Raw genomic sequence first — 576,716 nt, forward strand, 5'->3', positions numbered from 1 at the left:
TTTTGCTGCAATGTAACATGAGGGTCCACACTATTAGGTCTGGTTAGTACAATCACATTTCATGCTGGGATTTGTAAAGCAAAGAACACAAATAAACGGCTTTCCTATATCGCAACAATTAATGATTATACTAATGAAAAAATCAGTTTCACACAAAGATGTTACTAAGCCCCACTGGCCTAATGGATAAGGCACTGGCCTCCTAAGCTAGGGATTGTGGTTTCAAGTCTCATCAGGGCTTTATTTCATCCATATAGTTACTGGAGATGTTCCCTTTATTCTTGCTTGATACTGCACAAATGGCTCCACCAGAAACTTTTATCTGCTTAACAATATGGTACTGTTCAGCTTGCAAAATTATGGCCCTGTATCTAAAAGCAGACATTTATCCTGATGACATTGTGGATTAGTTTCCGGATAAGTTTGCTATCACCTGGGACAGTGGCTTCAAGTCTCATCTAGGATGCATGTTCCTTTGATGCTCATTCTCATTCTAGAAGTTATGCTTTTTTTCAATGCAGGTGACTGTCTTAATGGTATTGCATGAAATCCATATATACCAAAACATACCTATTAAGTTTTAATTGCAATTTAATATCAGAGTGGCTACAAAATAACAATGTCTATGGCAATTGCTGATGGGTTTCTTGAAGTCCTTTCATCCATGTCATCAAAATGGTAATTTTCTGCTTTTTATATTTCTTTGGACACTGACTTTACTGACAATTTAGGTGCTACAGACCAAAAAAACAATGTTTACCTTTAAATATAGAGCACAAGTGAGATTTAACTTATTTTTATTTAAAGATACTGCACTTTTTGGTATTATAGTGTATATTTTCCCTATGCAACATTGAAGTTACATATATTTATAGCAAATATTATTTAAGATAAATAAACAGAAATTATTTATAAACAGGAATTATTTTACAATTTTGATAATATTGAACTGTACAGCAATGGCATGAATTCATTGCAATATACACCTAAGGATACATAAAACTGGGCAATAACACAAATGCACAATATAATTGATTAACTTATGATTAGAATATTACTTTTATTAGGTACTTTAGTATTGGGTGCAGTAGTTTAGTGGATTTAAAAAGTAACTAATTTAAAATTAATAAACCAAGTTAATATACTTAGTCAACTCGATGCTAAAATCACTCAACTAAAAATAATACACTTTGACCATGTGCTCCTGTGGCGCAATCGGTTGGCTCGCGGTACTTATAAGACAGTATCTGTTGAGCAATGCCGAGGTTGTGAGTTCAAGCCTCACCTGGAGCAAATGTAATTTTTTTTCTAATGTCATCAGTTAATGATTATCATCTGCTACCTGAACATCCTGATATGAAGGCAGAAAAAAATCACAAACATGACTGTTTTTAAGGTACCAGTACACACATCTGCTTTGGTTCATATGCACTGTAAACATTACTTTAGTTAGTCAACAAAATGGAATGCAAAAGACTACCTCTTTATTGGTAAAAGAGTTGCATCAATCTGTTTTGCTGCAATGTAACATGAGGGTCCACACTATTAGGTCTGGTTAGTACAATCACATTTCATGCTGGGATTTGTAAAGCAAAGAACACAAATAAACGGCTTTCCTATATCGCAACAATTAATGATTATACTAATGAAAAAATCAGTTTCACACAAAGATGTTACTAAGCCCCACTGGCCTAATGGATAAGGCACTGGCCTCCTAAGCTAGGGATTGTGGTTTCAAGTCTCATCTGGGCTTTATTTTATCCATATAGTTACTGGAGATGTTCCCTTTATTCTTGCTTGATACTGCACAAATGGCTCCACCAGAAACTTTTATCTGCTTAACAATATGGTACTGTTCAGCTTGCAAAATTATGGCCCTGTATCTAAAAGCAGACATTTATCCTGATGACATTGTGGATTAGTTTCCGGATAAGTTTGCTATCACCTGGGACAGTGGCTTCAAGTCTCATCTAGGATGCATGTTCCTTTGATGCTCATTCTCATTCTAGAAGTTATGCTTTTTTTCAATGCAGGTGACTGTCTTAATGGTATTGCATGAAATCCATATATACCAAAACATACCTATTAAGTTTTAATTGCAATTTAATATCAGAGTGGCTACAAAATAACAATGTCTATGGCAATTGCTGATGGGTTTCTTGAAGTCCTTTCATCCATGTCATCAAAAGGGTAATTTTCTGCTTTTTATATTTCTTTGGACACTGACTTTACTGACAATTTAGGTGCTACAGACCAAAAAAACAATGTTTACCTTTAAATATAGAGCACAAGTGAGATTTAACTTATTTTTATTTAAAGATACTGCACTTTTTGGTATTATAGTGTATATTTTCCCTATGCAACATTGAAGTTACATATATTTATAGCAAATATTATTTAAGATAAATAAACAGAAATTATTTATAAACAGGAATTATTTTACAATTTTGATAATATTGAACTGTACAGCAATGGCATGAATTCATTGCAATATACACCTAAGGATACATAAAACTGGGCAATAACACAAATGCACAATATAATTGATTAACTTATGATTAGAATATTACTTTTATTAGGTACTTTAGTATTGGGTGCAGTAGTTTAGTGGATTTAAAAAGTAACTAATTTAAAATTATATCGCAACAATTAATGATTATACTAATGAAAAAATCAGTTTCACACAAAGATGTTACTAAGCCCCACTGGCCTAATGGATAAGGCACTGGCCTCCTAAGCTAGGGATTGTGGTTTCAAGTCTCATCTGGGCTTTATTTCATCCATATAATTACTGGAGATGTTCCCTTTATTCTTGCTTGATACTGCACAAATGGCTCCACCAGAAACTTTTATCTGCTTAACAATCCGGTACTGTTCAGCTTGCAAAATTATGGCCCTGTATCTAAAAGCAGACATTTATCCTGATGACATTGTGGATTAGTTTCCGGATAAATTTGCTATCACCTGGGACAGTGGCTTCAAGTCTCATCTAGGATGCATGTTCCTTTGATGCTCATTCTCATTCTAGAAGTTATGCTTTTTTTCAATGCAGGTGACTGTCTTAATGGTATTGCATAAAATCCATATATACCAAAACATACCTATTAAGTTTTAATTGCAATTTACTATCAGAGTGGCTACAAAATAACAATGTCTATGGCAATTGCTGATGGGTTTCTTGAAGTCCTTTCATCCAAGTCATCAAAAGGGTAATTTTCTGCTTTTTATATTTCTTTGGACACTGATTTTACTGACAATTTAGGTGCTACAGACCAAAAAAACAATGTTTACCTTTAAATATAGAGCACAAGTGAGATTTAACTTATTTTTATTTAAAGATACTGCACTTTTTGGTATTATAGTGTATATTTTCCCTATGCAACATTGAAGTTACATATATTTATAGCAAATATTATTTAAGATAAATAAACAGAAATTATTTATAAACAGGAATTATTTTACAATTTTGATAATATTGAACTGTACAGCAATGGCATGAATTCATTGCAATATACACCTAAGGATACATAAAACTGGGCAATAACACAAATGCACAATATAATTGATTAACTTATGATTAGAATATTACTTTTATTAGGTACTTTAGTATTGGGTGCAGTAGTTTAGTGGATTTAAAAAGTAACTAATTTAAAATTAATAAACCAAGTTAATATACTTAGTCAACTCGATGCTAAAATCACTCAACTAAAAATAATACACTTTGACCATGTGCTCCTGTGGCGCAATCGTTTAGCGCGCGGTACTTATAAGACAGTATCTGTTGAGCAATGCCGAGGTTGTGAGTTCAAGCCTCACCTGGAGCAAATGTAATTTTTTTTCTAATGTCATCAGTTAATGATTATCATCTGCTACCTGAACATCCTGATATGAAGGCAGAAAAAAATCACAAACATGACTGTTTTTAAGGTACCAGTACACACATCTGCTTTGGTTCATATGCACTGTAAACATTACTTTAGTTAGTCAACAAAATGGAATGCAAAAGACTACCTCTTTATTGGTAAAAGAGTTGCATCAATCTGTTTTGCTGCAATGTAACATGAGGGTCCACACTATTAGGTCTGGTTAGTACAATCACATTTCATGCTGGGATTTGTAAAGCAAAGAACACAAATAAACGGCTTTCCTATATCGCAACAATTAATGATTATACTAATGAAAAAATCAGTTTCACACAAAGATGTTACTAAGCCCCACTGGCCTAATGGATAAGGCACTGGCCTCCTAAGCTAGGGATTGTGGTTTCAAGTCTCATCTGGGCTTTATTTCATCCATATAGTTACTGGAGATGTTCCCTTTATTCTTGCTTGATACTGCACAAATGGCTCCACCAGAAACTTTTATCTGCTTAACAATCCGGTACTGTTCAGCTTGCAAAATTATGGCCCTGTATCTAAAAGCAGACATTTATCCTGATGACATTGTGGATTAGTTTCCGGATAAATTTGCTATCACCTGGGACAGTGGCTTCAAGTCTCATCTAGGATGCATGTTCCTTTGATGCTCATTCTCATTCTAGAAGTTATGCTTTTTTTCAATGCAGGTGACTGTCTTAATGGTATTGCATAAAATCCATATATACCAAAACATACCTATTAAGTTTTAATTGCAATTTACTATCAGAGTGGCTACAAAATAACAATGTCTATGGCAATTGCTGATGGGTTTCTTGAAGTCCTTTCATCCAAGTCATCAAAAGGGTAATTTTCTGCTTTTTATATTTCTTTGGACACTAATTTTACAGACAATTTAGGTGCTACAGACCAAAAAAACAATGTTTACCTTTAAATATAGAGCACAAGTGAGATTTAACTTATTTTTATTTAAAGATACTGCACTTTTTGGTATTATAGTGTATATTTTCCCTATGCAACATTGAAGTTACATATATTTATAGCAAATATTATTTAAGATAAATAAACAGAAATTATTTATAAACAGGAATTATTTTACAATTTTGATAATATTGAACTGTACAGCAATGGCATGAATTCATTGCAATATACACCTAAGGATACATAAAACTGGGCAATAACACAAATGCACAATATAATTGATTAACTTATGATTAGAATATTACTTTTATTAGGTACTTTAGTATTGGGTGCAGTAGTTTAGTAGATTTAAAAAGTAACTAATTTAAAATTAATAAACCAAGTTAATATACTTAGTCAACTCAATGCTAAAATCACTCAACTAAAAATAATACACTTTGACCATGTGCTCCTGTGGCGCAATCGGTTAGCGCGCGGTACTTATAAGACAGTATCTGTTGAGCAATGCCGAGGTTGTGAGTTCAAGCCTCACCTGGAGCAAATGTAATTTTTTTTCTAATGTCATCAGTTAATGATTATCATCTGCTACCTGAACATCCTGATATGAAGGCAGAAAAAAATCACAAACATGACTGTTTTTAAGGTACCAGTACACACATCTGCTTTGGTTCATATGCACTGTAAACATTACTTTAGTTAGTCAACAAAATGGAATGCAAAAGACTACCTCTTTATTGGTAAAAGAGTTGCATCAATCTGTTTTGCTGCAATGTAACATGAGGGTCCACACTATTAGGTCTGGTTAGTACAATCACATTTCATGCTGGGATTTGTAAAGCAAAGAACACAAATAAATGGCTTTCCTATATCGCAACAATTAATGATTATACTAATGAAAAAATCAGTTTCACACAAAGATGTTACTAAGCCCCACTGGCCTAATGGATAAGGCACTGGCCTCCTAAGCTAGGGATTGTGGTTTCAAGTCTCATCTGGGCTTTATTTCATCCATATAATTACTGGAGATGTTCCCTTTATTCTTGCTTGATACTGCACAAATGGCTCCACCAGAAACTTTTATCTGCTTAACAATCCGGTACTGTTCAGCTTGCAAAATTATGGCCCTGTATCTAAAAGCAGACATTTATCCTGATGACATTGTGGATTAGTTTCCGGATAAGTTTGCTATCACCTGGGACAGTGGCTTCCAGTCTCATCTAGGATGCATGTTCCTTTGATGCTCATTCTCATTCTAGAAGTTATGCTTTTTTTCAATGCAGGTGACTGTCTTAATGGTATTGAATGAAATCCATATATACCAAAACATACCTATTAAGTTTTAATTGCAATTTAATATCAGAGTGGCTACAAAATAACAATGTCTATGGCAATTGCTGATGGGTTTCTTGAAGTCCTTTCATCCATGTCATCAAAAGGGTAATTTTCTGCTTTTTATATTTCTTTGGACACTGACTTTACTGACAATTTAGGTGCTACAGACCAAAAAAACAATGTTTACCTTTAAATATAGAGCACAAGTGAGATTTAACTTATTTTTATTTAAAGATACTGCACTTTTTGGTATTATAGTGTATATTTTCCCTATGCAACATTGAAGTTACATATATTTATAGCAAATATTATTTAAGATAAATAAACAGAAATTATTTATAAACAGGAATTATTTTACAATTTTGATAATATTGAACTGTACAGCAATGGCATGAATTCATTGCAATATACACCTAAGGATACATAAAACTGGGCAATAACACAAATGCACAATATAATTGATTAACTTATGATTAGAATATTACTTTTATTAGGTACTTTAGTATTGGGTGCAGTAGTTTAGTGGATTTAAAAAGTAACTAATTTAAAATTAATAAACCAAGTTAATATACTTAGTCAACTCGATGCTAAAATCACTCAACTAAAAATAATACACTTTGACCATGTGCTCCTGTGGCGCAATCGTTTAGCGCGCGGTACTTATAAGACAGTATCTGTTGAGCAATGCCGAGGTTGTGAGTTCAAGCCTCACCTGGAGCAAATGTAATTTTTTTTCTAATGTCATCAGTTAATGATTATCATCTGCTACCTGAACATCCTGATATGAAGGCAGAAAAAAATCACAAACATGACTGTTTTTAAGGTACCAGTACACACATCTGCTTTGGTTCATATGCACTGTAAACATTACTTTAGTTAGTCAACAAAATGGAATGCAAAAGACTACCTCTTTATTGGTAAAAGAGTTGCATCAATCTGTTTTGCTGCAATGTAACATGAGGGTCCACACTATTAGGTCTGGTTAGTACAATCACATTTCATGCTGGGATTTGTAAAGCAAAGAACACAAATAAATGGCTTTCCTATATCGCAACAATTAATGATTATACTAATGAAAAAATCAGTTTCACACAAAGATGTTACTAAGCCCCACTGGCCTAATGGATAAGGCACTGGCCTCCTAAGCTAGGGATTGTGGTTTCAAGTCTCATCTGGGCTTTATTTCATCCATATAATTACTGGAGATGTTCCCTTTATTTTTGCTTGATACTGCACAAATGGCTCCACCAGAAACTTTTATCTGCTTAACAATCCGGTACTGTTCAGCTTGCAAAATTATGGCCCTGTATCTAAAAGCAGACATTTATCCTGATGACATTGTGGATTAGTTTCCGGATAAATTTGCTATCACCTGGGACAGTGGCTTCAAGTCTCATCTAGGATGCATGTTCCTTTGATGCTCATTCTCATTCTAGAAGTTATGCTTTTTTTCAATGCAGGTGACTGTCTTAATGGTATTGCATAAAATCCATATATACCAAAACATACCTATTAAGTTTTAATTGCAATTTACTATCAGAGTGGCTACAAAATAACAATGTCTATGGCAATTGCTGATGGGTTTCTTGAAGTCCTTTCATCCAAGTCATCAAAAGGGTAATTTTCTGCTTTTTATATTTCTTTGGACACTGATTTTACTGACAATTTAGGTGCTACAGACCAAAAAAACAATGTTTACCTTTAAATATAGAGCACAAGTGAGATTTAACTTATTTTTATTTAAAGATACTGCACTTTTTGGTATTATAGTGTATATTTTCCCTATGCAACATTGAAGTTACATATATTATAGCAAATATTATTTAAGATAAATAAACAGAAATTATTTATAAACAGGAATTATTTTACAATTTTGATAATATTGAACTGTACAGCAATGGCATGAATTCATTGCAATATACACCTAAGGATACATAAAACTGGGCAATAACACAAATGCACAATATAATTGATTAACTTATGATTAGAATATTACTTTTATTAGGTACTTTAGTATTGGGTGCAGTAGTTTAGTGGATTTAAAAAGTAACTAATTTAAAATTAATAAACCAAGTTAATATACTTAGTCAACTCGATGCTAAAATCACTCAACTAAAAATAACACACTTTGACCATGTGCTCCTGTGGCGCAATCGGTTAGCGCGCGGTACTTATAAGACAGTATCTGTTGAGCAATGCCGAGGTTGTGAGTTCAAGCCTCACCTGGAGCAAATGTAATTTTTTTTCTAATGTCATCAGTTAATGATTATCATCTGCTACCTGAACATCCTGATATGAAGGCAGAAAAAAATCACAAACATGACTGTTTTTAAGGTACCAGTACACACATCTGCTTTGGTTCATATGCACTGTAAACATTACTTTAGTTAGTCAACAAAATGGAATGCAAAAGACTACCTCTTTATTGGTAAAAGAGTTTCATCAATCTGTTTTGCTGCAATGTAACATGAGGGTCCACACTATTAGGTCTGGTTAGTACAATCACATTTCATGCTGGGATTTGTAAAGCAAAGAACACAAATAAACGGCTTTCCTATATCGCAACAATTAATGATTATACTAATGAAAAAATCAGTTTCACACAAAGATGTTAGTAAGCCCCAATGGCCTAATGGATAAGGCACTGGCCTCCTAAGCTAGGGATTGTGGTTTCAAGTCTCATCTGGGCTTTATTTCATCCATATAATTACTGGAGATGTTCCCTTTATTCTTGCTTGATACTGCACAAATGGCTCCACCAGAAACTTTTATCTGCTTAACAATATGGTACTGTTCAGCTTGCAAAATTATGGCCCTGTATCTAAAAGCAGACATTTATCCTGATGACATTGTGGATTAGTTTCCGGATAAGTTTGCTATCACCTGGGACAGTGGCTTCAAGTCTCATCTAGGATGCATGTTCCTTTGATGCTCATTCTCATTCTAGAAGTTATGCTTTTTTTCAATGCAGGTGACTGTCTTAATGGTATTGCATGAAATCCATATATACCAAAACATACCTATTAAGTTTTAATTGCAATTTAATATCAGAGTGGCTACAAAATAACAATGTCTATGGCAATTGCTGATGGGTTTCTTGAAGTCCTTTCATCCATGTCATCAAAAGGGTAATTTTCTGCTTTTTATATTTCTTTGGACACTGACTTTACTGACAATTTAGGTGCTACAGACCAAAAAAACAATGTTTACCTTTAAATATAGAGCACAAGTGAGATTTAACTTATTTTTATTTAAAGATACTGCACTTTTTGGTATTATAGTGTACATTTTCCCTATGCAACATTGAAGTTACATATATTTATAGCAAATATTATTTAAGATAAATAAACAGGAATTATTTATAAACAGGAATTATTTTACAATTTTGATAATATTGAACTGTACAGCAATGGCATGAATTCATTGCAATATACACCTAAGGATACATAAAACTGGGCAATAACACAAATGCACAATATAATTGATTAACTTATGATTAGAATATTACTTTTATTAGGTACTTTAGTATTGGGTGCAGTAGTTTAGTGGATTTAAAAAGTAACTAATTTAAAATTAATAAATCAAGTTAATATACTTAGTCAACTCGATGCTAAAATCACTCAACTAAAAATAATACACTTTGACCATGTGCTCATGTGGTGCAATCGGTCAGCGCGCAGTACTTATAAGACAGTATCTGTTGAGCAATGCCGAGGTTGTGAGTTCAAGCCTCACCTGGAGCAAATGTAATTTTTTTCTAATGTCATCAGTTAATGATTATCATCTGCTACCTGAACATCCTGATATGAAGGCAGAAAAAAATCACAAACATGACTGTTTTTAAGGTACCAGTACACACATCTGCTTTGGTTCATATGCACTGTAAACATTACTTTAGTTAGTCAACAAAATGGAATGCAAAAGACTCCCTCTTTATTGGTAAAAGAGTTGCATCAATCTGTTTTGCTGCAATGTAACATGAGGGTCCACACTATTAGGTCTGGTTAGTACAATCACATTTCATGCTGGGATTTGTAAAGCAAAGAACACAAATAAACGGCTTTCCTATATCGCAACAATTAATGATTATACTAATGAAAAAATCAGTTTCACACAAAGATGTTACTAAGCCCCACTGGCCTAATGGATAAGGCACTGGCCTCCTAAGCTAGGGATTGTGGTTTCAGGTCTCATCTGGGCTTTATTTCATCCATATAATTACTGGAGATGTTCCCTTTATTCTTGCTTGATACTGCACAAATGGCTCCACCAGAAACTTTTATCTGCTTAACAATCCGGTACTGTTCAGCTTGCAAAATTATGGCCCTGTATCTAAAAGCAGACATTTATCCTGATGACATTGTGGATTAGTTTCCGGATAAATTTGCTATCACCTGGGACAGTGGCTTCAAGTCTCATCTAGGATGCATGTTCCTTTGATGCTCATTCTCATTCTAGAAGTTATGCTTTTTTTCAATGCAGGTGACTGTCTTAATGGTATTGCATGAAATCCATATATACCAAAACATACCTATTAAGTTTTAATTGCAATTTAATATCAGAGTGGCTACAAAATAACAATGTCTATGGCAATTGCTGATGGGTTTCTTGAAGTCCTTTCATCCATGTCATCAAAAGGGTAATTTTCTGCTTTTTATATTTCTTTGGACACTGACTTTACTGACAATTTAGGTGCTACAGACCAAAAAAACAATGTTTACCTTTAAATATAGAGCACAAGTGAGATTTAACTTATTTTTATTTAAAGATACTGCACTTTTTGGTATTATAGTGTACATTTTCCCTATGCAACATTGAAGTTACATATATTTATAGCAAATATTATTTAAGATAAATAAACAGGAATTATTTATAAACAGGAATTATTTTACAATTTTGATAATATTGAACTGTACAGCAATGGCATGAATTCATTGCAATATACACCTAAGGATACATAAAACTGGGCAATAACACAAATGCACAATATAATTGATTAACTTATGATTAGAATATTACTTTTATTAGGTACTTTAGTATTGGGTGCAGTAGTTTAGTGGATTTAAAAAGTAACTAATTTAAAATTAATAAACCAAGTTAATATACTTAGTCAACTCGATGCTAAAATCACTCAACTAAAAATAATACACTTTGACCATGTGCTCATGTGGTGCAATCGGTCAGCGCGCAGTACTTATAAGACAGTATCTGTTGAGCAATGCCGAGGTTGTGAGTTCAAGCCTCACCTGGAGCAAATGTAATTTTTTTTCTAATGTCATCAGTTAATGATTATCATCTGCTACCTGAACATCCTGATATGAAGGCAGAAAAAAATCACAAACATGACTGTTTTTAAGGTACCAGTACACACATCTGCTTTGGTTCATATGCACTGTAAACATTACTTTAGTTAGTCAACAAAATGGAATGCAAAAGACTACCTCTTTATTGGTAAAAGAGTTGCATCAATCTGTTTTGCTGCAATGTAACATGAGGGTCCACACTATTAGGTCTGGTTAGTACAATCACATTTCATGCTGGGATTTGTAAAGCAAAGAACACAAATAAATGGCTTTCCTATATCGCAACAATTAATGATTATACTAATGAAAAAATCAGTTTCACACAAAGATGTTACTAAGCCCCACTGGCCTAATGGATAAGGCACTGGCCTCCTAAACTAGGGATTGTGGTTTCAAGTCTCATCTGGGCTTTATTTCATCCATATAATTACTGGAGATGTTCCCTTTATTTTTGCTTGATACTGCACAAATGGCTCCACCAGAAACTTTTATCTGCTTAACAATCCGGTACTGTTCAGCTTGCAAAATTATGGCCCTGTATCTAAAAGCAGACATTTATCCTGATGACATTGTGGATTAGTTTCCGGATAAATTTGCTATCACCTGGGACAGTGGCTTCAAGTCTCATCTAGGATGCATGTTCCTTTGATGCTCATTCTCATTCTAGAAGTTATGCTTTTTTTCAATGCAGGTGACTGTCTTAATGGTATTGCATAAAATCCATATATACCAAAACATACCTATTAAGTTTTAATTGCAATTTACTATCAGAGTGGCTACAAAATAACAATGTCTATGGCAATTGCTGATGGGTTTCTTGAAGTCCTTTCATCCAAGTCATCAAAAGGGTAATTTTCTGCTTTTTATATTTCTTTGGACACTGATTTTACTGACAATTTAGGTGCTACAGACCAAAAAAACAATGTTTACCTTTAAATATAGAGCACAAGTGAGATTTAACTTATTTTTATTTAAAGATACTGCACTTTTTGGTATTATAGTGTATATTTTCCCTATGCAACATTGAAGTTACATATATTTATAGCAAATATTATTTAAGATAAATAAACAGAAATTATTTATAAACAGGAATTATTTTACAATTTTGATAATATTGAACTGTACAGCAATGGCATGAATTCATTGCAATATACACCTAAGGATACATAAAACTGGGCAATAACACAAATGCACAATATAATTGATTAACTTATGATTAGAATATTACTTTTATTAGGTACTTTAGTATTGGGTGCAGTAGTTTAGTGGATTTAAAAAGTAACTAATTTAAAATTAATAAACCAAGTTAATATACTTAGTCAACTCGATGCTAAAATCACTCAACTAAAAATAACACACTTTGACCATGTGCTCCTGTGGCGCAATCGGTTAGCGCGCGGTACTTATAAGACAGTATCTGTTGAGCAATGCCGAGGTTGTGAGTTCAAGCCTCACCTGGAGCAAATGTAATTTTTTTTCTAATGTCATCAGTTAATGATTATCATCTGCTACCTGAACATCCTGATATGAAGGCAGAAAAAAATCACAAACATGACTGTTTTTAAGGTACCAGTACACACATCTGCTTTGGTTCATATGCACTGTAAACATTACTTTAGTTAGTCAACAAAATGGAATGCAAAAGACTACCTCTTTATTGGTAAAAGAGTTTCATCAATCTGTTTTGCTGCAATGTAACATGAGGGTCCACACTATTAGGTCTGGTTAGTACAATCACATTTCATGCTGGGATTTGTAAAGCAAAGAACACAAATAAACGGCTTTCCTATATCGCAACAATTAATGATTATACTAATGAAAAAATCAGTTTCACACAAAGATGTTACTAAGCCCCAATGGCCTAATGGATAAGGCACTGGCCTCCTAAGCTAGGGATTGTGGTTTCAAGTCTCATCTGGGCTTTATTTCATCCATATAATTACTGGAGATGTTCCCTTTATTCTTGCTTGATACTGCACAAATGGCTCCACCAGAAACTTTTATCTGCTTAACAATATGGTACTGTTCAGCTTGCAAAATTATGGCCCTGTATCTAAAAGCAGACATTTATCCTGATGACATTGTGGATTAGTTTCCGGATAAGTTTGCTATCACCTGGGACAGTGGCTTCAAGTCTCATCTAGGATGCATGTTCCTTTGATGCTCATTCTCATTCTAGAAGTTATGCTTTTTTTCAATGCAGGTGACTGTCTTAATGGTATTGCATGAAATCCATATATACCAAAACATACCTATTAAGTTTTAATTGCAATTTAATATCAGAGTGGCTACAAAATAACAATGTCTATGGCAATTGCTGATGGGTTTCTTGAAGTCCTTTCATCCATGTCATCAAAAGGGTAATTTTCTGCTTTTTATATTTCTTTGGACACTGACTTTACTGACAATTTAGGTGCTACAGACCAAAAAAACAATGTTTACCTTTAAATATAGAGCACAAGTGAGATTTAACTTATTTTTATTTAAAGATACTGCACTTTTTGGTATTATAGTGTACATTTTCCCTATGCAACATTGAAGTTACATATATTTATAGCAAATATTATTTAAGATAAATAAACAGGAATTATTTATAAACAGGAATTATTTTACAATTTTGATAATATTGAACTGTACAGCAATGGCATGAATTCATTGCAATATACACCTAAGGATACATAAAACTGGGCAATAACACAAATGCACAATATAATTGATTAACTTATGATTAGAATATTACTTTTATTAGGTACTTTAGTATTGGGTGCAGTAGTTTAGTGGATTTAAAAAGTAACTAATTTAAAATTAATAAATCAAGTTAATATACTTAGTCAACTCGATGCTAAAATCACTCAACTAAAAATAATACACTTTGACCATGTGCTCATGTGGTGCAATCGGTCAGCGCGCAGTACTTATAAGACAGTATCTGTTGAGCAATGCCGAGGTTGTGAGTTCAAGCCTCACCTGGAGCAAATGTAATTTTTTTCTAATGTCATCAGTTAATGATTATCATCTGCTACCTGAACATCCTGATATGAAGGCAGAAAAAAATCACAAACATGACTGTTTTTAAGGTACCAGTACACACATCTGCTTTGGTTCATATGCACTGTAAACATTACTTTAGTTAGTCAACAAAATGGAATGCAAAAGACTCCCTCTTTATTGGTAAAAGAGTTGCATCAATCTGTTTTGCTGCAATGTAACATGAGGGTCCACACTATTAGGTCTGGTTAGTACAATCACATTTCATGCTGGGATTTGTAAAGCAAAGAACACAAATAAACGGCTTTCCTATATCGCAACAATTAATGATTATACTAATGAAAAAATCAGTTTCACACAAAGATGTTACTAAGCCCCACTGGCCTAATGGATAAGGCACTGGCCTCCTAAGCTAGGGATTGTGGTTTCAGGTCTCATCTGGGCTTTATTTCATCCATATAATTACTGGAGATGTTCCCTTTATTCTTGCTTGATACTGCACAAATGGCTCCACCAGAAACTTTTATCTGCTTAACACTCCGGTACTGTTCAGCTTGCAAAATTATGGCCCTGTATCTAAAAGCAGACATTTATCCTGATGACATTGTGGATTAGTTTCCGGATAAATTTGCTATCACCTGGGACAGTGGCTTCAAGTCTCATCTAGGATGCATGTTCCTTTGATGCTCATTCTCATTCTAGAAGTTATGCTTTTTTTCAATGCAGGTGACTGTCTTAATGGTATTGCATGAAATCCATATATACCAAAACATACCTATTAAGTTTTAATTGCAATTTAATATCAGAGTGGCTACAAAATAATAATGTCTATGGCAATTGCTGATGGGTTTCTTGAAGTCCTTTCATCCATGTCATCAAAAGGGTAATTTTCTGCTTTTTTTATTTCTTTGGATACTGACTTTACTGACAATTTAGGTGCTACAGACCAAAAAAACAATGTTTACCTTTAAATATAGAGCACAAGTGAGATTTAACTTATTTTTATTTAAAGATACTGCACTTTTTGGTATTATAGTGTATATTTTCCCTATGCAACATTGAAGTTACATATATTTATAGCAAATATTAATTAAGATAAATAAACAGGAATTATTTATAAACAGGAATTATTTTACAATTTTGATAATATTGAACTGTACAGCAATGGCATGAATTCATTGCAATATACACCTAAGGATACATAAAACTGGGCAATAACACAAATGCACAATATAATTGATTAACTTATGATTAGAATATTACTTTTATTAGGTACTTTAGTATTGGGTGCAGTAGTTTAGTGGATTTAAAAAGTAACTAATTTAAAATTAATAAACCAAGTTAATATACTTAGTCAACTCGATGCTAAAATCACTCAACTAAAAATAATACACTTTGACCATGTGCTCATGTGGTGCAATCGGTCAGCGCACAGTACTTATAAGACAGTATCTGTTGAGCAATGCCGAGGTTGTGAGTTCAAGCCTCACCTGGAGCAAATGTAATTTTTTTTCTAATGTCATCAGTTAATGATTATCATCTGCTACCTGAACATCCTGATATGAAGTCAGAAAAAAATCACAAACATGACTGTTTTTAAGGTACCAGTACACACATCTGCTTTGGTTCATATGCACTGTAAACATTACTTTAGTTAGTCAACAAAATGGAATGCAAAAGACTACCTCTTTATTGGTAAAAGAGTTGCATCAATCTATTTTGCTGCAATGTAACATGAGGGTCCACACTATTAAGTCTGGTTAGTACAATCACATTTCATGCTGGGATTTGTAAAGCAAAGAACACAAATAAACGGCTCTCCTATATCGCAACAATTAATGATTATACTAATGAAAAAATCAGTTTCACACAAAGATGTTACTAAGCCCCACTGGCCTAATGGATAAGGCACTGGCCTCCTAAGCTAGGGATTGTGGTTTCAGGTCTCATCTGGGCTTTATTTCATCCATATAATTACTGGAGATGTTCCCTTTATTCTTGCTTGATACTGCACAAATGGCTCCACCAGAAACTTTTATCTGCTTAACACTCCGGTACTGTTCAGCTTGCAAAATTATGGCCCTGTATCTAAAAGCAGACATTTATCCTGATGACATTGTGGATTAGTTTCCGGATAAGTTTGCTATCACCTGGGACAGTGGCTTCCAGTCTCATCTAGGATGCATGTTCCTTTGATGCTCATTCTCATTCTAGAAGTTATGCTTTTTTTCAATGCAGGTGACTGTCTTAATGGTATTGCATGAAATCCATATATACCAAAACATACCTATTAAGTTTTAATTGCAATTTAATATCAGAGTGGCTACAAAATAACAATGTCTATGGCAATTGCTGATGGGTTTCTTGAAGTCCTTTCATCCATGTCATCAAAAGGGTAATATTCTGCTTTTTATATTTCTTTGGACACTGACTTTACTGACAATTTAGGTGCTACAGACCAAAAAAACAATGTTTACCTTTAAATATAGAGCACAAGTGAGATTTAACTTATTTTTATTTAAAGATACTGCACTTTTTGGTATTATAGTGTATATTTTCCCTATGCAACATTGAAGTTACATATATTTATAGCAAATATTATTTAAGATAAATAAACAGAAATTATTTATAAACAGGAATTATTTTACAATTTTGATAATATTGAACTGTACAGCAATGGCATGAATTCATTGCAATATACACCTAAGGATACATAAAACTGGGCAATAACACAAATGCACAATATAATTGATTAACTTATGATTAGAATATTACTTTTATTAGGTACTTTAGTATTGGGTGCAGTAGTTTAGTGGATTTAAAAAGTAACTAATTTAAAATTAATAAACCAAGTTAATATACTTAGTCAACTCGATGCTAAAATCACTCAACTAAAAATAATACACTTTGACCATGTGCTCCTGTGGCGCAATCGGTTAGCGCGCGGTACTTATAAGACAGTATCTGTTGAGCAATGCCGAGGTTGTGAGTTCAAGCCTCACCTGTAGCAAATGTAATTTTTTTTCTAATGTCATCAGTTAATGATTATCATCTGCTACCTGAACATCCTGATATGAAGGCAGAAAAAAATCACAAACATGACTGTTTTTAAGGTACCAGTACACACATCTGCTTTGGTTCATATGCACTGTAAACATTACTTTAGTTAGTCAACAAAATGGAATGCAAAAGACTACCTCTTTATTGGTAAAAGAGTTGCATCAATCTGTTTTGCTGCAATGTAACATGAGGGTCCACACTATTAGGTCTGGTTAGTACAATCACATTTCATGCTGGGATTTGTAAAGCAAAGAACACAAATAAACGGCTTTCCTATATCGCAACAATTAATGATTATACTAATGAAAAAATCAGTTTCACACAAAGATGTTACTAAGCCCCACTGGCCTAATGGATAACGCACTGGCCTCCTAAGCTAGGGATTGTGGTTTGAAGTCTCATCTGGGCTTTATTTCATCCATATAATTACTGGAGATGTTCCCTTTATTCTTGCTTGATACTGCACAAATGGCTCCACCAGAAACTTTTATCTGCTTAACAATCCGGTACTGTTCAGCTTGCAAAATTATGGCCCTGTATCTAAAAGCAGACATTTATCCTGATGACATTGTGGATTAGTTTCCGGATAAGTTTGCTATCACCTGGGACAGTGGCTTCAAGTCTCATCTAGGATGCATGTTCCTTTGATGCTCATTCTCATTCTAGAAGTTATGCTTTTTTTCAATGCAGGTGACTGTCTTAATGGTATTGCATGAAATCCATATATACCAAAACATACCTATTAAGTTTTAATTGCAATTTACTATCAGAGTGGCTACAAAATAACAATGTATATGGCAATTGCTGATGGGTTTCTTGAAGTCCTTTCATCCAAGTCATCAAAAAGGTAATTTTCTGCTTTTTATATTTCTTTGGACACTGACTTTACTGACAATTTAGGTGCTACAGACCAAAAAAACAATGTTTACCTTTAAATATAGAGCACAAGTGAGATTTAACTTATTTTTATTTAAAGGTACTGCACTTTTTGGTATTATAGTGTATATTTTCCCTATGCAACATTGAAGTTACATATATTTATAGCAAATATTATTTAAGATAAATAAACAGAAATTATTTATAAACAGGAATTATTTTACAATTTTGATAATATTGAACTGTACAGCAATGGCATGAATTCATTGCAATATACACCTAAGGATACATAAAACTGGGCAATAACACAAATGCACAATATAATTGATTAACTTATGATTAGAATATTACTTTTATTAGGTACTTTAGTATTGGGTGCAGTAGTTTAGTGGATTTAAAAAGTTACTAATTTAAAATTAATAAACCAAGTTAATATACTTAGTCAACTCGATGCTAAAATCACTCAACTAAAAATAATACACTTTGACCATGTGCTCATGTGGTGCAATCGGTCAGCGCACAGTACTTATAAGACAGTATCTGTTGAGCAATGCCGAGGTTGTGAGTTCAAGCCTCACCTGGAGCAAATGTAATTTTTTTTCTAATGTCATCAGTTAATGATTATCATCTGCTACCTGAACATCCTGATATGAAGTCAGAAAAAAATCACAAACATGACTGTTTTTAAGGTACCAGTACACACATCTGCTTTGGTTCATATGCACTGTAAACATTACTTTAGTTAGTCAACAAAATGGAATGCAAAAGACTACCTCTTTATTGGTAAAAGAGTTGCATCAATCTATTTTGCTGCAATGTAACATGAGGGTCCACACTATTAAGTCTGGTTAGTACAATCACATTTCATGCTGGGATTTGTAAAGCAAAGAACACAAATAAACGGCTCTCCTATATCGCAACAATTAATGATTATACTAATGAAAAAATCAGTTTCACACAAAGATGTTACTAAGCCCCACTGGCCTAATGGATAAGGCACTGGCCTCCTAAGCTAGGGATTGTGGTTTCAGGTCTCATCTGGGCTTTATTTCATCCATATAATTACTGGAGATGTTCCCTTTATTCTTGCTTGATACTGCACAAATGGCTCCACCAGAAACTTTTATCTGCTTAACACTCCGGTACTGTTCAGCTTGCAAAATTATGGCCCTGTATCTAAAAGCAGACATTTATCCTGATGACATTGTGGATTAGTTTCCGGATAAGTTTGCTATCACCTGGGACAGTGGCTTCCAGTCTCATCTAGGATGCATGTTCCTTTGATGCTCATTCTCATTCTAGAAGTTATGCTTTTTTTCAATGCAGGTGACTGTCTTAATGGTATTGCATGAAATCCATATATACCAAAACATACCTATTAAGTTTTAATTGCAATTTAATATCAGAGTGGCTACAAAATAACAATGTATATGGCAATTGCTGATGGGTTTCTTGAAGTCCTTTCATCCATGTCATCAAAAGGGTAATTTTCTGCTTTTTATATTTCTTTGGACACTGACTTTACTGACAATTTAGGTGCTACAGACCAAAAAAACAATGTTTACCTTTAAATATAGAGCACAAGTGAGATTTAACTTATTTTTATTTAAAGATACTGCACTTTTTGGTATTATAGTGTATATTTTCCCTATGCAACATTGAAGTTACATATATTTATAGCAAATATTATTTAAGATAAATAAACAGAAATTATTTATAAACAGGAATTATTTTACAATTTTGATAATATTGAACTGTACAGCAATGGCATGAATTCATTGCAATATACACCTAAGGATACATAAAACTGGGCAATAACACAAATGCACAATATAATTGATTAACTTATGATTAGAATATTACTTTTATTAGGTACTTTAGTATTGGGTGCAGTAGTTTAATGGATTTAAAAAGTAACTAATTTAAAATTAATAAACCAAGTTAATATACTTAGTCAACTCGATGCTAAAATCACTCAACTAAAAATAATACACTTTGACCATGTACTCCTGTGGCGCAATCGGTTAGCGCGCGGTACTTATAAGACAGTATCTGTTGAGCAATGCCGAGGTTGTGAGTTCAAGCCTCACCTGTAGCAAATGTAATTTTTTTTCTAATGTCATCAGTTAATGATTATCATCTGCTACCTGAACATCCTGATATGAAGGCAGAAAAAAATCACAAACATGACTGTTTTTAAGGTACCAGTACACACATCTGCTTTGGTTCATATGCACTGTAAACATTACTTTAGTTAGTCAACAAAATGGAATGCAAAAGACTACCTCTTTATTGGTAAAAGAGTTGCATCAATCTGTTTTGCTGCAATGTAACATGAGGGTCCACACTATTAGGTCTGGTTAGTACAATCACATTTCATGCTGGGATTTGTAAAGCAAAGAACACAAATAAACGGCTTTCCTATATCGCAACAATTAATGATTATACTAATGAAAAAATCAGTTTCACACAAAGATGTTACTAAGCCCCACTGGCCTAATGGATAACGCACTGGCCTCCTAAGCTAGGGATTGTGGTTTGAAGTCTCATCTGGGCTTTATTTCATCCATATAATTACTGGAGATGTTCCCTTTATTCTTGCTTGATACTGCACAAATGGCTCCACCAGAAACTTTTATCTGCTTAACAATCCGGTACTGTTCAGCTTGCAAAATTATGGCCCTGTATCTAAAAGCAGACATTTATCCTGATGACATTGTGGATTAGTTTCCGGATAAGTTTGCTATCACCTGGGACAGTGGCTTCAAGTCTCATCTAGGATGCATGTTCCTTTGATGCTCATTCTCATTCTAGAAGTTATGCTTTTTTTCAATGCAGGTGACTGTCTTAATGGTATTGCATGAAATCCATATATACCAAAACATACCTATTAAGTTTTAATTGCAATTTACTATCAGAGTGGCTACAAAATAACAATGTATATGGCAATTGCTGATGGGTTTCTTGAAGTCCTTTCATCCAAGTCATCAAAAAGGTAATTTTCTGCTTTTTATATTTCTTTGGACACTGACTTTACTGACAATTTAGGTGCTACAGACCAAAAAAACAATGTGTACCTTTAAATATAGAGCACAAGTGAGATTTAACTTATTTTTATTTAAAGGTACTGCACTTTTTGGTATTATAGTGTATATTTTCCCTATGCAACATTGAAGTTACATATATTTATAGCAAATATTATTTAAGATAAATAAACAGAAATTATTTATAAACAGGAATTATTTTACAATTTTGATAATATTGAACTGTACAGCAATGGCATGAATTCATTGCAATATACACCTAAGGATACATAAAACTGGGCAATAACACAAATGCACAATATAATTGATTAACTTATGATTAGAATATTACTTTTATTAGGTACTTTAGTATTGGGTGCAGTAGTTTAGTGGATTTAAAAAGTAACTAATTTAAAATTAATAAACCAAGTTAATATACTTAGTCAACTCGATGCTAAAATCACTCAACTAAAAATAATACACTTTGACCATGTGCTCCTGTGGCGCAATCGGTTAGCGCGCGGTACTTATAAGACAGTATCTGTTGAGCAATGCCGAGGTTGTGAGTTCAAGCCTCACCTGGAGCAAATGTAATTTTTTTTCTAATGTCATCAGTTAATGATTATCATCTGCTACCTGAACATCCTGATATGAAGGCAGAAAAAAATCACAAACATGACTGTTTTTAAGGTACCAGTACACACATCTGCTTTGGTTCATATGCACTGTAAACATTACTTTAGTTAGTCAACAAAATGGAATGCAAAAGACTACCTCTTTATTGGTAAAAGAGTTGCATCAATCTGTTTTGCTGCAATGTAACATGAGGGTCCACACTATTAGGTCTGGTTAGTACAATCACATTTCATGCTGGGATTTGTAAAGCAAAGAACACAAATAAATGGCTTTCCTATATCGCAACAATTAATGATTATACTAATGAAAAAATCAGTTTCACACAAAGATGTTACTAAGCCCCACTGGCCTAATGGATAAGGCAGTGGCCTCCTAAGCTAGGGATTGTGGTTTCAAGTCTCATCTGGGCTTTATTTCATCCATATAATTACTGGAGATGTTCCCTTTATTCTTGCTTGATACTGCACAAATGGCTCCACCAGAAACTTTTATCTGCTTAACAATCCGGTACTGTTCAGCTTGCAAAATTATGGCCCTGTATCTAAAAGCAGACATTTATCCTGATGACATTGTGGATTAGTTTCCGGATAAATTTGCTATCACCTGGGACAGTGGCTTCAAGTCTCATCTAGGATGCATGTTCCTTTGATGCTCATTCTCATTCTAGAAGTTATGCTTTTTTTCAATGCAGGTGACTGTCTTAATGGTATTGCATGAAATCCATATATACCAAAACATACCTATTAAGTTTTAATTGCAATTTACTATCAGAGTGGCTACAAAATAACAATGTCTATGGCAATTGCTGATGGGTTTCTTGAAGTCCTTTCATCCAAGTCATCAAAAGGGTAATTTTCTGCTTTTTATATTTCTTTGGACACTGACTTTACTGACAATTTAGGTGCTACAAACCAAAAAAACAATGTTTACCTTTAAATATAGAGCACAAGTGAGATTTAACTTATTTTTATTTAAAGATACTGCACTTTTTGGTATTATAGTGTATATTTTCCCTATGCAACATTGAAGTTACATATATTTATAGCAAATATTATTTAAGATAAATAAACAGGAATTATTTATAAACAGGAATTATTTTACAATTTTGATAATATTGAACTGTACAGCAATGGCATGAATTCATTGCAATATACACCTAAGGATACATAAAACTGGGCAATAACACAAATGCACAATATAATTGATTAACTTATGATTAGAATATTTCTTTTATTAGGTACTTTAGTATTGGGTGCAGTAGTTTAGTGGATTTAAAAAGTAACTAATTTAAAATTAATAAACCAAGTTAATATACTTAGTCAACTCGATGCTAAAATCACTCAACTAAAAATAATACACTTTGACCATGTGCTCATGTGGTGCAATCGGTCAGCGCGCAGTACTTATAAGACAGTATCTGTTGAGCAATGCCGAGGTTGTGAGTTCAAGCCTCACCTGGAGCAAATGTAATTTTTTTCTAATGTCATCAGTTAATGATTATCATCTGCTACCTGAACATCCTGATATGAAGGCAGAAAAAAATCACAAACATGACTGTTTTTAAGGTACCAGTACACACATCTGCTTTGGTTCATATGCACTGTAAACATTACTTTAGTTAGTCAACAAAATGGAATGCAAAAGACTACCTCTTTATTGGTAAAAGAGTTGCATCAATCTGTTTTGCTGCAATGTAACATGAGGGTCCACACTATTAGGTCTGGTTAGTACAATCACATTTCATGCTGGGATTTGTAAAGCAAAGAACACAAATAAATGGCTTTCCTATATCGCAACAATTAATGATTATACTAATGAAAAAATCAGTTTCACACAAAGATGTTACTAAGCCCCACTGGCCTAATGGATAAGGCACTGGCCTCCTAAGCTAGGGATTGTGGTTTCAAGTCTCATCTGGGCTTTATTTCATCCATATAATTACTGGAGATGTTCCCTTTATTCTTGCTTGATACTGCACAAATGGCTCCACCAGAAACTTTTATCTGCTTAACAATCCGGTACTGTTCAGCTTGCAAAATTATGGCCCTGTATCTAAAAGCAGACATTTATCCTGATGACATTGTGGATTAGTTTCCGGATAAATTTGCTATCACCTGGGACAGTGGCTTCAAGTCTCATCTAGGATGCATGTTCCTTTGATGCTCATTCTCATTCTAGAAGTTATGCTTTTTTTCAATGCAGGTGACTGTCTTAATGGTATTGCATGAAATCCATATATACCAAAACATACCTATTAAGTTTTAATTGCAATTTACTATCAGAGTGGCTACAAAATAACAATGTCTATGGCAATTGCTGATGGGTTTCTTGAAGTCCTTTCATCCAAGTCATCAAAAGGGTAATTTTCTGCTTTTTATATTTCTTTGGACACTGACTTTACTGACAATTTAGTTGCTACAAACCAAAAAAACAATGTTTACCTTTAAATATAGAGCACAAGTGAGATTTAACTTATTTTTATTTAAAGATACTGCACTTTTTGGTATTATAGTGTATATTTTCCCTATGCAACATTGAAGTTACATATATTTATAGCAAATATTATTTAAGATAAATAAACAGGAATTATTTATAAACAGGAATTATTTTACAATTTTGATAATATTGAACTGTACAGCAATGGCATGAATTCATTGCAATATACACCTAAGGATACATAAAACTGGGCAATAACACAAATGCACAATATAATTGATTAACTTATGATTAGAATATTACTTTTATTAGGTACTTTAGTATTGGGTGCAGTAGTTTAGTGGATTTAAAAAGTAACTAATTTAAAATTAATAAACCAAGTTAATATACTTAGTCAACTCGATGCTAAAATCACTCAACTAAAAATAATACACTTTGACCATGTGCTCATGTGGTGCATTCGGTCAGCGCGCAGTACTTATAAGACAGTATCTGTTGAGCAATGCCGAGGTTGTGAGTTCAAGCCTCACCTGGAGCAAATGTAATTTTTTTCTAATGTCATCAGTTAATGATTATCATCTGCTACCTGAACATCCTGATATGAAGGCAGAAAAAAATCACAAACATGACTGTTTTTAAGGTACCAGTACACACATCTGCTTTGGTTCATATGCACTGTAAACATTACTTTAGTTAGTCAACAAAATGGAATGCAAAAGACTACCTCTTTATTGGTAAAAGAGTTGCATCAATCTGTTTTGCTGCAATGTAACATGAGGGTCCACACTATTAGGTCTGGTTAGTACAATCACATTTCATGCTGGGATTTGTAAAGCAAAGAACACAAATAAACGGCTCTCCTATATCGCAACAATTAATGATTATACTAATGAAAAAATCAGTTTCACACAAAGATGTTACTAAGCCCCACTGGCCTAATGGATAAGGCACTGGCCTCCTAAGCTAGGGATTGTGGTTTCAGGTCTCATCTGGGCTTTATTTCATCCATATAATTACTGGAGATGTTCCCTTTATTCTTGCTTGATACTGCACAAATGGCTCCACCAGAAACTTTTATCTGCTTAACACTCCGGTACTGTTCAGCTTGCAAAATTATGGCCCTGTATCTAAAAGCAGACATTTATCCTGATGACATTGTGGATTAGTTTCCGGATAAATTTGCTATCACCTGGGACAGTGGCTTCAAGTCTCATCTAGGATGCATGTTCCTTTGATGCTCATTCTCATTCTAGAAGTTATGCTTTTTTTCAATGCAGGTGACTGTCTTAATGGTATTGCATGAAATCCATATATACCAAAACATACCTATTAAGTTTTAATTGCAATTTAATATCAGAGTGGCTACAAAATAATAATGTCTATGGCAATTGCTGATGGGTTTCTTGAAGTCCTTTCATCCATGTCATCAAAAGGGTAATTTTCTGCTTTTTTTATTTCTTTGGATACTGACTTTACTGACAATTTAGGTGCTACAGACCAAAAAAACAATGTTTACCTTTAAATATAGAGCACAAGTGAGATTTAACTTATTTTTATTTAAAGATACTGCACTTTTTGGTATTATAGTGTATATTTTCCCTATGCAACATTGAAGTTACATATATTTATAGCAAATATTAATTAAGATAAATAAACAGGAATTATTTATAAACAGGAATTATTTTACAATTTTGATAATATTGAACTGTACAGCAATGGCATGAATTCATTGCAATATACACCTAAGGATACATAAAACTGGGCAATAACACAAATGCACAATATAATTGATTAACTTATGATTAGAATATTACTTTTATTAGGTACTTTAGTATTGGGTGCAGTAGTTTAGTGGATTTAAAAAGTAACTAATTTAAAATTAATAAACCAAGTTAATATACTTAGTCAACTCGATGCTAAAATCACTCAACTAAAAATAATACACTTTGACCATGTGCTCCTGTGGCGCAATCGGTTAGCGCGCGGTACTTATAAGACAGTATCTGTTGAGCAATGCCGAGGTTGTGAGTTCAAGCCTCACCTGTAGCAAATGTAATTTTTTTTCTAATGTCATCAGTTAATGATTATCATCTGCTACCTGAACATCCTGATATGAAGGCAGAAAAAAATCACAAACATGACTGTTTTTAAGGTACCAGTACACACATCTGCTTTGGTTCATATGCACTGTAAACATTACTTTAGTTAGTCAACAAAATGGAATGCAAAAGACTACCTCTTTATTGGTAAAAGAGTTGCATCAATCTGTTTTGCTGCAATGTAACATGAGGGTCCACACTATTAGGTCTGGTTAGTACAATCACATTTCATGCTGGGATTTGTAAAGCAAAGAACACAAATAAACGGCTTTCCTATATCGCAACAATTAATGATTATACTAATGAAAAAATCAGTTTCACACAAAGATGTTACTAAGCCCCACTGGCCTAATGGATAACGCACTGGCCTCCTAAGCTAGGGATTGTGGTTTGAAGTCTCATCTGGGCTTTATTTCATCCATATAATTACTGGAGATGTTCCCTTTATTCTTGCTTGATACTGCACAAATGGCTCCACCAGAAACTTTTATCTGCTTAACAATCCGGTACTGTTCAGCTTGCAAAATTATGGCCCTGTATCTAAAAGCAGACATTTATCCTGATGACATTGTGGATTAGTTTCCGGATAAGTTTGCTATCACCTGGGACAGTGGCTTCAAGTCTCATCTAGGATGCATGTTCCTTTGATGCTCATTCTCATTCTAGAAGTTATGCTTTTTTTCAATGCAGGTGACTGTCTTAATGGTATTGCATGAAATCCATATATACCAAAACATACCTATTAAGTTTTAATTGCAATTTACTATCAGAGTGGCTACAAAATAACAATGTATATGGCAATTGCTGATGGGTTTCTTGAAGTCCTTTCATCCAAGTCATCAAAAAGGTAATTTTCTGCTTTTTATATTTCTTTGGACACTGACTTTACTGACAATTTAGGTGCTACAGACCAAAAAAACAATGTTTACCTTTAAATATAGAGCACAAGTGAGATTTAACTTATTTTTATTTAAAGGTACTGCACTTTTTGGTATTATAGTGTATATTTTCCCTATGCAACATTGAAGTTACATATATTTATAGCAAATATTATTTAAGATAAATAAACAGAAATTATTTATAAACAGGAATTATTTTACAATTTTGATAATATTGAACTGTACAGCAATGGCATGAATTCATTGCAATATACACCTAAGGATACATAAAACTGGGCAATAACACAAATGCACAATATAATTGATTAACTTATGATTAGAATATTACTTTTATTAGGTACTTTAGTATTGGGTGCAGTAGTTTAGTGGATTTAAAAAGTAACTAATTTAAAATTAATAAACCAAGTTAATATACTTAGTCAACTCGATGCTAAAATCACTCAACTAAAAATAATACACTTTGACCATGTGCTCCTGTGGCGCAATCGGTTAGCGCGCGGTACTTATAAGACAGTATCTGTTGAGCAATGCCGAGGTTGTGAGTTCAAGCCTCACCTGGAGCAAATGTAATTTTTTTTCTAATGTCATCAGTTAATGATTATCATCTGCTACCTGAACATCCTGATATGAAGGCAGAAAAAAATCACAAACATGACTGTTTTTAAGTTACCAGTACACACATCTGCTTTGGTTCATATGCACTGTAAACATTACTTTAGTTAGTCAACAAAATGGAATGCAAAAGACTACCTCTTTATTGGTAAAAGAGTTGCATCAATCTGTTTTGCTGCAATGTAACATGAGGGTCCACACTATTAGGTCTGGTTAGTACAATCACATTTCATGCTGGGATTTGTAAAGCAAAGAACACAAATAAACGGCTTTCCTATATCGCAACAATTAATGATTATACTAATGAAAAAATCAGTTTCACACAAAGATGTTACTAAGCCCCACTGGCCTAATGGATAAGGCACTGGCCTCCTAAGCTAGGGATTGTGGTTTCAAGTCTCATCTGGGCTTTGTTTCATCCATATAATTACTGGAGATGTTCCCTTTATTCTTGCTTGATACTGCACAAATGGCTCCACCAGAAACTTTTATCTGCTTAACAATATGGTACTGTTCAGCTTGCAAAATTATGGCCCTGTATCTAAAAGCAAACATTTATCCTGATGACATTGTGGATTAGTTTCCGGATAAGTTTGCTATCACCTGGGACAGTGGCTTCAAGTCTCATCTAGGATGCATGTTCCTTTGATGCTCATTCTCATTCTAGAACTTATGCTTTTTTTCAATGCAGGTGACTGTCTTAATGGTATTGCATGAAATTCATATATACCAAAACATACCTATTAAGTTTTAATTGCAATTTAATATCAGAGTGGCTACAAAATAACAATGTCTATGGCAATTGCTGATGGGTTTCTTGAAGTCCTTTCATCCATGTCATCAAAAGGGTAATTTTCTGCTTTTTATATTTCTTTGGACACTGACTTTACTGACAATTTAGGTGCTACAGACCAAAAAAACAATGTTTACCTTTAAATATAGAGCACAAGTGAGATTTAACTTATTTTTATTTAAAGATACTGCACTTTTTGGTATTATAGTGTATATTTTCCCTATGCAACATTGAAGTTACATATATTTATAGCAAATATTATTTAAGATAAATAAACAGGAATTATTTATAAACAGGAATTATTTTACAATTTTGATAATATTGAACTGTACAGCAATGGCATGAATTCATTGCAATATACACCTAAGGATACATAAAACTGGGCAATAACACAAATGCACAATATAATTGATTAACTTATGATCAGAATATTACTTTTATTAGGTACTTTAGTATTGGGTGCAGTAGTTTAGTGGATTTAAAAAGTAACTAATTTAAAATTAATAAACCAAGTTAATATACTTAGTCAACTCGATGCTAAAATCACTCAACTAAAAATAATACACTTTGACCATGTGCTCATGTGGTGCAATCGGTCAGCGCACAGTACTTATAAGACAGTATCTGTTGAGCAATGCCGAGGTTGTGAGTTCAAGCCTCACCTGGAGCAAATGTAATTTTTTTTCTAATGTCATCAGTTAATGATTATCATCTGCTACCTGAACATCCTGATATGAAGTCAGAAAAAAATCACAAACATGACTGTTTTTAAGGTACCAGTACACACATCTGCTTTGGTTCATATGCACTGTAAACATTACTTTAGTTAGTCAACAAAATGGAATGCAAAAGACTACCTCTTTATTGGTAAAAGAGTTGCATCAATCTATTTTGCTGCAATGTAACATGAGGGTCCACACTATTAAGTCTGGTTAGTACAATCACATTTCATGCTGGGATTTGTAAAGCAAAGAACACAAATAAACGGCTCTCCTATATCGCAACAATTAATGATTATACTAATGAAAAAATCAGTTTCACACAAAGATGTTACTAAGCCCCACTGGCCTAATGGATAAGGCACTGGCCTCCTAAGCTAGGGATTGTGGTTTCAGGTCTCATCTGGGCTTTATTTCATCCATATAATTACTGGAGATGTTCCCTTTATTCTTGCTTGATACTGCACAAATGGCTCCACCAGAAACTTTTATCTGCTTAACACTCCGGTACTGTTCAGCTTGCAAAATTATGGCCCTGTATCTAAAAGCAGACATTTATCCTGATGACATTGTGGATTAGTTTCCGGATAAGTTTGCTATCACCTGGGACAGTGGCTTCCAGTCTCTTCTAGGATGCATGTTCCTTTGATGCTCATTCTCATTCTAGAAGTTATGCTTTTTTTCAATGCAGGTGACTGTCTTAATGGTATTGCATGAAATCCATATATACCAAAACATACCTATTAAGTTTTAATTGCAATTTAATATCAGAGTGGCTACAAAATAACAATGTCTATGGCAATTGCTGATGGGTTTCTTGAAGTCCTTTCATCCATGTCATCAAAAGGGTAATTTTCTGCTTTTTATATTTCTTTGGACACTGACTTTACTGACAATTTAGGTGCTACAGACCAAAAAAACAATGTTTACCTTTAAATATAGAGCACAAGTGAGATTTAACTTATTTTTATTTAAAGATACTGCACTTTTTGGTATTATAGTGTATATTTTCCCTATGCAACATTGAAGTTACATATATTTATAGCAAATATTATTTAAGATAAATAAACAGAAATTATTTATAAACAGGAATTATTTTACAATTTTGATAATATTGAACTGTACAGCAATGGCATGAATTCATTGCAATATACACCTAAGGATACATAAAACTGGGCAATAACACAAATGCACAATATAATTGATTAACTTATGATTAGAATATTACTTTTATTAGGTACTTTAGTATTGGGTGCAGTAGTTTAGTGGATTTAAAAAGTAACTAATTTAAAATTAATAAACCAAGTTAATATACTTAGTCAACTCGATGCTAAAATCACTCAACTAAAAATAATACACTTTGACCATGTGCTCCTGTGGCGCAATCGGTTAGCGCGCGGTACTTATAAGACAGTATCTGTTGAGCAATGCCGAGGTTGTGAGTTCAAGCCTCACCTGTAGCAAATGTAATTTTTTTTCTAATGTCATCAGTTAATGATTATCATCTGCTACCTGAACATCCTGATATGAAGGCAGAAAAAAATCACAAACATGACTGTTTTTAAGGTACCAGTACACACATCTGCTTTGGTTCATATGCACTGTAAACATTACTTTAGTTAGTCAACAAAATGGAATGCAAAAGACTACCTCTTTATTGGTAAAAGAGTTGCATCAATCTGTTTTGCTGCAATGTAACATGAGGGTCCACACTATTAGGTCTGGTTAGTACAATCACATTTCATGCTGGGATTTGTAAAGCAAAGAACACAAATAAACGGCTTTCCTATATCGCAACAATTAATGATTATACTAATGAAAAAATCAGTTTCACACAAAGATGTTACTAAGCCCCACTGGCCTAATGGATAACGCACTGGCCTCCTAAGCTAGGGATTGTGGTTTGAAGTCTCATCTGGGCTTTATTTCATCCATATAATTACTGGAGATGTTCCCTTTATTCTTGCTTGATACTGCACAAATGGCTCCACCAGAAACTTTTATCTGCTTAACAATCCGGTACTGTTCAGCTTGCAAAATTATGGCCCTGTATCTAAAAGCAGACATTTATCCTGATGACATTGTGGATTAGTTTCCGGATAAGTTTGCTATCACCTGGGACAGTGGCTTCAAGTCTCATCTAGGATGCATGTTCCTTTGATGCTCATTCTCATTCTAGAAGTTATGCTTTTTTTCAATGCAGGTGACTGTCTTAATGGTATTGCATGAAATCCATATATACCAAAACATACCTATTAAGTTTTAATTGCAATTTAATATCAGAGTGGCTACAAAATAACAATGTCTATGGCAATTGCTGATGGGTTTCTTGAAGTCCTTTCATCCATGTCATCAAAAGGGTAATTTTCTGCTTTTTATATTTCTTTGGACACTGACTTTACTGACAATTTAGGTGCTACAGACCAAAAAAACAATGTTTACCTTTAAATATAGAGCACAAGTGAGATTTAACTTATTTTTATTTAAAGATACTGCACTTTTTGGTATTATAGTGTATATTTTCCCTATGCAACATTGAAGTTACATATATTTATAGCAAATATTATTTAAGATAAATAAACAGGAATTATTTATAAACAGGAATTATTTTACAATTTTGATAATATTGAACTGTACAGCAATGGCATGAATTCATTGCAATATACACCTAAGGATACATAAAACTGGGCAATAACACAAATGCACAATATAATTGATTAACTTATGATCAGAATATTACTTTTATTAGGTACTTTAGTATTGGGTGCAGTAGTTTAGTGGATTTAAAAAGTAACTAATTTAAAATTAATAAACCAAGTTAATATACTTAGTCAACTCGATGCTAAAATCACTCAACTAAAAATAATACACTTTGACCATGTGCTCATGTGGTGCAATCGGTCAGCGCACAGTACTTATAAGACAGTATCTGTTGAGCAATGCCGAGGTTGTGAGTTCAAGCCTCACCTGGAGCAAATGTAATTTTTTTTCTAATGTCATCAGTTAATGATTATCATCTGCTACCTGAACATCCTGATATGAAGTCAGAAAAAAATCACAAACATGACTGTTTTTAAGGTACCAGTACACACATCTGCTTTGGTTCATATGCACTGTAAACATTACTTTAGTTAGTCAACAAAATGGAATGCAAAAGACTACCTCTTTATTGGTAAAAGAGTTGCATCAATCTATTTTGCTGCAATGTAACATGAGGGTCCACACTATTAAGTCTGGTTAGTACAATCACATTTCATGCTGGGATTTGTAAAGCAAAGAACACAAATAAACGGCTCTCCTATATCGCAACAATTAATGATTATACTAATGAAAAAATCAGTTTCACACAAAGATGTTACTAAGCCCCACTGGCCTAATGGATAAGGCACTGGCCTCCTAAGCTAGGGATTGTGGTTTCAGGTCTCATCTGGGCTTTATTTCATCCATATAATTACTGGAGATGTTCCCTTTATTCTTGCTTGATACTGCACAAATGGCTCCACCAGAAACTTTTATCTGCTTAACACTCCGGTACTGTTCAGCTTGCAAAATTATGGCCCTGTATCTAAAAGCAGACATTTATCCTGATGACATTGTGGATTAGTTTCCGGATAAGTTTGCTATCACCTGGGACAGTGGCTTCCAGTCTCATCTAGGATGCATGTTCCTTTGATGCTCATTCTCATTCTAGAAGTTATGCTTTTTTTCAATGCAGGTGACTGTCTTAATGGTATTGCATGAAATCCATATATACCAAAACATACCTATTAAGTTTTAATTGCAATTTAATATCAGAGTGGCTACAAAATAACAATGTCTATGGCAATTGCTGATGGGTTTCTTGAAGTCCTTTCATCCATGTCATCAAAAGGGTAATTTTCTGCTTTTTATATTTCTTTGGACACTGACTTTACTGACAATTTAGGTGCTACAGACCAAAAAAACAATGTTTACCTTTAAATATAGAGCACAAGTGAGATTTAACTTATTTTTATTTAAAGATACTGCACTTTTTGGTATTATAGTGTATATTTTCCCTATGCAACATTGAAGTTACATATATTTATAGCAAATATTATTTAAGATAAATAAACAGAAATTATTTATAAACAGGAATTATTTTACAATTTTGATAATATTGAACTGTACAGCAATGGCATGAATTCATTGCAATATACACCTAAGGATACATAAAACTGGGCAATAACACAAATGCACAATATAATTGATTAACTTATGATTAGAATATTACTTTTATTAGGTACTTTAGTATTGGGTGCAGTAGTTTAGTGGATTTAAAAAGTAACTAATTTAAAATTAATAAACCAAGTTAATATACTTAGTCAACTCGATGCTAAAATCACTCAAGTAAAAATAATACACTTTGACCATGTGCTCCTGTGGCGCAATCGGTTAGCGCGCGGTACTTATAAGACAGTATCTGTTGAGCAATGCCGAGGTTGTGAGTTCAAGCCTCACCTGTAGCAAATGTAATTTTTTTTCTAATGTCATCAGTTAATGATTATCATCTGCTACCTGAACATCCTGATATGAAGGCAGAAAAAAATCACAAACATGACTGTTTTTAAGGTACCAGTACACACATCTGCTTTGGTTCATATGCACTGTAAACATTACTTTAGTTAGTCAACAAAATGGAATGCAAAAGACTACCTCTTTATTGGTAAAAGAGTTGCATCAATCTGTTTTGCTGCAATGTAACATGAGGGTCCACACTATTAGGTCTGGTTAGTACAATCACATTTCATGCTGGGATTTGTAAAGCAAAGAACACAAATAAATGGCTTTCCTATATCGCAACAATTAATGATTATACTAATGAAAAAATCAGTTTCACACAAAGATGTTACTAAGCCCCACTGGCCTAATGGATAACGCACTGGCCTCCTAAGCTAGGGATTGTGGTTTGAAGTCTCATCTGGGCTTTATTTCATCCATATAATTACTGGAGATGTTCCCTTTATTCTTGCTTGATACTGCACAAATGGCTCCACCAGAAACTTTTATCTGCTTAACAATCCGGTACTGTTCAGCTTGCAAAATTATGGCCCTGTATCTAAAAGCAGACATTTATCCTGATGACATTGTGGATTAGTTTCCGGATAAGTTTGCTATCACCTGGGACAGTGGCTTCAAGTCTCATCTAGGATGCATGTTCCTTTGATGCTCATTCTCATTCTAGAAGTTATGCTTTTTTTCAATGCAGGTGACTGTCTTAATGGTATTGCATGAAATCCATATATACCAAAACATACCTATTAAGTTTTAATTGCAATTTACTATCAGAGTGGCTACAAAATAACAATGTATATGGCAATTGCTGATGGGTTTCTTGAAGTCCTTTCATCCAAGTCATCAAAAAGGTAATTTTCTGCTTTTTATATTTCTTTGGACACTGACTTTACTGACAATTTAGGTGCTACAGACCAAAAAAACAATGTTTACCTTTAAATATAGAGCACAAGTGAGATTTAACTTATTTTTATTTAAAGGTACTGCACTTTTTGGTATTATAGTGTATATTTTCCCTATGCAACATTGAAGTTACATATATTTATAGCAAATATTATTTAAGATAAATAAACAGAAATTATTTATAAACAGGAATTATTTTACAATTTTGATAATATTGAACTGTACAGCAATGGCATGAATTCATTGCAATATACACCTAAGGATACATAAAACTGGGCAATAACACAAATGCACAATATAATTGATTAACTTATGATTAGAATATTACTTTTATTAGGTACTTTAGTATTGGGTGCAGTAGTTTAGTGGATTTAAAAAGTAACTAATTTAAAATTAATAAACCAAGTTAATATACTTAGTCAACTCGATGCTAAAATCACTCAACTAAAAATAATACACTTTGACCATGTGCTCATGTGGTGCAATCGGTCAGCGCGCAGTACTTATAAGACAGTATCTGTTGAGCAATGCCGAGGTTGTGAGTTCAAGCCTCACCTGGAGCAAATGTAATTTTTTTCTAATGTCATCAGTCAAATGTAATTTTTTTCTAATGTCATCAGTTATCATCTGCTACCTGAACATCCTGATATGAAGGCAGAAAAAAATCACAAACATGACTGTTTTTAAGGTACCAGTACACACATCTGCTTTGGTTCATATGCACTGTAAACATTACTTTAGTTAGTCAACAAAATGGAATGCAAAAGACTACCTCTTTATTGGTAAAAGAGTTGCATCAATCTGTTTTGCTGCAATGTAACATGAGGGTCCACACTATTAGGTCTGGTTAGTACAATCACATTTCATGCTGGGATTTGTAAAGCAAAGAACACAAATAAATGGCTTTCCTATATCGCAACAATTAATGATTATACTAATGAAAAAATCAGTTTCACACAAAGATGTTACTAAGCCCCACTGGCCTAATGGATAAGGCACTGGCCTCCTAAGCTAGGGATTGTGGTTTCAGGTCTCATCTGGGCTTTATTTCATCCATATAATTACTGGAGATGTTCCCTTTATTCTTGCTTGATACTGCACAAATGGCTCCACCAGAAACTTTTATCTGCTTAACACTCCGGTACTGTTCAGCTTGCAAAATTATGGCCCTGTATCTAAAAGCAGACATTTATCCTGATGACATTGTGGATTAGTTTCCGGATAAGTTTGCTATCACCTGGGACAGTGGCTTCCAGTCTCATCTAGGATGCATGTTCCTTTGATGCTCATTCTCATTCTAGAAGTTATGCTTTTTTTCAATGCAGGTGACTGTCTTAATGGTATTGCATGAAATCCATATATACCAAAACATACCTATTAAGTTTTAATTGCAATTTAATATCAGAGTGGCTACAAAATAACAATGTCTATGGCAATTGCTGATGGGTTTCTTGAAGTCCTTTCATCCATGTCATCAAAAGGGTAATTTTCTGCTTTTTATATTTCTTTGGACACTGACTTTACTGACAATTTAGGTGCTACAGACCAAAAAAACAATGTTTACCTTTAAATATAGAGCACAAGTGAGATTTAACTTATTTTTATTTAAAGATACTGCACTTTTTGGTATTATAGTGTATATTTTCCCTATGCAACATTGAAGTTACATATATTTATAGCAAATATTATTTAAGATAAATAAACAGAAATTATTTATAAACAGGAATTATTTTACAATTTTGATAATATTGAACTGTACAGCAATGGCATGAATTCATTGCAATATACACCTAAGGATACATAAAACTGGGCAATAACACAAATGCACAATATAATTGATTAACTTATGATTAGAATATTACTTTTATTAGGTACTTTAGTATTGGGTGCAGTAGTTTAGTGGATTTAAAAAGTAACTAATTTAAAATTAATAAACCAAGTTAATATACTTAGTCAACTCGATGCTAAAATCACTCAACTAAAAATAATACACTTTGACCATGTGCTCCTGTGGCGCAATCGGTTAGCGCGCGGTACTTATAAGACAGTATCTGTTGAGCAATGCCGAGGTTGTGAGTTCAAGCCTCACCTGGAGCAAATGTAATTTTTTTCTAATGTCATCAGTTAATGATTATCATCTGCTACCTGAACATCCTGATATGAAGGCAGAAAAAAATCACAAACATGACTGTTTTTAAGGTACCAGTACACACATCTGCTTTGGTTCATATGCACTGTAAACATTACTTTAGTTAGTCAACAAAATGGAATGCAAAAGACTACCTCTTTATTGGTAAAAGAGTTGCATCAATCTGTTTTGCTGCAATGTAACATGAGGGTCCACACTATTAGGTCTGGTTAGTACAATCACATTTCATGCTGGGATTTGTAAAGCAAAGAACACAAATAAATGGCTTTCCTATATCGCAACAATTAATGATTATACTAATGAAAAAATCAGTTTCACACAAAGATGTTACTAAGCCCCACTGGCCTAATGGATAAGGCACTGGCCTCCTAAGCTAGGGATTGTGGTTTCAGGTCTCATCTGGGCTTTATTTCATCCATATAATTACTGGAGATGTTCCCTTTATTCTTGCTTGATACTGCACAAATGGCTCCACCAGAAACTTTTATCTGCTTAACACTCCGGTACTGTTCAGCTTGCAAAATTATGGCCCTGTATCTAAAAGCAGACATTTATCCTGATGACATTGTGGATTAGTTTCCGGATAAGTTTGCTATCACCTGGGACAGTGGCTTCAAGTCTCATCTAGGATGCATGTTCCTTTGATGCTCATTCTCATTCTAGAAGTTATGCTTTTTTTCAATGCAGGTGACTGTCTTAATGGTATTGCATGAAATCCATATATACCAAAACATACCTATTAAGTTTTAATTGCAATTTACTATCAGAGTGGCTACAAAATAACAATGTATATGGCAATTGCTGATGGGTTTCTTGAAGTCCTTTCATCCAAGTCATCAAAAAGGTAATTTTCTGCTTTTTATATTTCTTTGGACACTGACTTTACTGACAATTTAGGTGCTACAGACCAAAAAAACAATGTTTACCTTTAAATATAGAGCACAAGTGAGATTTAACTTATTTTTATTTAAAGGTACTGCACTTTTTGGTATTATAGTGTATATTTTCCCTATGCAACATTGAAGTTACATATATTTATAGCAAATATTATTTAAGATAAATAAACAGAAATTATTTATAAACAGGAATTATTTTACAATTTTGATAATATTGAACTGTACAGCAATGGCATGAATTCATTGCAATATACACCTAAGGATACATAAAACTGGGCAATAACACAAATGCACAATATAATTGATTAACTTATGATTAGAATATTACTTTTATTAGGTACTTTAGTATTGGGTGCAGTAGTTTAGTGGATTTAAAAAGTAACTAATTTAAAATTAATAAACCAAGTTAATATACTTAGTCAACTCGATGCTAAAATCACTCAACTAAAAATAATACACTTTGACCATGTGCTCCTGTGGCGCAATCGGTTAGCGCGCGGTACTTATAAGACAGTATCTGTTGAGCAATGCCGAGGTTGTGAGTTCAAGCCTCACCTGGAGCAAATGTAATTTTTTTTCTAATGTCATCAGTTAATGATTATCATCTGCTACCTGAACATCCTGATATGAAGGCAGAAAAAAATCACAAACATGACTGTTTTTAAGGTACCAGTACATACATCTGCTTTGGTTCATATGCACTGTAAACATTACTTTAGTTAGTCAACAAAATGGAATGCAAAAGACTACCTCTTTATTGGTAAAAGAGTTGCATCAATCTGTTTTGCTGCAATGTAACATGAGGGTCCACACTATTAGGTCTGGTTAGTACAATCACATTTCATGCTGGGATTTGTAAAGCAAAGAACACAAATAAACGGCTCTCCTATATCGCAACAATTAATGATTATACTAATGAAAATATCAGTTTCACACAAAGATGTTACTAAGCCCCACTGGCCTAATGGATAAGGCACTGGCCTCCTAAGCTAGGGATTGTGGTTTCAGGTCTTATCTGGGCTTTATTTCATCCATATAATTACTGGAGATGTTCCCTTTATTCTTGCTTGATACTGCACAAATGGCTCCACCAGAAACTTTTATCTGCTTAACACTCCGGTACTGTTCAGCTTGCAAAATTATGGCCCTGTATCTAAAAGCAGACATTTATCCTGATGACATTGTGGATTAGTTTCCGGATAAGTTTGCTATCACCTGGGACAGTGGCTTCAAGTCTCATCTAGGATGCATGTTCCTTTGATGCTCATTCTCATTCTAGAAGTTATGCTTTTTTTCAATGCAGGTGACTGTCTTAATGGTATTGCATAAAATCCATATATACCAAAACATACCTATTAAGTTTTAATTGCAATTTAATATCAGAGTGGCTACAAAATAACAATGTCTATGGCAATTGCTGATGGGTTTCTTGAAGTCCTTTCATCCATGTCATCAAAAGGGTAATTTTCTGCTTTTTATATTTCTTTGGACACTGACTTTACTGACAATTTAGGTGCTACAGACCAAAAAAACAATGTTTACCTTTAAATATAGAGCACAAGTGAGATTTAACTTATTTTTATTTAAAGATACTGCACTTTTTGGTATTATAGTGTATATTTTCCCTATGCAACATTGAAGTTACATATATTTATAGCAAATATTATTTAAGATAAATAAACAGGAATTATTTATAAACAGGAATTATTTTACAATTTTGATAATATTGAACTGTACAGCAATGGCATGAATTCATTGCAATATACACCTAAGGATACATAAAACTGGGCAATAACACAAATGCACAATATAATTGATTAACTTATGATCAGAATATTACTTTTATTAGGTACTTTAGTATTGGGTGCAGTAGTTTAGTGGATTTAAAAAGTAACTAATTTAAAATTAATAAACCAAGTTAATATACTTAGTCAACTCGATGCTAAAATCACTCAACTAAAAATAATACACTTTGACCATGTGCTCCTGTGGCGCAATCGGTTAGCGTGCTGTGCTTATAAGACAGTATTTGTTGAGCAATGCCGAGGTTGTGAGTTCAAGCCTCACCTGGAGCAAATGTAATTTTTTTTCTAATGTCATCAGTTAATGATTATCATCTGCTACCTGAACATCCTGATATGAAGGCAGAAAAAAATCACAAACATGACTGTTTTTAAGGTACCAGTACATACATCTGCTTTGGTTCATATGCACTGTAAACATTACTTTAGTTAGTCAACAAAATGGAATGCAAAAGACTACCTCTTTATTGGTAAAAGAGTTGCATCAATCTGTTTTGCTGCAATGTAACATGAGGGTCCACACTATTAGGTCTGGTTAGTACAATCACATTTCATGCTGGGATTTGTAAAGCAAAGAACACAAATAAACGGCTCTCCTATATCGCAACAATTAATGATTATACTAATGAAAAAATCAGTTTCACACAAAGATGTTACTAAGCCCCACTGGCCTAATGGATAAGGCACTGGCCTCCTAAGCTAGGGATTGTGGTTTCAGGTCTCATCTGGGCTTTATTTCATCCATATAATTACTGGAGATGTTCCCTTTATTCTTGCTTGATACTGCACAAATGGCTCCACCAGAAACTTTTATCTGCTTAACACTCCGGTACTGTTCAGCTTGCAAAATTATGGCCCTGTATCTAAAAGCAGACATTTATCCTGATGACATTGTGGATTAGTTTCCGGATAAGTTTGCTATCACCTGGGACAGTGGCTTCAAGTCTCATCTAGGATGCATGTTCCTTTGATGCTCATTCTCATTCTAGAAGTTATGCTTTTTTTCAATGCAGGTGACTGTCTTAATGGTATTGCATAAAATCCATATATACCAAAACATACCTATTAAGTTTTAATTGCAATTTAATATCAGAGTGGCTACAAAATAACAATGTCTATGGCAATTGCTGATGGGTTTCTTGAAGTCCTTTCATCCATGTCATCAAAAGGGTAATTTTCTGCTTTTTTTATTTCTTTGGACACTGACTTTACTGACAATTTAGGTGCTACAGACCAAAAAAACAATGTTTACCTTTAAATATAGAGCACAAGTGAGATTTAACTTATTTTTATTTAAAGATACTGCACTTTTTGGTATTATAGTGTATATTTTCCCTATGCAACATTGAAGTTACATATATTTATAGCAAATATTATTTAAGATAAATAAACAGAAATTATTTATAAACAGGAATTATTTTACAATTTTGATAATATTGAACTGTACAGCAATGGCATGAATTCATTGCAATATACACCTAAGGATACATAAAACTGGGCAATAACACAAATGCACAATATAATTGATTAACTTATGATTAGAATATTACTTTTATTAGGTACTTTAGTATTGGGTGCAGTAGTTTAGTGGATTTAAAAAGTAACTAATTTAAAATTAATAAACCAAGTTAATATACTTAGTCAACTCGATGCTAAAATCACTCAACTAAAAATAATACACTTTGACCATGTGCTCCTGTGGCGCAAGCGGTTAGCGCGCGGTACTTATAAGACAGTATCTGTTGAGCAATGCCGAGGTTGTGAGTTCAAGCCTCACCTGGAGCAAATGTAATTTTTTTTCTAATGTCATCAGTTAATGATTATCATCTGCTACCTGAACATCCTGATATGAAGGCAGAAAAAAATCACAAACATGACTGTTTTTAAGGTACCAGTACACACATCTGCTTTGGTTCATATGCACTGTAAACATTACTTTAGTTAGTCAACAAAATGGAATGCAAAAGACTACCTCTTTATTGGTAAAAGAGTTGCATCAATCTGTTTTGCTGCAATGTAACATGAGGGTCCACACTATTAGGTCTGGTTAGTACAATCACATTTCATGCTGGGATTTGTAAAGCAAAGAACACAAATAAACGGCTTTCCTATATCGCAACAATTAATGATTATACTAATGAAAAAATCAGTTTCACACAAAGATGTTACTAAGCCCCACTGGCCTAATGGATAAGGCACTGGCCTCCTAAGCTAGGGATTGTGGTTTCAAGTCTCATCTGGGCTTTATTTCATCCATATAATTACTGGAGATGTTCCCTTTATTCTTGCTTGATACTGCACAAATGGCTCCACCAGAAACTTTTATCTGCTTAACAATATGGTACTGTTCAGCTTGCAAAATTATGGCCCTGTATCTAAAAGCAAACATTTATCCTGATGACATTGTGGATTAGTTTCCGGATAAGTTTGCTATCACCTGGGACAGTGGCTTCAAGTCTCATCTAGGATGCATGTTCCTTTGATGCTCATTCTCATTCTAGAAGTTATGCTTTTTTTCAATGCAGGTGACTGTCTTAATGGTATTGCATGAAATCCATATATACCAAAACATACCTATTAAGTTTTAATTGCAATTTAATATCAGAGTGGCTACAAAATAACAATGTCTATGGCAATTGCTGATGGGTTTCTTGAAGTCCTTTCATCCATGTCATCAAAAGGGTAATTTTCTGCTTTTTATATTTCTTTGGACACTGACTTTACTGACAATTTAGGTGCTACAGACCAAAAAAACAATGTTTACCTTTAAATATAGAGCACAAGTGAGATTTAACTTATTTTTATTTAAAGATACTGCACTTTTTGGTATTATAGTGTATATTTTCCCTATGCAACATTGAAGTTACATATATTTATAGCAAATATTATTTAAGATAAATAAACAGGAATTATTTATAAACAGGAATTATTTTACAATTTTGATAATATTGAACTGTACAGCAATGGCATGAATTCATTGCAATATACACCTAAGGATACATAAAACTGGGCAATAACACAAATGCACAATATAATTGATTAACTTATGATCAGAATATTACTTTTATTAGGTACTTTAGTATTGGGTGCAGTAGTTTAGTGGATTTAAAAAGTAACTAATTTAAAATTAATAAACCAAGTTAATATACTTAGTCAACTCGATGCTAAAATCACTCAACTAAAAATAATACACTTTGACCATGTGCTCCTGTGGCGCAATCGGTTAGCGTGCGGTACTTATAAGACAGTATCTGTTGAGCAATGCGGAGGTTGTGAGTTCAAGCCTCACCTGGAGCAAATGTAATTTTTTTTCTAATGTCATCAGTTAATGATTATCATCTGCTACCTGAACATCCTGATATGAAGGCAGAAAAAAATCACAAACATGACTGTTTTTAAGGTACCAGTACATACATCTGCTTTGGTTCATATGCACTGTAAACATTACTTTAGTTAGTCAACAAAATGGAATGCAAAAGACTACCTCTTTATTGGTAAAAGAGTTGCATCAATCTGTTTTGCTGCAATGTAACATGAGGGTCCACACTATTAGGTCTGGTTAGTACAATCACATTTCATGCTGGGATTTGTAAAGCAAAGAACACAAATAAACGGCTCTCCTATATCGCAACAATTAATGATTATACTAATGAAAATATCAGTTTCACACAAAGATGTTACTAAGCCCCACTGGCCTAATGGATAAGGCACTGGCCTCCTAAGCTAGGGATTGTGGTTTCAGGTCTCATCTGGGCTTTATTTCATCCATATAATTACTGGAGATGTTCCCTTTATTCTTGCTTGATACTGCACAAATGGCTCCACCAGAAACTTTTATCTGCTTAACACTCCGGTACTGTTCAGCTTGCAAAATTATGGCCCTGTATCTAAAAGCAGACATTTATCCTGATGACATTGTGGATTAGTTTCCGGATAAGTTTGCTATCACCTGGGACAGTGGCTTCAAGTCTCATCTAGGATGCATGTTCCTTTGATGCTCATTCTCATTCTAGAAGTTATGCTTTTTTTCAATGCAGGTGACTGTCTTAATGGTATTGCATAAAATCCATATATACCAAAACATACCTATTAAGTTTTAATTGCAATTTAATATCAGAGTGGCTACAAAATAACAATGTCTATGGCAATTGCTGATGGGTTTCTTGAAGTCCTTTCATCCATGTCATCAAAAGGGTAATTTTCTGCTTTTTATATTTCTTTGGACACTGACTTTACTGACAATTTAGGTGCTACAGACCAAAAAAACAATGTTTACCTTTAAATATAGAGCACAAGTGAGATTTAACTTATTTTTATTTAAAGATACTGCACTTTTTGGTATTATAGTGTATATTTTCCCTATGCAACATTGAAGTTACATATATTTATAGCAAATATTAATTAAGATAAATAAACAGGAATTATTTATAAACAGGAATTATTTTACAATTTTGATAATATTGAACTGTACAGCAATGGCATGAATTCATTGCAATATACACCTAAGGATACATAAAACTGGGCAATAACACAAATGCACAATATAATTGATTAACTTATGATTAGAATATTACTTTTATTAGGTACTTTAGTATTGGGTGCAGTAGTTTAGTGGATTTAAAAAGTAACTAATTTAAAATTAATAAACCAAGTTAATTTACTTAGTCAACTCGATGCTAAAATCACTCAACTAAAAATAATACACTTTGACCATGTGCTTATGTGGTGCAATCTGTCAGCACGCAGTACTTATAAGACAGTATCTGTTGAGCAATGCCGAGGTTGTGAGTTCAAGCCTCACCTGGAGCAAATGTAATTTTTTTTCTAATGTCATCAGTTAATGATTATCATCTGCTACCTGAACATCCTGATATGAAGGCAGAAAAAAATCACAAACATGACTGTTTTTAAGGTACCAGTACACACATCTGCTTTGGTTCATATGCACTGTAAACATTACTTTAGTTAGTCAACAAAATGGAATGCAAAAGACTACCTCTTTATTGGTAAAAGAGTTGCATCAATCTGTTTTGCTGCAATGTAACATGAGGGTCCACACTATTAGGTCTGGTTAGTACAATCACATTTCATGGTGGGATTTGTAAAGCAAAGAACACAAATAAATGGCTTTCCTATATCGCAACAATTAATGATTATACTAATGAAAAAATCAGTTTCACACAAAGATGTTACTAAGCCCCACTGGCCTAATGGATAAGGCACTGGCCTCCTAAGCTAGGGATTGTGGTTTCAAGTCTCATCTGGGCTTTATTTCATCCATATAATTACTGGAGATGTTCCCTTTATTCTTGCTTGATACTGCACAAATGGCTCCACCAGAAACTTTTATCTGCTTAACAATATGGTACTGTTCAGCTTGCAAAATTATGGCCCTGTATCTAAAAGCAAACATTTATCCTGATGACATTGTGGATTAGTTTCCGGATAAGTTTGCTATCACCTGGGACAGTGGCTTCAAGTCTCATCTAGGATGCATGTTCCTTTGATGCTCATTCTCATTCTAGAAGTTATGCTTTTTTTCAATGCAGGTGACTGTCTTAATGGTATTGCATGAAATCCATATATACCAAAACATACCTATTAAGTTTTAATTGCAATTTAATATCAGAGTGGCTACAAAATAACAATGTCTATGGCAATTGCTGATGGGTTTCTTGAAGTCCTTTCATCCATGTCATCAAAAGGGTAATTTTCTGCTTTTTATATTTCTTTGGACACTGACTTTACTGACAATTTAGGTGCTACAGACCAAAAAAACAATGTTTACCTTTAAATATAGAGCACAAGTGAGATTTAACTTATTTTTATTTAAAGATACTGCACTTTTTGGTATTATAGTGTATATTTTCCCTATGCAACATTGAAGTTACATATATTTATAGCAAATATTATTTAAGATAAATAAACAGGAATTATTTATAAACAGGAATTATTTTACAATTTTGATAATATTGAACTGTACAGCAATGGCATGAATTCATTGCAATATACACCTAAGGATACATAAAACTGGGCAATAACACAAATGCACAATATAATTGATTAACTTATGATCAGAATATTACTTTTATTAGGTACTTTAGTATTGGGTGCAGTAGTTTAGTGGATTTAAAAAGTAACTAATTTAAAATTAATAAACCAAGTTAATATACTTAGTCAACTCGATGCTAAAATCACTCAACTAAAAATAATACACTTTGACCATGTGCTCCTGTGGCGCAATCGGTTAGCGTGCGGTACTTATAAGACAGTATCTGTTGAGCAATGCCGAGGTTGTGAGTTCAAGCCTCACCTGGAGCAAATGTAATTTTTTTTCTAATGTCATCAGTTAATGATTATCATCTGCTACCTGAACATCCTGATATGAAGGCAGAAAAAAATCACAAACATGACTGTTTTTAAGGTACCAGTACATACATCTGCTTTGGTTCATATGCACTGTAAACATTACTTTAGTTAGTCAACAAAATGGAATGCAAAAGACTACCTCTTTATTGGTAAAAGAGTTGCATCAATCTGTTTTGCTGCAATGTAACATGAGGGTCCACACTATTAGGTCTGGTTAGTACAATCACATTTCATGCTGGGATTTGTAAAGCAAAGAACACAAATAAACGGCTCTCCTATATCGCAACAATTAATGATTATACTAATGAAAATATCAGTTTCACACAAAGATGTTACTAAGCCCCACTGGCCTAATGGATAAGGCACTGGCCTCCTAAGCTAGGGATTGTGGTTTCAGGTCTCATCTGGGCTTTATTTCATCCATATAATTACTGGAGATGTTCCCTTTATTCTTGCTTGATACTGCACAAATGGCTCCACCAGAAACTTTTATCTGCTTAACACTCCGGTACTGTTCAGCTTGCAAAATTATGGCCCTGTATCTAAAAGCAGACATTTATCCTGATGACATTGTGGATTAGTTTCCGGATAAGTTTGCTATCACCTGGGACAGTGGCTTCAAGTCTCATCTAGGATGCATGTTCCTTTGATGCTCATTCTCATTCTAGAAGTTATGCTTTTTTTCAATGCAGGTGACTGTCTTAATGGTATTGCATAAAATCCATATATACCAAAACATACCTATTAAGTTTTAATTGCAATTTAATATCAGAGTGGCTACAAAATAACAATGTCTATGGCAATTGCTGATGGGTTTCTTGAAGTCCTTTCATCCATGTCATCAAAAGGGTAATTTTCTGCTTTTTATATTTCTTTGGACACTGACTTTACTGACAATTTAGGTGCTACAGACCAAAAAAACAATGTTTACCTTTAAATATAGAGCACAAGTGAGATTTAACTTATTTTTATTTAAAGATACTGCACTTTTTGGTATTATAGTGTATATTTTCCCTATGCAACATTGAAGTTACATATATTTATAGCAAATATTAATTAAGATAAATAAACAGGAATTATTTATAAACAGGAATTATTTTACAATTTTGATAATATTGAACTGTACAGCAATGGCATGAATTCATTGCAATATACACCTAAGGATACATAAAACTGGGCAATAACACAAATGCACAATATAATTGATTAACTTATGATTAGAATATTACTTTTATTAGGTACTTTAGTATTGGGTGCAGTAGTTTAGTGGATTTAAAAAGTAACTAATTTAAAATTAATAAACCAAGTTAATATACTTAGTCAACTCGATGCTAAAATCACTCAACTAAAAATAATACACTTTGACCATGTGCTCATGTGGTGCAATCGGTCAGCGCACAGTACTTATAAGACAGTATCTGTTGAGCAATGCCGAGGTTGTGAGTTCAAGCCTCACCTGGAGCAAATGTAATTTTTTTTCTAATGTCATCAGTTAATGATTATCATCTGCTACCTGAACATCCTGATATGAAGGCAGAAAAAAATCACAAACATGACTGTTTTTAAGGTACCAGTACACACATCTGCTTTGGTTCATATGCACTGTAAACATTACTTTAGTTAGTCAACAAAATGGAATGCAAAAGACTACCTCTTTATTGGTAAAAGAGTTGCATCAATCTATTTTGCTGCAATGTAACATGAGGGTCCACACTATTAAGTCTGGTTAGTACAATCACATTTCATGCTGGGATTTGTAAAGCAAAGAACACAAATAAACGGCTTTCCTATATCGCAACAATTAATGATTATACTAATGAAAAAATCAGTTTCACACAAAGATGTTACTAAGCCCCACTGGCCTAATGGATAAGGCACTGGCCTCCTAAGCTAGGGATTGTGGTTTCAAGTCTCATCTGGGTTTTAATTCATCCATATAATTACTGGAGATGTTCCCTTTATTCTTGCTTGATACTGCACAAATGGCTCCACCAGAAACTTTTATCTGCTTAACAATCCGGTACTGTTCAGCTTGCAAAATTATGGCCCTGTATCTAAAAGCAGACATTTATCCTGATGACATTGTGGATTAGTTTCCGGATAAGTTTGCTATCACCTGGGACAGTGGCTTCAAGTCTCATCTAGGATGCATGTTCCTTTGATGCTCATTCTCATTCTAGAAGTTATGCTTTTTTTCAATGCAGGTGACTGTCTTAATGGTATTGAATAAATCCATATATACCAAAACATACCTATTAAGTTTTAATTGCAATTTAATATCAGAGTGGCTACAAAATAACAATGTCTATGGCAATTGCTGATGGGTTTCTTGAAGTCCTTTCATCCATGTCATCAAAAGGGTAATTTTCTGCTTTTTATATTTCTTTGGACACTGACTTTACTGACAATTTAGGTGCTACAGACCAAAAAAACAATGTTTACCTTTAAATATAGAGCACAAGTGAGATTTAACTTATTTTTATTTAAAGATACTGCACTTTTTGGTATTATAGTGTATATTTTCCCTATGCAACATTGAAGTTACATATATTTATAGCAAATATTAATTAAGATAAATAAACAGGAATTATTTATAAACAGGAATTATTTTACAATTTTGATAATATTGAACTGTACAGCAATGGCATGAATTCATTGCAATATACACCTAAGGATACATAAAACTGGGCAATAACACAAATGCACAATATAATTGATTAACTTATGATCAGAATATTACTTTTATTAGGTACTTTAGTATTGGGTGCAGTAGTTTAGTGGATTTAAAAAGTAACTAATTTAAAATTAATAAACCAAGTTAATATACTTAGTCAACTCGATGCTAAAATCACTCAACTAAAAATAATACCCTTTGACCAGGTGCTCCTGTGGCGCAATTGGTTAGCGTGCGGTACTTATAAGACAGTATCTGTTGAGCAATGCCGAGGTTGTGAGTTCAAGCCTCACCTGGAGCAAATGTAATTTTTTTTCTAATGTCATCAGTTAATGATTATCATCTGCTACCTGAACATCCTGATATGAAGGCAGAAAAAAATCACAAACATGACTGTTTTTAAGGTACCAGTACATACATCTGCTTTGGTTCATATGCACTGTAAACATTACTTTAGTTAGTCAACAAAATGGAATGCAAAAGACTACCTCTTTATTAGTAAAAGAGTTGCATCAATCTGTTTTGCTGCAATGTAACATGAGGGTCCACACTATTAGGTCTGGTTAGTACAATCACATTTCATGCTGGGATTTGTAAAGCAAAGAACACAAATAAACGGCTCTCCTATATCGCAACAATTAATGATTATACTAATGAAAATATCAGTTTCACACAAAGATGTTACTAAGCCCCACTGGCCTAATGGATAAGGCACTGGCCTCCTAAGCTAGGGATTGTGGTTTCAGGTCTCATCTGGGCTTTATTTCATCCATATAATTACTGGAGATGTTCCCTTTATTCTTGCTTGATACTGCACAAATGGCTCCACCAGAAACTTTTATCTGCTTAACACTCCGGTACTGTTCAGCTTGCAAAATTATGGCCCTGTATCTAAAAGCAGACATTTATCCTGATGACATTGTGGATTAGTTTCCGGATAAGTTTGCTATCACCTGGGACAGTGGCTTCAAGTCTCATCTAGGATGCATGTTCCTTTGATGCTCATTCTCATTCTAGAAGTTATGCTTTTTTTCAATGCAGGTGACTGTCTTAATGGTATTGCATAAAATCCATATATACCAAAACATACCTATTAAGTTTTAATTGCAATTTAATATCAGAGTGGCTACAAAATAACAATGTCTATGGCAATTGCTGATGGGTTTCTTGAAGTCCTTTCATCCATGTCATCAAAAGGGTAATTTTCTGCTTTTTATATTTCTTTGGACACTGACTTTACTGACAATTTAGGTGCTACAGACCAAAAAAACAATGTTTACCTTTAAATATAGAGCACAAGTGAGATTTAACTTATTTTTATTTATAGATACTGCACTTTTTGGTATTATAGTGTATATTTTCCCTATGCAACATTGAAGTTACATATATTTATAGCAAATATTAATTAAGATAAATAAACAGGAATTATTTATAAACAGGAATTATTTTACAATTTTGATAATATTGAACTGTACAGCAATGGCATGAATTCATTGCAATATACACCTAAGGATACATAAAACTGGGCAATAACACAAATGCACAATATAATTGATTAACTTATGATTAGAATATTACTTTTATTAGGTACTTTAGTATTGGGTGCAGTAGTTTAGTGGATTTAAAAAGTAACTAATTTAAAATTAATAAACCAAGTTAATATACTTAGTCAACTCGATGCTAAAATCACTCAACTAAAAATAATACACTTTGACCATGTGCTCATGTGGTGCAATCGGTCAGCGCACAGTACTTATAAGACAGTATCTGTTGAGCAATGCCGAGGTTGTGAGTTCAAGCCTCACCTGGAGCAAATGTAATTTTTTTTCTAATGTCATCAGTTAATGATTATCATCTGCTACCTGAACATCCTGATATGAAGGCAGAAAAAAATCACAAACATGACTGTTTTTAAGGTACCAGTACACACATCTGCTTTGGTTCATATGCACTGTAAACATTACTTTAGTTAGTCAACAAAATGGAATGCAAAAGACTACCTCTTTATTGGTAAAAGAGTTGCATCAATCTATTTTGCTGCAATGTAACATGAGGGTCCACACTATTAAGTCTGGTTAGTACAATCACATTTCATGCTGGGATTTGTAAAGCAAAGAACACAAATAAACGGCTTTCCTATATCGCAACAATTAATGATTATACTAATGAAAAAATCAGTTTCACACAAAGATGTTACTAAGCCCCACTGGCCTAATGGATAAGGCACTGGCCTCCTAAGCTAGGGATTGTGGTTTCAAGTCTCATCTGGGTTTTAATTCATCCATATAATTACTGGAGATGTTCCCTTTATTCTTGCTTGATACTGCACAAATGGCTCCACCAGAAACTTTTATCTGCTTAACAATCCGGTACTGTTCAGCTTGCAAAATTATGGCCCTGTATCTAAAAGCAGACATTTATCCTGATGACATTGTGGATTAGTTTCCGGATAAGTTTGCTATCACCTGGGACAGTGGCTTCAAGTCTCATCTAGGATGCATGTTCCTTTGATGCTCATTCTCATTCTAGAAGTTATGCTTTTTTTCAATGCAGGTGACTGTCTTAATGGTATTGAATAAATCCATATATACCAAAACATACCTATTAAGTTTTAATTGCAATTTAATATCAGAGTGGCTACAAAATAACAATGTCTATGGCAATTGCTGATGGGTTTCTTGAAGTCCTTTCATCCATGTCATCAAAAGGGTAATTTTCTGCTTTTTATATTTCTTTGGACACTGACTTTACTGACAATTTAGGTGCTACAGACCAAAAAAACAATGTTTACCTTTAAATATAGAGCACAAGTGAGATTTAACTTATTTTTATTTAAAGATACTGCACTTTTTGGTATTATAGTGTATATTTTCCCTATGCAACATTGAAGTTACATATATTTATAGCAAATATTAATTAAGATAAATAAACAGGAATTATTTATAAACAGGAATTATTTTACAATTTTGATAATATTGAACTGTACAGCAATGGCATGAATTCATTGCAATATACACCTAAGGATACATAAAACTGGGCAATAACACAAATGCACAATATAATTGATTAACTTATGATTAGAATATTACTTTTATTAGGTACTTTAGTATTGGGTGCAGTAGTTTAGTGGATTTAAAAAGTAACTAATTTAAAATTAATAAACCAAGTTAATATACTTAGTCAACTCGATGCTAAAATCACTCAACTAAAAATAATACACTTTGACCATGTGCTCATGTGGTGCAATCGGTCAGCGCACAGTACTTATAAAACAGTATCTGTTGAGCAATGCCGAGGTTGTGAGTTCAAGCCTCACCTGGAGCAAATGTAATTTTTTTTCTAATGTCATCAGTTAATGATTATCATCTGCTACCTGAACATCCTGATATGAAGGCAGAAAAAAATCACAAACATGACTGTTTTTAAGGTACCAGTACACACATCTGCTTTGGTTCATATGCACTGTAAACATTACTTTAGTTAGTCAACAAAATGGAATGCAAAAGACTACCTCTTTATTGGTAAAAGAGTTGCATCAATCTATTTTGCTGCAATGTAACATGAGGGTCCACACTATTAAGTCTGGTTAGTACAATCACATTTCATGCTGGGATTTGTAAAGCAAAGAACACAAATAAACGGCTTTCCTATATCGCAACAATTAATGATTATACTAATGAAAAAATCAGTTTCACACAAAGATGTTACTAAGCCCCACTGGCCTAATGGATAAGGCACTGGCCTCCTAAGCTAGGGATTGTGGTTTCAAGTCTCATCTGGGTTTTAATTCATCCATATAATTACTGGAGATGTTCCCTTTATTCTTGCTTGATACTGCACAAATGGCTCCACCAGAAACTTTTATCTGCTTAACAATCCGGTACTGTTCAGCTTGCAAAATTATGGCCCTGTATCTAAAAGCAGACATTTATCCTGATGACATTGTGGATTAGTTTCCGGATAAGTTTGCTATCACCTGGGACAGTGGCTTCAAGTCTCATCTAGGATGCATGTTCCTTTGATGCTCATTCTCATTCTAGAAGTTATGCTTTTTTTCAATGCAGGTGACTGTCTTAATGGTATTGCATGAAATCCATATATACCAAAACATACCGATTAAGTTTTAATTGCAATTTAATATCAGAGTGGCTACAAAATAACAATGTCTATGGCAATTGCTGATGGGTTTCTTGAAGTCCTTTCATCCATGTCATCAAAAGGGTAATTTTCTGCTTTTTATATTTCTTTGGACACTGACTTTACTGACAATTTAGGTGCTACAGACCAAAAAAACAATGTTTACCTTTAAATATAGAGCACAAGTGAGATTTAACTTATTTTTATTTAAAGATACTGCACTTTTTGGTATTATAGTGTATATTTTCCCTATGCAACATTGAAGTTACATATATTTATAGCAAATATTATTTAAGATAAATAAACAGGAATTATTTATAAACAGGAATTATTTTACAATTTTGATAATATTGAACTGTACAGCAATGGCATGAATTCATTGCAATATACACCTAAGGATACATAAAACTGGGCAATAACACAAATGCACAATATAATTGATTAACTTATGATCAGAATATTACTTTTATTAGGTACTTTAGTATTGGGTGCAGTAGTTTAGTGGATTTAAAAAGTAACTAATTTAAAATTAATAAACCAAGTTAATATACTTAGTCAACTCGATGCTAAAATCACTCAACTAAAAATAATACCCTTTGACCAGGTGCTCCTGTGGCGCAATTGGTTAGCGTGCGGTACTTATAAGACAGTATCTGTTGAGCAATGCCGAGGTTGTGAGTTCAAGCCTCACCTGGAGCAAATGTAATTTTTTTTCTAATGTCATCAGTTAATGATTATCATCTGCTACCTGAACATCCTGATATGAAGGCAGAAAAAAATCACAAACATGACTGTTTTTAAGGTACATACATCTGCTTTGGTTCATATGCACTGTAAACATTACTTTAGTTAGTCAACAAAATGGAATGCAAAAGACTACCTCTTTATTGGTAAAAGAGTTGCATCAATCTGTTTTGCTGCAATGTAACATGAGGGTCCACACTATTAGGTCTGGTTAGTACAATCACATTTCATGCTGGGATTTGTAAAGCAAAGAACACAAATAAACGGCTCTCCTATATCGCAACAATTAATGATTATACTAATGAAAATATCAGTTTCACACAAAGATGTTACTAAGCCCCACTGGCCTAATGGATAAGGCACTGGCCTCCTAAGCTAGGGATTGTGGTTTCAGGTCTCATCTGGGCTTTATTTCATCCATATAATTACTGGAGATGTTCCCTTTATTCTTGCTTGATACTGCACAAATGGCTCCACCAGAAACTTTTATCTGCTTAACACTCCGGTACTGTTCAGCTTGCAAAATTATGGCCCTGTATCTAAAAGCAGACATTTATCCTGATGACATTGTGGATTAGTTTCCGGATAAGTTTGCTATCACCTGGGACAGTGGCTTCAAGTCTCATCTAGGATGCATGTTCCTTTGATGCTCATTCTCATTCTAGAAGTTATGCTTTTTTTCAATGCAGGTGACTGTCTTAATGGTATTGCATAAAATCCATATATACCAAAACATACCTATTAAGTTTTAATTGCAATTTAATATCAGAGTGGCTACAAAATAACAATGTCTATGGCAATTGCTGATGGGTTTCTTGAAGTCCTTTCATCCATGTCATCAAAAGGGTAATTTTCTGCTTTTTATATTTCTTTGGACACTGACTTTACTGACAATTTAGGTGCTACAGACCAAAAAAACAATGTTTACCTTTAAATATAGAGCACAAGTGAGATTTAACTTATTTTTATTTAAAGATACTGCACTTTTTGGTATTATAGTGTATATTTTCCCTATGCAACATTGAAGTTACATATATTTATAGCAAATATTAATTAAGATAAATAAACAGGAATTATTTATAAACAGGAATTATTTTACAATTTTGATAATATTGAACTGTACAGCAATGGCATGAATTCATTGCAATATACACCTAAGGATACATAAAACTGGGCAATAACACAAATGCACAATATAATTGATTAACTTATGATTAGAATATTACTTTTATTAGGTACTTTAGTATTGGGTGCAGTAGTTTAGTGGATTTAAAAAGTAACTAATTTAAAATGAATAAACCAAGTTAATATACTTAGTCAACTCGATGCTAAAATCACTCAACTAAAAATAATACACTTTGACCATGTGCTCATGTGGTGCAATCGGTCAGCGCACAGTACTTATAAGACAGTATCTGTTGAGCAATGCCGAGGTTGTGAGTTCAAGCCTCACCTGGAGCAAATGTAATTTTTTTTCTAATGTCATCAGTTAATGATTATCATCTGCTACCTGAACATCCTGATATGAAGGCAGAAAAAAATCACAAACATGACTGTTTTTAAGGTACCAGTACACACATCTGCTTTGGTTCATATGCACTGTAAACATTACTTTAGTTAGTCAACAAAATGGAATGCAAAAGACTACCTCTTTATTGGTAAAAGAGTTGCATCAATCTATTTTGCTGCAATGTAACATGAGGGTCCACACTATTAAGTCTGGTTAGTACAATCACATTTCATGCTGGGATTTGTAAAGCAAAGAACACAAATAAACGGCTTTCCTATATCGCAACAATTAATGATTATACTAATGAAAAAATCAGTTTCACACAAAGATGTTACTAAGCCCCACTGGCCTAATGGATAAGGCACTGGCCTCCTAAGCTAGGGATTGTGGTTTCAAGTCTCATCTGGGTTTTAATTCATCCATATAATTACTGGAGATGTTCCCTTTATTCTTGCTTGATACTGCACAAATGGCTCCACCAGAAACTTTTATCTGCTTAACAATCCGGTACTGTTCAGCTTGCAAAATTATGGCCCTGTATCTAAAAGCAGACATTTATCCTGATGACATTGTGGATTAGTTTCCGGATAAGTTTGCTATCACCTGGGACAGTGGCTTCAAGTCTCATCTAGGATGCATGTTCCTTTGATGCTCATTCTCATTCTAGGTTATGCTTTTTTTCAATGCAGGTGACTGTCTTAATGGTATTGCATGAAATCCATATATACCAAAACATACCTATTAAGTTTTAATTGCAATTTAATATCAGAGTGGCTACAAAATAACAATGTCTATGGCAATTGCTGATGGGTTTCTTGAAGTCCTTTCATCCATGTCATCAAAAGGGTAATTTTCTGCTTTTTATATTTCTTTGGACACTGACTTTACTGACAATTTAGGTGCTACAGACCAAAAAAACAATGTTTACCTTTAAATATAGAGCACAAGTGAGATTTAACTTATTTTTATTTAAAGATACTGCACTTTTTAGTATTATAGTGTATATTTTCCCTATGCAACATTGAAGTTACATATATTTATAGCAAATATTAATTAAGATAAATAAACAGGAATTATTTATAAACAGGAATTATTTTACAATTTTGATAATATTGAACTGTACAGCAATGGCATGAATTCATTGCAATATACACCTAAGGATACATAAAACTGGGCAATAACACAAATGCACAATATAATTGATTAACTTATGATTAGAATATTACTTTTATTAGGTACTTTAGTATTGGGTGCAGTAGTTTAGTGGATTTAAAAAGTAACTAATTTAAAATTAATAAACCAAGTTAATATACTTAGTCAACTCGATGCTAAAATCACTCAACTAAAAATAATACACTTTGACCATGTGCTCATGTGGTGCAATCGGTCAGCGCACAGTACTTATAAGACAGTATCTGTTGAGCAATGCCGAGGTTGTGAGTTCAAGCCTCACCTGGAGCAAATGTAATTTTTTTTCTAATGTCATCAGTTAATGATTATCATCTGCTACCTGAACATCCTGATATGAAGGCAGAAAAAAATCACAAACATGACTGTTTTTAAGGTACCAGTACACACATCTGCTTTGGTTCATATGCACTGTAAACATTACTTTAGTTAGTCAACAAAATGGAATGCAAAAGACTACCTCTTTATTGGTAAAAGAGTTGCATCAATCTATTTTGCTGCAATGTAACATGAGGGTCCACACTATTAAGTCTGGTTAGTACAATCACATTTCATGCTGGGATTTGTAAAGCAAAGAACACAAATAAACGGCTTTCCTATATCGCAACAATTAATGATTATACTAATGAAAAAATCAGTTTCACACAAAGATGGTACTAAGCCCCACTGGCCTAATGGATAAGGCACTGGCCTCCTAAGCTAGGGATTGTGGTTTCAAGTCTCATCTGGGTTTTAATTCATCCATATAATTACTGGAGATGTTCCCTTTATTCTTGCTTGATACTGCACAAATGGCTCCACCAGAAACTTTTATCAGCTTAACAATCCGGTACTGTTCAGCTTGCAAAATTATGGCCCTGTATCTAAAAGCAGACATTTATCCTGATGACATTGTGGATTAGTTTCTGGATAAGTTTGCTATCACCTGGGACAGTGGCTTCAAGTCTCATCTAGGATGCATGTTCCTTTGATGCTCATTCTCATTCTAGAAGTTATGCTTTTTTTCAATGCAGGTGACTGTCTTAATGGTATTGCATGAAATCCATATATACCAAAACATACCTATTAAGTTTTAATTGCAATTTAATATCAGAGTGACTACAAAATAACAATGTCTATGGCAATTGCTGATGGGTTTCTTGAAGTCCTTTCATCCATGTCATCAAAAGGGTAATTTTCTGCTTTTTATATTTCTTTGGACACTGACTTTACTGACAATTTAGGTGCTACAGACCAAAAAAACAATGTTTACCTTTAAATATAGAGCACAAGTGAGATTTAACTTATTTTTATTTAAAGATACTGCACTTTTTGGTATTATAGTGTATATTTTCCCTATGCAACATTGAAGTTACATATACTTTTAGCAAATATTATTTAAGATAAATAAACAGAAATTATTTATAAACAGGAATTATTTTACAATTTTGATAATATTGAACTGTACAGCAATGGCATGAATTCATTGCAATATACACCTAAGGATACATAAAACTGGGCAATAACACAAATGCACAATATAATTGATTAACTTATGATTAGAATATTACTTTTATTAGGTACTTTAGTATTGGGTGCAGTAGTTTAGTGGATTTAAAAAGTAACTAATTTAAAATTAATAAACCAAGTTAATATACTTAGTCAACTCGATGCTAAAATCACTCAACTAAAAATAATACACTTTGACCATGTGCTCCTGTGGTGCAATCGGTTAGCCCGCGGTACTTATAAGACAGTATCTGTTGAGCAATGCCGAGGTTGTGAGTTCAAGCCTCACCTGGAGCAAATGTAATTTTTTTTCTAATGTCATCAGTTAATGATTATCATCTGCTACCTGAACATCCTGATATGAAGGCAGAAAAAAATCACAAACATGACTGTTTTTAAGGTACCAGTACACACATCTACTTTGGTTCATATGCACTGTAAATATTACTTTAGTTAGTCAACAAAATGGAATGCAAAAGACTAACTCTTTATTGGTAAAAGAGTTGCATCAATCTGTTTTGCTGCAATGTAACATGAGGGTCCACACTATTAGGTCTGGTTAGTACAATCACATTTCATGCTGGGATTTGTAAAGCAAAGAACACAAATAAACGGCTTTCCTATATCGCAACAATTAATGATTATACTAATGAAAAAATCAGTTTCACACAAAGATGTTACTAAGCCCCACTGGCCTAATGGATAAGGCACTGGCCTCCTAAGCTAGGGATTGTGGTTTCAAGTCTCATCTGGGCTTTATGCATCCATATAATTACTGGAGATGTTCCCTTTATTCTTGCTTGATACTGCACAAATGGCTCCACCAGAAACTTTTATCTGCTTAACAATCCGGTACTGTTCAGCTTGCAAAATTATGGCCCTGTATCTAAAAGCAGACATTTATCCTGATTACATTGTAGATTAGTTTCCGGATAAGTTTGCTATCACCTGGGACAGTGGCTTCAAGTCTCATCTAGGATGCATGTTCCTTTGATGCTCATTCTCATTCTAGAAGTTATGCTTTTTTTCAATGCAGGTGACTGTCTTAATGGTATTGCATGAAATCCATATATACCAAAACATACCTATTAAGTTTTAATTGCAATTTACTATCAGAGTGGCTACAAAATAACAATGTCTATGGCAATTGCTGATGGGTTTCTTGAAGTCCTTTCATCCAAGTCATCAAAAGGGTAATTTTCTGCTTTTTATATTTCTTTGGACACTGACTTTACTGACAATTTAGGTGCTACAGACCAAAAAAACAATGTTTACCTTTAAATATAGAGCACAAGTGAGATTTAACTTATTTTTATTTAAAGATACTGCACTTTTTGGTATTATAGTGTATATTTTCCCTATGCAACATTGAAGTTACATATATTTATAGCAAATATTATTTAAGATAAATAAACAGGAATTATTTATAAACAGGAATTATTTTACAATTTTGATAATATTGAACTGTACAGCAATGGCATGAATTCATTGCAATATACACCTAAGGATACATAAAACTGGGCAATAACACAAATGCACAATATAATTGATTAACTTATGATTAGAAAATTACTTTTATTAGGTACTTTAGTATTGGGTGCAGTAGTTTAGTGGATTTAAAAAGTAACTAATTTAAAATTAATAAACCAAGTTAATATACTTAGTCAACTCGATGCTAAAATCACTCAACTAAAAATAATACACTTTGACCATGTGCTCCTGTGGCGCAATCGGTTAGCACGCGGTACTTATAAGACAGTATCTGTTGAGCAATGCCGAGGTTGTGAGTTCAAGCCTCACCTGTAGCAAATGTAATTTTTTTTCTAATGTCATCAGTTAATGATTATCATCTGCTACCTGACCATCCTGATATGAAGGCAGAAAAAAATCACAAACATGACTGTTTTTAAGGTACCAGAACACACATCTGCTTTGGTTCATATGCACTGTAAACATTACTTTAGTTAGTCAACAAAATGGAATGCAAAAGACTACCTCTTTATTGGTAAAAGAGTTGCATCAATCTGTTTTGCTGCAATGTAACATGAGGGTCCACACTATTAGGTCTGGTTAGTACAATCACATTTCATGCTGGGATTTGTAAAGCAAAGAACACAAATAAACGGCTTTCCTATATCGCAACAATTAATGATTATACTAATGAAAAAATCAGTTTCACACAAAGATGTTACTAAGCCCCACTGGCCTAATGGATAAGGCACTGGCCTCCTAAGCTAGGGATTGTGGTTTCAAGTCTCATCTGGGCTTTATTTCATCCATATAATTACTGGAGATGTTCCCTTTATTCTTGCTTGATACTGCACAAATGGCTCCACCAGAAACTTTCATCTGCTTAACAATCCGGTACTGTTCAGCTTGCAAAATTATGGCCCTGTATCTAAAAGCAGACATTTATCCTGATGACATTGTGGATTAGTTTCCGGATAAATTTGCTATCACCTGGGACAGTGGCTTCAAGTCTCATCTAGGATGCATGTTCCTTTGATGCTCATTCTCATTCTAGAAGTTATGCTTTTTTTCAATGCAGGTGACTGTCTTAATGGTATTGCATGAAATCCATATATACCAAAACATACCTATTAAGTTTTAATTGCAATTTAATATCAGAGTGGCTACAAAATAACAATGTCTATGGCAATTGCTGATGGGTTTCTTGAAGTCCTTTCATCCATGTCATCAAAAGGGTAATTTTCTGCTTTTTATATTTCTTTGGACACTGACTTTACTGACAATTTAGGTGCTACAGACCAAAAAAACAATGTTTACCTTTAAATATAGTGCACAAGTGAGATTTAACTTATTTTTATTTAAAGATACTGCACTTTTTGGTATTATAGTGTATATTTTCCCTATGCAACATTGAAGTTACATATATTTATAGCAAATATTATTTAAGATAAATAAACAGGAATTATTTATAAACAGGAATTATTTTACAATTTTGATAATATTGAACTGTACAGCAATGGCATGAATTCATTGCAATATACACCTAAGGATACATAAAACTGGGCAATAACACAAATGCACAATATAATTGATTAACTTATGATTAGAATATTACTTTTATTAGGTACTTTAGTATTGGGTGCAGTAGTTTAGTGGATTTAAAAAGTAACTAATTTAAAATTAATAAACCAAGTTAATATACTTAGTCAACTCGATGCTAAAATCACTCAACTAAAAATAATACACTTTGACCATGTGCTTATGTGGTGCAATCGGTCAGCGCGCAGTACTTATAAGACAGTATCTGTTGAGCAATGCCGAGGTTGTGAGTTCAAGCCTCACCTGGAGCAAATGTAATTTTTTTTCTAATGTCATCAGTTAATGATTATCATCTGCTACCTGAACATCCTGATATGAAGGCAGAAAAAAATCACAAACATGACTGTTTTTAAGGTACCAGTACACACATCTGCTTTGGTTCATATGCACTGTAAACATTACTTTAGTTAGTCAACAAAATGGAATGCAAAAGACTACCTCTTTATTGGTAAAAGAGTTGCATCAATCTGTTTTGCTGCAATGTAACATGAGGGTCCACACTATTAGGTCTGGTTAGTACAATCACATTTCATGCTGGGATTTGTAAAGCAAAGAACACAAATAAACAGCTTTCCTATATCGCAACAATTAATGATTATACTAATGAAAAAATCAGTTTCACACAAAGATGTTACTAAGCCCCACTGGCCTAATGGATAAGGCACTGGCCTCCTAAGCTAGGGATTGTGGTTTCAAGTCTCATCTGGGCTTTATTTCATCCATATAATTACTGGAGATGTTCCCTTTATTCTTGCTTGATACTGCACAAATGGCTCCACCAGAAACTTTTATCTGCTTAACAATCCGGTACTGTTCAGCTTGCAAAATTATGGCCCTGTATCTAAAAGCAGACATTTATCCTGATGACATTGTGGATTAGTTTCCGGATAAGTTTGCTATCACCTGGGACAGTGGCTTCAAGTCTCATCTAGGATGCATGTTCCTTTGATGCTCATTCTCATTCTAGAAGTTATGCTTTTTTTCAATGCAGGTGACTGTCTTAATGGTATTGCATGAAATCCATATATACCAAAACATACCTATTAAGTTTTAATTGCAATTTAATATCAGAGTGGCTACAAAATAACAATGTCTATGGCAATTGCTGATGGGTTTCTTGAAGTCCTTTCATCCATGTCATCAAAAGGGTAATTTTCTGCTTTTTATATTTCTTTGCACACTGACTTTACTGACAATTTAGGTGCTACAGACCAAAAAAACAATGTTTACCTTTAAATATAGTGCACAAGTGAGATTTAACTTATTTTTATTTAAAGATACTGCACTTTTTGGTATTATAGTGTATATTTTCCCTATGCAACATTGAAGTTACATATATTTATAGCAAATATTATTTAAGATAAATAAACAGGAATTATTTATAAACAGGAATTATTTTACAATTTTGATAATATTGAACTGTACAGCAATGGCATGAATTCATTGCAATATACACCTAAGGATACATAAAACTGGGCAATAACACAAATGCACAATATAATTGATTAACTTATGATTAGAATATTACTTTTATTAGGTACTTTAGTATTGGGTGCAGTAGTTTAGTGGATTTAAAAAGTAACTAATTTAAAATTAATAAACCAAGTTAATATACTTAGTCAACTCGATGCTAAAATCACTCAACTAAAAATAATACACTTTGACCATGTGCTCATGTGGTGCAATCGGTCAGTGCGCAGTACTTATAAGACAGTATCTGTTGAGCAATGCTGAGGTTGTGAGTTCAAGCCTCACCTGGAGCAAATGTAATTTTTTTTCTAATGTCATCAGTTAATGATTATCATCTGCTACCTGAACATCCTGATATGAAGGCAGAAAAAAATCACAAACATGACTGTTTTTAAGGTACCAGTACACACATCTGCTTTGGTTCATATGCACTGTAAACATTACTTTAGTTAGTCAACAAAATGGAATGCAAAAGACTACCTCTTTATTGGTAAAAGAGTTACATCAATCTGTTTTGCTGCAATGTAACATGAGGGTCCACACTATTAGGTCTGGTTAGTACAATCACATTTCATGCTGGGATTTGTAAAGCAAAGAACACAAATAAATGGCTTTCCTATATCGCAACAATTAATGATTATACTAATGAAAAAATCAGTTTCACACAAAGATGTTACTAAGCCCCACTGGCCTAATGGATAAGGCACTGGCCTCCTAAGCTAGGGATTGTGGTTTCAAGTCTCGTCTGGGCTTTATTTCATCCATATAATTACTGGAGATGTTCCCTTTATTCTTGCTTGATACTGCACAAATGGCTCCACCAGAAACTTTTATCTGCTTAACAATCCGGTACTGTTCAGCTTGCAAAATTATGGCCCTGTATCTAAAAGCAGACATTTATCCTGATTACATTGTGGATTAGTTTCCGGATAAATTTGCTATCACCTGGGACAGTGGCTTCAAGTCTCATGTAGGATGCATGTTCCTTTGATGCTCATTCTCATTCTAGAAGTTATGCTTTTTTTCAATGCAGGTGACTGTCTTAATGGTATTGCATGAAATCCATATATACCAAAACATACCTATTAAGTTTTAATTGCAATTTACTATCAGAGTGGCTACAAAATAACAATGTATATGGCAATTGCTGATGGGTTTCTTGAAGTCCTTTCATCCAAGTCATCAAAAGGGTAATTTTCTGCTTTTTATATTTCTTTGGACACTGACTTTACTGACAATTTAGGTGCTACAGACCAAAAAAACAATGTTTACCTTTAAATATAGAGCACAAGTGAGATTTAACTTATTTTTATTTAAAGATACTGCACTTTTTGGTATTATAGTGTATATTTTCCCTATGCAACATTGAAGTTACATATATTTATAGCAAATATTATTTAAGATAAATAAACAGAAATTATTTATAAACAGGAATTATTTTACAATTTTGATAATATTGAACTGTACAGCAATGGCATGAATTCATTGCAATATACACCTAAGGATACATAAAACTGGGCAATAACACAAATGCACAATATAATTGATTAACTTATGATTAGAATATTACTTTTATTAGGTACTTTAGTATTGGGTGCAGTAGTTTAGTGGATTTAAAAAGTAACTAATTTAAAATTAATAAACCAAGTTAATATACTTAGTCAACTCGATGCTAAAATCACTCAACTAAAAATAATACACTTTGACCATGTGCTCCTGTGGCGCAATCGGTTAGCGCGCGGTACTTATAAGGCAGTATCTGTTGAGCAATGCCGAGGTTGTGAGTTCAAGCTTCACCTGGAGCAAATGTAATTTTTTTTCTAATGATTATCATCTGCTACCTGAACATCCTGATATGAAGGCAGAAAAAAATCACAAACATGACTGTTTTTAAGGTACCAGTACACACATCTGCTTTGGTTCATATGCACTGTAAACATTACTTTAGTTAGTCAACAAAATGGAATGCAAAAGACTACCTCTTTATTGGTAAAAGAGTTGCATCAATCTGTTTTGCTGCAATGTAACATGAGGGTCCACACTATTAGGTCTGGTTAGTACAATCACATTTCATGCTGGGATTTGTAAAGCAAAGAACACAAATAAACGGCTTTCCTATATCGCAACAATTAATGATTATACTAATGAAAAAATCAGTTTCACACAAAGATGTTACTAAGCCCCACTGGCCTAATGGATAAGGCACTGGTCTCCTAAGCTAGGGATTGTGGTTTCAAGTCTCATCTGGGCTTTATTTCATCCATATAATTACTGGAGATGTTCCCTTTATTCTTGCTTGATACTGCACAAATGACTCCACCAGAAACTTTTATCTGCTTAACAATCCGGTACTGTTCAGCTTGCAAAATTATGGCCCTGTATCTAAAAGCAGACATTTATCCTGATGACATTGTGGATTAGTTTCCGGATAAGTTTGCTATCACCTGGGACAGTGGCTTCCAGTCTCATCTAGGATGCATGTTCCTTTGATGCTCATTCTCATTCTAGAAGTTATGCTTTTTTTCAATGCAGGTGACTGTCTTAATGGTATTGCATGAAATCCATATATACCAAAACATACCTATTAAGTTTTAATTGCAATTTAATATCAGAGTGGCTACAAAATAACAATGTCTATGGCAATTGCTGATGGGTTTCTTGAAGTCCTTTCATCCATGTCATCAAAAGGGTAATTTTCTGCTTTTTATATTTCTTTGGACACTGACTTTACTGACAATTTAGGTGCTACAGACCAAAAAAACAATGTTTACCTTTAAATATAGAGCACAAGTGAGATTTAACTTATTTTTATTTAAAGATACTGCACTTTTTGGTATTATAGTGTATATTATCCCTATGCAACATTGAAGTTACATATATTTATAGCAAATATTATTTAAGATAAATAAACAGAAATTATTTATAAACAGGAATTATTTTACAATTTTGATAATATTGAACTGTACAGCAATGGCATGAATTCATTGCAATATACACCTAAGGATACATAAAACTGGGCAATAACACAAATGCACAATATAATTGATTAACTTATGATTAGAATATTACTTTTATTAGGTACTTTAGTATTGGGTGCAGTAGTTTAGTGGATTTAAAAAGTAACTAATTTAAAATTAATAAACCAAGTTAATATACTTAGTCAACTCGATGCTAAAATCACTCAACTAAAAATAATACACTTTGACCATGTGCTCCTGTGGCGCAATCGGTTAGCGCGCGGTACTTATAAGACAGTATCTGTTGAGCAATGCCGAGGTTGTGAGTTCAAGCCTCACCTGTAGCAAATGTAATTTTTTTTCTAAGGTCATCAGATTATCATCTGCTACCTGAACATCCTGATATGAAGGCAGAAAAAAATCACAAACATGACTGTTTTTAAGGTACCAGTACACACATCTGCTTTGGTTCATATGCACTGTAAACATTACTTTAGTTAGTCAACAAAATGGAATGCAAAAGACTACCTCTTTATTGGTAAAAGAGTTGCATCAATCTGTTTTGCTGCAATGTAACATGAGGGTCCACACTATTAGGTCTGGTTAGTACAATCACATTTCATGCTGGGATTTGTAAAGCAAAGAACACAAATAAACGGCATTCCTATATCGCAACAATTAATGATTATACTAATGAAAAAATCAGTTTCACACAAAGATGTTACTAAGCCCCACTGGCCTAATGGATAAGGCACTGGTCTCCTAAGCTAGGGATTGTGGTTTCAAGTCTCATCTGGGCTTTATTTCATCCATATAATTACTGGAGATGTTCCCTTTATTCTTGCTTGATACTGCACAAATGGCTCCACCAGAAACTTTTATCTGCTTAACAATCCGGTACTGTTCAGCTTGCAAAATTATGGCCCTGTATCTAAAAGCAGACATTTATCCTGATGACATTGTGGATTAGTTTCCGGATAAGTTTGCTATCACCTGGGACTGTGGCTTCCAGTCTCATCTAGGATGCATGTTCCTTTGATGCTCATTCTCATTCTAGAAGTTATGCTTTTTTTCAATGCAGGTGACTGTCTTAATGGTATTGCATGAAATCCATATATACCAAAACATACCTATTAAGTTTTAATTGCAATTTAATATCAGAGTGGCTACAAAATAACAATGTCTATGGCAATTGCTGATGGGTTTCTTGAAGTCCTTTCATCCATGTCATCAAAAGGGTAATTTTCTGCTTTTTATATTTCTTTGGACACTGACTTTACTGACAATTTAGGTGCTACAGACCAAAAAAACAATGTTTACCTTTAAATATAGAGCACAAGTGAGATTTAACTTATTTTTATTTAAAGATACTGCACTTTTTGGTATTATAGTGTATATTATCCCTATGCAACATTGAAGTTACATATATTTATAGCAAATATTATTTAAGATAAATAAACAGAAATTATTTATAAACAGGAATTATTTTACAATTTTGATAATATTGAACTGTACAGCAATGGCATGAATTCATTGCAATATACACCTAAGGATACATAAAACTGGGCAATAACACAAATGCACAATATAATTGATTAACTTATGATTAGAATATTACTTTTATTAGGTACTTTAGTATTGGGTGCAGTAGTTTAGTGGATTTAAAAAGTAACTAATTTAAAATTAATAAACCAAGTTAATATACTTAGTCAACTCGATGCTAAAATCACTCAACTAAAAATAATACACTTTGACCATGTGCTCCTGTGGCGCAATCGGTTAGCGCGCGGTACTTATAAGGCAGTATCTGTTGAGCAATGCCGAGGTTGTGAGTTCAAGCCTCACCTGGAGCAAATGTAATTTTTTTTCTAATGATTGTCATCTGCTTCCTGAACATCCTGATATGAAGGCAGAAAAAAATCACAAACATGACTGTTTTTAAGGTACCAGTACACACATCTGCTTTGGTTCATATGCACTGTAAACATTACTTTAGTTAGTCAACAAAATGGAATGCAAAAGACTACCTCTTTATTGGTAAAAGAGTTGCATCAATCTGTTTTGCTGCAATGTAACATGAGGGTCCACACTATTAGGTCTGGTTAGTACAATCACATTTCATGCTGGGATTTGTAAAGCAAAGAACACAAATAAACGGCTTTCCTATATCGCAACAATTAATGATTATACTAATGAAAAAATCAGTTTCACACAAAGATGTTACTAAGCCCCACTGGCCTAATGGATAAGGCACTGGTCTCCTAAGCTAGGGATTGTGGTTTCAAGTCTCATCTGGGCTTTATTTCATCCATATAATTACTGGAGATGTTCCCTTTATTCTTGCTTGATACTGCACAAATGACTCCACCAGAAACTTTTATCTGCTTAACAATCCGGTACTGTTCAGCTTGCAAAATTATGGCCCTGTATCTAAAAGCAGACATTTATCCTGATGACATTGTGGATTAGTTTCCGGATAAGTTTGCTATCACCTGGGACAGTGGCTTCCAGTCTCATCTAGGATGCATGTTCCTTTGATGCTCATTCTCATTCTAGAAGTTATGCTTTTTTTCAATGCAGGTGACTGTCTTAATGGTATTGCATGAAATCCATATATACCAAAACATACCTATTAAGTTTTAATTGCAATTTAATATCAGAGTGGCTACAAAATAACAATGTCTATGGCAATTGCTGATGGGTTTCTTGAAGTCCTTTCATCCATGTCATCAAAAGGGTAATTTTCTGCTTTTTATATTTCTTTGGACACTGACTTTACTGACAATTTAGGTGCTACAGACCAAAAAAACAATGTTTACCTTTAAATATAGAGCACAAGTGAGATTTAACTTATTTTTATTTAAAGATACTGCACTTTTTGGTATTATAGTGTATATTATCCCTATGCAACATTGAAGTTACATATATTTATAGCAAATATTATTTAAGATAAATAAACAGAAATTATTTATAAACAGGAATTATTTTACAATTTTGATAATATTGAACTGTACAGCAATGGCATGAATTCATTGCAATATACACCTAAGGATACATAAAACTGGGCAATAACACAAATGCACAATATAATTGATTAACTTATGATTAGAATATTACTTTTATTAGGTACTTTAGTATTGGGTGCAGTAGTTTAGTGGATTTAAAAAGTAACTAATTTAAAATTAATAAACCAAGTTAATATACTTAGTCAACTCGATGCTAAAATCACTCAACTAAAAATAATACACTTTGACCATGTGCTCCTGTGGCGCAATCGGTTAGCGCGCGGTACTTATAAGACAGTATCTGTTGAGCAATGCCGAGGTTGTGAGTTCAAGCCTCACCTGTAGCAAATGTAATTTTTTTTCTAAGGTCATCAGATTATCATCTGCTACCTGAACATCCTGATATGAAGGCAGAAAAAAATCACAAACATGACTGTTTTTAAGGTACCAGTACACACATCTGCTTTGGTTCATATGCACTGTAAACATTACTTTAGTTAGTCAACAAAATGGAATGCAAAAGACTACCTCTTTATTGGTAAAAGAGTTGCATCAATCTGTTTTGCTGCAATGTAACATGAGGGTCCACACTATTAGGTCTGGTTAGTACAATCACATTTCATGCTGGGATTTGTAAAGCAAAGAACACAAATAAACGGCTTTCCTATATCGCAACAATTAATGATTATACTAATGAAAAAATCAGTTTCACACAAAGATGTTACTAAGCCCCACTGGCCTAATGGATAAGGCACTGGTCTCCTAAGCTAGGGATTGTGGTTTCAAGTCTCATCTGGGCTTTATTTCATCCATATAATTACTGGAGATGTTCCCTTTATTCTTGCTTGATACTGCACAAATGGCTCCACCAGAAACTTTTATCTGCTTAACAATCCGGTACTGTTCAGCTTGCAAAATTATGGCCCTGTATCTAAAAGCAGACATTTATCCTGATGACATTGTGGATTAGTTTCCGGATAAGTTTGCTATCACCTGGGACTGTGGCTTCCAGTCTCATCTAGGATGCATGTTCCTTTGATGCTCATTCTCATTCTAGAAGTTATGCTTTTTTTCAATGCAGGTGACTGTCTTAATGGTATTGCATGAAATCCATATATACCAAAACATACCTATTAAGTTTTAATTGCAATTTAATATCAGAGTGGCTACAAAATAACAATGTCTATGGCAATTGCTGATGGGTTTCTTGAAGTCCTTTCATCCATGTCATCAAAAGGGTAATTTTCTGCTTTTTATATTTCTTTGGACACTGACTTTACTGACAATTTAGGTGCTACAGACCAAAAAAACAATGTTTACCTTTAAATATAGAGCACAAGTGAGATTTAACTTATTTTTATTTAAAGATACTGCACTTTTTGGTATTATAGTGTATATTATCCCTATGCAACATTGAAGTTACATATATTTATAGCAAATATTATTTAAGATAAATAAACAGAAATTATTTATAAACAGGAATTATTTTACAATTTTGATAATATTGAACTGTACAGCAATGGCATGAATTCATTGCAATATACACCTAAGGATACATAAAACTGGGCAATAACACAAATGCACAATATAATTGATTAACTTATGATTAGAATATTACTTTTATTAGGTACTTTAGTATTGGGTGCAGTAGTTTAGTGGATTTAAAAAGTAACTAATTTAAAATTAATAAACCAAGTTAATATACTTAGTCAACTCGATGCTAAAATCACTCAACTAAAAATAATACACTTTGACCATGTGCTCCTGTGGCGCAATCGGTTAGCGCGCGGTACTTATAAGACAGTATCTGTTGAGCAATGCCGAGGTTGTGAGTTCAAGCCTCACCTGTAGCAAATGTAATTTTTTTTCTAAGGTCATCAGATTATCATCTGCTACCTGAACATCCTGATATGAAGGCAGAAAAAAATCACAAACATGACTGTTTTTAAGGTACCAGTACACACATCTGCTTTGGTTCATATGCACTGTAAACATTACTTTAGTTAGTCAACAAAATGGAATGCAAAAGACTACCTCTTTATTGGTAAAAGAGTTGCATCAATCTGTTTTGCTGCAATGTAACATGAGGGTCCACACTATTAGGTCTGGTTAGTACAATCACATTTCATGCTGGGATTTGTAAAGCAAAGAACACAAATAAACGGCTTTCCTATATCGCAACAATTAATGATTATACTAATGAAAAAATCAGTTTCACACAAAGATGTTACTAAGCCCCACTGGCCTAATGGATAAGGCACTGGCCTCCTAAGCTAGGGATTGTGGTTTCAAGTCTCATCTGGGCTTTATTTCATCCATATAATTACTGGAGATGTTCCCTTTATTCTTGCTTGATACTGCACAAATGTCTCCACCAGAAACTTTTATCTGCTTAACAATCCGGTACTGTTCAGCTTGCAAAATTATGGCCCTGTATCTAAAAGCAGACATTTATCCTGATTACATTGTGGATTAGTTTCCGGATAAATTTGCTATCACCTGGGACAGTGGCTTCAAGTCTCATCTAGGATGCATGTTCCTTTGATGCTCATTCTCATTCTAGAAGTTATGCTTTTTTTCAATGCAGGTGACTGTCTTAATGGTATTGCATGAAATCCATATATACCAAAACATACCTATTAAGTTTTAATTGCAATTTACTATCAGAGTGGCTACAAAATAACAATGTCTATGGCAATTGCTGATGGGTTTCTTGAAGTCCTTTCATCCAAGTCATCAAAAGGGTAATTTTCTGCTTTTTATATTTCTTTGGACACTGACTTTACTGACAATTTAGGTGCTACAGACCAAAAAAACAATGTTTACCTTTAAATATAGAGCACAAGTGAGATTTAACTTATTTTTATTTAAAGATACTGCACTTTTTGGTATTATAGTGTATATTTTCCCTATGCAACATTGAAGTTACATATATTTATAGCAAATATTATTTAAGATAAATAAACAGAAATTATTGATAAACAGGAATTATTTTACAATTTTGATAATATTGAACTGTACAGCAATGGCATGAATTCATTGCAATATACACCTAAGGATACATAAAACTGGGCAATAACACAAATGCACAATATAATTGATTAACTTATGATTAGAATATTACTTTTATTAGGTACTTTAGTATTGGGTGCAGTAGTTTAGTGGATTTAAAAAGTAACTAATTTAAAATTAATAAACCAAGTTAATATACTTAGTCAACTCGATGCTAAAATCACTCAACTAAAAATAATACACTTTGACCATGTGCTCCTGTGGCGCAATCGGTTAGCGCGCGGTACTTATAAGGCAGTATCTGTTGAGCAATGCCGAGGTTGTGAGTTCAAGCCTCACCTGGAGCAAATGTAATTTTTTTTCTAATGATTATCATCTGCTACCTGAACATCCTGATATGAAGGCAGAAAAAAATCACAAACATGACTGTTTTTAAGGTACCAGTACACACATCTGCTTTGGTTCATATGCACTGTAAACATTACTTTAGTTAGTCAACAAAATGGAATGCAAAAGACTACCTCTTTATTGGTAAAAGAGTTGCATCAATCTGTTTTGCTGCAATGTAACATGAGGGTCCACACTATTAGGTCTGGTTAGTACAATCACATTTCATGCTGGGATTTGTAAAGCAAATGACACAAATAAACGGCTTTCCTATATCGCAACAATTAATGATTATACTAATGAAAAAATCAGTTTCACACAAAGATGTTACTAAGCCCCACTGGCCTAATGGATAAGGCACTGGTCTCCTAAGCTAGGGATTGTGGTTTCAAGTCTCATCTGGGCTTTATTTCATCCATATAATTACTGGAGATGTTCCCTTTATTCTTGCTTGATACTGCACAAATGGCTCCACCAGAAACTTTTATCTGCTTAACAATCCGGTACTGTTCAGCTTGCAAAATTATGGCCCTGTATCTAAAAGCAGACATTTATCCTGATGACATTGTGGATTAGTTTCCGGATAAATTTGCTATCACCTGGGACAGTGGCTTCAAGTCTCATCTAGGATGCATGTTCCTTTGATGCTCATTCTCATTCTAGAAGTTATGCTTTTTTTCAATGCAGGTGACTGTCTTAATGGTATTGCATGAAATCCATATATACCAAAACATACCTATTAAGTTTTAATTGCAATTTAATATCAGAGTGGCTACAAAATAACAATGTCTATGGCAATTGCTGATGGGTTTCTTGAAGTCCTTTCATCCATGTCATCAAAAGGGTAATTTTCTGCTTTTTATATTTCTTTGGACACTGACTTTACTGACAATTTAGGTGCTACAGACCAAAAAAACAATGTTTACCTTTAAATATAGTGCACAAGTGAGATTTAACTTATTTTTATTTAAAGATACTGCACTTTTTGGTATTATAGTGTATATTTTCCCTATGCAACATTGAAGTTACATATATTTATAGCAAATATTATTTAAGATAAATAAACAGAAATTATTTATAAACAGGAATTATTTTACAATTTTTATAATATTGAACTGTACAGCAATGGCATGAATTCATTGCAATATACACCTAAGGATACATAAAACTGGGCAATAACACAAATGCACAATATAATTGATTAACTTATGATTAGAATATTACTTTTATTAGGTACTTTAGTATTGGGTGCAGTAGTTTAGTGGATTTAAAAAGTAACTAATTTAAAATTAATAAACCAAGTTAATATACTTAGTCAACTCGATGCTAAAATCACTCAACTAAAAATAATACACTTTGACCGTGTGCTCATGTGGTGCAATCGGTCAGCGCGCAGTACTTATAAGACAGTATCTGTTGAGCAATGCCGAGGTTGTGAGTTCAAGCCTCACCTGGAGCAAATGTAATTTTTTTTCTAATGTCATCAGTTAATGATTATCATCTGCTACCTGAACATCCTGATATGAAGGCAGAAAAAAATCACAAACATGACTGTTTTTAAGGTACCAGTACACACATCTGCTTTGGTTCATATGCACTGTAAACATTACTTTAGTTAGTCAACAAAATGGAATGCAAAAGACTACCTCTTTATTGGTAAAAGAGTTGCATCAATCTGTTTTGCTGCAATGTAACATGAGGGTCCACACTATTAGGTCTGGTTAGTACAATCACATTTCATGCTGGGATTTGTAAAGCAAAGAACACAAATAAACGGCTTTCCTATATCGCAACAATTAATGATTATACTAATGAAAAAATCAGTTTCACACAAAGATGTTACTAAGGCACTGGCCTCCTAAGCTCCTAAGGCACTGGCCTCCTAAGCTAGGGATTGTGGTTTCAAGTCTCATCTGGGCTTTATTTCATCCATATAATTACTGGAGATGTTCCCTTTATTCTTGCTTGATACTGCACAAATGGCTCCACCAGAAACTTTTATCTGCTTAACAATCCGGTACTGTTCAGCTTGCAAAATTATGGCCCTGTATCTAAAAGCAGACATTTATCCTGATGACATTGTGGATTAGTTTCCGGATAAGTTTGCTATCACCTGGGACAGTGGCTTCCAGTCTCATCTAGGATGCATGTTCCTTTGATGCTCATTCTCATTCTAGAAGTTATGCTTTTTTTCAATGCAGGTGACTGTCTTAATGGTATTGCATGAAATCCATATATACCAAAACATACCTATTAAGTTTTAATTGCAATTTAATATCAGAGTGGCTACAAAATAACAATGTCTATGACAATTTCTGATGGGTTTCTTGAAGTCCTTTCATCCATGTCATCAAAAGGGTAATTTTCTGCTTTTTATATTTCTTTGGACACTGACTTTACTGACAATTTAGGTGCTACAGACCAAAAAAACAATGTTTACCTTTAAATATAGAGCACAAGTGAGATTTAACTTATTTTTATTTAAAGATACTGCACTTTTTGGTATTATAGTGTATATTTTCCCTATGCAACATTGAAGTTACATATATTTATAGCAAATATTATTTAAGATAAATAAACAGGAATTATTTATAAACAGGAATTATTTTACAATTTTGATAATATTGAACTGTACAGCAATGGCATGAATTCATTGCAATATACACCTAAGGATACATAAAACTGGGCAATAACACAAATGCACAATATAATTGATTAACTTATGATTAGAATATTACTTTTATTAGGTACTTTAGTATTGGGTGCAGTAGTTTAGTGGATTTAAAAAGTAACTAATTTAAAATTAATAAACCAAGTTAATATACTTAGTCAACTCGATGCTAAAATCACTCAACTAAAAATAATACACTTTGACCATGTGCTCATGTGGTGCAATCGGTCAGCACGCAGTACTTATAAGACAGTATCTGTTGAGCAATGCCGAGGTTGTGAGTTCAAGCCTCACCTGGAGCAAATGTAATTTTTTTTCTAATGTCATCAGTTAATGATTATCATCTGCTACCTGAACATCCTGATATGAAGGCAGAAAAAAAATCACAAACATGACTGTTTTTAAGGTACCAGTACACACATCTGCTTTGGTTCATATGCACTGTAAACATTACTTTAGTTAGTCAACAAAATGGAATGCAAAAGACTACCTCTTTATTGGTAAAAGAGTTGCATCAATCTGTTTTGCTGCAATGTAACATGAGGGTCCACACTATTAGGTCTGGTTAGTACAATCACATTTCATGCTGGGATTTGTAAAGCAAAGAACACAAATAAACGGCTTTCCTATATCGCAACAATTAATGATTATACTAATGAAAAAATCAGTTTCACACAAAGATGTTACTAAGGCACTGGCCTCCTAAGCTCCTAAGGCACTGGCCTCCTAAGCTAGGTATTGTGGTTTCAAGTCTCATCTGGGCTTTATTTCATCCATATAATTACTGGAGATGTTCCCTTTATTCTTGCTTGATACTGCACAAATGGCTCCACCAGAAACTTTTATCTGCTTAACAATCCGGTACTGTTCAGCTTGCATAATTATGGCCCTGTATCTAAAAGCAGACTTTTATCCTGATGACATTGTGGATTAGTTTCCGGATAAGTTTGCTATCACCTGGGACAGTGGCTTCCAGTCTCATCTAGGATGCATGTTCCTTTGATGCTCATTCTCATTCTAGAAGTTATGCTTTTTTTCAATGCAGGTGACTGTCTTAATGGTATTGCATGAAATCCATATATACCAAAACATACCTATTAAGTTTTAATTGCAATTTAATATCAGAGTGGCTACAAAATAACAATGTCTATGGCAATTGCTGATGGGTTTCTTGAAGTCCTTTCATCCATGTCATCAAAAGGGTAATTTTCGGCTTTTTATATTTCTTTGGACACTGACTTTACTGACAATTTAGGTGCTACAGACCAAAAAAACAATGTTTACCTTTAAATATAGAGCACAAGTGAGATTTAACTTATTTTTATTTAAAGATACTGCACTTTTTGGTATTATAGTGTATATTTTCCCTATGCAACATTGAAGTTACATATATTTATAGCAAATATTATTTAAGATAAATAAACAGGAATTATTTATAAACAGGAATTATTTTACAATTTTGATAATATTGAACTGTACAGCAATGGCATGAATTCATTGCAATATACACCTAAGGATACATAAAACTGGGCAATAACACAAATGCACAATATAATTGATTAACTTATGATTAGAATATTACTTTTATTAGGTACTTTAGTATTGGGTGCAGTAGTTTAGTGGATTTAAAAAGTAACTAATTTAAAATTAATAAACCAAGTTAATATACTTAGTCAACTCGATGCTAAAATCACTCAACTAAAAATAATACACTTTGACCATGTGCTCATGTGGTGCAATCGGTCAGCGCGCAGTACTTATAAGACAGTATCTGTTGAGCAATGCCGAGGTTGTGAGTTCAAGCCTCACCTGGAGCAAATGTAATTTTTTTTCTAATGTCATCAGTTAATGATTATCATCTGCTACCTGAACATCCTGATATGAAGGCAGAAAAAAATCACAAACATGACTGTTTTTAAGGTACCAGTACACACATCTGCTTTGGTTCATATGCACTGTAAACATTACTTTAGTTAGTCAACAAAATGGAATGCAAAAGACTACCTCTTTATTGGTAAAAGAGTTGCATCAATCTGTTTTGCTGCAATGTAACATGAGGGTCCACACTATTAGGTCTGGTTAGTACAATCACATTTCATGCTGGGATTTGTAAAGCAAAGAACACAAATAAACGGCTTTCCTATATCGCAACAATTAATGATTATACTAATGAAAAAATCAGTTTCACACAAAGATGTTACTAAGCCCCACTGGCCTAATGGATAAGGCACTGGCCTCCTAAGCTAGGGATTGTGGTTTCAAGTCTCATCTGGGCTTTATTTCATCCATATAATTACTGGAGATGTTCCCTTTATTCTTGCTTGATACTGCACAAATGGCTCCACCAGAAACTTTTATCTGCTTAACAATCCGGTACTGTTCAGCTTGCAAAATTATGGCCCTGTATCTAAAAGCAGACATTTATCCTGATGACATTGTGGATTAGTTTCCGGATAAGTTTGCTATCACCTGGGACAGTGGCTTCCAGTCTCATCTAGGATGCATGTTCCTTTGATGCTCATTCTCATTCTAGAAGTTATGCTTTTTTTCAATGCAGGTGACTGTCTTAATGGTATTGCATGAAATCCATATATACCAAAACATACCTATTAAGTTTTAATTGCAATTTAATATCAGAGTGGCTACAAAATAACAATGTCTATGGCAATTGCTGATGGGTTTCTTGAAGTCCTTTCATCCATGTCATCAAAAGGGTAATTTTCTGCTTTTTATATTTCTTTGGACACTGACTTTACTGACAATTTAGGTGCTACAGACCAAAAAAACAATGTTTACCTTTAAATATAGAGCACAAGTGAGATTTAACTTATTTTTATTTAAAGATACTGCACTTTTTGGTATTATAGTGTATATTTTCCCTATGCAACATTGAAGTTACATATATTTATAGCAAATATTATTTAAGATAAATAAACAGGAATTATTTATAAACAGGAATTATTTTACAATTTTGATAATATTGAACTGTACAGCAATGGCATGAATTCATTGCAATATACACCTAAGGATACATAAAACTGGGCAATAACACAAATGCACAATATAATTGATTAACTTATGATTAGAATATTACTTTTATTAGGTACTTTAGTATTGGGTGCAGTAGTTTAGTGGATTTAAAAAGTAACTAATTTAAAATTAATAAACCAAGTTAATATACTTAGTCAACTCGATGCTAAAATCACTCAACTAAAAATAATACACTTTGACCATGTGCTCAGGTGGTGCAATCGGTCAGCACGCAGTACTTATAAGACAGTATCTGTTAAGCAATGCCGAGGTTGTGAGTTCAAGCCTCACCTGGAGCAAATGTAATTTTTTTTCTAATGTCATCAGTTAATGATTATCATCTGCTACCTGAACATCCTGATATGAAGGCAGAAAAAAATCACAAACATGACTGTTTTTAAGGTACCAGTACACACATCTGCTTTGGTTCATATGCACTGTAAACATTACTTTAGTTAGTCAACAAAATGGAATGCAAAAGACTACCTCTTTATTGGTAAAAGAGTTGCATCAATCTGTTTTGCTGCACTGTAACATGAGGGTCCACACTATTAGGTCTGGTTAGTACAATCACATTTCATGCTGGGATTTGTAAAGCAAAGAACACAAATAAACGGCTTTCCTATATCGCAACAATTAATGATTATACTAATGAAAAAATCAGTTTCACACAAAGATGTTACTAAGGCACTGGCCTCCTAAGCTCCTAAGGCACTGGCCTCCTAAGCTAGGGATTGTGGTTTCAAGTCTCATCTGGGCTTTATTTCATCCATATAATTACTGGAGATGTTCCCTTTATTCTTGCTTGATACTGCACAAATGGCTCCACCAGAAACTTTTATCTGCTTAACAATCCGGTACTGTTCAGCTTGCAAAATTATGGCCCTGTATCTAAAAGCAGACATTTATCCTGATGACATTGTGGATTAGTTTCCGGATAAGTTTGCTATCACCTGGGACAGTGGCTTCCAGTCTCATCTAGGATGCATGTTCCTTTGATGCTCATTCTCATTCTAGAAGTTATGCTTTTTTTCAATGCAGGTGACTGTCTTAATGGTATTGCATGAAATCCATATATACCAAAACATACCTATTAAGTTTTAATTGCAATTTAATATCAGAGTGGCTACAAAATAACAATGTCTATGGCAATTGCTGATGGGTTTCTTGAAGTCCTTTCATCCATGTCATCAAAAGGGTAATTTTCTGCTTTTTATATTTCTTTGGACACTGACTTTACTGACAATTTAGGTGCTACAGACCAAAAAAACAATGTTTACCTTTAAATATAGAGCACAAGTGAGATTTAACTTATTTTTATTTAAAGATACTGCACTTTTTGGTATTATAGTGTATATTTTCCCTATGCAACATTGAAGTTACATATATTTATAGCAAATATTATTTAAGATAAATAAACAGGAATTATTTATAAACAGGAATTATTTTACAATTTTGATAATATTGAACTGTACAGCAATGGCATGAATTCATTGCAATATACACCTAAGGACATAAAACTGGGCAATAACACAAATGCACAATATAATTGATTAACTTATGATTAGAATATTACTTTTATTAGGTACTTTAGTATTGGGTGCAGTAGTTTAGTGGATTTAAAAAGTAACTAATTTAAAATTAATAAACCAAGTTAATATACTTAGTCAACTCGATGCTAAAATCACTCAACTAAAAATAATACACTTTGACCATGTGCTCATGTGGTGCAATCGGTCAGCGCGCAGTACTTATAAGACAGTATCTGTTGAGCAATGCCGAGGTTGTGAGTTCAAGCCTCACCTGGAGCAAATGTAATTTTTTTTCTAATGTCATCAGTTAATGATTATCATCTGCTACCTGAACATCCTGATATGAAGGCAGAAAAAAATCACAAACATGACTGTTTTTAAGGTACCAGTACACACATCTGCTTTGGTTCATATGCACTGTAAACATTACTTTAGTTAGTCAACAAAATGGAATGCAAAAGACTACCTCTTTATTGGTAAAAGAGTTGCATCAATCTGTTTTGCTGCAATGTAACATGAGGGTCCACACTATTAGGTCTGGTTAGTACAATCACATTTCATGCTGGGATTTGTAAAGCAAAGAACACAAATAAACGGCTTTCCTATATCGCAACAATTAATGATTATACTAATGAAAAAATCAGTTTCACACAAAGATGTTACTAAGCCCCACTGGCCTAATGGATAAGGCACTGGCCTCCTAAGCTAGGGATTGTGGTTTCAAGTCTCATCTGGGCTTTATTTCATCCATATAATTACTGGAGATGTTCCCTTTATTCTTGCTTGATACTGCACAAATGGCTCCACCAGAAACTTTTATCTGCTTAACAATCCGGTACTGTTCAGCTTGCAAAATTATGGCCCTGTATCTAAAAGCAGACATTTATCCTGATGACATTGTGGATTAGTTTCCGGATAAGTTTGCTATCACCTGGGACAGTGGCTTCAAGTCTCATCTAGGATGCATGTTCCTTTGATGCTCATTCTCATTCTAGAAGTTATGCTTTTTTTCAATGCAGGTGACTGTCTTAATGGTATTGCATGAAATCCATATATACCAAAACATACCTATTAAGTTTTAATTGCAATTTAATATCAGAGTGGCTACAAAATAACAATGTCTATGGCAATTGCTGATGGGTTTCTTGAAGTCCTTTCATCCATGTCATCAAAAGGGTAATTTTCTGCTTTTTATATTTCTTTGGACACTGACTTTACTGACAATTTAGGTGCTACAGACCAAAAAAACAATGTTTACCTTTAAATATAGAGCACAAGTGAGATTTAACTTATTTTTATTTAAAGATACTGCACTTTTTGGTATTATAGTGTATATTTTCCCTATGCAACATTGAAGTTACATATATTTATAGCAAATATTATTTAAGATAAATAAACAGAAATTATTTATAAACAGGAATTATTTTACAATTTTGATAATATTGAACTGTACAGCAATGGCATGAATTCATTGCAATATACACCTAAGGATACATAAAACTGGGCAATAACACAAATGCACAATATAATTGATTAACTTATGATTAGAATATTACTTTTATTAGGTACTTTAGTATTGGGTGCAGTAGTTTAGTGGATTTAAAAAGTAACTAATTTAAAATTAATAAACCAAGTTAATATACTTAGTCAACTCGATGCTAAAATCACTCAACTAAAAATAATACACTTTGACCATGTGCTCCTGTGGCGCAATCGGTTAGCGCGCGGTACTTATAAGACAGTATCTGTTGAGCAATGCCGAGGTTGTGAGTTCAAGCCTCACCTGGAGCAAATGTAATTTTTTTTCTAATGTCATCAGTTAATGATTATCATCTGCTACCTGAACATCCTGATATGAAGGCAGAAAAAAATCACAAACATTACTGTTTTTAAGGTACCAGTACACACATCTGCTTTGGTTCATATGCACTGTAAACATTACTTTAGTTAGTCAACAAAATGGAATGCAAAAGACTACCTCTTTATTGGTAAAAGAGTTGCATCAATCTGTTTTGCTGCAATGTAACATGAGGGTCCACTCTATTAGGTCTGGTTAGTACAATGACATTTCATGCTGGGATTTGTAAAGCAAAGAACACAAATAAACGGCTTTCCTATATCGCAACAATTAATGATTATACTAATGAAAAAATCAGTTTCACACAAAGATGTTACTAAGCCCCACTGGCCTAATGGATAAGGCACTGGCCTCCTAAGCTAGGGATTGTGGTTTCAAGTCTCATCTGGGCTTTATTTCATCCATATAATTACTGTAGATGTTCCCTTTATTCTTGCTTGATACTGCACAAATGGCTCCACCAGAAACTTTTATCTGCTTAACAATCCGGTACTGTTCAGCTTGCAAAATTATGGCCCTGTATCTAAAAGCAGACATTTATCCTGATGACATTGTGGATTAGTTTCCGGATAAGATTGCTATCACCTGGGACAGTGGCTTCAAGTCTATTCTAGGATGTATGTTCCTTTGATGCTCATTCTCATTCTAGAAGTTATGCTTTTTTTCAATGCAGGTGACTGTCTTAATGGTATTGCATGAAATCCATATATACCAAAACATACCTATTAAGTTTTAATTGCAATTTAATATCAGAGTGGCTACAAAATAACAATGTCTATGGCAATTGCTGATGGGTTTCTTGAAGTCCTTTCATCCATGTCATCAAAAGGGTAATTTTCTGCTTTTTATATTTCTTTGGACACTGACTTTACTGACAATTTAGGTGCTACAGACCAAAAAAACAATGTTTACCTTTAAATATAGAGCACAAGTGAGATTTAACTTATTTTTATTTAAAGATACTGCACTTTTTGGTATTATAGTGTATATTTTCCCTATGCAACATTGAAGTTACATATATTTATAGCAAATATTATTTAAGATAAATAAACAGAAATTATTTATAAACAGGAATTATTTTACAATTTTGATAATATTGAACTGTACAGCAATGGCATGAATTCATTGCAATATACACCTAAGGATACATAAAACTGGGCAATAACACAAATGCACAATATAATTGATTAACTTATGATTAGAATATTACTTTTATTAGGTACTTTAGTATTGGGTGCAGTAGTTTAGTGGATTTAAAAAGTAACTAATTTAAAATTAATAAACCAAGTTAATATACTTAGTCAACTCGATGCTAAAATCACTCAACTAAAAATAATACACTTTGACCATGTGTTCCTGTGGCGCAATCGGTCAGCGCGCGGTACTTATAAGACAGTATCTGTTGAGCAATGCTGAGGTTGTGAGTTCAAGCCTCACCTGGAGCAAATGTAATTTTTTTTCTAATGTCATCATTTAATGATTATCATCTGCTACCTGAACATCCTGATATGAAGGCAGAAAAAAATCACAAACATGACTGTTTTTAAGGTACCAGTACACACATCTGCTTTGGTTCATATGCACTGTAAACATTACTTTAGTTAGTCAACAAAATGGAATGCAAAAGACTACCTCTTTATTGGTAAAAGAGTTGCATCAATCTGTTTTGCTGCAATGTAACATGAGGGTCCACTCTATTAGGTCTGGTTAGTACAATCACATTTCATGCTGGGATTTGTAAAGCAAAGAACACAAATAAATGGCTTTCCTATATCGCAACAATTAATGATTATACTAATGAAAAAATCAGTTTCACACAAAGATGTTACTAAGCCCCACTGGCCTAATGGATAAGGCACTGTCCTCTTAAGCTAGGGATTGTGGTTTCAAGTCTCATCTGGGATTTAGTTCATCCATATAATTACTGGAGATGTTCCCTTTATTCTTGCTTGATACTGCACAAATGGCTCCACCAGAAACTTTTATCTGCTTAACAATCCGGTACTGTTCAGCTTGCAAAATTATGGCCCTGTATCTAAAAGCAGACATTTATCCTGATGACATTGTGGATTAGTTTCCGGATAAGTTTGCTATCACCTGGGACAGTGGCTTCAAGTCTCATCTAGGATGCATGTTCCTTTGATGCTCATTCTCATTCTAGAAGTTATGCTTTTTTTCAATGCAGGTGACTGTCTTAATGGTATTGCATGAAATCCATATATACCAAAACATACCTATTAAGTTTTAATTGCAATTTAATATCAGAGTGGCTACAAAATAACAATGTCTATATCAATTGCTGATGGGTTTCTTGAAGTCCTTTCATCCATGTCATCAAAAGGGTAATTTTCTGCTTTTTATATTTCTTTGGACACTGACTTTACTGACAATTTAGGTGCTACAGACCAAAAAAACAATGTTTACCTTTAAATATAGAGCACAAGTGAGATTTAACTTATTTTTATTTAAAGATACTGCACTTTTTGGTATTATAGTGTATATTTTCCCTATGCAACATTGAAGTTACATATATTTATAGCAAATATTATTTAAGATAAATAAACAGGAATTATTTATAAACAGGAATTATTTTACAATTTTGATAATATTGAACTGTACAGCAATGGCATGAATTCATTGCAATATACACCTAAGGATACATAAAACTGGGCAATAACACAAATGCACAATATAATTGATTAACTTATGATTAGAATATTACTTTTATTAGGTACTTTAGTATTGGGTGCAGTAGTTTAGTGGATTTAAAAAGTAACTAATTTAAAATTAATAAACCAAGTTAATATACTTAGTCAACTCGATGCTAAAATCACTCAACTAAAAATAATACACTTTGACCATGTGCTCCTGTGGCGCAATCGGTTAGCGCCCGGTACTTATAGGCAGTATCTGTTGAGCAATGCCGAGGTTGTGAGTTCAAGCCTCACCTGGAGCAAATGTAATTTTTTTTCTAATGATTATCATCTGCTACCTGAACATCCTGATATGAAGGCAGAAAAAAATCACAAACATGACTGTTTTTAAGGTACCAGTACACACATCTGCTTTGGTTCATATGCACTGTAAACATTACTTTAGTTAGTCAACAAAATGGAATGCAAAAGACTACCTCTTTATTGGTAAAAGAGTTGCATCAATCTGTTTTGCTGCAATGTAACATGAGGGTCCACACTATTAGGTCTGGTTAGTACAATCACATTTCATGCTGGGATTTGTAAAGCAAAGAACACAAATAAACGGCTTTCCTATATCGCAACAATTAATGATTATACTAATGAAAAAATCAGTTTCACACAAAGATGTTACTAAGCCCCACTGGCCTAATGGATAAGGCACTGGTCTCCTAAGCTAGGGATTGTGGTTTCAAGTCTCATCTGGGCTTTATTTCATCCATATAATTACTGGAGATGTTCCCTTTATTCTTGCTTGATACTGCACAAATGGCTCCACCATAAACTTTTATCTGCTTAACAATCCGGTACTGTTCAGCTTGCAAAATTATGGCCCTGTATCTAAAAGCAGACATTTATCCTGATGACATTGTGGATTAGTTTCCGGATAAGTTTGCTATCACCTGGGACAGTGGCTTCAAGTCTCATCTAGGATGCATGTTCCTTTGATGCTCATTCTCATTCTAGAAGTTATGCTTTTTTTCAATGCAGGTGACTGTCTTAATGGTATTGCATGAAATCCATATATACCAAAACATACCTATTAAGTTTTAATTGCAATTTAATATCAGAGTGGCTACAAAATAACAATGTCTATATCAATTGCTGATGGGTTTCTTGAAGTCCTTTCATCCATGTCATCAAAAGGGTAATTTTCTGCTTTTTATATTTCTTTGGACACTGACTTTACTGACAATTTAGGTGCTACAGACCAAAAAAACAATGTTTACCTTTAAATATAGAGCACAAGTGAGATTTAACTTATTTTTATTTAAAGATACTGCACTTTTTGGTATTATAGTGTATATTTTCCCTATGCAACATTGAAGTTACATATATTTATAGCAAATATTATTTAAGATAAATAAACAGAAATTATTTATAAACAGGAATTATTTTACAATTTTGATAATATTGAACTGTACAGCAATGGCATGAATTCATTGCAATATACACCTAAGGATACATAAAACTGGGCAATAACACAAATGCACAATATAATTGATTAACTTATGATTAGAATATTACTTTTATTAGGTACTTTAGTATTGGGTGCAGTAGTTTAGTGGATTTAAAAAGTAACTAATTTAAAATTAATAAACCAAGTTAATATACTTAGTCAACTCGATGCTAAAATCACTCAACTAAAAATAATACACTTTGACCATGTGCTCCTGTGGCGCAATCGGTTAGCGCGCGGTACTTATAGGCAGTATCTGTTGAGCAATGCCGAGGTTGTGAGTTCAAGCCTCACCTGGAGCAAATGTAATTTTTTTTCTAATGATTATCATCTGCTACCTGAACATCCTGATATGAAGGCAGAAAAAAATCACAAACATTACTGTTTTTAAGGTACCAGTACACACATCTGCTTTGGTTCATATGCACTGTAAACATTACTTTAGTTAGTCAACAAAATGGAATGCAAAAGACTACCTCTTTATTGGTAAAAGAGTTGCATCAATCTGTTTTGCTGCAATGTAACATGAGGGTCCACTCTATTAGGTCTGGTTAGTACAATCACATTTCATGCTGGGATTTGTAAAGCAAAGAACACAAATAAACGGCTTTCCTATATCGCAACAATTAATGATTATACTAATGAAAAAATCAGTTTCACACAAAGATGTTACTAAGCCCCACTGGCCTAATGGATAAGGCACTGGCCTCCTAAGCTAGGGATTGTGGTTTCAAGTCTCATCTGGGCTTTATTTCATCCATATAATTACTGGAGATGTTCCCTTTATTCTTGCTTGATACTGCACAAATGGCTCCACCAGAAACTTTTATCTGCTTAACAATCCGGTACTGTTCAGCTTGCAAAATTATGGCCCTGTATCTAAAAGCAGACATTTATCCTGATGACATTGTGGATTAGTTTCCGGATAAGATTGCTATCACCTGGGACAGTGGCTTCAAGTCTATTCTAGGATGTATGTTCCTTTGATGCTCATTCTCATTCTAGAAGTTATGCTTTTTTTCAATGCAGGTGACTGTCTTAATGGTATTGCATGAAATCCATATATACCAAAACATACCTATTAAGTTTTAATTGCAATTTAATATCAGAGTGGCTACAAAATAACAATGTCTATATCAATTGCTGATGGGTTTCTTGAAGTCCTTTCATCCATGTCATCAAAAGGGTAATTTTCTGCTTTTTATATTTCTTTGGACACTGACTTTACTGACAATTTAGGTGCTACAGACCAAAAAAACAATGTTTACCTTTAAATATAGAGCACAAGTGAGATTTAACTTATTTTTATTTAAAGATACTGCACTTTTTGGTATTATAGTGTATATTTTCCCTATGCAACATTGAAGTTACATATATTTATAGCAAATATTATTTAAGATAAATAAACAGAAATTATTTATAAACAGGAATTATTTTACAATTTTGATAATATTGAACTGTACAGCAATGGCATGAATTCATTGCAATATACACCTAAGGATACATAAAACTGGGCAATAACACAAATGCACAATATAATTGATTAACTTATGATTAGAATATTACTTTTATTAGGTACTTTAGTATTGGGTGCAGTAGTTTAGTGGATTTAAAAAGTAACTAATTTAAAATTAATAAACCAAGTTAATATACTTAGTCAACTCGATGCTAAAATCACTCAACTAAAAATAATACACTTTGACCATGTGTTCCTGTGGCGCAATCGGTCAGCACGCGGTACTTATAAGACAGTATCTGTTGAGCAATGCTGAGGTTGTGAGTTCAAGCCTCACCTGGAGCAAATGTAATTTTTTTTCTAATGTCATCATTTAATGATTATCATCTGCTACCTGAACATCCTGATATGAAGGCAGAAAAAAATCACAAACATGACTGTTTTTAAGGTACCAGTACACACATCTGCTTTGGTTCATATGCACTGTAAACATTACTTTAGTTAGTCAACAAAATGGAATGCAAAAGACTACCTCTTTATTGGTAAAAGAGTTGCATCAATCTGTTTTGCTGCAATGTAACATGAGGGTCCACTCTATTAGGTCTGGTTAGTACAATCACATTTCATGCTGGGATTTGTAAAGCAAAGAACACAAATAAATGGCTTTCCTATATCGCAACAATTAATGATTATACTAATGAAAAAATCAGTTTCACACAAAGATGTTACTAAGCCCCACTGGCCTAATGGATAAGGCACTGTCCTCTTAAGCTAGGGATTGTGGTTTCAAGTCTCATCTGGGATTTAGTTCATCCATATAATTACTGGAGATGTTCCCTTTATTCTTGCTTGATACTGCACAAATGGCTCCACCATAAACTTTTATCTGCTTAACAATCCGGTACTGTTCAGCTTGCAAAATTATGGCCCTGTATCTAAAAGCAGACATTTATCCTGATGACATTGTGGATTAGTTTCCGGATAAGTTTGCTATCACCTGGGACAGTGGCTTCAAGTCTCATCTAGGATGCATGTTCCTTTGATGCTCATTCTCATTCTAGAAGTTATGCTTTTTTTCAATGCAGGTGACTGTCTTAATGGTATTGCATGAAATCCATATATACCAAAACATACCTATTAAGTTTTAATTGCAATTTAATATCAGAGTGGCTACAAAATAACAATGTCTATATCAATTGCTGATGGGTTTCTTGAAGTCCTTTCATCCATGTCATCAAAAGGGTAATTTTCTGCTTTTTATATTTCTTTGGACACTGACTTTACTGACAATTTAGGTGCTACAGACCAAAAAAACAATGTTTACCTTTAAATATAGAGCACAAGTGAGATTTAACTTATTTTTATTTAAAGATACTGCACTTTTTGGTATTATAGTGTATATTTTCCCTATGCAACATTGAAGTTACATATATTTATAGCAAATATTATTTAAGATAAATAAACAGAAATTATTTATAAACAGGAATTATTTTACAATTTTGATAATATTGAACTGTACAGCAATGGCATGAATTCATTGCAATATACACCTAAGGATACATAAAACTGGGCAATAACACAAATGCACAATATAATTGATTAACTTATGATTAGAATATTACTTTTATTAGGTACTTTAGTATTGGGTGCAGTAGTTTAGTGGAATTAAAAAGTAACTAATTTAAAATTAATAAACCAAGTTAATATACTTAGTCAACTCGATGCTAAAATCACTCAACTAAAAATAATACACTTTGACCATGTGCTCCTGTGGCGCAATTGGTTAACGCGCGGTACTTATAGGCAGTATCTGTTGAGCAATGCCGAGGTTGTGAGTTCAAGCCTCACCTGGAGCAAATGTAATTTTTTTTCTAATGATTATCATCTGCTAGCTGAACATCCTGATATGAAGGCAGAAAAAAATCACAAACATGACTGTTTTTAAGGTACCAGTACACACATCTGCTTTGGTTCATATGCACTGTAAACATTACTTTAGTTAGTCAACAAAATGGAATGCAAAAGACTACCTCTTTATTGGTAAAAGAGTTGCATCAATCTGTTTTGCTGCAATGTAACATGAGGGTCCACACTATTAGGTCTGGTTAGTACAATCACATTTCATGCTGGGATTTGTAAAGCAAAGAACACAAATAAACGGCTTTCCTATATCGCAACAATTAATGATTATACTAATGAAAAAATCAGTTTCACACAAAGATGTTACTAAGCCCCACTGGCCTAATGGATAAGGCACTGGTCTCCTAAGCTAGGGATTGTGGTTTCAAGTCTCATCTGGGCTTTATTTCATCCATATAATTACTGGAGATGTTCCCTTTATTCTTGCTTGATACTGCACAAATGGCTCCACCAGAAACTTTTATCTGCTTAACAATCCGGTACTGTTCAGCTTGCAAAATTATGGCCCTGTATCTAAAAGCAGACATTTATCCTGATGACATTGTGGATTAGTTTCCGGATAAGTTTGCTATCACCTGGGACAGTGGCTTCAAGTCTCATCTAGGATGCATGTTCCTTTGATGCTCATTCTCATTCTAGAAGTTATGCTTTTTTTCAATGCAGGTGACTGTCTTAATGGTATTGCATGAAATCCATATATACCAAAACATACCTATTAAGTTTTAATTGCAATTTAATATCAGAGTGGCTACAAAATAACAATGTCTATGGCAATTGCTGATGGGTTTCTTGAAGTCCTTTCATCCATGTCATCAAAAGGGTAATTTTCTGCTTTTTATATTTCTTTGGACACTGACTTTACTGACAATTTAGGTGCTACAGACCAAAAAAACAATGTTTACCTTTAAATATAGAGCACAAGTGAGATTTAACTTATTTTTATTTAAAGATACTGCACTTTTTGGTATTATAGTGTATATTTTCCCTATGCAACATTGAAGTTACATATATTTATAGCAAATATTATTTAAGATAAATAAACAGAAATTATTTATAAACAGGAATTATTTTACAATTTTGATAATATTGAACTGTACAGCAATGGCATGAATTCATTGCAATATACACCTAAGGATACATAAAACTGGGCAATAACACAAATGCACAATATAATTGATTAACTTATGATTAGAATATTACTTTTATTAGGTACTTTAGTATTGGGTGCAGTAGTTTAGTGGATTTAAAAAGTAACTAATTTAAAATTAATAAACCAAGTTAATATACTTAGTCAACTCGATGCTAAAATCACTCAACTAAAAATAATACACTTTGACCATGTGCTCCTGTGGCGCAATCGGTTAGCGCGCGGTACTTATAAGACAGTATCTGTTGAGCAATGCCGAGGTTGTGAGTTCAAGCCTCTCCTTGAGCAAATGTAATTTTTTTTCTAATGTCATCAGTTAATGATTATCATCTGCTACCTGAACATCCTGATATGAAGGCAGAAAAAAATCACAAACATTACTGTTTTTAAGGTACCAGTACACACATCTGCTTTGGTTCATATGCACTGTAAACATTACTTTAGTTAGTCAACAAAATGGAATGCAAAAGACTACCTCTTTATTGGTAAAAGAGTTGCATCAATCTGTTTTGCTGCAATGTAACATGAGGGTCAACACTATTAGGTCTGGTTAGTACAATCACATTTCATGCTGGGATTTGTAAAGCAAAGAACACAAATAAATGGCTTTCCTATATCGCAACAATTAATGATTATACTAATGAAAAAATCAGTTTCACACAAAGATGTTACTAAGCCCCACTGGCCTAATGGATAAGGCACTGGCCTCCTAAGCTAGGGATTGTGGTTTCAAGTCTCATCTGGGCTTTATTTCATCCATATAATTACTGGAGATGTTCCCTTTATTCTTGCTTGATACTGCACAAATGGCTCCACCAGAAACTTTTATCTGCGTAACAATCCGGTACTGTTCAGCTTGCAAAATTATGGCCCTGTATCTAAAAGCAGACATTTATCCTGATGACATTGTGGATAAGTTTGCTATCACCTGGGACAGTGGCTTCAAGTCTCATCTAGGATGCATGTTCCTTTGATGCTCATTCTCATTCTAGAAGTTATGCTTTTTTTCAATGCAGGTGACTGTCTTAATGGTATTGCATGAAATCCATATATACCAAAACATACCTATTAAGTTTTAATTGCAATTTAATATCAGAGTGGCTACAAAATAACAATGTCTATGGCAATTGCTGATGGGTTTCTTGAAGTCCTTTCATCCTTGTCATCAAAAGGGTAATTTTCTGCTTTTTATATTTCTTTGGACACTGACTTTACTGACAATTTAGGTGCTACAGACCAAAAAAACAATGTTTACCTTTAAATATAGAGCACAAGTGAGATTTAACTTATTTTTATTTAAAGATACTGCACTTTTTGTATTATAGTGTATATTTTCCCTATGCAACATTGAAGTTACATATATTTATAGCAAATATTATTTAAGATAAATAAACAGAAATTATTTATAAACAGGAATTATTTTACAATTTTGATAATATTGAACTGTACAGCAATGGCATGAATTCATTGCAATATACACCTAAGGATACATAAAACTGGGCAATAACACAAATGCACAATATAATTGATTAACTTATGATTAGAATATTACTTTTATTAGGTACTTTAGTATTGGGTGCAGTAGTTTAGTGGATTTAAAAAGTAACTAATTTAAAATTAATAAACCAAGTTAATATACTTAGTCAACTCGATGCTAAAATCACTCAACTAAAAATAATACACTTTGACCATGTGCTCATGTGGTGCAATCGGTCAGCGCGCAGTACTTATAAGACAGTATCTGTTGAGCAATGCCGAGGTTGTGAGTTCAAGCCTCACCTGGAGCAAATGTAATTTTTTTTCTAATGTCATCAGTTAATGATTATCATCTGCTACCTGAACATCCTGATATGAAGGCAGAAAAAAATCACAAACATGACTGTTTTTAAGGTACCAGTACACACATCTGCTTTGGTTCATATGCACTGTAAACATTACTTTAGTTAGTCAACAAAATGGAATGCAAAAGACTACCTCTTTATTGGTAAAAGAGTTGCATCAATCTGTTTTGCTGCAATGTAACATGAGGGTCCACACTATTAGGTCTGGTTAGTACAATCACATTTCATGCTGGGATTTGTAAAGCAAAGAACACAAATAAACGGCTTTCCTATATCGCAACAATTAATGATTATACTAATGAAAAAATCAGTTTCACACAAAGATGTTACTAAGCCCCACTGGCCTAATGGATAAGGCACTGGCCTCCTAAGCTAGGGATTGTGGTTTCAAGTCTCATCTGGGCTTTATTTCATCCATATAATTACTGGAGATGTTCCCTTTATTCTTGCTTGATACTGCACAAATGGCTCCACCAGAAACTTTTATCTGCTTAACAATCCGGTACTGTTCAGCTTGCAAAATTATGGCCCTGTATCTAAAAGCAGACATTTATCCTGATGACATTGTGGATTAGTTTCCGGATAAGTTTGCTATCACCTGGGACAGTGGCTTCAAGTCTCATCTAGGATGCATGTTCCTTTGATGCTCATTCTCATTCTAGAAGTTATGCTTTTTTTCAATGCAGGTGACTGTCTTAATGGTATTGCATGAAATCCATATATACCAAAACATACCTATTAAGTTTTAATTGCAATTTAATATCAGAGTGGCTACAAAATAACAATGTCTATGGCAATTGCTGATGGGTTTCTTGAAGTCCTTTCATCCATGTCATCAAAAGGGTAATTTTCTGCTTTTTATATTTCTTTGGACACTGACTTTACTGACAATTTAGGTGCTACAGACCAAAAAAACAATGTTTACCTTTAAATATAGAGCACAAGTGAGATTTAACTTATTTTTATTTAAAGATACTGCACTTTTTGGTATTATAGTGTATATTTTCCCTATGCAACATTGAAGTTACATATATTTATAGCAAATATTATTTAAGATAAATAAACAGAAATTATTTATAAACAGGAATTATTTTACAATTTTGATAATATTGAACTGTACAGCAATGGCATGAATTCATTGCAATATACACCTAAGGATACATAAAACTGGGCAATAACACAAATGCACAATATAATTGATTAACTTATGATTAGAATATTACTTTTATTAGGTACTTTAGTATTGGGTGCAGTAGTTTAGTGGATTTAAAAAGTAACTAATTTAAAATTAATAAACCAAGTTAATATACTTAGTCAACTCGATGCTAAAATCACTCAACTAAAAATAATACACTTTGACCATGTGCTCCTGTGGCGCAATCGGTTAGCGCGCGGTACTTATAAGACAGTATCTGTTGAGCAATGCCGAGGTTGTGAGTTCAAGCCTCACCTGGAGCAAATGTAATTTTTTTTCTAATGTCATCAGTTAATGATTATCATCTGCTACCTGAACATCCTGATATGAAGGCAGAAAAAAATCACAAACATTACTGTTTTTAAGGTACCAGTACACACATCTGCTTTGGTTCATATGCACTGTAAACATTACTTTAGTTAGTCAACAAAATGGAATGCAAAAGACTACCTCTTTATTGGTAAAAGAGTTGCATCAATCTGTTTTGCTGCAATGTAACATGAGGGTCCACTCTATTAGGTCTGGTTAGTACAATGACATTTCATGCTGGGATTTGTAAAGCAAAGAACACAAATAAACGGCTTTCCTATATCGCAACAATTAATGATTATACTAATGAAAAAATCAGTTTCACACAAAGATGTTACTAAGCCCCACTGGCCTAATGGATAAGGCACTGGCCTCCTAAGCTAGGGATTGTGGTTTCAAGTCTCATCTGGGCTTTATTTCATCCATATAATTACTGGAGATGTTCCCTTTATTCTTGCTTGATACTGCACAAATGGCTCCACCAGAAACTTTTATCTGCTTAACAATCCGGTACTGTTCAGCTTGCAAAATTATGGCCCTGTATCTAAAAGCAGACATTTATCCTGATGACATTGTGGATAAGTTTGCTATCACCTGGGACAGTGGCTTCAAGTCTCATCTAGGATGCATGTTCCTTTGATGCTCATTCTCATTCTAGAAGTTATGCTTTTTTTCAATGCAGGTGACTGTCTTAATGGTATTGCATGAAATCCATATATACCAAAACATACCTATTAAGTTTTAATTGCAATTTAATATCAGAGTGGCTACAAAATAACAATGTCTATGGCAATTGCTGATGGGTTTCTTGAAGTCCTTTCATCCATGTCATCAAAAGGGTAATTTTCTGCTTTTTATATTTCTTTGGACACTGACTTTACTGACAATTTAGGTGCTACAGACCAAAAAAACAATGTTTACCTTTAAATATAGAGCACAAGTGAGATTTAACTTATTTTTATTTAAAGATACTGCACTTTTTGGTATTATAGTGTATATTTTCCCTATGCAACATTGAAGTTACATATATTTATAGCAAATATTATTTAAGATAAATAAACAGAAATTATTTATAAACAGGAATTATTTTACAATTTTGATAATATTGAACTGTACAGCAATGGCATGAATTCATTGCAATATACACCTAAGGATACATAAAACTGGGCAATAACACAAATGCACAATATAATTGATTAACTTATGATTAGAATATTACTTTTATTAGGTACTTTAGTATTGGGTGCAGTAGTTTAGTGGATTTAAAAAGTAACTAATTTAAAATTAATAAACCAAGTTAATATACTTAGTCAACTCGATGCTAAAATCACTCAACTAAAAATAATACACTTTGACCATGTGCTCCTGTGGCGCAATCGGTTAGCGCGCGGTACTTATAAGACAGTATCTGTTGAGCAATGCCGAGGTTGTGAGTTCAAGCCTCACCTGGAGCAAATGTAATTTTTTTTCTAATGTCATCAGTTAATGATTATCATCTGCTACCTGAACATCCTGATATGAAGGCAGAAAAAAATCACAAACATTACTGTTTTTAAGGTACCAGTACACACATCTGCTTTGGTTCATATGCACTGTAAACATTACTTTAGTTAGTCAACAAAATGGAATGCAAAAGACTACCTCTTTATTGGTAAAAGAGTTGCATCAATCTGTTTTGCTGCAATGTAACATGAGGGTCCACTCTATTAGGTCTGGTTAGTACAATGACATTTCATGCTGGGATTTGTAAAGCAAAGAACACAAATAAACGGCTTTCCTATATCGCAACAATTAATGATTATACTAATGAAAAAATCAGTTTCACACAAAGATGTTACTAAGCCCCACTGGCCTAATGGATAAGGCACTGGCCTCCTAAGCTAGGGATTGTGGTTTCAAGTCTCATCTGGGCTTTATTTCATCCATATAATTACTGGAGATGTTCCCTTTATTCTTGCTTGATACTGCACAAATGGCTCCACCAGAAACTTTTATCTGCTTAACAATCCGGTACTGTTCAGCTTGCAAAATTATGGCCCTGTATCTAAAAGCAGACATTTATCCTGATGACATTGTGGATTAGTTTCCGGATAAGATTGCTATCACCTGGGACAGTGGCTTCAAGTCTATTCTAGGATGTATGTTCCTTTGATGCTCATTCTCATTCTAGAAGTTATGCTTTTTTTCAATGCAGGTGACTGTCTTAATGGTATTGCATGAAATCCATATATACCAAAACATACCTATTAAGTTTTAATTGCAATTTAATATCAGAGTGGCTACAAAATAACAATGTCTATGGCAATTGCTGATGGGTTTCTTGAAGTCCTTTCATCCATGTCATCAAAAGGGTAATTTTCTGCTTTTTATATTTCTTTGGACACTGACTTTACTGACAATTTAGGTGCTACAGACCAAAAAAACAATGTTTACCTTTAAATATAGAGCACAAGTGAGATTTAACTTATTTTTATTTAAAGATACTGCACTTTTTGGTATTATAGTGTATATTTTCCCTATGCAACATTGAAGTTACATATATTTATAGCAAATATTATTTAAGATAAATAAACAGAAATTATTTATAAACAGGAATTATTTTACAATTTTGATAATATTGAACTGTACAGCAATGGCATGAATTCATTGCAATATACACCTAAGGATACATAAAACTGGGCAATAACACAAATGCACAATATAATTGATTAACTTATGATTAGAATATTACTTTTATTAGGTACTTTAGTATTGGGTGCAGTAGTTTAGTGGATTTAAAAAGTAACTAATTTAAAATTAATAAACCAAGTTAATATACTTAGTCAACTCGATGCTAAAATCACTCAACTAAAAATAATACACTTTGACCATGTGTTCCTGTGGCGCAATCGGTCAGCGCGCGGTACTTATAAGACAGTATCTGTTGAGCAATGCTGAGGTTGTGAGTTCAAGCCTCACCTGGAGCAAATGTAATTTTTTTTCTAATGTCATCATTTAATGATTATCATCTGCTACCTGAACATCCTGATATGAAGGCAGAAAAAAATCACAAACATGACTGTTTTTAAGGTACCAGTACACACATCTTCTTTGGTTCATATGCACTGTAAACATTACTTTAGTTAGTCAACAAAATGGAATGCAAAAGACTACCTCTTTATTGGTAAAAGAGTTGCATCAATCTGTTTTGCTGCAATGTAACATGAGGGTCCACTCTATTAGGTCTGGTTAGTACAATCACATTTCATGCTGGGATTTGTAAAGCAAAGAACACAAATAAATGGCTTTCCTATATCGCAACAATTAATGATTATACTAATGAAAAAATCAGTTTCACACAAAGATGTTACTAAGCCCCACTGGCCTAATGGATAAGGCACTGTCCTCTTAAGCTAGGGATTGTGGTTTCAAGTCTCATCTGGGATTTAGTTCATCCATATAATTACTGGAGATGTTCCCTTTATTCTTGCTTGATACTGCACAAATGGCTCCACCAGAAACTTTTATCTGCTTAACAATCCGGTACTGTTCAGCTTGCAAAATTATGGCCCTGTATCTAAAAGCAGACATTTATCCTGATGACATTGTGGATTAGTTTCCGGATAAGTTTGCTATCACCTGGGACAGTGGCTTCAAGTCTCATCTAGGATGCATGTTCCTTTGATGCTCATTCTCATTCTAGAAGTTATGCTTTTTTTCAATGCAGGTGACTGTCTTAATGGTATTGCATGAAATCCATATATACCAAAACATACCTATTAAGTTTTAATTGCAATTTAATATCAGAGTGGCTACAAAATAACAATGTCTATATCAATTGCTGATGGGTTTCTTGAAGTCCTTTCATCCATGTCATCAAAAGGGTAATTTTCTGCTTTTTATATTTCTTTGGACACTGACTTTACTGACAATTTAGGTGCTACAGACCAAAAAAACAATGTTTACCTTTAAATATAGAGCACAAGTGAGATTTAACTTATTTTTATTTAAAGATACTGCACTTTTTGGTATTATAGTGTATATTTTCCCTATGCAACATTGAAGTTACATATATTTATAGCAAATATTATTTAAGATAAATAAACAGAAATTATTTATAAACAGGAATTATTTTACAATTTTGATAATATTGAACTGTACAGCAATGGCATGAATTCATTGCAATATACACCTAAGGATACATAAAACTGGGCAATAACACAAATGCACAATATAATTGATTAACTTATGATTAGAATATTACTTTTATTAGGTACTTTAGTATTGGGTGCAGTAGTTTAGTGGATTTAAAAAGTAACTAATTTAAAATTAATAAACCAAGTTAATATACTTAGTCAACTCGATGCTAAAATCACTCAACTAAAAATAATACACTTTGACCATGTGCTCCTGTGGCGCAATCGGTTAGCGCGCGGTACTTATAGGCAGTATCTGTTGAGCAATGCCGAGGTTGTGAGTTCAAGCCTCACCTGGAGCAAATGTAATTTTTTTTCTAATGATTATCATCTGCTACCTGAACATCCTGATATGAAGGCAGAAAAAAATCACAAACATGACTGTTTTTAAGGTACCAGTACACACATCTGCTTTGGTTCATATGCACTGTAAACATTACTTTAGTTAGTCAACAAAATGGAATGCAAAAGACTACCTCTTTATTGGTAAAAGAGTTGCATCAATCTGTTTTGCTGCAATGTAACATGAGGGTCCACACTATTAGGTCTGGTTAGTACAATCACATTTCATGCTGGGATTTGTAAAGCAAAGAACACAAATAAACGGCTTTCCTATATCGCAACAATTAATGATTATACTAATGAAAAAATCAGTTTCACACAAAGATGTTACTAAGCCCCACTGGCCTAATGGATAAGGCACTGGTCTCCTAAGCTAGGGATTGTGGTTTCAAGTCTCATCTGGGCTTTATTTCATCCATATAATTACTGGAGATGTTCCCTTTATTCTTGCTTGATACTGCACAAATGGCTCCACCATAAACTTTTATCTGCTTAACAATCCGGTACTGTTCAGCTTGCAAAATTATGGCCCTGTATCTAAAAGCAGACATTTATCCTGATGACATTGTGGATTAGTTTCCGGATAAGTTTGCTATCACCTGGGACAGTGGCTTCAAGTCTCATCTAGGATGCATGTTCCTTTGATGCTCATTCTCATTCTAGAAGTTATGCTTTTTTTCAATGCAGGTGACTGTCTTAATGGTATTGCATGAAATCCATATATACCAAAACATACCTATTAAGTTTTAATTGCAATTTAATATCAGAGTGGCTACAAAATAACAATGTCTATATCAATTGCTGATGGGTTTCTTGAAGTCCTTTCATCCATGTCATCAAAAGGGTAATTTTCTGCTTTTTATATTTCTTTGGACACTGACTTTACTGACAATTTAGGTGCTACAGACCAAAAAAACAATGTTTACCTTTAAATATAGAGCACAAGTGAGATTTAACTTATTTTTATTTAAAGATACTGCACTTTTTGGTATTATAGTGTATATTTTCCCTATGCAACATTGAAGTTACATATATTTATAGCAAATATTATTTAAGATAAATAAACAGAAATTATTTATAAACAGGAATTATTTTACAATTTTGATAATATTGAACTGTACAGCAATGGCATGAATTCATTGCAATATACACCTAAGGATACATAAAACTGGGCAATAACACAAATGCACAATATAATTGATTAACTTATGATTAGAATATTACTTTTATTAGGTACTTTAGTATTGGGTGCAGTAGTTTAGTGGATTTAAAAAGTAACTAATTTAAAATTAATAAACCAAGTTAATATACTTAGTCAACTCGATGCTAAAATCACTCAACTAAAAATAATACACTTTGACCATGTGCTCCTGTGGCGCAATCGGTTAGCGCGCGGTACTTATAGGCAGTATCTGTTGAGCAATGCCGAGGTTGTGAGTTCAAGCCTCACCTGGAGCAAATGTAATTTTTTTTCTAATGATTATCATCTGCTACCTGAACATCCTGATATGAAGGCAGAAAAAAATCACAAACATTACTGTTTTTAAGGTACCAGTACACACATCTGCTTTGGTTCATATGCACTGTAAACATTACTTTAGTTAGTCAACAAAATGGAATGCAAAAGACTACCTCTTTATTGGTAAAAGAGTTGCATCAATCTGTTTTGCTGCAATGTAACATGAGGGTCCACTCTATTAGGTCTGGTTAGTACAATCACATTTCATGCTGGGATTTGTAAAGCAAAGAACACAAATAAACGGCTTTCCTATATCGCAACAATTAATGATTATACTAATGAAAAAATCAGTTTCACACAAAGATGTTACTAAGCCCCACTGGCCTAATGGATAAGGCACTGGCCTCCTAAGCTAGGGATTGTGGTTTCAAGTCTCATCTGGGCTTTATTTCATCCATATAATTACTGGAGATGTTCCCTTTATTCTTGCTTGATACTGCACAAATGGCTCCACCAGAAACTTTTATCTGCTTAACAATCCGGTACTGTTCAGCTTGCAAAATTATGGCCCTGTATCTAAAAGCAGACATTTATCCTGATGACATTGTGGATTAGTTTCCGGATAAGATTGCTATCACCTGGGACAGTGGCTTCAAGTCTATTCTAGGATGTATGTTCCTTTGATGCTCATTCTCATTCTAGAAGTTATGCTTTTTTTCAATGCAGGTGACTGTCTTAATGGTATTGCATGAAATCCATATATACCAAAACATACCTATTAAGTTTTAATTGCAATTTAATATCAGAGTGGCTACAAAATAACAATGTCTATGGCAATTGCTGATGGGTTTCTTGAAGTCCTTTCATCCATGTCATCAAAAGGGTAATTTTCTGCTTTTTATATTTCTTTGGACACTGACTTTACTGACAATTTAGGTGCTACAGACCAAAAAAACAATGTTTACCTTTAAATATAGAGCACAAGTGAGATTTAACTTATTTTTATTTAAAGATACTGCACTTTTTGGTATTATAGTGTATATTTTCCCTATGCAACATTGAAGTTACATATATTTATAGCAAATATTATTTAAGATAAATAAACAGAAATTATTTATAAACAGGAATTATTTTACAATTTTGATAATATTGAACTGTACAGCAATGGCATGAATTCATTGCAATATACACCTAAGGATACATAAAACTGGGCAATAACACAAATGCACAATATAATTGATTAACTTATGATTAGAATATTACTTTTATTAGGTACTTTAGTATTGGGTGCAGTAGTTTAGTGGATTTAAAAAGTAACTAATTTAAAATTAATAAACCAAGTTAATATACTTAGTCAACTCGATGCTAAAATCACTCAACTAAAAATAATACACTTTGACCATGTGTTCCTGTGGCGCAATCGGTCAGCGCGCGGTACTTATAAGACAGTATCTGTTGAGCAATGCTGAGGTTGTGAGTTCAAGCCTCACCTGGAGCAAATGTAATTTTTTTTCTAATGTCATCATTTAATGATTATCATCTGCTACCTGAACATCCTGATATGAAGGCAGAAAAAAATCACAAACATGACTGTTTTTAAGGTACCAGTACACACATCTGCTTTGGTTCATATGCACTGTAAACATTACTTTAGTTAGTCAACAAAATGGAATGCAAAAGACTACCTCTTTATTGGTAAAAGAGTTGCATCAATCTGTTTTGCTGCAATGTAACATGAGGGTCCACTCTATTAGGTCTGGTTAGTACAATCACATTTCATGCTGGGATTTGTAAAGCAAAGAACACAAATAAATGGCTTTCCTATATCGCAACAATTAATGATTATACTAATGAAAAAATCAGTTTCACACAAAGATGTTACTAAGCCCCACTGGCCTAATGGATAAGGCACTGTCCTCTTAAGCTAGGGATTGTGGTTTCAAGTCTCATCTGGGATTTAGTTCATCCATATAATTACTGGAGATGTTCCCTTTATTCTTGCTTGATACTGCACAAATGGCTCCACCATAAACTTTTATCTGCTTAACAATCCGGTACTGTTCAGCTTGCAAAATTATGGCCCTGTATCTAAAAGCAGACATTTATCCTGATGACATTGTGGATTAGTTTCCGGATAAGTTTGCTATCACCTGGGACAGTGGCTTCAAGTCTCATCTAGGATGCATGTTCCTTTGATGCTCATTCTCATTCTAGAAGTTATGCTTTTTTTCAATGCAGGTGACTGTCTTAATGGTATTGCATGAAATCCATATATACCAAAACATACCTATTAAGTTTTAATTGCAATTTAATATCAGAGTGGCTACAAAATAACAATGTCTATATCAATTGCTGATGGGTTTCTTGAAGTCCTTTCATCCATGTCATCAAAAGGGTAATTTTCTGCTTTTTATATTTCTTTGGACACTGACTTTACTGACAATTTAGGTGCTACAGACCAAAAAAACAATGTTTACCTTTAAATATAGAGCACAAGTGAGATTTAACTTATTTTTATTTAAAGATACTGCACTTTTTGGTATTATAGTGTATATTTTCCCTATGCAACATTGAATTTACATATATTTATAGCAAATATTATTTAAGATAAATAAACAGAAATTATTTATAAACAGGAATTATTTTACAATTTTGATAATATTGAACTGTACAGCAATGGCATGAATTCATTGCAATATACACCTAAGGATACATAAAACTGGGCAATAACACAAATGCACAATATAATTGATTAACTTATGATTAGAATATTACTTTTATTAGGTACTTTAGTATTGGGTGCAGTAGTTTAGTGGAATTAAAAAGTAACTAATTTAAAATTAATAAACCAAGTTAATATACTTAGTCAACTCGATGCTAAAATCACTCAACTAAAAATAATACACTTTGACCATGTGCTCCTGTGGCGCAATTGGTTAACGCGCGGTACTTATAGGCAGTATCTGTTGAGCAATGCCGAGGTTGTGAGTTCAAGCCTCACCTGGAGCAAATGTAATTTTTTTTCTAATGATTATCATCTGCTAGCTGAACATCCTGATATGAAGGCAGAAAAAAATCACAAACATGACTGTTTTTAAGGTACCAGTACACACATCTGCTTTGGTTCATATGCACTGTAAACATTACTTTAGTTAGTCAACAAAATGGAATGCAAAAGACTACCTCTTTATTGGTAAAAGAGTTGCATCAATCTGTTTTGCTGCAATGTAACATGAGGGTCCACACTATTAGGTCTGGTTAGTACAATCACATTTCATGCTGGGATTTGTAAAGCAAAGAACACAAATAAACGGCTTTCCTATATCGCAACAATTAATGATTATACTAATGAAAAAATCAGTTTCACACAAAGATGTTACTAAGCCCCACTGGCCTAATGGATAAGGTACTTGTCTCCTAAGCTAGGGATTGTGGTTTCAAGTCTCATCTGGGCTTTATTTCATCCATATAATTACTGGAGATGTTCCCTTTATTCTTGCTTGATACTGCACAAATGGCTCCACCATAAACTTTTATCTGCTTAACAATCCGGTACTGTTCAGCTTGCAAAATTATGGCCCTGTATCTAAAAGCAGACATTTATCCTGATGACATTGTGGATTAGTTTCCGGATAAGTTTGCTATCACCTGGGACAGTGGCTTCAAGTCTCATCTAGGATGCATGTTCCTTTGATGCTCATTCTCATTCTAGAAGTTATGCTTTTTTTCAATGCAGGTGACTGTCTTAATGGTATTGCATGAAATCCATATATACCAAAACATACCTATTAAGTTTTAATTGCAATTTAATATCAGAGTGGCTACAAAATAACAATGTCTATGGCAATTGCTGATGGGTTTCTTGAAGTCCTTTCATCCATGTCATCAAAAGGGTAATTTTCTGCTTTTTATATTTCTTTGGACACTGACTTTACTGACAATTTAGGTGCTACAGACCAAAAAAACAATGTTTACCTTTAAATATAGAGCACAAGTGAGATTTAACTTATTTTTATTTAAAGATACTGCACTTTTTGGTATTATAGTGTATATTTTCCCTATGCAACATTGAAGTTACATATATTTATAGCAAATATTATTTAAGATAAATAAACAGAAATTATTTATAAACAGGAATTATTTTACAATTTTGATAATATTGAACTGTACAGCAATGGCATGAATTCATTGCAATATACACCTAAGGATACATAAAACTGGGCAATAACACAAATGCACAATATAATTGATTAACTTATGATTAGAATATTACTTTTATTAGGTACTTTAGTATTGGGTGCAGTAGTTTAGTGGATTTAAAAAGTAACTAATTTAAAATTAATAAACCAAGTTAATATACTTAGTCAACTCGATGCTAAAATCACTCAACTAAAAATAATACACTTTGACCATGTGCTTATGTGGTGCAATCGGTCAGCGCGCAGTACTTATAAGACAGTATCTGTTGAGCAATGCCGAGGTTGTGAGTTCAAGCCTCACCTGGAGCAAATGTAATTTTTTTTCTAATGTCATCAGTTAATGATTATCATCTGCTACCTGAACATCCTGATATGAAGGCAGAAAAAAATCACAAACATGACTGTTTTTAAGGTACCAGTACACACATCTGCTTTGGTTCATATGCACTGTAAACATTACTTTAGTTAGTCAACAAAATGGAATGCAAAAGACTACCTCTTTATTGGTAAAAGAGTTGCATCAATCTGTTTTGCTGCAATGTAACATGAGGGTCCACACTATTAGGTCTGGTTAGTACAATCACATTTCATGCTGGGATTTGTAAAGCAAAGAACACAAATAAACAGCTTTCCTATATCGCAACAATTAATGATTATACTAATGAAAAAATCAGTTTCACACAAAGATGTTACTAAGCCCCACTGGCCTAATGGATAAGGCACTGGCCTCCTAAGCTAGGGATTGTGGTTTCAAGTCTCATCTGGGCTTTATTTCATCCATATAATTACTGGAGATGTTCCCTTTATTCTTGCTTGATACTGCACAAATGGCTCCACCAGAAACTTTTATCTGCTTAACAATCCGGTACTGTTCAGCTTGCAAAATTATGGCCCTGTATCTAAAAGCAGACATTTATCCTGATGACATTGTGGATTAGTTTCCGGATAAGTTTGCTATCACCTGGGACAGTGGCTTCAAGTCTCATCTAGGATGCATGTTCCTTTGATGCTCATTCTCATTCTAGAAGTTATGCTTTTTTTCAATGCAGGTGACTGTCTTAATGGTATTGCATGAAATCCATATATACCAAAACATACCTATTAAGTTTTAATTGCAATTTAATATCAGAGTGGCTACAAAATAACAATGTCTATGGCAATTGCTGATGGGTTTCTTGAAGTCCTTTCATCCATGTCATCAAAAGGGTAATTTTCTGCTTTTTATATTTCTTTGCACACTGACTTTACTGACAATTTAGGTGCTACAGACCAAAAAAACAATGTTTACCTTTAAATATAGTGCACAAGTGAGATTTAACTTATTTTTATTTAAAGATACTGCACTTTTTGGTATTATAGTGTATATTTTCCCTATGCAACATTGAAGTTACATATATTTATAGCAAATATTATTTAAGATAAATAAACAGGAATTATTTATAAACAGGAATTATTTTACAATTTTGATAATATTGAACTGTACAGCAATGGCATGAATTCATTGCAATATACACCTAAGGATACATAAAACTGGGCAATAACACAAATGCACAATATAATTGATTAACTTATGATTAGAATATTACTTTTATTAGGTACTTTAGTATTGGGTGCAGTAGTTTAGTGGATTTAAAAAGTAACTAATTTAAAATTAATAAACCAAGTTAATATACTTAGTCAACTCGATGCTAAAATCACTCAACTAAAAATAATACACTTTGACCATGTGCTCATGTGGTGCAATCGGTCAGTGCGCAGTACTTATAAGACAGTATCTGTTGAGCAATGCTGAGGTTGTGAGTTCAAGCCTCACCTGGAGCAAATGTAATTTTTTTTCTAATGTCATCAGTTAATGATTATCATCTGCTACCTGAACATCCTGATATGAAGGCAGAAAAAAATCACAAACATGACTGTTTTTAAGGTACCAGTACACACATCTGCTTTGGTTCATATGCACTGTAAACATTACTTTAGTTAGTCAACAAAATGGAATGCAAAAGACTACCTCTTTATTGGTAAAAGAGTTACATCAATCTGTTTTGCTGCAATGTAACATGAGGGTCCACACTATTAGGTCTGGTTAGTACAATCACATTTCATGCTGGGATTTGTAAAGCAAAGAACACAAATAAATGGCTTTCCTATATCGCAACAATTAATGATTATACTAATGAAAAAATCAGTTTCACACAAAGATGTTACTAAGCCCCACTGGCCTAATGGATAAGGCACTGGCCTCCTAAGCTAGGGATTGTGGTTTCAAGTCTCGTCTGGGCTTTATTTCATCCATATAATTACTGGAGATGTTCCCTTTATTCTTGCTTGATACTGCACAAATGGCTCCACCAGAAACTTTTATCTGCTTAACAATCCGGTACTGTTCAGCTTGCAAAATTATGGCCCTGTATCTAAAAGCAGACATTTATCCTGATTACATTGTGGATTAGTTTCCGGATAAATTTGCTATCACCTGGGACAGTGGCTTCAAGTCTCATGTAGGATGCATGTTCCTTTGATGCTCATTCTCATTCTAGAAGTTATGCTTTTTTTCAATGCAGGTGACTGTCTTAATGGTATTGCATGAAATCCATATATACCAAAACATACCTATTAAGTTTTAATTGCAATTTACTATCAGAGTGGCTACAAAATAACAATGTATATGGCAATTGCTGATGGGTTTCTTGAAGTCCTTTCATCCAAGTCATCAAAAGGGTAATTTTCTGCTTTTTATATTTCTTTGGACACTGACTTTACTGACAATTTAGGTGCTACAGACCAAAAAAACAATGTTTACCTTTAAATATAGAGCACAAGTGAGATTTAACTTATTTTTATTTAAAGATACTGCACTTTTTGGTATTATAGTGTATATTTTCCCTATGCAACATTGAAGTTACATATATTTATAGCAAATATTATTTAAGATAAATAAACAGAAATTATTTATAAACAGGAATTATTTTACAATTTTGATAATATTGAACTGTACAGCAATGGCATGAATTCATTGCAATATACACCTAAGGATACATAAAACTGGGCAATAACACAAATGCACAATATAATTGATTAACTTATGATTAGAATATTACTTTTATTAGGTACTTTAGTATTGGGTGCAGTAGTTTAGTGGATTTAAAAAGTAACTAATTTAAAATTAATAAACCAAGTTAATATACTTAGTCAACTCGATGCTAAAATCACTCAACTAAAAATAATACACTTTGACCATGTGCTCCTGTGGCGCAATCGGTTAGCGCGCGGTACTTATAAGGCAGTATCTGTTGAGCAATGCCGAGGTTGTGAGTTCAAGCTTCACCTGGAGCAAATGTAATTTTTTTTCTAATGATTATCATCTGCTACCTGAACATCCTGATATGAAGGCAGAAAAAAATCACAAACATGACTGTTTTTAAGGTACCAGTACACACATCTGCTTTGGTTCATATGCACTGTAAACATTACTTTAGTTAGTCAACAAAATGGAATGCAAAAGACTACCTCTTTATTGGTAAAAGAGTTGCATCAATCTGTTTTGCTGCAATGTAACATGAGGGTCCACACTATTAGGTCTGGTTAGTACAATCACATTTCATGCTGGGATTTGTAAAGCAAAGAACACAAATAAACGGCTTTCCTATATCGCAACAATTAATGATTATACTAATGAAAAAATCAGTTTCACACAAAGATGTTACTAAGCCCCACTGGCCTAATGGATAAGGCACTGGTCTCCTAAGCTAGGGATTGTGGTTTCAAGTCTCATCTGGGCTTTATTTCATCCATATAATTACTGGAGATGTTCCCTTTATTCTTGCTTGATACTGCACAAATGACTCCACCAGAAACTTTTATCTGCTTAACAATCCGGTACTGTTCAGCTTGCAAAATTATGGCCCTGTATCTAAAAGCAGACATTTATCCTGATGACATTGTGGATTAGTTTCCGGATAAGTTTGCTATCACCTGGGACAGTGGCTTCCAGTCTCATCTAGGATGCATGTTCCTTTGATGCTCATTCTCATTCTAGAAGTTATGCTTTTTTTCAATGCAGGTGACTGTCTTAATGGTATTGCATGAAATCCATATATACCAAAACATACCTATTAAGTTTTAATTGCAATTTAATATCAGAGTGGCTACAAAATAACAATGTCTATGGCAATTGCTGATGGGTTTCTTGAAGTCCTTTCATCCATGTCATCAAAAGGGTAATTTTCTGCTTTTTATATTTCTTTGGACACTGACTTTACTGACAATTTAGGTGCTACAGACCAAAAAAACAATGTTTACCTTTAAATATAGAGCACAAGTGAGATTTAACTTATTTTTATTTAAAGATACTGCACTTTTTGGTATTATAGTGTATATTATCCCTATGCAACATTGAAGTTACATATATTTATAGCAAATATTATTTAAGATAAATAAACAGAAATTATTTATAAACAGGAATTATTTTACAATTTTGATAATATTGAACTGTACAGCAATGGCATGAATTCATTGCAATATACACCTAAGGATACATAAAACTGGGCAATAACACAAATGCACAATATAATTGATTAACTTATGATTAGAATATTACTTTTATTAGGTACTTTAGTATTGGGTGCAGTAGTTTAGTGGATTTAAAAAGTAACTAATTTAAAATTAATAAACCAAGTTAATATACTTAGTCAACTCGATGCTAAAATCACTCAACTAAAAATAATACACTTTGACCATGTGCTCCTGTGGCGCAATCGGTTAGCGCGCGGTACTTATAAGACAGTATCTGTTGAGCAATGCCGAGGTTGTGAGTTCAAGCCTCACCTGTAGCAAATGTAATTTTTTTTCTAAGGTCATCAGATTATCATCTGCTACCTGAACATCCTGATATGAAGGCAGAAAAAAATCACAAACATGACTGTTTTTAAGGTACCAGTACACACATCTGCTTTGGTTCATATGCACTGTAAACATTACTTTAGTTAGTCAACAAAATGGAATGCAAAAGACTACCTCTTTATTGGTAAAAGAGTTGCATCAATCTGTTTTGCTGCAATGTAACATGAGGGTCCACACTATTAGGTCTGGTTAGTACAATCACATTTCATGCTGGGATTTGTAAAGCAAAGAACACAAATAAACGGCATTCCTATATCGCAACAATTAATGATTATACTAATGAAAAAATCAGTTTCACACAAAGATGTTACTAAGCCCCACTGGCCTAATGGATAAGGCACTGGTCTCCTAAGCTAGGGATTGTGGTTTCAAGTCTCATCTGGGCTTTATTTCATCCATATAATTACTGGAGATGTTCCCTTTATTCTTGCTTGATACTGCACAAATGGCTCCACCAGAAACTTTTATCTGCTTAACAATCCGGTACTGTTCAGCTTGCAAAATTATGGCCCTGTATCTAAAAGCAGACATTTATCCTGATGACATTGTGGATTAGTTTCCGGATAAGTTTGCTATCACCTGGGACTGTGGCTTCCAGTCTCATCTAGGATGCATGTTCCTTTGATGCTCATTCTCATTCTAGAAGTTATGCTTTTTTTCAATGCAGGTGACTGTCTTAATGGTATTGCATGAAATCCATATATACCAAAACATACCTATTAAGTTTTAATTGCAATTTAATATCAGAGTGGCTACAAAATAACAATGTCTATGGCAATTGCTGATGGGTTTCTTGAAGTCCTTTCATCCATGTCATCAAAAGGGTAATTTTCTGCTTTTTATATTTCTTTGGACACTGACTTTACTGACAATTTAGGTGCTACAGACCAAAAAAACAATGTTTACCTTTAAATATAGAGCACAAGTGAGATTTAACTTATTTTTATTTAAAGATACTGCACTTTTTGGTATTATAGTGTATATTATCCCTATGCAACATTGAAGTTACATATATTTATAGCAAATATTATTTAAGATAAATAAACAGAAATTATTTATAAACAGGAATTATTTTACAATTTTGATAATATTGAACTGTACAGCAATGGCATGAATTCATTGCAATATACACCTAAGGATACATAAAACTGGGCAATAACACAAATGCACAATATAATTGATTAACTTATGATTAGAATATTACTTTTATTAGGTACTTTAGTATTGGGTGCAGTAGTTTAGTGGATTTAAAAAGTAACTAATTTAAAATTAATAAACCAAGTTAATATACTTAGTCAACTCGATGCTAAAATCACTCAACTAAAAATAATACACTTTGACCATGTGCTCCTGTGGCGCAATCGGTTAGCGCGCGGTACTTATAAGGCAGTATCTGTTGAGCAATGCCGAGGTTGTGAGTTCAAGCCTCACCTGGAGCAAATGTAATTTTTTTTCTAATGATTGTCATCTGCTTCCTGAACATCCTGATATGAAGGCAGAAAAAAATCACAAACATGACTGTTTTTAAGGTACCAGTACACACATCTGCTTTGGTTCATATGCACTGTAAACATTACTTTAGTTAGTCAACAAAATGGAATGCAAAAGACTACCTCTTTATTGGTAAAAGAGTTGCATCAATCTGTTTTGCTGCAATGTAACATGAGGGTCCACACTATTAGGTCTGGTTAGTACAATCACATTTCATGCTGGGATTTGTAAAGCAAAGAACACAAATAAACGGCTTTCCTATATCGCAACAATTAATGATTATACTAATGAAAAAATCAGTTTCACACAAAGATGTTACTAAGCCCCACTGGCCTAATGGATAAGGCACTGGTCTCCTAAGCTAGGGATTGTGGTTTCAAGTCTCATCTGGGCTTTATTTCATCCATATAATTACTGGAGATGTTCCCTTTATTCTTGCTTGATACTGCACAAATGACTCCACCAGAAACTTTTATCTGCTTAACAATCCGGTACTGTTCAGCTTGCAAAATTATGGCCCTGTATCTAAAAGCAGACATTTATCCTGATGACATTGTGGATTAGTTTCCGGATAAGTTTGCTATCACCTGGGACAGTGGCTTCCAGTCTCATCTAGGATGCATGTTCCTTTGATGCTCATTCTCATTCTAGAAGTTATGCTTTTTTTCAATGCAGGTGACTGTCTTAATGGTATTGCATGAAATCCATATATACCAAAACATACCTATTAAGTTTTAATTGCAATTTAATATCAGAGTGGCTACAAAATAACAATGTCTATGGCAATTGCTGATGGGTTTCTTGAAGTCCTTTCATCCATGTCATCAAAAGGGTAATTTTCTGCTTTTTATATTTCTTTGGACACTGACTTTACTGACAATTTAGGTGCTACAGACCAAAAAAACAATGTTTACCTTTAAATATAGAGCACAAGTGAGATTTAACTTATTTTTATTTAAAGATACTGCACTTTTTGGTATTATAGTGTATATTATCCCTATGCAACATTGAAGTTACATATATTTATAGCAAATATTATTTAAGATAAATAAACAGAAATTATTTATAAACAGGAATTATTTTACAATTTTGATAATATTGAACTGTACAGCAATGGCATGAATTCATTGCAATATACACCTAAGGATACATAAAACTGGGCAATAACACAAATGCACAATATAATTGATTAACTTATGATTAGAATATTACTTTTATTAGGTACTTTAGTATTGGGTGCAGTAGTTTAGTGGATTTAAAAAGTAACTAATTTAAAATTAATAAACCAAGTTAATATACTTAGTCAACTCGATGCTAAAATCACTCAACTAAAAATAATACACTTTGACCATGTGCTCCTGTGGCGCAATCGGTTAGCGCGCGGTACTTATAAGACAGTATCTGTTGAGCAATGCCGAGGTTGTGAGTTCAAGCCTCACCTGTAGCAAATGTAATTTTTTTTCTAAGGTCATCAGATTATCATCTGCTACCTGAACATCCTGATATGAAGGCAGAAAAAAATCACAAACATGACTGTTTTTAAGGTACCAGTACACACATCTGCTTTGGTTCATATGCACTGTAAACATTACTTTAGTTAGTCAACAAAATGGAATGCAAAAGACTACCTCTTTATTGGTAAAAGAGTTGCATCAATCTGTTTTGCTGCAATGTAACATGAGGGTCCACACTATTAGGTCTGGTTAGTACAATCACATTTCATGCTGGGATTTGTAAAGCAAAGAACACAAATAAACGGCTTTCCTATATCGCAACAATTAATGATTATACTAATGAAAAAATCAGTTTCACACAAAGATGTTACTAAGCCCCACTGGCCTAATGGATAAGGCACTGGTCTCCTAAGCTAGGGATTGTGGTTTCAAGTCTCATCTGGGCTTTATTTCATCCATATAATTACTGGAGATGTTCCCTTTATTCTTGCTTGATACTGCACAAATGGCTCCACCAGAAACTTTTATCTGCTTAACAATCCGGTACTGTTCAGCTTGCAAAATTATGGCCCTGTATCTAAAAGCAGACATTTATCCTGATGACATTGTGGATTAGTTTCCGGATAAGTTTGCTATCACCTGGGACTGTGGCTTCCAGTCTCATCTAGGATGCATGTTCCTTTGATGCTCATTCTCATTCTAGAAGTTATGCTTTTTTTCAATGCAGGTGACTGTCTTAATGGTATTGCATGAAATCCATATATACCAAAACATACCTATTAAGTTTTAATTGCAATTTAATATCAGAGTGGCTACAAAATAACAATGTCTATGGCAATTGCTGATGGGTTTCTTGAAGTCCTTTCATCCATGTCATCAAAAGGGTAATTTTCTGCTTTTTATATTTCTTTGGACACTGACTTTACTGACAATTTAGGTGCTACAGACCAAAAAAACAATGTTTACCTTTAAATATAGAGCACAAGTGAGATTTAACTTATTTTTATTTAAAGATACTGCACTTTTTGGTATTATAGTGTATATTATCCCTATGCAACATTGAAGTTACATATATTTATAGCAAATATTATTTAAGATAAATAAACAGAAATTATTTATAAACAGGAATTATTTTACAATTTTGATAATATTGAACTGTACAGCAATGGCATGAATTCATTGCAATATACACCTAAGGATACATAAAACTGGGCAATAACACAAATGCACAATATAATTGATTAACTTATGATTAGAATATTACTTTTATTAGGTACTTTAGTATTGGGTGCAGTAGTTTAGTGGATTTAAAAAGTAACTAATTTAAAATTAATAAACCAAGTTAATATACTTAGTCAACTCGATGCTAAAATCACTCAACTAAAAATAATACACTTTGACCATGTGCTCCTGTGGCGCAATCGGTTAGCGCGCGGTACTTATAAGACAGTATCTGTTGAGCAATGCCGAGGTTGTGAGTTCAAGCCTCACCTGTAGCAAATGTAATTTTTTTTCTAAGGTCATCAGATTATCATCTGCTACCTGAACATCCTGATATGAAGGCAGAAAAAAATCACAAACATGACTGTTTTTAAGGTACCAGTACACACATCTGCTTTGGTTCATATGCACTGTAAACATTACTTTAGTTAGTCAACAAAATGGAATGCAAAAGACTACCTCTTTATTGGTAAAAGAGTTGCATCAATCTGTTTTGCTGCAATGTAACATGAGGGTCCACACTATTAGGTCTGGTTAGTACAATCACATTTCATGCTGGGATTTGTAAAGCAAAGAACACAAATAAACGGCTTTCCTATATCGCAACAATTAATGATTATACTAATGAAAAAATCAGTTTCACACAAAGATGTTACTAAGCCCCACTGGCCTAATGGATAAGGCACTGGCCTCCTAAGCTAGGGATTGTGGTTTCAAGTCTCATCTGGGCTTTATTTCATCCATATAATTACTGGAGATGTTCCCTTTATTCTTGCTTGATACTGCACAAATGTCTCCACCAGAAACTTTTATCTGCTTAACAATCCGGTACTGTTCAGCTTGCAAAATTATGGCCCTGTATCTAAAAGCAGACATTTATCCTGATTACATTGTGGATTAGTTTCCGGATAAATTTGCTATCACCTGGGACAGTGGCTTCAAGTCTCATCTAGGATGCATGTTCCTTTGATGCTCATTCTCATTCTAGAAGTTATGCTTTTTTTCAATGCAGGTGACTGTCTTAATGGTATTGCATGAAATCCATATATACCAAAACATACCTATTAAGTTTTAATTGCAATTTACTATCAGAGTGGCTACAAAATAACAATGTCTATGGCAATTGCTGATGGGTTTCTTGAAGTCCTTTCATCCAAGTCATCAAAAGGGTAATTTTCTGCTTTTTATATTTCTTTGGACACTGACTTTACTGACAATTTAGGTGCTACAGACCAAAAAAACAATGTTTACCTTTAAATATAGAGCACAAGTGAGATTTAACTTATTTTTATTTAAAGATACTGCACTTTTTGGTATTATAGTGTATATTTTCCCTATGCAACATTGAAGTTACATATATTTATAGCAAATATTATTTAAGATAAATAAACAGAAATTATTGATAAACAGGAATTATTTTACAATTTTGATAATATTGAACTGTACAGCAATGGCATGAATTCATTGCAATATACACCTAAGGATACATAAAACTGGGCAATAACACAAATGCACAATATAATTGATTAACTTATGATTAGAATATTACTTTTATTAGGTACTTTAGTATTGGGTGCAGTAGTTTAGTGGATTTAAAAAGTAACTAATTTAAAATTAATAAACCAAGTTAATATACTTAGTCAACTCGATGCTAAAATCACTCAACTAAAAATAATACACTTTGACCATGTGCTCCTGTGGCGCAATCGGTTAGCGCGCGGTACTTATAAGGCAGTATCTGTTGAGCAATGCCGAGGTTGTGAGTTCAAGCCTCACCTGGAGCAAATGTAATTTTTTTTCTAATGATTATCATCTGCTACCTGAACATCCTGATATGAAGGCAGAAAAAAATCACAAACATGACTGTTTTTAAGGTACCAGTACACACATCTGCTTTGGTTCATATGCACTGTAAACATTACTTTAGTTAGTCAACAAAATGGAATGCAAAAGACTACCTCTTTATTGGTAAAAGAGTTGCATCAATCTGTTTTGCTGCAATGTAACATGAGGGTCCACACTATTAGGTCTGGTTAGTACAATCACATTTCATGCTGGGATTTGTAAAGCAAATGACACAAATAAACGGCTTTCCTATATCGCAACAATTAATGATTATACTAATGAAAAAATCAGTTTCACACAAAGATGTTACTAAGCCCCACTGGCCTAATGGATAAGGCACTGGTCTCCTAAGCTAGGGATTGTGGTTTCAAGTCTCATCTGGGCTTTATTTCATCCATATAATTACTGGAGATGTTCCCTTTATTCTTGCTTGATACTGCACAAATGGCTCCACCAGAAACTTTTATCTGCTTAACAATCCGGTACTGTTCAGCTTGCAAAATTATGGCCCTGTATCTAAAAGCAGACATTTATCCTGATGACATTGTGGATTAGTTTCCGGATAAATTTGCTATCACCTGGGACAGTGGCTTCAAGTCTCATCTAGGATGCATGTTCCTTTGATGCTCATTCTCATTCTAGAAGTTATGCTTTTTTTCAATGCAGGTGACTGTCTTAATGGTATTGCATGAAATCCATATATACCAAAACATACCTATTAAGTTTTAATTGCAATTTAATATCAGAGTGGCTACAAAATAACAATGTCTATGGCAATTGCTGATGGGTTTCTTGAAGTCCTTTCATCCATGTCATCAAAAGGGTAATTTTCTGCTTTTTATATTTCTTTGGACACTGACTTTACTGACAATTTAGGTGCTACAGACCAAAAAAACAATGTTTACCTTTAAATATAGTGCACAAGTGAGATTTAACTTATTTTTATTTAAAGATACTGCACTTTTTGGTATTATAGTGTATATTTTCCCTATGCAACATTGAAGTTACATATATTTATAGCAAATATTATTTAAGATAAATAAACAGAAATTATTTATAAACAGGAATTATTTTACAATTTTGATAATATTGAACTGTACAGCAATGGCATGAATTCATTGCAATATACACCTAAGGATACATAAAACTGGGCAATAACACAAATGCACAATATAATTGATTAACTTATGATTAGAATATTACTTTTATTAGTTACTTTAGTATTGGGTGCAGTAGTTTAGTGGATTTAAAAAGTAACTAATTTAAAATTAATAAACCAAGTTAATATACTTAGTCAACTCGATGCTAAAATCACTCAACTAAAAATAATACACTTTGACCGTGTGCTCATGTGGTGCAATCGGTCAGCGCGCAGTACTTATAAGACAGTATCTGTTGAGCAATGCCGAGGTTGTGAGTTCAAGCCTCACCTGGAGCAAATGTAATTTTTTTTCTAATGTCATCAGTTAATGATTATCATCTGCTACCTGAACATCCTGATATGAAGGCAGAAAAAAATCACAAACATGACTGTTTTTAAGGTACCAGTACACACATCTGCTTTGGTTCATATGCACTGTAAACATTACTTTAGTTAGTCAACAAAATGGAATGCAAAAGACTACCTCTTTATTGGTAAAAGAGTTGCATCAATCTGTTTTGCTGCAATGTAACATGAGGGTCCACACTATTAGGTCTGGTTAGTACAATCACATTTCATGCTGGGATTTGTAAAGCAAAGAACACAAATAAACGGCTTTCCTATATCGCAACAATTAATGATTATACTAATGAAAAAATCAGTTTCACACAAAGATGTTACTAAGGCACTGGCCTCCTAAGCTCCTAAGGCACTGGCCTCCTAAGCTAGGGATTGTGGTTTCAAGTCTCATCTGGGCTTTATTTCATCCATATAATTACTGGAGATGTTCCCTTTATTCTTGCTTGATACTGCACAAATGGCTCCACCAGAAACTTTTATCTGCTTAACAATCCGGTACTGTTCAGCTTGCAAAATTATGGCCCTGTATCTAAAAGCAGACATTTATCCTGATGACATTGTGGATTAGTTTCCGGATAAGTTTGCTATCACCTGGGACAGTGGCTTCCAGTCTCATCTAGGATGCATGTTCCTTTGATGCTCATTCTCATTCTAGAAGTTATGCTTTTTTTCAATGCAGGTGACTGTCTTAATGGTATTGCATGAAATCCATATATACCAAAACATACCTATTAAGTTTTAATTGCAATTTAATATCAGAGTGGCTACAAAATAACAATGTCTATGACAATTTCTGATGGGTTTCTTGAAGTCCTTTCATCCATGTCATCAAAAGGGTAATTTTCTGCTTTTTATATTTCTTTGGACACTGACTTTACTGACAATTTAGGTGCTACAGACCAAAAAAACAATGTTTACCTTTAAATATAGAGCACAAGTGAGATTTAACTTATTTTTATTTAAAGATACTGCACTTTTTGGTATTATAGTGTATATTTTCCCTATGCAACATTGAAGTTACATATATTTATAGCAAATATTATTTAAGATAAATAAACAGGAATTATTTATAAACAGGAATTATTTTACAATTTTGATAATATTGAACTGTACAGCAATGGCATGAATTCATTGCAATATACACCTAAGGATACATAAAACTGGGCAATAACACAAATGCACAATATAATTGATTAACTTATGATTAGAATATTACTTTTATTAGGTACTTTAGTATTGGGTGCAGTAGTTTAGTGGATTTAAAAAGTAACTAATTTAAAATTAATAAACCAAGTTAATATACTTAGTCAACTCGATGCTAAAATCACTCAACTAAAAATAATACACTTTGACCATGTGCTCATGTGGTGCAATCGGTCAGCACGCAGTACTTATAAGACAGTATCTGTTGAGCAATGCCGAGGTTGTGAGTTCAAGCCTCACCTGGAGCAAATGTAATTTTTTTTCTAATGTCATCAGTTAATGATTATCATCTGCTACCTGAACATCCTGATATGAAGGCAGAAAAAAAATCACAAACATGACTGTTTTTAAGGTACCAGTACACACATCTGCTTTGGTTCATATGCACTGTAAACATTACTTTAGTTAGTCAACAAAATGGAATGCAAAAGACTACCTCTTTATTGGTAAAAGAGTTGCATCAATCTGTTTTGCTGCAATGTAACATGAGGGTCCACACTATTAGGTCTGGTTAGTACAATCACATTTCATGCTGGGATTTGTAAAGCAAAGAACACAAATAAACGGCTTTCCTATATCGCAACAATTAATGATTATACTAATGAAAAAATCAGTTTCACACAAAGATGTTACTAAGGCACTGGCCTCCTAAGCTCCTAAGGCACTGGCCTCCTAAGCTAGGTATTGTGGTTTCAAGTCTCATCTGGGCTTTATTTCATCCATATAATTACTGGAGATGTTCCCTTTATTCTTGCTTGATACTGCACAAATGGCTCCACCAGAAACTTTTATCTGCTTAACAATCCGGTACTGTTCAGCTTGCATAATTATGGCCCTGTATCTAAAAGCAGACTTTTATCCTGATGACATTGTGGATTAGTTTCCGGATAAGTTTGCTATCACCTGGGACAGTGGCTTCCAGTCTCATCTAGGATGCATGTTCCTTTGATGCTCATTCTCATTCTAGAAGTTATGCTTTTTTTCAATGCAGGTGACTGTCTTAATGGTATTGCATGAAATCCATATATACCAAAACATACCTATTAAGTTTTAATTGCAATTTAATATCAGAGTGGCTACAAAATAACAATGTCTATGGCAATTGCTGATGGGTTTCTTGAAGTCCTTTCATCCATGTCATCAAAAGGGTAATTTTCGGCTTTTTATATTTCTTTGGACACTGACTTTACTGACAATTTAGGTGCTACAGACCAAAAAAACAATGTTTACCTTTAAATATAGAGCACAAGTGAGATTTAACTTATTTTTATTTAAAGATACTGCACTTTTTGGTATTATAGTGTATATTTTCCCTATGCAACATTGAAGTTACATATATTTATAGCAAATATTATTTAAGATAAATAAACAGGAATTATTTATAAACAGGAATTATTTTACAATTTTGATAATATTGAACTGTACAGCAATGGCATGAATTCATTGCAATATACACCTAAGGATACATAAAACTGGGCAATAACACAAATGCACAATATAATTGATTAACTTATGATTAGAATATTACTTTTATTAGGTACTTTAGTATTGGGTGCAGTAGTTTAGTGGATTTAAAAAGTAACTAATTTAAAATTAATAAACCAAGTTAATATACTTAGTCAACTCGATGCTAAAATCACTCAACTAAAAATAATACACTTTGACCATGTGCTCATGTGGTGCAATCGGTCAGCGCGCAGTACTTATAAGACAGTATCTGTTGAGCAATGCCGAGGTTGTGAGTTCAAGCCTCACCTGGAGCAAATGTAATTTTTTTTCTAATGTCATCAGTTAATGATTATCATCTGCTACCTGAACATCCTGATATGAAGGCAGAAAAAAATCACAAACATGACTGTTTTTAAGGTACCAGTACACACATCTGCTTTGGTTCATATGCACTGTAAACATTACTTTAGTTAGTCAACAAAATGGAATGCAAAAGACTACCTCTTTATTGGTAAAAGAGTTGCATCAATCTGTTTTGCTGCAATGTAACATGAGGGTCCACACTATTAGGTCTGGTTAGTACAATCACATTTCATGCTGGGATTTGTAAAGCAAAGAACACAAATAAACGGCTTTCCTATATCGCAACAATTAATGATTATACTAATGAAAAAATCAGTTTCACACAAAGATGTTACTAAGCCCCACTGGCCTAATGGATAAGGCACTGGCCTCCTAAGCTAGGGATTGTGGTTTCAAGTCTCATCTGGGCTTTATTTCATCCATATAATTACTGGAGATGTTCCCTTTATTCTTGCTTGATACTGCACAAATGGCTCCACCAGAAACTTTTATCTGCTTAACAATCCGGTACTGTTCAGCTTGCAAAATTATGGCCCTGTATCTAAAAGCAGACATTTATCCTGATGACATTGTGGATTAGTTTCCGGATAAGTTTGCTATCACCTGGGACAGTGGCTTCCAGTCTCATCTAGGATGCATGTTCCTTTGATGCTCATTCTCATTCTAGAAGTTATGCTTTTTTTCAATGCAGGTGACTGTCTTAATGGTATTGCATGAAATCCATATATACCAAAACATACCTATTAAGTTTTAATTGCAATTTAATATCAGAGTGGCTACAAAATAACAATGTCTATGGCAATTGCTGATGGGTTTCTTGAAGTCCTTTCATCCATGTCATCAAAAGGGTAATTTTCTGCTTTTTATATTTCTTTGGACACTGACTTTACTGACAATTTAGGTGCTACAGACCAAAAAAACAATGTTTACCTTTAAATATAGAGCACAAGTGAGATTTAACTTATTTTTATTTAAAGATACTGCACTTTTTGGTATTATAGTGTATATTTTCCCTATGCAACATTGAAGTTACATATATTTATAGCAAATATTATTTAAGATAAATAAACAGGAATTATTTATAAACAGGAATTATTTTACAATTTTGATAATATTGAACTGTACAGCAATGGCATGAATTCATTGCAATATACACCTAAGGATACATAAAACTGGGCAATAACACAAATGCACAATATAATTGATTAACTTATGATTAGAATATTACTTTTATTAGGTACTTTAGTATTGGGTGCAGTAGTTTAGTGGATTTAAAAAGTAACTAATTTAAAATTAATAAACCAAGTTAATATACTTAGTCAACTCGATGCTAAAATCACTCAACTAAAAATAATACACTTTGACCATGTGCTCAGGTGGTGCAATCGGTCAGCACGCAGTACTTATAAGACAGTATCTGTTAAGCAATGCCGAGGTTGTGAGTTCAAGCCTCACCTGGAGCAAATGTAATTTTTTTTCTAATGTCATCAGTTAATGATTATCATCTGCTACCTGAACATCCTGATATGAAGGCAGAAAAAAATCACAAACATGACTGTTTTTAAGGTACCAGTACACACATCTGCTTTGGTTCATATGCACTGTAAACATTACTTTAGTTAGTCAACAAAATGGAATGCAAAAGACTACCTCTTTATTGGTAAAAGAGTTGCATCAATCTGTTTTGCTGCACTGTAACATGAGGGTCCACACTATTAGGTCTGGTTAGTACAATCACATTTCATGCTGGGATTTGTAAAGCAAAGAACACAAATAAACGGCTTTCCTATATCGCAACAATTAATGATTATACTAATGAAAAAATCAGTTTCACACAAAGATGTTACTAAGGCACTGGCCTCCTAAGCTCCTAAGGCACTGGCCTCCTAAGCTAGGGATTGTGGTTTCAAGTCTCATCTGGGCTTTATTTCATCCATATAATTACTGGAGATGTTCCCTTTATTCTTGCTTGATACTGCACAAATGGCTCCACCAGAAACTTTTATCTGCTTAACAATCCGGTACTGTTCAGCTTGCAAAATTATGGCCCTGTATCTAAAAGCAGACATTTATCCTGATGACATTGTGGATTAGTTTCCGGATAAGTTTGCTATCACCTGGGACAGTGGCTTCCAGTCTCATCTAGGATGCATGTTCCTTTGATGCTCATTCTCATTCTAGAAGTTATGCTTTTTTTCAATGCAGGTGACTGTCTTAATGGTATTGCATGAAATCCATATATACCAAAACATACCTATTAAGTTTTAATTGCAATTTAATATCAGAGTGGCTACAAAATAACAATGTCTATGGCAATTGCTGATGGGTTTCTTGAAGTCCTTTCATCCATGTCATCAAAAGGGTAATTTTCTGCTTTTTATATTTCTTTGGACACTGACTTTACTGACAATTTAGGTGCTACAGACCAAAAAAACAATGTTTACCTTTAAATATAGAGCACAAGTGAGATTTAACTTATTTTTATTTAAAGATACTGCACTTTTTGGTATTATAGTGTATATTTTCCCTATGCAACATTGAAGTTACATATATTTATAGCAAATATTATTTAAGATAAATAAACAGGAATTATTTATAAACAGGAATTATTTTACAATTTTGATAATATTGAACTGTACAGCAATGGCATGAATTCATTGCAATATACACCTAAGGACATAAAACTGGGCAATAACACAAATGCACAATATAATTGATTAACTTATGATTAGAATATTACTTTTATTAGGTACTTTAGTATTGGGTGCAGTAGTTTAGTGGATTTAAAAAGTAACTAATTTAAAATTAATAAACCAAGTTAATATACTTAGTCAACTCGATGCTAAAATCACTCAACTAAAAATAATACACTTTGACCATGTGCTCATGTGGTGCAATCGGTCAGCGCGCAGTACTTATAAGACAGTATCTGTTGAGCAATGCCGAGGTTGTGAGTTCAAGCCTCACCTGGAGCAAATGTAATTTTTTTTCTAATGTCATCAGTTAATGATTATCATCTGCTACCTGAACATCCTGATATGAAGGCAGAAAAAAATCACAAACATGACTGTTTTTAAGGTACCAGTACACACATCTGCTTTGGTTCATATGCACTGTAAACATTACTTTAGTTAGTCAACAAAATGGAATGCAAAAGACTACCTCTTTATTGGTAAAAGAGTTGCATCAATCTGTTTTGCTGCAATGTAACATGAGGGTCCACACTATTAGGTCTGGTTAGTACAATCACATTTCATGCTGGGATTTGTAAAGCAAAGAACACAAATAAACGGCTTTCCTATATCGCAACAATTAATGATTATACTAATGAAAAAATCAGTTTCACACAAAGATGTTACTAAGCCCCACTGGCCTAATGGATAAGGCACTGGCCTCCTAAGCTAGGGATTGTGGTTTCAAGTCTCATCTGGGCTTTATTTCATCCATATAATTACTGGAGATGTTCCCTTTATTCTTGCTTGATACTGCACAAATGGCTCCACCAGAAACTTTTATCTGCTTAACAATCCGGTACTGTTCAGCTTGCAAAATTATGGCCCTGTATCTAAAAGCAGACATTTATCCTGATGACATTGTGGATTAGTTTCCGGATAAGTTTGCTATCACCTGGGACAGTGGCTTCAAGTCTCATCTAGGATGCATGTTCCTTTGATGCTCATTCTCATTCTAGAAGTTATGCTTTTTTTCAATGCAGGTGACTGTCTTAATGGTATTGCATGAAATCCATATATACCAAAACATACCTATTAAGTTTTAATTGCAATTTAATATCAGAGTGGCTACAAAATAACAATGTCTATGGCAATTGCTGATGGGTTTCTTGAAGTCCTTTCATCCATGTCATCAAAAGGGTAATTTTCTGCTTTTTATATTTCTTTGGACACTGACTTTACTGACAATTTAGGTGCTACAGACCAAAAAAACAATGTTTACCTTTAAATATAGAGCACAAGTGAGATTTAACTTATTTTTATTTAAAGATACTGCACTTTTTGGTATTATAGTGTATATTTTCCCTATGCAACATTGAAGTTACATATATTTATAGCAAATATTATTTAAGATAAATAAACAGAAATTATTTATAAACAGGAATTATTTTACAATTTTGATAATATTGAACTGTACAGCAATGGCATGAATTCATTGCAATATACACCTAAGGATACATAAAACTGGGCAATAACACAAATGCACAATATAATTGATTAACTTATGAATAGAATATTACTTTTATTAGGTACTTTAGTATTGGGTGCAGTAGTTTAGTGGATTTAAAAAGTAACTAATTTAAAATTAATAAACCAAGTTAATATACTTAGTCAACTCGATGCTAAAATCACTCAACTAAAAATAATACACTTTGACCATGTGCTCCTGTGGCGCAATCGGTTAGCGCGCGGTACTTATAAGACAGTATCTGTTGAGCAATGCCGAGGTTGTGAGTTCAAGCCTCACCTGGAGCAAATGTAATTTTTTTTCTAATGTCATCAGTTAATGATTATCATCTGCTACCTGAACATCCTGATATGAAGGCAGAAAAAAATCACAAACATTACTGTTTTTAAGGTACCAGTACACACATCTGCTTTGGTTCATATGCACTGTAAACATTACTTTAGTTAGTCAACAAAATGGAATGCAAAAGACTACCTCTTTATTGGTAAAAGAGTTGCATCAATCTGTTTTGCTGCAATGTAACATGAGGGTCCACTCTATTAGGTCTGGTTAGTACAATGACATTTCATGCTGGGATTTGTAAAGCAAAGAACACAAATAAACGGCTTTCCTATATCGCAACAATTAATGATTATACTAATGAAAAAATCAGTTTCACACAAAGATGTTACTAAGCCCCACTGGCCTAATGGATAAGGCACTGGCCTCCTAAGCTAGGGATTGTGGTTTCAAGTCTCATCTGGGCTTTATTTCATCCATATAATTACTGTAGATGTTCCCTTTATTCTTGCTTGATACTGCACAAATGGCTCCACCAGAAACTTTTATCTGCTTAACAATCCGGTACTGTTCAGCTTGCAAAATTATGGCCCTGTATCTAAAAGCAGACATTTATCCTGATGACATTGTGGATTAGTTTCCGGATAAGATTGCTATCACCTGGGACAGTGGCTTCAAGTCTATTCTAGGATGTATGTTCCTTTGATGCTCATTCTCATTCTAGAAGTTATGCTTTTTTTCAATGCAGGTGACTGTCTTAATGGTATTGCATGAAATCCATATATACCAAAACATACCTATTAAGTTTTAATTGCAATTTAATATCAGAGTGGCTACAAAATAACAATGTCTATGGCAATTGCTGATGGGTTTCTTGAAGTCCTTTCATCCATGTCATCAAAAGGGTAATTTTCTGCTTTTTATATTTCTTTGGACACTGACTTTACTGACAATTTAGGTGCTACAGACCAAAAAAACAATGTTTACCTTTAAATATAGAGCACAAGTGAGATTTAACTTATTTTTATTTAAAGATACTGCACTTTTTGGTATTATAGTGTATATTTTCCCTATGCAACATTGAAGTTACATATATTTATAGCAAATATTATTTAAGATAAATAAACAGAAATTATTTATAAACAGGAATTATTTTACAATTTTGATAATATTGAACTGTACAGCAATGGCATGAATTCATTGCAATATACACCTAAGGATACATAAAACTGGGCAATAACACAAATGCACAATATAATTGATTAACTTATGATTAGAATATTACTTTTATTAGGTACTTTAGTATTGGGTGCAGTAGTTTAGTGGATTTAAAAAGTAACTAATTTAAAATTAATAAACCAAGTTAATATACTTAGTCAACTCGATGCTAAAATCACTCAACTAAAAATAATACACTTTGACCATGTGTTCCTGTGGCGCAATCGGTCAGCGCGCGGTACTTATAAGACAGTATCTGTTGAGCAATGCTGAGGTTGTGAGTTCAAGCCTCACCTGGAGCAAATGTAATTTTTTTTCTAATGTCATCATTTAATGATTATCATCTGCTACCTGAACATCCTGATATGAAGGCAGAAAAAAATCACAAACATGACTGTTTTTAAGGTACCAGTACACACATCTGCTTTGGTTCATATGCACTGTAAACATTACTTTAGTTAGTCAACAAAATGGAATGCAAAAGACTACCTCTTTATTGGTAAAAGAGTTGCATCAATCTGTTTTGCTGCAATGTAACATGAGGGTCCACTCTATTAGGTCTGGTTAGTACAATCACATTTCATGCTGGGATTTGTAAAGCAAAGAACACAAATAAATGGCTTTCCTATATCGCAACAATTAATGATTATACTAATGAAAAAATCAGTTTCACACAAAGATGTTACTAAGCCCCACTGGCCTAATGGATAAGGCACTGTCCTCTTAAGCTAGGGATTGTGGTTTCAAGTCTCATCTGGGATTTAGTTCATCCATATAATTACTGGAGATGTTCCCTTTATTCTTGCTTGATACTGCACAAATGGCTCCACCAGAAACTTTTATCTGCTTAACAATCCGGTACTGTTCAGCTTGCAAAATTATGGCCCTGTATCTAAAAGCAGACATTTATCCTGATGACATTGTGGATTAGTTTCCGGATAAGTTTGCTATCACCTGGGACAGTGGCTTCAAGTCTCATCTAGGATGCATGTTCCTTTGATGCTCATTCTCATTCTAGAAGTTATGCTTTTTTTCAATGCAGGTGACTGTCTTAATGGTATTGCATGAAATCCATATATACCAAAACATACCTATTAAGTTTTAATTGCAATTTAATATCAGAGTGGCTACAAAATAACAATGTCTATATCAATTGCTGATGGGTTTCTTGAAGTCCTTTCATCCATGTCATCAAAAGGGTAATTTTCTGCTTTTTATATTTCTTTGGACACTGACTTTACTGACAATTTAGGTGCTACAGACCAAAAAAACAATGTTTACCTTTAAATATAGAGCACAAGTGAGATTTAACTTATTTTTATTTAAAGATACTGCACTTTTTGGTATTATAGTGTATATTTTCCCTATGCAACATTGAAGTTACATATATTTATAGCAAATATTATTTAAGATAAATAAACAGGAATTATTTATAAACAGGAATTATTTTACAATTTTGATAATATTGAACTGTACAGCAATGGCATGAATTCATTGCAATATACACCTAAGGATACATAAAACTGGGCAATAACACAAATGCACAATATAATTGATTAACTTATGATTAGAATATTACTTTTATTAGGTACTTTAGTATTGGGTGCAGTAGTTTAGTGGATTTAAAAAGTAACTAATTTAAAATTAATAAACCAAGTTAATATACTTAGTCAACTCGATGCTAAAATCACTCAACTAAAAATAATACACTTTGACCATGTGCTCCTGTGGCGCAATCGGTTAGCGCCCGGTACTTATAGGCAGTATCTGTTGAGCAATGCCGAGGTTGTGAGTTCAAGCCTCACCTGGAGCAAATGTAATTTTTTTTCTAATGATTATCATCTGCTACCTGAACATCCTGATATGAAGGCAGAAAAAAATCACAAACATGACTGTTTTTAAGGTACCAGTACACACATCTGCTTTGGTTCATATGCACTGTAAACATTACTTTAGTTAGTCAACAAAATGGAATGCAAAAGACTACCTCTTTATTGGTAAAAGAGTTGCATCAATCTGTTTTGCTGCAATGTAACATGAGGGTCCACACTATTAGGTCTGGTTAGTACAATCACATTTCATGCTGGGATTTGTAAAGCAAAGAACACAAATAAACGGCTTTCCTATATCGCAACAATTAATGATTATACTAATGAAAAAATCAGTTTCACACAAAGATGTTACTAAGCCCCACTGGCCTAATGGATAAGGCACTGGTCTCCTAAGCTAGGGATTGTGGTTTCAAGTCTCATCTGGGCTTTATTTCATCCATATAATTACTGGAGATGTTCCCTTTATTCTTGCTTGATACTGCACAAATGGCTCCACCATAAACTTTTATCTGCTTAACAATCCGGTACTGTTCAGCTTGCAAAATTATGGCCCTGTATCTAAAAGCAGACATTTATCCTGATGACATTGTGGATTAGTTTCCGGATAAGTTTGCTATCACCTGGGACAGTGGCTTCAAGTCTCATCTAGGATGCATGTTCCTTTGATGCTCATTCTCATTCTAGAAGTTATGCTTTTTTTCAATGCAGGTGACTGTCTTAATGGTATTGCATGAAATCCATATATACCAAAACATACCTATTAAGTTTTAATTGCAATTTAATATCAGAGTGGCTACAAAATAACAATGTCTATATCAATTGCTGATGGGTTTCTTGAAGTCCTTTCATCCATGTCATCAAAAGGGTAATTTTCTGCTTTTTATATTTCTTTGGACACTGACTTTACTGACAATTTAGGTGCTACAGACCAAAAAAACAATGTTTACCTTTAAATATAGAGCACAAGTGAGATTTAACTTATTTTTATTTAAAGATACTGCACTTTTTGGTATTATAGTGTATATTTTCCCTATGCAACATTGAAGTTACATATATTTATAGCAAATATTATTTAAGATAAATAAACAGAAATTATTTATAAACAGGAATTATTTTACAATTTTGATAATATTGAACTGTACAGCAATGGCATGAATTCATTGCAATATACACCTAAGGATACATAAAACTGGGCAATAACACAAATGCACAATATAATTGATTAACTTATGATTAGAATATTACTTTTATTAGGTACTTTAGTATTGGGTGCAGTAGTTTAGTGGATTTAAAAAGTAACTAATTTAAAATTAATAAACCAAGTTAATATACTTAGTCAACTCGATGCTAAAATCACTCAACTAAAAATAATACACTTTGACCATGTGCTCCTGTGGCGCAATCGGTTAGCGCGCGGTACTTATAGGCAGTATCTGTTGAGCAATGCCGAGGTTGTGAGTTCAAGCCTCACCTGGAGCAAATGTAATTTTTTTTCTAATGATTATCATCTGCTACCTGAACATCCTGATATGAAGGCAGAAAAAAATCACAAACATTACTGTTTTTAAGGTACCAGTACACACATCTGCTTTGGTTCATATGCACTGTAAACATTACTTTAGTTAGTCAACAAAATGGAATGCAAAAGACTACCTCTTTATTGGTAAAAGAGTTGCATCAATCTGTTTTGCTGCAATGTAACATGAGGGTCCACTCTATTAGGTCTGGTTAGTACAATCACATTTCATGCTGGGATTTGTAAAGCAAAGAACACAAATAAACGGCTTTCCTATATCGCAACAATTAATGATTATACTAATGAAAAAATCAGTTTCACACAAAGATGTTACTAAGCCCCACTGGCCTAATGGATAAGGCACTGGCCTCCTAAGCTAGGGATTGTGGTTTCAAGTCTCATCTGGGCTTTATTTCATCCATATAATTACTGGAGATGTTCCCTTTATTCTTGCTTGATACTGCACAAATGGCTCCACCAGAAACTTTTATCTGCTTAACAATCCGGTACTGTTCAGCTTGCAAAATTATGGCCCTGTATCTAAAAGCAGACATTTATCCTGATGACATTGTGGATTAGTTTCCGGATAAGATTGCTATCACCTGGGACAGTGGCTTCAAGTCTATTCTAGGATGTATGTTCCTTTGATGCTCATTCTCATTCTAGAAGTTATGCTTTTTTTCAATGCAGGTGACTGTCTTAATGGTATTGCATGAAATCCATATATACCAAAACATACCTATTAAGTTTTAATTGCAATTTAATATCAGAGTGGCTACAAAATAACAATGTCTATATCAATTGCTGATGGGTTTCTTGAAGTCCTTTCATCCATGTCATCAAAAGGGTAATTTTCTGCTTTTTATATTTCTTTGGACACTGACTTTACTGACAATTTAGGTGCTACAGACCAAAAAAACAATGTTTACCTTTAAATATAGAGCACAAGTGAGATTTAACTTATTTTTATTTAAAGATACTGCACTTTTTGGTATTATAGTGTATATTTTCCCTATGCAACATTGAAGTTACATATATTTATAGCAAATATTATTTAAGATAAATAAACAGAAATTATTTATAAACAGGAATTATTTTACAATTTTGATAATATTGAACTGTACAGCAATGGCATGAATTCATTGCAATATACACCTAAGGATACATAAAACTGGGCAATAACACAAATGCACAATATAATTGATTAACTTATGATTAGAATATTACTTTTATTAGGTACTTTAGTATTGGGTGCAGTAGTTTAGTGGATTTAAAAAGTAACTAATTTAAAATTAATAAACCAAGTTAATATACTTAGTCAACTCGATGCTAAAATCACTCAACTAAAAATAATACACTTTGACCATGTGTTCCTGTGGCGCAATCGGTCAGCGCGCGGTACTTATAAGACAGTATCTGTTGAGCAATGCTGAGGTTGTGAGTTCAAGCCTCACCTGGAGCAAATGTAATTTTTTTTCTAATGTCATCATTTAATGATTATCATCTGCTACCTGAACATCCTGATATGAAGGCAGAAAAAAATCACAAACATGACTGTTTTTAAGGTACCAGTACACACATCTGCTTTGGTTCATATGCACTGTAAACATTACTTTAGTTAGTCAACAAAATGGAATGCAAAAGACTACCTCTTTATTGGTAAAAGAGTTGCATCAATCTGTTTTGCTGCAATGTAACATGAGGGTCCACTCTATTAGGTCTGGTTAGTACAATCACATTTCATGCTGGGATTTGTAAAGCAAAGAACACAAATAAATGGCTTTCCTATATCGCAACAATTAATGATTATACTAATGAAAAAATCAGTTTCACACAAAGATGTTACTAAGCCCCACTGGCCTAATGGATATGGCACTGTCCTCTTAAGCTAGGGATTGTGGTTTCAAGTCTCATCTGGGATTTAGTTCATCCATATAATTACTGGAGATGTTCCCTTTATTCTTGCTTGATACTGCACAAATGGCTCCACCATAAACTTTTATCTGCTTAACAATCCGGTACTGTTCAGCTTGCAAAATTATGGCCCTGTATCTAAAAGCAGACATTTATCCTGATGACATTGTGGATTAGTTTCCGGATAAGTTTGCTATCACCTGGGACAGTGGCTTCAAGTCTCATCTAGGATGCATGTTCCTTTGATGCTCATTCTCATTCTAGAAGTTATGCTTTTTTTCAATGCAGGTGACTGTCTTAATGGTATTGCATGAAATCCATATATACCAAAACATACCTATTAAGTTTTAATTGCAATTTAATATCAGAGTGGCTACAAAATAACAATGTCTATATCAATTGCTGATGGGTTTCTTGAAGTCCTTTCATCCATGTCATCAAAAGGGTAATTTTCTGCTTTTTATATTTCTTTGGACACTGACTTTACTGACAATTTAGGTGCTACAGACCAAAAAAACAATGTTTACCTTTAAATATAGAGCACAAGTGAGATTTAACTTATTTTTATTTAAAGATACTGCACTTTTTGGTATTATAGTGTATATTTTCCCTATGCAACATTGAAGTTACATATATTTATAGCAAATATTATTTAAGATAAATAAACAGAAATTATTTATAAACAGGAATTATTTTACAATTTTGATAATATTGAACTGTACAGCAATGGCATGAATTCATTGCAATATACACCTAAGGATACATAAAACTGGGCAATAACACAAATGCACAATATAATTGATTAACTTATGATTAGAATATTACTTTTATTAGGTACTTTAGTATTGGGTGCAGTAGTTTAGTGGAATTAAAAAGTAACTAATTTAAAATTAATAAACCAAGTTAATATACTTAGTCAACTCGATGCTAAAATCACTCAACTAAAAATAATACACTTTGACCATGTGCTCCTGTGGCGCAATTGGTTAACGCGCGGTACTTATAGGCAGTATCTGTTGAGCAATGCCGAGGTTGTGAGTTCAAGCCTCACCTGGAGCAAATGTAATTTTTTTTCTAATGATTATCATCTGCTAGCTGAACATCCTGATATGAAGGCAGAAAAAAATCACAAACATGACTGTTTTTAAGGTACCAGTACACACATCTGCTTTGGTTCATATGCACTGTAAACATTACTTTAGTTAGTCAACAAAATGGAATGCAAAAGACTACCTCTTTATTGGTAAAAGAGTTGCATCAATCTGTTTTGCTGCAATGTAACATGAGGGTCCACACTATTAGGTCTGGTTAGTACAATCACATTTCATGCTGGGATTTGTAAAGCAAAGAACACAAATAAACGGCTTTCCTATATCGCAACAATTAATGATTATACTAATGAAAAAATCAGTTTCACACAAAGATGTTACTAAGCCCCACTGGCCTAATGGATAAGGCACTGGTCTCCTAAGCTAGGGATTGTGGTTTCAAGTCTCATCTGGGCTTTATTTCATCCATATAATTACTGGAGATGTTCCCTTTATTCTTGCTTGATACTGCACAAATGGCTCCACCAGAAACTTTTATCTGCTTAACAATCCGGTACTGTTCAGCTTGCAAAATTATGGCCCTGTATCTAAAAGCAGACATTTATCCTGATGACATTGTGGATTAGTTTCCGGATAAGTTTGCTATCACCTGGGACAGTGGCTTCAAGTCTCATCTAGGATGCATGTTCCTTTGATGCTCATTCTCATTCTAGAAGTTATGCTTTTTTTCAATGCAGGTGACTGTCTTAATGGTATTGCATGAAATCCATATATACCAAAACATACCTATTAAGTTTTAATTGCAATTTAATATCAGAGTGGCTACAAAATAACAATGTCTATGGCAATTGCTGATGGGTTTCTTGAAGTCCTTTCATCCATGTCATCAAAAGGGTAATTTTCTGCTTTTTATATTTCTTTGGACACTGACTTTACTGACAATTTAGGTGCTACAGACCAAAAAAACAATGTTTACCTTTAAATATAGAGCACAAGTGAGATTTAACTTATTTTTATTTAAAGATACTGCACTTTTTGGTATTATAGTGTATATTTTCCCTATGCAACATTGAAGTTACATATATTTATAGCAAATATTATTTAAGATAAATAAACAGAAATTATTTATAAACAGGAATTATTTTACAATTTTGATAATATTGAACTGTACAGCAATGGCATGAATTCATTGCAATATACACCTAAGGATACATAAAACTGGGCAATAACACAAATGCACAATATAATTGATTAACTTATGATTAGAATATTACTTTTATTAGGTACTTTAGTATTGGGTGCAGTAGTTTAGTGGATTTAAAAAGTAACTAATTTAAAATTAATAAACCAAGTTAATATACTTAGTCAACTCGATGCTAAAATCACTCAACTAAAAATAATACACTTTGACCATGTGCTCCTGTGGCGCAATCGGTTAGCGCGCGGTACTTATAAGACAGTATCTGTTGAGCAATGCCGAGGTTGTGAGTTCAAGCCTCTCCTTGAGCAAATGTAATTTTTTTTCTAATGTCATCAGTTAATGATTATCATCTGCTACCTGAACATCCTGATATGAAGGCAGAAAAAAATCACAAACATTACTGTTTTTAAGGTACCAGTACACACATCTGCTTTGGTTCATATGCACTGTAAACATTACTTTAGTTAGTCAACAAAATGGAATGCAAAAGACTACCTCTTTATTGGTAAAAGAGTTGCATCAATCTGTTTTGCTGCAATGTAACATGAGGGTCAACACTATTAGGTCTGGTTAGTACAATCACATTTCATGCTGGGATTTGTAAAGCAAAGAACACAAATAAATGGCTTTCCTATATCGCAACAATTAATGATTATACTAATGAAAAAATCAGTTTCACACAAAGATGTTACTAAGCCCCACTGGCCTAATGGATAAGGCACTGGCCTCCTAAGCTAGGGATTGTGGTTTCAAGTCTCATCTGGGCTTTATTTCATCCATATAATTACTGGAGATGTTCCCTTTATTCTTGCTTGATACTGCACAAATGGCTCCACCAGAAACTTTTATCTGCGTAACAATCCGGTACTGTTCAGCTTGCAAAATTATGGCCCTGTATCTAAAAGCAGACATTTATCCTGATGACATTGTGGATAAGTTTGCTATCACCTGGGACAGTGGCTTCAAGTCTCATCTAGGATGCATGTTCCTTTGATGCTCATTCTCATTCTAGAAGTTATGCTTTTTTTCAATGCAGGTGACTGTCTTAATGGTATTGCATGAAATCCATATATACCAAAACATACCTATTAAGTTTTAATTGCAATTTAATATCAGAGTGGCTACAAAATAACAATGTCTATGGCAATTGCTGATGGGTTTCTTGAAGTCCTTTCATCCTTGTCATCAAAAGGGTAATTTTCTGCTTTTTATATTTCTTTGGACACTGACTTTACTGACAATTTAGGTGCTACAGACCAAAAAAACAATGTTTACCTTTAAATATAGAGCACAAGTGAGATTTAACTTATTTTTATTTAAAGATACTGCACTTTTTGTATTATAGTGTATATTTTCCCTATGCAACATTGAAGTTACATATATTTATAGCAAATATTATTTAAGATAAATAAACAGAAATTATTTATAAACAGGAATTATTTTACAATTTTGATAATATTGAACTGTACAGCAATGGCATGAATTCATTGCAATATACACCTAAGGATACATAAAACTGGGCAATAACACAAATGCACAATATAATTGATTAACTTATGATTAGAATATTACTTTTATTAGGTACTTTAGTATTGGGTGCAGTAGTTTAGTGGAATTAAAAAGTAACTAATTTAAAATTAATAAACCAAGTTAATATACTTAGTCAACTCGATGCTAAAATCACTCAACTAAAAATAATACACTTTGACCATGTGCTCCTGTGGCGCAATTGGTTAACGCGCGGTACTTATAGGCAGTATCTGTTGAGCAATGCCGAGGTTGTGAGTTCAAGCCTCACCTGGAGCAAATGTAATTTTTTTTCTAATGATTATCATCTGCTAGCTGAACATCCTGATATGAAGGCAGAAAAAAATCACAAACATGACTGTTTTTAAGGTACCAGTACACACATCTGCTTTGGTTCATATGCACTGTAAACATTACTTTAGTTAGTCAACAAAATGGAATGCAAAAGACTACCTCTTTATTGGTAAAAGAGTTGCATCAATCTGTTTTGCTGCAATGTAACATGAGGGTCCACACTATTAGGTCTGGTTAGTACAATCACATTTCATGCTGGGATTTGTAAAGCAAAGAACACAAATAAACGGCTTTCCTATATCGCAACAATTAATGATTATACTAATGAAAAAATCAGTTTCACACAAAGATGTTACTAAGCCCCACTGGCCTAATGGATAAGGCACTGGTCTCCTAAGCTAGGGATTGTGGTTTCAAGTCTCATCTGGGCTTTATTTCATCCATATAATTACTGGAGATGTTCCCTTTATTCTTGCTTGATACTGCACAAATGGCTCCACCAGAAACTTTTATCTGCTTAACAATCCGGTACTGTTCAGCTTGCAAAATTATGGCCCTGTATCTAAAAGCAGACATTTATCCTGATGACATTGTGGATTAGTTTCCGGATAAGTTTGCTATCACCTGGGACAGTGGCTTCAAGTCTCATCTAGGATGCATGTTCCTTTGATGCTCATTCTCATTCTAGAAGTTATGCTTTTTTTCAATGCAGGTGACTGTCTTAATGGTATTGCATGAAATCCATATATACCAAAACATACCTATTAAGTTTTAATTGCAATTTAATATCAGAGTGGCTACAAAATAACAATGTCTATGGCAATTGCTGATGGGTTTCTTGAAGTCCTTTCATCCATGTCATCAAAAGGGTAATTTTCTGCTTTTTATATTTCTTTGGACACTGACTTTACTGACAATTTAGGTGCTACAGACCAAAAAAACAATGTTTACCTTTAAATATAGAGCACAAGTGAGATTTAACTTATTTTTATTTAAAGATACTGCACTTTTTGGTATTATAGTGTATATTTTCCCTATGCAACATTGAAGTTACATATATTTATAGCAAATATTATTTAAGATAAATAAACAGAAATTATTTATAAACAGGAATTATTTTACAATTTTGATAATATTGAACTGTACAGCAATGGCATGAATTCATTGCAATATACACCTAAGGATACATAAAACTGGGCAATAACACAAATGCACAATATAATTGATTAACTTATGATTAGAATATTACTTTTATTAGGTACTTTAGTATTGGGTGCAGTAGTTTAGTGGATTTAAAAAGTAACTAATTTAAAATTAATAAACCAAGTTAATATACTTAGTCAACTCGATGCTAAAATCACTCAACTAAAAATAATACACTTTGACCATGTGCTCCTGTGGCGCAATCGGTTAGCGCGCGGTACTTATAAGACAGTATCTGTTGAGCAATGCCGAGGTTGTGAGTTCAAGCCTCTCCTTGAGCAAATGTAATTTTTTTTCTAATGTCATCAGTTAATGATTATCATCTGCTACCTGAACATCCTGATATGAAGGCAGAAAAAAATCACAAACATTACTGTTTTTAAGGTACCAGTACACACATCTGCTTTGGTTCATATGCACTGTAAACATTACTTTAGTTAGTCAACAAAATGGAATGCAAAAGACTACCTCTTTATTGGTAAAAGAGTTGCATCAATCTGTTTTGCTGCAATGTAACATGAGGGTCAACACTATTAGGTCTGGTTAGTACAATCACATTTCATGCTGGGATTTGTAAAGCAAAGAACACAAATAAATGGCTTTCCTATATCGCAACAATTAATGATTATACTAATGAAAAAATCAGTTTCACACAAAGATGTTACTAAGCCCCACTGGCCTAATGGATAAGGCACTGGCCTCCTAAGCTAGGGATTGTGGTTTCAAGTCTCATCTGGGCTTTATTTCATCCATATAATTACTGGAGATGTTCCCTTTATTCTTGCTTGATACTGCACAAATGGCTCCACCAGAAACTTTTATCTGCGTAACAATCCGGTACTGTTCAGCTTGCAAAATTATGGCCCTGTATCTAAAAGCAGACATTTATCCTGATGACATTGTGGATAAGTTTGCTATCACCTGGGACAGTGGCTTCAAGTCTCATCTAGGATGCATGTTCCTTTGATGCTCATTCTCATTCTAGAAGTTATGCTTTTTTTCAATGCAGGTGACTGTCTTAATGGTATTGCATGAAATCCATATATACCAAAACATACCTATTAAGTTTTAATTGCAATTTAATATCAGAGTGGCTACAAAATAACAATGTCTATGGCAATTGCTGATGGGTTTCTTGAAGTCCTTTCATCCTTGTCATCAAAAGGGTAATTTTCTGCTTTTTATATTTCTTTGGACACTGACTTTACTGACAATTTAGGTGCTACAGACCAAAAAAACAATGTTTACCTTTAAATATAGAGCACAAGTGAGATTTAACTTATTTTTATTTAAAGATACTGCACTTTTTGTATTATAGTGTATATTTTCCCTATGCAACATTGAAGTTACATATATTTATAGCAAATATTATTTAAGATAAATAAACAGAAATTATTTATAAACAGGAATTATTTTACAATTTTGATAATATTGAACTGTACAGCAATGGCATGAATTCATTGCAATATACACCTAAGGATACATAAAACTGGGCAATAACACAAATGCACAATATAATTGATTAACTTATGATTAGAATATTACTTTTATTAGGTACTTTAGTATTGGGTGCAGTAGTTTAGTGGATTTAAAAAGTAACTAATTTAAAATTAATAAACCAAGTTAATATACTTAGTCAACTCGATGCTAAAATCACTCAACTAAAAATAATACACTTTGACCATGTGCTCATGTGGTGCAATCGGTCAGCGCGCAGTACTTATAAGACAGTATCTGTTGAGCAATGCCGAGGTTGTGAGTTCAAGCCTCACCTGGAGCAAATGTAATTTTTTTTCTAATGTCATCAGTTAATGATTATCATCTGCTACCTGAACATCCTGATATGAAGGCAGAAAAAAATCACAAACATGACTGTTTTTAAGGTACCAGTACACACATCTGCTTTGGTTCATATGCACTGTAAACATTACTTTAGTTAGTCAACAAAATGGAATGCAAAAGACTACCTCTTTATTGGTAAAAGAGTTGCATCAATCTGTTTTGCTGCAATGTAACATGAGGGTCCACACTATTAGGTCTGGTTAGTACAATCACATTTCATGCTGGGATTTGTAAAGCAAAGAACACAAATAAACGGCTTTCCTATATCGCAACAATTAATGATTATACTAATGAAAAAATCAGTTTCACACAAAGATGTTACTAAGCCCCACTGGCCTAATGGATAAGGCACTGGCCTCCTAAGCTAGGGATTGTGGTTTCAAGTCTCATCTGGGCTTTATTTCATCCATATAATTACTGGAGATGTTCCCTTTATTCTTGCTTGATACTGCACAAATGGCTCCACCAGAAACTTTTATCTGCTTAACAATCCGGTACTGTTCAGCTTGCAAAATTATGGCCCTGTATCTAAAAGCAGACATTTATCCTGATGACATTGTGGATTAGTTTCCGGATAAGTTTGCTATCACCTGGGACAGTGGCTTCAAGTCTCATCTAGGATGCATGTTCCTTTGATGCTCATTCTCATTCTAGAAGTTATGCTTTTTTTCAATGCAGGTGACTGTCTTAATGGTATTGCATGAAATCCATATATACCAAAACATACCTATTAAGTTTTAATTGCAATTTAATATCAGAGTGGCTACAAAATAACAATGTCTATGGCAATTGCTGATGGGTTTCTTGAAGTCCTTTCATCCATGTCATCAAAAGGGTAATTTTCTGCTTTTTATATTTCTTTGGACACTGACTTTACTGACAATTTAGGTGCTACAGACCAAAAAAACAATGTTTACCTTTAAATATAGAGCACAAGTGAGATTTAACTTATTTTTATTTAAAGATACTGCACTTTTTGGTATTATAGTGTATATTTTCCCTATGCAACATTGAAGTTACATATATTTATAGCAAATATTATTTAAGATAAATAAACAGAAATTATTTATAAACAGGAATTATTTTACAATTTTGATAATATTGAACTGTACAGCAATGGCATGAATTCATTGCAATATACACCTAAGGATACATAAAACTGGGCAATAACACAAATGCACAATATAATTGATTAACTTATGATTAGAATATTACTTTTATTAGGTACTTTAGTATTGGGTGCAGTAGTTTAGTGGATTTAAAAAGTAACTAATTTAAAATTAATAAACCAAGTTAATATACTTAGTCAACTCGATGCTAAAATCACTCAACTAAAAATAATACACTTTGACCATGTGCTCCTGTGGCGCAATCGGTTAGCGCGCGGTACTTATAAGACAGTATCTGTTGAGCAATGCCGAGGTTGTGAGTTCAAGCCTCACCTGGAGCAAATGTAATTTTTTTTCTAATGTCATCAGTTAATGATTATCATCTGCTACCTGAACATCCTGATATGAAGGCAGAAAAAAATCACAAACATTACTGTTTTTAAGGTACCAGTACACACATCTGCTTTGGTTCATATGCACTGTAAACATTACTTTAGTTAGTCAACAAAATGGAATGCAAAAGACTACCTCTTTATTGGTAAAAGAGTTGCATCAATCTGTTTTGCTGCAATGTAACATGAGGGTCCACTCTATTAGGTCTGGTTAGTACAATGACATTTCATGCTGGGATTTGTAAAGCAAAGAACACAAATAAACGGCTTTCCTATATCGCAACAATTAATGATTATACTAATGAAAAAATCAGTTTCACACAAAGATGTTACTAAGCCCCACTGGCCTAATGGATAAGGCACTGGCCTCCTAAGCTAGGGATTGTGGTTTCAAGTCTCATCTGGGCTTTATTTCATCCATATAATTACTGGAGATGTTCCCTTTATTCTTGCTTGATACTGCACAAATGGCTCCACCAGAAACTTTTATCTGCTTAACAATCCGGTACTGTTCAGCTTGCAAAATTATGGCCCTGTATCTAAAAGCAGACATTTATCCTGATGACATTGTGGATAAGTTTGCTATCACCTGGGACAGTGGCTTCAAGTCTCATCTAGGATGCATGTTCCTTTGATGCTCATTCTCATTCTAGAAGTTATGCTTTTTTTCAATGCAGGTGACTGTCTTAATGGTATTGCATGAAATCCATATATACCAAAACATACCTATTAAGTTTTAATTGCAATTTAATATCAGAGTGGCTACAAAATAACAATGTCTATGGCAATTGCTGATGGGTTTCTTGAAGTCCTTTCATCCATGTCATCAAAAGGGTAATTTTCTGCTTTTTATATTTCTTTGGACACTGACTTTACTGACAATTTAGGTGCTACAGACCAAAAAAACAATGTTTACCTTTAAATATAGAGCACAAGTGAGATTTAACTTATTTTTATTTAAAGATACTGCACTTTTTGGTATTATAGTGTATATTTTCCCTATGCAACATTGAAGTTACATATATTTATAGCAAATATTATTTAAGATAAATAAACAGAAATTATTTATAAACAGGAATTATTTTACAATTTTGATAATATTGAACTGTACAGCAATGGCATGAATTCATTGCAATATACACCTAAGGATACATAAAACTGGGCAATAACACAAATGCACAATATAATTGATTAACTTATGATTAGAATATTACTTTTATTAGGTACTTTAGTATTGGGTGCAGTAGTTTAGTGGATTTAAAAAGTAACTAATTTAAAATTAATAAACCAAGTTAATATACTTAGTCAACTCGATGCTAAAATCACTCAACTAAAAATAATACACTTTGACCATGTGCTCCTGTGGCGCAATCGGTTAGCGCGCGGTACTTATAAGACAGTATCTGTTGAGCAATGCCGAGGTTGTGAGTTCAAGCCTCACCTGGAGCAAATGTAATTTTTTTTCTAATGTCATCAGTTAATGATTATCATCTGCTACCTGAACATCCTGATATGAAGGCAGAAAAAAATCACAAACATTACTGTTTTTAAGGTACCAGTACACACATCTGCTTTGGTTCATATGCACTGTAAACATTACTTTAGTTAGTCAACAAAATGGAATGCAAAAGACTACCTCTTTATTGGTAAAAGAGTTGCATCAATCTGTTTTGCTGCAATGTAACATGAGGGTCCACTCTATTAGGTCTGGTTAGTACAATGACATTTCATGCTGGGATTTGTAAAGCAAAGAACACAAATAAACGGCTTTCCTATATCGCAACAATTAATGATTATACTAATGAAAAAATCAGTTTCACACAAAGATGTTACTAAGCCCCACTGGCCTAATGGATAAGGCACTGGCCTCCTAAGCTAGGGATTGTGGTTTCAAGTCTCATCTGGGCTTTATTTCATCCATATAATTACTGGAGATGTTCCCTTTATTCTTGCTTGATACTGCACAAATGGCTCCACCAGAAACTTTTATCTGCTTAACAATCCGGTACTGTTCAGCTTGCAAAATTATGGCCCTGTATCTAAAAGCAGACATTTATCCTGATGACATTGTGGATTAGTTTCCGGATAAGATTGCTATCACCTGGGACAGTGGCTTCAAGTCTATTCTAGGATGTATGTTCCTTTGATGCTCATTCTCATTCTAGAAGTTATGCTTTTTTTCAATGCAGGTGACTGTCTTAATGGTATTGCATGAAATCCATATATACCAAAACATACCTATTAAGTTTTAATTGCAATTTAATATCAGAGTGGCTACAAAATAACAATGTCTATGGCAATTGCTGATGGGTTTCTTGAAGTCCTTTCATCCATGTCATCAAAAGGGTAATTTTCTGCTTTTTATATTTCTTTGGACACTGACTTTACTGACAATTTAGGTGCTACAGACCAAAAAAACAATGTTTACCTTTAAATATAGAGCACAAGTGAGATTTAACTTATTTTTATTTAAAGATACTGCACTTTTTGGTATTATAGTGTATATTTTCCCTATGCAACATTGAAGTTACATATATTTATAGCAAATATTATTTAAGATAAATAAACAGAAATTATTTATAAACAGGAATTATTTTACAATTTTGATAATATTGAACTGTACAGCAATGGCATGAATTCATTGCAATATACACCTAAGGATACATAAAACTGGGCAATAACACAAATGCACAATATAATTGATTAACTTATGATTAGAATATTACTTTTATTAGGTACTTTAGTATTGGGTGCAGTAGTTTAGTGGATTTAAAAAGTAACTAATTTAAAATTAATAAACCAAGTTAATATACTTAGTCAACTCGATGCTAAAATCACTCAACTAAAAATAATACACTTTGACCATGTGCTCCTGTGGCGCAATCGGTTAGCGCGCGGTACTTATAGGCAGTATCTGTTGAGCAATGCCGAGGTTGTGAGTTCAAGCCTCACCTGGAGCAAATGTAATTTTTTTTCTAATGATTATCATCTGCTACCTGAACATCCTGATATGAAGGCAGAAAAAAATCACAAACATGACTGTTTTTAAGGTACCAGTACACACATCTGCTTTGGTTCATATGCACTGTAAACATTACTTTAGTTAGTCAACAAAATGGAATGCAAAAGACTACCTCTTTATTGGTAAAAGAGTTGCATCAATCTGTTTTGCTGCAATGTAACATGAGGGTCCACACTATTAGGTCTGGTTAGTACAATCACATTTCATGCTGGGATTTGTAAAGCAAAGAACACAAATAAACGGCTTTCCTATATCGCAACAATTAATGATTATACTAATGAAAAAATCAGTTTCACACAAAGATGTTACTAAGCCCCACTGGCCTAATGGATAAGGCACTGGTCTCCTAAGCTAGGGATTGTGGTTTCAAGTCTCATCTGGGCTTTATTTCATCCATATAATTACTGGAGATGTTCCCTTTATTCTTGCTTGATACTGCACAAATGGCTCCACCATAAACTTTTATCTGCTTAACAATCCGGTACTGTTCAGCTTGCAAAATTATGGCCCTGTATCTAAAAGCAGACATTTATCCTGATGACATTGTGGATTAGTTTCCGGATAAGTTTGCTATCACCTGGGACAGTGGCTTCAAGTCTCATCTAGGATGCATGTTCCTTTGATGCTCATTCTCATTCTAGAAGTTATGCTTTTTTTCAATGCAGGTGACTGTCTTAATGGTATTGCATGAAATCCATATATACCAAAACATACCTATTAAGTTTTAATTGCAATTTAATATCAGAGTGGCTACAAAATAACAATGTCTATATCAATTGCTGATGGGTTTCTTGAAGTCCTTTCATCCATGTCATCAAAAGGGTAATTTTCTGCTTTTTATATTTCTTTGGACACTGACTTTACTGACAATTTAGGTGCTACAGACCAAAAAAACAATGTTTACCTTTAAATATAGAGCACAAGTGAGATTTAACTTATTTTTATTTAAAGATACTGCACTTTTTGGTATTATAGTGTATATTTTCCCTATGCAACATTGAAGTTACATATATTTATAGCAAATATTATTTAAGATAAATAAACAGAAATTATTTATAAACAGGAATTATTTTACAATTTTGATAATATTGAACTGTACAGCAATGGCATGAATTCATTGCAATATACACCTAAGGATACATAAAACTGGGCAATAACACAAATGCACAATATAATTGATTAACTTATGATTAGAATATTACTTTTATTAGGTACTTTAGTATTGGGTGCAGTAGTTTAGTGGATTTAAAAAGTAACTAATTTAAAATTAATAAACCAAGTTAATATACTTAGTCAACTCGATGCTAAAATCACTCAACTAAAAATAATACACTTTGACCATGTGCTCCTGTGGCGCAATCGGTTAGCGCGCGGTACTTATAGGCAGTATCTGTTGAGCAATGCCGAGGTTGTGAGTTCAAGCCTCACCTGGAGCAAATGTAATTTTTTTTCTAATGATTATCATCTGCTACCTGAACATCCTGATATGAAGGCAGAAAAAAATCACAAACATTACTGTTTTTAAGGTACCAGTACACACATCTGCTTTGGTTCATATGCACTGTAAACATTACTTTAGTTAGTCAACAAAATGGAATGCAAAAGACTACCTCTTTATTGGTAAAAGAGTTGCATCAATCTGTTTTGCTGCAATGTAACATGAGGGTCCACTCTATTAGGTCTGGTTAGTACAATCACATTTCATGCTGGGATTTGTAAAGCAAAGAACACAAATAAACGGCTTTCCTATATCGCAACAATTAATGATTATACTAATGAAAAAATCAGTTTCACACAAAGATGTTACTAAGCCCCACTGGCCTAATGGATAAGGCACTGGCCTCCTAAGCTAGGGATTGTGGTTTCAAGTCTCATCTGGGCTTTATTTCATCCATATAATTACTGGAGATGTTCCCTTTATTCTTGCTTGATACTGCACAAATGGCTCCACCAGAAACTTTTATCTGCTTAACAATCCGGTACTGTTCAGCTTGCAAAATTATGGCCCTGTATCTAAAAGCAGACATTTATCCTGATGACATTGTGGATTAGTTTCCGGATAAGATTGCTATCACCTGGGACAGTGGCTTCAAGTCTATTCTAGGATGTATGTTCCTTTGATGCTCATTCTCATTCTAGAAGTTATGCTTTTTTTCAATGCAGGTGACTGTCTTAATGGTATTGCATGAAATCCATATATACCAAAACATACCTATTAAGTTTTAATTGCAATTTAATATCAGAGTGGCTACAAAATAACAATGTCTATGGCAATTGCTGATGGGTTTCTTGAAGTCCTTTCATCCATGTCATCAAAAGGGTAATTTTCTGCTTTTTATATTTCTTTGGACACTGACTTTACTGACAATTTAGGTGCTACAGACCAAAAAAACAATGTTTACCTTTAAATATAGAGCACAAGTGAGATTTAACTTATTTTTATTTAAAGATACTGCACTTTTTGGTATTATAGTGTATATTTTCCCTATGCAACATTGAAGTTACATATATTTATAGCAAATATTATTTAAGATAAATAAACAGAAATTATTTATAAACAGGAATTATTTTACAATTTTGATAATATTGAACTGTACAGCAATGGCATGAATTCATTGCAATATACACCTAAGGATACATAAAACTGGGCAATAACACAAATGCACAATATAATTGATTAACTTATGATTAGAATATTACTTTTATTAGGTACTTTAGTATTGGGTGCAGTAGTTTAGTGGATTTAAAAAGTAACTAATTTAAAATTAATAAACCAAGTTAATATACTTAGTCAACTCGATGCTAAAATCACTCAACTAAAAATAATACACTTTGACCATGTGTTCCTGTGGCGCAATCGGTCAGCGCGCGGTACTTATAAGACAGTATCTGTTGAGCAATGCTGAGGTTGTGAGTTCAAGCCTCACCTGGAGCAAATGTAATTTTTTTTCTAATGTCATCATTTAATGATTATCATCTGCTACCTGAACATCCTGATATGAAGGCAGAAAAAAATCACAAACATGACTGTTTTTAAGGTACCAGTACACACATCTGCTTTGGTTCATATGCACTGTAAACATTACTTTAGTTAGTCAACAAAATGGAATGCAAAAGACTACCTCTTTATTGGTAAAAGAGTTGCATCAATCTGTTTTGCTGCAATGTAACATGAGGGTCCACTCTATTAGGTCTGGTTAGTACAATCACATTTCATGCTGGGATTTGTAAAGCAAAGAACACAAATAAATGGCTTTCCTATATCGCAACAATTAATGATTATACTAATGAAAAAATCAGTTTCACACAAAGATGTTACTAAGCCCCACTGGCCTAATGGATAAGGCACTGTCCTCTTAAGCTAGGGATTGTGGTTTCAAGTCTCATCTGGGATTTAGTTCATCCATATAATTACTGGAGATGTTCCCTTTATTCTTGCTTGATACTGCACAAATGGCTCCACCATAAACTTTTATCTGCTTAACAATCCGGTACTGTTCAGCTTGCAAAATTATGGCCCTGTATCTAAAAGCAGACATTTATCCTGATGACATTGTGGATTAGTTTCCGGATAAGTTTGCTATCACCTGGGACAGTGGCTTCAAGTCTCATCTAGGATGCATGTTCCTTTGATGCTCATTCTCATTCTAGAAGTTATGCTTTTTTTCAATGCAGGTGACTGTCTTAATGGTATTGCATGAAATCCATATATACCAAAACATACCTATTAAGTTTTAATTGCAATTTAATATCAGAGTGGCTACAAAATAACAATGTCTATATCAATTGCTGATGGGTTTCTTGAAGTCCTTTCATCCATGTCATCAAAAGGGTAATTTTCTGCTTTTTATATTTCTTTGGACACTGACTTTACTGACAATTTAGGTGCTACAGACCAAAAAAACAATGTTTACCTTTAAATATAGAGCACAAGTGAGATTTAACTTATTTTTATTTAAAGATACTGCACTTTTTGGTATTATAGTGTATATTTTCCCTATGCAACATTGAATTTACATATATTTATAGCAAATATTATTTAAGATAAATAAACAGAAATTATTTATAAACAGGAATTATTTTACAATTTTGATAATATTGAACTGTACAGCAATGGCATGAATTCATTGCAATATACACCTAAGGATACATAAAACTGGGCAATAACACAAATGCACAATATAATTGATTAACTTATGATTAGAATATTACTTTTATTAGGTACTTTAGTATTGGGTGCAGTAGTTTAGTGGAATTAAAAAGTAACTAATTTAAAATTAATAAACCAAGTTAATATACTTAGTCAACTCGATGCTAAAATCACTCAACTAAAAATAATACACTTTGACCATGTGCTCCTGTGGCGCAATTGGTTAACGCGCGGTACTTATAGGCAGTATCTGTTGAGCAATGCCGAGGTTGTGAGTTCAAGCCTCACCTGGAGCAAATGTAATTTTTTTTCTAATGATTATCATCTGCTAGCTGAACATCCTGATATGAAGGCAGAAAAAAATCACAAACATGACTGTTTTTAAGGTACCAGTACACACATCTGCTTTGGTTCATATGCACTGTAAACATTACTTTAGTTAGTCAACAAAATGGAATGCAAAAGACTACCTCTTTATTGGTAAAAGAGTTGCATCAATCTGTTTTGCTGCAATGTAACATGAGGGTCCACACTATTAGGTCTGGTTAGTACAATCACATTTCATGCTGGGATTTGTAAAGCAAAGAACACAAATAAACGGCTTTCCTATATCGCAACAATTAATGATTATACTAATGAAAAAATCAGTTTCACACAAAGATGTTACTAAGCCCCACTGGCCTAATGGATAAGGTACTTGTCTCCTAAGCTAGGGATTGTGGTTTCAAGTCTCATCTGGGCTTTATTTCATCCATATAATTACTGGAGATGTTCCCTTTATTCTTGCTTGATACTGCACAAATGGCTCCACCATAAACTTTTATCTGCTTAACAATCCGGTACTGTTCAGCTTGCAAAATTATGGCCCTGTATCTAAAAGCAGACATTTATCCTGATGACATTGTGGATTAGTTTCCGGATAAGTTTGCTATCACCTGGGACAGTGGCTTCAAGTCTCATCTAGGATGCATGTTCCTTTGATGCTCATTCTCATTCTAGAAGTTATGCTTTTTTTCAATGCAGGTGACTGTCTTAATGGTATTGCATGAAATCCATATATACCAAAACATACCTATTAAGTTTTAATTGCAATTTAATATCAGAGTGGCTACAAAATAACAATGTCTATGGCAATTGCTGATGGGTTTCTTGAAGTCCTTTCATCCATGTCATCAAAAGGGTAATTTTCTGCTTTTTATATTTCTTTGGACACTGACTTTACTGACAATTTAGGTGCTACAGACCAAAAAAACAATGTTTACCTTTAAATATAGAGCACAAGTGAGATTTAACTTATTTTTATTTAAAGATACTGCACTTTTTGGTATTATAGTGTATATTTTCCCTATGCAACATTGAAGTTACATATATTTATAGCAAATATTATTTAAGATAAATAAACAGAAATTATTTATAAACAGGAATTATTTTACAATTTTGATAATATTGAACTGTACAGCAATGGCATGAATTCATTGCAATATACACCTAAGGATACATAAAACTGGGCAATAACACAAATGCACAATATAATTGATTAACTTATGATTAGAATATTACTTTTATTAGGTACTTTAGTATTGGGTGCAGTAGTTTAGTGGATTTAAAAAGTAACTAATTTAAAATTAATAAACCAAGTTAATATACTTAGTCAACTCGATGCTAAAATCACTCAACTAAAAATAATACACTTTGACCATGTGCTCCTGTGGCGCAATTGGTTAGCGCGCGGTACTTATAAGACAGTATCTGTTGAGCAATGCCGAGGTTGTGAGTTCAAGCCTCACCTGGAGCAAATGTAATTTTTTTTCTAATGTCATCAGTTAATGATTATCATCTGCTACCTGAACATCCTGATATGAAGGCAGAAAAAAATCACAAACATGACTGTTTTTAAGGTACCAGTACACACATCTGCTTTGGTTCATATGCACTGTAAACATTACTTTAGTTAGTCAACAAAATGGAATGCAAAAGACTACCTCTTTATTGGTAAAAGAGTTGCATCAATCTGTTTTGCTGCAATGTAACATGAGGGTCCACACTATTAGGTCTGGTTAGTACAATCACATTTCATGCTGGGATTTGTAAAGCAAAGAACACAAATAAACGGCTTTCCTATATCGCAACAATTAATGATTATACTAATGAAAAAATCAGTTTCACACAAAGATGTTACTAAGCCCCACTGGCCTAATGGATAAGGCACTGTCCTCTTAAGCTAGGGATTGTGGTTTCAAGTCTCATCTGGGATTTAGTTCATCCATATAATTACTGGAGATGTTCCCTTTATTCTTGCTTGATACTGCACAAATGGCTCCACCAGAAACTTTTATCTGCTTAACAATCCGGTACTGTTCAGCTTGCAAAATTATGGCCCTGTATCTAAAAGCAGACATTTATCCTGATGACATTGTGGATTAGTTTCCGGATAAGTTTGCTATCACCTGGGACAGTGGCTTCAAGTCTCATCTAGGATGCATGTTCCTTTGATGCTCATTCTCATTCTAGAAGTTATGCTTTTTTTCAATGCAGGTGACTGTCTTAATGGTATTGCATGAAATCCATATATACCAAAACATACCTATTAAGTTTTAATTGCAATTTAATATCAGAGTGGCTACAAAATAACAATGTCTATGGCAATTGCTGATGGGTTTCTTGAAGTCCTTTCATCCATGTCATCAAAAGGGTAATTTTCTGCTTTTTATATTTCTTTGGACACTGACTTTACTGACAATTTAGGTGCTACAGACCAAAAAAACAATGTTTACCTTTAAATATAGAGCACAAGTGAGATTTAACTTATTTTTATTTAAAGATACTGCACTTTTTGGTATTATAGTGTATATTTTCCCTATGCAACATTGAAGTTACATATATTTATAGCAAATATTATTTAAGATAAATAAACAGAAATTATTTATAAACAGGAATTATTTTACAATTTTGATAATATTGAACTGTACAGCAATGGCATGAATTCATTGCAATATACACCTAAGGATACATAAAACTGGGCAATAACACAAATGCACAATATAATTGATTAACTTATGATTAGAATATTACTTTTATTAGGTACTTTAGTATTGGGTGCAGTAGTTTAGTGGATTTAAAAAGTAACTAATTTAAAATTAATAAACCAAGTTAATATACTTAGTCAACTCGATGCTAAAATCACTCAACTAAAAATAATGCACTTTGACCATGAGCTCCTGTGGCGCAATCGGTTAGCGCGCGGTACTTATAAGACAGTATCTGTTGAGCAATGCCGAGGTTGTGAGTTCAAGCCTCACCTGGAGCAAATGTAATTTTTTTTCTAATGTCATCAGTTAATGATTATCATCTGCTACCTGAACATCCTGATATGAAGGCAGAAAAAAATCACAAACATGACTGTTTTTAAGGTACCAGTACACACATCTGCTTTGGTTCATATGCACTGTAAACATTACTTTAGTTAGTCAACAAAATGGAATGCAAAAGACTACCTCTTTATTGGTAAAAGAGTTGCATCAATCTGTTTTGCTGCAATGTAACATGAGGGTCCACACTATTAGGTCTGGTTAGTACAATCACATTTCATGCTGGGATTTGTAAAGCAAAGAACACAAATAAACGGCTTTCCTATATCGCAACAATTAATGATTATACTAATGAAAAAATCAGTTTCACACAAAGATGTTACTAAGCCCCACTGGCCTAATGGATAAGGCACTGTCCTCTTAAGCTAGGGATTGTGGTTTCAAGTCTCATCTGGGATTTAGTTCATCCATATAATTACTGGAGATGTTCCCTTTATTCTTGCTTGATACTGCACAAATGGCTCCACCAGAAACTTTTATCTGCTTAACAATCCGGTACTGTTCAGCTTGCAAAATTATGGCCCTGTATCTAAAAGCAGACATTTATCCTGATGACATTGTGGATTAGTTTCCGGATAAGTTTGCTATCACCTGGGACAGTGGCTTCAAGTCTCATCTAGGATGCATGTTCCTTTGATGCTCATTCTCATTCTAGAAGTTATGCTTTTTTTCAATGCAGGTGACTGTCTTAATGGTATTGCATGAAATCCATATATACCAAAACATACCTATTAAGTTTTAATTGCAATTTAATATCAGAGTGGCTACAAAATAACAATGTCTATGGCAATTGCTGATGGGTTTCTTGAAGTCCTTTCATCCATGTCATCAAAAGGGTAATTTTCTGCTTTTTATATTTCTTTGGACACTGACTTTACTGACAATTTAGGTGCTACAGACCAAAAAAACAATGTTTACCTTTAAATATAGAGCACAAGTGAGATTTAACTTATTTTTATTTAAAGATACTGCACTTTTTGGTATTATAGTGTATATTTTCCCTATGCAACATTGAAGTTACATATATTTATAGCAAATATTATTTAAGATAAATAAACAGAAATTATTTATAAACAGGAATTATTTTACAATTTTGATAATATTGAACTGTACAGCAATGGCATGAATTCATTGCAATATACACCTAAGGATACATAAAACTGGGCAATAACACAAATGCACAATATAATTGATTAACTTATGATTAGAATATTACTTTTATTAGGTACTTTAGTATTGGGTGCAGTAGTTTAGTGGATTTAAAAAGTAACTAATTTAAAATTAATAAACCAAGTTAATATACTTAGTCAACTCGATGCTAAAATCACTCAACTAAAAATAATACACTTTGACCATGTGCTCCTGTGGCGCAATCGGTTAGCGCGCGGTACTTATAGGCAGTATCTGTTGAGCAATGCCGAGGTTGTGAGTTCAAGCCTCACCTGGAGCAAATGTAATTTTTTTTCTAATGATTATCATCTGCTACCTGAACATCCTGATATGAAGGCAGAAAAAAATCACAAACATGACTGTTTTTAAGGTACCAGTACACACATCTGCTTTGGTTCATATGCACTGTAAACATTACTTTAGTTAGTCAACAAAATGGAATGCAAAAGACTACCTCTTTATTGGTAAAAGAGTTGCATCAATCTGTTTTGCTGCAATGTAACATGAGGGTCCACACTATTAGGTCTGGTTAGTACAATCACATTTCATGCTGGGATTTGTAAAGCAAAGAACACAAATAAACGGCTTTCCTATATCGCAACAATTAATGATTATACTAATGAAAAAATCAGTTTCACACAAAGATGTTACTAAGCCCCACTGGCCTAATGGATAAGGCACTGGTCTCCTAAGCTAGGGATTGTGGTTTCAAGTCTCATCTGGGCTTTATTTCATCCATATAATTACTGGAGATGTTCCCTTTATTCTTGCTTGATACTGCACAAATGGCTCCACCAGAAACTTTTATCTGCTTAACAATCCGGTACTGTTCAGCTTGCAAAATTATGGCCCTGTATCTAAAAGCAGACATTTATCCTGATGACATTGTGGATTAGTTTCCGGATAAGTTTGCTATCACCTGGGACAGTGGCTTCAAGTCTCATCTAGGATGCATGTTCCTTTGATGCTCATTCTCATTCTAGAAGTTATGCTTTTTTTCAATGCAGGTGACTGTCTTAATGGTATTGCATGAAATCCATATATACCAAAACATACCTATTAAGTTTTAATTGCAATTTAATATCAGAGTGGCTACAAAATAACAATGTCTATGGCAATTGCTGATGGGTTTCTTGAAGTCCTTTCATCCTTGTCATCAAAAGGGTAATTTTCTGCTTTTTATATTTCTTTGGACACTGACTTTACTGACAATTTAGGTGCTACAGACCAAAAAAACAATGTTTACCTTTAAATATAGAGCACAAGTGAGATTTAACTTATTTTTATTTAAAGATACTGCACTTTTTGTATTATAGTGTATATTTTCCCTATGCAACATTGAAGTTACATATATTTATAGCAAATATTATTTAAGATAAATAAACAGAAATTATTTATAAACAGGAATTATTTTACAATTTTGATAATATTGAACTGTACAGCAATGGCATGAATTCATTGCAATATACACCTAAGGATACATAAAACTGGGCAATAACACAAATGCACAATATAATTGATTAACTTATGATTAGAATATTACTTTTATTAGGTACTTTAGTATTGGGTGCAGTAGTTTAGTGGATTTAAAAAGTAACTAATTTAAAATTAATAAACCAAGTTAATATACTTAGTCAACTCGATGCTAAAATCACTCAACTAAAAATAATGCACTTTGACCATGAGCTCCTGTGGCGCAATCGGTTAGCGCGCGGTACTTATAAGACAGTATCTGTTGAGCAATGCCGAGGTTGTGAGTTCAAGCCTCACCTGGAGCAAATGTAATTTTTTTTCTAATGTCATCAGTTAATGATTATCATCTGCTACCTGAACATCCTGATATGAAGGCAGAAAAAAATCACAAACATGACTGTTTTTAAGGTACCAGTACACACATCTGCTTTGGTTCATATGCACTGTAAACATTACTTTAGTTAGTCAACAAAATGGAATGCAAAAGACTACCTCTTTATTGGTAAAAGAGTTGCATCAATCTGTTTTGCTGCAATGTAACATGAGGGTCCACACTATTAGGTCTGGTTAGTACAATCACATTTCATGCTGGGATTTGTAAAGCAAAGAACACAAATAAACGGCTTTCCTATATCGCAACAATTAATGATTATACTAATGAAAAAATCAGTTTCACACAAAGATGTTACTAAGCCCCACTGGCCTAATGGATAAGGCACTGGCCTCCTAAGCTAGGGATTGTGGTTTCAAGTCTCATCTGGGCTTTATTTCATCCATATAATTACTGGAGATGTTCCCTTTATTCTTGCTTGATACTGCACAAATGGCTCCACCAGAAACTTTTATCTGCTTAACAATCCGGTACTGTTCAGCTTGCAAAATTATGGCCCTGTATCTAAAAGCAGACATTTATCCTGATGACATTGTGGATTAGTTTCCGGATAAGTTTGCTATCACCTGGGACAGTGGCTTCAAGTCTCATCTAGGATGCATGTTCCTTTGATGCTCATTCTCATTCTAGAAGTTATGCTTTTTTTCAATGCAGGTGACTGTCTTAATGGTATTGCATGAAATCCATATATACCAAAACATACCTATTAAGTTTTAATTGCAATTTAATATCAGAGTGGCTACAAAATAACAATGTCTATTGCAATTGCTGATGGGTTTCTTGAAGTCCTTTCATCCATGTCATCAAAAGGGTAATTTTCTGCTTTTTATATTTCTTTGGACACTGACTTTACTGACAATTTAGGTGCTACAGACCAAAAAAACAATGTTTACCTTTAAATATAGAGCACAAGTGAGATTTAACTTATTTTTATTTAAAGATACTGCACTTTTTGGTATTATAGTGTATATTTTCCCTATGCAACATTGAAGTTACATATATTTATAGCAAATATTATTTAAGATAAATAAACAGAAATTATTTATAAACAGGAATTATTTTACAATTTTGATAATATTGAACAGTACAGCAATGGCATGAATTCATTGCAATATACACCTAAGGATACATAAAACTGGGCAATAACACAAATGCACAATATAATTGATAAACTTATGATTAGAATATTACTTTTATTAGGTACTTTAGTATTGGGTGCAGTAGTTTAGTGGATTTAAAAAGTAACTAATTTAAAATTAAAAAAACCAAGTTAATATACTTAGTCAACTCGATGCTAAAATCACTCAACTAAAAATAATACTCTTTGACCATGTGCTCCTGTGGCGCAATCGGTTAGCGCGCTGTACTTATAAGACAGTATCTGTTGAGCAATGCCGAGGTTGTGAGTTCAAGCCTCACCTGGAGCAAATGTAATTTTTTTTCTAATGTCATCAGTTAATGATTATCATCTGCTAGCTGAACATCCTGATATGAAGGCAGAAAAAAATCACAAACATGACTGTTTTTAAGGTACCAGTACACACATCTGCTTTGGTTCATATGCACTGTAAACATTACTTTAGTTAGTCAACAAAATGGAATGCAAAAGACTACCTCTTTATTGGTAAAAGAGTTGCATCAATCTGTTTTGCTGCAATGTAACATGAGGGTCCACACTATTAGGTCTGGTTAGTACAATCACATTTCATGCTGGGATTTGTAAAGCAAAGAACACAAATAAACGGCTTTCCTATATCGCAACAATTAATGATTATACTAATGAAAAAATCAGTTTCACACAAAGATGTTACTAAGCCCCACTGGCCTAATGGATAAGGCACTGGCCTCCTAAGCTAGGGATTGTGGTTTCAAGTCTCATCTGGGCTTTATTTCATCCATATAATTACTGGAGATGTTCCCTTTATTCTTGCTTGATACTGCACAAATGGCTCCACCAGAAACTTTTATCTGCTTAACAATCCGGTACTGTTCAGCTTGCAAAATTATGGCCCTGTATCTAAAAGCAAACATTTATCCTGATGACATTGTGGATTAGTTTCCGGATAAGATTGCTATCACCTGGGACAGTGGCTTCAAGTCTCATCTAGGATGCATGTTCCTTTGATGCTCATTCTCATTCTAGAAGTTATGCTTTTTTTCAATGCAGGTGACTGTCTTAATGGTATTGCATGAAATCCATATATACCAAAACATACCTATTAAGTTTTAATTGCAATTTAATATCAGAGTGGCTACAAAATAACAATGTCTATGGCAATTGCTGATGGGTTTCTTGAAGTCCTTTCATCCATGTCATCAAAAGGGTAATTTTCTGCTTTTTATATTTCTTTGGACACTGACTTTACTGACAATTTAGGTGCTACAGACCAAAAAAACAATGTTTACCTTTAAATATAGAGCACAAGTGAGATTTAACTTATTTTTATTTAAAGATACTGCACTTTTTGGTATTATAGTGTATATTTTCCCTATGCAACATTGAAGTTACATATATTTATAGCAAATATTATTTAAGATAAATAAACAGAAATTATTTATAAACAGGAATTATTTTACAATTTTGATAATATTGAACTGTACAGCAATGGCATGAATTCATTGCAATATACACCTAAGGATACATAAAACTGGGCAATAACACAAATGCACAATATAATTGATTAACTTATGATTAGAATATTACTTTTATTAGGTACTTTTGTACTGGGTGCAGTAGTTTAGTGGATTTAAAAAGTAACTAATTTAAAATTAATAAACCAAGTTAATATACTTAGTCAACTCGATGCTAAAATCACTCAACTAAAAATAATACACTTTGACCATGTTCTCCTGTGGCGCAATCGGTTAGCAAGTGGTACTTATAAGACAGTATCTGTTGAGCAATGCCGAGGTTGTGACTTCAAGCCTCACCTGGAAATGTAATTTTTTTTCTAATGTCATCAGTTAATGATTATCATCTGCTACCTGAACATCCTGATATGAAGGCAGAAAAAAATCACAAACATGACTGTTTTTAAGGTACCAGTACACACATCTGCTTTGGTTCATATGCACTGTAAACATTACTTTAGTTAGTCAACAAAATGGAATGCAAAAGACTACCTCTTTATTGGTAAAAGAGTTGCATCAATCTGTTTTGCTGCAATGTAACATGAGGGTCCACTCTATTAGGTCTGGTTAGTACAATCACATTTCATGCTGGGATTTGTAAAGCAAAGAACACAAATAAATGGCTTTCCTATATCGCAACAATTAATGATTATACTAATGAAAAAATCAGTTTCACACAAAGATGTTACTAAGCCCCACTGGCCTAATGGATAAGGCACTGTCCTCTTAAGCTAGGGTTTGTGGTTTCAAGTCTCATCTGGGATTTAGTTCATCCATATAATTACTGGAGATGTTCCCTTTATTCTTGCTTGATACTGCACAAATGGCTCCACCAGAAACTTTTATCTGCTTAACAATCCGGTACTGTTCAGCTTGCAAAATTATGGCCCTGTATCTAAAAGCAGACATTTATCCTGATGACATTGTGGATTAGTTTCCGGATAAGTTTGCTATCACCTGGGACAGTGGCTTCAAGTCTCATCTAGGATGCATGTTCCTTTGATGCTCATTCTCATTCTAGAAGTTATGCTTTTTTTCAATGCAGGTGACTGTCTTAATGGTATTGCATGAAATCCATATATACCAAAACATACCTATTAAGTTTTAATTGCAATTTAATATCAGAGTGGCTACAAAATAACAATGTCTATGGCAATTGCTGATGGGTTTCTTGAAGTCCTTTCATCCATGTCATCAAAAGGGTAATTTTCTGCTTTTTATATTTCTTTGGACACTGACTTTACTGACAATTTAGGTGCTACAGACCAAAAAAACAATGTTTACCTTTAAATATAGAGCACAAGTGAGATTTAACTTATTTTTATTTAAAGATACTGCACTTTTTGGTATTATAGTGTATATTTTCCCTATGCAACATTGAAGTTACATATATTTATAGCAAATATTATTTAAGATAAATAAACAGAAATTATTTATAAACAGGAATTATTTTACAATTTTGATAATATTGAACTGTACAGCAATGGCATGAATTCATTGCAATATACACCTAAGGATACATAAAACTGGGCAATAACACAAATGCACAATATAATTGATTAACTTATGATTAGAATATTACTTTTATTAGGTACTTTAGTATTGGGTGCAGTAGTTTAGTGGATTTAAAAAGTAACTAATTTAAAATTAATAAACCAAGTTAATATACTTAGTCAACTCGATGCTAAAATCACTCAACTAAAAATAATACACTTTGACCATGTGCTCCTGTGGCGCAATCGGTTAGCGCGCGGTACTTATAGGCAGTATCTGTAGAGCAATGCCGAGGTTGTGAGTTCAAGCCTCACCTGGAGCAAATGTAATTTTTTTTCTAATGATTATCATCTGCTACCTGAACATCCTGATATGAAGGCAGAAAAAAATCACAAACATGACTGTTTTTAAGGTACCAGTACACACATCTGCTTTGGTTCATATGCACTGTAAACATTACTTTAGTTAGTCAACAAAATGGAATGCAAAAGACTACCTCTTTATTGGTAAAAGAGTTGCATCAATCTGTTTTGCTGCAATGTAACATGAGGGTCCACACTATTAGGTCTGGTTAGTACAATCACATTTCATGCTGGGATTTGTAAAGCAAAGAACACAAATAAACGGCTTTCCTATATCGCAACAATTAATGATTATACTAATGAAAAAATCAGTTTCACACAAAGATGTTACTAAGCCCCACTGGCCTAATGGATAAGGCACTGGTCTCCTAAGCTAGGGATTGTGGTTTCAAGTCTCATCTGGGCTTTATTTCATCCATATAATTACTGGAGATGTTCCCTTTATTCTTGCTTGATACTGCACAAATGGCTCCACCAGAAACTTTTATCTGCTTAACAATCCGGTACTGTTCAGCTTGCAAAATTATGGCCCTGTATCTAAAAGCAGACATTTATCCTGATGACATTGTGGATTAGTTTCCGGATAAGATTGCTATCACCTGGGACAGTGGCTTCAAGTCTCATCTAGGATGCATGTTCCTTTGATGCTCATTCTCATTCTAGAAGTTATGCTTTTTTTCAATGCAGGTGACTGTCTTAATGGTATTGCATGAAATCCATATATACCAAAACATACCTATTAAGTTTTAATTGCAATTTAATATCAGAGTGGCTACAAAATAACAATGTCTATGGCAATTGCTGATGGGTTTCTTGAAGTCCTTTCATCCATGTCATCAAAAGGGTAATTTTCTGCTTTTTATATTTCTTTGGACACTGACTTTACTGACAATTTAGGTGCTACAGACCAAAAAAACAATGTTTACCTTTAAATATAGAGCACAAGTGAGATTTAACTTATTTTTATTTAAAGATACTGCACTTTTTGGTATTATAGTGTATATTTTCCCTATGCAACATTGAAGTTACATATATTTATAGCAAATATTATTTAAGATAAATAAACAGAAATTATTTATAAACAGGAATTATTTTACAATTTTGATAATATTGAACTGTACAGCAATGGCATGAATTCATTGCAATATACACCTAAGGATACATAAAACTGGGCAATAACACAAATGCACAATATAATTGATTAACTTATGATTAGAATATTACTTTTATTAGGTACTTTTGTATTGGGTGCAGTAGTTTAGTGGATTTAAAAAGTAACTAATTTAAAATTAATAAACCAAGTTAATATACTTAATCAACTCGATGCTAAAAGCACTCAACTAAAAATAATACACTTTGACCATGTGCTCATGTGGCGCAATCGGTTAGCACGCGGTACTTATAAGACAGTATCTGTTGAGCAATGCCGAGGTTGTGAGTTCAAGCCTCACCTGGAGCAAATGTAATTTTTTTTCTAATGTCATCAGTTAATGATTATCATCTGCTACCTGAACATCCTGATATGAAGGCAGAAAAAAATCACAAACATGACTGTTTTTAAGGTACCAGTACACACATCTGCTTTGGTTCATATGCACTGTAAACATTACTTTAGTTAGTCAACAAAATGGAATGCAAAATACTACCTCTTTATTGGTAAAAGAGTTGCATCAATCTGTTTTGCTGCAATGTAACATGAGGGTCCACACTATTAGGTCTGGTTAGTACAATCACATTTCATGCTGGGATTTGTAAAGCAAAGAACACAAATAAACGGCTTTCCTATATCGCAACAATTAATGATTATACTAATGAAAAAATCAGTTTCACACAAAGATGTTACTAAGCCCCACTGGCCTAATGGATAAGGCACTGGCCTCCTAAGCTAGGGATTGTGGTTTCAAGTCTCATCTGGGCTTTATTTCATCCATATAATTACTGGAGATGTTCCCTTTATTCTTGCTTGATACTGCACAAATGGCTCCACCAGAAACTTTTATCTGCTTAACAATCCGGTACTGTTCAGCTTGCAAAATTATGGCCCTGTATCTAAAAGCAGACATTTATCCTGATGACATTGTGGATTAGTTTCCGGATAAGTTTGCTATCACCTGGGACAGTGGCTTCAAGTCTCATCTAGGATGCATGTTCCTTTGATGCTCATTCTCATTCTAGAAGTTATGCTTTTTTTCAATGCAGGTGACTGTCTTAATGGTATTGCATGAAATCCATATATACCAAAACATACCTATTAAGTTTTAATTGCAATTTAATATCAGAGTGGCTACAAAATAACAATGTCTATGGCAATTGCTGATGGGTTTCTTGAAGTCCTTTCATCCATGTCATCAAAAGGGTAATTTTCTGCTTTTTATATTTCTTTGGACACTGACTTTACTGACAATTTAGGTGCTACAGACCAAAAAAACAATGTTTACCTTTAAATATAGAGCACAAGTGAGATTTAACTTATTTTTATTTAAAGATACTGCACTTTTTGGTATTATAGTGTATATTTTCCCTATGCAACATTGAAGTTACATATATTTATAGCAAATATTATTTAAGATAAATAAACAGAAATTATTTATAAACAGGAATTATTTTACAATTTTGATAATATTGAACTGTACAGCAATGGCATGAATTCATTGCAATATACACCTAAGGATACATAAAACTGGGCAATAACACAAATGCACAATATAATTGATTAACTTATGATTAGAATATTACTTTTATTAGGTACTTTAGTATTGGGTGCAGTAGTTTAGTGGATTTAAAAAGTAACTAATTTAAAATTAATAAACCAAGTTAATATACTTAGTCAACTCGATGCTAAAATCACTCAACTAAAAATAATACACTTTGACCATGTGCTCCTGTGGCGCAATCGGTTAGCGCGCGGTACTTATAAGACAGTATCTGTTGAGCAATGCTGAGGTTGTGAGTTCAAGCCTCACCTGGAGCAAATGTAATTTTTTTTCTAATGTCATCAGTTAATGATTATCATCTGCTACCTGAACATCCTGATATGAAGGCAGAAAAAAATCACAAACATGACTGTTTTTAAGGTACCAGTACACACATCTGCTTTGGTTCATATGCACTGTAAACATTACTTTAGTTAGTCAACAAAATGGAATGCAAAATACTACCTCTTTATTGGTAAAAGAGTTGCATCAATCTGTTTTGCTGCAATGTAACATGAGGGTCCACACTATTAGGTCTGGTTAGTACAATCACATTTCATGCTGGGATTTGTAAAGCAAAGAACACAAATAAACGGCTTTCCTATATCGCAACAATTAATGATTATACTAATGAAAAAATCAGTTTCACACAAAGATGTTACTAAGCCCCACTGGCCTAATGGATAAGGCACTGGCCTCCTAAGCTAGGGATTGTGGTTTCAAGTCTCATCTGGGCTTTATTTCATCCATATAATTACTGGAGATGTTCCCTTTATTCTTGCTTGATACTGCACAAATGGCTCCACCAGAAACTTTTATCTGCTTAACAATCCGGTACTGTTCAGCTTGCAAAATTATGGCCCTGTATCTAAAAGCAGACATTTATCCTGATGACATTGTGGATTAGTTTCCGGATAAGTTTGCTATCACCTGGGACAGTGGCTTCAAGTCTCATCTAGGATGCATGTTCCTTTGATGCTCATTCTCATTCTAGAAGTTATGCTTTTTTTCAATGCAGGTGACTGTCTTAATGGTATTGCATGAAATCCATATATACCAAAACATACCTATTAAGTTTTAATTGCAATTTAATATCAGAGTGGCTACAAAATAACAATGTCTATGGCAATTGCTGATGGGTTTCTTGAAGTCCTTTCATCCATGTCATCAAAAGGGTAATTTTCTGCTTTTTATATTTCTTTGGACACTGACTTTACTGACAATTTAGGTGCTACAGACCAAAAAAACAATGTTTACCTTTAAATATAGAGCACAAGTGAGATTTAACTTATTTTTATTTAAAGATACTGCACTTTTTGGTATTATAGTGTATATTTTCCCTATGCAACATTGAAGTTACATATATTTATAGCAATTATTATTTAAGATAAATAAACAGAAATTATTTATAAACAGGAATTATTTTACAATTTTGATAATATTGAACTGTACAGCAATGGCATGAATTCATTGCAATATACACCTAAGGATACATAAAACTGGGCAATAACACAAATGCACAATATAATTGATTAACTTATGATTAGAATATTACTTTTATTAGGTACTTTTGTATTGGGTGCAGTAGTTTAGTGGATTTAAAAAGTAACTAATTTAAAATTAATAAACCAAGTTAATATACTTAGTCAACTCGATGCTAAAATCACTCAACTAAAAATAATACACTTTGACCATGTGCTCCTGTGGCGCAATCGGTTAGCGCGCGGTACTTATAAGACAGTATCTGTTGAGCAATGCCGAGGTTGTGAGTTCAAGCCTCACCTGGAGCAAATGTAATTTTTTTTCTAATGTCTTCAGTTAATGATTATCATCTGCTACCTGAACATCCTGATATGAAGGCAGAAAAAAATCACAAACATGACTGTTTTTAAGGTACCAGTACACACATCTGCTTTGGTTCATATGCACTGTAAACATTACTTTAGTTAGTCAACAAAATGGAATGCAAAAGACTACCTCTTTATTGGTAAAAGAGTTGCATCAATCTGTTTTGCTGCAATGTAACATGAGGGTCCACTCTATTAGGTCTGGTTAGTACAATCACATTTCATGCTGGGATTTGTAAAGCAAAGAACACAAATAAATGGCTTTCCTATATCGCAACAATTAATGATTATACTAATGAAAAAATCAGTTTCACACAAAGATGTTACTAAGCCCCACTGGCCTAATGGATAAGGCACTGGCCTCCTAAGCTAGGGATTGTGGTTTCAAGTCTCATCTGGGATTTAGTTCATCCATATAATTACTGGAGATGTTCCCTTTATTCTTGCTTGATACTGCACAAATGGCTCCACCAGAAACTTTTATCTGCTTAACAATCCGGTACTGTTCAGCTTGCAAAATTATGGCCCTGTATCTAAAAGCAGACATTTATCCTGATGACATTGTGGATTAGTTTCCGGATAAGTTTGCTATCACCTGGGTCAGTGGCTTCAAGTCTCATCTAGGATGCATGTTCCTTTGATGCTCATTCTCATTCTAGAAGTTATGCTTTTTTTCAATGCAGGTGACTGTCTTAATGGTATTGCATGAAATCCATATATACCAAAACATACCTATTAAGTTTTAATTGCAATTTAATATCAGAGTGGCTACAAAATAACAATGTCTATGGCAATTGCTGATGGGTTTCTTGAAGTCCTTTCATCCATGTCATCAAAAGGGTAATTTTCTGCTTTTTATATTTCTTTGGACACTGACTTTACTGACAATTTAGGTGCTACAGACCAAAAAAACAATGTTTACCTTTAAATATAGAGCACAAGTGAGATTTAACTTATTTTTATTTAAAGATACTGCACTTTTTGGTATTATAGTGTATATTTTCCCTATGCAACATTGAAGTTACATATATTTATAGCAAATATTATTTTAGATAAATAAACAGAAATTATTTATAAACAGGAATTATTTTACAATTTTGATAATATTGAACTGTACAGCAATGGCATGAATTCATTGCAATATACACCTAAGGATACATAAAACTGGGCAATAACACAAATGCACAATATAATTGATTAACTTATGATTAGAATATTACTTTTATTAGGTACTTTAGTATTGGGTGCAGTAGTTTAGTGGATTTAAAAAGTAACTAATTTAAAATTAATAAACCAAGTTAATATACTTAGTCAACTCGATGCTAAAATCACTCAACTAAAAATAATACACTTTGACCATGTGCTCCTGTGGTGCAATCGGTTAGCGCGCGGTACTTATAAGGCAGTATCTGTTGAGCAATGCCGAGGTTGTGAGTTCAAGCCTCACCTGGAGCAAATGTAATTTTTTTTCTAATGATTATCATCTGCTACCTGAACATCCTGATATGAAGGCAGAAAAAAATCACAAACATGACTGTTTTTAAGGTACCAGTACACACATCTGCTTTGGTTCATATGCACTGTAAACATTACTTTAGTTAGTCAACAAAATGGAATGCAAAAGACTACCTCTTTATTGGTAAAAGAGTTGCATCAATCTGTTTTGCTGCAATGTAACATGAGGGTCCACACTATTAGGTCTGGTTAGTACAATCACATTTCATGCTGGGATTTGTAAAGCAAAGAACACAAATAAACGGCTTTCCTATATCGCAACAATTAATGATTATACTAATGAAAAAATCAGTTTCACACAAAGATGTTACTAAGCCCCACTGGCCTAATGGATAAGGCACTGGTCTCCTAAGCTAGGGATTGTGGTTTCAAGTCTCATCTGGGCTTTATTTCATCCATATAATTACTGGAGATGTTCCCTTTATTCTTGCTTGATACTGCACAAATGGCTCCACCATAAACTTTTATCTGCTTAACAATCCGGTACTGTTCAGCTTGCAAAATTATGGCCCTGTATCTAAAAGCAGACATTTATCCTGATGACATTGTGGATTAGTTTCCGGATAAGTTTGCTATCACCTGGGACAGTGGCTTCAAGTCTCATCTAGGATGCATGTTCCTTTGATGCTCATTCTCATTCTAGAAGTTATGCTTTTTTTCAATGCAGGTGACTGTCTTAATGGTATTGCATGAAATCCATATATACCAAAACATACCTATTAAGTTTTAATTGCAATTTAATATCAGAGTGGCTACAAAATAACAATGTCTATGGCAATTGCTGATGGGTTTCTTGAAGTCCTTTCATCCATGTCATCAAAAGGGTAATTTTCTGCTTTTTATATTTCTTTGGACACTGACTTTACTGACAATTTAGGTGCTACAGACCAAAAAAACAATGTTTACCTTTAAATATAGAGCACAAGTGAGATTTAACTTATTTTTATTTAAAGATACTGCACTTTTTGGTATTATAGTGTATATTTTCCCTATGCAACATTGAAGTTACATATATTTATAGCAAATATTATTTAAGATAAATAAACAGAAATTATTTATAAACAGGAATTATTTTACAATTTTGATAATATTGAACTGTACAGCAATGGCATGAATTCATTGCAATATACACCTAAGGATACATAAAACTGGGCAATAACACAAATGCACAATATAATTGATTAACTTATGATTAGAATATTACTTTTATTAGGTACTTTAGTATTGGGTGCAGTAGTTTAGTGGATTTAAAAAGTAACTAATTTAAAATTAATAAACCAAGTTAATATACTTAGTCAACTCGATGCTAAAATCACTCAACTAAAAATAATACACTTTGACCATGTGCTCCTGTGGCGCAATCGGTTAGCGCGCGGTACTTATAAGACAGTATCTGTTGAGCAATGCCGAGGTTGTGAGTTCAAGCCTCACCTGGAGCAAATGTAATTTTTTTTCTAATGATTATCATCTGCTACCTGAACATCCTGATATGAAGGCAGAAAAAAATCACAAACATGACTGTTTTTAAGGTACCAGTACACACATCTGCTTTGGTTCATATGCACTGTAAACATTACTTTAGTTAGTCAACAAAATGGAATGCAAAAGACTACCTCTTTATTGGTAAAAGAGTTGCATCAATCTGTTTTGCTGCAATGTAACATGAGGGTCCACACTATTAGGTCTGGTTAGTACAATCACATTTCATGCTGGGATTTGTAAAGCAAAGAACACAAATAAACGGCTTTACTATATCGCAACAATTAATGATTATACTAATGAAAAAATCAGTTTCACACAAAGATGTTACTAAGCCCCACTGGCCTAATGGATAAGGCACTGGCCTCCTAAGCTAGGGATTGTGGTTTCAAGTCTCATCTGGGCTTTATTTCATCCATATAATTACTGGAGATGTTCCCTTTATTCTTGCTTGATACTGCACAAATGGCTCCACCAGAAACTTTTATCTGCTTAACAATATGGTACTGTTCAGCTTGCAAAATTATGGCCCTGTATCTAAAAGCAGACATTTATCCTGATGACATTGTGGATTAGTTTCCGGATAAGTTTGCTATCACCTGGGACAGTGGCTTCAAGTCTCATCTAGGATGCATGTTCCTTTGATGCTCATTCTCATTCTAGAAGTTATGCTTTTTTTCAATGCAGGTGACTGTCTTAATGGTATTGCATGAAATCCATATATACCAAAACATACCTATTAAGTTTTAATTGCAATTTAATATCAGAGTGGCTACAAAATAACAATGTCTATGGCAATTGCTGATGGGTTTCTTAAAGTCCTTTCATCCATGTCATCAAAAGGGTAATTTTCTGCTTTTTATATTTCTTTGGACACTGACTTTACTGACAATTTAGGTGCTACAGACCAAAAAAACAATGTTTACCTTTAAATATAGAGCACAAGTGAGATTTAACTTATTTTTATTTAAAGATACTGCACTTTTTGGTATTATAGTGTATATTTTCCCTATGCAACATTGAAGTTACATATATTTATAGCAAATATTATTTAAGATAAATAAACAGAAATTATTTATAAACAGGAATTATTTTACAATTTTGATAATATTGAACTGTACAGCAATGGCATGAATTCATTGCAATATACACCTAAGGATACATAAAACTGGGCAATAACACAAATGCACAATATAATTGATTAACTTATGATTAGAATATTACTTTTATTAGGTACTTTAGTATTGGGTGCAGTAGTTTAGTGGATTTAAAAAGTAACTAATTTAAAATTAATAAACCAAGTTAATATACTTAGTCAACTCGATGCTAAAATCACTCAACTAAAAATAATACACTTTGACCATGTGCTCCTGTGGTGCAATCGGTTAGCGCACGGTACTTATAAGGCAGTATCTGTTGAGCAATGCCGAGGTTGTGAGTTCAAGCCTCACCTGGAGCAAATGTAATTTTTTTTCTAATGATTATCATCTGCTACCTGAACATCCTGATATGAAGGCAGAAAAAAATCACAAACATGACTGTTTTTAAGGTACCAGTACACACATCTGCTTTGGTTCATATGCACTGTAAACATTACTTTAGTTAGTCAACAAAATGGAATGCAAAAGACTACCTCTTTATTGGTAAAAGAGTTGCATCAATCTGTTTTGCTGCAATGTAACATGAGGGTCCACACTATTAGGTCTGGTTAGTACAATCACATTTCATGCTGGGATTTGTAAAGCAAAGAACACAAATAAACGGCTTTCCTATATCGCAACAATTAATGATTATACTAATGAAAAAATCAGTTTCACACAAAGATGTTACTAAGCCCCACTGGCCTAATGGATAAGGCACTGGCCTCCTAAGCTAGGGATTGTGGTTTCAAGTCTCATCTGGGCTTTATTTCATCCATATAATTACTGGAGATGTTCCCTTTATTCTTGCTTGATACTGCACAAATGGCTCCACCATAAACTTTTATCTGCTTAACAATCCGGTACTGTTCAGCTTGCAAAATTATGGCCCTGTATCTAAAAGCAGACATTTATCCTGATGACATTGTGGATTAGTTTCCGGATAAGTTTGCTATCACCTGGGACAGTGGCTTCAAGTCTCATCTAGGATGCATGTTCCTTTGATGCTCATTCTCATTCTAGAAGTTATGCTTTTTTTCAATGCAGGTGACTGTCTTAATGGTATTGCATGAAATCCATATATACCAAAACATACCTATTAAGTTTTAATTGCAATTTAATATCAGAGTGGCTACAAAATAACAATGTCTATGGCAATTGCTGATGGGTTTCTTGAAGTCCTTTCATCCATGTCATCAAAAGGGTAATTTTCTGCTTTTTATATTTCTTTGGACACTGACTTTACTGACAATTTAGGTGCTACAGACCAAAAAAACAATGTTTACCTTTAAATATAGAGCACAAGTGAGATTTAACTTATTTTTATTTAAAGATACTGCACTTTTTGGTATTATAGTGTATATTTTCCCTATGCAACATTGAAGTTACATATATTTATAGCAAATATTATTTAAGATAAATAAACAGAAATTATTTATAAACAGGAATTATTTTACAATTTTGATAATATTGAACTGTACAGCAATGGCATGAATTCATTGCAATATACACCTAAGGATACATAAAACTGGGCAATAACACAAATGCACAATATAATTGATTAACTTATGATTAGAATATTACTTTTATTAGGTACTTTAGTATTGGGTGCAGTAGTTTAGTGGATTTAAAAAGTAACTAATTTAAAATTAATAAACCAAGTTAATATACTTAGTCAACTCGATGCTAAAATCACTCAACTAAAAATAATACACTTTGACCATGTGCTCCTGTGGCGCAATCGGTTAGCGCGCGGTACTTATAAGACAGTATCTGTTGAGCAATGCCGAGGTTGTGAGTTCAAGCCTCACCTGGAGCAAATGTAATTTTTTTTCTAATGTCTTCAGTTAATGATTATCATCTGCTACCTGAACATCCTGATATGAAGGCAGAAAAAAATCACAAACATGACTGTTTTTAAGGTACCAGTACACACATCTGCTTTGGTTCATATGCACTGTAAACATTACTTTAGTTAGTCAACAAAATGGAATGCAAAAGACTACCTCTTTATTGGTAAAAGAGTTGCATCAATCTGTTTTGCTGCAATGTAACATGAGGGTCCACTCTATTAGGTCTGGTTAGTACAATCACATTTCATGCTGGGATTTGTAAAGCAAAGAACACAAATAAATGGCTTTCCTATATCGCAACAATTAATGATTATACTAATGAAAAAATCAGTTTCACACAAAGATGTTACTAAGCCCCACTGGCCTAATGGATAAGGCACTGGCCTCCTAAGCTAGGGATTGTGGTTTCAAGTCTCATCTGGGATTTAGTTCATCCATATAATTACTGGAGATGTTCCCTTTATTCTTGCTTGATACTGCACAAATGGCTCCACCAGAAACTTTTATCTGCTTAACAATCCGGTACTGTTCAGCTTGCAAAATTATGGCCCTGTATCTAAAAGCAGACATTTATCCTGATGACATTGTGGATTAGTTTCCGGATAAGTTTGCTATCACCTGGGTCAGTGGCTTCAAGTCTCATCTAGGATGCATGTTCCTTTGATGCTCATTCTCATTCTAGAAGTTATGCTTTTTTTCAATGCAGGTGACTGTCTTAATGGTATTGCATGAAATCCATATATACCAAAACATACCTATTAAGTTTTAATTGCAATTTAATATCAGAGTGGCTACAAAATAACAATGTCTATGGCAATTGCTGATGGGTTTCTTGAAGTCCTTTCATCCATGTCATCAAAAGGGTAATTTTCTGCTTTTTATATTTCTTTGGACACTGACTTTACTGACAATTTAGGTGCTACAGACCAAAAAAACAATGTTTACCTTTAAATATAGAGCACAAGTGAGATTTAACTTATTTTTATTTAAAGATACTGCACTTTTTGGTATTATAGTGTATATTTTCCCTATGCAACATTGAAGTTACATATATTTATAGCAAATATTATTTTAGATAAATAAACAGAAATTATTTATAAACAGGAATTATTTTACAATTTTGATAATATTGAACTGTACAGCAATGGCATGAATTCATTGCAATATACACCTAAGGATACATAAAACTGGGCAATAACACAAATGCACAATATAATTGATTAACTTATGATTAGAATATTACTTTTATTAGGTACTTTAGTATTGGGTGCAGTAGTTTAGTGGATTTAAAAAGTAACTAATTTAAAATTAATAAACCAAGTTAATATACTTAGTCAACTCGATGCTAAAATCACTCAACTAAAAATAATACACTTTGACCATGTGCTCCTGTGGTGCAATCGGTTAGCGCGCGGTACTTATAAGGCAGTATCTGTTGAGCAATGCCGAGGTTGTGAGTTCAAGCCTCACCTGGAGCAAATGTAATTTTTTTTCTAATGATTATCATCTGCTACCTGAACATCCTGATATGAAGGCAGAAAAAAATCACAAACATGACTGTTTTTAAGGTACCAGTACACACATCTGCTTTGGTTCATATGCACTGTAAACATTACTTTAGTTAGTCAACAAAATGGAATGCAAAAGACTACCTCTTTATTGGTAAAAGAGTTGCATCAATCTGTTTTGCTGCAATGTAACATGAGGGTCCACACTATTAGGTCTGGTTAGTACAATCACATTTCATGCTGGGATTTGTAAAGCAAAGAACACAAATAAACGGCTTTCCTATATCGCAACAATTAATGATTATACTAATGAAAAAATCAGTTTCACACAAAGATGTTACTAAGCCCCACTGGCCTAATGGATAAGGCACTGGTCTCCTAAGCTAGGGATTGTGGTTTCAAGTCTCATCTGGGCTTTATTTCATCCATATAATTACTGGAGATGTTCCCTTTATTCTTGCTTGATACTGCACAAATGGCTCCACCATAAACTTTTATCTGCTTAACAATCCGGTACTGTTCAGCTTGCAAAATTATGGCCCTGTATCTAAAAGCAGACATTTATCCTGATGACATTGTGGATTAGTTTCCGGATAAGTTTGCTATCACCTGGGACAGTGGCTTCAAGTCTCATCTAGGATGCATGTTCCTTTGATGCTCATTCTCATTCTAGAAGTTATGCTTTTTTTCAATGCAGGTGACTGTCTTAATGGTATTGCATGAAATCCATATATACCAAAACATACCTATTAAGTTTTAATTGCAATTTAATATCAGAGTGGCTACAAAATAACAATGTCTATGGCAATTGCTGATGGGTTTCTTGAAGTCCTTTCATCCATGTCATCAAAAGGGTAATTTTCTGCTTTTTATATTTCTTTGGACACTGACTTTACTGACAATTTAGGTGCTACAGACCAAAAAAACAATGTTTACCTTTAAATATAGAGCACAAGTGAGATTTAACTTATTTTTATTTAAAGATACTGCACTTTTTGGTATTATAGTGTATATTTTCCCTATGCAACATTGAAGTTACATATATTTATAGCAAATATTATTTAAGATAAATAAACAGAAATTATTTATAAACAGGAATTATTTTACAATTTTGATAATATTGAACTGTACAGCAATGGCATGAATTCATTGCAATATACACCTAAGGATACATAAAACTGGGCAATAACACAAATGCACAATATAATTGATTAACTTATGATTAGAATATTACTTTTATTAGGTACTTTAGTATTGGGTGCAGTAGTTTAGTGGATTTAAAAAGTAACTAATTTAAAATTAATAAACCAAGTTAATATACTTAGTCAACTCGATGCTAAAATCACTCAACTAAAAATAATACACTTTGACCATGTGCTCCTGTGGTGCAATCGGTTAGCGCGCGGTACTTATAAGGCAGTATCTGTTGAGCAATGCCGAGGTTGTGAGTTCAAGCCTCACCTGGAGCAAATGTAATTTTTTTTCTAATGATTATCATCTGCTACCTGAACATCCTGATATGAAGGCAGAAAAAAATCACAAACATGACTGTTTTTAAGGTACCAGTACACACATCTGCTTTGGTTCATATGCACTGTAAACATTACTTTAGTTAGTCAACAAAATGGAATGCAAAAGACTACCTCTTTATTGGTAAAAGAGTTGCATCAATCTGTTTTGCTGCAATGTAACATGAGGGTCCACACTATTAGGTCTGGTTAGTACAATCACATTTCATGCTGGGATTTGTAAAGCAAAGAACACAAATAAACAGCTTTCCTATATCGCAACAATTAATGATTATACTAATGAAAAAATCAGTTTCACACAACGATGTTACTTAACCCCACTAGCCTAATGGATAAGGCACTGGCCTCCTAAGCTAGGGATTGTGGTTTCAAGTCTCATCTGGGCTTTATTTCATCCATATAATTTCTGGAGATGTTCCCTTTATTTTTGCTTGATACTGCACAAATGGCTCCACCAGAAACTTTTATCTGCTTAACAATCCGGTACTGTTCAGCTTGCAAAATTATGGCCCTGTATCTAAAAGCAGACATTTATCCTGATGACATTGTGGATTAGTTTCCGGATAAGTTTGCTATCACCTGGGACAGTGGCTTCAAGTCTCATCTAGGATGCATGTTCCTTTGATGCTCATTCTCATTCTAGAAGTTATGCTTTTTTTCAATGCAGGTGACTGTCTTAATGGTATTGCATGAAATCCATATATACCAAAACATACCTATTAAGTTTTAATTGCAATTTAATATCAGAGTGGCTACAAAATAACAATGTCTATGGCAATTGCTGATGGGTTTCTTGAAGTCCTTTCATCCATGTCATCAAAAGGGTAATTTTCTGCTTTTTATATTTCTTTGGACACTGACTTTACTGACAATTTAGGTGCTACAGACCAAAAAAACAATGTTTACCTTTAAATATAGAGCACAAGTGAGATTTAACTTATTTTTATTTAAAGATACTGCACTTTTTGGTATTATAGTGTATATTTTCCCTATGCAACATTGAAGTTACATATATTTATAGCAAATATTATTTAAGATAAATAAACAGAAATTATTTATAAACAGGAATTATTTTACAATTTTGATAATATTGAACTGTACAGCAATGGCATGAATTCATTGCAATATACACCTAAGGATACATAAAACTGGGCAATAACACAAATGCACAATATAATTGATTAACTTATGATTAGAATATTACTTTTATTAGGTACTTTAGTATTGGGTGCAGTAGTTTAGTGGATTTAAAAAGTAACTAATTTAAAATTAATAAACCAAGTTAATATACTTAGTCAACTCGATGCTAAAATCACTCAGCTAAAAATAATACACTTTGACCATGTGCTCCTGTGGCGCAATCGGTTAGCGCGCGGTACTTATAAGACAGTATCTGTTGAGCAATGCCGAGGTTGTGAGTTCAAGCCTCACCTGGAGCAAATGTAATTTTTTTTCTAATGTCATCAGTTAATGATTATCATCTGCTACCTGAACATCCTGATATGAAGGCAGAAAAAAATCGCAAACATGACTGTTTTTAAGGTACCAGTACACACATCTGCTTTGGTTCATATGCACTGTAAACATTACTTTAGTTAGTCAACAAAATGGAATGCAAAAGACTACCTCTTTATTGGTAAAAGAGTTGCATCAATCTGTTTTGCTGCAATGTAACATGAGGGTCCACTCTATTAGGTCTGGTTAGTACAATCACATTTCATGCTGGGATTTGTAAAGCAAAGAACACAAATAAACAGCTTTCCTATATCGCAACAATTAATGATTATACTAATGAAAAAATCAGTTTCACACAAAGATGTTACTAAGCCCCACTGGCCTAATGGATAAGGCACTGCCCTCCTAAGCTAGGGATTGTGGTTTCAAGTCTCATCTGGGCTTTATTTCATCCATATAATTACTGGAGATGTTCCCTTTATTCTTGCTTTATACTGCACAAATGGCTCCACCAGAAACTTTTATCTGCTTAACAATCCGGTACTGTTCAGCTTGCAAAATTATGGCCCTGTATCTAAGAGCAGACATTTATCCTGATGACATTGTGGATTAGTTTCCAGATAAGTTTGCTATCACCTGGGACAGTGGCTTCAAGTCTCATCTAGGATGCATGTTCCTTTGATGCTCATTCTCATTCTAGAAGTTATGCTTTTTTTCAATGCAGGTGACTGTCTTAATGGTATTGCATGAAATCCATATATACCAAAACATACCTATTAAGTTTTAATTGCAATTTAATATCAGAGTGGCTACAAAATAACAATGTCTATGGCAATTGCTGATGGGTTTCTTGAAGTCCTTTCATCCATGTCATCAAAAGGGTAATTTTCTGCTTTTTATATTTCTTTGGACACTGACTTTACTGACAATTTAGGTGCTACAGACCAAAAAAACAATGTTTACCTTTAAATATAGAGCACAAGTGAGATTTAACTTATTTTTATTTAAAGATACTGCACTTTTTGGTATTATAGTGTATATTTTCCCTATGCAACATTGAAGTTACATATATTTATAGCAAATATTATTTAAGATAAATAAACAGAAATTATTTATAAACAGGAATTATTTTACAATTTTGATAATATTGAACTGTACAGCAATGGCATGAATTCATTGCAATATACACCTAAGGATACATAAAACTGGGCAATAACACAAATGCACAATATAATTGATTAACTCATGATTAGAATATTACTTTTATTAGGTACTTTAGTATTGGGTGCAGTAGTTTAGTGGATTTAAAAAGTAACTAATTTAAAATTAATAAACCAAGTTAATATACTTAGTCAACTCGATGCTAAAATCACTCAACTAAAAATAATACACTTTGACCATGTGCTCCTGTGGCGCAATCGGTTAGCGCGCGGTACTTATAAGACAGTATCTGTTGAGCAATGCCGAGGTTGTGAGTTCAAGCCTCACCTGGAGCAAATGTAATTTTTTTTCTAATGTCATCAGTTAATGATTATCATCTGCTAGCTGAACATCCTGATATGAAGGCAGAAAAAAATCACAAACATGACTGTTTTTAAGGTACCAGTACACACATCTGCTTTGGTTCATATGCACTGTAAACATTACTTTAGTTAGTCAACAAAATGGAATGCAAAATACTACCTCTTTATTGGTAAAAGAGTTGCATCAATCTGTTTTGCTGCAATGTAACATGAGGGTCCACACTATTAGGTCTGGTTAGTACAATCACATTTCATGCTGGGATTTGTAAAGCAAAGAACACAAATAAACGGCTTTCCTATATCGCAACAATTAATGATTATACTAATGAAAAAATCAGTTTCACACAAAGATATTACTAAGCCCCACTGGCCTAATGGATAAGGCACTGGCCTCCTAAGCTAGGGATTGTGGTTTCAAGTCTCATCTGGGCTTTATTTCATCCATATAATTACTGGAGATGTTCCCTTTATTCTTGCTTGATACTGCACAAATGGCTCCACCAGAAACTTTTATCTGCTTAACAATCCGGTACTGTTCAGCTTGCAAAATTATGGCCCTGTATCTAAAAGCAGACATTTATCCTGATGACATTGTGGCTTAGTTTCCGGATAAGTTTGCTATCACCTGGGACAGTGGCTTCAAGTCTCATCTAGGATGCATGTTCCTTTGATGCTCATTCTCATTCTAGAAGTTATGCTTTTTTTCAATGCAGGTGACTGTCTTAATGGTATTGCATGAAATCCATATATACCAAAACATACCTATTAAGTTTTAATTGCAATTTAATATCAGAGTGGCTACAAAATAACAATGTCTATGGCAATTGCTGATGGGTTTCTTGAAGTCCTTTCATCCATGTCATCAAAAGGGTAATTTTCTGCTTTTTATATTTCTTTGGACACTGACTTTACTGACAATTTAGGTGCTACAGACCAAAAAAACAATGTTTACCTTTAAATATAGAGCACAAGTGAGATTTAACTTATTTTTATTTAAAGATACTGCACTTTTTGGTATTATAGTGTATATTTTCCCTATGCAACATTGAAGTTACATATATTTATAGCAATTATTATTTAAGATAAATAAACAGAAATTATTTATAAACAGGAATTATTTTACAATTTTGATAATATTGAACTGTACAGCAATGGCATGAATTCATTGCAATATACACCTAAGGATACATAAAACTGGGCAATAACACAAATGCACAATATAATTGATTAACTCATGATTAGAATATTACTTTTATTAGGTACTTTTGTATTGGGTGCAGTAGTTTAGTGGATTTAAAAAGTAACTAATTTAAAATTAATAAACCAAGTTAATATACTTAGTCAACTCGATGCTAAAATCACTCAACTAAAAATAATACACTTTGACCATGTGCTCCTGTGGCGCAATCGGTTAGCGCGCGGTACTTATAAGACAGTATCTGTTGAGCAATGCCGAGGTTGTGAGTTCAAGCCTCACCTGGAGCAAATGTAATTTTTTTTCTAATGTCATCAGTTAATGATTATCATCTGCTACCTGAACATCCTGATATGAAGGCAGAAAAAAATCACAAACATGACTGTTTTTAAGGTAACAGTACACACATCTGCTTTGGTTCATATGCACTGTAAACATTACTTTAGTTAGTCAACAAAATGGAATGCAAAAGACTACCTCTTTATTGGTAAAAGAGTTGCATCAATCTGTTTTGCTGCAATGTAACATGAGGGTCCACTCTATTAGGTCTGGTTAGTACAATCACATTTCATGCTGGGATTTGTAAAGCAAAGAACACAAATAAACAGCTTTCCTATATCGCAACAATTAATGATTATACTAATGAAAAAATCAGTTTCACACAAAGATGTTACTAAGCCCCACTGGCCTAATGGATAAGGCACTGCCCTCCTAAGCTAGGGATTGTGGTTTCAAGTCTCATCTGGGCTTTATTTCATCCATATAATTACTGGAGATGTTCCCTTTATTCTTGCTTGATACTGCACAAATGGCTCCACCAGAAACTTTTATCTGCTTAACAATCCGGTACTGTTCAGCTTGCAAAATTATGGCCCTGTATCTAAGAGCAGACATTTATCCTGATGACATTGTGGATTAGTTTCCAGATAAGTTTGCTATCACCTGGGACAGTGGCTTCAAGTCTCATCTAGGATGCATGTTCCTTTGATGCTCATTCTCATTCTAGAAGTTATGCTTTTTTTCAATGCAGGTGACTGTCTTAATGGTATTGCATGAAATCCATATATACCAAAACATACCTATTAAGTTTTAATTGCAATTTAATATCAGAGTGGCTACAAAATAACAATGTCTATGGCAATTGCTGATGGGTTTCTTGAAGTCCTTTCATCCATGTCATCAAAAGGGTAATTTTCTGCTTTTTATATTTCTTTGGACACTGACTTTACTGACAATTTAGGTGCTACAGACCAAAAAAACAATGTTTACCTTTAAATATAGAGCACAAGTGAGATTTAACTTATTTTTATTTAAAGATACTGCACTTTTTGGTATTATAGTGTATATTTTCCCTATGCAACATTGAAGTTACATATATTTATAGCAAATATTATTTAAGATAAATAAACAGAAATTATTTATAAACAGGAATTATTTTACAATTTTGATAATATTGAACTGTACAGCAATGGCATGAATTCATTGCAATATACACCTAAGGATACATAAAACTGGGCAATAACACAAATGCACAATATAATTGATTAACTCATGATTAGAATATTACTTTTATTAGGTACTTTAGTATTGGGTGCAGTAGTTTAGTGGATTTAAAAAGTAACTAATTTAAAATTAATAAACCAAGTTAATATACTTAGTCAACTCGATGCTAAAATCACTCAACTAAAAATAATACACTTTGACCATGTCCTCCTGTGGCGCAATCGGTTAGCGCGCGGTACTTATAAGACAGTATCTGTTGAGCAATGCCGAGGTTGTGAGTGCAAGCCTCACCTGGAGCAAATGTAATTTTTTTTCTAATGTCATCAGTTAATGATTATCATCTGCTAGCTGAACATCCTGATATGAAGGCAGAAAAAAATCACAAACATGACTGTTTTTAAGGTACCAGTACACACATCTGCTTTGGTTCATATGCACTGTAAACATTACTTTAGTTAGTCAACAAAATGGAATGCAAAAGACTACCTCTTTATTGGTAAAAGAGTTGCATCAATCTGTTTTGCTGCAATGTAACACCTAAGGATACATAAAACTGGGCAATAACACAAATGCACAATATAATTGATTAACTTATGATTAGAATATTACTTTTATTTGGTACTTTTGTATTGGGTGCAGTAGTTTAGTGGATTTAAAAAGTAACTAATTTAAAATTAATAAACCAAGTTAATATACTTAGTCAACTCGATGCTAAAATCACTCAACTAAAAATAATACACTTTGACCATGTGCTCCTGTGGCGCAATCGGTTAGCGCGCGGTACTTATAAGACAGTATCTGTTGAGCAATGCCGAGGTTGTGAGTTCAAGCCTCACCTGGAGCAAATGTAATTTTTTTTCTAATGTCATCAGTTAATGATTATCATCTGCTACCTGAACATCCTGATATGAAGGCTGAAAAAAATCACAAACATGACTGTTTTTAAGGTACCAGTACACACATCTGCTTTGGTTCATATGCACTGTAAACATTACTTTAGTTAGTCAACAAAATGGAATGCAAAAGACTACCTCTTTATTGGTAAAAGAGTTGCATCAATCTGTTTTGCTGCAATGTAACATGAGGGTCCACACTATTAGGTCTGGTTAGTACAATCACATTTCATGCTGGGATTTGTAAAGCAAAGAACACAAATAAACAGCTTTCCTATATCGCAACAATTAATGATTATACTAATGAAAAAATCAGTTTCACACAAAGATGTTACTTAACCCCACTGGCCTAATGGATAAGGCACTGGCCTCCTAAGCTAGGGATTGTGGTTTCAAGTCTCATCTGGGCTTTATTTCATCCATATAATTTCTGGAGATGTTCCCTTTATTTTTGCTTGATACTGCACAAATGGCTCCACCAGAAACTTTTATCTGCTTAACAATCCGGTACTGTTCAGCTTGCAAAATTATGGCCCTGTATCTAAAAGCAGACATTTATCCTGATGACATTGTGGATTAGTTTCCGGATAAGTTTGCTATCACCTGGGACAGTGGCTTCAAGTCTCATCTAGGATGCATGTTCCTTTGATGCTCATTCTCATTCTAGAAGTTATGCTTTTTTTCAATGCAGGTGACTGTCTTAATGGTATTGCATGAAATCCATATATACCAAAACATACCTATTAAGTTTTAATTGCAATTTAATATCAGAGTGGCTACAAAATAACAATGTCTATGGCAATTGCTGATGGGTTTCTTGAAGTCCTTTCATCCATGTCATCAAAAGGGTAATTTTCTGCTTTTTATATTTCTTTGGACACTGACTTTACTGACAATTTAGGTGCTACAGACCAAAAAAACAATGTTTACCTTTAAATATAGAGCACAAGTGAGATTTAACTTATTTTTATTTAAAGATACTGCACTTTTTGGTATTATAGTGTATATTTTCAATATGCAACATTGAAGTTACATATATTTATAGCAAATATTATTTAAGATAAATAAACAGAAATTATTTATAAACAGGAATTATTTTACAATTTTGATAATATTGAACTGTACAGCAATGGCATGAATTCATTGCAATATACACCTAAGGATACATAAAACTGGGCAATAACACAAATGCACAATATAATTGATTAACTTATGATTAGAATATTACTTTTATTAGGTACTTTAGTATTGGGTGCAGTAGTTTAGTGGATTTAAAAAGTAACTAATTTAAAATTAATAAACCAAGTTAATATACTTAGTCAACTCGATGCTAAAATCACTCAACTAAAAATAATACACTTTGACCATGTGCTCCTGTGGCGCAATCGGTTAGCGCGCGGTACTTATAAGACAGTATCTGTTGAGCAATGCCGAGGTTGTGAGTTCAAGCCTCACCTGGAGCAAATGTAATTTTTTTTCTAATGTCATCAGTTAATGATTATCATCTGCTACCTGAACATCCTGATATGAAGGCAGAAAAAAATCGCAAACATGACTGTTTTTAAGGTACCAGTACACACATCTGCTTTGGTTCATATGCACTGTAAACATTACTTTAGTTAGTCAACAAAATGGAATGCAAAAGACTACCTCTTTATTGGTAAAAGAGTTGCATCAATCTGTTTTGCTGCAATGTAACATGAGGGTCCACTCTATTAGGTCTGGTTAGTACAATCACATTTCATGCTGGGATTTGTAAAGCAAAGAACACAAATAAATGGATTTCCTATATCGCAACAATTAATGATTATACTAATGAAAAAATCAGTTTCACACAAAGATGTTACTAAACCCCACTGGCCTAATGGATAAGGCAATGCCCTCCTAAGCTAGGGATTGTGGTTTCAAGTCTCATCTGGGCTTTATTTCATCCATATAATTACTGGAGATGTTCCCTTTATTCTTGCTTGATACTGCACAAATGGCTCCACCAGAAACTTTTATCTGCTTAACAATCCGGTACTGTTCAGCTTGCAAAATTATGGCCCTGTATCTAAAAGCAGACATTTATCCTGATGACATTGTGGATTAGTTTCCGGATAAGTTTGCTATCACCTGGGACAGTGGCTTCAAGTCTCATCTAGGATGCATGTTCCTTTGATGCTCATTCTCATTCTAGAAGTTATGCTTTTTTTCAATGCAGGTGACTGTCTTAATGGTATTGCATGAAATCCATATATACCAAAACATACCTATTAAGTTTTAATTGCAATTTAATATCAGAGTGGCTACAAAATAACAATGTCTATGGCAATTGCTGATGGGTTTCTTGAAGTCCTTTCATCCATGTCATCAAAAGGGTAATTTTCTGCTTTTTATATTTCTTTGGACACTGACTTTACTGACAATTTAGGTGCTACAGACCAAAAAAACAATGTTTACCTTTAAATATAGAGCACAAGTGAGATTTAACTTATTTTTATTTAAAGATACTGCACTTTTTGGTATTATAGTGTATATTTTCCCTATGCAACATTGAAGTTACATATATTTATAGCAAATATTATTTAAGATAAATAAACAGAAATTATTTATAAACAGGAATTATTTTACAATTTTGATAATATTGAACTGTACAGCAATGGCATGAATTCATTGCAATATACACCTAAGGATACATAAAACTGGGCAATAACACAAATGCACAATATAATTGATTAACTCATGATTAGAATATTACTTTTATTAGGTACTTTAGTATTGGGTGCAGTAGTTTAGTGGATTTAAAAAGTAACTAATTTAAAATTAATAAACCAAGTTAATATACTTAGTCAACTCGATGCTAAAATCACTCAACTAAAAATAATACACTTTGACCATGTGCTCCTGTGGCGCAATCGGTTAGCGCGCGGTACTTATAAGACAGTATCTGTTGAGCAATGCCGAGGTTGTGAGTTCAAGCCTCACCTGGAGCAAATGTAATTTTTTTTCTAATGTCATCAGTTAATGATTATCATCTGCTAGCTGAACATCCTGATATGAAGGCAGAAAAAAATCACAAACATGACTGTTTTTAAGGTACCAGTACACACATCTGCTTTGGTTCATATGCACTGTAAACATTACTTTAGTTAGTCAACAAAATGGAATGCAAAATACTACCTCTTTATTGGTAAAAGAGTTGCATCAATCTGTTTTGCTGCAATGTAACATGAGGGTCCACACTATTAGGTCTGGTTAGTACAATCACATTTCATGCTGGGATTTGTAAAGCAAAGAACACAAATAAACGGCTTTCCTATATCGCAACAATTAATGATTATACTAATGAAAAAATCAGTTTCACACAAAGATGTTACTAAGCCCCACTGGCCTAATGGATAAGGCACTGGCCTCCTAAGCTAGGGATTGTGGTTTCAAGTCTCATCTGGGCTTTATTTCATCCATATAATTACTGGAGATGTTCCCTTTATTCTTGCTTGATACTGCACAAATGGCTCCACCAGAAACTTTTATCTGCTTAACAATCCGGTACTGTTCAGCTTGCAAAATTATGGCCCTGTATCTAAAAGCAGACATTTATCCTGATGACATTGTGGATTAGTTTCCGGATAAGTTTGCTATCACCTGGGACAGTGGCTTCAAGTCTCATCTAGGATGCATGTTCCTTTGATGCTCATTCTCATTCTAGAAGTTATGCTTTTTTTCAATGCAGGTGACTGTCTTAATGGTATTGCATGAAATCCATATATACCAAAACATACCTATTAAGTTTTAATTGCAATTTAATATCAGAGTGGCTACAAAATAACAATGTCTATGGCAATTGCTGATGGGTTTCTTGAAGTCCTTTCATCCATGTCATCAAAAGGGTAATTTTCTGCTTTTTATATTTCTTTGGACACTGACTTTACTGACAATTTAGGTGCTACAGACCAAAAAAACAATGTTTACCTTTAAATATAGAGCACAAGTGAGATTTAACTTATTTTTATTTAAAGATACTGCACTTTTTGGTATTATAGTGTATATTTTCCCTATGCAACATTGAAGTTACATATATTTATAGCAATTATTATTTAAGATAAATAAACAGAAATTATTTATAAACAGGAATTATTTTACAATTTTGATAATATTGAACTGTACAGCAATGGCATGAATTCATTGCAATATACACCTAAGGATACATAAAACTGGGCAATAACACAAATGCACAATATAATTGATTAACTTATGATTAGAATATTACTTTTATTAGGTACTTTTGTATTGGGTGCAGTAGTTTAGTGGATTTAAAAAGTAACTAATTTAAAATTAATAAACCAAGTTAATATACTTAGTCAACTCGATGCTAAAATCACTCAACTAAAAATAATACACTTTGACCATGTGCTCCTGTGGCGCAATCGGTTAGCGCGCGGTACTTATAAGACAGTATCTGTTGAGCAATGCCGAGGTTGTGAGTTCAAGCCTCACCTGGAGCAAATGTAATTTTTTTTCTAATGTCATCAGTTAATGATTATCATCTGCTACCTGAACATCCTGATATGAAGGCAGAAAAAAATCACAAACATGACTGTTTTTAAGGTACCAGTACACACATCTGCTTTGGTTCATATGCACTGTAAACATTACTTTAGTTAGTCAACAAAATGGAATGCAAAAGACTACCTCTTTATTGGTAAAAGAGTTGCATCAATCTGTTTTGCTGCAATGTAACATGAGGGTCCACTCTATTAGGTCTGGTTAGTACAATCACATTTCATGCTGGGATTTGTAAAGCAAAGAACACAAATAAATGGCTTTCCTATATCGCAACAATTAATGATTATACTAATGAAAAAATCAGTTTCACACAAAGATGTTACTAAGCCCCACTGGCCTAATGGATAAGGCACTGGCCTCCTAAGCTAGGGATTGTGGTTTCAAGTCTCATCTGGGATTTAGTTCATCCATATAATTACTGGAGATGTTCCCTTTATTCTTGCTTGATACTGCACAAATGGCTCCACCAGAAACTTTTATCTGCTTAACAATCCGGTACTGTTCAGCTTGCAAAATTATGGCCCTGTATCTAAAAGCAGACATTTATCCTGATGACATTGTGGATTAGTTTCCGGATAAGTTTGCTATCACCTGGGTCAGTGGCTTCAAGTCTCATCTAGGATGCATTTTCCTTTGATGCTCATTCTCATTCTAGAAGTTATGCTTTTTTTCAATGCAGGTGACTGTCTTAATGGTATTGCATGAAATCCATATATACCAAAACATACCTATTAAGTTTTAATTGCAATTTAATATCAGAGTGGCTACAAAATAACAATGTCTATGGCAATTGCTGATGGGTTTCTTGAAGTCCTTTCATCCATGTCATCAAAAGGGTAATTTTCTGCTTTTTATATTTCTTTGGACACTGACTTTACTGACAATTTAGGTGCTACAGACCAAAAAAACAATGTTTACCTTTAAATATAGAGCACAAGTGAGATTTAACTTATTTTTATTTAAAGATACTGCACTTTTTGGTATTATAGTGTATATTTTCCCTATGCAACATTGAAGTTACATATATTTATAGCAAATATTATTTAAGATAAATAAACAGAAATTATTTATAAACAGGAATTATTTTACAATTTTGATAATATTGAACTGTACAGCAATGGCATGAATTCATTGCAATATACACCTAAGGATACATAAAACTGGGCAATAACACAAATGCACAATATAATTGATTAACTTATGATTAGAATATTACTTTTATTAGGTACTTTAGTATTGGGTGCAGTAGTTTAGTGGATTTAAAAAGTAACTAATTTAAAATTAATAAACCAAGTTAATATACTTAGTCAACTCGATGCTAAAATCACTCAACTAAAAATAATACACTTTGACCATGTGCTCCTGTGGCGCAATCGGTTAGCGCGCGGTACTTATAAGACAGTATCTGTTGAGCAATGCCGAGGTTGTGAGTTCAAGCCTCACCTGGAGCAAATGTAATTTTTTTTCTAATGTCATCAGTTAATGATTATCATCTGCTACCTGAACATCCTGATATGAAGGCAGAAAAAAATCGCAAACATGACTGTTTTTAAGGTACCAGTACACACATCTGCTTTGGTTCATATGCACTGTAAACATTACTTTAGTTAGTCAACAAAATGGAATGCAAAAGACTACCTCTTTATTGGTAAAAGAGTTGCATCAATCTGTTTTGCTGCAATGTAACATGAGGGTCCACTCTATTAGGTCTGGTTAGTACAATCACATTTCATGCTGGGATTTGTAAAGCAAAGAACACAAATAAATGGATTTCCTATATCGCAACAATTAATGATTATACTAATGAAAAAATCAGTTTCACACAAAGATGTTACTAAACCCCACTGGCCTAATGGATAAGGCACTGCCCTCCTAAGCTAGGGATTGTGGTTTCAAGTCTCATCTGGGCTTTATTTCATCCATATAATTACTGGAGATGTTCCCTTTATTCTTGCTTGATACTGCACAAATGGCTCCACCAGAAACTTTTATCTGCTTAACAATCCGGTACTGTTCAGCTTGCAAAATTATGGCCCTGTATCTAAAAGCAGACATTTATCCTGATGACATTGTGGATTAGTTTCCGGATAAGTTTGCTATCACCTGGGACAGTGGCTTCAAGTCTCATCTAGGATGCATGTTCCTTTGATGCTCATTCTCATTCTAGAAGTTATGCTTTTTTTCAATGCAGGTGACTGTCTTAATGGTATTGCATGAAATCCATATATACCAAAACATACCTATTAAGTTTTAATTGCAATTTAATATCAGAGTGGCTACAAAATAACAATGTCTATGGCAATTGCTGATGGGTTTCTTGAAGTCCTTTCATCCATGTCATCAAAAGGGTAATTTTCTGCTTTTTATATTTCTTTGGACACTGACTTTACTGACAATTTAGGTGCTACAGACCAAAAAAACAATGTTTACCTTTAAATATAGAGCACAAGTGAGATTTAACTTATTTTTATTTAAAGATACTGCACTTTTTGGTATTATAGTGTATATTTTCCCTATGCAACATTGAAGTTACATATATTTATAGCAAATATTATTTAAGATAAATAAACAGAAATTATTTATAAACAGGAATTATTTTACAATTTTGATAATATTGAACTGTACAGCAATGGCATGAATTCATTGCAATATACACCTAAGGATACATAAAACTGGGCAATAACACAAATGCACAATATAATTGATTAACTCATGATTAGAATATTACTTTTATTAGGTACTTTAGTATTGGGTGCAGTAGTTTAGTGGATTTAAAAAGTAACTAATTTAAAATTAATAAACCAAGTTAATATACTTAGTCAACTCGATGCTAAAATCACTCAACTAAAAATAATACACTTTGACCATGTGCTCCTGTGGCGCAATCGGTTAGCGCGCGGTACTTATAAGACAGTATCTGTTGAGCAATGCCGAGGTTGTGAGTTCAAGCCTCACCTGGAGCAAATGTAATTTTTTTTCTAATGTCATCAGTTAATGATTATCATCTGCTAGCTGAACATCCTGATATGAAGGCAGAAAAAAATCACAAACATGACTGTTTTTAAGGTACCAGTACACACATCTGCTTTGGTTCATATGCACTGTAAACATTACTTTAGTTAGTCAACAAAATGGAATGCAAAATACTACCTCTTTATTGGTAAAAGAGTTGCATCAATCTGTTTTGCTGCAATGTAACATGAGGGTCCACACTATTAGGTCTGGTTAGTACAATCACATTTCATGCTGGGATTTGTAAAGCAAAGAACACAAATAAACGGCTTTCCTATATCGCAACAATTAATGATTATACTAATGAAAAAATCAGTTTCACACAAAGATGTTACTAAGCCCCACTGGCCTAATGGATAAGGCACTGGCCTCCTAAGCTAGGGATTGTGGTTTCAAGTCTCATCTGGGCTTTATTTCATCCATATAATTACTGGAGATGTTCCCTTTATTCTTGCTTGATACTGCACAAATGGCTCCACCAGAAACTTTTATCTGCTTAACAATCCGGTACTGTTCAGCTTGCAAAATTATGGCCCTGTATCTAAAAGCAGACATTTATCCTGATGACATTGTGGATTAGTTTCCGGATAAGTTTGCTATCACCTGGGACAGTGGCTTCAAGTCTCATCTAGGATGCATGTTCCTTTGATGCTCATTCTCATTCTAGAAGTTATGCTTTTTTTCAATGCAGGTGACTGTCTTAATGGTTTTGCATGAAATCCATATATACCAAAACATACCTATTAAGTTTTAATTGCAATTTAATATCAGAGTGGCTACAAAATAACAATGTCTATGGCAATTGCTGATGGGTTTCTTGAAGTCCTTTCATCCATGTCATCAAAAGGGTAATTTTCTGCTTTTTATATTTCTTTGGACACTGACTTTACTGACAATTTAGGTGCTACAGACCAAAAAAACAATGTTTACCTTTAAATATAGAGCACAAGTGAGATTTAACTTATTTTTATTTAAAGATACTGCACTTTTTGGTATTATAGTGTATATTTTCCCTATGCAACATTGAAGTTACATATATTTATAGCAATTATTATTTAAGATAAATAAACAGAAATTATTTATAAACAGGAATTATTTTACAATTTTGATAATATTGAACTGTACAGCAATGGCATGAATTCATTGCAATATACACCTAAGGATACATAAAACTGGGCAATAACACAAATGCACAATATAATTGATTAACTTATGATTAGAATATTACTTTTATTAGGTACTTTTGTATTGGGTGCAGTAGTTTAGTGGATTTAAAAAGTAACTAATTTAAAATTAATAAACCAAGTTAATATACTTAGTCAACTCGATGCTAAAATCACTCAACTAAAAATAATACACTTTGACCATGTGCTCCTGTGGCGCAATCGGTTAGCGCGCGGTACTTATAAGACAGTATCTGTTGAGCAATGCTGAGGTTGTGAGTTCAAGCCTCACCTGGAGCAAATGTAATTTTTTTTCTAATGTCATCAGTTAATGATTATCATCTGCTACCTGAACATCCTGATATGAAGGCAGAAAAAAATCACAAACATGACTCTTTTTAAGGTACCAGTACACACATCTGCTTTGGTTCATATGCACTGTAAACATTACTTTAGTTAGTCAACAAAATGGAATGCAAAAGACTACCTCTTTATTGGTAAAAGAGTTGCATCAATCTGTTTTGCTGCAATGTAACATGAGGGTCCACTCTATTAGGTCTGGTTAGTACAATCACATTTCATGCTGGGATTTGTAAAGCAAAGAACACAAATAAATGGATTTCCTATATCGCAACAATTAATGATTATACTAATGAAAAAATCAGTTTCACACAAAGATGTTACTAAACCCCACTGGCCTAATGGATAAGGCACTGCCCTCCTAAGCTAGGGATTGTGGTTTCAAGTCTCATCTGGGCTTTATTTCATCCATATAATTACTGGAGATGTTCCCTTTATTCTTGCTTGATACTGCACAAATGGCTCCACCAGAAACTTTTATCTGCTTAACAATCCGGTACTGTTCAGCTTGCAAAATTATGGCCCTGTATCTAAAAGCAGACATTTATCCTGATGACATTGTGGATTAGTTTCCGGATAAGTTTGCTATCACCTGGGACAGTGGCTTCAAGTCTCATCTAGGATGCATGTTCCTTTGATGCTCATTCTCATTCTAGAAGTTATGCTTTTTTTCAATGCAGGTGACTGTCTTAATGGTATTGCATGAAATCCATATATACCAAAACATACCTATTAAGTTTTAATTGCAATTTAATATCAGAGTGGCTACAAAATAACAATGTCTATGGCAATTGCTGATGGGTTTCTTGAAGTCCTTTCATCCATGTCATCAAAAGGGTAATTTTCTGCTTTTTATATTTCTTTGGACACTGACTTTACTGACAATTTAGGTGCTACAGACCAAAAAAACAATGTTTACCTTTAAATATAGAGCACAAGTGAGATTTAACTTATTTTTATTTAAAGATACTGCACTTTTTGGTATTATAGTGTATATTTTCCCTATGCAACATTGAAGTTACATATATTTATAGCAAATATTATTTAAGATAAATAAACAGAAATTATTTATAAACAGGAATTATTTTACAATTTTGATAATATTGAACTGTACAGCAATGGCATGAATTCATTGCAATATACACCTAAGGATACATAAAACTGGGCAATAACACAAATGCACAATATAATTGATTAACTCATGATTAGAATATTACTTTTATTAGGTACTTTAGTATTGGGTGCAGTAGTTTAGTGGATTTAAAAAGTAACTAATTTAAAATTAATAAACCAAGTTAATATACTTAGTCAACTCGATGCTAAAATCACTCAACTAAAAATAATACACTTTGACCATGTGCTCCTGTGGCGCAATCGGTTAGCGCGCGGTACTTATAAGACAGTATCTGTTGAGCAATGCCGAGGTTGTGAGTTCAAGCCTCACCTGGAGCAAATGTAATTTTTTTTCTAATGTCATCAGTTAATGATTATCATCTGCTAGCTGAACATCCTGATATGAAGGCAGAAAAAAATCACAAACATGACTGTTTTTAAGGTACCAGTACACACATCTGCTTTGGTTCATATGCACTGTAAACATTACTTTAGTTAGTCAACAAAATGGAATGCAAAATACTACCTCTTTATTGGTAAAAGAGTTGCATCAATCTGTTTTGCTGCAATGTAACATGAGGGTCCACACTATTAGGTCTGGTTAGTACAATCACATTTCATGCTGGGATTTGTAAAGCAAAGAACACAAATAAACGGCTTTCCTATATCGCAACAATTAATGATTATACTAATGAAAAAATCAGTTTCACACAAAGATGTTACTAAGCCCCACTGGCCTAATGGATAAGGCACTGGCCTCCTAAGCTAGGGATTGTGGTTTCAAGTCTCATCTGGGCTTTATTTCATCCATATAATTACTGGAGATGTTCCCTTTATTCTTGCTTGATACTGCACAAATGGCTCCACCAGAAACTTTTATCTGCTTAACAATCCGGTACTGTTCAGCTTGCAAAATTATGGCCCTGTATCTAAAAGCAGACATTTATCCTGATGACATTGTGGATTAGTTTCCGGATAAGTTTGCTATCACCTGGGACAGTGGCTTCAAGTCTCATCTAGGATGCATGTTCCTTTGATGCTCATTCTCATTCTAGAAGTTATGCTTTTTTTCAATGCAGGTGACTGTCTTAATGGTTTTGCATGAAATCCATATATACCAAAACATACCTATTAAGTTTTAATTGCAATTTAATATCAGAGTGGCTACAAAATAACAATGTCTATGGCAATTGCTGATGGGTTTCTTGAAGTCCTTTCATCCATGTCATCAAAAGGGTAATTTTCTGCTTTTTATATTTCTTTGGACACTGACTTTACTGACAATTTAGGTGCTACAGACCAAAAAAACAATGTTTACCTTTAAATATAGAGCACAAGTGAGATTTAACTTATTTTTATTTAAAGATACTGCACTTTTTGGTATTATAGTGTATATTTTCCCTATGCAACATTGAAGTTACATATATTTATAGCAATTATTATTTAAGATAAATAAACAGAAATTATTTATAAACAGGAATTATTTTACAATTTTGATAATATTGAACTGTACAGCAATGGCATGAATTCATTGCAATATACACCTAAGGATACATAAAACTGGGCAATAACACAAATGCACAATATAATTGATTAACTTATGATTAGAATATTACTTTTATTAGGTACTTTTGTATTGGGTGCAGTAGTTTAGTGGATTTAAAAAGTAACTAATTTAAAATTAATAAACCAAGTTAATATACTTAGTCAACTCGATGCTAAAATCACTCAACTAAAAATAATACACTTTGACCATGTGCTCCTGTGGCGCAATCGGTTAGTGCGCGGTACTTATAAGGCAGTATCTGTTGAGCAATGCCGAGGTTGTGAGTTCAAGCCTCACCTGGAGCAAATGTAATTTTTTTTCTAATGATTATCATCTGCTACCTGAACATCCTGATATGAAGGCAGAAAAAAATCACAAACATGACTGTTTTTAAGGTACCAGTACACACATCTGCTTTGGTTCATATGCACTGTAAACATTACTTTAGTTAGTCAACAAAATGGAATGCAAAAGACTACCTCTTTATTGGTAAAAGAGTTGCATCAATCTGTTTTGCTGCAATGTAACATGAGGGTCCACACTATTAGGTCTGGTTAGTACAATCACATTTCATGCTGGGATTTGTAAAGCAAAGAACACAAATAAACGGCTTTCCTATATCGCAACAATTAATGATTACACTAATGAAAAAATCAGTTTCACACAAAGACGTTACTAAGCCCCACTGGCCTAATGGATAAGGCACTGCCCTCCTAAGCTAGGGATTGTGGTTTCAAGTCTCATCTGGGCTTTATTTCATCCATATAATTACTGGAGATGTTCCCTTTATTCTTGCTTGATACTGCACAAATGGCTCCACCATAAACTTTTATCTGCTTAACAATCCGGTACTGTTCAGCTTGCAAAATTATGGCCCTGTATCTAAAAGCAGACATTTATCCTGATGACATTGTGGATTAGTTTCCGGATAAGTTTGCTATCACCTGGGACAGTGGCTTCAAGTCTCATCTAGGATGCATGTTCCTTTGATGCTCATTCTCATTCTAGAAGTTATGCTTTTTTTCAATGCAGGTGACTGTCTTAATGGTATTGCATGAAATCCATATATACCAAAACATACCTATTAAGTTTTAATTGCAATTTAATATCAGAGTGGCTACAAAATAACAATGTCTATGGCAATTGCTGATGGGTTTCTTGAAGTCCTTTCATCCATGTCATCAAAAGGGTAATTTTCTGCTTTTTATATTTCTTTGGACACTGACTTTACTGACAATTTAGGTGCTACAGACCAAAAAAACAATGTTTACCTTTAAATATAGAGCACAAGTGAGATTTAACTTATTTTTATTTAAAGATACTGCACTTTTTGGTATTATAGTGTATATTTTCCCTATGCAACATTGAAGTTACATATATTTATAGCAATTATTATTTAAGATAAATAAACAGAAATTATTTATAAACAGGAATTATTTTACAATTTTGATAATATTGAACTGTACAGCAATGGCATGAATTCATTGCAATATACACCTAAGGATACATAAAACTGGGCAATAACACAAATGCACAATATAATTGATTAACTTATGATTAGAATATTACTTTTATTAGGTACTTTTGTATTGGGTGCAGTAGTTTAGTGGATTTAAAAAGTAACTAATTTAAAATTAATAAACCAAGTTAATATACTTAGTCAACTCGATGCTAAAATCACTCAACTAAAAATAATACACTTTGACCATGTGCTCCTGTGGCGCAATCGGTTAGCGCGCGGTACTTATAAGACAGTATCTGTTGAGCAATGCTGAGGTTGTGAGTTCAAGCCTCACCTGGAGCAAATGTAATTTTTTTTCTAATGTCATCAGTTAATGATTATCATCTGCTACCTGAACATCCTGATATGAAGGCAGAAAAAAATCACAAACATGACTCTTTTTAAGGTACCAGTACACACATCTGCTTTGGTTCATATGCACTGTAAACATTACTTTAGTTAGTCAACAAAATGGAATGCAAAAGACTACCTCTTTATTGGTAAAAGAGTTGCATCAATCTGTTTTGCTGCAATGTAACATGAGGGTCCACTCTATTAGGTCTGGTTAGTACAATCACATTTCATGCTGGGATTTGTAAAGCAAAGAACACAAATAAATGGCTTTCCTATATCGCAACAATTAATGATTATACTAATGAAAAAATCAGTTTCACACAAAGATGTTACTGAGCCCCACTGGCCTAATGGATAAGGCACTGGCCTCCTAAGCTAGGGATTGTGGTTTCAAGTCTCATCTGGGATTTAGTTCATCCATATAATTACTGGAGATGTTCCCTTTATTCTTGCTTGATACTGCACAAATTGCTCCACCAGAAACTTTTATCTGCTTAACAATCCGGTACTGTTCAGCTTGCAAAATTATGGCCCTGTATCTAAAAGCAGACATTTATCCTGATGACATTGTGGATTAGTTTCCGGATAAGTTTGCTATCACCTGGGTCAGTGGCTTCAAGTCTCATCTAGGATGCATGTTCCTTTGATGCTCATTCTCATTCTAGAAGTTATGCTTTTTTTCAATGCAGGTGACTGTCTTAATGGTATTGCATGAAATCCATATATACCAAAACATACCTATTAAGTTTTAATTGCAATTTAATATCAGAGTGGCTACAAAATAACAATGTCTATGGCAATTGCTGATGGGTTTCTTGAAGTCCTTTCATCCATGTCATCAAAAGGGTAATTTTCTGCTTTTTATATTTCTTTGGACACTGACTTTACTGACAATTTAGGTGCTACAGACCAAAAAAACAATGTTTACCTTTAAATATAGAGCACAAGTGAGATTTAACTTATTTTTATTTAAAGATACTGCACTTTTTGGTATTATAGTGTATATTTTCCCTATGCAACATTGAAGTTACATATATTTATAGCAAATATTATTTAAGATAAATAAACAGAAATTATTTATAAACAGGAATTATTTTACAATTTTGATAATATTGAACTGTACAGCAATGGCATGAATTCATTGCAATATACACCTAAGGATACATAAAACTGGGCAATAACACAAATGCACAATATAATTGATTAACTTATGATTAGAATATTACTTTTATTAGGTACTTTAGTATTGGGTGCAGTAGTTTAGTGGATTTAAAAAGTAACTAATTTAAAATTAATAAACCAAGTTAATATACTTAGTCAACTCGATGCTAAAATCACTCAACTAAAAATAATACACTTTGACCATGTGCTCCTGTGGCGCAATCGGTTAGCGCGCGGTACTTATAAGGCAGTATCTGTTGAGCAATGCCGAGGTTGTGAGTTCAAGCCTCACCTGGAGCAAATGTAATTTTTTTTCTAATGATTATCATCTGCTACCTGAACATCCTGATATGAAGGCAGAAAAAAATCACAAACATGACTGTTTTTAAGGTACCAGTACACACATCTGCTTTGGTTCATATGCACTGTAAACATTACTTTAGTTAGTCAACAAAATGGAATGCAAAAGACTACCTCTTTATTGGTAAAAGAGTTGCATCAATCTGTTTTGCTGCAATGTAACATGAGGGTCCACACTATTAGGTCTGGTTAGTACAATCACATTTCATGCTGGGATTTGTAAAGCAAAGAACACAAATTAACAGCTTTCCTATATCGCAACAATTAATGATTATACTAATGAAAAAATCAGTTTCACACAAAGATGTTACTTAACCCCACTGGCCTAATGGATAAGGCACTGTCCTCCTAAGCTAGGGATTGTGGTTTCAAGTCTCATCTGGGCTTTATTTCATCCATATAATTTCTGGAGATGTTCCCTTTATTTTTGCTTGATACTGCACAAATGGCTCCACCAGAAACTTTTATCTGCTTAACAATCCGGTACTGTTCAGCTTGCAAAATTATGGCCCTGTATCTAAAAGCAGACATTTATCCTGATGACATTGTGGATTAGTTTCCGGATAAGTTTGCTATCACCTGGGACAGTGGCTTCAAGTCTCATCTAGGATGCATGTTCCTTTGATGCTCATTCTCATTCTAGAAGTTATGCTTTTTTTCAATGCAGGTGACTGTCTTAATGGTATTGCATGAAATCCATATATACCAAAACATACCTATTAAGTTTTAATTGCAATTTAATATCAGAGTGGCTACAAAATAACAATGTCTATGGCAATTGCTGATGGGTTTCTTGAAGTCCTTTCATCCATGTCATCAAAAGGGTAATTTTCTGCTTTTTATATTTCTTTGGACACTGACTTTACTGACAATTTAGGTGCTACAGACCAAAAAAACAATGTTTACCTTTAAATATAGAGCACAAGTGAGATTTAACTTATTTTTATTTAAAGATACTGCACTTTTTGGTATTATAGTGTATATTTTCCCTATGCAACATTGAAGTTACATATATTTATAGCAAATATTATTTAAGATAAATAAACAGAAATTATTTATAAACAGGAATTATTTTACAATTTTGATAATATTGAACTGTACAGCAATGGCATGAATTCATTGCAATATACACCTAAGGATACATAAAACTGGGCAATAACACAAATGCACAATATAATTGATTAACTTATGATTAGAATATTACTTTTATTAGGTACTTTAGTATTGGGTGCAGTAGTTTAGTGGATTTAAAAAGTAACTAATTTAAAATTAATAAACCAAGTTAATATACTTAGTCAACTCGATGCTAAAATCACTCAACTAAAAATAATACACTTTGACTATGTGCTCCTGTGGCGCAATCGGTTAGCGCGCGGTACTTATAAGACAGTATCTGTTGAGCAATGCCGAGGTTGTGAGTTCAAGCCTCACCTGGAGCAAATGTAATTTTTTTTCTAATGTCATCAGTTAATGATTATCATCTGCTACCTGAACATCCTGATATGAAGGCAGAAAAAAATCACAAACATGACTGTTTTTAAGGTACCAGTACACACATCTGCTTTGGTTCATATGCACTGTAAACATTACTTTAGTTAGTCAACAAAATGGAATGCAAAATACTACCTCTTTATTGGTAAAAGAGTTGCATCAATCTGTTTTGCTGCAATGTAACATGAGGGTCCACACTATTAGGTCTGGTTAGTACAATCACATTTCATGCTGGGATTTGTAAAGCAAAGAACACAAATAAACGGCTTTCCTATATCGCAACAATTAATGATTATACTAATGAAAAAATCAGTTTCACACAAAGATGTTACTAAGCCCCAGTGGCCTAATGGATAAGGCACTGGCCTCCTAAGCTAGGGATTGTGGTTTCAAGTCTCATCTGGGCTTTATTTCATCCATATAATTACTGGAGATGTTCCCTTTATTCTTGCTTGATACTGCACAAATGGCTCCACCAGAAACTTTTATCTGCTTAACAATCCGGTACTGTTCAGCTTGCAAAATTATGGCCCTGTATCTAAAAGCAGACATTTATCCTGATGACATTGTGGATTAGTTTCCGGATAAGTTTGCTATCACCTGGGACAGTGGCTTCAAGTCTCATCTAGGATGCATGTTCCTTTGATGCTCATTCTCATTCTAGAAGTTATGCTTTTTTTCAATGCAGGTGACTGTCTTAATGGTATTGCATGAAATCCATATATACCAAAACATACCTATTAAGTTTTAATTGCAATTTAATATCAGAGTGGCTACAAAATAACAATGTCTATGGCAATTGCTGATGGGTTTCTTGAAGTCCTTTCATCCATGTCATCAAAAGGGTAATTTTCTGCTTTTTATATTTCTTTGGACACTGACTTTACTGACAATTTAGGTGCTACAGACCAAAAAAACAATGTTTACCTTTAAATATAGAGCACAAGTGAGATTTAACTTATTTTTATTTAAAGATACTGCACTTTTTGGTATTATAGTGTATATTTTCCCTATGCAACATTGAAGTTACATATATTTATAGCAAATATTATTTAAGATAAATAAACAGAAATTATTTATAAACAGGAATTATTTTACAATTTTGATAATATTGAACTGTACAGTAATGGCATGAATTCATTGCAATATACACCTAAGGATACATAAAACTGGGCAATAACACAAATGCACAATATAATTGATTAACTTATGATTAGAATATTACTTTTATTAGGTACTTTTGTATTGGGTGCAGTAGTTTAGTGGATTTAAAAAGTAACTAATTTAAAATTAATAAACCAAGTTAATATACTTAGTCAACTCGATGCTAAAATCACTCAACTAAAAATAATACACTTTGACCATGTGCTCCTGTGGCGCAATCGGTTAGCGCACGGTACTTATAAGACAGTATCTGTTGAGCAATGCCGAGGTTGTGAGTTCAAGCCTCACCTGGAGCAAATGTAATTTTTTTTCTAATGTCATCAGTTAATGATTATCATCTGCTAGCTGAACATCCTGATATGAAGGCAGAAAAAAATCACAAACATGACTGTTTTTAAGGTACCAGTACACACATCTGCTTTGGTTCATATGCACTGTAAACATTACTTTAGTTAGTCAACAAAATGGAATGCAAAAGACTACCTCTTTATTGGTAAAAGAGTTGCATCAATCTGTTTTGCTGCAATGTAACATGAGGGTCCACACTATTAGGTCTGGTTAGTACAATCACATTTCATGCTGGGATTTGTAAAGCAAAGAACACAAATAAACAGCTTTCCTATATCGCAACAATTAATGATTATACTAATGAAAAAATCAGTTTCACACAAAGATGTTACTTAACCCCACTGGCCTAATGGATAAGGCACTGTCCTCCTAAGCTAGGGATTGTGGTTTCAAGTCTCATCTGGGCTTTATTTCATCCATATAATTTCTGGAGATGTTCCCTTTATTTTTGCTTGATACTGCACAAATGGCTCCACCAGAAACTTTTATCTGCTTAACAATCCGGTACTGTTCAGCTTGCAAAATTATGGCCCTGTATCTAAAAGCAGACATTTATCCTGATGACATTGTGGATTAGTTTCCGGATAAGTTTGCTATCACCTGGGACAGTGGCTTCAAGTCTCATCTAGGATGCATGTTCCTTTGATGCTCATTCTCATTCTAGAAGTTATGCTTTTTTTCAATGCAGGTGACTGTCTTAATGGTATTGCATGAAATCCATATATACCAAAACATACCTATTAAGTTTTAATTGCAATTTAATATCAGAGTGGCTACAAAATAACAATGTCTATGGCAATTGCTGATGGGTTTCTTGAAGTCCTTTCATCCATGTCATCAAAAGGGTAATTTTCTGCTTTTTATATTTCTTTGGACACTGACTTTACTGACAATTTAGGTGCTACAGACCAAAAAAACAATGTTTACCTTTAAATATAGAGCACAAGTGAGATTTAACTTATTTTTATTTAAAGATACTGCACTTTTTGGTATTATAGTGTATATTTTCCCTATGCAACATTGAAGTTACATATATTTATAGCAAATATTATTTAAGATAAATAAACAGAAATTATTTATAAACAGGAATTATTTTACAATTTTGATAATATTGAACTGTACAGCAATGGCATGAATTCATTGCAATATACACCTAAGGATACATAAAACTGGGCAATAACACAAATGCACAATATAATTGATTAACTTATGATTAGAATATTACTTTTATTAGGTACTTTAGTATTGGGTGCAGTAGTTTAGTGGATTTAAAAAGTAACTAATTTAAAATTAATAAACCAAGTTAATATACTTAGTCAACTCGATGCTAAAATCACTCAACTAAAAATAATACACTTTGACCATGTGCTCCTGTGGCGCAATCGGTTAGCGCGCGGTACTTATAAGACAGTATCTGTTGAGCAATGCCGAGGTTGTGAGTTCAAGCCTCACCTGGAGCAAATGTAATTTTTTTTCTAATGTCATCAGTTAATGATTATCATCTGCTACCTGAACATCCTGATATGAAGGCAGAAAAAAATCACAAACAGGACTGTTTTTAAGGTACCAGTACACACATCTGCTTTGGTTCATATGCACTGTAAACATTACTTTAGTTAGTCAACAAAATGGAATGCAAAAGACTACCTCTTTATTGGTAAAAGAGTTGCATCAATCTGTTTTGCTGCAATGTAACATGAGGGTCCACACTATTAGGTCTGGTTAGTACAATCACATTTCATGCTGGGATTTGTAAAGCAAAGAACACAAATAAACAGCTTTCCTATATCGCAACAATTAATGATTATACTAATGAAAAAATCAGTTTCACACAAAGATGTTACTAAGCCCCAGTGGCCTAATGGATAAGGCACTGTCCTCCTAAGCTAGGGATTGTGGTTTCAAGTCTCATCTGGGCTTTATTTCATCCATATAATTTCTGGAGATGTTCCCTTTATTTTTGCTTGATACTGCACAAATGGCTCCACCAGAAACTTTTATTTGCTTAACAATCCGGTACTGTTCAGCTTGCAAAATTATGGCCCTGTATCTAAAAGCAGACATTTATCCTGATGACATTGTGGATTAGTTTCCGGATAAGTTTGCTATCACCTGGGACAGTGGCTTCAAGTCTCATCTAGGATGCATGTTCCTTTGATGCTCATTCTCATTCTAGAAGTTATGCTTTTTTTCAATGCAGGTGACTGTCTTAATGGTATTGCATGAAATCCATATATACCAAAACATACCTATTAAGTTTTAATTGCAATTTAATATCAGAGTGGCTACAAAATAACAATGTCTATGGCAATTGCTGATGGGTTTCTTGAAGTCCTTTCATCCATGTCATCAAAAGGGTAATTTTCTGCTTTTTATATTTCTTTGGACACTGACTTTACTGACAATTTAGGTGCTACAGACCAAAAAAACAATGTTTACCTTTAAATATAGAGCACAAGTGAGATTTAACTTATTTTTATTTAAAGATACTGCACTTTTTGGTATTATAGTGTATATTTTCCCTATGCAACATTGAAGTTACATATATTTATAGCAAATATTATTTAAGATAAATAAACAGAAATTATTTATAAACAGGAATTATTTTACAATTTTGATAATATTGAACTGTACAGCAATGGCATGAATTCATTGCAATATACACCTAAGGATACATAAAACTGGGCAATAACACAAATGCACAATATAATTGATTAACTTATGATTAGAATATTACTTTTATTAGGTACTTTAGTATTGGGTGCAGTAGTTTAGTGGATTTAAAAAGTAACTAATTTAAAATTAATAAACCAAGTTAATATACTTAGTCAACTCGATGCTAAAATCACTCAACTAAAAATAATACACTTTGACCATGTGCTCCTGTGGCGCAATCGGTTAGCGCGCGGTACTTATAAGACAGTATCTGTTGAGCAATGCCGAGGTTGTGAGTTCAAGCCTCACCTGGAGCAAATGTAATTTTTTTTCTAATGTCATCAGTTAATGATTATCATCTGCTACCTGAACATCCTGATATGAAGGCAGAAAAAAATCACAAACATGACTGTTTTTAAGGTACCAGTACACACATCTGCTTTGGTTCATATGCACTGTAAACATTACTTTAGTTAGTCAACAAAATGGAATGCAAAATACTACCTCTTTATTGGTAAAAGAGTTGCATCAATCTGTTTTGCTGCAATGTAACATGAGGGTCCACACTATTAGGTCTGGTTAGTACAATCACATTTCATGCTGGGATTTGTAAAGCAAAGAACACAAATAAACAGCTTTCCTATATCGCAACAATTAATGATTATACTAATGAAAAAATCAGTTTCACACAAAGATGTTACTTAACCCCACTGGCCTAATGGATAAGGCACTGTCCTCCTAAGCTAGGGATTGTGGTTTCAAGTCTCATCTGGGCTTTATTTCATCCATATAATTTCTGGAGATGTTCCCTTTATTTTTGCTTGATACTGCACAAATGGCTCCACCAGAAACTTTTATTTGCTTAACAATCCGGTACTGTTCAGCTTGCAAAATTATGGCCCTGTATCTAAAAGCAGACATTTATCCTGATGACATTGTGGATTAGTTTCCGGATAAGTTTGCTATCACCTGGGACAGTGGCTTCAAGTCTCATCTAGGATGCATGTTCCTTTGATGCTCATTCTCATTCTAGAAGTTATGCTTTTTTTCAATGCAGGTGACTGTCTTAATGGTATTGCATGAAATCCATATATACCAAAACATACCTATTAAGTTTTAATTGCAATTTAATATCAGAGTGGCTACAAAATAACAATGTCTATGGCAATTGCTGATGGGTTTCTTGAAGTCCTTTCATCCATGTCATCAAAAGGGTAATTTTCTGCTTTTTATATTTCTTTGGACACTGACTTTACTGACAATTTAGGTGCTACAGACCAAAAAAACAATGTTTACCTTTAAATATAGAGCACAAGTGAGATTTAACTTATTTTTATTTAAAGATACTGCACTTTTTGGTATTATAGTGTATATTTTCCCTATGCAACATTGAAGTTACATATATTTATAGCAAATATTATTTAAGATAAATAAACAGAAATTATTTATAAACAGGAATTATTTTACAATTTTGATAATATTGAACTGTACAGCAATGGCATGAATTCATTGCAATATACACCTAAGGATACATAAAACTGGGCAATAACACAAATGCACAATATAATTGATTAACTTATGATTAGAATATTACTTTTATTAGGTACTTTAGTATTGGGTGCAGTAGTTTAGTGGATTTAAAAAGTAACTAATTTAAAATTAATAAACCAAGTTAATATACTTAGTCAACTCGATGCTAAAATCACTCAACTAAAAATAATACACTTTGACCATGTGCTCCTGTGGCGCAATCGGTTAGCGCGCGGTACTTATAAGACAGTATCTGTTGAGCAATGCCGAGGTTGTGAGTTCAAGCCTCACCTGGAGCAAATGTAATTTTTTTTCTAATGTCATCAGTTAATGATTATCATCTGCTACCTGAACATCCTGATATGAAGGCAGAAAAAAATCACAAACATGACTGTTTTTAAGGTACCAGTACACACATCTGCTTTGGTTCATATGCACTGTACACATTACTTTAGTTAGTCAACAAAATGGAATGCAAAATACTACCTCTTTATTGGTAAAAGAGTTGCATCAATCTGTTTTGCTGCAATGTAACATGAGGGTCCACACTATTAGGTCTGGTTAGTACAATCACATTTCATGCTGGGATTTGTAAAGCAAAGAACACAAATAAACGGCTTTCCTATATCGCAACAATTAATGATTATACTAATGAAAAAATCAGTTTCACACAAAGATGTTACTAAGCCCCAGTGGCCTAATGGATAAGGCACTGGCCTCCTAAGCTAGGGATTGTGGTTTTAAGTCTCATCTGGGCTTTATTTCATCCATATAATTACTGGAGATGTTCCCTTTATTCTTGCTTGATACTGCACAAATGGCTCCACCAGAAACTTTTATCTGCTTAACAATCCGGTACTGTTCAGCTTGCAAAATTATGGCCCTGTATCTAAAAGCAGACATTTATCCTGATGACATTGTGGATTAGTTTCCGGATAAGTTTGCTATCACCTGGGACAGTGGCTTCAAGTCTCATCTAGGATGCATGTTCCTTTGATGCTCATTCTCATTCTAGAAGTTATGCTTTTTTTCAATGCAGGTGACTGTCTTAATGGTATTGCATGAAATCCATATATACCAAAACATACCTATTAAGTTTTAATTGCAATTTAATATCAGAGTGGCTACAAAATAACAATGTCTATGGCAATTGCTGATGGGTTTCTTGAAGTCCTTTCATCCATGTCATCAAAAGGGTAATTTTCTGCTTTTTATATTTCTTTGGACACTGACTTTACTGACAATTTAGGTGCTACAGACCAAAAAAACAATGTTTACCTTTAAATATAGAGCACAAGTGAGATTTAACTTATTTTTCTTTAAAGATACTGCACTTTTTGGTATTATAGTGTATTTTTTCCCTATGCAACATTGAAGTTACATATATTTATAGCAAATATTATTTAAGATAAATAAACAGAAATTATTTATAAACAGGAATTATTTTACAATTTTGATAATATTGAACTGTACAGCAATGGCATGAATTCATTGCAATATACACCTAAGGATACATAAAACTGGGCAATAACACAAATGCACAATATAATTGATTAACTTATGATTAGAATATTACTTTTATTAGGTACTTTTGTATTGGGTGCAGTAGTTTAGTGGATTTAAAAAGTAACTAATTTAAAATTAATAAACCAAGTTAATATACTTAGTCAACTCGATGCTAAAATCACTCAACTAAAAATAATACACTTTGACCATGTGCTCCTGTGGCGCAATCGGTTAGCGCGCGGTACTTATAAGACAGTATCTGTTGAGCAATGCTGAGGTTGTGAGTTCAAGCCTCACCTGGAGCAAATGTAATTTTTTTTCTAATGTCATCAGTTAATGATTATCATCTGCTACCTGAACATCCTGATATGAAGGCAGAAAAAAATCACAAACATGACTGTTTTTAAGGTACCAGTACACACATCTGCTTTGGTTCATATGCACTGTAAACATTACTTTAGTTAGTCAACAAAATGGAATGCAAAAGACTACCTCTTTATTGGTAAAAGAGTTGCATCAATCTGTTTTGCTGCAATGTAACATGAGGGTCCACACTATTAGGTCTGGTTAGTACAATCACATTTCATGCTGGGATTTGTAAAGCAAAGAACACAAATAAACAGCTTTCCTATATCGCAACAATTAATGATTATACTAATGAAAAAATCAGTTTCACACAAAGATGTTACTTAACCCCACTGGCCTAATGGATAAGGCACTGTCCTCCTAAGCTAGGGATTGTGGTTTCAAGTCTCATCTGGGCTTTATTTCATCCATATAATTTCTGGAGATGTTCCCTTTATTTTTGCTTGATACTGCACAAATGGCTCCACCAGAAACTTTTATTTGCTTAACAATCCGGTACTGTTCAGCTTGCAAAATTATGGCCCTGTATCTAAAAGCAGACATTTATCCTGATGACATTGTGGATTAGTTTCCGGATAAGTTTGCTATCACCTGGGACAGTGGCTTCAAGTCTCATCTAGGATGCATGTTCCTTTGATGCTCATTCTCATTCTAGAAGTTATGCTTTTTTTCAATGCAGGTGACTGTCTTAATGGTATTGCATGAAATCCATATATACCAAAACATACCTATTAAGTTTTAATTGCAATTTAATATCAGAGTGGCTACAAAATAACAATGTCTATGGCAATTGCTGATGGGTTTCTTGAAGTCCTTTCATCCATGTCATCAAAAGGGTAATTTTCTGCTTTTTATATTTCTTTGGACACTGACTTTACTGACAATTTAGGTGCTACAGACCAAAAAAACAATGTTTACCTTTAAATATAGAGCACAAGTGAGATTTAACTTATTTTTATTTAAAGATACTGCACTTTTTGGTATTATAGTGTATATTTTCCCTATGCAACATTGAAGTTACATATATTTATAGCAAATATTATTTAAGATAAATAAACAGAAATTATTTATAAACAGGAATTATTTTACAATTTTGATAATATTGAACTGTACAGCAATGGCATGAATTCATTGCAATATACACCTAAGGATACATAAAACTGGGCAATAACACAAATGCACAATATAATTGATTAACTTATGATTAGAATATTACTTTTATTAGGTACTTTAGTATTGGGTGCAGTAGTTTAGTGGATTTAAAAAGTAACTAATTTAAAATTAATAAACCAAGTTAATATACTTAGTCAACTCGATGCTAAAATCACTCAACTAAAAATAATACACTTTGACCATGTGCTCCTGTGGCGCAATCGGTTAGCGCGCGGTACTTATAAGACAGTATCTGTTGAGCAATGCCGAGGTTGTGAGTTCAAGCCTCACCTGGAGCAAATGTAATTTTTTTTCTAATGTCATCAGTTAATGATTATCATCTGCTACCTGAACATCCTGATATGAAGGCAGAAAAAAATCACAAACATTACTGTTTTTAAGGTACCAGTACACACATCTGCTTTGGTTCATATGCACTGTACACATTACTTTAGTTAGTCAACAAAATGGAATGCAAAATACTACCTCTTTATTGGTAAAAGAGTTGCATCAATCTGTTTTGCTGCAATGTAACATGAGGGTCCACACTATTAGGTCTGGTTAGTACAATCACATTTCATGCTGGGATTTGTAAAGCAAAGAACACAAATAAACGGCTTTCCTATATCGCAACAATTAATGATTATACTAATGAAAAAATCAGTTTCACACAAAGATGTTACTAAGCCCCAGTGGCCTAATGGATAAGGCACTGGCCTCCTAAGCTAGGGATTGTGGTTTTAAGTCTCATCTGGGCTTTATTTCATCCATATAATTACTGGAGATGTTCCCTTTATTCTTGCTTGATACTGCACAAATGGCTCCACCAGAAACTTTTATCTGCTTAACAATCCGGTACTGTTCAGCTTGCAAAATTATGGCCCTGTATCTAAAAGCAGACATTTATCCTGATGACATTGTGGATTAGTTTCCGGATAAGTTTGCTATCACCTGGGACAGTGGCTTCAAGTCTCATCTAGGATGCATGTTCCTTTGATGCTCATTCTCATTCTAGAAGTTATGCTTTTTTTCAATGCAGGTGACTGTCTTAATGGTATTGCATGAAATCCATATATACCAAAACATACCTATTAAGTTTTAATTGCAATTTAATATCAGAGTGGCTACAAAATAACAATGTCTATGGCAATTGCTGATGGGTTTCTTGAAGTCCTTTCATCCATGTCATCAAAAGGGTAATTTTCTGCTTTTTATATTTCTTTGGACACTGACTTTACTGACAATTTAGGTGCTACAGACCAAAAAAACAATGTTTACCTTTAAATATAGAGCACAAGTGAGATTTAACTTATTTTTCTTTAAAGATACTGCACTTTTTGGTATTATAGTGTATTTTTTCCCTATGCAACATTGAAGTTACATATATTTATAGCAAATATTATTTAAGATAAATAAACAGAAATTATTTATAAACAGGAATTATTTTACAATTTTGATAATATTGAACTGTACAGCAATGGCATGAATTCATTGCAATATACACCTAAGGATACATAAAACTGGGCAATAACACAAATGCACAATATAATTGATTAACTTATGATTAGAATATTACTTTTATTAGGTACTTTTGTATTGGGTGCAGTAGTTTAGTGGATTTAAAAAGTAACTAATTTAAAATTAATAAACCAAGTTAATATACTTAGTCAACTCGATGCTAAAATCACTCAACTAAAAATAATACACTTTGACCATGTGCTCCTGTGGCGCAATCGGTTAGCGCGCGGTACTTATAAGACAGTATCTGTTGAGCAATGCTGAGGTTGTGAGTTCAAGCCTCACCTGGAGCAAATGTAATTTTTTTTCTAATGTCATCAGTTAATGATTATCATCTGCTACCTGAACATCCTGATATGAAGGCAGAAAAAAATCACAAACATGACTGTTTTTAAGGTACCAGTACACACATCTGCTTTGGTTCATATGCACTGTAAACATTACTTTAGTTAGTCAACAAAATGGAATGCAAAAGACTACCTCTTTATTGGTAAAAGAGTTGCATCAATCTGTTTTGCTGCAATGTAACATGAGGGTCCACACTATTAGGTCTGGTTAGTACAATCACATTTCATGCTGGGATTTGTAAAGCAAAGAACACAAATAAACAGCTTTCCTATATCGCAACAATTAATGATTATACTAATGAAAAAATCAGTTTCACACAAAGATGTTACTTAACCCCACTGGCCTAATGGATAAGGCACTGTCCTCCTAAGCTAGGGATTGTGGTTTCAAGTCTCATCTGGGCTTTATTTCATCCATATAATTTCTGGAGATGTTCCCTTTATTTTTGCTTGATACTGCACAAATGGCTCCACCAGAAACTTTTATTTGCTTAACAATCCGGTACTGTTCAGCTTGCAAAATTATGGCCCTGTATCTAAAAGCAGACATTTATCCTGATGACATTGTGGATTAGTTTCCGGATAAGTTTGCTATCACCTGGGACAGTGGCTTCAAGTCTCATCTAGGATGCATGTTCCTTTGATGCTCATTCTCATTCTAGAAGTTATGCTTTTTTTCAATGCAGGTGACTGTCTTAATGGTATTGCATGAAATCCATATATACCAAAACATACCTATTAAGTTTTAATTGCAATTTAATATCAGAGTGGCTACAAAATAACAATGTCTATGGCAATTGCTGATGGGTTTCTTGAAGTCCTTTCATCCATGTCATCAAAAGGGTAATTTTCTGCTTTTTATATTTCTTTGGACACTGACTTTACTGACAATTTAGGTGCTACAGACCAAAAAAACAATGTTTACCTTTAAATATAGAGCACAAGTGAGATTTAACTTATTTTTATTTAAAGATACTGCACTTTTTGGTATTATAGTGTATATTTTCCCTATGCAACATTGAAGTTACATATATTTATAGCAAATATTATTTAAGATAAATAAACAGAAATTATTTATAAACAGGAATTATTTTACAATTTTGATAATATTGAACTGTACAGCAATGGCATGAATTCATTGCAATATACACCTAAGGATACATAAAACTGGGCAATAACACAAATGCACAATATAATTGATTAACTTATGATTAGAATATTACTTTTATTAGGTACTTTAGTATTGGGTGCAGTAGTTTAGTGGATTTAAAAAGTAACTAATTTAAAATTAATAAACCAAGTTAATATACTTAGTCAACTCGATGCTAAAATCACTCAACTAAAAATAATACACTTTGACAATGTGCTCCTGTGGCGCAATCGGTTAGCGCGCGGTACTTATAAGACAGTATCTGTTGAGCAATGCCGAGGTTGTGAGTTCAAGCCTCACCTGGAGCAAATGTAATTTTTTTTCTAATGTCATCAGTTAATGATTATCATCTGCTACCTGAACATCCTGATATGAAGGCAGAAAAAAATCACAAACATGACTGTTTTTAAGGTACCAGTACACACATCTGCTTTGGTTCATATGCACTGTACACATTACTTTAGTTAGTCAACAAAATGGAATGCAAAATACTACCTCTTTATTGGTAAAAGAGTTGCATCAATCTGTTTTGCTGCAATGTAACATGAGGGTCCACACTATTAGGTCTGGTTAGTACAATCACATTTCATGCTGGGATTTGTAAAGCAAAGAACACAAATAAACGGCTTTCCTATATCGCAACAATTAATGATTATACTAATGAAAAAATCAGTTTCACACAAAGATGTTACTAAGCCCCACTGGCCTAATGGATAAGGCACTGGCCTCCTAAGCTAGGGATTGTGGTTTTAAGTCTCATCTGGGCTTTATTTCATCCATATAATTACTGGAGATGTTCCCTTTATTCTTGCTTGATACTGCACAAATGGCTCCACCAGAAACTTTTATCTGCTTAACAATCCGGTACTGTTCAGCTTGCAAAATTATGGCCCTGTATCTAAAAGCAGACATTTATCCTGATGACATTGTGGATTAGTTTCCGGATAAGTTTGCTATCACCTGGGACAGTGGCTTCAAGTCTCATCTAGGATGCATGTTCCTTTGATGCTCATTCTCATTCTAGAAGTTATGCTTTTTTTCAATGCAGGTGACTGTCTTAATGGTATTGCATGAAATCCATATATACCAAAACATACCTATTAAGTTTTAATTGCAATTTAATATCAGAGTGGCTACAAAATAACAATGTCTATGGCAATTGCTGATGGGTTTCTTGAAGTCCTTTCATCCATGTCATCAAAAGGGTAATTTTCTGCTTTTTATATTTCTTTGGACACTGACTTTACTGACAATTTAGGTGCTACAGACCAAAAAAACAATGTTTACCTTTAAATATAGAGCACAAGTGAGATTTAACTTATTTTTATTTAAAGATACTGCACTTTTTGGTATTATAGTGTATTTTTTCCCTATGCAACATTGAAGTTACATATATTTATAGCAAATATTATTTAAGATAAATAAACAGAAATTATTTATAAACAGGAATTATTTTACAATTTTGATAATATTGAACTGTACAGCAATGGCATGAATTCATTGCAATATACACCTAAGGATACATAAAACTGGGCAATAACACAAATGCACAATATAATTGATTAACTTATGATTAGAATATTACTTTTATTAGGTACTTTAGTATTGGGTGCAGTAGTTTAGTGGATTTAAAAAGTAACTAATTTAAAATTAATAAACCAAGTTAATATACTTAGTCAACTCGATGCTAAAATCACTCAACTAAAAATAATACACTTTGACCATGTGCTCCTGTGGCGCAATCGGTTAGCGCGCGGTACTTATAAGACAGTATCTGTCGAGCAATGCCGAGGTTGTGAGTTCAAGCCTCACCTGGAGCAAAAGTAATTTTTTTTCTAATGTCATCAGTTAATGATTATCATCTGCTACCTGAACATCCTGATATGAAGGCAGAAAAAAATCACAAACATGACTGTTTTTAAGGTACCAGTACACACATCTGCTTTGGTTCATATGCACTGTAAACATTACTTTAGTTAGTCAACAAAATGGAATGCAAAATACTACCTCTTTATTGGTAAAAGAGTTGCATCAATCTGTTTTGCTGCAATGTAACATGAGGGTCCACACTATTAGGTCTGGTTAGTACAATCACATTTCATGCTGGGATTTGTAAAGCAAAGAACACAAATAAACGGCTTTCCTATATCGCAACAATTAATGATTATACTAATGAAAAAATCAGTTTCACACAAAGATGTTACTAAGCCCCAGTGGCCTAATGGATAAGGCACTGGCCTCCTAAGCTAGGGATTGTGGTTTTAAGTCTCATCTGGGCTTTATTTCATCCATATAATTACTGGAGATGTTCCCTTTATTCTTGCTTGATACTGCACAAATGGCTCCACCAGAAACTTTTATCTGCTTAACAATCCGGTACTGTTCAGCTTGCAAAATTATGGCCCTGTATCTAAAAGCAGACATTTATCCTGATGACATTGTGGATTAGTTTCCGGATAAGTTTGCTATCACCTGGGACAGTGGCTTCAAGTCTCATCTAGGATGCATGTTCCTTTGATGCTCATTCTCATTCTAGAAGTTATGCTTTTTTTCAATGCAGGTGACTGTCTTAATGGTATTGCATGAAATCCATATATACCAAAACATACCTATTAAGTTTTAATTGCAATTTAATATCAGAGTGGCTACAAAATAACAATGTCTATGGCAATTGCTGATGGGTTTCTTGAAGTCCTTTCATCCATGTCATCAAAAGGGTAATTTTCTGCTTTTTATATTTCTTTGGACACTGACTTTACTGACAATTTAGGTGCTACAGACCAAAAAAACAATGTTTACCTTTAAATATAGAGCACAAGTGAGATTTAACTTATATTTATTTAAAGATACTGCACTTTTTGGTATTATAGTGTATATTTTCCCTATGCAACATTGAAGTTACATATATTTATAGCAAATATTATTTAAGATAAATAAACAGAAATTATTTATAAACAGGAATTATTTTACAATTTTGATAATATTGAACTGTACAGCAATGGCATGAATTCATTGCAATATACACCTAAGGATACATAAAACTGGGCAATAACACAAATGCACAATATAATTGATTAACTTATGATTAGAATATTACTTTTATTAGGTACTTTTGTATTGGGTGCAGTAGTTTAGTGGATTTAAAAAGTAACTAATTTAAAATTAATAAACCAAGTTAATATACTTAGTCAACTCGATGCTAAAATCACTCAACTAAAAATAATACACTTTGACCATGTGCACCTGTGGCGCAATCGGTTAGCGCGCGGTACTTATAAGACAGTATCTGTTGAGCAATGCCGAGGTTGTGAGTTCAAGCCTCACCTGGAGCAAATGTAATTTTTTTTCTAATGTCATCAGTTAATGATTATCATCTGCTAGCTGAACATCCTGATATGAAGGCAGAAAAAAATCACAAACATGACTGTTTTTAAGGTACCAGTACACACATCTGCTTTGGTTCATATGCACTGTAAACATTACTTTAGTTAGTCAACAAAATGGAATGCAAAAGACTACCTCTTTATTGGTAAAAGAGTTGCATCAATCTGTTTTGCTGCAATGTAACATGAGGGTCCACACTATTAGGTCTGGTTAGTACAATCACATTTCATGCTGGGATTTGTAAAGCAAAGAACACAAATAAACAGCTTTCCTATATCGCAACAATTAATGATTATACTAATGAAAAAATCAGTTTCACACAAAGATGTTACTTAACCCCACTGGCCTAATGGATAAGGCACTGTCCTCCTAAGCTAGGGATTGTGGTTTCAAGTCTCATCTGGGCTTTATTTCATCCATATAATTTCTGGAGATGTTCCCTTTATTTTAGCTTGATACTGCACAAATGGCTCCACCAGAAACTTTTATCTGCTTAACAATCCGGTACTGTTCAGCTTGCAAAATTATGGCCCTGTATCTAAAAGCAGACATTTATCCTGATGACATTGTGGATTAGTTTCCGGATAAGTTTGCTATCACCTGGGACAGTGGCTTCAAGTCTCATCTAGGATGCATGTTCCTTTGATGCTCATTCTCATTCTAGAAGTTATGCTTTTTTTCAATGCAGGTGACTGTCTTAATGGTATTGCATGAAATCCATATATACCAAAACATACCTATTAAGTTTTAATTGCAATTTAATATCAGAGTGGCTACAAAATAACAATGTCTATGGCAATTGCTGATGGGTTTCTTGAAGTCCTTTCATCCATGTCATCAAAAGGGTAATTTTCTGCTTTTTATATTTCTTTGGACACTGACTTTACTGACAATTTAGGTGCTACAGACCAAAAAAACAATGTTTACCTTTAAATATAGAGCACAAGTGAGATTTAACTTATTTTTATTTAAAGATACTGCACTTTTTGGTATTATAGTGTATATTTTCCCTATGCAACATTGAAGTTACATATATTTATAGCAAATATTATTTAAGATAAATAAACAGAAATTATTTATAAACAGGAATTATTTTACAATTTTGATAATATTGAACTGTACAGCAATGGCATGAATTCATTGCAATATACACCTAAGGATACATAAAACTGGGCAATAACACAAATGCACAATATAATTGATTAACTTATGATTAGAATATTACTTTTATTAGGTACTTTAGTATTGGGTGCAGTAGTTTAGTGGATTTAAAAAGTAACTAATTTAAAATTAATAAACCAAGTTAATATACTTAGTCAACTCGATGCTAAAATCACTCAACTAAAAATAATACACTTTGACCATGTGCTCCTGTGGCGCAATCGGTTAGCGCGCGGTACTTATAAGACAGTATCTGTTGAGCAATGCCGAGGTTGTGAGTTCAAGCCTCACCTGGAGCAAATGTAATTTTTTTTCTAATGTCATCAGTTAATGATTATCATCTGCTACCTGAACATCCTGATATGAAGGCAGAAAAAAATCACAAACATGACTGTTTTTAAGGTACCAGTACACACATCTGCTTTGGTTCATATGCACTGTAAACATTACTTTAGTTAGTCAACAAAATGGAATGCAAAAGACTACCTCTTTATTGGTAAAAGAGTTGCATCAATCTGTTTTGCTGCAATGTAACATGAGGGTCCACACTATTAGGTCTGGTTAGTACAATCACATTTCATGCTGGGATTTGTAAAGCAAAGAACACAAATAAATGGCTTTCCTATATTGCAACAATTAATGATTATACTAATGAAAAAATCAGTTTCACACAAAGATGTTACTAAGCCCCACTGGCCTAATGGATAAGGCACTGTCCTCTTAAGCTAGGGATTGTGGTTTCAAGTCTCATCTGGGATTTAGTTCATCCATATAATTACTGGAGATGTTCCCTTTATTCTTGCTTGATACTGCACAAATGGCTCCACCAGAAACTTTTATCTGCTTAACAATCCGGTACTGTTCAGCTTGCAAAATTATGGCCCTGTATCTAAAAGCAGACATTTATCCTGATGACATTGTGGATTAGTTTCCGGATAAGTTTGCTATCACCTGGGACAGTGGCTTCAAGTCTCATCTAGGATGCATGTTCCTTTGATGCTCATTCTCATTCTAGAAGTTATGCTTTTTTTCAATGCAGGTGACTGTCTTAATGGTATTGCATGAAATCCATATATACCAAAACATACCTATTAAGTTTTAATTGCAATTTAATATCAGAGTGGCTACAAAATAACAATGTCTATGGCAATTGCTGATGGGTTTCTTGAAGTCCTTTCATCCATGTCATCAAAAGGGTAATTTTCTGCTTTTTATATTTCTTTGGACACTGACTTTACTGACAATTTAGGTGCTACAGACCAAAAAAACAATGTTTACCTTTAAATATAGAGCACAAGTGAGATTTAATTTATTTTTATTTAAAGATACTGCACTTTTTGGTATTATAGTGTATATTTTCCCTATGCAACATTGAAGTTACATATATTTATAGCAAATATTATTTAAGATAAATAAACAGAAATTATTTATAAACAGGAATTATTTTACAATTTTGATAATATTGAACTGTACAGCAATGGCATGAATTCATTGCAATATACACCTAAGGATACATAAAACTGGGCAATAACACAAATGCACAATATAATTGATTAACTTATGATTAGAATATTACTTTTATTAGGTACTTTAGTATTGGGTGCAGTAGTTTAGTGGATTTAAAAAGTAACTAATTTAAAATTAATAAACCAAGTTAATATACTTAGTCAACTCGATGCTAAAATCACTCAACTAAAAATAATACACTTTGACCATGTGCTCCTGTGGCGCAATCGGTTAGTGCGCGGTACTTATAAGGCAGTATCTGTTGAGCAATGCCGAGGTTGTGAGTTCAAGCCTCACCTGGAGCAAATGTAATTTTTTTTCTAATGATTATCATCTGCTACCTGAACATCCTGATAAGAAGGCAGAAAAAAATCACAAACATGACTGTTTTTAAGGTACCAGTACACACATCTGCTTTGGTTCATATGCACTGTAAACATTACTTTAGTTAGTCAACAAAATGGAATGCAAAAGACTACCTCTTTATTGGTAAAAGAGTTGCATCAATCTGTTTTGCTGCAATGTAACATGAGGGTCCACACTATTAGGTCTGGTTAGTACAATCACATTTCATGCTGGGATTTGTAAAGCAAAGAACACAAATAAACGGCTTTCCTATATCGCAACAATTAATGATTACACTAATGAAAAAATCAGTTTCACACAAAGATGTTACTAAGCCCCACTGGCCTAATGGATAAGGCACTGGCCTCCTAAGCTAGGGATTGTGGTTTCAAGTCTCATCTGGGCTTTATTTCATCCATATAATTACTGGAGATGTTCCCTTTATTCTTGCTTGATACTGCACAAATGGCTCCACCATAAACTTTTATCTGCTTAACAATCCGGTACTGTTCAGCTTGCAAAATTATGGCCCTGTATCTAAAAGCAGACATTTATCCTGATGACATTGTGGATTAGTTTCCGGATAAGTTTGCTATCACCTGGGACAGTGGCTTCAAGTCTCATCTAGGATGCATGTTCCTTTGATGCTCATTCTCATTCTAGAAGTTATGCTTTTTTTCAATGCAGGTGACTGTCTTAATGGTATTGCATGAAATCCATATATACCAAAACATACCTATTAAGTTTTAATTGCAATTTAATATCAGAGTGGCTACAAAATAACAATGTCTATGGCAATTGCTGATGGGTTTCTTGAAGTCCTTTCATCCATGTCATCAAAAGGGTAATTTTCTGCTTTTTATATTTCTTTGGACACTGACTTTACTGACAATTTAGGTGCTACAGACCAAAAAAACAATGTTTACCTTTAAATATAGAGCACAAGTGAGATTTAACTTATTTTTATTTAAAGATACTGCACTTTTTGGTATTATAGTGTATATTTTCCCTATGCAACATTGAAGTTACATATATTTATAGCAAATATTATTTAAGATAAATAAACAGAAATTATTTATAAACAGGAATTATTTTACAATTTTGATAATATTGAACTGTACAGCAATGGCATGAATTCATTGCAATATACACCTAAGGATACATAAAACTGGGCAATAACACAAATGCACAATATAATTGATTAACTTATGATTAGAATATTACTTTTATTAGGTACTTTAGTATTGGGTGCAGTAGTTTAGTGGATTTAAAAAGTAACTAATTTAAAATTAATAAACCAAGTTAATATACTTAGTCAACTCGATGCTAAAATCACTCAACTAAAAATAATACACTTTGACCATGTGCTCCTGTGGCGCAATCGGTTAGCGCGCGGTACTTATAAGACAGTATCTGTTGAGCAATGCCGAGGTTGTGAGTTCAAGCCTCACCTGGAGCAAATGTAATTTTTTTTCTAATGTCATCAGTTAATGATTATCATCTGCTACCTGAACATCCTGATATGAAGCCCAGATGAGACTTGAAACCACAATCCCTAGCTTAGGAGGGCAGTGCCTTATCCATTAGGCCAGTGGGGCTTAGTAACGTCTTTGTGTGAAACTGATTTTTTCATTAGTGTAATCATTAATTGTTGCGATATAGGAAAGCCGTTTATTTGTGTTCTTTGCTTTACAAATCCCAGCATGAAATGTGATTGTACTAACCAGACCTAATAGTGTGGACCCTCATGTTACATTGCAGCAAAACAGATTGATGCAATTCTTTTACCAATAAAGAGGTAGTCTTTTGCATTCCATTTTGTTGACTAACTAAAGTAATGTTTACAGTGCATATGAACCAAAGCAGATGTGTGTACTGGTACCTTAAAAACAGTCATGTTTGTGATTTTTTTCTGCCTTCATATCAGGATGTTCAGGTAGCAGATGATAATCATTAGAAAAAAAATTACATTTGCTCCAGGTGAGGCTTGAACTCACAACCTCGGCATTGCTCAACAGATACTGCCTTATAAGTACCGCGCACTAACCAATTGCGCCACAGGAGCACATGGTCAAAGTGTATTATTTTTAGTTGAGTGATTTTAGCATCGAGTTGACTAAGTATATTAACTTGGTTTATTAATTTTAAATTAGTTACTTTTTAATCCACTAAACTACTGCACCCAATACTAAAGTACCTAATAAAAGTAATATTCTAATCATAAGTTAATCAATTATATTGTGCATTTGTGTTATTGCCCAGTTTTATGTATCCTTAGGTGTATATTGCAATGAATTCATGCCATTGCTGTACAGTTCAATATTATCAAAATTGTAAAATAATTCCTGTTTATAAAATAATTTCTGTTTATTTATCTTAAATAATATTTGCTATAAATATATGTAACTTCAATGTTGCATAGGGAAAATATACACTATAATACCAAAAAGTGTAGTATCTTTAAATAAAAATAAGTTAAATCTCACTTGTGCTCTATATTTAAAGGTAAACATTGTTTTTTTGGTCTGTAGCACCTAAATTGTCAGTAAAGTCAGTGTCCAAAGAAATATAAAAAGCAGAAAATTACCCTTTTGATGACATGGATGAAAGGACTTCAAGAAACCCATCAGCAATTGCCATAGACATTGTTATTTTGTAGCCACTCTGATATTAAATTGCAATTAAAACTTAATAGGTATGTTTTGGTATATATGGATTTCATGCAATACCATTAAGACAGTCACCTGCATTGAAAAAAAGCATAACTTCTAGAATGAGAATGAGCATCAAAGGAACATGCATCCTAGATGAGACTTGAAGCCACTGTCCCAGGTGATAGCAAACTTATCCGGAAACTAATCCACAATGTCATCAGGATAAATGTCTGCTTTTAGATACAGGGCCATAATTTTGCAAGCTGAACAGTACCGGATTGTTAAGCAGATAAAAGTTTCTGGTGGAGCCATTTGTGCAGTATCAAGCAAGAATAAAGGGAACATCTCCAGTAATTATATGGATGAACTAAATCCCAGATGAGACTTGAAACCACAATCCCTAGCTTAAGAGGACAGTGCCTTATCCATTAGGCCAGTGGGGCTTAGTAACATCTTTGTGTGAAACTGATTTTTTCATTAGTATAATCATTAATTGTTGCGATATAGGAAAGCCATTTATTTGTGTTCTTTGCTTTACAAATCCCAGCATGAAATGTGATTGTACTAACCAGACCTAATAGTGTGGACCCTCATGTTACATTGCAGCAAAACAGATTGATGCAACTCTTTTACCAATAAAGAGGTAGTCTTTTGCATTCCATTTTGTTGACTAACTAAAGTAATGTTTACAGTGCATATGAACCAAAGCAGATGTGTGTACTGGTACCTTAAAAACAGTCATGTTTGTGATTTTTTTCTGCCTTCATATCAGGATGTTCAGGTAGCAGATGATAATCATTAACTGATGACATTAGAAAAAAAATTACATTTGCTCCAGGTGAGGCTTGAACTCACAACCTCGGCATTGCTCAACAGATACTGTCTTATAAGTACCGCGCGCTAACCGATTGCGCCACAGGAGCACATGGTCAAAGTGTATTATTTTTAGTTGAGTGATTTTAGCATCGAGTTGACTAAGTATATTAACTTGGTTTATTAATTTTAAATTAGTTACTTTTTAAATCCACTAAACTACTGCACCCAATACTAAAGTACCTAATAAAAGTAATATTCTAATCATAAGTTAATCAATTATATTGTGCATTTGTGTTATTGCCCAGTTTTATGTATCCTTAGGTGTATATTGCAATGAATTCATGCCATTGCTGTACAGTTCAATATTATCAAAATTGTAAAATAATTCCTGTTTATAAATAATTTCTGTTTATTTATCTTAAATAATATTTGCTATAAATATATGTAACTTCAATGTTGCATAGGGAAAATATACACTATAATACCAAAAAGTGCAGTATCTTTAAATAAAAATAAGTTAAATCTCACTTGTGCTCTATATTTAAAGGTAAACATTGTTTTTTTGGTCTGTAGCACCTAAATTGTCAGTAAAGTCAGTGTCCAAAGAAATATAAAAAGCAGAAAATTACCCTTTTGATGACATGGATGAAAGGACTTCAAGAAACCCATCAGCAATTGCCATAGACATTGTTATTTTGTAGCCACTCTGATATTAAATTGCAATTAAAACTTAATAGGTATGTTTTGGTATATATGGATTTCATGCAATACCATTAAGACAGTCACCTGCATTGAAAAAAAGCATAACTTCTAGAATGAGAATGAGCATCAAAGGAACATGCATCCTAGATGAGACTTGAAGCCACTGTCCCAGGTGATAGCAAACTTATCCGGAAACTAATCCACAATGTCATCAGGATAAATGTCTGCTTTTAGATACAGGGCCATAATTTTGCAAGCTGAACAGTACCGGATTGTTAAGCAGATAAAAGTTTATGGTGGAGCCATTTGTGCAGTATCAAGCAAGAATAAAGGGAACATCTCCAGTAATTATATGGATGAAATAAAGCCCAGATGAGACTTGAAACCACAATCCCTAGCTTAGGAGGCCAGTGCCTTATCCATTAGGCCAGTGGGGCTTAGTAACATCTTTGTGTGAAACTGATTTTTTCATTAGTGTAATCATTAATTGTTGCGATATAGGAAAGCCGTTTATTTGTGTTCTTTGCTTTACAAATCCCAGCATGAAATGTGATTGTACTAACCAGACCTAATAGTGTGGACCCTCATGTTACATTGCAGCAAAACAGATTGATGCAACTCTTTTACCAATAAAGAGGTAGTCTTTTGCATTCCATTTTGTTGACTAACTAAAGTAATGTTTACAGTGCATATGAACCAAAGCAGATGTGTGTACTGGTACCTTAAAAACAGTCATGTTTGTGATTTTTTTCTGCCTTCTTATCAGGATGTTCAGGTAGCAGATGATAATCATTAGAAAAAAAATTACATTTGCTCCAGGTGAGGCTTGAACTCACAACCTCGGCATTGCTCAACAGATACTGCCTTATAAGTACCGCGCACTAACCGATTGCGCCACAGGAGCACATGGTCAAAGTGTATTATTTTTAGTTGAGTGATTTTAGCATCGAGTTGACTAAGTATATTAACTTGGTTTAGTAATTTTAAATTAGTTACTTTTTAAATCCACTAAACTACTGCACCCAATACTAAAGTACCTAATAAAAGTAATATTCTAATCATAAGTTAATCAATTATATTGTGCATTTGTGTTATTGCCCAGTTTTATGTATCCTTAGGTGTATATTGCAATGAATTCATGCCATTGCTGTACAGTTCAATATTATCAAAATTGTAAAATAATTCCTGTTTATAAATAATTTCTGTTTATTTATCTTAAATAATATTTGCTATAAATATATGTAACTTCAATGTTGCATAGGGAAAATATACACTATAATACCAAAAAGTGCAGTATCTTTAAATAAAAATAAATTAAATCTCACTTGTGCTCTATATTTAAAGGTAAACATTGTTTTTTTGGTCTGTAGCACCTAAATTGTCAGTAAAGTCAGTGTCCAAAGAAATATAAAAAGCAGAAAATTACCCTTTTGATGACATGGATGAAAGGACTTCAAGAAACCCATCAGCAATTGCCATAGACATTGTTATTTTGTAGCCACTCTGATATTAAATTGCAATTAAAACTTAATAGGTATGTTTTGGTATATATGGATTTCATGCAATACCATTAAGACAGTCACCTGCATTGAAAAAAAGCATAACTTCTAGAATGAGAATGAGCATCAAAGGAACATGCATCCTAGATGAGACTTGAAGCCACTGTCCCAGGTGATAGCAAACTTATCCGGAAACTAATCCACAATGTCATCAGGATAAATGTCTGCTTTTAGATACAGGGCCATAATTTTGCAAGCTGAACAGTACCGGATTGTTAAGCAGATAAAAGTTTCTGGTGGAGCCATTTGTGCAGTATCAAGCAAGAATAAAGGGAACATCTCCAGTAATTATATGGATGAACTAAATCCCAGATGAGACTTGAAACCACAATCCCTAGCTTAAGAGGACAGTGCCTTATCCATTAGGCCAGTGGGGCTTAGTAACATCTTTGTGTGAAACTGATTTTTTCATTAGTATAATCATTAATTGTTGCGATATAGGAAAGCCATTTATTTGTGTTCTTTGCTTTACAAATCCCAGCATGAAATGTGATTGTACTAACCAGACCTAATAGTGTGGACCCTCATGTTACATTGCAGCAAAACAGATTGATGCAACTCTTTTACCAATAAAGAGGTAGTCTTTTGCATTCCATTTTGTTGACTAACTAAAGTAATGTTTACAGTGCATATGAACCAAAGCAGATGTGTGTACTGGTACCTTAAAAACAGTCATGTTTGTGATTTTTTTCTGCCTTCTTATCAGGATGTTCAGGTAGCAGATGATAATCATTAGAAAAAAAATTACATTTGCTCCAGGTGAGGCTTGAACTCACAACCTCGGCATTGCTCAACAGATACTGCCTTATAAGTACCGCGCACTAACCGATTGCGCCACAGGAGCACATGGTCAAAGTGTATTATTTTTAGTTGAGTGATTTTAGAAATCCATATATACCAAAACATACCTATTAAGTTTTAATTGCAATTTAATATCAGAGTGGCTACAAAATAACAATGTCTATGGCAATTGCTGATGGGTTTCTTGAAGTCCTTTCATCCATGTCATCAAAAGGGTAATTTTCTGCTTTTTATATTTCTTTGGACACTGACTTTACTGACAATTTAGGTGCTACAGACCAAAAAAACAATGTTTACCTTTAAATATAGAGCACAAGTGAGATTTAACTTATTTTTATTTAAAGATACTGCACTTTTTGGTATTATAGTGTATATTTTCCCTATGCAACATTGAAGTTACATATATTTATAGCAAATATTATTTAAGATAAATAAACAGAAATTATTTATAAACAGGAATTATTTTACAATTTTGATAATATTGAACTGTACAGCAATGGCATGAATTCATTGCAATATACACCTAAGGATACATAAAACTGGGCAATAACACAAATGCACAATATAATTGATTAACTTATGATTAGAATATTACTTTTATTAGGTACTTTAGTATTGGGTGCAGTAGTTTAGTGGATTTAAAAAGTAACTAATTTAAAATTAATAAACCAAGTTAATATACTTAGTCAACTCGATGCTAAAATCACTCAACTAAAAATAATACACTTTGACCATGTGCTCCTGTGGCGCAATTGGTTAGCGCGCGGTACTTATAAGACAGTATCTGTTGAGCAATGCTGAGGTTGTGAGTTCAAGCCTCACCTGGAGCAAATGTAATTTTTTTTCTAATGTCATCAGTTAATGATTATCATCTGCTACCTGAACATCCTGATATGAAGGCAGAAAAAAATCACAAACATGACTGTTTTTAAGGTACCAGTACACACATCTGCTTTGGTTCATATGCACTGTAAACATTACTTTAGTTAGTCAACAAAATGGAATGCAAAATACTACCTCTTTATTGGTAAAAGAGTTGCATCAATCTGTTTTGCTGCAATGTAACATGAGGGTCCACACTATTAGGTCTGGTTAGTACAATCACATTTCATGCTGGGATTTGTAAAGCAAAGAACACAAATAAACGGCTTTCCTATATCGCAACAATTAATGATTATACTAATGAAAAAATCAGTTTCACACAAAGATGTTACTAAGCCCCACTGGCCTAATGGATAAGGCACTGGCCTCCTAAGCTAGGGATTGTGGTTTCAAGTCTCATCTGGGCTTTATTTCATCCATATAATTACTGGAGATGTTCCCTTTATTCTTGCTTGATACTGCACAAATGGCTCCACCAGAAACTTTTATCTGCTTAACAATCCGGTACTGTTCAGCTTGCAAAATTATGGCCCTGTATCTAAAAGCAGACATTTATCCTGATGACATTGTGGATTAGTTTCCGGATAAGTTTGCTATCACCTGGGACAGTGGCTTCAAGTCTCATCTAGGATGCATGTTCCTTTGATGCTCATTCTCATTCTAGAAGTTATGCTTTTTTTCAATGCAGGTGACTGTCTTAATGGTATTGCATGAAATCCATATATACCAAAACATACCTATTAAGTTTTAATTGCAATTTAATATCAGAGTGGCTACAAAATAACAATGTCTATGGCAATTGCTGATGGGTTTCTTGAAGTCCTTTCATCCATGTCATCAAAAGGGTAATTTTCTGCTTTTTATATTTCTTTGGACACTGACTTTACTGACAATTTAGGTGCTACAGACCAAAAAAACAATGTTTACCTTTAAATATAGAGCACAAGTGAGATTTAACTTATTTTTATTTAAAGATACTGCACTTTTTGGTATTATAGTGTATATTTTCCCTATGCAACATTGAAGTTACATATATTTATAGCAATTATTATTTAAGATAAATAAACAGAAATTATTTATAAACAGGAATTATTTTACAATTTTGATAATATTGAACTGTACAGCAATGGCATGAATTCATTGCAATATACACCTAAGGATACATAAAACTGGGCAATAACACAAATGCACAATATAATTGATTAACTTATGATTAGAATATTACTTTTATTAGGTACTTTTGTATTGGGTGCAGTAGTTTAGTGGATTTAAAAAGTAACTAATTTAAAATTAATAAACCAAGTTAATATACTTAGTCAACTCGATGCTAAAATCACTCAACTAAAAATAATACACTTTGACCATGTGCTCCTGTGGCGCAATCGGTTAGCGCGCGATACTTATAAGACAGTATCTGTTGAGCAATGCCGAGGTTGTGAGTTCAAGCCTCACCTGGAGCAAATGTAATTTTTTTTCTAATGTCATCAGTTAATGATTATCATCTGCTACCTGAACATCCTGATATGAAGGCAGAAAAAAATCACAAACATGACTGTTTTTAAGGTACCAGTACACACATCTGCTTTGGTTCATATGCACTGTAAACATTACTTTAGTTAGTCAACAAAATGGAATGCAAAATACTACCTCTTTATTGGTAAAAGAGTTGCATCAATCTGTTTTGCTGCAATGTAACATGAGGGTCCACACTATTAGGTCTGGTTAGTACAATCACATTTCATGCTGGGATTTGTAAAGCAAAGAACACAAATAAACGGCTTTCCTATATCGCAACAATTAATGATTATACTAATGAAAAATTCAGTTTCACACAAAGATGTTACTAAGCCCCACTGGCCTAATGGATAAGGCACTGGCCTCCTAAGCTAGGGATTGTGGTTTCAAGTCTCATCTGGGCTTTATTTCATCCATATAATTACTGGAGATGTTCCCTTTATTCTTGCTTGATACTGCACAAATGGCTCCACCAGAAACTTTTATCTGCTTAACAATCCGGTACTGTTCAGCTTGCAAAATTATGGCCCTGTATCTAAAAGCAGACATTTATCCTGATGACATTGTGGATTAGTTTCCGGATAAGTTTGCTATCACCTGGGACAGTGGCTTCAAGTCTCATCTAGGATGCATGTTCCTTTGATGCTCATTCTCATTCTAGAAGTTATGCTTTTTTTCAATGCAGGTGACTGTCTTAATGGTATTGCATGAAATCCATATATACCAAAACATACCTATTAAGTTTTAATTGCAATTTAATATCAGAGTGGCTACAAAATAACAATGTCTATGGCAAATGCTGATGGGTTTCTTGAAGTCCTTTCATCCATGTCATCAAAAGGGTAATTTTCTGCTTTTTATATTTCTTTGGACACTGACTTTACTGACAATTTAGGTGCTACAGACCAAAAAAACAATGTTTACCTTTAAATATAGAGCACAAGTGAGATTTAACTTATTTTTATTTAAAGATACTGCACTTTTTGGTATTATAGTGTATATTTTCCCTATGCAACATTGAAGTTACATATATTTATAGCAATTATTATTTAAGATAAATAAACAGAAATTATTTATAAACAGGAATTATTTTACAATTTTGATAATATTGAACTGTACAGCAATGGCATGAATTCATTGCAATATACACCTAAGGATACATAAAACTGGGCAATAACACAAATGCACAATATAATTGATTAACTTATGATTAGAATATTACTTTTATTAGGTACTTTTGTATTGGGTGCAGTAGTTTAGTGGATTTAAAAAGTAACTAATTTAAAATTAATAAACCAAGTTAATATACTTAGTCAACTCGATGCTAAAATCACTCAACTAAAAATAATACACTTTGACCATGTACTCCTGTGGCGCAATCGGTTAGCGTGCGGTAATTATAAGACAGTATCTGTTGAGCAATGCCGAGGTTGTGAGTTCAAGCCTCACCTGGAGCAAATGTAATTTTTTTTCTAATGTCATCAGTTAATGATTATCATCTGCTACCTGAACATCCTGATATGAAGGCAGAAAAAAATCACAAACATGACTGTTTTTAAGGTACCAGTACACACATCTGCTTTGGTTCATATGCACTGTAAACATTACTTTAGTTAGTCAACAAAATGGAATGCAAAAGACTACCTCTTTATTGGTAAAAGAGTTGCATCAATCTGTTTTGCTGCAATGTAACATGAGGGTCCACTCTATTAGGTCTGGTTAGTACAATCACATTTCATGCTGGGATTTGTAAAGCAAAGAACACAAATAAATGGCTTTCCTATATCGCAACAATTAATGATTATACTAATGAAAAAATCAGTTTCACACAAAGATGTTACTAAGCCCCACTGGCCTATTGGATAAGGCACTGGCCTCCTAAGCTAGGGATTGTGGTTTCAAGTCTCATCTGGGATTTAGTTCATCCATATAATTACTGGAGATGTTCCCTTTATTCTTGCTTGATACTGCACAAATGGCTCCACCAGAAACTTTTATCTGCTTAACAATCCGGTACTGTTCAGCTTGCAAAATTATGGCCCTGTATCTAAAAGCAGACATTTATCCTGATGACATTGTGGATTAGTTTCCGGATAAGTATGCTATCACCTGGGTCAGTGGCTTCAAGTCTCATCTAGGATGCATGTTCCTTTGATGCTCATTCTCATTCTAGAAGTTATGCTTTTTTTCAATGCAGGTGACTGTCTTAATGGTATTGCATGAAATCCATATATACCAAAACATACCTATTAAGTTTTAATTGCAATTTAATATCAGAGTGGCTACAAAATAACAATGTCTATGGCAATTGCTGATGGGTTTCTTGAAGTCCTTTCATCCATGTCATCAAAAGGGTAATTTTCTGCTTTTTATATTTCTTTGGACACTGACTTTACTGACAATTTAGGTGCTACAGACCAAAAAAACAATGTTTACCTTTAAATATAGAGCACAAGTGAGATTTAACTTATTTTTATTTAATGATACTGCACTTTTTGGTATTATAGTGTATATTTTCCCTATGCAACATTGAAGTTACATATATTTATAGCAAATATTATTTAAGATAAATAAACAGAAATTATTTATAAACAGGAATTATTTTACAATTTTGATAATATTGAACTGTACAGCAATGGCATGAATTCATTGCAATATACACCTAAGGATACATAAAACTGGGCAATAACACAAATGCACAATATAATTGATTAACTTATGATTAGAATATTACTTTTATTAGGTACTTTAGTATTGGGTGCAGTAGTTTAGTGGATTTAAAAAGTAACTAATTTAAAATTAATAAACCAAGTTAATATACTTAGTCAACTCGATGCTAAAATCACTCAACTAAAAATAACAAACTTTGACCATGTGCTCCTGTGGCACAATCGGTTAGCGCGCGGTACTTATAAGGCAGTATCTGTTGAGCAATGCCGAGGTTGTGAGTTCAAGCCTCACCTGGAGCAAATGTAATTTTTTTTCTAATGATTATCATCTGCTACCTGAACATCCTGATATGAAGGCAGAAAAAAATCACAAACATGACTGTTTTTAAGGTACCAGTACACACATCTGCTTTGGTTCATATGCACTGTAAACATTACTTTAGTTAGTCAACAAAATGGAATGCAAAAGACTACCTCTTTATTGGTAAAAGAGTTGCATCAATCTGTTTTGCTGCAATGTAACATGAGGGTCCACACTATTAGGTCTGGTTAGTACAATCACATTTCATGCTGGGATTTGTAAAGCAAAGAACACAAATAAACGGCTTTCCTATATCGCAACAATTAATGATTATACTAATGAAAAAATCAGTTTCACACAAAGATGTTACTAAGCCCCACTGGCCTAATGGATAAGGCACTGGTCTCCTAAGCTAGGGATTGTGGTTTCAAGTCTCATCTGGGCTTTATTTCATCCATATAATTTCTGGAGATGTTCCCTTTATTCTTGCTTGATACTGCACAAATGGCTCCACCATAAACTTTTATCTGCTTAACAATCCGGTACTGTTCAGCTTGCAAAATTATGGCCCTGTATCTAAAAGCAGACATTTATCCTGATGACATTGTGGATTAGTTTCCGGATAAGTTTGCTATCACCTGGGACAGTGGCTTCAAGTCTCATCTAGGATGCATGTTCCTTTGATGCTCATTCTCATTCTAGAAGTTATGCTTTTTTTCAATGCAGGTGACTGTCTTAATGGTATTGCATGAAATCCATATATACCAAAACATACCTATTAAGTTTTAATTGCAATTTAATATCAGAGTGGCTACAAAATAACAATGTCTATGGCAATTGCTGATGGGTTTCTTGAAGTCCTTTCATCCATGTCATCAAAAGGGTAATTTTCTGCTTTTTATATTTCTTTGGACACTGACTTTACTGACAATTTAGGTGCTACAGACCAAAAAAACAATGTTTACCTTTAAATATAGAGCACAAGTGAGATTTAACTTATTTTTATTTAAAGATACTGCACTTTTTGGTATTATAGTGTATATTTTCCCTATGCAACATTGAAGTTACATATATTTATAGCAAATATTATTTAAGATAAATAAACAGAAATTATTTATAAACAGGAATTATTTTACAATTTTGATAATATTGAACTGTACAGCAATGGCATGAATTCATTGCAATATACACCTAAGGATACATAAAACTGGGCAATAACACAAATGCACAATATAATTGATTAACTTATGATTAGAATATTACTTTTATTAGGTACTTTAGTATTGGGTGCAGTAGTTTAGTGGATTTAAAAAGTAACTAATTTAAAATTAATAAACCAAGTTAATATACTTAGTCAACTCGATGCTAAAATCACTCAACTAAAAATAATACACTTTGACCATGTGCTCCTGTGGCGCAATCGGTTAGCGCGCGGTACTTATAAGACAGTATCTGTTGAGCAATGCCGAGGTTGTGAGTTCAAGCCTCACCTGGAGCAAATGTAATTTTTTTTCTAATGTCATCAGTTAATGATTATCATCTGCTACCTGAACATCCTGATATGAAGGCAGAAAAAAATCGCAAACATGACTGTTTTTAAGGTACCAGTACACACATCTGCTTTGGTTCATATGCACTGTAAACATTACTTTAGTTAGTCAACAAAATGGAATGCAAAAGACTACCTCTTTATTGGTAAAAGAGTTGCATCAATCTGTTTTGCTGCAATGTAACATGAGGGTCCACTCTATTAGGTCTGGTTAGTACAATCACATTTCATGCTGGGATTTGTAAAGCAAAGAACACAAATAAACGGCTTTCCTATATCGCAACAATTAATGATTATACTAATTAAAAAATCAGTTTCACACAAAGATGTTACTAAGCCCCACTGGCCTAATGGATAAGGCACTGTCCTCTTAAGCTAGGGATTGTGGTTTCAAGTCTCATCTGGGCTTTATTTCATCCATATAATTACTGGAGATGTTCCCTTTATTCTTGCTTGATACTGCACAAATGGCTCCACCAGAAACTTTTATCTGCTTAACAATCCGGTACTGTTCAGCTTGCAAAATTATGGCCCTGTATCTAAAAGCAGACATTTATCCTGATGACATTGTGGATTAGTTTCCTGATAAGTTTGCTATCACCTGGGACAGTGGCTTCAAGTCTCATCTAGGATGCATGTTCCTTTGATGCTCATTCTCATTCTAGAAGTTCTGCTTTTTTTCAATGCAGGTGACTGTCTTAATGGTATTGCATGAAATCCATATATACCAAAACATACCTATTACGTTTTAATTGCAATTTAATATCAGAGTGGCTACAAAATAACAATGTCTATGGCAATTGCTGATGGGTTTCTTGAAGTCCTTTCATCCATGTCATCAAAAGGGTAATTTTCTGCTTTTTATATTTCTTTGGACACTGACTTTACTGACATTTTAGGTGCTACAGACCAAAAAAACAATGTTTACCTTTAAATATAGAGCACAAGTGAGATTTAACTTATTTTTATTTAAAGATACTGCACTTTTTGGTATTATAGTGTATATTTTCCCTATGCAACATTGAAGTTACATATATTTATAGCAAATATTATTTAAGATAAATAAACAGAAATTATTTATAAACAGGAATTATTTTACAATTTTGATAATATTGAACTGTACAGCAATGGCATGAATTCATTGCAATATACACCTAAGGATACATAAAACTGGGCAATAACACAAAGGCACAATATAATTGATTAACTCATGATTAGAATATTACTTTTATTAGGTACTTTAGTATTGGGTGCAGTAGTTTAGTGGATTTAAAAAGTAACTAATTTAAAATTAATAAACCAAGTTAATATACTTAGTCAACTCGATGCTAAAATCACTCAACTAAAAATAATACACTTTGACCATGTGCTCCTGTGGCGCAATCGGTTAGCGTGCGGTACTTATAAGACAGTATCTGTTGAGCAATGCCGAGGTTGTGAGTTCAAGCCTCACCTGGAGCAAATGTAGTTTTTTTTCTAATGTCATCAGTTAATGATTATCATCTGCTACCTGAACATCCTGATATGAAGGCAGAAAAAAATCACAAACATGACTGTTTTTAAGGTACCAGTACACACATCTGCTTTGGTTCATATGCACTGTAAACATTACTTTAGTTAGTCAACAAAATGGAATGCAAAAGACTACCTCTTTATTGGTAAAAGAGTTGCATCAATCTGTTTTGCTGCAATGTAACATGAGGGTCCACACTATTAGGTCTGGTTAGTACAATCACATTTCATGCTGGGATTTGTAAAGCAAAGAACACAAATAAACGGCTTTCCTATATCGCAACAATTAATGATTATACTAATGAAAAAATCAGTTTCACACAAAGATGTTACTAAGCCCCACAGGCCTAATGGATAAGGCACTGGCCTCCTAAGCTAGGGATTGTGGTTTCAAGTCTCATCTGGGCTTTATTTCATCCATATAATTACTGGAGATGTTCCCTTTATTCTTGCTTGATACTGCACAAATGGCTCCACCAGAAACTTTTATCTGCTTAACAATCCGGTACTGTTCAGCTTGCAAAATTATGGCCCTGTATCTAAAAGCAGACATTTATCCTGATGACATTGTGGATTAGTTTCCGGATAAGTTTGCTATCACCTGGGACAGTGGCTTCAAGTCACATCTAGGATACATGTTCCTTTGATGCTCATTCTCATTCTAGAAGTTATGCTTTTTTTCAATGCAGGTGACTGTCTTAATGGTATTGCATGAAATCCATATATACCAAAACATACCTATTAAGTTTTAATTGCAATTTAATATCAGAGTGGCTACAAAATAACAATGTCTATGGCAATTGCTGATGGGTTTCTTGAAGTCCTTTCATCCATGTCATCAAAAGGGTAATTTTCTGCTTTTTATATTTCTTTGGACACTGACTTTACGGACAATTTAGGTGCTACAGACCAAAAAAACAATGTTTACCTTTAAATATAGAACACAAGTGAGATTTAACTTATTTTTATTTAAAGATACTGCACTTTTTGGTATTATAGTGTATATTTTCCCTATCCAACATTAAAGTTACATATATTTATAGCAAATATTATTTAAGATAAATAAACCGGAATTATTTATAAACAGGAATTATTTTACAATTTTGATAATATTGAACTGTACAGCAATGGCATGAATTCATTGCAATATACACCTAAGGATACATAAAACTGGGCAATAACACAAATGCACAATATAATTGATTAACTTATGATCAGAATATTACTTTTATTAGGTACTTTAGTATTGGGTGCAGTAGTTTAGTGGATTTAAAAAGTAACTAATTTAAAATTAATAAACCAAGTTAATATACTTAGTCAACTCGATGCTAAAATCACTCAACTAAAAATAAGACACTTTGACCATGTGCTCATGTGGTGCAATCGGTCAGCGCGCAGTACTTATAAGACAGTATCTGTTGAGCAATGCCGAGGTTGTGAGTTCAAGCCTCACCTGGAGCAAATGTAATTTTTTTTCTAATGTCATCAGTTAATGATTATCATCTGCTACCTGAACATCCTGATATGAAGGCAGAAAAAAATCACAAACATGACTGTTTTTAAGGTACCAGTACACACATCTGCTTTGGTTCATATGCACTGTAAACATTACTTTAGTTAGTCAACAAAATGGAATGCAAAAGACTACCTCTTTATTGGTAAAAGAGTTGCATCAATCTGTTTTGCTGCAATGTAACATGAGGGTCCACTCTATTAGGTCTGGTTAGTACAATCACATTTCATGCTGGGATTTGTAAAGCAAAGAACACAAATAAACGGCTTTCCTATATCGCAACAATTAATGATTATACTAATGAAAAAATCAGTTTCACACAAAGATGTTACTTAACCCCACTGGCCTAATGGATAAGGCACTGGCCTCCTAAGCTAGGGATTGTGGTTTCAAGTCTCATCTGGGCTTTATTTCATCCATATAATTTCTGGAGATGTTCCCTTTATTTTTGCTTGATACTGCACAAATGGCTCCACCAGAAACTTTTATCTGCTTAACAATCCGGTACTGTTCAGCTTGCAAAATTATGGCCCTGTATCTAAAAGCAGACATTTATCCTGATGACATTGTGGATTAGTTTCCGGATAAGTTTGCTATCACCTGGGACAGTGGCTTCAAGTCTCATCTAGGATGCATGTTCCTTTGATGCTCATTCTCATTCTAGAAGTTATGCTTTTTTTCAATGCAGGTGACTGTCTTAATGGTATTGCATGAAATCCATATATACCAAAACATACCTATTAAGTTTTAATTGCAATTTAATATCAGAGTGGCTACAAAATAACAATGTCTATGGCAATTGCTGATGGGTTTCTTGAAGTCCTTTCATCCATGTCATCAAAAGGGTAATTTTCTGCTTTTTATATTTCTTTGGACACTGACTTTACTGACAATTTAGGTGCTACAGACCAAAAAAACAATGTTTACCTTTAAATATAGAGCACAAGTGAGATTTAACTTATTTTTATTTAAAGATACTGCACTTTTTGGTATTATAGTGTATATTTTCCCTATGCAACATTGAAGTTACATATATTTATAGCAAATATTATTTAAGATAAATAAACAGAAATTATTTATAAACAGGAATTATTTTACAATTTTGATAATATTGAACTGTACAGCAATGGCATGAATTCATTGCAATATACACCTAAGGATACATAAAACTGGGCAATAACACAAATGCACAATATAATTGATTAACTTATGATTAGAATATTACTTTTATTAGGTACTTTAGTATTGGGTGCAGTAGTTTAGTAGATTTAAAAAGTAACTAATTTAAAATTAATAAACCAAGTTAATATACTTAGTCAACTCGATGCTAAAATCACTCAACTAAAAATAATACACTTTGACCATGTGCTCCTGTGGCGCAATCGGTTAGCGCGCGGTACTTATAAGACAGTATCTGTTGAGCAATGACGAGGTTGTGAGTTCAAGCCTCACCTGGAGCAAATGTACTTTTTTTTCTAATGTCATCAGTTAATGATTATCATCTGCTACCTGAACATCCTGATATGAAGGCAGAAAAAAATCACAAACATGACTGTTTTTAAGGTACCAGTACACACATCTGCTTTGGTTCATATGCACTGTAAACATTACTTTAGTTAGTCAACAAAATGGAATGCAAAAGACTACCTCTTTATTGGTAAAAGAGTTGCATCAATCTGTTTTGCTGCAATGTAACATGAGGGTCCACTCTATTAGGTCTGGTTAGTACAATCACATTTCATGCTGGGATTTGTAAAGCAAAGAACACAAATAAACGGCTTTCCTATATCGCAACAATTAATGATTATACTAATTAAAAAATCAGTTTCACACAAAGATGTTACTAAGCCCCACTGGCCTAATGGATAAGGCACTGTCCTCTTAAGCTAGGGATTGTGGTTTCAAGTCTCATCTGGGCTTTATTTCATCCATATAATTACTGGAGATGTTCCCTTTATTCTTGATTGATACTGCACAAATGGCTCCACCAGAAACTTTTATCTGCTTAACAATCCGGTACTGTTCAGCTTGCAAAATTATGGCCCTGTATCTAAAAGCAGACATTTATCCTGATGACATTGTGGATTAGTTTCCGGATAAGTTTGCTATCACCTGGGACAGTGGCTTCAAGTCTCATCTAGGATGCATGTTCCTTTGATGCTCATTCTCATTCTAGAAGTTATGCTTTTTTTCAATGCAGGTGACTGTCTTAATGGTATTGCATGAAATCCATATATACCAAAACATACCTATTAAGTTTTAATTGCAATTTAATATCAGAGTGGCTACAAAATAACAATGTCTATGGCAATTGCTGATGGGTTTCTTGAAGTCCTTTCATCCATGTCATCAAAAGGGTAATTTTCTGCTTTTTATATTTCTTTGGACACTGACTTTACTGACAATTTAGGTGCTACAGACCAAAAAAACAATGTTTACCTTTAAATATAGAGCACAAGTGAGATTTAACTTATTTTTATTTAAAGATACTGCACTTTTTGGTATTATAGTGTATATTTTAACTATGCAACATTGAAGTTACATATATTTATAGCAAATATTATTTAAGATAAATAAACAGAAATTATTTATAAACAGGAATTATTTTACAATTTTGATAATATTGAACTGTACAGCAATGGCATGAATTCATTGCAATATACACCTAAGGATACATAAAACTGGGCAATAACACAAATGCACAATATAATTGATTAACTTATGATTAGAATATTACTTTTATTAGGTACTTTATTATTGGGTGCAGTAGTTTAGTGGATTTAAAAAGTAACTAATTTAAAATTAATAAACCAAGTTAATATACTTAGTCAACTCGATGCTAAAATCACTCAACTAAAAATAATACCCTTTGACCATGTGCTCCTGTGGCGCAATCGGTTAGCGCGCGGTACTTATAAGACGGTATCTGTTGAGCAATGTTGAGGTTGTGAGTTCAAGCCTCACCTGGAGCAAATGTAATTTTTTTTCTAATGTCATCAGTTAATGATTATCATCTGCTACCTGAACATCCTGATATGAAGGCAGAAAAAAATCGCAAACATGACTGTTTTTAAGGTACCAGTACACACATCTGCTTTGGTTCATATGCACTGTAAACATTACTTTAGTTAGTCAACAAAATGGAATGCAAAAGACTACCTCTTTATTGGTAAAAGAGTTGCATCAATCTGTTTTGCTGCAATGTAACATGAGGGTCCACTCTATTAGGTCTGGTTAGTACAATCACATTTCATGCTGGGATTTGTAAAGCAAAGAACACAAATAAACGGCTTTCCTATATCGCAACAATTAATGATTATACTAATTAAAAAATCAGTTTCACACAAAGATGTTACTAAGCCCCACTGGCCTAATGGATAAGGCACTGTCCTCTTAAGCTAGGGATTGTGGTTTCAAGTCTCATCTGGGCTTTATTTCATCCATATAATTACTGGAGATGTTCCCTTTATTCTTGCTTGATACTGCACAAATGGCTCCACCAGAAACTTTTATCTGCTTAACAATCCGGTACTGTTCAGCTTGCAAAATTATGGCCCTGTATCTAAAAGCAGACATTTATCCTGATGACATTGTGGATTAGTTTCCGGATAAGTTTGCTATCACCTGGGACAGTGGCTTCAAGTCTCATCTAGGATGCATGTTCCTTTGATGCTCATTCTCATTCTAGAAGTTATGCTTTTTTTCAATGCAGGTGACTGTCTTAATGGTATTGCATGAAATCCATATATACCAAAACATACCTATTAAGTTTTAATTGCAATTTAATATCAGAGTGGCTACAAAATAACAATGTCTATGGCAATTGCTGATGGGTTTCTTGAAGTCCTTTCATCCATGTCATCAAAAGGGTAATTTTCTGCTTTTTATATTTCTTTGGACACTGACTTTACTGACAATTTAGGTGCTACAGACCAAAAAAACAATGTTTACCTTTAAATATAGAGCACAAGTGAGATTTAACTTATTTTTATTTAAAGATACTGCACTTTTTGGTATTATAGTGTATATTTTAACTATGCAACATTGAAGTTACATATATTTATAGCAAATATTATTTAAGATAAATAAACAGAAATTATTTATAAACAGGAATTATTTTACAATTTTGATAATATTGAACTGTACAGCAATGGCATGAATTCATTGCAATATACACCTAAGGATACATAAAACTGGGCAATAACACAAATGCACAATATAATTGATTAACTTATGATTAGAATATTACTTTTATTAGGTACTTTATTATTGGGTGCAGTAGTTTAGTGGATTTAAAAAGTAACTAATTTAAAATTAATAAACCAAGTTAATATACTTAGTCAACTCGATGCTAAAATCACTCAACTAAAAATAATACCCTTTGACCATGTGCTCCTGTGGCGCAATCGGTTAGCGCGCGGTACTTATAAGACGGTATCTGTTGAGCAATGTTGAGGTTGTGAGTTCAAGCCTCACCTGGAGCAAATGTAATTTTTTTTCTAATGTCATCAGTTAATGATTATCATCTGCTACCTGAACATCCTGATATGAAGGCAGAAAAAAATCGCAAACATGACTGTTTTTAAGGTACCAGTACACACATCTGCTTTGGTTCATATGCACTGTAAACATTACTTTAGTTAGTCAACAAAATGGAATGCAAAAGACTACCTCTTTATTGGTAAAAGAGTTGCATCAATCTGTTTTGCTGCAATGTAACATGAGGGTCCACTCTATTAGGTCTGGTTAGTACAATCACATTTCATGCTGGGATTTGTAAAGCAAAGAACACAAATAAACGGCTTTCCTATATCGCAACAATTAATGATTATACTAATTAAAAAATCAGTTTCACACAAAGATGTTACTAAGCCCCACTGGCCTAATGGATAAGGCACTGTCCTCTTAAGCTAGGGATTGTGGTTTCAAGTCTCATCTGGGCTTTATTTCATCCATATAATTACTGGAGATGTTCCCTTTATTCTTGCTTGATACTGCACAAATGGCTCCACCAGAAACTTTTATCTGCTTAACAATCCGGTACTGTTCAGCTTGCAAAATTATGGCCCTGTATCTAAAAGCAGACATTTATCCTGATGACATTGTGGATTAGTTTCCGGATAAGTTTGCTATCACCTGGGACAGTGGCTTCAAGTCTCATCTAGGATGCATGTTCCTTTGATGCTCATTCTCATTCTAGAAGTTATGCTTTTTTTCAATGCAGGTGACTGTCTTAATGGTATTGCATGAAATCCATATATACCAAAACATACCTATTAAGTTTTAATTGCAATTTAATATCAGAGTGGCTACAAAATAACAATGTCTATGGCAATTGCTGATGGGTTTCTTGAAGTCCTTTCATCCATGTCATCAAAAGGGTAATTTTCTGCTTTTTATATTTCTTTGGACACTGACTTTACTGACAATTTAGGTGCTACAGACCAAAAAAACAATGTTTACCTTTAAATATAGAGCACAAGTGAGATTTAACTTATTTTTATTTAAAGATACTGCACTTTTTGGTATTATAGTGTATATTTTCCCTATGCAACATTGAAGTTACATATATTTATAGCAAATATTATTTAAGATAAATAAACAGAAATTATTTATAAACAGGAATTATTTTACAATTTTGATAATATTGAACTGTACAGCAATGGCATGAATTCATTGCAATATACACCTAAGGATACATAAAACTGGGCAATAACACAAATGCACAATATAATTGATTAACTTATGATTAGAATATTACTTTTATTAGGTACTTTATTATTGGGTGCAGTAGTTTAGTGGATTTAAAAAGTAACTAATTTAAAATTAATAAACCAAGTTAATATACTTAGTCAACTCGATGCTAAAATCACTCAACTAAAAATAATACACTTTGACCATGTGCTCCTGTGGCGCTATCGGTTAGCGAGCGGTACTTATAAGACAGTATCTGTTCAAGCCTCACCTGGAGCAAATGTAATTTTTTTTCTAATGTCATCAGTTAATGATTATCATCTGCTACCTGAACATCCTGATATGAAGGCAGAAAAAATCACAAACATGACTGTTTTTAAGGTACCAGTACACACATCTGCTTTGGTTCATATGCACTGTAAAAATTACTTTAGTTAGTCAACAAAATGGAATGCAAAAGACTACCTCTTTATTGGTAAAAGAGTTGCATCAATCTGTTTTGCTGCAATGTAACATGAGGGTCCACACTATTAGGTCTGGTTAGTACAATCACATTTAATGCTGGGATTTGTAAAGCAAAGAACACAAATAAACGGCTTTCCTATATCGCAACAATTAATGATTATACTAATTAAAAAATCAGTTTCACACAAAGATGTTACTAAGCCCCACTGGCCTAATGGATAAGGCACTGGCCTCCTAAGCTAAGGATTGTGGTTTCAAGTCTCATCTGGGCTTTATTTCATCCATATAATTACTGGAGATGTTCCCTTTATTCTTGCTTGATACTGCACAAATGGCTCCACCAGAAACTTTTATCTGCTTAACAATCCGGTACTGTTCAGCTTGCAAAATTATGGCCCTGTATCTAAAAGCAGACATTTATCCTGATGACATTGTGGATTAGTTTCCGGATAAGTTTGCTATCACCTGGGACAGTGGCTTCAAGTCTCATCTAGGATGCATGTTCCTTTGATGCTCATTCTCATTCTAGAAGTTATGCTTTTTTTCAATGCAGGTGACTGTCTTAATGGTATTGCATGAAATCCATATATACCAAAACATACCTATTAAGTTTTAATTGCAATTTAATATCAGAGTGGCTACAAAATAACAATGTCTATGGCAATTGCTGATGGGTTTCTTGAAGTCCTTTCATCCATGTCATCAAAAGGGTAATTTTCTGCTTTTTATATTTCTTTGGACACTGACTTTACTGACAATTTAGGTGCTACAGACCAAAAAAACAATGTTTACCTTTAAATATAGAGCACAAGTGAGATTTAACTTATTTTTATTTAAAGATACTGCACTTTTTGGTATTATAGTGTATATTTTCCCTATGCAACATTGAAGTTACATATATTTATAGCAAATATTATTTAAGATAAATAAACAGAAATTATTTATAAACAGGAATTATTTTACAATTTTGATAATATTGAACTGTACAGCAATGGCATGAATTCATTGCAATATACACCTAAGGATACATAAAACTGGGCAATAACACAAATGCACAATATAATTGATTAACTTATGATTAGAATATTACTTTTATTAGGTACTTTTGTATTGGGTGCAGTAGTTTAGTGGATTTAAAAAGTAACTAATTTAAAATTAATAAACCAAGTTAATATACTTAGTCAACTCGATGCTAAAGTCACTCAACTAAAAATAATACACTTTGACCATGTGCTCATATGGTGCAATCGGTCAGCACGCGGTACTTATAAGACAGTATCTGTTGAGCAATGCCGAGGTTGTGAGTTCAAGCCTCACCTGGAGCAAATGTACTTTTTTTTCTAATGTCATCAGTTAATGATTATCATCTGCTACCTGAACATCCTGATATGAAGGCAGAAAAAAATCACAAACATGACTGTTTTTAAGGTACCAGTACACACATCTGCTTTGGTTCATATGCACTGTAAACATTACTTTAGTTAGTCAACAAAATGGAATGCAAAAGACTACCTCTTTATTGGTAAAAGAGTTGCATCAATCTGTTTTGCTGCAATGTAACATGAGGGTCCACTCTATTAGGTCTGGTTAGTACAATCACATTTCATGCTGGGATTTGTAAAGCAAAGAACACAAATAAACGGCTTTCCTATATCGCAACAATTAATGATTATACTAATTAAAAAATCAGTTTCACACAAAGATGTTACTAAGCCCCACTGGCCTAATGGATAAGGCACTGTCTTCTTAAGCTAGGGATTGTGGTTTCAAGTCTCATCTGGGCTTTATTTCATCCATATAATTACTGGAGATGTTCCCTTTATTCTTGCTTGATACTGCACAAATGGCTCCACCAGAAACTTTTATCTGCTTAACAATCCGGTACTGTTCAGCTTGCAAAATTATGGCCCTGTATCTAAAAGCAGACATTTATCCTGATGACATTGTGGATTAGTTTCCGGATAAGTTTGCTATCACCTGGGACAGTGGCTTCAAGTCTCATCTAGGATGCATGTTCCTTTGATGCTCATTCTCATTCTAGAAGTTATGCTTTTTTTCAATGCAGGTGACTGTCTTAATGGTATTGCATGAAATCCATATATACCAAAACATACCTATTAAGTTTTAATTGCAATTTAATATCAGAGTGGCTACAAAATAACAATGTCTATGGCAATTGCTGATGGGTTTCTTGAAGTCCTTTCATCCATGTCATCAAAAGGGTAATTTTCTGCTTTTTATATTTCTTTGGACACTGACTTTACTGACAATTTAGGTGCTACAGACCAAAAAAACAATGTTTACCTTTAAATATAGAGCACAAGTGAGATTTAACTTATTTTTATTTAAAGATACTGCACTTTTTGGTATTATAGTGTATATTTTAACTATGCAACATTGAAGTTACATATATTTATAGCAAATATTATTTAAGATAAATAAACAGAAATTATTTATAAACAGGAATTATTTTACAATTTTGATAATATTGAACTGTACAGCAATGGCATGAATTCATTGCAATATACACCTAAGGATACATAAAACTGGGCAATAACACAAATGCACAATATAATTGATTAACTTATGATTAGAATATTACTTTTATTAGGTACTTTATTATTGGGTGCAGTAGTTTAGTGGATTTAAAAAGTAACTAATTTAAAATTAATAAACCAAGTTAATATACTTAGTCAACTCGATGCTAAAATCACTCAACTAAAAATAATACACTTTGACCATGTGCTCCTGTGGCGCAATCGGTTAGCGCGCGGTATTTATAAGACAGTATCTGTTCAAGCCTCACCTGGAGCAAATGTAATTTTTTTTCTAATGTCATCAGTTAATGATTATCATCTGCTTCCTGAACATCCTGATATGAAGGCAGAAAAAATCACAAACATGACTGTTTTTAAGGTACCAGTACACACATCTGCTTTGGTTCATATGCACTGTAAACATTACTTTAGTTAGTCAACAAAATGGAATGCAAAAGACTACCTCTTTATTGGTAAAAGAGTTGCATCAATCTGTTTTGCTGCAATGTAACATGAGGGTCCACACTATTAGGTCTGGTTAGTACAATCACATTTCATGCTGGGATTTGTAAAGCAAAGAACACAAATAAACGGCTTTCCTATATCGCAACAATTAATGATTATACTAATGAAAAAATCAGTTTCACACAAAGATGTTGCTAAGCCCCACTGGCCTAATGGATAAGGCACTGGCCTCCTAAGCTAGGGATTGTGGTTTCAAGTCTCATCTGGGCTTTATTTCATCCATATAATTACTGGAAATGTTCCCTTGATACTGCACAAATGGCTCCACCAGAAACTTTTATCTGCTTAACAATCCGGTACTGTTCAGCTTGCAAAATTATGGCCCTGTATCTAAAAGCAGACATTTATCCTGATGACATTGTGGATTAGTTTCCGGATAAGTTTGCTATCACCTGGGACAGTGGCTTCAAGTCACATCTAGGATACATGTTCCTTTGATGCTCATTCTCATTCTAGAAGTTATGCTTTTTTTCAATGCAGGTGACTGTCTTAATGGTATTGCATGAAATCCATATATACCAAAACATACCTATTAAGTTTTAATTGCAATTTAATATCAGAGTGGCTACAAAATAACAATGTCTATGGCAATTGCTGATGGGTTTCTTGAAGTCCTTTCATCCATGTCATCAAAAGGGTAATTTTCTGCTTTTTATATTTCTTTGGACACTGACTTTACGGACAATTTAGGTGCTACAGACCAAAAAAACAATGTTTACCTTTAAATATAGAACACAAGTGAGATTTAACTTATTTTTATTTAAAGATACTGCACTTTTTGGTATTAAAGTGTATATTTTCCCTATGCAACATTAAAGTTACATATATTTATAGCAAATATTATTTAAGATAAATAAACCGGAATTATTTATAAACAGGAATTATTTTACAATTTTGATAATATTGAACTGTACAGCAATGGCATGAATTCATTGCAATATACACCTAAGGATACATAAAACTGGGCAATAACACAAATGCACAATATAATTGATTAACTTATGATCAGAATATTACTTTTATTAGGTACTTTAGTATTGGGTGCAGTAGTTTAGTGGATTTAAAAAGTAACTAATTTAAAATTAATAAACCAAGTTAATATACTTAGTCAACTCGATGCTAAAATCACTCAACTAAAAATAAGACACTTTGACCATGTGCTCATGTGGTGCAATCGGTCAGCGCGCAGTACTTATAAGACAGTATCTGTTGAGCAATGCCGAGGTTGTGAGTTCAAGCCTCACCTGGAGCAAATGTAATTTTTTTTCTAATGTCATCAGTTAATGATTATCATCTGCTACCTGAACATCCTGATATGAAGGCAGAAAAAATCACAAACATGACTGTTTTTAAGGTACCAGTACACACATCTGCTTTGGTTCATATGCACTGTAAAAATTACTTTAGTTAGTCAACAAAATGGAATGCAAAAGACTACCTCTTTATTGGTAAAAGAGTTGCATCAATCTGTTTTGCTGCAATGTAACATGAGGGTCCACACTATTAGGTCTGGTTAGTACAATCACATTTCATGCTGGGATTTGTAAAGCAAAGAACACAAATAAACGGCTTTCCTATATCGCAACAATTAATGATTATACTAATGAAAAAATCAGTTTCACACAAAGATGTTACTAATCCCCACTGGCCTAATGGATAAGGCACTGGCCTCCTAAGCTAAGGATTGTGGTTTCAAGTCTCATCTGGGCTTTATTTCATCCATATAATTACTGGAGATGTTCCCTTTATTCTTGCTTGATACTGCACAAATGGCTCCACCAGAAACTTTTATCTGCTTAACAATCCGGTACTGTTCAGCTTGCAAAATTATGACCCTGTATCTAAAAGCAGACATTTATCCTGATGACATTGTGGATTAGTTTCCGGATAAGTTTGCTATCACCTGGGACAGTGGCTTCAAGTCTCATCTAGGATGCATGTTCCTTTGATGCTCATTCTCATTCTAGAAGTTATGCTTTTTTTCAATGCAGGTGACTGTCTTAATGGTATTGCATGAAATCCATATATACCAAAACATACCTATTAAGTTTTAATTGCAATTTAATATCAGAGTGGCTACAAAATAACAATGTCTATGGCAATTGCTGATGGGTTTCTTGAAGTCCTTTCATCCATGTCATCAAAAGGGTAATTTTCTGCTTTTTATATTTCTTTGGACACTGACTTTACTGACAATTTAGGTGCTACAGACCAAAAAAACAATGTTTACCTTTAAATATAGAGCACAAGTGAGATTTAACTTATTTTTATTTAAAGATACTGCACTTTTTGGTATTATAGTGTATATTTTCCCTATGCAACATTGAAGTTACATATATTTATAGCAAATATTATTTAAGATAAATAAACAGAAATTATTTATAAACAGGAATTATTTTACAATTTTGATAATATTGAACTGTACAGCAATGGCATGAATTCATTGCAATATACACCTAAGGATACATAAAACTGGGCAATAACACAAATGCACAATATAATTGATTAACTTATGATTAGAATATTACTTTTATTAGGTACTTTTGTATTGGGTGCAGTAGTTTAGTGGATTTAAAAAGTAACTAATTTAAAATTAATAAACCAAGTTAATATACTTAGTCAACTCGATGCTAAAATCACTCAACTAAAAATAATACACTTTGACCATGTGCTCATATGGTGCATTCGGTCAGCGCGCGGTACTTATAAGACAGTATCTGTTGAGCAATGCCGAGGTTGTGAGTTCAAGCCTCACCTGGAGCAAATGTAATTTTTTTTCTAATGTCATCAGTTAATGATTATCATCTGCTACCTGAACATCCTGATATGAAGGCAGAAAAAAATCGCAAACATGACTGTTTTTAAGGTACCAGTACACACATCTGCTTTGGTTCATATGCACTGTAAACATTACTTTAGTTAGTCAACAAAATGGAATGCAAAAGACTACCTCTTTATTGGTAAAAGAGTTGCATCAATCTGTTTTGCTGCAATGTAACATGAGGGTCCACTCTATTAGGTCTGGTTAGTACAATCACATTTCATGCTGGGATTTGTAAAGCAAAGAACACAAATAAACGGCTTTCCTATATCGCAACAATTAATGATTATACTAATTAAAAAATCAGTTTCACACAAAGATGTTACTAAGCCCCACTGGCCTAATGGATAAGGCACTGTCCTCTTAAGCTAGGGATTGTGGTTTCAAGTCTCATCTGGGCTTTATTTCATCCATATAATTACTGGAGATGTTCCCTTTATTCTTGCTTGATACTGCACAAATGGCTCCACCAGAAACTTTTATCTGCTTAACAATCCGGTACTGTTCAGCTTGCAAAATTATGGCCCTGTATCTAAAAGCAGACATTTATCCTGATGACATTGTGGATTAGTTTCCTGATAAGTTTGCTATCACCTGGGACAGTGGCTTCAAGTCTCATCTAGGATGCATGTTCCTTTGATGCTCATTCTCATTCTAGAAGTTCTGCTTTTTTTCAATGCAGGTGACTGTCTTAATGGTATTGCATGAAATCCATATATACCAAAACATACCTATTACGTTTTAATTGCAATTTAATATCAGAGTGGCTACAAAATAACAATGTCTATGGCAATTGCTGATGGGTTTCTTGAAGTCCTTTCATCCATGTCATCAAAAGGGTAATTTTCTGCTTTTTATATTTCTTTGGACACTGACTTTACTGACATTTTAGGTGCTACAGACCAAAAAAACAATGTTTACCTTTAAATATAGAGCACAAGTGAGATTTAACTTATTTTTATTTAAAGATACTGCACATTTTGGTATTATAGTGTATATTTTCCCTATGCAACATTGAAGTTACATATATTTATAGCAAATATTATTTAAGATAAATAAACAGAAATTATTTATAAACAGGAATTATTTTACAATTTTGATAATATTGAACTGTACAGCAATGGCATGAATTCATTGCAATATACACCTAAGGATACATAAAACTGGGCAATAACACAAAGGCACAATATAATTGATTAACTCATGATTAGAATATTACTTTTATTAGGTACTTTAGTATTGGGTGCAGTAGTTTAGTGGATTTAAAAAGTAACTAATTTAAAATTAATAAACCAAGTTAATATACTTAGTCAACTCGATGCTAAAATCACTCAACTAAAAATAATACACTTTGACCATGTGCTCCTGTGGCGCAATCGGTTAGCGCGCGGTACTTATAAGACAGTATCTGTTGAGCAATGCCGAGGTTGTGAGTTCAAGCCTCACCTGGAGCAAATGTAGTTTTTTTTCTAATGTCATCAGTTAATGATTATCATCTGCTACCTGAACATCCTGATATGAAGGCAGAAAAAAATCACAAACATGACTGTTTTTAAGGTACCAGTACACACATCTGCTTTGGTTCATATGCACTGTAAACATTACTTTAGTTAGTCAACAAAATGGAATGCAAAAGACTACCTCTTTATTGGTAAAAGAGTTGCATCAATCTGTTTTGCTGCAATGTAACATGAGGGTCCACACTATTAGGTCTGGTTAGTACAATCACATTTCATGCTGGGATTTGTAAAGCAAAGAACACAAATAAACGGCTTTCCTATATCGCAACAATTAATGATTATACTAATGAAAAAATCAGTTTCACACAAAGATGTTACTAAGCCCCACAGGCCTAATGGATAAGGCACTGGCCTCCTAAGCTAGGGATTGTGGTTTCAAGTCTCATCTGGGCTTTATTTCATCCATATAATTACTGGAGATGTTCCCTTTATTCTTGCTTGATACTGCACAAATGGCTCCACCAGAAACTTTTATCTGCTTAACAATCCGGTACTGTTCAGCTTGCAAAATTATGGCCCTGTATCTAAAAGCAGACATTTATCCTGATGACATTGTGGATTAGTTTCCGGATAAGTTTGCTATCACCTGGGACAGTGGCTTCAAGTCACATCTAGGATACATGTTCCTTTGATGCTCATTCTCATTCTAGAAGTTATGCTTTTTTTCAATGCAGGTGACTGTCTTAATGGTATTGCATGAAATCCATATATACCAAAACATACCTATTAAGTTTTAATTGCAATTTAATATCAGAGTGGCTACAAAATAACAATGTCTATGGCAATTGCTGATGGGTTTCTTGAAGTCCTTTCATCCATGTCATCAAAAGGGTAATTTTCTGCTTTTTATATTTCTTTGGACACTGACTTTACGGACAATTTAGGTGCTACAGACCAAAAAAACAATGTTTACCTTTAAATATAGAACACAAGTGAGATTTAACTTATTTTTATTTAAAGATACTGCACTTTTTGGTATTATAGTGTATATTTTCCCTATCCAACATTAAAGTTACATATATTTATAGCAAATATTATTTAAGATAAATAAACCGGAATTATTTATAAACAGGAATTATTTTACAATTTTGATAATATTGAACTGTACAGCAATGGCATGAATTCATTGCAATATACACCTAAGGATACATAAAACTGGGCAATAACACAAATGCACAATATAATTGATTAACTTATGATCAGAATATTACTTTTATTAGGTACTTTAGTATTGGGTGCAGTAGTTTAGTGGATTTAAAAAGTAACTAATTTAAAATTAATAAACCAAGTTAATATACTTAGTCAACTCGATGCTAAAATCACTCAACTAAAAATAAGACACTTTGACCATGTGCTCATGTGGTGCAATCGGTCAGCGCGCAGTACTTATAAGACAGTATCTGTTGAGCAATGCCGAGGTTGTGAGTTCAAGCCTCACCTGGAGCAAATGTAATTTTTTTTCTAATGTCATCAGTTAATGATTATCATCTGCTACCTGAACATCCTGATATGAAGGCAGAAAAAAATCACAAACATGACTGTTTTTAAGGTACCAGTACACACATCTGCTTTGGTTCATATGCACTGTAAACATTACTTTAGTTAGTCAACAAAATGGAATGCAAAAGACTACCTCTTTATTGGTAAAAGAGTTGCATCAATCTGTTTTGCTGCAATGTAACATGAGGGTCCACTCTATTAGGTCTGGTTAGTACAATCACATTTCATGCTGGGATTTGTAAAGCAAAGAACACAAATAAACGGCTTTCCTATATCGCAACAATTAATGATTATACTAATGAAAAAATCAGTTTCACACAAAGATGTTACTTAACCCCACTGGCCTAATGGATAAGGCACTGGCCTCCTAAGCTAGGGATTGTGGTTTCAAGTCTCATCTGGGCTTTATTTCATCCATATAATTTCTGGAGATGTTCCCTTTATTTTTGCTTGATACTGCACAAATGGCTCCACCAGAAACTTTTATCTGCTTAACAATCCGGTACTGTTCAGCTTGCAAAATTATGGCCCTGTATCTAAAAGCAGACATTTATCCTGATGACATTGTGGATTAGTTTCCGGATAAGTTTGCTATCACCTGGGACAGTGGCTTCAAGTCTCATCTAGGATGCATGTTCCTTTGATGCTCATTCTCATTCTAGAAGTTATGCTTTTTTTCAATGCAGGTGACTGTCTTAATGGTATTGCATGAAATCCATATATACCAAAACATACCTATTAAGTTTTAATTGCAATTTAATATCAGAGTGGCTACAAAATAACAATGTCTATGGCAATTGCTGATGGGTTTCTTGAAGTCCTTTCATCCATGTCATCAAAAGGGTAATTTTCTGCTTTTTATATTTCTTTGGACACTGACTTTACTGACAATTTAGGTGCTACAGACCAAAAAAACAATGTTTACCTTTAAATATAGAGCACAAGTGAGATTTAACTTATTTTTATTTAAAGATACTGCACTTTTTGGTATTATAGTGTATATTTTCCCTATGCAACATTGAAGTTACATATATTTATAGCAAATATTATTTAAGATAAATAAACAGAAATTATTTATAAACAGGAATTATTTTACAATTTTGATAATATTGAACTGTACAGCAATGGCATGAATTCATTGCAATATACACCTAAGGATACATAAAACTGGGCAATAACACAAATGCACAATATAATTGATTAACTTATGATTAGAATATTACTTTTATTAGGTACTTTAGTATTGGGTGCAGTAGTTTAGTAGATTTAAAAAGTAACTAATTTAAAATTAATAAACCAAGTTAATATACTTAGTCAACTCGATGCTAAAATCACTCAACTAAAAATAATACACTTTGACCATGTGCTCCTGTGGCGCAATCGGTTAGCGCGCGGTACTTATAAGACAGTATCTGTTGAGCAATGACGAGGTTGTGAGTTCAAGCCTCACCTGGAGCAAATGTACTTTTTTTTCTAATGTCATCAGTTAATGATTATCATCTGCTACCTGAACATCCTGATATGAAGGCAGAAAAAAATCACAAACATGACTGTTTTTAAGGTACCAGTACACACATCTGCTTTGGTTCATATGCACTGTAAACATTACTTTAGTTAGTCAACAAAATGGAATGCAAAAGACTACCTCTTTATTGGTAAAAGAGTTGCATCAATCTGTTTTGCTGCAATGTAACATGAGGGTCCACTCTATTAGGTCTGGTTAGTACAATCACATTTCATGCTGGGATTTGTAAAGCAAAGAACACAAATAAACGGCTTTCCTATATCGCAACAATTAATGATTATACTAATTAAAAAATCAGTTTCACACAAAGATGTTACTAAGCCCCACTGGCCTAATGGATAAGGCACTGTCCTCTTAAGCTAGGGATTGTGGTTTCAAGTCTCATCTGGGCTTTATTTCATCCATATAATTACTGGAGATGTTCCCTTTATTCTTGATTGATACTGCACAAATGGCTCCACCAGAAACTTTTATCTGCTTAACAATCCGGTACTGTTCAGCTTGCAAAATTATGGCCCTGTATCTAAAAGCAGACATTTATCCTGATGACATTGTGGATTAGTTTCCGGATAAGTTTGCTATCACCTGGGACAGTGGCTTCAAGTCTCATCTAGGATGCATGTTCCTTTGATGCTCATTCTCATTCTAGAAGTTATGCTTTTTTTCAATGCAGGTGACTGTCTTAATGGTATTGCATGAAATCCATATATACCAAAACATACCTATTAAGTTTTAATTGCAATTTAATATCAGAGTGGCTACAAAATAACAATGTCTATGGCAATTGCTGATGGGTTTCTTGAAGTCCTTTCATCCATGTCATCAAAAGGGTAATTTTCTGCTTTTTATATTTCTTTGGACACTGACTTTACTGACAATTTAGGTGCTACAGACCAAAAAAACAATGTTTACCTTTAAATATAGAGCACAAGTGAGATTTAACTTATTTTTATTTAAAGATACTGCACTTTTTGGTATTATAGTGTATATTTTAACTATGCAACATTGAAGTTACATATATTTATAGCAAATATTATTTAAGATAAATAAACAGAAATTATTTATAAACAGGAATTATTTTACAATTTTGATAATATTGAACTGTACAGCAATGGCATGAATTCATTGCAATATACACCTAAGGATACATAAAACTGGGCAATAACACAAATGCACAATATAATTGATTAACTTATGATTAGAATATTACTTTTATTAGGTACTTTATTATTGGGTGCAGTAGTTTAGTGGATTTAAAAAGTAACTAATTTAAAATTAATAAACCAAGTTAATATACTTAGTCAACTCGATGCTAAAATCACTCAACTAAAAATAATACCCTTTGACCATGTGCTCCTGTGGCGCAATCGGTTAGCGCGCGGTACTTATAAGACGGTATCTGTTGAGCAATGTTGAGGTTGTGAGTTCAAGCCTCACCTGGAGCAAATGTAATTTTTTTTCTAATGTCATCAGTTAATGATTATCATCTGCTACCTGAACATCCTGATATGAAGGCAGAAAAAAATCGCAAACATGACTGTTTTTAAGGTACCAGTACACACATCTGCTTTGGTTCATATGCACTGTAAACATTACTTTAGTTAGTCAACAAAATGGAATGCAAAAGACTACCTCTTTATTGGTAAAAGAGTTGCATCAATCTGTTTTGCTGCAATGTAACATGAGGGTCCACTCTATTAGGTCTGGTTAGTACAATCACATTTCATGCTGGGATTTGTAAAGCAAAGAACACAAATAAACGGCTTTCCTATATCGCAACAATTAATGATTATACTAATTAAAAAATCAGTTTCACACAAAGATGTTACTAAGCCCCACTGGCCTAATGGATAAGGCACTGTCCTCTTAAGCTAGGGATTGTGGTTTCAAGTCTCATATGGGCTTTATTTCATCCATATAATTACTGGAGATGTTCCCTTTATTCTTGCTTGATACTGCACAAATGGCTCCACCAGAAACTTTTATCTGCTTAACAATCCGGTACTGTTCAGCTTGCAAAATTATGGCCCTGTATCTAAAAGCAGACATTTATCCTGATGACATTGTGGATTAGTTTCCGGATAAGTTTGCTATCACCTGGGACAGTGGCTTCAAGTCTCATCTAGGATGCATGTTCCTTTGATGCTCATTCTCATTCTAGAAGTTATGCTTTTTTTCAATGCAGGTGACTGTCTTAATGGTATTGCATGAAATCCATATATACCAAAACATACCTATTAAGTTTTAATTGCAATTTAATATCAGAGTGGCTACAAAATAACAATGTCTATGGCAATTGCTGATGGGTTTCTTGAAGTCCTTTCATCCATGTCATCAAAAGGGTAATTTTCTGCTTTTTATATTTCTTTGGACACTGACTTTACTGACAATTTAGGTGCTACAGACCAAAAAAACAATGTTTACCTTTAAATATAGAGCACAAGTGAGATTTAACTTATTTTTATTTAAAGATACTGCACTTTTTGGTATTATAGTGTATATTTTCCCTATGCAACATTGAAGTTACATATATTTATAGCAAATATTATTTAAGATAAATAAACAGAAATTATTTATAAACAGGAATTATTTTACAATTTTGATAATATTGAACTGTACAGCAATGGCATGAATTCATTGCAATATACACCTAAGGATACATAAAACTGGGCAATAACACAAATGCACAATATAATTGATTAACTTATGATTAGAATATTACTTTTATTAGGTACTTTATTATTGGGTGCAGTAGTTTAGTGGATTTAAAAAGTAACTAATTTAAAATTAATAAACCAAGTTAATATACTTAGTCAACTCGATGCTAAAATCACTCAACTAAAAATAATACACTTTGACCATGTGCTCCTGTGGCGCTATCGGTTAGCGAGCGGTACTTATAAGACAGTATCTGTTCAAGCCTCACCTGGAGCAAATGTAATTTTTTTTCTAATGTCATCAGTTAATGATTATCATCTGCTACCTGAACATCCTGATATGAAGGCAGAAAAAATCACAAACATGACTGTTTTTAAGGTACCAGTACACACATCTGCTTTGGTTCATATGCACTGTAAAAATTACTTTAGTTAGTCAACAAAATGGAATGCAAAAGACTACCTCTTTATTGGTAAAAGAGTTGCATCAATCTGTTTTGCTGCAATGTAACATGAGGGTCCACACTATTAGGTCTGGTTAGTACAATCACATTTAATGCTGGGATTTGTAAAGCAAAGAACACAAATAAACGGCTTTCCTATATCGCAACAATTAATGATTATACTAATTAAAAAATCAGTTTCACACAAAGATGTTACTAAGCCCCACTGGCCTAATGGATAAGGCACTGGCCTCCTAAGCTAAGGATTGTGGTTTCAAGTCTCATCTGGGCTTTATTTCATCCATATAATTACTGGAGATGTTCCCTTTATTCTTGCTTGATACTGCACAAATGGCTCCACCAGAAACTTTTATCTGCTTAACAATCCGGTACTGTTCAGCTTGCAAAATTATGGCCCTGTATCTAAAAGCAGACATTTATCCTGATGACATTGTGGATTAGTTTCCGGATAAGTTTGCTATCACCTGGGACAGTGGCTTCAAGTCTCATCTAGGATGCATGTTCCTTTGATGCTCATTCTCATTCTAGAAGTTATGCTTTTTTTCAATGCAGGTGACTGTCTTAATGGTATTGCATGAAATCCATATATACCAAAACATACCTATTAAGTTTTAATTGCAATTTAATATCAGAGTGGCTACAAAATAACAATGTCTATGGCAATTGCTGATGGGTTTCTTGAAGTCCTTTCATCCATGTCATCAAAAGGGTAATTTTCTGCTTTTTATATTTCTTTGGACACTGACTTTACTGACAATTTAGGTGCTACAGACCAAAAAAACAATGTTTACCTTTAAATATAGAGCACAAGTGAGATTTAACTTATTTTTATTTAAAGATACTGCACTTTTTGGTATTATAGTGTATATTTTCCCTATGCAACATTGAAGTTACATATATTTATAGCAAATATTATTTAAGATAAATAAACAGAAATTATTTATAAACAGGAATTATTTTACAATTTTGATAATATTGAACTGTACAGCAATGGCATGAATTCATTGCAATATACACCTAAGGATACATAAAACTGGGCAATAACACAAATGCACAATATAATTGATTAACTTATGATTAGAATATTACTTTTATTAGGTACTTTATTATTGGGTGCAGTAGTTTAGTGGATTTAAAAAGTAACTAATTTAAAATTAATAAACCAAGTTAATATACTTAGTCAACTCGATGCTAAAATCACTCAACTAAAAATAATACACTTTGACCATGTGCTCCTGTGGCGCAATCGGTTAGCGCGCGGTATTTATAAGACAGTATCTGTTCAAGCCTCACCTGGAGCAAATGTAATTTTTTTTCTAATGTCATCAGTTAATGATTATCATCTGCTTCCTGAACATCCTGATATGAAGGCAGAAAAAATCACAAACATGACTGTTTTTAAGGTACCAGTACACACATCTGCTTTGGTTCATATGCACTGTAAACATTACTTTAGTTAGTCAACAAAATGGAATGCAAAAGACTACCTCTTTATTGGTAAAAGAGTTGCATCAATCTGTTTTGCTGCAATGTAACATGAGGGTCCACACTATTAGGTCTGGTTAGTACAATCACATTTCATGCTGGGATTTGTAAAGCAAAGAACACAAATAAACGGCTTTCCTATATCGCAACAATTAATGATTATACTAATGAAAAAATCAGTTTCACACAAAGATGTTGCTAAGCCCCACTGGCCTAATGGATAAGGCACTGGCCTCCTAAGCTAGGGATTGTGGTTTCAAGTCTCATCTGGGCTTTATTTCATCCATATAATTACTGGAAATGTTCCCTTGATACTGCACAAATGGCTCCACCAGAAACTTTTATCTGCTTAACAATCCGGTACTGTTCAGCTTGCAAAATTATGGCCCTGTATCTAAAAGCAGACATTTATCCTGATGACATTGTGGATTAGTTTCCGGATAAGTTTGCTATCACCTGGGACAGTGGCTTCAAGTCACATCTAGGATACATGTTCCTTTGATGCTCATTCTCATTCTAGAAGTTATGCTTTTTTTCAATGCAGGTGACTGTCTTAATGGTATTGCATGAAATCCATATATACCAAAACATACCTATTAAGTTTTAATTGCAATTTAATATCAGAGTGGCTACAAAATAACAATGTCTATGGCAATTGCTGATGGGTTTCTTGAAGTCCTTTCATCCATGTCATCAAAAGGGTAATTTTCTGCTTTTTATATTTCTTTGGACACTGACTTTACGGACAATTTAGGTGCTACAGACCAAAAAAACAATGTTTACCTTTAAATATAGAACACAAGTGAGATTTAACTTATTTTTATTTAAAGATACTGCACTTTTTGGTATTATAGTGTATATTTTCCCTATGCAACATTAAAGTTACATATATTTATAGCAAATATTATTTAAGATAAATAAACCGGAATTATTTATAAACAGGAATTATTTTACAATTTTGATAATATTGAACTGTACAGCAATGGCATGAATTCATTGCAATATACACCTAAGGATACATAAAACTGGGCAATAACACAAATGCACAATATAATTGATTAACTTATGATCAGAATATTACTTTTATTAGGTACTTTAGTATTGGGTGCAGTAGTTTAGTGGATTTAAAAAGTAACTAATTTAAAATTAATAAACCAAGTTAATATACTTAGTCAACTCGATGCTAAAATCACTCAACTAAAAATAAGACACTTTGACCATGTGCTCATGTGGTGCAATCGGTCAGCGCGCAGTACTTATAAGACAGTATCTGTTGAGCAATGCCGAGGTTGTGAGTTCAAGCCTCACCTGGAGCAAATGTAATTTTTTTTCTAATGTCATCAGTTAATGATTATCATCTGCTAGCTGAACATCCTGATATGAAGGCAGAAAAAAATCACAAACATGACTGTTTTTAAGGTACCAGTACACACATCTGCTTTGGTTCATATGCACTGTAAACATTACTTTAGTTAGTCAACAAAATGGAATGCAAAAGACTACCTCTTTATTGGTAAAAGAGTTGCATCAATCTGTTTTGCTGCAATGTAACATGAGGGTCCACACTATTAGGTCTGGTTAGTACAATCACATTTCATGCTGGGATTTGTAAAGCAAAGAACACAAATAAACGGCTTTCCTATATCGCAACAATTAATGATTATACTAATGAAAAAATCAGTTTCACACAAAGATGTTACTAAGCCCCACTGGCCTAATGGATAAGGCACTGGCCTCCTAAGCTAAGGATTGTGGTTTCAAGTCTCATCTGGGCTTTATTTCATCCATATAATTACTGGAAATGTTCCCTTTATTCTTGCTTGATACTGCACAAATGGCTCCACCAGAAACTTTTATCTGCTTAACAATCCGGTACTGTTCAGCTTGCAAAATTATGGCCCTGTATCTAAAAGCAGACATTTATCCTGATGACATTGTGGATTAGTTTCCGGATAAGTTTGCTATCACCTGGGACAGTGGCTTCAAGTCTCATCTAGGATGCATGTTCCTTTGATGCTCATTCTCATTCTAGAAGTTATGCTTTTTTTCAATGCAGGTGACTGTCTTAATGGTATTGCATGAAATCCATATATACCAAAACATACCTATTAAGTTTTAATTGCAATTTAATATCAGAGTGGCTACAAAATAACAATGTCTATGGCAATTGCTGATGGGTTTCTTGAAGTCCTTTCATCCATGTCATCAAAAGGGTAATTTTCTGCTTTTTATATTTCTTTGGACACTGACTTTACTGACAATTTAGGTGCTACAGACCAAAAAAACAATGTTTACCTTTAAATATAGAGCACAAGTGAGATTTAACTTATTTTTATTTAAAGATACTGCACTTTTTGGTATTATAGTGTATATTTTCCCTATGCAACATTGAAGTTACATATATTTATAGCAAATATTATTTAAGATAAATAAACAGAAATTATTTATAAACAGGAATTATTTTACAATTTTGATAATATTGAACTGTACAGCAATGGCATGAATTCATTGCAATATACACCTAAGGATACATAAAACTGGGCAATAACACAAATGCACAATATAATTGATTAACTTATGATTAGAATATTACTTTTATTAGGTACTTTTGTATTGGGTGCAGTAGTTTAGTGGATTTAAAAAGTAACTAATTTAAAATTAATAAACCAAGTTAATATACTTAGTCAACTCGATGCTAAAATCACTCAACTAAAAATAATACACTTTGACCATGTGCTCATATGGTGCATTCGGTCAGCGCGCGGTACTTATAAGACAGTATCTGTTGAGCAATGCCGAGGTTGTGAGTTCAAGCCTCACCTGGAGCAAATGTAATTTTTTTTCTAATGTCATCAGTTAATGATTATCATCTGCTACCTGAACATCCTGATATGAAGGCAGAAAAAAATCACAAACATGACTGTTTTTAAGGTACCAGTACACACATCTGCTTTGGTTCATATGCACTGTAAACATTACTTTAGTTAGTCAACAAAATGGAATGCAAAAGACTACCTCTTTATTGGTAAAAGAGTTGCATCAATCTGTTTTGCTGCAATGTAACATGAGGGTCCACTCTATTAGGTCTGGTTAGTACAATCACATTTCATGCTGGGATTTGTAAAGCAAAGAACACAAATAAACGGCTTTCCTATATCGCAACAATTAATGATTATACTAATTAAAAAATCAGTTTCACACAAAGATGTTACTAAGCCCCACTGGCCTAATGGATAAGGCACTGTCCTCTTAAGCTAGGGATTGTGGTTTCAAGTCTCATCTGGGCTTTATTTCATCCATATAATTACTGGAGATGTTCCCTTTATTCTTGCTTGATACTGCACAAATGGCTCCACCAGAAACTTTTATCTGCTTAACAATCCGGTACTGTTCAGCTTGCAAAATTATGGCCCTGTATCTAAAAGCAGACATTTATCCTGATGACATTGTGGATTAGTTTCCTGATAAGTTTGCTATCACCTGGGACAGTGGCTTCAAGTCTCATCTAGGATGCATGTTCCTTTGATGCTCATTCTCATTCTAGAAGTTATGCTTTTTTTCAATGCAGGTGACTGTCTTAATGGTATTGCATGAAATCCATATATACCAAAACATACCTATTACGTTTTAATTGCAATTTAATATCAGAGTGGCTACAAAATAACAATGTCTATGGCAATTGCTGATGGGTTTCTTGAAGTCCTTTCATCCATGTCATCAAAAGGGTAATTTTCTGCTTTTTATATTTCTTTGGACACTGACTTTACTGACAATTTAGGTGCTACAGACCAAAAAAACAATGTTTACCTTTAAATATAGAGCACAAGTGAGATTTAACTTATTTTTATTTAAAGATACTGCACTTTTTGGTATTATAGTGTATATTTTCCCTATGCAACATTGAAGTTACATATATTTATAGCAAATATTATTTAAGATAAATAAACAGAAATTATTTATAAACAGGAATTATTTTACAATTTTGATAATATTGAACTGTACAGCAATGGCATGAATTCATTGCAATATACACCTAAGGATACATAAAACTGGGCAATAACACAAATGCACAATATAATTGATTAACTTATGATTAGAATATTACTTTTATTAGGTACTTTTGTATTGGGTGCAGTAGTTTAGTGGATTTAAAAAGTAACTAATTTAAAATTAATAAACCAAGTTAATATACTTAGTCAACTCGATGCTAAAATCACTCAATTAAAAATAATACACTTTGACCATGTGCTCCTGTGGCGCAATCGGTTAGCGTGTGGTACTTATAAGACAGTATCTGTTGAGCAATGCCGAGGTTGTGAGTTCAAGCCTCACCTGGAGCAAATGTAATTTTTTTTCTAATGTCATCAGTTAATGATTATCATCTGCTACCTGAACATCCTGATATGAAGGCAGAAAAAATCACAAACATGACTGTTTTTAAGGTACCAGTACACACATCTGCTTTGGTTCATATGCACTGTAAAAATTACTTTAGTTAGTCAACAAAATGGAATGCAAAAGACTACCTCTTTATTGGTAAAAGAGTTGCATCAATCTGTTTTGCTGCAATGTAACATGAGGGTCCACACTATTAGGTCTGGTTAGTACAATCACATTTCATGCTGGGATTTGTAAAGCAAAGAACACAAATAAACGGCTTTCCTATATCGCAACAATTAATGATTATACTAATGAAAAAATCAGTTTCACACAAAGATGTTACTAATCCCCACTGGCCTAATGGATAAGGCACTGGCCTCCTAAGCTAAGGATTGTGGTTTCAAGTCTCATCTGGGCTTTATTTCATCCATATAATTACTGGAGATGTTCCCTTTATTCTTGCTTGATACTGCACAAATGGCTCCACCAGAAACTTTTATCTGCTTAACAATCCGGTACTGTTCAGCTTGCAAAATTATGACCCTGTATCTAAAAGCAGACATTTATCCTGATGACATTGTGGATTAGTTTCCGGATAAGTTTGCTATCACCTGGGACAGTGGCTTCAAGTCTCATCTAGGATGCATGTTCCTTTGATGCTCATTCTCATTCTAGAAGTTATGCTTTTTTTCAATGCAGGTGACTGTCTTAATGGTATTGCATGAAATCCATATATACCAAAACATACCTATTAAGTTTTAATTGCAATTTAATATCAGAGTGGCTACAAAATAACAATGTCTATGGCAATTGCTGATGGGTTTCTTGAAGTCCTTTCATCCATGTCATCAAAAGGGTAATTTTCTGCTTTTTATATTTCTTTGGACACTGACTTTACTGACAATTTAGGTGCTACAGACCAAAAAAACAATGTTTACCTTTAAATATAGAGCACAAGTGAGATTTAACTTATTTTTATTTAAAGATACTGCACTTTTTGGTATTATAGTGTATATTTTCCCTATGCAACATTGAAGTTACATATATTTATAGCAAATATTATTTAAGATAAATAAACAGAAATTATTTATAAACAGGAATTATTTTACAATTTTGATAATATTGAACTGTACAGCAATGGCATGAATTCATTGCAATATACACCTAAGGATACATAAAACTGGGCAATAACACAAATGCACAATATAATTGATTAACTTATGATTAGAATATTACTTTTATTAGGTACTTTTGTATTGGGTGCAGTAGTTTAGTGGATTTAAAAAGTAACTAATTTAAAATTAATAAACCAAGTTAATATACTTAGTCAACTCGATGCTAAAATCACTCAACTAAAAATAATACACTTTGACCATGTGCTCATATGGTGCATTCGGTCAGCGCGCGGTACTTATAAGACAGTATCTGTTGAGCAATGCCGAGGTTGTGAGTTCAAGCCTCACCTGGAGCAAATGTAATTTTTTTTCTAATGTCATCAGTTAATGATTATCATCTGCTACCTGAACATCCTGATATGAAGGCAGAAAAAAATCGCAAACATGACTGTTTTTAAGGTACCAGTACACACATCTGCTTTGGTTCATATGCACTGTAAACATTACTTTAGTTAGTCAACAAAATGGAATGCAAAAGACTACCTCTTTATTGGTAAAAGAGTTGCATCAATCTGTTTTGCTGCAATGTAACATGAGGGTCCACTCTATTAGGTCTGGTTAGTACAATCACATTTCATGCTGGGATTTGTAAAGCAAAGAACACAAATAAACGGCTTTCCTATATCGCAACAATTAATGATTATACTAATTAAAAAATCAGTTTCACACAAAGATGTTACTAAGCCCCACTGGCCTAATGGATAAGGCACTGTCCTCTTAAGCTAGGGATTGTGGTTTCAAGTCTCATCTGGGCTTTATTTCATCCATATAATTACTGGAGATGTTCCCTTTATTCTTGCTTGATACTGCACAAATGGCTCCACCAGAAACTTTTATCTGCTTAACAATCCGGTACTGTTCAGCTTGCAAAATTATGGCCCTGTATCTAAAAGCAGACATTTATCCTGATGACATTGTGGATTAGTTTCCTGATAAGTTTGCTATCACCTGGGACAGTGGCTTCAAGTCTCATCTAGGATGCATGTTCCTTTGATGCTCATTCTCATTCTAGAAGTTCTCCTTTTTTTCAATGCAGGTGACTGTCTTAATGGTATTGCATGAAATCCATATATACCAAAACATACCTATTACGTTTTAATTGCAATTTAATATCAGAGTGGCTACAAAATAACAATGTCTATGGCAATTGCTGATGGGTTTCTTGAAGTCCTTTCATCCATGTCATCAAAAGGGTAATTTTCTGCTTTTTATATTTCTTTGGACACTGACTTTACTGACATTTTAGGTGCTACAGACCAAAAAAACAATGTTTACCTTTAAATATAGAGCACAAGTGAGATTTAACTTATTTTTATTTAAAGATACTGCACTTTTTGGTATTATAGTGTATATTATCCCTATGCAACATTGAAGTTACATATATTTATAGCAAATATTATTTAAGATAAATAAACAGAAATTATTTATAAACAGGAATTATTTTACAATTTTGATAATATTGAACTGTACAGCAATGGCATGAATTCATTGCAATATACACCTAAGGATACATAAAACTGGGCAATAACACAAAGGCACAATATAATTGATTAACTCATGATTAGAATATTACTTTTATTAGGTACTTTAGTATTGGGTGCAGTAGTTTAGTGGATTTAAAAAGTAACTAATTTAAAATTAATAAACCAAGTTAATATACTTAGTCAACTCGATGCTAAAATCACTCAACTAAAAATAATACACTTTGACCATGTGCTCCTGTGGCGCAATCGGTTAGCGCGCGGTACTTATAAGACAGTATCTGTTGAGCAATGCCGAGGTTGTGAGTTCAAGCCTCACCTGGAGCAAATGTAGTTTTTTTTCTAATGTCATCAGTTAATGATTATCATCTGCTACCTGAACATCCTGATATGAAGGCAGAAAAAAATCACAAACATGACTGTTTTTAAGGTACCAGTACACACATCTGCTTTGGTTCATATGCACTGTAAACATTACTTTAGTTAGTCAACAAAATGGAATGCAAAAGACTACCTCTTTATTGGTAAAAGAGTTGCATCAATCTGTTTTGCTGCAATGTAACATGAGGGTCCACACTATTAGGTCTGGTTAGTACAATCACATTTCATGCTGGGATTTGTAAAGCAAAGAACACAAATAAACGGCTTTCCTATATCGCAACAATTAATGATTATACTAATGAAAAAATCAGTTTCACACAAAGATGTTACTAAGCCCCACAGGCCTAATGGATAAGGCACTGGCCTCCTAAGCTAGGGATTGTGGTTTCAAGTCTCATCTGGGCTTTATTTCATCCATATAATTACTGGAGATGTTCCCTTTATTCTTGCTTGATACTGCACAAATGGCTCCACCAGAAACTTTTATCTGCTTAACAATCCGGTACTGTTCAGCTTGCAAAATTATGGCCCTGTATCTAAAAGCAGACATTTATCCTGATGACATTGTGGATTAGTTTCCGGATAAGTTTGCTATCACCTGGGACAGTGGCTTCAAGTCACATCTAGGATACATGTTCCTTTGATGCTCATTCTCATTCTAGAAGTTATGCTTTTTTTCAATGCAGGTGACTGTCTTAATGGTATTGCATGAAATCCATATATACCAAAACATACCTATTAAGTTTTAATTGCAATTTAATATCAGAGTGGCTACAAAATAACAATGTCTATGGCAATTGCTGATGGGTTTCTTGAAGTCCTTTCATCCATGTCATCAAAAGGGTAATTTTCTGCTTTTTATATTTCTTTGGACACTGACTTTACGGACAATTTAGGTGCTACAGACCAAAAAAACAATGTTTACCTTTAAATATAGAACACAAGTGAGATTTAACTTATTTTTATTTAAAGATACTGCACTTTTTGGTATTATAGTGTATATTTTCCCTATCCAACATTAAAGTTACATATATTTATAGCAAATATTATTTAAGATAAATAAACCGGAATTATTTATAAACAGGAATTATTTTACAATTTTGATAATATTGAACTGTACAGCAATGGCATGAATTCATTGCAATATACACCTAAGGATACATAAAACTGGGCAATAACACAAAGGCACAATATAATTGATTAACTCATGATTAGAATATTACTTTTATTAGGTACTTTAGTATTGGGTGCAGTAGTTTAGTGGATTTAAAAAGTAACTAATTTAAAATTAATAAACCAAGTTAATATACTTAGTCAACTCGATGCTAAAATCACTCAACTAAAAATAATACACTTTGACCATGTGCTCCTGTGGCGCAATCGGTTAGCGCGCGGTACTTATAAGACAGTATCTGTTGAGCAATGCCGAGGTTGTGAGTTCAAGCCTCACCTGGAGCAAATGTAGTTTTTTTTCTAATGTCATCAGTTAATGATTATCATCTGCTACCTGAACATCCTGATATGAAGGCAGAAAAAAATCACAAACATGACTGTTTTTAAGGTACCAGTACACACATCTGCTTTGGTTCATATGCACTGTAAACATTACTTTAGTTAGTCAACAAAATGGAATGCAAAAGACTACCTCTTTATTGGTAAAAGAGTTGCATCAATCTGTTTTGCTGCAATGTAACATGAGGGTCCACACTATTAGGTCTGGTTAGTACAATCACATTTCATGCTGGGATTTGTAAAGCAAAGAACACAAATAAACGGCTTTCCTATATCGCAACAATTAATGATTATACTAATGAAAAAATCAGTTTCACACAAAGATGTTACTAAGCCCCACAGGCCTAATGGATAAGGCACTGGCCTCCTAAGCTAGGGATTGTGGTTTCAAGTCTCATCTGGGCTTTATTTCATCCATATAATTACTGGAGATGTTCCCTTTATTCTTGCTTGATACTGCACAAATGGCTCCACCAGAAACTTTTATCTGCTTAACAATCCGGTACTGTTCAGCTTGCAAAATTATGGCCCTGTATCTAAAAGCAGACATTTATCCTGATGACATTGTGGATTAGTTTCCGGATAAGTTTGCTATCACCTGGGACAGTGGCTTCAAGTCACATCTAGGATACATGTTCCTTTGATGCTCATTCTCATTCTAGAAGTTATGCTTTTTTTCAATGCAGGTGACTGTCTTAATGGTATTGCATGAAATCCATATATACCAAAACATACCTATTAAGTTTTAATTGCAATTTAATATCAGAGTGGCTACAAAATAACAATGTCTATGGCAATTGCTGATGGGTTTCTTGAAGTCCTTTCATCCATGTCATCAAAAGGGTAATTTTCTGCTTTTTATATTTCTTTGGACACTGACTTTACGGACAATTTAGGTGCTACAGACCAAAAAAACAATGTTTACCTTTAAATATAGAACACAAGTGAGATTTAACTTATTTTTATTTAAAGATACTGCACTTTTTGGTATTATAGTGTATATTTTCCCTATCCAACATTAAAGTTACATATATTTATAGCAAATATTATTTAAGATAAATAAACCGGAATTATTTATAAACAGGAATTATTTTACAATTTTGATAATATTGAACTGTACAGCAATGGCATGAATTCATTGCAATATACACCTAAGGATACATAAAACTGGGCAATAACACAAATGCACAATATAATTGATTAACTTATGATTAGAATATTACTTTTATTAGGTACTTTTGTATTGGGTGCAGTAGTTTAGTGGATTTAAAAAGTAACTAATTTAAAATTAATAAACCAAGTTAATATACTTAGTCAACTCGATGCTAAAATCACTCAATTAAAAATAATACACTTTGACCATGTGCTCCTGTGGCGCAATCGGTTAGCGTGCGGTACTTATAAGACAGAATCTGTTGAGCAATGCCGAGGTTGTGAGTTCAAGCCTCACCTGGAGCAAATGTAATTTTTTTTCTAATGTCATCAGTTAATGATTATCATCTGCTACCTGAACATCCTGATATGAAGGCAGAAAAAATCACAAACATGACTGTTTTTAAGGTACCAGTACACACATCTGCTTTGGTTCATATGCACTGTAAAAATTACTTTAGTTAGTCAACAAAATGAAATGCAAAAGACTACCTCTTTATTGGTAAAAGAGTTGCATCAATCTGTTTTGCTGCAATGTAACATGAGGGTCCACACTATTAGGTCTGGTTAGTACAATCACATTTCATGCTGGGATTTGTAAAGCAAAGAACACAAATAAACGGCTTTCCTATATCGCAACAATTAATGATTATACTAATGAAAAAATCAGTTTCACACAAAGATGTTACTAATCCCCACTGGCCTAATGGATAAGGCACTGGCCTCCTAAGCTAAGGATTGTGGTTTCAAGTCTCATCTGGGCTTTATTTCATCCATATAATTACTGGAGATGTTCCCTTTATTCTTGCTTGATACTGCACAAATGGCTCCACCAGAAACTTTTATCTGCTTAACAATCCGGTACTGTTCAGCTTGCAAAATTATGACCCTGTATCTAAAAGCAGACATTTATCCTGATGACATTGTGGATTAGTTTCCGGATAAGTTTGCTATCACCTGGGACAGTGGCTTCAAGTCTCATCTAGGATGCATGTTCCTTTGATGCTCATTCTCATTCTAGAAGTTATGCTTTTTTTCAATGCAGGTGACTGTCTTAATGGTATTGCATGAAATCCATATATACCAAAACATACCTATTAAGTTTTAATTGCAATTTAATATCAGAGTGGCTACAAAATAACAATGTCTATGGCAATTGCTGATGGGTTTCTTGAAGTCCTTTCATCCATGTCATCAAAAGGGTAATTTTCTGCTTTTTATATTTCTTTGGACACTGACTTTACTGACAATTTAGGTGCTACAGACCAAAAAAACAATGTTTACCTTTAAATATAGAGCACAAGTGAGATTTAACTTATTTTTATTTAAAGATACTGCACTTTTTGGTATTATAGTGTATATTTTCCCTATGCAACATTGAAGTTACATATATTTATAGCAAATATTATTTAAGATAAATAAACAGAAATTATTTATAAACAGGAATTATTTTACAATTTTGATAATATTGAACTGTACAGCAATGGCATGAATTCATTGCAATATACACCTAAGGATACATAAAACTGGGCAATAACACAAATGCACAATATAATTGATTAACTTATGATTAGAATATTACTTTTATTAGGTACTTTTGTATTGGGTGCAGTAGTTTAGTGGATTTAAAAAGTAACTAATTTAAAATTAATAAACCAAGTTAATATACTTAGTCAACTCGATGCTAAAATCACTCAACTAAAAATAATACACTTTGACCATGTGCTCATATGGTGCATTCGGTCAGCGCGCGGTACTTATAAGACAGTATCTGTTGAGCAATGCCGAGGTTGTGAGTTCAAGCCTCACCTGGAGCAAATGTAATTTTTTTTCTAATGTCATCAGTTAATGATTATCATCTGCTACCTGAACATCCTGATATGAAGGCAGAAAAAAATCGCAAACATGACTGTTTTTAAGGTACCAGTACACACATCTGCTTTGGTTCATATGCACTGTAAACATTACTTTAGTTAGTCAACAAAATGGAATGCAAAAGACTACCTCTTTATTGGTAAAAGAGTTGCATCAATCTGTTTTGCTGCAATGTAACATGAGGGTCCACTCTATTAGGTCTGGTTAGTACAATCACATTTCATGCTGGGATTTGTAAAGCAAAGAACACAAATAAACGGCTTTCCTATATCGCAACAATTAATGATTATACTAATTAAAAAATCAGTTTCACACAAAGATGTTACTAAGCCCCACTGGCCTAATGGATAAGGCACTGTCCTCTTAAGCTAGGGATTGTGGTTTCAAGTCTCATCTGGGCTTTATTTCATCCATATAATTACTGGAGATGTTCCCTTTATTCTTGCTTGATACTGCACAAATGGCTCCACCAGAAACTTTTATCTGCTTAACAATCCGGTACTGTTCAGCTTGCAAAATTATGGCCCTGTATCTAAAAGCAGACATTTATCCTGATGACATTGTGGATTAGTTTCCTGATAAGTTTGCTATCACCTGGGACAGTGGCTTCAAGTCTCATCTAGGATGCATGTTCCTTTGATGCTCATTCTCATTCTAGAAGTTATGCTTTTTTTCAATGCAGGTGACTGTCTTAATGGTATTGCATGAAATCCATATATACCAAAACATACCTATTACGTTTTAATTGCAATTTAATATCAGAGTGGCTACAAAATAACAATGTCTATGGCAATTGCTGATGGGTTTCTTGAAGTCCTTTCATCCATGTCATCAAAAGGGTAATTTTCTGCTTTTTATATTTCTTTGGACACTGACTTTACTGACATTTTAGTTGCTACAGACCAAAAAAACAATGTTTACCTTTAAATATAGAGCACAAGTGAGATTTAACTTATTTTTATTTAAAGATACTGCACTTTTTGGTATTATAGTGTATATTTTCCCTATGCAACATTGAAGTTACATATATTTATAGCAAATATTATTTAAGATAAATAAACAGAAATTATTTATAAACAGGAATTATTTTACAATTTTGATAATATTGAACTGTACAGCAATGGCATGAATTCATTGCAATATACACCTAAGGATACATAAAACTGGGCAATAACACAAAGGCACAATATAATTGATTAACTCATGATTAGAATATTACTTTTATTAGGTACTTTAGTATTGGGTGCAGTAGTTTAGTGGATTTAAAAAGTAACTAATTTAAAATTAATAAACCAAGTTAATATACTTAGTCAACTCGATGCTAAAATCACTCAACTAAAAATAATACACTTTGACCATGTGCTCCTGTGGCGCAATCGGTTAGCGTGCGGTACTTATAAGACAGTATCTGTTGAGCAATGCCGAGGTTGTGAGTTCAAGCCTCACCTGGAGCAAATGTATTTTTTTTTCTAATGTCATCAGTTAATGATTATCATCTGCTACCTGAACATCCTGATATGAAGGCAGAAAAAAATCACAAACATGACTGTTTTTAAGGTACCAGTACACACATCTGCTTTGGTTCATATGCACTGTAAACATTACTTTAGTTAGTCAACAAAATGGAATGCAAAAGACTACCTCTTTATTGGTAAAAGAGTTGCATCAATCTGTTTTGCTGCAATGTAACATGAGGGTCCACACTATTAGGTCTGGTTAGTACAATCACATTTCATGCTGGGATTTGTAAAGCAAAGAACACAAATAAACGGCTTTCCTATATCGCAACAATTAATGATTATACTAATGAAAAAATCAGTTTCACACAAAGATGTTACTATGCCCCACAGGCCTAATGGATAAGGCACTGGCCTCCTAAGCTAGGGATTGTGGTTTCAAGTCTCATCTGGGCTTTATTTCATCCATATAATTACTGGAGATGTTCCCTTTATTCTTGCTTGATACTGCACAAATGGCTCCACCATAAACTTTTATCTGCTTAACAATCCGGTACTGTTCAGCTTGCAAAATTATGGCCCTGTATCTAAAAGCAGACATTTATCCTGATGACATTGTGGATTAGTTTCCGGATAAGTTTGCTATCACCTGGGACAGTGGCTTCAAGTCTCATCTAGGATGCATGTTCCTTTGATGCTCATTCTCATTCTAGAAGTTATGCTTTTTTTCAATGCAGGTGACTGTCTTAATGGTATTGCATGAAATCCATATATACCAAAACATACCTATTAAGTTTTAATTGCAATTTAATATCAGAGTGGCTACAAAATAACAATGTCTATGGCAATTGCTGATGGGTTTCTTGAAGTCCTTTCATCCATGTCATCAAAAGGGTAATTTTCTGCTTTTTATATTTCTTTGGACACTGACTTTACTGACAATTTAGGTGCTACAGACCAAAAAAACAATGTTTACCTTTAAATATAGAGCACAAGTGAGATTTAACTTATTTTTATTTAAAGATACTGCACTTTTTGGTATTATAGTGTATATTTTCCCTATGCAACATTGAAGTTACATATATTTATAGCAAATATTATTTAAGATAAATAAACAGAAATTATTTATAAACAGGAATTATTTTACAATTTTGATAATATTGAACTGTACAGCAATGGCATGAATTCATTGCAATATACACCTAAGGATACATAAAACTGGGCAATAACACAAATGCACAATATAATTGATTAACTTATGATTAGAATATTACTTTTATTAGGTACTTTAGTATTGGGTGCAGAAGTTTAGTGGATTTAAAAAGTAACTAATTTAAAATTAATAAACCAAGTTAATATACTTAGTCAACTCGATGCTAAAATCACTCAACTAAAAATAATACACTTTGACCATGTGCTCCTGTGGCGCAATTGGTTAGCGCGCGGTACTTATAAGACAGTATCTGTTGAGCAATGCTGAGGTTGTGAGTTCAAGCCTCACCTGGAGCAAATGTAATTTTTTTTCTAATGTCATCAGTTAATGATTATCATCTGCTACCTGAACATCCTGATATGAAGGCAGAAAAAAATCACAAACATGACTGTTTTTAAGGTACCAGTACACACATCTGCTTTGGTTCATATGCACTGTAAACATTACTTTAGTTAGTCAACAAAATGGAATGCAAAATACTACCTCTTTATTGGTAAAAGAGTTGCATCAATCTGTTTTGCTGCAATGTAACATGAGGGTCCACACTATTAGGTCTGGTTAGTACAATCACATTTCATGCTGGGATTTGTAAAGCAAAGAACACAAATAAACGGCTTTCCTATATCGCAACAATTAATGATTATACTAATGAAAAAATCAGTTTCACACAAAGATGTTACTAAGCCCCACTGGCCTAATGGATAAGGCACTGGCCTCCTAAGCTAGGGATTGTGGTTTCAAGTCTCATCTGGGCTTTATTTCATCCATATAATTACTGGAGATGTTCCCTTTATTCTTGCTTGATACTGCACAAATGGCTCCACCAGAAACTTTTATCTGCTTAACAATCCGGTACTGTTCAGCTTGCAAAATTATGGCCCTGTATCTAAAAGCAGACATTTATCCTGATGACATTGTGGATTAGTTTCCGGATAAGTTTGCTATCACCTGGGACAGTGGCTTCAAGTCTCATCTAGGATGCATGTTCCTTTGATGCTCATTCTCATTCTAGAAGTTATGCTTTTTTTCAATGCAGGTGACTGTCTTAATGGTATTGCATGAAATCCATATATACCAAAACATACCTATTAAGTTTTAATTGCAATTTAATATCAGAGTGGCTACAAAATAACAATGTCTATGGCAATTGCTGATGGGTTTCTTGAAGTCCTTTCATCCATGTCATCAAAAGGGTAATTTTCTGCTTTTTATATTTCTTTGGACACTGACTTTACTGACAATTTAGGTGCTACAGACCAAAAAAACAATGTTTACCTTTAAATATAGAGCACAAGTGAGATTTAACTTATTTTTATTTAAAGATACTGCACTTTTTGGTATTATAGTGTATATTTTCCCTATGCAACATTGAAGTTACATATATTTATAGCAATTATTATTTAAGATAAATAAACAGAAATTATTTATAAACAGGAATTATTTTACAATTTTGATAATATTGAACTGTACAGCAATGGCATGAATTCATTGCAATATACACCTAAGGATACATAAAACTGGGCAATAACACAAATGCACAATATAATTGATTAACTTATGATTAGAATATTACTTTTATTAGGTACTTTTGTATTGGGTGCAGTAGTTTAGTGGATTTAAAAAGTAACTAATTTAAAATTAATAAACCAAGTTAATATACTTAGTCAACTCGATGCTAAAATCACTCAACTAAAAATAATACACTTTGACCATGTGCTCCTGTGGCGCAATCGGTTAGCGCGCGATACTTATAAGACAGTATCTGTTGAGCAATGCCGAGGTTGTGAGTTCAAGCCTCACCTGGAGCAAATGTAATTTTTTTTCTAATGTCATCAGTTAATGATTATCATCTGCTACCTGAACATCCTGATATGAAGGCAGAAAAAAATCACAAACATGACTGTTTTTAAGGTACCAGTACACACATCTGCTTTGGTTCATATGCACTGTAAACATTACTTTAGTTAGTCAACAAAATGGAATGCAAAAGACTACCTCTTTATTGGTAAAAGAGTTGCATCAATCTGTTTTGCTGCAATGTAACATGAGGGTCCACTCTATTAGGTCTGGTTAGTACAATCACATTTCATGCTGGGATTTGTAAAGCAAAGAACACAAATAAATGGCTTTCCTATATCGCAACAATTAATGATTATACTAATGAAAAAATCAGTTTCACACAAAGATGTTACTAAGCCCCACTGGCCTATTGGCTAAGGCACTGGCCTCCTAAGCTAGGGATTGTGGTTTCAAGTCTCATCTGGGATTTAGTTCATCCATATAATTACTGGAGATGTTCCCTTTATTCTTGCTTGATACTGCACAAATGGCTCCACCAGAAACTTTTATCTGCTTAACAATCCGGTACTGTTCAGCTTGCAAAATTATGGCCCTGTATCTAAAAGCAGACATTTATCCTGATGACATTGTGGATTAGTTTCCGGATAAGTATGCTATCACCTGGGTCAGTGGCTTCAAGTCTCATCTAGGATGCATGTTCCTTTGATGCTCATTCTCATTCTAGAAGTTATGCTTTTTTTCAATGCAGGTGACTGTCTTAATGGTATTGCATGAAATCCATATATACCAAAACATACCTATTAAGTTTTAATTGCAATTTAATATCAGAGTGGCTACAAAATAACAATGTCTATGGCAATTGCTGATGGGTTTCTTGAAGTCCTTTCATCCATGTCATCAAAAGGGTAATTTTCTGCTTTTTATATTTCTTTGGACACTGACTTTACTGACAATTTAGGTGCTACAGACCAAAAAAACAATGTTTACCTTTAAATATAGAGCACAAGTGAGATTTAACTTATTTTTATTTAATGATACTGCACTTTTTGGTATTATAGTGTATATTTTCCCTATGCAACATTGAAGTTACATATATTTATAGCAAATATTATTTAAGATAAATAAACAGAAATTATTTATAAACAGGAATTATTTTACAATTTTGATAATATTGAACTGTACAGCAATGGCATGAATTCATTGCAATATACACCTAAGGATACATAAAACTGGGCAATAACACAAATGCACAATATAATTGATTAACTTATGATTAGAATATTACTTTTATTAGGTACTTTAGTATTGGGTGCAGTAGTTTAGTGGATTTAAAAAGTAACTAATTTAAAATTAATAAACCAAGTTAATATACTTAGTCAACTCGATGCTAAAATCACTCAACTAAAAATAACAAACTTTGACCATGTGCTCCTGTGGCGCAATCGGTTAGCGCGCGGTACTTATAAGGCAGTATCTGTTGAGCAATGCCGAGGTTGTGAGTTCAAGCCTCACCTGGAGCAAATGTAATTTTTTTTCTAATGATTATCATCTGCTACCTGAACATCCTGATATGAAGGCAGAAAAAAATCACAAACATGACTGTTTTTAAGGTACCAGTACACACATCTGCTTTGGTTCATATGCACTGTAAACATTACTTTAGTTAGTCAACAAAATGGAATGCAAAAGACTACCTCTTTATTGGTAAAAGAGTTGCATCAATCTGTTTTGCTGCAATGTAACATGAGGGTCCACACTATTAGGTCTGGTTAGTACAATCACATTTCATGCTGGGATTTGTAAAGCAAAGAACACAAATAAACGGCTTTCCTATATCGCAACAATTAATGATTATACTAATGAAAAAATCAGTTTCACACAAAGATGTTACTAAGCCCCACTGGCCTAATGGATAAGGCATTGGTCTCCTAAGCTAGGGATTGTGGTTTCAAGTCTCATCTGGGCTTTATTTCATCCATATAATTTCTGGAGATGTTCCCTTTATTCTTGCTTGATACTGCACAAATGGCTCCACCATAAACTTTTATCTGCTTAACAATCCGGTACTGTTCAGCTTGCAAAATTATGGCCCTGTATCTAAAAGCAGACATTTATCCTGATGACATTGTGGATTAGTTTCCGGATAAGTTTGCTATCACCTGGGACAGTGGCTTCAAGTCTCATCTAGGATGCATGTTCCTTTGATGCTCATTCTCATTCTAGAAGTTATGCTTTTTTTCAATGCAGGTGACTGTCTTAATGGTATTGCATGAAATCCATATATACCAAAACATACCTATTAAGTTTTAATTGCAATTTAATATCAGAGTGGCTACAAAATAACAATGTCTATGGCAATTGCTGATGGGTTTCTTGAAGTCCTTTCATCCATGTCATCAAAAGGGTAATTTTCTGCTTTTTATATTTCTTTGGACACTGACTTTACTGACAATTTAGGTGCTACAGACCAAAAAAACAATGTTTACCTTTAAATATAGAGCACAAGTGAGATTTAACTTATTTTTATTTAAAGATACTGCACTTTTTGGTATTATAGTGTATATTTTCCCTATGCAACATTGAAGTTACATATATTTATAGCAAATATTATTTAAGATAAATAAACAGAAATTATTTATAAACAGGAATTATTTTACAATTTTGATAATATTGAACTGTACAGCAATGGCATGAATTCATTGCAATATACACCTAAGGATACATAAAACTGGGCAATAACACAAATGCACAATATAATTGATTAACTTATGATTAGAATATTACTTTTATTAGGTACTTTAGTATTGGGTGCAGTAGTTTAGTGGATTTAAAAAGTAACTAATTTAAAATTAATAAACCAAGTTAATATACTTAGTCAACTCGATGCTAAAATCACTCAACTAAAAATAATACACTTTGACCATGTGCTCCTGTGGCGCAATCGGTTAGCGCGCGGTACTTATAAGACAGTATCTGTTGAGCAATGCCGAGGTTGTGAGTTCAAGCCTCACCTGGAGCAAATGTAATTTTTTTTCTAATGATTATCATCTGCTACCTGAACATCCTGATATGAAGGCAGAAAAAAATCACAAACATGACTGTTTTTAAGGTACCAGTACACACATCTGCTTTGGTTCATATGCACTGTAAACATTACTTTAGTTAGTCAACAAAATGGAATGCAAAAGACTACCTCTTTATTGGTAAAAGAGTTGCATCAATCTGTTTTGCTGCAATGTAACATGAGGGTCCACACTATTAGGTCTGGTTAGTACAATCACATTTCATGCTGGGATTTGTAAAGCAAAGAACACAAATAAACGGCTTTCCTATATCGCAACAATTAATGATTATACTAATGAAAAAATCAGTTTCACACAAAGATGTTACTAATCCCCACTGGCCTAATGGATAAGGCACTGGCCTCCTAAGCTAGAGATTGTGGTTTCAAGTCTCATCTGGGCTTTATTTCATCCATATAATTACTGGAGATGTTCCCTTTATTCTTGCTTGATACTGCACAAATGGCTCCACCAGAAACTTTTATCTGCTTAACAATATGGTACTGTTCAGCTTGCAAAATTATGGCCCTGTATCTAAAAGCAGACATTTATCCTGATGACATTGTGGATTAGTTTCCGGATAAGTTTGCTATCACCTGGGACAGTGGCTTCAAGTCTCATCTAGGATGCATGTTCCTTTGATGCTCATTCTCATTCTAGAAGTTATGCTTTTTTTCAATGCAGGTGACTGTCTTAATGGTATTGCATGAAATCCATATATACCAAAACATACCTATTAAGTTTTAATTGCAATTTAATATCAGAGTGGCTACAAAATAACAATGTCTATGGCAATTGCTGATGGGTTTCTTAAAGTCCTTTCATCCATGTCATCAAAAGGGTAATTTTCTGCTTTTTATATTTCTTTGGACACTGACTTTACTGACAATTTAGGTGCTACAGACCAAAAAAACAATGTTTACCTTTAAATATAGAGCACAAGTGAGATTTAACTTATTTTTATTTAAAGATACTGCACTTTTTGGTATTATAGTGTATATTTTCCCTATGCAACATTGAAGTTACATATATTTATAGCAAATATTATTTAAGATAAATAAACAGAAATTATTTATAAACAGGAATTATTTTACAATTTTGATAATATTGAACTGTACAGCAATGGCATGAATTCATTGCAATATACACCTAAGGATACATAAAACTGGGCAATAACACAAATGCACAATATAATTGATTAACTTATGATTAGAATATTACTTTTATTAGGTACTTTAGTATTGGGTGCAGTAGTTTAGTGGATTTAAAAAGTAACTAATTTAAAATTAATAAACCAAGTTAATATACTTAGTCAACTCGATGCTAAAATCACTCAACTAAAAATAATACACTTTGACCATGTGCTCCTGTGGCGCAATCGGTTAGCGCGCGGTACTTATAAGACAGTATCTGTTGAGCAATGCCGAGGTTGTGAGTTCAAGCCTCACCTGGAGCAAATGTAATTTTTTTTCTAATGATTATCATCTGCTACCTGAACATCCTGATATGAAGGCAGAAAAAAATCACAAACATGACTGTTTTTAATGTACCAGTACACACATCTGCTTTGGTTCATATGCACTGTAAACATTACTTTAGTTAGTCAACAAAATGGAATGCAAAAGACTACCTCTTTATTGGTAAAAGAGTTGCATCAATCTGTTTTGCTGCAATGTAACATGAGGGTCCACACTATTAGGTCTGGTTAGTACAATCACATTTCATGCTGGGATTTGTAAAGCAAAGAACACAAATAAACGGCTTTCCTATATCGCAACAATTAATGATTATACTAATGAAAAAATCAGTTTCACACAAAGATGTTACTAATCCCCACTGGCCTAATGGATAAGGCACTGGCCTCCTAAGCTAGAGATTGTGGTTTCAAGTCTCATCTGGGCTTTATTTCATCCATATAATTACTGGAGATGTTCCCTTTATTCTTGCTTGATACTGCACAAATGGCTCCACCAGAAACTTTTATCTGCTTAACAATATGGTACTGTTCAGCTTGCAAAATTATGGCCCTGTATCTAAAAGCAGACATTTATCCTGATGACATTGTGGATTAGTTTCCGGATAAGTTTGCTATCACCTGGGACAGTGGCTTCAAGTCTCATCTAGGATGCATGTTCCTTTGATGCTCATTCTCATTCTAGAAGTTATGCTTTTTTTCAATGCAGGTGACTGTCTTAATGGTATTGCATGAAATCCATATATACCAAAACATACCTATTAAGTTTTAATTGCAATTTAATATCAGAGTGGCTACAAAATAACAATGTCTATGGCAATTGCTGATGGGTTTCTTAAAGTCCTTTCATCCATGTCATCAAAAGGGTAATTTTCTGCTTTTTATATTTCTTTGGACACTGACTTTACTGACAATTTAGGTGCTACAGACCAAAAAAACAATGTTTACCTTTAAATATAGAGCACAAGTGAGATTTAACTTATTTTTATTTAAAGATACTGCACTTTTTGGTATTATAGTGTATATTTTCCCTATGCAACATTGAAGTTACATATATTTATAGCAAATATTATTTAAGATAAATAAACAGAAATTATTTATAAACAGGAATTATTTTACAATTTTGATAATATTGAACTGTACAGCAATGGCATGAATTCATTGCAATATACACCTAAGGATACATAAAACTGGGCAATAACACAAATGCACAATATAATTGATTAACTTATGATTAGAATATTACTTTTATTAGGTACTTTAGTATTGGGTGCAGTAGTTTAGTGGATTTAAAAAGTAACTAATTTAAAATTAATAAACCAAGTTAATATACTTAGTCAACTCGATGCTAAAATCACTCAACTAAAAATAATACACTTTGACCATGTGCTCCTGTGGCGCAATCGGTTAGCGCGCGGTACTTATAAGACAGTATCTGTTGAGCAATGCCGAGGTTGTGAGTTCAAGCCTCACCTGGAGCAAATGTAATTTTTTTTCTAATGTCATCAGTTAATGATTATCATCTGCTACCTGAACATCCTGATATGAAGGCAGAAAAAAATCACAAACATGACTGTTTTTAAGGTACCAGTACACACATCTGCTTTGGTTCATATGCACTGTAAACATTACTTTAGTTAGTCAACAAAATGGAATGCAAAAGACTACCTCTTTATTGGTAAAAGAGTTGCATCAATCTGTTTTGCTGCAATGTAACATGAGGGTCCACTCTATTAGGTCTGGTTAGTACAATCACATTTCATGCTGGGATTTGTAAAGCAAAGAACACAAATAAATGGCTTTCCTATATCGCAACAATTAATGATTATACTAATGAAAAAATCAGTTTCACACAAAGATGTTACTAAGCCCCACTGGCCTAATGGATAAGGCACTGTCCTCATAAGCTAGGGATTGTGGTTTCAAGTCTCATCTGGGCTTTAGTTCATCCATATAATTACTGGAGATGTTCCCTTTATTCTTGCTTGATACTGCACAAATGGCTCCACCAGAAACTTTTATCTGCTTAACAATCCGGTACTGTTCAGCTTGCAAAATTATGGCCCTGTATCTAAAAGCAGACATTTATCCTGATGACATTGTGGATTAGTTTCCGGATAATTTTGCTATCACCTGGGACAGTGGCTTCAAGTCTCATCTAGGATGCATGTTCCTTTGATGCTCATTCTCATTCTAGAAGTTATGCTTTTTTTCAATGCAGGTGACTGTCTTAATGGTATTGCATGAAATCCATATATACCAAAACATACCTATTAAGTTTTAATTGCAATTTAATATCAGAGTGGCTACAAAATAACAATGTCTATGGCAATTGCTGATGGGTTTCTTGAAGTCCTTTCATCCATGTCATCAAAAGGGTAATTTTCTGCTTTTTATATTTCTTTGGACACTGACTTTACTGACAATTTAGGTGCTACAGACCAAAAAAACAATGTTTACCTTTAAATATAGAGCACAAGTGAGATTTAACTTATTTTTATTTAAAGATACTGCACTTTTTGGTATTATAGTGTATATTTTCCCTATGCAACATTGAAGTTACATATATTTATAGCAAATATTATTTAAGATAAATAAACAGGAATTATTTATAAACAGGAATTATTTTACAATTTTGATAATATTGAACTGTACAGCAATGGCATGAATTCATTGCAATATACACCTAAGGATACATAAAACTGGCCAATAACACAAATGCACAATATAATTGATTAACTTATGATCAGAATATTACTTTTATTAGGTACTTTAGTATTGGGTGCAGTAGTTTAGTGGATTTAAAAAGTAACTAATTTAAAATTAATAAACCAAGTTAATATACTTAGTCAACTCGATCCTAAAATCACTCAACTAAAAATAAGACACTTTGACCATGTGCTCATGTGGTGCAATCGGTCAGCGCGCAGTACTTATAAGACAGTATCTGTTGAGCAATGCCGAGGTTGTGAGTTCAAGCCTCACCTGGAGCAAATGTAATTTTTTTTCTAATGTCATCAGTTAATGATTATCATCTGCTACCTGAACATCCTGATATGAAGGCAGAAAAAAATCACAAACATGACTGTTTTTAAGGTACCAGTACACACATCTGCTTTGGTTCATATGCACTGTAAACATTACTTTAGTTAGTCAACAAAATGGAATGCAAAAGACTACCTCTTTATTGGTAAAAGAGTTGCATCAATCTGTTTTGCTGCAATGTAACATGAGGGTCCACACTATTAGGTCTGGTTAGTACAATCACATTTCATGCTGGGATTTGTAAAGCAAAGAACACAAATAAACGGCTTTCCTATATCGCAACAATTAATGATTATACTAATGAAAAAATCAGTTTCACACAAAGATGTTACTAAGCCCCACAGGCCTAATGGATAAGGCACTGGCCTCCTAAGCTAGGGATTGTGGTTTCAAGTCTCATCTGGGCTTTATTTCATCCATATAATTACTGGAGATGTTCCCTTTATTCTTGCTTGATACTGCACAAATGGCTCCACCAGAAACTTTTATCTGCTTAACAATCCGGTACTGTTCAGCTTGCAAAATTATGGCCCTGTATCTAAAAGCAGACATTTATCCTGCTGACATTGTGGATTAGTTTCCGGATAAGTTTGCTATCACCTGGGACAGTGGCTTCAAGTCTCATCTAGGATGCATGTTCCTTTGATGCTCATTCTCATTCTAGAAGTTATGCTTTTTTTCAATGCAGGTGACTGTCTTAATGGTATTGCATGAAATCCATATATACCAAAACATACCTATTAAGTTTTAATTGCAATTTAATATCAGAGTGGCTACAAAATAACAATGTCTATGGCAATTGCTGATGGGTTTCTTGAAGTCCTTTCATCCATGTCATCAAAAGGGTAATTTTCTGCTTTTTATATTTCTTTGGACACTGACTTTACTGACATTTTAGGTGCTACAGACCAAAAAAACAATGTTTACCTTTAAATATAGAGCACAAGTGAGATTTAACTTATTTTTATTTAAAGATACTGCACTTTTTGGTATTATAGTGTATATTTTCCCTATGCAACATTGAAGTTACATATATTTATAGCAAATATTATTTAAGATAAATAAACAGAAATTATTTATAAACAGGAATTATTTTACAATTTTGATAATATTGAACTGTACAGCAATGGCATGAATTCATTGCAATATACACCTAAGGATACATAAAACTGGGCAATAACACAAATGCACAATATAATTGATTAACTCATGATTAGAATATTACTTTTATTAGGTACTTTAGTATTGGGTGCAGTAGTTTAGTGGATTTAAAAAGTAACTAATTTAAAATTAATAAACCAAGTTAATATACTTAGTCAACTCGATGCTAAAATCACTCAACTAAAAATAATACACTTTGACCATGTGCTCCTGTGGCGCAATCGGTTAGCGCGCGGTACTTATAAGACAGTATCTGTTGAGCAATGCCGAGGTTGTGAGTTCAAGCCTCACCTGGAGCAAATGTAATTTTTTTTCTAATGTCATCAGTTAATGATTATCATCTGCTACCTGAACATCCTGATATGAAGGCAGAAAAAAATCACAAACATGACTGTTTTTAAGGTACCAGTACACACATCTGCTTTGGTTCATATGCACTGTAAACATTACTTTAGTTAGTCAACAAAATGGAATGCAAAAGACTACCTCTTTATTGGTAAAAGAGTTGCATCAATCTGTTTTGCTGCAATGTAACATGAGGGTCCACACTATTAGGTCTGGTTAGTACAATCACATTTCATGCTGGGATTTGTAAAGCAAAGAACACAAATAAACGGCTTTCCTATATCGCAACAATTAATGATTATACTAATGAAAAAATCAGTTTCACACAAAGATGTTACTAAGCCCCACAGGCCTAATGGATAAGGCACTGGCCTCCTAAGCTAGGGATTGTGGTTTCAAGTCTCATCTGGGCTTTATTTCATCCATATAATTACTGGAGATGTTCCCTTTATTCTTGCTTGATACTGCACAAATGGCTCCACCAGAAACTTTTATCTGCTTAACAATCCGGTACTGTTCAGCTTGCAAAATTATGGCCCTGTATCTAAAAGCAGACATTTATCCTGATGACATTGTGGATTAGTTTCCGGATAAGTTTGCTATCACCTGGGACAGTGGCTTCAAGTCTCATCTAGGATGCATGTTCCTTTGATGCTCATTCTCATTCTAGAAGTTATGCTTTTTTTCAATGCAGGTGACTGTCTTAATGGTATTGCATGAAATCCATATATACCAAAACATACCTATTAAGTTTTAATTGCAATTTAATATCAGAGTGGCTACAAAATAACAATGTCTATGGCAATTGCTGATGGGTTTCTTGAAGTCCTTTCATCCATGTCATCAAAAGGGTAATTTTCTGCTTTTTATATTTCTTTGGACACTGACTTTACTGACAATTTAGGTGCTACAGACCAAAAAAACAATGTTTACCTTTAAATATAGAGCACAAGTGAGATTTAACTTATTTTTATTTAAAGATACTGCACTTTTTGGTATTATAGTGTATATTTTCCCTATGCAACATTGAAGTTACATATATTTATAGCAAATATTATTTAAGATAAATAAACAGGAATTATTTATAAACAGGAATTATTTTACAATTTTGATAATATTGAACTGTACAGCAATGGCATGAATTCATTGCAATATACACCTAAGGAAACATAAAACTGGGCAATAACACAAATGCACAATATAATTGATTAACTTATGATTAGAATATTACTTTTATTAGGTACTTTAATATTGGGTGCAGTAGTTTAGTGGATTTAAAAAGTAACTAATTTAAAATTAATAAACCAAGTTAATATACTTAGTCAACTCGATGCTAAAATCACTCAACTAAAAATAACACACTTTGACCATGTGCTCCTGTGGCGCAATCTGTTAGCGCGCGGTACTTATAAGACAGTATCTGTTGAGCAATGCCGAGGTTGTGAGTTCAAGCCTCACCTGGAGCAAATGTAATTTTTTTTCTAATGTCATCAGTTAATGATTATCATCTGCTACCTGAACATCCTGATATGAAGGCTGAAAAAAATCACAAACATGACTGTTTTTAAGGTACCAGTACACACATCTGCTTTGGTTCATATGCACTGTAAACATTACTTTAGTTAGTCAACAAAATGGAATGCAAAAGACTACCTCTTTATTGGTAAAAGAGTTGCATCAATCTGTTTTGCTGCAATGTAACATGAGGGTCCACACTATTAGGTCTGGTTAGTACAATCACATTTCATGCTGGGATTTGTAAAGCAAAGAACACAAATAAACGGCTTTCCTATATCGCAACAATTAATGCTTATACTAATGAAAAAATCAGTTTCACACAAAGATGTTACTAAGCCCCACTGGCCTAATGGATAAGGCACTGGCCTCCTAAGCTAGGGATTGTGGTTTCAAGTCTCATCTGGGCTTTATTTCATCCATATAATTACTGGAGATGTTCCCTTTATTCTTGCTTGATACTGCACAAATGGCTCCACCAGAAACTTTTATCTGCTTAACAATCCGGTACTGTTCAGCTTGCAAAATTATGGCCCTGTATCTAAAAGCAGACATTTATCCTGATGACATTGTGGATTAGTTTCCGGATAAGTTTGCTATCACCTGGGACAGTGGCTTCAAGTCTCATCTAGGATGCATGTTCCTTTGATGCTCATTCTCATTCTAGAAGTTATGCTTTTTTTCAATGCAGGTGACTGTCTTAATGGTATTGCATGAAATCCATATATACCAAAACATACCTATTAAGTTTTAATTGCAATTTAATATCAGAGTGGCTACAAAATAACAATGTCTATGGCAATTGCTGATGGGTTTCTTGAAGTCCTTTCATCCATGTCATCAAAAGGGTAATTTTCTGCTTTTTATATTTCTTTGGACACTGACTTTACTGACAATTTAGGTGCTACAGACCAAAAAAACAATGTTTACCTTTAAATATAGAGCACAAGTGAGATTTAACTTATTTTTATTTAAAGATACTGCACTTTTTGGTATTATAGTGTATATTTTCCCTATGCAACATTGAAGTTACATATATTTATAGCAAATATTATTTAAGATAAATAAACAGGAATTATTTATAAACAGGAATTATTTTACAATTTTGATAATATTGAACTGTACAGCAATGGCATGAATTCATTGCAATATACACCTAAGGATACATAAAACTGGGCAATAACACAAATGCACAATATAATTGATTAACTTATGATCAGAATATTACTTTTATTAGGTACTTTAGTATTGGGTGCAGTAGTTTAGTGGATTTAAAAAGTAACTAATTTAAAATTAATAAACCAAGTTAATATACTTAGTCAACTCGATGCTAAAATCACTCAACTAAAAATAATACACTTTGACCATGTGCTCCTGTGGCGCAATCGGTTAGCGTGCGGTACTTATAAGACAGTATCTGTTGAGCAATGCCGAGGTTGTGAGTTCAAGCCTCACCTGGAGCAAATGTAATTTTTTTTCTAATGTCATCAGTTAATGATTATCATCTGCTACCTGAACATCCTGATATGAAGGCAGAAAAAAATCGCAAACATGACTGTTTTTAAGGTACCAGTACATACATCTGCTTTGGTTCATATGCACTGTAAACATTACTTTAGTTAGTCAACAAAATGGAATGCAAAAGACTACCTCTTTATTGGTAAAAGAGTTGCATCAATCTGTTTTGCTGCAATGTAACATGAGGGTCCACACTATTAGGTCTGGTTTGTACAATCAAATTTCATGCTGGGATTTGTAAAGCAAAGAACACAAATAAACGGCTTTCCTATATCGCAACAATTAATGATTATACTAATGAAAATATCAGTTTCACAGAAAGATGTTACTAAGCCCCACTGGCCTAATGGATAAGGCACTGGCCTCCTAAGCTAGGGATTGTGGTTTCAAGTCTCATCTGGGCTTTATTTCATCCATATAATTAGTGGAGATGTTCCCTTTGTTCTTGCTTGATACTGCACAAATGGCTCCACCAGAAACCTTTATCTGCTTAACAATCCGGTACTGTTCAGCTTGCAAAATTATGGCCCTGTATCTAAAAGCAGACATTTATCCTGATGACATTGTGGATTAGTTTCCGGATAAGTTTGCTATCACCTGGGACAGTGGCTTCAAGTCTCATCTAGGATGCACGTTCCTTTGATGCTCATTCTCATTCTAGAAGTTATGCATTTTTTCAATGCAGGTGACTGTCTTAATGGTATTGCATGAAATCCATATATACCAAAACATACCTATTAAGTTTTAATTGCAATTTAATATCAGAGTGGCTACAAAATAACAATGTCTATGGCAATTGCTGATGGGTTTCTTGAAGTCCTTTCATCCATGTCATCAAAAGGGTAATTTTCTGCTTTTTATATTTCTTTGGACACTGACTTTACTGACAATTTAGGTGCTACAGACCAAAAAAACAATGTTTACCTTTAAATATAGAGCACAAGTGAGATTTAACTTATTTTTATTTAAAGATACTGCACTTTTTGGTATTATAGTGTATATTTTCCCTATGCAACATTGAAGTTACATATATTTATAGCAAATATTATTTAAGATAAATAAACAGGAATTATTTATAAACAGGAATTATTTTACAATTTTGATAATATTGAACTGTACAGCAATGGCATGAATTCATTGCAATATACACCTAAGGATACATAAAACTGGGCAATAACACAAATGCACAATATAATTGATTAACTTATGATCAGAATATTACTTTCATTAGGTACTTTAGTATTGGGTGCAGTAGTTTAGTGGATTTAAAAAGTAACTAATTTAAAATTAATAAACCAAGTTAATATACTTAGTCAACTCGATGCTAAAATCACTCAACTAAAAATAATACACTTTGACCATGTGCTCCTGTGGCGCAATCGGTTAGCGTGCGGTACTTATAAGACAGTATCTGTTGAGCAATGCCGAGGTTGTGAGTTCAAGCCTCACCTGGAGCAAATGTAATTTTTTTTCTAATGTCATCAGTTAATGATTATCATCTGCTACCTGAACATCCTGATATGAAGGCAGAAAAAAATCGCAAACATGACTGTTTTTAAGGTACCAGTACATACATCTGCTTTGGTTCATATGCACTGTAAACATTACTTTAGTTAGTCAACAAAATGGAATGCAAAAGACTACCTCTTTATTGGTAAAAGAGTTGCATCAATCTGTTTTGCTGCAATGTAACATGAGGGTCCACACTATTAGGTCTGGTTTGTACAATCAAATTTCATGCTGGGATTTGTAAAGCAAAGAACACAAATAAACGGCTTTCCTATATCGCAACAATTAATGATTATACTAATGAAAATATCAGTTTCACAGAAAGATTTACTAAGCCCCACTGGCCTAATGGATAAGGCACTGGCCTCCTAAGCTAGGGATTGTGGTTTCAAGTCTCATCTGGGCTTTATTTCATCCATATAATTAGTGGAGATGTTCCCTTTGTTCTTGCTTGATACTGCACAAATGGCTCCACCAGAAACCTTTATCTGCTTAACAATCCGGTACTGTTCAGCTTGCAAAATTATGGCCCTGTATCTAAAAGCAGACATTTATCCTGATGACATTGTGGATTAGTTTCCGGATAAGTTTGCTATCACCTGGGACAGTGGCTTCAAGTCTCATCTAGGATGCACGTTCCTTTGATGCTCATTCTCATTCTAGAAGTTATGCATTTTTTCAATGCAGGTGACTGTCTTAATGGTATTGCATGAAATCCATATATACCAAAACATACCTATTAAGTTTTAATTGCAATTTAATATCAGAGTGGCTACAAAATAACAATGTCTATGGCAATTGCTGATGGGTTTCTTGAAGTCCTTTCATCCATGTCATCAAAAGGGTAATTTTCTGCTTTTTATATTTCTTTGGACACTGACTTTACTGACAATTTAGGTGCTACAGACCAAAAAAACAATGTTTACCTTTAAATATAGAGCACAAGTGAGATTTAACTTATTTTTATTTAAAGATACTGCACTTTTTGGTATTATAGTGTATATTTTCCCTATGCAACATTGAAGTTACATATATTTATAGCAAATATTATTTAAGATAAATAAACAGAAATTATTTATAAACAGGAATTATTTTACAATTTTGATAATATTGAACTGTAGAGCAATGGCATGAATTCATTGCAATATACACTTAAGGATACATAAAACTGGGCAATAACACAAATGCACAATATAATTGATTAACTTATGATTAGAATATTACTTTTATTAGGTACTTTTGTATTGGGTGCAGTAGTTTAGTGGATTTAAAAAGTAATTAATTTAAAATTAATAAACCAAGTTAATATACTTAGTCAACTCGATGCTAAAATCACTCAACTAAAAATAATACACTTTGACCATGTGCTCCTGTGGCGCAATCGGTTAGCGCGCGGTACTTATAAGACAGTATCTGTTGAGCAATGCCGAGGTTGTGAGTTCAAGCCTCACCTGGAGCAAATGTAATTTTTTTTCTAATGTCATCAGTTAATGATTATCATCTGCTACCTGAACATCCTGATATGAAGGCAGAAAAAAATCACAAACATGACTGTTTTTAAGGTACCAGTACACACATCTGCTTTGGTTCATATGCACTGTAAACATTACTTTAGTTAGTCAACAAAATGGAATGCAAAAGACTACCTCTTTATTGGTAAAAGAGTTGCATCAATCTGTTTTGCTGCAATGTAACATGAGGGTCCACTCTATTAGGTCTGGTTAGTACAATCACATTTCATGCTGGGATTTGTAAAGCAAAGAACACAAATAAATGGCTTTCCTATATCGCAACAATTAATGATTATACTAATGAAAAAATCAGTTTCACACAAAGATGTTACTAAGCCCCACTGGCCTAATGGATAAGTCACTGTCCTCTTAAGCTAGGGATTGTGGTTTCAAGTCTCATCTGGGCTTTAGTTCATCCATATAATTACTGGAGATGTTCCCTTTATTCTTGCTTGATACTGCACAAATGGCTCCACCAGAAACTTTTATCTGCTTAACAATCCGGTACTGTTCAGCTTGCAAAATTATGGCCCTGTATCTAAAAGCAGACATTTATCCTGATGACATTGTGGATTAGTTTCCGGATAAGTTTGCTATCACCTGGGACAGTGGCTTCAAGTCTCATCTAGGATGCATGTTCCTTTGATGCTCATTCTCATTCTAGAAGTTATGCTTTTTTTCAATGCAGGTGACTGTCTTAATGGTATTGCATGAAATCCATATATACCAAAACATACCTATTAAGTTTTAATTGCAATTTAATATCAGAGTGGCTACAAAATAACAATGTCTATGGCAATTGCTGATGGGTTTCTTGAAGTCCTTTCATCCATGTCATCAAAAGGGTAATTTTCTGCTTTTTATATTTCTTTGGACACTGACTTTACTGACAATTTAGGTGCTACAGACCAAAAAAACAATGTTTACCTTTAAATATAGAGCACAAGTGAGATTTAACTTATTTTTATTTAAAGATACTGCACTTTTTGGTATTATAGTGTATATTTTCCCTATGCAACATTGAAGTTACATATATTTATAGCAAATATTATTTAAGATAAATAAACAGGAATTATTTATAAACAGGAATTATTTTACAATTTTGATAATATTGAACTGTACAGCAATGGCATGAATTCATTGCAATATACACCTAAGGATACATAAAACTGGCCAATAACACAAATGCACAATATAATTGATTAACTTATGATCAGAATATTACTTTTATTAGGTACTTTAGTATTGGGTGCAGTAGTTTAGTGGATTTAAAAAGTAACTAATTTAAAATTAATAAACCAAGTTAATATACTTAGTCAACTCGATCCTAAAATCACTCAACTAAAAATAAGACACTTTGAGCATGTGCTCATGTGGTGCAATCGGTCAGCGCGCAGTACTTATAAGACAGTATCTGTTGAGCAATGCCGAGGTTGTGAGTTTAAGCCTCACCTGGAGCAAATGTAATTTTTTTTCTAATGTCATCAGTTAATGATTATCATCTGCTACCTGAACATCCTGATATGAAGGCAGAAAAAAATCACAAACATGACTGTTTTTAAGGTACCAGTACACACATCTGCTTTGGTTCATATGCACTGTAAACATTACTTTAGTTAGTCAACAAAATGGAATGCAAAAGACTACCTCTTTATTGGTAAAAGAGTTGCATCAATCTGTTTTGCTGCAATGTAACATGAGGGTCCACACTATTAGGTCTGGTTAGTACAATCACATTTCATGCTGGGATTTGTAAAGCAAAGAACACAAATAAACGGCTTTCCTATATCGCAACAATTAATGATTATACTAATGAAAAAATCAGTTTCACACAAAGATGTTACTAAGCCCCACAGGCCTAATGGATAAGGCACTGGCCTCCTAAGCTAGGGATTGTGGTTTCAAGTCTCATCTGGGCTTTATTTCATCCATATAATTACTGGAGATGTTCCCTTTATTCTTGCTTGATACTGCACAAATGGCTCCACCAGAAACTTTTATCTGCTTAACAATCCGGTACTGTTCAGCTTGCAAAATTATGGCCCTGTATCTAAAAGCAGACATTTATCCTGATGACATTGTGGATTAGTTTCCGGATAAGTTTGCTATCACCTGGGACAGTGGCTTCAAGTCTCATCTAGGATGCATGTTCCTTTGATGCTCATTCTCATTCTAGAAGTTATGCTTTTTTTCAATGCAGGTGACTGTCTTAATGGTATTGCATGAAATCCATATATACCAAAACATACCTATTAAGTTTTAATTGCAATTTAATATCAGAGTGGCTACAAAATAACAATGTCTATGGCAATTGCTGATGGGTTTCTTGAAGTCCTTTCATCCATGTCATCAAAAGGGTAATTTTCTGCTTTTTATATTTCTTTGGACACTGACTTTACTGACAATTTAGGTGCTACAGACCAAAAAAACAATGTTTACCTTTAAATATAGAGCACAAGTGAGATTTAACTTATTTTTATTTAAAGATACTGCACTTTTTGGTATTATAGTGTATATTTTCCCTATGCAACATTGAAGTTACATATATTTATAGCAAATATTATTTAAGATAAATAAACAGGAATTATTTATAAACAGGAATTATTTTACAATTTTGATAATATTGAACTGTACAGCAATGGCATGAATTCATTGCAATATACACCTAAGGAAACATAAAACTGGGCAATAACACAAATGCACAATATAATTGATTAACTTATGATTAGAATATTACTTTTATTAGGTACTTTAATATTGGGTGCAGAAGTTTAGTGGATTTAAAAAGTAACTAATTTAAAATTAATAAACCAAGTTAATATACTTAGTCAACTCGATGCTAAAATCACTCAACTAAAAATAACACACTTTGACCATGTGCTCCTGTGGCGCAATCTGTTAGCGCGCGGTACTTATAAGACAGTATCTGTTGAGCAATGCCGAGGTTGTGAGTTCAAGCCTCACCTGGAGCAAATGTAATTTTTTTTCTAATGTCATCAGTTAATGATTATCATCTGCTACCTGAACATCCTGTTATGAAGGCTGAAAAAAATCACAAACATGACTATTTTTAAGGTACCAGTACACACATCTGCTTTGGTTCATATGCACTGTAAACATTACTTTAGTTAGTCAACAAAATGGAATGCAAAAGACTACCTCTTTATTGGTAAAAGAGTTGAATCAATCTGTTTTGCTGCAATGTAACATGAGGGTCCACACTATTAGGTCTGGTTAGTACAATCACATTTCATGCTGGGATTTGTAAAGCAAAGAACACAAATAAACGGCTTTCCTATATCGCAACAATTAATGATTATACTAATGAAAAAATCAGTTTCACACAAAGATGTTACTAAGCCCCACTGGCCTAATGGATAAGGCACTGGCCTCTTAAGCTAGGGATTGTGGTTTCAAGTCTCATCTGGGCTTTAGTTCATCCATATAATTACTGGAGATGTTCCCTTTATTCTTGCTTGATACTGCACAAATGGCTCCACCAGAAACTTTTATCTGCTTAACAATCCGGTACTGTTCAGCTTGCAAAATTATGGCCCTGTATCTAAAAGCAGACATTTATCCTGATGACATTGTGGATTAGTTTCCGGATAAGTTTGCTATCACCTGGGACAGTGGCTTCAAGTCTCATCTAGGATGCATGTTCCTTTGATGCTCATTCTCATTCTAGAAGTTATGCTTTTTTTCAATGCAGGTGACTGTCTTAATGGTATTGCATGAAATCCATATATACCAAAACATACCTATTAAGTTTTAATTGCAATTTAATATCAGAGTGGCTACAAAATAACAATGTCTATGGCAATTGCTGATGGGTTTCTTGAAGTCCTTTCATCCATGTCATCAAAAGGGTAATTTTCTGCTTTTTATATTTCTTTGGACACTGACTTTACTGACAATTTAGGTGCTACAGACCAAAAAAACAATGTTTACCTTTAAATATAGAGCACAAGTGAGATTTAACTTATTTTTATTTAAAGATACTGCACTTTTTGGTATTATAGTGTATATTTTCCCTATGCAACATTGAAGTTACATATATTTATAGCAAATATTATTTAAGATAAATAAACAGGAATTATTTATAAACAGGAATTATTTTACAATTTTGATAATATTGAACTGTACAGCAATGGCATGAATTCATTGCAATATACACCTAAGGATACATAAAACTGGCCAATAACACAAATGCACAATATAATTGATTAACTTATGATCAGAATATTACTTTTATTAGGTACTTTAGTATTGGGTGCAGTAGTTTAGTGGATTTAAAAAGTAACTAATTTAAAATTAATAAACCAAGTTAATATACTTAGTCAACTCGATCCTAAAATCACTCAACTAAAAATAAGACACTTTGACCATGTGCTCATGTGGTGCAATCGGTCAGCGCGCAGTACTTATAAGACAGTATCTGTTGAGCAATGCCGAGGTTGTGAGTTCAAGCCTCACCTGGAGCAAATGTAATTTTTTTTCTAATGTCATCAGTTAATGATTATCATCTGCTACCTGAACATCTTGATATGAAGGCAGAAAAAAATCACAAACATGACTGTTTTTAAGGTACCAGTACACACATCTGCTTTGGTTCATATGCACTGTAAACATTACTTTAGTTAGTCAACAAAATGGAATGCAAAAGACTACCTCTTTATTGGTAAAAGAGTTGCATCAATCTGTTTTGCTGCAATGTAACATGAGGGTCCACACTATTAGGTCTGGTTAGTACAATCACATTTCATGCTGGGATTTGTAAAGCAAAGAACACAAATAAACGGCTTTCCTATATCGCAACAATTAATGATTATACTAATGAAAAAATCAGTTTCACACAAAGATGTTACTAAGCCCCACTGGCCTAATGGATAAGGCACTGGCCTCCTAAGCTAGGGATTGTGGTTTCAAGTCTCATCTGGGCTTTATTTCATCCATATAATTACTGGAGATGTTCCCTTTATTTTTGCTTGATACTGCACAAATGGCTCCACCAGAAACTTTTATCTGCTTAACAATCCGGTACTGTTCAGCTTGCATAATTATGGCCCTGTATCTAAAAGCAGACATTTATCCTGATGACATTGTGGATTAGTTTCCGGATAAGTTTGCTATCACCTGGGACAGTGGCTTCAAGTCTCATCTAGGATGCATGTTCCTTTGATGCTCATTCTCATTCTAGAAGTTATGCTTTTTTTCAATGCAGGTGACTGTCTTAATGGTATTGCATGAAATCCATATATACCAAAACATACCTATTAAGTTTTAATTGCAATTTAATATCAGAGTGGCTACAAAATAACAATGTCTATGGCAATTGCTGATGGGTTTCTTGAAGTCCTTTCATCCATGTCATCAAAAGGGTAATTTTCTGCTTTTTATATTTCTTTGGACACTGACTTTACTGACAATTTAGGTGCTACAGACCAAAAAAACAATGTTTACCTTTAAATATAGAGCACAAGTGAGATTTAACTTATTTTTATTTAAAGATACTGCACTTTTTGGTATTATAGTGTATATTTTCCCTATGCAACATTGAAGTTACATATATTTATAGCAAATATTATTTAAGATAAATAAACAGGAATTATTTATAAACAGGAATTATTTTACAATTTTGATAATATTGAACTGTACAGCAATGGCATGAATTCATTGCAATATACACCTAAGGAAACATAAAACTGGGCAATAACACAAATGCACAATATAATTGATTAACTTATGATTAGAATATTACTTTTATTAGGTACTTTAATATTGGGTGCAGAAGTTTAGTGGATTTAAAAAGTAACTAATTTAAAATTAATAAACCAAGTTAATATACTTAGTCAACTCGATGCTAAAATCACTCAACTAAAAATAACACGCTTTGACCATGTGCTCCTGTGGCGCAATCTGTTAGCGCGCGGTACTTATAAGACAGTATCTGTTGAGCAATGCCGAGGTTGTGAGTTCAAGCCTCACCTGGAGCAAATGTAATTTTTTTTCTAATGTCATCAGTTAATGATTATCATCTGCTACCTGAACATCCTGATATGAAGGCTGAAAAAAATCACAAACATGACTATTTTTAAGGTACCAGTACACACATCTGCTTTGGTTCATATGCACTGTAAACATTACTTTAGTTAGTCAACAAAATGGAATGCAAAAGACTACCTCTTTATTGGTAAAAGAGTTGAATCAATCTGTTTTGCTGCAATGTAACATGAGGGTCCACACTATTAGGTCTGGTTAGTACAATCACATTTCATGCTGGGATTTGTAAAGCAAAGAACACAAATAAACGGCTTTCCTATATCGCAACAATTAATGATTATACTAATGAAAAAATCAGTTTCACACAAAGATGTTACTAAGCCCCACTGGCCTAATGGATAAGGCACTGGCCTCTTAAGCTAGGGATTGTGGTTTCAAGTCTCATCTGGGCTTTAGTTCATCCATATAATTACTGGAGATGTTCCCTTTATTCTTGCTTGATACTGCACAAATGGCTCCACCAGAAACTTTTATCTGCTTAACAATCCGGTACTGTTCAGCTTGCAAAATTATGGCCCTGTATCTAAAAGCAGACATTTATCCTGATGACATTGTGGATTAGTTTCCGGATAAGTTTGCTATCACCTGGGACAGTGGCTTCAAGTCTCATCTAGGATGCATGTTCCTTTGATGCTCATTCTCATTCTAGAAGTTATGCTTTTTTTCAATGCAGGTGACTGTCTTAATGGTATTGCATGAAATCCATATATACCAAAACATACCTATTAAGTTTTAATTGCAATTTAATATCAGAGTGGCTACAAAATAACAATGTCTATGGCAATTGCTGATGGGTTTCTTGAAGTCCTTTCATCCATGTCATCAAAAGGGTAATTTTCTGCTTTTTATATTTCTTTGGACACTGACTTTACTGACAATTTAGGTGCTACAGACCAAAAAAACAATGTTTACCTTTAAATATAGAGCACAAGTGAGATTTAACTTATTTTTATTTAAAGATACTGCACTTTTTGGTATTATAGTGTATATTTTCCCTATGCAACATTGAAGTTACATATATTTATAGCAAATATTATTTAAGATAAATAAACAGGAATTATTTATAAACAGGAATTATTTTACAATTTTGATAATATTGAACTGTACAGCAATGGCATGAATTCATTGCAATATACACCTAAGGATACATAAAACTGGCCAATAACACAAATGCACAATATAATTGATTAACTTATGATCAGAATATTACTTTTATTAGGTACTTTAGTATTGGGTGCAGTAGTTTAGTGGATTTAAAAAGTAACTAATTTAAAATTAATAAACCAAGTTAATATACTTAGTCAACTCGATCCTAAAATCACTCAACTAAAAATAAGACACTTTGACCATGTGCTCATGTGGTGCAATCGGTCAGCGCGCAGTACTTATAAGACAGTATCTGTTGAGCAATGCCGAGGTTGTGAGTTCAAGCCTCACCTGGAGCAAATGTAATTTTTTTTCTAATGTCATCAGTTAATGATTATCATCTGCTACCTGAACATCCTGATATGAAGGCAGAAAAAAATCACAAACATGACTGTTTTTAAGGTACCAGTACACACATCTGCTTTGGTTCATATGCACTGTAAACATTACTTTAGTTAGTCAACAAAATGGAATGCAAAAGACTACCTCTTTATTGGTAAAAGAGTTGCATCAATCTGTTTTGCTGCAATGTAACATGAGGGTCCACACTATTAGGTCTGGTTAGTACAATCACATTTCATGCTGGGATTTGTAAAGCAAAGAACACAAATAAACGGCTTTCCTATATCGCAACAATTAATGATTATACTAATGAAAATATCAGTTTCACACAAAGATGTTACTAAGCCCCACTGGCCTAATGGATAAGGCACTGGCCTCCTAAGCTAGGGATTGTGGTTTCAAGTCTCATCTGGGCTTTATTTCATCCATATAATTAGTGGAGATGTTCCCTTTGTTCTTGCTTGATACTGCACAAATGGCTCCACCAGAAACCTTTATCTGCTTAACAATCCGGTACTGTTCAGCTTGCAAAATTATGGCCCTGTATCTAAAAGCACACATTTATCCTGATGACATTGTGGATTAGTTTCCGGATAAGTTTGCTATCACCTGGGACAGTGGCTTCAAGTCTCATCTAGGATGCACGTTCCTTTGATGCTCATTCTCATTCTAGAAGTTATGCTTTTTTTCAATGCAGGTGACTGTCTTAATGGTATTGCATGAAATCCATATATACCAAAACATACCTATTAAGTTTTAATTGCAATTTAATATCAGAGTGGCTACAAAATAACAATGTCTATGGCAATTGCTGATGGGTTTCTTGAAGTCCTTTCATCCATGTCATCAAAAGGGTAATTTTCTGCTTTTTATATTTCTTTGGACACTGACTTTACTGACAAATTAGGTGCTACAGACCAAAAAAACAATGTTTACCTTTAAATATAGAGCACAAGTGAGATTTAACTTATTTTTATTTAAAGATACTGCACTTTTTGGTATTATAGTGTATATTTTCCCTATGCAACATTGAAGTTACATATATTTATAGCAAATATTATTTAAGATAAATAAACAGGAATTATTTATAAACAGGAATTATTTTACAATTTTGATAATATTGAACTGTACAGCAATGGCATGAATTCATTGCAATATACACCTAAGGATACATAAAACTGGCCAATAACACAAATGCACAATATAATTGATTAACTTATGATCAGAATATTACTTTTATTAGGTACTTTAGTATTGGGTGCAGTAGTTTAGTGGATTTAAAAAGTAACTAATTTAAAATTAATAAACCAAGTTAATATACTTAGTCAACTCGATCCTAAAATCACTCAACTAAAAATAAGACACTTCGACCATGTGCTCATGTGGTGCAATCGGTCAGCGCGCAGTACTTATAAGACAGTATCTGTTGAGCAATGCCGAGGTTGTGAGTTCAAGCCTCACCTGGAGCAAATGTAATTTTTTTTCTAATGTCATCAGTTAATGATTATCATCTGCTACCTGAACATCCTGATATGAAGGCAGAAAAAAATCACAAACATGACTGTTTTTAAGGTACCAGTACACACATCTGCTTTGGTTCATATGCACTGTAAACATTACTTTAGTTAGTCAACAAAATGGAATGCAAAAGACTACCTCTTTATTGGTAAAAGAGTTGCATCAATCTGTTTTGCTGCAATGTAACATGAGGGTCCACACTATTAGGTCTGGTTAGTACAATCACATTTCATGCTGGGATTTGTAAAGCAAAGAACACAAATAAACGGCTTTCCTATATCGCAACAATTAATGATTATACTAATGAAAAAATCAGTTTCACACAAAGATGTTACTAAGCCCCACTGGCCTAATGGATAAGGCACTGGCCTCCTAAGCTAGGGATTGTGGTTTCAAGTCTCATCTGGGCTTTATTTCATCCATATAATTACTGGAGATGTTCCCTTTATTCTTGCTTGATACTGCACAAATGGCTCCACCAGAAACTTTTATCTGCTTAACAATCCGGTACTGTTCAGCTTGCAAAATTATGGCCCTGTATCTAAAAGCAGACATTTATCCTGATGACATTGTGGATTAGTTTCCGGATAAGTTTGCTATCACCTGGGACAGTGGCTTCAAGTCTCATCTAGGATGCATGTTCCTTTGATGCTCATTCTCATTCTAGAAGTTATGCTTTTTTTCAATGCAGGTGACTGTCTTAATGGTATTGCATGAAATCCATATATACCAAAACATACCTATTAAGTTTTAATTGCAATTTAATATCAGAGTGGCTACAAAATAACAATGTCTATGGCAATTGCTGATGGGTTTCTTGAAGTCCTTTCATCCATGTCATCAAAAGGGTAATTTTCTGCTTTTTATATTTCTTTGGACACTGACTTTACTGACAATTTAGGTGCTACAGACCAAAAAAACAATGTTTACCTTTAAATATAGAGCACAAGTGAGATTTAACTTATTTTTATTTAAAGATACTGCACTTTTTGGTATTATAGTGTATATTTTCCCTATGCAACATTGAAGTTACATATATTTATAGCAAATATTATTTAAGATAAATAAACAGGAATTATTTATAAACAGGAATTATTTTACAATTTTGATAATATTGAACTGTACAGCAATGGCATGAATTCATTGCAATATACACCTAAGGATACATAAAACTGGCCAATAACACAAATGCACAATATAATTGATTAACTTATGATCAGAATATTACTTTTATTAGGTACTTTAGTATTGGGTGCAGTAGTTTAGTGGATTTAAAAAGTAACTAATTTAAAATTAATAAACCAAGTTAATATACTTAGTCAACTCGATCCTAAAATCACTCAACTAAAAATAAGACACTTTGACCATGTGCTCATGTGGTGCAATCGGTCAGCGCGCAGTACTTATAAGACAGTATCTGTTGAGCAATGCCGAGGTTGTGAGTTCAAGCCTCACCTGGAGCAAATGTAATTTTTTTTCTAATGTCATCAGTTAATGATTATCATCTGCTACCTGAACATCTTGATATGAAGGCAGAAAAAAATCACAAACATGACTGTTTTTAAGGTACCAGTACACACATCTGCTTTGGTTCATATGCACTGTAAACATTACTTTAGTTAGTCAACAAAATGGAATGCAAAAGACTACCTCTTTATTGGTAAAAGAGTTGCATCAATCTGTTTTGCTGCAATGTAACATGAGGGTCCACACTATTAGGTCTGGTTAGTACAATCACATTTCATGCTGGGATTTGTAAAGCAAAGAACACAAATAAACGGCTTTCCTATATCGCAACAATTAATGATTATACTAATGAAAAAATCAGTTTCACACAAAGATGTTACTAAGCCCCACTGGCCTAATGGATAAGGCACTGGCCTCCTAAGCTAGGGATTGTGGTTTCAAGTCTCATCTGGGCTTTATTTCATCCATATAATTACTGGAGATGTTCCCTTTATTTTTGCTTGATACTGCACAAATGGCTCCACCAGAAACTTTTATCTGCTTAACAATCCGGTACTGTTCAGCTTGCAAAATTATGGCCCTGTATCTAAAAGCAGACATTTATCCTGATGACATTGTGGATTAGTTTCCGGATAAGTTTGCTATCACCTGGGACAGTGGCTTCAAGTCTCATCTAGGATGCATGTTCCTTTGATGCTCATTCTCATTCTAGAAGTTATGCTTTTTTTCAATGCAGGTGACTGTCTTAATGGTATTGCATGAAATCCATATATACCAAAACATACCTATTAAGTTTTAATTGCAATTTAATATCAGAGTGGCTACAAAATAACAATGTCTATGGCAATTGCTGATGGGTTTCTTGAAGTCCTTTCATCCATGTCATCAAAAGGGTAATTTTCTGCTTTTTATATTTCTTTGGACACTGACTTTACTGACAATTTAGGTGCTACAGACCAAAAAAACAATGTTTACCTTTAAATATAGAGCACAAGTGAGATTTAACTTATTTTTATTTAAAGATACTGCACTTTTTGGTATTATAGTGTATATTTTCCCTATGCAACATTGAAGTTACATATATTTATAGCAAATATTATTTAAGATAAATAAACAGGAATTATTTATAAACAGGAATTATTTTACAATTTTGATAATATTGAACTGTACAGCAATGGCATGAATTCATTGCAATATACACCTAAGGAAACATAAAACTGGGCAATAACACAAATGCACAATATAATTGATTAACTTATGATTAGAATATTACTTTTATTAGGTACTTTAATATTGGGTGCAGAAGTTTAGTGGATTTAAAAAGTAACTAATTTAAAATTAATAAACCAAGTTAATATACTTAGTCAACTCGATGCTAAAATCACTCAACTAAAAATAACACACTTTGACCATGTGCTCCTGTGGCGCAATCTGTTAGCGCGCGGTACTTATAAGACAGTATCTGTTGAGCAATGCCGAGGTTGTGAGTTCAAGCCTCACCTGGAGCAAATGTAATTTTTTTTCTAATGTCATCAGTTAATGATTATCATCTGCTACCTGAACATCCTGATATGAAGGCTGAAAAAAATCACAAACATGACTATTTTTAAGGTACCAGTACACACATCTGCTTTGGTTCATATGCACTGTAAACATTACTTTAGTTAGTCAACAAAATGGAATGCAAAAGACTACCTCTTTATTGGTAAAAGAGTTGAATCAATCTGTTTTGCTGCAATGTAACATGAGGGTCCACACTATTAGGTCTGGTTAGTACAATCACATTTCATGCTGGGATTTGTAAAGCAAAGAACACAAATAAACGGCTTTCCTATATCGCAACAATTAATGATTATACTAATGAAAAAATCAGTTTCACACAAAGATGTTACTAAGCCCCACTGGCCTAATGGATAAGGCACTGGCCTCTTAAGCTAGGGATTGTGGTTTCAAGTCTCATCTGGGCTTTAGTTCATCCATATAATTACTGGAGATGTTCCCTTTATTCTTGCTTGATACTGCACAAATGGCTCCACCAGAAACTTTTATCTGCTTAACAATCCGGTACTGTTCAGCTTGCAAAATTATGGCCCTGTATCTAAAAGCAGACATTTATCCTGATGACATTGTGGATTAGTTTCCGGATAAGTTTGCTATCACCTGGGACAGTGGCTTCAAGTCTCATCTAGGATGCATGTTCCTTTGATGCTCATTCTCATTCTAGAAGTTATGCTTTTTTTCAATGCAGGTGACTGTCTTAATGGTATTGCATGAAATCCATATATACCAAAACATACCTATTAAGTTTTAATTGCAATTTAATATCAGAGTGGCTACAAAATAACAATGTCTATGGCAATTGCTGATGGGTTTCTTGAAGTCCTTTCATCCATGTCATCAAAAGGGTAATTTTCTGCTTTTTATATTTCTTTGGACACTGACTTTACTGACAATTTAGGTGCTACAGACCAAAAAAACAATGTTTACCTTTAAATATAGAGCACAAGTGAGATTTAACTTATTTTTATTTAAAGATACTGCACTTTTTGGTATTATAGTGTATATTTTCCCTATGCAACATTGAAGTTACATATATTTATAGCAAATATTATTTAAGATAAATAAACAGGAATTATTTATAAACAGGAATTATTTTACAATTTTGATAATATTGAACTGTACAGCAATGGCATGAATTCATTGCAATATACACCTAAGGATACATAAAACTGGCCAATAACACAAATGCACAATATAATTGATTAACTTATGATCAGAATATTACTTTTATTAGGTACTTTAGTATTGGGTGCAGTAGTTTAGTGGATTTAAAAAGTAACTAATTTAAAATTAATAAACCAAGTTAATATACTTAGTCAACTCGATCCTAAAATCACTCAACTAAAAATAAGACACTTTGACCATGTGCTCATGTGGTGCAATCGGTCAGCGCGCAGTACTTATAAGACAGTATCTGTTGAGCAATGCCGAGGTTGTGAGTTCAAGCCTCACCTGGAGCAAATGTAATTTTTTTTCTAATGTCATCAGTTAATGATTATCATCTGCTACCTGAACATCCTGATATGAAGGCAGAAAAAAATCACAAACATGACTGTTTTTAAGGTACCAGTACACACATCTGCTTTGGTTCATATGCACTGTAAACATTACTTTAGTTAGTCAACAAAATGGAATGCAAAAGACTACCTCTTTATTGGTAAAAGAGTTGCATCAATCTGTTTTGCTGCAATGTAACATGAGGGTCCACACTATTAGGTCTGGTTAGTACAATCACATTTCATGCTGGGATTTGTAAAGCAAAGAACACAAATAAACGGCTTTCCTATATCGCAACAATTAATGATTATACTAATGAAAATATCAGTTTCACACAAAGATGTTACTAAGCCCCACTGGCCTAATGGATAAGGCACTGGCCTCCTAAGCTAGGGATTGTGGTTTCAAGTCTCATCTGGGCTTTATTTCATCCATATAATTAGTGGAGATGTTCCCTTTGTTCTTGCTTGATACTGCACAAATGGCTCCACCAGAAACCTTTATCTGCTTAACAATCCGGTACTGTTCAGCTTGCAAAATTATGGCCCTGTATCTAAAAGCAGACATTTATCCTGATGACATTGTGGATTAGTTTCCGGATAAGTTTGCTATCACCTGGGACAGTGGCTTCAAGTCTCATCTAGGATGCATGTTCCTTTGATGCTCATTCTCATTCTAGAAGTTATGCTTTTTTTCAATGCAGGTGACTGTCTTAATGGTATTGCATGAAATCCATATATACCAAAACATACCTATTAAGTTTTAATTGCAATTTAATATCAGAGTGGCTACAAAATAACAATGTCTATGGCAATTGCTGATGGGTTTCTTGAAGTCCTTTCATCCATGTCATCAAAAGGGTAATTTTCTGCTTTTTATATTTCTTTGGACACTGACTTTACTGACAATTTAGGTGCTACAGACCAAAAAAACAATGTTTACCTTTAAATATAGAGCACAAGTGAGATTTAACTTATTTTTATTTAAAGATACTGCACTTTTTGGTATTATAGTGTATATTTTCCCTATGCAACATTGAAGTTACATATATTTATAGCAAATATTATTTAAGATAAATAAACAGGAATTATTTATAAACAGGAATTATTTTACAATTTTGATAATATTGAACTGTACAGCAATGGCATGAATTCATTGCAATATACACCTAAGGATACATAAAACTGGGCAATAACACAAATGCACAATATAATTGATTAACTTATGATCAGAATATTACTTTTATTAGGTACTTTAGTATTGGGTGCAGTAGTTTAGTTGATTTAAAAAGTAACTAATTTAAAATTAATAAACCAAGTTAATATACTTAGTCAACTCGATGCTAAAATCACTCAACTAAAAATAATACACTTTGACCATGTGCTCCTGTGGCGCAATCTTTTAGCGTGCGGTACTTATAAGACAGTATCTGTTGAGCAATGCCGAGGTTGTGAGTTCAAGCCTCACCTGGAGCAAATGTAATTTTTTTTCTAATGTCATCAGTTAATGATTATCATCTGCTACCTGAACATCCTGATATGAAGGCAGAAAAAAATCACAAACATGACTGTTTTTAAGGTACCAGTACACACATCTGCTTTGGTTCATATGCACTGTAAACATTACTTTAGTTAGTCAACAAAATGGAATGCAAAAGACTACCTCTTTATTGGTAAAAAAGTTGCATCAATCTGTTTTGCTGCAATGTAACATGAGGGTCCACACTATTAGGTCTGGTTAGTACAATCACATTTCATGCTGGGATTTGTAAAGCAAAGAACACAGATAAACGGCTTTCCTATATCGCAACAATTAATGATTATACTAATGAAAATATCAGTTTCACACAAAGATGTTACTAAGCCCCACTGGCCTAATGGATAAGGCACTGGCCTCCTAAGCTAGGGATTGTGGTTTCAAGTCTCATCTGGGCTTTATTTCATCCATATAATTACTGGAGATGTTCCCTTTGTTCTTGCTTGATACTGCACAAATGGCTCCACCAGAAACTTTTATCTGCTTAACAATCCGGTACTGTTCAGCTTGCAAAATTATGGCCCTGTATCTAAAAGCAGACATTTATCCTGATGACATTGTGGATTAGTTTCCGGATAAGTTTGCTATCACCTGGGACAGTGGCTTCAAGTCTCATCTAGGATGCACGTTCCTTTGATGCTCATTCTCATTCTAGAAGTTATGCTTTTTTTCAATGCAGGTGACTGTCTTAATGGTATTGCATGAAATCCATATATACCAAAACATACCTATTAAGTTTTAATTGCAATTTAATATCAGAGTGGCTACAAAATAACAATGTCTATGGCAATTGCTGATGGGTTTCTTGAAGTCCTTTCATCCATGTCATCAAAAGGGTAATTTTCTGCTTTTTATATTTCTTTGGACACTGACTTTACTGACAATTTAGGTGCTACAGACCAAAAAAACAATGTTTACCTTTAAATATAGAGCACAAGTGAGATTTAACTTATTTTTATTTAAAGATACTGCACTTTTTGGTATTATAGTGTATATTTTCCCTATGCAACATTGAAGTTACATATATTTATAGCAAATATTATTTAAGATAAATAAACAGAAATTATTTATAAACAGGAATTATTTTACAATTTTGATAATATTGAACTGTACAGCAATGGCATGAATTCATTGGAATATACACCTAAGGATACATAAAACTGGGCAATAACACAAATGCACAATATAATTGATTAACTTATGATTAGAATATTACTTTTATTAGGTACTTTAATATTGGGTGCAGTAGTTTAGTGGATTTAAAAAGTAACTAATTTAAAATTAATAAACCAAGTTAATATACTTAGTCAACTCGATGCTAAAATCACTCAACTAAAAATAATACACTTTGACCATGTGCTCATGTGGTGCAATCGGTCAGCGCGCAGTACTTATAAGACAGTATCTGTTGAGCAATGCCGAGGTTGTGAGTTCAAGCCTCACCTGGAGCAAATGTAATTTTTTTTCTAATGTCATCAGTTAATGATTATCATCTGCTACCTGAACATCCTGATATGAAGGCAGAAAAAAATCACAAACATGACTGTTTTTAAGGTACCAGTACACACATCTGCTTTGGTTCATATGCACTGTAAACATTACTTTAGTTAGTCAACAAAATGGAATGCAAAAGACTACCTCTTTATTGGTAAAAGAGTTGCATCAATCTGTTTTGCTGCAATGTAACATGAGGGTCCACACTATTAGGTCTGGTTAGTACAATCACATTTCATGCTGGGATTTGTAAAGCAAAGAACACAAATAAACGGCTTTCCTATATCGCAACAATTAATGATTATACTAATGAAAAAATCAGTTTCACACAAAGATGTTACTAAGCCCCACAGGCCTAATGGATAAGGCACTGGCCTCCTAAGCTAGGGATTGTGGTTTCAAGTCTCATCTGGGCTTTATTTCATCCATATAATTACTGGAGATGTTCCCTTTATTCTTGCTTGATACTGCACAAATGGCTCCACCAGAAACTTTTATCTGCTTAACAATCCAGTACTGTCCAGCTTGCAAAATTATGGCCCTGTATCTAAAAGCAGACATTTATCCTGATGACATTGTGGATTAGTTTCCGGATAAGTTTGCTATCACCTGGGACAGTGGCTTCAAGTCTCATCTAGGATGCATGTTCCTTTGATGCTCATTCTCATTCTAGAAGTTATGCTTTTTTTCAATGCAGGTGACTGTCTTAATGGTATTGCATGAAATCCATATATACCAAAACATACCTATTAAGTTTTAATTGCAATTTAATATCAGAGTGGCTACAAAATAACAATGTCTATGGCAATTGCTGATGGGTTTCTTGAAGTCCTTTCATCCATGTCATCAAAAGGGTAATTTTCTGCTTTTTATATTTCTTTGGACACTGACTTTACTGACAATTTAGGTGCTACAGACCAAAAAAACAATGTTTACCTTTAAATATAGAGCACAAGTGAGATTTAACTTATTTTTATTTAAAGATACTGCACTTTTTGGTATTATAGTGTATATTTTCCCTATGCAACATTGAAGTTACATATATTTATAGCAAATATTATTTAAGATAAATAAACAGGAATTATTTATAAACAGGAATTATTTTACAATTTTGATAATATTGAACTGTACAGCAATGGCATGAATTCATTGCAATATACACCTAAGGAAACATAAAACTGGGCAATAACACAAATGCACAATATAATTGATTAACTTATGATTAGAATATTACTTTTATTAGGTACTTTAATATTGGGTGCAGAAGTTTAGTGGATTTAAAAAGTAACTAATTTAAAATTAATAAACCAAGTTAATATACTTAGTCAACTCGATGCTAAAATCACTCAACTAAAAATAACACACTTTGACCATGTGCTCCTGTGGCGCAATCTGTTAGCGCGCGGTACTTATTAGACAGTATCTGTTGAGCAATGCCGAGGTTGTGAGTTCAAGCCTCACCTGGAGCAAATGTAATTTTTTTTCTAATGTCATCAGTTAATGATTATCATCTGCTACCTGAACATCCTGATATGAAGGCTGAAAAAAATCACAAACATGACTATTTTTAAGGTACCAGTACACACATCTGCTTTGGTTCATATGCACTGTAAACATTACTTTAGTTAGTCAACAAAATGGAATGCAAAAGACTACCTCTTTATTGGTAAAAGAGTTGAATCAATCTGTTTTGCTGCAATGTAACATGAGGGTCCACACTATTAGGTCTGGTTAGTACAATCACATTTCATGCTGGGATTTGTAAAGCAAAGAACACAAATAAACGGCTTTCCTATATCGCAACAATTAATGATTATACTAATGAAAAAATCAGTTTCACACAAAGATGTTACTAAGCCCCACTGGCCTAATGGATAAGGCACTGGCCTCTTAAGCTAGGGATTGTGGTTTCAAGTCTCATCTGGGCTTTAGTTCATCCATATAATTACTGGAGATGTTCCCTTTATTCTTGCTTGATACTGCACAAATGGCTCCACCAGAAACTTTTATCTGCTTAACAATCCGGTACTGTTCAGCTTGCAAAATTATGGCCCTGTATCTAAAAGCAGACATTTATCCTGATGACATTGTGGATTAGTTTCCGGATAAGTTTGCTATCACCTGGGACAGTGGCTTCAAGTCTCATCTAGGATGCATGTTCCTTTGATGCTCATTCTCATTCTAGAAGTTATGCTTTTTTTCAATGCAGGTGACTGTCTTAATGGTATTGCATGAAATCCATATATACCAAAACATACCTATTAAGTTTTAATTGCAATTTAATATCAGAGTGGCTACAAAATAACAATGTCTATGGCAATTGCTGATGGGTTTCTTGAAGTCCTTTCATCCATGTCATCAAAAGGGTAATTTTCTGCTTTTTATATTTCTTTGGACACTGACTTTACTGACAATTTAGGTGCTACAGACCAAAAAAACAATGTTTACCTTTAAATATAGAGCACAAGTGAGATTTAACTTATTTTTATTTAAAGATACTGCACTTTTTGGTATTATAGTGTATATTTTCCCTATGCAACATTGAAGTTACATATATTTATAGCAAATATTATTTAAGATAAATAAACAGGAATTATTTATAAACAGGAATTATTTTACAATTTTGATAATATTGAACTGTACAGCAATGGCATGAATTCATTGCAATATACACCTAAGGATACATAAAACTGGCCAATAACACAAATGCACAATATAATTGATTAACTTATGATCAGAATATTACTTTTATTAGGTACTTTAGTATTGGGTGCAGTAGTTTAGTGGATTTAAAAAGTAACTAATTTAAAATTAATAAACCAAGTTAATATACTTAGTCAACTCGATCCTAAAATCACTCAACTAAAAATAAGACACTTTGACCATGTGCTCATGTGGTGCAATCGGTCAGCGCGCAGTACTTATAAGACAGTATCTGTTGAGCAATGCCGAGGTTGTGAGTTCAAGCCTCACCTGGAGCAAATGTAATTTTTTTTCTAATGTCATCAGTTAATGATTATCATCTGCTACCTGAACATCCTGATATGAAGGCAGAAAAAAATCACAAACATGACTGTTTTTAAGGTACCAGTACACACATCTGCTTTGGTTCATATGCACTGTAAACATTACTTTAGTTAGTCAACAAAATGGAATGCAAAAGACTACCTCTTTATTGGTAAAAGAGTTGCATCAATCTGTTTTGCTGCAATGTAACATGAGGGTCCACACTATTAGGTCTGGTTAGTACAATCACATTTCATGCTGGGATTTGTAAAGCAAAGAACACAAATAAACGGCTTTCCTATATCGCAACAATTAATGATTATACTAATGAAAAAATCAGTTTCACACAAAGATGTTACTAAGCCCCACTGGCCTAATGGATAAGGCACTGGCCTCCTAAGCTAGGGATTGTGGTTTCAAGTCTCATCTGGGCTTTATTTCATCCATATAATTAGTGGAGATGTTCCCTTTGTTCTTGCTTGATACTGCACAAATGGCTCCACCAGAAACCTTTATCTGCTTAACAATCCGGTACTGTTCAGCTTGCAAAATTATGGCCCTGTATCTAAAAGCAGACATTTATCCTGATGACATTGTGGATTAGTTTCCGGATAAGTTTGCTATCACCTGGGACAGTGGCTTCAAGTCTCATCTAGGATGCACGTTCCTTTGATGCTCATTCTCATTCTAGAAGTTATGCTTTTTTTCAATGCAGGTGACTGTCTTAATGGTATTGCATGAAATCCATATATACCAAAACATACCTATTAAGTTTTTATTGCAATTTAATATCAGAGTGGCTACAAAATAACAATGTCTATGGCAATTGCTGATGGGTTTCTTGAAGTCCTTTCATCCATGTCATCAAAAGGGTAATTTTCTGCTTTTTATATTTCTTTGGACACTGACTTTACTGACAATTTAGGTGCTACAGACCAAAAAAACAATGTTTACCTTTAAATATAGAGCACAAGTGAGATTTAACTTATTTTTATTTAAAGATACTGCACTTTTTGGTATTATAGTGTATATTTTCCCTATGCAACATTGAAGTTACATATATTTATAGCAAATATTATTTAAGATAAATAAACAGGAATTATTTATAAACAGGAATTATTTTACAATTTTGATAATATTGAACTGTACAGCAATGGCATGAATTCATTGCAATATACACCTAAGGATACATAAAACTGGCCAATAACACAAATGCACAATATAATTGATTAACTTATGATCAGAATATTACTTTTATTAGGTACTTTAGTATTGGGTGCAGTAGTTTAGTGGATTTAAAAAGTAACTAATTTAAAATTAATAAACCAAGTTAATATACTTAGTCAACTCGATCCTAAAATCACTCAACTAAAAATAAGACACTTTGACCATGTGCTCATGTGGTGCAATCGGTCAGCGCGCAGTACTTATAAGACAGTATCTGTTGAGCAATGCCGAGGTTGTGAGTTCAAGCCTCACCTGGAGCAAATGTAATTTTTTTTCTAATGTCATCAGTTAATGATTATCATCTGCTACCTGAACATCCTGATATGAAGGCAGAAAAAAATCACAAACATGACTGTTTTTAAGGTACCAGTACACACATCTGCTTTGGTTCATATGCACTGTAAACATTACTTTAGTTAGTCAACAAAATGGAATGCAAAAGACTACCTCTTTATTGGTAAAAGAGTTGCATCAATCTGTTTTGCTGCAATGTAACATGAGGGTCCACACTATTAGGTCTGGTTAGTACAATCACATTTCATGCTGGGATTTGTAAAGCAAAGAACACAAATAAACGGCTTTCCTATATCGCAACAATTAATGATTATACTAATGAAAAAATCAGTTTCACACAAAGATGTTACTAAGCCCCACTGGCCTAATGGATAAGGCACTGGCCTCCTAAGCTAGGGATTGTGGTTTCAAGTCTCATCTGGGCTTTATTTCATCCATATAATTACTGGAGATGTTCCCTTTATTCTTGCTTGATACTGCACAAATGGCTCCACCAGAAACTTTTATCTGCTTAACAATCCGGTACTGTTCAGCTTGCAAAATTATGGCCCTGTATCTAAAAGCAGACATTTATCCTGATGACATTGTGGATTAGTTTCCGGATAAGTTTGCTATCACCTGGGACAGTGGCTTCAAGTCTCATCTAGGATGCATGTTCCTTTGATGCTCATTCTCATTCTAGAAGTTATGCTTTTTTTCAATGCAGGTGACTGTCTTAATGGTATTGCATGAAATCCATATATACCAAAACATACCTATTAAGTTTTAATTGCAATTTAATATCAGAGTGGCTACAAAATAACAATGTCTATGGCAATTGCTGATGGGTTTCTTGAAGTCCTTTCATCCATGTCATCAAAAGGGTAATTTTCTGCTTTTTATATTTCTTTGGACACTGACTTTACTGACAATTTAGGTGCTACAGACCAAAAAACAATGTTTACCTTTAAATATAGAGCACAAGTGAGATTTAACTTATTTTTATTTAAAGATACTGCACTTTTTGGTATTATAGTGTATATTTTCCCTATGCAACATTGAAGTTACATATATTTATAGCAAATATTATTTAAGATAAATAAACAGGAATTATTTATAAACAGGAATTATTTTACAATTTTGATAATATTGAACTGTACAGCAATGGCATGAATTCATTGCAATATACACCTAAGGATACATAAAACTGGGCAATAACACAAATGCACAATATAATTGATTAACTTATGATCAGAATATTACTTTTATTAGGTACTTTAGTATTGGGTGCAGTAGTTTAGTGGATTTAAAAAGTAACTAATTTAAAATTAATAAACCAAGTTAATATACTTAGTCAACTCGATGCTAAAATCACTCAACTAAAAATAATACACTTTGACCATGTGCTCCTGTGGTGCAATCGGTTAGCGTGCGGTACTTATAAGACAGTATCTGTTGAGCAATGCCGAGGTTGTGAGTTCAAGCCTCACCTGGAGCAAATGTAATTTTTTTTCTAATGTCATCAGTTAATGATTATCATCTGCTACCTGAACATCCTGATATGAAGGCAGAAAAAAATCACAAACATGACTGTTTTTAAGGTACCAGTACATACATCTGCTTTGGTTCATATGCACTGTAAACATTACTTTAGTTAGTCAACAAAATGGAATGCAAAAGACTACCTCTTTATTGGTAAAAGAGTTGCATCAATCTGTTTTGCTGCAATGTAACATGAGGGTCCACACTATTAGGTCTGGTTAGTACAATCACATTTCATGCTGGGATTTGTAAAGCAAAGAACACAAATAAACGGCTTTCCTATATCGCAACAATTAATGATTATACTAATGAAAATATCAGTTTCACACAAAGATGTTACTAAGCCCCACTGGCCTAATGGATAAGGCACTGGCCTCCTAAGCTAGGGATTGTGGTTTCAAGTCTCATCTGGGCTTTATTTCATCCATATAATTAGTGGAGATGTTCCCTTTGTTCTTGCTTGATACTGCACAAATGGCTCCACCAGAAACCTTTATCTGCTTAACAATCCGGTACTGTTCAGCTTGCAAAATTATGGCCCTGTATCTAAAAGCAGACATTTATCCTGATGACATTGTGGATTAGTTTCCGGATAAGTTTGCTATCACCTGGGACAGTGGCTTCAAGTCTCATCTAGGATGCATGTTCCTTTGATGCTCATTCTCATTCTAGAAGTTATGCTTTTTTTCAATGCAGGTGACTGTCTTAATGGTATTGCATGAAATCCATATATACCAAAACATACCTATTAAGTTTTAATTGCAATTTAATATCAGAGTGGCTACAAAATAACAATGTCTATGGCAATTGCTGATGGGTTTCTTGAAGTCCTTTCATCCATGTCATCAAAAGGGTAATTTTCTGCTTTTTATATTTCTTTGGACACTGACTTTACTGACAATTTAGGTGCTACAGACCAAAAAAACAATGTTTACCTTTAAATATAGAGCACAAGTGAGATTTAACTTATTTTTATTTAAAGATACTGCACTTTTTGGTATTATAGTGTATATTTTCCCTATGCAACATTGAAGTTACATATATTTATAGCAAATATTATTTAAGATAAATAAACAGGAATTATTTATAAACAGGAATTATTTTACAATTTTGATAATATTGAACTGTACAGCAATGGCATGAATTCATTGCAATATACACCTAAGGATACATAAAACTGGGCAATAACACAAATGCACAATATAATTGATTAACTTATGATCAGAATATTACTTTTATTAGGTACTTTAGTATTGGGTGCAGTAGTTTAGTTGATTTAAAAAGTAACTAATTTAAAATTAATAAACCAAGTTAATATACTTAGTCAACTCGATGCTAAAATCACTCAACTAAAAATAATACACTTTGACCATGTGCTCCTGTGGCGCAATCTTTTAGCGTGCGGTACTTATAAGACAGTATCTGTTGAGCAATGCCGAGGTTGTGAGTTCAAGCCTCACCTGGAGCAAATGTAATTTTTTTTCTAATGTCATCAGTTAATGATTATCATCTGCTACCTGAACATCCTGATATGAAGGCAGAAAAAAATCACAAACATGACTGTTTTTAAGGTACCAGTACACACATCTGCTTTGGTTCATATGCACTGTAAACATTACTTTAGTTAGTCAACAAAATGGAATGCAAAAGACTACCTCTTTATTGGTAAAAAAGTTGCATCAATCTGTTTTGCTGCAATGTAACATGAGGGTCCACACTATTAGGTCTGGTTAGTACAATCACATTTCATGCTGGGATTTGTAAAGCAAAGAACACAAATAAACGGCTTTCCTATATCGCAACAATTAATGATTATACTAATGAAAATATCAGTTTCACACAAAGATGTTACTAAGCCCCACTGGCCTAATGGATAAGGCACTGGCCTCCTAAGCTAGGGATTGTGGTTTCAAGTCTCATCTGGGCTTTATTTCATCCATATAATTACTGGAGATGTTCCCTTTGTTCTTGCTTGATACTGCACAAATGGCTCCACCAGAAACTTTTATCTGCTTAACAATCCGGTACTGTTCAGCTTGCAAAATTATGGCCCTGTATCTAAAAGCAGACATTTATCCTGATGACATTGTGGATTAGTTTCCGGATAAGTTTGCTATCACCTGGGACAGTGGCTTCAAGTCTCATCTAGGATGCACGTTCCTTTGATGCTCATTCTCATTCTAGAAGTTATGCTTTTTTTCAATGCAGGTGACTGTCTTAATGGTATTGCATGAAATCCATATATACCAAAACATACCTATTAAGTTTTAATTGCAATTTAATATCAGAGTGGCTACAAAATAACAATGTCTATGGCAATTGCTGATGGGTTTCTTGAAGTCCTTTCATCCATGTCATCAAAAGGGTAATTTTCTGCTTTTTATATTTCTTTGGACACTGACTTTACTGACAATTTAGGTGCTACAGACCAAAAAAACAATGTTTACCTTTAAATATAGAGCACAAGTGAGATTTAACTTATTTTTATTTAAAATACTGCACTTTTTGGTATTATAGTGTATATTTTCCCTATGCAACATTGAAGTTACATATATTTATAGCAAATATTATTTAAGATAAATAAACAGAAATTATTTATAAACAGGAATTATTTTACAATTTTGATAATATTGAACTGTACAGCAATGGCATGAATTCATTGCAATATACACCTAAGGATACATAAAACTGGGCAATAACACAAATGCACAATATAATTGATTAACTTATGATTAGAATATTACTTTTATTAGGTACTTTAATATTGGGTGCAGTAGTTTAGTGGATTTAAAAAGTAACTAATTTAAAATTAATAAACCAAGTTAATATACTTAGTCAACTCGATGCTAAAATCACTCAACTAAAAATAATACACTTTGACCATGTGCTCATGTGGTGCAATCGGTCAGCGCGCAGTACTTATAAGACAGTATCTGTTGAGCAATGCCGAGGTTGTGAGTTCAAGCCTCACCTGGAGCAAATGTAATTTTTTTTCTAATGTCATCAGTTAATGATTATCATCTGCTACCTGAACATCCTGATATGAAGGCAGAAAAAAATCACAAACATGACTGTTTTTAAGGTACCAGTACACACATCTGCTTTGGTTCATATGCACTGTAAACATTACTTTAGTTAGTCAACAAAATGGAATGCAAAAGACTACCTCTTTATTGGTAAAAGAGTTGCATCAATCTGTTTTGCTGCAATGTAACATGAGGGTCCACACTATTAGGTCTGGTTAGTACAATCACATTTCATGCTGGGATTTGTAAAGCAAAGAACACAAATAAACGGCTTTCCTATATCGCAACAATTAATGATTATACTAATGAAAAAATCAGTTTCACACAAAGATGTTACTAAGCCCCACAGGCCTAATGGATAAGGCACTGGCCTCCTAAGCTAGGGATTGTGGTTTCAAGTCTCATCTGGGCTTTATTTCATCCATATAATTACTGGAGATGTTCCCTTTATTCTTGCTTGATACTGCACAAATGGCTCCACCAGAAACTTTTATCTGCTTAACAATCCAGTACTGTCCAGCTTGCAAAATTATGGCCCTGTATCTAAAAGCAGACATTTATCCTGATGACATTGTGGATTAGTTTCCGGATAAGTTTGCTATCACCTGGGACAGTGGCTTCAAGTCTCATCTAGGATGCATGTTCCTTTGATGCTCATTCTCATTCTAGAAGTTATGCTTTTTTTCAATGCAGGTGACTGTCTTAATGGTATTGCATGAAATCCATATATACCAAAACATACCTATTAAGTTTTAATTGCAATTTAATATCAGAGTGGCTACAAAATAACAATGTCTATGGCAATTGCTGATGGGTTTCTTGAAGTCCTTTCATCCATGTCATCAAAAGGGTAATTTTCTGCTTTTATATTTCTTTGGACACTGACTTTACTGACAATTTAGGTGCTACAGACCAAAAAAACAATGTTTACCTTTAAATATAGAGCACAAGTGAGATTTAACTTATTTTTATTTAAAGATACTGCACTTTTTGGTATTATAGTGTATATTTTCCCTATGCAACATTGAAGTTACATATATTTATAGCAAATATTATTTAAGATAAATAAACAGGAATTATTTATAAACAGGAATTATTTTACAATTTTGATAATATTGAACTGTACAGCAATGGCATGAATTCATTGCAATATACACCTAAGGAAACATAAAACTGGGCAATAACACAAATGCACAATATAATTGATTAACTTATGATTAGAATATTACTTTTATTAGGTACTTTAATATTGGGTGCAGAAGTTTAGTGGATTTAAAAAGTAACTAATTTAAAATTAATAAACCAAGTTAATATACTTAGTCAACTCGATGCTAAAATCACTCAACTAAAAATAACACACTTTGACCATGTGCTCCTGTGGCGCAATCTGTTAGCGCGCGGTACTTATAAGACAGTATCTGTTGAGCAATGCCGAGGTTGTGAGTTCAAGCCTCACCTGGAGCAAATGTAATTTTTTTTCTAATGTCATCAGTTAATGATTATCATCTGCTACCTGAACATCCTGATATGAAGGCTGAAAAAAATCACAAACATGACTATTTTTAAGGTACCAGTACACACATCTGCTTTGGTTCATATGCACTGTAAACATTACTTTAGTTAGTCAACAAAATGGAATGCAAAAGACTACCTCTTTATTGGTAAAAGAGTTGAATCAATCTGTTTTGCTGCAATGTAACATGAGGGTCCACACTATTAGGTCTGGTTAGTACAATCACATTTCATGCTGGGATTTGTAAAGCAAAGAACACAAATAAACGGCTTTCCTATATCGCAACAATTAATGATTATACTAATGAAAAAATCAGTTTCACACAAAGATGTTACTAAGCCCCACTGGCCTAATGGATAAGGCACTGGCCTCTTAAGCTAGGGATTGTGGTTTCAAGTCTCATCTGGGCTTTAGTTCATCCATATAATTACTGGAGATGTTCCCTTTATTCTTGCTTGATACTGCACAAATGGCTCCACCAGAAACTTTTATCTGCTTAACAATCCGGTACTGTTCAGCTTGCAAAATTATGGCCCTGTATCTAAAAGCAGACATTTATCCTGATGACATTGTGGATTAGTTTCCGGATAAGTTTGCTATCACCTGGGACAGTGGCTTCAAGTCTCATCTAGGATGCATGTTCCTTTGATGCTCATTCTCATTCTAGAAGTTATGCTTTTTTTCAATGCAGGTGACTGTCTTAATGGTATTGCATGAAATCCATATATACCAAAACATACCTATTAAGTTTTAATTGCAATTTAATATCAGAGTGGCTACAAAATAACAATGTCTATGGCAATTGCTGATGGGTTTCTTGAAGTCCTTTCATCCATGTCATCAAAAGGGTAATTTTCTGCTTTTTATATTTCTTTGGACACTGACTTTACTGACAATTTAGGTGCTACAGACCAAAAAAACAATGTTTACCTTTAAATATAGAGCACAAGTGAGATTTAACTTATTTTTATTTAAAGATACTGCACTTTTTGGTATTATAGTGTATATTTTCCCTATGCAACATTGAAGTTACATATATTTATAGCAAATATTATTTAAGATAAATAAACAGGAATTATTTATAAACAGGAATTATTTTACAATTTTGATAATATTGAACTGTACAGCAATGGCATGAATTCATTGCAATATACACCTAAGGATACATAAAACTGGCCAATAACACAAATGCACAATATAATTGATTAACTTATGATCAGAATATTACTTTTATTAGGTACTTTAGTATTGGGTGCAGTAGTTTAGTGGATTTAAAAAGTAACTAATTTAAAATTAATAAACCAAGTTAATATACTTAGTCAACTCGATCCTAAAATCACTCAACTAAAAATAAGACACTTTGACCATGTGCTCATGTGGTGCAATCGGTCAGCGCGCAGTACTTATAAGACAGTATCTGTTGAGCAATGCCGAGGTTGTGAGTTCAAGCCTCACCTGGAGCAAATGTAATTTTTTTTCTAATGTCATCAGTTAATGATTATCATCTGCTACCTGAACATCCTGATATGAAGGCAGAAAAAAATCACAAACATGACTGTTTTTAAGGTACCAGTACACACATCTGCTTTGGTTCATATGCACTGTAAACATTACTTTAGTTAGTCAACAAAATGGAATGCAAAAGACTACCTCTTTATTGGTAAAAGAGTTGCATCAATCTGTTTTGCTGCAATGTAACATGAGGGTCCACACTATTAGGTCTGGTTAGTACAATCACATTTCATGCTGGGATTTGTAAAGCAAAGAACACAAATAAACGGCTTTCCTATATCGCAACAATTAATGATTATACTAATGAAAATATCAGTTTCACACAAAGATGTTACTAAGCCCCACTGGCCTAATGGATAAGGCACTGGCCTCCTAAGCTAGGGATTGTGGTTTCAAGTCTCATCTGGGCTTTATTTCATCCATATAATTAGTGGAGATGTTCCCTTTGTTCTTGCTTGATACTGCACAAATGGCTCCACCAGAAACCTTTATCTGCTTAACAATCCGGTACTGTTCAGCTTGCAAAATTATGGCCCTGTATCTAAAAGCAGACATTTATCCTGATGACATTGTGGATTAGTTTCCGGATAAGTTTGCTATCACCTGGGACAGTGGCTTCAAGTCTCATCTAGGATGCACGTTCCTTTGATTCTCATTCTAGAAGTTATGCTTTTTTTCAATGCAGGTGACTGTCTTAATGGTATTGCATGAAATCCATATATACCAAAACATACCTATTAAGTTTTTATTGCAATTTAATATCAGAGTGGCTACAAAATAACAATGTCTATGGCAATTGCTGATGGGTTTCTTGAAGTCCTTTCATCCATGTCATCAAAAGGGTAATTTTCTGCTTTTTATATTTCTTTGGACACTGACTTTACTGACAATTTAGGTGCTACAGACCAAAAAAACAATGTTTACCTTTAAATATAGAGCACAAGTGAGATTTAACTTATTTTTATTTAAAGATACTGCACTTTTTGGTATTATAGTGTATATTTTCCCTATGCAACATTGAAGTTACATATATTTATAGCAAATATTATTTAAGATAAATAAACAGGAATTATTTATAAACAGGAATTATTTTACAATTTTGATAATATTGAACTGTACAGCAATGGCATGAATTCATTGCAATATACACCTAAGGATACATAAAACTGGCCAATAACACAAATGCACAATATAATTGATTAACTTATGATCAGAATATTACTTTTATTAGGTACTTTAGTATTGGGTGCAGTAGTTTAGTGGATTTAAAAAGTAACTAATTTAAAATTAATAAACCAAGTTAATATACTTAGTCAACTCGATCCTAAAATCACTCAACTAAAAATAAGACACTTTGACCATGTGCTCATGTGGTGCAATCGGTCAGCGCGCAGTACTTATAAGACAGTATCTGTTGAGCAATGCCGAGGTTGTGAGTTCAAGCCTCACCTGGAGCAAATGTAATTTTTTTTCTAATGTCATCAGTTAATGATTATCATCTGCTACCTGAACATCCTGATATGAAGGCAGAAAAAAATCACAAACATGACTGTTTTTAAGGTACCAGTACACACATCTGCTTTGGTTCATATGCACTGTAAACATTACTTTAGTTAGTCAACAAAATGGAATGCAAAAGACTACCTCTTTATTGGTAAAAGAGTTGCATCAATCTGTTTTGCTGCAATGTAACATGAGGGTCCACACTATTAGGTCTGGTTAGTACAATCACATTTCATGCTGGGATTTGTAAAGCAAAGAACACAAATAAACGGCTTTCCTATATCGCAACAATTAATGATTATACTAATGAAAAAATCAGTTTCACACAAAGATGTTACTAAGCCCCACTGGCCTAATGGATAAGGCACTGGCCTCCTAAGCTAGGGATTGTGGTTTCAAGTCTCATCTGGGCTTTATTTCATCCATATAATTACTGGAGATGTTCCCTTTATTCTTGCTTGATACTGCACAAATGGCTCCACCAGAAACTTTTATCTGCTTAACAATCCGGTACTGTTCAGCTTGCAAAATTATGGCCCTGTATCTAAAAGCAGACATTTATCCTGATGACATTGTGGATTAGTTTCCGGATAAGTTTGCTATCACCTGGGACAGTGGCTTCAAGTCTCATCTAGGATGCATGTTCCTTTGATGCTCATTCTCATTCTAGAAGTTATGCTTTTTTTCAATGCAGGTGACTGTCTTAATGGTATTGCATGAAATCCATATATACCAAAACATACCTATTAAGTTTTAATTGCAATTTAATATCAGAGTGGCTACAAAATAACAATGTCTATGGCAATTGCTGATGGGTTTCTTGAAGTCCTTTCATCCATGTCATCAAAAGGGTAATTTTCTGCTTTTTATATTTCTTTGGACACTGACTTTACTGACAATTTAGGTGCTACAGACCAAAAAACAATGTTTACCTTTAAATATAGAGCACAAGTGAGATTTAACTTATTTTTATTTAAAGATACTGCACTTTTTGGTATTATAGTGTATATTTTCCCTATGCAACATTGAAGTTACATATATTTATAGCAAATATTATTTAAGATAAATAAACAGGAATTATTTATAAACAGGAATTATTTTACAATTTTGATAATATTGAACTGTACAGCAATGGCATGAATTCATTGCAATATACACCTAAGGATACATAAAACTGGCCAATAACACAAATGCACAATATAATTGATTAACTTATGATCAGAATATTACTTTTATTAGGTACTTTAGTATTGGGTGCAGTAGTTTAGTGGATTTAAAAAGTAACTAATTTAAAATTAATAAACCAAGTTAATATACTTAGTCAACTCGATGCTAAAATCACTCAACTAAAAATAATACACTTTGACCATGTGCTCCTGTGGTGCAATCGGTTAGCGTGCGGTACTTATAAGACAGTATCTGTTGAGCAATGCCGAGGTTGTGAGTTCAAGCCTCACCTGGAGCAAATGTAATTTTTTTTCTAATGTCATCAGTTAATGATTATCATCTGCTACCTGAACATCCTGATATGAAGGCAGAAAAAAATCACAAACATGACTGTTTTTAAGGTACCAGTACATACATCTGCTTTGGTTCATATGCACTGTAAACATTACTTTAGTTAGTCAACAAAATGGAATGCAAAAGACTACCTCTTTATTGGTAAAAGAGTTGCATCAATCTGTTTTGCTGCAATGTAACATGAGGGTCCACACTATTAGGTCTGGTTAGTACAATCACATTTCATGCTGGGATTTGTAAAGCAAAGAACACAAATAAACGGCTTTCCTATATCGCAACAATTAATGATTATACTAATGAAAATATCAGTTTCACACAAAGATGTTACTAAGCCCCACTGGCCTAATGGATAAGGCACTGGCCTCCTAAGCTAGGGATTGTGGTTTCAAGTCTCATCTGGGCTTTATTTCATCCATATAATTAGTGGAGATGTTCCCTTTGTTCTTGCTTGATACTGCACAAATGGCTCCACCAGAAACCTTTATCTGCTTAACAATCCGGTACTGTTCAGCTTGCAAAATTATGGCCCTGTATCTAAAAGCAGACATTTATCCTGATGACATTGTGGATTAGTTTCCGGATAAGTTTGCTATCACCTGGGACAGTGGCTTCAAGTCTCATCTAGGATGCATGTTCCTTTGATGCTCATTCTCATTCTAGAAGTTATGCTTTTTTTCAATGCAGGTGACTGTCTTAATGGTATTGCATGAAATCCATATATACCAAAACATACCTATTAAGTTTTAATTGCAATTTAATATCAGAGTGGCTACAAAATAACAATGTCTATGGCAATTGCTGATGGGTTTCTTGAAGTCCTTTCATCCATGTCATCAAAAGGGTAATTTTCTGCTTTTTATATTTCTTTGGACACTGACTTTACTGACAATTTAGGTGCTACAGACCAAAAAAACAATGTTTACCTTTAAATATAGAGCACAAGTGAGATTTAACTTATTTTTATTTAAAGATACTGCACTTTTTGGTATTATAGTGTATATTTTCCCTATGCAACATTGAAGTTACATATATTTATAGCAAATATTATTTAAGATAAATAAACAGGAATTATTTATAAACAGGAATTATTTTACAATTTTGATAATATTGAACTGTACAGCAATGGCATGAATTCATTGCAATATACACCTAAGGATACATAAAACTGGGCAATAACACAAATGCACAATATAATTGATTAACTTATGATCAGAATATTACTTTTATTAGGTACTTTAGTATTGGGTGCAGTAGTTTAGTTGATTTAAAAAGTAACTAATTTAAAATTAATAAACCAAGTTAATATACTTAGTCAACTCGATGCTAAAATCACTCAACTAAAAATAATACACTTTGACCATGTGCTCCTGTGGCGCAATCTTTTAGCGTGCGGTACTTATAAGACAGTATCTGTTGAGCAATGCCGAGGTTGTGAGTTCAAGCCTCACCTGGAGCAAATGTAATTTTTTTTCTAATGTCATCAGTTAATGATTATCATCTGCTACCTGAACATCCTGATATGAAGGCAGAAAAAAATCACAAACATGACTGTTTTTAAGGTACCAGTACACACATCTGCTTTGGTTCATATGCACTGTAAACATTACTTTAGTTAGTCAACAAAATGGAATGCAAAAGACTACCTCTTTATTGGTAAAAAAGTTGCATCAATCTGTTTTGCTGCAATGTAACATGAGGGTCCACACTATTAGGTCTGGTTAGTACAATCACATTTCATGCTGGGATTTGTAAAGCAAAGAACACAAATAAACGGCTTTCCTATATCGCAACAATTAATGATTATACTAATGAAAATATCAGTTTCACACAAAGATGTTACTAAGCCCCACTGGCCTAATGGATAAGGCACTGGCCTCCTAAGCTAGGGATTGTGGTTTCAAGTCTCATCTGGGCTTTATTTCATCCATATAATTACTGGAGATGTTCCCTTTATTCTTGCTTGATACTGCACAAATGGCTCCACCAGAAACTTTTATCTGCTTAACAATCCAGTACTGTCCAGCTTGCAAAATTATGGCCCTGTATCTAAAAGCAGACATTTATCCTGATGACATCGTGGATTAGTTTCCGGATAAGTTTGCTATCACCTGGGACAGTGGCTTCAAGTCTCATCTAGGATGCATGTTCCTTTGATGCTCATTCTCATTCTAGAAGTTATGCTTTTTTTCAATGCAGGTGACTGTCTTAATGGTATTGCATGAAATCCATATATACCAAAACATACCTATTAAGTTTTAATTGCAATTTAATATCAGAGTGGCTACAAAATAACAATGTCTATGGCAATTGCTGATGGGTTTCTTGAAGTCCTTTCATCCATGTCATCAAAAGGGTAATTTTCTGCTTTTTATATTTCTTTGGACACTGACTTTACTGACAATTTAGGTGCTACAGACCAAAAAAACAATGTTTACCTTTAAATATAGAGCACAAGTGAGATTTAACTTATTTTTATTTAAAGATACTGCACTTTTTGGTATTATAGTGTATATTTTCCCTATGCAACATTGAAGTTACATATATTTATAGCAAATCTTATTTAAGATAAATAAACAGGAATTATTTATAAACAGGAATTATTTTACAATTTTGATAATATTGAACTGTACAGCAATGGCATGAATTCATTGCAATATACACCTAAGGATACATAAAACTGGGCAATAACACAAATGCACAATATAATTGATTAACTTATGATCAGAATATTACTTTTATTAGGTACTTTAGTATTGGGTGCAGTAGTTTAGTTGATTTAAAAAGTAACTAATTTAAAATTAATAAACCAAGTTAATATACTTAGTCAACTCGATGCTAAAATCACTCAACTAAAAATAATACACTTTGACCATGTGCTCCTGTGGCGCAATCGTTTAGCGTGCGGTACTTATAAGACAGTATCTGTTGAGCAATGCCGAGGTTGTGAGTTCAAGCCTCACCTGGAGCAAATGTAATTTTTTTTCTAATGTCATCAGTTAATGATTATCATCTGCTACCTGAACATCCTGATATGAAGGCAGAAAAAAATCACAAACATGACTGTTTTTAAGGTACCAGTACACACATCTGCTTTGGTTCATATGCACTGTAAACATTACTTTAGTTAGTCAACAAAATGGAATGCAAAAGACTACCTCTTTATTGGTAAAAGAGTTGCATCAATCTGTTTTGCTGCAATGTAACATGAGGGTCCACACTATTAGGTCTGGTTAGTACAATCACATTTCATGCTGGGATTTGTAAAGCAAAGAACACAAATAAACGGCTTTCCTATATCGCAACAATTAATGATTATACTAATGAAAATATCAGTTTCACACAAAGATGTTACTAAGCCCCACTGGCCTAATGGATAAGGCACTGGCCTCCTAAGCTAGGGATTGTGGTTTTAAGTCTCATCTGGGCTTTATTTCATCCATATAATTACTGGAGATGTTCCCTTTGTTCTTGCTTGATACTGCACAAATGGCTCCACCAGAAACTTTTATCTGCTTAACAATCCGGTACTGTTCAGCTTGCAAAATTATGGCCCTGTATCTAAAAGCAGACATTTATCCTGATGACATTGTGGATTAGTTTCCGGATAAGTTTGCTATCACCTGGGACAGTGGCTTCAAGTCTCATCTAGGATGCACGTTCCTTTGATGCTCATTCTCATTCTAGAAGTTATGCTTTTTTTCAATGCAGGTGACTGTCTTAATGGTATTGCATGAAATCCATATATACCAAAACATACCTATTAAGTTTTAATTGCAATTTAATATCAGAGTGGCTACAAAATAACAATGTATATGGCAATTGCTGATGGGTTTCTTGAAGTCCTTTCATCCATGTCATCAAAAGGGTAATTTTCTGCTTTTTATATTTCTTTGGACACTGACTTTACTGACAATTTAGGTGCTACAGACCAAAAAAACAATGTTTACCTTTAAATATAGAGCACAAGTGAGATTTAACTTATTTTTATTTAAAGATACTGCACTTTTTGGTATTATAGTGTATATTTTCCCTATGCAACATTGAAGTTACATATATTTATAGCAAATATTATTTAAGATAAATAAACAGAAATTATTTATAAACAGGAATTATTTTACAATTTTGATAATATTGAACTGTACAGCAATGGCATGAATTCATTGCAATATACACCTAAGGATACATAAAACTGGGCAATAACACAAATGCACAATATAATTGATTAACTTATGATTAGAATATTACTTTTATTAGGTACTTTAATATTGGGTGCAGTAGTTTAGTGGATTTAAAAAGTAACTAATTTAAAATTAATAAACCAAGTTAATATACTTAGTCAACTCGATGCTAAAATCACTCAACTAAAAATAAGACACTTTGACCATGTGCTCATGTGGTGCAATCGGTCAGCGTGCAGTACTTATAAGACAGTATCTGTTGAGCAATGCCGAGGTTGTGAGTTCAAGCCTCACCTGGAGCAAATGTAATTTTTTTTCTAATGTCATCAGTTAATGATTATCATCTGCTACCTGAACATCCTGATATGAAGGCAGAAAAAAATCACAAACATGACTGTTTTTAAGGTACCAGTACACACATCTGCTTTGGTTCATATGCACTGTAAACATTACTTTAGTTAGTCAACAAAATGGAATGCAAAAGACTACCTCTTTATTGGTAAAAGAGTTGCATCAATCTGTTTTGCTGCAATGTAACATGAGGGTCCACACTATTAGGTCTGGTTAGTACAATCACATTTCATGCTGGGATTTGTAAAGCAAAGAACACAAATAAACGGCTTTCCTATATCGCAACAATTAATGATTATACTAATGAAAAAATCAGTTTCACACAAAGATGTTACTAAGCCCCACAGGCCTAATGGATAAGGCACTGGCCTCCTAAGCTAGGGATTGTGGTTTCAAGTCTCATCTGGGCTTTATTTCATCCATATAATTACTGGAGATGTTCCCTTTATTCTTGCTTGATACTGCACAAATGGCTCCACCAGAAACTTTTATCTGCTTAACAATCCGGTACTGTTCAGCTTGCAAAATTATGGCCCTGTATCTAAAAGCAGACATTTATCCTGATGACATTGTGGATTAGTTTCCGGATAAGTTTGCTATCACCTGGGACAGTGGCTTCAAGTCTCATCTAGGATGCATGTTCCTTTGATGCTCATTCTCATTCTAGAAGTTATGCTTTTTTTCAATGCAGGTGACTGTCTTAATGGTATTGCATGAAATCCATATATACCAAAACATACCTATTAAGTTTTAATTGCAATTTAATATCAGAGTGGCTACAAAATAACAATGTCTATGGCAATTGCTGATGGGTTTCTTGAAGTCCTTTCATCCATGTCATCAAAAGGGTAATTTTCTGCTTTTTATATTTCTTTGTACACTGACTTTACTGACAATTTAGGTGCTACAGACCAAAAAAACAATGTTTACCTTTAAATATAGAGCACAAGTGAGATTTAACTTATTTTTATTTAAAGATACTGCACTTTTTGGTATTATAGTGTATATTTTCCCTATGCAACATTGAAGTTACATATATTTATAGCAAATATTATTTAAGATAAATAAACAGGAATTATTTATAAACAGGAATTATTTTACAATTTTGATAATATTGAACTGTACAGCAATGGCATGAATTCATTGCAATATACACCTAAGGATACATAAAACTGGGCAATAACACAAATGCACAATATAATTGATTAACTTATGATCAGAATATTACTTTTATTAGGTACTTTAGTATTGGGTGCAGTAGTTTAGTTGATTTAAAAAGTAACTAATTTAAAATTAATAAACCAAGTTAATATACTTAGTCAACTCGATGCTAAAATCACTCAACTAAAAATAATACACTTTGACCATGTGCTCCTGTGGCGCAATTGTTTAGCGTGCGGTACTTATAAGACAGTATCTGTTGAGCAATGCCGAGGTTGTGAGTTCAAGCCTCACCTGGAGCAAATGTAATTTTTTTTCTAATGTCATCAGTTAATGATTATCATCTGCTACCTGAACAACCTGATATGAAGGCAGAAAAAAATCACAAACATGACTGTTTTTAAGGTACCAGTACACACATCTGCTTTGGTTCATATGCACTGTAAACATTACTTTAGTTAGTCAACAAAATGGAATGCAAAAGACTACCTCTTTATTGGTAAAAGAGTTGCATCAATCTGTTTTGCTGCAATGTAACATGAGGGTCCACACTATTAGGTCTGGTTAGTACAATCACATTTCATGCTGGGATTTGTAAAGCAAAGAACACAAATAAACGGCTTTCCAATATCGCAACAATTAATGATTATACTAATGAAAAAATCAGTTTCACACAAAGATGTTACTAAGCCCCACTGGCCTAATGGATAAGGCACTGGCCTCCTAAGCTAGGGATTGTGGTTTCAAGTCTCATCTGGGCTTTATTTCATCCATATAATTACTGGAGATGTTCCCTTTGTTCTTGCTTGATACTGCACAAATGGCTCCACCAGAAACTTTTATCTGCTTAACAATCCGGTACTGTTCAGCTTGCAAAATTATGGCCCTGTATCTAAAAGCAGACATTTATCCTGATGACATTGTGGATTAGTTTCCGGATAAGTTTGCTATCACCTGGGACAGTGGCTTCAAGTCTCATCTAGGATGCACGTTCCTTTGATGCTCATTCTCATTCTAGAAGTTATGCTTTTTTTCAATGCAGGTGACTGTCTTAATGGTATTGCATGAAATCCATATATACCAAAACATACCTATTAAGTTTTAATTGCAATTTAATATCAGAGTGGCTACAAAATAACAATGTATATGGCAATTGCTGATGGGTTTCTTGAAGTCCTTTCATCCATGTCATCAAAAGGGTAATTTTCTGCTTTTTATATTTCTTTGGACACTGACTTTACTGACAATTTAGGTGCTACAGACCAAAAAAACAATGTTTACCTTTAAATATAGAGCACAAGTGAGATTTAACTTATTTTTATTTAAAGATACTGCACTTATTGGTATTATAGTGTATATTTTCCCTATGCAACATTGAAGTTACATATATTTATATCAAATATTATTTAAGATAAATAAACAGGAATTATTTATAAACAGGAATTATTTTACAATTTTGATAATATTGAACTGTACAGCAATGGCATGAATTCATTGCAATATACACCTAAGGATACATAAAACTGGGCAATAACACAAATGCACAATATAATTGATTAACTTATGATCAGAATATTACTTTTATTAGGTACTTTAGTATTGGGTGCAGTAGTTTAGTTGATTTAAAAAGTAACTAATTTAAAATTAATAAACCAAGTTAATATACTTAGTCAACTCGATGCTAAAATCACTCAACTAAAAATAATACACTTTGACCATGTGCTCCTGTGGCGCAATCGTTTAGCGTGCGGTACTTATAAGACAGTATCTGTTGAGCAATGCCGAGGTTGTGAGTTCAAGCCTCACTTGGAGCAAATGTAATTTTTTTTCTAATGTCATCAGTTAATGATTATCATCTGCTAGCTGAACATCCTGATATGAAGGCAGAAAAAAATCACAAACATGACTGTTTTTAAGGTACCAGTACACACATCTGCTTTGGTTCATATGCACTGTAAACATTACTTTAGTTAGTCAACAAAATGGAATGCAAAAGACTACCTCTTTATTGGTAAAAGAGTTGCATCAATCTGTTTTGCTGCAATGTAACATGAGGGTCCACACTATTAGGTCTGGTTAGTACAATCACATTTCATGCTGGGATTTGTAAAGCAAAGAACACAAATAAACGGCTTTCCTATATCGCAACAATTAATGATTATACTAATGAAAATATCAGTTTCACACAAAGATGTTACTAAGCCCCACTGGCCTAATGGATAAGGCACTGGCCTCCTAAGCTAGGGATTGTGGTTTCAAGTCTCATCTGGGCTTTATTTCATCCATATAATTACTGGAGATGTTCCCTTTGTTCTTGCTTGATACTGCACAAATGGCTCCACCAGAAACTTTTATCTGCTTAACAATCCGGTACTGTTCAGCTTGCAAAATTATGGCCCTGTATCTAAAAGCAGACATTTATCCTGATGACATTGTGGATTAGTTTCCGGATAAGTTTGCTATCACCTGGGACAGTGGCTTCAAGTCTCATCTAGGATGCACGTTCCTTTGATGCTCATTCTCATTCTAGAAGTTATGCTTTTTTTCAATGCAGGTGACTGTCTTAATGGTATTGCATGAAATCCATATATACCAAAACATACCTATTAAGTTTTAATTGCAATTTAATATCAGAGTGGCTACAAAATAACAATGTATATGGCAATTGCTGATGGGTTTCTTGAAGTCCTTTCATCCATGTCATCAAAAGGGTAATTTTCTGCTTTTTATATTTCTTTGGACACTGACTTTACTGACAATTTAGGTGCTACAGACCAAAAAAACAATGTTTACCTTTAAATATAGAGCACAAGTGAGATTTAACTTATTTTTATTTAAAGATACTGCACTTTTTGGTATTATAGTGTATATTTTCCCTATGCAACATTGAAGTTACATATATTTATAGCAAATATTATTTAAGATAAATAAACAGGAATTATTTATAAACAGGAATTATTTTACAATTTTGATAATATTGAACTGTACAGCAATGGCATGAATTCATTGCAATATACACCTAAGGATACATAAAACTGGGCAATAACACAAATGCACAATATAATTGATTAACTTATGATCAGAATATTACTTTTATTAGGTACTTTAGTATTGGGTGCAGTAGTTTAGTTGATTTAAAAAGTAACTAATTTAAAATTAATAAACCAAGTTAATATACTTAGTCAACTCGATGCTAAAATCACTCAACTAAAAATAATACACTTTGACCATGTGCTCCTGTGGCGCAATCGTTTAGCGTGCGGTACTTATAAGACAGTATCTGTTGAGCAATGCCGAGGTTGTGAGTTCAAGCCTCACTTGGAGCAAATGTAATTTTTTTTCTAATGTCATCAGTTAATGATTATCATCTGCTAGCTGAACATCCTGATATGAAGGCAGAAAAAAATCACAAACATGACTGTTTTTAAGGTACCAGTACACACATCTGCTTTGGTTCATATGCACTGTAAACATTACTTTAGTTAGTCAACAAAATGGAATGCAAAAGACTACCTCTTTATTGGTAAAAGAGTTGCATCAATCTGTTTTGCTGCAATGTAACATGAGGGTCCACACTATTAGGTCTGGTTAGTACAATCACATTTCATGCTGGGATTTGTAAAGCAAAGAACACAAATAAACGGCTTTCCTATATCGCAACAATTAATGATTATACTAATGAAAATATCAGTTTCACACAAAGATGTTACTAAGCCCCACTGGCCTAATGGATAAGGCACTGGCCTCCTAAGCTAGGGATTGTGGTTTCAAGTCTCATCTGGGCTTTATTTCATCCATATAATTACTGGAGATGTTCCCTTTGTTCTTGCTTGATACTGCACAAATGGCTCCACCAGAAACTTTTATCTGCTTAACAATCCGGTACTGTTCAGCTTGCAAAATTATGGCCCTGTATCTAAAAGCAGACATTTATCCTGATGACATTGTGGATTAGTTTCCGGATAAGTTTGCTATCACCTGGGACAGTGGCTTCAAGTCTCATCTAGGATGCACGTTCCTTTGATGCTCATTCTCATTCTAGAAGTTATGCTTTTTTTCAATGTGGGTGACTGTCTTAATGGTATTGCATGAAATCCATATATACCAAAACATACCTATTAAGTTTTAATTGCAATTTAATATCAGAGTGGCTACAAAATAACAATGTCTATGGCAATTGCTGATGGGTTTCTTGAAGTCCTTTCATCCATGTCATCAAAAGGGTAATTTTCTGCTTTTTATATTTCTTTGGACACTGACTTTACTGACAATTTAGGTGCTACAGACCAAAACAACAATGTTTACCTTTAAATATAGAGCACAAGTGAGATTTAACTTATTTTTATTTAAAGATACTGCACTTTTTGGTATTATAGTGTATATTTTCCCTATGCAACATTGAAGTTACATATATTTATAGCAAATATTATTTAAGATAAATAAACAGAAATTATTTATAAACAGGAATTATTTTACAATTTTGATAATATTGAACTGTACAGCAATGGCATGAATTCATTGCAATATACACCTAAGGATACATAAAACTGGGCAATAACACAAATGCACAATATAATTGATTAACTTAAGATTAGAATATTACTTTTATTAGGTACTTTAATATTGGGTGCAGTAGTTTATTGGATTTAAAAAGTAACTAATTTAAAATTAATAAACCAAGTTAATATACTTAGTCAACTCGATGCTAAAATCACTCAACTAAAAATAAGACACTTTGGGCATGTGCTAATGTGGTGCAATCGGTCAGCGCGCAGTACTTATAAGACAGTATCTGTTGAGCAATGCCGAGGTTGTGAGTTCAAGCCTCACCTGGAGCAAATGTAATTTTTTTTCTAATGTCATCAGTTAATGATTATCATCTGCTACCTGAACATCCTGATATGAAGGCAGAAAAAAATCACAAACATGACTGTTTTTAAGGTACCAGTACACACATCTGCTTTGGTTCATATGCACTGTAAACATTACTTTAGTTAGTCAACAAAATGGAATGCAAAAGACTACCTCTTTATTGGTAAAAGAGTTGCATCAATCTGTTTTGCTGCAATGTAACATGAGGGTCCACACTATTAGGTCTGGTTAGTACAATCACATTTCATGCTGGGATTTGTAAAGCAAAGAACACAAATAAACGGCTTTCCTATATCGCAACAATTAATGATTATACTAATGAAAAAATCAGTTTCACACAAAGATGTTACTAAGCCCCACTGGCCTAATGGATAAGGCACTGGCCTCCTAAGCTAGGGATTGTGGTTTCAAGTCTCATCTGGGCTTTGTTTCATCCATATAATTACTGGAGATGTTCCCTTTATTCTTGCTTGATACTGCACAAATGGCTCCACCAGAAACTTTTGTCTGCTTAACAATCCGGTACTGTTCAGCTTGCAAAATTATGGCCCTGTATCTAAAAGCAGACATTTATCCTGATGACATTGTGGATTAGTTTCCGGATAAGTTTGCTATCACCTGGGACAGTGGCTTCAAGTCTCATCTAGGATGCATGTTCCTTTGATGCTCATTCTCATTCTAGAAGTTATGCTTTTTTTCAATGCAGGTGACTGTCTTAATGGTATTGCATGAAATCCATATATACCAAAACATACCTATTAAGTTTTAATTGCAATTTAATATCAGAGTGGCTACAAAATAACAATGTCTATGGCAATTGCTGATGGGTTTCTTGAAGTCCTTTCATCCATGTCATCAAAAGGGTAATTTTCTGCTTTTTATATTTCTTTGGACACTGACTTTACTGACAATTTAGGTGCTACAGACCAAAAAAACAATGTTTACCTTTAAATATAGAGCACAAGTGAGATTTAACTTATTTTTATTTAAAGATACTGCACTTTTTGGTATTATAGTGTATATTTTCCCTATGCAACATTGAAGTTACATATATTTATAGCAAATATTATTTAAGATAAATAAACAGGAATTATTTATAAACAGGAATTATTTTACAATTTTGATAATATTGAACTGTACAGCAATGGCATGAATTCATTGCAATATACACCTAAGGATACATAAAACTGGGCAATAACACAAATGCACAATATAATTGATTAACTTATGATCAGAATATTACTTTTATTAGGTACTTTAGTATTGGGTGCAGTAGTTTAGTTGATTTAAAAAGTAACTAATTTAAAATTAATAAACCAAGTTAATATACTTAGTCAACTCGATGCTAAAATCACTCAACTAAAAATAATACACTTTGACCATGTGCTCCTGTGGCGCAATTGTTTAGCGTGCGGTACTTATAAGACAGTATCTGTTGAGCAATGCCGAGGTTGTGAGTTCAAGCCTCACCTGGAGCAAATGTAATTTTTTTTCTAATGTCATCAGTTAATGATTATCATCTGCTACCTGAACAACCTGATATGAAGGCAGAAAAAAATCACAAACATGACTGTTTTTAAGGTACCAGTACACACATCTGCTTTGGTTCATATGCACTGTAAACATTACTTTAGTTAGTCAACAAAATGGAATGCAAAAGACTACCTCTTTATTGGTAAAAGAGTTGCATCAATCTGTTTTGCTGCAATGTAACATGAGGGTCCACACTATTAGGTCTGGTTAGTACAATCACATTTCATGCTGGGATTTGTAAAGCAAAGAACACAAATAAACGGCTTTCCAATATCGCAACAATTAATGATTATACTAATGAAAATATCAGTTTCACACAAAGATGTTACTAAGCCCCACTGGCCTAATGGATAAGGCACTGGCCTCCTAAGCTAGGGATTGTGGTTTCAAGTCTCATCTGGGCTTTATTTCATCCATATAATTACTGGAGATGTTCCCTTTGTTCTTGCTTGATACTGCACAAATGGCTCCACCAGAAACTTTTATCTGCTTAACAATCCGGTACTGTTCAGCTTGCAAAATTATGGCCCTGTATCTAAAAGCAGACATTTATCCTGATGACATTGTGGATTAGTTTCCGGATAAGTTTGCTATCACCTGGGACAGTGGCTTCAAGTCTCATCTAGGATGCACGTTCCTTTGATGCTCATTCTCATTCTAGAAGTTATGCTTTTTTTCAATGCAGGTGACTGTCTTAATGGTATTGCATGAAATCCATATATACCAAAACATACCTATTAAGTTTTAATTGCAATTTAATATCAGAGTGGCTACAAAATAACAATGTATATGGCAATTGCTAATGGGTTTCTTGAAGTCCTTTCATCCATGTCATCAAAAGGGTAATTTTCTGCTTTTTATATTTCTTTGGACACTGACTTTACTGACAATTTAGGTGCTACAGACCAAAAAAAACAATGTTTACCTTTAAATATAGAGCACAAGTGAGATTTAACTTATTTTTATTTAAAGATACTGCACTTTTTGGTATTATAGTGTATATTTTCCCTATGCAACATTGAAGTTGCATATATTTATAGCAAATATTATTTAAGATAAATAAACAGAAATTATTTATAAACAGGAATTATTTTACAATTTTGATAATATTGAACTGTACAGCAATGGCATGAATTCATTGCAATATACACCTAAGGATACATAAAACTGGGCAATAACACAAATGCACAATATAATTGATTAACTTATGATTAGAATATTACTTTTATTAGGTACTTTAGTATTGGGTGCAGTAGTTTAGTGGATTTAAAAAGTAACTAATTTAAAATTAATAAACCAAGTTAATATACTTAGTCAACTCGATGCTAAAATCACTCATCTAAAAATAATATGCTTTGACCATGTGCTCCTGTGGCGCAATCGGTTAGCGCGCGGTACTTATAAGACAGTATCTGTTGAGCAATGCCGAGGTTGTGAGTTCAAGCCTCACCTGGAGCAAATGTAATTTTTTTTCTAATGTCATCAGTTAATGATTATCATCTGCTACCTGAACATCCTGATATGAAGGCAGAAAAAAATCACAAACATGACTGTTTTTAAGGTACCAGTACACACATCTGCTTTGGTTCATATGCACTGTAAACATTACTTTAGTTAGTCAACAAAATGGAATGCAAAAGACTACCTCTTTATTGGTAAAAGAGTTGCATCAATCTGTTTTGCTGCAATGTAACATGAGGGTCCACACTATTAGGTCTGGTTAGTACAATCACATTTCATGCTGGGATTTGTAAAGCAAAGAACACAAATAAACGGCTTTCCTATATCGCAACAATTAATGATTATACTAATGAAAAAATCAGTTTCACACAAAGATGTTACTAAGCCCCACTGGCCTAATGGATAAGGCACTGGCCTCCTAAGCTAAGGATTGTGGTTTCAAGTCTCATCTGGGCTTTATTTCATCCATATAATTACTGGAGATGTTCCCTTTATTCTTGCTTGATACTGCACAAATGGCTCCACCAGAAACTTTTATCTGCTTAACAATCCGGTACTGTTCAGCTTGCAAAATTATGGCCCTGTATCTAAAAGCAGACATTTATCCTGATGACATTGTGGATTAGTTTCCGGATAAGTTTGCTATCACCTGGGACAGTGGCTTCAAGTCTCATCTAGGATGCATGTTCCTTTGATGCTCATTCTCATTCTAGAAGTTATGCTTTTTTTCAATGCAGGTGACTGTCTTAATGGTATTGCATGAAATCCATATATACCAAAACATACCTATTAAGTTTTAATTGCAATTTAATATCAGAGTGGCTACAAAATAACAATGTCTATGGCAATTGCTGATGGGTTTCTTGAAGTCCTTTCATCCATGTCATCAAAAGGGTAATTTTCTGCTTTTTATATTTCTTTGGACACTGACTTTACTGACAATTTAGGTGCTACAGACCAAAAAAACAATGTTTACCTTTAAATATAGAGCACAAGTGAGATTTAACTTATTTTTATTTAAAGATACTGCACTTTTTGGTATTATAGTGTATATTATCCCTATGCAACATTGAAGTTACATATATTTATAGCAAATATTATTTAAGATAAATAAACAGGAATTATTTATAAACAGGAAATATTTTACAATTTTGATAATATTGAACTGTACAGCAATGGCATGAATTCATTGCAATATACACCTAAGGAAACATAAAACTGGGCAATAACACAAATGCACAATATAATTGATTAACTTATGATTAGAATATTACTTTTATTAGGTACTTTAATATTGGGTGCAGTAGTTTAGTGGATTTAAAAAGTAACTAATTTAAAATTAATAAACCAAGTTAATATACTTAGTCAACTCGATGCTAAAATCACTCAACTAAAAATAATACACTTTGACCATGTGCTCCTGTGGCACAATCTGTTAGCGCGCGGTACTTATAAGACAGTATCTGTTGAGCAATGCCGAGGTTGTGAGTTCAAGCCTCACCTGGAGCAAATGTAATTTTTTTTCTAATGTCATCAGTTAATGATTATCATCTGCTAGCTGAACATCCTGATATGAAGGCAGAAAAAAATCACAAACATGACTGTTTTTAAGGTACCAGTACACACATCTGCTTTGGTTCATATGCACTGTAAACATTACTTTAGTTAGTCAACAAAATGGAATGCAAAAGACTACCTCTTTATTGGTAAAAGAGTTGCATCAATCTGTTTTGCTGCAATGTAACATGAGGGTCCACACTATTAGGTCTGGTTAGTACAATCACATTTCATGCTGGGATTTGTAAAGCAAAGAACACAAATAAACGGCTTTCCTCTATCGCAACAATTAATGATTATACTAATGAAAAAATCAGTTTCACACAAAGATGTTAATAAGCCCCACTGGCCTAATGGATAAGGCACTGGCCTCCTAAGCTAGGGATTGTGGTTTCAAGTCTCATCTGGGCTTTATTTCATCCATATAATTACTGGAGATGTTCCCTTTATTCTTGCTTGATACTGCACAAATGGCTCCACCAGAAACTTTTATCTGCTTAACAATCCGGTACTGTTCAGCTTGCAAAATTATGGCCCTGTATCTAAAAGCAGACATTTATCCTGATGACATTGTGGATTAGTTTCTGGATAAGTTTGCTATCACCTGGGACAGTGGCTTCAAGTCTCATCTAGGATGCATGTTCCTTTGATGCTCATTCTCATTCTAGAAGTTATGCTTTTTTTCAATGCAGGTGACTGTCTTAATGGTATTGCATGAAATCCATATATACCAAAACATACCTATTAAGTTTTAATTGCAATTTAATATCAGAGTGGCTACAAAATAACAATGTCTATGGCAATTGCTGATGGGTTTCTTGAAGTCCTTTCATCCATGTCATCAAAAGGGTAATTTTCTGCTTTTTATATTTCTTTGGACACTGACTTTACTGACAATTTAGGTGCTACAGACCAAAAAAACAATGTTTACCTTTAAATATAGAGCACAAGTGAGATTTAACTTATTTTTATTTAAAGATACTGCACTTTTTGGTATTATAGTGTATATTTTCCCTATGCAACATTAAAGTTACATATATTTATAGCAAATATTATTTAAGATAAATAAACAGGAATTATTTATAAACAGGAATTATTTTACAATTTTGATAATATTGAACTGTACAGCAATGGCATGAATTCATTGCAATATACACCTAAGGATACATAAAACTGGGCAATAACACAAATGCACAATATAATTGATTAACTTATGATCAAAATATTACTTTTATTAGGTACTTTAGTATTGGGTGCAGTAGTTTAGTGGATTTAAAAAGTAACTAATTTAAAATTAATAAACCAAGTTAATATACTTAGTCAACTCGATGCTAAAATCACTCAACTAAAAATAAGACACTTTGACCATGTGCTCATGTGGTGCAATCGGTCAGCGCGCAGTACTTATAAGACAGTATCTATTGAGCAATGCCGAGGTTGTGAGTTCAAGCCTCACTTGGAGCAAATGTAATTTTTTTTCTAATGTCATCAGTTAATGATTATCATCTGCTAGCTGAACATCCTGATATGAAGGCAGAAAAAAATCACAAACATGACTGTTTTTAAGGTACCAGTACACACATCTGCTTTGGTTCATATGCACTGTAAACATTACTTTAGTTAGTCAACAAAATGGAATGCAAAAGACTACCTCTTTATTGGTAAAAGAGTTGCATCAATCTGTTTTGCTGCAATGTAACATGAGGGTCCACACTATTAGGTCTGGTTAGTACAATCACATTTCATGCTGGGATTTGTAAAGCAAAGAACACAAATAAACTGCTTTCCTATATCGCAACAATTAATGATTATACTAATGAAAAAATCAGTTTCACACAAAGATGTTACTAAGCCCCACTGGCCTAATGGATAAGGCACTGGCCTCCTAAGCTAGGGATTGTGGTTTCAAGTCTCATCTGGGCTTTATTTCATCCATATAATTACTGGAAATGTTCCCTTGATACTGCACAAATGGCTCCACCAGAAACTTTTATCTGCTTAACAATCCGGTACTGTTCAGCTTGCAAAATTATGGCCCTGTATCTAAAAGCAGACATTTATCCTGATGACATTGTGGATTAGTTTCCGGATAAGTTTGCTATCACCTGGGACAGTGGCTTCAAGTCTCATCTAGGATGCATGTTCCTTTGATGCTCATTCTCATTCTAGAAGTTATGCTTTTTTTCAATGCAGGTGACTGTCTTAATGGTATTGCATGAAATCCATATATACCAAAACATACCTATTAAGTTTTAATTGCAATTTAATATCAGAGTGGCTACAAAATAACAATGTCTATGGCAATTGCTGATGGGTTTCTTGAAGTCCTTTCATCCATGTCATCAAAAGGGTAATTTTCTGCTTTTTATATTTCTTTGGACACTGACTTTACTGACAATTTAGGTGCTACAGACCAAAAAAACAATGTTTACCTTTAAATATAGAGCACAAGTGAGATTTAAATTATTTTTATTTAAAGATACTGCACTTTTTGGTATTATAGTGTATATTTTCCCTATGCAACATTGAAGTTACATATATTTATAGCAAATATTATTTAAGATAAATAAACAGAAATTATTTATAAACAGGAATTATTTTACAATTTTGATAATATTGCACTGTACAGCAATGGCATGAATTCATTGCAATATACACCTAAGGATACATAAAACTGGGCAATAACACAAATGCACAATATAATTGATTAACTTATGATCAGAATATTACTTTTATTAGGTACTTTAGTATTGGGTGCAGTAGTTTAGTGGATTTAAAAAGTAACTAATTTAAAATTAATAAACCAAGTTAATATACTTAGTCAACTCGATGCTAAAATCACTCAACTAAAAATAAGACACTTTGACCATGTGCTCATGTGGTGCAATCGGTCAGCGCGCAGTACTTATAAGACAGTATCTGTTGAGCAATGCCGAGGTTGTGAGTTCAAGCCTCACCTGGAGCAAATGTAATTTTTTTTCTAATGTCATCATTTAATGATTATCATCTGCTAGCTGAACATCCTGATATGAAGGCAGAAAAAAATCACAAACATGACTGTTTTTAAGGTACCAGTACACACATCTGCTTTGGTTCATATGCACTGTAAACATTACTTTAGTTAGTCAACAAAATGGAATGCAAAAGACTACCTCTTTATTGGTAAAAGAGTTGCATCAATCTGTTTTGCTGCAATGTAACATGAGGGTCCACACTATTAGGTCTGGTTAGTACAATCACATTTCATGCTGGGATTTGTAAAGCAAAGAACACAAATAAACGGCTTTCCTATATCGCAACAATTAATGATTATACTAATGAAAAAATCAGTTTCACACAAAGATGTTACTAAGCCCCACTGGCCTAATGGATAAGGCACTGGCCTCCTAAGCTAGGGATTGTGGTTTCAAGTCTCATCTGGGCTTTATTTCATCCATATAATTACTGGAAATGTTCCCTTGATACTGCACAAATGGCTCCACCAGAAACTTTTATCTGCTTAACAATCCGGTACTGTTCAGCTTGCAAAATTATGGCCCTGTATCTAAAAGCAGACATTTATCCTGATGACATTGTGGATTAGTTTGCGGATAAGTTTGCTATCACCTGGGACAGTGGCTTCAAGTCACATCTAGGATACATGTTCCTTTGATGCTCATTCTCATTCTAGAAGTTATGCTTTTTTTCAATGCAGGTGACTGTCTTAATGGTATTGCATGAAATCCATATATACCAAAACATACCTATTAAGTTTTAATTGCAATTTAATATCAGAGTGGCTACAAAATAACAATGTCTATGGCAATTGCTGATGGGTTTCTTGAAGTCCTTTCATCCATGTCATCAAAAGGGTAATTTTCTGCTTTTTATATTTCTTTGGACACTGACTTTACTGACAATTTAGGTGCTACAGACCAAAAAAACAATGTTTACCTTTAAATATAGAACACAAGTGAGATTTAACTTATTTTTATTTAAAGATACTGCACTTTTTGGTATTATAGTGTATATTTTCCCTATGCAACATTAAAGTTACATATATTTATAGCAAATATTATTTAAGATAAATAAACCGGAATTATTTATAAACAGGAATTATTTTACAATTTTGATAATATTGAACTGTACAGCAATGGCATGAATTCATTGCAATATACACCTAAGGATACATAAAACTGGGCAATAACACAAATGCACAATATAATTGATTAACTTATGATCAGAATATTACTTTTATTAGGTACTTTAGTATTGGGTGCAGTAGTTTAGTGGATTTAAAAAGTAACTAATTTAAAATTAATAAACCAAGTTAATATACTTAGTCAACTCGATGCTAAAATCACTCAACTAAAAATAAGACACTTTGACCATGTGCTCATGTGGTGCAATCGGTCAGCGCGCAGTACTTATAAGACAGTATCTGTTGAGCAATGCCGAGGTTGTGAGTTCAAGCCTCACCTGGAGCAAATGTAATTTTTTTTCTAATGTCATCAGTTAATGATTATCATCTGCTAGCTGAACATCCTGATATGAAGGCAGAAAAAAATCACAAACATGACTGTTTTTAAGGTACCAGTACACACATCTGCTTTGGTTCATATGCACTGTAAACATTACTTTAGTTAGTCAACAAAATGGAATGCAAAAGACTACCTCTTTATTGGTAAAAGAGTTGCATCAATCTGTTTTGCTGCAATGTAACATGAGGGTCCACACTATTAGGTCATGTTAGTACAATCACATTTCATGCTGGGATTTGTAAAGCAAAGAACACAAATAAACGGCTTTCCTATATCGCAACAATTAATGATTATACTAATGAAAAAATCAGTTTCACACAAAGATGTTACTAAGCCCCACTGGCCTAATGGATAAGGCACTGGCCTCCTAAGCTAGGGATTGTGGTTTCAAGTCTCCTCTGGGCTTTATTTCATCCATATAATTACTGGAAATGTTCCCTTGATACTGCACAAATGGCTCCACCAGAAACTTTTATCTGCTTAATAATCCGGTACTGTTCAGCTTGCAAAATTATGGCCCTGTATCTAAAAGCAGACATTTATCCTGATGACATTGTGGATTAGTTTCCGGATAAGTTTGCTATCACCTGGGACAGTGGCTTCAAGTCTCATCTAGGATGCATGTTCCTTTGATGCTCATTCTCATTCTAGAAGTTATGCTTTTTTTCAATGCAGGTGACTGTCTTAATGGTATTGCATGAAATCCATATATACCAAAACATACCTATTAAGTTTTAATTGCAATTTAATATCAGAGTGGCTACAAAATAACAATGTCTATGGCAATTGCTGATGGGTTTCTTGAAGTCCTTTCATCCATGTCATCAAAAGGGTAATTTTCTGCTTTTTATATTTCTTTGGACACTGACTTTACTGACAATTTAGGTGCTACAGACCAAAAAAACAATGTTTACCTTTAAATATAGAGCACAAGTGAGATTTAAATTATTTTTATTTAAAGATACTGCACTTTTTGGTATTATAGTGTATATTTTCCCTATGCAACATTGAAGTTACATATATTTATAGCAAATATTATTTAAGATAAATAAACAGAAATTATTTATAAACAGGAATTATTTTACAATTTTGATAATATTGAACTGTACAGCAATGGCATGAATTCATTGCAATATACACCTAAGGATACATAAAACTGGGCAATAACACAAATGCACAATATAATTGATTAACTTATGATTAGAATATTACTTTTATTAGGTACTTTAGTATTGGGTGCAGTAGTTTAGTGGATTTAAAAAGTAACTAATTTAAAATTAATAAACCAAGTTAATATACTTAGTCAACTCGATGCTAAAATCACTCATATAAAAATAATACGCTTTGACCATGTGCTCCTGTGGCGCAATCGGTTAGCGCGCGGTACTTATAAGACAGTATCTGTTGAGCAATGCCGAGGTTGTGAGTTCAAGCCTCACCTGGAGCAAATGTAATTTTTTTTCTAATGTCATCAGTTAATGATTATCATCTGCTACCTGAACATCCTGATATGAAGGCAGAAAAAAATCACAAACATGACTGTTTTTAAGGTACCAGTACACACATCTGCTTTGGTTCATATGCACTGTAAACATTACTTTAGTTAGTCAACAAAATGGAATGCAAAAGACTACCTCTTTATTGGTAAAAGAGTTGCATCAATCTGTTTTGCTGCAATGTAACATGAGGGTCCACACTATTAGGTCTGGTTAGTACAATCACATTTCATGCTGGGATTTGTAAAGCAAAGAACACAAATAAACGGCTTTCCTCTATCGCAACAATTAATGATTATACTAATGAAAAAATCAGTTTCACACAAAGATGTTACTAAGCCCCACTGGCCTAATGGATAAGGCACTGGCCTCCTAAGCTAGGGATTGTGGTTTCAAGTCTCATCTGGGCTTTATTTCATCCATATAATTACTGGAGATGTTCCCTTTATTCTTGCTTGATACTGCACAAATGGCTCCACCAGAAACTTTTATCTGCTTAACAATCCGGTACTGTTCAGCTTGCAAAATTATGGCCCTGTATCTAAAAGCAGACATTTATCCTGATGACATTGTGGATTAGTTTCTGGATAAGTTTGCTATCACCTGGGACAGTGGCTTCAAGTCTCATCTAGGATGCATGTTCCTTTGATGCTCATTCTCATTCTAGAAGTTATGCTTTTTTTCAATGCAGGTGACTGTCTTAATGGTATTGCATGAAATCCATATATACCAAAACATACCTATTAAGTTTTAATTGCAATTTAATATCAGAGTGGCTACAAAATAACAATGTCTATGGCAATTGCTGATGGGTTTCTTGAAGTCCTTTCATCCATGTCATCAAAAGGGTAATTTTCTGCTTTTTATATTTCTTTGGACACTGACTTTACTGACAATTTAGGTGCTACAGACCAAAAAAACAATGTTTACCTTTAAATATAGAGCACAAGTGAGATTTAACTTATTTTTATTTAAAGATACTGCACTTTTTGGTATTATAGTGTATATTTTCCCTATGCAACATTAAAGTTACATATATTTATAGCAAATATTATTTAAGATAAATAAACAGGAATTATTTATAAACAGGAATTATTTTACAATTTTGATAATATTGAACTGTACAGCAATGGCATGAATTCATTGCAATATACACCTAAGGATACATAAAACTGGGCAATAACACAAATGCACAATATAATTGATTAACTTATGATCAAAATATTACTTTTATTAGGTACTTTAGTATTGGGTGCAGTAGTTTAGTGGATTTAAAAAGTAACTAATTTAAAATTAATAAACCAAGTTAATATACTTAGTCAACTCGATGCTAAAATCACTCAACTAAAAATAAGACACTTTGACCATGTGCTCATGTGGTGCAATCGGTCAGCGCGCAGTATTTATAAGACAGTATCTGTTGAGCAATGCCGAGGTTGTGAGTTCAAGCCTCACTTGGAGCAAATGTAATTTTTTTTCTAATGTCATCAGTTAATGATTATCATCTGCTAGCTGAACATCCTGATATGAAGGCAGAAAAAAATCACAAACATGACTGTTTTTAAGGTACCAGTACACACATCTGCTTTGGTTCATATGCACTGTAAACATTACTTTAGTTAGTCAACAAAATGGAATGCAAAAGACTACCTCTTTATTGGTAAAAGAGTTGCATCAATCTGTTTTGCTGCAATGTAACATGAGGGTCCACACTATTAGGTCTGGTTAGTACAATCACATTTCATGCTGGGATTTGTAAAGCAAAGAACACAAATAAACGGCTTTCCTATATCGCAACAATTAATGATTATACTAATGAAAAAATCAGTTTCACACAAAGATGTTACTAAGCCCCACTGGCCTAATGGATAAGGCACTGGCCTCCTAAGCTAGGGATTGTGGTTTCAAGTCTCATCTGGGCTTTATTTCATCCATATAATTACTGGAAATGTTCCCTTGATACTGCACAAATGGCTCCACCAGAAACTTTTATCTGCTTAACAATCCGGTACTGTTCAGCTTGCAAAATTATGGCCCTGTATCTAAAAGCAGACATTTATCCTGATGACATTGTGGATTAGTTTCCGGATAAGTTTGCTATCACCTGGGACAGTGGCTTCAAGTCTCATCTAGGATGCATGTTCCTTTGATGCTCATTCTCATTCTAGAAGTTATGCTTTTTTTCAATGCAGGTGACTGTCTTAATGGTATTGCATGAACTCCATATATACCAAAACATACCTATTAAGTTTTAATTGCAATTTAATATCAGAGTGGCTACAAAATAACAATGTCTATGGCAATTGCTGATGGGTTTCTTGAAGTCCTTTCATCCATGTCATCAAAAGGGTAATTTTCTGCTTTTTATATTTCTTTGGACACTGACTTTACTGACAATTTAGGTGCTACAGACCAAAAAAACAATGTTTACCTTTAAATATAGAGCACAAGTGAGATTTAAATTATTTTTATTTAAAGATACTGCACTTTTTGGTATTATAGTGTATATTTTCCCTATGCAACATTGAAGTTACATATATTTATAGCAAATATTATTTAAGATAAATAAACAGAAATTATTTATAAACAGGAATTATTTTACAATTTTGATAATATTGCACTGTACAGCAATGGCATGAATTCATTGCAATATACACCTAAGGATACATAAAACTGGGCAATAACACAAATGCACAATATAATTGATTAACTTATGATCAGAATATTACTTTTATTAGGTACTTTAGTATTGGGTGCAGTAGTTTAGTGGATTTAAAAAGTAACTAATTTAAAATTAATAAACCAAGTTAATATACTTAGTCAACTCGATGCTAAAATCACTCAACTAAAAATAAGACACTTTGACCATGTGCTCATGTGGTGCAATCGGTCAGCGCGCAGTACTTATAAGACAGTATCTGTTGAGCAATGCCGAGGTTGTGAGTTCAAGCCTCACCTGGAGCAAATGTAATTTTTTTTCTAATGTCATCAGTTAATGATTATCATCTGCTAGCTGAACATCCTGATATGAAGGCAGAAAAAAATCACAAACATGACTGTTTTTAAGGTACCAGTACACACATCTGCTTTGGTTCATATGCACTGTAAACATTACTTTAGTTAGTCAACAAAATGGAATGCAAAAGACTACCTCTTTATTGGTAAAAGAGTTGCATCAATCTGTTTTGCTGCAATGTAACATGAGGGTCCACACTATTAGGTCTGGTTAGTACAATCACATTTCATGCTGGGATTTGTAAAGCAAAGAACACAAATAAACGGCTTTCCTATATCGCAACAATTAATGATTATACTAATGAAAAAATCAGTTTCACACAAAGATGTTACTAAGCCCCACTGGCCTAATGGATAAGGCACTGGCCTCCTAAGCTAGGGATTGTGGTTTCAAGTCTCATCTGGGCTTTATTTCATCCATATAATTACTGGAAATGTTCCCTTGATACTGCACAAATGGCTCCACCAGAAACTTTTATCTGCTTAACAATCCGGTACTGTTCAGCTTGCAAAATGATGGCCCTGTATCTAAAAGCAGACATTTATCCTGATGACATTGTGGATTAGTTTGCGGATAAGTTTGCTATCACCTGGGACAGTGGCTTCAAGTCACATCTAGGATACATGTTCCTTTGATGCTCATTCTCATTCTAGAAGTTATGCTTTTTTTCAATGCAGGTGACTGTCTTAATGGTATTGCATGAAATCCATATATACCAAAACATACCTATTAAGTTTTAATTGCAATTTAATATCAGAGTGGCTACAAAATAACAATGTCTATGGCAATTGCTGATGGGTTTCTTGAAGTCCTTTCATCCATGTCATCAAAAGGGTAATTTTCTGCTTTTTATATTTATTTGGACAATGACTTTACTGACAATTTAGGTGCTACAGACCAAAAAAACAATGTTTACCTTTAAATATAGAACACAAGTGAGATTTAACTTATTTTTATTTAAAGATACTGCACTTTTTGGTATTATAGTGTATATTTTCCCTATGCAACATTAAAGTTACATATATTTATAGCAAATATTATTTAAGATAAATAAACCGGAATTATTTATAAACAGGAATTATTTTACAATTTTGATAATATTGAACTGTACAGCAATGGCATGAATTCATTGCAATATACACCTAAGGATACATAAAACTGGGCAATAACACAAATGCACAATATAATTGATTAACTTATGATCAGAATATTACTTTTATTAGGTACTTTAGTATTGGGTGCAGTAGTTTAGTGGATTTAAAAAGTAACTAATTTAAAATTAATAAACCAAGTTAATATACTTAGTCAACTCGATGCTAAAATCACTCAACTAAAAATAAGACACTTTGACCATGTGCTCATGTGGTGCAATCGGTCAGCGCGCAGTACTTATAAGACAGTATCTGTTGAGCAATGCCGAGGTTGTGAGTTCAAGCCTCACCTGGAGCAAATGTAATTTTTTTTCTAATGTCATCAGTTAATGATTATCATCTGCTAGCTGAACATCCTGATATGAAGGCAGAAAAAAATCACAAACATGACTGTTTTTAAGGTACCAGTACACACATCTGCTTTGGTTCATATGCACTGTAAACATTACTTTAGTTAGTCAACAAAATGGAATGCAAAAGACTACCTCTTTATTGGTAAAAGAGTTGCATCAATCTGTTTTGCTGCAATGTAACATGAGGGTCCACACTATTAGGTCATGTTAGTACAATGACATTTCATGCTGGGATTTGTAAAGCAAAGAACACAAATAAACGGCTTTCCTATATCGCAACAATTAATGATTATACTAATGAAAAAATCAGTTTCACACAAAGATGTTACTAAGCCCCACTGGCCTAATGGATAAGGCACTGGCCTCCTAAGCTAGGGATTGTGGTTTCAAGTCTCCTCTGGGCTTTATTTCATCCATATAATTACTGGAAATGTTCCCTTGATACTGCACAAATGGCTCCACCAGAAACTTTTATCTGCTTAACAATCCGGTACTGTTCAGCTTGCAAAATTATGGCCCTGTATCTAAAAGCAGACATTTATCCTGATGACATTGTGGATTAGTTTCCGGATAAGTTTGCTATCACCTGGGACAGTGGCTTCAAGTCTCATCTAGGATGCACGTTCCTTTGATGCTCATTCTCATTCTAGAAGTTATGCTTTTTTTCAATGCAGGTGACTGTCTTAATGGTATTGCATGAAATCCATATATACCAAAACATACCTATTAAGTTTTAATTGCAATTTAATATCAGAGTGGCTACAAAATAACAATGTCTATGGCAATTGCTGATGGGTTTCTTGAAGTCCTTTCATCCATGTCATCAAAAGGGTAATTTTCTGCTTTTTATATTTCTTTGGACACTGACTTTACTGACAATTTAGGTGCTACAGACCAAAAAAACAATGTTTACCTTTAAATATAGAGCACAAGTGAGATTTAACTTATTTTTATTTAAAGATACTGCACTTTTTGGTATTATAGTGTATATTTTCCCTATGCAACATTAAAGTTACATATATTTATAGCAAATATTATTTAAGATAAATAAACAGGAATTATTTATAAACAGGAATTATTTTACAATTTTGATAATATTGAACTGTACAGCAATGGCATGAATTCATTGCAATATACACCTAAGGATACATAAAACTGGGCAATAACACAAATGCACAATATAATTGATTAACTTATGATCAGAATATTACTTTTATTAGGTACTTTAGTATTGGGTGCAGTAGTTTAGTGGATTTAAAAAGTAACTAATTTAAAATTAATAAACCAAGTTAATATACTTAGTCAACTCGATGCTAAAATCACTCAACTAAAAATAAGACACTTTGACCATGTGCTCATGTGGTGCAATCGGTCAGCGCGCAGTACTTATAAGACAGTAACTGTTGAGCAATGCCGAGGTTGTGAGTTCAAGCCTCACTAGGAGCAAATGTAATTTTTTTTCTAATGTCATCAGTTAATGATTATCATCTGCTAGCTGAACATCCTGATATGAAGGCAGAAAAAAATCACAAACATGACTGTTTTTAAGGTACCAGTACACACATCTGCTTTGGTTCATATGCACTGTAAACATTACTTTAGTTAGTCAACAAAATGGAATGCAAAAGACTACCTCTTTATTGGTAAAAGAGTTGCATCAATCTGTTTTGCTGCAATGTAACATGAGGGTCCACACTATTAGGTCTGGTTAGTACAATCACATTTCATGCTGGGATTTGTAAAGCAAAGAACACAAATAAACGGCTTTCCTATATCGCAACAATTAATGATTATACTAATGAAAAAATCAGTTTCACACAAAGATGTTACTAAGCCCCACTGGCCTAATGGATAAGGCACTGGCCTCCTAAGCTAGGGATTGTGGTTTCAAGTCTCATCTGGGCTTTATTTCATCCATATAATTACTGGAAATGTTCCCTTGATACTGCACAAATGGCTCCACCAGAAACTTTTATCTGCTTAACAATCCGGTACTGTTCAGCTTGCAAAATTATGGCCCTGTATCTAAAAGCAGACATTTATCCTGATGACATTGTGGATTAGTTTCCGGATAAGTTTGCTATCACCTGGGACAGTGGCTTCAAGTCTCATCTAGGATGCATGTTCCTTTGATGCTCATTCTCATTCTAGAAGTTATGCTTTTTTTCAATGCAGGTGACTGTCTTAATGGTATTGCATGAAATCCATATATACCAAAACATACCTATTAAGTTTTAATTGCAATTTAATATCAGAGTGGCTACAAAATAACAATGTCTATGGCAATTGCTGATGGGTTTCTTGAAGTCCTTTCATCCATGTCATCAAAAGGGTAATTTTCTGCTTTTTATATTTCTTTGGACACTGACTTTACTGACAATTTAGGTGCTACAGACCAAAAAAACAATGTTTACCTTTAAATATAGAGCACAAGTGAGATTTAAATTATTTTTATTTAAAGATACTGCACTTTTTGGTATTATAGTGTATATTTTCCCTATGCAACATTGAAGTTACATATATTTATAGCAAATATTATTTAAGATAAATAAACAGAAATTATTTATAAACAGGAATTATTTTACAATTTTGATAATATTGCACTGTACAGCAATGGCATGAATTCATTGCAATATACACCTAAGGATACATAAAACTGGGCAATAACACAAATGCACAATATAATTGATTAACTTATGATCAGAATATTACTTTTATTAGGTACTTTAGTATTGGGTGCAGTAGTTTAGTGGATTTAAAAAGTAACTAATTTAAAATTAATAAACCAAGTTAATATACTTAGTCAACTCGATGCTAAAATCACTCAACTAAAAATAATACACTTTGACCATGTGCTCATGTGGTGCAATCGGTCAGCGCGCAGTACTTATAAGACAGTATCTGTTGAGCAATGCCGAGGTTGTGAGTTCAAGCCTCACCTGGAGCAAATGTAATTTTTTTTCTAATGTCATCAGTTAATGATTATCTTCTGCTAGCTGAACATCCTGATATGAAGGCAGAAAAAAATCACAAACATGACTGTTTTTAAGGTACCAGTACACACATCTGCTTTGGTTCATATGCACTGTAAACATTACTTTAGTTAGTCAACAAAATGGAATGCAAAAGACTACCTCTTTATTGGTAAAAGAGTTGCATCAATCTGTTTTGCTGCAATGTAACATGAGGGTCCACACTATTAGGTCTGGTTAGTACAATCACATTTCATGCTGGGATTTGTAAAGCAAAGAACACAAATAAACGGCTTTCCTATATCGCAACAATTAATGATTATACTAATGAAAAAATCAGTTTCACACAAAGATGTTACTAAGCCCCACTGGCCTAATGGATAAGGCACTGGCCTCCTAAGCTAGGGATTGTGGTTTCAAGTCTCATCTGGGCTTTATTTCATCCATATAATTACTGGAAATGTTCCCTTGATACTGCACAAATGGCTCCACCAGAAACTTTTATCTGCTTAACAATCCGGTACTGTTCAGCTTGCAAAATTATGGCCCTGTATCTAAAAGCAGACATTTATCCTGATGACATTGTGGATTAGTTTCCGGATAAGTTTGCTATCACCTGGGACAGTGGCTTCAAGTCACATCTAGGATACATGTTCCTTTGATGCTCATTCTCATTCTAGAAGTTATGCTTTTTTTCAATGCAGGTGACTGTCTTAATGGTATTGCATGAAATCCATATATACCAAAACATACCTATTAAGTTTTAATTGCAATTTAATATCAGAGTGGCTACAAAATAACAATGTCTATGGCAATTGCTGATGGGTTTCTTGAAGTCCTTTCATCCATGTCATCAAAAGGGTAATTTTCTGCTTTTTATATTTCTTTGGACACTGACTTTACTGACAATTTAGGTGCTACAGACCAAAAAAACAATGTTTACCTTTAAATATAGAACACAAGTGAGATTTAACTTATTTTTATTTAAAGATACTGCACTTTTTGGTATTATAGTGTATATTTTCCCTATGCAACATTAAAGTTACATATATTTATAGCAAATATTATTTAAGATAAATAAACCGGAATTATTTATAAACAGGAATTATTTTACAATTTTGATAATATTGAACTGTACAGCAATGGCATGAATTCATTGCAATATACACCTAAGGATACATAAAACTGGGCAATAACACAAATGCACAATATAATTGATTAACTTATGATCAGAATATTACTTTTATTAGGTACTTTAGTATTGGGTGCAGTAGTTTAGTGGATTTAAAAAGTAACTAATTTAAAATTAATAAACCAAGTTAATATACTTAGTCAACTCGATGCTAAAATCACTCAACTAAAAATAAGACACTTTGACCATGTGCTCATGTGGTGCAATCGGTCAGCGCGCAGTACTTATAAGACAGTATCTGTTGAGCAATGCCGAGGTTGTGAGTTCAAGCCTCACCTGGAGCAAATGTAATTTTTTTTCTAATGTCATCAGTTAATGATTATCATCTGCTAGCTGAACATCCTGATATGAAGGCAGAAAAAAAATCACAAACATGACTGTTTTTAAGGTACCAGTACACACATCTGCTTTGGTTCATATGCACTGTAAACATTACTTTAGTTAGTCAACAAAATGGAATGCAAAAGACTACCTCTTTATTGGTAAAAGAGTTGCATCAATCTGTTTTGCTGCAATGTAACATGAGGGTCCACACTATTAGGTCATGTTAGTACAATCACATTTCATGCTGGGATTTGTAAAGCAAAGAACACAAATAAACGGCTTTCCTATATCGCAACAATTAATGATTATACTAATGAAAAAATCAGTTTCACACAAAGATGTTACTAAGCCCCACTGGCCTAATGGATAAGGCACTGGCCTCCTAAGCTAGGGATTGTGGTTTCAAGTCTCCTCTGGGCTTTGTTTCATCCATATAATTACTGGAAATGTTCCCTTGATACTGCACAAATGGCTCCACCAGAAACTTTTATCTGCTTAATAATCCGGTACTGTTCAGCTTGCAAAATTATGGCCCTGTATCTAAAAGCAGACATTTATCCTGATGACATTGTGGATTAGTTTCCGGATAAGTTTGCTATCACCTGGGACAGTGGCTTCAAGTCTCATCTAGGATGCATGTTCCTTTGATGCTCATTCTCATTCTAGAAGTTATGCTTTTTTTCAATGCAGGTGACTGTCTTAATGGTATTGCATGAAATCCATATATACCAAAACATACCTATTAAGTTTTAATTGCAATTTAATATCAGAGTGGCTACAAAATAACAATGTCTATGGCAATTGCTGATGGGTTTCTTGAAGTCCTTTCATCCATGTCATCAAAAGGGTAATTTTCTGCTTTTTATATTTCTTTGGACACTGACTTTACTGACAATTTAGGTGCTACAGACCAAAAAAACAATGTTTACCTTTAAATATAGAGCACAAGTGAGATTTAAATTATTTTTATTTAAAGATACTGCACTTTTTGGTATTATAGTGTATATTTTCCCTATGCAACATTGAAGTTACATATATTTATAGCAAATATTATTTAAGATAAATAAACAGAAATTATTTATAAACAGGAATTATTTTACAATTTTGATAATATTGAACTGTACAGCAATGGCATGAATTCATTGCAATATACACCTAAGGATACATAAAACTGGGCAATAACACAAATGCACAATATAATTGATTGACTTATGATTAGAATATTACTTTTATTAGGTACTTTAGTATTGGGTGCAGTAGTTTAGTGGATTTAAAAAGTAACTAATTTAAAATTAATAAACCAAGTTAATATACTTAGTCAACTCGATGCTAAAATCACTCATATAAAAATAATACGCTTTGACCATGTGCTCCTGTGGCGCAATCGGTTAGCGCGCGGTACTTATAAGACAGTATCTGTTGAGCAATGCCGAGGTTGTGAGTTCAAGCCTCACCTGGAGCAAATGTAATTTTTTTTCTAATGTCATCAGTTAATGATTATCATCTGCTACCTGAACATCCTGATATGAAGGCAGAAAAAAATCACAAACATGACTGTTTTTAAGGTACCAGTACACACATCTGCTTTGGTTCATATGCACTGTAAACATTACTTTAGTTAGTCAACAAAATGGAATGCAAAAGACTACCTCTTTATTGGTAAAAGAGTTGCATCAATCTGTTTTGCTGCAATGTAACATGAGGGTCCACACTATTAGGTCTGGTTAGTACAATCACATTTCATGCTGGGATTTGTAAAGCAAAGAACACAAATAAACGGCTTTCCTATATCGCAACAATTAATGATTATACTAATGAAAAAATCAGTTTCACACAAAGATGTTACTAAGCCCCACTGGCCTAATGGATAAGGCACTGGCCTCCTAAGCTAAGGATTGTGGTTTCGAGTCTCATCTGGGCTTTATTTCATCCATATAATTACTGGAGATGTTCCCTTTATTCTTGCTTGATACTGCACAAATGGCTCCACCAGAAACTTTTATCTGCTTAACAATCCGGTACTGTTCAGCTTGCAAAATTATGGCCCTGTATCTAAAAGCAGACATTTATCCTGATGACATTTTGGATTAGTTTCCGGATAAGTTTGCTATCACCTGGGACAGTGGCTTCAAGTCACATCTAGGATACATGTTCCTTTGATGCTCATTCTCATTCTAGAAGTTATGCTTTTTTTCAATGCAGGTGACTGTCTTAATGGTATTACATGAAATCCATATATACCAAAACATACCTATTAAGTTTTAATTGCAATTTAATATCAGAGTGGCTACAAAATAACAATGTCTATGGCAATTGCTGATGGGTTTCTTGAAGTCCTTTCATCCATGTCATCAAAAGGGTAATTTTCTGCTTTTTATATTTCTTTGGACACTGACTTTACTGACAATTTAGGTGCTACAGACCAAAAAAACAATGTTTACCTTTAAATATAGAGCACAAGTGAGATTTAACTTATTTTTATTTAAAGATACTGCACTTTTTGGTATTATAGTGTATATTTTCCCTATGCAACATTAAAGTTACATATATTTATAGCAAATATTATTTAAGATAAATAAACAGGAATTATTTATAAACAGGAATTATTTTACAATTTTGATAATATTGAACTGTACAGCAATGGCATGAATTCATTGCAATATACACCTAAGGATACATAAAACTGGGCAATAACACAAATGCACAATATAATTGATTAACTTATGATCAGAATATTACTTTTATTAGGTACTTTAGTATTGGGTGCAGTAGTTTAGTGGATTTAAAAAGTAACTAATTTAAAATTAATAAACCAAGTTAATATACTTAGTCAACTCGATGCTAAAATCACTCAACTAAAAATAAGACACTTTGACCATGTGCTCATGTGGTGCAATCGGTCAGCGCGCAGTACTTATAAGACAGTATCTGTTGAGCAATGCCGAGGTTGTGAGTTCAAGCCTCACTTGGAGCAAATGTAATTTTTTTTCTAATGTCATCAGTTAATGATTATCATCTGCTAGCTGAACATCCTGATATGAAGGCAGAAAAAAATCACAAACATGACTGTTTTTAAGGTACCAGTACACACATCTGCTTTGGTTCATATGCACTGTAAACATTACTTTAGTTAGTCAACAAAATGGAATGCAAAAGACTACCTCTTTATTGGTAAAAGAGTTGCATCAATCTGTTTTGCTGCAATGTAACATGAGGGTCCACACTATTAGGTCTGGTTAGTACAATCACATTTCATGCTGGGATTTGTAAAGCAAAGAACACAAATAAACGGCTTTCCTATATCGCAACAATTAATATTTATACTAATGAAAAAATCAGTTTCACACAAAGATGTTACTAAGCCCCACTGGCCTAATGGATAAGGCACTGGCCTCCTAAGCTAAGGATTGTGGTTTCAAGTCTCATCTGGGCTTTATTTCATCCATATAATTACTGGAGATGTTCCCTTTAGTCTTGCTTGATACTGCACAAATGGCTCCACCAGAAACTTTTATCTGCTTAATAATCCGGTACTGTTCAGCTTGCAAAATTATGGCCCTGTATCTAAAAGCAGACATTTATCCTGATGACATTGTGGATTAGTTTCCGGATAAGTTTGCTATCACCTGGGACAGTGGCTTCAAGTCTCATCTAGGATGCATGTTCCTTTGATGCTCATTCTCATTCTAGAAGTTATGCTTTTTTTCAATGCAGGTGACTGTCTTAATGGTATTGCATGAAATCCATATATACCAAAACATACCTATTAAGTTTTAATTGCAATTTAATATCAGAGTGGCTACAAAATAACAATGTCTATGGCAATTGCTGATGGGTTTCTTGAAGTCCTTTCATCCATGTCATCAAAAGGGTAATTTTCTGCTTTTTATATTTCTTTGGACACTGACTTTACTGACAATTTAGGTGCTACAGACCAAAAAAACAATGTTTACCTTTAAATATAGAGCACAAGTGAGATTTAAATTATTTTTATTTAAAGATACTGCACTTTTTGGTATTATAGTGTATATTTTCCCTATGCAACATTGAAGTTACATATATTTATAGCAAATATTATTTAAGATAAATAAACAGAAATTATTTATAAACAGGAATTATTTTACAATTTTGATAATATTGAACTGTACAGCAATGGCATGAATTCATTGCAATATACACCTAAGGATACATAAAACTGGGCAATAACACAAATGCACAATATAATTGATTAACTTATGATTAGAATATTACTTTTATTAGGTACTTTAGTATTGGGTGCAGTAGTTTAGTGGATTTAAAAAGTAACTAATTTAAAATTAATAAACCAAGTTAATATACTTAGTCAACTCGATGCTAAAATCACTCATATAAAAATAATATGCTTTGACCATGTGCTCCTGTGGCGCAATCGGTTAGCGCGCGGTACTTATAAGACAGTATCTGTTGAGCAATGCCGAGGTTGTGAGTTCAAGCCTCACCTGGAGCAAATGTAATTTTTTTTCTAATGTCATCAGTTAATGATTATCATCTGCTACCTGAACATCCTGATATGAAGGCAGAAAAAAATCACAAACATGACTGTTTTTAAGGTACCAGTACACACATCTGCTTTGGTTCATATGCACTGTAAACATTACTTTAGTTAGTCAACAAAATGGAATGCAAAAGACTACCTCTTTATTGGTAAAAGAGTTGCATCAATCTGTTTTGCTGCAATGTAACATGAGGGTCCACACTATTAGGTCTGGTTAGTACAATCACATTTCATGCTGGGATTTGTAAAGCAAAGAACACAAATAAACGGCTTTCCTATATCGCAACAATTAATGATTATACTAATGAAAAAATCAGTTTCACACAAAGATGTTACTAAGCCCCACTGGCCTAATGGATAAGGCACTGGCCTCCTAAGCTAAGGATTGTGGTTTCGAGTCTCATCTGGGCTTTATTTCATCCATATAATTACTGGAGATGTTCCCTTTATTCTTGCTTGATACTGCACAAATGGCTCCACCAGAAACTTTTATCTGCTTAACAATCCGGTACTGTTCAGCTTGCAAAATTATGGCCCTGTATCTAAAAGCAGACATTTATCCTGATGACATTGTGGATTAGTTTCCGGATAAGTTTGCTATCACCTGGGACAGTGGCTTCAAGTCACATCTAGGATACATGTTCCTTTGATGCTCATTCTCATTCTAGAAGTTATGCTTTTTTTCAATGCAGGTGACTGTCTTAATGGTATTGCATGAAATCCATATATACCAAAACATACCTATTAAGTTTTAATTGCAATTTAATATCAGAGTGGCTACAAAATAACAATGTCTATGGCAATTGCTGATGGGTTTCTTGAAGTCCTTTCATCCATGTCATCAAAAGGGTAATTTTCTGCTTTTTATATTTCTTTGGACACTGACTTTACTGACAATTTAGGTGCTACAGACCAAAAAAACAATGTTTACCTTTAAATATAGAGCACAAGTGAGATTTAACTTATTTTTATTTAAAGATACTGCACTTTTTGGTATTATAGTGTATATTTTCCCTATGCAACATTAAAGTTACATATATTTATAGCAAATATTATTTAAGATAAATAAACAGGAATTATTTATAAACAGGAATTATTTTACAATTTTGATAATATTGAACTGTACAGCAATGGCATGAATTCATTGCAATATACACCTAAGGATACATAAAACTGGGCAATAACACAAATGCACAATATAATTGATTAACTTATGATCAGAATATTACTTTTATTAGGTACTTTAGTATTGGGTGCAGTAGTTTAGTGGATTTAAAAAGTAACTAATTTAAAATTAATAAACCAAGTTAATATACTTAGTCAACTCGATGCTAAAATCACTCAACTAAAAATAAGACACTTTGACCATGTGCTCATGTGGTGCAATCGGTCAGCGCGCAGTACTTATAAGACAGTATCTGTTGAGCAATGCCGAGGTTGTGAGTTCAAGCCTCACCTGGAGCAAATGTAATTTTTTTTCTAATGTCATCAGTTAATGATTATCATCTGCTAGCTGAACATCCTGATATGAAGGCAGAAAAAAAATCACAAACATGACTGTTTTTAAGGTACCAGTACACACATCTGCTTTGGTTCATATGCACTGTAAACATTACTTTAGTTAGTCAACAAAATGGAATGCAAAAGACTACCTCTTTATTGGTAAAAGAGTTGCATCAATCTGTTTTGCTGCAATGTAACATGAGGGTCCACACTATTAGGTCTGGTTAGTACAATCACATTTCATGCTGGGATTTGTAAAGCAAAGAACACAAATAAACGGCTTTCCTATATCGCAACAATTAATGATTATACTAATGAAAAAATCAGTTTCACACAAAGATGTTACTAAGCCCCACTGGCCTAATGGATAAGGCACTGGCCTCCTAAGCTAGGGATTGTGGTTTCAAGTCTCATCTGGGCTTTATTTCATCCATATAATTACTGGAGATGTTCCCTTTAGTCTTGCTTGATACTGCACAAATGGCTCCACCAGAAACTTTTATCTGCTTAATAATCCGGTACTGTTCAGCTTGCAAAATTATGGCCCTGTATCTAAAAGCAGACATTTATCCTGATGACATTGTGGATTAGTTTCCGGATAAGTTTGCTATCACCTGGGACAGTGGCTTCAAGTCTCATCTAGGATGCATGTTCCTTTGATGCTCATTCTCATTCTAGAAGTTATGCTTTTTTTCAATGCAGGTGACTGTCTTAATGGTATTGCATGAAATCCATATATACCAAAACATACCTATTAAGTTTTAATTGCAATTTAATATCAGAGTGGCTACAAAATAACAATGTCTATGGCAATTGCTGATGGGTTTCTTGAAGTCCTTTCATCCATGTCATCAAAAGGGTAATTTTCTGCTTTTTATATTTCTTTGGACACTGACTTTACTGACAATTTAGGTGCTACAGACCAAAAAAACAATGTTTACCTTTAAATATAGAGCACAAGTGAGATTTAAATTATTTTTATTTAAAGATACTGCACTTTTTGGTATTATAGTGTATATTTTCCCTATGCAACATTGAAGTTACATATATTTATAGCAAATATTATTTAAGATAAATAAACAGAAATTATTTATAAACAGGAATTATTTTACAATTTTGATAATATTGAACTGTACAGCAATGGCATGAATTCATTGCAATATACACCTAAGGATACATAAAACTGGGCAATAACACAAATGCACAATATAATTGATTAACTTATGATTAGAATATTACTTTTATTAGGTACTTTAGTATTGGGTGCAGTAGTTTAGTGGATTTAAAAAGTAACTAATTTAAAATTAATAAACCAAGTTAATATACTTAGTCAACTCGATGCTAAAATCACTCAACTAAAAATAAGACACTTTGACCATGTGCTCATGTGGTGCAATCGGTCAGCACGCAGTACTTATAAGACAGTATCTGTTGAGCAATGCCGAGGTTGTGAGTTCAAGCCTCACTTGGAGCAAATGTAATTTTTTTTCTAATGTCATCAGTTAATGATTATCATCTGCTAGCTGAACATCCTGATATGAAGGCAGAAAAAAATCACAAACATGACTGTTTTTAAGGTACCAGTACACACATCTGCTTTGGTTCATATGCACTGTAAACATTACTTTAGTTAGTCAACAAAATGGAATGCAAAAGACTACCTCTTTATTGGTAAAAGAGTTGCATCAATCTGTTTTGCTGCAATGTAACATGAGGGTCCACACTATTAGGTCTGGTTAGTACAATCACATTTCATGCTGGGATTTGTAAAGCAAAGAACACAAATAAACGGCTTTCCTATATCGCAACAATTAATATTTATACTAATGAAAAAATCAGTTTCACACAAAGATGTTACTAAGCCCCACTGGCCTAATGGATAAGGCACTGGCCTCCTAAGCTAAGGATTGTGGTTTCAAGTCTCATCTGGGCTTTATTTCATCCATATAATTACTGGAGATGTTCCCTTTAGTCTTGCTTGATACTGCACAAATGGCTCCACCAGAAACTTTTATCTGCTTAATAATCCGGTACTGTTCAGCTTGCAAAATTATGGCCCTGTATCTAAAAGCAGACATTTATCCTGATGACATTGTGGATTAGTTTCCGGATAAGTTTGCTATCACCTGGGACAGTGGCTTCAAGTCTCATCTAGGATGCATGTTCCTTTGATGCTCATTCTCATTCTAGAAGTTATGCTTTTTTTCAATGCAGGTGACTGTCTTAATGGTATTGCATGAAATCCATATATACCAAAACATACCTATTAAGTTTTAATTGCAATTTAATATCAGAGTGGCTACAAAATAACAATGTCTATGGCAATTGCTGATGGGTTTCTTGAAGTCCTTTCATCCATGTCATCAAAAGGGTAATTTTCTGCTTTTTATATTTCTTTGGACACTGACTTTACTGACAATTTAGGTGCTACAGACCAAAAAAACAATGTTTACCTTTAAATATAGAGCACAAGTGAGATTTAAATTATTTTTATTTAAAGATACTGCACTTTTTGGTATTATAGTGTATATTTTCCCTATGCAACATTGAAGTTACATATATTTATAGCAAATATTATTTAAGATAAATAAACAGAAATTATTTATAAACAGGAATTATTTTACAATTTTGATAATATTGAACTGTACAGCAATGGCATGAATTCATTGCAATATACACCTAAGGATACATAAAACTGGGCAATAACACAAATGCACAATATAATTGATTAACTTATGATTAGAATATTACTTTTATTAGGTACTTTAGTATTGGGTGCAGTAGTTTAGTGGATTTAAAAAGTAACTAATTTAAAATTAATAAACCAAGTTAATATACTTAGTCAACTCGATGCTAAAATCACTCATATAAAAATAATATGCTTTGACCATGTGCTCCTGTGGCGCAATCGGTTAGCGCGCGGTACTTATAAGACAGTATCTGTTGAGCAATGCCGAGGTTGTGAGTTCAAGCCTCACCTGGAGCAAATGTAATTTTTTTTCTAATGTCATCAGTTAATGATTATCATCTGCTACCTGAACATCCTGATATGAAGGCAGAAAAAAATCACAAACATGACTGTTTTTAAGGTACCAGTACACACATCTGCTTTGGTTCATATGCACTGTAAACATTACTTTAGTTAGTCAACAAAATGGAATGCAAAAGACTACCTCTTTATTGGTAAAAGAGTTGCATCAATCTGTTTTGCTGCAATGTAACATGAGGGTCCACACTATTAGGTCTGGTTAGTACAATCACATTTCATGCTGGGATTTGTAAAGCAAAGAACACAAATAAACGGCTTTCCTATATCGCAACAATTAATGATTATACTAATGAAAAAATCAGTTTCACACAAAGATGTTACTAAGCCCCACTGGCCTAATGGATAAGGCACTGGCCTCCTAAGCTAAGGATTGTGGTTTCGAGTCTCATCTGGGCTTTATTTCATCCATATAATTACTGGAGATGTTCCCTTTATTCTTGCTTGATACTGCACAAATGGCTCCACCAGAAACTTTTATCTGCTTAACAATCCGGTACTGTTCAGCTTGCAAAATTATGGCCCTGTATCTAAAAGCAGACATTTATCCTGATGACATTTTGGATTAGTTTCCGGATAAGTTTGCTATCACCTGGGACAGTGGCTTCAAGTCACATCTAGGATACATGTTCCTTTGATGCTCATTCTCATTCTAGAAGTTATGCTTTTTTTCAATGCAGGTGACTGTCTTAATGGTATTGCATGAAATCCATATATACCAAAACATACCTATTAAGTTTTAATTGCAATTTAATATCAGAGTGGCTACAAAATAACAATGTCTATGGCAATTGCTGATGGGTTTCTTGAAGTCCTTTCATCCATGTCATCAAAAGGGTAATTTTCTGCTTTTTATATTTCTTTGGACACTGACTTTACTGACAATTTAGGTGCTACAGACCAAAAAAACAATGTTTACCTTTAAATATAGAGCACAAGTGAGATTTAACTTATTTTTATTTAAAGATACTGCACTTTTTGGTATTATAGTGTATATTTTCCCTATGCAACATTAAAGTTACATATATTTATAGCAAATATTATTTAAGATAAATAAACAGGAATTATTTATAAACAGGAATTATTTTACAATTTTGATAATATTGAACTGTACAGCAATGGCATGAATTCATTGCAATATACACCTAAGGATACATAAAACTGGGCAATAACACAAATGCACAATATAATTGATTAACTTATGATTAGAATATTACTTTTATTAGGTACTTTAGTATTGGGTGCAGTAGTTTAGTGGATTTAAAAAGTAACTAATTTAAAATTAATAAACCAAGTTAATATACTTAGTCAACTCGATGCTAAAATCACTCATATAAAAATAATATGCTTTGACCATGTGCTCCTGTGGCGCAATCGGTTAGCGCGCGGTACTTATAAGACAGTATCTGTTGAGCAATGCCGAGGTTGTGAGTTCAAGCCTCACCTGGAGCAAATGTAATTTTTTTTCTAATGTCATCAGTTAATGATTATCATCTGCTACCTGAACATCCTGATATGAAGGCAGAAAAAAATCACAAACATGACTGTTTTTAAGGTACCAGTACACACATCTGCTTTGGTTCATATGCACTGTAAACATTACTTTAGTTAGTCAACAAAATGGAATGCAAAAGACTACCTCTTTATTGGTAAAAGAGTTGCATCAATCTGTTTTGCTGCAATGTAACATGAGGGTCCACACTATTAGGTCTGGTTAGTACAATCACATTTCATGCTGGGATTTGTAAAGCAAAGAACACAAATAAACGGCTTTCCTATATCGCAACAATTAATGATTATACTAATGAAAAAATCAGTTTCACACAAAGATGTTACTAAGCCCCACTGGCCTAATGGATAAGGCACTGGCCTCCTAAGCTAAGGATTGTGGTTTCGAGTCTCATCTGGGCTTTATTTCATCCATATAATTACTGGAGATGTTCCCTTTATTCTTGCTTGATACTGCACAAATGGCTCCACCAGAAACTTTTATCTGCTTAACAATCCGGTACTGTTCAGCTTGCAAAATTATGGCCCTGTATCTAAAAGCAGACATTTATCCTGATGACATTTTGGATTAGTTTCCGGATAAGTTTGCTATCACCTGGGACAGTGGCTTCAAGTCACATCTAGGATACATGTTCCTTTGATGCTCATTCTCATTCTAGAAGTTATGCTTTTTTTCAATGCAGGTGACTGTCTTAATGGTATTGCATGAAATCCATATATACCAAAACATACCTATTAAGTTTTAATTGCAATTTAATATCAGAGTGGCTACAAAATAACAATGTCTATGGCAATTGCTGATGGGTTTCTTGAAGTCCTTTCATCCATGTCATCAAAAGGGTAATTTTCTGCTTTTTATATTTCTTTGGACACTGACTTTACTGACAATTTAGGTGCTACAGACCAAAAAAACAATGTTTACCTTTAAATATAGAGCACAAGTGAGATTTAACTTATTTTTATTTAAAGATACTGCACTTTTTGGTATTATAGTGTATATTTTCCCTATGCAACATTAAAGTTACATATATTTATAGCAAATATTATTTAAGATAAATAAACAGGAATTATTTATAAACAGGAATTATTTTACAATTTTGATAATATTGAACTGTACAGCAATGGCATGAATTCATTGCAATATACACCTAAGGATACATAAAACTGGGCAATAACACAAATGCACAATATAATTGATTAACTTATGATCAGAATATTACTTTTATTAGGTACTTTAGTATTGGGTGCAGTAGTTTAGTGGATTTAAAAAGTAACTAATTTAAAATTAATAAACCAAGTTAATATACTTAGTCAACTCGATGCTAAAATCACTCAACTAAAAATAAGACACTTTGACCATGTGCTCATGTGGTGCAATCGGTCAGCGCGCAGTACTTATAAGACAGTATCTGTTGAGCAATGCCGAGGTTGTGAGTTCAAGCCTCACCTCGAGCAAATGTAATTTTTTTTCTAATGTCATCAGTTAATGATTATCATCTGCTAGCTGAACATCCTGATATGAAGGCAGAAAAAAATCACAAACATGACTGTTTTTAAGGTACCAGTACACACATCTGCTTTGGTTCATATGCACTGTAAACATTACTTTAGTTAGCCAACAAAATGGAATGCAAAAGACTACCTCTTTATTGGTAAAAGAGTTGCATCAATCTGTTTTGCTGCAATGTAACATGAGGGTCCACACTATTAGGTCTGGTTAGTACAATCACATTTCATGCTGGGATTTGTAAAGCAAAGAACACAAATAAACGGCTTTCCTATATCGCAACAATTAATGATTATACTAATGAAAAAATCAGTTTCACACAAAGATGTTACTAAGCCCCACTGGCCTAATGGATAAGGCACTGGCCTCCTAAGCTAGGGATTGTGGTTTCAAGTCTCATCTGGGCTTTATTTCATCCATATAATTACTGGAAATGTTCCCTTGATACTGCACAAATGGCTCCACCAGAAACTTTTATCTGCTTAACAATCCGGTACTGTTCAGCTTGCAAAATTATGGCCCTGTATCTAAAAGCAGACATTTATCCTGATGACATTTTGGATTAGTTTCCGGATAAGTTTGCTATCACCTGGGACAGTGGCTTCAAGTCACATCTAGGATACATGTTCCTTTGATGCTCATTCTCATTCTAGAAGTTATGCTTTTTTTCAATGCAGGTGACTGTCTTAATGGTATTGCATGAAATCCATATATACCAAAACATACCTATTAAGTTTTAATTGCAATTTAATATCAGAGTGGCTACAAAATAACAATGTCTATGGCAATTGCTGATGGGTTTCTTGAAGTCCTTTCATCCATGTCATCAAAAGGGTAATTTTCTGCTTTTTATATTTCTTTGGACACTGACTTTACTGACAATTTAGGTGCTACAGACCAAAAAAACAATGTTTACCTTTAAATATAGAGCACAAGTGAGATTTAACTTATTTTTATTTAAAGATACTGCACTTTTTGGTATTATAGTGTATATTTTCCCTATGCAACATTAAAGTTACATATATTTATAGCAAATATTATTTAAGATAAATAAACAGGAATTATTTATAAACAGGAATTATTTTACAATTTTGATAATATTGAACTGTACAGCAATGGCATGAATTCATTGCAATATACACCTAAGGATACATAAAACTGGGCAATAACACAAATGCACAATATAATTGATTAACTTATGATCAGAATATTACTTTTATTAGGTACTTTAGTATTGGGTGCAGTAGTTTAGTGGATTTAAAAAGTAACTAATTTAAAATTAATAAACCAAGTTAATATACTTAGTCAACTCGATGCTAAAATCACTCAACTAAAAATAAGACACTTTGACCATGTGCTCATGTGGTGCAATCGGTCAGCGCGCAGTACTTATAAGACAGTATCTGTTGAGCAATGCCGAGGTTGTGAGTTCAAGCCTCACTTGGAGCAAATGTAATTTTTTTTCTAATGTCATCAGTTAATGATTATCATCTGCTAGCTGAACATCCTGATATGAAGGCAGAAAAAAATCACAAACATGACTGTTTTTAAGGTACCAGTACACACATCTGCTTTGGTTCATATGCACTGTAAACATTACTTTAGTTAGTCAACAAAATGGAATGCAAAAGACTACCTCTTTATTGGTAAAAGAGTTGCATCAATCTGTTTTGCTGCAATGTAACATGAGGGTCCACACTATTAGGTCTGGTTAGTACAATCACATTTCATGCTGGGATTTGTAAAGCAAAGAACACAAATAAACGGCTTTCCTATATCGCAACAATTAATATTTATACTAATGAAAAAATCAGTTTCACACAAAGATGTTACTAAGCCCCACTGGCCTAATGGATAAGGCACTGGCCTCCTAAGCTAAGGATTGTGGTTTCAAGTCTCATCTGGGCTTTATTTCATCCATATAATTACTGGAGATGTTCCCTTTAGTCTTGCTTGATACTGCACAAATGGCTCCACCAGAAACTTTTATCTGCTTAACAATCCGGTACTGTTCAGCTTGCAAAATTATGGCCCTGTATCTAAAAGCAGACATTTATCCTGATGACATTTTGGATTAGTTTCCGGATAAGTTTGCTATCACCTGGGACAGTGGCTTCAAGTCACATCTAGGATACATGTTCCTTTGATGCTCATTCTCATTCTAGAAGTTATGCTTTTTTTCAATGCAGGTGACTGTCTTAATGGTATTGCATGAAATCCATATATACCAAAACATACCTATTAAGTTTTAATTGCAATTTAATATCAGAGTGGCTACAAAATAACAATGTCTATGGCAATTGCTGATGGGTTTCTTGAAGTCCTTTCATCCATGTCATCAAAAGGGTAATTTTCTGCTTTTTATATTTCTTTGGACACTGACTTTACTGACAATTTAGGTGCTACAGACCAAAAAAACAATGTTTACCTTTAAATATAGAGCACAAGTGAGATTTAAATTATTTTTATTTAAAGATACTGCACTTTTTGGTATTATAGTGTATATTTTCCCTATGCAACATTGAAGTTACATATATTTATAGCAAATATTATTTAAGATAAATAAACAGAAATTATTTATAAACAGGAATTATTTTACAATTTTGATAATATTGAACTGTACAGCAATGGCATGAATTCATTGCAATATACACCTAAGGATACATAAAACTGGGCAATAACACAAATGCACAATATAATTGATTAACTTATGATTAGAATATTACTTTTATTAGGTACTTTAGTATTGGGTGCAGTAGTTTAGTGGATTTAAAAAGTAACTAATTTAAAATTAATAAACCAAGTTAATATACTTAGTCAACTCGATGCTAAAATCACTCATATAAAAATAATATGCTTTGACCATGTGCTCCTGTGGCGCAATCGGTTAGCGCGCGGTACTTATAAGACAGTATCTGTTGAGCAATGCCGAGGTTGTGAGTTCAAGCCTCACCTGGAGCAAATGTAATTTTTTTTCTAATGTCATCAGTTAATGATTATCATCTGCTACCTGAACATCCTGATATGGAGCCAGAAAAAAATCACAAACATGACTGTTTTTAAGGTACCAGTACACACATCTGCTTTGGTTCATATGCACTGTAAACATTACTTTAGTTAGTCAACAAAATGGAATGCAAAAGACTACCTCTTTATTGGTAAAAGAGTTGCATCAATCTGTTTTGCTGCAATGTAACATGAGGGTCCACACTATTAGGTCTGGTTAGTACAATCACATTTCATGCTGGGATTTGTAAAGCAAAGAACACAAATAAACGGCTTTCCTATATCGCAACAATTAATGATTATACTAATGAAAAAATCAGTTTCACACAAAGATGTTACTAAGCCCCACTGGCCTAATGGATAAGGCACTGGCCTCCTAAGCTAAGGATTGTGGTTTCGAGTCTCATCTGGGCTTTATTTCATCCATATAATTACTGGAGATGTTCCCTTTATTCTTGCTTGATACTGCACAAATGGCTCCACCAGAAACTTTTATCTGCTTAACAATCCGGTACTGTTCAGCTTGCAAAATTATGGCCCTGTATCTAAAAGCAGACATTTATCCTGATGACATTTTGGATTAGTTTCCGGATAAGTTTGCTATCACCTGGGACAGTGGCTTCAAGTCACATCTAGGATACATGTTCCTTTGATGCTCATTCTCATTCTAGAAGTTATGCTTTTTTTCAATGCAGGTGACTGTCTTAATGGTATTGCATGAAATCCATATATACCAAAACATACCTATTAAGTTTTAATTGCAATTTAATATCAGAGTGGCTACAAAATAACAATGTCTATGGCAATTGCTGATGGGTTTCTTGAAGTCCTTTCATCCATGTCATCAAAAGGGTAATTTTCTGCTTTTTATATTTCTTTGGACACTGACTTTACTGACAATTTAGGTGCTACAGACCAAAAAAACAATGTTTACCTTTAAATATAGAGCACAAGTGAGATTTAACTTATTTTTATTTAAAGATACTGCACTTTTTGGTATTATAGTGTATATTTTCCCTATGCAACATTAAAGTTACATATATTTATAGCAAATATTATTTAAGATAAATAAACAGGAATTATTTATAAACAGGAATTATTTTACAATTTTGATAATATTGAACTGTACAGCAATGGCATGAATTCATTGCAATATACACCTAAGGATACATAAAACTGGGCAATAACACAAATGCACAATATAATTGATTAACTTATGATCAGAATATTACTTTTATTAGGTACTTTAGTATTGGGTGCAGTAGTTTAGTGGATTTAAAAAGTAACTAATTTAAAATTAATAAACCAAGTTAATATACTTAGTCAACTCGATGCTAAAATCACTCAACTAAAAATAAGACACTTTGACCATGTGCTCATGTGGTGCAATCGGTCAGCGCGCAGTACTTATAAGACAGTATCTGTTGAGCAATGCCGAGGTTGTGAGTTCAAGCCTCACCTGGAGCAAATGTAATTTTTTTTCTAATGTCATCAGTTAATGATTATCATCTGCTAGCTGAACATCCTGATATGAAGGCAGAAAAAAATCACAAACATGACTGTTTTTAAGGTACCAGTACACACATCTGCTTTGGTTCATATGCACTGTAAACATTACTTTAGTTAGTCAACAAAATGGAATGCAAAAGACTACCTCTTTATTGGTAAAAGAGTTGCATCAATCTGTTTTGCTGCAATGTAACATGAGGGTCCACACTATTAGGTCTGGTTAGTACAATCACATTTCATGCTGGGATTTGTAAAGCAAAGAACACAAATAAACGGCTTTCCTATATCGCAACAATTAATGATTATACTAATGAAAAAATCAGTTTCACACAAAGATGTTACTAAGCCCCACTGGCCTAATGGATAAGGCACTGGCCTCCTAAGCTAGGGATTGTGGTTTCAAGTCTCATCTGGGCTTTATTTCATCCATATAATTACTGGAAATGTTCCCTTGATACTGCACAAATGGCTCCACCAGAAACTTTTATCTGCTTAACAATCCGGTACTGTTCAGCTTGCAAAATTATGGCCCTGTATCTAAAAGCAGACATTTATCCTGATGACATTGTGGATTAGTTTCCGGATAAGTTTGCTATCACCTGGGACAGTGGCTTCAAGTCACATCTAGGATACATGTTCCTTTGATGCTCATTCTCATTCTAGAAGTTATGCTTTTTTTCAATGCAGGTGACTGTCTTAATGGTATTGCATGAAATCCATATATACCAAAACATACCTATTAAGTTTTAATTGCAATTTAATATCAGAGTGGCTACAAAATAACAATGTCTATGGCAATTGCTGATGGGTTTCTTGAAGTCCTTTCATCCATGTCATCAAAAGGGTAATTTTCTGCTTTTTATATTTCTTTGGACACTGACTTTACTGACAATTTAGGTGCTACAGACCAAAAAAACAATGTTTACCTTTAAATATAGAACACAAGTGAGATTTAACTTATTTTTATTTAAAGATACTGCACTTTTTGGTATTATAGTGTATATTTTCCCTATGCAACATTAAAGTTACATATATTTATAGCAAATATTATTTAAGATAAATAAACCGGAATTATTTATAAACAGGAATTATTTTACAATTTTGATAATATTGAACTGTACAGCAATGGCATGAATTCATTGCAATATACACCTAAGGATACATAAAACTGGGCAATAACACAAATGCACAATATAATTGATTAACTTATGATCAGAATATTACTTTTATTAGGTACTTTAGTATTGGGTGCAGTAGTTTAGTGGATTTAAAAAGTAACTAATTTAAAATTAATAAACCAAGTTAATATACTTAGTCAACTCGATGCTAAAATCACTCAACTAAAAATAAGACACTTTGACCATGTGCTCATGTGGTGCAATCGGTCAGCGCGCAGTACTTATAAGACAGTATCTGTTGAGCAATGCCGAGGTTGTGAGTTCAAGCCTCACCTGGAGCAAATGTAATTTTTTTTCTAATGTCATCAGTTAATGATTATCATCTGCTAGCTGAACATCCTGATATGAAGGCAGAAAAAAATCACAAACATGACTGTTTTTAAGGTACCAGTACACACATCTGCTTTGGTTCATATGCACTGTAAACATTACTTTAGTTAGTCAACAAAATGGAATGCAAAAGACTACCTCTTTATTGGTAAAAGAGTTGCATCAATCTGTTTTGCTGCAATGTAACATGAGGGTCCACACTATTAGGTCATGTTAGTACAATCACATTTCATGCTGGGATTTGTAAAGCAAAGAACACAAATAAACGGCTTTCCTATATCGCAACAATTAATGATTATACTAATGAAAAAATCAGTTTCACACAAAGATGTTACTAAGCCCCACTGGCCTAATGGATAAGGCACTGGCCTCCTAAGCTAGGGATTGTGGTTTCAAGTCTCCTCTGGGCTTTATTTCATCCATATAATTACTGGAAATGTTCCCTTGATACTGCACAAATGGCTCCACCAGAAACTTTTATCTGCTTAATAATCCGGTACTGTTCAGCTTGCAAAATTATGGCCCTGTATCTAAAAGCAGACATTTATCCTGATGACATTGTGGATTAGTTTCCGGATAAGTTTGCTATCACCTGGGACAGTGGCTTCAAGTCTCATCTAGGATGCATGTTCCTTTGATGCTCATTCTCATTCTAGAAGTTATGCTTTTTTTCAATGCAGGTGACTGTCTTAATGGTATTGCATGAAATCCATATATACCAAAACATACCTATTAAGTTTTAATTGCAATTTAATATCAGAGTGGCTACAAAATAACAATGTCTATGGCAATTGCTGATGGGTTTCTTGAAGTCCTTTCATCCATGTCATCAAAAGGGTAATTTTCTGCTTTTTATATTTCTTTGGACACTGACTTTACTGACAATTTAGGTGCTACAGACCAAAAAAACAATGTTTACCTTTAAATATAGAGCACAAGTGAGATTTAAATTATTTTTATTTAAAGATACTGCACTTTTTGGTATTATAGTGTATATTTTCCCTATGCAACATTGAAGTTACATATATTTATAGCAAATATTATTTAAGATAAATAAACAGAAATTATTTATAAACAGGAATTATTTTACAATTTTGATAATATTGAACTGTACAGCAATGGCATGAATTCATTGCAATATACACCTAAGGATACATAAAACTGGGCAATAACACAAATGCACAATATAATTGATTAACTTATGATTAGAATATTACTTTTATTAGGTACTTTAGTATTGGGTGCAGTAGTTTAGTGGATTTAAAAAGTAACTAATTTAAAATTAATAAACCAAGTTAATATACTTAGTCAACTCGATGCTAAAATCACTCATATAAAAATAATACGCTTTGACCATGTGCTCCTGTGGCGCAATCGGTTAGCGCGCGGTACTTATAAGACAGTATCTGTTGAGCAATGCCGAGGTTGTGAGTTCAAGCCTCACCTGGAGCAAATGTAATTTTTTTTCTAATGTCATCAGTTAATGATTATCATCTGCTACCTGAACATCCTGATATGAAGGCAGAAAAAAATCACAAACATGACTGTTTTTAAGGTACCAGTACACACATCTGCTTTGGTTCATATGCACTGTAAACATTACTTTAGTTAGTCAACAAAATGGAATGCAAAAGACTACCTCTTTATTGGTAAAAGAGTTGCATCAATCTGTTTTGCTGCAATGTAACATGAGGGTCCACACTATTAGGTCTGGTTAGTACAATCACATTTCATGCTGGGATTTGTAAAGCAAAGAACACAAATAAACGGCTTTCCTATATCGCAACAATTAATGATTATACTAATGAAAAAATCAGTTTCACACAAAGATGTTACTAAGCCCCACTGGCCTAATGGATAAGGCACTGGCCTCCTAAGCTAAGGATTGTGGTTTCGAGTCTCATCTGGGCTTTATTTCATCCATATAATTACTGGAGATGTTCCCTTTATTCTTGCTTGATACTGCACAAATGGCTCCACCAGAAACTTTTATCTGCTTAACAATCCGGTACTGTTCAGCTTGCAAAATTATGGCCCTGTATCTAAAAGCAGACATTTATCCTGATGACATTTTGGATTAGTTTCCGGATAAGTTTGCTATCACCTGGGACAGTGGCTTCAAGTCACATCTAGGATACATGTTCCTTTGATGCTCATTCTCATTCTAGAAGTTATGCTTTTTTTCAATGCAGGTGACTGTCTTAATGGTATTGCATGAAATCCATATATACCAAAACATACCTATTAAGTTTTAATTGCAATTTAATATCAGAGTGGCTACAAAATAACAATGTCTATGGCAATTGCTGATGGGTTTCTTGAAGTCCTTTCATCCATGTCATCAAAAGGGTAATTTTCTGCTTTTTATATTTCTTTGGACACTGACTTTACTGACAATTTAGGTGCTACAGACCAAAAAAACAATGTTTACCTTTAAATATAGAGCACAAGTGAGATTTAACTTATTTTTATTTAAAGATACTGCACTTTTTGGTATTATAGTGTATATTTTCCCTATGCAACATTAAAGTTACATATATTTATAGCAAATATTATTTAAGATAAATAAACAGGAATTATTTATAAACAGGAATTATTTTACAATTTTGATAATATTGAACTGTACAGCAATGGCATGAATTCATTGCAATATACACCTAAGGATACATAAAACTGGGCAATAACACAAATGCACAATATAATTGATTAACTTATGATCAGAATATTACTTTTATTAGGTACTTTAGTATTGGGTGCAGTAGTTTAGTGGATTTAAAAAGTAACTAATTTAAAATTAATAAACCAAGTTAATATACTTAGTCAACTCGATGCTAAAATCACTCAACTAAAAATAAGACACTTTGACCATGTGCTCATGTGGTGCAATCGGTCAGCGCGCAGTACTTATAAGACAGTATCTGTTGAGCAATGCCGAGGTTGTGAGTTCAAGCCTCACTTGGAGCAAATGTAATTTTTTTTCTAATGTCATCAGTTAATGATTATCATCTGCTAGCTGAACATCCTGATATGAAGGCAGAAAAAAATCACAAACATGACTGTTTTTAAGGTACCAGTACACACATCTGCTTTGGTTCATATGCACTGTAAACATTACTTTAGTTAGTCAACAAAATGGAATGCAAAAGACTACCTCTTTATTGGTAAAAGAGTTGCATCAATCTGTTTTGCTGCAATGTAACATGAGGGTCCACACTATTAGGTCTGGTTAGTACAATCACATTTCATGCTGGGATTTGTAAAGCAAAGAACACAAATAAACGGCTTTCCTATATCGCAACAATTAATGATTATACTAATGAAAAAATCAGTTTCACACAAAGATGTTACTAAGCCCCACTGGCCTAATGGATAAGGCACTGGCCTCCTAAGCTAGGGATTGTGGTTTCAAGTCTCATCTGGGCTTTATTTCATCCATATAATTACTGGAGATGTTCCCTTTAGTCTTGCTTGATACTGCACAAATGGCTCCACCAGAAACTTTTATCTGCTTAATAATCCGGTACTGTTCAGCTTGCAAAATTATGGCCCTGTATCTAAAAGCAGACATTTATCCTGATGACATTGTGGATTAGTTTCCGGATAAGTTTGCTATCACCTGGGACAGTGGCTTCAAGTCTCATCTAGGATGCATGTTCCTTTGATGCTCATTCTCATTCTAGAAGTTATGCTTTTTTTCAATGCAGGTGACTGTCTTAATGGTATTGCATGAAATCCATATATACCAAAACATACCTATTAAGTTTTAATTGCAATTTAATATCAGAGTGGCTACAAAATAACAATGTCTATGGCAATTGCTGATGGGTTTCTTGAAGTCCTTTCATCCATGTCATCAAAAGGGTAATTTTCTGCTTTTTATATTTCTTTGGACACTGACTTTACTGACAATTTAGGTGCTACAGACCAAAAAAACAATGTTTACCTTTAAATATAGAGCACAAGTGAGATTTAAATTATTTTTATTTAAAGATACTGCACTTTTTGGTATTATAGTGTATATTTTCCCTATGCAACATTGAAGTTACATATATTTATAGCAAATATTATTTAAGATAAATAAACAGAAATTATTTATAAACAGGAATTATTTTACAATTTTGATAATATTGAACTGTACAGCAATGGCATGAATTCATTGCAATATACACCTAAGGATACATAAAACTGGGCAATAACACAAATGCACAATATAATTGATTAACTTATGATTAGAATATTACTTTTATTAGGTACTTTAGTATTGGGTGCAGTAGTTTAGTGGATTTAAAAAGTAACTAATTTAAAATTAATAAACCAAGTTAATATACTTAGTCAACTCGATGCTAAAATCACTCATATAAAAATAATGTGCTTTGACCATGTGCTCCTGTGGCGCAATCGGTTAGCGCGCGGTACTTATAAGACAGTATCTGTTGAGCAATGCCGAGGTTGTGAGTTCAAGCCTCACCTGGAGCAAATGTAATTTTTTTTCTAATGTCATCAGTTAATGATTATCATCTGCTAGCTGAACATCCTGATATGAAGGCAGAAAAAAATCACAAACATGACTGTTTTTAAGGTACCAGTACACACATCTGCTTTGGTTCATATGCACTGTAAACATTACTTTAGTTAGTCAACAAAATGGAATGCAAAAGACTACCTCTTTATTGGTAAAAGAGTTGCATCAATCTGTTTTGCTGCAATGTAACATGAGGGTCCACACTATTAGGTCTGGTTAGTACAATCACATTTCATGCTGGGATTTGTAAAGCAAAGAACACAAATAAACGGCTTTCCTATATCGCAACAATTAATGATTATACTAATGAAAAAATCAGTTTCACACAAAGATGTTACTAAGCCCCACTGGCCTAATGGATAAGGCACTGGCCTCCTAAGCTAAGGATTGTGGTTTCGAGTCTCATCTGGGCTTTATTTCATCCATATAATTACTGGAGATGTTCCCTTTATTCTTGCTTGATACTGCACAAATGGCTCCACCAGAAACTTTTATCTGCTTAACAATCCGGTACTGTTCAGCTTGCAAAATTATGGCCCTGTATCTAAAAGCAGACATTTATCCTGATGACATTGTGGATTAGTTTCCGGATAAGTTTGCTATCACCTGGGACAGTGGCTTCAAGTCTCATCTAGGATGCATGTTCCTTTGATGCTCATTCTCATTCTAGAAGTTATGCTTTTTTTCAATGCAGGTGACTGTCTTAATGGTATTGCATGAAATCCATATATACCAAAACATACCTATTAAGTTTTAATTGCAATTTAATATCAGAGTGGCTACAAAATAACAATGTCTATGGCAATTGCTGATGGGTTTCTTGAAGTCCTTTCATCCATGTCATCAAAAGGGTAATTTTCTGCTTTTTATATTTCTTTGGACACTGACTTTACTGACAATTTAGGTGCTACAGACCAAAAAAACAATGTTTACCTTTAAATATAGAGCACAAGTGAGATTTAAATTATTTTTATTTAAAGATACTGCACTTTTTGGTATTATAGTGTATATTTTCCCTATGCAACATTGAAGTTACATATATTTATAGCAAATATTATTTAAGATAAATAAACAGAAATTATTTATAAACAGGAATTATTTTACAATTTTGATAATATTGAACTGTACAGCAATGGCATGAATTCATTGCAATATACACCTAAGGATACATAAAACTGGGCAATAACACAAATGCACAATATAATTGATTAACTTATGATTAGAATATTACTTTTATTAGGTACTTTAGTATTGGGTGCAGTAGTTTAGTGGATTTAAAAAGTAACTAATTTAAAATTAATAAACCAAGTTAATATACTTAGTCAACTCGATGCTAAAATCACTCATATAAAAATAATACGCTTTGACCATGTGCTCCTGTGGCGCAATCGGTTAGCGCGCGGTACTTATAAGACAGTATCTGTTGAGCAATGCCGAGGTTGTGAGTTCAAGCCTCATCTGGAGCAAATGTAATTTTTTTTCTAATGTCATCAGTTAATGATTATCATCTGCTACCTGAACATCCTGATATGAAGGCAGAAAAAAATCACAAACATGACTGTTTTTAAGGTACCAGTACACACATCTGCTTTGGTTCATATGCACTGTAAACATTACTTTAGTTAGTCAACAAAATGGAATGCAAAAGACTACCTCTTTATTGGTAAAAGAGTTGCATCAATCTGTTTTGCTGCAATGTAACATGAGGGTCCACACTATTAGGTCTGGTTAGTACAATCACATTTCATGCTGGGATTTGTAAAGCAAAGAACACAAATAAACGGCTTTCCTATATCGCAACAATTAATGATTATACTAATGAAAAAATCAGTTTCACACAAAGATGTTACTAAGCCCCACTGGCCTAATGGATAAGGCACTGGCCTCCTAAGCTAAGGATTGTGGTTTCGAGTCTCATCTGGGCTTTATTTCATCCATATAATTACTGGAGATGTTCCCTTTATTCTTGCTTGATACTGCACAAATGGCTCCACCAGAAACTTTTATCTGCTTAACAATCCGGTACTGTTCAGCTTGCAAAATTATGGCCCTGTATCTAAAAGCAGACATTTATCCTGATGACATTTTGGATTAGTTTCCGGATAAGTTTGCTATCACCTGGGACAGTGGCTTCAAGTCACATCTAGGATACATGTTCCTTTGATGCTCATTCTCATTCTAGAAGTTATGCTTTTTTTCAATGCAGGTGACTGTCTTAATGGTATTGCATGAAATCCATATATACCAAAACATACCTATTAAGTTTTAATTGCAATTTAATATCAGAGTGGCTACAAAATAACAATGTCTATGGCAATTGCTGATGGGTTTCTTGAAGTCCTTTCATCCATGTCATCAAAAGGGTAATTTTCTGCTTTTTATATTTCTTTGGACACTGACTTTACTGACAATTTAGGTGCTACAGACCAAAAAAACAATGTTTACCTTTAAATATAGAGCACAAGTGAGATTTAACTTATTTTTATTTAAAGATACTGCACTTTTTGGTATTATAGTGTATATTTTCCCTATGCAACATTAAAGTTACATATATTTATAGCAAATATTATTTAAGATAAATAAACAGGAATTATTTATAAACAGGAATTATTTTACAATTTTGATAATATTGAACTGTACAGCAATGGCATGAATTCATTGCAATATACACCTAAGGATACATAAAACTGGGCAATAACACAAATGCACAATATAATTGATTAACTTATGATCAGAATATTACTTTTATTAGGTACTTTAGTATTGGGTGCAGTAGTTTAGTGGATTTAAAAAGTAACTAATTTAAAATTAATAAACCAAGTTAATATACTTAGTCAACTCGATGCTAAAATCACTCATATAAAAATAATACGCTTTGACCATGTGCTCCTGTGGCGCAATCGGTTAGCGCGCGGTACTTATAAGACAGTATCTGTTGAGCAATGCCGAGGTTGTGAGTTCAAGCCTCATCTGGAGCAAATGTAATTTTTTTTCTAATGTCATCAGTTAATGATTATCATCTGCTACCTGAACATCCTGATATGAAGGCAGAAAAAAATCACAAACATGACTGTTTTTAAGGTACCAGTACACACATCTGCTTTGGTTCATATGCACTGTAAACATTACTTTAGTTAGTCAACAAAATGGAATGCAAAAGACTACCTCTTTATTGGTAAAAGAGTTGCATCAATCTGTTTTGCTGCAATGTAACATGAGGGTCCACACTATTAGGTCTGGTTAGTACAATCACATTTCATGCTGGGATTTGTAAAGCAAAGAACACAAATAAACGGCTTTCCTATATCGCAACAATTAATGATTATACTAATGAAAAAATCAGTTTCACACAAAGATGTTACTAAGCCCCACTGGCCTAATGGATAAGGCACTGGCCTCCTAAGCTAAGGATTGTGGTTTCGAGTCTCATCTGGGCTTTATTTCATCCATATAATTACTGGAGATGTTCCCTTTATTCTTGCTTGATACTGCACAAATGGCTCCACCAGAAACTTTTATCTGCTTAACAATCCGGTACTGTTCAGCTTGCAAAATTATGGCCCTGTATCTAAAAGCAGACATTTATCCTGATGACATTTTGGATTAGTTTCCGGATAAGTTTGCTATCACCTGGGACAGTGGCTTCAAGTCACATCTAGGATACATGTTCCTTTGATGCTCATTCTCATTCTAGAAGTTATGCTTTTTTTCAATGCAGGTGACTGTCTTAATGGTATTGCATGAAATCCATATATACCAAAACATACCTATTAAGTTTTAATTGCAATTTAATATCAGAGTGGCTACAAAATAACAATGTCTATGGCAATTGCTGATGGGTTTCTTGAAGTCCTTTCATCCATGTCATCAAAAGGGTAATTTTCTGCTTTTTATATTTCTTTGGACACTGACTTTACTGACAATTTAGGTGCTACAGACCAAAAAAACAATGTTTACCTTTAAATATAGAGCACAAGTGAGATTTAACTTATTTTTATTTAAAGATACTGCACTTTTTGGTATTATAGTGTATATTTTCCCTATGCAACATTAAAGTTACATATATTTATAGCAAATATTATTTAAGATAAATAAACAGGAATTATTTATAAACAGGAATTATTTTACAATTTTGATAATATTGAACTGTACAGCAATGGCATGAATTCATTGCAATATACACCTAAGGATACATAAAACTGGGCAATAACACAAATGCACAATATAATTGATTAACTTATGATCAGAATATTACTTTTATTAGGTACTTTAGTATTGGGTGCAGTAGTTTAGTGGATTTAAAAAGTAACTAATTTAAAATTAATAAACCAAGTTAATATACTTAGTCAACTCGATGCTAAAATCACTCAACTAAAAATAAGACACTTTGACCATGTGCTCATGTGGTGCAATCGGTCAGCGCGCAGTACTTATAAGACAGTATCTGTTGAGCAATGCCGAGGTTGTGAGTTCAAGCCTCACTTGGAGCAAATGTAATTTTTTTTCTAATGTCATCAGTTAATGATTATCATCTGCTAGCTGAACATCCTGATATGAAGGCAGAAAAAAATCACAAACATGACTGTTTTTAAGGTACCAGTACACACATCTGCTTTGGTTCATATGCACTGTAAACATTACTTTAGTTAGTCAACAAAATGGAATGCAAAAGACTACCTCTTTATTGGTAAAAGAGTTGCATCAATCTGTTTTGCTGCAATGTAACATGAGGGTCCACACTATTAGGTCTGGTTAGTACAATCACATTTCATGCTGGGATTTGTAAAGCAAAGAACACAAATAAACGGCTTTCCTATATCGCAACAATTAATGATTATACTAATGAAAAAATCAGTTTCACACAAAGATGTTACTAAGCCCCACTGGCCTAATGGATAAGGCACTGGCCTCCTAAGCTAAGGATTGTGGTTTCGAGTCTCATCTGGGCTTTATTTCATCCATATAATTACTGGAGATGTTCCCTTTATTCTTGCTTGATACTGCACAAATGGCTCCACCAGAAACTTTTATCTGCTTAACAATCCGGTACTGTTCAGCTTGCAAAATTATGGCCCTGTATCTAAAAGCAGACATTTATCCTGATGACATTTTGGATTAGTTTCCGGATAAGTTTGCTATCACCTGGGACAGTGGCTTCAAGTCACATCTAGGATACATGTTCCTTTGATGCTCATTCTCATTCTAGAAGTTATGCTTTTTTTCAATGCAGGTGACTGTCTTAATGGTATTGCATGAAATCCATATATACCAAAACATACCTATTAAGTTTTAATTGCAATTTAATATCAGAGTGGCTACAAAATAACAATGTCTATGGCAATTGCTGATGGGTTTCTTGAAGTCCTTTCATCCATGTCATCAAAAGGGTAATTTTCTGCTTTTTATATTTCTTTGGACACTGACTTTACTGACAATTTAGGTGCTACAGACCAAAAAAACAATGTTTACCTTTAAATATAGAGCACAAGTGAGATTTAACTTATTTTTATTTAAAGATACTGCACTTTTTGGTATTATAGTGTATATTTTCCCTATGCAACATTAAAGTTACATATATTTATAGCAAATATTATTTAAGATAAATAAACAGGAATTATTTATAAACAGGAATTATTTTACAATTTTGATAATATTGAACTGTACAGCAATGGCATGAATTCATTGCAATATACACCTAAGGATACATAAAACTGGGCAATAACACAAATGCACAATATAATTGATTAACTTATGATCAGAATATTACTTTTATTAGGTACTTTAGTATTGGGTGCAGTAGTTTAGTGGATTTAAAAAGTAACTAATTTAAAATTAATAAACCAAGTTAATATACTTAGTCAACTCGATGCTAAAATCACTCAACTAAAAATAAGACACTTTGACCATGTGCTCATGTGGTGCAATCGGTCAGCGCGCAGTACTTATAAGACAGTATCTGTTGAGCAATGCCGAGGTTGTGAGTTCAAGCCTCACTTGGAGCAAATGTAATTTTTTTTCTAATGTCATCAGTTAATGATTATCATCTGCTAGCTGAACATCCTGATATGAAGGCAGAAAAAAATCACAAACATGACTGTTTTTAAGGTACCAGTACACACATCTGCTTTGGTTCATATGCACTGTAAACATTACTTTAGTTAGTCAACAAAATGGAATGCAAAAGACTACCTCTTTATTGGTAAAAGAGTTGCATCAATCTGTTTTGCTGCAATGTAACATGAGGGTCCACACTATTAGGTCTGGTTAGTACAATCACATTTCATGCTGGGATTTGTAAAGCAAAGAACACAAATAAACGGCTTTCCTATATCGCAACAATTAATGATTATACTAATGAAAAAATCAGTTTCACACAAAGATGTTACTAAGCCCCACTGGCCTAATGGATAAGGCACTGGCCTCCTAAGCTAGGGATTGTGGTTTCAAGTCTCATCTGGGCTTTATTTCATCCATATAATTACTGGAGATGTTCCCTTTAGTCTTGCTTGATACTGCACAAATGGCTCCACCAGAAACTTTTATCTGCTTAATAATCCGGTACTGTTCAGCTTGCAAAATTATGGCCCTGTATCTAAAAGCAGACATTTATCCTGATGACATTGTGGATTAGTTTCCGGATAAGTTTGCTATCACCTGGGACAGTGGCTTCAAGTCTCATCTAGGATGCATGTTCCTTTGATGCTCATTCTCATTCTAGAAGTTATGCTTTTTTTCAATGCAGGTGACTGTCTTAATGGTATTGCATGAAATCCATATATACCAAAACATACCTATTAAGTTTTAATTGCAATTTAATATCAGAGTGGCTACAAAATAACAATGTCTATGGCAATTGCTGATGGGTTTCTTGAAGTCCTTTCATCCATGTCATCAAAAGGGTAATTTTCTGCTTTTTATATTTCTATGGACACTGACTTTACTGACAATTTAGGTGCTACAGACCAAAAAAACAATGTTTACCTTTAAATATAGAGCACAAGTGAGATTTAAATTATTTTTATTTAAAGATACTGCACTTTTTGGTATTATAGTGTATATTTTCCCTATGCAACATTGAAGTTACATATATTTATAGCAAATATTATTTAAGATAAATAAACAGAAATTATTTATAAACAGGAATTATTTTACAATTTTGATAATATTGAACTGTACAGCAATGGCATGAATTCATTGCAATATACACCTAAGGATACATAAAACTGGGCAATAACACAAATGCACAATATAATTGATTAACTTATGATTAGAATATTACTTTTATTAGGTACTTTAGTATTGGGTGCAGTAGTTTAGTGGATTTAAAAAGTAACTAATTTAAAATTAATAAACCAAGTTAATATACTTAGTCAACTCGATGCTAAAATCACTCATATAAAAATAATGTGCTTTGACCATGTGCTCCTGTGGCGCAATCGGTTAGCGCGCGGTACTTATAAGACAGTATCTGTTGAGCAATGCCGAGGTTGTGAGTTCAAGCCTCACCTGGAGCAAATGTAATTTTTTTTCTAATGTCATCAGTTAATGATTATCATCTGCTAGCTGAACATCCTGATATGAAGGCAGAAAAAAATCACAAACATGACTGTTTTTAAGGTACCAGTACACACATCTGCTTTGGTTCATATGCACTGTAAACATTACTTTAGTTAGTCAACAAAATGGAATGCAAAAGACTACCTCTTTATTGGTAAAAGAGTTGCATCAATCTGTTTTGCTGCAATGTAACATGAGGGTCCACACTATTAGGTCTGGTTAGTACAATCACATTTCATGCTGGGATTTGTAAAGCAAAGAACACAAATAAACGGCTTTCCTATATCGCAACAATTAATGATTATACTAATGAAAAAATCAGTTTCACACAAAGATGTTACTAAGCCCCACTGGCCTAATGGATAAGGCACTGGCCTCCTAAGCTAAGGATTGTGGTTTCGAGTCTCATCTGGGCTTTATTTCATCCATATAATTACTGGAGATGTTCCCTTTATTCTTGCTTGATACTGCACAAATGGCTCCACCAGAAACTTTTATCTGCTTAACAATCCGGTACTGTTCAGCTTGCAAAATTATGGCCCTGTATCTAAAAGCAGACATTTATCCTGATGACATTTTGGATTAGTTTCCGGATAAGTTTGCTATCACCTGGGACAGTGGCTTCAAGTCACATCTAGGATACATGTTCCTTTGATGCTCATTCTCATTCTAGAAGTTATGCTTTTTTTCAATGCAGGTGACTGTCTTAATGGTATTGCATGAAATCCATATATACCAAAACATACCTATTAAGTTTTAATTGCAATTTAATATCAGAGTGGCTACAAAATAACAATGTCTATGGCAATTGCTGATGGGTTTCTTGAAGTCCTTTCATCCATGTCATCAAAAGGGTAATTTTCTGCTTTTTATATTTCTTTGGACACTGACTTTACTGACAATTTAGGTGCTACAGACCAAAAAAACAATGTTTACCTTTAAATATAGAGCACAAGTGAGATTTAAATTATTTTTATTTAAAGATACTGCACTTTTTGGCATTATAGTGTATATTTTCCCTATGCAACATTGAAGTTACATATATTTATAGCAAATATTATTTAAGATAAATAAACAGAAATTATTTATAAACAGGAATTATTTTACAATTTTGATAATATTGAACTGTACAGCAATGGCATGAATTCATTGCAATATACACCTAAGGATACATAAAACTGGGCAATAACACAAATGCACAATATAATTGATTAACTTATGATTAGAATATTACTTTTATTAGGTACTTTAGTATTGGGTGCAGTAGTTTAGTGGATTCAAAAAGTAACTAATTTAAAAATAATAAACCAAGTTAATATACTTAGTCAACTCGATGCTAAAATCACTCATATAAAAATAATATGCTTTGACCATGTGCTCCTGTGGCGCAATCGGTTAGCGCGCGGTACTTTTAAGACAGTATCTGTTGAGCAATGCCGAGGTTGTGAGTTCAAGCCTCACCTGGAGCAAATGTAATTTTTTTTCTAATGTCATCAGTTAATGATTATCATCTGCTACCTGAACATCCTGATATGAAGGCAGAAAAAAATCACAAACATGACTGTTTTTAAGGTACCAGTACACACATCTGCTTTGGTTCATATGCACTGTAAACATTACTTTAGTTAGTCAACAAAATGGAATGCAAAAGACTACCTCTTTATTGGTAAAAGAGTTGTATCAATCTGTTTTGCTGCAATGTAACATGAGGGTCCACACTATTAGGTCTGGTTAGTACAATCACATTTCATGCTGGGATTTGTAAAGCGAAGAACACAAATAAACGGCTTTCCTATATCGCAACAATTAATGATTATACTAATGAAAAAATCAGTTTCACACAAAGATGTTACTAAGCCCCACTGGCCTAATGGATAAGGCACTGGCCTCCTAAGCTAAGGATTGTGGTTTCGAGTCTCATCTGGGCTTTATTTCATCCATATAATTACTGGAGATGTTCCCTTTATTCTTGCTTGATACTGCACAAATGGCTCCACCAGAAACTTTTATCTGCTTAACAATCCGGTACTGTTCAGCTTGCAAAATTATGGCCCTGTATCTAAAAGCAGACATTTATCCTGATGACATTTTGGATTAGTTTCCGGATAAGTTTGCTATCACCTGGGACAGTGGCTTCAAGTCACATCTAGGATACATGTTCCTTTGATGCTCATTCTCATTCTAGAAGTTATGCTTTTTTTCAATGCAGATGACTGTCTTAATGGTATTGCATGAAATCCATATATACCAAAACATACCTATTAAGTTTTAATTGCAATTTAATATCAGAGTGGCTACAAAATAACAATGTCTATGGCAATTGCTGATGGGTTTCTTGAAGTCCTTTCATCCATGTCATCAAAAGGGTAATTTTCTGCTTTTTATATTTCTTTGGACACTGACTTTACTGACAATTTAGGTGCTACAGACCAAAAAAACAATGTTTACCTTTAAATATAGAGCACAAGTGAGATTTAACTTATTTTTATTTAAAGATACTGCACTTTTTGGTATTATAGTGTATATTTTCCCTATGCAACATTAAAGTTACATATATTTATAGCAAATATTATTTAAGATAAATAAACAGGAATTATTTATAAACAGGAATTATTTTACAATTTTGATAATATTGAACTGTACAGCAATGGCATGAATTCATTGCAATATACACCTAAGGATACATAAAACTGGGCAATAACACAAATGCACAATATAATTGATTAACTTATGATCAGAATATTACTTTTATTAGGTACTTTAGTATTGGGTGCAGTAGTTTAGTGGATTTAAAAAGTAACTAATTTAAAATTAATAAACCAAGTTAATATACTTAGTCAACTCGATGCTAAAAATCACTCAACTAAAATAAGACACTTTGACCATGTGCTCATGTGGTGCAATCGGTCAGCGCGCAGTACTTATAAGACAGTATCTGTTGAGCAATGCCGAGGTTGTGAGTACAAGCCTCACTTGGAGCAAATGTAATTTTTTTTCTAATGTCATCAGTTAATGATTATCATCTGCTAGCTGAACATCCTGATATGAAGGCAGAAAAAAATCACAAACATGACTGTTTTTAAGGTACCAGTACACACATCTGCTTTGGTTCATATGCACTGTAAACATTACTTTAGTTAGTCAACAAAATGGAATGCAAAAGACTACCTCTTTATTGGTAAAAGAGTTGCATCAATCTGTTTTGCTGCAATGTAACATGAGGGTCCACACTATTAGGTCTGGTTAGTACAATCACATTTCATGCTGGGATTTGTAAAGCAAAGAACACAAATAAACGGCTTTCCTATATCGCAACAATTAATATTTATACTAATGAAAAAATCAGTTTCACACAAAGATGTTACTAAGCCCCACTGGCCTAATGGATAAGGCACTGGCCTCCTAAGCTAAGGATTGTGGTTTCAAGTCTCATCTGGGCTTTATTTCATCCATATAATTACTGGAGATGTTCCCTTTAGTCTTGCTTGATACTGCACAAATGGCTCCACCAGAAACTTTTATCTGCTTAATAATCCGGTACTGTTCAGCTTGCAAAATTATGGCCCTGTATCTAAAAGCAGACATTTATCCTGATGACATTGTGGATTAGTTTCCGGATAAGTTTGCTATCACCTGGGACAGTGGCTTCAAGTCTCATCTAGGATGCATGTTCCTTTGATGCTCATTCTCATTCTAGAAGTTATGCTTTTTTTCAATGCAGGTGACTGTCTTAATGGTATTGCATGAAATCCATATATACCAAAACATACCTATTAAGTTTTAATTGCAATTTAATATCAGAGTGGCTACAAAATAACAATGTCTATGGCAATTGCTGATGGGTTTCTTGAAGTCCTTTCATCCATGTCATCAAAAGGGTAATTTTCTGCTTTTTATATTTCTTTGGACACTGACTTTACTGACAATTTAGGTGCTACAGACCAAAAAAACAATGTTTACCTTTAAATATAGAGCACAAGTGAGATTTAAATTATTTTTATTTAAAGATACTGCACTTTTTGGTATTATAGTGTATATTTTCCCTATGCAACATTGAAGTTACATATATTTATAGCAAATATTATTTAAGATAAATAAACAGAAATTATTTATAAACAGGAATTATTTTACAATTTTGATAATATTGTACTGTACAGCAATGGCATGAATTCAATGCAATATACACCTAAGGATACATAAAACTGGGCAATAACACAAATGCACAATATAATTGATTAACTTATGATTAGAATATTACTTTTATTAGGTACTTTAGTATTGGGTGCAGTAGTTTAGTGGATTTAAAAAGTAACTAATTTAAAATTAATAAACCAAGTTAATATACTTAGTCAACTCGATGCTAAAATCACTCATCTAAAAATAATATGCTTTGACCATGTGCTCCTGTGGCGCAATCGGTTAGCGCGCGGTACTTATAAGACAGTATCTGTTGAGCAATGCCGAGGTTGTGAGTTCAAGCCTCACCTGGAGCAAATGTAATTTTTTTTCTAATGTCATCAGTTAATGATTATCATCTGCTAGCTGAACATCCTGATATGAAGGCAGAAAAAAATCACAAACATGACTGTTTTTAAGGTACCAGTACACACATCTGCTTTGGTTCATATGCACTGTAAACATTACTTTAGTTAGTCAACAAAATGGAATGCAAAAGACTACCTCTTTATTGGTAAAAGAGTTGCATCAATCTGTTTTGCTGCAATGTAACATGAGGGTCCACACTATTAGGTCTGGTTAGTACAATCACATTTCATGCTGGGATTTGAAAAGCAAAGAACACAAATAAACGGCTTTCCTATATCGCAACAATTAATGATTATACTAATGAAAAAATCAGTTTCACACAAAGATGTTACTAAGCCCCACTGGCCTAATGGATAAGGCACTGGCCTCCTAAGCTAAGGATTGTGGTTTCGAGTCTCATCTGGGCTTTATTTCATCCATATAATTACTGGAGATGTTCCCTTTATTCTTGCTTGATACTGCACAAATGGCTCCACCAGAAACTTTTATCTGCTTAACAATCCGGTACTGTTCAGCTTGCAAAATTATGGCCCTGTATCTAAAAGCAGACATTTATCCTGATGACATTGTGGATTAGTTTCCGGATAAGTTTGCTATCACCTGGGACAGTGGCTTCAAGTCACATCTAGGATACATGTTCCTTTGATGCTCATTCTCATTCTAGAAGTTATGCTTTTTTTCAATGCAGGTGACTGTCTTAATGGTATTGCATGAAATCCATATATACCAAAACATACCTATTAAGTTTTAATTGCAATTTAATATCAGAGTGGCTACAAAATAACAATGTCTATGGCAATTGCTGATGGGTTTCTTGAAGTCCTTTCATCCATGTCATCAAAAGGGTAATTTTCTGCTTTTTATATTTCTTTGGACACTGACTTTACTGACAATTTAGGTGCTACAGACCAAAAAAACAATGTTTACCTTTAAATATAGAACACAAGTGAGATTTAACTTATTGTTATTTAAAGATACTGCACTTTTTGGTATTATAGTGTATATTTTCCCTATGCAACATTAAAGTTACATATATTTATAGCAAATATTATTTAAGATAAATAAACCGGAATTATTTATAAACAGGAATTATTTTACAATTTTGATAATATTGAACTGTACAGCAATGGCATGAATTCATTGCAATATACACCTAAGGATACATAAAACTGGGCAATAACACAAATGCACAATATAATTGATTAACTTATGATCAGAATATTACTTTTATTAGGTACTTTAGTATTGGGTGCAGTAGTTTAGTGGATTTAAAAAGTAACTAATTTAAAATTAATAAACCAAGTTAATATACTTAGTCAACTCGATGCTAAAATCACTCAACTAAAAATAAGACACTTTGACCATGTGCTCATGTGGTGCAATCGGTCAGCGCGCAGTACTTATAAGACAGTATCTGTTGAGCAATGCCGAGGTTGTGAGTTCAAGCCTCACCTGGAGCAAATGTATTTTTTTTTCTAATGTCATCAGTTAATGATTATCATCTGCTAGCTGAACATCCTGATATGAAGGCAGAAAAAAATCACAAACATGACTGTTTTTAAGGTACCAGTACACACATCTGCTTTGGTTCATATGCACTGTAAACATTACTTTAGTTAGTCAACAAAATGGAATGCAAAAGACTACCTCTTTATTGGTAAAAGAGTTGCATCAATCTGTTTTGCTGCAATGTAACATGAGGGTCCACACTATTAGGTCATGTTAGTACAAGCACATTTCATGCTGGGATTTGTAAAGCAAAGAACACAAATAAACGGCTTTCCTATATCGCAACAATTAATGATTATACTAATGAAAAAATCAGTTTCACACAAAGATGTTACTAAGCCCCACTGGCCTAATGGATAAGGCACTGGCCTCCTAAGCTAGGGATTGTGGTTTCAAGTCTCCTCTGGGCTTTATTTCATCCATATAATTACTGGAAATGTTCCCTTGATACTGCACAAATGGCTCCACCAGAAACTTTTATCTGCTTAATAATCCGGTACTGTTCAGCTTGCAAAATTATGGCCCTGTATCTAAAAGCAGACATTTATCCTGATGACATTGTGGATTAGTTTCCGGATAAGTTTGCTATCACCTGGGACAGTGGCTTCAAGTCTCATCTAGGATGCATGTTCCTTTGATGCTCATTCTCATTCTAGAAGTTATGCTTTTTTTCAATGCAGGTGACTGTCTTAATGGTATTGCATGAAATCCATATATACCAAAACATACCTATTAAGTTTTAATTGCAATTTAATATCAGAGTGGCTACAAAATAACAATGTCTATGGCAATTGCTGATGGGTTTCTTGAAGTCCTTTCATCCATGTCATCAAAAGGGTAATTTTCTGCTTTTTATATTTCTTTGGACACTGACTTTACTGACAATTTAGGTGCTACAGACCAAAAAAACAATGTTTACCTTTAAATATAGAGCACAAGTGAGATTTAAATTATTTTTATTTAAAGATACTGCACTTTTTGGTATTATAGTGTATATTTTCCCTATGCAACATTGAGGTTACATATATTTATAGCAAATATTATTTAAGATAAATAAACAGAAATTATTTATAAACAGGAATTATTTTACAATTTTGATAATATTGAACTGTACAGCAATGGCATGAATTCATTGCAATATACACCTAAGGATACATAAAACTGGGCAATAACACAAATGCACAATATAATTGATTAACTTATGATTAGAATATTACTTTTATTAGGTACTTTAGTATTGGGTGCAGTAGTTTAGTGGATTTAAAAAGTAACTAATTTAAAATTAATAAACCAAGTTAATATACTTAGTCAACTCGATGCTAAAATCACTCATATAAAAATAATACGCTTTGACCATGTGCTCCTGTGGCGCAATCGGTTAGCGCGCGGTACTTATAAGACAGTATCTGTTGAGCAATGCAGAGGTTGTGAGTTCAAGCCTCACCTGGAGCAAATGTAATTTTTTTTCTAATGTCATCAGTTAATGATTATCATCTGCTACCTGAACATCCTGATATGAAGGCAGAAAAAAATCACAAACATGACTGTTTTTAAGGTACCAGTACACACATCTGCTTTGGTTCATATGCACTGTAAACATTACTTTAGTTAGTCAACAAAATGGAATGCAAAAGACTACCTCTTTATTGGTAAAAGAGTTGCATCAATCTGTTTTGCTGCAATGTAACATGAGGGTCCACACTATTAGGTCTGGTTAGTACAATCACATTTCATGCTGGGATTTGTAAAGCAAAGAACACAAATAAACGGCTTTCCTATATCGCAACAATTAATGATTATACTAATGAAAAAATCAGTTTCACACAAAGATGTTGCTAAGCCCCACTGGCCTAATGGATAAGGCACTGGCCTCCTAAGCTAAGGATTGTGGTTTCGAGTCTCATCTGGGCTTTATTTCATCCATATAATTACTGGAGATGTTCCCTTTATTCTTGCTTGATACTGCACAAATGGCTCCACCAGAAACTTTTATCTGCTTAACAATCCGGTACTGTTCAGCTTGCAAAATTATGGCCCTGTATCTAAAAGCAGACATTTATCCTGATGACATTTTGGATTAGTTTCCGGATAAGTTTGCTATCACCTGGGACAGTGGCTTCAAGTCACATCTAGGATACATGTTCCTTTGATGCTCATTCTCATTCTAGAAGTTATGCTTTTTTTCAATGCAGGTGACTGTCTTAATGGTATTGCATGAAATCCATATATACCAAAACATACCTATTAAGTTTTAATTGCAATTTAATATCAGAGTGGCTACAAAATAACAATGTCTATGGCAATTGCTGATGGGTTTCTTGAAGTCCTTTCATCCATGTCATCAAAAGGGTAATTTTCTGCTTTTTATATTTCTTTGGACACTGACTTTACTGACAATTTAGGTGCTACAGACCAAAAAAACAATGTTTACCTTTAAATATAGAGCACAAGTGAGATTTAACTTATTTTTATTTAAAGATACTGCACTTTTTGGTATTATAGTGTATATTTTCCCTATGCAACATTAAAGTTACATATATTTATAGCAAATATTATTTAAGATAAATAAACAGGAATTATTTATAAACAGGAATTATTTTACAATTTTGATAATATTGAACTGTACAGCAATGGCATGAATTCATTGCAATATACACCTAAGGATACATAAAACTGGGCAATAACACAAATGCACAATATAATTGATTAACTTATGATCAGAATATTACTTTTATTAGGTACTTTAGTATTGGGTGCAGTAGTTTAGTGGATTTAAAAAGTAACTAATTTAAAATTAATAAACCAAGTTAATATACTTAGTCAACTCGATGCTAAAATCACTCAACTAAAAATAAGACACTTTGACCATGTGCTCATGTGGTGCAATCGGTCAGCGCGCAGTACTTATAAGACAGTATCTGTTGAGCAATGCCGAGGTTGTGAGTTCAAGCCTCACTTTGAGCAAATGTAATTTTTTTTCTAATGTCATCAGTTAATGATTATCATCTGCTAGCTGAACATCCTGATATGAAGGCAGAAAAAAATCACAAACATGACTGTTTTTAAGGTACCAGTACACACATCTGCTTTGGTTCATATGCACTGTAAACATTACTTTAGTTAGTCAACAAAATGGAATGCAAAAGACTACCTCTTTATTGGTAAAAGAGTTGCATCAATCTGTTTTGCTGCAATGTAACATGAGGGTCCACACTATTAGGTCTGGTTAGTACAATCACATTTCATGCTGGGATTTGTAAAGCAAAGAACACAAATAAACGGCTTTCCTATATCGCAACAATTAATGATTATACTAATGAAAAAATCAGTTTCACACAAAGATGTTACTAAGCCCCACTGGCCTAATGGATAAGGCACTGGCCTCCTAAGCTAAGGATTGTGGTTTCGAGTCTCATCTGGGCTTTATTTCATCCATATAATTACTGGAGATGTTCCCTTTATTCTTGCTTGATACTGCACAAATGGCTCCACCAGAAACTTTTATCTGCTTAACAATCCGGTACTGTTCAGCTTGCAAAATTATGGCCCTGTATCTAAAAGCAGACATTTATCCTGATGACATTTTGGATTAGTTTCCGGATAAGTTTGCTATCACCTGGGACAGTGGCTTCAAGTCACATCTAGGATACATGTTCCTTTGATGCTCATTCTCATTCTAGAAGTTATGCTTTTTTTCAATGCAGATGACTGTCTTAATGGTATTGCATGAAATCCATATATACCAAAACATACCTATTAAGTTTTAATTGCAATTTAATATCAGAGTGGCTACAAAATAACAATGTCTATGGCAATTGCTGATGGGTTTCTTGAAGTCCTTTCATCCATGTCATCAAAAGGGTAATTTTCTGCTTTTTATATTTCTTTGGACACTGACTTTACTGACAATTTAGGTGCTACAGACCAAAAAAACAATGTTTACCTTTAAATATAGAGCACAAGTGAGATTTAACTTATTTTTATTTAAAGATACTGCACTTTTTGGTATTATAGTGTATATTTTCCCTATGCAACATTAAAGTTACATATATTTATAGCAAATATTATTTAAGATAAATAAACAGGAATTATTTATAAACAGGAATTATTTTACAATTTTGATAATATTGAACTGTACAGCAATGGCATGAATTCATTGCAATATACACCTAAGGATACATAAAACTGGGCAATAACACAAATGCACAATATAATTGATTAACTTATGATCAGAATATTACTTTTATTAGGTACTTTAGTATTGGGTGCAGTAGTTTAGTGGATTTAAAAAGTAACTAATTTAAAATTAATAAACCAAGTTAATATACTTAGTCAACTCGATGCTAAAAATCACTCAACTAAAATAAGACACTTTGACCATGTGCTCATGTGGTGCAATCGGTCAGCGCGCAGTACTTATAAGACAGTATCTGTTGAGCAATGCCGAGGTTGTGAGTACAAGCCTCACTTGGAGCAAATGTAATTTTTTTTCTAATGTCATCAGTTAATGATTATCATCTGCTAGCTGAACATCCTGATATGAAGGCAGAAAAAAATCACAAACATGACTGTTTTTAAGGTACCAGTACACACATCTGCTTTGGTTCATATGCACTGTAAACATTACTTTAGTTAGTCAACAAAATGGAATGCAAAAGACTACCTCTTTATTGGTAAAAGAGTTGCATCAATCTGTTTTGCTGCAATGTAACATGAGGGTCCACACTATTAGGTCTGGTTAGTACAATCACATTTCATGCTGGGATTTGTAAAGCAAAGAACACAAATAAACGGCTTTCCTATATCGCAACAATTAATATTTATACTAATGAAAAAATCAGTTTCACACAAAGATGTTACTAAGCCCCACTGGCCTAATGGATAAGGCACTGGCCTCCTAAGCTAAGGATTGTGGTTTCAAGTCTCATCTGGGCTTTATTTCATCCATATAATTACTGGAGATGTTCCCTTTAGTCTTGCTTGATACTGCACAAATGACTCCACCAGAAACTTTTATCTGCTTAATAATCCGGTACTGTTCAGCTTGCAAAATTATGGCCCTGTATCTAAAAGCAGACATTTATCCTGATGACATTGTGGATTAGTTTCCGGATAAGTTTGCTATCACCTGGGACAGTGGCTTCAAGTCTCATCTAGGATGCATGTTCCTTTGATGCTCATTCTCATTCTAGAAGTTATGCTTTTTTTCAATGCAGGTGACTGTCTTAATGGTATTGCATGAAATCCATATATACCAAAACATACCTATTAAGTTTTAATTGCAATTTAATATCAGAGTGGCTACAAAATAACAATGTCTATGGCAATTGCTGATGGGTTTCTTGAAGTCCTTTCATCCATGTCATCAAAAGGGTAATTTTCTGCTTTTTATATTTCTTTGGACACTGACTTTACTGACAATTTAGGTGCTACAGACCAAAAAAACAATGTTTACCTTTAAATATAGAGCACAAGTGAGATTTAAATTATTTTTATTTAAAGATACTGCACTTTTTGGTATTATAGTGTATATTTTCCCTATGCAACATTGAAGTTACATATATTTATAGCAAATATTATTTAAGATAAATAAACAGAAATTATATATAAACAGGAATTATTTTACAATTTTGATAATATTGTACTGTACAGCAATGGCATGAATTCAATGCAATATACACCTAAGGATACATAAAACTGGGCAATAACACAAATGCACAATATAATTGATTAACTTATGATTAGAATATTACTTTTATTAGGTACTTTAGTATTGGGTGCAGTAGTTTAGTGGATTTAAAAAGTAACTAATTTAAAATTAATAAACCAAGTTAATATACTTAGTCAACTCGATGCTAAAATCACTCATCTAAAAATAATATGCTTTGACCATGTGCTCCTGTGGCGCAATCGGTTAGCGCGCGGTACTTATAAGACAGTATCTGTTGAGCAATGCCGAGGTTGTGAGTTCAAGCCTCACCTGGAGCAAATGTAATTTTTTTTCTAATGTCATCAGTTAATGATTATCATCTGCTAGCTGAACATCCTGATATGAAGGCAGAAAAAAATCACAAACATGACTGTTTTTAAGGTACCAGTACACACATCTGCTTTGGTTCATATGCACTGTAAACATTACTTTAGTTAGTCAACAAAATGGAATGCAAAAGACTACCTCTTTATTGGTAAAAGAGTTGCATCAATCTGTTTTGCTGCAATGTAACATGAGGGTCCACACTATTAGGTCTGGTTAGTACAATCACATTTCATGCTGGGATTTGAAAAGCAAAGAACACAAATAAACGGCTTTCCTATATCGCAACAATTAATGATTATACTAATGAAAAAATCAGTTTCACACAAAGATGTTACTAAGCCCCACTGGCCTAATGGATAAGGCACTGGCCTCCTAAGCTAAGGATTGTGGTTTCGAGTCTCATCTGGGCTTTATTTCATCCATATAATTACTGGAGATGTTCCCTTTATTCTTGCTTGATACTGCACAAATGGCTCCACCAGAAACTTTTATCTGCTTAACAATCCGGTACTGTTCAGCTTGCAAAATTATGGCCCTGTATCTAAAAGCAGACATTTATCCTGATGACATTGTGGATTAGTTTCCGGATAAGTTTGCTATCACCTGGGACAGTGGCTTCAAGTCACATCTAGGATACATGTTCCTTTGATGCTCATTCTCATTCTAGAAGTTATGCTTTTTTTCAATGCAGGTGACTGTCTTAATGGTATTGCATGAAATCCATATATACCAAAACATACCTATTAAGTTTTAATTGCAATTTAATATCAGAGTGGCTACAAAATAACAATGTCTATGGCAATTGCTGATGGGTTTCTTGAAGTCCTTTCATCCATGTCATCAAAAGGGTAATTTTCTGCTTTTTATATTTCTTTGGACACTGACTTTACTGACAATTTAGGTGCTACAGACCAAAAAAACAATGTTTACCTTTAAATATAGAACACAAGTGAGATTTAACTTATTGTTATTTAAAGATACTGCACTTTTTGGTATTATAGTGTATATTTTCCCTATGCAACATTAAAGTTACATATATTTATAGCAAATATTATTTAAGATAAATAAACCGGAATTATTTATAAACAGGAATTATTTTACAATTTTGATAATATTGAACTGTACAGCAATGGCATGAATTCATTGCAATATACACCTAAGGATACATAAAACTGGGCAATAACACAAATGCACAATATAATTGATTAACTTATGATCAGAATATTACTTTTATTAGGTACTTTAGTATTGGGTGCAGTAGTTTAGTGGATTTAAAAAGTAACTAATTTAAAATTAATAAACCAAGTTAATATACTTAGTCAACTCGATGCTAAAATCACTCAACTAAAAATAAGACACTTTGACCATGTGCTCATGTGGTGCAATCGGTCAGCGCGCAGTACTTATAAGACAGTATCTGTTGAGCAATGCCGAGGTTGTGAGTTCAAGCCTCACCTGGAGCAAATGTATTTTTTTTTCTAATGTCATCAGTTAATGATTATCATCTGCTAGCTGAACATCCTGATATGAAGGCAGAAAAAAATCACAAACATGACTGTTTTTAAGGTACCAGTACACACATCTGCTTTGGTTCATATGCACTGTAAACATTACTTTAGTTAGTCAACAAAATGGAATGCAAAAGACTACCTCTTTATTGGTAAAAGAGTTGCATCAATCTGTTTTGCTGCAATGTAACATGAGGGTCCACACTATTAGGTCATGTTAGTACAAGCACATTTCATGCTGGGATTTGTAAAGCAAAGAACACAAATAAACGGCTTTCCTATATCGCAACAATTAATGATTATACTAATGAAAAAATCAGTTTCACACAAAGATGTTACTAAGCCCCACTGGCCTAATGGATAAGGCACTGGCCTCCTAAGCTAGGGATTGTGGTTTCAAGTCTCCTCTGGGCTTTATTTCATCCATATAATTACTGGAAATGTTCCCTTGATACTGCACAAATGGCTCCACCAGAAACTTTTATCTGCTTAATAATCCGGTACTGTTCAGCTTGCAAAATTATGGCCCTGTATCTAAAAGCAGACATTTATCCTGATGACATTGTGGATTAGTTTCCGGATAAGTTTGCTATCACCTGGGACAGTGGCTTCAAGTCTCATCTAGGATGCATGTTCCTTTGATGCTCATTCTCATTCTAGAAGTTATGCTTTTTTTCAATGCAGGTGACTGTCTTAATGGTATTGCATGAAATCCATATATACCAAAACATACCTATTAAGTTTTAATTGCAATTTAATATCAGAGTGGCTACAAAATAACAATGTCTATGGCAATTGCTGATGGGTTTCTTGAAGTCCTTTCATCCATGTCATCAAAAGGGTAATTTTCTGCTTTTTATATTTCTTTGGACACTGACTTTACTGACAATTTAGGTGCTACAGACCAAAAAAACAATGTTTACCTTTAAATATAGAGCACAAGTGAGATTTAAATTATTTTTATTTAAAGATACTGCACTTTTTGGTATTATAGTGTATATTTTCCCTATGCAACATTGAGGTTACATATATTTATAGCAAATATTATTTAAGATAAATAAACAGAAATTATTTATAAACAGGAATTATTTTACAATTTTGATAATATTGAACTGTACAGCAATGGCATGAATTCATTGCAATATACACCTAAGGATACATAAAACTGGGCAATAACACAAATGCACAATATAATTGATTAACTTATGATTAGAATATTACTTTTATTAGGTACTTTAGTATTGGGTGCAGTAGTTTAGTGGATTTAAAAAGTAACTAATTTAAAATTAATAAACCAAGTTAATATACTTAGTCAACTCGATGCTAAAATCACTCATATAAAAATAATACGCTTTGACCATGTGCTCCTGTGGCGCAATCGGTTAGCGCGCGGTACTTATAAGACAGTATCTGTTGAGCAATGCAGAGGTTGTGAGTTCAAGCCTCACCTGGAGCAAATGTAATTTTTTTTCTAATGTCATCAGTTAATGATTATCATCTGCTACCTGAACATCCTGATATGAAGGCAGAAAAAAATCACAAACATGACTGTTTTTAAGGTACCAGTACACACATCTGCTTTGGTTCATATGCACTGTAAACATTACTTTAGTTAGTCAACAAAATGGAATGCAAAAGACTACCTCTTTATTGGTAAAAGAGTTGCATCAATCTGTTTTGCTGCAATGTAACATGAGGGTCCACACTATTAGGTCTGGTTAGTACAATCACATTTCATGCTGGGATTTGTAAAGCAAAGAACACAAATAAACGGCTTTCCTATATCGCAACAATTAATGATTATACTAATGAAAAAATCAGTTTCACACAAAGATGTTGCTAAGCCCCACTGGCCTAATGGATAAGGCACTGGCCTCCTAAGCTAAGGATTGTGGTTTCGAGTCTCATCTGGGCTTTATTTCATCCATATAATTACTGGAGATGTTCCCTTTATTCTTGCTTGATACTGCACAAATGGCTCCACCAGAAACTTTTATCTGCTTAACAATCCGGTACTGTTCAGCTTGCAAAATTATGGCCCTGTATCTAAAAGCAGACATTTATCCTGATGACATTTTGGATTAGTTTCCGGATAAGTTTGCTATCACCTGGGACAGTGGCTTCAAGTCACATCTAGGATACATGTTCCTTTGATGCTCATTCTCATTCTAGAAGTTATGCTTTTTTTCAATGCAGGTGACTGTCTTAATGGTATTGCATGAAATCCATATATACCAAAACATACCTATTAAGTTTTAATTGCAATTTAATATCAGAGTGGCTACAAAATAACAATGTCTATGGCAATTGCTGATGGGTTTCTTGAAGTCCTTTCATCCATGTCATCAAAAGGGTAATTTTCTGCTTTTTATATTTCTTTGGACACTGACTTTACTGACAATTTAGGTGCTACAGACCAAAAAAACAATGTTTACCTTTAAATATAGAGCACAAGTGAGATTTAACTTATTTTTATTTAAAGATACTGCACTTTTTGGTATTATAGTGTATATTTTCCCTATGCAACATTAAAGTTACATATATTTATAGCAAATATTATTTAAGATAAATAAACAGGAATTATTTATAAACAGGAATTATTTTACAATTTTGATAATATTGAACTGTACAGCAATGGCATGAATTCATTGCAATATACACCTAAGGATACATAAAACTGGGCAATAACACAAATGCACAATATAATTGATTAACTTATGATCAGAATATTACTTTTATTAGGTACTTTAGTATTGGGTGCAGTAGTTTAGTGGATTTAAAAAGTAACTAATTTAAAATTAATAAACCAAGTTAATATACTTAGTCAACTCGATGCTAAAATCACTCAACTAAAAATAAGACACTTTGACCATGTGCTCATGTGGTGCAATCGGTCAGCGCGCAGTACTTATAAGACAGTATCTGTTGAGCAATGCCGAGGTTGTGAGTTCAAGCCTCACTTTGAGCAAATGTAATTTTTTTTCTAATGTCATCAGTTAATGATTATCATCTGCTAGCTGAACATCCTGATATGAAGGCAGAAAAAAATCACAAACATGACTGTTTTTAAGGTACCAGTACACACATCTGCTTTGGTTCATATGCACTGTAAACATTACTTTAGTTAGTCAACAAAATGGAATGCAAAAGACTACCTCTTTATTGGTAAAAGAGTTGCATCAATCTGTTTTGCTGCAATGTAACATGAGGGTCCACACTATTAGGTCTGGTTAGTACAATCACATTTCATGCTGGGATTTGTAAAGCAAAGAACACAAATAAACGGCTTTCCTATATCGCAACAATTAATATTTATACTAATGAAAAAATCAGTTTCACACAAAGATGTTACTAAGCCCCACTGGCCTAATGGATAAGGCACTGGCCTCCTAAGCTAAGGATTGTGGTTTCAAGTCTCATCTGGGCTTTATTTCATCCATATAATTACTGGAGATGTTCCCTTTAGTCTTGCTTGATACTGCACAAATGGCTCCACCAGAAACTTTTATCTGCTTAATAATCCGGTACTGTTCAGCTTGCAAAATTATGGCCCTGTATCTAAAAGCAGACATTTATCCTGATGACATTGTGGATTAGTTTCCGGATAAGTTTGCTATCACCTGGGACAGTGGTTTCAAGTCTCATCTAGGATGCATGTTCCTTTGATGCTCATTCTCATTCTAGAAGTTATGCTTTTTTTCAATGCAGGTGACTGTCTTAATGGTATTGCATGAAATCCATATATACCAAAACATACCTATTAAGTTTTAATTGCAATTTAATATCAGAGTGGCTACAAAATAACAATGTCTATGGCAATTGCTGATGGGTTTCTTGAAGTCCTTTCATCCATGTCATCAAAAGGGTAATTTTCTGCTTTTTATATTTCTTTGGACACTGACTTTACTGACAATTTAGGTGCTACAGACCAAAAAAACAATGTTTACCTTTAAATATAGAGCACAAGTGAGATTTAAATTATTTTTATTTAAAGATACTGCACTTTTTGGTATTATAGTGTATATTTTCCCTATGCAACATTGAAGTTACATATATTTATAGCAAATATTATTTAAGATAAATAAACAGAAATTATTTATAAACAGGAATTATTTTACAATTTTGATAATATTGAACTGTACAGCAATGGCATGAATTCATTGCAATATACACCTAAGGATACATAAAACTGGGCAATAACACAAATGCACAATATAATTGATTAACTTATGATTAGAATATTACTTTTATTAGGTACTTTAGTATTGGGTGCAGTAGTTTAGTGGATTTAAAAAGTAACTAATTTAAAATTAATAAACCAAGTTAATATACTTAGTCAACTCGATGCTAAAATCACTCATATAAAAATAATACGCTTTGACCATGTGCTCCTGTGGCGCAATCGGTTAGCGCGCGGTACTTATAAGACAGTATCTGTTGAGCAATGCCGAGGTTGTGAGTTCAAGCCTCACCTGGAGCAAATGTAATTTTTTTTCTAATGTCATCAGTTAATGATTATCATCTGCTACCTGAACATCCTGATATGAAGGCAGAAAAAAAATCACAAACATGACTGTTTTTAAGGTACCAGTACACACATCTGCTTTGGTTCATATGCACTGTAAACATTACTTTAGTTAGTCAACAAAATGGAATGCAAAAGACTACCTCTTTATTGGTAAAAGAGTTGCATCAATCTGTTTTGCTGCAATGTAACATGAGGGTCCACACTATTAGGTCTGGTTAGTACAATCACATTTCATGCTGGGATTTGTAAAGCAAAGAACACAAATAAACAGCTTTCCTATATCGCAACAATTAATGATTATACTAATGAAAAAATCAGTTTCACACAAAGATGTTACTAAGCCCCACTGGCCTAATGGATAAGGCACTGACCTCCTAAGCTAAGGATTGTGGTTTCGAGTCTCATCTGGGCTTTATTTCATCCATATAAATACTGGAGATGTTCCCTTTATTCTTGCTTGATACTGCACAAATGGCTCCACCAGAAACTTTTATCTGCTTAACAATCCGGTACTGTTCAGCTTGCAAAATTATGGCCCTGTATCTAAAAGCAGACATTTATCCTGATGACATTTTGGATTAGTTTCCGGATAAGTTTGCTATCACCTGGGACAGTGGCTTCAAGTCACATCTAGGATACATGTTCCTTTGATGCTCATTCTCATTCTAGAAGTTATGCTTTTTTTCAATGCAGGTGACTGTCTTAATGGTATTGCATGAAATCCATATATACCAAAACATACCTATTAAGTTTTAATTGCAATTTAATATCAGAGTGGCTACAAAATAACAATGTCTATGGCAATTGCTGATGGGTTTCTTGAAGTCCTTTCATCCATGTCATCAAAAGGGTAATTTTCTGCTTTTTATATTTCTTTGGACACTGACTTTACTGACAATTTAGGTGCTACAGACCAAAAAAACAATGTTTACCTTTAAATATAGAGCACAAGTGAGATTTAACTTATTTTTATTTAAAGATACTGCACTTTTTGGTATTATAGTGTATATTTTCCCTATGCAACATTAAAGTTACATATATTTATAGCAAATATTATTTAAGATAAATAAACAGGAATTATTTATAAACAGGAATTATTTTACAATTTTGATAATATTGAACTGTACAGCAATGGCATGAATTCATTGCAATATACACCTAAGGATACATAAAACTGGGCAATAACACAAATGCACAATATAATTGATTAACTTATGATCAGAATATTACTTTTATTAGGTACTTTAGTATTGGGTGCAGTAGTTTAGTGGATTTAAAAAGTAACTAATTTAAAATTAATAAACCAAGTTAATATACTTAGTCAACTCGATGCTAAAATCACTCAACTAAAAATAAGACACTTTGACCATGTGCTCATGTGGTGCAATCGGTCAGCGCGCAGTACTTATAAGACAGTATCTGTTGAGCAATGCCGAGGTTGTGAGTTCAAGCCTCACTTGGAGCAAATGTAATTTTTTTTCTAATGTCATCAGTTAATGATTATCATCTGCTAGCTGAACATCCTGATATGAAGGCAGAAAAAAATCACAAACATGACTGTTTTTAAGGTACCAGTACACACATCTGCTTTGGTTCATATGCACTGTAAACATTACTTTAGTTAGTCAACAAAATGGAATGCAAAAGACTACCTCTTTATTGGTAAAAGAGTTGCATCAATCTGTTTTGCTGCAATGTAACATGAGGGTCCACACTATTAGGTCTGGTTAGTACAATCACATTTCATGCTGGGATTTGTAAAGCAAAGAACACAAATAAACGGCTTTCCTATATCGCAACAATTAATATTTATACTAATGAAAAAATCAGTTTCACACAAAGATGTTACTAAGCCCCACTGGCCTAATGGATAAGGCACTGGCCTCCTAAGCTAAGGATTGTGGTTTCAAGTCTCATCTGGGCTTTATTTCATCCATATAATTACTGGAGATGTTCCCTTTAGTCTTGCTTGATACTGCACAAATGGCTCCACCAGAAACTTTTATCTGCTTAATAATCCGGTACTGTTCAGCTTGCAAAATTATGGCCCTGTATCTAAAAGCAGACATTTATCCTGATGACATTGTGGATTAGTTTCCGGATAAGTTTGCTATCACCTGGGACAGTGGCTTCAAGTCTCATCTAGGATGCATGTTCCTTTGATGCTCATTCTCATTCTAGAAGTTATGCTTTTTTTCAATGCAGGTGACTGTCTTAATGGTATTGCATGAAATCCATATATACCAAAACATACCTATTAAGTTTTAATTGCAATTTAATATCAGAGTGGCTACAAAATAACAATGTCTATGGCAATTGCTGATGGGTTTCTTGAAGTCCTTTCATCCATGTCATCAAAAGGGTAATTTTCTGCTTTTTATATTTCTTTGGACACTGACTTTACTGACAATTTAGGTGCTACAGACCAAAAAAACAATGTTTACCTTTAAATATAGAGCACAAGTGAGATTTAAATTATTTTTATTTAAAGATACTGCACTTTTTGGTATTATAGTGTATATTTTCCCTATGCAACATTGAAGTTACATATATTTATAGCAAATATTATTTAAGATAAATAAACAGAAATTATTTATAAACAGGAATTATTTTACAATTTTGATAATATTGAACTGTACAGCAATGGCATGAATTCATTGCAATATACACCTAAGGATACATAAAACTGGGCAATAACACAAATGCACAATATAATTGATTAACTTATGATCAGAATATTACTTTTATTAGGTACTTTAGTATTGGGTGCAGTAGTTTAGTGGATTTAAAAAGTAACTAATTTAAAATTAATAAACCAAGTTAATATACTTAGTCAACTCGATGCTAAAATCACTCAACTAAAAATAAGACACTTTGACCATGTGCTCATGTGGTGCAATCGGTCAGCGTGCAGTACTTATAAGACAGTATCTGTTGAGCAATGCCGAGGTTGTGAGTTCAAGCCTCACCTGGAGCAAATGTAATTTTTTTTCTAATGTCATCAGTTAATGATTATCATCTGCTAGCTGAACATCCTGATATGAAGGCAGAAAAAAATCACAAACATGACTGTTTTTAAGGTACCAGTACACACATCTGCTTTGGTTCATATGCACTGTAAACATTACTTTAGTTAGTCAACAAAATGGAATGCAAAAGACTACCTCTTTATTGGTAAAAGAGTTGCATCAATCTGTTTTGCTGCAATGTAACATGAGGGTCCACACTATTAGGTCTGGTTAGTACAATCACATTTCATGCTGGGATTTGTAAAGCAAAGAACACAAATAAACGGCTTTCCTATATCGCAACAATTAATGATTATACTAATGAAAAAATCAGTTTCACACAAAGATGTTACTAAGCCCCACTGGCCTAATGGATAAGGCACTGGCCTCCTAAGCTAGGGATTGTGGTTTCAAGTCTCATCTGGGCTTTATTTCATCCATATAATTACTGGAAATGTTCCCTTGATACTGCACAAATGGCTCCACCAGAAACTTTTATCTGCTTAACAATCCGGTACTGTTCAGCTTGCAAAATTATGGCCCTGTATCTAAAAGCAGACATTTATCCTGATGACATTGTGGATTAGTTTCCGGATAAGTTTGCTATCACCTGGGACAGTGGCTTCAAGTCTCATCTAGGATGCATGTTCCTTTGATGCTCATTCTCATTCTAGAAGTTATGCTTTTTTTCAATGCAGGTGACTGTCTTAATGGTATTGCATGAAATCCATATATACCAAAACATACCTATTAAGTTTTAATTGCAATTTAATATCAGAGTGGCTACAAAATAACAATGTCTATGGCAATTGCTGATGGGTTTCTTGAAGTCCTTTCATCCATGTCATCAAAAGGGTAATTTTCTGCTTTTTATATTTCTTTGGACACTGACTTTACTGACAATTTAGGTGCTACAGACCAAAAAAACAATGTTTACCTTTAAATATAGAGCACAAGTGAGATTTAAATTATTTTTATTTAAAGATACTGCACTTTTTGGTATTATAGTGTATATTTTCCCTATGCAACATTGAAGTTACATATATTTATAGCAAATATTATTTAAGATAAATAAACAGAAATTATTTATAAACAGGAATTATTTTACAATTTTGATAATATTGAACTGTACAGCAATGGCATGAATTCATTGCAATATACACCTAAGGATACATAAAACTGGGCAATAACACAAATGCACAATATAATTGATTAACTTATGATCAGAATATTACTTTTATTAGGTACTTTAGTATTGGGTGCAGTAGTTTAGTGGATTTAAAAAGTAACTAATTTAAAATTAATAAACCAAGTTAATATACTTAGTCAACTCGATGCTAAAATCACTCAACTAAAAATAAGACACTTTGACCATGTGCTCATGTGGTGCAATCGGTCAGCGCGCAGTACTTATAAGACAGTATCTGTTGAGCAATGCCGAGGTTGTGAGTTCAAGCCTCACCTGGAGCAAATGTAATTTTTTTTCTAATGTCATCAGTTAATGATTATCATCTGCTAGCTGAACATCCTGATATGAAGGCAGAAAAAAATCACAAACATGACTGTTTTTAAGGTACCAGTACACACATCTGCTTTGGTTCATATGCACTGTAAACATTACTTTAGTTAGTCAACAAAATGGAATGCAAAAGACTACCTCTTTATTGGTAAAAGAGTTGCATCAATCTGTTTTGCTGCAATGTAACATGAGGGTCCACACTATTAGGTCTGGTTAGTACAATCACATTTCATGCTGGGATTTGTAAAGCAAAGAACACAAATAAACGGCTTTCCTATATCGCAACAATTAATGATTATACTAATGAAAAAATCAGTTTCACACAAAGATGTTACTAAGCCCCACTGGCCTAATGGATAAGGCACTGGCCTCCTAAGCTAGGGATTGTGGTTTCAAGTCTCATCTGGGCTTTATTTCATCCATATAATTACTGGAAATGTTCCCTTGATACTGCACAAATGGCTCCACCAGAAACTTTTATCTGCTTAACAATCCGGTACTGTTCAGCTTGCAAAATTATGGCCCTGTATCTAAAAGCAGACATTTATCCTGATGACATTGTGGATTAGTTTCCGGATAAGTTTGCTATCACCTGGGACAGTGGCTTCAAGTCTCATCTAGGATGCATGTTCCTTTGATGCTCATTCTCATTCTAGAAGTTATGCTTTTTTTCAATGCAGGTGACTGTCTTAATGGTATTGCATGAAATCCATATATACCAAAACATACCTATTAAGTTTTAATTGCAATTTAATATCAGAGTGGCTACAAAATAACAATGTCTATGGCAATTGCTGATGGGTTTCTTGAAGTCCTTTCATCCATGTCATCAAAAGGGTAATTTTCTGCTTTTTATATTTCTTTGGACACTGACTTTACTGACAATTTAGGTGCTACAGACCAAAAAAACAATGTTTACCTTTAAATATAGAGCACAAGTGAGATTTAAATTATTTTTATTTAAAGATACTGCACTTTTTGGTATTATAGTGTATATTTTCCCTATGCAACATTGAAGTTACATATATTTATAGCAAATATTATTTAAGATAAATAAACAGAAATTATTTATAAACAGGAATTATTTTACAATTTTGATAATATTGAACTGTACAGCAATGGCATGAATTCATTGCAATATACACCTAAGGATACATAAAACTGGGCAATAACACAAATGCACAATATAATTGATTAACTTATGATCAGAATATTACTTTTATTAGGTACTTTAGTATTGGGTGCAGTAGTTTAGTGGATTTAAAAAGTAACTAATTTAAAATTAATAAACCAAGTTAATATACTTAGTCAACTCGATGCTAAAATCACTCAACTAAAAATAAGACACTTTGACCATGTGCTCATGTGGTGCAATCGGTCAGCGCGCAGTACTTATAAGACAGTATCTGTTGAGCAATGCCGAGGTTGTGAGTTCAAGCCTCACCTGGAGCAAATGTAATTTTTTTTCTAATGTCATCAGTTAATGATTATCATCTGCTAGCTGAACATCCTGATATGAAGGCAGAAAAAAATCACAAACATGACTGTTTTTAAGGTACCAGTACACACATCTGCTTTGGTTCATATGCACTGTAAACATTACTTTAGTTAGTCAACAAAATGGAATGCAAAAGACTACCTCTTTATTGGTAAAAGAGTTGCATCAATCTGTTTTGCTGCAATGTAACATGAGGGTCCACACTATTAGGTCTGGTTAGTACAATCACATTTCATGCTGGGATTTGTAAAGCAAAGAACACAAATAAACGGCTTTCCTATATCGCAACAATTAATGATTATACTAATGAAAAAATCAGTTTCACACAAAGATGTTACTAAGCCCCACTGGCCTAATGGATAAGGCACTGGCCTCCTAAGCTAGGGATTGTGGTTTCAAGTCTCATCTGGGCTTTATTTCATCCATATAATTACTGGAAATGTTCCCTTGATACTGCACAAATGGCTCCACCAGAAACTTTTATCTGCTTAACAATCCGGTACTGTTCAGCTTGCAAAATTATGGCCCTGTATCTAAAAGCAGACATTTATCCTGATGACATTGTGGATTAGTTTCCGGATAAGTTTGCTATCACCTGGGACAGTGGCTTCAAGTCTCATCTAGGATGCATGTTCCTTTGATGCTCATTCTCATTCTAGAAGTTATGCTTTTTTTCAATGCAGGTGACTGTCTTAATGGTATTGCATGAAATCCATATATACCAAAACATACCTATTAAGTTTTAATTGCAATTTAATATCAGAGTGGCTACAAAATAACAATGTCTATGGCAATTGCTGATGGGTTTCTTGAAGTCCTTTCATCCATGTCATCAAAAGGGTAATTTTCTGCTTTTTATATTTCTTTGGACACTGACTTTACTGACAATTTAGGTGCTACAGACCAAAAAAACAATGTTTACCTTTAAATATAGAGCACAAGTGAGATTTAAATTATTTTTATTTAAAGATACTGCACTTTTTGGTATTATAGTGTATATTTTCCCTATGCAACATTGAAGTTACATATATTTATAGCAAATATTATTTAAGATAAATAAACAGAAATTATTTATAAACAGGAATTATTTTACAATTTTGATAATATTGAACTGTACAGCAATGGCATGAATTCATTGCAATATACACCTAAGGATACATAAAACTGGGCAATAACACAAATGCACAATATAATTGATTAACTTATGATCAGAATATTACTTTTATTAGGTACTTTAGTATTGGGTGCAGTAGTTTAGTGGATTTAAAAAGTAACTAATTTAAAATTAATAAACCAAGTTAATATACTTAGTCAACTCGATGCTAAAATCACTCAACTAAAAATAAGACACTTTGACCATGTGCTCATGTGGTGCAATCGGTCAGCGCGCAGTACTTATAAGACAGTATCTGTTGAGCAATGCCGAGGTTGTGAGTTCAAGCCTCACCTGGAGCAAATGTAATTTTTTTTCTAATGTCATCAGTTAATGATTATCATCTGCTAGCTGAACATCCTGATATGAAGGCAGAAAAAAATCACAAACATGACTGTTTTTAAGGTACCAGTACACACATCTGCTTTGGTTCATATGCACTGTAAACATTACTTTAGTTAGTCAACAAAATGGAATGCAAAAGACTACCTCTTTATTGGTAAAAGAGTTGCATCAATCTGTTTTGCTGCAATGTAACATGAGGGTCCACACTATTAGGTCTGGTTAGTACAATCACATTTCATGCTGGGATTTGTAAAGCAAAGAACACAAATAAACGGCTTTCCTATATCGCAACAATTAATGATTATACTAATGAAAAAATCAGTTTCACACAAAGATGTTACTAAGCCCCACTGGCCTAATGGATAAGGCACTGGCCTCCTAAGCTAGGGATTGTGGTTTCAAGTCTCATCTGGGCTTTATTTCATCCATATAATTACTGGAAATGTTCCCTTGATACTGCACAAATGGCTCCACCAGAAACTTTTATCTGCTTAACAATCCGGTACTGTTCAGCTTGCAAAATTATGGCCCTGTATCTAAAAGCAGACATTTATCCTGATGACATTGTGGATTAGTTTCCGGATAAGTTTGCTATCACCTGGGACAGTGGCTTCAAGTCTCATCTAGGATGCATGTTCCTTTGATGCTCATTCTCATTCTAGAAGTTATGCTTTTTTTCAATGCAGGTGACTGTCTTAATGGTATTGCATGAAATCCATATATACCAAAACATACCTATTAAGTTTTAATTGCAATTTAATATCAGAGTGGCTACAAAATAACAATGTCTATGGCAATTGCTGATGGGTTTCTTGAAGTCCTTTCATCCATGTCATCAAAAGGGTAATTTTCTGCTTTTTATATTTCTTTGGACACTGACTTTACTGACAATTTAGGTGCTACAGACCAAAAAAACAATGTTTACCTTTAAATATAGAGCACAAGTGAGATTTAAATTATTTTTATTTAAAGATACTGCACTTTTTGGTATTATAGTGTATATTTTCCCTATGCAACATTGAAGTTACATATATTTATAGCAAATATTATTTAAGATAAATAAACAGAAATTATTTATAAACAGGAATTATTTTACAATTTTGATAATATTGAACTGTACAGCAATGGCATGAATTCATTGCAATATACACCTAAGGATACATAAAACTGGGCAATAACACAAATGCACAATATAATTGATTAACTTATGATCAGAATATTACTTTTATTAGGTACTTTAGTATTGGGTGCAGTAGTTTAGTGGATTTAAAAAGTAACTAATTTAAAATTAATAAACCAAGTTAATATACTTAGTCAACTCGATGCTAAAATCACTCAACTAAAAATAAGACACTTTGACCATGTGCTCATGTGGTGCAATCGGTCAGCGCGCAGTACTTATAAGACAGTATCTGTTGAGCAATGCCGAGGTTGTGAGTTCAAGCCTCACCTGGAGCAAATGTAATTTTTTTTCTAATGTCATCAGTTAATGATTATCATCTGCTAGCTGAACATCCTGATATGAAGGCAGAAAAAAATCACAAACATGACTGTTTTTAAGGTACCAGTACACACATCTGCTTTGGTTCATATGCACTGTAAACATTACTTTAGTTAGTCAACAAAATGGAATGCAAAAGACTACCTCTTTATTGGTAAAAGAGTTGCATCAATCTGTTTTGCTGCAATGTAACATGAGGGTCCACACTATTAGGTCTGGTTAGTACAATCACATTTCATGCTGGGATTTGTAAAGCAAAGAACACAAATAAACGGCTTTCCTATATCGCAACAATTAATGATTATACTAATGAAAAAATCAGTTTCACACAAAGATGTTACTAAGCCCCACTGGCCTAATGGATAAGGCACTGGCCTCCTAAGCTAGGGATTGTGGTTTCAAGTCTCATCTGGGCTTTATTTCATCCATATAATTACTGGAAATGTTCCCTTGATACTGCACAAATGGCTCCACCAGAAACTTTTATCTGCTTAACAATCCGGTACTGTTCAGCTTGCAAAATTATGGCCCTGTATCTAAAAGCAGACATTTATCCTGATGACATTGTGGATTAGTTTCCGGATAAGTTTGCTATCACCTGGGACAGTGGCTTCAAGTCACATCTAGGATACATGTTCCTTTGATGCTCATTCTCATTCTAGAAGTTATGCTTTTTTTCAATGCAGGTGACTGTCTTAATGGTATTGCATGAAATCCATATATACCAAAACATACCTATTAAGTTTTAATTGCAATTTAATATCAGAGTGGCTACAAAATAACAATGTCTATGGCAATTGCTGATGGGTTTCTTGAAGTCCTTTCATCCATGTCATCAAAAGGGTAATTTTCTGCTTTTTATATTTCTTTGGACACTGACTTTACTGACAATTTAGGTGCTACAGACCAAAAAAAAAATGTTTACCTTTAAATATAGAACACAAGTGAGATTTAAATTATTTTTATTTAAAGATACTGCACTTTTTGGTATTATAGTGTATATTTTCCCTATGCAACATTAAAGTTACATATATTTATAGCAAATATTATTTAAGATAAATAAACCGGAATTATTTATAAACAGGAATTATTTTACAATTTTGATAATATTGAACTGTACAGCAATGGCATGAATTCATTGCAATATACACCTAAGGATACATAAAACTGGGCAATAACACAAATGCACAATATAATTGATTAACTTATGATCAGAATATTACTTTTATTAGGTACTTTAGTATTGGGTGCAGTAGTTTAGTGGATTTAAAAAGTAACTAATTTAAAATTAATAAACCAAGTTAATATACTTAGTCAACTCGATGCTAAAATCACTCAACTAAAAATAAGACACTTTGACCATGTGCTCATGTGGTGCAATCGGTCAGCACGCAGTACTTATAAGACAGTATCTGTTGAGCAATGCCGAGGTTGTGAGTTCAAGCCTCACCTGGAGCAAATGTAATTTTTTTTCTAATGTCATCAGTTAATGATTATCATCTGCTAGCTGAACATCCTGATATGAAGGCAGAAAAAAATCACAAACATGACTGTTTTTAAGGTACCAGTACACACATCTGCTTTGGTTCATATGCACTGTAAACATTACTTTAGTTAGTCAACAAAATGGAATGCAAAAGACTACCTCTTTATTGGTAAAAGAGTTGCATCAATCTGTTTTGCTGCAATGTAACATGAGGGTCCACACTATTAGGTCTGGTTAGTACAATCACATTTCATGCTGGGATTTGTAAAGCAAAGAACACAAATAAACGGCTTTCCTATATCGCAACAATTAATGATTATACTAATGAAAAAATCAGTTTCACACAAAGATGTTACTAAGCCCCACTGGCCTAATGGATAAGGCACTGGCCTCCTAAGCTAGGGATTGTGGTTTCAAGTCTCATCTGGGCTTTATTTCATCCATATAATTACTGGAAATGTTCCCTTGATACTGCACAAATGGCTCCACCAGAAACTTTTATCTGCTTAACAATCCGGTACTGTTCAGCTTGCAAAATTATGGCCCTGTATCTAAAAGCAGACATTTATCCTGATGACATTGTGGATTAGTTTCCGGATAAGTTTGCTATCACCTGGGACAGTGGCTTCAAGTCTCATCTAGGATGCATGTTCCTTTGATGCTCATTCTCATTCTAGAAGTTATGCTTTTTTTCAATGCAGGTGACTGTCTTAATGGTATTGCATGAAATCCATATATACCAAAACATACCTATTAAGTTTTAATTGCAATTTAATATCAGAGTGGCTACAAAATAACAATGTCTATGGCAATTGCTGATGGGTTTCTTGAAGTCCTTTCATCCATGTCATCAAAAGGGTAATTTTCTGCTTTTTATATTTCTTTGGACACTGACTTTACTGACAATTTAGGTGCTACAGACCAAAAAAACAATGTTTACCTTTAAATATAGAGCACAAGTGAGATTTAAATTATTTTTATTTAAAGATACTGCACTTTTTGGTATTATAGTGTATATTTTCCCTATGCAACATTGAAGTTACATATATTTATAGCAAATATTATTTAAGATAAACAAACAGAAATTATTTATAAACAGGAATTATTTTACAATTTTGATAATATTGAACTGTACAGCAATGGCATGAATTCATTGCAATATACACCTAAGGATACATAAAACTGGGCAATAACACAAATGCACAATATAATTGATTAACTTATGATCAGAATATTACTTTTATTAGGTACTTTAGTATTGGGTGCAGTAGTTTAGTGGATTTAAAAAGTAACTAATTTAAAATTAATAAACCAAGTTAATATACTTAGTCAACTCGATGCTAAAATCACTCAACTAAAAATAAGACACTTTGACCATGTGCTCATGTGGTGCAATCGGTCAGCGCGCAGTACTTATAAGACAGTATCTGTTGAGCAATGCCGAGGTTGTGAGTTCAAGCCTCACCTGGAGCAAATGTAATTTTTTTTCTAATGTCATCAGTTAATGATTATCATCTGCTAGCTGAACATCCTGATATGAAGGCAGAAAAAAATCACAAACATGACTGTTTTTAAGGTACCAGTACACACATCTGCTTTGGTTCATATGCACTGTAAACATTACTTTAGTTAGTCAACAAAATGGAATGCAAAAGACTACCTCTTTATTGGTAAAAGAGTTGCATCAATCTGTTTTGCTGCAATGTAACATGAGGGTCCACACTATTAGGTCTGGTTAGTACAATCACATTTCATGCTGGGATTTGTAAAGCAAAGAACACAAATAAACGGCTTTCCTATATCGCAACAATTAATGATTATATTAATGAAAAAATCAGTTTCACACAAAGATGTTACTAAGCCCCACTGGCCTAATGGATAAGGCACTGGCCTCCTAAGCTAGGGATTGTGGTTTCAAGTCTCATCTGGGCTTTATTTCATCCATATAATTACTGGAAATGTTCCCTTGATACTGCACAAATGGCTCCACCAGAAACTTTTATCTGCTTAACAATCCGGTACTGTTCAGCTTGCAAAATTATGGCCCTGTATCTAAAAGCAGACATTTATCCTGATGACATTGTGGATTAGTTTCCGGATAAGTTTGCTATCACCTGGGACAGTGGCTTCAAGTCTCATCTAGGATGCATGTTCCTTTGATGCTCATTCTCATTCTAGAAGTTATGCTTTTTTTCAATGCAGGTGACTGTCTTAATGGTATTGCATGAAATCCATATATACCAAAACATACCTATTAAGTTTTAATTGCAATTTAATATCAGAGTGGCTACAAAATAACAATGTCTATGGCAATTGCTGATGGGTTTCTTGAAGTCCTTTCATCCATGTCATCAAAAGGGTAATTTTCTGCTTTTTATATTTCTTTGGACACTGACTTTACTGACAATTTAGGTGCTACAGACCAAAAAAAAAATGTTTACCTTTAAATATAGAACACAAGTGAGATTTAAATTATTTTTATTTAAAGATACTGCACTTTTTGGTATTATAGTGTATATTTTCCCTATGCAACATTAAAGTTACATATATTTATAGCAAATATTATTTAAGATAAATAAACCGGAATTATTTATAAACAGGAATTATTTTACAATTTTGATAATATTGAACTGTACAGCAATGGCATGAATTCATTGCAATATACACCTAAGGATACATAAAACTGGGCAATAACACAAATGCACAATATAATTGATTAACTTATGATCAGAATATTACTTTTATTAGGTACTTTAGTATTGGGTGCAGTAGTTTAGTGGATTTAAAAAGTAACTAATTTAAAATTAATAAACCAAGTTAATATACTTAGTCAACTCGATGCTAAAATCACTCAACTAAAAATAAGACACTTTGACCATGTGCTCATGTGGTGCAATCGGTCAGCACGCAGTACTTATAAGACAGTATCTGTTGAGCAATGCCGAGGTTGTGAGTTCAAGCCTCACCTGGAGCAAATGTAATTTTTTTTCTAATGTCATCAGTTAATGATTATCATCTGCTAGCTGAACATCCTGATATGAAGGCAGAAAAAAATCACAAACATGACTGTTTTTAAGGTACCAGTACACACATCTGCTTTGGTTCATATGCACTGTAAACATTACTTTAGTTAGTCAACAAAATGGAATGCAAAAGACTACCTCTTTATTGGTAAAAGAGTTGCATCAATCTGTTTTGCTGCAATGTAACATGAGGGTCCACACTATTAGGTCTGGTTAGTACAATCACATTTCATGCTGGGATTTGTAAAGCAAAGAACACAAATAAACGGCTTTCCTATATCGCAACAATTAATGATTATACTAATGAAAAAATCAGTTTCACACAAAGATGTTACTAAGCCCCACTGGCCTAATGGATAAGGCACTGGCCTCCTAAGCTAGGGATTGTGGTTTCAAGTCTCATCTGGGCTTTATTTCATCCATATAATTACTGGAAATGTTCCCTTGATACTGCACAAATGGCTCCACCAGAAACTTTTATCTGCTTAACAATCCGGTACTGTTCAGCTTGCAAAATTATGGCCCTGTATCTAAAAGCAGACATTTATCCTGATGACATTGTGGATTAGTTTCCGGATAAGTTTGCTATCACCTGGGACAGTGGCTTCAAGTCTCATCTAGGATGCATGTTCCTTTGATGCTCATTCTCATTCTAGAAGTTATGCTTTTTTTCAATGCAGGTGACTGTCTTAATGGTATTGCATGAAATCCATATATACCAAAACATACCTATTAAGTTTTAATTGCAATTTAATATCAGAGTGGCTACAAAATAACAATGTCTATGGCAATTGCTGATGGGTTTCTTGAAGTCCTTTCATCCATGTCATCAAAAGGGTAATTTTCTGCTTTTTATATTTCTTTGGACACTGACTTTACTGACAATTTAGGTGCTACAGACCAAAAAAACAATGTTTACCTTTAAATATAGAGCACAAGTGAGATTTAAATTATTTTTATTTAAAGATACTGCACTTTTTGGTATTATAGTGTATATTTTCCCTATGCAACATTGAAGTTACATATATTTATAGCAAATATTATTTAAGATAAACAAACAGAAATTATTTATAAACAGGAATTATTTTACAATTTTGATAATATTGAACTGTACAGCAATGGCATGAATTCATTGCAATATACACCTAAGGATACATAAAACTGGGCAATAACACAAATGCACAATATAATTGATTAACTTATGATCAGAATATTACTTTTATTAGGTACTTTAGTATTGGGTGCAGTAGTTTAGTGGATTTAAAAAGTAACTAATTTAAAATTAATAAACCAAGTTAATATACTTAGTCAACTCGATGCTAAAATCACTCAACTAAAAATAAGACACTTTGACCATGTGCTCATGTGGTGCAATCGGTCAGCGCGCAGTACTTATAAGACAGTATCTGTTGAGCAATGCCGAGGTTGTGAGTTCAAGCCTCACCTGGAGCAAATGTAATTTTTTTTCTAATGTCATCAGTTAATGATTATCATCTGCTAGCTGAACATCCTGATATGAAGGCAGAAAAAAATCACAAACATGACTGTTTTTAAGGTACCAGTACACACATCTGCTTTGGTTCATATGCACTGTAAACATTACTTTAGTTAGTCAACAAAATGGAATGCAAAAGACTACCTCTTTATTGGTAAAAGAGTTGCATCAATCTGTTTTGCTGCAATGTAACATGAGGGTCCACACTATTAGGTCTGGTTAGTACAATCACATTTCATGCTGGGATTTGTAAAGCAAAGAACACAAATAAACGGCTTTCCTATATCGCAACAATTAATGATTATACTAATGAAAAAATCAGTTTCACACAAAGATGTTACTAAGCCCCACTGGCCTAATGGATAAGGCACTGGCCTCCTAAGCTAGGGATTGTGGTTTCAAGTCTCATCTGGGCTTTATTTCATCCATATAATTACTGGAAATGTTCCCTTGATACTGCACAAATGGCTCCACCAGAAACTTTTATCTGCTTAACAATCCGGTACTGTTCAGCTTGCAAAATTATGGCCCTGTATCTAAAAGCAGACATTTATCCTGATGACATTGTGGATTAGTTTCCGGATAAGTTTGCTATCACCTGGGACAGTGGCTTCAAGTCTCATCTAGGATGCATGTTCCTTTGATGCTCATTCTCATTCTAGAAGTTATGCTTTTTTTCAATGCAGGTGACTGTCTTAATGGTATTGCATGAAATCCATATATACCAAAACATACCTATTAAGTTTTAATTGCAATTTAATATCAGAGTGGCTACAAAATAACAATGTCTATGGCAATTGCTGATGGGTTTCTTGAAGTCCTTTCATCCATGTCATCAAAAGGGTAATTTTCTGCTTTTTATATTTCTTTGGACACTGACTTTACTGACAATTTAGGTGCTACAGACCAAAAAAACAATGTTTACCTTTAAATATAGAGCACAAGTGAGATTTAAATTATTTTTAATTAAAGATACTGCACTTTTTGGTATTATAGTGTATATTTTCCCTATGCAACATTGAAGTTACATATATTTATAGCAAATATTATTTAAGATAAATAAACAGAAATTATTTATAAACAGGAATTATTTTACAATTTTGATAATATTGAACTGTACAGCAATGGCATGAATTCATTGCAATATACACCTAAGGATACATAAAACTGGGCAATAACACAAATGCACAATATAATTGATTAACTTATGATTAGAATATTACTTTTATTAGGTACTTTAGTATTGGGTGCAGTAGTTTAGTGGATTTAAAAAGTAACTAATTTAAAATTAATAAACCAAGTTAATATACTTAGTCAACTCGATGCTAAAATCACTCATCTAAAAATAATACGCTTTGACCATGTGCTCCTGTGGCGCAATCGGTTAGCGCGCGGTACTTATAAGACAGTATCTGTTGAGCAATGCCGAGGTTGTGAGTTCAAGCCTCACCTGGAGCAAATGTAATTTTTTTTCTAATGTCATCAGTTAATGATTATCATCTGCTACCTGAACATCCTGATATGAAGGCAGAAAAAAATCACAAACATGACTGTTTTTAAGGTACCAGTACACACATCTGCTTTGGTTCATATGCACTGTAAACATTACTTTAGTTAGTCAACAAAATGGAATGCAAAAGACTACCTCTTTATTGGTAAAAGAGTTGCATCAATCTGTTTTGCTGCAATGTAACATGAGGGTCCACACTATTAGGTCTGGTTAGTACAATCACATTTCATGCTGGGATTTGTAAAGCAAAGAACACAAATAAACGGCTTTCCTATATCGCAACAATTAATGATTATACTAATGAAAAAATCAGTTTCACACAAAGATGTTACTAAGCCCCACTGGCCTAATGGATAAGGCACTGGCCTCCTAAGCTAAGGATTGTGGTTTCGAGTCTCATCTGGGCTTTATTTCATCCATATAATTACTGGAGATGTTCCCTTTATTCTTGCTTGATACTGCACAAATGGCTCCACCAGAAACTTTTATCTGCTTAACAATCCGGTACTGTTCAGCTTGCAAAATTATGGCCCTGTATCTAAAAGCAGACATTTATCCTGATGACATTTTGGATTAGTTTCCGGATAAGTTTGCTATCACCTGGGACAGTGGCTTCAAGTCACATCTAGGATACATGTTCCTTTGATGCTCATTCTCATTCTAGAAGTTATGCTTTTTTTCAATGCAGGTGACTGTCTTAATGGTATTGCATGAAATCCATATATACCAAAACATACCTATTAAGTTTTAATTGCAATTTAATATCAGAGTGGCTACAAAATAACAATGTCTATGGCAATTGCTGATGGGTTTCTTGAAGTCCTTTCATCCATGTCATCAAAAGGGTAATTTTCTGCTTTTTATATTTCTTTGGACACTGACTTTACTGACAATTTAGGTGCTACAGACCAAAAAAACAATGTTTACCTTTAAATATAGAACACAAGTGAGATTTAACTTATTTTTATTTAAAGATACTGCACTTTTTGGTATTATAGTGTATATTTTCCCTATGCAACATTGAAGTTACATATATTTATAGCAAATATTATTTAAGATAAATAAACAGGAATTATTTATAAACAGGAATTATTTTACAATTTTGATAATATTGAACTGTACAGCAATGGCATGAATTCATTGCAATATACACCTAAGGATACATAAAACTGGGCAATAACACAAATGCACAATATAATTGATTAACTTATGATTAGAATATTACTTTTATTAGGTACTTTAGTATTGGGTGCAGTAGTTTAGTGGATTTAAAAAGTAACTAATTTAAAATTAATAAACCAAGTTAATATACTTAGTCAACTCGATGCTAAAATCACTCAACTAAAAATAATACACTTTGACCATGTGCTCCTGTGGTGCAATCGGTCAGCGTGCAGTACTTATAAGACAGTATCTGTTGAGCAATGCCGAGGTTGTGAGTTCAAGCCTCACCTGGAGCAAATGTAATTTTTTTTCTAATGTCATCAGTTAATGATTATCATCTGCTACCTGAACATCCTGATATGAAGGCAGAAAAAAATCACAAACATGACTGTTTTTAAGGTACCAGTACACACATCTGCTTTGGTTCATATGCACTGTAAACATTACTTTAGTTAGTCAACAAAATGGAATGCAAAAGACTACCTCTTTATTGGTAAAAGAGTTGCATCAATCTGTATTGCTGCAATGTAACATGAGGGTCCACACTATTAGGTCTGGTTAGTACAATCACATTTCATGCTGGGATTTGTAAAGCAAAGAACACAAATAAACGGCTTTCCTATATCGCAACAATTAATGATTATACTAATGAAAAAATCAGTTTCACACAAAGATGTTACTAATCCCCACTGGCCTAATGGATAAGGCACTGGCCTCCTAAGCTAGGGATTGTGGTTTCAAGTCTCATCTGGGCTTTATTTCATCCATGTAATTACTGGAGATGTTCCCTTTATTCTTGCTTGATACTGCACAAATGGCTCCACCAGAAACTTTTATCTGCTTAACAATCCGGTACTGTTCAGCTTGCAAAATTATGGCCCTGTATCTAAAAGCAGACATTTATCCTGATGACATTGTGGATTAGTTTCCGGATAAGTTTGCTATCACCTGGGACAGTGGCTTCAAGTCTCATCTAGGATGCATGTTCCTTTGATGCTCATTCTCATTCTAGAAGTTATGCTTTTTTTCAATGCAGGTGACTGTCTTAATGGTATTGCATGAAATCCATATATACCAAAACATACCTATTAAGTTTTAATTGCAATTTAATATCAGAGTGGCTACAAAATAACAATGTCTATGGCAATTGCTGATGGGTTTCTTGAAGTCCTTTCATCCATGTCATCAAAAGGGTAATTTTCTGCTTTTTATATTTCTTTGGACACTGACTTTACTGACAATTTAGGTGCTACAGACCAAAAAAACAATGTTTACCTTTAAATATAGAACACAAGTGAGATTTAACTTATTTTTATTTAAAGATACTGCACTTTTTGGTATTATAGTGTATATTTTCCCTATGCAACATTGAAGTTACATATATTTATAGCAAATATTATTTAAGATAAATAAACAGGAATTATTTATAAACAGGAATTATTTTACAATTTTGATAATATTGAACTGTACAGCAATGGCATGAATTCATTGCAATATACACCTAAGGATACATAAAACTGGGCAATAACACAAATGCACAATATAATTGATTAACTTATGATTAGAATATTACTTTTATTAGGTACTTTAGTATTGGGTGCAGTAGTTTAGTGGATTTAAAAAGTAACTAATTTAAAATTAATAAACCAAGTTAATATACTTAGTCAACTCGATGCTAAAATCACTCAACTAAAAATAATACACTTTGACCATGTGCTCCTGTGGTGCAATCGGTCAGCGTGCAGTACTTATAAGACAGTATCTGTTGAGCAATGCCGAGGTTGTGAGTTCAAGCCTCACCTGGAGCAAATGTAATTTTTTTTCTAATGTCATCAGTTAATGATTATCATCTGCTACCTGAACATCCTGATATGAAGGCAGAAAAAAATCACAAACATGACTGTTTTTAAGGTACCAGTACACACATCTGCTTTGGTTCATATGCACTGTAAACATTACTTTAGTTAGTCAACAAAATGGAATGCAAAAGACTACCTCTTTATTGGTAAAAGAGTTGCATCAATCTGTTTTGCTGCAATGTAACATGAGGGTCCACACTATTAGGTCTGGTTAGTACAATCACATTTCATGCTGGGATTTGTAAAGCAAAGAACACAAATAAACGGCTTTCCTATATCGCAACAATTAATGATTATACTAATGAAAAAATCAGTTTCACACAAAGATGTTACTAATCCCCACTGGCCTAATGGATAAGGCACTGGCCTCCTAAACTAGGGATTGTGGTTTCAAGTCTCATCTGGGCTTTATTTCATCCATGTAATTACTGGAGATGTTCCCTTTATTCTTGCTTGATACTGCACAAATGGCTCCACCAGAAACTTTTATCTGCTTAACAATCCGGTACTGTTCAGCTTGCAAAATTATGGCCCTGTATCTAAAAGCAGACATTTATCCTGATGACATTGTGGATTAGTTTCCGGATAAGTTTGCTATCACCTGGGACAGTGGCTTCAAGTCTCATCTAGGATGCATGTTCCTTTGATGCTCATTCTCATTCTAGAAGTTATGCTTTTTTTCAATGCAGGTGACTGTCTTAATGGTATTGCATGAAATCCATATATACCAAAACATACCTATTAAGTTTTAATTGCAATTTAATATCAGAGTGGCTACAAAATAACAATGTCTATGGCAATTGCTGATGGGTTTCTTGAAGTCCTTTCATCCATGTCATCAAAAGGGTAATTTTCTGCTTTTTATATTTCTTTGGACACTGACTTTACTGACAATTTAGGTGCTACAGACCAAAAAAACAATGTTTACCTTTAAATATAGAGCACAAGTGAGATTTAACTTATTTTTATTTAAAGATACTGCACTTTTTGGTATTATAGTGTATATTTTCCCTATGCAACATTGAAGTTACATATATTTATAGCAAATATTATTTAAGATAAATAAACAGGAATTATTTATAAACAAGAATTATTTTACAATTTTGATAATATTGAACTGTACAGCAATGGCATGAATTAATTGCAATATACACCTAAGGATACATAAAACTGGGCAATAACACAAATGCACAATATAATTGATTAACTTATGATTAGAATATTACTTTTATTAGGTACTTTAGTATTGGGTGCAGTAGTTTAGTGGATTTAAAAAGTAACTAATTTAAAATTAATAAACCAAGTTAATATACTTAGTCAACTCGATGCTAAAATTACTCAACTAAAAATAATACACTTTGACCATGTTTTCCTGTGGCGCAATCGGTTAGCGCGCGGTACTTATAAGACAGTATCTGTTGAGCAATGCCGAGGTTGTGAGTTCAAGCCTCACCTGGAGCAAATGTAATTTTTTTTCTAATGTCATCAGTTAATGATTATCATCTGCTACCTGAACATCCTGATATGAAGGCAGAAAAAAATCACAAACATGACTGTTTTTAAGGTACCAGTACACACATCTGCTTTGGTTCATATGCACTGTAAACATTACTTTAGTTAGTCAACAAAATGGCATGCAAAAGACTACCTCTTTATTGGTAAAAGAGTTGCATCAATCTGTTTTGCTGCAATGTAACATGAGGGTCCACACTATTAGGTCTGGTTAGTACAATCACATTTCATGCTGGGATTTGTAAAGCAAAGAACACAAATAAACGGCTTTCCTATATCGCAACAATTAATGATTATACTAATGAAAAAATCAGTTTCACACAAAGATGTTACTAAGCCCCACTGGCCTAATGGATAAGGCACTGGCCTCCTAAGCTAAGGATTGTGGTTTCAAGTCTCATCTGGGCTTTATTTCATCCATATAATTACTGGAGATGGTCCCTTTATTCTTGCTTGATACTGCACAAATGGCTCCACCAGAAACTTTTATCTGCTTAACAATCCGGTACTGTTCAGCTTGCAAAATTATGGCCCTGTATCTAAAAGCAGACATTTATCCTGATGACATTTTGGATTAGTTTCCGGATAAGTTTGCTATCACCTGGGACAGTGGCTTCAAGTCACATCTAGGATACATGTTCCTTTGATGCTCATTCTCATTCTAGAAGTTATGCTTTTTTTCAATGCAGGTGACTGTCTTAATGGTATTGCATGAAATCCATATATACCAAAACATACCTATTAAGTTTTAATTGCAATTTAATATCAGAGTGGCTACAAAATAACAATGTCTATGGCAATTGCTGATGGGTTTCTTGAAGTCCTTTCATCCATGTCATCAAAAGGGTAATTTTCTGCTTTTTATATTTCTTTGGACACTGACTTTACTGACAATTTAGGTGCTACAGACCAAAAAAACAATGTTTACCTTTAAATATAGAGCACAAGCGAGATTTAACTTATTTTTATTTAAAGATACTGCACTTTTTGGTATTATAGTGTATATTTTCCCTATGCAACATTGAAGTTACATATATTTATAGCAAATATTATTTAAGATAAATAAACAGGAATTATTTATAAACAAGAATTATTTTACAATTTTGATAATATTGAACTGTACAGCAATGGCATGAATTAATTGCAATATACACCTAAGGATACATAAAACTGGGCAATAACACAAATGCACAATATAATTGATTAACTTATGATTAGAATATTACTTTTATTAGGTACTTTAGTATTGGGTGCAGTAGTTTAGTGGATTTAAAAAGTTACTAATTTAAAATTAATAAACCAAGTTAATATACTTAGTCAACTCGATGCTAAAATTACTCAACTAAAAATAATACACTTTGACCATGTGTTCCTGTGGCGCAATCGGTTAGCGCGCGGTACTTATAAGACAGTATCTGTTGAGCAATGCCGAGGTTGTGAGTTCAAGCCTCACCTGGAGCAAATGTAATTTTTTTTCTAATGTCATCAGTTAATGATTATCATCTGCTACCTGAACATCCTGATATGAAGGCAGAAAAAAATCACAAACATGACTGTTTTTAAGGTACCAGTACACACATCTGCTTTGGTTCATATGCACTGTAAACATTACTTTAGTTAGTCAACAAAATGGAATGCAAAAGACTACCTCTTTATTGGTAAAAGAGTTGCATCAATCTGTTTTGCTGCAATGTAAGATGAGGGTCCACACTATTAGGTCTGGTTAGTACAATCACATTTCATGCTGGGATTTGTAAAGCAAAGAACACAAATAAACGGCTTTCCTATATCGCAACAATTAATGATTATACTAATGAAAAAATCAGTTTCACACAAAGATGTTACTAAGCCCCACTGGCCTAATGGATAAGGCACTGGCCTCCTAAGCTAGGGATTGTGGTTTCAAGTCTCATCTGGGCTTTATTTCATCCATATAATTACTGGAGATGTTCCCTTTATTCTTGCTTCATACTGCACAAATGGCTCCACCAGAAACTTTTATCTGCTTAACAATCCGGTACTGTTCAGCTTGCAAAATTATGGCCCTGTATCTAAAAGCAGACATTTATCCTGATGACATTGTGGATTAGTTTCCGGAAAAGTTTGCTATCACCTGGGACAGTGGCTTCAAGTCTCATCTAGGATGCATGTTCCTTTGATGCTCATTCTCATTCTAGAAGTTATGCTTTTTTTCAATGCAGGTGACTGTCTTAATGGTATTGCATGAAATCCATATATACCAAAACATACCTATTAAGTTTTAATTGCAATTTAATATCAGAGTGGCTACAAAATAACAATGTCTATGGCAATTGCTGATGGGTTTCTTGAAGTCCTTTCATCCATGTCATCAAAAGGGTAATTTTCTGCTTTTTATATTTCTTTGGATACTGACTTTACTGACAATTTAGGTGCTACAGACCAAAAAAACAATGTTTACCTTTAAATATAGAGCACAAGTGAGATTTAACTTATTTTTATTTAAAGATACTGCACTTTTTGGTATTATAGTGTATATTTTCCCTATGCAACATTGAAGTTACATATATTTATAGCAAATATTATTTAAGATAAATAAACAGGAATTATTTATAAACAGGAATTATTTTACAATTTTGATAAAATTGAACTGTACAGCAATGGCATGAATTCATTGCAATATACACCTAAGGATACATAAAACTGGGCAATAACACAAATGCACAATATAATTGATTAACTTATGATTAGAATATTACTTTTATTAGGTACTTTAGTATTGGGTGCAGTAGTTTAGTGGATTTAAAAAGTAACTAATTTAAAATTAATAAACCAAGTTAATATACTTAGTCAACTCGATGCTAATATCACTCATCTAAAAATAATATGCTTTGACCATGTGCTCCTGTGGCGCAATCGGTTAGCGCGCGGTACTTATAAGACAGTATTTGTTGAGCAATGCTGAGGTTGTGAGTTCAAGCCTCACCTGGAGCAAATGTAATTTTTTTTCTAATGTCATCAGTTAATGATTATCATCTGCTACCTGAACATCCTGATATGAAGGCAGAAAAAAATCACAAACATGACTGTTTTTAAGGTACCAGTACACACATCTGCTTTGGTTCATATGCACTGTAAACATTACTTTAGTTAGTCAACAAAATGGCATGCAAAAGACTACCTCTTTATTGGTAAAAGAGTTGCATCAATCTGTTTTGCTGCAATGTAACATGAGGGTCCACACTATTAGGTCTGGTTAGTACAATCACATTTCATGCTGGGATTTGTAAAGCAAAGAACACAAATAAACGGCTTTCCTATATCGCAACAATTAATGATTATACTAATGAAAAAATCAGTTTCACACAAAGATGTTACTAAGCCCCACTGGCCTAATGGATAAGGCACTGGCCTCCTAAGCTAAGGATTGTGGTTTCAAGTCTCATCTGGGCTTTATTTCATCCATATAATTACTGGAGATGGTCCCTTTATTCTTGCTTGATACTGCACAAATGGCTCCACCAGAAACTTTTATCTGCTTAACAATCCGGTACTGTTCAGCTTGCAAAATTATGGCCCTGTATCTAAAAGCAGACATTTATCCTGATGACATTTTGGATTAGTTTCCGGATAAGTTTGCTATCACCTGGGACAGTGGCTTCAAGTCACATCTAGGATACATGTTCCTTTGATGCTCATTCTCATTCTAGAAGTTATGCTTTTTTTCAATGCAGGTGACTGTCTTAATGGTATTGCATGAAATCCATATATACCAAAACATACCTATTAAGTTTTAATTGCAATTTAATATCAGAGTGGCTACAAAATAACAATGTCTATGGCAATTGCTGATGGGTTTCTTGAAGTCCTTTCATCCATGTCATCAAAAGGGTAATTTTCTGCTTTTTATATTTCTTTGGACACTGACTTTACTGACAATTTAGGTGCTACAGACCAAAAAAACAATGTTTACCTTTAAATATAGAGCACAAGCGAGATTTAACTTATTTTTATTTAAAGATACTGCACTTTTTGGTATTATAGTGTATATTTTCCCTATGCAACATTGAAGTTACATATATTTATAGCAAATATTATTTAAGATAAATAAACAGGAATTATTTATAAACAAGAATTATTTTACAATTTTGATAATATTGAACTGTACAGCAATGGCATGAATTAATTGCAATATACACCTAAGGATACATAAAACTGGGCAATAACACAAATGCACAATATAATTGATTAACTTATGATTAGAATATTACTTTTATTAGGTACTTTAGTATTGGGTGCAGTAGTTTAGTGGATTTAAAAAGTAACTAATTTAAAATTAATAAACCAAGTTAATATACTTAGTCAATTCGATGCTAAAATCACTCATCTAAAAATAATATGCTTTGACCATGTGCTCCTGTGGCGCAATCGGTTAGCGCGCGGTACTTATAAGACAGTATCTGTTGAGCAATGCCGAGGTTGTGAGTTCAAGCCTCACCTGGAGCAAATGTAATTTTTTTTCTAATGTCATCAGTTAATGATTATCATCTGCTACCTGAACATCCTGATATGAAGGCAGAAAAAAATCACAAACATGACTGTTTTTAAGGTACCAGTACACACATCTGCTTTGGTTCATATGCACTGTAAACATTACTTTAGTTAGTCAACAAAATGGCATGCAAAAGACTACCTCTTTATTGGTAAAAGAGTTGCATCAATCTGTTTTGCTGCAATGTAACATGAGGGTCCACACTATTAGGTCTGGTTAGTACAATCACATTTCATGCTGGGATTTGTAAAGCAAAGAACACAAATAAACGGCTTTCCTATATCGCAACAATTAATGATTATACTAATGAAAAAATCAGTTTCACACAAAGATGTTACTAAGCCCCACTGGCCTAATGGATAAGGCACTGGCCTCCTAAGCTAAGGATTGTGGTTTCAAGTCTCATCTGGGCTTTATTTCATCCATATAATTACTGGAGATGGTCCCTTTATTCTTGCTTGATACTGCACAAATGGCTCCACCAGAAACTTTTATCTGCTTAACAATCCGGTACTGTTCAGCTTGCAAAATTATGGCCCTGTATCTAAAAGCAGACATTTATCCTGATGACATTTTGGATTAGTTTCCGGATAAGTTTGCTATCACCTGGGACAGTGGCTTCAAGTCACATCTAGGATACATGTTCCTTTGATGCTCATTCTCATTCTAGAAGTTATGCTTTTTTTCAATGCAGGTGACTGTCTTAATGGTATTGCATGAAATCCATATATACCAAAACATACCTATTAAGTTTTAATTGCAATTTAATATCAGAGTGGCTACAAAATAACAATGTCTATGGCAATTGCTGATGGGTTTCTTGAAGTCCTTTCATCCATGTCATCAAAAGGGTAATTTTCTGCTTTTTATATTTCTTTGGACACTGACTTTACTGACAATTTAGGTGCTACAGACCAAAAAAACAATGTTTACCTTTAAATATAGAGCACAAGCGAGATTTAACTTATTTTTATTTAAAGATACTGCACTTTTTGGTATTATAGTGTATATTTTCCCTATGCAACATTGAAGTTACATATATTTATAGCAAATATTATTTAAGATAAATAAACAGGAATTATTTATAAACAAGAATTATTTTACAATTTTGATAATATTGAACTGTACAGCAATGGCATGAATTAATTGCAATATACACCTAAGGATACATAAAACTGGGCAATAACACAAATGCACAATATAATTGATTAACTTATGATTAGAATATTACTTTTATTAGGTACTTTAGTATTGGGTGCAGTAGTTTAGTGGATTTAAAAAGTAACTAATTTAAAATTAATAAACCAAGTTAATATACTTAGTCAACTCGATGCTAAAATTACTCAACTAAAAATAATACACTTTGACCATGTGTTCCTGTGGCGCAATCGGTTAGCGCGCGGTACTTATAAGACAGTATCTGTTGAGCAATGCCGAGGTTGTGAGTTCAAGCCTCACCTGGAGCAAATGTAATTTTTTTTCTAATGTCATCAGTTAATGATTATCATCTGCTACCTGAACATCCTGATATGAAGGCAGAAAAAAATCACAAACATGACTGTTTTTAAGGTACCAGTACACACATCTGCTTTGGTTCATATGCACTGTAAACATTACTTTAGTTAGTCAACAAAATGGAATGCAAAAGACTACCTCTTTATTGGTAAAAGAGTTGCATCAATCTGTTTTGCTGCAATGTAAGATGAGGGTCCACACTATTAGGTCTGGTTAGTACAATCACATTTCATGCTGGGATTTGTAAAGCAAAGAACACAAATAAACGGCTTTCCTATATCGCAACAATTAATGATTATACTAATGAAAAAATCAGTTTCACACAAAGATGTTACTAAGCCCCACTGGCCTAATGGATAAGGCACTGGCCTCCTAAGCTAGGGATTGTGGTTTCAAGTCTCATCTGGGCTTTATTTCATCCATATAATTACTGGAGATGTTCCCTTTATTCTTGCTTGATACTGCACAAATGGGTCCACCAGAAACTTTTATCTGCTTAACAATCCGGTACTGTTCAGCTTGCAAAATTATGGCCCTGTATCTAAAAGCAGACATTTATCCTGATGACATTGTGGATTAGTTTCCGGAAAAGTTTGCTATCACCTGGGACAGTGGCTTCAAGTCTCATCTAGGATGCATGTTCCTTTGATGCTCATTCTCATTCTAGAAGTTATGCTTTTTTTCAATGCAGGTGACTGTCTTAATGGTATTGCATGAAATCCATATATACCAAAACATAGCTATTAAGTTTTAATTGCAATTTAATATCAGAGTGGCTACAAAATAACAATGTCTATGGCAATTGCTGATGGGTTTCTTGAAGTCCTTTCATCCATGTCATCAAAAGGGTAATTTTCTGCTTTTTATATTTCTTTGGATACTGACTTTACTGACAATTTAGGTGCTACAGACCAAAAAAACAATGTTTACCTTTAAATATAGAGCACAAGTGAGATTTAACTTATTTTTATTTAAAGATACTGCACTTTTTGGTATTATAGTGTATATTTTCCCTATGCAACATTGAAGTTACATATATTTATAGCAAATATTATTTAAGATAAATAAACAGGAATTATTTATAAACAGGAATTATTTTACAATTTTGATAAAATTGAACTGTACAGCAATGGCATGAATTCATTGCAATATACACCTAAGGATACATAAAACTGGGCAATAACACAAATGCACAATATAATTCATTAACTTATGATTAGAATATTACTTTTATTAGGTACTTTAGTATTGGGTGCAGTAGTTTAGTGGATTTAAAAAGTAACTAATTTAAAATTAATAAACCAAGTTAATATACTTTGTCAACTCGATTCTAAAATCACTCAACTAAAAATAATGAGCTTTCACCATGCGCTCCTGTGGTGCAATCAGTCAGTGCACGGTATTTATAAGACAGTATCTGTTGAGCAATGCCGAGGTTGTGAGTTCAAGCCTCACCTGGAGCAAATGTAATTTTTTTTCTAATGTCATCAGTTAATGATTATCATCTGCTACCTGAACATCCTGATATGAAGGCAGAAAAAAAAACACAAACATGACTGTTTTTAAGGTACCAGTACACACATCTGCTTTGGTTCATATGCACTGTAAACATTACTTTAGTTAGTCAACAAAATGGAATGCAAAAGACTACCTCTTTATTGGTAAAAAAGTTGCATCAATCTGTTTTGCTGCAATGTAACATGAGGGTCCACACTATTAGGGCTGGTTAGTACAATCACATTTCATGCTGGGATTTGTAAAGCAAAGAACACAAATAAACAGCTTTCATATATCGCAACAATTAGTGATTATACTAATGAAAAAATCAGTTTCACACAAAGATGTTACTAAGCCCCAGTAGCCTAATGGATAAGGCACTGGCCTCCTAAGTTGGTGTTTGTGGTTTCAAGTTATCTGGGGTGATAAGCTTTATTTCATCCATATAATTACTGGATATGTTCCCTTTATTCTTGCTTGATACTGCACAAATGGCTCCACCAGAAACTTTTATCTGCTTAACAATCCGGTACTGTACAGCTTGCAAAATTATGGCCCAGTATCTAAAAGCAGACATTTATCCTAATGACATTGTGGATTAGTTTCCTGAAAAGTTTACTATCACCTGGGACAGTGGCTTCAAGTCCCATCTTGGATGCATGTTCCTTTGTTGCTCATTCTCATTCTAGAAGTTATGCTTTTTTTCAATGCAGGTGACTGTCTTAATGGTATTGCATGAAATCCATATATACCAAAACATACCTATTAAGTTTTAATTGCAATTTAATATCAGAGTGGCTACAAAATAACAATGTCTATGGCAATTGCTGATGGGTTTCTTGAAGTCCTTTCATCCATGTCATCAAAAGGGTAATTTTCTGCTTTTTATATTTCTTTGGACACTGACTTTACTGACACTTTAGGTGCTACAGACCAAAAAAACAATGTTTACCTTTAAATATAGAGCACATGTGAGATTTAAATTATTTTTAATTTAAAGATGCTGCATTTTTTGGTATTGTAGTGTATATTTTCCCTATGCAACATTAAAGTTACATATATCTATAGCAAATATTATTTAAGATAAATAAACAGGAATGAATTTACAATTTTGATAATATTGAACTGTACAATAATGGCATGAATTCATTGCAATATACACCTATGGATACATAAAACTGGGCAATAACACAAATGCACAATATAATTGATTACCTTATGATTAGAATATTACTTTTATTAGGTACTTTAGTATTGGGTGCAGTAGTTTAGTGGATTTAAAAAGTAACTAATTTAAAATAAATAAACCAATTTAATTTACTTAGTCAACTCGATTCTAAAATCACTCAACTAAAAATAATGCACTTTGACCATGCTCTCCTGTGGCGCAATAGGTCAGCGAGCGGAACTTATAAGACAGTATCTGTTGAGCAATGCCGAGGTTGAGAGTTCAAGCCTCACCTGGAGCAAATGTAATTTTTTTTCTAATGTCTTCAGTTAATGATTATCATCTGCTACCTGAACATCCGGATATGAAGGCTGAAAAAAAAACACAAACATGACTGTTTTTAAGGTACCAGTACACACATCTGCTTTGGTTCATATGCATTGTAAACATTACTTTAGTTAGTCCACAAAATGGAATGCAAAAGACTACCTCTTTATTGGTAAAAGAGTTGCATCAATCTATTTTGCTGCAATGTAACATGAGGGTCCTCACTATTAGGGCTGGTTAGTACAACACATTTCATGTTGGGATTTGTAAAGCAAAGAACACAAATGAACGGCTTTCCTATATCACAACAATTAGTGATCATACTAATGAAAAAATCAGTTTCACACAAAGATGTTACTAAGCCCAAGTGGCCTAATGGATAAGGCACTGGCCTCCTAAGCTGGTGTTTGTGGTTTCAAGTTATCTGGGGTGATAGGCTTTATTTCATCCATATAATTACTGGAGATGTTCCTTTTATTCTTGCTTCATACTGCACAAATGGCTCCACCAAAAACTTTTATCTGCTTAACAATCCGGTACTATTCAGCTTGCAAAATTATGGCCCAGTATCTAAAAGCAGACATTTATCCTAATGACATAGTGGATTAGTTTCCTGAAAAGTTTACTATCACCTGGGACAGTGGCTTCAAGTCCCATCTAGGATGCATATTCCTTTGTTGCTCATTCTCATTCTAGAAGTTATGCTTTTTTTCAATGCAGGTGACTGTCTTAATGGTATTGCATGAAATCCATATATACCAAAACATACCTATTAAGTTATAATTGCAATTTAATATCAGAGTGGCTACAAAATAACAATGTCTATGGCAATTGCTGATGGGTTTCTTGAAGTCCTTTCATCCATGTCATCAAAAGGGTAATTTTCTGCTTTTTATATTTCTTTGGACACTGACTTTACTGACAATTTAGGTGCTACAGACCAAAAAAACAATGTTTACCTTTAAATATAGAGCACATGTGAGATTTAAATTATTTTAATTTAAAGATGCTGCATTTTTTGGTATTGTAGTGTATATTTTCCCTATGCAACATTAAAGTTACATATATCTATAGCAAATATTATTTAAGATAAATAAACAGGAATGATTTTACAATTTTGATAATATTGAACTGTACAACAATGGCATGAATTCATTGCAATATACACCAATGGATACATAAAACTGGGCAATAACACAAATGCACAATATAATTGATTACCTTATGATTAGAATATTACTTTTATTAGGTACTTTAGTATTGGGTGCAGTAGTTTAGTGGATTTAAAAAGTAACTAATTTAAAATTAATAAACCAAGTTAATTTACTTAGTCAACTCGATGCTAAAATCACTCAACTAAAAATAATGCACTTTGACCATGCGCTCCTGTGGCGCAATCGGTCAGCGTGCGGAACTTATAAGACAGTATCTGTTGAGCAATGCAGAGGTTGTGAATTCAAGTCTCACCTGGAACAAAAGTAATTTTTTTCTAATGTCATCAGTTAATGATTATCATCTGCTACCTGAACATCCTGATATGAAGGCAGAAAAAAAAACACAAACATGACTGTTTTTAAGGTACCAGTACACACATCTTCTTTGGTTCATATGCACTGTAAACATTACTTTAGTTAGTCAACAAAATGGAATGCAAAAGACTACCTCTTTACTGGTAAAAGAGTTGCATCAATCTGTTTTGCTGCATTGTAACATGAGGGTCCACACTATTAGGTCTGGTTAGTACAATCACATTTCATGCTGGGATTTGTAAAGCAAAGAACACAAATAAACGGCTTTCCTATATCGCAACAATTAATGATTATACTAATGAAAAAATCAGTTTCACACAAAGATGTTACTAAGCCCCAGTGGCCTTTGGATAAGGGACTGGCCTCCTAAGCTGGTGTTTGTGGTTTCAAGTTATCTGGGGTGATAGGCTTTATTTCATCCATATAATTACTGGAGATGTTCCTTTTATTCTTGCTTGATACTGCACAAATGGCTCCACCAGAATGTTTTATCTGATTAACAATCCGGTACTATTCAGCTTGCAAAATTATGGCCCAGTATCTAAAAGCAGACATTTATCGTAATGACATTGTGGATTAGTTTCCTGAAAAGTTTACTATCACCTGGGACAGTGGCTTCAAGTCCCATCTAGGATGCATGTTCCTTTGTTGCTCATTCTCATTCTAGAAGTTATGCTTTTTTTCAATGCAGGTGACTGTCTTAATTGTATTGCATGAAATCCATATATACCAAAACATAACTATTAAGTTTTAATTGCAATTTAATATCAGAGTGGCTACAAAATAACAATGTCTATGGCAATTGCTGATGGGTTTCTTGAAGTCCTTTCATCCATGTCATCAAAAGGGTAATTTTCTGCTTTTTATATTTCTTTGGACACTGACTTTACTGACACTGTAGGTGCTACAGACCAAAAAAACAATGTTTACCTTTAAATATAGAGGACATGTGAGATTTAAATTATTTTAATTTAAAGATGCTGCATTTTTTGGTATTGTAGTGTATATTTTCCCTATGCAACATTAAAGTTACATATATCTATAGCAAATATAATTTAAGATAAATAAACAGGAATGATTTTACAATTTTGATAATATTGAACTGTACAACAATGGCATGAATTCATTGCAATATACACCTATGGATACATAAAACTAGGCAATAACACAAATGCACAATATAATTGATTACCTTATGATTATAATATTACTTTTATTAGGTACTTTAGTATTGGGTGCAGTAGTTTAGAGTATTTAAAAAGTAACTAATTTAAAATTAATAAACCAAGTTAATTTACTTAGAAAACTCGATTCTAAAATAACTCAAATAAAAATAATGCACTTTGACCATGCGCTCCTGTGGCGCAATCAGTCAGCGCGCTGTACTTATAAGACAGTATCTGTTGAGCAATGCCGAGGTTGTGAGTTCAAGCCTCACCTGGAGCAAATGTAATTTTTTTTCTAATGTCATCAGTTAATGATTATCATCTGCTACCTGAACATCCTGATATGAAGGCAGAAAAAAAAACACAAACATGACTGTTTTTAAGGTACCAGTACACACATCTGCTTTGGTTCATATGCACTGTAAACATTACTTTAGTTAGTCCACAAAATGGAATGCAAAAGACTACCTCTTTATTGGTAAAAGAGTTGCATCAATCTGTTTTGCTGCAATGTAACATGAGGGTCCACACTATTAGGGCTGGTTAGTACAATCACATTTCATGCTGGGATTTGTAAAGCAAAGAACACAAATAAACGGCTTTCCTATATCGCAACAATTAGTGATTATACTAATGAAAAAATCAGTTTCACACAAAGATGTTACTAAGCCCCAGTGGCCTAATGGATAAGGCACTGGCCTCCTAAGCTGGTGTTTGTGGTTTCAAGTTATCTGGGGTGATAGGCTTTATTTCATCCATATAATTACTGGATATGTTCCCTTTATTCTTGCTTGATACTGCACAAATGGCTCCACCAGAAACTTTTATCTGCTTAACAATCCGGTACTGTTCAGCTTGCAAAATTATGGCCCAGTATCTAAAAGCAGACATTTATCCTAATGACATTGTGGATTAGTTTCCTGAAAAGTTTACTATCACCTGGGACAGTGGCTTCAAGTCCCATCTAGGATGCATGTTCCTTTGTTGCTCATTCTCATTCTAGAAGTTATGCTTTTTTTCAATGCAGGTGACTGTCTTAATTGTATTGCATGAAATCCATATATACCAAAACATAACTATTAAGTTTTAATTGCAATTTAATATCAGAGTGGCTACAAAATAACAATGTCTATGGCAATTGCTGATGGGTTTCTTGAAGTCCTTTCATCCATGTCATCAAAAGGGTAATTTTCTGCTTTTTATATTTCTTTGGATACTGACTTTACTGACACTGTAGGTGCTACAGACCAAAAAAACAATGTTTACCTTTAAATATAGAGGACATGTGAGATTTAAATTATTTTAATTTAAAGATGCTGCATTTTTTGGTATTGTAGTGTATATTTTCCCTATGCAACATTAAAGTTACATATATCTATAGCAAATATTATTTAAGATAAATAAACAGGAATGATTTTACAATTTTGATAATATTGAACTGTACAACAATGGCATGAATTCATTGCAATATACACCTATGGATACATAAAACTGGGCAATAACACAAATGCACAATATAATTGATTACCTTATGATTAGAATATTACTTTTATTAGGTACTTTAGTATTGGGTGCAGTAGTTTAGTGGATTTAAAAAGTAACTAATTTAAAATTAATAAACCAAGTTAATTTACTTAGTAAACTCGATGCTAAAATCACTCAACTAAAAATAATGCACTTTGACCTTGCGCTCCTGTGGCGCAATCGGTCAGCACGCGGAACTTATAAGACAGTATCTGTTGAGCAATGCCGAGGTTGAGAGTTCAAGCCTCACCTGGAGCAAATGTAATTTTTTTTCTAATGTCGTCAGTTAATGATTATCATCTGCTACCTGAACATCCGGATATGAAGGCAGAAAAAAAAACACAAACATGACTGTTTTTAAGGTACCAGTACACACATCTGCTTTGGTTCATATGCATTGTAAACATTACTTTAGTTAGTCCACAAAATGGAATGCAATAGACTACCTCTTTATTGCTAAAAGAGTTGCATCAATCTATTTTGCTGCAATGTAACATGAGGGTCCACACTATTAGGGCTGGTTAGTACAATCACATTTCATGCTGGGATTTGTAAAGCAAAGAACACAAATAAACGGCTTTCCTATATCGCAACAATTAATGATTATACAAATGAAAAAATCAGTTTCACACAAAGATGTTACTAAGCCCCAGTGGCCTAATGGATAAGGCACTGGCCTCCTAAGCTGGTGTTTGTGGTTTCAAGTTATCTGGGGTGATAGGCTTTATTTCATCCATATAATTACTGGAGATGTTCCTTTTATTCTTGCTTGATACTGCACAAATGGCTCCACCTGAATCTTTTATCTGATTAACAATCCGGTACTATTCAGCTTGCAAAATTATGGCCCAGTATCTAAAAGCAGACATTTATCCTGATGATATTGTGGATTAGTTTCCGGATAAGTTTACTATCACCTGGGACAGTGGCTTCAAGTCCCATCTAGGATGCATGTTCCTTTGTTGCTCATTCTCATTCTAGAAGTTATGCTTTTTTTCAATGCAGGTGACTGTCTTAATGGTATTGCATGAAATCCATATATACCAAAACATAACTATTAAGTTTTAATTGCAATTTAATATCAGAGTGGCTACAAAATAACAATGTCTATGGCAATTGCTGATGGGTTTCTTGAAGTCCTTTCATCCATGTCATCAAAAGGGTAATTTTCTGCTTTTTATATTTCTTTGGACACTGACTTTACTGACACTGTAGGTGCTACAGACCAAAAAAACAATGTTTACCTTTAAATATAGAGGATATGTGAGATTTAAATTATTTTAATTTAAAGATGCTGCATTTTTTGGTATTGTAGTGTATATTTTCCCTATGCAACATTAAAGTTACATATATCTATAGCAAATATTATTTAAGATAAATAAACAGGAATGATTTTACAATTTTGATAATATTGAACTGTACAACAATGGCATGAATTCATTGCAATATACACCTATGGATACATAAAACTGGGCAATAACACAAATGCACAATATAATTGATTACCTTATGATTAGAATATTACTTTTATTAGGTACTTTAGTATTGGGTGCAGTAGTTTAGTGGATTTAAAAAGTAACTAATTTAAAATTAATAAACCAAGTTAATTTACTTAGTAAACTCGATGCTAAAATCACTCAACTAAAAATAATGTGCTTTCACCATGCGCTTCTGTTGCGCAATCGGTCAGCGCATGGTATTTATAAGACAGTATCTGTTGAGCAATGCTGAGGCTGTGAATTCAAGCCTCACCTGGAACTAAAGTAATTTTTTTCTAATGTCATAAGTTAATGATTATCATCTGCTACCTGAACATCCTGATATGAAGGCAGAAAAAAAAACACAAACATGACTGTTTTTAAGGTACCAGTACACACATCTGCTTTGGTTCATATGCACTGTAAACATTACTTTAGTTAGTCCACAAAATGGAATGCAAAAGACTACCTCTTTATTGGTAAAAGTGTTGCATCAATCTGTTTTGCTGCAATGTAACATGAGGGTCCACACTATTAGGGCTGGTTAGTACAATCACATTTCATGCTGGGATTTGTAAAGCAAAGAACACAAATAAACGGCTTTCCTATATCGCAACAATTAATGATTATACTAATGAAAAAATCAGTTTCACACAAAGATGTTACTAAGCCCCAGTGGCCTAATGGATAAGGCACTGGCCTCCTAAGCTGGTGTTTGTGGTTTCAAGTTATCTGGGGTGATAGGCTTTATTTCATCCATATAATTACTGGATATGTTCCCTTTATTCTTGCTTGATACTGCACAAATGGCTCCACCAGAAACTTTTATCTGCTTAACAATCCGGTACTGTACAGCTTGCAAAATTATGGCCCAGTATCTAAAAGCAGACATTTATCCTAATGACATTGTGGATTAGTTTCCTGAAAAGTTTACTATCACCTGGGACAGTGGCTTCAAGTCCCATCTAGGATGCATGTTCCTTTGTTGCTCATTCTCATTCTAGAAGTTATGCTTTTTTTCAATGCAGGTGACTGTCTTAATTGTATTGCATGAAATCCATATATACCAAAACATAACTATTAAGTTTTAATTGCAATTTAATATCAGAGTGGCTACAAAATAACAATGTCTATGGCAATTGCTGATGGGTTTCTAGAAGTCCTTTCATCCATGTCATCAAAAGGGTAATTTTCTGCTTTTTATATTTCTTTGGACACTGACTTTACTGACACTGTAGGTGCTACATACCAAAAAAACAATGTTTACCTTTAAATATAGAGGACATGTGAGATTTAAATTATTTTAATTTAAAGATGCTGCATTTTTTGGTATTGTAGTGTATATTTTCCCTATGCAACATTAAAGTTACATATATCTATAGCAAATATTATTTAAGATAAATAAACAGGAATGATTTTACAATTTTGATTATATTGAACTGTACAACAATGGCATGAATTCATTGCAATATACACCTATGGATACATAAAACTGGGCAATAACACAAATGCACAATATAATTGATTACCTAATGATTAGAATATTACTTTTATTAGGTACTTTAGTATTGGGTGCAGTAGTTTAGTGGATTTAGAAAGTAACTAATTTAAAATTAATAAACCAAGTTAATTTACTTAGTAAACTCAATGCTAAAATCACTCAACTAAAAATTATGCACTTTGACCTTGCTCTCCTGTGGCGCAATCAGTCAGCGCGCGGAACTTATAAGACAGTATCTGTTGAGCAATGCCGAGGTTGAGAGTTCAAGCCTCACCTGGAGCAAATTTAATTTTTTTTCTAATGGAGTCAGTTAATGATTATCATCTGCTACCTGAACATCCGGATATGAAGGCAGAAAAAAAAACACAAACATGACTGTTTTTAAGGTACCAGTACACACATCTGCTTTGGTTCATATGCATTGTAAACATTACTTTAGTTAGTCCACAAAATGGAATGCAAAAGACTACCTCTTTATTGGTAAAAGAGTTGCATCAATCTATTTTGCTGCAATGTAACATGAGGGTCCACACTATTAGGGCTGGTTAGTACAATCACATTTCATGCTGGGATTTGTAAAGCAAAGAACACAAATAAACGGCTTTCCTATATCGCAACAATTAATGATTATACAAATGAAAAAATCAGTTTCACACAAAGATGTTACTAAGCCCCAGTGGCCTAATGGATAAGGCACTGGCCTCCTAAGCTGGTGTTTGTGGTTTCAAGTTATCTGGGGTGATAGGCTTTATTTCATCCATATAATTACTGGAGATGTTCCTTTTATTCTTGCTTGATACTGCACAAATGGCTCCACCAGAATCTTTTATCTGATTAACAATCCGGTACTATTCAGCTTGTAAAATTATGGCCCAGTATCTAAAAGCAGACATTTATCCTAATGACATTGTGGATTAGTTTCCTGAAAAGTTTACTATCACCTGGGACAGTGGCTTCAAGTCCCATCTAGGATGCATGTTCCTTTGTTGCTCATTCTCATTCTAGAAGTTATGCTTTTTTTCAATGCAGGTGACTGTCTTAATGGTATTGCATGAAATCCATATATACCAAAACATACCAATTAAGTTTTAATTGCAATTTAATATCAGAGTGGCTACAAAATAACAATGTCTATGGCAATTGCTGATGGGTTTCTTGAAGTCCTTTCATCCATGTCATCAAAGGGTAATTTTCTGCTTTTTATATTTCTTTGGACACTGACTTTACTGACACTGTAGGTGCTACAGACCAAAAAAACAATGTTTACCTTTAAATATAGAGGACATGTGAGATTTAAATTATTTTAATTTAAAGATGCTGCATTTTTTGGTATTGTAGTGTATATTTTCCCTATGCAACATTAAAGTTACATATATCTATAGCAAATATTATTTAAGATAAATAAACAGGAATGATTTTACAATTTTGATAATATTGAACTGTACAACAATGGCATGAATTCATTGCAATATACACCTATGGATACATAAAACTGGGCAATAACACAAATGCACAATATAATTGATTACCTTATGATTAGAATATTACTTTTATTAGGTACTTTAGTATTGGGTGCAGTAGTTTAGTGGATTTAAAAAGTAACTAATTTAAAATTAATAAACCAAGTTAATTTACTTAGTAAACTTGATGCTAAAATCACTCAACTAAAAATAATGCACTTTGACCATGCGCTCCTGTGGCGCAATCGGTCAGCGCGCGGAACTTATAAGACAGTATCTGTTGAGCAATGCAGAGGTTGTGAATTCAAGTCTCACCTGGAACAAAAGTAATTTTTTTCTAATGTCATCAGTTAATGATTATCATCTGCTACCTGAACATCCTGATATGAAGGCAGAAAAAAAAACACAAACATGACTGTTTTTAAGGTACCAGTACACACATCTTCTTTGGTTCATATGCACTGTAAACATTACTTTAGTTAGTCAACAAAATGGAATGCAAAAGACTACCTCTTTACTGGTAAAAGAGTTGCATCAATCTGTTTTGCTGCATTGTAACATGAGGGTCCACACTATTAGGTCTGGTTAGTACAATCACATTTCATGCTGGGATTTGTAAAGCAAAGAACACAAATAAACGGCTTTCCTATATCGCAACAATTAATGATTATACTAATGAAAAAATCAGTTTCACACAAAGATGTTACTAAGCCCCAGTGGCCTTTGGATAAGGCACTGGCCTCCTAAGTTGGTGTTTGTGGTTTCAAGTTATCTGGGGTGATAGGCTTTATTTCATCCATACAATTACTGGAGATGTTCCTTTTATTCTTGCTTGATACTGCACAAATGGCTCCACCAGAATGTTTTATCTGATTAACAATCCGGTACTATTCAGCTTGCAAAATTATGGCCCAGTATCTAAAAGCAGACATTTATCCTAATGACATTGTGGATTAGTTTCCTGAAAAGTTTACTATCACCTGGGACAGTGGCTTCAAGTCCCATCTAGGATGCATGTTCCTTTGTTGCTCATTCTCATTCTAGAAGTTATGCTTTTTTTCAATGCAGGTGACTGTCTTAATTGTATTGCATGAAATCCATATATACCAAAACATAACTATTAAGTTTTAATTGCAATTTAATATCAGAGTGGCTACAAAATAACAATGTCTATGGCAATTGCTGATGGGTTTCTAGAAGTCCTTTCATCCATGTCATCAAAAGGGTAATTTTCTGCTTTTTATATTTCTTTGGACACTGACTTTACTGACACTGTAGGTGCTACATACCAAAAAAACAATGTTTACCTTTAAATATAGAGGACATGTGAGATTTAAATTATTTTAATTTAAAGATGCTGCATTTTTTGGTATTGTAGTGTATATTTTCCCTATGCAACATTAAAGTTACATATATCTATAGCAAATATTATTTAAGATAAATAAACAGGAATGATTTTACAATTTTGATTATATTGAACTGTACAACAATGGCATGAATTCATTGCAATATACACCTATGGATACATAAAACTGGGCAATAACACAAATGCACAATATAATTGATTACCTAATGATTAGAAAATTACTTTTATTAGGTACTTTAGTATTGGGTGCAGTAGTTTAGTGGATTTAGAAAGTAACTAATTTAAAATTAATAAACCAAGTTAATTTACTTAGTAAACTCAATGCTAAAATCACTCAACTAAAAATTATGCTCTTTGACCTTGCTCTCCTGTGGCGCAATCAGTCAGCGCGCGGAACTTATAAGACAGTATCTGTTGAGCAATGCCGAGGTTGAGAGTTCAAGCCTCACCTGGAGCAAATTTAATTTTTTTTCTAATGGAGTCAGTTAATGATTATCATCTGCTACCTGAACATCCGGATATGAAGGCAGAAAAAAAAACACAAACATGACTGTTTTTAAGGTACCAGTACACACATCTGCTTTGGTTCATATGCATTGTAAACATTACTTTAGTTAGTCCACAAAATGGAATGCAAAAGACTACCTCTTTATTGGTAAAAGAGTTGCATCAATCTATTTTGCTGCAATGTAACATGAGGGTCCACACTATTAGGGCTGGTTAGTACAATCACATTTCATGCTGGGATTTGTAAAGCAAAGAACACAAATAAACGGCTTTCCTATATCGCAACAATTAATGATTATACTAATGAAAAAATCAGTTTCACACAAAGATGTTACTAAGCCCCAGTGGCCTAATGGATAAGGCACTGGCCTCCTAAGCTGGTGTTTGTGGTTTCAAGTTATCTGGGGTGATAGGCTTTATTTCATCCATATAATTACTGGAGATGTTCCTTTTATTCTTGCTTGATACTGCACAAATGGCTCCACCTGAATCTTTTATCTGATTAACAATCCGGTACTATTCAGCTTGCAAAATTATGGCCCAGTATCTAAAAGCAGACATTTATCCTGATGATATTGTGGATTAGTTTCCGGATAAGTTTACTATCACCTGGGACAGTGGCTTCAAGTCCCATCTAGGATGCATGTTCCTTTGTTGCTCATTCTCATTCTAGAAGTTATGCTTTTTTTCAATGCAGGTGACTGTCTTAATGGTATTGCATGAAATCCATATATACCAAAACATAACTATTAAGTTTTAATTGCAATTTAATATCAGAGTGGCTACAAAATAACAATGTCTATGGCAATTGCTGATGGGTTTCTTGAAGTCCTTTCATCCATGTCATCAAAAGGGTAATTTTCTGCTTTTTATATTTCTTTGGACACTGACTTTACTGACACTGTAGGTGCTACAGACCAAAAAAACAATGTTTACCTTTAAATATAGAGGATATGTGAGATTTAAATTATTTTAATTTAAAGATGCTGCATTTTTTGGTATTGTAGTGTATATTTTCCCTATGCAACATTAAAGTTACATATATCTATAGCAAATATTATTTAAGATAAATAAACAGGAATGATTTTACAATTTTGATAATATTGAACTGTACAACAATGGCATGAATTCATTGCAATATACACCTATGGATACATAAAACTGGGCAATAACACAAATGCACAATATAATTGATTACCTTATGATTAGAATATTACTTTTATTAGGTACTTTAGTATTGGGTGCAGTAGTTTAGTGGATTTAAAAAGTAACTAATTTAAAATTAATAAACCAAGTTAATTTACTTAGTAAACTCGATGCTAAAATCACTCAACTAAAAATAATGTGCTTTCACCATGCGCTTCTGTGGCGCAATCGGTCAGCGCATGGTATTTATAAGACAGTATCTGTTGAGCAATGCTGAGGCTGTGAATTCAAGCCTCACCTGGAACTAAAGTAATTTTTTTCTAATGTCATAAGTTAATGATTATCATCTGCTACCTGAACATCCTGATATGAAGGCAGAAAAAAAAACACAAACATGACTGTTTTTAAGGTACCAGTACACACATCTGCTTTGGTTCATATGCACTGTAAACATTACTTTAGTTAGTCCACAAAATGGAATGCAAAAGACTACCTCTTTATTGGTAAAAGAGTTGCATCAATCTGTTTTGCTGCAATGTAACATGAGGGTCCACACTATTAGGGCTGGTTAGTACAATCACATTTCATGCTGGGATTTGTAAAGCAAAGAACACAAATAAACGGCTTTCCTATATCGCAACAATTAATGATTATACTAATGAAAAAATCAGTTTCACACAAAGATGTTACTAAGCCCCAGTGGCCTAATGGATAAGGCACTGGCCTCCTAAGCTGGTGTTTGTGGTTTCAAGTTATCTGGGGTGATAGGCTTTATTTCATCCATATAATTACTGGATATGTTCCCTTTATTCTTGCTTGATACTGCACAAATGGCTCCACCAGAAACTTTTATCTGCTTAACAATCCGGTACTGTACAGCTTGCAAAATTATGGCCCAGTATCTAAAAGCAGACATTTATCCTAATGACATTGTGGATTAGTTTCCTGAAAAGTTTACTATCACCTGGGACAGTGGCTTCAAGTCCCATCTAGGATGCATGTTCCTTTGTTGCTCATTCTCATTCTAGAAGTTATGCTTTTTTTCAATGCAGGTGACTGTCTTAATTGTATTGCATGAAATCCATATATACCAAAACATAACTATTAAGTTTTAATTGCAATTTAATATCAGAGTGGCTACAAAATAACAATGTCTATGGCAATTGCTGATGGGTTTCTAGAAGTCCTTTCATCCATGTCATCAAAAGGGTAATTTTCTGCTTTTTATATTTCTTTGGACACTGACTTTACTGACACTGTAGGTGCTACATACCAAAAAAACAATGTTTACCTTTAAATATAGAGGACATGTGAGATTTAAATTATTTTAATTTAAAGATGCTGCATTTTTTGGTATTGTAGTGTATATTTTCCCTATGCAACATTAAAGTTACATATATCTATAGCAAATATTATTTAAGATAAATAAACAGGAATGATTTTACAATTTTGATTATATTGAACTGTACAACAATGGCATGAATTCATTGCAATATACACCTATGGATACATAAAACTGGGCAATAACACAAATGCACAATATAATTGATTACCTAATGATTAGAATATTACTTTTATTAGGTACTTTAGTATTGGGTGCAGTAGTTTAGTGGATTTAGAAAGTAACTAATTTAAAATTAATAAACCAAGTTAATTTACTTAGTAAACTCAATGCTAAAATCACTCAACTAAAAATTATGCACTTTGACCTTGCTCTCCTGTGGCGCAATCAGTCAGCGCGCGGAACTTATAAGACAGTATCTGTTGAGCAATGCCGAGGTTGAGAGTTCAAGCCTCACCTGGAGCAAATTTAATTTTTTTTCTAATGGAGTCAGTTAATGATTATCATCTGCTACCTGAACATCCGGATATGAAGGCAGAAAAAAAAACACAAACATGACTGTTTTTAAGGTACCAGTACACACATCTGCTTTGGTTCATATGCATTGTAAACATTACTTTAGTTAGTCCACAAAATGGAATGCAAAAGACTACCTCTTTATTGGTAAAAGAGTTGCATCAATCTATTTTGCTGCAATGTAACATGAGGGTCCACACTATTAGGGCTGGTTAGTACAATCACATTTCATGCTGGGATTTGTAAAGCAAAGAACACAAATAAACGGCTTTCCTATATCGCAACAATTAATGATTATACAAATGAAAAAATCAGTTTCACACAAAGATGTTACTAAGCCCCAGTGGCCTAATGGATAAGGCACTGGCCTCCTAAGCTGGTGTTTGTGGTTTCAAGTTATCTGGGGTGATAGGCTTTATTTCATCCATATAATTACTGGAGATGTTCCTTTTATTCTTGCTTGATACTGCACAAATGGCTCCACCAGAATCTTTTATCTGATTAACAATCCGGTACTATTCAGCTTGTAAAATTATGGCCCAGTATCTAAAAGCAGACATTTATCCTAATGACATTGTGGATTAGTTTCCTGAAAAGTTTACTATCACCTGGGACAGTGGCTTCAAGTCCCATCTAGGATGCATGTTCCTTTGTTGCTCATTCTCATTCTAGAAGTTATGCTTTTTTTCAATGCAGGTGACTGTCTTAATGGTATTGCATGAAATCCATATATACCAAAACATACCAATTAAGTTTTAATTGCAATTTAATATCAGAGTGGCTACAAAATAACAATGTCTATGGCAATTGCTGATGGGTTTCTTGAAGTCCTTTCATCCATGTCATCAAAGGGTAATTTTCTGCTTTTTATATTTCTTTGGACACTGACTTTACTGACACTGTAGGTGCTACAGACCAAAAAAACAATGTTTACCTTTAAATATAGAGGACATGTGAGATTTAAATTATTTTAATTTAAAGATGCTGCATTTTTTGGTATTGTAGTGTATATTTTCCCTATGCAACATTAAAGTTACATATATCTATAGCAAATATTATTTAAGATAAATAAACAGGAATGATTTTACAATTTTGATAATATTGAACTGTACAACAATGGCATGAATTCATTGCAATATACACCTATGGATACATAAAACTGGGCAATAACACAAATGCACAATATAATTGATTACCTTATGATTAGAATATTACTTTTATTAGGTACTTTAGTATTGGGTGCAGTAGTTTAGTGGATTTAAAAAGTAACTAATTTAAAATTAATAAACCAAGTTAATTTACTTAGTAAACTTGATGCTAAAATCACTCAACTATAAATAATGCACTTTGACCATGCGCTCCTGTGGCGCAATCGGTCAGCGCGCGGAACTTATAAGACAGTATCTGTTGAGCAATGCAGAGGTTGTGAATTCAAGTCTCACCTGGAACAAAAGTAATTTTTTTCTAATGTCATCAGTTAATGATTATCATCTGCTACCTGAACATCCTGATATGAAGGCAGAAAAAAAAACACAAACATGACTGTTTTTAAGGTACCAGTACACACATCTTCTTTGGTTCATATGCACTGTAAACATTACTTTAGTTAGTCAACAAAATGGAATGCAAAAGACTACCTCTTTACTGGTAAAAGAGTTGCATCAATCTGTTTTGCTGCATTGTAACATGAGGGTCCACACTATTAGGTCTGGTTAGTACAATCACATTTCATGCTGGGATTTGTAAAGCAAAGAACACAAATAAACGGCTTTCCTATATCGCAACAATTAATGATTATACTAATGAAAAAATCAGTTTCACACAAAGATGTTACTAAGCCCCAGTGGCCTTTGGATAAGGCACTGGCCTCCTAAGTTGGTGTTTGTGGTTTCAAGTTATCTGGGGTGATAGGCTTTATTTCATCCATACAATTACTGGAGATGTTCCTTTTATTCTTGCTTGATACTGCACAAATGGCTCCACCAGAATGTTTTATCTGATTAACAATCCGGTACTATTCAGCTTGCAAAATTATGGCCCAGTATCTAAAAGCAGACATTTATCCTAATGACATTGTGGATTAGTTTCCTGAAAAGTTTACTATCACCTGGGACAGTGGCTTCAAGTCCCATCTAGGATGCATGTTCCTTTGTTGCTCATTCTCATTCTAGAAGTTATGCTTTTTTTCAATGCAGGTGACTGTCTTAATTGTATTGCATGAAATCCATATATACCAAAACATAACTATTAAGTTTTAATTGCAATTTAATATCAGAGTGGCTACAAAATAACAATGTCTATGGCAATTGCTGATGGGTTTCTAGAAGTCCTTTCATCCATGTCATCAAAAGGGTAATTTTCTGCTTTTTATATTTCTTTGGACACTGACTTTACTGACACTGTAGGTGCTACATACCAAAAAAACAATGTTTACCTTTAAATATAGAGGACATGTGAGATTTAAATTATTTTAATTTAAAGATGCTGCATTTTTTGGTATTGTAGTGTATATTTTCCCTATGCAACATTAAAGTTACATATATCTATAGCAAATATTATTTAAGATAAATAAACAGGAATGATTTTACAATTTTGATTATATTGAACTGTACAACAATGGCATGAATTCATTGCAATATACACCTATGGATACATAAAACTGGGCAATAACACAAATGCACAATATAATTGATTACCTAATGATTAGAATATTACTTTTATTAGGTACTTTAGTATTGGGTGCAGTAGTTTAGTGGATTTAGAAAGTAACTAATTTAAAATTAATAAACCAAGTTAATTTACTTAGTAAACTCAATGCTAAAATCACTCAACTAAAAATTATGCACTTTGACCTTGCTCTCCTGTGGCGCAATCAGTCAGCGCGCGGAACTTATAAGACAGTATCTGTTGAGCAATGCCGAGGTTGAGAGTTCAAGCCTCACCTGGAGCAAATTTAATTTTTTTTCTAATGGAGTCAGTTAATGATTATCATCTGCTACCTGAACATCCGGATATGAAGGCAGAAAAAAAAACACAAACATGACTGTTTTTAAGGTACCAGTACACACATCTGCTTTGGTTCATATGCATTGTAAACATTACTTTAGTTAGTCCACAAAATGGAATGCAAAAGACTACCTCTTTATTGGTAAAAGAGTTGCATCAATCTATTTTGCTGCAATGTAACATGAGGGTCCACACTATTAGGGCTGGTTAGTACAATCACATTTCATGCTGGGATTTGTAAAGCAAAGAACACAAATAAACGGCTTTCCTATATCGCAACAATTAATGATTATACTAATGAAAAAATCAGTTTCACACAAAGATGTTACTAAGCCCCAGTGGCCTAATGGATAAGGCACTGGCCTCCTAAGCTGGTGTTTGTGGTTTCAAGTTATCTGGGGTGATAGGCTTTATTTCATCCATATAATTACTGGAGATGTTCCTTTTATTCTTGCTTGATACTGCACAAATGGCTCCACCAGAATCTTTTATCTGATTAACAATCCGGTACTATTCAGCTTGTAAAATTATGGCCCAGTATCTAAAAGCAGACATTTATCCTAATGACATTGTGGATTAGTTTCCTGAAAAGTTTACTATCACCTGGGACAGTGGCTTCAAGTCCCATCTAGGATGCATGTTCCTTTGTTGCTCATTCTCATTCTAGAAGTTATGCTTTTTTTCAATGCAGGTGACTGTCTTAATGGTATTGCATGAAATCCATATATACCAAAACATACCAATTAAGTTTTAATTGCAATTTAATATCAGAGTGGCTACAAAATAACAATGTCTATGGCAATTGCTGATGGGTTTCTTGAAGTCCTTTCATCCATGTCATCAAAGGGTAATTTTCTGCTTTTTATATTTCTTTGGACACTGACTTTACTGACACTGTAGGTGCTACAGACCAAGAAAACAATGTTTACCTTTAAATATAGAGGACATGTGAGATTTAAATTATTTTAATTTAAAGATGCTGCATTTTTTGGTATTGTAGTGTATATTTTCCCTATGCAACATTAAAGTTACATATATCTATAGCAAATATTATTTAAGATAAATAAACAGGAATGATTTTACAATTTTGATAATATTGAACTGTACAACAATGGCATGAATTCATTGCAATATACACCTATGGATACATAAAACTGGGCAATAACACAAATGCACAATATAATTGATTACCTTATGATTAGAATATTACTTTTATTAGGTACTTTAGTATTGGGTGCAGTAGTTTAGTGGATTTAAAAAGTAACTAATTTAAAATTAATAAACCAAGTTAATTTACTTAGTAAACTTGATGCTAAAATCACTCAACTAAAAATAATGCACTTTGACCATGCGCTCCTGTGGCGCAATCGGTCAGCGCGCGGAACTTATAAGACAGTATCTGTTGAGCAATGCAGAGGTTGTGAATTCAAGTCTCACCTGGAACAAAAGTAATTTTTTTCTAATGTCATCAGTTAATGATTATCATCTGCTACCTGAACATCCTGATATGAAGGCAGAAAAAAAAACACAAACATGACTGTTTTTAAGGTACCAGTACACACATCTTCTTTGGTTCATATGCACTGTAAACATTACTTTAGTTAGTCAACAAAATGGAATGCAAAAGACTACCTCTTTACTGGTAAAAGAGTTGCATCAATCTGTTTTGCTGCATTGTAACATGAGGGTCCACACTATTAGGTCTGGTTAGTACAATCACATTTCATGCTGGGATTTGTAAAGCAAAGAACACAAATAAACGGCTTTCCTATATCGCAACAATTAATGATTATACTAATGAAAAAATCAGTTTCACACAAAGATGTTACTAAGCCCCAGTGGCCTTTGGATAAGGCACTGGCCTCCTAAGTTGGTGTTTGTGGTTTCAAGTTATCTGGGGTGATAGGCTTTATTTCATCCATACAATTACTGGAGATGTTCCTTTTATTCTTGCTTGATACTGCACAAATGGCTCCACCAGAATGTTTTATCTGATTAACAATCCGGTACTATTCAGCTTGCAAAATTATGGCCCAGTATCTAAAAGCAGACATTTATCCTAATGACATTGTGGATTAGTTTCCTGAAAAGTTTACTATCACCTGGGACAGTGGCTTCAAGTCCCATCTAGGATGCATGTTCCTTTGTTGCTCATTCTCATTCTAGAAGTTATGCTTTTTTTCAATGCAGGTGACTGTCTTAATTGTATTGCATGAAATCCATATATACCAAAACATAACTATTAAGTTTTAATTGCAATTTAATATCAGAGTGGCTACAAAATAACAATGTCTATGGCAATTGCTGATGGGTTTCTTGAAGTCCTTTCATCCATGTCATCAAAAGGGTAATTTTCTGCTTTTTATATTTCTTTGGACACTGACTTTACTGACACTGTAGGTGCTACAGACCAAAAAAACAATGTTTACCTTTAAATATAGAGGACATGTGAGATTTAAATTATTTTAATTTAAAGATGCTGCATTTTTTGGTATTGTAGTGTATATTTTCCCTATGCAACATTAAAGTTACATATATCTATAGCAAATATAATTTAAGATAAATAAACAGGAATGATTTTACAATTTTGATAATATTGAACTGTACAACAATGGCATGAATTCATTGCAATATACACCTATGGATACATAAAACTAGGCAATAACACAAATGCACAATATAATTGATTACCTTATGATTATAATATTACTTTTATTAGGTACTTTAGTATTGGGTGCAGTAGTTTAGTGTATTTAAAAAGTAACTAATTTAAAATTAATAAACCAAGTTAATTTACTTAGAAAACTCGATTCTAAAATCACTCAACTAAAAATAATGCACTTTGACCATGCGCTCCTGTGGTGCAATCGGTCAGCGCGTGGTACTTGCAAGACAGTATCTGTTAAGCAATGCCGAGGTTGTGAGTTCAAGCTTCACCTGGAGCAAATGTAATTTTTTTTCTAATGTCATCAGTTAATGATTAACATCTGCTACCTGAACATCCTGATATGAAGGCAGAAAAAAAAACACAAACATGACTGTTTTTAAGGTACCAGTACACACATCTGCTTTGGTTCATATGCACTGTAAACATTACTTTAGTTAGTCCACAAAATGGAATGCAAAAGACTACCTCTTTATTGGTAAAAGAGTTGCATCAATCTGTTTTGCTGCAATGTAACATGAGGGTCCACACTATTAGGGCTGGTTAGTACAATCACATTTCATGCTGGGATTTGTAAAGCAAAGAACACAAATAAACGGCTTTCCTATATCGCAACAATTAGTGATTATACTAATGAAAAAATCAGTTTCACACAAAGATGTTACTAAGCCCCAGTGGCCTAATGGATAAGGCACTGGCCTCCTAAGCTGGTGTTTGTGGTTTCAAGTTATCTGGGGTGATAGGCTTTATTTCATCCATATAATTACTGGATATGTTCCCTTTATTCTTGCTTGATACTGCACAAATGGCTCCACCAGAAACTTTTATCTGCTTAACAATCCTGTACTGTACAGCTTGCAAAATTATGGCCCAGTATCTAAAAGCAGACATTTATCCTAATGACATTGTGGATTAGTTTCCTGAAAAGTTTACTATCACCTGGGACAGTGGCTTCAAGTCCCATCTAGGATGCATGTTCCTTTGTTGCTCATTCTCATTCTAGAAGTTATGCTTTTTTTCAATGCAGGTGACTGTCTTAATTGTATTGCATGAAATCCATATATACCAAAACATAACTATTAAGTTTTAATTGCAATTTAATATCAGAGTGGCTACAAAATAACAATGTCTATGGCAATTGCTGATGGGTTTCTTGAAGTCCTTTCATCCATGTCATCAAAAGGGTAATTTTCTGCTTTTTATATTTCTTTGGATACTGACTTTACTGACACTGTAGGTGCTACAGACCAAAAAAACAATGTTTACCTTTAAATATAGAGGACATGTGAGATTTAAATTATTTTAATTTAAAGATGCTGCATTTTTTGGTATTGTAGTGTATATTTTCCCTATGCAACATTAAAGTTACATATATCTATAGCAAATATTATTTAAGATAAATAAACAGGAATGATTTTACAATTTTGATAATATTGAACTGTACAACAATGGCATGAATTCATTGCAATATACACCTATGGATACATAAAACTGGGCAATAACACAAATGCACAATATAATTGATTACCTTATGATTAGAATATTACTTTTATTAGGTACTTTAGTATTGGGTGCAGTAGTTTAGTGGATTTAAAAAGTAACTAATTTAAAATTAATAAACCAAGTTAATTTACTTAGTAAACTCGATGCTAAAATCACTCAACTAAAAATAATGCACTTTGACCTTGCGCTCCTGTGGCGCAATCGGTCAGCACGCGGAACTTATAAGACAGTATCTGTTGAGCAATGCCGAGGTTGAGAGTTCAAGCCTCACCTGGAGCAAATGTAATTTTTTTTCTAATGTCGTCAGTTAATGATTATCATCTGCTACCTGAACATCCGGATATGAAGGCAGAAAAAAAAACACAAACATGACTATTTTTAAGGTACCAGTACACACATTTGCTTTGGTTCATATGCATTGTAAACATTACTTTAGTTAGTCCACAAAATGGAATGCAAAAGACTACCTCTTTATTGCTAAAAGAGTTGCATCAATCTATTTTGCTGCAATGTAGCATGAGGGTCCACACTATTAGGGCTGGTTAGTACAATCACATTTCATGCTGGGATTTGTAAAGCAAAGAACACAAATAAACGGCTTTCCTATATCGCAACAATTAATGATTATACAAATGAAAAAATCAGTTTCACACAAAGATGTTACTAAGCCCCAGTGGCCTAATGGATAAGGCACTGGCCTCCTAAGCTGGTGTTTGTGGTTTCAAGTTATCTGGGGTGATAGGCTTTATTTCATCCATATAATTACTGGAGATGTTCCTTTTATTCTTGCTTGATACTGCACAAATGGCTCCACCAGAAACTTTTATCTGATTAACAATCCGGTACTATTCAGCTTGCAAAATTATGGCCCAGTATCTAAAAGCAGACATTTATCCTGATGATATTGTGGATTAGTTTCCGGATAAGTTTACTATCACCTGGGACAGTGGCTTCAAGTCCCATCTAGGATGCATGTTCCTTTGTTGCTCATTCTCATTCTAGAAGTTATGCTTTTTTTCAATGCAGGTGACTGTCTTAATGGTATTGCATGAAATCCATATATACCAAAACATAACTATTAAGTTTTAATTGCAATTTAATATCAGAGTGGCTACAAAATAACAATGTCTATGGCAATTGCTGATGGGTTTCTTGAAGTCCTTTCATCCATGTCATCAAAAGGGTAATTTTCTGCTTTTTATATTTCTTTGGATACTGACTTTACTGACACTGTAGGTGCTACAGACCAAAAAAACAATGTTTACCTTTAAATATAGAGGACATGTGAGATTTAAATTATTTTAATTTAAAGATGCTGCATTTTTTGGTATTGTAGTGTATATTTTCCCTATGCAACATTAAAGTTACATATATCTATAGCAAATATTATTTAAGATAAATAAACAGGAATGATTTTACAATTTTGATAATATTGAACTGTACAACAATGGCATGAATTCATTGCAATATACACCTATGGATACATAAAACTGGGCAATAACACAAATGCACAATATAATTGATTACCTTATGATTAGAATATTACTTTTATTAGGTACTTTAGTATTGGGTGCAGTAGTTTAGTGGATTTAAAAAGTAACTAATTTAAAATTAATAAACCAAGTTAATTTACTTAGTAAACTCGATGCTAAAATCACTCAACTAAAAATAATGCACTTTGACCTTGCGCTCCTGTGGCGCAATCGGTCAGCACGCGGAACTTATAAGACAGTATCTGTTGAGCAATGCCGAGGTTGAGAGTTCAAGCCTCACCTGGAGCAAATGTAATTTTTTTTCTAATGTCGTCAGTTAATGATTATCATCTGCTACCTGAACATCCGGATATGAAGGCAGAAAAAAAAACACAAACATGACTGTTTTTAAGGTACCAGTACACACATCTGCTTTGGTTCATATGCACTGTAAACATTACTTTAGTTAGTCCACAAAATGGAATGCAAAAGACTACCTCTTTATTGGTAAAAGAGTTGCATCAATCTGTTTTGCTGCAATGTAACATGAGGGTCCACACTATTAGGGCTGGTTAGTACAATCACATTTCATGCTGGGATTTGTAAAGCAAAGAACACAAATAAACGGCTTTCCTATATCGCAACAATTAATGATTATACTAATGAAAAAATCAGTTTCACACAAAGATGTTACTAAGCCCCAGTGGCCTAATGGATAAGGCACTGGCCTCCTAAGCTGGTGTTTGTGGTTTCAAGTTATCTGGGGTGATAGGCTTTATTTCATCCATATAATTACTGGATATGTTCCCTTTATTCTTGCTTGATACTGCACAAATGGCTCCACCAGAAACTTTTATCTGCTTAACAATCCGGTACTGTACAGCTTGCAAAATTATGGCCCAGTATCTAAAAGCAGACATTTATCCTAATGACATTGTGGATTAGTTTCCTGAAAAGTTTACTATCACCTGGGACAGTGGCTTCAAGTCCCATCTAGGATGCATGTTCCTTTGTTGCTCATTCTCATTCTAGAAGTTATGCTTTTTTTCAATGCAGGTGACTGTCTTAATTGTATTGCATGAAATCCATATATACCAAAACATAACTATTAAGTTTTAATTGCAATTTAATATCAGAGTGGCTACAAAATAACAATGTCTATGGCAATTGCTGATGGGTTTCTAGAAGTCCTTTCATCCATGTCATCAAAAGGGTAATTTTCTGCTTTTTATATTTCTTTGGACACTGACTTTACTGACACTGTAGGTGCTACATACCAAAAAAACAATGTTTACCTTTAAATATAGAGGACATGTGAGATTTAAATTATTTTAATTTAAAGATGCTGCATTTTTTGGTATTGTAGTGTATATTTTCCCTATGCAACATTAAAGTTACATATATCTATAGCAAATATTATTTAAGATAAATAAACAGGAATGATTTTACAATTTTGATTATATTGAACTGTACAACAATGGCATGAATTCATTGCAATATACACCTATGGATACATAAAACTGGGCAATAACACAAATGCACAATATAATTGATTACCTAATGATTAGAATATTACTTTTATTAGGTACTTTAGTATTGGGTGCAGTAGTTTAGTGGATTTAGAAAGTAACTAATTTAAAATTAATAAACCAAATTAATTTACTTAGTAAACTCAATGCTAAAATCACTCAACTAAAAATAATGCACTTTGACCTTGCTCTCCTGTGGCGCAATCAGTCAGCGCGCTGAACTTATAAGACAGTATCTGTTGAGCAATGCCGAGGTTGAGAATTCAAGCCTCACCTGGAGCAAATGTAATTTTTTTTCTAATGGAGTCAGTTAATGATTATCATCTGCTACCTGAACATCAAGATATGAAGGCAGAAAAAAAAACACAAACATGACTGTTTTTAAGGTACCAGTACACACATCTGCTTTGGTTCATATGCATTGTAAACATTACTTTAGTTAGTCCACAAAATGGAATGCAAAAGACTACCTCTTTATTGGTAAAAGAGTTGCATCAATCTATTTTGCTGCAATGTAACATGAGGGTCCACACTATTAGGGCTGGTTAGTACAATCACATTTCATGCTGGGATTTGTAAAGCAAAGAACACAAATAAACGGCTTTCCTATATCGCAACAATTAATGATTATACTAATGAAAAAATCAGTTTCACACAAAGATGTTACTAAGCCCCAGTGGCCTAATGGATAAGGCACTGGCCTCCTAAGCTGGTGTTTGTGGTTTCAAGTTATCTGGGGTGATAGGCTTTATTTCATCCATATAATTACTGGAGATGTTCCTTTTATTCTTGCTTGATACTGCACAAATGGCTCCACCAGAATCTTTTATCTGATTAACAATCCGGTACTATTCAGCTTGTAAAATTATGGCCCAGTATCTAAAAGCAGACATTTATCCTAATGACATTGTGGATTAGTTTCCTGAAAAGTTTACTATCACCTGGGACAGTGGCTTCAAGTCCCATCTAGGATGCATGTTCCTTTGTTGCTCATTCTCATTCTAGAAGTTATGCTTTTTTTCAATGCAGGTGACTGTCTTAATGGTATTGCATGAAATCCATATATACCAAAACATAACTATTAAGTTTTAATTGCAATTTAATATCAGAGTGGCTACAAAATAACAATGTCTATGGCAATTGCTGATGGGTTTCTTGAAGTCCTTTCATCCATGTCATCAAAGGGTAATTTTCTGCTTTTTATATTACTTTGGACACTGACTTTACTGACAATTTAGGTGCTACAGACCAAAAAAACAATGTTTACCTTTAAATATAGAGCACATGTGAGATTTAAATTATTTTTATTTAAAGATACTGCATTTTTTGGTATTGTAGTGTATATTTTCCCTATGTAACATTAAAGTTGCATATATCTATAGCAAATATTATTTAAGATAAATAAACAGGAATTGTTTTACAATTTTGATAATATTGAACTGTACAACAATGGCATGAATTCATTGCAATATACACCTATGGATACATAAAACTGGGCAATAACACAAATGCACAATATAATTGATTACCTTATGATTAGAATATTAGTTTTATTAGGTACTTTAGTATTGGGTGCAGTAGTTTAGTGGATTTAAAAAGTAACTAATTTAAAATTAATAAACCAAGTTAATTTACTTAGTCAAATCGATGCTAAAATCACTCAACTAAAAATAATGCACTTTGACCATGCGCTCCTGTGGCGCAATCGGTCAGCGCGCGGAACTTATAAGACAGTATCTTTTGAGCAATGCCGAGGTTGTGAGTTCAAGCCTCACCTGCAGCAAATGTATTTTTTTTTTCTAATGTCATCAGTTAATGATTATCATCTGCTACCTGAACATCCTGATATGAAGGCAGAAAAAAAAACACAAACATGACTGTTTTTAAGGTACCAGTAAACACATCTGCTTTGGTTCATATGCACTGTAAACATTACTTTAGTTAGTCAACAAAATGGAACGCAAAAGACTACCTCTTTATTGGTAAAAGAGTTGCATCAATCTGTTTTGCTGCAATGTAACATGAGGGTCCACACTATTAGGGCTGGTTAGTACAATCACATTTCATGCTGGGATTTGTAAAGCAAAGAACACAAATAAACGGCTTTCCTATATCGCAACAATTAGTGATTATACTAATGAAAAAATCAGTTTCACACAAAGATGTTACTAAGCCCCAGTGGCCTAATGGAAAAGGCACTGGCCTCCTAAGCTGGTGTTTGTGGTTTCAAGTTATCTGGGGTGATAGGCTTTGTTTCATCCATATAATTACTGGAGATGTTCCCTTTATTCTTGCTTGATACTGCACAAATGGCTCCACCAGAAACTTTTATCTGCTTAACAATCCGGTACTGTACAGCTTGCAAAATTATGGCCCAGTATCTAAAAGCAGACATTTATCCTAATGACATTGTGGATTAGTTTCCTGAAAAGTTTACTATCACCTGGAACAGTGGCTTCAAGTCCCATCTAGGATGCATGTTCCTTTGTTGCTCATTCTCATTCTAGAAGTTATGCTTTTTTTCAATGCAGGTGACTGTCTTAATGGTATGGCATGAAATCCATATATACCAAAACATACCTATTAAGTTTTAATTGCAATTTAATATCAGAGTGGCTACAAAATAACAATGTCTATGGCAATTGCTGATGGGTTTCTTGAAGTCCTTTCATCCATGTCATCAAAAGGGTAATTTTCTGCTTTTTATATTTCTTTGGACACTGACTTTACTGACAATTTAGGTGCTACAGACCAAAAAAACAATGTTTACCTTTTAAATATAGAGCACATGTGAGATTTAAATAATTTTTATTTAAAGATGCTGCATTTTTTGGTATTGTAGTGTATATTTTCCCTATGCAACATTAAAGTTGCATATATCTATAGCAAATATTATTTAAGATAAATAAACAGGAATCATTTTACAATTGTGATAATATTAAACTGTACAACAATGGCATGAATTCATTGCAATATACACCTATGGATACATAAAACTGGGCAATAACACAAATGCACAATATAACTAATTACCTTATGATTAGAATATTAGTTTTATTAGGTACTTTAGTATTGGGTGCAGTAGTTTAGTGGATTTAAAAAGTAACTAATTTAAAATTAATAAACCAAGTTAATTTACATAGTCAACTCGATGCTAAAATCACTCAACTAAAAATAATGCGCTTTGACCATGCGCTCCTGTGGCGCAATCGGTCAGCTCGCGGAACTTATAAGACAGTATCTTTTGAGCAATGCCGAGGTTGTGAGTTCAAGCCTCACCTGGAGCAAATGTAATTTTTTTTCTAATGTCGTCAGTTAATGATTATCATCTGCTACCTGAACATCCGGATATGAAGGCAGAAAAAAAAACACAAACATGACTGTTTTTAAGGTACCAGTACACACATCTGCTTTGGTTCATATGCATTGTAAACATTACTTTAGTTAGTCCACAAAATGGAATGCAAAAGACTACCTCTTTATTGGTAAAAGAGTTGCATCAATCTATTTTGCTGCAATGTAACATGAGGGTCCACACTATTAGGGCTGGTTAGTACAATCACATTTCATGCTGGGATTTGTAAAGCAAAGAACACAAATAAAAGGCTTTCCTATATCGCAACAATTAATGATTATACTAATGAAAAAATCAGTTTCACACAAAGATGTTACTAAGCCCCCGTTGCCTAATGGATAAGGCACTGGCCTCCTAAGCTGGTGTTTGTGGTTTCAAGTTATCTGGGGTGATAGGCTTTATTTCATCCATATAATTACTGGAGATGTTCCTTTTATTCTTACTTGATACTGCACAAATGGCTCCACCAGAATCTTTTATCTGATTAACAATCCGGTACTATTCAGCTTGTAAAATTATGGCCCAGTATCTAAAAGCAGACATTTATCCTAATGACATTGTGGATTCGTTTCCTGAAAAGTTTACTATCACCTGGGACAGTGGCTTCAAGTCCCATCTAGGATGCATGTTCCTTTGTTGCTCATTCTCATTCTAGAAGTTATGCTTTTTTTCAATGCAGGTGACTGTCTTAATGGTATTGCATGAAATCCATATATACCAAAACATACCAATTAAGTTTTAATTGCAATTTAATATCAGAGTGGCTACAAAATAACAATGTCTATGGCAATTGCTGATGGGTTTCTTGAAGTCCTTTCATCCATGTCATCAAAAGGGTAATTTTCTGCTTTTTATATTTCTTTGGACACTGACTTTACTGACAATTTAGGTGCTACAGACCAAAAAAACAATGTTTACCTTTAAATATAGAGCACATGTGAGATTTAACTTATTTTTATTTAAAGATACTGCATTTTTTAGTATTGTAGTGTATATTTTCCCTATGCAACATTAAAGTTGCATATATCTATAGCAAATATTATTTAAGATAAATAAACAGGAATTGTTTTACAATTTTGATAATATTGAACTGTACAACAATGGCATGAATTCATTGCAATATACACCTATGGATACATAAAACTGGGCAATAACACAAATGCACAATATAATTGATTACCTTATGATTAGAATATTACTTTTATTAGGTACTTTAGTATTGGGTGCAGTAGTTTAGTGGATTTAAAAAGTAACTAATTTAAAATTAATAAACCAAGTTAATTTACTTAGTCAAATCGATTCTAAATTCACTCAACTAAAAATAATGTGCTTTCACCATGTGCTCCTGTGGTGCAATCAGTCAGCGCGCGGTACTTATAAGACAGTATCTGTTGAGCAATGCCGAGGTTGTGAGTTCAAGCCTCACCTGGAGCAAATGTAATTTTTTTTTCTAATGTCATCAGTTAATGATTATCATCTGCTACCTGAACATCCTGATATGAAGGCAGAAAAAAAAACACAAACATGACTGTTTTTAAGGTACCAGTACACACATCTGCTTTGGTTCATATGCACTGTAAACATTACTTTAGTTAGTCAACAAAATGGAATGCAAAAGGCTACCTCTTTACTGGTAAAAGAGTTGCATCAATCTGTTTTGCTGCAATGTAACATGAGGGTCCACACTATTAGGGCTGGTTAGTACAATCACATTTCATGCTGGGATTTGTAAAGCAAAGAACACAAATAAAAGGCTTTCCTATATCGCAACAATTAATGATTATACTAATGAAAAAATCAGTTTCACACAAAGATGTTACTAAGCCCCCGTGGCCTAATGGATAAGGCACTGGCCTCCTAAGCTGGTGTTTGTGGTTTCAAGTTATCTGGGGTGATAGGCTTTATTTCATCCATATAATTACTGGAGATGTTCCTTTTATTCTTACTTGATACTGCACAAATGGCTCCACCAGAATCTTTTATCTGATTAACAATCCGGTACTATTCAGCTTGTAAAATTATGGCCCAGTATCTAAAAGCAGACATTTATCCTAATGACATTGTGGATTAGTTTCCTGAAAAGTTTACTATCACCTGGGACAGTGGCTTCAAGTCCCATCTAGGATGCATGTTCCTTTGTTGCTCATTCTCATTCTAGAAGTTATGCTTTTTTCCAATGCAGGTGACTGTCTTAATGGTATTGCATGAAATCCATATATACCAAAACATACCAATTAAGTTTTAATTGCAATTTAATATCAGATTGGCTACAAAATAACAATGTCTATGGCAATTGCTGATGGGTTTCTTGAAGTCCTTTCATCCATGTCATCAAAAGGGTAATTTTCTGCTTTTTATATTTCTTTGGACACTGACTTTACTGACAATTTAGGTGCTACAGACCAAAAAAACAATGTTTACCTTTAAATATAGAGCACATGTGAGATTTAACTTATTTTTATTTAAAGATACTGTATTTTTTGGTATTGTAGTGTATATTTTCCCTATGCAACATTAAAGTTGCATATATCTATAGCAAATATTATTTAAGATAAATAAACAGGAATTGTTTTACAATTTTGATAATATTTAACTGTACAACAATGGCATGAATTCATTGCAATATACACCTATGGATACATAAAACTGGGCAATAACACAAATGCACAATATAATTGATTACCTTATGATTAGAATATTACTTTTATTAGGTACTTTAGTATTGGGTGCAGTAGTTTAGTGGATTTAAAAAGTAACTAATTTAAAATTAATAAACCAAGTTAATTTACTTAGTCAACTCGATTCTAAAATCACTCAACTAAAAATAATTTGCTTTCACCATGCGCTCCTGTGGTGCAATCGGTCAGCGCGCGGTACTTATAAGACAGTATCTGTTGAGCAATGCCGAGGTTGTGAGTTCAAGCCTCACCTGGTGCAAATGTAATTTTTTTTTCTAATGTCATCAGTTAATGATTGTCATCTGCTACCTGAACATCCTGATATGAAGGCAGAAAAAAAAACACAAACATGACTGTTTTTAAGGTACCAGTACACACATCTGCTTTGGTTCATATGCACTGTAAACATTACTTTAGTTAGTCAACAAAATGGAATGCAAAAGACTACCTCTTTACTGGTAAAAGAGTTGCATCAATCTGTTTTGCTGCAATGTAACATGAGGGTCCACACTATTAGGTCTGGTTAGTACAATCACATTTCATGCTGGGATTAGTAAAGCAAAGAACACAAATAAACGGCTTTCCTATATCGCAACAATTAGTGATTATACTAATGAAAAAATCAGTTTCACACAAAGATGTTACTAAGCCCCAGTGGCCTAATGGATAAGGCACTGGCCTCCTAAGCTGGTGTTTGTGGTTTCAAGTTATCTGTGGTGATAGGCTTTATTTCATCCATATAATTACTGGATATGTTCCCTTTATTCTTGCTTGATACTGCACAAATGGCTCCACCAGAAACTTTTATCTGCTTAACAATCCGGTACTGTACAGCTTGCAAAATTATGGCCCAGTATCTAAAAGCAGACATTTATCCTAATGACATTGTGGATTAGTTTAATGAAAAGTTTACTATCACCTGGAACAGTGGCTTCAAGTCCCATCTAGGATGCATGTTCCTTTGTTGCTCATTCTCATTCTAGAAGTTATGCTTTTTTTCAATGCAGGTTACTGTCTTAATGGTATTGCATGAAATCCATATATACCAAAACATACCTATTAAGTTTTAATTGCAATTTAATATCAGAGTGGCTACAAAATAACAATGTCTATGGCAATTGCTGATGGGTTTCTTGAAGTCCTTTCATCCATGTCATCAAAAGGGTAATTTTCTGCTTTTTATATTTCTTTGGACACTGACTTTACTGACAATTTAGGTGCTACAGACCAAAAAAACAATGTTTACCTTTTAAATATAGAGCACATGTGAGATTTAAATTATTTTTATTTAAAGATGCTGCATTTTTTGGTATTGTAGTGTATATTTTCCCTATGCAACATTAAAGTTGCATATATCTATAGCAAATATTATTTAAGATAAATAAACAGGAATTATTTTACAATTTTGATAATATTAAACTGTACAACAATGGCATGAATTCATTGCAATATACACCTATGGATACATAAAACTGGGCAATAACACAAATGCACAATATAACTAATTACCTTATGATTAGAATATTAGTTTTATTAGGTACTTTAGTATTGGGTGCAGTAGTTTAGTGGATTTAAAAAGTAACTAATTTAAAATTAATAAACCAAGTTAATTTACATAGTCAACTCGATGCTAAAATCACTCAACTAAAAATAATGCGCTTTGACCATGCGCTCCTGTGGCGCAATCGGTCAGCGTGCGGAACTTATAAGACAGTATCTTTTGAGCAATGCCGAGGTTGTGAGTTCAAGCCTCACCTGGAGCAAATGTAATTTTTTTTCTAATGTCGTCAGTTAATGATTATCATCTGCTACCTGAACATCCGGATATGAAGGCAGAAAAAAAAACACAAACATGACTGTTTTTAAGGTACCAGTACACACATCTGCTTTGGTTCATATGCATTGTAAACATTACTTTAGTTAGTCCACAAAATGGAATGCAAAAGACTACCTCTTTATTGGTAAAAGAGTTGCATCAATCTATTTTGCTGCAATGTAACATGAGGGTCCACACTATTAGGGCTGGTTAGTACAATCACATTTCATGCTGGGATTTGTAAAGCAAAGAACACAAATAAAAGGCTTTCCTATATCGCAACAATTAATGATTATACTAATGAAAAAATCAGTTTCACACAAAGATGTTACTAAGCCCCCGTGGCCTAATGGATAAGGCACTGGCCTCCTAAGCTGGTGTTTGTGGTTTCAAGTTATCTGGGGTGATAGGCTTTATTTCATCCATATAATTACTGGAGATGTTCCTTTTATTCTTACTTGATACTGCACAAATGGCTCCACCAGAATCTTTTATCTGATTAACAATCCGGTACTATTCAGCTTGTAAAATTATGGCCCAGTATCTAAAAGCAGACATTTATCCTAATGACATTGTGGATTAGTTTCCTGAAAAGTTTACTATCACCTGGGACAGTGGCTTCAAGTCCCATCTAGGATGCATGTTCCTTTGTTGCTCATTCTCATTCTAGAAGTTATGCTTTTTTCCAATGCAGGTGACTGTCTTAATGGTATTGCATGAAATCCATATATACCAAAACATACCAATTAAGTTTTAATTGCAATTTAATATCAGATTGGCTACAAAATAACAATGTCTATGGCAATTGCTGATGGGTTTCTTGAAGTCCTTTCATCCATGTCATCAAAAGGGTAATTTTCTGCTTTTTATATTTCTTTGGACACTGACTTTACTGACAATTTAGGTGCTACAGACCAAAAAAACAATGTTTACCTTTAAATATAGAGCACATGTGAGATTTAACTTATTTTTATTTAAAGATACTGCATTTTTTGGTATTGTAGTGTATATTTTCCCTATGCAACATTAAAGTTGCATATATCTATAGCAAATATTATTTAAGATAAATAAACAGGAATTGTTTTACAATTTTGATAATATTGAACTGTACAACAATGGCATGAATTCATTGCAATATACACCTATGGATACATAAAACTGGGCAATAACACAAATGCACAATATAATTGATTACCTTATGATTAGAATATTACTTTTATTAGGTACTTTAGTATTGGGTGCAGTAGTTTAGTGGATTTAAAAAGTAACTCATTTAAAATTAATAAACCAAGTTAATTTACTTAGTCAACTCGATTCTAAAATCACTCAACTAAAAATAATGTGCTTTCACCATGCGCTCCTGTGGTGCAATCGGTCAGCGCGCGGTACTTATAAGACAGTATCTGTTGAGCAATGCCGAGGTTGTGAGTTCACGCCTCACCTGGAGCAAATGTAATTTTTTTTTCTAATGTCATCAGTTAATGATTATCATCTGCTACCTGAACATCCTGATATGAAGGCAGAAAAAAAAACACAAACATGACTGTTTTTAAGGTACCAGTACACACATCTGCTTTGGTTCATATGCACTGTAAACATTACTTTAGTTAGTCAACAAAATGGAATGAAAAAGGCTACCTCTTTACTGGTAAAAGAGTTGCATCAATCTGTTTTGCTGCAATGTAACATGAGGGTCCACACTATTAGGGCTGGTTAGTACAATCACATTTCATGCTGGGATTTGTAAAGCAAAGAACACAAATAAAAGGCTTTCCTATATCGCAACAATTAATGATTATACTAATGAAAAAATCAGTTTCACACAAAGATGTTACTAAGCCCCCGTGGCCTAATGGATAAGGCACTGGCCTCCTAAGCTGGTGTTTGTGGTTTCAAGTTATCTGGGGTGATAGGCTTTATTTCATCCATATAATTACTGGAGATGTTCCTTTTATTCTTACTTGATACTGCACAAATGGCTCCACCAGAATCTTTTATCTGATTAACAATCTGGTACTATTCAGCTTGTAAAATTATGGCCCAGTATCTAAAAGCAGACATTTATCCTAATGACATTGTGGATTAGTTTCCTGAAAAGTTTACTATCACCTGGGACAGTGGCTTCAAGTCCCATCTAGGATGCATGTTCCTTTGTTGCTCATTCTCATTCTAGAAGTTATGCTTTTTTTCAATGCAGGTGACTGTCTTAATGGTATTGCATGAAATCCATATATACCAAAACATACCAATTAAGTTTTAATTGCAATTTAATATCAGAGTGGCTACAAAATAACAATGTCTATGGCAATTGCTGATGGGTTTCTTGAAGTCCTTTCATCCATGTCATCAAAAGGGTAATTTTTTGCTTTTTATATTTCTTTGGACACTGACTTTACTGACAATTTAGGTGCTACAGACCAAAAAAACAATGTTTACCTTTAAATATAGAGCACATGTGAGATTTAACTTATTTTTATTTAAAGATACTGCATTTTTTAGTATTGTAGTGTATATTTTCCCTATGCAACATTAAAGTTGCATATATCTATAGCAAATATTATTTAAGATAAATAAACAGGAATTGTTTTACAATTTTGATAATATTGAACTGTACAACAATGGCATGAATTCATTGCAATATACACCTATGGATACATAAAACTGGGCAATAACACAAATGCACAATATAATTGATTACCTTATGATTAGAATATTACTTTTATTAGGTACTTTAGTATTGGGTGCAGTAGTTTAGTGGATTTAAAAAGTAACTAATTTAAAATTAATAAACCAAGTTAATTTACTTAGTCAAATCGATTGTAAATTCACTCAACTAAAAATAATGTGCTTTCACCATGCGCTCCTGTGGTGCAATCGGTCAGCGCGCGGTACTTATAAGACAGTATCTGTTGAGCAATGCCGAGGTTGTGAGTTCACGCCTCACCTGGAGCAAATGTAATTTTTTTTTCTAATGTCATCAGTTAATGATTATCATCTGCTACCTGAACATCCTGATATGAAGGCAGAAAAAAAAACACAAACATGACTGTTTTTAAGGTACCAGTACACACATCTGCTTTGGTTCATATGCACTGTAAACATTACTTTAGTTAGTCAACAAAATGGAATGAAAAAGGCTACCTCTTTACTGGTAAAAGAGTTGCATCAATCTGTTTTGCTGCAATGTAACATGAGGGTCCACACTATTAGGGCTGGTTAGTACAATCACATTTCATGCTGGGATTTGTAAAGCAAAGAACACAAATAAAAGGCTTTCCTATATCGCAACAATTAATGATTATACTAATGAAAAAATCAGTTTCACACAAAGATGTTACTAAGCCCCCGTGGCCTAATGGATAAGGCACTGGCCTCCTAAGCTGGTGTTTGTGGTTTCAAGTTATCTGGGGTGATAGGCTTTATTTCATCCATATAATTACTGGAGATGTTCCTTTTATTCTTACTTGATACTGCACAAATGGCTCCACCAGAATCTTTTATCTGATTAACAATCTGGTACTATTCAGCTTGTAAAATTATGGCCCAGTATCTAAAAGCAGACATTTATCCTAATGACATTGTGGATTAGTTTCCTGAAAAGTTTACTATCACCTGGGACAGTGGCTTCAAGTCCCATCTAGGATGCATGTTCCTTTGTTGCTCATTCTCATTCTAGAAGTTATGCTTTTTTTCAATGCAGGTGACTGTCTTAATGGTATTGCATGAAATCCATATATACCAAAACATACCAATTAAGTTTTAATTGCAATTTAATATCAGAGTGGCTACAAAATAACAATGTCTATGGCAATTGCTGATGGGTTTCTTGAAGTCCTTTCATCCATGTCATCAAAAGGGTAATTTTTTGCTTTTTATATTTCTTTGGACACTGACTTTACTGACAATTTAGGTGCTACAGACCAAAAAAACAATGTTTACCTTTAAATATAGAGCACATGTGAGATTTAACTTATTTTTATTTAAAGATACTGCATTTTTTAGTATTGTAGTGTATATTTTCCCTATGCAACATTAAAGTTGCATATATCTATAGCAAATATTATTTAAGATAAATAAACAGGAATTGTTTTACAATTTTGATAATATTGAACTGTACAACAATGGCATGAATTCATTGCAATATACACCTATGGATACATAAAACTGGGCAATAACACAAATGCACAATATAATTGATTACCTTATGATTAGAATATTACTTTTATTAGGTACTTTAGTATTGGGTGCAGTAGTTTAGTGGATTTAAAAAGTAACTAATTTAAAATTAATAAACCAAGTTAATTTACTTAGTCAAATCGATTGTAAATTCACTCAACTAAAAATAATGTGCTTTCACCATGCGCTCCTGTGGTGCAATCGGTCAGCGCGTGGTACATATAAGACAGTATCTGTTGAGCAATGCCGAGGTTGTGAGTTCAAGCCTCACCTGGAGCAAATGTAATTTTTTTTTCTAATGTCATCAGTTAATGATTATCATCTGCTACCTGAACATCCTGATATGAAGGCAGAAAAAAAACACAAACATGACTGTTTTTAAGGTACCAGTACACACATCTGCTTTGGTTCATATGCACTGTAAACATTACTTTAGTTAGTCAACAAAATGGAATGCAAAAGGCTACCTCTTTACTGGTAAAAGAGTTGCATCAATCTGTTTTGCTGCAATGTAACATGAGGGTCCACACTATTAGGGCTGGTTAGTACAATCATATTTCATGCTGGGATTTGTAAAGCAAAGAACACAAATAAAAGGCTTTCCTATATCGCAACAATTAATGATTATACTAATGAAAAAATCAGTTTCACACAAAGATGTTACTAAGCCCCCGTGGCCTAATCGATAAGGCACTGGCCTCCTAAGCTGGTGTTTGTGGTTTCAAGTTATCTGGGGTGATAGGCTTTATTTCATCCATATAATTACTGGAGATGTTCCTTTTATTCTTACTTGATACTGCACAAATGGCTCCACCAGAATCTTTTATCTGATTAACAATCCGGTACTATTCAGCTTGTAAAATTATGGCCCAGTATCTAAAAGCAGACATTTATCCTAATGACATTGTGGATTAGTTTCCTGAAAAGTTTACTATCACCTGGGACAGTGGCTTCAAGTCCCATCTAGGATGCATGTTCCTTTGTTGCTCATTCTCATTCTAGAAGTTATGCTTTTTTTCAATGCAGGTGACTGTCTTAATGGTATTGCATGAAATCCATATATACCAAAACATACCAATTAAGTTTTAATTGCAATTTAATATCAGAGTGGCTACAAAATAACAATGTCTATGGCAATTGCTGATGGGTTTCTTGAAGTCCTTTCATCCATGTCATCAAAAGGGTAATTTTCTGCTTTTTATATTTCTTTGGACACTGACTTTACTGACAATTTAGGTGCTACAGACCAAAAAAACAATGTTTACCTTTAAATATAGAGCACATGTGAGATTTAACTTATTTTTATTTAAAGATACTGTATTTTTTGGTATTGTAGTGTATATTTTCCCTATGCAACATTAAAGTTGCATATATCTATAGCAAATATTATTTAAGATAAATAAACAGGAATTGTTTTACAATTTTGATAATATTTAACTGTACAACAATGGCATGAATTCATTGCAATATACACCTATGGATACATAAAACTGGGCAATAACACAAATGCACAATATAATTGATTACCTTATGATTAGAATATTACTTTTATTAGGTACTTTAGTATTGGGTGCAGTAGTTTAGTGGATTTAAAAAGTAACTAATTTAAAATTAATAAACCAAGTTAATTTACTTAGTCAACTCGATTCTAAAATCACTCAACTAAAAATAATGTGCTTTCACCATGCGCTCCTGTGGTGCAATCGGTCAGCGCGCGGTACTTATAAGACAGTATCTGTTGAGCAATGCCGAGGTTGTGAGTTCAAGCCTCACCTGGTGCAAATGTAATTTTTTTTTCTAATGTCATCAGTTAATGATTATCATCTGCTACCTGAACATCCTGATATGAAGGCAGAAAAAAAAACACAAACATGACTGTTTTTAAGGTACCAGTACACACATCTGCTTTGGTTCATATGCACTGTAAACATTACTTTAGTTAGTCAACAAAATGGAATGCAAAAGACTACCTCTTTACTGGTAAAAGAGTTGCATCAATCTGTTTTGCTGCAATGTAACATGAGGGTCCACACTATTAGGTCTGGTTAGTACAATCACATTTCATGCTGGGATTAGTAAAGCAAAGAACACAAATAAACGGCTTTCCTATATCGCAACAATTAGTGATTATACTAATGAAAAAATCAGTTTCACACAAAGATGTTACTAAGCCCCAGTGGCCTAATGGATAAGGCACTGGCCTCCTAAGCTGGTGTTTGTGGTTTCAAGTTATCTGGGGTGATAGGCTTTATTTCATCCATATAATTACTGGAGATGTTCCTTTTATTCTTACTTGATACTGCACAAATGGCTCCACCAGAATCTTTTATCTGATTAACAATCCGGTACTATTCAGCTTGTAAAATTATGGCCCAGTATCTAAAAGCAGACATTTATCCTAATGACATTGTGGATTAGTTTCCTGAAAAGTTTACTATCACCTGGGACAGTGGCTTCAAGTCCCATCTAGGATGCATGTTCCTTTGTTGCTCATTCTCATTCTAGAAGTTATGCTTTTTTTCAATGCAGGTGACTGTCTTAATGGTATTGCATGAAATCCATATATACCAAAACATACCAATTAAGTTTTAATTGCAATTTAATATCAGAGTGGCTACAAAATAACAATGTCTATGGCAATTGCTGATGGGTTTCTTGAAGTCCTTTCATCCATGTCATCAAAAGGGTAATTTTCTGCTTTTTATATTTCTTTGGACACTGACTTTACTGACAATTTAGGTGCTACAGACCAAAAAAACAATGTTTACCTTTAAATATAGAGCACATGTGAGATTTAACTTATTTTTATTTAAAGATACTGTATTTTTTGGTATTGTAGTGTATATTTTCCCTATGCAACATTAAAGTTGCATATATCTATTGCAAATATTATTTAAGATAAATAAACAGGAATTGTTTTACAATTTTGATAATATTTAACTGTACAACAATGGCATGAATTCATTGCAATATACACCTATGGATACATAAAACTGGGCAATAACACAAATGCACAATATAATTGATTACCTTATGATTAGAATATTACTTTTATTAGGTACTTTAGTATTGGGTGCAGTAGTTTAGTGGATTTAAAAAGTAACTAATTTAAAATTAATAAACCAAGTTAATTTACTTAGTCAACTCGATTCTAAAATCACTCAACTAAAAATAATGTGCTTTCACCATGCGCTCCTGTGGTGCAATCGGTCAGCGCGCGGTACTTATAAGACAGTATCTGTTGAGCAATGCCGAGGTTGTGAGTTCAAGCCTCACCTGGTGCAAATGTAATTTTTTTTTCTACTGTCATCAGTTAATGATTATCATCTGCTACCTGAACATCCTGATATGAAGGCAGAAAAAAAAACACAAACATGACTGTTTTTAAGGTACCAGTACACACATCTGCTTTGGTTCATATGCACTGTAAACATTACTTTAGTTAGTCAACAAAATGGAATGCAAAAGACTACCTCTTTACTGGTAAAAGAGTTGCATCAATCTGTTTTGCTGCAATGTAACATGAGGGTCCACACTATTAGGTCTGGTTAGTACAATCACATTTCATGCTGGGATTAGTAAAGCAAAGAACACAAATAAACGGATTTCCTATATCGCAACAATTAGTGATTATACTAATGAAAAAATCAGTTTCACACAAAGATGTTACTAAGCCCCAGTGGCCTAATGGATAAGGCACTGGCCTCCTAAGCTGGTGTTTGTGGTTTCAAGTTATCTGTGGTGATAGGCTTTATTTCATCCATATAATTACTGGATATGTTCCCTTTATTCTTGCTTGATACTGCACAAATGGCTCCACCAGAAACTTTTATCTGCTTAACAATCCGGTACTGTACAGCTTGCAAAATTATGGCCCAGTATCTAAAAGCAGACATTTATCCTAATGACATTGTTGATTAGTTTCCTGAAAAGTTTACTATCACCTGGAACAGTGGCTTCAAGTCCCATCTAGGATGCATGTTCCTTTGTTGCTCATTCTCATTCTAGAAGTTATGCTTTTTTTCAATGCAGGTGACTGTCTTAATGGTATTGCATGAAATCCATATATACCAAAACATACCAATTAAGTTTTAATTGCAATTTAATATCAGAGTGGCTACAAAATAACAATGTCTATGGCAATTGCTGATGGGTTTCTTGAAGTCCTTTCATCCATGTCATCAAAAGGGTAATTTTCTGCTTTTTATATTTCTTTGGACACTGACTTTACTGACAATTTAGGTGCTACAGACCAAAAAAACAATGTTTACCTTTAAATATAGAGCACATGTGAGATTTAACTTATTTTTATTTAAAGATACTGTATTTTTTGGTATTGTAGTGTATATTTTCCCTATGCAACATTAAAGTTGCATATATCTATAGCAAATATTATTTAAGATAAATAAACAGGAATTGTTTTACAATTTTGATAATATTTAACTGTACAACAATGGCATGAATTCATTGCAATATACACCTATGGATACATAAAACTGGGCAATAACACAAATGCACAATATAATTGATTACCTTATGATTAGAATATTACTTTTATTAGGTACTTTAGTATTGGGTGCAGTAGTTTAGTGGATTTAAAAAGTAACTAATTTAAAATTAATAAACCAAGTTAATTTACTTAGTCAACTCGATTCTAAAATCACTCAACTAAAAATAATGTGCTTTCACCATGCGCTCCTGTGGTGCAATCGGTCAGCGCGCGGTACTTATAAGACAGTATCTGTTGAGCAATGCCGAGGTTGTGAGTTCAAGCCTCACCTGGTGCAAATGTAATTTTTTTTTCTAATGTCATCAGTTAATGATTATCATCTGCTACCTGAACATCCTGATATGAAGGCAGAAAAAAAAACACAAACATGACTGTTTTTAAGGTACCAGTACACACATCTGCTTTGGTTCATATGCACTGTAAACATTACTTTAGTTAGTCAACAAAATGGAATGCAAAAGACTACCTCTTTACTGGTAAAAGAGTTGCATCAATCTGTTTTGCTGCAATGTAACATGAGGGTCCACACTATTAGGTCTGGTTAGTACAATCACATTTCATGCTGGGATTAGTAAAGCAAAGAACACAAATAAACGGATTTCCTATATCGCAACAATTAGTGATTATACTAATGAAAAAATCAGTTTCACACAAAGATGTTACTAAGCCCCAGTGGCCTAATGGATAAGGCACTGGCCTCCTAAGCTGGTGTTTGTGGTTTCAAGTTATCTGTGGTGATAGGCTTTATTTCATCCATATAATTACTGGATATGTTCCCTTTATTCTTGCTTGATACTGCACAAATGGCTCCACCAGAAACTTTTATCTGCTTAACAATCCGGTACTGTACAGCTTGCAAAATTATGGCCCAGTATCTAAAAGCAGACATTTATCCTAATGACATTGTGGATTAGTTTCCTGAAAAGTTTACTATCACCTGGAACAGTGGCTTCAAGTCCCATCTAGGATGCATGTTCCTTTGTTGCTCATTCTCATTCTAGAAGTTATGCTTTTTTTCAATGCAGGTTACTGTCTTAATGGTATTGCATGAAATCCATATATACCAAAACATACCTATTAAGTTTTAATTGCAATTTAATATCAGAGTGGCTACAAAATAACAATGTCTATGGCAATTGCTGATGGGTTTCTTGAAGTCCTTTCATCCATGTCATCAAAAGGGTAATTTTCTGCTTTTTATATTTCTTTGGACACTGACTTTACTGACAATTTAGGTGCTACAGACCAAAAAAACAATGTTTACCTTTTAAATATAGAGCACATGTGAGATTTAAATTATTTTTATTTAAAGATGCTGCATTTTTTGGTATTGTAGTGTATATTTTCCCTATGCAACATTAAAGTTGCATATATCTATAGCAAATATTATTTAAGATAAATAAACAGGAATTATTTTACAATTTTGATAATATTAAACTGTACAACAATGGCATGAATTCATTGCAATATACACCTATGGATACATAAAACTGGGCAATAACACAAATGCACAATATAACTAATTACCTTATGATTAGAATATTAGTTTTATTAGGTACTTTAGTATTGGGTGCAGTAGTTTAGTGGATTTAAAAAGTAACTAATTTAAAATTAATAAACCAAGTTAATTTACATAGTCAACTCGATGCTAAAATCACTCAACTAAAAATAATGCACTTTGACCATGCGCTCCTGTGGCGCAATCGGTCAGCGTGTGGGACTTATAAGACAGTATCTTTTGAGCAATGCCGAGGATGTGAGTTCAAGCCTCACCTGGAGCAAATGTAATTTTTTTTCTAATGTCGTCAGTTAATGATTATCATCTGCTACCTGAACATCCGGATATGAAGGCAGAAAAAAAAACACAAACATGACTGTTTTTAAGGTACCAGTACACACATCTGCTTTGGTTCATATGCATTGTAAACATTACTTTAGTTAGTCCACAAAATGGAATGCAAAAGACTACCTCTTTATTGGTAAAAGAGTTGCATCAATCTATTTTGCTGCAATGTAACATGAGGGTCCACACTATTAGGGCTGGTTAGTACAATCACATTTCATGCTGGGATTTGTAAAGCAAAGAACACAAATAAAAGGCTTTCCTATATCGCAACAATTAATGATTATACTAATGAAAAAATCAGTTTCACACAAAGATGTTACTAAGCCCCCGTGGCCTAATGGATAAGGCACTGGCCTCCTAAGCTGGTGTTTGTGGTTTCAAGTTATCTGGGGTGATAGGCTTTATTTCATCCATATAATTACTGGAGATGTTCCTTTTATTCTTACTTGATACTGCACAAATGGCTCCACCAGAATCTTTTATCTGATTAACAATCCGGTACTATTCAGCTTGTAAAATTATGGCCCAGTATCTAAAAGCAGACATTTATCCTAATGACATTGTGGATTAGTTTCCTGAAAAGTTTACTATCACCTGGGACAGTGGCTTCAAGTCCCATCTAGGATGCATGTTCCTTTGTTGATCATTCTCATTCTAGAAGTTATGCTTTTTTCCAATGCAGGTGACTGTCTTAATGGTATTGCATGAAATCCATATATACCAAAACATACCAATTAAGTTTTAATTGCAATTTAATATCAGAGTGGCTACAAAATAACAATGTCTATGGCAATTGCTGATGGGTTTCTTGAAGTCCTTTCATCCATGTCATCAAAAGGGTAATTTTCTGCTTTTTATATTTCTTTGGACACTGAATTTACTGACAATTTTGGTGCTACAGACCAAAAAAACAATGTTTACCTTTAAATATAGAGCACATGTGAGATTTAACTTATTTTTATTTAAAGATACTGCATTTTTTGGTATTGTAGTGTATATTTTCCCTATGCAACATTAAAGTTGCATATATCTATAGCAAATATTATTTAAGATAAATAAACAGGAATTGTTTTACAATTTTGATAATATTGAACTGTACAACAATGGCATGAATTCATTGCAATATACACCTATGGATACATAAAACTGGGCAATAACACAAATGCACAATATAATTGATTACCTTATGATTAGAATATTACTTTTATTAGGTACTTTAGTATTGGGTGCAGTAGTTTAGTGGATTTAAAAAGTAACTCATTTAAAATTAATAAACCAAGTTAATTTACTTAGTCAACTCGATTCTAAAATCACTCAACTAAAAATAATATGCTTTCACCATGCGCTCCTGTGGTGCAATCGGTCAGCGCGCGGTACTTATAAGACAGTATCTGTTGAGCAATGCCGAGGTTGTGAGTTCACGCCTCACCTGGAGCAAATGTAATTTTTTTTTCTAATGTCATCAGTTAATGATTATCATCTGCTACCTGAACATCCTGATATGAAGGCAGAAAAAAAAACACAAACATGACTGTTTTTAAGGTACCAGTACACACATCTGCTTTGGTTCATATGCACTGTAAACATTACTTTAGTTAGTCAACAAAATGGAATGAAAAAGGCTACCTCTTTACTGGTAAAAGAGTTGCATCAATCTGTTTTGCTGCAATGTAACATGAGGGTCCACACTATTAGGGCTGGTTAGTACAATCACATTTCATGCTGGGATTTGTAAAGCAAAGAACACAAATAAAAGGCTTTCCTATATCGCAACAATTAATGATTATACTAATGAAAAAATCAGTTTCACAGAAAGATGTTACTAAGCCCCCGTGGCCTAATGGATAAGGCACTGGCCTCCTAAGCTGGTGTTTGTGGTTTCAAGTTATCTGGGGTGATAGGCTTTATTTCATCCATATAATTACTGGAGATGTTCCTTTTATTCTTACTTGATACTGCACAAATGGCTCCACCAGAATCTTTTATCTGATTAACAATCCGGTACTATTCAGCTTGTAAAATTATGGCCCAGTATCTAAAAGCAGACATTTATCCTAATGACATTGTGGATTAGTTTCCTGAAAAGTTTACTTTCACCTGGGACAGTGGCTTCAAGTCCCATCTAGGATGCATGTTCCTTTGTTGCTCATTCTCATTCTAGAAGTTATGCTTTTTTTCAATGCAGGTGACTGTCTTAATGGTATTGCATGAAATCCATATATACCAAAACATACCAATTAAGTTTTAATTGCAATTTAATATCAGAGTGGCTACAAAATAACAATGTCTATGGCAATTGCTGATGGGTTTCTTGAAGTCCTTTCATCCATGTCATCAAAAGGGTAATTTTCTGCTTTTTATATTTCTTTGGACACTGACTTTACTGACAATTTAGGTGCTACAGACCAAAAAAAACAATGTTTACCTTTAAATATAGAGCACATGTGAGATTTAACCTATTTTTATTTAAAGATACTGTATTTTTTGGTATTGTAGTGTATATTTTCCCTATGCAACATTAAAGTTGCATATATCTATAGCAAATATTATTTAAGATAAATAAACAGGAATTGTTTTACAATTTTGATAATATTGAACTGTACAACAATGGCATGAATTCATTGCAATATACACCTATGGATACATAAAACTGGGCAATAACACAAATGCACAATATAATTGATTACCTTATGATTAGAATATTACTTTTATTAGGTACTTTAGTATTGGGTGCAGTAGTTTAGTGGATTTAAAAAGTAACTCATTTAAAATTAATAAACCAAGTTAATTTACTTAGTCAACTCGATTCTAAAATCACTCAACTAAAAATAATGTGCTTTCACCATGCGCTCCTGTGGTGCAATCGGTCAGCGGGCGGTACTTATAAGACAGTATCTGTTGAGCAATGCCGAGGTTGTGAGTTCACGCCTCACCTGGAGCAAATGTAATTTTTTTTTCTAATGTCATCAGTTAATGATTATCATCTGCTACCTGAACATCCTGATATGAAGGCAGAAAAAAAAACACAAACATGACTGTTTTTAAGGTACCAGTACACACATCTGCTTTGGTTCATATGCACTGTAAACATTACTTTAGTTAGTCCACAAAATGGAATGCAAAAGACTACCTCTTTATTGGTAAAAGAGTTGCATCAATCTGTTTTGCTGCAATGTAACATGAGGGTCCATACTATTAGGGCTGGTTAATACAATCACATTTCATGCTGGGATTTGTAAAGCAAAGAACACAAATAAACAGCTTTCCTATATCGCAACAATTAATGATTATACTAATGAAAAAATCAGTTTCACAGAAAGATGTTACTAAGCCCCCGTGGCCTAATGGATAAGGCACTGGCCTCCTAAGCTGGTGTTTGTGGTTTCAAGTTATCTGGGGTGATAGGCTTTATTTCATCCATATAATTACTGGAGATGTTCCTTTTATTCTTACTTGATACTGCACAAATGGCTCCACCAGAATCTTTTATCTGATTAACAATCCGGTACTATTCAGCTTGTAAAATTATGGCCCAGTATCTAAAAGCAGACATTTATCCTAATGACATTGTGGATTAGTTTCCTGAAAAGTTTACTTTCACCTGGGACAGTGGCTTCAAGTCCCATCTAGGATGCATGTTCCTTTGTTGCTCATTCTCATTCTAGAAGTTATGCTTTTTTTCAATGCAGGTGACTGTCTTAATGGTATTGCATGAAATCCATATATACCAAAACATACCAATTAAGTTTTAATTGCAATTTAATATCAGAGTGGCTACAAAATAACAATGTCTATGGCAATTGCTGATGGGTTTCTTGAAGTCCTTTCATCCATGTCATCAAAAGGGTAATTTTCTGCTTTTTATATTTCTTTGGACACTGACTTTACTGACAATTTAGGTGCTACAGACCAAAAAAAACAATGTTTACCTTTAAATATAGAGCACATGTGAGATTTAACCTATTTTTATTTAAAGATACTGTATTTTTTGGTATTGTAGTGTATATTTTCCCTATGCAACATTAAAGTTGCATATATCTATAGCAAATATTATTTAAGATAAATAAACAGGAATTGTTTTACAATTTTGATAATATTGAACTGTACAACAATGGCATGAATTCATTGCAATATACACCTATGGATACATAAAACTGGGCAATAACACAAATGCACAATATAATTGATTACCTTATGATTAGAATATTACTTTTATTAGGTACTTTAGTATTGGGTGCAGTAGTTTAGTGGATTTAAAAAGTAACTCATTTAAAATTAATAAACCAAGTTAATTTACTTAGTCAACTCGATTCTAAAATCACTCAACTAAAAATAATGTGCTTTCACCATGCGCTCCTGTGGTGCAATCGGTCAGCGGGCGGTACTTATAAGACAGTATCTGTTGAGCAATGCCGAGGTTGTGAGTTCACGCCTCACCTGGAGCAAATGTAATTTTTTTTTCTAATGTCATCAGTTAATGATTATCATCTGCTACCTGAACATCCTGATATGAAGGCAGAAAAAAAAACACAAACATGACTGTTTTTAAGGTACCAGTACACACATCTGCTTTGGTTCATATGCACTGTAAACATTACTTTAGTTAGTCCACAAAATGGAATGCAAAAGACTACCTCTTTATTGGTAAAAGAGTTGCATCAATCTGTTTTGCTGCAATGTAACATGAGGGTCCATACTATTAGGGCTGGTTAATACAATCACATTTCATGCTGGGATTTGTAAAGCAAAGAACACAAATAAACAGCTTTCCTATATCGCAACAATTAATGATTATACTAATGAAAAAATCAGTTTCACAAAAAGATGTTACTAAGCCCCAGTGGCCTAATGGATAAGGCACTGGCCTCCTAAGCTGGTGTTTGTGGTTTCAAGTTATCTGGGGTGATAGGCTTTATTTCATCCATATAATTACTGGAGATGTTCCTTTTATTCTTACTTGATACTGCACAAATGGCTCCACCAGAATCTTTTATCTGATTAACAATCCGGTACTATTCAGCTTGTAAAATTATGGCCCAGTATCTAAAAGCAGACATTTATCCTAATGACATTGTGGATTAGTTTCCTGAAAAGTTTACTATCACCTGGGACAGTGGCTTCAAGTCCCATCTAGGATGCATGTTCCTTTGTTGCTCATTCTCATTCTAGAAGTTATGCTTTTTTTCAATGCAGGTGACTGTCTTAATGGTATTGCATGAAATCCATATATACCAAAACATACCAATTAAGTTTTAATTGCAATTTAATATCAGAGTGGCTACAAAATAACAATGTCTATGGCAATTGCTGATGGGTTTCTTGAAGTCCTTTCATCCATGTCATCAAAAGGGTAATTTTCTGCTTTTTATATTTCTTTGGACACTGACTTTACTGACAATTTAGGTGCTACAGACCAAAAAAAACAATGTTTACCTTTAAATATAGAGCACATGTGAGATTTAACCTATTTTTATTTAAAGATACTGTATTTTTTGGTATTGTAGTGTATATTTTCCCTATGCAACATTAAAGTTGCATATATCTATAGCAAATATTATTTAAGATAAATAAACAGGAATTGTTTTACAATTTTGATAATATTGAACTGTACAACAATGGCATGAATTCATTGCAATATACACCTATGGATACATAAAACTGGGCAATAACACAAATGCACAATATAATTGATTACCTTATGATTAGAATATTACTTTTATTAGGTACTTTAGTATTGGGTGCAGTAGTTTAGTGGATTTAAAAAGTAACTAATTTAAAATTAATAAACCAAGTTAATTTACTTAGTCAACTCGTTTCTAAAATCACTCAACTAAAAATAATGTGCTTTCACCATGCGCTCCTGTGGTGCAATCGGTCAGCGCGCGGTACTTATAAGACAGTATCTGTTGAGCAATGCCGAGGTTGTGAGTTCACGCCTCACCTGGAGCAAATGTAATTTTTTTTTCTAATGTCATCAGTTAATGATTATCATCTGCTACCTGAACATCCTGATATGAAGGCAGAAAAAAAAACACAAACATGACTGTTTTTAAGGTACCAGTACACACATCTGCTTTGGTTCATATGCACTGTAAACATTACTTTAGTTAGTCAACAAAATGGAATGCAAAAGACTACCTCTTTACTGGTAAAAGAGTTGCATCAATCTGTTTTGCTGCAATGTAACATGAGGGTCCACACTATTAGGTCTGGTTAGTACAATCACATTTCATGCTGGGATTTGTAAAGCAAAGAACACAAATAAACGGCTTTCCTATATCGCAACAATTAATGATTATACTAATGAAAAAATCATTTTCACACAAAGATGTTACTAAGCCCCAGTGGCCTTTGGATAAGGCACTGGCCTCCTAAGCTGGTGTTTGTGGTTTCAAGTTATCTGGGGTGATAGGCTTTATTTCATCCATATAATTACTGGAGATGTTCCTTTTATTCTTGCTTGATACTGCACAAATGGCTCCACCAGAAACTTTTATCTGCTTAACAATCCGGTACTATTCAGCTTGCAAAATTATGGCCCAGTATATAAAAGCAGACATTTATCCTAATTACATTGTGGATTAGTTTCCTGAAAAGTTTACTATCACCTGGGACAGTGGCTTCAAGTCCCATCTAGGATGCATGTTCCTTTGTTGCTCATTCTCATTCTAGAAGTTATGCTTTTTTTCAATGCAGGTGACTGTCTTAATGGTATTGCATAAAATCCATATATACCAAAACATAACTATTAAGTTTTAAGTGAAATTTAATATCAGAGAGTCTACAAAATAACAATGTCTACGGCAATTGCTGATAGGTTTCTTGAAGTCCTTTCATCCATGTCATCAAAAGGGAAATTTTCTACTTTTTATATTTCTTTGGACACTGACTTTACTGACAATTTAGGTGCTACAGACCAAAAAAACAATGTTTACCTTTAAATATAGAGCACATGTGAGATTTAAATTATTTTTATTTAAAGATACTGTATTTTTTGGTATTGTAGTGTATATTTTCCCTATGCAACATTAAAGTTGCATATATCTATAGCAAATATTATTTAAGATAAATAAACAGGAATTGTTTTACAATTTTGATAATATTGAACTGTACAACAATGGCATGAATTCATTGCAATATACACCTATGGATACATAAAACTGGGCAATAACACAAATGCACAATATAATTGATTACCTTAATATTAGAATATTACTTTTATTAGGTACTTTAGTATTGGGTGCAGTAGTTTAGTGGATTTAAAAAGTAACTAATTTAAAATTAATAAACCAAGTTAATTTACTTAGTCAACTCGTTTCTAAAATCACTCAACTAAAAATAATGTGCTTTCACCATGCGCTCCTGTGGTGCAATCGGTCAGCGCGCGGTACTTATAAGACAGTATCTGTTGAGCAATGCCGAGGTTGTGAGTTCACGCCTCACCTGGAGCAAATGTAATTTTTTTTTCTAATGTCATCAGTTAATGATTATCATCTGCTACCTGAACATCCTGATATGAAGGCAGAAAAAAAAACACAAACATGACTGTTTTTAAGGTACCAGTACACACATCTGCTTTGGTTCATATGCACTGTAAACATTACTTTAGTTAGTCAACAAAATGGAATGCAAAAGACTACCTCTTTACTGGTAAAAGAGTTGCATCAATCTGTTTTGCTGCAATGTAACATGAGGGTCCACACTATTAGGTCTGGTTAGTACAATCACATTTCATGCTGGGATTTGTAAAGCAAAGAACACAAATAAACGGCTTTCCTATATCGCAACAATTAATGATTATACTAATGAAAAAATCATTTTCACACAAAGATGTTACTAAGCCCCAGTGGCCTTTGGATAAGGCACTGGCCTCCTAAGCTGGTGTTTGTGGTTTCAAGTTATCTGGGGTGATAGGCTTTATTTCATCCATATAATTACTGGAGATGTTCCTTTTATTCTTGCTTGATACTGCACAAATGGCTCCACCAGAAACTTTTATCTGCTTAACAATCCGGTACTATTCAGCTTGCAAAATTATGGCCCAGTATATAAAAGCAGACATTTATCCTAATGACATTGTGGATTAGTTTCCTGAAAAGTTTACTATCACCTGGGACAGTGGCTTCAAGTCCCATCTAGGATGCATGTTCCTTTGTTGCTCATTCTCATTCTAGAAGTTATGCTTTTTTTCAATGCAGGTGACTGTCTTAATGGTATTGCATGAAATCCATATATACCAAAACATAACTATTAAGTTTTAAGTGAAATTTAATATCAGAGAGTCTACAAAATAACAATGTCTACGGCAATTGCTGATAGGTTTCTTGAAGTCCTTTCATCCATGTCATCAAAAGGGAAATTTTCTGCTTTTTATATTTCTTTGGACACTGACTTTACTGACAATTTAGGTGCTACAGACCAAAAAAACAATGTTTACCTTTAAATAGAGAGCACATGTGAGATTTAATTTATTTTTATTTAAAGATGCTGCATTTTTTGGTATTGTAGTGTATATTTTTCCTATGCAACATTAAAGTTGCATATATCTATAGCAAATATTATTTAACATAAATAAACAGGAATTATTTTACAATTTTGATAATATTAAACTGTACAACAATGGCATGAATTCATTGCAATATACACCTATGGATACATAAAACTGGGCAATAACACAAATGCACAATATAACTAATTACCTTATGATTAGAATATTAGTTTTATTAGGTACTTTAGTATTGGGTGCAGTAGTTTAGTGGATTTAAAAAGTAACTAAATTAAAATTAATAAACCAAGTAAATTTACTTAGTCAACTCGATTCTAAAATCACTCAACTAAAAATAATGTGCTTTCACCATGCGCTCCTGTGGTGCTATCAGTCAGCGCGCGGTACTTATAAGACAGTATCTGTTGAGCAATGCCGAGGTTGTGAGTTCAAGCCTCACCTGGTGCAAATGTAATTTTTTTTTCTAATGTCATCAGTTAATGATTATCATCTGCTACCTGAACATCCTGATATGAAGGCAGAAAAAAAAACACAAACATGACTGTTTTTAAGGTACCAGTACACACATCTGCTTTGGTTCATATGCACTGTAAACATTACTTTAGTTAGTCAACAAAATGGAATGCAAAAGACTACCTCTTTACTGGTAAAAGAGTTGCATCAATCTGTTTTGCTGCAATGTAACATGAGGGTCCACACTATTAGGTCTGGTTAGTACAATCACATTTCATGCTGGGATTAGTAAAGCAAAGAACACAAATAAACGGCTTTCCTATATCGCAAAAATTAGTGATTATACTAATGAAAAAATCAGTTTCACACAAAGATGTTACTAAGCCCCAGTGGCCTAATGGATAAGGCACTGGCCTCCTAAGCTGGTGTTTGTTTTTTCAAGTTATCTGGGGTGATAGGCTTTATTTCATCCATATAATTACTGGAGATGTTCCTTTTATTCTTACTTGATACTGCACAAATGGCTCCACCAGAATCTTTTATCTGATTAACAATCCGGTACTATTCAGCTTGTAAAATTATGGCCCAGTATCTAAAAGCAGACATTTATCCTAATGACATTGTGGATTAGTTTCCTGAAAAGTTTACTATCACCTGGGACAGTGGCTTCAAGTCCCATCTAGGATGCATGTTCCTTTGTTGCTCATTCTCATTCTAGAAGTTATGCTTTTTTTCAATGCAGGTGACTGTCTTAATGGTATTGCATGAAATCCATATATACCAAAACATACCAATTAAGTTTTAATTGCAATTTAATATCAGAGTGGCTACAAAATAACAATGTCTATGGCAATTGCTGATGGGTTTCTTGAAGTCCTTTCATCCATGTCATCAAAAGGGTAATTTTCTGCTTTTTATATTTCTTTGGACACTGACTTTACTGACAATTTAGGTGCTACAGACCAAAAAAACAATGTTTACCTTTAAATATAGAGCACATGTGAGATTTAACTTATTTTTATTTAAAGATACTGTATTTTTTGGTATTGTAGTGTATATTTTCCCTATGCAACATTAAAGTTGCATATATCTATAGCAAATATTATTTAAGATAAATAAACAGGAATTGTTTTACAATTTTGATAATATTTAACTGTACAACAATGGCATGAATTCATTGCAATATACACCTATGGATACATAAAACTGGGCAATAACACAAATGCACAATATAATTGATTACCTTATGATTAGAATATTACTTTTATTAGGTACTTTAGTATTGGGTGCAGTAGTTTAGTGGATTTAAAAAGTAACTAATTTAAAATTAATAAACCAAGTTAATTTACTTAGTCAACTCGATTCTAAAATCACTCAACTAAAAATAATGTGCTTTCACCATGCGCTCCTGTGGTGCAATCGGTCAGCGCGCGGTACTTATAAGACAGTATCTGTTGAGCAATGCCGAGGTTATGAGTTCAAGCCTCACCTGGTGCAAATGTAATTTTTTTTTCTAATGTCATCAGTTAATGATTATCATCTGCTACCTGAACATCCTGATATGAAGGCAGAAAAAAAAACACAAACATGACTGTTTTTAAGGTACCAGTACACACATCTGCTTTGGTTCATATGCACTGTAAACATTACTTTAGTTAGTCAACAAAATGGAATGCAAAAGACTACCTCTTTACTGGTAAAAGAGTTGCATCAATCTGTTTTGCTGCAATGTAACATGAGGGTCCACACTATTAGGTCTGGTTAGTACAATCACATTTCATGCTGGGATTAGTAAAGCAAAGAACACAAATAAACGGCTTTCCTATATCGCAACAATTAGTGATTATACTAATGAAAAAATCAGTTTCACACAAAGATGTTACTAAGCCCCAGTGGCCTAATGGATAAGGCACTGGCCTCCTAAGCTGGTGTTTGTGGTTTCAAGTTATCTGTGGTGATAGGCTTTATTTCATCCATATAATTACTGGATATGTTCCCTTTATTCTTGCTTGATACTGCACAAATGGCTCCACCAGAAACTTTTATCTGCTTAACAATCCGGTACTGTACAGCTTGCAAAATTATGGCCCAGTATCTAAAAGCAGACATTTATCCTAATGACATTGTGGATTAGTTTCCTGAAAAGTTTACTATCACCTGGAACAGTGGCTTCAAGTCCCATCTAGGATGCATGTTCCTTTGTTGCTCATTCTCATTCTAGAAGTTATGCTTTTTTTCAATGCAGGTTACTGTCTTAATGGTATTGCATGAAATCCATATATACCAAAACATACCTTTTAAGTTTTAATTGCAATTTAATATCAGAGTGGCTACAAAATAACAATGTCTATGGCAATTGCTGATGGGTTTCTTGAAGTCCTTTCATCCATGTCATCAAAAGGGTAATTTTCTGCTTTTTATATTTCTTTGGACACTGACTTTACTGACAATTTAGGTGCTACAGACCAAAAAAACAATGTTTACCTTTTAAATATAGAGCACATGTGAGATTTAAATTATTTTTATTTAAAGATGCTGCATTTTTTGGTATTGTAGTGTATATTTTCCCTATGCAACATTAAAGTTGCATATATCTATAGCAAATATTATTTAAGATAAATAAACAGGAATTATTTTACAATTTTGATAATATTAAACTGTACAACAATGGCATGAATTCATTGCAATATACACCTATGGATACATAAAACTGGGCAATAACACAAATGCACAATATAACTAATTACCTTATGATTAGAATATTAGTTTTATTAGGTACTTTAGTATTGGGTGCAGTAGTTTAGTGGATTTAAAAAGTAACTAATTTAAAATTAATAAACCAAGTTAATTTACATAGTCAACTCGATGCTAAAATCACTCAACTAAAAATAATGCACTTTGACCATGCGCTCCTGTGGCGCAATCGGTCAGCGTGCGGAACTTATAAGACAGTATCTTTTGAGCAATGCCGAGGTTGTGAGTTCAAGCCTCACCTGGAGCAAATGTAATTTTTTTTCTAATGTCGTCAGTTAATGATTATCATCTGCTACCTGAACATCCGGATATGAAGGCAGAAAAAAAAACACAAACATGACTGTTTTTAAGGTACCAGTACACACATCTGCTTTGGTTCATATGCATTGTAAACATTACTTTAGTTAGTCCACAAAATGGAATGCAAAAGACTACCTCTTTATTGGTAAAAGAGTTGCATCAATCTATTTTGCTGCAATGTAACATGAGGGTCCACACTATTAGGGCTGGTTAGTACAATCACATTTCATGCTGGGATTTGTAAAGCAAAGAACACAAATAAAAGGCTTTCCTATATCGCAACAATTAATGATTATACTAATGAAAAAATCAGTTTCACACAAAGATGTTACTAAGCCCCCGTGGCCTAATGGATAAGGCACTGGCCTCTTAAGCTGGTGTTTGTGGTTTCAAGTTATCTGGGGTGATAGGCTTTATTTCATCCATATAATTACTGGAGATGTTCCTTTTATTCTTACTTGATACTGCACAAATGGCTCCACCAGAATCTTTTATCTGATTAACAATCCGGTACTATTCAGCTTGTAAAATTATGGCCCAGTATCTAAAAGCAGACATTTATCCTAATGACATTGTGGATTAGTTTCCTGAAAAGTTTACTATCACCTGGGACAGTGGCTTCAAGTCCCATCTAGGATGCATGTTCCTTTGTTGCTCATTCTCATTCTAGAAGTTATGCTTTTTTTCAATGCAGGTGACTGTCTTAATGGTATTGCATGAAATCCATATATACCAAAACATACCAATTAAGTTTTAATTGCAATTTAATATCAGAGTGGCTACAAAATAACAATGTCTATGGCAATTGCTGATGGGTTTCTTGAAGTCCTTTCATCCATGTCATCAAAAGGGTAATTTTCTGCTTTTTATATTTCTTTGGACACTGACTTTACTGACAATTTAGGTGCTACAGACCAAAAAAACAATGTTTACCTTTAAATATAGAGCACATGTGAGATTTAACTTATTTTTATTTAAAGATACTGCATTTTTTGGTATTGTAGTGTATATTTTCCCTATGCAACATTAAAGTTGCATATATCTATAGCAAATATTATTTAAGATAAATAAACAGGAATTGTTTTACAATTTTGATAATATTGAACTGTACAACAATGGCATGAATTCATTGCAATATACACCTATGGATACATAAAACTGGGCAATAACACAAATGCACAATATAATTGATTACCTTATGATTAGAATATTACTTTTATTAGGTACTTTAGTATTGGGTGCAGTAGTTTAGTGGATTTAAAAAGTAACTCATTTAAAATTAATAAACCAAGTTAATTTACTTAGTCAACTCGATTCTAAAATCACTCAACTAAAAATAATGTGCCTTCACCATGCGCTCCTGTGGTGCAATCGGTCAGCGCGCGGTACTTATAAGACAGTATCTGTTGAGCAATGCCGAGTTTGTGAGTTCACGCCTCACCTGGAGCAAATGTAATTTTTTTTTCTAATGTCATCAGTTAATGATTATCATCTGCTACCTGAACATCCTGATATGAAGGCAGAAAAAAAAACACAAACATGACTGTTTTTAAGGTACCAGTACACACATCTGCTTTGGTTCATATGCACTGTAAACATTACTTTAGTTAGTCAACAAAATGGAATGAAAAAGGCTACCTCTTTACTGGTAAAAGAGTTGCATCAATCTGTTTTGCTGCAATGTAACATGAGGGTCCACACTATTAGGGCTGGTTAGTACAATCACATTTCATGCTGGGATTTGTAAAGCAAAGAACACAAATAAAAGGCTTTCCTATATCGCAACAATTAATGATTATACTAATGAAAAAATCAGTTTCACAGAAAGATGTTACTAAGCCCCCGTGGCCTAATGGATAAGGCACTGGCCTCCTAAGCTGGTGTTTGTGGTTTCAAGTTATCTGGGGTGATAGGCTTTATTTCATCCATATAATTACTGGAGATGTTCCTTTTATTCTTACTTGATACTGCACAAATGGCTCCACCAGAATCTTTTATCTGATTAACAATCCGGTACTATTCAGCTTGTAAAATTATGGCCCAGTATCTAAAAGCAGACATTTATCCTAATGACATTGTGGATTAGTTTCCTGAAAAGTTTACTATCACCTGGGACAGTGGCTTCAAGTCCCATCTAGGATGCATGTTCCTTTGTTGCTCATTCTCATTCTAGAAGTTATGCTTTTTTTCAATGCAGGTGACTGTTTTAATGGTATTGCATGAAATCCATATATACCAAAACATACCAATTAAGTTTTAATTGCAATTTAATATCAGAGTGGCTACAAAATAACAATGTCTATGGCAATTGCTGATGGGTTTCTTGAAGTCCTTTCATCCATGTCATCAAAAGGGTAATTTTCTGCTTTTTATATTTCTTTGGACACTGACTTTACTGACAATTTAGGTGCTACAGACCAAAAAAAACAATGTTTACCTTTAAATATAGAGCACATGTGAGATTTAACCTATTTTTATTTAAAGATACTGTATTTTTTGGTATTGTAGTGTATATTTTCCCTATGCAACATTAAAGTTACATATATCTATAGCAAATATTATTTAAGATAAATAAACAGGAATTGTTTTACAATTTTGATAATATTGAACTGTACAACAATGGCATGAATTCATTGCAATATACACCTATGGATACATAAAACTGGGCAATAACACAAATGCACAATATAATTGATTACCTTATGATTAGAATATTACTTTTATTAGGTACTTTAGTATTGGGTGCAGTAGTTTAGTGGATTTAAAAAGTATCTAATTTAAAATTAATAAACCAAGTTAATTTACTTAGTCAACTCGTTTCTAAAATCACTCAACTAAAAATAATGTGCTTTCACCATGCGCTCCTGTGGTGCAATCGGTCAGCGCGCGGTACTTATAAGACAGTATCTGTTGAGCAATGCCGAGGTTGTGAGTTCACGCCTCACCTGGAGCAAATGTAATTTTTTTTTCTAATGTCATCAGTTAATGATTATCATCTGCTACCTGAACATCCTGATATGAAGGCAGAAAAAAAAACACAAACATGACTGTTTTTAAGGTACCAGTACACACATCTGCTTTGGTTCATATGCACTGTAAACATTACTTTAGTTAGTCAACAAAATGGAATGCAAAAGACTACCTCTTTATTGGTAAAAGAGTTGCATCAATCTGTTTTGCTGCAATGTAACATGAGGGTCCACACTATTAGGGCTGGTTAGTACAATCACATTTCATGCTGGGATTTGTAAAGCAAAGAACACAAATAAACGGCTTTCCTATATCGCAACAATTAGTGATTATACTAATGAAAAAATCAGTTTCACACAAAGATGTTACTAAGCCCCAGTGGCCTAATGGATAAGGCACTGGCCTCCTAAGCTGGTGTTTGTGGTTTCAAGTTATCTGGGGTGATAGGCTTTATTTCATCCATATAATTACTGGATATGTTCCTTTTATTCTTGCTTGATACTGCACAAATGGCTCCACCAGAAACTTTTATCTGCTTAACAATCCGGTACTGTACAGCTTGCAAAATTATGGCCCAGTATCTAAAAGCAGACATTTATCCTAATGACATTGTGGATTAGTTTCCTGAAAAGTTTACTATCACCTGGGACAGTGGCTTCAAGTCCCATCTAGGATGCATGTTCCTTTGTTGCTCATTCTCATTCTAGAAGTTATGCTTTTTTCCAATGCAGGTGACTGTCTTAATGGTATTGCATGAAATCCATATATACCAAAACATACCAATTAAGTTTTAATTGCAATTTAATATCAGAGTGGCTACAAAATAACAATGTCTATGGCAATTGCTGATGGGTTTCTTGAAGTCCTTTCATCCATGTCATCAAAAGGGTAATTTTCTGCTTTTTATATTTCTTTGGACACTGACTTTACTGACAATTTAGGTGCTACAGACCAAAAAAACAATGTTTACCTTTAAATATAGAGCACATGTGAGATTTAACTTATTTTTATTTAAAGATACTGCATTTTTTGGTATTGTAGTGTATATTTTCCCTATGCAACATTAAAGTTGCATATATCTATAGCAAATACTATTTAAGATAAATAAACAGGAATTGTTTTACAATTTTGATAATATTGAACTGTACAACAATGGCATGAATTCATTGCAATATACACCTATGGATACATAAAACTGGGCAATAACACAAATGCACAATATAATTGATTACCTTATAATTAGAATATTACTTTTATTAGGTACTTTAGTATTGGGTGCAGTAGTTTAGTGGATTTAAAAAGTAACTCATTTAAAATTAATAAACCAAGTTAATTTACTTAGTCAACTCGATTCTAAAATCACTCAACTAAAAATAATGTGCTTTCTCCATGCGCTCCTGTGGTGCAATCGGTCAGCGCGCGGTACTTATAAGACAGTATCTGTTGAGCAATGCTGAGGTTGTGAGTTCACGCCTCACCTGGAGCCAATGTAATTTTTTTTTCTAATGTCATCAGTTAATGATTATCATCTGCTACCTGAACATCCTGATATGAAGGCAGAAAAAAAAACACAAACATGACTGTTTTTAAGGTACCAGTACACACATCTGCTTTGGTTCATATGCACTGTAAACATTACTTTAGTTAGTCAACAAAATGGAATGAAAAAGGCTACCTCTTTACTGGTAAAAGAGTTGCATCAATCTGTTTTGCTGCAATGTAACATGAGGGTCCACACTATTAGGGCTGGTTAGTACAATCACATTTCATGCTGGGATTTGTAAAGCAAAGAACACAAATAAAAGGCTTTCCTATATCGCAACAATTAATGATTATACTAATGAAAAAATCAGTTTCACAGAAAGTTGTTACTAAGCCCCCGTGGCCTAATGGATAAGGCACTGGCCTCCTAAGCTGGTGTTTGTGGTTTCAAGTTATCTGGGGTGATAGGCTTTATTTCATCCATATAATTACTGGAGATGTTCCTTTTATTCTTACTTGATACTGCACAAATGGCTCCACCAGAATCTTTTATCTGATTAACAATCCGGTACTATTCAGCTTGTAAAATTATGGCCCAGTATCTAAAAGCAGACATTTATCCTAATGACATTGTGGATTAGTTTCCTGAAAAGTTTACTATCACCTGGGACAGTGGCTTCAAGTCCCATCTAGGATGCATGTTCCTTTGTTGCTCATTCTCATTCTAGAAGTTATGCTTTTTTTCAATGCAGGTGACTGTCTTAATGGTATTGCATGAAATCCATATATACCAAAACATACCAATTAAGTTTTAATTGCAATTTAATATCAGAGTGGCTACAAAATAACAATGTCTACGGCAATTGCTGATAGGTTTCTTGAAGTCCTTTCATCCATGTCATCAAAAGGGAAATTTTCTGCTTTTTATATTTCTTTGGACACTGACTTTTCTGACAATTTAGGTGCTACAGACCAAAAAAACAATGTTTACCTTTAAATAGAGAGCACATGTGAGATTTAATTTATTTTTATTTAAAGATGCTGCATTTTTTGGTATTGTAGTGTATATTTTTCCTATGCAACATTAAAGTTGCATATATCTATAGCAAATATTATTTAACATAAATAAACAGGAATTATTTTACAATTTTGATAATATTAAACTGTACAACAATGGCATGAATTCATTGCAATATACACCTATGGATACATAAAACTGGGCAATAACACAAATGCACAATATAACTAATTACCTTATGATTAGAATATTAGTTTTATTAGGTACTTTAGTATTGGGTGCAGTAGTTTAGTGGATTTAAAAAGTAACTAAATTAAAATTAATAAACCAAGTTAATTTACTTAGTCAACTCGATTCTAAAATCACTCAACTAAAAATAATGTGCTTTCACCATTCGCTCCTGTGGCGCAATCGGTCAGCGCATGGTATTTATAAGACAGTATCTGTTGAGCAATGCTGAGGCTGTGAATTCAAGCCTCACCTGGAACAAAAGTAATTTTTTTCTAATGTCATCAGTTAATGATTATCATCTGCTACCTGAACATCCTGATATGAAGGCAGAAAAAAAAACACAAACATGACTGTTTTTAAGGTACCAGTACACACATCTGCTTTGGTTCATATGCACTGTAAACATTACTTTAGTTAGTCAACAAAATGGAATGCAAAAGACTAACTCTTTATTGGTAAAAGAGTTGCATCAATCTGTTTTGCTGCAATGTAACATGAGGGTCCACACTATTAGGGCTGGTTAGTACAATCACATTTCATGCTGGGATTTGTAAAGCAAAGAACACAAATAAACGGCTTTCCTATATCGCAACAATTAGTGATTATACTAATGAAAAAATCAGTTTCACACAAAGATGTTACTAAGCCCCAGTGGCCTAATGGATAAGGCACTGGCCTCCTAAGCTGGTGTTTGTGGTTTCAAGTTATCTGGGGTGATAGGCTTTATTTCATCCATATAATTACTGGATATGTTCCTTTTATTCTTGCTTGATACTGCACAAATGGCTCCACCAGAAACTTTTATCTGCTTAACAATCCGGTACTGTACAGCTTGCAAAATTATGGCCCAGTATATAAAAGCAGACATTTATCCTAATGACATTGTGGATTAGTTTCCTGAAAAGTTTACTATCACCTGGGACAGTGGCTTCAAGTCCCATCTAGGATGCATGTTCCTTTGTTGCTCATTCTCATTCAAGAAGTTATGCTTTTTTTCAATGCAGGTGACTGTCTTAATGGTATTGCATGAAATCCATATATACCAAAACATACCTATTAAGTTTTAATTGCAATTTAATATCAGAGTGGCTACAAAATAACAATGTCTATGGCAATTGCTGATGGGTTTCTTGAAGTCCTTTCATCCATGTCATCAAAAGGGTAATTTTCTGCTTTTTATATTTCTTTGGACACTGACTTTACTGACAATTTAGGTGCTACAGACCAAAAAAACAATGTTTACCTTTAAATATAGAGCACATGTGAGATTTAAATTATTTTTATTTAAAGATGCTGCATTTTTTGGTATTGTAGTGTATATTTTCCCTATGCAACATTAAAGTTGCATATATCTATAGCAAATATTATTTAAGATAAATAAACAGGAATTGTTTTACAATTTTGATAATATTAAACTGTACAACAATGGCATGAATTCATTGCAATATACACCTATGGATACATAAAACTGGGCAATAACACAAATGGCCAATATAATTGATTACCTTATGATTAGAATATTACTTTTATTAGGTACTTTAGTATTGGGTGCAGTAGTTTAGTGGATTTAAAAAGTAACTAATTTAAAATTAATAAACCAAGTTAATTTACTTAGTCAACTCGATACTAAAATCACACAACTAAAAATAATGCACTTTGACCATGCGCTCCTGTGGCGCAATCGGTCAGCGCGTGGTACTTGCAAGACAGTATCTGTTAAGCAATGCTGAGGTTGTGAGTTCAAGCCTCACCTGGAGCAAATGTAATTTTTTTTCTAATGTCATCAGTTAATGATTATCATCTGCTACCTGAACATCCTGATATGAAGGCAGAAAAAAAAACACAAACATGACTGTTTTTAAGGTACCAGTACACACATCTGCTTTGGTTCATATGCACTGTAAACATTACTTTAGTTAGTCCACAAAATGGAATGCAAAAGACTACCTCTTTATTGGTAAAAGAGTTGCATCAATCTGTTTTGCTGCAATGTAACATGAGGGTCCACACTATTAGGGCTGGTTAGTACAATCACATTTCATGCTGGGATTTGTAAAGCAAAGAACACAAATAAACGGCTTTCCTATATCGCAACAATTAGTGATTATACTAATGAAAAAATCAGTTTCACACAAAGATGTTACTAAGCCCCAGTGGTCTAATGGATAAGGCACTGGCCTCCTAAGCTGGTGTTTGTGGTTTCAAGTTATCTGGGGTGATAGGCTTTATTTCATCCATATAATTACTGGATATGTTCCTTTTATTCTTGCTTGATACTGCACAAATGGCTCCACCAGAAACTTTTATCTGCTTAACAATCCGGTACTCTACAGCTTGCAAAATTATGGCCCAGTATCTAAAAGCACACATTTATCCTAATGACATTGTGGATTAGTTTCCTGAAAAGTTTACTATCACCTGGGACAGTGGCTTCAAGTCCCATCTAGGATGCATGTTCCTTTGTTGCTCATTCTCATTCTAGAAGTTATGCTTTTTTTCAATGCAGGTGACTGTCTTAATGGTATTGCATGAAATCCATATATACCAAAACATACCTATTAAGTTTTAATTGCAATTTAATATCAGAGTGGCTACAAAATAACAATGTCTATGGCAATTGCTGATGGGTTTCTTGAAGTCCTTTCATCCATGTCATCAAAAGGGTAATTTTCTGCTTTTTATATTTCTTTGGACACTGACTTTACTGACAATTTAGGTGCTACAGACCAAAAAAACAATGTTTACCTTTAAATATAGAGCACATGTGAGATTTAAATTATTTTTATTTAAAGATGCTGCATTTTTTGGTATTGTAGTGTATATTTTCCCTATGCAACATTAAAGTTGCATATATCTATAGCAAATATTATTTAAGATAAATAAACAGGAATTATTTTACAATTTTGATAATATTAAACTGTACAACAATGGCATGAATTCATTGCAATATACACCTATGGATACATAAAACTGGGCAATAACACAAATGGCCAATATAATTGATTACCTTATGATTAGAATATTACTTTTATTAGGTACTTTAGTATTGGGTGCAGTAGTTTAGTGGATTTAAAAAGTAACTAATTTAAAATTAATAAACCAAGTTAATTTACTTAGTCAACTCGATACTAAAATCACACAACTAAAAATAATGCACTTTGACCATGCGCTCCTGTGGCGCAATCGGTCAGCGCGTGGTACTTGCAAGACAGTATCTGTTAAGCAATGCTGAGGTTGTGAGCTCAAGCCTCACCTGGAGCAAATGTAATTTTTTTTTCTAATGTCATCAGTTAATGATTATCATCTGCTACCTGAACATCCTGATATGAAGGCAGAAAAAAAAACACAAACATGACTGTTTTTAAGGTACCAGTACACACATCTGCTTTGGTTCATATGCACTGTAAACATTACTTTAGTTAGTCCACAAAATGGAATGCAAAAGACTACCTCTTTATTGGTAAAAGAGTTGCATCAATCTGTTTTGCTGCAATGTAACATGAGGGTCCACACTATTAGGGCTGGTTAGTACAATCACATTTCATGCTGGGATTTGTAAAGCAAAGAACACAAATAAACGGCTTTCCTATATCGCAACAATTAGTGATTATACTAATGAAAAAATCAGTTTCACACAAAGATGTTACTAAGCCCCAGTGGCCTAATGGATAAGGCACTGGCTTCCTAAGCTGGTGTTTGTGGTTTCAAGTTATCTGGGGTGATAGGCTTTATTTCATCCATATAATTACTGGATATGTTCCTTTTATTCTTGCTTGATACTGCACAAATGGCTCCACCAGAAACTTTTATCTGCTTAACAATCCGGTACTCTACAGCTTGCAAAATTATGGCCCAGTATCTAAAAGCAGACATTTATCCTAATGACATTGTGGATTAGTTTCCTGAAAAGTTTACTATCACCTGGGACAGTGGCTTCAAGTCCCATCTAGGATGCATGTTCCTTTGTTGCTCATTCTCATTCTAGAAGTTATGCTTTTTTTCAATGCAGGTGACTGTCTTAATGGTATTGCATGAAATCCATATATACCAAAACATACCTATTAAGTTTTAATTGCAATTTAATATCAGAGTGGCTACAAAATAACAATGTCTATGGCAATTGCTGATGGGTTTCTTGAAGTCCTTTCATCCATGTCATCAAAAGGGTAATTTTCTGCTTTTTATATTTCTTTGGACGCTGACTTTACTGACAATTTAGGTGCTACAGACCAAAAAAACAATGTTTACCTTTAAATATAGAGCACATGTGAGATTTAAATTATTTTTATTTAAATATGCTGCATTTTTTAGTATTGTAGTGTATATTTTCCCTATGCAACATTAAAGTTGCATATATCTATAGCAAATATTATTTAAGATAAATAAACAGGAATTATTTTACAATTTTGATAATATTAAACTGTACAACAATGGCATGAATTAATTGCAATATACACCTATGGATACATAAAACTGGGCAATAACACAAATGGCCAATATAATTGATTACCTTATGATTAGAATATTACTTTTATTAGGTACTTTAGTATTGGGTGCAGTAGTTTAGTGGATTTAAAAAGTAACTAATTTAAAATTAATAAACCAAGTTAATTTACTTAGTCAACTCGATACTAAAATCACACAACTAAAAATAATGCACTTTGACCATGCGCTCCTGTGGCGCAATCGGTCAGCGCGTGGTACTTGCAAGACAGTATCTGGTAAGCAATGCTGAGGTTGTGAGTTCAAGCCTCACCTGGAGCAAATGTAATTTTTTTTTCTAATGTCATCAGTTAATGATTATCATCTGCTACCTGAACATCCTGATGTGAAGGCAGAAAAAAAAACACAAACATGACTGTTTTTAAGGTACCAGTACACACATCTGCTTTGGTTCATATGCACTGTAAACATTACTTTAGTTAGTCCACAAAATGGAATGCAAAAGACTACCTCTTTATTGGTAAAAGAGTTGCATCAATCTGTTTTGCTGCAATGTAACATGAGGGTCCACACTATTAGGGCTGGTTAGTACAATCACATTTCATGCTGGGATTTGTAAAGCAAAGAACACAAATAAACGGCTTTCCTATATCGCAACAATTAGTGATTATACTAATGAAAAAATCAGTTTCACACAAAGATGTTACTAAGCCCCAGTGGCCTAATGGATAAGGCACTGGCTTCCTAAGCTGGTGTTTGTGGTTTCAAGTTATCTGGGGTGATAGGCTTTATTTCATCCATATAATTACTGGATATGTTCCTTTTATTCTTGCTTGATACTGCACAAATGGCTCCACCAGAAACTTTTATCTGCTTAACAATCCGGTACTCTACAGCTTGCAAAATTATGGCCCAGTATCTAAAAGCAGACATTTATCCTAATGACATTGTGGATTAGTTTCCTGAAAAGTTTACTATCACCTGGGACAGTGGCTTCAAGTCCCATCTAGGATGCATGTTCCTTTGTTGCTCATTCTCATTCTAGAAGTTATGCTTTTTTTCAATGCAGGTGACTGTCTTAATGGTATTGCATGAAATCCATATATACCAAAACATACCTATTAAGTTTTAATTGCAATTTAATATCAGAGTGGCTACAAAATAACAATGTCTATGGCAATTGCTGATGGGTTTCTTGAAGTCCTTTCATCCATGTCATCAAAAGGGTAATTTTCTGCTTTTTATATTTCTTTGGACACTGACTTTACTGACAATTTAGGTGCTACAGACCAAAAAAACAATGTTTACCTTTAAATATAGAGCACATGTGAGATTTAAATTATTTTTATTTAAAGATGCTGCATTTTTTGGTATTGTAGTGTATATTTTCCCTATGCAACATTAAAGTTGCATATATCTATAGCAAATATTATTTAAGATAAATAAACAGGAATTATTTTACAATTTTGATAATATTAAACTGTACAACAATGGCATGAATTCATTGCAATATACACCTATGGATACATAAAACTGGGCAATAACACAAATGGCCAATATAATTGATTACCTTATGATTAGAATATTACTTTTATTAGGTACTTTAGTATTGGGTGCAGTAGTTTAGTGGATTTAAAAAGTAACTAATTTAAAATTAATAAACCAAGTTAATTTACTTAGTCAACTCGATACTAAAATCACACAACTAAAAATAATGCACTTTGACCGTGCGCTCCTGTGGCGCAATCGGTCAGCGCGTGGTACTTGCAAGACAGTATCTGTTAAGCAATGCTGAGGTTGTGAGTTCAAGCCTCACCTGGAGCAAATGTAATTTTTTTTCTAATGTCATCAGTTAATGATTATCATCTGCTACCTGAACATCCTGATATGAAGGCAGAAAAAAAAACACAAACATGACTGTTTTTAAGGTACCAGTACACACATCTGCTTTGGTTCATATGCACTGTAAACATTACTTTAGTTAGTCCACAAAATGGAATGCAAAAGACTACCTCTTTATTGGTAAAAGAGTTGCATCAATCTGTTTTGCTGCAATGTAACATGAGGGTCCACACTATTAGGGCTGGTTAGTACAATCACATTTCATGCTGGGATTTGTAAAGCAAAGAACACAAATAAACGGCTTTCCTATATCGCAACAATTAGTGATTATACTAATGAAAAAATCAGTTTCACACAAAGATGTTACTAAGCCCCAGTGGCCTAATGGATAAGGCACTGGCTTCCTAAGCTGGTGTTTGTGGTTTCAAGTTATCTGGGGTGATAGGCTTTATTTCATCCATATAATTACTGGATATGTTCCTTTTATTCTTGCTTGATACTGCACAAATGGCTCCACCAGAAACTTTAATCTGCTTAACTATCTGGAACTGTTCAGCTTGCAAAATTATGGCCCAGTATCTAAAAGCACACATTTATCCTAATGACATTGTGGATTAGTTTCCTGAAAAGTTTACTATCACCTGGGACAGTGGCTTCAAGTCCCATCTAGGATGCATGTTCCTTTGTTGCTCATTCTCATTCTAGAAGTTATGCTTTTTTTCAATGCAGGTGACTGTCTTAATGGTATTGCATGAAATCCATATATACCAAAACATACCTATTAAGTTTTAATTGCAATTTAATATCAGAGTGGCTACAAAATAACAATGTCTATGGCAATTGCTGATGGGTTTCTTGAAGTCCTTTCATCCATGTCATCAAAAGGGTAATTTTCTGCTTTTTATATTTCTTTGGACGCTGACTTTACTGACAATTTAGGTGCTACAGACCAAAAAAACAATGTTTACCTTTAAATATAGAGCACATGTGAGATTTAAATTATTTTTATTTAAAGATGCTGCATTTTTTAGTATTGTAGTGTATATTTTCCCTATGCAACATTAAAGTTGCATATATCTATAGCAAATATTATTTAAGATAAATAAACAGGAATTATTTTACAATTTTGATAATATTAAACTGTACAACAATGGCATGAATTAATTGCAATATACACCTATGGATACATAAAACTGGGCAATAACACAAATGGCCAATATAATTGATTACCTTATGATTAGAATATTACTTTTATTAGGTACTTTAGTATTGGGTGCAGTAGTTTAGTGGATTTAAAAAGTAACTAATTTAAAATTAATAAACCAAGTTAATTTACTTAGTCAACTCGATACTAAAATCACACAACTAAAAATAATGCACTTTGACCATGAGCTCCTGTGGCGCAATCGGTCAGCGCGTGGTACTTGCAAGACAGTATCTGGTAAGCAATGCTGAGGTTGTGAGTTCAAGCCTCACCTGGAGCAAATGTAATTTTTTTTTCTAATGTCATCAGTTAATGATTATCATCTGCTACCTGAACATCCTGATGTGAAGGCAGAAAAAAAAACACAAACATGACTGTTTTTAAGGTACCAGTACACACATCTGCTTTGGTTCATATGCACTGTAAACATTACTTTAGTTAGTCCACAAAATGGAATGCAAAAGACTACCTCTTTATTGGTAAAAGAGTTGCATCAATCTGTTTTGCTGCAATGTAACATGAGGGTCCACACTATTAGGGCTGGTTAGTACAATCACATTTCATGCTGGGATTTGTAAAGCAAAGAACACAAATAAACGGCTTTCCTATATCGCAACAATTAGTGATTATACTAATGAAAAAATCAGTTTCACACAAAGATGTTACTAAGCCCCAGTGGCCTAATGGATAAGGCACTGGCTTCCTAAGCTGGTGTTTGTGGTTTCAAGTTATCTGGGGTGATAGGCTTTATTTCATCCATATAATTACTGGATATGTTCCTTTTATTCTTGCTTGATACTGCACAAATGGCTCCACCAGAAACTTTTATCTGCTTAACAATCCGGTACTCTAGAGCTTGCAAAATTATGGCCCAGTATCTAAAAGCAGACATTTATCCTAATGACATTGTGGATTAGTTTCCTGAAAAGTTTACTATCACCTGGGACAGTGGCTTCAAGTCCCATCTAGGATGCATGTTCCTTTGTTGCTCATTCTCATTCTAGAAGTTATGCTTTTTTTCAATGCAGGTGACTGTCTTAATGGTATTGCATGAAATCCATATATACCAAAACATACCTATTAAGTTTTAATTGCAATTTAATATCAGAGTGGCTACAAAATAACAATGTCTATGGCAATTGCTGATGGGTTTCTTGAAGTCCTTTCATCCATGTCATCAAAAGGGTAATTTTCTGCTTTTTATATTTCTTTGGACGCTGACTTTACTGACAATTTAGGTGCTACAGACCAAAAAAACAATGTTTACCTTTAAATATAGAGCACATGTGAGATTTAAATTATTTTTATTTAAAGATGCTGCATTTTTTAGTATTGTAGTGTATATTTTCCCTATGCAACATTAAAGTTGCATATATCTATAGCAAATATTATTTAAGATAAATAAACAGGAATTATTTTACAATTTTGATAATATTAAACTGTACAACAATGGCATGAATTAATTGCAATATACACCTATGGATACATAAAACTGGGCAATAACACAAATGGCCAATATAATTTATTACCTTATGATTAGAATATTACTTTTATTAGGTACTTTAGTATTGGGTGCAGTAGTTTAGTGGATTTAAAAAGTAACTAATTTAAAATTAATAAACCAAGTTAATTTACTTAGTCAACTCGATGCTAAAATCACACAACTAAAAATAATGCACTTTGACCATGCGCTCCTGTGGTGCAATCGGTCAGCGCGTGGTACTTGCAAGACAGTATCTGTTAAGCAATGCTGAGGTTGTGAGTTCAAGCCTCACCTGGAGCAAATGTAATTTTTTTTTCTAATGTCATCAGTTAATGATTATCATCTGCTACCTGAACATCCTGATATGAAGGCAGAAAAAAAAACACAAACATGACTGTTTTTAAGGTACCAGTACACACATCTGCTTTGGTTCATATGCACTGTAAACATTACTTTAGTTAGTCCACAAAATGGAATGCAAAAGACTACCTCTTTATTGGTAAAAGAGTTGCATCAATCTGTTTTGCTGCAATGTAACATGAGGGTCCATACTATTAGGGCTGGTTAATACAATCACATTTCATGCTGGGATTTGTAAAGCAAAGAACACAAATAAACAGCTTTCCTATATCGCAACAATTAATGATTATACTAATGAAAAAATCAGTTTCACACAAAGATGTTACTAAGCCCCAGTGGCCTAATGGATAAGGCACTGGCTTCCTAAGCTGGTGTTTGTGGTTTCAAGTTATCTGGGGTGATAGGCTTTATTTCATCCATATAATTACTGGAGATGTTCCTTTTATTCTTGCTTGATACTGCACAAATGGCTCCACCAGAAACTTTTATCTGCTTAACAATCCGGTACTATTCAGCTTGCAAAAATATGGCCCAGTATCTAAAAGCAGACATTTAATCTAATGACATTGTGGATTAGTTTCCTGAAAAGTTTACTATCACCTGGGACAGTGGCTTCAAGTCCCATCTAGGATGCATGTTCCTTTGTTGCTCATTCTCATTCTAGAAGTTATGCTTTTTTTCAATGCAGGTGACTGTCTTAATGGTATTGCATGAAATCCATATATACCAAAACATAACTATTAAGTTTTAATTGCAATTTAATATCAGAGTGGCTACAAAATAACAATGTCTATGGCAATTGCTGATGGGTTTCTTGAAGTCCTTTCATCCGTGTCATCAAAAGGGTAATTTTCTGCTTTTTATATTTCTTTGGACACTGACTTTACTGACAATTTAGGTGCTACAGACCAAAAAAACAATGTTTACCTTTAAACAGAGAGCACATGTGAGATTTAAATTATTTTTATTTAAAGATGCTGCATTTTTTTGTATTGTAGTGTATATTTTTCCTATGCAACATTAAAGTTGCATATATCTATAGCAAATATTATTTAAGATAAATAAACAGGAATTATTTTACAATTTTGATAATATTAAACTGTACAACAATGGCATGAATTCATTGCAATATACACCTATGGATACATAAAACTGGGCAATAACACAAATGCACAATATAACTAATTACCTTATGATTAGAATATTAGTTTTATTAGGTACTTTAGTATTGGGTGCAGTAGTTTAGTGGATTTAAAAAGTAACTAAATTTAAATTAATAAACCAAGTTAATTTACTTAGTCAACTCGATTCTAAAATCACTCAACTAAAAATGATGTGCTTTCACCATGTGCTCCTGTGGCGCAATCGGTCAGCGCATGGTATTTATAAGACAGTATCTGTTAAGCAATGCTGAGGCTGTGAATTCAAGCCTCACCTGGAACAAAAGTAATTTTTTTCTAATGTCATCAGTTAATGATTTTCATCTGCTACCTGAACATCCTGATATGAAAGCAGAAAAAAAAACACAAACATGACTGTTTTTAAGGTACCAGTACACACATCTGCTTTGGTTCATATGCACTGTAAACATTACTTTAGTTAGTCAACAAAATAGAATGCAAAAGACTACCTCTTTACTGGTAAAAGAGTTGCATCAATCTGTTTTGCTGCAATGTAACATGAGGGTCCACAGTATTAGGTCTGGTTAGTATAATCACATTTCATGCTGGGATTTGTAAAGCAAAGAACACTAATAAACGGCTTTCCTATATCGCAACAATTAATGATTATACAAATGAAAAAATCAGTTTCACACAAAGATGTTACTAAGCCCCAGTGGCCTAATGGATAAGGCACTGGCTTCCTAAGCTGGTGTTTGTGGTTTCAAGTTATCTGGGGTGATAGGCTTTATTTCATCCATATAATTACTGGATATGTTCCTTTTATTCTTGCTTGATACTGCACAAATGGCTCCACCAGAAACTTTTATCTGCTTAACAATCCGGTACTCTACAGCTTGCAAAATTATGGCCCAGTATCTAAAAGCAGACATTTATCCTAATGACATTGTGGATTAGTTTCCTGAAAAGTTTACTATCACCTGGGACAGTGGCTTCAAGTCCCATCTAGGATGCATGTTCCTTTTTTGCTCATTCTCATTCTAGAAGTTATGCTTCTTTTCAATGCAGGTGACTGTCTTAATGGTATTGCATGAAATCCATATATACCAAAACATACCTATTAAGTTTTAATTGCAATTTAATATCAGAGTGGCTACAAAATAACAATGTCTATGGCAATTGCTGATGGGTTTCTTGAAGTCCTTTCATCCATGTCATCAAAAGGGTAATTTTCTGCTTTTTATATTTCTTTGGACACTGACTTTACTGACAATTTAGGTGCTACAGACCAAAAAAACAATGTTTACCTTTAAATATAGAGCACATGTGAGATTTAAATTATTTTTATTTAAAGATGCTGCATTTTTTGGTATTGTAGTGTATATTTTCCCTATGCAACATTAAAGTTGCATTTATCTATAGCAAATATTATTTAAGATAAATAAACAGGAATTATTTTACAATTTTGATAATATTAAACTGTACAACAATGGCATGAATTAATTGCAATATACACCTATGGATACATAAAACTGGGCAATAACACAAATGGCCAATATAATTTATTACCTTATGATTAGAATATTACTTTTATTAGGTACTTTAGTATTGGGTGCAGTAGTTTAGTGGATTTAAAAAGTAACTAATTTAAAATTAATAAACCAAGTTAATTTACTTAGTCAACTCGATGCTAAAATCACACAACTAAAAATAATGCACTTTGACCATGCGCTCCTGTGGTGCAATCGGTCAGCGCGTGGTACTTGCAAGACAGTATCTGTTAAGCAATGCTGAGGTTGTGAGTTCAAGCCTCACCTGGAGCAAATGTAATTTTTTTTTCTAATGTCATCAGTTAATGATTATCATCTGCTACCTGAACATCCTGATATGAAGGCAGAAAAAAAAACACAAACATGACTGTTTTTAAGGTACCAGTACACACATCTGCTTTGGTTCATATGCACTGTAAACATTACTTTAGTTAGTCCACAAAATGGAATGCAAAAGACTACCTCTTTATTGGTAAAAGAGTTGCATCAATCTGTTTTGCTGCAATGTAACATGAGGGTCCATACTATTAGGGCTGGTTAATACAATCACATTTCATGCTGGGATTTGTAAAGCAAAGAACACAAATAAACAGCTTTCCTATATCGCAACAATTAATGATTATACTAATGAAAAAATCAGTTTCACACAAAGATGTTACTAAGCCCCAGTGGCCTAATGGATAAGGCACTGGCTTCCTAAGCTGGTGTTTGTGGTTTCAAGTTATCTGGGGTGATAGGCTTTATTTCATCCATATAATTACTGGAGATGTTCCTTTTATTCTTGCTTGATACTGCACAAATGGCTCCACCAGAAACTTTTATCTGCTTAACAATCCGGTACTATTCAGCTTGCAAAAATATGGCCCAGTATCTAAAAGCAGACATTTAATCTAATGACATTGTGGATTAGTTTCCTGAAAAGTTTACTATCACCTGGGACAGTGGCTTCAAGTCCCATCTAGGATGCATGTTCCTTTGTTGCTCATTCTCATTCTAGAAGTTATGCTTTTTTTCAATGCAGGTGACTGTCTTAATGGTATTGCATGAAATCCATATATACCAAAACATAACTATTAAGTTTTAATTGCAATTTAATATCAGAGTGGCTACAAAATAACAATGTCTATGGCAATTGCTGATGGGTTTCTTGAAGTCCTTTCATCCATGTCATCAAAAGGGTAATTTTCTGCTTTTTATATTTCTTTGGACACTGACTTTACTGACAATTTAGGTGCTACAGACCAAAAAAACAATGTTTACCTTTAAACAGAGAGCACATGTGAGATTTAAATTATTTTTATTTAAAGATGCTGCATTTTTTTGTATTGTAGTGTATATTTTTCCTATGCAACATTAAAGTTGCATATATCTATAGCAAATATTATTTAAGATAAATAAACAGGAATTATTTTACAATTTTGATAATATTAAACTGTACAACAATGGCATGAATTCATTGCAATATACACCTATGGATACATAAAACTGGGCAATAACACAAATGCACAATATAACTAATTACCTTATGATTAGAATATTAGTTTTATTAGGTACTTTAGTATTGGGTGCAGTAGTTTAGTGGATTTAAAAAGTAACTAAATTTAAATTAATAAACCAAGTTAATTTACTTAGTCAACTCGATTCTAAAATCACTCAACTAAAAATGATGTGCTTTCACCATGTGCTCCTGTGGCGCAATCGGTCAGCGCATGGTATTTATAAGACAGTATCTGTTAAGCAATGCTGAGGCTGTGAATTCAAGCCTCACCTGGAACAAAAGTAATTTTTTTCTAATGTCATCAGTTAATGATTTTCATCTGCTACCTGAACATCCTGATATGAAAGCAGAAAAAAAAACACAAACATGACTGTTTTTAAGGTACCAGTACACACATCTGCTTTGGTTCATATGCACTGTAAACATTACTTTAGTTAGTCAACAAAATAGAATGCAAAAGACTACCTCTTTACTGGTAAAAGAGTTGCATCAATCTGTTTTGCTGCAATGTAACATGAGGGTCCACAGTATTAGGTCTGGTTAGTATAATCACATTTCATGCTGGGATTTGTAAAGCAAAGAACACTAATAAACGGCTTTCCTATATCGCAACAATTAATGATTATACAAATGAAAAAATCAGTTTCACACAAAGATGTTACTAAGCCCCAGTGGCCTAATGGATAAGGCACTGGCTTCCTAAGCTGGTGTTTGTGGTTTCAAGTTATCTGGGGTGATAGGCTTTATTTCATCCATATAATTACTGGATATGTTCCTTTTATTCTTGCTTGATACTGCACAAATGGCTCCACCAGAAACTTTTATCTGCTTAACAATCCGGTACTCTACAGCTTGCAAAATTATGGCCCAGTATCTAAAAGCAGACATTTATCCTAATGACATTGTGGATTAGTTTCCTGAAAAGTTTACTATCACCTGGGACAGTGGCTTCAAGTCCCATCTAGGATGCATGTTCCTTTTTTGCTCATTCTCATTCTAGAAGTTATGCTTCTTTTCAATGCAGGTGACTGTCTTAATGGTATTGCATGAAATCCATATATACCAAAACATACCTATTAAGTTTTAATTGCAATTTAATATCAGAGTGGCTACAAAATAACAATGTCTATGGCAATTGCTGATGGGTTTCTTGAAGTCCTTTCATCCATGTCATCAAAAGGGTAATTTTCTGCTTTTTATATTTCTTTGGACACTGACTTTACTGACAATTTAGGTGCTACAGACCAAAAAAACAATGTTTACCTTTAAATATAGAGCACATGTGAGATTTAAATTATTTTTATTTAAAGATGCTGCATTTTTTGGTATTGTAGTGTATATTTTCCCTATGCAACATTAAAGTTGCATTTATCTATAGCAAATATTATTTAAGATAAATAAACAGGAATTATTTTACAATTTTGATAATATTAAACTGTACAACAATGGCATGAATTCATTGCAATATACACCTATGGATACATAAAACTGGGCAATAACACAAATGCACAATATAATTGATTACCTTATGATTAGAATATTACTTTTATTAGGTACTTTAGTATTGGGTGCAGTAGTTTAGTGGATTTAAAAAGTAACTAATTTAAAATTAATAAACCAAGTTAATTTACTTAGTCAACTCGATACTAAAATCACACAACTAAAAATAATGCACTTTGACCATGCGCTCCTGTGGCGCAATCGGTCAGCGCGTGGTACTTGCAAGACAGTATCTGTTAAGCAATGCTGAGGTTGTGAGTTCAAGCCTCACCTGGAGCAAATGTAATTTTTTTTTCTAATGTCATCAGTTAATGATTATCATCTGCTACCTGAACATCCTGATATGAAGGCAGAAAAAAAAACACAAACATGACTGTTTTTAAGGTACCAGTACACACATCTGCTTTGGTTCATATGCACTGTAAACATTACTTTAGTTAGTCCACAAAATGGAATGCAAAAGACTACCTCTTTATTGGTAAAAGAGTTGCATCAATCTGTTTTGCTGCAATGTAACATGAGGGTCCATACTATTAGGGCTGGTTAATACAATCACATTTCATGCTGGGATTTGTAAAGCAAAGAACACAAATAAACAGCTTTCCTATATCGCAACAATTAATGATTATACTAATGAAAAAATCAGTTTCACAAAAAGATGTTACTAAGCCCCAGTGGCCTAATGGATAAGGCACTGGCCTCCTAAGCTGGTGTTTGTGGTTTCAAGTTATCTGGGGTGATAGGCTTTATTTCATCCATATAATTACTGGAGACGTTCCTTTTATTCTTGCTTGATACTGCACAAATGGCTCCACCAGAAACTTTTATCTGCTTAACAATCCGGTACTATTCAGCTTGCAAAAATATGGCCCAGTATCTAAAAGCAGACATTTAATCTAATGACATTGTGGATTAGTTTCCTGAAAAGTTTACTATCACCTGGGACAGTGGCTTCAAGTCCCATCTAGGATGCATGTTCCTTTGTTGCTCATTCTCATTCTAGAAGTTATGCTTTTTTTCAATGCAGGTGACTGTCTTAATGGTATTGCATGAAATCCATATATACCAAAACATACCTATTAAGTTTTAATTGCAATTTAATATCAGAGTGGCTACAAAATAACAATGTCTATGGCAATTGCTGATGGGTTTCTTGAAGTCCTTTCATCCATGTCATCAAAAGGATAATTTTCTGCTTTTTATATTTCTTTGGACACTGACTTTACTGACAATTTAGGTGCTACAGACCAAAAAAACAATGTTTACCTTTAAACAGAGAGCACATGTGAGATTTAAATTATTTTTATTTAAAGATGCTGCATTTTTTAGTATTGTAGTGTATATTTTCCCTATGCAACATTAAAGTTGCATATATCTATAGCAAATATTATTTAAGATAAATAAACAGGAATTATTTTACAATTTTGATAATATTAAACTGTACAACAATGGCATGAATTCATTGCAATATACACCTATGGATACATAAAACTGGGCAATAACACAAATGCACAATATAACTAATTACCTTATGATTAGAATATTAGTTTTATTAGGTACTTTAGTATTGGGTGCAGTAGTTTAGTGGATTTAAAAAGTAACTAAATTTAAATTAATAAACCAAGTTAATTTACTTAGTCAACTCGATTCTAAAATCACTCAACTAAAAATGATGTGCTTTCACCATGTGCTCCTGTGGCGCAATAGGTCAGCGCGCGGTATTTATAAGACAGTATCTGTTAAGCAATGCTGAGGCTGTGAATTCAAGCCTCACCTGGAACAAAAGTAATTTTTTTCTAATGTCATCAGTTAATGATTTTCATCTGCTACCTGAACATCCTGATATGAAGGCAGAAAAAAAAACACAAACATGACTGTTTTTAAGGTACCAGTACACACATCTGCTTTGGTTCATATGCACTGTAAACATTACTTTAGTTAGTCCACAAAATAGAATGCAAAAGACTACCTCTTTATTGGTAAAAGAGTTGCATCAATCTGTTTTGCTGCAATGTAACATGAGGGTCCACACTATTAGGGCTGGTTAGTACAATCACATTTCATGCTGGGATTTGTAAAGCAAAGAACACAAATAAACGGCTTTCCTATATCGCAACAATTAGTGATTATACTAATGAAAAAATCAGTTTCACACAAAGATGTTACTAAGCCCCAGTGGCCTAATGGATAAGGCACTGGCTTCCTAAGCTGGTGTTTGTGGTTTCAAGTTATCTGGGGTGATAGGCTTTATTTCATCCATATAATTACTGGATATGTTCCTTTTATTCTTGCTTGATACTGCACAAATGGCTCCACCAGAAACTTTTATCTGCTTAACAATCCGGTACTCTACAGCTTGCAAAATTATGGCCCAGTATCTAAAAGCAGACATTTATCCTAATGACATTGTGGATTAGTTTCCTGAAAAGTTTACTATCACCTGGGACAGTGGCTTCAAGTCCCATCTAGGATGCATGTTCCTTTGTTGCTCATTCTCATTCTAGAAGTTATGCTTTTTTTCAATGCAGGTGACTGTCTTAATGGTATTGCATGAAATCCATATATACCAAAACATACCTATTAAGTTTTAATTGCAATTTAATATCAGAGTGGCTACAAAATAACAATGTCTATGGCAATTGCTGATGGGTTTCTTGAAGTCCTTTCCTCCATGTCATCAAAAGGGTAATTTTCTGCTTTTTATATTTCTTTGGACGCTGACTTTACTGACAATTTAGGTGCTACAGACCAAAAAAACAATGTTTACCTTTAAATATAGAGCACATGTGAGATTTAAATTATTTTTATTTAAAGATGCTGCATTTTTTAGTATTGTAGTGTATATTTTCCCTATGCAACATTAAAGTTGCATATATCTATAGCAAATATTATTTAAGATAAATAACAGGAATTATTTTACAATTTTGATAATATTAAACTGTACAACAATGGCATGAATTCATTGCAATATACACCTATGGATACATAAAACTGGGCAATAACACAAATGGCCAATATAATTGATTACCTTATGATTAGAATATTACTTTTATTAGGTACTTTAGTATTGGGTGCAGTAGTTTAGTGGATTTAAAAAGTAACTAATTTAAAATTAATAAACCAAGTTAATTTACTTAGTCAACTCGATGCTAAAATCACACAACTAAAAATAATGCACTTTGAGCATGCGCTCCTGTGGCGCAATCGGTCAGCGCGTGGTACTTGCAAGACAGTATCTGTTAAGCAATGCTGAGGTTGTGAGTTCAAGCCTCTCCTGGAGCAAATGTAATTTTTTTTTCTAATGTCATCAGTTAATGATTATCATCTGCTACCTGAACATCCTGATATGAAGGCAGAAAAAAAAACACAAACATGACTGTTTTTAAGGTACCAGTACACACATCTGCTTTGGTTCATATGCACTGTAAACATTACTTTAGTTAGTCCACAAAATGGAATGCAAAAGACTACCTCTTTATTGGTAAAAGAGTTGCATCAATCTGTTTTGCTGCAATGTAACATGAGGGTCCATACTATTAGGGCTGGTTAATACAATCACATTTCATGCTGGGATTTGTAAAGCAAAGAACACAAATAAACAGCTTTCCTATATCGCAACAATTAATGATTATACTAATGAAAAAATCAGTTTCACAAAAAGATGTTACTAAGCCCCAGTGGCCTAATGGATAAGGCACTGGCCTCCTAAGCTGGTGTTTGTGGTTTCAAGTTATCTGGGGTGATAGGCTTTATTTCATCCATATAATTACTGGATATGTTCCTTTTATTCTTGCTTGATACTGCACAAATGGCTCCACCAGAAACTTTTATCTGCTTAACAATCCGGTACTCTACAGCTTGCAAAATTATGGCCCAGTATCTAAAAGCAGACATTTATCCTAATGACATTGTGGATTAGTTTCCTGAAAAGTTTACTATCACCTGGGACAGTGGCTTCAAGTCCCATCTAGGATGCATGTTCCTTTGTTGCTCATTCTCATTCTAGAAGTTATGCTTTTTTTCAATGCAGGTGACTGTCTTAATGGTATTGCATGAAATCCATATATACCAAAACATACCTATTAAGTTTTAATTGCAATTTAATATCAGAGTGGCTACAAAATAACAATGTCTATGGCAATTGCTGATGGGTTTCTTGAAGTCCTTTCATCCATGTCATCAAAAGGGTAATTTTCTGCTTTTTATATTTCTTTGGACGCTGACTTTACTGACAATTTAGGTGCTACAGACCAAAAAAACAATGTTTACCTTTAAATATAGAGCACATGTGAGATTTAAATTATTTTTATTTAAAGATGCTGCATTTTTTAGTATTGTAGTGTATATTTTCCCTATGCAACATTAAAGTTGCATATATCTATAGCAAATATTATTTAAGATAAATAACAGGAATTATTTTACAATTTTGATAATATTAAACTGTACAACAATGGCATGAATTCATTGCAATATACACCTATGGATACATAAAACTGGGCAATAACACAAATGGCCAATATAATTGATTACCTTATGATTAGAATATTACTTTTATTAGGTACTTTAGTATTGGGTGCAGTAGTTTAGTGGATTTAAAAAGTAACTAATTTAAAATTAATAAACCAAGTTAATTTACTTAGTCAACTCGATGCTAAAATCACACAACTAAAAATAATGCACTTTGACCATGCGCTCCTGTGGCGCAATCGGTCAGCGCGTGGTACTTGCAAGACAGTATCTGTTAAGCAATGCTGAGGTTGTGAGTTCAAGCCTCTCCTGGAGCAAATGTAATTTTTTTTTCTAATGTCATCAGTTAATGATTATCATCTGCTACCTGAACATCCTGATATGAAGGCAGAAAAAAAAACACAAACATGACTGTTTTTAAGGTACCAGTACACACATCTGCTTTGGTTCATATGCACTGTAAACATTACTTTAGTTAGTCCACAAAATGGAATGCAAAAGACTACCTCTTTATTGGTAAAAGAGTTGCATCAATCTGTTTTGCTGCAATGTAACATGAGGGTCCATACTATTAGGGCTGGTTAATACAATCACATTTCATGCTGGGATTTGTAAAGCAAAGAACACAAATAAACAGCTTTCCTATATCGCAACAATTAATGATTATACTAATGAAAAAATCAGTTTCACAAAAAGATGTTACTAAGCCCCAGTGGCCTAATGGATAAGGCACTGGCCTCCTAAGCTGGTGTTTGTGGTTTCAAGTTATCTGGGGTGATAGGCTTTATTTCATCCATATAATTACTGGAGACGTTCCTTTTATTCTTGCTTGATACTGCACAAATGGCTCCACCAGAAACTTTTATCTGCTTAACAATCCGGTACTATTCAGCTTGCAAAAATATGGCCCAGTATCTAAAAGCAGACATTTAATCTAATGACATTGTGGATTAGTTTCCTGAAAAGTTTACTATCACCTGGGACAGTGGCTTCAAGTCCCATCTAGGATGCATGTTCCTTTGTTGCTCATTCTCATTCTAGAAGTTATGCTTTTTTTCAATGCAGGTGACTGTCTTAATGGTATTGCATGAAATCCATATATACCAAAACATAACTATTAAGTTTTAATTGCAATTTAATATCAGAGTGGCTACAAAATAACAATGTCTATGGCAATTGCTGATGGGTTTCTTGAAGTCCTTTCATCCATGTCATCAAAAGGGTAATTTTCTGCTTTTTATATTTCTTTGGACACTGACTTTACTGACAATTTAGGTGCTACAGACCAAAAAAACAATGTTTACCTTTAAACAGAGAGCACATGTGAGATTTAAATTATTTTTATTTAAAGATGCTGCATTTTTTTGTATTGTAGTGTATATTTTCCCTATGCAACATTAAAGTTGCATATATCTATAGCAAATATTATTTAAGATAAATAAACAGGAATTATTTTACAATTTTGATAATATTAAACTGTACAACAATGGCATGAATTCATTGCAATATACACCTATGGATACATAAAACTGGGCAATAACACAAATGCACAATATAACTAATTACCTTATGATTAGAATATTAGTTTTATTAGGTACTTTAGTATTGGGTGCAGTAGTTTAGTGGATTTAAAAAGTAACTAAATTTAAATTAATAAACCAAGTTAATTTACTTAGTCAACTCGATTCTAAAATCACTCAACTAAAAATGATGTGCTTTCACCATGTGCTCCTGTGGCGCAATCGGTCAGCGCGCGGTATTTATAAGACAGTATCTGTTAAGCAATGCTGAGGCTGTGAATTCAAGCCTCACCTGGAACAAAAGTAATTTTTTTCTAATGTCATCAGTTAATGATTTTCATCTGCTACCTGAACATCCTGATATGAAGGCAGAAAAAAAAACACAAACATGACTGTTTTTAAGGTACCATCCATGTCATCAAAAGGGTAATTTTCTGCTTTTTATATTTCTTTGGACACTGACTTTACTGACAATTTAGGTGCTACAGACCAAAAAAACAATGTTTACCTTTAAATAGAGAGGACATGTGAGATTTAAATTATTTTAATTTAAAGATGCTGCATTTTTTGGTACTGTAGTGTATATTTTCCTTATGCAACATTAAAGTTACATATATCTATAGCAAATATTATTTAAGATAAATAAACAGGAATTATTTTACAATTTTGATAATATTAAATTGTACAACAGTGGCATGAATTCATTGCAATATACACCTATGGATACATAAAACTGGGCAATAACACAAATGCCCAATATAATTGATTACCTTATGATTAGAATATTACTTTTATTAGGTACTTTAGTATTGGGTGCAGTAGTTTAGTGTATTTAAAAAGTAACTAATTTAAAATTAATAAACCAAGTTAATTTACTTAGTCAACTCGATTCTAAAATCACTCAACTAAAAATAAAGCTCTTTGACCATGTGCTCCCGTGGCGCAATCAGTCAGCGCGCTGTACTTATAAGACAGTATCTGTTGAGCAATGCCGAGCTTGTGAGTTCAAGCCTCACCTGGAGCAACTGTAATTTTTTTTCTAATGTCATCAGTTAATGATTATCATCTGCTATCTGAACATCCTGATATGAAGGCAGAAAAAAAAACACAAACATGACTGTTTTTAAGGTACCAGTACACACATCTGCTTTGGTTCATATGCACTGTAAACATTACTTTAGTTAGTCAACAAAATAGAATGCAAAAGACTACCTCTTTATTGGTAAAAGAGTTGCATCAATCTGTTTTGCTGCAATGTAACATGAGGGTCCACAGTATTAGGTCTTGTTAGTATAATCACATTTCATGCTGGGATTTGTAAAGCAAAGAACACAATTAAACGGCTTTCCTATATCGCAACAATTAATGATTATACTAATGAAAAAATCAGTTTCACACAAAGATCTTACTAAGCCCCAGTGGCCTAATGGATAAGGCACTTGCCTCCTAAGCTGGTGTTTGTGGTTTCAAGTTATCTGGGGTGATAGGCTTTATTTCATCCATATAATTACTGGAGATGTTCCTTTTATTCTTGCTTGATACTGCACAAATGGCTCCACCAGAAACTTTTATCTGCTTAACAATCCGGCACTATTCAGCTTGCAAAATTATGGCCCAGTATCTAAAAGCAGACATTTATCCTAATGACATTGTGGATTAGTTTCCTGAAAAGTTTACTATCACCTGGGACAGTGGCTTCAAGTTCCATCTAGGATGCATGTTCCTTTGTTGCTCATTCTCATTCTACAAGTTATGCTTTTTTTCAATGCAGGTGACTGTCTTAATGGTATTGCATGAAATCCATATATACCAAAACATACCTATTAAGTTTTAATTGCAATTTAATATCAGAGTGGCTACAAAATAACAATGTCTATGGCAATTGCTGATGGGTTTCTTGAAGTCCTTTCATCCATGTCATCAAAAGGGTCATTTTCTGCTTTTTTATTTCTTTGGACACTGACTTTACTGACAATTTAGGTGCTACAGACCAAAAAAACAATGTTTACCTTTAAATATAGAGCACATGCGAGATTTAAATTATTTTTATTTAAAGATGCTGCATTTATTGGTATTGTAGTGTATATTTTCCCTATGCAACATTAAAGTTGCATATATCTATAGCAAATATTATTTAAGATAAATAAACAGGAATTATTTTACAATTTTGATAATATTAACTGTACAACAATGGCATGAATTCATTGCAATATACACCTATGGATACATAAAACTGGGCAATAACACAAATGCACAATATAATTGATTACCTTATGATTAGAATATTACTTTTATTAGGTACTTTAGTATTGGGTGCAGTAGTTTAGTGGATTTAAAAAGTAACTAATTTAAAATTAATAAACCAAGTTAATTTACTTAGTCAGCTCGATGCTAAAATCACACAACTAAAAATAAGGCAATTTGACAATGCGCTCCTGTGGCACAATCGGTCAGCGCGTGGTACTTATAAGACAGTATCTGTTAAGCAATGCTGAGGCTGTGAATTCAAGCCTCACCTGGAACAAAAGTAATTTTTTTCTAATGTCATCAGTTAATGATTTTCATCTGCTACCTGAACATCCTGATATGAAGGCAGAAAAAAAAACACAAACATGACTGTTTTTAAGGTACCAGTACACACATCTGCTTTGGTTCATATGCACTGTAAACATTACTTTAGTTAGTCAACAAAATAGAATGCAAAAGACTACCTCTTTACTGGTAAAAGAGTTGCATCAATCTGTTTTGCTGCAATGTAACATGAGGGTCCACAGTATTAGGTCTGGTTAGTATAATCACATTTCATGCTGGGATTTGTAAAGCAAAGAACACTAATAAACGGCTTTCCTATATCGCAAAAATTAATGATTATACAAATGAAAAAATCAGTTTCACACAAAGATGTTACTAAGCCCCAGTGGCCTAATGGATAAGGCACTGGCTTCCTAAGCTGGTGTTTGTGGTTTCAAGTTATCTGGGGTGATAGGCTTTATTTCATCCATATAATTACTGGATATGTTCCTTTTATTCTTGCTTGATACTGCACAAATGGCTCCACCAGAAACTTTTATCTGCTTAACAATCCGGTACTCTACAGCTTGCAAAATTATGGCCCAGTATCTAAAAGCAGACATTTATCCTAATGACATTGTGGATTAGTTTCCTGAAAAGTTTACTATCACCTGGGACAGTGGCTTCAAGTCCCATCTAGGATGCATGTTCCTTTGTTGCTCATTCTCATTCTAGAAGTTATGCTTTTTTTCAATGCAGGTGACTGTCTTAATGGTATTGCATGAAATCCATATATACCAAAACATACCTATTAAGTTTTAATTGCAATTTAATATCAGAGTGGCTACAAAATAACAATGTCTATGGCAATTGCTGATGGGTTTCTTGAAGTCCTTTCATCCATGTCATCAAAAGGGTAATTTTCTGCTTTTTATATTTCTTTGGACACTGACTTTACTGACAATTTAGGTGCTACAGACCAAAAAAACAATGTTTACCTTTAAATATAGAGCACATGTGAGATTTAAATTATTTTTATTTAAAGATGCTGCATTTTTTGGTATTGTAGTGTATATTTTCCCTATGCAACATTAAAGTTGCATATATCTATAGCAAATATTATTTAAGATAAATAAACAGGAATTATTTTACAATTTTGATAATATTAAACTGTACAATAATGGCATTAATTCATTGCAATATACACCTATGGATACATAAAACTGGGCAATAACACAAATGGCCAATATAATTGATTACCTTATGAGTAGAATTTTACTTTTATTAGGTACTTTAGTATTGGGTGCAGTAGTTTAGTGGATTTAAAAAGTAACTAATTTAAAATTAATAAACCAAGTTAATTTAATTAGTCAACTCGATACTAAAATCACACAACTAAAAATAATGCACTTTGACCATGCGCTCCTGTGGCGCAATCGGTCAGCGCGTGGTACTTGCAAGACAGTATCTGTTAAGCAATGCTGAGGTTGTGAGTTCAAGCCTCACCTGGAGCAAATGTAATTTTTTTTCTAATGTCATCAGTTAATGATTATCATCTGCTACCTGAACATCCTGATATGAAGGCAGAAAAAAAAACACAAACATGACTGTTTTTAAGGTACCAGTACACACATCTGCTTTGGTTCATATGCACTGTAAACATTACTTTAGTTAGTCCACAAAATGGAATGCAAAAGACTACCTCTTTATTGGTAAAAGAGTTGCATCAATCTGTTTTGCTGCAATGTAACATGAGGGTCCACACTATTAGGGCTGGTTAGTACAATCACATTTCATGCTGGGATTTGTAAAGCAAAGAACACAAATAAACGGCTTTCCTATATCGCAACAATTAGTGATTATACTAATGAAAAAATCAGTTTCACACAAAGATGTTACTAAGCCCCAGTGGCCTAATGGATAAGGCACTGGCTTCCTAAGCTGGTGTTTGTGGTTTCAAGTTATCTGGGGTGATAGGCTTTATTTCATCCATATAATTACTGGATATGTTCCTTTTATTCTTGCTTGATACTGCACAAATGGCTCCACCAGAAACTTTTATCTGCTTAACAATCCGGTACTCTACAGCTTGCAAAATTATGGCCCAGTATCTAAAAGCAGACATTTATCCTAATGACATTGTGGATTAGTTTCCTGAAAAGTTTACTATCACCTGGGACAGTGGCTTCAAGTCCCATCTAGGATGCATGTTCCTTTGTTGCTCATTCTCATTCTAGAAGTTATGCTTTTTTTCAATGCAGGTGACTGTCTTAATGGTATTGCATGAAATCCATATATACCAAAACATACCTATTAAGTTTTAATTGCAATTTAATATCAGAGTGGCTACAAAATAACAATGTCTATGGCAATTGCTGATGGGTTTCTTGAAGTCCTTTCATCCATGTCATCAAAAGGGTAATTTTCTGCTTTTTATATTTCTTTGGACGCTGACTTTACTGACAATTTAGGTGCTACAGACCAAAAAAACAATGTTTACCTTTAAATATAGAGCACATGTGAGATTTAAATTATTTTTATTTAAAGATGCTGCATTTTTTAGTATTGTAGTGTATATTTTGTCTATGCAACATTAAAGTTGCATATATCTATAGCAAATATTATTTAAGATAAATAACAGGAATTATTTTACAATTTTGATAATATTAAACTGTACAACAATGGCATGAATTCATTGCAATATACACCTATGGATACATAAAACTGGGCAATAACACAAATGGCCAATATAATTGATTACCTTATGATTAGAATATTACTTTTATTAGGTACTTTAGTATTGGGTGCAGTAGTTTAGTGGATTTAAAAAGTAACTAATTTAAAATTAATAAACCAAGTTAATTTACTTAGTCAACTCGATGCTAAAATCACACAACTAAAAATAATGCACTTTGACCATGCGCTCCTGTGGTGCAATCGGTCAGCGCGTGGTACTTGCAAGACAGTATCTGTTAAGCAATGCTGAGGTTGTGAGTTCAAGCCTCACCTGGAGCAAATGTAATTTTTTTTTCTAATGTCATCAGTTAATGATTATCATCTGCTACCTGAACATCCTGATATGAAGGCAGAAAAAAAAACACAAACATGACTGTTTTTAAGGTACCAGTACACACATCTGCTTTGGTTCATATGCACTGTAAACATTACTTTAGTTAGTCCACAAAATGGAATGCAAAAGACTACCTCTTTATTGGTAAAAGAGTTGCATCAATCTGTTTTGCTGCAATGTAACATGAGGGTCCATACTATTAGGGCTGGTTAATACAATCACATTTCATGCTGGGATTTGTAAAGCAAAGAACACAAATAAACAGCTTTCCTATATCGCAACAATTAATGATTATACTAATGAAAAAATCAGTTTCACAAAAAGATGTTACTAAGCCCCAGTGGCCTAATGGATAAGGCACTGGCCTCCTAAGCTGGTGTTTGTGGTTTCAAGTTATCTGGGGTGATAGGCTTTATTTCATCCATATAATTACTGGAGACGTTCCTTTTATTCTTGCTTGATACTGCACAAATGGCTCCACCAGAAACTTTTATCTGCTTAACAATCTGGTACTATTCAGCTTGCAAAAATATGGCCCAGTATCTAAAAGCAGACATTTAATCTAATGACATTGTGGATTAGTTTCCTGAAAAGTTTACTATCACCTGGGACAGTGGCTTCAAGTCCCATCTAGGATGCATGTTCCTTTGTTGCTCATTCTCATTCTAGAAGTTATGCTTTTTTTCAATGCAGGTGACTGTCTTAATGGTATTGCATGAAATCCATATATACCAAAACATACCTATTAAGTTTTAATTGCAATTTAATATCAGAGTGGCTACAAAATAACAATGTCTATGGCAATTGCTGATGGGTTTCTTGAAGTCCTTTCATCCATGTCATCAAAAGGGTAATTTTCTGCTTTTTATATTTCTTTGGACACTGACTTTACTGACAATTTAGGTGCTACAGACCAAAAAAACAATGTTTACCTTTAAACAGAGAGCACATGTGAGATTTAAATTATTTTTATTTAAAGATGCTGCATTTTTTTGTATTGTAGTGTATATTTTCCCTATGCAACATTAAAGTTGCATATATCTATAGCAAATATTATTTAAGATAAATAAACAGGAATTATTTTAAAATTTTGATAATATTAAACTGTACAACAATGGCATGAATTCATTGCAATATACACCTATGGATACATAAAACTGGGCAATAACACAAATGCACAATATAACTAATTACCTTATGATTAGAATATTAGTTTTATTAGGTACTTTAGTATTGGGTGCAGTAGTTTAGTGGATTTAAAAAGTAACTAAATTTAAATTAATAAACCAAGTTAATTTACTTAGTCAACTCGATTCTAAAATCACTCAACTAAAAATGATGTGCTTTCACGATGTGCTCCTGTGGCGCAATCGGTCAGCGCGCGGTATTTATAAGACAGTATCTGTTAAGCAATGCTGAGGCTGTGAATTCAAGCCTCACCTGGAACAAAAGTAATTTTTTTCTAATGTCATCAGTTAATGATTTTCATCTGCTACCTGAACATCCTGATATGAAGGCAGAAAAAAAAACACAAACATGACTGTTTTTAAGGTACCAGTACACACATCTGCTTTGGTTCATATGCACTGTAAACATTACTTTAGTTAGTCAACAAAATAGAATGCAAAAGACTACCTCTTTACTGGTAAAAGAGTTGCATCAATCTGTTTTGCTGCAATGTAACATGAGGGTCCACAGTATTAGGTCTGGTTAGTATAATCACATTTCATGCTGGGATTTGTAAAGCAAAGAACACTAATAAACGGCTTTCCTATATCGCAACAATTAATGATTATACAAATGAAAAAATCAGTTTCACACAAAGATGTTACTAAGCCCCAGTGGCCTAATGGATAAGGCACTGGCTTCCTAAGCTGGTGTTTGTGGTTTCAAGTTATCTGGGGTGATAGGCTTTATTTCATCCATATAATTACTGGATATGTTCCTTTTATTCTTGCTTGATACTGCACAAATGGCTCCACCAGAAACTTTTATCTGCTTAACAATCCGGTACTCTACAGCTTGCAAAATTATGGCCCAGTATCTAAAAGCAGACATTTATCCTAATGACATTGTGGATTAGTTTCCTGAAAAGTTTACTATCACCTGGGACAGTGGCTTCAAGTCCCATCTAGGATGCATGTTCCTTTGTTGCTCATTCTCATTCTAGAAGTTATGCTTTTTTTCAATGCAGGTGACTGTCTTAATGGTATTGCATGAAATCCATATATACCAAAACATACCTATTAAGTTTTAATTGCAATTTAATATCAGAGTGGCTACAAAATAACAATGTCTATGGCAATTGCTGATGGGTTTCTTGAAGTCCTTTCATCCATGTCATCAAAAGGGTAATTTTCTGCTTTTTATATTTCTTTGGACACTGACTTTACTGACAATTTAGGTGCTACAGACCAAAAAAACAATGTTTACCTTTAAATATAGAGCACATGTGAGATTTAAATTATTTTTATTTAAAGATGCTGCATTTTTTGGTATTGTAGTGTATATTTTCCCTATGCAACATTAAAGTTGCATATATCTATAGCAAATATTATTTAAGATAAATAAACAGGAATTATTTTACAATTTTGATAATATTAAACTGTACAACAATGGCATGAATTCATTGCAATATACACCTATGGATACATAAAACTGGGCAATAACACAAATGGCCAATATAATTGATTACCTTATGATTAGAATATTACTTTTATTAGGTACTTTAGTATTGGGTGCAGTAGTTTAGTGGATTTAAAAAGTAACTAATTTAAAATTAATAAACCAAGTTAATTTACTTAGTCAACTCGATACTAAAATCACACAACTAAAACTAATGCACTTTGACCATGCGCTCCTGTGGCGCAATCGGTCAGCGCGTGGTACTTGCAAGACAGTATCTGTTAAGCAATGCTGAGGTTGTGAGTTCAAGCCTCACCTGGAGCAAATGTAATTTTTTTTTCTAATGTCATCAGTTAATGATTATCATCTGCTACCTGAACATCCTGATATGAAGGCAGAAAAAAAAACACAAACATGACTGTTTTTAAGGTACCAGTACACACATCTGCTTTGGTTCATATGCACTGTAAACATTACTTTAGTTAGTCCACAAAATGGAATGCAAAAGACTACCTCTTTATTGGTAAAAGAGTTGCATCAATCTGTTTTGCTGCAATGTAACATGAGGGTCCACACTATTAGGGCTGGTTAGTACAATCACATTTCATGCTGGGATTTGTAAAGCAAAGAACACAAATAAACGGCTTTCCTATATCGCAACAATTAGTGATTATACTAATGAAAAAATCAGTTTCACACAAAGATGTTACTAAGCCCCAGTGGCCTAATGGATAAGGCACTGGCTTCCTAAGCTGGTGTTTGTGGTTTCAAGTTATCTGGGGTGATAGGCTTTATTTCATCCATATAATTACTGGATATGTTCCTTTTATTCTTGCTTGATACTGCACAAATGGCTCCACCAGAAACTTTTATCTGCTTAACAATCCGGTACTCTACAGCTTGCAAAATTATGGCCCAGTATCTAAAAGCAGACATTTATCCTAATGACATTGTGGATTAGTTTCCTGAAAAGTTTACTATCACCTGGGACAGTGGCTTCAAGTCCCATCTAGGATGCATGTTCCTTTGTTGCTCATTCTCATTCTAGAAGTTATGCTTTTTTTCAATGCAGGTGACTGTCTTAATGGTATTGCATGAAATCCATATATACCAAAACATACATATTAAGTTTTAATTGCAATTTAATATCAGAGTGGCTACAAAATAACAATGTCTATGGCAATTGCTGATGGGTTTCTTGAAGTCCTTTCATCCATGTCATCAAAAGGCTAATTTTCTGCTTTTTATATTTCTTTGGACGCTGACTTTACTGACAATTTAGGTGCTACAGACCAAAAAAACAATGTTTACCTTTAAATATAGAGCACATGTGAGATTTAAATTATTTTTATTTAAAGATGCTGCATTTTTTAGTATTGTAGTGTATATTTTCCCTATGCAACATTAAAGTTGCATATATCTATAGCAAATATTATTTAAGATAAATAACAGGAATTATTTTACAATTTTGATAATATTAAACTGTACAACAATGGCATGAATTCATTGCAATATACACCTATGGATACATAAAACTGGGCAATAACACAGATGCACAATATAATTGATTACATTATGATTAGAATATTACTTTTATTAGGTACTTTATTATTGGGTGCAGTAGTTTAGTGGATTTAAAAAGTAACTAATTTAAAATTAATAAACCAAGTTAATTTACTTAGTCAACTCGATTCTAAAATCACACAACTAAAAATAATGCACTTTGACCATGTGCTCCTGTGGCGCAATCGGTCAGCGCGTGGTACTTGTAAGACAGTATCTGTTAAGCAATGCTGAGGTTGTGAGTTCAAGCCTCACCCGGAGCAAATGTAATTATTTTTTCTAATGTCATCAATTAATGATTATCATCTGCTACCTGAACATCCTGATATGAAGGCAGAAAAAAAAACACAAACATGAATGTTTTTAAGGTACCAGTACACACATCTGCTTTGGTTCATATGCACTGTAAACATTACTTTAGTTAGTCAACAAAATGGAATGCAAAAGACTACCTCTTTATTGGTAAAAGAGTTGCATCAATCTGTTTTGCTGCAATGTAACATGAGGGTCCACAGTATTAGGTCTGGTTAGTATAATCACATTTCATGCTGGGATTTGTAAAGCAAAGAACACTAATAAAAGGCTTTCCTATATCGCAACAATTAATGATTATACAAATGAAAAAATCAGTTTCACACAAAGATCTTACTAAGCCCCAGTGGCCTAATGGATAAGGCACTGGCCTCCTAAGCTGGTGTTTGTGGTTTCAAGTTATCTGGGGTGATAGGCTTTATTTCATCCATATAATTACTGGAGATGTTCCTTTTATTCTTGCTTGATACTGCACAAATGGCTCCACCAGAAACTTTTATCTGCTTAACAATCCGGCACTATTCAGCTTGCAAAATTAAGGCCCAGTATCTAAAAGCAGACATTTATCCTAATGACATTGTGGATTAGTTTCCTGAAAAGTTTACTATCACCTGGGACAGTGGCTTCAAGTCCCATCTAGGATGCATGTTCCTTTGTTGCTCATTCTCATTCTAGAAGTTATGCTTTTTTTCAATGCAGGTGACTGTCTTAATGGTATTGCATGAAATCCTTATATACCAAAACATACCTATCAAGTTTTAATTGTAATTTAATATCAGAGTGGCTACAAAATAACAATGTCTATGGCAAATGCTGATGGGTTTCTTGAAGTCCTTTCATCCATGTCATCAAAAGGGTAATTTTCTGCTTTTTTTATTTCTTTGGACACTGACTTTACAGACAATTTAGGTGCTACAGACCAAAAAAACAATGTTTACCTTTAAATAGAGAGCACATATGAGATTTAAATTATTTTTATTTAAAGATGCTGCATTTTTTGGTATTGTAGTGTATATTTTCCCTATGCAACATTAAAGTTGCATATATCTATAGCAAATATTATTTAAGATAAATAAACAGGAATTATTTTACAATTTTGATAATATTAAATTGTACAACAGTGGCATGAATTCATTGCAATATACACCTATGGATACATAAAACTGGGCAATAACACAAATGCCCAATATAATTGATTACCTTATGATTAGAATATTACTTTTATTAGGTACTTTAGTATTGGGTGCAGTAGTTTAGTGTATTTAAAAAGTAACTAATTTAAAATTAATAAACCAAGTTAATTTACTTAGTCAACTCGATTCTAAAATCACACAACTCAAAATAATGCACTTTGACAATGTGCTCCTGTGGCGCAATCGGTCAGCGCGTGGTACTTGTAAGACAGTATCTGTTAAGCAATGCTGAGGTTGTGAGTTCAAGCCTCACCTGGAGCTAATGTAATTTTTTTTTCTAATGTCATCAGTTAATGATTATCATCTGCTACCTGAACATCCTGATATGAAGGCAGAAAAAAAAACACAAACATGAATGTTTTTAAGGTACCAGTACACACATCTGCTTTGGTTCATATGCACTGTAAACATTACTTTAGTTAGTCAACAAAATGGAATGCAAAAGACTACCTCTTTATTGGTAAAAGAGTTGCATCAATCTGTTTTGCTGCAATGTAACATGAGGGTCCACAGTATTAGGTCTGGTTAGTATAATCACATTTCATGCTGGGATTTGTAAAGCAAAGAACACTAATAAAAGGCTTTCCTATATCGCAACAATTAATGATTATACAAATGAAAAAATCAGTTTCACACAAAGATCTTACTAAGCCCCAGTGGCCTAATGGATAAGGCACTGGCCTCCTAAGCTGGTGTTTGTGGTTTCAAGTTATCTGGGGTGATAGGCTTTATTTCATCCATATAATTACTGGAGATGTTCTTTTTATTCTTGCTTGATACTGCACAAATGGCTCCACCAGAAACTTTTATCTGCTTAACAATCCGGCACTATTCAGCTTGCAAAATTATGGCCCAGTATCTAAAAGCAGACATTTATCCTAATGACATTGTGGGTTAGTTTCCTGAAAAGTTTACTATCACCTGGGACAGTGGCTTCAAGTTCCATCTAGGATGCATGTTCCTTTGTTGCTCATTCTCATTCTAGAAGTTATGCTTTTTTTCAATGCAGGTGACTGTCTTAATGGTATTGCATGAAATCCATATATACCAAAACATACCTATCAAGTTTTAATTGTAATTTAATATCAGAGTGGCTACAAAATAACAATGTCTATGGCAAATGCTGATGGGTTTCTTGAAGTCCTTTCATCCATGTCATCAAAAGGGTAATTTTCTGCTTTTTATATTTCTTTGGACACTGACATTACAGACAATTTAGGTGCTACAGACCAAAAAAACAATGTTTACCTTTAAATAGAGAGCACATGTGAGATTTAAATTATTTTTATTTAAAGATGCTGCATTTTTTGGTATTGTAGTGTATATTTTCCCTATGCAACATTAAAGTTGCATATATCTATAGCAAATATTATTTAAGATAAATAAACAGGAATTGTTTTACAATTTTGATAATATTAAATTGTACAACAGTGGCATGAATTCATTGCAATATACACCTATGGATACATAAAACTGGGCAAAAACACAAATGCACAATATAATTGATTACCTTATGATTAGAATATTACTTTTATTAGGTACTTTAGTATTGGGTGCAGTAGTTTAGTGTATTTAAAAAGTAACTAATTTAAAATTAATAAACCAAGTTAATTTACTTAGTCAACTCGATTCTAAAATCACTCAACTAAAAATAAAGCACTTTGACCATGTGCTCCTGTGGCGCAATCATTCAGCGCGCTGTACTTATAAGACAGTATCTGTTGAGCAATGCCGAGCTTGTGAGTTCAAGCCTCACCTGGAGCAAATGTAATTTTTTTTCTAATGTCATCAGTTAATGATTATCATCTGCTACCTGAACATCCTGATATGAAGGCAGAAAAAAAAACACAAACATGACTGTTTATAAGGTACCAGTACACACATCTGCTTTGGTTCATATGCACTGTAAACATTACTTTAGTTAGTCAACAAAATGGAATGCAAAAGACTAACTCTTTATTGGTAAAAGAGTTGCATCAATCTGTTTTGCTGCAATGTAACATGAGGGTCCACAGTATTAGGGCTGGTTAGTACAATCACATTTCATGCTGGGATTTGTAAAGCAAAGAACACAAATAAACGGCTTTCCTATATCGCAACAATTAGTGATTATACTAATGAAAAAATCAGTTTCACACAAAGATGTTACTAAGCCCCAGTGGCCTAATGGATAAGGCACTGGCTTCCTAAGCTGGTGTTTGTGGTTTCAAGTTATCTGGGGTGATAGGCTTTATTTCATCCATATAATTACTGGATATGTTCCTTTTATTCTTGCTTGATACTGCACAAATGGCTCCACCAGAAACTTTTATCTGCTTAACAATCCGGTACTATACAGCTTGCAAAATTATGGCCCAGTATCTAAAAGCAGACATTTATCCTAATGACATTGTGGATTAGTTTCCTGAAAAGTTTACTATCACCTGGGACAGTGGCTTCAAGTCCCATCTAGGATGCATGTTCCTTTGTTGCTCATTCTCATTCTACAAGTTATGCTTTTTTTCAATGCAGGTGACTGTCTTAATGGTATTGCATGAAATCCATATATACCAAAACATACCAATTAAGTTTTAATTGCAATTTAATATCAGAGTGGCTACAAAATAACAATGTCTATGGCAATTGCTGATGGGTTTCTTGAAGTCCTTTCATCCATGTCATCAAAAGGGTAATTTTCTGCTTTTTTATTTCTTTGGACACTGACTTTACTGACAATTTAGGTGCTACAGACCAAAAAAACAATGTTTACCTTTAAATATAGAGCACATGCGAGATTTAAATTATTTTTATTTAAAGATGCTGCATTTTTTGGTATTGTAGTGTATATTTTCCCTATGCAACATTAAAGTTGCATATATCTATAGCAAATATTATTTAAGATAAATAAACAGGAATTATTTTACAATTTTGATAATATTAAACTGTACAATAATGGCATGAATTCATTGCAATATACACCTATGGATACATAAAACTGGGCAATAACACAAATGCACAATATAATTGATTACCTTATGATTAGAATATTACTTTTATTAGGTACTTTAGTATTGGGTGCAGTAGTTTAGTGGATTTAAAAAGTAACTAATTTAAAATTAATAAACCAAGTTAATTTACTTAGTCAGCTCGATGCTAAAATCACACAACTAAAAATAAGGCAATTTGACAATGCGCTCCTGTGGCACAATCGGTCAGCGCGTGGTACTTATAAGACAGTATTTGTTGAGCAACGCCGAGGTTGTGAGTTCAAGCCTCACCTGGAGCAAATGTAATTTTTTTTCTATTGTCATCAGTTAATGATTATCATCTGCTACCTGAACATCCTGATATGAAGGCAGAATAAAAAACACAAACAAGACTGTTTTTAAGGTACCAGTACACACATCTGCTTTGGTTCATATGCACTGTAAACATTACTTTAGTTAGTCAACAAAATAGAATGCAAAAGACTACCTCTTTATTGGTAAAAGAGTTGCATCAATCTGTTTTACTGCAATGTAACATGAGGGTCCACAGTATTAGGTCTGGTTAGTATAATCACATTTCATGCTGGGATTTGTAAAGCAAAGAACACTAATAAATGGCTTTCCTATATCGCAACAATTAATGATTATACAAATGAAAAAATCAGTTTCACACAAAGATCTTACTAAGCCCCAGTGGCCTAATGGATAAGGCACTGGCCTCCTAAGCTGGTGTTTGTGGTTTCAAGTTATCTGGGGTGATAGGCTTTATTTCATCTATATAATTACTGGAGATGTTCCTTTTATTCTTGCTTGATACTGCACAAATGGCTCCACCAGAAACTTTTATCTGCTTAACAATCCGGCACTATTCAGCTTGCAAAATTATGGCCCAGTATCTAAAAGCAGACATTTATCCTAATGACATTGTGGATTAGTTTCCTGAAAAGTTTACTATCACCTGGGACAGTGGCTTCAAGTCCCATCTAGGATGCATGTTCCTTTGTTGCTCATTCTCATTCTAGAAGTTATGCTTTTTTTCAATGCAGGTGACTGTCTTAATGGTATTGCATGAAATCCATATATACCAAAACATACCTATTAAGTTTTAATTGCAATTTAATATCAGAGTGGCTACAAAATAACAATGTCTATGGCAATTGCTGATGGGTTTCTTGAAGTCCTTTCATCCATGTCATCAAAAGGGTAATTTTCTGCTTTTTATATTTCTTTGGACACTGATTTTACTGACAATTTAGGAGCTACAGACCAAAAAAACAATGTTTACCTTTAAATATAGAGCACATGTGAGATTTAAATTATTTTTATTTAAAGATGCTGCATTTTTTGGTATTGTAGTGTATATTTTCCCTATGCAACATTAAAGTTGCATATACCTATAGCAAATATTATTTAAGATAAATAAACAGGAATTATTTTACAATTTTGATAATATTAAACTGTACAACAATGGCATGATTTCATTGCAATATACACCTATGGATACATAAAACTGGGCAATAACACAGATGCACAATATAATTGATTACCTTATGATTAGAATATTACTTTTATTAGGTACTTTATTATTGGGTGCAGTAGTTTAGTGGATTTAAAAAGTAACTAATTTAAAATTAATAAACCAAGTTAATTTACTTAGTCAACTCGATTCTAAAATCACTCAACTAAAAATAATGAGCTTTCACCATGCGCTCCTGTGGTGCAATCAGTTAGCGCATGGTATTTATAAGATAGTATCTGTTGAGCAATGCCGAGGCTGTGAATTCAAGCCTCACCTGGAGCAAAAGTATTTTTTTTTCTAATGTCATCAGTTAATGATTATCATCTGCTACCTGAACATCCTGATATGAAGGCAGAAAAAAAAACACAAACATGACTGTTTTTAAGGTACCAGTACACACATCTGCTTTGGTTCATATGCACTGTAAACATTACTTTAGTTAGTCAACAAAATAGAATGCAAAAGACTACCTCTTTATTGGTAAAAGAGTTGCATCAATCTGTTTTGCTGCAATGTAACATGAGGGTCCACAGTATTAGGTCTGGTTAGTATAATCACATTTCATGCTGGGATTTGTAAAGCAAAGAACACTAATAAACGGCTTTCCTATATCGCAACAATTAATGATTATACAAATGAAAAAATCAGTTTCACACAAAGATCTTACTAAGCCCCAGTGGCCTAATGGATAAGGCACTGGCCTCCTAAGCTGGTGTTTGTGGTTTCAAGTTATCTGGGGTGATAGGCTTTATTTCATCTATATAATTACTGGAGATGTTCCTTTTATTCTTGCTTGATACTGCACAAATGGCTCCACCAGAAACTTTTATCTGCTTAACAATCCGGCACTATTCAGCTTGCAAAATTATGGCCCAGTATCTAAAAGCAGACATTTATCCTAATGACATTGTGGATTAGTTTCCTGAAAAGTTTACTATCACCTGGGACAGTGGCTTCAAGTCCCATCTAGGATGCATGTTCCTTTGTTGCTCATTCTCATTCTAGAAGTTATGCTTTTTTTCAATGCAGGTGACTGTCTTAATGGTATTGCATGAAATCCATATATACCAAAACATACCTATTAAGTTTTAATTGCAATTTAATATCAGAGTGGCTACAAAATAACAATGTCTATGGCAATTGCTGATGGGTTTCTTGAAGTCCTTTCATCCATGTCATCAAAAGGGTAATTTTCTGCTTTTTATATTTCTTTGGACACTGATTTTACTGACAATTTAGGAGCTACAGACCAAAAAAACAATGTTTACCTTTAAATATAGAGCACATGTGAGATTTAAATTATTTTTATTTAAAGATGCTGCATTTTTTGGTATTGTAGTGTATATTTTCCCTATGCAACATTAAAGTTGCATATACCTATAGCAAATATTATTTAAGATAAATAAACAGGAATTATTTTACAATTTTGATAATATTAAACTGTAAACAATGGCATGAATTCATTGCAATATACACCTATGGATACATAAAACTGGGCAATAACACAAATGCACAATATAATTGATTACCTTATGATTAGAATATTACTTTTATTAGGTACTTTAGTATTGGGTGCAGTAGTTTAGTGAATTTAAAAAGTAACAAATTTAAAATTAATAAACCAAGTTAATTTACTTAGTCAACTCGATGCTAAAATCACTCAACTAAAAATAATGCACTTTGACCATGCGCTCCTGTGGCACAATCGGTCAGCGCGCAGTACTTATAAGACAGTATCTGTTGAACAATGCTGAGGTTGTGAGTTCAAGCCTCACCTGGAGCAAATGTAATTTTTTTTTCTAATGTCATCAGTTAATGATTATCATCTGCTACCTGAACATCCTGATATGAAGGCAGAAAAAAAAACACAAACATGACTGTTTTTAAGGTACCAGTACACACATCTGCTTTGGCTCATATGCACTGTAAACATTACTTTAGTTAGTCCACAAAATGGAATGCAAAAGACTACCTCTTTATTGGTAAAAGAGTTGTATCAATCTGTTTTGCTGCAATGTAACATGAGGGTCCACACTATTAGGGCTGGTTAGTACAATCACATTTCATGCTGGGATTTGTAAAGCAAAGAACACTAATAAACGGCTTTCCTATATCACAACAATTAATGATTATACTAATGAAAAAATCAGTTTCACACAAAGATGTTACTAAGCCCCAGTGGCCTAATGGATAAGGCACTGGCCTCCTAAGCTGGTGATTGTGGTTTCAAGTTATCTGGTGTGATAGGCTTTATTTCATACATATAATTACTGGAGATGTTGCATTTATTCTTGCTTGATACTGCACAAATGGCTCCACCAGAAACTTTTATCTGCTTAACAATCCGGTACTGTACAGCTTGCAATATTATGGCCCAGTATCTAAAAGCAGACATTTATCCTAATGACATTGTGGATTAGTTTCCGGATAAGTTTTACTATCACCTTAGACAGTGGCTTCAAGTCCCATCTAGGATGCATGTTCCTTTGTTGCTCATTCTCTTTCTAGAAGTTATGCTTTTTTTCAATGCAGGTGACTGTCTTAATGGTATTGCATGAAATCCATATATACCAAAACATACCTATTAAGTTTTAATTGCAATTTAATATCAGAGTGGCTACAAAATAACAATGTCTATGGCAATTGCTGATGGGTTTCTAGAAGTCCTTTCATCCATGTCATCAAAAGGGTAATTTTCTGCATTTTATATTTCTTTGGACACTGACTTTACTGACAATTTAGGTGCTACAGACCAAAAAAACAATGTTTACCTTTAAATATAGAGCACATGCGAGATTTAAATTATTTTTATTTAAAGATGCTGCATTTTTTGGTATTGTAGTGTATATTTTCCCTATGCAACATTAAAGTTGCATATATCTATAGCAAATATTATTTAAGATAAATAAACAGGAATTATTTTACAATTTTGATAATATTAAACTGTACAATAATGGCATGAATTCATTGCAATATACACCTATGGATACATAAAACTGGGCAATAACACAAATGCACAATATAATTGATTACCTTATGATTAGAATATTACTTTTATTAGGTACTTTAGTATTGGGTGCAGTAGTTTAGTGGATTTAAAAAGTAACTAATTTAAAATTAATAAACCAAGTTAATTTACTTAGTCAGCTCGATGCTAAAATCACACAACTAAAAATAAGGCAATTTGACAATGCGCTCCTGTGGCACAATCGGTCAGCGCGTGGTACTTATAAGACAGTATTTGTTGAGCAACGCCGAGGTTGTGAGTTCAAGCCTCACCTGGAGCAAATGTAATTTTTTTTCTATTGTCATCAGTTAATGATTATCATCTGCTACCTGAACATCCTGATATGAAGGCAGAATAAAAAACACAAACAAGACTGTTTTTAAGGTACCAGTACACACATCTGCTTTGGTTCATATGCACTGTAAACATTACTTTAGTTAGTCAACAAAATAGAATGCAAAAGACTACCTCTTTATTGGTAAAAGAGTTGCATCAATCTGTTTTACTGCAATGTAACATGAGGGTCCACAGTATTAGGTCTGGTTAGTATAATCACATTTCATGCTGGGATTTGTAAAGCAAAGAACACTAATAAATGGCTTTCCTATATCGCAACAATTAATGATTATACAAATGAAAAAATCAGTTTCACACAAAGATCTTACTAAGCCCCAGTGGCCTAATGGATAAGGCACTGGCCTCCTAAGCTGGTGTTTGTGGTTTCAAGTTATCTGGGGTGATAGGCTTTATTTCATCTATATAATTACTGGAGATGTTCCTTTTATTCTTGCTTGATACTGCACAAATGGCTCCACCAGAAACTTTTATCTGCTTAACAATCCGGCACTATTCAGCTTGCAAAATTATGGCCCAGTATCTAAAAGCAGACATTTATCCTAATGACATTGTGGATTAGTTTCCTGAAAAGTTTACTATCACCTGGGACAGTGGCTTCAAGTCCCATCTAGGATGCATGTTCCTTTGTTGCTCATTCTCATTCTAGAAGTTATGCTTTTTTTCAATGCAGGTGACTGTCTTAATGGTATTGCATGAAATCCATATATACCAAAACATACCTATTAAGTTTTAATTGCAATTTAATATCAGAGTGGCTACAAAATAACAATGTCTATGGCAATTGCTGATGGGTTTCTTGAAGTCCTTTCATCCATGTCATCAAAAGGGTAATTTTCTGCTTTTTATATTTCTTTGGACACTGATTTTACTGACAATTTAGGAGCTACAGACCAAAAAAACAATGTTTACCTTTAAATATAGAGCACATGTGAGATTTAAATTATTTTTATTTAAAGATGCTGCATTTTTTGGTATTGTAGTGTATATTTTCCCTATGCAACATTAAAGTTGCATATACCTATAGCAAATATTATTTAAGATAAATAAACAGGAATTATTTTACAATTTTGATAATATTAAACTGTACAACAATGGCATGATTTCATTGCAATATACACCTATGGATACATAAAACTGGGCAATAACACAGATGCACAATATAATTGATTACCTTATGATTAGAATATTACTTTTATTAGGTACTTTATTATTGGGTGCAGTAGTTTAGTGGATTTAAAAAGTAACTAATTTAAAATTAATAAACCAAGTTAATTTACTTAGTCAACTCGATTCTAAAATCACTCAACTAAAAATAATGAGCTTTCACCATGCGCTCCTGTGGTGCAATCAGTCAGCGCATGGTATTTATAAGATAGTATCTGTTGAGCAATGCCGAGGCTGTGAATTCAAGCCTCACCTGGAGCAAAAGTATTTTTTTTTCTAATGTCATCAGTTAATGATTATCATCTGCTACCTGAACATCCTGATATGAAGGCAGAAAAAAAAACACAAACATGACTGTTTTTAAGGTACCAGTACACACATCTGCTTTGGTTCATATGCACTGTAAACATTACTTTAGTTAGTCAACAAAATAGAATGCAAAAGACTACCTCTTTATTGGTAAAAGAGTTGCATCAATCTGTTTTGCTGCAATGTAACATGAGGGTCCACAGTATTAGGTCTGGTTAGTATAATCACATTTCATGCTGGGATTTGTAAAGCAAAGAACACTAATAAACGGCTTTCCTATATCGCAACAATTAATGATTATACAAATGAAAAAATCAGTTTCACACAAAGATCTTACTAAGCCCCAGTGGCCTAATGGATAAGGCACTGGCCTCCTAAGCTGGTGTTTGTGGTTTCAAGTTATCTGGGGTGATAGGCTTTATTTCATCTATATAATTACTGGAGATGTTCCTTTTATTCTTGCTTGATACTGCACAAATGGCTCCACCAGAAACTTTTATCTGCTTAACAATCCGGCACTATTCAGCTTGCAAAATTATGGCCCAGTATCTAAAAGCAGACATTTATCCTAATGACATTGTGGATTAGTTTCCTGAAAAGTTTACTATCACCTGGGACAGTGGCTTCAAGTCCCATCTAGGATGCATGTTCCTTTGTTGCTCATTCTCATTCTAGAAGTTATGCTTTTTTTCAATGCAGGTGACTGTCTTAATGGTATTGCATGAAATCCATATATACCAAAACATACCTATTAAGTTTTAATTGCAATTTAATATCAGAGTGGCTACAAAATAACAATGTCTATGGCAATTGCTGATGGGTTTCTTGAAGTCCTTTCATCCATGTCATCAAAAGGGTAATTTTCTGCTTTTTATATTTCTTTGGACACTGATTTTACTGACAATTTAGGAGCTACAGACCAAAAAAACAATGTTTACCTTTAAATATAGAGCACATGTGAGATTTAAATTATTTTTATTTAAAGATGCTGCATTTTTTGGTATTGTAGTGTATATTTTCCCTATGCAACATTAAAGTTGCATATACCTATAGCAAATATTATTTAAGATAAATAAACAGGAATTATTTTACAATTTTGATAATATTAAACTGTACAACAATGGCATGAATTCATTGCAATATACACCTATGGATACATAAAACTGGGCAATAACACAAATGCACAATATAATTGATTACCTTATGATTAGAATATTACTTTTATTAGGTACTTTAGTATTGGGTGCAGTAGTTTAGTGAATTTAAAAAGTAACAAATTTAAAATTAATAAACCAAGTTAATTTACTTAGTCAACTCGATGCTAAAATCACTCAACTAAAAATAATGCACTTTGACCATGCGCTCCTGTGGCACAATCGGTCAGCGCGCAGTACTTATAAGACAGTATCTGTTGAACAATGCCGAGGTTGTGAGTTCAAGCCTCACCTGGAGCAAATGTAATTTTTTTTTCTAATGTCATCAGTTAATGATTATCATCTGCTACCTGAACATCCTGATATGAAGGCAGAAAAAAAAACACAAACATGACTGTTTTTAAGGTACCAGTACACACATCTGCTTTGGCTCATATGCACTGTAAACATTACTTTAGTTAGTCCACAAAATGGAATGCAAAAGACTACCTCTTTATTGGTAAAAGAGTTGCATCAATCTGTTTTGCTGCAATGTAACATGAGGGTCCACACTATTAGGGCTGGTTAGTACAATCACATTTCATGCTGGGATTTGTAAAGCAAAGAACACTAATAAACGGCTTTCCTATATCGCAACAATTAATGATTATACTAATGAAAAAATCAGTTTCACACAAAGATGTTACTAAGCCCCAGTGGCCTAATGGATAAGGCACTGGCCTCCTAAGCTGGTGATTGTGGTTTCAAGTTATCTGGTGTGATAGGCTTTATTTCATACATATAATTACTGGAGATGTTGCATTTATTCTTGCTTGATACTGCACAAATGGCTCCACCAGAAACTTTTATCTGCTTAACAATCCGGTACTGTACAGCTTGCAAAATTATGGCCCAGTATCTAAAAGCAGACATTTATCCTAATGACATTGTGGATTAGTTTCCGGATAAGTTTTACTATCACCTTAGACAGTGGCTTCAAGTCCCATCTAGGATGCATGTTCCTTTGTTGCTCATTCTCTTTCTAGAAGTTATGCTTTTTTTCAATGCAGGTGACTGTCTTAATGGTATTGCATGAAATCCATATATACCAAAACATACCTATTAAGTTTTAATTGCAATTTAATATCAGAGTGGCTACAAAATAACAATGTCTATGGCAATTGCTGATGGGTTTCTAGAAGTCCTTTCATCCATGTCATCAAAAGGGTAATTTTCTGCATTTTATATTTCTTTGGACACTGACTTTACTGACAATTTAGGTGCTACAGACCAAAAAAACAATGTTTACCTTTAAATATAGAGCACAAGTGAGATTTAACTTATTTTTATTTAAAGATACTGCATTTTTTGGTATTATAGTGTATATTTTCCTTATGCAACATTAAAGTTACATATATCTATAGCAAATATTATTTAAGATAAATAAACAGGAATTATTTTACAATTTTGATAATATTGAACTGTACAACAATTGCATGATTTCATTGCAATATACACCTATGGATACATAAAACTGGGCAATAACACAGATGCACAATATAATTGATTACCTTATGATTAGAATATTACTTTTATTAGGTACTTTATTATTGGGAGCAGTAGTTTAGTGGATTTAAAAAGTAACTAATTTAAAATTAATAAACCAAGTTAATTTACTTAGTCAACTCGATTCTAAAATCACTCAACTAAAAATAGTGAGCTTTCACCATGCGCTCCTGTGGTGCTATCAGTCAGCGCACGGTATTTATAAGACAGTATCTGTTGAGCAATGCCGAGGCTGTGAATTCAAGCCTCACCTGGAGCAAAAGTATTTTTTTTTCTAATGTCATCAGTTAATGATTATCATCTGCTACCTGAACATCCTGATATGAAGGCAGAAAAAAAAACACAAACATGACTGTTTTTAAGGTACCAGTACACACATCTGCTTTGGTTCATATGCACTGTAAACATTACTTTAGTTAGTCAACAAAATAGAATGCAAAAGACTACCACTTTATTGGCAAAAGAGTTGCATCAATCTGTTTTGCTGCAATGTAACATGAGGGTCCACACTATTAGGGCTGGTTAGTACAATCACATTTCATGCTGGGATTTGTAAAGCAAAGAACACAAATAAACGGCTTTCCTATATCGCAACAATTAATGATTATACTAATGAAAAAATCAGTTTCACACAAAGATGTTACTAAGCCCCAGTGGCCTAATGGATAAGGCACTGGCCTCCTAAGCTGGTGATTGTGGTTTCAAGTTATCTGGGGTGATAGGCTTTATTTCATCCATATAATTACTGGATATGTTCCTTTTATTCTTGCTTGATACTGCACAAATGGCTCCACCAGAAACTTTTATCTGCTTAACAATCCGGTACTATTCAGCTTGCAAAAATATGGCCCAGTATCTAAAAGCAGACATTTATCCTAATGACATTGTGGATTAGTTTCCTGAAAAGTTTACTATCACCTGGGACAGTGGCTTCAAGTCCCATCTAGGATGCATATTCCTTTGTTGCTCATTCTCATTCTACAAGTTATGCTTTTTTCAAAGCAGGTGACTGTCTTTATGGTATTGCATGAAATCCATATATACCAAAACATACCTATTAAGTTTTAATTGCAATTTAATATCAGAGTGGCTACAAAATATCAATGTCTATGGCAATTGCTGATGGGTTTCTTGAAGTCCTTTCATCCATGTCATCAAAAGGGTAATTTTCTGCTTTTTATATTTCTTTGGACACTGACTTTACTGACAATTTAGGTGCTTCAGACCAAAAAAACAATGTTTACCTTTAAATATAGAGCACATGTAAGATTTAAATTATTTTTATTTAAAGATGCTGCATTTTTTGGTATTGTAGTGTATATTTTCCCTATGCAACATTAAAGTTACATATATCTATAGCAAATATTATTTAAGATAATTAAACAGGAATTATTTTACAATTTTGATAATATTGAACTGTACAACAATGGCATGAATTCATTGCAATATACACCTACGGATACATAAAACTGGGCAATAACACAAATGCACAATATAATTGATTACCTTATGATTAGAATATTACTTTTATTAGGTACTTTAGTATTGGGTGCAGTAGTTTAGTGGATTTAAAAAGTAACTAATTTAAAATTAATAAACCAAGTTAATTTACTTAGTCAACTCGATTCTAAAATCACTCAACTAAAAATAATGTGCTTTCACCATGCGCTCCTGTGGTGCAATCAGTCAGCGCACGGTATTTATAAGACAGTATCTGTTGAGCAATGCTGAGGCTGTGAATTCAAGCCTCACCTGGAGCAAAAGTATTTTTTTTCTAATGTCATCAGTTAATGATTATCATCTGCTACCTGAACATCCTGATATGAAGGCAGAAAAAAAAACACAAACATGACTGTTTTTAAGGTACCAGTACACACATCTGCTTTGGTTCATATGCACTGTAAACATTACTTTAGTTAGTCAACAAAATAGAATGCAAAAGACTACCTCTTTATTGGTAAAAGAGTTGCATCAATCTGTTTTGCTGCAATGTAACATGAGGGTCCACACTATTAGGTCTGGTTAGTATAATCACATTTCATGCTGGGATTTGTAAAGCAAAGAACACAAATAAATGGCTTTCCTATATCGCAACAATTAATGATTATACTAATGAAAAAATCAGTTTCACACAAAGATGTTACTAAGCCCCAGTGGCCTAATGGATAAGGCACTGGCCTCCTAAGCTGGTGATTGTGGTTTCAAGTTATCTGGGGTGATAGGCTTTTTCATCCATATAATTACTGGAGATGTTCCATTTATTCTTGCTTGATACTGCACAAATGGCTCCACCAGAAACTTTTATCTGCTTAACAATCCGGTACTGTTCAGCTTGCAAAATTATGGCCCAGTATCTAAAAGCAGACATTTATCCTAATGACATTGTGGATTAGTTTCCAGATAAGTTTACTATCACCTTAGACAGTGGCTTCAAGTCTCATCTAGGATGCATGTTCCTTTGTTGCTCATTCTCATTCTAGAAGTTATGCTTTTTTTCAATGCAGGTGACTGTCTTAATGGTATTGCATGAAATCCATATATACCAAAACATACCTATTAAGTTTTAATTGCAATTTAATATCAGAGTGGCTACAAAATAACAATGTCTATGGCAATTGCTGATGGGTTTCTTGAAGTCCTTTCATCCATGTCATCAAAAGGGTAATTTTCTGCATTTTATATTTCTTTGGACACTGACTTTACTGACAATTTAGGTGCTACAGACCAAAAAAACAATGTTTACCTTTAAATATAGAGCACATGTGAGATTTAACTTATTTTTATTTAAAGATACTGCATTTTTTGGTATTATAGTGTATATTTTCCCTATGCAACATTAAAGTTACATATACCTATAGCAAATATTATTTAAGATAAATAAACAGGAATTATTTTACAATTTTGATAATATTGAACTGTACAACAATGGCATTATTTCTTTGCAATATACACCTATGGATACATAAAACTGGGCAATAACACAAATGCACAATATAATTGATTACCTTATGATTAGAATATTACTTTTATTAGGTACTTTAGTATTGGGTGCAGTAGTTTAGTGGATTTAAAAAGTAACTAATTTAAAATTAATAAACCAAGTTAATTTACTTAGTCAACTCGATTCTAAAATCACTCAACTAAAAATAATGAGCTTTCACCATGCGCTCCTGTGGTGCAATCAGTCAGCGCACGGTATTTATAAGACAGTATCTGTTGAGCAATGCTGAGGCTGTGAATTCAAGCCTCACCTGGAGCAAAAGTATTTTTTTTTCTAATGTCATCAGTTAATGATTATCATCTGCTACCTGAACATCCTGATATGAAGGCAGAAAAAAAAACACAAACATGACTGTTTTTAAGGTACCAGTACACACATCTGCTTTGGTTGATATGCACTGTAAACATTACTTTAGTTAGTCAACAAAATAGAATGCAAAAGACTTCCTCTTTATTAGTAAAAGAGTTGCATCAATCTGTTTTGCTGCAATGTAACATGAGGGTCCACACTATTAGGGCTGGTTAGTACAATCACATTTCATGCTGGGACTTGTAAAGAAAAGAACACAAATAAACGGCTTTCCTATATCGCAACAATTAATGATTATACTAATGAAAAAATCAGTTTCACACAAAGATGTTACTAAGCCCCACTGGCCTAATGGATAAGGCACTGGCCTCCTAAGCTGGTGATTGTGGTTTCAAGTTTTCTGGGGTGATAGGCTTTATTTCATCCATATAATTACTGGAGATGTTCCTTTTATTCTTGCTTGATACTGCACAAATGGCTCCACCAGAAACTTTTATCTGCTTAACAATCCGGTACTGTTCAGCTTGCAAAATTATGGCCCAGTATCTAAAAGCAGACATTTATCCTAATGACATTGTGGATTAGTTTCCGGATAAGTTTACTCTCACCTTAGACAGTGGCTTCAAGTCCCATCTAGGATGCATGTTCCTTTGTTGCTCATTCTCATTCTAGAAGTTATGCTTTTTTTCAATGCAGGTGACTGTCTTAATGGTATTGCATGAAATCCATATATACCAAAACATACCTATTAAGTTTTAATTGCAATTTAATATCAGAGTGGCTACAAAATAACAATGTCTATGGCAATTGCTGATGGGTTTCTTGAAGTCCTTTCATCCATGTCATCAAAAGGGTAATTTTCTGCTTTTTATATTTCTTTGGACACTGACTTTACTAACAATTTAGGTGCTTCAGACCAAAAAAACAATGTTTACCTTTAAATATAGAGCACATGTGAGATTTAAATTATTTTTATTTAAAGATGCTGCATTTTTTGGTATTGTAGTGTATATTTTCCCTATGCAACATTAAAGTTATATATATTTATAGCAAATATTATTTAAGATAAATAAACAGGAATTATTTTACAATTTTGATAATATTGAACTGTACAACAATGGCATGAATTCATTGCAATATACACCTACGGATACATAAAACTGGGCAATAACACAAATGCACAATATAATTGATTACCTTATGATTAGAATATTACTTTTATTAGGTACTTTAGTATTGGGTGCAGTAGTTTAGTGGATTTAAAAAGTAACTAATTTAAAATTAATAAACCAAGTCAATTTACTTAGTCAACTCGATTCTAAAATCACTCAACTAAAAATAATGCACATTGACCATGCGCTCCTGTGGCGCAATCGGTCAGCGCGCGGTACTTATAAGACAGTATCTGTTGAGCAATGCTGAGGTTGTGAGTTCAAGCCTCACCTGGAGCAAATGTAACTTTTTTTCTAATGTCATCAGTTAATGATTATCATCTGCTACCTGAACATCCTGAAATGAAGGCAGAAAAAAAAACACAAACATGACTGTTTTTAAGGTACCAGTACACACATCTGCTTTGGTTCATATGCACTGTAAACATTACTTTAGTTAGTCAACAAAATAGAATGCAAAAGACTACCTCTTTATTGGTAAAAGAGTTGCATCAATCTGTTTTGCTGCAATGTAACATTAGGGTCCACACTATTAGGTCTGGTTAGTATAATCACATTTCATGCTGGGATTTGTAAAGCAAAGAACACAAATAAATGGCTTTCCTATATCGCAACAATTAATGATTATACTAATGAAAAAATCAGTTTCACACAAAGATGTTACTAAGCCCCAGTGGCCTAATGGATAAGGCACTGGCCTTCTAAGCTGGTGATTATGGTTTCAAGTTATCTGGGGTGATAGGCTTTATTTTATCCATATAATTACAGGAGATGTTCCATTTATTCTTGCTTGATACTGCACAAATGGCTCCACCAGAAACTTTTATCTGCTTAACAATCCGGTACTATTCAGCTTGCAAATTTATGGCCCAGTATCTAAAAGCAGACATTTATCCTAATGACATTGTGGATTAGTTTCCGGATAAGTTTACTATCACCTTAGACAGTGGCTTCAAGTCCCATCTAGGATGCATGTTCCTTTGTTGCTCATTCTCATTCTAGAAGTTATGCTTTTTTTCAATGCAGGTGACTGTCTTAATGGTATTGCATGAAATCCATATATACCAAAACATACCTATTAAGTTTTAATTGCAATTTAATATCAGAGTGGCTACAAAATAACAATGTCTATGGCAATTGCTGATGGGTTTCTAGAAGTCCTTTCATCCATGTCATCAAAAGGGTAATTTTCTGCATTTTATATTTCTTTGGACACTGACTTTACTGACAATTTAGGTGCTACAGACCAAAAAAACAATGTTTACCTTTAAATATAGAGCACATGTGAGATTTAACTTATTTTTATTTAAAGATGCTGCATTTTTTGGTATTGTAGTGTATATTTTCCCTATGCAACATTAAAGTTACATATATCTATAGCAAATATTATTTAAGATAAATAAACAGGAATTATTTTACAATTTTGATAATATTGAACTGTACAACAATGGCATGAATTCATTGCAATATACACCTATGGATACCTAAAACTGGGCAATAACACAAATGCACAATATAATTGATTACCTTATGATTAGAATATTACTTTTATTAGGTACTTTAGTATTGGGTGCAGTAGTTTAGTGGATTTATAAAGTAACTAATTTAAAATTAATAAACCAAGTTAATTTACTTAGTCAACTCGATTCTAAAATCACTCAACTAAAAATAATGTGCTTTCACCATGCGCTCCTGTGGTGCAATCAGTCAGCGCACGGTATTTATAAGACAGTATCTGTTGAGCAATGCCGAGGCTGTGAATTCAAGCCTCACCTGGAGCAAAAGTATTTTTTTTCTAATGTCATCAGTTAATGATTATCATCTGCTACCTGAACATCCTGATATGAAGGCAGAAAAAAAAACACAAACATGACTGTTTTTAAGGTACCAGTACACACATCTGCTTTGGTTCATATGCACTGTAAACATTACTTTAGTTAGTCAACAAAATAGAATGCAAAAGACTACCTCTTTATTGGTAAAAGAGTTGCATCAATCTGTTTTGCTGCAATGTAACATGAGGGTCCACACTATTAGGTCTGGTTAGTATAATCACATTTCATGCTGGGATTTGTAAAGCAAAGAACACAAATAAACGGCTTTCCTATATCGCAACAATTAATGATTATACTAATGAAAAAATCAGTTTCACACAAAGATGTTACTAAGCCCCAGTGGCCTAATGGATAAGGCACTTGCCTCCTAAGCTGGTGATTGTGGTTTCAAGTTATCTGGGGTGATAGGCTTTTTCATCCATATAATTACTGGAGATGTTCCATTTATTCTTGCTTGATACTGCACAAATGGCTCCACCAGAAACTTTTATCTGCTTAACAATCCGGTACTGTTCAGCTTGCAAATTTATGGCCCAGTATCTAAAAGCAGACATTTATCCTAATGACATTGTGGATTAGTTTCCGGATAAGTTTACTATCACCTGGGACAGTGGCTTCAAGTCCCATCTAGGATGCATGTTCCTTTGTTGCTCATTCTCATTCTAGAAGTTATGCTTTTTGCAATGCAGGTGACTGTCTTAATGGTATTGCATGAAATCCATATATACCAAAACATACCTATTAAGTTTTAATTGCAATTTAATATCAGAGTGGCTACAAAATAACAATGTCTATGGAAATTGCTGATGGGTTTCTTGAAGTCCTTTCATCCATGTCATCAAAAGGGTAATTTTCTGCATTTTATATTTCTTTGGACACTGACTTTACTGACAATTTAGGTGCTACAGACAAAAAAAACAATGTTTACCTTTAAATATATAGCACATGTGAGATTTAACTTATTTTTATTTAAAGATACTGCATTTTTTGGTATTATAGTGTATATTTTCCCTATGCAACATTAAAGTTACATATATCTATAACAAATATTATTTAAGATAAATAAACAGGAATTATTTAACAATTTTGATAATATTGAACTGTACAACAATGGCATGATTTCATTGCAATATACACCTATGGATACATAAAACTGGGCAATAACACAAATGCACAATATAATTGATTACCTTATGATTAGAATATTACTTTTATTAGGTACTTTAGTATTGGGTGCAGTAGTTTAGTGGATTTAAAAAGTAACTAATTTAAAATTAATAAACCAAGTTAATTTACTTAGTCAACTCGATTCTAAAATCACTCAACTAAAAATAATGTGCTTTCACCATGCGATCCTGTGGTGCAATCAGTCAGCGCACGGTATTTATAAGACAGTATCTGTTGAGCAATGCCGAGGCTGTGAATTCAAGCCTCACCTGGAGCAAAAGTATTTTTTTTCTAATGTCATCAGTTAATGATTATCATCTGCTACCTGAACATCCTGATATGAAGGCAGAAAAAAAAACACAAACATGACTGTTTTTAAGGTACCAGTACACACATCTGCTTTGGTTGATATGCACTGTAAACATTACTTTAGTTAGTCAACAAAATAGAATGCAAAAGACTTCCTCTTTATTAGTAAAAGAGTTGCATCAATCTGTTTTGCTGCAATGTAACATGAGGGTCCACACTATTAGGGCTGGTTAGTACAATCACATTTCATGCTGGGACTTGTAAAGAAAAGAACACAAATAAACGGCTTTCCTATATCGCAACAATTAATGATTATACTAATGAAAAAATCAGTTTCACACAAAGATGTTACTAAGCCCCACTGGCCTAATGGATAAGGCACTGGCCTCCTAAGCTGGTGATTGTGGTTTCAAGTTATCTGGGGTGATAGGCTTTATTTCATCCATATAATTACTGGAGATGTTCCTTTTATTCTTGCTTGATACTGCACAAATGGCTCCACCAGAAACTTTTATCTGCTTATCAATCCGGTACTATTCAGCTGGCAAAATTATGGCCCAGTATCTAAAAGCAGACATTTATCCTAATGACATTGTGGATTAGTTTCCATATAAGTTTACTTTCACCTTAGACAGTGGCTTCAAGTCCCATCTAGGATGCATGTTCCTTTGTTGCTCATTCTCATTCTAGAAGTTATACTTTTTTTCAATGCAGGTGACTGTCTTAATGGTATTGCATGAAATCCATATATACCAAAACATACCTATTAAGTTTTAATTGCAATTTAATATCAGAGTGGCTACAAAATAACAATGTCTATGGCAATTGCTGATGGGTTTCTTGAAGTCCTTTCATCCATGTCATCAAAAGGGTAATTTTCTGCATTTTATATTTCTTTGGACACTGACATTACTGACAATTTAGGTGCTACAGACCAAAAAACAATGTTTACCTTTAAATATAGAGCACATGTGAGATTTTACTTATTTTTATTTAAAGATACTGCATTTTTTGGTATTACACTGTGTATATTTTCCCTATGCGACATTAAAGTTACATATATCTATAGCAAATATTATTTAAGATAAATAAACACGAATGATTTTACAATTTTGATAATATTGAACTGTACAATAATGGCATGAATTCATTGCAATATACACCTAGGGATACATAAAACTGGGCAATAACACAAATGCACAATATAATTGATTACCTTATGATTAGAATATTACTTTTATTAGGTTCTTTAGTATTGGGTGCAGTAGTTTAGTGGATTTAAAAAGTAACTAATTTAAAATTAATAAACCAAGTTAATTTACTTAGTCAACTCGATTCTAAAATCACCCAACTAAAAATAATGTGCTTTCACCATGCGCTCCTGTGGTGCAATCGGTCAGCGCACGGTATTTATAAGACAGTAATAGAAGGGGATGCAGGGAAAGGGAGATACGTCGCACAGGCTATAATAAGTTTAATTTAATGTTAAACAGTATATGACAGAGCCACTAAGTACACTATAATATGAAGTATAAATACTAATATAGTAGAGTGGCGGTGCTCACTAGAGTCATATGCAGTGTAGTATGAACAAAAAGAAGAAAAAAAGGGAAACTCTTTACGTGAACACTCTTGATAAATATGGACTAAGGGGCAACTAGGAATATATATTAGCCCCTAAAACATAACTTTTAATAAGAGCGATTAAAATGATAGGTCATCTGTAAGCTGATGACCATATCTGACCCAGTTGAGACACTTAAATTCTAACACACATAGACAGGTACAACATATACCATAATACCACTTAAGTAGATCAATATTGTAATATTTTCATATAAAAAATAAAGAAGCAAATGTAGAATCCTCCTCAATGGCGAAATATAAAAATTGTAATACCGTAGGTAATTCAATAATTCGTAAGTCTACCACATATTAGTTTGTGCCCTTTTTAACACATCATTCATCTGACTTTTGTATGTGAAGTCAGAATAGAAAAAGTCAGAGCATAGGACTGCTACTCCTCATTCTACTTCTCTTCACCTCTGCTAATAGCTATCTATGAAGAGTGAGGGATTACCGGAGAGCAGGTTGCCCTTAGAAACAACAGATAAACAGGGACTTTACTCACATTTCATTTCTGCTTTTGGGTGTCATACTAGCGCATTGGACACCCAATGAGAGAACTACTCTAATGAGATTGCCCGCAGTTTAATAGAGTGAGAGAAACAGTGATAAACAGTAATCTTATTGTAAAAAATTCAATAGTGGGAAATCAATAGAGCACTCTATATGGTTCTCAGGTCTCTCTGATAATTGCTCGACATATTATGGGAATTGCTGTCCATACACTTCTGTTATTCATAAACACATCTAATAATGGGTCATCTGTGAATATAGAATAATTTCTTTAAGAAAAAATATAAGCCCAAATGTTTTCCTTAAACTACCTATTGTGGTAGCCAGTAATGTTGCAGAATAAGTTCTGCGGATTAGTACAGTCATAAATAAATACAGAAAAAGCATATATACAACACTATTAATCCCACGAACAGAGTGAGAAACCAGACAGCATATAATTATCTTTAGCCATCATAACGTATCACCAAAACATGTGTGGCTATACCTATAGATTGATGGATCCCATACAGAAATCAGTGGACCACTCAGATGAAATTGTTGGTCATATGACAAAATAAATAAAAGAGACACACATTACATATATGAAATTCAATACAAAATGTATTGACACACCCTGCATTATACTCAGGTCTCACTGATAATTATAAAACACAGTATGGAAAATGCTATTTGCATGTATCTCTGTCACTTACATATGTATTTCCTAACTACTCATCTGTTAATGTTGTTAGCTACCTATTCAGGCAGTCACAGACAGAGCACATGTGTTGTATAATTCATCCCCCTAACAAGGTAAAAGGCAATAGGGCATATAATGGTCTCTTGCCGTGATATAGCCTCTTATTTAAATGGACAAGGTCCTAAGATCTAAAGGTTTTTATAGCACAGTGATTCTTAGTTGCGTGTCCCTTGAACATATGTAGTGGTGCCTATAAGTTAATTTCATATTGAAATCAAATAAACACAGTTGTGGTGAAATCATGCAGTATATTAAAAGTGCTCTGTCAATGTAAAGAAATTATATAAGAGACACTAAAGTAAACATCAAGTATGTAGATCATACGTGGGTGCACAGCAAATGCAATCCTTGCTGTCCGGATTTATCTCACCGCGCGAGACTACTGCTCGAGAGCTGTTATATCCGGGTTCCAGTGAAGTGTCCTGTGGTGAGTGCAGGAGAATCCCTGCTGGGCACAAACTAGTGGTGCGGATGCCTCGTGCTGTATAGCCGCGGGCACCCGTTGCTTCCCCGACGCGCTTTTCGCCGTATGCTTGATCACGGAGGTGATCTAGGAAAGGGATTCCCTAGATAATATAGTGAAACGTATAAAAACTGACCAATGCCCTCGGTGCATAATTTGATTGACAGGCGAGGCAGCCTATGAATGTGGTCCTCAATTAGTCTGAGCACTAGAAAGCACTTGCTAGGTTAACCCTATGTTTACTATCCTGAAGTGCAATGATTTATAAAGCTAGATTCACATGGGGGGACAATAGTATAAACAAAAAATAATAAAAAATAAATAAATAAATAATATATTACTGTAGTCAAAGACATAATAATTTATGTACTAATAGATGACAGAAAAGCCTTGCAGCAGGTTGTAACCTACAAAGTGATAAACAAAATTGCACATGTATGTACAAATATAAGTATAACTATATATACACATACACAGGTACCCATATGTATGTACACACATGCATGCCTACACACACATATACAAACTAATTTATGCTGCAAACATATACAAAAAATGTAAGAATAAAAATAAAATTAAAAATTTATAAATAAATATAAAGATGGATGCATTCTATACTACAATAACCATAGACTTCTAAAAAAAGGGGGTGACTATTCCAAGACTGAAGAGATAGAGTTGTGTATGTTTCATCCTATTGTTGTCCATGATATAATTAGGGTTGATGTATGAGACCCCTTTACCAGAATTATAAAAAAGGGAGTAAATAATATCTCTTCTATAACCCTATAACTGGTATATAAAACTATAGTAACTGAATCCATAGCGTTCATCTATAATAATGTGGACAAAAAATAAATAAAAATAAATATATAATAATATGTAATCTATAAGCTTCCACTATAAGGGAAACAGTTAACCATAATGTAAGTGTAAGGTGTAAGGAGTGAAAGAAATATATTGGGAAAGGTGAAGGAATTATTAAATGACAAGCGAGTAGTGATGTAAATATATAAAAAATAATATCTTAGAAAAGCAAAGTATTATTGTACTTGTATGTAGTGCAATCATGTGAGTAATACATATATATATAAAGAAGTATGGAAATAAGTGCATTACATCAAAACGTATACGTATGTGTATGTGCAGGAACATAGTTAATGTCTAGTGTGAGTAATGTGAGAAAAAAGTAAGGTGAAATATAATTTAGCTAAGATATTGTGAAACAAAAACAATAATAAATATAAAAATAAACATAAGCTGTGAAGGGTAAACTAATATTATGTGTGATACTTAATCCCAATGTAGATGGATATTAGTATATAAATAAAAATATAAAGTAAAACCATACCTAAAGAGAGAACATATAGATAGGGAGATAGAGAAGGGGTAAGAGCAAGAAAGGGGGAAGGGGAAAAAAAAGAGATAAAGATTATTACTAGAAGAGATTGAAATAAATCTATTTTGTAATAATACAATAAAGTCTAACAGAAGTTCAAAATATGATAAATACATGAGTCTATGGATATAATGAAAAAAAGTCCTATTATAAGAATGAAATGTAACTATTATATTCATTTATCCCTCAAGGAGTACGGGTATCTAATCTAAATATCCATTCCATTTCCTTTTGAAAAAGAACCTTATTGAGGTCCCTTCCTCTAATACCCATCTTGATTTTCTCCAAGCCAAAAATTTTAAGTTTTTTTGGGTTACTGTCATGCTTGTATAGAAAATGTCTGGCCACAGAAGTGATTTTCTTCATTCTGTTAATATCCATCCTGGCATTCCTTATGTTGCCTGCATGTTCAAGTAAACGTGACTTCAAAGCACGTGTTGTGATTCCCACATATCTGTGGCCACATTCACATTGAAGGCAGTAGATAATACCACTAGTATTACAATTGAAGTAATCTCGTATGTGTACATTATTGCCATACTTGTCCTGAATTGTGGTGGTTGGAGTCACATATTCACATGCCTTGCAATTACCACATGGGTAAGTACCAACAGCCTTAGGTTTCTTTTTTGGATATTGTTCAAAGTGACTATGGGTAAGGAGATCTCCCAAGTTCCTTGCTCTTCTCCAGCTCATAGAAACATTCAGTGGGAGGAGTGTTTTCAAATCCCCATCCAATAGGAGAATAGGCCAATGCTTTTTTAAAATGTCTTGTAATTCTTTCCACTCTCTACAGAAATCCCCCACAAACCTTAATTTGTTTTGTTCTTTGCTGCTCTGAATTTTAGGTTTGGGGAAAACCAGAGTATCCCTGTTGATCTTAGAAACTTGATGTCTAGCTTTTTTTATTAGCCGATTACTATATCCTCTGTTTCTTAACCTCACAGAGAGGGCTTCACATTGCTTAGCATAATCTTCTGCATTCGAGCAGTTGCGCCTTAGGCGTAGAAATTCGCCTCTAGGAAGATTGGAGATTGTAGGTGGAAAGTGGCAACTCCTTTGGTGTAACAGGCTGTTGGTGGCTGTGGATTTTCTGAATAAGTTGGTGGACACTTCACCATCTGGCTCCTTAATTATCTCCAAGTCCAAGAACGGGATTTTTTCTTTGCTGGTTGTCCATGTGAATCTCAAATTCAGATCATTGATATTCAACACCCTCATGAACTCCTCAAACTCTTGTTCTCCTCCTTCCCATATTACAAAGATGTCATCAATATACCTCAGCCATTGTATAATATGCTGGGTATATTGATCGTTATTTTCAGAAAAAACAACCTCCCGCTCCCACCATCCTAAAAATAGGTTCACATATGTGGGAGCGCAAGTGGAACCCATGGCCGTTCCCCTGGTCTGCAGGTAAAATTTGTCTTGGAATGTGAAGTAGATTTTATGAAGAATAAAAGAAAGTAGTTTAATCAAAAATTCATTAAATTCACTTCTTTGATCCATGTCCAGGAAATATTCGACCGCATTCCGGCCATCCTGATGTCTAATGGAAGTGTAGAGTGACTCTACATCAATGGAAGCAAGTACATGGTTGTTTTCTAATTTGATACCCTGTATCTTTTGTAAGACATCTCTGGTGTCTTTGAGATAGGAAGGTAGAGTGAGTACATAATTCCTTAGGTGCAAATCGACAAATTTACTACCCTGTTCTGTCAGGCTCCCTATGCCTGACACTATAGGTCTACCTGATGGATTATTCACATTCTTATGAACTTTTGGAAGTGCATAAAAGGTGGGGGTTTTGGGGAATTTAACTTGTAAGAATTCCAACTCCCCTTTAGTACTGGTGCCATCACGCAAGGCTGCCTGTATCATTCCATTATAAAGTGCGTGGAAGTTTTCCGTGGGGTTAAGAAGTAGCCTCGTATAGCAAGTAGAGTCATTGAGCTGTCTGAAGACCTCTTTCGTATACATCTCCTGAGGCCATAGTACTACATTACCACCCTTGTCAGATGGCTTGATGATAATGTGTTTCCAATCCTTCATTATTTTAAGTGCCTCCATCTCCAGTTCTGTAATATTATGTTTATGGAATACTGTGGGTTGTTTGATCTTTAGCAATTCATCCATATCTCGAGACCCCAATTCCATAAAAACCTGGACTTGTGCACAGGTATTTTCTGGAGGGAAGAAAGTGGACTTCTTTTTACAAGTTGGTCTTACAATTTGTGTCTGTGAGGTACTGCAGGATTCTTCTACCAACTCATTTAATATATCCAGAATTTCCAGATCTTGTGTGTCCTCCAAATTCAATGGATTAGTCTCAAGATATAAAGATGGAGGTACTACTACCATCTGTGAGGTGGAAGAATCAATCACTTCTCTAATCTTCTTTTGATTAATAAAGAATTTTTTAAGGAGAAGCTTCCTTCCAAATAGGTGTAGGTCCTTTTCCCATGAAAAGCGATGAAAATTAGTAATGGGAGAAAAAGAGAGTCCTTTTTTCAACAGAGAAATTTGTGCAGGTGTTAAAATTTCATCTGATAGATTGATTATCTTCAATTCTTCCTCCTTGGGTATGTTTCCTATCTCCGTCTGTTGGTCCTGGTTGATTGACGGGAAGGTAGTGGTGGATCCCATTTTAGTGTACCTCTTCCTCTTCTTCCTCCCCCTCCTCGTGGTCCCTCCTGTATGATGATTCCCTCTTGGATCTCCCATATCCTCTAAAAAAGAGAACGCGGAATTGGGAGAGTTGGACCTAGAATTTCTTCTCACATCAGGGTGCTCCTCTGTGCCTGAGGATTCAGTTTCAGAAGAGGAATAATTATAATTTACAGTCCTCTGGTAGGCAGGTCTTATTTTCTGATTCCATTTGAAAGTCTAACCTGATGAAAAATCCTTCTTATCTCTTGCAAATTTAATGCGTTTCCTTTCAATTATTACCTTCTCAAAATTTTCAAGGTCCTTTTTCTGCTGGTCAAAACTTCTTTGAAACTGTAAATCTTGTTCCCAGGGTGATAGTTTTTGACCCAACCTTTCAATTTCTTTTCCCACCTCTTCTAATACTAGATGGTGATGTTTGATGAGGACCGTTATGAGGTCTTGTGCACATTTAAGAAGACAGGATTCCCATTCCTTCCAAAGGTTGTCCGTTATTAAATTGAAGGAAGGAAAGACTTTAGGTCTTAGGCCCCTAGGAGATAATTTGTGTTTTTGATAACTCTCTAAAGTGGTTAGGTCCCAGTTGACTCTGAGTTGTTTCTGTAGTAAATACTTTAGCTGTGAAAAATCATCTTCCCAGCTAATGCTAGTGCTATTTTCTAATCCAAAAGATGAAAATAAGCTGTCAATATTTCGGGGGTCCTTCTTTTAGAGGTCAGCTGTTCTTTCAAATTAAAGTTGGACATATTGTACATGATATCTCAATATAATAATGTCCTTTGGCTATTTTCACTCTAAGTAAGATAGTCCTATAAGGACAGTTACCGTGCTGACTGTATGGTGAAACCGAGTGACCTCGGAAAAGTAGTATTAGCAATAGAAGGGGATGCAGGGAAAGGGAGATACGTCGCACAGGCTATAATAAGTTTAATTTAATGTTAAACAGTATATGACAGAGCCACTAAGTACACTATAATATGAAGTATAAATACTAATATAGTAGAGTGGCGGTGCTCACTAGAGTCATATGCAGTGTAGTATGAACAAAAAGAAGAAAAAAAGGGAAACTCTTTTAGGTGAGCACTCCTGATAAATATGGACTAAGGGGCAACTAGGAATATATATTAGCCCCATAAACATAACTTTTAATAAGAGCGATTAAAATGATAGGTCATCTGTAAGCTGATGACCATATCTGACCCAGTTGAGACACTTAAATTCTAACACACATAGACAGGTACAACATATACCATAATACCACATAAGTAGATCAATATTGTAATATTTTCATATGAAAAATAAAGAAGCAAATGTAGAATCCTCCTCAATGGCGAAATATAAAAATTGTAATACCGTAGGTAATTCAATAATTCGTAAGTCTACCACATATTAGTTTGTGCCCTTTTTAACACATCATTCATCTGACTTTTGTATGTGAAGTCAGAATAGAAAAAGTCAGAGCATAGGACTGCTACTCCTCATTCTACTTCTCTTCACCTCTGCTAATAGCTATCTATGAAGAGTGAGGGATTACCGGAGAGCAGGTTGCCCTTAGAAACAACAGATAAACAGGGACTTTACTCACATTTCATTTCTGCTTTTGGGTGTCATACTAGCGCATTGGACACCCAATGAGAGAACTACTCTAATGAGATTGCCCGCAGTTTAATAGAGTGAAAGAAACAGTGATAAACAGTAATCTTATTGTAAAAAATTCAATAGTGGGAAATCAATAGAGCACTCTATATGGTTCTCAGGTCTCTCTGATAATTGCTCGACATATTATGGGAATTGCTGTCCATACACTTCTGTTATTCATAAACACATCTAATAACGGGTCATCTGTGAATATAGAATAATTTCTTTAAGAAAAAATATATGCCAAAATGTTTTCCTTAAACTACCTATTGTGGTAGCCAGTAATGTTGCAGAATAAGTTCTGCGGATTAGTACAGTCATAAATAAATACAGAAAAAGCATATATACAACACTATTAATCCCACGAACAGAGTGAGAAACCAGACAGCATATAATTATCTTTAGCCGTCATAACGTATCACCAAAACATGTGTGGCTATACCTATAGATTGATGGATCCCATACAGAAATCAGTGGACCACTCAGATGAAATTGTTGGTCATATGACAAAATAAATAAAAGAGACAAAGACATATAGAGACACACATTACATATATGAAATTCAATACAAAATGTATTGACACACCCTGCATTATACTCAGGTCTCACTGATAATTATAAAACACAGTATGGAAAATGCTATTTGCATGTATCTCTGTCACTTACATATGTATTTCCTAACTACTCATCTGTTAATGTTGCTATTCAGGCAGTCACAGAAAGAGCACATGTGTTGTATAATTCATCCCCCTAACAAGGTAAAAGGCAATAGGGCATATAATGGTCTCTTGCCGTGATATAGCCTCTTATTTAAATGGACAAGGTCCTAAGATCTAAAGGTTTTTATAGCACAGTGATTCTTAGTTGCGTGTCCCTTGAACATATGTAGTGGTGCCTATAAGTTAATTTCATATTGAAATCAAATAAACACAGTTGTGGTGAAATCATGCAGTATATTAAAAGTGCTCTGTCAATGTAAAGAAATTATATAAGAGACACTAAAGTAAACATCAAGTATGTAGATCATACGTGGGTGCACAGCAAATGCAATCCTTGCTGTCCGGATTTATCTCACCGAGCGAGACTACTGCTTGAGAGCTGTTATCTCCGGGTTCCAGTGAAGTGTCCTGTGGTGAGTGCAGGAGAATCCCTGCTGGGCACAAACTAGTGGTGCGGATGCCTCGTGCCGTATAGCCGCGGGCACCCGTTGCTTCCCCGATGCGCGTTTCGCCGTATGCTTGATCACGGAAGTGATCTAGGAAAGGGATTCCCTAGATAATATAGTGAAATGTATAAAAACTGACCAATGCCCTCGGTGCATAATTTGATTGACAGGCGAGGCAGCCTATGAATGTGGTCCTCAATTAGTCTGAGCACTAGAAAGCACTTGCTAGGTTAACCCTATGTTTACTATCCTGAAGTGCAATGATTTATAAAGCTAGATTCACATGGGGGACAATAGTATAAACAAAAAATAATAAAAAATAAATAAATAAATAATATATTACTGTAGTCAAAGACATAATAATTTATGTACTAATAGATGACAGTAAAGCCTTGCAGCAGGTAGTAACCCTACAAAGTGATAAACAAAATTGCACATGTATGTACAAATATAAGTATAACTATATATACACATACACAGGTACCCAGGTACCCATATGTATGTACACACATGCATGCCTACACACACATATACAAACTAATTTATGCTGCAAACATATACAAAAAATGTAAGAATAAAAATAAAATAAAAAAATTATAAATAAATATAAAGATGGATGCATTCTATACTACAATAACCATAGACTTCTAAAAAAAGGGGTGACTATTCCAAGACTGAAGAGATAGAGTTGTGTATGTTTCATCCTATTGTTGTCCATGATATAATTAGGGTTGATGTATGAGACCCCTTTACCAGAATTATAAAAAAGGGAGTAAATAATATCTCTTCTATAACCCTATAACTGGTATATAAAACTATAGTAACTGAATCCATAGCGTTCATCTATAATAATGTGGACAAAAAATAAATAAAAATAAATATATAATAATATGTAATCTATAAGCTTCCACTATAAGGGAAACAGTTAACCATAATGTAAATGTAAGGTGTAAGGAGTGAAAGAAATATATTGGGAAAGGTGAAGGAATTATTAAATGACAAGCGAGTAGTGATGTAAATATATAAAAAATTAATATCTTAAGAAAAGCAAAGTATTATTGTACTTGTATGTAGTGCAATCATGTGAGTAATACATATATATATAAAGAAGTATGGAAATAAGTGCATTACATCAAAACGTATATGTATGTGTATGTGCAGGAACATAGTTAATGTCTAGTGTGAGTAATGTGAGAAAAAAGTAAGGTGAAATATAATTTAGCTAAGATATTGTGAAACAAAAACAATAATAAATATAAAAATAAACATAAGCTGTGAAGGGTAAACTAATATTATGTGTGATACTTAATCCCCATGTAGATGGATATTAGTATATACATAAAAATATAAAGTAAAACCATACCTAAAGAGAGAACATATAGATAGGGAGATAGAGAAGGGGTAAGAGCAAGAAAGGGGGAAGGGGAAAAAAAAGAGATAAAGATTATTACTAGAAGAGATTGAAATAAATCTATTTTGTAATAATACAATAAAGTCTAACAGAAGTTCAAAATATGATAAATACATGAGTCTATGGATATAATGAAAAAAAGTCCTATTATAAGAACGAAATGTAACTATTATATTCATTTATCCCTCCAGGTGTACGGGTATCTAATCTAAATATCCATTCCATTTCCTTTTGTAAAAGAACCTTATTGAGGTCCCCTCCTCTAATACCCATCTTGATTTTCTCCAAGCCAAAAATTTTAAGTTTTTTTGGGTTACTGTCATGCTTGTATAGAAAATGTCTGGCCACAGAAGTGATTTTCTTCATTCTGTTAATATCCGTCCTGGCATTCCTTATGTTGCCTGCATGTTCAAGTAAACGTGACTTCAAAGCACGTGTTGTGATTCCCACATATCTGTGGCCACATTCACATTGAAGGCAGTAGATAATACCACTAGTATTACAATTGAAGTAATCTCGTATGTGTACATTATTGCCATACTTGTCCTGAATTGTGGTGGTTGGAGTCACATATTCACATGCCTTGCAATTACCACATAGGTAAGTACCAACAACCTTAGGTTTCTTTTTTGGATATTGTTCAAAGTGACTATGGGTAAGGAGATCTCCCAAGTTCCTCGCTCTTCTCCAGCTCATAGAAACATTCCGTGGGAGGAGTGTTTTCAAATCCCCATCCAATAGGAGAATAGGCCAATGCTTTTGTAAAATGTCTTGTAATTCTTTCCACTCTCTACAGAAATCCCCCACAAACCTTAATTCGTTTTGTTCTTTGCTGCTCTGAATTTTAGGTTTGGGGAAAACCAGAGTATCCCTGTTGATCTTAGAAACTTGATGTCTAGCTTTTTTATTAGCCGATTACTATATCCTCTGTTTCTTAACCTCACAGAGAGGGCTTCACATTGCTTAGCATAATCTTCTGCATTCGAGCAGTTGCGCCTTAGGCATAGAAATTCGCCTCTAGGAAGATTGGAGATTGTAGGTGGAAAGTGGCAACTCCTTTGGTGTAACAGGCTGTTGGTGGCTGTGGATTTTCTGAATAAGTTGGTGGACACTTCACCATCTGGCTCCTTAATTATCTCCAAGTCCAAGAACGGGATTTTTTCTTTGCTGGTTGTCCATGTGAATCTCAAATTCAGATCATTGATATTCAACACCCTCATGATCTCCTCAAACTCTTGTTCTCCTCCTTCCCATATTACAAAGATGTCATCAATATACCTCAGCCATTGTATAATATGCTGGGTATATTGATCGTTATTTTCAGAAAAAACAACCTCCCGCTCCCACCATCCTAAAAATAGGTTCGCATATGTGGGAGCGCAAGTGGAACCCATGGCCGTTCCCCTGGTCTGCAGGTAAAATTTGTCTTGGAATGTGAAGTAGATTTTATGAAGAATAAAAGAAAGTAGTTTAATCAAAAATTCATTAAATTCACTTCTTTGATCCATGTCCAGGAAATATTTGACCGCATTCCGGCCATCCTGATGTCTAATGGAAGTGTAGAGTGACTCTACATCAATGGAAGCAAGTACATGGTTGTTTTCTAATTTGATACCCTGTATCTTTTGTAAGACATCTCTGGTGTCTTTGAGATAGGAAGGTAGAGTGAGTACATAATTCCTTAGGTGCAAATCGACAAATTTACTACCCTGTTCTGTCAGGCTCCCTATGCCTGACACTATAGGTCTACCTGATGGATTATTCACATTCTTATGAACTTTTGGAAGTGCATAAAAGGTGGGGGTTTTGGGGAATTTAACTTGTAAGAATTCCGACTCCCCTTTAGTACTGGTGCCATCACGCAAGGCTGCCTGTATCATTCCATTATAAAGTGCGTGGAAGTTTTCCATGGGGTTAAGAAGTAGCCTCGTATAGCAAGTAGAGTCATTGAGCTGTCTGAAGACCTCTTTCGTATACATCTCCTGAGGCCATAGTACTACATTACCACCCTTGTCAGATGGCTTGATGATAATGTGTTTCCAATCCTTCATTATTTTAAGTGCCTCCATCTCCAGTTCTGTAATATTATGTTTATGGAATACTGTGGGTTGTTTGATCTTTAGCAATTCATCCATATCTCGAGACCCCAATTCCATAAAAACCTGGACTTGTGCACAGGTATTTTCTGGAGGGAAGAAAGTGGACTTCTTTTTACAAGTTGGTCTTACAATTTGTGTCTGTGAGGTACTGCAGGATTCTTCTACCAACTCATTTAATATATCCAGAATTTCCAGATCTTGTGTGTCCTCCAAATTCAATGGATTAGTCTCAAGATATAAAGATGGAGGTACTACTACCATCTGTGAGGTGGAAGAATCAATCACTTCTCTAATCTTCTTTTGATTAATAAAGAATTTTTTAAGGAGAAGCTTCCTTCCAAATAGGTGTAGGTCCTTTTCCCATGAAAAGCGATGAAAATTAGTCATGGGAGAAAAAGAGAGTCCTTTTTTCAACAGAGAAATTTGTGCAGGTGTTAAAATTTCATCTGATAGATTGATTATCTTCAATTCTTCCTCCTTGGGTATGTTTCCTATCTCCGTCTGTTGGTCCTGGTTGATTGACGGGAAGGTAGTGGTGGATCCCATTTTAGTGTGCCTCTTCCTCTTCTTCCTCCCCCTCCTCGTGGTCCTCCTGTATGATGATTCCCTCTTGGATCTCCCATATCCTCTAAAAAAGAGAACGTGGAATTGGGAGAGTTGGACCTAGAATTTCTTCTCACATCAGGGTGCTCCTCTGTGCCTGAGGATTCAGCTTCAGAAGAGGAATAATTATAATTTACAGTCCTCTGGTAGGCAGGTCTTATTTTCTGATTCCATTTGAAAGTCTGACCTGATGAAAAATCCTTCTTATCTCTTGCAAATTTAATGCGTTTCCTTTCAATTATTACCTTCTCAAAATTTTCAAGGTCCTTTTTCTGCTGGTCAAAACTTCTTTGAAACTGTAAATCTTGTTCCCAGGGTGATAGTTTTTGACCCAACCTTTCAATTTCTTTTCCCACCTCTTCTAATACTAGATGGTGATGTTTGATGAGGACCGTTATGAGGTCTTGTGCACATTTAAGAAGACAGGATTCCCATTCCTTCCGAAGGTTGTCCGTTATTAAATTGAAGGAAGGAAAGACTTTAGGTCTTAGGCCCCTAGGAGATAATTTGTGTTTTTGATAACTCTCTAAAGTGGTTAGGTCCCAGTTGACTCTGAGTTGTTTCTGTAGTAAATACTTTAGCTGTGAAAAATCATCTTCCCAGCTAATGCTAGTGCTATTTTCTAATCCAAAAGATGAAAATAAGCTGTCAATATCTTCGGGGGTCCTTCTTTTAGAGGTCAGCTGTTCTTTCAAATTAAAGTTGGACATATTGTAAATGATATCTCAATATAATAATGTCTCTTTGGGTATTTTCACTCTAAGTAAGATAGTCCTATAAGGACAGTTACCGTGCTGACTGTATGGTGAAACCGAGTGACCTCGGAAAAGTAGTATTAGCAATAGAAGGGGATGCAGGGAAAGGGAGATACGTCGCACAGGCTATAATAAGTTTAATTTAATGTTAAACAGTATATGACAGAGCCACTAAGTACACTATAATATGAAGTATAAATACTAATATAGTAGAGTGGCGGTGCTCACTAGAGTCATATGCAGTGTAGTATGAACAAAAAGAAGAAAAAAAGGGAAACTCTTTTAGGTGAGCACTCCTGATAAATATGGACTAAGGGGCAACTAGGAATATATATTAGCCCCTAAAACATAACTTTTAATAAGAGCGATTAAAATGATAGGTCATCTGTAAGCTGATGACCATATCTGACCCAGTTGAGACACTTAAATTCTAACACACATAGACAGGTACAACATATACCATAATACCACATAAGTAGATCAATATTGTAATATTTTCATATGAAAAATAAAGAAGCAAATGTAGAATCCTCCTCAATGGCAAAATATAAAAATTGTAATACCGTAGGTAATTCAATAATTCGTAAGTCTACCACATATTAGTTTGTGCCCTTTTTAACACATCATTCATCTGACTTTTGTATGTGAAGTCAGAATAGAAAAAGTCAGAGCATAGGACTGCTACTCCTCATTCTACTTCTCTTCACCTCTGCTAATAGCTATCTATGAAGAGTGAGGGATTACCGGAGAGCAGGTTGCCCTTAGAAACAACAGATAAACAGGGACTTTACTCACATTTCATTTCTGCTTTTGGGTGTCATACTAGCGCATTGGACACCCAATGAGAGAACTACTCTAATGAGATTGCCCGCAGTTTAATAGAGTGAAAGAAACAGTGATAAACAGTAATCTTATTGTAAAAAATTCAATAGTGGGAAATCAATAGAGCACTCTATATGGTTCTCAGGTCTCTCTGATAATTGCTCGACATATTATGGGAATTGCTGTCCATACACTTCTGTTATTCATAAACACATCTAATAATGGGTCATCTGTGAATATAGAATAATTTCTTTAAGAAAAAATATAAGCCCAAATGTTTTCCTTAAACTACCTATTGTGGTAGCCAGTAATGTTGCAGAATAAGTTCTGCGGATTAGTACAGTCATAAATAAATACAGAAAAAGCATATATACAACACTATTAATCCCACGAACAGAGTGAGAAACCAGACAGCATATAATTATCTTTAGCCGTCACAACGTATCACCAAAACATGTGTGGCTATACCTATAGATTGATGGATCCCATACAGAAATCAGTGGACCACTCAGATGAAATTGTTGGTCATATGACAAAATAAATAAAAGAGACAAAGACATATAGAGACACACATTACATATATGAAATTCAATAAAAAATATATTGACACACCCTGTATTATACTCAGGTCTCACTGATAATTATAAAACACAGTATGGAAAATGCTGTTTGCATGTATCTCTGTCACTTACATATGTATTTCCTAACTACTCATCTGTTAATGTTGTTAGCTACCTATTCAGGCAGTCACAGAAAGAGCACATGTGTTGTATAATTCATCCCCCTAATAAGGTAAAAGGCAATAGGGCATATAATGGTCTCTTGCCGTGATATAGCCTCTTATTTAAACGGACAAGGTCCTAAGATCTAAAGGTTTTTATAGCACAGTGATTCTTAGTTGCGAGTCCCTTGAACATATGTAGTGGTGCCTATAAGTTAATTTCATATTGAAATCAAATAAACACAGTTGTGGTGAAATCATGCAGTATATTAAAAGTGCTCTGTCAATGTAAAGAAATTATATAAGAGACACCTAAGTAAACATCAAGTAGGTAGATCATATGTGGGTGCACAGCAAATGCAATCCTTGCTGTCCGGATTTATCTCACCGCGCAAGACTACTGCTCGCGAGCTGTTATCTCCGGGTTCCAGTGAAGTGTCCTGTGGTGAGTGCAGGAGAATCCCTGCTGGGCACAAACTAGTGGTGTGGATGCCTCGAGCCATATAGCCGCGGGCACCCGTTGCTTCCCCGATGCGCATTTCGCCGTATGCTTGATCACGGAGGTGATCTAGGAAAGGGATTCCCTAGATAATATAGTGAAACGTATAAAAACTGACCAATGCCCTCGGTGCATAATTTGATTGACAGGCGAGGCAGCCTATGAATGTGGTCCTCAATTAGTCTGAGCACTAGAAAGCACTTGCTAGGTTAACCCTATGTTTACTATCCTGAAGTGCAATGATTTATAAAGCTAGATTCACATGGGGGACAATAGTATAAACAAAAAATAATAAAAAATAAATAAATAAATAATATATTACTGTAGTCAAAGACCTAATAATTTATGTACTAATAGATGGCAGTAAAGCCTTGCAGCAGGTTGTAACCCTACAAAGTGATAAACAAAATTGCACATGTATGTACAAATATAAGTATAACTATATATACACATACACAGGTACCTATATGTATGTACACACATGCATGCCTACACACACATATACAAACTAATTTATGCTGCAAACATATACAAAAAATGTAAGAATAAAAATAAAAATTTATAAATAAATATAAAGATGGATGCATTCTATACTACAATAACCATAGACTTCTAAAAAAAGGGGTGACTATTCCAAGACTGAAAAGATAGAGTTGTGCATGTTTCATCCTATTGTTGTCCATGATATAATTAGGGTTGATGTATGAGACCCCTTTACCAGAATTATAAAAAGAAAACATTGAAAATTTTGAGAAGGTAATAATTGAAAGGAAACGCATTAAATTTGCAAGAGATAAGAAGGATTTTTCATCAGGTCAGACTTTCAAATGGAATCAGAAAATAAGACCTGCCTACCAGAGGACTGTAAATTATAATTATTCCTCTTCTGAAGCTGAATCCTCAGGCACAGAGGAGCACCCTGATGTGAGAAGTAATTCTAGGTCCAACTCTCCCAATTCCACGTTCTCTTTTTTAGAGGATATGGGGGATCCAAGAGGGAATCATCATACAGGAGGACCACGAGGAGGGGGAGGAAGTAGAGGAAGAGGCACACTAAAATGGGATCCACCACTACCTTCCCGTCAATCAACCAGGACCAACAGATGGAGATAGGAAACATACCCAAGGAGGAAGAATTGAAGATAATCAATCTATCAGATGAAATTTTAACACCTGCACAAATTTCTCTGTTGAAAAAAGGACTCTCTTTTTCCCCCATGACTAATTTTCATCGCTTTTCATGGGAAAAGGACCTACACCTATTTGGAAGGAAGCTTCTCCTTAAAAAAATCTTTATTAATCAAAAGAAGATTAGAGAAGTGATTGATTCTTCCACCTCACAGACGGTAGTAGTACCTCCATCTTTAAATCTTGAGACTAATCCATTGAATTTGGAGGACACACAAGATCTGGAAATTCTGGATATATTAAATGAGTTGGTAGAAGAATCCTGCAGTACCTCACAGACACAAATTGTAAGACCAACTTGTAAAAAGAAGTCCACTTTCTTCCCTCCAGAAAATACCTGTGCACAAGTCCAGGTTTTTATGGAATTGGTGTCTCGAGATATGGATGAATTGCTAAAGATCAAACAACCCACAGTATTCCATAAACATAATATTACAGAACTGGAGATGGAGGCACTTAAAATTATGAAGGATTGGAAACACATTATCATCAAGCCATCTGACAAGGGTGGTAATGTAGTACTATGGCCTCAGGAGATGTATACGAAAGAGGTCTTCAGACAGCTCAATGACTCTACTTGCTATACGAGACTACTTCTTAACCCCATGGAAAACTTCCACGCACTTTATAATGGAATGACACAGGAAGCCTTGCGTGATGGCACCAGTACTAAAGGGGAGTTGGAATTCTTACAAGTTAAATTCCCCAAAACCCCCACCTTTTATGCACTTCCAAAAGTTCATAAGAATGTGAATAATCGATCAGGTAGACCTATAGTGTCAGGCATAGGGAGCATGACAGAACAGGGTAGTAAATTTGTCGATTTGCACCTACGGAATTATGTACTCACTCTACCTTCCTATCTCAAAGACACCAGAGATGTCTTACAAAAGATACAGGGTATCAAATTAGAAAACAACCATGTACTTGCTTCCATTGATGTAGAGTCACTCTACACTTCCATTAGACATCAGGATTGCCGGAATGCGGTCAAATATTTCCTGGACATGGATCAAAGAAGTGAATTTAATGAATTTTTGATTAAACTACTTTCTTTTATTCTTCATAAAAACTACTTCACATTCCAAGACAAATTTTACCTGCAGACCAGGGGAACGGCCATGGGTTTCACTTGCGCTCCCACATATGCGAACCTATTTTTAGGATGGTGGGAGCGGGAGGTTGTTTTTTCTGAAAATAACGATCAATATACCCAGCATATTATACAATGGCTGAGGTATATTGATGACATCTTTGTAATATGGGAAGGAGGAGAACAAGAGTTTGAGGAGTTCATGAGGGTGTTGAATATCAATGATCTGAATTTGAGATTCACATGGACAACCAGCAAAGAAAAAATCCCGTTCTTGGACTTGGAGATAATTAAGGAGCCAGATGGTGAAGTGTCCACCAACTTATTCAGAAAATCCACAGCCACCAACAGCCTGTTACACCAAAGGAGTTGCCACTTTCCACCTACAATCTCCAATCTTCCTGGAGGCGAATTTCTACACCTAAGGCGCAACTGCTCGAATGCAGAAGATTATGCTAAGCAATGTGAAGCCCTCTCTGTGAGGTTAAGAAACAGAGGATATAGTAATCGGCTAATAAAAAAAGCTAGACATCAAGTTTCTAAGATCAACAGGGATACTCTGGTTTTCCCCAAACCTAAAATTCAGAGCAGCAAAGAACAAAACGAATTAAGGTTTGTGGGGGATTTCTGTAGAGAGTGGAAAGAATTACAAGACATTTTACAAAAGCATTGGCCAATTCTCCTATTGGATGGGGATTTGAAAACACTCCTCCCACGGAATGTTTCTATGAGCTGGAGAAGAGCGAGGAACTTGGGAGATCTCCTTACCCATAGTCACTTTGAACAATATCCAAAAAAGAAACCTAAGGTTGTTGGTACTTACCCATGTGGTAATTGCAAGGCATGTGAATATGTGACTCCAACCACCACAATTCAGGACAAGTATGGCAATAATGTACACATATGAGATTACTTCAATTGTAATACTAGTGGTATTATCTACTGCCTTCAATGTGAATGTGGCCACAGATATGTGGGAATCACAACACGTGCTTTGAAGTCATGTTTACTTGAACATGCAGGCAACATAAGGAATGCCAGGATGGATATTAACAGAATGAAGAAAATCACTTCTGTGGCCAGACATTTTCTCTACAAGCATGACAATAACCCAAAAAAACTTAAAATTTTTGGCTTGGAGAAAATCAAGATGGGTATTAGGGGAGGGGACCTCAATAAGTTTCTTTTACAAAAGGAAACGGAATGGATATTTAGATTAGATACCCATACACCTGGAGGGCTAAATGAATATAATAGTTACATTTTGTTCTTATAATAGGACTTTTTTTCATTATATCCATAGACTCATGTATTTATCATATTTTGAACTTCTGTTAGACTTTATTGTATTATTACAAAATAGATTTATTTCAATCTCTTCTAGTAATAATCTTTATCTCTTTTTTTTCCCTTTCCCCCTTTCTTGCTCTTACCCCTTCTCTATCTCCCTATCTATATGTTCTCTCTTTAGGTATGGTTTTTCTTTATATTTTTATTTATATACTAATATCCATCTACATGGGGATTAAGTATCACACATAATATTAGTTTACCCTTCACAGCTTATGTTTATTTTTATTTTTATTATTGTTTTTGTTTCACAATATCTTAGCTAAATTATATTTCACCTTACTTTTTTCTCACATTACTCACACTAGACATTAACTATGTTCCTGCACATACACATATATATACGTTTTGATGTAATGCACTTATTTCCATACTTCTTTATATATATATGTATTACTCACATGATTGCACTACATACAAGTACAATAATACTTTGCTTTTCTAAGATATTAATTTTTTATATATTTACATCACTACTCGCTTGTCATTTAATAATTCCTTCACCTTTCCCAATATATTTCTTTCACTCCTTACACCTTACACTTACATTACGGTTAACTGTTTCCCTTATAGTGGAAGCTTATAGATTACATATTATTATATATTTATTTGTATTTATTTTTTGTCCACATTATTATAGATGAACGCTATGGATTCAGTTACTATAGTTTTATATACCAGTTATAGGGTTATAGAAGAGATATTATTTACTCCCTTTTTGTATAATTCTGGTAAAAGGGTCTCATACATCAACCCTAATTATATCATGGACAACAATAGGATGAAACATACACAACTCTATCTCTTCAGTCTTGGAATAGTCACCCCTTTTTTTAGAAGTCTATGGTTATTGTAGTATAGAATGCATCCATCTTTATATTTATTTATAAATTTTTAATTTTATTTTTATTCTTACATTTTTTGTATATGTTTGCAGCATAAATTAGTTTGTATATGTGTGTGTAGGCATGCATGTGTGTACATACATATGGGTACCTGTGTATGTGTATATATAGTTATACTTATATTTGTACATACATGTGCAATTTTGTTTATCACTTTGTAGGGTTACAACCTGCTGCAAGGCTTTACTGTCATCTATTAGTACATAAATTATTATGTCTTTGACTACAGTAATATATTATTTATTTATTTATTTTTTATTATTTTTTGTTTATACTATTGTCCCCCATGTGAATCTAGCTTTATAAATCATTCCACTTCAGGATAGTAAACATAGGGTTAACCTAGCAAGTGCTTTCTAGTGCTCAGACTAATTGAGGACCACATTCATAGGCTGCCTCGCCTGTCAATCAAATTATGCACCGAGGGCATTGGTCAGTTTTTATATGTTTCACTATATTATCTAGGGAATCCCTTTCCTAGATCACCTCCGTGATCAAGCATACGGCGAAACGTGTGTCGGGGAAGCAACGGGTGCCCGCGGCTATACGGCACGAGGCATCTGCACCACTAGTTTGTGCCCAGCAGGGATTCTCCTGCACTCACCACAGGACACTTCACTGGAACCTGGAGATAACAGCTCACGAGCAGTAGTCTCGCGCGGTGATATAAATCCGGACAGCAAGGATTGCATTTGCTGTGCACCCACGTATGATCTACATACTTGATGTTTACTTTAGTGTCTCTTATATAATTTCTTTACATTGACAGAGCACTTTTAATATACTGTATGATTTCACCACAACTGTGTTTATTTGATTTCAATATGAAATTAACTTATAGGCACCACTACATATGTTCAAGGGACACGCAACTAAGAATCACTGTGCTATAAAAACCTTTAGATCTTAGGACCTTGTCCGTTTAAATAAGAGGCTATATCACAGCAAGAGACCATTATATGCCCTATTGCCTTTTACCTTATTAGGGGGATGAAATATACAACACATGTGCTCTTTCTGTGACTGCCTGAATAGGTAGCTAACAACATTAACAGATGAGTAGTTAGGAAATACATATGTAAGTGACAGAGATACATGCAAACAGCATTTTCCATACTGTGTTTTATAATTATCAGTGAGACCTGAGTATAATACAGGGTTTGTCAATATATTTTTTATTGAATTTCATATATGTAATGTGTGTCTCTATATGTCTTTGTCTCTTTTATTTATTTTGTCATATGACAAACAATTTCATCTGAGTGGTCCACTGATTTCTGTATGGGATCCATCAATCTATAGGTATAGCCACACATGTTTTGGTGATACGTTATGATGGCTAAAGATAATTATATGCTATCTGGTTTCTCACTCTGTTCGTGGGATTAATAGAGTTGTATATATGCTTTTTCTGTATTTATTTATGACTGTACTAATCCGCAGAACTTATTCTGCAACATTACTGGCTACCACAATAGGTAGTTTAAGGAAAACATTTGGGCTTATATTTTTTCTTAAAGAAATTATTCTATATTCACAGATGACCCGTTATTAGATGTGTTTATGAATAACAGAAGTGTATGGACAGCAATTCCCATAATATGTCGAGCAATTATCAGAGAAACCTGAGAACCATATAGAGTGCTCTATTGATTCCCACTATTGAATTTTTTACAATAAGATTACTGTTTATCACTGTTTCTTTCACTCTATTAAACTGCGGGCAATCTCATTAGAGTAGTTCTCTCATTGGGTGTCCAATGCGCTAGTATGACACCCAAAAGCAGAAATGAAATGTGAGTAAAGTCCCTGTTTATCTGTTGTTTCTAAGGGCAACCTGCTCTCCGGTAATCCCTCACTCTTCATAGATAGCTATTAGCAGAGGTGAAGAGAAGTAGAATGAGGAGTAGCAGTCCTATGCTCTGACTTTTTCTATTCTGACTTCACATACTAAAGTCAGATGAATGATGTGTTAAAAAGGGCACAAACTAATATGTGGTAGACTTACGAATTATTGAATTGCCTACGGTATTACAATTTTTATATTTCGCCATTGAGGAGGATTCTACATTTGCTTCTTTATTTTTCATATGAAAATATTACAATATTGATCTACTTAAGTGGTATTATGGTATATGTTGTACCTGTCTATGTGTGTTAGAATTTAAGTGTCTCAACTGGGTCAGATATGGTCATCAGCTTACAGATGACCTATCATTTTAATCGCTCTTATTAAAAGTTATGTTTTAGGGGCTAATATATATTCCTAGTTGCCCCTTAGTCCATATTTATCAAGAGTGCTCACCTAAAAGAGTTTCCCTTTTTTTCTTCATTTTGTTCATACTACACTGCATATGACTCTAGTGAGCACCACCACTCTACTATATTAGTATTTATACTTCATATTATAGTGTACTTAGTGGCTCTGTCATATACTGTTTAACATTAAATTAAACTTATTATAGCCTGTGCGACGTATCTCCCTTTCCCTGCATCCCCTTCTATTGCTAATACTACTTTTCCGAGGTCACTCGGTTTCACCATACAGTCAGCACGGTAACTGTCCTTATAGGACTATCTTACTTAGAGTGAAAATACCGAAAGAGACATTATTATATTGAGATATCATTTACAATATGTCCAACTTTAATTTGAAAGAACAGCTGACCTCTAAAGTAAGGACCCCCGAAGATATTGACAGCTTATTTTTGTCTTTTGGATTAGAAAATAGCACTAGCATTAGCTGGGAAGATGATTTTTCACAGCTAAAGTATTTACTACAGAAACAACTCAGAGTCAACTGGGACCTAACCACTTTAGAGAGTTATCAAAAACACAAATTATCTCCTAGGGGCCTAAGACCTAAAGTCTTTCCTTCCTTCAATTTAATAACGGACAACCTTCGGAAGGAATGGGAATCCTGTCTTCTTAAATGTGCACAAGACCTCATAACGGTCCTCATCAAACATCACCATCTAGTATTAGAAGAGGTGGGAAAAGAAATTGAAAGGTTGGGTCAAAAACTATCACCCTGGGAACAAGATTTACAGTTTCAAAGAAGTTTTGACCAGCAGAAAAAGGACCTTGAAAATTTTGAGAAGGTAATAATTGAAAGGAAATGCATTAAATTTGCAAGAGATAAGAAGGATTTTTCATCAGGTCAGACTTTCAAATGGAATCAGAAAATAAGACCTGCCTACCAGAGGACTGTAAATTATAATTATTCCTCTTCTGAAGCTGAATCCTCAGGCACAGAGGAGCACCCAGATGTGAGAAGAAATTCTAGGTCCAACTCTCCCAATTCCACGATCTCTTTTTTAGAGGATATGGGAGATCCAAGAGGGAATCATCATACAGGAGGACCACGAGGAGGGGGAGCAAGAAGAGGAAGAGGCACACTAAAATGGGATCCACCACTACCTTCCCGTCAATCAACCAGGACCAACAGACGGAGATAGGAAACATACCCAAGGAGGAAGAATTGAAGATAATCAATCTATCAGATGAAATTTTAACACCTGCACAAATTTCTCTGTTGAAAAAAGGACTCTCTTTTTCCCCCATGACTAATTTTCATCGCTTTTCATGGGAAAAGGACCTACACCTATTTGGAAGGAAGCTTCTCCTTAAAAAAATCTTTATTAATCAAAAGAAGATTAGAGAAGTGATTGATTCTTCCACCTCACAGACGGTAGTAGTACCTCCATCTTTAAATCTTGAGACTAATCCATTGAATTTGGAGGACACACAAGATCTGGAAATTCTGGATATATTAAATGAGTTGGTAGAAGAATCCTGCAGTACCTCACAGACACAAATTGTAAGACCAACTTGTAAAAAGAAGTCCACTTTCTTCCCTCCAGAAAATACCTGTGCACAAGTCCAGGTTTTTATGGAATTGGTGTCTCAAGATATGGATGAATTGCTAAAGATCAAACAACCCACAGTATTCCATAAACATAATATTACAGAACCGGAGATGGAGGCACTTAAAATTATGAAGGATTGGAAACACATTATCATCAAGCCATCTGACAAGGGTGGTAATGTAGTACTATGGCCTCAGGAGATGTATACGAAAGAGGTCTTCAGACAGCTCAATGACTCTACTTGCTATACGAGACTACTTCTTAACCCCACGGAAAACTTCCACGCACTTTATAATGGAATGACACAGGCAGCCTTGCGTGATGGCACCAGTACTAAAGGGGAGTTGGAATTCTTACAAGTTAAATTCCCCAAAACCCCCACCTTTTATGCACTTCCAAAAGTTCATAAGAATGTGAATAATCCATCAGGTAGACCTATAGTGTCAGGCATAGGGAGCCTGACAGAACAGGGTAGTAAATTTGTCGATTTGCACCTAAGGAATTATGTACTCACTCTACCTTCCTATCTCAAAGACACCAGAGATGTCTTACAAAAGATACAGGGTATCAAATTAGAAAACAACCATGTACTTGCTTCCATTGATGTAGAGTCACTCTACACTTCCATTAGACATCAGGATGGCCGGAATGCGGTCAAATATTTCCTGGACATGGATCAAAGAAGTGAATTTAATGAATTTTTGATTAAACTACTTTCTTTTATTCTTCATAAAAACTACTTCACATTCCAAGACAAATTTTACCTGCAGACCAGGGGAACGGCCATGGGTTTCACTTGCGCTCCCACATATGCGAACCTATTTTTAGGATGGTGGGAGCGGGAGGTTGTTTTTTCTGAAAATAACGATCAATATACCCAGCATATTATACAATGGCTGAGGTATATTGATGACATCTTTGTAATATGGGAAGGAGGAGAACAAGAGTTTGAGGAGTTCATGAGGGTGTTGAATATCAATGATCTGAATTTGAGATTCACATGGACAACCAGCAAAGAAAAAATCCCGTTCTTGGACTTGGAGATAATTAAGGAGCCAGATGGTGAAGTGTCCACCAACTTATTCAGAAAATCCACAGCCACCAACAGCCTGTTACACCAAAGGAGTTGCCACTTTCCACCTACAATCTCCAATCTTCCTAGAGGCGAATTTCTACGCCTAAGGCAACTGCTCGAATGCAGAAGATTATGCTAAGCAATGTGAAGCCCTCTCTGTGAGGTTAAGAAACAGAGGATATAGTAATCGGCTAATAAAAAAAGCTAGACATCAAGTTTCTAAGATCAACAGGGATACTCTGGTTTTCCCCAAACCTAAAATTCAGAGCAGCAAAGAACAAAACGAATTAAGGTTTGTGGGGGATTTCTGTAGAGAGTGGAAAGAATTACAAGACATTTTACAAAAGCATTGGCCAATTCTCCTATTGGATGGGGATTTGAAAACACTCCTCCCACAGAATGTTTCTATGAGCTGGAGAAGAGCGAGGAACTTGGGAGATCTCCTTACCCATAGTCACTTTGAACAATATCCAAAAAAGAAACCTAAGGTTGTTGGTACTTACCCATGTGGTAATTGCAAGGCATGTGAATATGTGACTCCAACCACCACAATTCAGGACAAGTATGGCAATAATGTACACATACGAGATTACTTCAATTGTAATACTAGTGGTATTATCTACTGCCTTCAATGTGAATGTGGCCACAGATATGTGGGAATCACAACACGTGCTTTGAAGTCATGTTTACTTGAACATGCAGGCAACATAAGGAATGCCAGGACGGATATTAACAGAATGAAGAAAATCACTTCTGTGGCCAGACATTTTCTCTACAAGCATGACAGTAACCCAAAAAAACTTAAAATTTTTGGCTTGGAGAAAATCAAGATGGGTATTAGGGGAGGGGACCTCAATAAGTTTCTTTTACAAAAGGAAACGGAATGGATATTTAGATTAGATACCCGTACACCTGGAGGGCTAAATGAATATAATAGTTACATTTCGTTCTTATAATAGGACTTTTTTTCATTATATCCATAGACTCATGTATTTATCATATTTTGAACTTCTGTTAGACTTTATTGTATTATTACAAAATAGATTTATTTCAATCTCTTCTAGTAATAATCTTTATCTCTTTTTTTTCCCCTTCCCCCTTTCTTGCTCTTACCCCTTCTCTATCTCCCTATCTATATGTTCTCTCTTTAGGTATGGTTTTTCTTTATATTTTTATTTATATACTAATATCCATCTACATGGGGATTAAGTATCACACATAATATTAGTTTACCCTTCACAGCTTGTTTATTTTTATTTTTATTATTGTTTTTGTTTCACAATATCTTAGCTAAATTATATTTCACCTTACTTTTTTCTCACATTACTCACACTAGACATTAACTATGTTCCTGCACATACACATATGTATACGTTTTGATGTAATGCACTTATTTCCATACTTCTTTATATATATATGTATTACTCACATGATTGCACTACATACAAGTACAATAATACTTTGCTTTTCTAAGATATTAAATTTTTATATATTTACATCACTACTCGCTTGTCATTTAATAATTCCTTCACCTTTCCCAATATATTTCTTTCACTCCTTACACCTTACACTTACATTACGGTTAACTGTTTCCCTTATAGTGGAAGCTTATAGATTACATATTATTATATATTTATTTTTATTTATTTTTTGTCCACATTATTATAGATGAACGCTATGGATTCAGTTACTATAGTTTTATATACCAGTTATAGGGTTATAGAAGAGATATTTTTTACTCCCTTTTTTTATAATTCTGGTAAAGGGGTCTCATACATCAACCCTAATTTTATCATGGACAACAATAGGATGAAACATGCACAACTCTATCTCTTCAGTCTTGGAATAATCACCCCTTTTTTTAGAAGTCTATGGTTATTGTAGTATAGAATGCATCCATCTTTATATTTATTTATAAATTTTTAATTTTATTTTTATTCTTACGTTTTTTGTATATGTTTGCAGCATAAATTAGTTTGTATATGTGTGTGTAGGCATGCATGTGTGTACATACATATGGGTACCTGTGTATGTGTATATATAGTTATACTTATATTTGTACATACATATGCAATTTTGTTTATCACTTTGTAGGGTTACAACCTGCTGCAAGGCTTTACTGTCATCTATTAGTACATAAATTATTAAGTCTTTGACTACAGTAATATATTATTTATTTATTTATTATTATTTTTTGTTTATACTATTGTCCCCCCATGTGAATCTAGCTTTATAAATCATTGCACTTCAGGATAGTAAACATAGGGTTAACCTAGCAAGTGCTTTCTAGTGCTCAGACTAATTGAGAACCACATTCATAGGCTGCCTCGCCTGTCAATCAAATTATGCACCGAGGGCATTGGTCAGTTTTTATACGTTTCACTATATTATCTAGGGAATCCCTTTCCTAGATCACCTCCGTGATCAAGCATACGGCAAAACGCGCATCGGGGAAGCAATGGGTGCCCGCGGCTATACGGCACGAGGCATCCGCACCACTAGTTTGTGCCCAGCAGGGATTCTCCTGCACTCACCACAGGACACTTCACTGGAACCCAGAGATTACAGCTCGCGACCAGTAGTCTCGCGCGGTGAGATAAATCCGGACAGCAAGGATTGCATTTGCTGTGCACCCACGTATGATCTACATACTTGATGTTTACTTAGGTGTCTCTTATATAATTTCTTTACATTGACAGAGCACTTTTAATATACTGCATGATTTCACCACAACTGTGTTTATTTGATTTCAATATGAAATTAAGTTATAGGCACCACTACATATGTTCAAGGGACACGCAACTAAGAATCACTGTGCTATAAAAACCTTTAGATCTTAGGACCTTGTCCGTTTAAATAAGAGGCTATATCACAGCAAGAGACCATTATATGCCCTATTGCCTTTTACCTTATTAGGGGGATGAATTATACAACACATGTGCTCTTTCTGTGACTGCCTGAATAGGTAGCTAACAACATTAACAGATGAGTAGTTAGGAAATACATATGTAAGTGACAGAGATATATGCAAACAGCATTTTCCATACTGTGTTTTATAATTATCAGTGAGACCTGAGTATAATACAGGGTTTGTCAATATATTTTTTATTGAATTTCATATATGTAATGTGTGTCTCTATATGTCTTTGTCTCTTTTATTTTTTTTTTCATATCACAAACAATTTCATCTGAGTGGTCCACTGATTTCTGTATGGGATCCATCAATCTATAGGTATAGCCACACATGTTTTGGTGATACGTTATGATGGCTAAAGATAATTATATGCTACCTGGTTTCTCACTCTGTTCGTGGGATTAATAGTGTTGTATATATGCTTTTTCTGTATTTATTTATGACTGTACTAATCCGCAGAACTTATTCTGCAACATTACTGGCTACCACAATAGGTAGTTTAAGGAAAACATTTGGGCTTATATTTTTTCTTAAAGAAATTATTCTATATTCACAGATGACCCGTTATTAGATGTGTTTATGAATAACAGAAGTGTATGGACAGCAATTCCCATAATATGTCGAGCAATTATCAGAGAAACCTGAGAACCATATAGAGTGCTCTATTGATTTCCCACTATTGAATTTTTTACAATAAGATTACTGTTTATCACTGTTTCTTTCACTCTATTAAACTGCGGGCAATCTCATTAGAGTAGTTCTCTCATTGGGTGTCCAATGCGCTAGTATGACACCCAAAAGCAGAAATGAAATGTGAGTGAAGTCCCTGTTTATCTGTTGTTTCTAAGGGCAACCTGCTCTCCGGTAATCCCTCACTCTTCATAGATAGCTATTAGCAGAGGTGAAGAGAAGTAGAATGAGGAGTAGCAGTCCTATGCTCTGACTTTTTCTATTCTGACTTCACATACAAAAGTCAGATGAATGATGTGTTAAAAAGGGCACAAACTAATATGTGGTAGACTTACGAATTATTGAATTGCCTACGGTATTACAATTTTTATATTTCGCCATTGAGGAGGATTCTACATTTGCTTCTTTATTTTTCATATGAAAATATTACAATATTGATCTACTTAAGTGGTATTATGTTATATGTTGTACCTGTCTATGTGTGTTAGAATTTAAGTGTCTCAACTGGGTCAGATATGGTCATCAGCTTACAGATGACCTATCATTTTAATCGCTCTTATTAAAAGTTATGTTTTAGGGGCTAATATATATTCCTAGTTGCCCCTTAATCCATATTTATCAAGAGTGCTCACCTAAAAGAGTTTCCCTTTTTTTCTTCTTTTTGTTCATACTACACTGCATATGACTCTAGTGAGCACCGCCACTCTACTATATTAGTATTTATACTTCATATTATAGTGTACTTAGTGGCTCTGTGATATACTGTTTAACATTAAATTAAACTTATTATAGCCTGTGCGACGTATCTCCCTTTCCCTGCATCCCCTTCTATTGCTAATACTACTTTTCCGAGGTCACTCGGTTTCACCATACAGTCAGCATGGTAACTGTCCTTATAGGACTATCTTACTTAGAGTGAAAATACCCAAAGAGACATTATTATATTGAGATATCATTTACAATATGTCCAACTTTAATTTGAAAGAACAGCTGACCTCTAAAGGAAGGACCCCCGAAGATATTGACAGCTTATTTTTGTCTTTTGGATTAGAAAATAGCACTAGCATTAGCTGGGAAGATGATTTTTCACAGCTAAAGTATTTACTACAGAAACAACTCAGAGTCAACTGGGACCTAACCACTTTAGAGAGTTATCAAAAACACAAATTATCTCCTAGGGGCCTAAGACCTAAAGTCTTTCCTTCCTTCAATTTAATAACGGACAACCTTCGGAAGGAATGGGAATCCTGTCTTCTTAAATGTGCACAAGACCTCATAACGGTCTTCATCAAACATCACCATCTAGTATTAGAAGAGGTGGGAAAAGAAATTGAAAGGTTGGGTCAAAAACTATCACCCTGGGAACAAGATTTACAGTTTCAAAGAAGTTTTGACCAGCAGAAAAAGGACCTTGAAAATTTTGAGAAGGTAATAATTGAAAGGAAATGCATTAAATTTGCAAGAGATAAGAAGGATTTTTCATCAGGTCAGACTTTCAAATGGAATCAGAAAATAAGACCTGCCTACCAGAGGACTGTAAATTATAATTATTCCTCTTCTGAAGCTGAATCCTCAGGCACAGAGGAGCACCCAGATGTGAGAAGAAATTCTAGGTCCAACTCTCCCAATTCCACGATCTCTTTTTTAGAGGATATGGGAGATCCAAGAGGGAATCATCATACAGGAGGACCACGAGGAGGGGGAGGAAGAAGAGGAAGAGGCACACTAAAATGGGATCCACCACTACCTTCCCGTCAATCAACCAGGACCAACAGACGGAGATAGGAAACATACCCAAGGAGGAAGAATTGAAGATAATCAATCTATCAGATGAAATTTTAACACCTGCACAAATTTCTCTGTTGAAAAAAGGACTCTCTTTTTCCCCCATGACTAATTTTCATCGCTTTTCATGGGAAAAGGACCTACACCTATTTGGAAGGAAGCTTCTCCTTAAAAAAATCTTTATTAATCAAAAGAAGATTAGAGAAGTGATTGATTCTTCCACCTCACAGATGGTAGTAGTACCTCCATCTTTATATCTTGAGACTAATCCATTGAATTTGGAGGACACACAAGATCTGGAAATTCTGGATATATTAAATGAGTTGGTAGAAGAATCCTGCAGTACCTCACAGACACAAATTGTAAGACCAACTTGTAAAAAGAAGTCCACTTTCTTCCCTCCAGAAAATACCTGTGCACAAGTCCAGGTTTTTATGGAATTGGGGTCTCGAGATATGGATGAATTGCTAAAGATCAAACAACCCACAGTATTCCATAAACATAATATTACAGAACTGGAGATGGAGGCACTTAAAATAATGAAGGATTGGAAACACATTATCATCAAGCCATCTGACAAGGGTGGTAATGTAGTACTATGGCCTCAGGAGATGTATACGAAAGAGGTCTTCAGACAGCTCAATGACTCTACTTGCTATACGAGGCTACTTCTTAACCCCACGGAAAACTTCCACGCACTTTATAATGGAATGACACAGGCAGCCTTGCGTGATGGCACCAGTACTAAAGGGGAGTTGGAATTCTTACAAGTTAAATTCCCCAAAACCCCCACCTTTTATGCACTTCCAAAAGTTCATAAGAATGTGAATAATCCATCAGGTAGACCTATAGTGTCAGGCATAGGGAGCCTGACAGAACAGGGTAGTAAATTTGTCGATTTGCACCTAAGGAATTATGTACTCACTCTCCCTTCCTATCTCAAAGACACCAGAGATGTCTTACAAAAGATACAGGGTATCAAATTAGAAAACAACCATGTACTTGCTTCCATTGATGTAGAGTCACTCTACACTTCCATTAGACATCAGGATGGCCAGAATGCGGTCAAATATTTCCTGGACATGGATCAAAGAAGTGAATTTAATGAATTTTTGATTAAACTACTTTCTTTTATTCTTCATAAAAACTACTTCACATTCCAAGACAAATTTTACCTGCAGACCAGGGGAACGCCCATGGGTTTCACTTGCGCTCCCACATATGCGAACCTATTTTTAGGATGGTGGGAGCGGGAGGTTGTTTTTTCTGAAAATAACGATCAATATACCCAGCATATTATACAATGGCTGAGGTATATTGATGACATCTTTGTAATATGGGAAGGAGGAGAACAAGAGTTTGAGGAGTTCATGAGGGTGTTGAATATCAATGATCTGAATTTGAGATTCACATGGACAACCAGCAAAGAAAAAATCCCGTTCTTGGACTTGGAGATAATTAAGGAGCCAGATGGTGAAGTGTCCACCAACTTATTCAGAAAATCCACAGCCACCAACAGCCTGTTACACCAAAGGAGTTGCCACTTTCCACCTACAATCTCCAATCTTCCTAGAGGCGAATTTCTACGCCTAAGGCGCAACTGCTCGAATGCAGAAGATTATGCTAAGCAATGTGAAGCCCTCTCTGTGAGGTTAAGAAACAGAGGATATAGTAATCGGCTAATAAAAAAAGCTAGACATCAAGTTTCTAAGATCAACAGGGATACTCTGGTTTTCCCCAAACCTAAAATTCAGAGCAGCAAAGAACAAAACGAATTAAGGTTTGTGGGGGATTTCTGTAGAGAGTGGAAAGAATTACAAGACATTTTACAAAAGCATTGGCCAATTCTCCTATTGGATGGGGATTTGAAAACACTCCTCCCACGGAATGTTTCTATGAGCTGGAGAAGAGCGAGGAACTTGGGAGATCTCCTTACCCATATTCACTTTGAACAATATCCAAAAAAGAAACCTAAGGTTGTTGGTACTTACCCATGTGGTAATTGCAAGGCATGTGAATATGTGACTCCAACCACCACAATTCAGGACAAGTATGGCAATAATGTACACATACGAGATTACTTCAATTGTAATACTAGTGGTATTATCTACTGCCTTCAATGTGAATGTGGCCACAGATATGTGGGAATCACAACACGTGCTTTGAAGTCATGTTTACTTGAACATGCAGGCAACATAAGGAATGCCAGGACGGATATTAACAGAATGAAGAAAATCACTTCTGTGGCCAGACATTTTCTCTACAAGCATGACAGTAACCCAAAAAAACTTAAAATTTTTGGCTTGGAGAAAATCAAGATGGGTATTAGGGGAGGGGACCTCAATAAGTTTCTTTTACAAAAGGAAACGGAATGGATATTTAGATTAGATACCCGTACACCTGGAGGGCTAAATGAATATAATAGTTACATTTTGTTCTTATAATAGGACTTTTTTTCATTATATCCATAGACTCATGTATTTATCATATTTTGAACTTCTGTTAGACTTTATTGTATTATTACAAAATAGATTTATTTCAATCTCTTCTAGTAATAATCTTTATCTCTTTTTTTCCCCTTCCCCCTTTCTTGCTCTTACCCCTTCTCTATCTCCCTATCTATATGTTCTCTCTTTAGGTATGGTTTTTCTTTATATTTTTATTTATATACTAATATCCATCTACATGGGGATTAAGTATCACACATAATATTAGTTTACCCTTCACAGCTTATGTTTATTTTTATTTTTATTATTGTTTTTGTTTCACAATATCTTAGCTAAATTATATTTCACCTTACTTTTTTCTCACATTACTCACACTAGACATTAACTATGTTCCTGTACATACACATATGTATACGTTTTGATGTAATGCACTTATTTCCATACTTCTTTATATATATATGTATTACTCACATGATTGCACTACATACAAGTACAATAATACTTTGCTTTTCTAAGATATTAATTTTTTATATATTTACATCACTACTCGCTTGTCATTTAATAATTCCTTCACCTTTCCCAATATATTTCTTTCACTCCTTACACCTTACACTTACATTACGGTTAACTGTTTCCCTTATAGTGGAAGCTTATAGATTACATATTATTATATATTTATTTTTATTTATTTTTTGTCCACATTATTATAGATTAACGCTATGGATTCAGTTACTATAGTTTTATAAACCAGTTATAGGGTTATAGAAGAGATATTATATACTCCCTTTTTGTATAATTCTGGTAAAAGGGTCTCATACATCAACCCTAATTATATCATGGACAACAATAGGATGAAACATACACAACTCTATCTCTTCAGTCTTGGAATAGTCACCCCTTTTTTTAGAAGTCTATGGTTATTGTAGTATAGAATGCATCCATCTTTATATTTATTTATAAATTTTTAATTTTATTTTTATTCTTACATTTTTTGTATATGTTTGCAGCATTAATTAGTTTGTATATGTGTGTGTGTAGGCATGCATGTGTGTACATACATATGGGTACCTGTGTATGTGTATATATAGTTATACTTATATTTGTACATACATGTGCAATTTTGTTTATCACTTTGTAGGGTTACAACCTGCTGCAAGGCTTTACTGTCATCTATTAGTACATAAATTATTATGTCTTTGACTACAGTAATAAATTATTTATTTATTTATTTTTTATTATTTTTTGTTTATACTATTGTCCCCCCATGTGAATCTAGCTTTATAAATCATTGCACTTCAGGATAGTAAACATAGGGTTAACCTAGCAAGTGCTTTCTAGTGCTCAGACTAATTGAGGACCACATTCATACGCTGCCTCACCTGTCAATCAAATTATGCACCGAGGGCATTGGTCAGTTTTTATATGTTTCACTATATTATCTAGGGAATCCCTTTCCTAGATCACCTCCGTGATCAAGCATATGGCGAAACGCGTGTCGGGGAAGCAACGGGTGCCCGCGGCTATACGGCACGAGGCATCCGCACCACTAGTTTGTGCCCAGCAGGGATTCTCCTGCACTCACCACAGGACACTTCACTGGAACCTGGAGATAACAGCTCGCGAGCAGTAGTCTCGCGCGGTGATATAAATCCGGACAGCAAGGATTGCATTTGCTGTGCACCCACGTATGATCTACATACTTGATGTTTACTTAGGTGTCTCTTATATAATTTCTTTACATTGACAGAGCACTTTTAATATACTGCATGATTTCACCACAACTGTGTTTATTTGATTTCAATATGAAATTAACTTATAGGCACCACTACATATGTTCAAGGAGACACGCAACTAAGAATCACTGTGCTATAAAAACCTTTAGATCTTAGGACCTTGTCCGTTTAAATAAGAGGCTATATCACGGCAAGAGACAATTATATGCCCTATTGCCTTTTACCTTATTAGGGGGATGAATTATACAACACATGTGCTCTTTCTGTGACTGCCTGAATAGGTAGCTAACAACATTAACAGATGAGTAGTTAGGAAATACATATGTAAGTGACAGAGATACATGCAAACAGCATTTTCCATACTGTGTTTTATAATTATCAGTGAGACCTGAGTATAATACAGGGTGTGTCAATATATTTTTTATTGAATTTCATATATGTAATGTGTGTCTCTATATGTCTTTGTCTCTTTTATTTATTTTGTCATATGACCAACAATTTCATCTGAGTGGTCCACTGATTTCTGTATGGGATCCATCAATCTATAGGTATAGCCACACATGTTTTGGTGATACGTTATGATGGCTAAAGATAATTATATGCTGTCTGGTTTCTCACTCTGTTCGTGGGATTAATAGTGTTGTATATATGCTTTTTCTGTATTTATTTATGACTGTACTAATCCGCAGAACTGATTCTGCAACATTACTGGCTACCACAATAGGTAGTTTAAGGAAAACATTTGGGCTTATATTTTTTCTTAAAGAAATTATTCTATATTCACAGATGACCCATTATTAGATGTGTTTATGAATAACAGAAGTGTATGGACAGCAATTCCCATAATATGTCGAGCAATTATCAGAGAGACCTGAGAACCATATAGAATGCTCTATTGATTTCCCACTATTGAATTTTTTACAATAAGATTACTGTTTATCACTGTTTCTTTCACTCTATTAAACTGTGGGCAATCTCATTAGAGTAGTTCTCTCATTGGGTGTCCAATGCGCTAGTATGACACCCAAAAGCAGAAATGAAATGTGAGTGAAGTCCCTGTTTATCTGTTGTTTCTAAGGGCAACCTGCTCTCCGGTAATCCCTCACTCTTCATAGATAGCTATTAGCAGAGGTGAAGAGAAGTAGAATGAGGAGTAGCAGTCCTATGCTCTGACTTTTTCTATTCTGACTTCACATACAAAAGTCAGATGAATGATGTGTTAAAAAGGGCACAAACTAATATGTGGTAGACTTACGAATTATTGAATTACCTACAGTATTACAATTTTTATATTTCGCCATTGAGGAGGATTCTACATTTGCTTCTTTATTTTTCATATGAAAATATTACAATATTGATCTACTTAAGTGGTATTATGGTATATGTTGTACCTGTCTATGTGTGTTAGAATTTAAGTGTCTCAACTGGGTCAGATATGGTCATCAGCTTACAGATGACCTATCATTTTAATCGCTCTTATTAAAAGTTATGTTTTAGGGGCTAATATATATTCCTAGTTGCCCCTTAGTCCATATTTATCAAGAGTGCTCACCTAAAAGAGTTTCCCTTTTTTTCTTCTTTTTGTTCATACTACACTGCATATGACTCTAGTGAGCACCGCCACTCTACTATATTAGTATTTATACTTCATATTATAGTGTACTTAGTGGCTCTGTCATATACTGTTTAACATTAAATTAAACCTATTATAGCCTGTGCGACGTATCTCCCTTTCCCTGCATCCCCTTCTATTGCTAATACTACTTTTCCGAGGTCACTCGGTTTCACCATACAGTCAGCACGGTAACTGTCCTTATAGGACTATCTTACTTAGAGTGAAAATACCCAAAGAGACATTATTATATTGAGATATCATTTACAATATGTCCAACTTTAATTTGAAAGAACAGCTGACCTCTAAAAGAAGGACCCCCAAAGATATTGACAGCTTATTTTCATCTTTTGGATTAGAAAATAGCACTAGCATTAGCTGGGAAGATGATTTTTCACAGCTAAAGTATTTACTACAGAAACAACTCAGAGTCAACTGGGACCTAACCACTTTAGAGAGTTATCAAAAACACAAATTATCTCCTAGGGGCCTAAGACCTAAAGTCTTTCCTTCCTTCAATTTAATAACGGACAACCTTCGGAAGGAATGGGAATCCTGTCTTCTTAAATGTGCACAAGACCTCATAACGGTCCTCATCAAACATCACCATCTAGTATTAGAAGAGGTGGGAAAAGAAATTGAAAGGTTGGGTCAAAAACTATCACCCTGGGAACAAGATTTACAGTTTCAAAGAAGTTTTGACCAGCAGAAAAAGGACCTTGAAAATTTTGAGAAGGTAATAATTGAAAGGAAACGCATTAAATTTGCAAGAGATAAGAAGGATTTTTCATCAGGTCAGACTTTCAAATGGAATCAGAAAATAAGACCTGCCTACCAGAGGACTGTAAATTATAATTATTCCTCTTCTGAAGCTGAATCCTCAGGCACAGAGGAGCACCCTGATGTGAGAAGAAATTCTAGGTCCAACTCTCCCAATTCCACGTTCTCTTTTTTAGAGGATATGGGAGATCCAAGAGGGAATCATCATACAGGAGGACCACAAGGAGGGGGAGGAAGAAGAGGAAGAGGCACACTAAAATGGGATCCACCACTACCTTCCCGTCAATCAACCAGGACCTACAGACGGAGATAGGAAACATACCCAAGGAGGAAGAATTGAAGATAATCAATCTATCATATGAAATTTTAACACCTGCACAAATTTCTCTGTTGAAAAAAGGACTCTCTTTATCCCCCATGACTAATTTTCATCGCTTTTCATGGGAAAAGGACCTACACCTATTTGGAAGGAAGCTTCTCCTTAAAAAATTCTTTATTAATCAAAAGAAGATTAGAGAAGTGATTGATTCTTCCACCTCACAGACGGTAGTAGTACCTCCATCTTTAAATCTTGAGACTAATCCATTGAATTTGGTGGACACACAAGATCTGGAAATTCTGGATATATTAAATGAGTTGGTAGAAGAATCCTGCAGTACCTCACAGACACAAATTGTAAGACCAACTTGTAAAAAGAAGTCCACTTTCTTCCCTCCAGAAAATACCTGTGCACAAGTCCAGGTTTTTATGGAATTGGTGTCTCGAGATATGGATGAATTGCTAAAGATCAAACAACCCACAGTATTCCATAAACATAATATTACAGAACTGGAGATGGAGGCACTTAAAATTATGAAGGATTGGAAACACATTATCATCAAGCCATCTGACAAGGGTGGTAATGTAGTACTATGGCCTCAGGAGATGTATACGAAAGAGGTCTTCAGACAGCTCAATGACTCTACTTGCTATACGAGACTACTTCTTAACCCCATGGAAAACTTCCACGCACTTTATAATGGAATGATACAGGCAGCCTTGCGTGATGGCACCAGTACTAAAGGGGAGTTGGAATTCTTACAAGTTAAATTCTCCAAAACCCCCACCTTTTATGCACTTCCAAAAGTTCATAAGAATGTGAATAATCCATCAGGTAGACCTATAGTGTCAGGCATAGGGAGCCTGACAGAACAGGGTAGTAAATTTGTCGATTTGCACCTAAGGAATTATGTACTCACTCTACCTTCCTATCTCAAAGACACCAGAGATGTCTTACAAAAGATACAGGGTATCAAATTAGAAAACAACCATGTACTAGCTTCCATTGATGTAGAGTCACTCTACACTTCCATTAGATATCAGGATGGCCGGAATGCGGTCAAATATTTCCTGGACATGGATCAAAGAAGTGAATTTAATGAATTTTTGATTAAACTACTTTCTTTTATTCTTCATAAAAACTACTTCACATTCCAAGACAAATTTTACCTGCAGACCAGGGGAACGGCCATGGGTTCCACTTGCGCTCCCACATATGCAAACCTATTTTTAGGATGGTGGGAGTGGGAGGTTGTTTTTTCTGAAAATAACGATCAATATACCCAGCATATTATACAATGGCTGAGGTATATTGATGACATCTTTGTAATATCGGAAGGAGGAGAACAAGAGTTTGAGGAGTTCAAGAGGAATGTTGAATATCAATGATCTGAATTTGAGATTCACATGGACAACCAGCAAAGAAAAAATCCCGTTCTTGGACTTGGAGATAATTAAGGAGCCAGATGGTGAAGTGTCCACCAACTTATTCAGAAAATCCACAGCCACCAACAGCCTGTTACACCAAAGGAGTTGCCACTTTCCACCTACAATCTCCAATCTTCCTAGAGGCGAATTTCTACGCCTAAGGCGCAACTGCTCGAATGCAGAAGATTATGCTAAGCAATGTGAAGCCCTCTCTGTGAGGTTAAGAAACAGAGGATATAGTAATCGGCTAATAAAAAAAGCTAGACATCAAGTTTCTAAGATCAACAGGGATACTCTGGTTTTCCCCAAACCTAAAATTCAGAGCAGCAAAGAACAAAACGAATTAAGGTTTGTGGGGGATTTCTGTAGAGAGTGGAAAGAATTACAAGACATTTTACAAAAGCATTGGCCTATTCTCCTATTGGATGGGGATTTGAAAACACTCCTCCCACGGAATGTTTCTATGAGCTGGAGAAGAGCGAGGAACTTGGGAGATCTCCTTACCCATAGTCATTTTGAACAATATCCAAAAAAGAAACCTAAGGTTGTTGGTACTTACCCTTGTGGTAATTGCAAGGCATGTGAATATGTGACTCCAACCACCACAATTCAGGACAAGTATGGCAATAATGTACACATACGAGATTACTTCAATTGTAATACTAGTGGTATTATCTACTGCCTTCAATGTGAATGTGGCCACAGATATGTGGGAATCACAACACGTGCTTTGAAGTCATGTTTACTTGAACATGCAGGCAACATAAGGAATGCCAGGACGGATATTAACAGAATGAAGAAAATCACTTCTGTGGCCAGACATTTTCTATACAAGCATGACAGTAACCCAAAAAAACTTAAAATTTTTGGCTTGGAGAAAATCAAGATGGGTATTAGGGGAGGGGACCTCAATAAGGTTCTTTTACAAAAGGAAATGGAATGGATATTTAGATTAGATACCCGTACACCTGGAGGGCTAAATGAATATAATAGTTACATTTCGTTCTTATAATAGGACTTTTTTTCATTATATCCATAGACTCATGTATTTATCATATTTTGAACTTCTGTTAGACTTTATTGTATTATTACAAAATAGATTTATTTCAATCTCTTCTAGTAATAATTTTTATCTCTTTTTTTCCCCTTCCCCCTTTCTTGCTCTTACCCCTTCTCTATCTCCTTATCTATATGTTCTCTCTTTAGGTATGGTTTTTCTTTATATTTTTATTTATATACTAATATCCATCTACATGGGGATTAAGTTTACCCTTCACAGCTTATGTTTATTTTTATTTTTTTAATGTTTTTGTTTCACAATATCTTAGCTAAATTATATTTCACCTTACTTTTTTCTCACATTACTCACACTAGACATTAACTATGTTCCTGCACATACACATATGTATACGTTTTGATGTAATGCACTTATTTCCATACTTCTTTATATATATATGTATTACTCACATGATTGCACTACATACAAGTACAATAATACTTTGCTTTTCTAAGATATTAATTTTTTATAAATTTACATCACTACTCGCTTGTCATTTAATAATTCCTTCACCTTTCCCAATATATTTCTTTCACTCCTTACACCTTACACTTACATTACGGTTAACTGTTTCCCTTATAGTGGAAGCTTATAGATTACATATTATTATATATTTATTTTTATTTATTTTTTGTCCACATTATTATAGATTAACGCTATGGATTCAGTTACTATAGTTTTATATACCAGTTATAGGGTTATAGAAGAGATATTATTTACTCCCTTTTTTATAATTTTGGTAAAGGGGTCTCATACATCAACCCTAATTATATCATGGACAACAATAGGATGAAACATGCACACCTCTATCTCTTCAGTCTTGGAATAGTCACCCCTTTTTTTAGAAGTCTATGGTTATTGTAGTATAGAATGCATCCATCTTTATATTTATTTATAAATTTTTATTTTTATTTTTATTCTTACATTTTTTGTATATGTTTGCAGCATAAATTAGTTTGTATATGTGTGTGTAGGCATGCATGTGTGTACATACATATGGGTACCTGTGTATGTGTATATATAGTTATACTTATATTTGTACATACATGTGCAATTTTGTTTATCACTTTGTAGGGTTACAACCTGCTGCAAGGCTTTACTGTCATCTATTAGTACATAAATTATTATGTCTTTGACTACAGTAATATATTATTTATTTATTTATTTTTTATTATTTTTTGTTTATACTATTGTCCCCCCATGTGAATCTAGCTTTATAAATCATTGCACTTCAGGATAGTAAACATAGGGTTAACCTAGCAAGTGCTTTCTAGTGCTCAGACTAATTGAGGACCACATTCATACGCTGCCTCACCTGTCAATCAAATTATGCACCGAGGGCATTGGTCACTTTTTATATGTTTCACTATATTATCTAGGGAATCCCTTTCCTAGATCACCTCCGTGATCAAGCATATGGCGAAACGCGTGTCGGGGAAGCAACGGGTGCCCGCGGCTATACGGCACGAGGCATCGGCACCACTAGTTTGTGCCCAGCAGGGATTCTCCTGCACTCACCACAGGACACTTCACTGGAACCTGGAGATAACAGCTCGCGAGCAGTAGTCTCGCGCGGTGATATAAATCCGGACAGCAAGGATTGCATTTGCTGTGCACCCACGTATGATCTACATACTTGATGTTTACTTAGGTGTCTCTTATATAATTTCTTTACATTGACAGAGCACTTTTAATATACTGCATGATTTCACCACAACTGTGTTTATTTGATTTCAATATGAAATTAACTTATAGGCACCACTACATATGTTCAAGGAGACACGCAACTAAGAATCACTGTGCTATAAAAACCTTTAGATCTTAGGACCTTGTCCGTTTAAATAAGAGGCTATATCACGGCAAGAGACAATTATATGCCCTATTGCCTTTTACCTTATTAGGGGGATGAATTATACAACACATGTGCTCTTTCTGTGACTGCCTGAATAGGTAGCTAACAACATTAACAGATGAGTAGTTAGGAAATACATATGTAAGTGACAGAGATACATGCAAACAGCATTTTCCATACTGTGTTTTATAATTATCAGTGAGACCTGAGTATAATACAGGGTGTGTCAATATATTTTTTATTGAATTTCATATATGTAATGTGTGTCTCTATATGTCTTTGTCTCTTTTATTTCTTTTGTCATATGACCAACAATTTCATCTGAGTGGTCCACTGATTTCTGTATGGGATCCATCAATCTATAGGTATAGCCACACATGTTTTGGTGATACGTTATGATGGCTAAAGATAATTATATGCTGTCTGGTTTCTCACTCTGTTCGTGGGATTAATAGTGTTGTATATATGCTTTTTCTGTATTTATTTATGACTGTACTAATCCGCAGAACTGATTCTGCAACATTACTGGCTACCACAATAGGTAGTTTAAGGAAAACATTTGGGCTTATATTTTTTCTTAAAGAAATTATTCTATATTCACAGATGACCCATTATTAGATGTGTTTATGAATAACAGAAGTGTATGGACAGCAATTCCCATAATATGTCGAGCAATTATCAGAGAGACCTGAGAACCATATAGAATGCTCTATTGATTTCCCACTATTGAATTTTTTACAATAAGATTACTGTTTATCACTGTTTCTTTCACTCTATTAAACTGTGGGCAATCTCATTAGAGTAGTTCTCTCATTGGGTGTCCAATGCGCTAGTATGACACCCAAAAGCAGAAATGAAATGTGAGTGAAGTCCCTGTTTATCTGTTGTTTCTAAGGGCAACCTGCTCTCCGGTAATCCCTCACTCTTCATAGATAGCTATTAGCAGAGGTGAAGAGAAGTAGAATGAGGAGTAGC

At 33.7% G+C, this 576,716-nt stretch overlaps 188 non-coding genes across 188 annotated transcripts; 184 read left to right on the forward strand and 4 right to left on the reverse strand.

Annotated features, from left to right (window-relative positions):
* The first annotated feature begins 3,731 nt into the window (after window positions 1-3,731).
* On the forward strand, window positions 3,732-3,824 carry TRNAI-UAU (transfer RNA isoleucine (anticodon UAU)). Its single transcript is given in 2 exon segments — window positions 3,732-3,769; window positions 3,789-3,824. It is a non-coding gene; the product is annotated as a tRNA-Ile (tRNA).
* A 1,419-nt stretch (window positions 3,825-5,243) lies between these two features.
* On the forward strand, window positions 5,244-5,336 carry TRNAI-UAU (transfer RNA isoleucine (anticodon UAU)). The gene is given in 2 exon segments: window positions 5,244-5,281; window positions 5,301-5,336. It is a non-coding gene; the product is annotated as a tRNA-Ile (tRNA).
* A 1,419-nt stretch (window positions 5,337-6,755) lies between these two features.
* TRNAI-UAU (transfer RNA isoleucine (anticodon UAU)) lies at window positions 6,756-6,848 on the forward strand. The gene is given in 2 exon segments: window positions 6,756-6,793; window positions 6,813-6,848. It is a non-coding gene; the product is annotated as a tRNA-Ile (tRNA).
* Window positions 6,849-8,266: 1,418 nt separating this feature from the next.
* Window positions 8,267-8,359, forward strand: TRNAI-UAU (transfer RNA isoleucine (anticodon UAU)). The gene is given in 2 exon segments: window positions 8,267-8,304; window positions 8,324-8,359. It is a non-coding gene; the product is annotated as a tRNA-Ile (tRNA).
* Window positions 8,360-12,801: 4,442 nt separating this feature from the next.
* Window positions 12,802-12,894, forward strand: TRNAI-UAU (transfer RNA isoleucine (anticodon UAU)). The gene is given in 2 exon segments: window positions 12,802-12,839; window positions 12,859-12,894. It is a non-coding gene; the product is annotated as a tRNA-Ile (tRNA).
* A 4,442-nt stretch (window positions 12,895-17,336) lies between these two features.
* Window positions 17,337-17,429, forward strand: TRNAI-UAU (transfer RNA isoleucine (anticodon UAU)). Its single transcript is given in 2 exon segments — window positions 17,337-17,374; window positions 17,394-17,429. It is a non-coding gene; the product is annotated as a tRNA-Ile (tRNA).
* A 2,931-nt stretch (window positions 17,430-20,360) lies between these two features.
* On the forward strand, window positions 20,361-20,453 carry TRNAI-UAU (transfer RNA isoleucine (anticodon UAU)). The gene is given in 2 exon segments: window positions 20,361-20,398; window positions 20,418-20,453. It is a non-coding gene; the product is annotated as a tRNA-Ile (tRNA).
* A 1,419-nt stretch (window positions 20,454-21,872) lies between these two features.
* TRNAI-UAU (transfer RNA isoleucine (anticodon UAU)) lies at window positions 21,873-21,965 on the forward strand. Its single transcript is given in 2 exon segments — window positions 21,873-21,910; window positions 21,930-21,965. It is a non-coding gene; the product is annotated as a tRNA-Ile (tRNA).
* A 4,441-nt stretch (window positions 21,966-26,406) lies between these two features.
* TRNAI-UAU (transfer RNA isoleucine (anticodon UAU)) lies at window positions 26,407-26,499 on the forward strand. The gene is given in 2 exon segments: window positions 26,407-26,444; window positions 26,464-26,499. It is a non-coding gene; the product is annotated as a tRNA-Ile (tRNA).
* Window positions 26,500-27,918: 1,419 nt separating this feature from the next.
* Window positions 27,919-28,011, forward strand: TRNAI-UAU (transfer RNA isoleucine (anticodon UAU)). Its single transcript is given in 2 exon segments — window positions 27,919-27,956; window positions 27,976-28,011. It is a non-coding gene; the product is annotated as a tRNA-Ile (tRNA).
* Window positions 28,012-30,942: 2,931 nt separating this feature from the next.
* On the forward strand, window positions 30,943-31,035 carry TRNAI-UAU (transfer RNA isoleucine (anticodon UAU)). Its single transcript is given in 2 exon segments — window positions 30,943-30,980; window positions 31,000-31,035. It is a non-coding gene; the product is annotated as a tRNA-Ile (tRNA).
* Window positions 31,036-33,966: 2,931 nt separating this feature from the next.
* TRNAI-UAU (transfer RNA isoleucine (anticodon UAU)) lies at window positions 33,967-34,059 on the forward strand. The gene is given in 2 exon segments: window positions 33,967-34,004; window positions 34,024-34,059. It is a non-coding gene; the product is annotated as a tRNA-Ile (tRNA).
* A 2,953-nt stretch (window positions 34,060-37,012) lies between these two features.
* On the forward strand, window positions 37,013-37,105 carry TRNAI-UAU (transfer RNA isoleucine (anticodon UAU)). Its single transcript is given in 2 exon segments — window positions 37,013-37,050; window positions 37,070-37,105. It is a non-coding gene; the product is annotated as a tRNA-Ile (tRNA).
* A 1,418-nt stretch (window positions 37,106-38,523) lies between these two features.
* On the forward strand, window positions 38,524-38,616 carry TRNAI-UAU (transfer RNA isoleucine (anticodon UAU)). Its single transcript is given in 2 exon segments — window positions 38,524-38,561; window positions 38,581-38,616. It is a non-coding gene; the product is annotated as a tRNA-Ile (tRNA).
* A 1,419-nt stretch (window positions 38,617-40,035) lies between these two features.
* TRNAI-UAU (transfer RNA isoleucine (anticodon UAU)) lies at window positions 40,036-40,128 on the forward strand. The gene is given in 2 exon segments: window positions 40,036-40,073; window positions 40,093-40,128. It is a non-coding gene; the product is annotated as a tRNA-Ile (tRNA).
* A 1,419-nt stretch (window positions 40,129-41,547) lies between these two features.
* On the forward strand, window positions 41,548-41,640 carry TRNAI-UAU (transfer RNA isoleucine (anticodon UAU)). The gene is given in 2 exon segments: window positions 41,548-41,585; window positions 41,605-41,640. It is a non-coding gene; the product is annotated as a tRNA-Ile (tRNA).
* A 1,419-nt stretch (window positions 41,641-43,059) lies between these two features.
* TRNAI-UAU (transfer RNA isoleucine (anticodon UAU)) lies at window positions 43,060-43,152 on the forward strand. Its single transcript is given in 2 exon segments — window positions 43,060-43,097; window positions 43,117-43,152. It is a non-coding gene; the product is annotated as a tRNA-Ile (tRNA).
* Window positions 43,153-46,083: 2,931 nt separating this feature from the next.
* Window positions 46,084-46,176, forward strand: TRNAI-UAU (transfer RNA isoleucine (anticodon UAU)). The gene is given in 2 exon segments: window positions 46,084-46,121; window positions 46,141-46,176. It is a non-coding gene; the product is annotated as a tRNA-Ile (tRNA).
* A 2,930-nt stretch (window positions 46,177-49,106) lies between these two features.
* TRNAI-UAU (transfer RNA isoleucine (anticodon UAU)) lies at window positions 49,107-49,199 on the forward strand. The gene is given in 2 exon segments: window positions 49,107-49,144; window positions 49,164-49,199. It is a non-coding gene; the product is annotated as a tRNA-Ile (tRNA).
* Window positions 49,200-53,641: 4,442 nt separating this feature from the next.
* Window positions 53,642-53,734, forward strand: TRNAI-UAU (transfer RNA isoleucine (anticodon UAU)). The gene is given in 2 exon segments: window positions 53,642-53,679; window positions 53,699-53,734. It is a non-coding gene; the product is annotated as a tRNA-Ile (tRNA).
* A 4,435-nt stretch (window positions 53,735-58,169) lies between these two features.
* Window positions 58,170-58,262, forward strand: TRNAI-UAU (transfer RNA isoleucine (anticodon UAU)). Its single transcript is given in 2 exon segments — window positions 58,170-58,207; window positions 58,227-58,262. It is a non-coding gene; the product is annotated as a tRNA-Ile (tRNA).
* Window positions 58,263-64,216: 5,954 nt separating this feature from the next.
* On the forward strand, window positions 64,217-64,309 carry TRNAI-UAU (transfer RNA isoleucine (anticodon UAU)). The gene is given in 2 exon segments: window positions 64,217-64,254; window positions 64,274-64,309. It is a non-coding gene; the product is annotated as a tRNA-Ile (tRNA).
* A 1,406-nt stretch (window positions 64,310-65,715) lies between these two features.
* Window positions 65,716-65,808, forward strand: TRNAI-UAU (transfer RNA isoleucine (anticodon UAU)). Its single transcript is given in 2 exon segments — window positions 65,716-65,753; window positions 65,773-65,808. It is a non-coding gene; the product is annotated as a tRNA-Ile (tRNA).
* Window positions 65,809-67,221: 1,413 nt separating this feature from the next.
* TRNAI-UAU (transfer RNA isoleucine (anticodon UAU)) lies at window positions 67,222-67,314 on the forward strand. Its single transcript is given in 2 exon segments — window positions 67,222-67,259; window positions 67,279-67,314. It is a non-coding gene; the product is annotated as a tRNA-Ile (tRNA).
* Window positions 67,315-68,720: 1,406 nt separating this feature from the next.
* On the forward strand, window positions 68,721-68,813 carry TRNAI-UAU (transfer RNA isoleucine (anticodon UAU)). Its single transcript is given in 2 exon segments — window positions 68,721-68,758; window positions 68,778-68,813. It is a non-coding gene; the product is annotated as a tRNA-Ile (tRNA).
* A 1,413-nt stretch (window positions 68,814-70,226) lies between these two features.
* Window positions 70,227-70,319, forward strand: TRNAI-UAU (transfer RNA isoleucine (anticodon UAU)). The gene is given in 2 exon segments: window positions 70,227-70,264; window positions 70,284-70,319. It is a non-coding gene; the product is annotated as a tRNA-Ile (tRNA).
* Window positions 70,320-71,732: 1,413 nt separating this feature from the next.
* TRNAI-UAU (transfer RNA isoleucine (anticodon UAU)) lies at window positions 71,733-71,825 on the forward strand. Its single transcript is given in 2 exon segments — window positions 71,733-71,770; window positions 71,790-71,825. It is a non-coding gene; the product is annotated as a tRNA-Ile (tRNA).
* Window positions 71,826-80,796: 8,971 nt separating this feature from the next.
* TRNAI-UAU (transfer RNA isoleucine (anticodon UAU)) lies at window positions 80,797-80,889 on the forward strand. Its single transcript is given in 2 exon segments — window positions 80,797-80,834; window positions 80,854-80,889. It is a non-coding gene; the product is annotated as a tRNA-Ile (tRNA).
* Window positions 80,890-82,308: 1,419 nt separating this feature from the next.
* On the forward strand, window positions 82,309-82,401 carry TRNAI-UAU (transfer RNA isoleucine (anticodon UAU)). Its single transcript is given in 2 exon segments — window positions 82,309-82,346; window positions 82,366-82,401. It is a non-coding gene; the product is annotated as a tRNA-Ile (tRNA).
* Window positions 82,402-83,820: 1,419 nt separating this feature from the next.
* TRNAI-UAU (transfer RNA isoleucine (anticodon UAU)) lies at window positions 83,821-83,912 on the forward strand. Its single transcript is given in 2 exon segments — window positions 83,821-83,858; window positions 83,877-83,912. It is a non-coding gene; the product is annotated as a tRNA-Ile (tRNA).
* A 1,406-nt stretch (window positions 83,913-85,318) lies between these two features.
* Window positions 85,319-85,410, forward strand: TRNAI-UAU (transfer RNA isoleucine (anticodon UAU)). Its single transcript is given in 2 exon segments — window positions 85,319-85,356; window positions 85,375-85,410. It is a non-coding gene; the product is annotated as a tRNA-Ile (tRNA).
* Window positions 85,411-88,328: 2,918 nt separating this feature from the next.
* Window positions 88,329-88,420, forward strand: TRNAI-UAU (transfer RNA isoleucine (anticodon UAU)). Its single transcript is given in 2 exon segments — window positions 88,329-88,366; window positions 88,385-88,420. It is a non-coding gene; the product is annotated as a tRNA-Ile (tRNA).
* Window positions 88,421-92,837: 4,417 nt separating this feature from the next.
* Window positions 92,838-92,930, forward strand: TRNAI-UAU (transfer RNA isoleucine (anticodon UAU)). Its single transcript is given in 2 exon segments — window positions 92,838-92,875; window positions 92,895-92,930. It is a non-coding gene; the product is annotated as a tRNA-Ile (tRNA).
* Window positions 92,931-94,337: 1,407 nt separating this feature from the next.
* Window positions 94,338-94,430, forward strand: TRNAI-UAU (transfer RNA isoleucine (anticodon UAU)). Its single transcript is given in 2 exon segments — window positions 94,338-94,375; window positions 94,395-94,430. It is a non-coding gene; the product is annotated as a tRNA-Ile (tRNA).
* Window positions 94,431-95,849: 1,419 nt separating this feature from the next.
* On the forward strand, window positions 95,850-95,942 carry TRNAI-UAU (transfer RNA isoleucine (anticodon UAU)). Its single transcript is given in 2 exon segments — window positions 95,850-95,887; window positions 95,907-95,942. It is a non-coding gene; the product is annotated as a tRNA-Ile (tRNA).
* Window positions 95,943-97,361: 1,419 nt separating this feature from the next.
* Window positions 97,362-97,453, forward strand: TRNAI-UAU (transfer RNA isoleucine (anticodon UAU)). The gene is given in 2 exon segments: window positions 97,362-97,399; window positions 97,418-97,453. It is a non-coding gene; the product is annotated as a tRNA-Ile (tRNA).
* Window positions 97,454-98,859: 1,406 nt separating this feature from the next.
* Window positions 98,860-98,951, forward strand: TRNAI-UAU (transfer RNA isoleucine (anticodon UAU)). Its single transcript is given in 2 exon segments — window positions 98,860-98,897; window positions 98,916-98,951. It is a non-coding gene; the product is annotated as a tRNA-Ile (tRNA).
* Window positions 98,952-100,357: 1,406 nt separating this feature from the next.
* TRNAI-UAU (transfer RNA isoleucine (anticodon UAU)) lies at window positions 100,358-100,450 on the forward strand. The gene is given in 2 exon segments: window positions 100,358-100,395; window positions 100,415-100,450. It is a non-coding gene; the product is annotated as a tRNA-Ile (tRNA).
* A 1,419-nt stretch (window positions 100,451-101,869) lies between these two features.
* Window positions 101,870-101,961, forward strand: TRNAI-UAU (transfer RNA isoleucine (anticodon UAU)). Its single transcript is given in 2 exon segments — window positions 101,870-101,907; window positions 101,926-101,961. It is a non-coding gene; the product is annotated as a tRNA-Ile (tRNA).
* Window positions 101,962-106,391: 4,430 nt separating this feature from the next.
* On the forward strand, window positions 106,392-106,484 carry TRNAI-UAU (transfer RNA isoleucine (anticodon UAU)). Its single transcript is given in 2 exon segments — window positions 106,392-106,429; window positions 106,449-106,484. It is a non-coding gene; the product is annotated as a tRNA-Ile (tRNA).
* Window positions 106,485-107,890: 1,406 nt separating this feature from the next.
* Window positions 107,891-107,983, forward strand: TRNAI-UAU (transfer RNA isoleucine (anticodon UAU)). Its single transcript is given in 2 exon segments — window positions 107,891-107,928; window positions 107,948-107,983. It is a non-coding gene; the product is annotated as a tRNA-Ile (tRNA).
* A 1,413-nt stretch (window positions 107,984-109,396) lies between these two features.
* TRNAI-UAU (transfer RNA isoleucine (anticodon UAU)) lies at window positions 109,397-109,489 on the forward strand. The gene is given in 2 exon segments: window positions 109,397-109,434; window positions 109,454-109,489. It is a non-coding gene; the product is annotated as a tRNA-Ile (tRNA).
* A 1,406-nt stretch (window positions 109,490-110,895) lies between these two features.
* On the forward strand, window positions 110,896-110,988 carry TRNAI-UAU (transfer RNA isoleucine (anticodon UAU)). The gene is given in 2 exon segments: window positions 110,896-110,933; window positions 110,953-110,988. It is a non-coding gene; the product is annotated as a tRNA-Ile (tRNA).
* A 1,413-nt stretch (window positions 110,989-112,401) lies between these two features.
* TRNAI-UAU (transfer RNA isoleucine (anticodon UAU)) lies at window positions 112,402-112,494 on the forward strand. The gene is given in 2 exon segments: window positions 112,402-112,439; window positions 112,459-112,494. It is a non-coding gene; the product is annotated as a tRNA-Ile (tRNA).
* A 1,413-nt stretch (window positions 112,495-113,907) lies between these two features.
* On the forward strand, window positions 113,908-114,000 carry TRNAI-UAU (transfer RNA isoleucine (anticodon UAU)). Its single transcript is given in 2 exon segments — window positions 113,908-113,945; window positions 113,965-114,000. It is a non-coding gene; the product is annotated as a tRNA-Ile (tRNA).
* An 8,971-nt stretch (window positions 114,001-122,971) lies between these two features.
* TRNAI-UAU (transfer RNA isoleucine (anticodon UAU)) lies at window positions 122,972-123,064 on the forward strand. Its single transcript is given in 2 exon segments — window positions 122,972-123,009; window positions 123,029-123,064. It is a non-coding gene; the product is annotated as a tRNA-Ile (tRNA).
* Window positions 123,065-124,483: 1,419 nt separating this feature from the next.
* On the forward strand, window positions 124,484-124,576 carry TRNAI-UAU (transfer RNA isoleucine (anticodon UAU)). The gene is given in 2 exon segments: window positions 124,484-124,521; window positions 124,541-124,576. It is a non-coding gene; the product is annotated as a tRNA-Ile (tRNA).
* A 1,419-nt stretch (window positions 124,577-125,995) lies between these two features.
* On the forward strand, window positions 125,996-126,087 carry TRNAI-UAU (transfer RNA isoleucine (anticodon UAU)). Its single transcript is given in 2 exon segments — window positions 125,996-126,033; window positions 126,052-126,087. It is a non-coding gene; the product is annotated as a tRNA-Ile (tRNA).
* Window positions 126,088-127,493: 1,406 nt separating this feature from the next.
* TRNAI-UAU (transfer RNA isoleucine (anticodon UAU)) lies at window positions 127,494-127,585 on the forward strand. The gene is given in 2 exon segments: window positions 127,494-127,531; window positions 127,550-127,585. It is a non-coding gene; the product is annotated as a tRNA-Ile (tRNA).
* Window positions 127,586-128,991: 1,406 nt separating this feature from the next.
* TRNAI-UAU (transfer RNA isoleucine (anticodon UAU)) lies at window positions 128,992-129,084 on the forward strand. The gene is given in 2 exon segments: window positions 128,992-129,029; window positions 129,049-129,084. It is a non-coding gene; the product is annotated as a tRNA-Ile (tRNA).
* Window positions 129,085-130,503: 1,419 nt separating this feature from the next.
* On the forward strand, window positions 130,504-130,595 carry TRNAI-UAU (transfer RNA isoleucine (anticodon UAU)). Its single transcript is given in 2 exon segments — window positions 130,504-130,541; window positions 130,560-130,595. It is a non-coding gene; the product is annotated as a tRNA-Ile (tRNA).
* Window positions 130,596-133,500: 2,905 nt separating this feature from the next.
* TRNAI-UAU (transfer RNA isoleucine (anticodon UAU)) lies at window positions 133,501-133,592 on the forward strand. The gene is given in 2 exon segments: window positions 133,501-133,538; window positions 133,557-133,592. It is a non-coding gene; the product is annotated as a tRNA-Ile (tRNA).
* A 4,417-nt stretch (window positions 133,593-138,009) lies between these two features.
* On the forward strand, window positions 138,010-138,102 carry TRNAI-UAU (transfer RNA isoleucine (anticodon UAU)). Its single transcript is given in 2 exon segments — window positions 138,010-138,047; window positions 138,067-138,102. It is a non-coding gene; the product is annotated as a tRNA-Ile (tRNA).
* A 1,407-nt stretch (window positions 138,103-139,509) lies between these two features.
* Window positions 139,510-139,602, forward strand: TRNAI-UAU (transfer RNA isoleucine (anticodon UAU)). Its single transcript is given in 2 exon segments — window positions 139,510-139,547; window positions 139,567-139,602. It is a non-coding gene; the product is annotated as a tRNA-Ile (tRNA).
* Window positions 139,603-141,021: 1,419 nt separating this feature from the next.
* TRNAI-UAU (transfer RNA isoleucine (anticodon UAU)) lies at window positions 141,022-141,113 on the forward strand. Its single transcript is given in 2 exon segments — window positions 141,022-141,059; window positions 141,078-141,113. It is a non-coding gene; the product is annotated as a tRNA-Ile (tRNA).
* Window positions 141,114-142,519: 1,406 nt separating this feature from the next.
* Window positions 142,520-142,611, forward strand: TRNAI-UAU (transfer RNA isoleucine (anticodon UAU)). The gene is given in 2 exon segments: window positions 142,520-142,557; window positions 142,576-142,611. It is a non-coding gene; the product is annotated as a tRNA-Ile (tRNA).
* A 1,406-nt stretch (window positions 142,612-144,017) lies between these two features.
* On the forward strand, window positions 144,018-144,110 carry TRNAI-UAU (transfer RNA isoleucine (anticodon UAU)). Its single transcript is given in 2 exon segments — window positions 144,018-144,055; window positions 144,075-144,110. It is a non-coding gene; the product is annotated as a tRNA-Ile (tRNA).
* A 1,419-nt stretch (window positions 144,111-145,529) lies between these two features.
* Window positions 145,530-145,621, forward strand: TRNAI-UAU (transfer RNA isoleucine (anticodon UAU)). The gene is given in 2 exon segments: window positions 145,530-145,567; window positions 145,586-145,621. It is a non-coding gene; the product is annotated as a tRNA-Ile (tRNA).
* A 1,406-nt stretch (window positions 145,622-147,027) lies between these two features.
* TRNAI-UAU (transfer RNA isoleucine (anticodon UAU)) lies at window positions 147,028-147,120 on the forward strand. Its single transcript is given in 2 exon segments — window positions 147,028-147,065; window positions 147,085-147,120. It is a non-coding gene; the product is annotated as a tRNA-Ile (tRNA).
* Window positions 147,121-148,539: 1,419 nt separating this feature from the next.
* Window positions 148,540-148,632, forward strand: TRNAI-UAU (transfer RNA isoleucine (anticodon UAU)). The gene is given in 2 exon segments: window positions 148,540-148,577; window positions 148,597-148,632. It is a non-coding gene; the product is annotated as a tRNA-Ile (tRNA).
* Window positions 148,633-150,051: 1,419 nt separating this feature from the next.
* On the forward strand, window positions 150,052-150,143 carry TRNAI-UAU (transfer RNA isoleucine (anticodon UAU)). The gene is given in 2 exon segments: window positions 150,052-150,089; window positions 150,108-150,143. It is a non-coding gene; the product is annotated as a tRNA-Ile (tRNA).
* A 1,405-nt stretch (window positions 150,144-151,548) lies between these two features.
* Window positions 151,549-151,641, forward strand: TRNAI-UAU (transfer RNA isoleucine (anticodon UAU)). Its single transcript is given in 2 exon segments — window positions 151,549-151,586; window positions 151,606-151,641. It is a non-coding gene; the product is annotated as a tRNA-Ile (tRNA).
* Window positions 151,642-153,061: 1,420 nt separating this feature from the next.
* On the forward strand, window positions 153,062-153,154 carry TRNAI-UAU (transfer RNA isoleucine (anticodon UAU)). The gene is given in 2 exon segments: window positions 153,062-153,099; window positions 153,119-153,154. It is a non-coding gene; the product is annotated as a tRNA-Ile (tRNA).
* Window positions 153,155-156,082: 2,928 nt separating this feature from the next.
* On the forward strand, window positions 156,083-156,174 carry TRNAI-UAU (transfer RNA isoleucine (anticodon UAU)). Its single transcript is given in 2 exon segments — window positions 156,083-156,120; window positions 156,139-156,174. It is a non-coding gene; the product is annotated as a tRNA-Ile (tRNA).
* A 2,918-nt stretch (window positions 156,175-159,092) lies between these two features.
* On the forward strand, window positions 159,093-159,185 carry TRNAI-UAU (transfer RNA isoleucine (anticodon UAU)). Its single transcript is given in 2 exon segments — window positions 159,093-159,130; window positions 159,150-159,185. It is a non-coding gene; the product is annotated as a tRNA-Ile (tRNA).
* A 1,419-nt stretch (window positions 159,186-160,604) lies between these two features.
* TRNAI-UAU (transfer RNA isoleucine (anticodon UAU)) lies at window positions 160,605-160,697 on the forward strand. Its single transcript is given in 2 exon segments — window positions 160,605-160,642; window positions 160,662-160,697. It is a non-coding gene; the product is annotated as a tRNA-Ile (tRNA).
* A 1,419-nt stretch (window positions 160,698-162,116) lies between these two features.
* On the forward strand, window positions 162,117-162,209 carry TRNAI-UAU (transfer RNA isoleucine (anticodon UAU)). The gene is given in 2 exon segments: window positions 162,117-162,154; window positions 162,174-162,209. It is a non-coding gene; the product is annotated as a tRNA-Ile (tRNA).
* A 1,406-nt stretch (window positions 162,210-163,615) lies between these two features.
* TRNAI-UAU (transfer RNA isoleucine (anticodon UAU)) lies at window positions 163,616-163,708 on the forward strand. Its single transcript is given in 2 exon segments — window positions 163,616-163,653; window positions 163,673-163,708. It is a non-coding gene; the product is annotated as a tRNA-Ile (tRNA).
* Window positions 163,709-165,114: 1,406 nt separating this feature from the next.
* TRNAI-UAU (transfer RNA isoleucine (anticodon UAU)) lies at window positions 165,115-165,207 on the forward strand. The gene is given in 2 exon segments: window positions 165,115-165,152; window positions 165,172-165,207. It is a non-coding gene; the product is annotated as a tRNA-Ile (tRNA).
* A 1,406-nt stretch (window positions 165,208-166,613) lies between these two features.
* On the forward strand, window positions 166,614-166,706 carry TRNAI-UAU (transfer RNA isoleucine (anticodon UAU)). The gene is given in 2 exon segments: window positions 166,614-166,651; window positions 166,671-166,706. It is a non-coding gene; the product is annotated as a tRNA-Ile (tRNA).
* A 1,419-nt stretch (window positions 166,707-168,125) lies between these two features.
* TRNAI-UAU (transfer RNA isoleucine (anticodon UAU)) lies at window positions 168,126-168,218 on the forward strand. The gene is given in 2 exon segments: window positions 168,126-168,163; window positions 168,183-168,218. It is a non-coding gene; the product is annotated as a tRNA-Ile (tRNA).
* A 1,406-nt stretch (window positions 168,219-169,624) lies between these two features.
* On the forward strand, window positions 169,625-169,717 carry TRNAI-UAU (transfer RNA isoleucine (anticodon UAU)). The gene is given in 2 exon segments: window positions 169,625-169,662; window positions 169,682-169,717. It is a non-coding gene; the product is annotated as a tRNA-Ile (tRNA).
* A 1,406-nt stretch (window positions 169,718-171,123) lies between these two features.
* TRNAI-UAU (transfer RNA isoleucine (anticodon UAU)) lies at window positions 171,124-171,216 on the forward strand. Its single transcript is given in 2 exon segments — window positions 171,124-171,161; window positions 171,181-171,216. It is a non-coding gene; the product is annotated as a tRNA-Ile (tRNA).
* A 1,419-nt stretch (window positions 171,217-172,635) lies between these two features.
* Window positions 172,636-172,728, forward strand: TRNAI-UAU (transfer RNA isoleucine (anticodon UAU)). Its single transcript is given in 2 exon segments — window positions 172,636-172,673; window positions 172,693-172,728. It is a non-coding gene; the product is annotated as a tRNA-Ile (tRNA).
* Window positions 172,729-174,147: 1,419 nt separating this feature from the next.
* Window positions 174,148-174,240, forward strand: TRNAI-UAU (transfer RNA isoleucine (anticodon UAU)). Its single transcript is given in 2 exon segments — window positions 174,148-174,185; window positions 174,205-174,240. It is a non-coding gene; the product is annotated as a tRNA-Ile (tRNA).
* A 1,964-nt stretch (window positions 174,241-176,204) lies between these two features.
* Window positions 176,205-176,297, forward strand: TRNAI-UAU (transfer RNA isoleucine (anticodon UAU)). Its single transcript is given in 2 exon segments — window positions 176,205-176,242; window positions 176,262-176,297. It is a non-coding gene; the product is annotated as a tRNA-Ile (tRNA).
* Window positions 176,298-177,716: 1,419 nt separating this feature from the next.
* Window positions 177,717-177,809, forward strand: TRNAI-UAU (transfer RNA isoleucine (anticodon UAU)). The gene is given in 2 exon segments: window positions 177,717-177,754; window positions 177,774-177,809. It is a non-coding gene; the product is annotated as a tRNA-Ile (tRNA).
* Window positions 177,810-179,228: 1,419 nt separating this feature from the next.
* TRNAI-UAU (transfer RNA isoleucine (anticodon UAU)) lies at window positions 179,229-179,321 on the forward strand. Its single transcript is given in 2 exon segments — window positions 179,229-179,266; window positions 179,286-179,321. It is a non-coding gene; the product is annotated as a tRNA-Ile (tRNA).
* A 1,419-nt stretch (window positions 179,322-180,740) lies between these two features.
* Window positions 180,741-180,833, forward strand: TRNAI-UAU (transfer RNA isoleucine (anticodon UAU)). Its single transcript is given in 2 exon segments — window positions 180,741-180,778; window positions 180,798-180,833. It is a non-coding gene; the product is annotated as a tRNA-Ile (tRNA).
* Window positions 180,834-182,252: 1,419 nt separating this feature from the next.
* Window positions 182,253-182,345, forward strand: TRNAI-UAU (transfer RNA isoleucine (anticodon UAU)). Its single transcript is given in 2 exon segments — window positions 182,253-182,290; window positions 182,310-182,345. It is a non-coding gene; the product is annotated as a tRNA-Ile (tRNA).
* Window positions 182,346-183,764: 1,419 nt separating this feature from the next.
* TRNAI-UAU (transfer RNA isoleucine (anticodon UAU)) lies at window positions 183,765-183,857 on the forward strand. Its single transcript is given in 2 exon segments — window positions 183,765-183,802; window positions 183,822-183,857. It is a non-coding gene; the product is annotated as a tRNA-Ile (tRNA).
* Window positions 183,858-185,276: 1,419 nt separating this feature from the next.
* Window positions 185,277-185,369, forward strand: TRNAI-UAU (transfer RNA isoleucine (anticodon UAU)). The gene is given in 2 exon segments: window positions 185,277-185,314; window positions 185,334-185,369. It is a non-coding gene; the product is annotated as a tRNA-Ile (tRNA).
* A 1,419-nt stretch (window positions 185,370-186,788) lies between these two features.
* On the forward strand, window positions 186,789-186,881 carry TRNAI-UAU (transfer RNA isoleucine (anticodon UAU)). Its single transcript is given in 2 exon segments — window positions 186,789-186,826; window positions 186,846-186,881. It is a non-coding gene; the product is annotated as a tRNA-Ile (tRNA).
* Window positions 186,882-188,300: 1,419 nt separating this feature from the next.
* On the forward strand, window positions 188,301-188,393 carry TRNAI-UAU (transfer RNA isoleucine (anticodon UAU)). The gene is given in 2 exon segments: window positions 188,301-188,338; window positions 188,358-188,393. It is a non-coding gene; the product is annotated as a tRNA-Ile (tRNA).
* Window positions 188,394-189,799: 1,406 nt separating this feature from the next.
* TRNAI-UAU (transfer RNA isoleucine (anticodon UAU)) lies at window positions 189,800-189,892 on the forward strand. Its single transcript is given in 2 exon segments — window positions 189,800-189,837; window positions 189,857-189,892. It is a non-coding gene; the product is annotated as a tRNA-Ile (tRNA).
* A 1,419-nt stretch (window positions 189,893-191,311) lies between these two features.
* TRNAI-UAU (transfer RNA isoleucine (anticodon UAU)) lies at window positions 191,312-191,404 on the forward strand. The gene is given in 2 exon segments: window positions 191,312-191,349; window positions 191,369-191,404. It is a non-coding gene; the product is annotated as a tRNA-Ile (tRNA).
* Window positions 191,405-192,810: 1,406 nt separating this feature from the next.
* Window positions 192,811-192,903, forward strand: TRNAI-UAU (transfer RNA isoleucine (anticodon UAU)). The gene is given in 2 exon segments: window positions 192,811-192,848; window positions 192,868-192,903. It is a non-coding gene; the product is annotated as a tRNA-Ile (tRNA).
* Window positions 192,904-194,322: 1,419 nt separating this feature from the next.
* On the forward strand, window positions 194,323-194,415 carry TRNAI-UAU (transfer RNA isoleucine (anticodon UAU)). Its single transcript is given in 2 exon segments — window positions 194,323-194,360; window positions 194,380-194,415. It is a non-coding gene; the product is annotated as a tRNA-Ile (tRNA).
* Window positions 194,416-195,834: 1,419 nt separating this feature from the next.
* TRNAI-UAU (transfer RNA isoleucine (anticodon UAU)) lies at window positions 195,835-195,927 on the forward strand. Its single transcript is given in 2 exon segments — window positions 195,835-195,872; window positions 195,892-195,927. It is a non-coding gene; the product is annotated as a tRNA-Ile (tRNA).
* A 1,419-nt stretch (window positions 195,928-197,346) lies between these two features.
* TRNAI-UAU (transfer RNA isoleucine (anticodon UAU)) lies at window positions 197,347-197,439 on the forward strand. Its single transcript is given in 2 exon segments — window positions 197,347-197,384; window positions 197,404-197,439. It is a non-coding gene; the product is annotated as a tRNA-Ile (tRNA).
* A 1,419-nt stretch (window positions 197,440-198,858) lies between these two features.
* Window positions 198,859-198,951, forward strand: TRNAI-UAU (transfer RNA isoleucine (anticodon UAU)). Its single transcript is given in 2 exon segments — window positions 198,859-198,896; window positions 198,916-198,951. It is a non-coding gene; the product is annotated as a tRNA-Ile (tRNA).
* Window positions 198,952-200,370: 1,419 nt separating this feature from the next.
* Window positions 200,371-200,463, forward strand: TRNAI-UAU (transfer RNA isoleucine (anticodon UAU)). Its single transcript is given in 2 exon segments — window positions 200,371-200,408; window positions 200,428-200,463. It is a non-coding gene; the product is annotated as a tRNA-Ile (tRNA).
* A 1,419-nt stretch (window positions 200,464-201,882) lies between these two features.
* TRNAI-UAU (transfer RNA isoleucine (anticodon UAU)) lies at window positions 201,883-201,975 on the forward strand. Its single transcript is given in 2 exon segments — window positions 201,883-201,920; window positions 201,940-201,975. It is a non-coding gene; the product is annotated as a tRNA-Ile (tRNA).
* Window positions 201,976-203,394: 1,419 nt separating this feature from the next.
* Window positions 203,395-203,487, forward strand: TRNAI-UAU (transfer RNA isoleucine (anticodon UAU)). Its single transcript is given in 2 exon segments — window positions 203,395-203,432; window positions 203,452-203,487. It is a non-coding gene; the product is annotated as a tRNA-Ile (tRNA).
* A 1,419-nt stretch (window positions 203,488-204,906) lies between these two features.
* Window positions 204,907-204,999, forward strand: TRNAI-UAU (transfer RNA isoleucine (anticodon UAU)). Its single transcript is given in 2 exon segments — window positions 204,907-204,944; window positions 204,964-204,999. It is a non-coding gene; the product is annotated as a tRNA-Ile (tRNA).
* Window positions 205,000-206,418: 1,419 nt separating this feature from the next.
* TRNAI-UAU (transfer RNA isoleucine (anticodon UAU)) lies at window positions 206,419-206,511 on the forward strand. Its single transcript is given in 2 exon segments — window positions 206,419-206,456; window positions 206,476-206,511. It is a non-coding gene; the product is annotated as a tRNA-Ile (tRNA).
* Window positions 206,512-207,930: 1,419 nt separating this feature from the next.
* TRNAI-UAU (transfer RNA isoleucine (anticodon UAU)) lies at window positions 207,931-208,023 on the forward strand. Its single transcript is given in 2 exon segments — window positions 207,931-207,968; window positions 207,988-208,023. It is a non-coding gene; the product is annotated as a tRNA-Ile (tRNA).
* Window positions 208,024-209,442: 1,419 nt separating this feature from the next.
* TRNAI-UAU (transfer RNA isoleucine (anticodon UAU)) lies at window positions 209,443-209,535 on the forward strand. Its single transcript is given in 2 exon segments — window positions 209,443-209,480; window positions 209,500-209,535. It is a non-coding gene; the product is annotated as a tRNA-Ile (tRNA).
* A 1,419-nt stretch (window positions 209,536-210,954) lies between these two features.
* On the forward strand, window positions 210,955-211,047 carry TRNAI-UAU (transfer RNA isoleucine (anticodon UAU)). Its single transcript is given in 2 exon segments — window positions 210,955-210,992; window positions 211,012-211,047. It is a non-coding gene; the product is annotated as a tRNA-Ile (tRNA).
* A 1,406-nt stretch (window positions 211,048-212,453) lies between these two features.
* TRNAI-UAU (transfer RNA isoleucine (anticodon UAU)) lies at window positions 212,454-212,546 on the forward strand. The gene is given in 2 exon segments: window positions 212,454-212,491; window positions 212,511-212,546. It is a non-coding gene; the product is annotated as a tRNA-Ile (tRNA).
* A 513-nt stretch (window positions 212,547-213,059) lies between these two features.
* Window positions 213,060-213,152, reverse strand: TRNAI-UAU (transfer RNA isoleucine (anticodon UAU)). Its single transcript is given in 2 exon segments — window positions 213,060-213,095; window positions 213,115-213,152. It is a non-coding gene; the product is annotated as a tRNA-Ile (tRNA).
* A 1,419-nt stretch (window positions 213,153-214,571) lies between these two features.
* TRNAI-UAU (transfer RNA isoleucine (anticodon UAU)) lies at window positions 214,572-214,664 on the reverse strand. Its single transcript is given in 2 exon segments — window positions 214,572-214,607; window positions 214,627-214,664. It is a non-coding gene; the product is annotated as a tRNA-Ile (tRNA).
* Window positions 214,665-216,070: 1,406 nt separating this feature from the next.
* TRNAI-UAU (transfer RNA isoleucine (anticodon UAU)) lies at window positions 216,071-216,163 on the reverse strand. Its single transcript is given in 2 exon segments — window positions 216,071-216,106; window positions 216,126-216,163. It is a non-coding gene; the product is annotated as a tRNA-Ile (tRNA).
* A 1,406-nt stretch (window positions 216,164-217,569) lies between these two features.
* TRNAI-UAU (transfer RNA isoleucine (anticodon UAU)) lies at window positions 217,570-217,662 on the reverse strand. The gene is given in 2 exon segments: window positions 217,570-217,605; window positions 217,625-217,662. It is a non-coding gene; the product is annotated as a tRNA-Ile (tRNA).
* A 694-nt stretch (window positions 217,663-218,356) lies between these two features.
* TRNAI-UAU (transfer RNA isoleucine (anticodon UAU)) lies at window positions 218,357-218,449 on the forward strand. Its single transcript is given in 2 exon segments — window positions 218,357-218,394; window positions 218,414-218,449. It is a non-coding gene; the product is annotated as a tRNA-Ile (tRNA).
* A 1,419-nt stretch (window positions 218,450-219,868) lies between these two features.
* Window positions 219,869-219,961, forward strand: TRNAI-UAU (transfer RNA isoleucine (anticodon UAU)). The gene is given in 2 exon segments: window positions 219,869-219,906; window positions 219,926-219,961. It is a non-coding gene; the product is annotated as a tRNA-Ile (tRNA).
* A 2,931-nt stretch (window positions 219,962-222,892) lies between these two features.
* On the forward strand, window positions 222,893-222,985 carry TRNAI-UAU (transfer RNA isoleucine (anticodon UAU)). The gene is given in 2 exon segments: window positions 222,893-222,930; window positions 222,950-222,985. It is a non-coding gene; the product is annotated as a tRNA-Ile (tRNA).
* Window positions 222,986-224,391: 1,406 nt separating this feature from the next.
* TRNAI-UAU (transfer RNA isoleucine (anticodon UAU)) lies at window positions 224,392-224,484 on the forward strand. The gene is given in 2 exon segments: window positions 224,392-224,429; window positions 224,449-224,484. It is a non-coding gene; the product is annotated as a tRNA-Ile (tRNA).
* Window positions 224,485-225,903: 1,419 nt separating this feature from the next.
* TRNAI-UAU (transfer RNA isoleucine (anticodon UAU)) lies at window positions 225,904-225,996 on the forward strand. Its single transcript is given in 2 exon segments — window positions 225,904-225,941; window positions 225,961-225,996. It is a non-coding gene; the product is annotated as a tRNA-Ile (tRNA).
* A 2,931-nt stretch (window positions 225,997-228,927) lies between these two features.
* Window positions 228,928-229,020, forward strand: TRNAI-UAU (transfer RNA isoleucine (anticodon UAU)). The gene is given in 2 exon segments: window positions 228,928-228,965; window positions 228,985-229,020. It is a non-coding gene; the product is annotated as a tRNA-Ile (tRNA).
* Window positions 229,021-230,439: 1,419 nt separating this feature from the next.
* On the forward strand, window positions 230,440-230,532 carry TRNAI-UAU (transfer RNA isoleucine (anticodon UAU)). Its single transcript is given in 2 exon segments — window positions 230,440-230,477; window positions 230,497-230,532. It is a non-coding gene; the product is annotated as a tRNA-Ile (tRNA).
* Window positions 230,533-231,951: 1,419 nt separating this feature from the next.
* Window positions 231,952-232,044, forward strand: TRNAI-UAU (transfer RNA isoleucine (anticodon UAU)). The gene is given in 2 exon segments: window positions 231,952-231,989; window positions 232,009-232,044. It is a non-coding gene; the product is annotated as a tRNA-Ile (tRNA).
* Window positions 232,045-240,963: 8,919 nt separating this feature from the next.
* Window positions 240,964-241,056, forward strand: TRNAI-UAU (transfer RNA isoleucine (anticodon UAU)). The gene is given in 2 exon segments: window positions 240,964-241,001; window positions 241,021-241,056. It is a non-coding gene; the product is annotated as a tRNA-Ile (tRNA).
* A 2,931-nt stretch (window positions 241,057-243,987) lies between these two features.
* TRNAI-UAU (transfer RNA isoleucine (anticodon UAU)) lies at window positions 243,988-244,080 on the forward strand. Its single transcript is given in 2 exon segments — window positions 243,988-244,025; window positions 244,045-244,080. It is a non-coding gene; the product is annotated as a tRNA-Ile (tRNA).
* Window positions 244,081-245,499: 1,419 nt separating this feature from the next.
* TRNAI-UAU (transfer RNA isoleucine (anticodon UAU)) lies at window positions 245,500-245,592 on the forward strand. Its single transcript is given in 2 exon segments — window positions 245,500-245,537; window positions 245,557-245,592. It is a non-coding gene; the product is annotated as a tRNA-Ile (tRNA).
* A 7,408-nt stretch (window positions 245,593-253,000) lies between these two features.
* TRNAI-UAU (transfer RNA isoleucine (anticodon UAU)) lies at window positions 253,001-253,093 on the forward strand. The gene is given in 2 exon segments: window positions 253,001-253,038; window positions 253,058-253,093. It is a non-coding gene; the product is annotated as a tRNA-Ile (tRNA).
* A 2,930-nt stretch (window positions 253,094-256,023) lies between these two features.
* On the forward strand, window positions 256,024-256,116 carry TRNAI-UAU (transfer RNA isoleucine (anticodon UAU)). Its single transcript is given in 2 exon segments — window positions 256,024-256,061; window positions 256,081-256,116. It is a non-coding gene; the product is annotated as a tRNA-Ile (tRNA).
* Window positions 256,117-257,535: 1,419 nt separating this feature from the next.
* TRNAI-UAU (transfer RNA isoleucine (anticodon UAU)) lies at window positions 257,536-257,628 on the forward strand. Its single transcript is given in 2 exon segments — window positions 257,536-257,573; window positions 257,593-257,628. It is a non-coding gene; the product is annotated as a tRNA-Ile (tRNA).
* Window positions 257,629-259,047: 1,419 nt separating this feature from the next.
* On the forward strand, window positions 259,048-259,140 carry TRNAI-UAU (transfer RNA isoleucine (anticodon UAU)). The gene is given in 2 exon segments: window positions 259,048-259,085; window positions 259,105-259,140. It is a non-coding gene; the product is annotated as a tRNA-Ile (tRNA).
* A 2,930-nt stretch (window positions 259,141-262,070) lies between these two features.
* On the forward strand, window positions 262,071-262,163 carry TRNAI-UAU (transfer RNA isoleucine (anticodon UAU)). The gene is given in 2 exon segments: window positions 262,071-262,108; window positions 262,128-262,163. It is a non-coding gene; the product is annotated as a tRNA-Ile (tRNA).
* Window positions 262,164-263,582: 1,419 nt separating this feature from the next.
* On the forward strand, window positions 263,583-263,675 carry TRNAI-UAU (transfer RNA isoleucine (anticodon UAU)). The gene is given in 2 exon segments: window positions 263,583-263,620; window positions 263,640-263,675. It is a non-coding gene; the product is annotated as a tRNA-Ile (tRNA).
* A 1,419-nt stretch (window positions 263,676-265,094) lies between these two features.
* TRNAI-UAU (transfer RNA isoleucine (anticodon UAU)) lies at window positions 265,095-265,187 on the forward strand. Its single transcript is given in 2 exon segments — window positions 265,095-265,132; window positions 265,152-265,187. It is a non-coding gene; the product is annotated as a tRNA-Ile (tRNA).
* Window positions 265,188-266,606: 1,419 nt separating this feature from the next.
* Window positions 266,607-266,699, forward strand: TRNAI-UAU (transfer RNA isoleucine (anticodon UAU)). The gene is given in 2 exon segments: window positions 266,607-266,644; window positions 266,664-266,699. It is a non-coding gene; the product is annotated as a tRNA-Ile (tRNA).
* A 1,406-nt stretch (window positions 266,700-268,105) lies between these two features.
* Window positions 268,106-268,198, forward strand: TRNAI-UAU (transfer RNA isoleucine (anticodon UAU)). Its single transcript is given in 2 exon segments — window positions 268,106-268,143; window positions 268,163-268,198. It is a non-coding gene; the product is annotated as a tRNA-Ile (tRNA).
* Window positions 268,199-269,604: 1,406 nt separating this feature from the next.
* On the forward strand, window positions 269,605-269,697 carry TRNAI-UAU (transfer RNA isoleucine (anticodon UAU)). Its single transcript is given in 2 exon segments — window positions 269,605-269,642; window positions 269,662-269,697. It is a non-coding gene; the product is annotated as a tRNA-Ile (tRNA).
* A 1,406-nt stretch (window positions 269,698-271,103) lies between these two features.
* Window positions 271,104-271,196, forward strand: TRNAI-UAU (transfer RNA isoleucine (anticodon UAU)). Its single transcript is given in 2 exon segments — window positions 271,104-271,141; window positions 271,161-271,196. It is a non-coding gene; the product is annotated as a tRNA-Ile (tRNA).
* A 2,931-nt stretch (window positions 271,197-274,127) lies between these two features.
* Window positions 274,128-274,220, forward strand: TRNAI-UAU (transfer RNA isoleucine (anticodon UAU)). Its single transcript is given in 2 exon segments — window positions 274,128-274,165; window positions 274,185-274,220. It is a non-coding gene; the product is annotated as a tRNA-Ile (tRNA).
* Window positions 274,221-275,639: 1,419 nt separating this feature from the next.
* Window positions 275,640-275,732, forward strand: TRNAI-UAU (transfer RNA isoleucine (anticodon UAU)). The gene is given in 2 exon segments: window positions 275,640-275,677; window positions 275,697-275,732. It is a non-coding gene; the product is annotated as a tRNA-Ile (tRNA).
* Window positions 275,733-277,151: 1,419 nt separating this feature from the next.
* On the forward strand, window positions 277,152-277,244 carry TRNAI-UAU (transfer RNA isoleucine (anticodon UAU)). Its single transcript is given in 2 exon segments — window positions 277,152-277,189; window positions 277,209-277,244. It is a non-coding gene; the product is annotated as a tRNA-Ile (tRNA).
* A 1,419-nt stretch (window positions 277,245-278,663) lies between these two features.
* On the forward strand, window positions 278,664-278,756 carry TRNAI-UAU (transfer RNA isoleucine (anticodon UAU)). Its single transcript is given in 2 exon segments — window positions 278,664-278,701; window positions 278,721-278,756. It is a non-coding gene; the product is annotated as a tRNA-Ile (tRNA).
* Window positions 278,757-280,174: 1,418 nt separating this feature from the next.
* Window positions 280,175-280,267, forward strand: TRNAI-UAU (transfer RNA isoleucine (anticodon UAU)). The gene is given in 2 exon segments: window positions 280,175-280,212; window positions 280,232-280,267. It is a non-coding gene; the product is annotated as a tRNA-Ile (tRNA).
* Window positions 280,268-283,198: 2,931 nt separating this feature from the next.
* On the forward strand, window positions 283,199-283,291 carry TRNAI-UAU (transfer RNA isoleucine (anticodon UAU)). Its single transcript is given in 2 exon segments — window positions 283,199-283,236; window positions 283,256-283,291. It is a non-coding gene; the product is annotated as a tRNA-Ile (tRNA).
* Window positions 283,292-286,222: 2,931 nt separating this feature from the next.
* Window positions 286,223-286,315, forward strand: TRNAI-UAU (transfer RNA isoleucine (anticodon UAU)). Its single transcript is given in 2 exon segments — window positions 286,223-286,260; window positions 286,280-286,315. It is a non-coding gene; the product is annotated as a tRNA-Ile (tRNA).
* Window positions 286,316-292,270: 5,955 nt separating this feature from the next.
* On the forward strand, window positions 292,271-292,363 carry TRNAI-UAU (transfer RNA isoleucine (anticodon UAU)). Its single transcript is given in 2 exon segments — window positions 292,271-292,308; window positions 292,328-292,363. It is a non-coding gene; the product is annotated as a tRNA-Ile (tRNA).
* A 10,490-nt stretch (window positions 292,364-302,853) lies between these two features.
* On the forward strand, window positions 302,854-302,946 carry TRNAI-UAU (transfer RNA isoleucine (anticodon UAU)). Its single transcript is given in 2 exon segments — window positions 302,854-302,891; window positions 302,911-302,946. It is a non-coding gene; the product is annotated as a tRNA-Ile (tRNA).
* Window positions 302,947-307,387: 4,441 nt separating this feature from the next.
* On the forward strand, window positions 307,388-307,480 carry TRNAI-UAU (transfer RNA isoleucine (anticodon UAU)). The gene is given in 2 exon segments: window positions 307,388-307,425; window positions 307,445-307,480. It is a non-coding gene; the product is annotated as a tRNA-Ile (tRNA).
* A 4,436-nt stretch (window positions 307,481-311,916) lies between these two features.
* TRNAI-UAU (transfer RNA isoleucine (anticodon UAU)) lies at window positions 311,917-312,009 on the forward strand. Its single transcript is given in 2 exon segments — window positions 311,917-311,954; window positions 311,974-312,009. It is a non-coding gene; the product is annotated as a tRNA-Ile (tRNA).
* A 2,931-nt stretch (window positions 312,010-314,940) lies between these two features.
* TRNAI-UAU (transfer RNA isoleucine (anticodon UAU)) lies at window positions 314,941-315,033 on the forward strand. Its single transcript is given in 2 exon segments — window positions 314,941-314,978; window positions 314,998-315,033. It is a non-coding gene; the product is annotated as a tRNA-Ile (tRNA).
* A 2,931-nt stretch (window positions 315,034-317,964) lies between these two features.
* TRNAI-UAU (transfer RNA isoleucine (anticodon UAU)) lies at window positions 317,965-318,057 on the forward strand. The gene is given in 2 exon segments: window positions 317,965-318,002; window positions 318,022-318,057. It is a non-coding gene; the product is annotated as a tRNA-Ile (tRNA).
* Window positions 318,058-324,012: 5,955 nt separating this feature from the next.
* TRNAI-UAU (transfer RNA isoleucine (anticodon UAU)) lies at window positions 324,013-324,105 on the forward strand. Its single transcript is given in 2 exon segments — window positions 324,013-324,050; window positions 324,070-324,105. It is a non-coding gene; the product is annotated as a tRNA-Ile (tRNA).
* A 1,420-nt stretch (window positions 324,106-325,525) lies between these two features.
* Window positions 325,526-325,618, forward strand: TRNAI-UAU (transfer RNA isoleucine (anticodon UAU)). Its single transcript is given in 2 exon segments — window positions 325,526-325,563; window positions 325,583-325,618. It is a non-coding gene; the product is annotated as a tRNA-Ile (tRNA).
* A 7,434-nt stretch (window positions 325,619-333,052) lies between these two features.
* Window positions 333,053-333,145, forward strand: TRNAI-UAU (transfer RNA isoleucine (anticodon UAU)). The gene is given in 2 exon segments: window positions 333,053-333,090; window positions 333,110-333,145. It is a non-coding gene; the product is annotated as a tRNA-Ile (tRNA).
* A 10,426-nt stretch (window positions 333,146-343,571) lies between these two features.
* Window positions 343,572-343,664, forward strand: TRNAI-UAU (transfer RNA isoleucine (anticodon UAU)). Its single transcript is given in 2 exon segments — window positions 343,572-343,609; window positions 343,629-343,664. It is a non-coding gene; the product is annotated as a tRNA-Ile (tRNA).
* A 2,931-nt stretch (window positions 343,665-346,595) lies between these two features.
* Window positions 346,596-346,688, forward strand: TRNAI-UAU (transfer RNA isoleucine (anticodon UAU)). The gene is given in 2 exon segments: window positions 346,596-346,633; window positions 346,653-346,688. It is a non-coding gene; the product is annotated as a tRNA-Ile (tRNA).
* Window positions 346,689-351,132: 4,444 nt separating this feature from the next.
* On the forward strand, window positions 351,133-351,225 carry TRNAI-UAU (transfer RNA isoleucine (anticodon UAU)). Its single transcript is given in 2 exon segments — window positions 351,133-351,170; window positions 351,190-351,225. It is a non-coding gene; the product is annotated as a tRNA-Ile (tRNA).
* A 1,419-nt stretch (window positions 351,226-352,644) lies between these two features.
* On the forward strand, window positions 352,645-352,737 carry TRNAI-UAU (transfer RNA isoleucine (anticodon UAU)). Its single transcript is given in 2 exon segments — window positions 352,645-352,682; window positions 352,702-352,737. It is a non-coding gene; the product is annotated as a tRNA-Ile (tRNA).
* A 4,432-nt stretch (window positions 352,738-357,169) lies between these two features.
* Window positions 357,170-357,262, forward strand: TRNAI-UAU (transfer RNA isoleucine (anticodon UAU)). The gene is given in 2 exon segments: window positions 357,170-357,207; window positions 357,227-357,262. It is a non-coding gene; the product is annotated as a tRNA-Ile (tRNA).
* Window positions 357,263-361,683: 4,421 nt separating this feature from the next.
* TRNAI-UAU (transfer RNA isoleucine (anticodon UAU)) lies at window positions 361,684-361,776 on the forward strand. The gene is given in 2 exon segments: window positions 361,684-361,721; window positions 361,741-361,776. It is a non-coding gene; the product is annotated as a tRNA-Ile (tRNA).
* Window positions 361,777-364,707: 2,931 nt separating this feature from the next.
* TRNAI-UAU (transfer RNA isoleucine (anticodon UAU)) lies at window positions 364,708-364,800 on the forward strand. The gene is given in 2 exon segments: window positions 364,708-364,745; window positions 364,765-364,800. It is a non-coding gene; the product is annotated as a tRNA-Ile (tRNA).
* Window positions 364,801-366,219: 1,419 nt separating this feature from the next.
* On the forward strand, window positions 366,220-366,312 carry TRNAI-UAU (transfer RNA isoleucine (anticodon UAU)). Its single transcript is given in 2 exon segments — window positions 366,220-366,257; window positions 366,277-366,312. It is a non-coding gene; the product is annotated as a tRNA-Ile (tRNA).
* Window positions 366,313-367,731: 1,419 nt separating this feature from the next.
* TRNAI-UAU (transfer RNA isoleucine (anticodon UAU)) lies at window positions 367,732-367,824 on the forward strand. Its single transcript is given in 2 exon segments — window positions 367,732-367,769; window positions 367,789-367,824. It is a non-coding gene; the product is annotated as a tRNA-Ile (tRNA).
* A 4,443-nt stretch (window positions 367,825-372,267) lies between these two features.
* TRNAI-UAU (transfer RNA isoleucine (anticodon UAU)) lies at window positions 372,268-372,360 on the forward strand. The gene is given in 2 exon segments: window positions 372,268-372,305; window positions 372,325-372,360. It is a non-coding gene; the product is annotated as a tRNA-Ile (tRNA).
* A 4,443-nt stretch (window positions 372,361-376,803) lies between these two features.
* TRNAI-UAU (transfer RNA isoleucine (anticodon UAU)) lies at window positions 376,804-376,896 on the forward strand. Its single transcript is given in 2 exon segments — window positions 376,804-376,841; window positions 376,861-376,896. It is a non-coding gene; the product is annotated as a tRNA-Ile (tRNA).
* Window positions 376,897-379,816: 2,920 nt separating this feature from the next.
* On the forward strand, window positions 379,817-379,909 carry TRNAI-UAU (transfer RNA isoleucine (anticodon UAU)). The gene is given in 2 exon segments: window positions 379,817-379,854; window positions 379,874-379,909. It is a non-coding gene; the product is annotated as a tRNA-Ile (tRNA).
* A 4,443-nt stretch (window positions 379,910-384,352) lies between these two features.
* TRNAI-UAU (transfer RNA isoleucine (anticodon UAU)) lies at window positions 384,353-384,445 on the forward strand. Its single transcript is given in 2 exon segments — window positions 384,353-384,390; window positions 384,410-384,445. It is a non-coding gene; the product is annotated as a tRNA-Ile (tRNA).
* Window positions 384,446-387,365: 2,920 nt separating this feature from the next.
* On the forward strand, window positions 387,366-387,458 carry TRNAI-UAU (transfer RNA isoleucine (anticodon UAU)). Its single transcript is given in 2 exon segments — window positions 387,366-387,403; window positions 387,423-387,458. It is a non-coding gene; the product is annotated as a tRNA-Ile (tRNA).
* A 2,931-nt stretch (window positions 387,459-390,389) lies between these two features.
* On the forward strand, window positions 390,390-390,482 carry TRNAI-UAU (transfer RNA isoleucine (anticodon UAU)). Its single transcript is given in 2 exon segments — window positions 390,390-390,427; window positions 390,447-390,482. It is a non-coding gene; the product is annotated as a tRNA-Ile (tRNA).
* Window positions 390,483-406,923: 16,441 nt separating this feature from the next.
* Window positions 406,924-407,016, forward strand: TRNAI-UAU (transfer RNA isoleucine (anticodon UAU)). The gene is given in 2 exon segments: window positions 406,924-406,961; window positions 406,981-407,016. It is a non-coding gene; the product is annotated as a tRNA-Ile (tRNA).
* Window positions 407,017-411,459: 4,443 nt separating this feature from the next.
* Window positions 411,460-411,554, forward strand: TRNAI-UAU (transfer RNA isoleucine (anticodon UAU)). Its single transcript is given in 2 exon segments — window positions 411,460-411,497; window positions 411,517-411,554. It is a non-coding gene; the product is annotated as a tRNA-Ile (tRNA).
* Window positions 411,555-412,971: 1,417 nt separating this feature from the next.
* Window positions 412,972-413,064, forward strand: TRNAI-UAU (transfer RNA isoleucine (anticodon UAU)). Its single transcript is given in 2 exon segments — window positions 412,972-413,009; window positions 413,029-413,064. It is a non-coding gene; the product is annotated as a tRNA-Ile (tRNA).
* A 1,419-nt stretch (window positions 413,065-414,483) lies between these two features.
* TRNAI-UAU (transfer RNA isoleucine (anticodon UAU)) lies at window positions 414,484-414,576 on the forward strand. Its single transcript is given in 2 exon segments — window positions 414,484-414,521; window positions 414,541-414,576. It is a non-coding gene; the product is annotated as a tRNA-Ile (tRNA).
* A 1,419-nt stretch (window positions 414,577-415,995) lies between these two features.
* On the forward strand, window positions 415,996-416,088 carry TRNAI-UAU (transfer RNA isoleucine (anticodon UAU)). The gene is given in 2 exon segments: window positions 415,996-416,033; window positions 416,053-416,088. It is a non-coding gene; the product is annotated as a tRNA-Ile (tRNA).
* Window positions 416,089-417,507: 1,419 nt separating this feature from the next.
* On the forward strand, window positions 417,508-417,600 carry TRNAI-UAU (transfer RNA isoleucine (anticodon UAU)). Its single transcript is given in 2 exon segments — window positions 417,508-417,545; window positions 417,565-417,600. It is a non-coding gene; the product is annotated as a tRNA-Ile (tRNA).
* A 5,923-nt stretch (window positions 417,601-423,523) lies between these two features.
* TRNAI-UAU (transfer RNA isoleucine (anticodon UAU)) lies at window positions 423,524-423,616 on the forward strand. The gene is given in 2 exon segments: window positions 423,524-423,561; window positions 423,581-423,616. It is a non-coding gene; the product is annotated as a tRNA-Ile (tRNA).
* A 25,431-nt stretch (window positions 423,617-449,047) lies between these two features.
* TRNAI-UAU (transfer RNA isoleucine (anticodon UAU)) lies at window positions 449,048-449,140 on the forward strand. The gene is given in 2 exon segments: window positions 449,048-449,085; window positions 449,105-449,140. It is a non-coding gene; the product is annotated as a tRNA-Ile (tRNA).
* A 1,410-nt stretch (window positions 449,141-450,550) lies between these two features.
* On the forward strand, window positions 450,551-450,643 carry TRNAI-UAU (transfer RNA isoleucine (anticodon UAU)). The gene is given in 2 exon segments: window positions 450,551-450,588; window positions 450,608-450,643. It is a non-coding gene; the product is annotated as a tRNA-Ile (tRNA).
* A 1,411-nt stretch (window positions 450,644-452,054) lies between these two features.
* On the forward strand, window positions 452,055-452,147 carry TRNAI-UAU (transfer RNA isoleucine (anticodon UAU)). The gene is given in 2 exon segments: window positions 452,055-452,092; window positions 452,112-452,147. It is a non-coding gene; the product is annotated as a tRNA-Ile (tRNA).
* Window positions 452,148-458,064: 5,917 nt separating this feature from the next.
* TRNAI-UAU (transfer RNA isoleucine (anticodon UAU)) lies at window positions 458,065-458,157 on the forward strand. Its single transcript is given in 2 exon segments — window positions 458,065-458,102; window positions 458,122-458,157. It is a non-coding gene; the product is annotated as a tRNA-Ile (tRNA).
* Window positions 458,158-459,567: 1,410 nt separating this feature from the next.
* Window positions 459,568-459,660, forward strand: TRNAI-UAU (transfer RNA isoleucine (anticodon UAU)). The gene is given in 2 exon segments: window positions 459,568-459,605; window positions 459,625-459,660. It is a non-coding gene; the product is annotated as a tRNA-Ile (tRNA).
* A 1,410-nt stretch (window positions 459,661-461,070) lies between these two features.
* TRNAI-UAU (transfer RNA isoleucine (anticodon UAU)) lies at window positions 461,071-461,163 on the forward strand. Its single transcript is given in 2 exon segments — window positions 461,071-461,108; window positions 461,128-461,163. It is a non-coding gene; the product is annotated as a tRNA-Ile (tRNA).
* A 1,411-nt stretch (window positions 461,164-462,574) lies between these two features.
* TRNAI-UAU (transfer RNA isoleucine (anticodon UAU)) lies at window positions 462,575-462,667 on the forward strand. The gene is given in 2 exon segments: window positions 462,575-462,612; window positions 462,632-462,667. It is a non-coding gene; the product is annotated as a tRNA-Ile (tRNA).
* An 11,932-nt stretch (window positions 462,668-474,599) lies between these two features.
* TRNAI-UAU (transfer RNA isoleucine (anticodon UAU)) lies at window positions 474,600-474,692 on the forward strand. The gene is given in 2 exon segments: window positions 474,600-474,637; window positions 474,657-474,692. It is a non-coding gene; the product is annotated as a tRNA-Ile (tRNA).
* Window positions 474,693-482,112: 7,420 nt separating this feature from the next.
* TRNAA-UGC (transfer RNA alanine (anticodon UGC)) lies at window positions 482,113-482,205 on the forward strand. The gene is given in 2 exon segments: window positions 482,113-482,150; window positions 482,170-482,205. It is a non-coding gene; the product is annotated as a tRNA-Ala (tRNA).
* Window positions 482,206-485,117: 2,912 nt separating this feature from the next.
* On the forward strand, window positions 485,118-485,210 carry TRNAA-UGC (transfer RNA alanine (anticodon UGC)). The gene is given in 2 exon segments: window positions 485,118-485,155; window positions 485,175-485,210. It is a non-coding gene; the product is annotated as a tRNA-Ala (tRNA).
* A 1,410-nt stretch (window positions 485,211-486,620) lies between these two features.
* TRNAA-UGC (transfer RNA alanine (anticodon UGC)) lies at window positions 486,621-486,713 on the forward strand. The gene is given in 2 exon segments: window positions 486,621-486,658; window positions 486,678-486,713. It is a non-coding gene; the product is annotated as a tRNA-Ala (tRNA).
* A 1,409-nt stretch (window positions 486,714-488,122) lies between these two features.
* Window positions 488,123-488,215, forward strand: TRNAA-UGC (transfer RNA alanine (anticodon UGC)). Its single transcript is given in 2 exon segments — window positions 488,123-488,160; window positions 488,180-488,215. It is a non-coding gene; the product is annotated as a tRNA-Ala (tRNA).
* A 1,410-nt stretch (window positions 488,216-489,625) lies between these two features.
* On the forward strand, window positions 489,626-489,718 carry TRNAA-UGC (transfer RNA alanine (anticodon UGC)). The gene is given in 2 exon segments: window positions 489,626-489,663; window positions 489,683-489,718. It is a non-coding gene; the product is annotated as a tRNA-Ala (tRNA).
* A 2,911-nt stretch (window positions 489,719-492,629) lies between these two features.
* TRNAA-UGC (transfer RNA alanine (anticodon UGC)) lies at window positions 492,630-492,722 on the forward strand. The gene is given in 2 exon segments: window positions 492,630-492,667; window positions 492,687-492,722. It is a non-coding gene; the product is annotated as a tRNA-Ala (tRNA).
* A 2,911-nt stretch (window positions 492,723-495,633) lies between these two features.
* TRNAA-UGC (transfer RNA alanine (anticodon UGC)) lies at window positions 495,634-495,726 on the forward strand. Its single transcript is given in 2 exon segments — window positions 495,634-495,671; window positions 495,691-495,726. It is a non-coding gene; the product is annotated as a tRNA-Ala (tRNA).
* A 2,910-nt stretch (window positions 495,727-498,636) lies between these two features.
* TRNAA-UGC (transfer RNA alanine (anticodon UGC)) lies at window positions 498,637-498,729 on the forward strand. Its single transcript is given in 2 exon segments — window positions 498,637-498,674; window positions 498,694-498,729. It is a non-coding gene; the product is annotated as a tRNA-Ala (tRNA).
* A 1,409-nt stretch (window positions 498,730-500,138) lies between these two features.
* On the forward strand, window positions 500,139-500,231 carry TRNAA-UGC (transfer RNA alanine (anticodon UGC)). Its single transcript is given in 2 exon segments — window positions 500,139-500,176; window positions 500,196-500,231. It is a non-coding gene; the product is annotated as a tRNA-Ala (tRNA).
* A 5,135-nt stretch (window positions 500,232-505,366) lies between these two features.
* TRNAA-UGC (transfer RNA alanine (anticodon UGC)) lies at window positions 505,367-505,459 on the forward strand. Its single transcript is given in 2 exon segments — window positions 505,367-505,404; window positions 505,424-505,459. It is a non-coding gene; the product is annotated as a tRNA-Ala (tRNA).
* A 1,408-nt stretch (window positions 505,460-506,867) lies between these two features.
* Window positions 506,868-506,960, forward strand: TRNAA-UGC (transfer RNA alanine (anticodon UGC)). Its single transcript is given in 2 exon segments — window positions 506,868-506,905; window positions 506,925-506,960. It is a non-coding gene; the product is annotated as a tRNA-Ala (tRNA).
* A 2,911-nt stretch (window positions 506,961-509,871) lies between these two features.
* Window positions 509,872-509,964, forward strand: TRNAA-UGC (transfer RNA alanine (anticodon UGC)). Its single transcript is given in 2 exon segments — window positions 509,872-509,909; window positions 509,929-509,964. It is a non-coding gene; the product is annotated as a tRNA-Ala (tRNA).
* Window positions 509,965-512,876: 2,912 nt separating this feature from the next.
* Window positions 512,877-512,969, forward strand: TRNAT-UGU (transfer RNA threonine (anticodon UGU)). Its single transcript is given in 2 exon segments — window positions 512,877-512,914; window positions 512,934-512,969. It is a non-coding gene; the product is annotated as a tRNA-Thr (tRNA).
* A 5,914-nt stretch (window positions 512,970-518,883) lies between these two features.
* On the forward strand, window positions 518,884-518,976 carry TRNAI-UAU (transfer RNA isoleucine (anticodon UAU)). Its single transcript is given in 2 exon segments — window positions 518,884-518,921; window positions 518,941-518,976. It is a non-coding gene; the product is annotated as a tRNA-Ile (tRNA).
* Window positions 518,977-523,391: 4,415 nt separating this feature from the next.
* On the forward strand, window positions 523,392-523,484 carry TRNAI-UAU (transfer RNA isoleucine (anticodon UAU)). The gene is given in 2 exon segments: window positions 523,392-523,429; window positions 523,449-523,484. It is a non-coding gene; the product is annotated as a tRNA-Ile (tRNA).
* A 5,913-nt stretch (window positions 523,485-529,397) lies between these two features.
* Window positions 529,398-529,490, forward strand: TRNAI-UAU (transfer RNA isoleucine (anticodon UAU)). Its single transcript is given in 2 exon segments — window positions 529,398-529,435; window positions 529,455-529,490. It is a non-coding gene; the product is annotated as a tRNA-Ile (tRNA).
* Window positions 529,491-576,716: the final 47,226 nt, after the last annotated feature.

The sequence above is a fragment of the Taudactylus pleione genome, unplaced genomic scaffold (genome assembly GCF_031769625.1).
Source record: "Taudactylus pleione unplaced genomic scaffold, aTauple2 ptg000473l, whole genome shotgun sequence".
Taxonomy (NCBI): Eukaryota; Metazoa; Chordata; class Amphibia; order Anura; family Myobatrachidae; genus Taudactylus; species Taudactylus pleione.